This window comes from Cotesia typhae, unplaced genomic scaffold (assembly GCF_013202065.1).
Source record: "Cotesia typhae breed Kobodo isofemale line unplaced genomic scaffold, CoteBio_Ctyphae contig_22, whole genome shotgun sequence".
Lineage (NCBI taxonomy): Eukaryota > Metazoa > Arthropoda > Insecta > Hymenoptera > Braconidae > Cotesia > Cotesia typhae.
In genome coordinates, this window is record NW_027423728.1 from 6168591 (window position 1) to 6699291 (window position 530701).

The 530701-nt window shown below is 28.5% G+C and overlaps 47 protein-coding genes, 6 long non-coding RNA genes and 1 other non-coding gene across 112 annotated transcripts; 25 read left to right on the top strand and 29 right to left on the bottom strand.

The window, feature by feature from the left end:
- Positions 1-54588: 54588 nt before the first annotated feature.
- Positions 54589-88719, top strand: LOC141524097 (uncharacterized). The gene is made up of 19 exons (XM_074237748.1): positions 54589-54693; positions 55045-55339; positions 77384-77531; positions 77640-77701; positions 77770-78025; positions 78796-79096; positions 79241-79398; positions 79878-80097; positions 81944-82076; positions 82535-82766; positions 83179-83388; positions 83474-83787; positions 83880-84028; positions 85332-85775; positions 86485-87025; positions 87132-87318; positions 87831-88022; positions 88092-88312; positions 88435-88719. Exons 1-19 carry the CDS (start codon positions 54589-54591, stop codon positions 88611-88613), a joined length of 4347 nt encoding a protein of 1448 aa, XP_074093849.1. The 3' UTR covers positions 88614-88719.
- Positions 88720-89147: 428 nt separating this feature from the next.
- Positions 89148-94240, bottom strand: LOC141523968 (uncharacterized). 2 transcript variants are annotated; one of them, XM_074237582.1, is made up of 5 exons: positions 94137-94240; positions 93856-94026; positions 93471-93617; positions 92764-92938; positions 89148-92588 (listed from the first exon to the last, which is right to left on the bottom strand). In XM_074237582.1, exons 2-5 carry the CDS (start codon positions 94000-94002, stop codon positions 89389-89391), a joined length of 3669 nt encoding a protein of 1222 aa, XP_074093683.1. In that variant the 5' UTR covers positions 94003-94026; positions 94137-94240; the 3' UTR covers positions 89148-89388. The 2 variants fall into 2 exon arrangements, with proteins under 2 accessions (XP_074093683.1, XP_074093682.1); XM_074237581.1 differs by having other exon boundaries at positions 93856-94238.
- Positions 94241-95508: 1268 nt separating this feature from the next.
- Positions 95509-175285, bottom strand: LOC141538480 (ras-related protein Rab-37). Of its 12 annotated transcripts, XM_074259970.1 has the most exons (9): positions 175144-175285; positions 174918-175080; positions 156568-156704; positions 122665-122895; positions 117759-117866; positions 99020-99128; positions 98100-98210; positions 97709-97850; positions 95535-96730 (listed from the first exon to the last, which is right to left on the bottom strand). In XM_074259970.1, exons 4-9 carry the CDS (start codon positions 122890-122892, stop codon positions 96607-96609), a joined length of 822 nt encoding a protein of 273 aa, XP_074116071.1. In that variant the 5' UTR covers positions 122893-122895; positions 156568-156704; positions 174918-175080; positions 175144-175285; the 3' UTR covers positions 95535-96606. The 12 variants fall into 12 exon arrangements, with proteins under 12 accessions (XP_074116077.1, XP_074116075.1, XP_074116067.1 ...); XM_074259967.1 differs by lacking the exon at positions 156568-156704 and having other exon boundaries at positions 95537-96730; XM_074259969.1 differs by lacking the exon at positions 156568-156704 and having other exon boundaries at positions 95537-96730; positions 174918-175077; positions 175144-175264.
- Positions 109981-112036, top strand: LOC141538481 (uncharacterized). Its single transcript, XR_012481062.1, has 4 exons — positions 109981-110292; positions 110492-110588; positions 110924-111201; positions 111268-112036. It is a non-coding gene; the product is annotated as an uncharacterized LOC141538481 (long non-coding RNA).
- LOC141538479 (polycomb group protein Pc) lies at positions 173897-182613 on the top strand. 6 transcript variants are annotated; one of them, XM_074259964.1, is made up of 5 exons: positions 175691-175826; positions 176402-177376; positions 178229-178396; positions 178475-178942; positions 179360-182613. In XM_074259964.1, the coding sequence occupies exons 2-5, from the start codon at positions 177317-177319 to the stop codon at positions 180113-180115; spliced, it is 1452 nt and encodes a 483-aa protein (XP_074116065.1). In that variant the 5' UTR covers positions 175691-175826; positions 176402-177316; the 3' UTR covers positions 180116-182613. The 6 variants fall into 6 exon arrangements, with proteins under 6 accessions (XP_074116062.1, XP_074116063.1, XP_074116061.1 ...); XM_074259961.1 differs by lacking the exon at positions 175691-175826 and adding an exon at positions 173897-174723 and having other exon boundaries at positions 178229-178942; XM_074259962.1 differs by having other exon boundaries at positions 175576-175704; positions 178229-178942.
- Positions 182614-183777: 1164 nt separating this feature from the next.
- On the top strand, positions 183778-190796 carry Tbc1d8-9 (TBC1 domain family member 8/9). Of its 4 annotated transcripts, none has more exons than XM_074237557.1 (11): positions 183778-183999; positions 185002-185168; positions 185383-185556; positions 185639-186002; positions 186084-186140; positions 186211-186415; positions 186595-186803; positions 186886-187367; positions 187456-188838; positions 189177-189295; positions 189582-190796. In XM_074237557.1, the coding sequence occupies exons 1-11, from the start codon at positions 183956-183958 to the stop codon at positions 189798-189800; spliced, it is 3423 nt and encodes a 1140-aa protein (XP_074093658.1). In that variant the 5' UTR covers positions 183778-183955; the 3' UTR covers positions 189801-190796. The 4 variants fall into 4 exon arrangements, with proteins under 4 accessions (XP_074093658.1, XP_074093659.1, XP_074093660.1 ...); XM_074237558.1 differs by having other exon boundaries at positions 183779-183999; positions 186895-187367; XM_074237559.1 differs by having other exon boundaries at positions 183781-183999; positions 187456-188817.
- On the bottom strand, positions 190667-191588 carry Rps21 (ribosomal protein S21). Its single transcript, XM_074237561.1, has 4 exons — positions 191496-191588; positions 191342-191400; positions 190880-191015; positions 190667-190796 (listed from the first exon to the last, which is right to left on the bottom strand). Exons 2-4 carry the CDS (start codon positions 191389-191391, stop codon positions 190731-190733), a joined length of 252 nt encoding a protein of 83 aa, XP_074093662.1. The 5' UTR covers positions 191392-191400; positions 191496-191588; the 3' UTR covers positions 190667-190730.
- A 2303-nt stretch (positions 191589-193891) lies between these two features.
- Positions 193892-201817, top strand: LOC141538536 (uncharacterized). Of its 3 annotated transcripts, none has more exons than XM_074260073.1 (9): positions 193892-194063; positions 194137-194338; positions 195739-195849; positions 196538-196636; positions 200138-200236; positions 200336-200434; positions 200903-201100; positions 201197-201292; positions 201522-201817. In XM_074260073.1, exons 2-9 carry the CDS (start codon positions 194327-194329, stop codon positions 201717-201719), a joined length of 912 nt encoding a protein of 303 aa, XP_074116174.1. In that variant the 5' UTR covers positions 193892-194063; positions 194137-194326; the 3' UTR covers positions 201720-201817. The 3 variants fall into 3 exon arrangements, with proteins under 3 accessions (XP_074116174.1, XP_074116175.1, XP_074116176.1); XM_074260074.1 differs by having other exon boundaries at positions 194190-194338; XM_074260075.1 differs by lacking the exon at positions 195739-195849 and having other exon boundaries at positions 193903-194338.
- A 1167-nt stretch (positions 201818-202984) lies between these two features.
- LOC141524361 (syntaxin-1A) lies at positions 202985-210384 on the top strand. Its single transcript, XM_074238190.1, has 9 exons — positions 202985-203712; positions 203813-203896; positions 204387-204480; positions 204580-204654; positions 208928-209125; positions 209665-209741; positions 209839-209976; positions 210069-210179; positions 210246-210384. The coding sequence occupies exons 1-9, from the start codon at positions 203680-203682 to the stop codon at positions 210315-210317; spliced, it is 882 nt and encodes a 293-aa protein (XP_074094291.1). The 5' UTR covers positions 202985-203679; the 3' UTR covers positions 210318-210384.
- Positions 204699-209043, bottom strand: LOC141524358 (condensin-2 complex subunit D3-L). Its single transcript, XM_074238185.1, has 3 exons — positions 208926-209043; positions 205194-208798; positions 204699-205132 (listed from the first exon to the last, which is right to left on the bottom strand). Exons 2-3 carry the CDS (start codon positions 208739-208741, stop codon positions 204847-204849), a joined length of 3834 nt encoding a protein of 1277 aa, XP_074094286.1. The 5' UTR covers positions 208742-208798; positions 208926-209043; the 3' UTR covers positions 204699-204846.
- On the bottom strand, positions 209983-212512 carry LOC141524360 (lymphokine-activated killer T-cell-originated protein kinase). Its single transcript, XM_074238188.1, has 5 exons — positions 212273-212512; positions 211747-211983; positions 211382-211666; positions 210666-210890; positions 209983-210562 (listed from the first exon to the last, which is right to left on the bottom strand). Exons 1-5 carry the CDS (start codon positions 212388-212390, stop codon positions 210396-210398), a joined length of 1032 nt encoding a protein of 343 aa, XP_074094289.1. The 5' UTR covers positions 212391-212512; the 3' UTR covers positions 209983-210395.
- On the bottom strand, positions 211228-211309 carry Trnal-aag (transfer RNA leucine (anticodon AAG)). The gene has a single exon. It is a non-coding gene; the product is annotated as a tRNA-Leu (tRNA).
- A 162-nt stretch (positions 212513-212674) lies between the features above and the next one.
- Positions 212675-213604, top strand: Nd-b14 (NADH dehydrogenase (ubiquinone) B14 subunit). Its single transcript, XM_074238191.1, has 3 exons — positions 212675-212922; positions 213068-213183; positions 213372-213604. Exons 1-3 carry the CDS (start codon positions 212802-212804, stop codon positions 213498-213500), a joined length of 366 nt encoding a protein of 121 aa, XP_074094292.1. The 5' UTR covers positions 212675-212801; the 3' UTR covers positions 213501-213604.
- A 476-nt stretch (positions 213605-214080) lies between these two features.
- Positions 214081-255942, bottom strand: LOC141524356 (receptor-type guanylate cyclase Gyc76C). 3 transcript variants are annotated; one of them, XM_074238183.1, is made up of 20 exons: positions 254700-255942; positions 244584-244706; positions 240786-240851; positions 238109-238622; positions 234154-234351; positions 221235-221538; positions 220988-221134; positions 220046-220405; positions 219791-219969; positions 219332-219619; positions 218450-218710; positions 218283-218354; positions 217846-218014; positions 217553-217702; positions 217137-217476; positions 216923-217046; positions 216752-216850; positions 216526-216670; positions 216195-216451; positions 214081-215883 (listed from the first exon to the last, which is right to left on the bottom strand). In XM_074238183.1, the coding sequence occupies exons 4-20, from the start codon at positions 238580-238582 to the stop codon at positions 214975-214977; spliced, it is 4476 nt and encodes a 1491-aa protein (XP_074094284.1). In that variant the 5' UTR covers positions 238583-238622; positions 240786-240851; positions 244584-244706; positions 254700-255942; the 3' UTR covers positions 214081-214974. The 3 variants fall into 3 exon arrangements, with proteins under 3 accessions (XP_074094284.1, XP_074094283.1, XP_074094285.1); XM_074238182.1 differs by lacking the exon at positions 240786-240851 and having other exon boundaries at positions 254700-255941; XM_074238184.1 differs by lacking the exons at positions 240786-240851; positions 244584-244706; positions 254700-255942 and adding an exon at positions 240260-240694.
- A 1963-nt stretch (positions 255943-257905) lies between these two features.
- On the bottom strand, positions 257906-280275 carry LOC141524359 (guanylate cyclase 32E). Of its 2 annotated transcripts, none has more exons than XM_074238187.1 (17): positions 280086-280275; positions 276025-276205; positions 274327-274526; positions 273109-273306; positions 271844-271966; positions 271566-271764; positions 268201-268278; positions 266596-266840; positions 266343-266488; positions 265434-265572; positions 264985-265075; positions 264708-264904; positions 263599-263946; positions 262287-262452; positions 261511-262217; positions 260864-261107; positions 257906-260418 (listed from the first exon to the last, which is right to left on the bottom strand). In XM_074238187.1, exons 3-17 carry the CDS (start codon positions 274513-274515, stop codon positions 259700-259702), a joined length of 3789 nt encoding a protein of 1262 aa, XP_074094288.1. In that variant the 5' UTR covers positions 274516-274526; positions 276025-276205; positions 280086-280275; the 3' UTR covers positions 257906-259699. The 2 variants fall into 2 exon arrangements, with proteins under 2 accessions (XP_074094288.1, XP_074094287.1); XM_074238186.1 differs by having other exon boundaries at positions 276025-276208.
- Positions 280276-280947: 672 nt separating this feature from the next.
- Positions 280948-282865, bottom strand: LOC141524079 (uncharacterized). Its single transcript, XR_012478663.1, has 4 exons — positions 281773-282865; positions 281585-281679; positions 281205-281513; positions 280948-281117 (listed from the first exon to the last, which is right to left on the bottom strand). It is a non-coding gene; the product is annotated as an uncharacterized LOC141524079 (long non-coding RNA).
- A 394-nt stretch (positions 282866-283259) lies between these two features.
- Positions 283260-285054, top strand: LOC141524078 (uncharacterized). The gene is made up of 5 exons (XM_074237729.1): positions 283260-283414; positions 283482-283572; positions 284278-284357; positions 284429-284537; positions 284631-285054. The coding sequence occupies exons 1-5, from the start codon at positions 283367-283369 to the stop codon at positions 284771-284773; spliced, it is 471 nt and encodes a 156-aa protein (XP_074093830.1). The 5' UTR covers positions 283260-283366; the 3' UTR covers positions 284774-285054.
- A 136-nt stretch (positions 285055-285190) lies between these two features.
- On the top strand, positions 285191-287114 carry Dtwd2 (DTW domain containing 2). The gene is made up of 4 exons (XM_074237728.1): positions 285191-285814; positions 285890-286229; positions 286604-286806; positions 286874-287114. The coding sequence occupies exons 1-4, from the start codon at positions 285726-285728 to the stop codon at positions 287004-287006; spliced, it is 765 nt and encodes a 254-aa protein (XP_074093829.1). The 5' UTR covers positions 285191-285725; the 3' UTR covers positions 287007-287114.
- On the bottom strand, positions 287053-290275 carry Art7 (arginine methyltransferase 7). The gene is made up of 6 exons (XM_074237726.1): positions 290069-290275; positions 289815-289964; positions 289113-289334; positions 287790-288956; positions 287559-287719; positions 287053-287378 (listed from the first exon to the last, which is right to left on the bottom strand). The coding sequence occupies exons 1-6, from the start codon at positions 290246-290248 to the stop codon at positions 287126-287128; spliced, it is 2133 nt and encodes a 710-aa protein (XP_074093827.1). The 5' UTR covers positions 290249-290275; the 3' UTR covers positions 287053-287125.
- A 3347-nt stretch (positions 290276-293622) lies between these two features.
- LOC141538501 (sodium-dependent neutral amino acid transporter B(0)AT3) lies at positions 293623-299140 on the bottom strand. Of its 2 annotated transcripts, XM_074260012.1 has the most exons (10): positions 298991-299140; positions 297544-297830; positions 297103-297462; positions 296441-296548; positions 296295-296378; positions 296028-296189; positions 295562-295874; positions 295255-295457; positions 294756-294957; positions 293623-294664 (listed from the first exon to the last, which is right to left on the bottom strand). In XM_074260012.1, exons 2-10 carry the CDS (start codon positions 297724-297726, stop codon positions 294030-294032), a joined length of 2250 nt encoding a protein of 749 aa, XP_074116113.1. In that variant the 5' UTR covers positions 297727-297830; positions 298991-299140; the 3' UTR covers positions 293623-294029. The 2 variants fall into 2 exon arrangements, with proteins under 2 accessions (XP_074116113.1, XP_074116114.1); XM_074260013.1 differs by lacking the exon at positions 298991-299140 and having other exon boundaries at positions 297544-297833.
- A 106-nt stretch (positions 299141-299246) lies between these two features.
- Positions 299247-301047, bottom strand: LOC141538503 (uncharacterized). Its single transcript, XM_074260016.1, has 3 exons — positions 300507-301047; positions 300233-300368; positions 299247-299602 (listed from the first exon to the last, which is right to left on the bottom strand). The coding sequence occupies exons 1-3, from the start codon at positions 300659-300661 to the stop codon at positions 299294-299296; spliced, it is 600 nt and encodes a 199-aa protein (XP_074116117.1). The 5' UTR covers positions 300662-301047; the 3' UTR covers positions 299247-299293.
- Positions 301048-301443: 396 nt separating this feature from the next.
- Positions 301444-311159, top strand: Lpcat (lysophosphatidylcholine acyltransferase). 2 transcript variants are annotated; one of them, XM_074260014.1, is made up of 9 exons: positions 301444-301863; positions 301972-302358; positions 303857-304002; positions 304557-304774; positions 307565-307677; positions 307784-307938; positions 308291-308428; positions 309043-309563; positions 310327-311159. In XM_074260014.1, the coding sequence occupies exons 2-9, from the start codon at positions 302236-302238 to the stop codon at positions 310413-310415; spliced, it is 1503 nt and encodes a 500-aa protein (XP_074116115.1). In that variant the 5' UTR covers positions 301444-301863; positions 301972-302235; the 3' UTR covers positions 310416-311159. The 2 variants fall into 2 exon arrangements, with proteins under 2 accessions (XP_074116115.1, XP_074116116.1); XM_074260015.1 differs by lacking the exon at positions 304557-304774 and adding an exon at positions 307026-307240 and having other exon boundaries at positions 301463-301863.
- A 111-nt stretch (positions 311160-311270) lies between these two features.
- On the bottom strand, positions 311271-316007 carry LOC141538500 (RAB11-binding protein RELCH homolog). Its single transcript, XM_074260011.1, has 2 exons — positions 312662-316007; positions 311271-312407 (listed from the first exon to the last, which is right to left on the bottom strand). Exons 1-2 carry the CDS (start codon positions 315874-315876, stop codon positions 312260-312262), a joined length of 3363 nt encoding a protein of 1120 aa, XP_074116112.1. The 5' UTR covers positions 315877-316007; the 3' UTR covers positions 311271-312259.
- Positions 316008-316725: 718 nt separating this feature from the next.
- Eip63e (cyclin dependent kinase Eip63E) lies at positions 316726-322203 on the top strand. Of its 4 annotated transcripts, none has more exons than XM_074237760.1 (7): positions 316726-317546; positions 317750-317839; positions 318458-318586; positions 318927-319162; positions 319405-319784; positions 320265-320809; positions 321318-322203. In XM_074237760.1, the coding sequence occupies exons 1-7, from the start codon at positions 317498-317500 to the stop codon at positions 321407-321409; spliced, it is 1521 nt and encodes a 506-aa protein (XP_074093861.1). In that variant the 5' UTR covers positions 316726-317497; the 3' UTR covers positions 321410-322203. The 4 variants fall into 4 exon arrangements, with proteins under 4 accessions (XP_074093861.1, XP_074093863.1, XP_074093862.1 ...); XM_074237762.1 differs by having other exon boundaries at positions 318966-319162; XM_074237761.1 differs by having other exon boundaries at positions 318458-318553.
- Positions 322204-324378: 2175 nt separating this feature from the next.
- Positions 324379-329098, top strand: Psa (puromycin-sensitive aminopeptidase). 2 transcript variants are annotated; one of them, XM_074260179.1, is made up of 5 exons: positions 324379-324663; positions 324923-325167; positions 326095-326245; positions 326334-327216; positions 327561-329098. In XM_074260179.1, the coding sequence occupies exons 1-5, from the start codon at positions 324394-324396 to the stop codon at positions 328757-328759; spliced, it is 2748 nt and encodes a 915-aa protein (XP_074116280.1). In that variant the 5' UTR covers positions 324379-324393; the 3' UTR covers positions 328760-329098. The 2 variants fall into 2 exon arrangements, with proteins under 2 accessions (XP_074116280.1, XP_074116281.1); XM_074260180.1 differs by lacking the exons at positions 324379-324663; positions 324923-325167; positions 326095-326245 and adding an exon at positions 325900-326043.
- A 571-nt stretch (positions 329099-329669) lies between these two features.
- On the bottom strand, positions 329670-331386 carry Emc (Basic helix-loop-helix domain-containing extra-macrochaetae). Its single transcript, XM_074260181.1, has one exon. The coding sequence runs from the start codon at positions 330803-330805 to the stop codon at positions 330419-330421; it is 387 nt and encodes a 128-aa protein (XP_074116282.1). The 5' UTR covers positions 330806-331386; the 3' UTR covers positions 329670-330418.
- Positions 331387-338284: 6898 nt separating this feature from the next.
- On the bottom strand, positions 338285-339267 carry LOC141524592 (uncharacterized). 2 transcript variants are annotated; one of them, XR_012478726.1, is made up of 3 exons: positions 339176-339267; positions 338956-339073; positions 338285-338556 (listed from the first exon to the last, which is right to left on the bottom strand). It is a non-coding gene; the product is annotated as an uncharacterized LOC141524592 (long non-coding RNA). The 2 variants fall into 2 exon arrangements; XR_012478727.1 differs by having other exon boundaries at positions 339172-339204.
- Positions 339268-339407: 140 nt separating this feature from the next.
- Nahoda (DOMON-like domain-containing protein nahoda) lies at positions 339408-355911 on the top strand. 3 transcript variants are annotated; one of them, XM_074238607.1, is made up of 15 exons: positions 339408-339547; positions 340846-341461; positions 342512-342582; positions 346479-346576; positions 346673-346796; positions 347474-347705; positions 347825-348370; positions 348632-349216; positions 349494-349937; positions 350050-350198; positions 351488-352122; positions 352670-352854; positions 352951-353117; positions 354247-354487; positions 355321-355458. In XM_074238607.1, exons 2-14 carry the CDS (start codon positions 341281-341283, stop codon positions 354439-354441), a joined length of 3612 nt encoding a protein of 1203 aa, XP_074094708.1. In that variant the 5' UTR covers positions 339408-339547; positions 340846-341280; the 3' UTR covers positions 354442-354487; positions 355321-355458. The 3 variants fall into 3 exon arrangements, with proteins under 3 accessions (XP_074094708.1, XP_074094706.1, XP_074094707.1); XM_074238605.1 differs by lacking the exon at positions 354247-354487 and having other exon boundaries at positions 355321-355911; XM_074238606.1 differs by lacking the exon at positions 354247-354487 and having other exon boundaries at positions 355324-355911.
- A 1349-nt stretch (positions 355912-357260) lies between these two features.
- Positions 357261-362806, bottom strand: Bsg (immunoglobulin domain-containing protein Bsg). Of its 3 annotated transcripts, none has more exons than XM_074238609.1 (6): positions 362665-362806; positions 361872-361990; positions 360229-360486; positions 359860-360111; positions 358998-359439; positions 357261-357803 (listed from the first exon to the last, which is right to left on the bottom strand). In XM_074238609.1, exons 2-6 carry the CDS (start codon positions 361939-361941, stop codon positions 357758-357760), a joined length of 1068 nt encoding a protein of 355 aa, XP_074094710.1. In that variant the 5' UTR covers positions 361942-361990; positions 362665-362806; the 3' UTR covers positions 357261-357757. The 3 variants fall into 3 exon arrangements, with proteins under 3 accessions (XP_074094710.1, XP_074094709.1, XP_074094711.1); XM_074238608.1 differs by lacking the exon at positions 362665-362806 and adding an exon at positions 362329-362616; XM_074238610.1 differs by lacking the exons at positions 357261-357803; positions 362665-362806 and adding exons at positions 358283-358730; positions 362329-362618.
- Positions 361301-365660, top strand: LOC141524591 (uncharacterized). Of its 2 annotated transcripts, none has more exons than XR_012478724.1 (4): positions 361301-361515; positions 362702-363065; positions 364421-365087; positions 365162-365660. It is a non-coding gene; the product is annotated as an uncharacterized LOC141524591 (long non-coding RNA). The 2 variants fall into 2 exon arrangements; XR_012478725.1 differs by lacking the exon at positions 361301-361515 and having other exon boundaries at positions 362925-363065; positions 364421-364830; positions 364908-365087.
- An 18495-nt stretch (positions 365661-384155) lies between these two features.
- Positions 384156-419992, bottom strand: LOC141523974 (neurotrimin). 2 transcript variants are annotated; one of them, XM_074237588.1, is made up of 7 exons: positions 419732-419992; positions 407517-407830; positions 405065-405240; positions 397033-397243; positions 394458-394585; positions 392745-392913; positions 384156-386684 (listed from the first exon to the last, which is right to left on the bottom strand). In XM_074237588.1, exons 2-7 carry the CDS (start codon positions 407554-407556, stop codon positions 386578-386580), a joined length of 831 nt encoding a protein of 276 aa, XP_074093689.1. In that variant the 5' UTR covers positions 407557-407830; positions 419732-419992; the 3' UTR covers positions 384156-386577. The 2 variants fall into 2 exon arrangements, with proteins under 2 accessions (XP_074093689.1, XP_074093690.1); XM_074237589.1 differs by lacking the exon at positions 419732-419992 and adding an exon at positions 408886-409562 and having other exon boundaries at positions 407517-408376.
- Positions 419993-420131: 139 nt separating this feature from the next.
- Pngl (N-glycanase Pngl) lies at positions 420132-431855 on the top strand. The gene is made up of 4 exons (XM_074237587.1): positions 420132-420495; positions 427191-427777; positions 428742-429348; positions 430114-431855. Exons 1-4 carry the CDS (start codon positions 420274-420276, stop codon positions 430669-430671), a joined length of 1974 nt encoding a protein of 657 aa, XP_074093688.1. The 5' UTR covers positions 420132-420273; the 3' UTR covers positions 430672-431855.
- Positions 431856-438758: 6903 nt separating this feature from the next.
- Positions 438759-444767, bottom strand: Hop (tyrosine-protein kinase hopscotch). Its single transcript, XM_074260084.1, has 12 exons — positions 444542-444767; positions 443526-443824; positions 443058-443420; positions 442737-442940; positions 442387-442664; positions 441970-442309; positions 441727-441886; positions 441494-441615; positions 441232-441385; positions 440804-441125; positions 440156-440574; positions 438759-439629 (listed from the first exon to the last, which is right to left on the bottom strand). The coding sequence occupies exons 1-12, from the start codon at positions 444641-444643 to the stop codon at positions 438964-438966; spliced, it is 3429 nt and encodes a 1142-aa protein (XP_074116185.1). The 5' UTR covers positions 444644-444767; the 3' UTR covers positions 438759-438963.
- A 206-nt stretch (positions 444768-444973) lies between these two features.
- LOC141538550 (F-box only protein 33) lies at positions 444974-453607 on the top strand. The gene is made up of 5 exons (XM_074260097.1): positions 444974-445497; positions 445644-445738; positions 446176-446373; positions 446483-447314; positions 447508-453607. Exons 1-5 carry the CDS (start codon positions 445399-445401, stop codon positions 447637-447639), a joined length of 1356 nt encoding a protein of 451 aa, XP_074116198.1. The 5' UTR covers positions 444974-445398; the 3' UTR covers positions 447640-453607.
- Positions 453608-454096: 489 nt separating this feature from the next.
- Positions 454097-462758, top strand: Simj (transcriptional repressor p66-beta simjang). Of its 10 annotated transcripts, none has more exons than XM_074260095.1 (8): positions 454097-454499; positions 454673-454975; positions 457160-457228; positions 457439-457939; positions 458064-458343; positions 458702-459135; positions 459206-459507; positions 459586-462758. In XM_074260095.1, exons 3-8 carry the CDS (start codon positions 457179-457181, stop codon positions 459843-459845), a joined length of 1827 nt encoding a protein of 608 aa, XP_074116196.1. In that variant the 5' UTR covers positions 454097-454499; positions 454673-454975; positions 457160-457178; the 3' UTR covers positions 459846-462758. The 10 variants fall into 10 exon arrangements, with proteins under 10 accessions (XP_074116196.1, XP_074116197.1, XP_074116193.1 ...); XM_074260096.1 differs by having other exon boundaries at positions 457442-457939; XM_074260092.1 differs by having other exon boundaries at positions 454098-454499; positions 457442-457939; positions 459568-462758.
- A 1254-nt stretch (positions 462759-464012) lies between these two features.
- Positions 464013-465920, bottom strand: LOC141538553 (uncharacterized). Its single transcript, XM_074260104.1, has 2 exons — positions 465311-465920; positions 464013-464472 (listed from the first exon to the last, which is right to left on the bottom strand). The coding sequence occupies exons 1-2, from the start codon at positions 465573-465575 to the stop codon at positions 464255-464257; spliced, it is 483 nt and encodes a 160-aa protein (XP_074116205.1). The 5' UTR covers positions 465576-465920; the 3' UTR covers positions 464013-464254.
- On the top strand, positions 464449-465384 carry LOC141538555 (uncharacterized). The gene is made up of 3 exons (XR_012481069.1): positions 464449-464588; positions 464858-465180; positions 465255-465384. It is a non-coding gene; the product is annotated as an uncharacterized LOC141538555 (long non-coding RNA).
- LOC141538552 (putative serine hydrolase) lies at positions 465499-469078 on the top strand. 4 transcript variants are annotated; one of them, XM_074260100.1, is made up of 6 exons: positions 465499-465517; positions 466754-466819; positions 466892-466936; positions 467008-467243; positions 468195-468542; positions 468653-469072. In XM_074260100.1, exons 2-6 carry the CDS (start codon positions 466789-466791, stop codon positions 468911-468913), a joined length of 921 nt encoding a protein of 306 aa, XP_074116201.1. In that variant the 5' UTR covers positions 465499-465517; positions 466754-466788; the 3' UTR covers positions 468914-469072. The 4 variants fall into 4 exon arrangements, with proteins under 4 accessions (XP_074116201.1, XP_074116200.1, XP_074116203.1 ...); XM_074260099.1 differs by lacking the exon at positions 465499-465517 and adding an exon at positions 466584-466602; XM_074260102.1 differs by lacking the exons at positions 465499-465517; positions 467008-467243 and adding an exon at positions 467692-467927 and having other exon boundaries at positions 468653-469078.
- A 356-nt stretch (positions 469079-469434) lies between these two features.
- Positions 469435-472460, bottom strand: LOC141538554 (uncharacterized). Its single transcript, XM_074260105.1, has 5 exons — positions 472400-472460; positions 472141-472220; positions 472032-472069; positions 471699-471813; positions 469435-470922 (listed from the first exon to the last, which is right to left on the bottom strand). The coding sequence occupies exons 2-5, from the start codon at positions 472141-472143 to the stop codon at positions 470809-470811; spliced, it is 270 nt and encodes an 89-aa protein (XP_074116206.1). The 5' UTR covers positions 472144-472220; positions 472400-472460; the 3' UTR covers positions 469435-470808.
- Positions 472227-476135, bottom strand: Gry (trafficking protein particle complex subunit 11 gry). The gene is made up of 4 exons (XM_074260085.1): positions 476007-476135; positions 472744-475915; positions 472556-472635; positions 472227-472475 (listed from the first exon to the last, which is right to left on the bottom strand). Exons 2-4 carry the CDS (start codon positions 475904-475906, stop codon positions 472449-472451), a joined length of 3270 nt encoding a protein of 1089 aa, XP_074116186.1. The 5' UTR covers positions 475907-475915; positions 476007-476135; the 3' UTR covers positions 472227-472448.
- A 575-nt stretch (positions 476136-476710) lies between these two features.
- On the bottom strand, positions 476711-480536 carry Ip3k1 (inositol-trisphosphate 3-kinase-like protein). Its single transcript, XM_074260098.1, has 4 exons — positions 479848-480536; positions 478298-478567; positions 477342-478022; positions 476711-477212 (listed from the first exon to the last, which is right to left on the bottom strand). The coding sequence occupies exons 1-4, from the start codon at positions 479947-479949 to the stop codon at positions 477009-477011; spliced, it is 1257 nt and encodes a 418-aa protein (XP_074116199.1). The 5' UTR covers positions 479950-480536; the 3' UTR covers positions 476711-477008.
- Positions 480537-485356: 4820 nt separating this feature from the next.
- Ana3 (rotatin homolog anastral spindle 3) lies at positions 485357-493962 on the bottom strand. Its single transcript, XM_074260083.1, has 8 exons — positions 493784-493962; positions 493429-493613; positions 487830-493136; positions 486604-486808; positions 486304-486515; positions 486047-486187; positions 485822-485951; positions 485357-485694 (listed from the first exon to the last, which is right to left on the bottom strand). The coding sequence occupies exons 1-8, from the start codon at positions 493827-493829 to the stop codon at positions 485432-485434; spliced, it is 6489 nt and encodes a 2162-aa protein (XP_074116184.1). The 5' UTR covers positions 493830-493962; the 3' UTR covers positions 485357-485431.
- Positions 493963-494492: 530 nt separating this feature from the next.
- Rabex-5 (Rabaptin-5-associated exchange factor for Rab5) lies at positions 494493-497185 on the bottom strand. The gene is made up of 8 exons (XM_074237813.1): positions 496845-497185; positions 496658-496776; positions 496190-496577; positions 496019-496116; positions 495683-495939; positions 495472-495603; positions 495140-495385; positions 494493-495066 (listed from the first exon to the last, which is right to left on the bottom strand). Exons 1-8 carry the CDS (start codon positions 497021-497023, stop codon positions 494647-494649), a joined length of 1839 nt encoding a protein of 612 aa, XP_074093914.1. The 5' UTR covers positions 497024-497185; the 3' UTR covers positions 494493-494646.
- Positions 497186-497398: 213 nt separating this feature from the next.
- LOC141524144 (uncharacterized) lies at positions 497399-499632 on the top strand. Its single transcript, XM_074237814.1, has 7 exons — positions 497399-497569; positions 497866-498406; positions 498483-498543; positions 498608-498736; positions 498815-499141; positions 499208-499290; positions 499412-499632. Exons 1-7 carry the CDS (start codon positions 497533-497535, stop codon positions 499536-499538), a joined length of 1305 nt encoding a protein of 434 aa, XP_074093915.1. The 5' UTR covers positions 497399-497532; the 3' UTR covers positions 499539-499632.
- A 296-nt stretch (positions 499633-499928) lies between these two features.
- On the top strand, positions 499929-506878 carry LOC141524525 ((E3-independent) E2 ubiquitin-conjugating enzyme UBE2O). Of its 2 annotated transcripts, XM_074238477.1 has the most exons (6): positions 499929-500037; positions 500150-500426; positions 500499-500672; positions 501014-504074; positions 504366-504665; positions 506744-506878. In XM_074238477.1, the coding sequence occupies exons 2-5, from the start codon at positions 500202-500204 to the stop codon at positions 504656-504658; spliced, it is 3753 nt and encodes a 1250-aa protein (XP_074094578.1). In that variant the 5' UTR covers positions 499929-500037; positions 500150-500201; the 3' UTR covers positions 504659-504665; positions 506744-506878. The 2 variants fall into 2 exon arrangements, with proteins under 2 accessions (XP_074094578.1, XP_074094577.1); XM_074238476.1 differs by lacking the exon at positions 506744-506878 and having other exon boundaries at positions 504366-506165.
- Hoka (hoka) lies at positions 506765-507423 on the top strand. The gene is made up of 3 exons (XM_074238486.1): positions 506765-506924; positions 506994-507077; positions 507146-507423. The coding sequence occupies exons 1-3, from the start codon at positions 506882-506884 to the stop codon at positions 507304-507306; spliced, it is 288 nt and encodes a 95-aa protein (XP_074094587.1). The 5' UTR covers positions 506765-506881; the 3' UTR covers positions 507307-507423.
- U2af50 (U2 small nuclear riboprotein auxiliary factor 50) lies at positions 507400-511940 on the bottom strand. 4 transcript variants are annotated; one of them, XM_074238483.1, is made up of 8 exons: positions 511726-511940; positions 511227-511468; positions 510894-511154; positions 510515-510653; positions 510305-510360; positions 508272-508553; positions 507892-508056; positions 507400-507808 (listed from the first exon to the last, which is right to left on the bottom strand). In XM_074238483.1, exons 1-8 carry the CDS (start codon positions 511745-511747, stop codon positions 507677-507679), a joined length of 1299 nt encoding a protein of 432 aa, XP_074094584.1. In that variant the 5' UTR covers positions 511748-511940; the 3' UTR covers positions 507400-507676. The 4 variants fall into 4 exon arrangements, with proteins under 4 accessions (XP_074094584.1, XP_074094582.1, XP_074094583.1 ...); XM_074238481.1 differs by having other exon boundaries at positions 510305-510378; XM_074238482.1 differs by having other exon boundaries at positions 510503-510653.
- A 136-nt stretch (positions 511941-512076) lies between these two features.
- Lst8 (MTOR associated protein, LST8) lies at positions 512077-514035 on the top strand. Of its 2 annotated transcripts, none has more exons than XM_074238484.1 (2): positions 512077-512339; positions 512988-514035. In XM_074238484.1, exon 2 carries the CDS (start codon positions 513015-513017, stop codon positions 513957-513959), a length of 945 nt encoding a protein of 314 aa, XP_074094585.1. In that variant the 5' UTR covers positions 512077-512339; positions 512988-513014; the 3' UTR covers positions 513960-514035. The 2 variants fall into 2 exon arrangements, with proteins under 2 accessions (XP_074094585.1, XP_074094586.1); XM_074238485.1 differs by lacking the exon at positions 512077-512339 and adding an exon at positions 512726-512835.
- Positions 514036-514171: 136 nt separating this feature from the next.
- Positions 514172-516404, bottom strand: LOC141524526 (uncharacterized). The gene is made up of 3 exons (XM_074238478.1): positions 515440-516404; positions 514666-515231; positions 514172-514557 (listed from the first exon to the last, which is right to left on the bottom strand). Exons 1-3 carry the CDS (start codon positions 516225-516227, stop codon positions 514256-514258), a joined length of 1656 nt encoding a protein of 551 aa, XP_074094579.1. The 5' UTR covers positions 516228-516404; the 3' UTR covers positions 514172-514255.
- Positions 516405-516967: 563 nt separating this feature from the next.
- Sply (Sphingosine-1-phosphate lyase) lies at positions 516968-521179 on the top strand. Of its 2 annotated transcripts, none has more exons than XM_074259954.1 (8): positions 516968-517112; positions 517258-517601; positions 517753-517961; positions 518036-518272; positions 518337-518546; positions 518638-518876; positions 518940-519207; positions 519282-521179. In XM_074259954.1, exons 2-8 carry the CDS (start codon positions 517259-517261, stop codon positions 519390-519392), a joined length of 1617 nt encoding a protein of 538 aa, XP_074116055.1. In that variant the 5' UTR covers positions 516968-517112; position 517258; the 3' UTR covers positions 519393-521179. The 2 variants fall into 2 exon arrangements, with proteins under 2 accessions (XP_074116055.1, XP_074116054.1); XM_074259953.1 differs by having other exon boundaries at positions 517030-517187.
- Gcs1 (mannosyl-oligosaccharide glucosidase) lies at positions 519885-524814 on the bottom strand. Of its 2 annotated transcripts, XM_074259950.1 has the most exons (4): positions 524729-524814; positions 524330-524653; positions 523998-524264; positions 519885-523409 (listed from the first exon to the last, which is right to left on the bottom strand). In XM_074259950.1, exons 3-4 carry the CDS (start codon positions 524199-524201, stop codon positions 521160-521162), a joined length of 2454 nt encoding a protein of 817 aa, XP_074116051.1. In that variant the 5' UTR covers positions 524202-524264; positions 524330-524653; positions 524729-524814; the 3' UTR covers positions 519885-521159. The 2 variants fall into 2 exon arrangements, with proteins under 2 accessions (XP_074116051.1, XP_074116050.1); XM_074259949.1 differs by having other exon boundaries at positions 524330-524806.
- Positions 524815-525111: 297 nt separating this feature from the next.
- Positions 525112-527790, top strand: LOC141538471 (bifunctional purine biosynthesis protein ATIC). Its single transcript, XM_074259952.1, has 5 exons — positions 525112-525290; positions 525460-525663; positions 525776-526064; positions 526135-527281; positions 527569-527790. Exons 1-5 carry the CDS (start codon positions 525263-525265, stop codon positions 527686-527688), a joined length of 1788 nt encoding a protein of 595 aa, XP_074116053.1. The 5' UTR covers positions 525112-525262; the 3' UTR covers positions 527689-527790.
- Positions 525340-525842, bottom strand: LOC141538474 (uncharacterized). The gene is made up of 2 exons (XR_012481060.1): positions 525709-525842; positions 525340-525620 (listed from the first exon to the last, which is right to left on the bottom strand). It is a non-coding gene; the product is annotated as an uncharacterized LOC141538474 (long non-coding RNA).
- On the bottom strand, positions 527704-530484 carry LOC141538473 (methylthioribose-1-phosphate isomerase). 2 transcript variants are annotated; one of them, XM_074259955.1, is made up of 6 exons: positions 530326-530484; positions 529903-530186; positions 529167-529402; positions 528872-529080; positions 528244-528452; positions 527704-528165 (listed from the first exon to the last, which is right to left on the bottom strand). In XM_074259955.1, the coding sequence occupies exons 2-6, from the start codon at positions 530032-530034 to the stop codon at positions 527884-527886; spliced, it is 1068 nt and encodes a 355-aa protein (XP_074116056.1). In that variant the 5' UTR covers positions 530035-530186; positions 530326-530484; the 3' UTR covers positions 527704-527883. The 2 variants fall into 2 exon arrangements, with proteins under 2 accessions (XP_074116056.1, XP_074116057.1); XM_074259956.1 differs by lacking the exon at positions 529903-530186 and having other exon boundaries at positions 530326-530453.
- Between the last annotated feature and the right edge of the window lie 217 nt (positions 530485-530701).

The following is a 530701-nucleotide window of genomic DNA, read 5'->3' on the forward strand; positions in this document are numbered from 1 at the left end:
CCCGAGATAGTGGACCAGCGGAGGGGCAAAGGGTAGCCCGTTAAGGGCTGGGTGGGGGCTGGAACCCCGAGGAAGGGGCTACATAGATGAAGAATGAGGGATGAGGGTTGCTTAGGATCCAGTTGTACGGAGATCAAGAGAGGGGTCAATGCGTGAGGCCATCAGGGGCTCTGAGATATGACGTAACCTGTAGATAAAGGACCAAGGATATTCAAAGGGTTTCTGGGGAGGACATTGAGGGTCATTAGCGACACTAGGACACGGAAGTCAATCCCTGGGGTATTTTAACGTTACTTTTTTAACCGAGCTTGCACTGATTTTTTTTTAGAATTCACTTGCTGAGTCGGGTATTATTATTACGGATGTAATTCTACTCCACAGTTTTTAGTTTTTGTGGCGAATGTTTTATTATGTAGAAGGGCTTTTTATGAGAAACATTTTTTTGTGGGAAAATGTCTTTTTTTTTTTTTTTTTTTTTTTTTTTCTCAGAAAGTTGTGGATTGATTCAAAAAATTATTTTATCATAAAATTATATTATAGAATAGAAAAACATTTTTAATGTTCAATATATTTTAATGGCAATTAAGAGAATCAAAAAAAAAATTTGAAAATTTAAATATTTAGAGGAAATCGAGAATACCTTTGATAAATATATGCAATTATAAAATTTTTTAATTAAAATAATTCTTCTTATACTTGGTACATAGATTTCTATAGAAGGATATATTTACTGATATTTTCTATTTAAAACTCAAAATTGTACACTGATAAAAAATTTAACTTGACTCAAGAGCAAGAATCTTGAACCAAGAACACCATTTTGAAGAAAATGAATTTCTTGAAGCAAGAAGAGAAATTCTTAAGCCAAGAAAATTTTCTCGACTTAAGAATTTTTCCTCTTGACTCAAGAACTTATCATCTTGGCTCAAAAAATTCATGTTTTTTTTCTGGATAAATTTTGATATTGCTTTTAGATCAATGGGGTTGTTTCCTTCCAAACAATTTCTATTAGTAAAATAATTTCAAAACAACTCTTCAATTTCCAAAAATAATACTTATAAAATTTTTATCATTACATGGCAGAAAGTGCAGAACATTGATTGGAAAAATTCTAGATTCTATTTTTTTTTTTTTTTTAGCTTGTCAAACTCCGAAAGACATAATATAGAAATAAGAATGAAATTTTATTCAACACGGTGTAGATAAATTGGTTATTCATGAACCTAATGGCCTTTGATCTGGTGGCGAACGAGATCGCGAACATGCCAACCGGTTAGTCAGTTTGTTGTATCGACAAGAATTATATTACCGGGTCAAGGCACTATACTACTATAGCAATGACATGGATGACTTATTGGCTGGATAGTAACATAACATAAACTTCTATCTGTGTGATTCGTTATTCCGGCTGCGTGCGGTAATTGACGGAACGGTCCAAGGTTATTTTCCGCTGACATAATCTCACGCGCGATGCCTTTGGGCTTTCAGACTCCAGTCCAGCTCTACTCTGCTCTTAATAATTTATAATCGGACTAATTATTTCCAGTATTATCTAGAAGTTGTTTTTTTATTTATTTATATTGATAGTGGGATTAAATTGTTCCCGGTTACTGATTAGATCACTCCAATCTACGGCTATCTTCTCCGGCAATTATATTATTTAGGCTCGTTAATAATCAAACGTCCCAACAGAGGAAGTAAACAAATATTTATAATTATTATTTTATTTCCGTAACATTTTTCTTCTGTCGAAATTTTTTGATTCTTTTGCTCTATATAAAACTAATAATTTTTTAATTTCATCTTCTCAGTTATAATTTATTGATTCAGTTGAGTGAAGAAGCTCACATTCCCACGGTAATTTTTAATTAAAATTAATTCGAACTAAAAAATTAATTTATTTAAAAAATGTAAGTCTACTTGAATCTCTTTTCTCGTAATATATCAGAGAACATTAATCTACGGTAATCCATTTATGCAGTAATTTTAAAGAGGATTATCACTAATACATTACTCTATCCACATTCACTGCTTTTTTTTTTTTTTTTCTTATTTTACGTTCTTTTTACCAACATATTCTCATTTTTTTATCATTACGTTTATCTTATAAGTTAAGAATTAAACATATTATTGTTGTTATTGCTATTATTATCATCATTACATTTTTTTATATTTTTTAGTCAGCATGTTTCTACAGATTTATATAAATATAAAATACGCAAAGATAAATTTCCTAACAAACCTGGAGGTTCGTATTTTTAAAAGTATTATTAAGGTCCTTTTTTTTTTTTTTTATTTATTCGACCTTTTTTCTCCAGTTATTTATTTATAAATTTTTTTATGGTACTTTTGTCTGGTTTCTCCTGAAACAAGCGACAGACATCCCTTCTCTGGCTCGTTTATAACCATCCCTTTGAATGAAAATGACATTGCCGCGAGCCACAACACGACCAAGCGATAGAAATGGCGGCCCAGGAATTAGGTCACGCTGAGGATAAGGACGACAAGTTATGTATTAGAGCAAAAAATAAAAACATTTTTTTTTTTTTTTTAGAAGAATTATTAACGCTCGTGTATGAAAAATATATATGGCTCATTTAAATGCTAAAAACTTACCAGTGTAGTTGTAGTTGCAAAATGAAAGAAAACAAAAGTAGTGAATGTGGTACTTGTAGTTTTTGGATTACGTTGCACATACGGTGGATGTACATGTAATATTGTACATTATGCACTTTACACTGTACATCGAACATTACTTCTGTTAAATTCACCTCGTTTCGATCAGGATGGCAAAGTTGATTAAATAGTGTGAGAAATTGGCATCCCAACTGGGATATCACACCAATGGTAGATATTATCGGAAATCGATTTAGTCTTTTCTCCAGGGCGTCCGTGTGTCTTGTTATCTGAGAAATTGGATCTATCCGCATTTCTTGAGGTCGATACTTGACCTCCATGGCTATTTTATTTTATTATTATTATTACCATTAACATTAATATTGTAAATAATAAAGTATAAAAGCCATATGATAAAATCGGTTTTTTTTAGTAAAATTTAGTGTCATTGCAAAGGTCTTGATTTGAATTTGTCCCATTTAAAGGTTTCATATCATTCTCACCAATAGTCAATTTATTATGATAATTATTTAGGCAGCATTCAAAAATACTTTATCTTTAGATAGATAATTAAGAAATGACCTTGTATCTTGTAAATTGTTGACATTTTTAAAGATATAAGCTCACCCCGACATTAAATTCATCGAGACCTTTCATTTGAATACCCACATCAATTTTTCATATATTTATGTATATTATATATATGTATATATGAAAAATATATAAAAATCCATGTGGGTACTCAAATGAAAGCTTTTGATGAGTGTAACATCAGAATGAGCTTATATCGTTAAAAAAGTCAATCAGTGACTGCAAGGGTGCAAAATTTTCTCGTATTTTATTTGGTATAATTATCAAAATATTCATAAAGAATATTAAAATTTTTTTTAAACAAAATAATATTTTCTAATTATGAAAAAAAATATTAATCAAAATTGTTTAATACTTTTACAATCAAATGAATTTTTATGTTGTTACACTTCTTGCATATATATGCATGCATCAAAAAATGATTGATGGGAGAGATCTGAATTTTTTTTTAATTTAAATGGCTAGTAAAAAATTGAAGCATTTATTGCCACAATAAATTTAATAAAATATAAAGACTTGAAGAATGATGTACTCAGTGAAGTGTGAACCGGTTTTTTATTTGTTATTTCGATAAGAATATGTGTTAACCATTTTATTTGTCTTCGGTAAGACTTCAGGATTCAGGTGTCGAATAATTTTTATAATATATATGTAATAAGAATAAATATTTATAGATAAATTTTTGAGTGTTAGCAAACAATAAAATATTTAAAAACCCGTACAAATAAAACCTTTTCTTTTATCATTATCATGAGCGAGTAGAAAAAATGACGGTATAATTCCTTACAGTGTATAAAAACTCTTGGGATCCGAAAAACTGTTGAGCTGGAGCGGGAGTTGAATATCGACGGAAACTCCACCCCATTTTAACTTATAACTTGATAAGTTTTATAACTTTTTGTTGTTTCCCGACGGTTTGTTCAGTCTATGGAATAAAATATTAGCAAATAGAATTATAAAATGATGAAATTATAAATTTTTTTTGCTATTTTTATAATTTTATTTTTCCAGCTGACGGTAAAATAAATAAGGAAAATACTAATACGAGAAGAGTAAAAAAATTTAGTGAAAATTTTTCCGAGTGGAATAGAGAAATATAGATATAAATGAAATATAAATTTAGTCTGTAAACAGTAATCACGAGTAAAGCAGATTTTTCCTTTTGAATTTATCTCGTGTATGTTTAGATGAAAAAGCCGCTTTACTTTGAGAGAAGGTCGTTTATTTATTTTGTTTTTTTGTAATAAATATTCATAAAAGGTTATGCGATAAAAATATATGAAATTTATAAATAATGATAGAAAAGAAATGAGTGAAATATCATCCAAATTAGTCATTAATTAAGAAAGTACAGTGCAATTTAGCAGAAGACATTATTTAACAAGTTACAGCAGTCACATAGTGACTTCAAAGTCGCTAGTTGGTAATTAATCCTCTAAAGTCTATTTAATCTTATAATTTATGTCAAAAATTCTCAAATTACGTATATTGCGATAAAAAATGTTAAATAATCACTAAGCAAAAGTTTCGTAGTTCTTGGCAGTCACGTAATATAACTAAATACTAGAGAGAAAATTAAAATAAAAAGATGATATTTACTGGTGGGTGGAAAAGAGTTGCTGGTCTAGTCTGATAAGAAAGGTTTTATAGCGGTGAAAAATGTTTTGTCGTTTGGGACCGTGCTGATACATCGAGTGGAACAATAGTTGACTATTATCACGCTGCAAACCGATGAATAAAGTGCCGTTTTTAACATTAAATTCTTAATATTAAATATATAATCTCAATGATGGAGAAATATACGTATTTTTTTTTATTATGAAAAAAAATCAATAATTTTCTATTTTCTAAAAATTTTTTCAAAGCAAAAAATTCAAAATCATAAAATAATAATTGTATTTTTCTTAACAGCTCATACCATTAAATCCCTCGAGTACAATATAAAGATAAAAAAATGTAACTTCAATAAGCAACAGTTGTCATTTGCAGACGATGACTACGTACTTTAGCGAACACATGTGTTCTTTTTTGCATACTTTACTCGAGTATAAAACGCTGATATAACAACACATCAACAAATAATGTTTTTGTTTTACATATGCATGTGCCTCGTAAGTAATGTAATGTAATGTGACGTATATGACGTGCATGTTTGTATATCTTAAATGTTATATTTATCAGCTTTAATCTTCAATACATGAGATTGAAGATTGTCATCATATGCAATTTTAACTGCCACTAAATGGCTTTTATGTTTTCTTTTAATTTTTATTTTATTGATGTGTTGTTGCTAACATATATCATTGTTCAAGTGATGAAATTTATAATTCCTATCATTTATATTATTATTATTATTATTATTATTATTATTATTATTATTATTATTATTATTATTATTATTATTGTATTATTACAAACACCGTGTGAGGGCCGACAATTATGAATTATTAAGTGCATAGTTTGACTACATTTAAAGTAAACTTCAAAAATAATATTGCTATTACAAGATCAATTATTAATATTTTATTGAACGCACAATGTGATAAAAAAATACTTATAGAATCAACAAACTATTAAAAACTCCTTTAAAAAATTTGACAAAAAATTAATTAGTTCTGAAAAATACAAAAAAACGGAAAAAACAAATTTTAAAAATATGAAAATTTACTTTAAAAATGAAAAATACATTTTTTTTATCATCTTGAGTTGATTAGAGCAAAAAAAATTTTTTATACGATTTTTTGGAAACACGATTTGCTCATCGCGGAATTTTTTTCATTTTCTTAACTATCTATATTATTTATTATTATTAGCAGTGCAATAAATTTAATATGAGTAAATAATTAAAACTGATGATTATTATTATCATAAAACAATACTTTTAGTGATAATATCTCGTTGTAAGGATAAAGTAAATTTATTGCTGCCTCTTAATCGAATTTTTTCTTCTGTGTACATGCACTATTATTTTTTCAGTATCGGTAATTTATAGTTTCAGCGGTGGTATACGATCGCACATGTTACTGTTCATTAATCACGGTTATTATTTTTTAACAAGTAAAGATAAATTTAAACTATTAATTGCAACTTTGTTTTTATCAATAAAATTTAATTCAGCTTCAACAAAGAAATTTTCAATAATATTTAATCTAATATTTTGAATCGCAAAGTCGGAAGTTTCGGGTCTGGATAAAATAAACTTATAAAAATAAAATCTAAAATCTCTATGCCAGTTATTAGTTTACTTGTCACCGCAGACGGCGTGCAGGATGACCATCTGCAGATGCTTTGAACTTTTCCACGGTCTAGGACGTGTTCAAAGCTCTCCGACATTATTATTAGATTCTTGAGAAAAGGATTGAGAATGTCCGGTCTTGAATTTGAACGAAATATACAGAAAAAAAAATATCGATACATTCGAAAGAAAATAGTCAATATTATATCATCCAAGATATTAAATGTCACGCGTCATAGACGTATCCTATATTTTATTGACAACTCGACTTCAATTCCTTTAAATGACATTTTCATATTTTTTTCTCGGTGTAATAATTTTATTAACTATGTTTATAGTTTCAAATTCATCGAAAATTTTTTATAAAAATTACTTTCAAGGTCTCGAGATGTTGATTAATTTTATTTTTTGTAAGAAAGATTTTCTAGATTGTAGTATTTGATATGGGAGATAATTATACGGCGTTGTCCTTGACAATGTGATATTTTCCGCACATGAAATCAATAGTGTTATAAAACAGGATATTATTTTTTATCTCAAGTTTCCGACGAAACGATGACATTATAGTTTTTATAAAATTATTTATATAATTTTTATAAAAAAAAATTTTTTTTTAACTTCTCGCTAAGAAAATTGAAATTTTTTTTTCTAAATTAAATTCATTATGGTAATTTTGAAAAAAAAAAAAAAAAAAAAAATAAAAAAAAAAAATAAAAATGCTCCAACGTCAAAAAAAACTTAAGTCTCAAATTATTCACCCCTTTTTTGCTTAGAGTTTTTTGTCAACATTTTGGCGTTAGTAATTAATAAAATTTTTTTTCTACTATAATCTTGACTTGTTGAACAATTTTGAATTGAAAAATATATTTAAGAAAATAGTGTACAAATTAGAGAATCTTATCAGCTGTTTGTGATAAATCTTGCTCACCAACCCTTTTGAAGAGGAACATCCTTCAAAGCACCTTAATAAATGTACTAGGAGTATAACTTTGAAAATAATTTTCCAACACACATTTAATTTTTTGTTTATATATTTAAATTTTCAAAAATAAATATTGATTTTTTTTTTAAATATTAAGTGGGTCCAAGCCCTTAAAGAAAATAAAATTGAGCGATATTTTTTTAATCAATGTAATAATAATAATTGTAATAACGTTTTACCTCACGACTCTACGGAAAAAATAATAAAGGGTGGCAGTATAAATTAAACTAAAATCATTAATAAAAAGTGAAATGGAAAGAAAACATTGGTGTGGTTGCACGCAAGTGCATACGTAAGTTATGAGGAGTGAGGATAAACTTTTGTTGATACGAATCTGTTATTGAGGGTTTGGTGGATATTAGACACAGCCTGGTGCTATTGAGATTGAATTATGTTGAAAGGATGTTAAAGAGCCGACTATAAGGGAAGGGGATGTAGGGAATGGATGATGATAGAAACGTCGAGACGCCCGGCGTAACAGCTAAACTCACCTAATCGATATTGTAACCTATTAACCTAGTAGTTAACCGCGCGTGCGTCGACACGTGGGCGTCACGATGAAACCAGAAAAGCGAGTTCCTGTGACGTCACAGGCAACTCCGCGCAACATCGACTGGAAATCCCAGAAATGTCCCAGGACTCGGATAGAATCAACCCTCCCAGCCGCCTTCCATCATCCCTTCTATATTTATATTTATATATCTATATACATACACCCTACTTTTAAACCAGTCCGGGTAAAATGTCACGTACAAGTTATTTTTATCTTACGCTTTTATATTCTTAACTCATCGACTAGTTCGTTTAATTACTCTTCAAATAATGCAACCGAATTTTTTTTTTTTTTTTACATTTTTTTCATTGTTTATTTTTTGCCTTATTTTCATTTTTATTTCGGGTTTGTTTGAGGATTTTTTTTAATCAAAAAGCGAAAGTTAGATTCATAAATCTGTAGATTAAAAATAGATCTTATAATTTAATTATAAAAAACACAATTAATTAATTTAATTTATGAATGAGTATAATGTGAAATCATTGTTTTATTTAAATAGTTGAATATTGGCAGAATTTACATTTTTTTTTAGATATTTATTAATTAAAAAAATAATTCTGCTTTATTATCTTCGATATTTTTAAAAATAGTAACATAATGTCCGAAAATGAAACAATTTTTTGACTCAAAAGATTTTTAAAATAAAAAACTTGGAATTAATTTATAAACATGATTTAACTTGTCATTAAAAAAATTATGGTAAATAATTATGAGTTAGTAAAATTTTCCATGTTAGTTTTTTTTTTTTTTAAAACTAAATTTTTATAATAATAATAAAAAATTAAAAATAATATTTAACAAGTTGAGAACTTTCAAAATTATTTTGACCATCTGAAAATCTACATTTATACTTTGTGATTTAATTGGAAACTCAGTCCATTTTTCTATAAGTAAATCAACTAGTAGTTCTATACTGAAATCCATTACTTGGAACGTGACAGTCATGATAATCGGAAATTAGAAAAGCTTTTTACTCAGAGAAAATAAAGATCATCTGGGAGTTAATCTCCACATTTTCTCAAGATAATCTTGGTTTTTAATCAATAAAAAATGAAATTACATTTTGTCATTGTTATTATTGCCACACTACAAACAATGGATCGTAATACAAAACAATTTAGTTTACTTAAAAAAAAAAAGAACTGAGTTACTAATTGAATTAGACACAAAAAATAACAATGATAATGATAAACATATGAAAATTATTTATTCAGTAATTGATTGAAAATCTTTTTATTAAATAAATAACATTTGACTTTAAAAATCTAAAAATCAAATCTAATAAAAAGAAAACAATGAATCGTGATTCCCCGTTAAAAAATCACACTTTATAGTTAAAGCCAGTGCATATAGCAATGCCCCAATTTTCATCCCAGAAGCACTCTGACAGAAATCCGGATAAAATGTGTGGAAGTTTTTTACGAGAGAAAATGAAACCACAGCGCACGATCAGTCAGCTTTTTATTACTTTTGTTTTATTTAATCCTTTTCATTTTTTTTAAATTTTATTTTATCTACTACACTACACTAGACTATTTATACATATAATATATATACATATATACATATATACGGGCTGACGTGAATTCGTAATTGATCAACACTTATCAGACTTTATGGATGTATAAGAAGTCGTTTGGCAGGCTATAAACTCTGACCAGTGGCCTTGCACGCGCTACCACTGTCATGTAGTTATATAGTTTTATTCCTACCTCACAATCGGTGAAAAAATTTTTGTAAATAAATGCAACTCACTAACAATAATGCCAGTACGACACCTTCATGCAACTAGTATGATAATTTTTTTTCTATCGAACAAATTTTCCGACCAACGTAAATTAATAACATAATTAATTAATTAAAATAATAATAAAAATTATATATGATTTGAAGTGGATGATTTAACATTTTATTCTCCACGTAACCTAATTTCGGTGGATCGATTCACCTCGACCCATTTTCAGAAATAGGTCGAGGGGATCCGGGCTTTAGATACAGTTATACAAATCTCATCAGCCCCATTTATTGCTGTCATTTATTTACTATTTATTATCTACATTGTACACGGTTAAAAATTAACTGATTTTATTTGTATTATAAACGAAAAAAAAAAAATTTATTTCTTTATTTCTTTTTATTGGATATTAAAAAATTGTTATTCGTTCAAAAACTACACAGAAAAAAAATTAACTTGAATCAAGTAAATAATTTTGAAGGATTTTATCTTCTTGATTTGAATAGAAAAATTCTTAAACTAAAAAATTATTTTTGGTTTAGGTAAATTTTAATTAATTCAAGAATTTTTCATCTTGATTCAAGTTAATTTTTTTTTCTGTGTACAAATGGCATAAATGAAACAAATAAATTGCATTAAAATTTTTTTTAATTTGTTCAATTAACATTTTTCGATAAATTTTCGCTATGATAATTCATATGTTTAGGAATCTTGAAAGTTCCCATATAAAAGCTAATTTAAATATCATTAAAGTAATTAACTATTATTTAATTAAAAGAAGTGATGGTAACAAACTTCGAAAACTGCCAAAGTTTCAGCAGAAAAACGTGCGATCCGAGGAAATTCTATTTAAATTTCAATACCAGGTATCAAGTTTTGTATGAAAATTTGTTAAATACATCTAGAGGAATAATTTTAGATGTACGAGGCAGAAGTTCATCAGAAATTTCTACAAATTCAACATTTTTAACTCTCAAGAATCATAAAAATAATTTATAATTTTTTACTTGAGCCAAGAATTTTATCTTAGCTCAAAAATTTTTTCTTTTGACTCAAGAAATTTATTGTTTTCCTTTTAAAAAATTTTTTTCTCTTTAGTCAAGCTAATCTTTCCGTCTGTGTGTGATTTGTACACCATTTTTCAGTGTAATATTACAAACTTAGACTTGAGATACATTGTTAGAAGTATTTTTGAGTAATTTAGTCACAGAGTATTTTATTTCTTCGACCCCGAGCTCACTCCCGATTTTCTAATGTGCATTGTTAATCATTAATTATTAAATTTTTTAGTTCTTATTATATTATCAATATTCTTCCGCCTGGGAATTACGCAATCCAAGTAAAACAATACAAATTATATTATCATTGCTAAAATACTTCCTTCATCAATGATTTTTAATCATCTATTAATTCATTAATTTTTTTTTTATGGCTAACTAATTAAATTAAACTAAATTTATATTGTTAATAAAATGAATTTAAGATTTAATTTTTTTTAGTGACCGAAAATTTTATACTTGATAAAAAATTTTAACAAAATAAAAAAATTGTCCTAGATTTTTTCCACGTGTTTTTTTAATCGCGTCTGTCGTGAATAATCAAAGTCACGTTCTTGTTAGTGAGGCTTCTAGAAGCTACAAATAATCCATTTAAACAAGTTTGCATTAAAAATATGAAGACACACTTTTTTTTACATGTCTTCATTATTTTTATTTTATATTTCATCTATTCACCTGTGACATGTTATCTCAATATAATACTTTCAACACTTTAACACTTTTTTTTTATCATCTTCATTTGATCTTAATCAAGATAGTTAAGCATAACAAGTCTACCGTTAATCTTATCCTTAATTTTGTGTCATTGTGTCAAAAAAATTTTTTACACAAATTTTTTGTGTATAACACATTAAGTGTTTACCTTTGTACTAAACAAAAATATGAATTCGTTATGTATCATTACTTACCTTTAATAATTATTATTATAAATAATAAATTAAATGGAAAATTAAATGAAGAATATATTTTTCCATGAAAAAATTTTTGGTTGTGTATGAAAATAAAAAAAAAAAAACCATTCATTTTTCCAAAAATGTTTCCCTTAATTTGCATGTTTTATTATATAAAAATTGGTTTAGTAGTTGAATTAAGTAAAAATCAATGTCAAATTAATTTCTTAGGAGAGTTGAAAAAAGATGTTTTTTTTATAACTAAGTATCTCAGAGTTGACTCTCTTGTAGGGAGATTATTTAGAGACCGTGCGCCATCTATTGGATATTTTTGACAATACTTTTGCTCGAAAATCATTTATGGACATATTATATTTTCGGTTATGAAAAATTATTTTCTTATTTTAAAAATCAACGGTATTGCAATAATTAACAATTAAAAAAATTTGAACGAAACAACGGCTTTAAATAATTAAACAAATTAACTTTCGAGATGTTAATTGTTTCTACTTAGGTTTGAAATAATTGTAAAATGTAAATTTTTCGGTCTCATGTCGTGTTAGCTGTAGCATGTACATTGTACAAGATCCTTTCGGCAAAAACAAAAAGTGGCGGCAGTAATTTAGCAAATAAAAGCTGGAGGTAAATTTGTTATTCAGAGCAGAGTAGAGTAACGTTAGAGTAGATAGGTAACCTGAATTTTTATTATCAGTTGCCAGCGGTGGCCGGAGGCTGGGTTCCGTGCATCGCACATCGCACATCGCACATGACATGACTGTGCTGCAGAACGACGATATATCCATGAGTCCGTTTACGTTTGTGCAGTCGGCGTGTATGTGTCAAGGTGATTACGTCTAACAGTATGTAGTTGTCGTTTTGTTAATATCTGGGACAAAGAGTTTGTCAGCTCGTGTAAACTTTTAGATAATTGATAAAGACAAGTGTCTTTTAACTTTAGATATTTTTTTTTATTATTTTTATCTTTTATCTCAATACACTTTACACTTATTTTAATATTAAGCGCAATGCAATAATACTTAAAATTTTTTTATTGCAAACCATTAGAGGAGAACGATAATGAGTTTTTACTACGGTAATTGTCAGACCAGACTCTAAAGTCTGGTTTTCTTTGAAGCGCGTCGCTCGCTTGGAAAATTTAATTTAATTTAACGAATACTTTGGAATATTAATTCAGTTATGATGTAACTGAAAATTTATTGGAGAATTTGTTTATTATTGGAAAATTTTTTTTGTATTTTATTTGATGGTTTTTTTTTTATACACAAAATATTAAAATAAAATTGTTCATGAGATCGGAAAATTACATTAAATTTTCAAAGGAAAAAATTAAAAGAAATAAATTTATTTTTTTTACTGCATTGAAAATTTTTTAAGGTTTTAAATGATTATAATTTTCAAAATGACTACACTATTTTATTGAAAACTTGGTACGCGATTCCAGAATTTTTATCTTAAGTCAGAATTGAATACTTTCGACTTGAGTCGAAATATTGAATAAGAAATTTAGTAATAATAATTTCCCTAAAAATAAAAGAAAATCCGAAAATTTAGGATCTGTTAAACTTTAATCTTGAATAAGATTCAAAAAAGTAAGATAAGGTATAAATTTTCTAATTTAAAAAAATTTCTCCGGTTATTTTGATATCCTTACAAAAGTTTGAAATTATTTGAAAAAAGAAAAAGAAAAAAAAATTGTAGGTTTTTTTTATACACTCTAATAGGACATAACATGTTCTTAAAAAAATAGTGTCAGAAACATTCTATCGATTGGAGTTTTATTAATTCGACACGGATACAATTAATAACCGAGCCCTAAAAGCTCCGAGAATATTTATGGAGAGAATTATTTATTATTTACTGCGTTTTTTTTTTTTTTTTTTTTTTTCGGGTATTGGATGGGACGAACATACTTCGATCAATAAGTCCACTAAAAAATTACATCCTGTGAATTTTTTATAAATATTTCTGAGGCAACTTATAAATAAATACTATCGATTAATTAAATTTTATTCTGTCTTTGTTGGGGGAAATATTATTGAGTTATTTTATTGCATAATCGAATTAGCGATATTGAAAGAAAAGTTTTGATGATTTGAATTAGTGACAACGATTAAATTCCGGGGAAAATACTTTCCGGTATAATAGATACTTTAATGAAACAATAAGAGGGTTGATTAAAGGATTCGTAACAATATAGAGTTATTGAAATTGATGGTAACAATTGAATGAATTTAGATTAGCAACCTGCAGTGACTATGTGGTTGTCAATAATTACGAATTATCAATAAAAAAACTTTTTTTTATGACTTTTTGATATTTTTAATCATAATGTAGTTTGGGTACTTTTGAAATAAATTTTAAATTGAAATTAAAAGTCACAAATCAGAGAATATTCCAATATAAAAAATAATTATTAGATAACCTAAAAGTGGAAAATAATGCACAGTATATCATTTTAATTAAATGCAATTTTTAATAATTATAAGCAAAAATTTTCATAAGTAAAAAAATGTATTTAATTTTATAATCAGAAATTCTACTAAAAAATTGGCGCTTTTTGTTATTTAATCGTAGATCTTCCAAGAAAAAAAAATTTATAAATATTTAAGCTTATATGTTAATATTAAAGACATTTATATCTTGAAAAAGCATGATGTCCAGTTAAAGCCAGACATAAAACTGCTGACAGAATTCTCCTGTCATCCGTCGTATCATAAGGGTCAGAAAATAAATTCTTTATGAATTTCTCGGCACATGCTTTCCAACAAGACAACTTTATCATTCACTTTTCCCTCTAGGATCTCGGATCTTTGAATAAATCCAACAGAGCAGCTTGAGCCTAAGAATATTACTTTATATCCTCATATAATTTTTCATATCAAGTTGATGGGAATTATTTCATTTTATTTTCTCATTTCAACTTTTTTCAAACGTTAATTTCACATGAAATTTTCAAATAAAAAATTATTGTTTGATTTTTATATTTTTAAAGTCAATTTTTGTTTGTTTAATCAAAAGATTTTTATTTAATTGCTAGATAAATAATATAAGTACATTCATTTTTACATTTTTTTTATTATTATTATTAGAAAAATATAAATTATTAAATGAATGAATGTTTAGTGGTCTAATGATTGAAATATATCATACATTACAAGAGATTATTTGCATTTAGGTACCAACACACAACAATTAAGAAGCGAGTACAGACATTTCAATCTAAATAATTACAATACAATAGACTGGAATTATCAAATGGTATTTTCGGCAAATATTACTCAGCACTGCAGCGTCCGTTTAATGCAAGATGCATTTTGCATCATTTGTATCATATCTGTCGACTAAACTCTAAATGTATGTTGCTATATCGCGGAACGTAATTAGCGAAGGCCCATCGTTAATCATTGTTATATATTTCACGCTGACGTAAGCAGATGAGGGTTGTCGTCACGGTAATTTACGAGTGTATGCTTGCCGGGTAAATGTAAATATTATTTTAGCTAAATTTAATTTACATTGTTTTCGTTTTTTTTTTAATTACAGTATTTATTATTATTTTCAAGGTTGGTAAATTTTAAATATTAAATTTTGATTTTTTAATATTATAGACTTCACAATCTAATAATTAGACTTTACATTCATTGAAAATTTCAATGCCAACTTTTGAGCGGCAATTTTTTTTTTTTTTTTTTAATAATGTAATTTTTTTTTGTACTTGTCAGTGAATTTACATTTTAACTTTTATCGTTAATTTAAAAAAAATCTCAAATATAGCAAAAATTTCTGTCAAAATTATCCAATTGAAATTTTCAATAAAAATAACGTTAAATTAAAGAATTGAAAAGGATTTAATATTAAAAAAAAAATTAATATCTTGATTATAATAATAATCAATAATTAATTATTAAAAAGCTAAACGCTAACAATCTTTGAAATCTAATAACGTTTACTATATTTCCCGGACACGCGATTCAGCTTTGAAACTGAATAGCCGAAGAGTTTTTGCATTGTTTCCTGGTTTAAGGGGTTGGGATGAAGAGGGACAACATATACATATAGATACATGTTCCATCGATCCAAAATAATAATTCAATCGGCTATACGACGGATGCTCGTATTTACGCGTCACGGTTTCAGGTCACGCGATATGCGATCTCGATATCATACTGTCGGATGATTCGCGGCATTTCGATTCGATACGACAGTGGGCAACCACGGAAATTGAATTTAGTTTACGCTATATATTTTGTATAAAACCCCAATATAATCCGCTTATTTGTATTTATATTCATATTTATATTTTTATTTATTTATCATCATTATTTTGTTAAATGATTAAATAACGAGATTTTTATTCATCTATTTCGATAAATTGAAAGTCATTTTTTGATAAAAAAAAATGTGTACAAGAAGTTGAAGTCAAGAATATTTTTTTTACAAGTGTTAAAAAAAAAGTGGGATTTATTATCTTATAGGACAATTTCAGTCCAGTATATCCACAGATTGAAGTTATATTTATTTATGTTTCCTTGGAGATATATAATATCCAGATCGACAATTCAAGTTATCTATACCAATAATTTATTCCCGTTTCTCAAATAAACTTTTCACAAGATAGTTTCCGTTGCATTTTTCAAGATTTTGTAATCTCAGATTTCCCACTGACGCTTGTATGCTTTATTTTATATCTTTCTTAACTTTTATATAACTTTTTATCGCTAAAACTTTCGAGTACTTTATTTAAAAATTAAAAATTCATGTCGTACCTATTGATGCCTGTAATAACAAGATCCCTGTTATTATGTCTATTTTGTATTTCTTACTTAAATATTAATGACTCATAAAATTATATCACTGCGTACTAATGTTACAAAATATCTCCTGTCCGTTTATTAATATTAAACGACTTTATAAACTTAACGGGTTAATAAAACATGAATTATTACGCGTAAACTAACTACGTTAAGCTGTTAAATCAATAAATTATATTATCATTACAATTATACCTTTCTGATAATTATTTTTAATTTATATACTCTCAATTATTTTTAACAATCTGCCGTATAATTTAATTATTAATAAATTTCATCTCCATGCAATAATACCATTTCAATTTAATTTTCATCGTAATTATAACTGTGTATTAAAAATTTTAATTAGTAACTGATATTTCACTGTATGATTTTATCGTCGAATTATTAATTTAATTAATTAAAATTTTTTTTTTATCTGAACAAGAATTTAAATCCTTAATTTATAATGGTAAAAAGAATTTATTCGAATCAAGTAAATAATTTTGAAGAAATTTATCTTCTTGATTTGAGTAAAAAAATTCTTAAACTAAGAATTGTTACTTGTTTCAAGTAAATTTTTACTTAATTCAAGAATTTTTCGCCTTGATTCGAGACAATGAAACTCTTCAAAATTATTTTCTTGGTTCTAGAATTTTTCTCTTGAATCAAGTTAATTTTTTTTTTTTTTGCAGTTTATAACTTTTGAGCTGATAAACAATTAATTTTAATAAATTAAAAACCAATTGACTAAAAAAGAAAAATTTACAACGAAAAATATATATTTAAATAACCATCAAAGAATTATTAATTAATTAAATTAAAACATCACAATTAATTTACGACTGATAAATACACAAAACAGATTAAATTACAAACAAAATAGAGACAATATTCAGGTAAAACGATTAATTTATAAATTTATTGTAGTGAGCAAAAGTGAACACCTTTCACCTTCAGGTCAACTAGCTGCCGGCCATGGCATCGAATTACGCCATTCTATTTATTCACATCAAACCTCTAAGCATTAATATTTGCTTTCAAAGACATGAAAATTATTTTATTTTGTCAAAATTAATTTATTTACTGTAATTTTGTATCAATTACAAACTATCAGATAATTATCGAAAAAAATTAACAATTCATCTTCATCCAAAAAATGTTGCGAAAACACTTGTGACCTCGACTTAATGTATAAACGCTCTTATAAAGAAGAGTCGGGTGTTGTTATGTGTATTACATCAATATTAACTCAACAATATGTTGACGTTTTGTCGGACAAACAATGTAAAGAGTTTTGTTTTGTTAATTTTTTTTTTTTTTTTTTTTTTACTTTGCATGAATTCTTGTTCTTCTTTGAATCGTATTAACATTGCGTAATGTGGGTGCTTGCTGTATTTATATTGCTTTTTATAGCTTACAACAGTTTACCAGCAAAGAGACAGTTTTACCTTTCATGAAGGAAATTATGAGCAAGAAAGCTTTGAAAAAAAATTTTATCTCTGTTAGAATTAGAATTTACAGTTGCGTGTTGCATATTGTAATTTTTAAAAGACTTATGTTATAATTATTTAAACTAAAAAAAAATGAAAATTCGGAAAGTGGTGCCATTATTGAATTTCAGAATCATAGAAAATTTTAATATTCAGAATGAATAATAGCTTACAGAAAAAAAAATGATGAATGTCATTAGAGTAGAGTTTTATAAATATTTAACTGATTGCATAAAATTTTATTCGAATAATATTTGAATTAAACTCAGTTAGAATTATCTGTAAATAATTATCTTAGATTAATTTTTACCGAAGAGTCCAGTAAATTTTATTGTAATTTCATCAAAAAAATTCGATTAAAACAGTAAAAAATAATTATTAATCTGGGTAATTTCTTCACGTTTATTATTTTTTATCGGTACACTACAGTAAAAAAATGAATGGCACTTTAATTATTAAAAAAATTGTAATTAGATCAGGAGTTGCGAAACCTCCCACAATTACTGTAATTTGCTCAACAATTTTCAGAAAAAATTTCGTTCCGTGTACACACTCTTGTTACCGCTAGACTTTTCTTGAAGTGTAATAAAAACAGGATATTTATAAAAGTAAAAATTCCAAAAATATCTTTTTTCAAATTTTTTTTTTTTTTTTATTATCATCAAAAATAGAGTTGTAAATAATTACAACAATCTCCTTGAGTCATGAAAAACCTCAACTTTATATTTATATACAATCAAATATTTGCTTAAAAATAAATAGTTACAAGAATAAACTGCATATATTTATCTAAATCTTTAAATAAATTAATAATATTATAATTATAAAAATAAACTGTTTAGAGCTCTGAATGCAACGACATCAGACCCTGAACAAAGTGGTAATTACTCCAGAAATGGTCACCTGTTTATCAACGTAATAACGAAACTGGGGTATATATACGTAAGATATATATAAGCAAGCTCACTTTATAGAGCAACTCTTACACACAAATAATTAAATTGTGTTAGTGTTAGTCGTATATCACAGCGTATATTTAGATGATTAGATCTCAGTAATGTTGTACGATGTCTCGAGGTCACACTGTCGTGACTTTTTCAGACAAATGCTTTCAAATTGCCCGCTCCGTTAACATCGTTTTGATAATCGAATCCTCGCAAAGCGAGGTAGCCTCTAAATAAGTGTTTGTTTGCTACCTTTATATTTTTATTTAAATTCATGATAATGATGATAATAATAACCTGAACAAAAAAAAATGTTTAAGATGAATTTCAATATATCAATGCTAATTTAAATCGTTGGAACTGTTTATCATTTTTTGTCTATGGTTTTTTGATCCAATTTTCAGCAGAGGTATAATATAAAGACAAATTTGACGAGTTGATATTTATTTTATTTATTATATTCTGAAGCAAAAAAATCAAAACTTTGCGTGACATCCAGTTTAATTGGGTGCGCGAGATCACGCGGTAGGAGACATGCCAATAGCGGTATAAATAATATTTGTCAGTTTGAAATAGCTTCGTATTGTAAAAATCAAAAATAACAACAACAACAACAACAACAATAATAATAATTCATTTTATTTCTTTATTTGTCACATATGTCTGACAACTATCGAATCACGTGGATGAAACTTAAACGTGCATATGTTACACATGGAAACGTACTTGAGATATTTATTCGCGCTTTTAAAATATTCAAAGCCGTCGTGTGTGACAAATTGAATTCAAAGGAACAAATAGATACTGTCGTTGTCATTTTGTTCGCAATTTATGTAAATATTTATTTTTCTGAATTCCAGCCATTTTCAATTATTATTTAAGTGTATTATAAATAATAATAATTAAAAATTTTGCTAACAACGTTTTAACAGAAATTTTAGACATTTTTGTGATTTTTTTTTTAATTAACAATGAAAGTTATGATTTTAATTCTAATAAAATTTTTATGTTAAATATTTCATACTTTTTTGTGTTGATTTAACAGAATAAATGTTAAATTTACACATAAAAATTTTAAATATTTAACACAAAAATTTTTAACACTAATTTTTTTGATGCAATGACGCAAAATTTTTTTCTGTGTAATTTTTCTATTTTTAAATAAAAAAAAAAAAAAATTATAATTATACAAAATGGATAAAATTGTTGTTACAATTTTCTTATCAAATTTTTCAACAAATAAACGGATTGGAAAGGCATTTAATGTTAAGAAATGAGAGTAACAAATTTGAAAATAATAATAATAATAACACATATTTGGCTTATATTCGTTATTCCGTATTTCATGACGTTATTCTTAGGACGTCCCTTGGCACACTCTTATACTTCGATGAATCAACTGACTCAGACTTTGACAACAACGTTGGCGTTTTGAAGACGTCATAGTTTTGTAAACGACATCAAATATCATTGGTCTATTAATATAAGCTACTTATTATTATCATCATAATTATTAATTAAAAAATATTTTCTAAAATTACAATGAAACATACTAAAAAATATTTACTGAGAAAATAATTTATTTTATTCTGTAATTTGTAATTTCTATAAACTTGAATCGACTTACGTATAAATTATTAAAATTAAAAAAAGATTCAATGTAATTAAAATTAGTAAGAGTTATTTTTTAATACAGATGAGAAAATAAATATTTCTCATAAAATTCGTATTTAAAAAAAAATTATTCTAATTATAATGTACATTAATATATTAATACATCAAATAGTTTAAATTTACTTGAGCTTGTTGCCTAGTTTCTGCTAACTCACAAATCTATCAGCCTTACTTTGACAACGTAAACTTCATATCTATGTGTGTTGACAACAAGAGTCTATTATGTAAATTTACATGAGTAATATGTGATACCTTAATATAGATATATTTATATACAAAAATTGAAAATATCCATGAGAATATCAATTGATCCAAAAACAATCCATTAAAAAAATTATTTTTAAATTTTTCAGTTTGGTTTTCCATAAAAGCGTGTTTTTCGTTTTTTAAACTATTGTTATTAATTTTATTGTACGATTGTAATGCACAATAAAGATGACAAAAATATCTTATATGTATGTTTTTACGACAAGTAGAACGATATAGTTGCTTGAGTAACTTTGGTAATTATGCATACGAGTGAGTTTAAATATATAGGTCTTCAGTGTATTAAGCCGATGAAAAATTCTTCCATATGTTTGGATCTACGTCTACGTCTATGCTTACTTATACTTATATTTATACATTAATATCAATATTTATATACGTAGTAGGTGTACGAATGTGACTTTGCGTGACTGCCGTACGATCTTGATAAATGTAATTTTTTATTATCATCACTTAGGTTAAATATCTGTGACAGGTAAATTGGGGTTAAGTATATTACCATAGAAAGTTTAACAAATTTAGCTTAAAAAAATCCAAAAACAACTTTTCAATTTCAATTTTTGAAATTTAATTTAACTTTCATCGTAATCGGATATCGTTATCAATTCACAATGTACAATGGAAATATTATATTGATGAATATATTAAAGTTAGTTGGAAAATATAACTGTTTGATACCCGAAATTGAAAAATGAACATTGCTATGAATATTATTTGTGTATTTATGTATTCATGTATTAATTTATACGTACACGTAAAAGTTTAAATCAGACGCATGAGTTACTGGTCAAATAATTTCTCTTGTTTGTAAATACACATCGTAAGCGATAAATTCAATATAACGCAGCATTCGAAACAATTCCAAGAGGATTTAAATCCTATAGTCTGTTGTTGGTTATACTATAAATTGTCTCGTTTGAATTAATCGCCATGAACTTTTTAATAAAAATTTTTTTTTTATAACTGTACATGCATAGTCAGCGCACACTGCAAAAAAAACAACTAAAATTTTCATTGTTGATAAAAAATTGATTTATTCGTTTTTTAGTTTCACAGTTTAGAATTTTTAAACTCTCAATAATGATAATAATAATCTTTAAATTTATTTTTAGCAATCACATAATTTTTTTACAATTCATAAAAATTAAATGATTAAGAAAAAAAATTTTTTAGTATCAATTTAAAAAAAAAAAAAACAGGCTTTTATATTTTTCAATAGAAATTAATTCCATCAATTTTTAAACCATAACACTTTTACATTCTGAAAAAAATTACGTCCCTCTTAAGTTATTTATTTATTATTCATTATTCAAAATCTTTTCATAACCTTTTAAATCGAAAGATATAACCGGAAAACATAAGAAAAGCTCTGCAAATGCTTTTTAAATTTAAATAAAAACACAAATAATGCTTTCCGTAAAAGTACAACCGAAACAAAGCATAATATATACATATCTTATGCTTATGCTTATGTTTATAAGTACATATCATGCAAGTAAGTTGAATAAAGACATAAAAAACCGGAAGTAATTGGTCTAAGGTAACTCGGAATTATTATATCGGAAAATTACCATTAAGGCTCGTTGACCATTTGTTGCAGTGGTATAAGTATAAGTATCTGTATACATTTGTTACATGTGATATATACTTTACTTATATAGGAATAAAACATTTATAGGCTTATAAACTGGCCGTACAATAATCACTATTAATGCTACCGACTACGGCTTTTCACGTCAATTTCACGCTCATGCTCTCTATGCTCGTTACTTTTTATTGCAGATAACAATTCGAAAAAAGTTAACTTGTTCTTTGCTGCACCGATTTTTATTGCTATCGTATGCCAGTTTTGGCAAAAATGTCTAGTTCCGTTACTTTATGCAAAAGACGTCCATTTAAAAATTTTTGAAAAAAAAAATAAATAAATCGCGTTACAGATTTCATCAGAGCATATAATTATTGTATGCCTTAAAATTAAAATTTTTTTCATACCTAAAAATAAAAATTTTTTCTCCAATTTTTTGATTTTTTTTCGTTATTATATTTTTAGATCATAATTATGTTGATTAAAAAAAAAAAATTTTTTTTATAGCAACCGAAACGCAAAATGATTACAAAAACTTTTTAACAAATAAATAAATAAATAAATTGTATGCGCATACGCAGTAAACTAAGTTATAAATATTGTAGCTCGACAATATTTACGTGATAATTTTTCATTCAATTACGTCAATGTCATTAATCTAAATTGAATGGGCGACAAAATAAATTTTCATTGAATTAATTTTATTGTTTATTTACTTTCCTCAAGGTTTATACTTATCGATTCTGGTTACACATGTGCTCACATTCATTTTTTATTAAATATATATCTAAAGTACACAAATATTTACTCATTTCATTTCTCAATGACAATTACGATTAAATAATTGGTATTTAATTATTTACGGGAGCTTTATTTGACTTGATTTTATATAAATATACTTACTTAGTGATTTTAACAGTACTTGTAAATTTTTTAGCGATTCGTTTTGTGCTTTTTTTTTTTTTTTTTTTTTTTAATTTATTCGATCTAAATATTTAAAAAAAAAAAGAATGAAATTTTGGAAAAAATATTCTTCTTGAATCTAGAAGTAGATTTTTTTTTTCAGTGCATACAATATTGCGACTCTTACAAAAAAACTAATTTCTGAAGATTGAAACCCTGAACCCACAATAAATTTTATCAAAACCATAAATATCATGTTATATAAAATCTTATAAAAGTTAATAAGTAAAAGCCCGGAAGCAATGAAGCGACACCGTTAATAAGATTATCGGGTCTAGTCACGCGAAATGGATGTAAAAATAATAATAATAATAATAATAATAGTACTATAAACAAGCGTTATTTCGTTGAAATTATATATCTTGTGTCGGTGATTCCTGAGTTACAAACTACAGAGATTTAATGTCTTGGTCTTCGAGTTACCCAGCCTCTGGATCTGGAGAATAGGAGAAGAGCTGACTACAGAGTACGGAGAATGATAATACAAGTACACACACTTATACACTAATACATCGAGGATGCAGAGTAATAGTGATGGAGAGTGATAGCGATGCAGAGAGGAAAGACGAGGATCAAGGAAGAAACATCTGAGTCGGGATAGAATGGTATTCACGCAAAAGCAGCTAGCAATCATAACTTTCAATTATCCGCAAACCGTAGCTAGCCCGCAAGCGGCTCTTTCATCATCTCGATAACATCTCCGAGCTTCTGTAACGCCTTCCAATCTTCCTTTCAGACACCACACTCTGCTCAGACTCTACTTCGTTTTATATATCTAGAAACTTCAGGCAGGCAACCATCCAGCCTCCATCTTGTCTCTTTCCCTTTACATTACTTTATTTATTTATTTTTTATCTCTTTGTTATTCTCGATTCTTTGCGGTGACAACGCTTTCACCGGCTCGGTATTGTTTTCTTTTTTTTTTTTATTTTTTTTATTTTTCCTGTTTTTATTATTCTCTTTTTACGGAGACTTTATTTAACTCTCGAAGATAAAGTCTTTCGTTGGAATTGTATACGAGATTCGGGGAATTCGTCAGTTAATAACAGTAAATACATTCAATTTGAATCCACAAAAATCGAATTCCGATTGAGGTCATATAGTTGCGGAAATTTCGGTAAACATTGACCGCATTTTAAAATAATTCTCTCCGATGAAAATAATGTATCAGCAATTTGATTAAAGTGTAAGCACGTATTTAGGAGGTTCGTATTCCTGTCAAATTAAATTTTTTTGAGCTCTGTAATGACAAAAAAAATATTGTACGTCATTCGGCTGCTCAGTGGCAATTTCGATAATCGTGATTTTACGACATTCGCTTTAAAGTTTGTGACGTGAATTCACGAAATCGAGTGTAAATTCGTACCACAAACTTAGAGCTCATATCGCAACATCGACGTTGTCGGAAATCACCCCTTTACGAACTAATGACGTAAATAACTATTTTATTGCAAAAAAAGAACGTTGCAGTTGACAAACTTACATCAACCAGATCGATAGAGGGTGGGATTATAAACGGACGTAAATTATTGGATTCTGTGGGAGTGAATGTTCCTGTTTTTACTTCGACTTGTTTTTAAATTTTTCAGTAGATTTTACAGAAATATGCAACACTAGAAAGCATTTTAAGTACTTTACTTTAAAAGTTTTACAAATCTTGAGCAAACTGTAAAAATCCTTTATCGAGCTAATTTTTAAAGAGCTCCTAAAACATGATGCAACATATTTTCATAAAAGACTCGAAAGATTAAAATAATTGTTTTTTTTTTTGGAAACTTAACATATATGTCAATAATATCAATAAATATCTATTAATTTAACAGCAATATTTATAAATAATGATTGAAAAATAAAATTGATTAATTGATGAACTTCAAATTAATTATTTTATTTTTACTGAATTAAAAAATTAAATTGGAGAATATAAGAAAGGTCAATACTTTCATTTCGGCTACCGGATGCGCTTTTTAAAATTAAAAATAGATTTATAATGGCTACCTATGATTATTAATCCATTAGATAATATTCACTCATGTAAATAACAATTAACAAAGTAACAACAGTTTTAAAATTTTTAATTAATATACAATATGATATAACGTAAAAATAAAGGATAATAAAATGATTCGCGTGACTGTGTTTTAATATCAATGAGCATATTCATGCAATCGAGTAATTAAAATAATTAACTATACAACCATGAAAAACTAATAAATGATAACAGATAAGTAATAACTTATTTGCCGATAAAAATATAATAAAAAATAATATTATAAATCTAAAAACGTTCGATTGGAAATCCTCTCAGTTGAGTATTATTTGAATAAAACCGCTCGAAAAATTATAAATTTATATAGGCACGAAATCATTAAACTTGAATGGGAATAATGAATTTATTAGTCACACAAATTTAGTTGCCGATTATTTATTATTGGAAATCCCCAACTTCTCATCGCTTTCATTTAATTCCAATCAATTGTTAATTCTGTCTATTCAGAATAATTCAGTTACCACTACTATGCCAAACTGCCTCGACTCTGTGTAACCTAAAATACATCAGAGTATATTTTGTTGATAAATGAGTTGAGTATTCAACGCATAAGTAATTAATGAATTACTTTAATCAATTCGCATTATTATTATTATTTTTTTTTTTTAATTAAGGCTAACAATATTACGAAACATTAGAGAAAAAAAATTGTTGTATTAGACTGGATAGCTAATTAATAAAAAAAATCTAAAACGTATTATAAACCAGTCTTTAGGAGAACTAAATATTAAAGTATACAATCGGCTTTAAAAAAAAATGTATTATTATTATTGTTATGAAATTTTTATAATAAAAATGTATATGCATTGATGTATATGCATTTATGAACTAATGAAACATATCTTGTAAATATTTAAATTTCGATGACATTCTGCGACAAAATTGCTGCAATATATGCCTATATTAATATTGCAAAAAAAACTTTACTTGCGGTGATAGGCACACGAGTTAACGTACAATACAAGCATATACATATATGTATAGATAGTTACAACGTTCATGTATATCAATAAAATAAGTCATACGTATTTGCAAACAGGATGGAAGTGCATTAAGCAAGAAATGGTAAATAGTAAATATTAAATATCTAACGAAGCGCTTGTGTCATTTGATTTGACAACCACTTTACATGTTACGCATTTTTCTCTTCTTAGACATTTCTGCATATTTGTACACTTTGGATTTCAGTGCATAAAAAAAAAATGAGGATTTTTAGTAAATGTGAGGAAATCACCAGTCTATTTGACGATTTAATAGTCACCATCATTTTCAGTCAATAAAATTTTTTCTTTACCGGAAAATTTTTTTAGTAAAAATAATATTATACTTTAAATATTGATTCTTAAATTTAAATTATCAAAAGTTAACCATTGTTAAAGGAAAAAAAAACAAATATTGGACAATTCACACAATATAAATTTATTCCTGAGTATCTTTCCAGAGCATCAGTATAATGTTTGGTTATTTATCGGTAATTATCTCTCGAATGCAAACAAGTAGGACAATAAGTGTGAAAAAAGTACAAAAGCTTGCGGTCTATTTTCACACTGGCGAGCATCCAAATGCGCTTCGATTTTATTATTATTATATATTTTAAGCTTAATGTGTGTCGATATAACTCAGCTCTGAATAATAGTCGAGATAAAAAATTATAAGAATTTTTTTTAAATAAAATAAAGTTGAATTTCTTGTGAAAAATAACCAACCCCTATCAGATGTGAATGTGAATAATATTTATCTGAAATTTAGTAGAATATCTTACAAATTTGCACACAAACCCAAAAATAATTTCACTTAATTTTCTTTATGTTTTTTTCTTTGAGTATAATAGCCTAGTTATCACTTTTAATACTGTCATATAAAAACAGAGTTATAAAAAAAATGAAACCCTGAAAAAACTCTCGACTGCTGAGAATAAGTTTCATACAATATGTAAGTATATTCTTTTTAACGAGAGCATACAGCACATAAATTGAAAATTTTAGTTTTTATACGAAAGAGTTTTTAAAAGTTTTACTATAATTACACTCAGATTAATTATGTTATATTTAATAATCCAATTAAATTTATATAAAATCTAAATTATATTATGATAGTAACTATAATTACTATATTTAACTAACTTAACTTGACTTAACTATTTAGATTATAAATTTTAAATAAACAACAACACTTTTTTAGTAACTTTTAAAACTTAAATTCATTAGCTCGCGTATAATGCTAATAAAATTTTCTTGATTAGTCGGAGTATAATCTCGGGAATAACGATGATGTCCACTCACTGCATCAAGAATTTAATAAGTAATTTTATATAAATTTTTGATAATGTCAAAATAGGAATTTTTTCTACTCAAAAAAATTAAATAACGTTAAATCGTATATTAGATGTAATGAGAGCGTAAAATTGTTTTTTACTGTAAATTATTTTTCTCATAAAAAAAAAATTTTTCTGTGATGATGTCAGGATTATTTTATTTAATCAACAATTCTACAATTATAAAAAACGAGTTATTGTTTAATATTTTGAATATTTTATGATTAAATTATTAACGACAACCACTTTTAAGTTATTTAGTAAATAAAAATTTTCAATGACATACGGTCGTATAATAAATTTTCTACATCGAGTAATTATTAATTATAGTAGACTTTGTTATAATGAAAATTGTATGTATTTACGCATTGCAATAATAATTATACGCCAAGGCAGTCTTCTGATATAAAGAATGAAAACTTGCACCTAATCGAAAAAAAAAAACAAATGATAAATGTCATCAGTAGTACAGCTGTTGATTGCTGCGGCGCTAGCTGGTGTTAAAATTTTTATTTATGTTAAAAAAATATGTTGGTTTGAGAATTAGATTATGTTAAGTTCAAAACTTATAAACAAATTGCTTAATTATTTGTTATTTAATATTTTAAAAAAATATAAGAAAAAATTTTTCAACTACTATTTTGATGAAATTAAACCGCGAAATAATTTTAACATTAATTTAATAAAAATCTTTATAAAATCAAGTTTATATTTTCTATCAGTGTATGCATACTTAATTCAACAGCTATTGAATTTCAATACCATAAAGACAAAGTAGTTTAAAGTAAGAAGAATAGAAAATAATCGGACAATAAAGCTCAAGATCATTGAATTTGTCTGGCGGCGCTTGAATCCCTAAAAGACGTTTTGAAATAATTCAAGGAGTGGAATTCAAAGTGATATTTATACTTATTCACGGGACTTTTATGCATTGTTCCACTTGGTTTCTATCACACAAAAGAAGCCTTATTCCTTTATAAAATATAAATACAAATATAAACATAAACATAAAAGTCATTTCATCTTATATTTATGATTCATATAATATAACAACAACAACAGTCATTTTTTATACTCCTTAAAATAAAATGATTGCTTCTAACCGAGTCATTGCTATTGCCGTTGACTAAACAAGTAGATCTACACAAATATAAAACTGGCAGTGCGTTTACGGGCGTTTGTACACATATTTTGTTGAGGGGAATTTTCGTACCGCTATTTATAAATGGATGAGTCGGCTCCGAGAAAATGCGACACGCAATTATTCCTACGCAGTTTCATCGCGTGTTTTTCACTATGTCATAAACACATTCTTTGATATTATCATCACATTTTTCTCCACATCCACTCCATATTTATCAGGAAGTCGAGGGTGTATAAAACCTACTTAAAATATATTTTTCATAAAAAAAATATCAATAACTTTTGATGTTAGTCATTATTTAAGAACATTATAAAAGAAATTTTTTTTACAATTAAATATTTTAAGTACAGTAAGGTCACAAAGGTAGAATGGACTTAGCGTTCTTTGACTGACAAAAAATTAAGTAGATTTCCGAAAAAAAAAATCTGAAAATATTTAAAAAATTTTTTTTGACTTAATTTGAGAAATTTTTCTCTTCAAAAAAATTTTTTTTTGTTTTTTACTACAAAAACATACAAAATCCAAATGATTTTTTTTTTTTTTTTCATTTTAATTAATTCTATTTTACATCCAGATGAAGCGTGTATGTCATAAAATTAATTAACAAAAATTTTTGATGAGACAATTCAAAAGTGGATGATGAATAGTGGGATAAAAAAAAACTAAATTAGAGCTGAGAGCTGGATAAGTAAAGCGTCTTAAATGATGGTTGAATGGTCCCCGTTGAGGGAGAAAGAATAAAAAGTCGGCAGGAGGGTTAATAGTTCAGGTGACGAGAAGTTAAAAGAGCGCGAGATGTAGATTCAGATGGAGATGGAGTTAAAGAGAAAAAATAAAGTAAATACAAACGTGTAGGCAATGAGAGGTAGGCTCTGGAGGGTGGAAAGCGCAAAAAGGTGAAAAGGGAATAAAATGAAATGAATGGATTGACAGAGAGAATGGAGAACTGCATTGCAGTATTACCAAGTTGGTGACCCCCCCTCGCTTTTGAACGAGACATCGGGTCGATCGAGCGCGCGATTCTACGATCGTTTCACCCGGTAATTGGTCCACTTTGTGGCTGGAAAACGATCACCGGTACTACTTCGCTCTGTAATTTTCTTCCTTTCCTTTATATGTTTCTCTGTCGATTTTCCGAAGGGACTTCAGAGTTATATTAACTAGACTTAGACTTATACACTTTATAATTTGATACTTAATTAACTCATCAATTTATTTATTAATATTTGATGTTATTGGTGTTAAAGCGATCAACAACGTGTTTGAAAAATTGATAAAATGATAAATGGTATGATAATGTGTTAATGTAATTATAAAGTTTGTCGAAAGTTTATTGAAAAGCATTAGAATAATTAACTCGTTCACGTTCTCTTAATTAATTTATTGAATTTGATTAAGTAACGTCATTCAATTAACATCATATTAGTGGAGACAATTACTGAGCATTTAGCTGCGATTACATTCACAGAAGCTTAATTGACGTTGATATAGTTTTACTTAATTATCGTATTTGCCCGCACAGTGTAAATGTAAATATAGCGTAACTAAAATATTTTAATAAAAACATTTACGTGTGAATATATAGTTCAGTACTTATGATGTAGTTAGAAAAAAGTTTACGAAATCTTCAATATGAATTATGACTGAATTCTCAATGTTTTTTATAAAAGTCTTTCTTCTTGAGATTTAAATAAATAAAATAATGACTTTTGTTAAATTACACTGAACTTTTTTAACTATTGACATTTTTAAAGATATAAGCTCTTCTCGATGCTATACTCATTAAGAGCTTTCATTTGAGTACCCACATGCATTTTCATATATTTTTTTCATATATATATATATATATATATATATATATATATATATATATATATATTTATATATATATATATATATATATATATATATATATATATATATATATATATATATATATATATATATATATGAAAAATTGATGTGGGTACTCAAATGAAAGGTCTTGATAAGTGTAACATCGGGATGAGCTTATATCTTTATAAATGCCAATAGTTCACGAGATACAAACTTTGATTGGATATTGTTTCAAGCGCATCTAAGTCTCAATTTTAATCTCAAAATCTTTCATTTTTATCAATGACTCGAAAAGTACATAATTTTTTTCCTGTTGACTCAAATTTAATACACTCGAGAATATAATTAGTTATTGCGCAACATTTGCGTATTGCGTGGAAAGAACGCCAACTCATCCGTATTAACACTCATCTTGACGATTTATTTTTGGATCGTGTGTGTACATATTATAAATGAATATAGATATATTAGTCCATGCTAATTCGTTAACAACATTAAAAATAAATTAAACAATGTGACAGATGTTTGTCAGATAAATATTCATATTATATTGTTCATTTTTTCTTTTTACGTCTGTGAGTGGTTAAGCGGTGATTGTTATAGGTATTTTATATTTTATATTTTTAAACGTCACTTTTAGGCTCAATGTTTGCGTAATCTCATTATTTCACTTGATTTTTATTGTTAATAAATAATTTGTTTTATTGCTTCTGACAAATACTAAATGTTTAAATATTTTTATTTTAATTTATTGTTGGGAATTTATTATCATAAGTTATAAATCAAGCTTAGAACAGTACTCGGTTTATTTTAGCAAATGTTTGACTCAAAAAAAAAAAAAAAAACCAAATATGACATAAAAAATAAAAACATTGCAGTTTGTAAATAAAAACTGCTTTTTCATTTATTTAGCTGAATTTTTTTCATTAAAATATTATTATCAAATAACGTACGAATAATAATCAATAATTTACAATGTAAGTATAATGAATAATTGACGAGAGATTTTGGGTAATTGGTAAACACCAGATTTTAATAGCCTCCGAGCTTTAAGATTTGAATAAGAGGAAAATTAAGGAAGCTTGTTAAATATTGCTGAGCTCGTTGAGTGCAATTAAATCCCAAGGGCTAAACTCTTGATCACCTCTCGAGACTTTCATGTATGTGCTTTCATGTATATCCCCTTGACCTAAATTCTTCCGCACAAAATCCCCTGAGTATTTCAATAAATTTTCGATACTTGACTATAGACATATGGAGTGTATTTTGTATACAAGTTCAACTTATCTTCGGAAAACGTATTGGGAATTGAAGAAAAACAATTTCCCAAGTAGGATAAACTCAAATGCATTTTCATTTTTTATTCTATCCTTTTGTTTTTGATCGCCCAACAACTTAATATATATAAATACAATTTATAACTGATTATAGATGTTAATATTGACTTAGAAAATTTTTTCACGTGTTTATAATTTTTTCCTTTTTCTAATTCTCTGATAAAGTATTTAAAAAAGCCGGGGAATAAAACAATACAATGTTACAAACTTTCCAAATTATTTCGGACGTTTAAATTCCTGTGAGTTTCAAAACTATCAAGCGGAATGTATGTGGGCTGTTTACTAATTTAATTATTTTTATAGATATCCGATAGTTGGATTCTGAAGATATTGCATTCCAGAATAAAAGAACCTCCAATGCTATTCTAAAAAAAAAAAAAAAAATAATTTCCTGAAATATTAAAAACCCTCAAGGGTTTATTTATCCATCCGGAATGCTAATATGTATTATGGACTAAATATGTATGGCATTCATAACATATACATTTAGCGACAAAGGTATAGGGCGATGCACCAGTGGCTCACTATTCTGTCGTAGGTATATATCTGTTTAAGCGAATAGCATACTACACACGGTATCCTCATCTTCGGAATACAACTGCATAACACCGAGTAATTCACATATATACAGAGTATATATGTATGTAGGTCTATAGTAGCCAGCGGTTTATTTTTCCAGACAACTTATTGCACTCCAAGGTTTACCCTCGGGCAATATATCCTCGGGAAAATTACATGTGAGGTGGATTCCAAAATGAGGCCCACCGGATACAGGTCTAGTGTTTTCAGGTGGATATTATTGTAGAATATATATATTTGAGGCGAGAGCAAGGGCTGAAAAATGATGAGCTTTTGAAGATGAAGCTTTTGAGGGTTTAATTTAAAAAGTTGATACATGATATAGAAAAGAAAAAATAGAACTTAATTTAAATTGGACAATGAACAAGATTGAGCGAGAATTTTGTGAACATTAATCATCGACCTAGGGCAGATTAATGTCGCCTGGCTCAAGAGCTACCGATAGCACAGTATCTTCTGTAAGTCTATATATGTCAATTCGTCAATGACGGAAAGTTACTGGCACCAAAACTCCGGCCAACTTCTCAGCCAGCCAAGCTAAATTACTTTTAATCAACTTCCTTCCTTGCTTTCCTTGTAGGGTTAGAAGATCCTGTTCGTTGCTAGTTAAAAGCTTACAAAGTTGTTCCAAATAATATTTTCCTCGTGATATCTTTTTAAGTAGTATCGTCTGAGTTAAACTTGTTTGTTAAGATTTATATCAATTAGAAGAAGAACTTTTCTCAGAAGTTGGTCGAAAACTTCAAAGATTTTACACAAATTAGAGGATATCATTTTCAAGACTAATTTTTTGTCTGAAAAATTGGTTAAATTGCTTAAAATAATTTTTATTTGATTCAGATGAAGCTTTTCGTTTGTCAAAAAATTAAAATATGAAATTTTTAATTTTAATTAAGCTTGAGCTAAAAGGTCCATGTCTGGGCAAAGTTTTTTTTTCTCAGTGCATTATAATTTATTTTTTACAATTTTGGTTTAGAAAAACTTTTTTTAATTGTGATTATCGATTGCAATTTTTTATTTTTTTACTAAAAATTGAAAAAATAATTTCTTGATTTTTTTGGATAAATTATTAAAGTCATAATGCTTATATCATTTATTATAATTATATTACAGTGAGATCGATATTACTTTCGAATATTCAAGGGTTTAATATAACAGTAGCTTACGAATAAAATGACGGTCATCGGTGGTCACTAATTGGCCATTCGTCGTTTGACCCAAATGGGAGTCAACATTACGATCATTCCACATCCCTAATTGACGTCACGGTGGCCCATCAATTTTAAAATGCCAATAATGTTCTGTAATTTATTTTTCATTCTATCGAAAATTTCAATGCTAATTCTCATTATCATAAATTATCACTAAATTTCATGTATCTAGGATATTATAATTATAATTATAATTATGACATAGATTTGAAATTTTTGATAATTTTATTAACACTTATAATTAGAAACAATAATAAAAACCTATGACCTTTTAAATCCGAGCATACATTGTCTGATACGGCAATATACAGTCTGATTGAATCACAGCTGAATTCATCCTCATAAAGCTCCTTATAAGGGTAAAGGAATAAATTTTTTTTAACAATTTAATTGATAGTTTTAATTTTTCAAATTTTTCAAATTAATTAATCGGACAGTTTTTCTGTAATAATGATAAAATATTTTAAATATCGGATGACACCGAATGCTTAAAAATGATAACAATAGTGAAAACATTCAGCTGACCTGTCGGATGTTTTAAAATGTAGCAAAATGTAATTTAATAATGGTCTCTTTTTGCGAGATAACTAATGTAATTAAAATTAGTATGCATGGCAGAATAACGTTTGTCCATTGTGAAGATAAAATAAAGAGATGAAAAAATGTAAATATCACTTTGAAAGCAAAGCAAAGCAAAGCAGAGGGGTCCCTTAAGTTTTATTCCCCCTATGATAATCTAAATGAAATCTCTAGAAGTTTTATCGCTCGGGAATAACCAGGACAAAGTCAAGGAAATCAATGCACGCTGCGAAGAGAGCAAAACAAGTGCATACTTTGAGCATGCGTGAGTGTATCAATGAAACCGCCCCAATTTGTTTATAAACTACTTTACACCTGTCTGCAATAAATTTCTCGAATAATTGGACTTTTTTGACTCGTCGGTGAACAAAAAAGATTCAACTAAATTGCTTTGCCTCGCAATTTTCCTTTCTATCAAAAAAACAGCAACAAGTATCAATTTCAAATGCTATAGAGGTGACTTGCGAGTGTCAAAAGCTATTTCGAGGGCGCTCTATAAATGATTTAGTGACGCTGGGTTCAGTTGTGTAGAAATTTAGTTTCCATTCGGAAAAAAAATGCATTTAAAGTTTTTTTGGGGGTGAGTTATTGTGAAGATTTGAAATTATTGATCGACAAGGCTTAGATCGATGGCCAATAATAAATCACTTTTTAACTGGAACAATAAAATTAGGTGAAAAACTTTTTTGATCGAACGGTAAATGTAACAGTAGATGGTTATATTGTTAGAACAATTTCTGGAAATTATGCACCAATTAATGCTGCAATACTCCTCAGTAATTATTAATTTCCGTCGATAAATAGATCAATTATAACTGATCGATAGACGCTGAATGGTAATTAGCTTAAGTAATGACGTTGATAACCTACATTAGACTGCTGCTATATATTAAAAGCTTTAATTTTAAATATCTATTCATTTCGGTTCCAAATTATTCCGACGAAAAATTTTTTTCTTGTTATAAAATCACTTACAATCTAAGATAGCTATAAAATCACTTTTTGCTTTTTTTTAGCACAAAAAATCGATGAACTGATATTTTAATATTTTTTTTTCCAAATTATTCTATGTATTTCTTAATTAATTTTAAGGCTCTTATAATATGAAAAAATTCCAAATGAAAAGTTTTCAAGCTATTTTATCAACGTAAGGTAGATCTAAAAATTCTCCAATTTTTTTACGCCTGAATAGATATATCCTCAATTATACATCATAATGAATATAAAATGCCTGACTAAAATTATTTAAAATTGATAATTAAAAAATCGTGTTACATGACATAAATACATCTGAGAATTAATCCATTTTATTCAAGCTTCCTTCACTTTTTAATCCCACAGGATAAATTATTCCGAAGGTACTTGAATATTCATCCACTACGGGAAACAGTAGTAAACTATTCAGTTTGGAATAATTTAATATTTTTACACTTTTAAAAAAGCTCTTAGAATATCTTGAATTATTTATAACTTATAAATTATAAATAATTGTTTTTATTTTAATCTTTTTGACTAAGAGCCTTACAATTCTCGAATTAGCAATTTTTTCTCTGCATTGAGAGAGAATTCTAGTCGAGAAGCTCGATTTTAAGACGATTTTACAGATGCTATAAAAAAAGAAACCAATATTTTTACAATAAATTTTCTTGTTGACATTTTGAAAGTATAAAAATATATTTGACAAGAAAAAATAACAAAATTTAAATTGTTAAAGACTAGAGACTCAATAAACAGGTGATTTCACCCTCCTGGTGATCAGATTCATAAATTAATGGTGAATTCTTAAAAAAAAATCTACAATTGATTAAGCTTGGTCGATTTGAAAAAAAAAAAAAAAAAAAAAAAAAAATATTTTTACAAAATTTTATCTTCCTTTTCAATTTTTTCGAGTTTGAGAATTTTTAAAAACAATAAAAAACATTTTTTCCATAAACTCTTGCGTCAAAAAAATAAGTATAACTTTAAAAATCATTCAAATTTTTTAAAATTCGCTCAGAGGCTTATTTTTTAAATGTCTACATTTTGAAAATATGAAAAATAAAATCCTTTTTTTCAAATTTTGTATCTTCCTAAAACAGATCTACGAAATTGATAGCACTAATGCCGTAAAAATGTATTCCAGTTTTGAAAAAAAAAAACTTCTTGTGTAAATCTAAAAAGGGCAATTTATCACCCTGAAACACTTTATCCCTCGGCTTAGTGTCTCTCTTGAGTCTAGTCGAGTAGCGTCACGCCGGGACTCAAGAGCACCGAAACTCAAAGTAAAGGCTGAGGTAATGAAATCGAGCTTAAAGCTTATTCTCAGAGAAGGGTTTACTTTTAAACTTTGACATATTTGTTGACAAATACAAGAGCAAATATCGAAATAATCTTAAGGTAAATAATCGTAAGAGCGTTTTGTCTTCTGCTTGTCCAAATGTTTAAAAGATAACCTTGACCCAGATTCAAAATTGGTATATTTAGCATCCAAAGTTCTGATCACCACTTTAATAATTTTAATTAAATTTTCGGATCATATTTGATTGATCAAATTAATGTATATTTTGATTATGGTTCTTGTTAAATCCCAGGAAAGTTTATAAATAAATTACTGTTTTCATTATCCCAATATCGTAGACCTAATTTGAGATTATGGTGATGGTATCGTCCTTCTTAATCCTCGCTACTACTATTACCCAGATTAAGAGGAATAAAATCTAACTGAGAGGGTATAACTATGTAGGAAAAGAACATTTAATTGCGACAAATTCACTAATTATTTTTTTAGTGTTTGTTTGTATACACTGATAAAAAACCTATTTGGTTCAAGAAAAATATCCACTTAAAATCATTTAAAAAACGAATTAGGAAAATGAACAAATGTTGGATTTTTAAAATCAATTTTTTATTAAACTTATTAAATATTTTTTTCTGGGAGGTTACTTTTGGATCTCACCGAGAATAAATTTTCTTAGTTCCAAAGTGCGTCACATCCGTCTAATCTGTCATGTGGAAAACAAACCGATGTAATGAGCGTAGCAGTGAGTAAGATGAAAAAAAAATAATAATAATAAAGTAACGAGTGGAGCTTGAAGCGACGGGTAAAAATTAAAAGTTTAATTGAGAATAATTATCACGAAAGAATAAAAAGATAGTGTAAAAAAAAAAAAATTTAATAGAAAATGAGTACTCGCGGGCGTTTCTCTTAGTGAGCTGTGAGCTGGGAACTAAATTACTTCTCGAATACGCTCCGTGGCGTTCAATAGAAAACAAAGCTTGATAAATTAAAATAAAAAATAGTATGACCGGCTGAATACTAAAAAATAAAACTAAACAGAATAATATGAAACAAGTCCGCTGTTTTGTAGACTGTTTTATACGTACATGACAAAAAGGTAAAGCGTAAAAAACACGAGTGAATGGTGCATCTACCTATGAAGTTACTTGTAAACTCGTTTTACTTGTTTCGCTCTGGGCGAATTCGTTCTAAAAAAAGGTAAATATATTTATACTTTATAAAAAGTGAATAAATAAAATTATAAATTGTACACAAAATTGTGGACCTGGGAGTCAAGAGAAAAAAACCAGACAACCGGGACCACTAATGAAGCATCAGCTTTCCAGTCAGCCAAGACTTTTTTTTATGATGGAATGAAAAAATTAACTATCAGTCAGTACTTGAAAGCTCCGATAAATTATTTCATTTTTATTATTATTATTGTTATTATTTTTTTTTAAATGAGAGTGACGCTTTTGATAACTCGCTCTGTTATCTGTCCAAACTGTTGAGCAGTATTTAATTAAATAAATACAAATAATTGTATAACTGCTGATATAATTTGTAAATAATAAAATAATTTTAATTGACTTCAATTAAAAAAGAAATTATTAAAGAGATGATCGGCTTTGATCCTTAAGAGCTTATTTTAGTTTTAAGATTAGTACGGATAAGAAATTAAGCTCCAATATAATAATCGATTTTTTTGTATCCTCGTCTTAGGGCTGGATTGCTTTTTTTATAATTTTGTCTTTGCTATTCGTCCGAGATAATTATTGTATGGAAAAAGATTATGAAACGTGCACTTTTGAATTTTTCAAATTTTTTTAGAGGAAATTTTTGAAATTTGCACAGTTGAAGATCTAAACTTTTGGAATTCTCAATGTCTGAATTTAGGACGTTGAAAATTTAATTTCTTAAATTTTTTTATAATATTTTAAGACTTATTTATCTTACTAAAATTTTGAAAAAGTTTTAAAGGAGAAATTAAATTTTTTTTAAACTTTCTTTTGAAACATTGTTAAGAAAAAAAAATTAAAATGTAGAAAAGATGAAGGGGTGAAAAAAGTAACAAATAATTATTTACTTTTATTATTTTTCACTGGTACACTACAGTAAAAATAAATGGTACTTTTTTTTTGTTTTTTACTTTTATTTACACCGAACCGAGTTAAAAAATTTTTCACATTGCAGATTATTCACAACATTCTATGCTGTCAATTAAACATAGAACGAGATTATTAAAACTAATTTATCCCGGGAACTTGATAGGAGCTTCGCTCACAGCAATGTAACAATAACACAAAGACAATAAATAATGATTTTGAAATGAAGATTATTGCGCCAACGAATTCATTAGATTTCTTCACTTAGCTCTGTGAAGCTCATTACATTTGGCGCTCGGCATTAAACAATATTCTTCGTGGTTGCTTCTGGCAGTTTAAAACTCAGACTGGCAGTCAACCAACGAGTGAAAAGTAATAACAATAACAAACAAATCTGAAAGTATATACTTATATTTTTAATGAAGCTCATCCTCATCCTCATCATAGTTTTATCAATATACATAAAATAATAATAATAATAATAATAATAATAATAATAATAATAATAATAATAATAATAATAATAATAATAATAATAATAATAATAATAATAATAATAATAGATAGATAGATAGAGAGAAGACATTCTCTCTCCTTCGAGGCGAAGTTGAAGCTGCGCATCGCTCAACTTGGACACAAAATTGACATTTCTCGGAAACAAGTCTCCCGCATTCAGTGTGTGATAGAGTATGTTAGTACTCAAAGACCGTACACGCCAAAAGTTCGTCGCCTGGCGGCAGAACTTCGAAGGCGACATCACACACTGAACAAGAGTACTCTTCTTGTCATCAAAGAAGAGTCTCTTAACAGGTTGCGGGCTCTGGTGGCTTCCAAAAGTCACTAGAGAAAAGGCTGAAGCGGTTGATCGACAACTCTTTGTTTCGATCCAACCCTTCACGCTTTCTGTCACCTAAGACCGCTGTTCCCGAGAATTATCCATCATCTGAGCGAGTGGAAGCCTTTTGGAGTGAATTGTACGGAGATCAACCAAACGTCAACCCGGATACTCCAGCTCTGCACGACTTCGAGGCATTCTGTCGAGAACACCGACGGCAGGATATCGCCGAAGAGAGCCCTGCAGTCAGTGTGCAAGAGGTTCGTAAAGCCCTGAATGGCAGCAAGAACTGGGCTGCCCCGGGTCCAGATGGCATAAACATCTTCTGGTGGAAGAAATTTTCTTCTACACATGCTCATCTGGCCCGGATTTTTACATCATACATTCAGGGCGACGAACCAATTCCAGACTGGCTGGTAGAAGGGCGAACCGTACTCATCCCTAAAAAGGGTGACTTGTCCGACCCAAAGAACTACAGGCCTATCACTTGCTTGAATGCGGTTTACAAGATTTTTACAAAAATCTTAAATAACCGTATCTTGCAGGAGATAGAGCCTGTGTGGCAACAGATATACGAACAACGTGGCAGTAAACAGGGCGTGTCAGGTTGCAAGATCAACTTGTTGGTAGATAGATGCGTCATTCAAGACGCAATCTACTACCAACGCAACCTGTCTATGGCCTGGATTGACTACCGTAAGGCATTTGACTCAACTTCACATGAGTTGATTCTCTATCTGCTCAAATGCCTCGGAATCAATCGCCAAACAGTGGGATGCATACAACGTACGATGCAGCTCTGGCGAACGCGTTTTCACATAGGAAGTGGAAATGCATTGCACGTAACCGGAACTGTTCAGTACAAGAGAGGCGTCTTTCAGGGAGATTCTCTGAGCCCTCTGTTGTTTTGCATCTCACTGCTGCCAATATCTGTTGCCCTCCGACAAACTCGTGGGTACTCTGCGGGGCTACCAAGTGATCGAGTATACTCGATCACTCACCAACTGTTTATGGATGATCTAAAGATATACAGTGCCAACAAAGATCATCTACAAACGGCCATCAACATCGTAGCAGAGTACACACGAGATGTCGGAATGTCTTTTGGGTTGGACAAGTGTGCGGTCGTACACCTGGCGAAGGGTAAGTGCTCTGATACGGGTGGAGATGTCGAATTAGTGGATGGGAGCGTCTTAAGAGAATTAGACGCCGGAGAGTTGTACAGATATCTAGGGATTGAAGAGCGGCAAATGCATGCCGTCTCTGAAGTCCGAACAACTCTTCGCAGTGAGTATGTTAGGAGACTCCGGAAGATCTGGTCATCAGAACTTTCCGGCAAGAACAAAGTCTCAGCTACTAACATGCTCGCTGTCCCGGTCCTACTTTACTCTTTTGGGATCCTGAAATGGCCTCGAAATGAGTTGAAAGATCTCGACATCAAAACCCGTAAAGTCATCAATATGAATCAGAGCATGCACCCTAACTCATCAGTCGCCAGGATGTACCTCTCCCGGAACATCGGAGGGAGAGGATTGCAGAGCTTGGAGCGGCTTCACGATCGTTTGGATCTGAGTTTAACATACGAGGTTGCCAATTTCACAGCAGACGAGGACGACTTCCTGATGCAATTTGTTCATAGTCATGAAAATGCGCGGAAGGGGTCGTTCTTGTATAAGGCAGCAATCTACGCGGCAAATACCTTAGGTCTCGGAGAAATAAACGCTCTCATTGAACTCCCGAAAAAGGAGTTCAAGAGCGTCGTCAGGATAGCCGAGGAAAAAAAACTCCTCGGTGAACACATGGACAAGTCCATGCACAGCGTGTATTTCAAACACGTCCGTGACCATGGCTTGTCCACCCAGCTGACATTCTCCTTCTTGAAGTCAGCTGGCCTGATGTCCGAGACCGAAGGATTTATATTTGCCTGCCAAGATGGTGTTATCAACACTCTCGAATACCGTAGCAAGGTGCTCCAGGCGCAGCTTCCGGACACGTCCTGTCGGACGTGTAAACAACATCCGGAGACGCTGATGCACCTTTTGTCGGCATGTCCTGTGCTGGCAAGAGGTGCCTACATACAGCGTCACAATGCTGCCCTGCGAGTACTCTATTATCATCTCAGATATAGCTGCGGTATCGATGAGACACCAGTGCTGCCTTATCTGCCAGGAGATATTCCGCAGGTTGTTGAGAATGACAGTTCCAAAATTTATTGGAACATACCATTCGCAACAACCCGGCGGATTGACCACAACAAACCTGATATTGTGCTCTTTGACAAGGCTACTCGTGACATTTATGTCATTGAGTTTTCGGCCCCAGCCGAATACAATATCTCGGCCAAAGAAGAGCACAAACACCAGATATATCAGGATCTCCTGTTTGAAATTGGCAAACTGTACCCAGGTTACCGTGTCAAGCTCGTCGTTTTGGTTGTCGGCGTCCTTGGAGGGATGAAACAGTCTTTTGTGTCTTCACTTGCGAAGATACCGGCTTGCAGTTCAGCAGCCGTGTCTCTAGCAGTGCGGATGCAAAAGGCTGTCATTTTGGGATCCCTGCGTCTACTTAGGCAAATGAATTTGGCCTGCTGCACTCACTAACCGCCTTGTTGTGTGGAGTGGTGCAGCAGTAATGGATGGCGCTCAGGCTGGGCCCTCGGAGAGTCGGACTCCGGGGAAAACCCCCCTGAGCAATTAATAACAAATAATAATAATAATAATAATAATAATAATAATAATAATAATAATAATAATAATAATAATAATAATAATAATAACAACAATATTATTATTCAATTCAATTCGATTTATAATTCTGAAAAGTCACCCACCTACGTTACCTTTTATCATGAAAAATCTATTGAACGAACTTTCGTAATAAGAAAAGTTATGCATTGTTTGAATATTCAGGAAATTAAATAGACGATTGGAGGTTTAGTTCAGCCGTCACTAAAAATAGCAAAAAAGTAAAAAATCTTTTGTGAATATTTCTTATCTTCTTCTTTTATTTAATACTCGAGATTCGAGACTTGAGACTCGAGACTCTTTACTTTGGCAAAGCTAATTACTTAAAGTTGAATCATTTTGCTACCCTCCATTTGTTCCTCTTATACATTAGACATTCAACAGTCATCCAAATGCTACTAAGTACACGTAAATTTTATTTTTCCTTTTTCTTCTTCTTCTTCTTCTTCTTCTTCTTCTTCTTCTTCAATACTTATAAGTATTTTATTAATGTAATTCATTGTCGACATTCTACGTTGACATCTAACAGTAGGTCAATAAAATTAAGCGATTGCTTTTAGCGGATTTTTTATATTTTTTTTAAACCAGCGACGGAAATTATGATAAGATATAATCTAACTGGGCCATTAAAAATGGTAACAAAAACCCTAAAAAATTAAGCAAATACTTTTAATCGTTGTACTAATTGTCTCGCTGGCTCTTTATATTATTGCGAGTTACGATGTTAACAATATTAGTGTTTTGTTCTCGAGGAGAGAACAGTCGTAAAATGAATTTCAACATAATAACTCGAGTCGTTTATTTCCCGGTGACAGTAATAGGGATAAGGATAACGATAGTGATAGTCACTTTATTATCATTATCATCATTAGCCTTCGCTAAGGATATTATTAATAATACTAAAACCACTGACGAGAGTTTTGATCAACTGATGATAGAGTTGGTCAAGAAACATCTCAAACAAGTTGATGATTCGTCATCTGTTTATGTCGTTTTGGACGATGAGGTAAATATAATTTTAATTAAATTTCGGGTTTAATTATATTCGGAGGTTTATTTTTAACAATTGACGTTAATAAGGGTGAATTATATTTGTATGGAAAAACTGCTTATTATTTATAATTTTTTGAAACTTCTGTAAAAATATTGTACTATATAATGATTAAAGAGTCCTCTCCGAAGATTGGTTCGATAAAAAATTTTTTAATGGTCGCTCAAGACTTAAAAAATTTATTCAAATCTCTAAAAATTGAATTTTCAATATTTCATATATTTATAAAAATATTATACATAATTGCATAATAATTATCATGAAAAATTCTTAATTAAATAGCTTGCTTCTTTAAAATTAAACTTCCTAAAACAATATACAATTTTTAACAACCCAAATATTTCCACCCTTAAAAAAATTTATTACCTACATTTACAAGTTTCAGTAAATAACGTCAAAAAAATAGCCACTCTCCATTAATCTCAATAATTATTTTCCTTTTTATAGCCACTTTTATACCTCCTTTACTTTCAGATTAATCCGGCTGTCAGGAACACCCTGCTAATGAACTACGTCATAAAACGGGCGACTTTCTTACTGGCCAATAACGATTTGACCTCGATGTTTATTGAAAACACAAACATTAAAATCCGGTATGTTGTAGCAGTTTATAGCAGCATTAACAACGTTAAGCCCAGCGGGCTTAAAAATTTATTCAATCACTCCTGGAATTCACGTGCCAATTTCCTACTATGGATCCTTGAAAACTCCGTAGAAGACGAACAAGAACAAGAATTACCACCGAACCAAAAAGATAAAGAAATCGAAGGAATCATGACTGATTTTTGGGCCTTGGATTGCCTCAACGTAGTTATGATGATAAATCAGAATTCTTCATTCGCAGCATTCACTTATGATCCTTTCGCTATAAACAAAGGGAGCGTCGTTTCTATTGATCCAATGGTACCGTTCTTTGCCGATAAGATGAAGAATCTCCGGCAATATCCAATTGCTGTATCGATGTATCAGGCGAAGCCGAGCTCTGTGAATCTATCGAGTTTCACGTCATTGATCGGGGCTCGAGGAGTAGACGTCGAAGCCATGAGATACATCTCAACCTGGATCAATTTCTCGGTGGTTCTAAAAAGCGCATTCATCTCTTTGTCAGGTTACTCATACAACTTGCCGGATGGAACAGTGATTGGCCCAATCGGAGACATTGTCTCAAACCGCTCAGAAATTTTGGGAAATCCTCAAATAGTAAATGTAGTTCTGGACAGAGATGTAGAGTTCTTGAGACCGTTTGGTCGGTCTTTGATGATGATTGCCGTTCCTATATCCAGCTACATGCCGGGAATTTTTAGATTGTTCCGAACAGTTGACCATGATTTGACTATGTCTATGTTGGGAGCATACCTAGTTTTGATGCTGTGTTTGTTAATAATCAAAAAACGCGATCCGCTGCTTGAAACCGTAAGAATTTTAATCCATCAGCAGTGCCATGAAATAAGCAACAGAGTTTCGGAGCACATTTTTATGCTAAGCTGGATCATATGGGCCTTCATTTTGGCCTCTGCGGAGCAAGTTCACTTGATGAAGGCGCTAACTGATCCACCGTTTTTTCCGAATATCAACACTCTTAACGAGCTGGTAGAGAGTGATCTGACAGTTATTCTTGATCCTATTATCTACAAATCTTTGAACCACTCCAAACAATTATTGAACCGAAAATTAATAGAAAAGTCTGAACAGGGAACCAATTTTGACTCTTGCCTGTGCAGGCTTACTGTCCGTGAACGGGTCGCTTGCGTTACGGAAGAGTCGATCATCAGGTACCAGGTGTTTTCTTTGAATGAAAAAATCGAAAAGAAGAAGATCAGTGCCAAAAAAAGAGCACATATCGTCAAGAGTCCTGTGTCTACTTTTTGGAAGACTTTGGTCGTTAGGAAAGGATTCCCTTTTTTAGATAAATTTGACAAGGCTTATCAGAATATTGTTGAGTTTGGGTTGATTTATAAGTGGAACCATGATGTTGGAAAAGTTTTTAAACCTAATAAGAAATATTTTGGCCCGCTTAATTTGACACATTTTGAAGGGATTTTTATTGTTTTTGGAATCGGAATAGGCTTAGCAATTGGTACTTTCATTGGAGAAATTATTGTCAGTTATATTAAGTATAAAATGATCTAAAAATCTCTCAGTAATGAGATTCATCAGTGAAGTTGATTAATTAAGACAAATATTGTAACTTGAAAAAATGTATTTTAAAATGTCAATAAAGTATATCAAAAATTTTTTTCATCAGCAGAAATAATTTTTTTCCTCACGAAATTTCTCCCATGAATCCATTAACCTAAAATGATTTCAACAAATCCAAAATGTATTAAAACTAAAACTTGGGTGATTTATCTAAACAACAATAGATCACTCAGCAGATAGCCGACTATGAGCTTTGGTATGGCATTAATCGAGCAGTGATGGTCGAGCTCGCTCGATAACATCACCAAAGTGAAATGACAAATCACATTGTGCCATAAGTTAGCCGTAAATCACTCAAAGTTGGTGGTTATTGTATGCCGAATGAGGTCACATATTGGAGCGACAGCAGACAGTAGCTTAACTGAGCTTGGTGTCTTGACATAGAAAAATAATCTGAGCAGTTATGGCCATGATTGGTGTTGCATTTGTGACGCTTGGGTACTTCGCTAATGTGTTTATTGGCTGCGCAATTATCGATGACTTGAAGTACTCACAGGATGTTGATAAGTTTGTTGTAAAATACTTCAACAGCCTCAAATTCAAGAGACACATCGATATCATTTTGGACCAACAGGTAAAAACAATAATTTTATATTTTAATTCCTTCAACACTCTTCTGAAGTAATATTTCAGATTGAACCAGCAGACTCAGAAGTAATTCTAAAAGCATACAAAAGTTATCATCCAGTGATCATAACTTCATCAAGTCACCAACCCGAGTTACTAAATTTTCAATTAAACATCAAAAACTGCTATAAAATGCACAACATTATAGGAATTTTCCGGGAAACACGGAGCATCCAGCCGTCTCAATGGCGATCGTTTTATGGGAGTGACTGCTGGAATTCAGCAGCCCCAATGGCCATTTGGATAACCCACTTTGCTGATCTCAACGATCTTCAAAAACTGCTGGCTGAATTCTGGGATAACAACAGCATCAACGTCGTTCTGCTGGTCTTAGATAAGTTAAAAAACAAAACAATTGCCTACACTTATGATCCGTTTGCATTTAAAGTAAAGACTAAGCTTGGAAATCGAGAACGGGGCAAATTGTATGAAATAACTGGCAAAGAAGCGACATTGTTTCCGGATAAGTTAAAAAACCTGAATGGTTATTCAATTCCTATTTCGCTTTACCAACATCAACCGCATGCACGACTGAACAACGATTCAATAGAATTAGCAGATGGTAAAGACGTTAATTATTGCCGTTTTTTATCACAATGGATGAACTTCTCTATAGAATTAAAGACCGCAGAAGTACCGCTTATCAATTACATTGTAAATCTACCAAATAAAACCCGTGTTAATGTTATCGGTGACATAATAACAAACCGTTCCATTTTTATTGGCAATGCGGTTCATTGGGAAATAATAAATACCGCTGTCGTTGATATTGTTTATCCGCAATGGAGATCAAAAATAGTTGTCATCGTTCCAAGCAACGACGATCCTATTCCAGGAATTGTCACCATTTTGCACTCAAACTCGGGGCTGACTTTGGTTCTAATTCTTGTCGCGATTGTTGCGCTCACTCTGTTCTTGATGATCCGTAAAGAAAATGACATTATGATGAAAATTCTGAAGCTTTTGCTGTTTCAGAATGTGGATCAAATTGATGAAAAGAGCCCTGCTAGAATTTTTTGGATATCTTTGATCTATTGGGCGTTTCTGCTGGTCACTATTTTTCAGAGCCAATTGATCAATGATCTAAGCGCTCCGGAATTCTACGATGAAATTGACTCTTTGGATGAATTAGACAAAAGTAATCTTACACTGATGACCAAAGAGTGGGAATGGGAAACTTTGAACAGCTCGAAACTGGAGTCCAAAAGACGGTTGTTGGATCAAGCTGTAGTTGAAGTCGATTTCAGAAAATGCATGTCATTGATGAAGAAGTTTAGAAATGTTGCTTGCAGTATTGATGGCAGTTATGCCAAATTCATCAAAAGTCAAAATACCCTCCAAGCTTCTAATGAGAATTACAATGTTTCAAAAAAAGCGAATTTTCACTTTTTGGACGAGTCTCTGGTCAGTTTTTGGAAGACTTATGCTGTCAAAAAAGACTCTCCTTTCTTGGCCAAAATGAACGAAGCTGCAATAAGGCTTGTTGAAAAGGGTATCATGAAAAAGTGGTATAATGACGACGTGAAGAAGAATTTAAAAATACAGCCAAACAAACCGCTCAATAGTGATATTGGGATGGACCATTATCGCGGGGTTTTCTTGATTTATCTGTTTGGAAATTTGGTTGCTGGAGGCTGCTTTTTAGTCGAAGTCATTTATTATAGACTTAGAATGAAGAATCGGCTTAAATGCTCTTGTGTTTGATAAAATTAAAGTATAGGGAAAAAGAAGGGGAGTTACATTTTGTGGCCTAGATCGAAAAAAATAGACGGTGAAGTAGGGTCGAAAATTCAATTTACTGAGCGAGCATGACACAAAAATTTTTAAATATCATAATTTTATTTTACTGCCTCAAAAAATAGAATTAATAACAAAATTAATAAAGTTAATGCTCTGAACATAGTATTGAAAAATTTAAAATAGTAGCTAATAATTTAAGCTCCTGATGAATTATAATATTAAATTGCATTGCCAAAGCATATGTTGCGCTTATGAATTCAGTAAAAAATGTTAAAATAAAAAATTAAAGTAAAAAGATGTATTGTGAATAAGTAATTTCAATACATGATTGAATAGAATACTAATTTGCATCTTTACATACTATTTCCAATAACGAATAATTTCAGTTATATCAACGTATTATATGGATTATATGTTATGTATATTTATATAGATATAGATATAGATATGGATATATATCTAAGCATAACGAGAACACATTCATTGGTATTCCGGGATAGAGAACAACGAGTACGTGCCTGACGCGAGGGTGTCTAGCAAATGCAATTACTGGCATGGTCTCAATTACCGATCTGCGTCAGCAATTGTTGTTAAAGAGAAACTAGCTAACGCAGTAATGTCCAAAAAGGTAAAAACAACCACGACTGAAGAAACTATGGTTTTTTTTTTTTCATTATAAAATTTAACAACTAAAATAAAACGAGCTGGAGGGTAAAAATGAAAATTTTATTTAATTAAATTTACATTGCGCTGCTATCGAGTGTTTTCTTTAAAACGCCATGCAATTGGGTATTGCGAAAAATCAACAAAAAACGATGAGACGAATGGACATGCGTATGTTTTGTTTTGCCCTGACCTAGCGTTCGCTAGAATTTCCAACCAAGTTCACCACACCCCATAGCATAAATTCCGAACGCTGTTTCTCACTTTATTTACTGACAATGTAACGGGTACTTTTGGCTACTTTTACCACTGGCACGATTTAAAGCTCGCCAGAGTCCACGATTTTCACAAGGGTAAATTTAAATTAAGTCAATTTTAGATTATTAATAATGAAAACATAACTTCTCTATTCTAATAAACAAATCATAATTTTACACGTTTTACAAAACGGCAATTAACAAAACCCCAAGAGGAGAGTAAATAATTTTTCTTGTTGGAAATTTAGAAAAATAACTTTTTTAATTGGTGGAAATTATTTTTGCTGTATCAGAAATTTTTTCACCGGTTATAAATTACTGTAAAGGAAAACATGAAAAATGTAATTTGAAGGTCATATTATATTTTTTAATTAATTATCAAAAATATTTTTTTTTATCTTATAATCTTTTTTAAAAAAAAAAAAAAAAAAAAAAATTGTCTTTGAAAAAAAAATCTTCTATCTAAATTTTTTAATTTTTTATGGTAAAAAAGAGCAAAGTAGTAATTCTGAAGAGCCAACTAAGGAAAGTATTCATCGTTAAGCTATAATTTTATCCACATGAATAAAATGACTTTTTTAGTACCGTGAACTCAACTTATAATTTGTTTTATAAACTAATAATAACAACAGTAAGATTAAAAAGAAAAAGAATTATTTGAAACAAAACTTAAAATTTGAACTCTTTCTAACTTTACTTATGTAACATCTCTCCAAGTTTGATGTTTCACCTTTTTTTTTTTTTTTTATACACACATATACAATAATATAAATATATACCAAGTATATCTATATCAACCCGTCTATATACACACTAAATTCTTTTCCAGTGTGATCTTGTATAGCTTCCTTAAAGTAAAACATATCTTACATGCAAAATATCGTAGTCGCGTATACATATATCCATATCCGGTCTACTTTGTACGCGATCGAAACAAGTTGGTCTAACTATAAGCTACTATCTACTTTATACATATATACATATACATATATATCTTGCGTCCTATCCAGCTACCAACGAATATAACGACTGCAACTACTATACACGGCGACGACGACGGCGTCGTTTTGCATATGGAAATTGGGCACGACGCGGTGTATGAACGTGAATACAAGTCGATCCTTGTACCATGTTTCCGGTCTGTGAATAAAAAGTTAAATAATGATATTTATTTGAGCACGCTAAAATAATACATTTGTTTCCTTATTCAATATCTATCCAATTATCATCCTAATTTACGATTACGTTCATCTTTATATAAACGTCTATTGCTTTTTATTAAAATGCTTTTGCAGCGAATTAAAAGCGAATTTTTAAGTTGTTACAGTCTGTTTTCAAGTGGGTCAATTTTTGAATGGAAGAGAATAAAATATTCGGAATCTTGGATTTCAACATTTCAGTAAATTCACTGATAATATGATTAAGTTGATTCAAGAGAAAAAATCTACAAAAAAAAAAAAACATTCATTTGAAAAAAATTAGTTTTTTCGAGAATTAACCATAACAATTTTTTTTCCTTCTCAATTTTTTCAAATTAGAGATTGAAACGAACATATATCAAGTTTTAGATGCCATAAAGGCGTATAGCTTGAATCTACAAAAATTCTACAAAATTTATTGGACAAGTAAACTGAAAAATGTCTATGTTTATGGTTTTACATGTACTTTATTCTTTTTCTTTTATACCTTTACTATCTGGCTTTTACCTTGGCATTTAAATCTGAATAAATAAATAAAATGAATAAAAACATCTATCGTTTATAATTTAGTCATAAAATATTCAAGATATCAAACAATAAGTAGTTTCTTATAATTGAAAAAATGTTCATTAAATAAAATGATCCTGATATCATCACAGAAAAATTATTTTTATGTAAGAAATATAATCTACAGTGTATAATTGTAACAACATGCAATTTCTAAAATCAGTAAACAAAATTTTTATAAATAAAAAAATATATTTGATTTTATAATCAAGGTTTGATATGAGTATTGTAGAAATTCACTTGTTAGTTGAAAAATATACAGATATATTTTTGAATAAAATAAAATAATAACTTAAATGTAAAAATGTGGCATTCTTAAGAAAAGTCAGTATTATCTTGAATAAATTTTAACTCCCTCAAATCAAGAGAAAAAAACACTTAGGGTGAAAAAATATGTACTTTTTTTAGGAACAATAAAATACTCGAATGAAAATTTTTTCCATTCAAGAATAGAAATATTCTCTAAAAAAATAAGATGCAAACTTTGAAAACAAGACTGAAAGTTTAAAGAAAAATATTCACTTGAATCATGTCATTTTTTTCTGTGTATGTTCTTTACATCGGTTTGTTTATCCACATGACAGACTAGACGGGTGAATTTATAATAATAAATTGAGGATTGAAAGTATGGATCAAAAGATCCCAAAGGAACCTAAGTGTAAAATGTGAAATTTATAAATAAAAATATATCTCTATGCGGACCCGGATCGTATTAATTCTGAGTTCCGTCCCGAATAATATCACGGTTCAAGGCTCATGCTATTATGTATAACTATAACTATAACTATAACTATAACTATAATTATAATTATAACAGAGCTTTAATGCAATTTGCCAAGAGCTTTATTCTTTGGAGAGTTAACTTCATTTCAAGTGTAATACTTCCTGTGTAATGTGTAATATTTAATGCTCAATGTGAATGTGAAATCCATCGTTTTTCGTGCATATGCGTATTACACGCGATTCTAGTTCCCAAAAGACTCCACTTAACGTCCGTATGACTATACATTCATGCGGGGATGATTTATTTATTTGTTAATGTTGTTTAATACGGTAAAACGTTTTATTCATTTGTATATGCTTATTTTCATTTTAATTATTGTTATTAATTTCGTAATTGACAATTTTTCTGATTAAATCAGTTGTAAACACACTTGACAGTCAGACAATGTTGAATTTTATTTTATCTTATTTATTTATTAAGTTGAATACTATTTGAGAGGAATTCAAGCAAGTTTTTAACCCTTCGTTGTAGGGGACGCAAAAACAATTCAATTGATATATAACAATCATTAGAAGTAAATTTTTTTTATAGGGATAATTTCACCGGCACACAAAAAAAAAAAAGTTGTCTGTACTTGGGACGCGCCACATATATTCCCATGTAATTTGACCCGCTGAACCCGAATTTGAGGTCCGTTTGGCCCCTACACCCTAGGATTTTGAGAAAACTGTAAAAAACCGAAAAAAAACGGGAAAATTGGGGGTTTTGGTGATTGAAAAATTTTTTTAGATTCTAACTATGCATGATTTTCATGTATTTCGATCTGCTTTATACTTATCTGAAGTGTACTCAGACCAGCAGCCATTAAAAGTCTAAGTAAATCCCGAAAAACCCATGAAAATTGCGAAAAAAAACAAAAAATTCCCAATATTGTGATAAAAAAATGTATTGAGCTAAATATATGATGATTTTCATGTAGGTTTATCGACGACATATAAATCTCCAACTTTTATAACTCAGACGTCTCGAAAACATCAAACAAATGTGCAAAAACCCCGAAAATTGGAAAAAAATCAAATGTAATATAATAAAAATCGAGTTATTATTCAAAATAAATAAAAAAAATCATATCATTCGATCTGTGGTGCATAAAAAAAAAGTATTTCGTCCTAAGACTTAAAAAAAATTAATTTTTTCGGAAAATATCATCAAAACCCTTTGGATTTGAATTTTAATTCGTTCTCCGCTTATATCTCACCCTTTTATCTTCAAACGTCCTGCATAAAGGGTTTCTCTTTCGTTTCCTCTCTTCTTCGGGTAAATCTCTCTTCAGAGTCCAACAATGATCTGCCATCATATTTACATCCCACGTTCCTTGATATCGTTTTTCCATCACACTAATGTCTTGATGGAATCTCTCACCTTGCTCTTCACTAAAATCACCAAGATTTTCAGGAAAGTGTGAAAGATGAGAATGTAAATAGTGCAATTTTGTATTCATTAAGCAACCTAAAGTATTATAGTTGTATAACAACTCGTCAACTAAAGTTGCGTAGTTATCACTTTTCGTATTCCCTAAAAATTGCTGTGATACTTCCTTAAAACTTCCCCAAGCTGCTCTCTCAATCTCGTTCATCTCATATTCAAGATTAGCATCCTGGAATAGAGTCCGAATTTGGGGTCCATCAAAAATTCCTTCTTTTAATTTAGCGTCACTTATAGCTGGAAATTTTTCGCCCAAGTACTTAAAACAGTTTCCATCTTTATCCAGAGCTTTGACAAATTGCTTCATAAGGCCAAGCTTGATATGAAGTGGGGGCAGCAAGTACTTGGAAGGATCAATTAGAGATTGTCGCGTAACATTGTGAGAACCAGGATTCAAATTTGTTCTTGTTGGCCATTCTTTTTGAATGTAATGATTCTTTCGGTCTCGGCTATCCCACAAACATAAGAAGCAGGGGTACTTTGTGAACCCTGATTGTTGGCCTAGCAATATTGTTGCAATTTTCAGATCACCACAAACCTTCCATTGATGTTCTGAATAGTTTATTTTATCTAATACAACCTGTAAATTGTCATAAGTCTCCTTTAGTTTAGTCGAATGAGCTACTGGAATCGGTGCCAATAAGTTTCCATTATGAAGAAGCACAGCTTTAAGACTTCGCCTAGAGGAGTCAATAAAAAGCCTCCATTCTTCGTCTTTGTAAGTGTTTGGCTTCAACTCATCGATCAGTCCTTTTACATCTGAACAGTACACAAATGAATTTTCGCTGTCTTTTGTAAAATACTTCCGGAACTCTTTTTCCCTATCACGATAAAAATAAGCTGTTGTATTTTTAGCTAATAAATTTTTTTCCTTAAAGCTGAGGCTAAATGTTCAGCTTTTACCTTAGATAGTCCTAAGTCTCGTACAAGGTCATTCAATTCAAGTTGATCGAAGACTTCAGGGTCTTTACTTCTAGGAACACCACTCGGGATGTATTCTTCATCCTCAGAATGGATCTCTTCGGGTTCAGGATCGATTTCTTCAAAGTTATCTTCAACTTCCATCTCTTCATGTTCATTCACTGGTTCAGGAGCTGCAGGTTCTTCGACATTCAAAACTTTTTCTGCTGGCACAACTGATGTTACGTTGGCATATTGAATTTTATGTTTGGTTGTCGAAGAAAAACCTGAAACTTCCGTCGTGCAAAAATAGCAGTTTTTTTGACTCGTTGGTGCAGACCAAATCACAGGTTTTGAAAATTTCAAGCACTGTTTACTTTTCGTCTGCTCCCAACGAGTAAGCATCGTCGTGGACACCGATTGCAAAGTGAATGTGGTACCCAAGTTGCTTCCCAGTTCGTAATCTGGATACCGAAGCAGGTTTCGTAGACATTTTTCAATTTGTTTGAAAAAGATCTACGACTTTTCGTTACTTCAAATTCTCCACATATGTAACAGAAGCAATTGGAGTTTTTGTTACATATGTGAGAGACACTTCTTGTCATATTAAACCCTTCAGAAGCCAAGTCACCCACTAATGAAGAGCTGCAGTCACTTGATGACGACGCCTGCGAGCCTGCTTTCTCACTCTGACCAGACGCCGATACTGGGATTCCGGGTCCCTGCATCGTAAAACACTTATTACTTGTGCCTGCCATGACGGCATTCAAGCCGTTAACCCAGGGACTATGCCAGACGGTCCTGTTGCCCGCCGTCACCACGTGGAGGTGCCCTGGTTACAGGCACAAGCATTTAAGCAAGAAATCGATTCTGAGCCCAAAAAGTTCCTAGAAGTGAAAACCCTGAAACATCAGCTTAAAGAAAAAAAAATTTATTAACTAAAAATACAACAGCTTATTTTTATCGTGATAGGGAAAAAAAAATCTGATAACATTTTTAAAACGGCGAAAATTCATTAGTGGACTGTTCAGATGTAAGAAGTTTGATTGATGAGTTAAAGCCGAACACTTTCAGGACGAGGAGTGAAAGTTTTTCATTGCTTTGTCTAAGCGAAGTCTCAAAGCACCGACTCCAGTAGCTCATTTGACCAAAAATCATTGAAAAGTTTGTGGTGATCTGAAAATTGCTACACTAGTTAAGCCAACAATCTGGTTCACAATATATCCCTTCTTGTATGTTTGTAGAATAGTCACGATCGGAAAATTCCCTACAGTAGAAAAGAACGGCCAACAAGAAAGAATTTGAATCATGGTTCTCACAACGTTATGCGAGAATCTCTCATTAATCCTTACAAGTACTTGCTGCCACCACTTTATATCAACCTTGACCTTATGAAGCATTTTGTCAAAGCTCTCGATAAAAATGGCAACTGTGTTAAGTACTTGGACGAAAAATTTCCAGCTATAAGTGACAATAAATTGAAAGAAGGAATTTTTATGTACCCCAAATTCGGACTCAATTCCAGGATGCTAATCTTGAGTATGAGATGCACAAGATTGAGAGAGCAGCTTGGGGAAGTTTTAAGGAAGTATCTCGAAATTTTTAGGGAATGTGAATACAAAATTGCACTATTTACAATCTCATCTTTCACACTTTCCTGAAAATCTTGGTAATTTCAGTGAAGAAAGAGAAGAAACATTCCATCAAAACATGAGTGGATGTCAATATGATGGTAGATCATTGTTGGACTCTGAAGAGAGATTTACCCGAAGAAGAGAGGAAACGAAAGAGAAACCCTTTATGCAGGACGTTTGAAGATAAAAGGGTGAGATATAAGCGGAGAACGAATTAAAATTCAAATCCAAAGGGTTTTGATGATATTTTCCGAAAAAATTAATTTTTTTTAAGTCTTAGGACGAAATACTTTTTTTTTATGCACCACAGATCGAATGATATGATTTTTTTTATTTATTTTGAATAATAACTCGATTTTTATTATATTACATTTGATTTTTTTCCAATTTTCGGGGTTTTTGCACATTTGTTTGATGTTTTCGAGACGTCTGAGTTATAAAAGTTGGAGATTTATATGTCGTCGATAAACCTATATGAAAATCATCATATATTTAGCTCAATACATTTTTTTATCACAATATTGGGAATTTTTTTTTTTTTCGCAATTTTCATGGGTTTTTCGGGATTTACTTAGACTTTTAATGGCTGCTGGTCTGAGTACACTTCAGATAAGTATAAAGCAGATCGAAATACATGAAAATCATGCATAGTTAGAATCTAAAAAAATTTTTCAATCACCAAAACCCCCAATTTTCCCGTTTTTTTTCGGTTTTTTACAGTTTTCTCAAAATCCTAGGGTGTAGGGGCCAAACGGACCTCAAATTGGGGTTCAGCGGGTCAAATTACATGGGAATATATGTGGCGCGTCCCAAGTACAGACAACTTTTTTTTTTTTGTGTGCCGGTGTTTTTAATTCCATAAAATCAATTATTACTTTCCATTCCTAGCAACAAAATCTCCTCTTTCAATTAAAACAGGAAAAAATCCAAAACGAAAAATTATAACAATACAATAAAAACTGTTAAAACAGTTTATAAAAACAATAATTGGTTATTGAACGAAAAATGCAATCCAATATTATTTAACATAATTAAAAATAAAACTGGAAGCGGATATTAATTAATATAAATTTTTTGATATAGAAATGAATGACAGGGAGAGAGCACACTCGATATTTGATCCAATGAGAGCTTAAAAACCAAAAGTTAATAAAAACGGGAATATAGATAGGAAGCGAATGAGGGTGAATGCAAGGATAAGGGAGAGGGAGATATAGAGGGAGTAGGAAGTTGAAACGAGAACAAGATACAACAGTAGGGGTAGTTTAGCCGGGATGGCCCGGGCAGAACGCGTGCTCCTGCTTTTGCTTCTGCTTCTGCTGGTGCTTTTCTCCGCTGTCGTTCCGGGATTTGCAGCTACGTTGCTATGCAACCGCTTGTGTGACGTCAGATGTGACGTCACTGGGATGCAACCACTTCCCCAAGTGTATGACACGTGTCTGTCCTCAAAAATTTTTTCTTTCACAATTTTTTTAATTTAAATAATTATTTTAACTTTTGTACCAATTTTAATGACGATATTTAATTAGAAGTATAAGGTTTTAATTATTGACGGATTCAAAGTAACTTGTTGAATAATTAATTATTGGAGTGGCCACTCAATAAGCTGTTTTATTAAAAATTCAATACTTCTCATTAAATTATTACTTTAATTTAAAATAATGAACGCGAAATAAGGTCAGTCTTTTTTTAATTTTATTATTATTGACATTATTATTTTTGTGAAAAAAATTATAATCATTTCAAAGTTAATTATCAAGTATATTACTCTTAAAAGATCAAAGCCGACTTTTATCAATTAAGTTGCTCTCAATGCAAAAAAATTAGTTGAAACTTTCACGTCCCAGAAGATATTTTCATGAAAAACTCTATGAAATATTTTCGTAACAAAGTTATCGAGTGAAACAAGCAAGTTACAAGGCATATATCGAATAAAAGGGATGAAGGTATGCTCAACTGATTACGCTCGGTGAAACGTAAACCATCATTTTTTTTCAGTAGTAGGTATTTTGTGATCAAAGACACAAGGTCATGGAAATAGATATCCTATAACCCATCGTTAAATTTTTTGGAAAATAAACTGTTTATTTTTATTTGAAGATTTAAGTTTTTTTTTTTTTTCATAGAACTTATAATAAAAATTAGAGAAAGTTTAAGCTATGGATAATTTAAAAATATATAGACTTTTAAATCCTCCTTATTGGCTACAGTAACTACTACAAATAACTTTTTCGATATTGAGGTTTTTGTATTTACAATTTTTACAATTTCATAAACTTTTGATTTGAAAAAATATTTCGATTCGAAATTTTAAACCAATCTCAGTATTCTTTTTATGTTTCTCTTTGAAATGTAGAAACCAATATTTAAATATTTGTTAAATAACAGAAATAAATTTCGCTTTATGTATTCAACTCTGGGATGCGTGTACACAACTGGCTGATTAAATTTCCAATTGAACGATATTTTAGTTTCTCAAACTGCATGATTATTGTGTAACTTCCCATTATAAATTTAGCTAAACTAAACTTAAGTCCAAGACTAATGAGCAGCGCCTTTTCGGAAGCAAAAAATTTTTTTCAGTTCATTTTTGACAAAATATCAATTCAAATTCAGACTACAAAGTTTAAAAAAAATTTTTTTTCAATTCTGTTTGATATTTATTAATTAAAGTTTCCCAAACATATTCCCTACGTGAAGTAAATATCTTTAAAATAAATGCTGTCAAATAACATTTTAAACTTGGACACTGTAAATACGCCAATATTCGATTAAGTTTACAGAAGCAAGAAAAAAAAGTAAAGGTTGTATCAAACCTGAAAATGAAAGTTTGTAAAGAATTCCAATCAAATGGTTGGATATTGAGTTTTAAAATCGTTTTATGTATCAACAAATCATTTTAAATTGTGTATTTTCTCTAAATGTAATACAACGTTAAGGGAAGCTAAACAAGTCTACAAGTAGGTCACAAACACTACTACCGACTACCCAAGAATAATTCTATATATGTCAAGTAATTTAAGTTACAGTCAACATCATCGGACAGTTGCCAATTATCGGTCGTCATTTCAATACCGAGTTAGTGCTGTTTAAAACTAGTTTCACTGAAAAATAAAAATATCATCATGTGAATTAAAATGACTTTTACGAATTTTTTTATTACTCTGAATTAAAAAAAAAAATATTTTTTAAAATGAAAAAGATATTTTCTTAATTAAAGTTCTTTAATGTTTCTATGCAAATAAAATTTTTTTTAATTTTAAGAAAAAAAGCTTTTTTAGTCCAAGAATAAATTTTAGAAGACAAATGTTCTTGATTTAAATTTACTTTTTTTTTTCTTTGTATTAAAAAACCATTATCTATTAATTAAAATAAAAAAAAGAAAATTATCGATTTCATAAACTAAAACTTTCTTATTAATTTCCCTTTGATTTTTTTTATCACCCACGGGTAATTTTACCATGGTAATAACTCGAATATTCTATTCTATATTATACGAATAAGTTATATTGGGTGGTTAGACATTTAAACGAGTAAACTGGTATTATATGAGAAAGTTAGAACTTGATCAAACTTTATTGAGAATTTGTGGCGATGTGAACTGGAGTAGGAGTTCGAGTCGAAGGGAAGACAAACTCTGAAGGCTCTCTCTTCTTATTTGAATTATACCCGGACTTGTGTTAAATCGAGTTATTGGATCTATGGAATCTCCAGCTCTCGTCTATTATCCAAAAAAATTAAAAGCAAAAAGGTATTTAAATAATTTTTTTTCAGTTTATCCTGAAGAAATTAATTTAAAAAGCAACACTAAGAAATTAGTAGAAGTATTATAATTTATTAAAGTGTGCAGACGTTGAATAATTTATTTCCCAACATGCATTAAGTGATAATGTGCGACATTAAGGAGATGTGCGACCTTAAAAGGACAACTTTTCAAAAGGTTTATAAAGTTTATTATGTAGTTTAATTATAACAACTCTCAAAAGCTTTATATTAAACAACTTTGCATAATATCTTGCATACTAACCGTAGATTTATATCCTTGGCTCTCTACGAATCTGACTAACGTTCAAAGTACGTCATATACATTTTTAGCTTTATTTTTCGTTATCTTTTTACCCTCAACATTTCATGTGTAGAAGTTGTTATAAGTTATGAAGGAGCTTCTTTATCAGTACACTTAATCAAATAGTATTTATTTTTTCACTTTGACTTTAGAATTTTTTTAAACATATTTTATAGACACGATTATCTCACCTTATCTTTAGAATTATCGATCCTCATGAAAAAATTTTTACATATAATCATCCGTAGATAATTATCAGCTTTACGACCATGTCAAGCAATGAATTAGAATAGAAAAAATAATTTAGTATCATTTTTGAATTTTTTATTTTTATTTTGATTTTTTTTTGTTAGAACATAAATTAACATCTCTTATTAATTTAAATAAAAACCAATGTCAAGTACTGCCTTCAATGTCAGGCAAGCAATTGAAGGTTGCTAGTTATGGTAAATGTTTCATAGTTTTTATAAAAAATCAAGTTTAATTGAAATTAATATAAAATTTCGTTATTAACATAGAATTAGTGTTTATGACAACTTTAAATTATTGTTCCTTTTTTAAACGTACAAAAGTTTATGTTAATATTTGAATTTTTTCAGCATCTTTGAGCATTACAGGAAAGTTTGTTGCAAAACAATTGGGTGGTTTCACATTCACAAGGATGCAATGTGGATGCGAATGACAGTGCCGGGAACTAGTGGGAACGGAGTATACCCTCAGACTTTAATGTAGACCCTATATGTCGACAACATCTCCAATATCTCCTGCGTCTGACGGACAATTGAGTCTCGTTACTGTCAATTTCAGACTTTGTCATCCACCCTCCCGAATCATTTCCGTTGAGTTCTTATTTATTCTGCTATCTTTCGTCCTTCTAAAAAAAATTGTTTTCATAGTAATTATCACTTTTTTTTTTTATAAATTACAAGAAAATACTCTTGATAATATAGATTACCAAAATTATCTTTATACCAATTATTCTCGTTGTTCCGAGCGTAAAAAAATGAACATTAATAATTTTCTAGAAAAATTTTAATGAAAAAAAAGAAATGACTGACCTTTTCATAAAAAAAAATAATTACGGCATCCTTCTATTAAAATAGATCGTCGCAAAAAGGGATAATTGAAAAAAAAATTTCCATCGTTATAAAGTTCTCGTAGTATTAATGTCAAAGGCTGACTATTACTTACAATAATTGATAGCTGTAAATAAATTCCTCGCTCAAGGATAAAAAAAAATTTTTCAGTGATAATTAAATAGCTGGTCGAGAGCGGTAATCAACTTACATCGTACACCTTGTGCATCGATTCTCTTATTGAAGGCATTACTTTTTCCCTCACACACACACACACACACACACACACACACACACACACACACACACACACACACACACACACACACACACACACACACACACACACACACACACACACACACACACACACACACACACACACACACACACACACACACACACACACACACACACACACACACACACACACACACACACACACACACACACACACACACACACACACACACACACACACACACACACACACACACACACACACACACACACACACACACACACACACACACACACACACACACACACACACACACACACACACACACACACACACACACACACACACACACACACACACACACACACACACACACACACACACACACACACATTAACAAAAAATAAAGACAGAAAATGAAAATAAAGAAAGTGGCGGTTCGACGGTGATTTACGAGAAGCGTGGTTCACAGTAAATGCCACCTGCCACTCCATTAACGGTAACGACACGACGTGACACTACAACGCGACCCATTAAACCAAGAACAATGACACTTTAGTTGCCAGAAAAATGACCATGCAGTCCAGATATAGACACATGTTATGAATTGTCACATTCGTCCTCGTGATTTTGTTGATCAACTTCTAACGAAGTTAAAGGCTTGAAAATTTTTTAAAAGAGGAAATCAATAATCAATGCTCTTTCCTACATTTTCCAATACCTCATCTCAATGTCATCGAAAGCTCCCTGGAGACCATTTCTAATTTTTGAAGATTAAGAAAATTGCAAAGCTGCATAATAACTATAAAGATGCGCGCGCGGTATTAAAAAAAGCGGAATCGATATAGAACGGGGTTGGGAGTAAGTCCGGAGTCACTACCACCCTCAGGTCACCTCCCAAAACGCAAGATCTCGCTGGCAGTGGTTAAAGGTCAAGGTCGGGAACCGTTTCCTGCACTAGCGAACAGCGAATATGAACATCAACATAAGTACTAACTCTTTTGGTACCAACTCTAGTGTGTTGATCATATACTTGGCCAAAATAGGATACGTTTTAATATGAGCATTGCATATTCATGGATGCTGAAATTATTTTTAATAAAAGACCTAGAATTTTTATTTTTAGAATATGTTCTCTTGTGAAAAAGATCTTTTTTTTTACAGAATTTTTTTATCATGATTTTTTACAATCTCTGGTTAGATTGAAATTTTTTCAAGCATAAAAATATTTACTTAATTAAAGTATTATACGCAGAAAAAAATAAATTTAATTCAAGAAAAATATTCTTTAATTAAGAAAAGTCGTAGGAAAAAAAAAACGATTTTGTTGCTTGGAGAATTTTCTTTTCTAGATTCTAAATTCTTACTTTAAAATATTTTTATGCTTGCTTTATAAGTATACATGTTAACTCATTATATAATCTAGACTGTAAAAAATTTTGGGAATGAATGTAGAGTGGATGATTTTCAATTGATTTACTTACGAAGTAATTTTATTATTATTATCAGTATTTTTTTTTTCCAAAATAATCCGTGTTCTTTCCATTAGAAGCATGAGCGATTTCAATTATCACCTCAGAAATTAAATTATGACACCAGAGTAATTGTGTTAATTGAAACAAATATAATTACAATCTCACCCTTTCTATGTTAATTACACTCACGTAATATGATGATGACTTTACTACTTAAATTAATATTTTATAAAACAAAGTCATATCATACCTCTATTAATTTTATAGAATACTCGAGAACTGAGAATAAAGTTTATAACTTTTAGAGTATTAAATTAAAATGTATCAGTAGGCAACAGTTTTAATTCACGCGACATTTAATGTTGAAGATAAAATATAGGGCGGAACTATTGATTTATGAGACAGTGATACAAATTAATCAGTTTAAATTTAATACACTCCAATCAAAATAATGATTTAATTAATTCAATTAATATAGCATAAATTGCTAAGTGAAGTATTAAAACGCTTTCGCTTGATATAATCAGTAATTAAACATTTCTATTTCATTTCTATCTCCAAAAGACAACTCCCGTCACTTTGACGCCGTTAGTCTATTTTTCATCATCATAAATATATCTAAAAAAACGGATTTTACGGTAAAAAGTAAAAGACTTGTGCAGCAGAATGAATTTAAAGTAACAAGAGAAAAATGAGCGTTAATGCAAGAATGTTGTACTATTTCAAATAAAGCATGCTTGAAAGCGTTTTAAATTTTATTTCTTTATTTTTCATTATTTAAGTTAATGTAAAAACATTTTTTTCTTTATTAATAATAATTTTTTATAAATTAATTTTATAAAAAAAATTTCTTATAAATTAAAATAATTCCAAAATTTAAATTTTTTCAAGATATCGTTAAAAAATTCAAAAATTTTGATAATCTTATTATTTTGAAAGCTAAATTTAGCAGAAAGTTTTTGTTAAAAAATAAAGCAAAAAAAAATTTTTTTCAACCAAAAAAAGTAACAGAACAGAAATTAGCTTCCTAATTTTTGAAAAATTTTCAAACGCAAGAATTTAAATTTGACAAATATTAAAATGTCAATTATTTGACATTTGAGTATTTAATTTTCCAATTAGTCAAAAATTTTTAATGCGAGATGATAAATCCTAATTTTAAAATCTTCATTAAATTTTTTTTCGCTTTTGTAGAACAAATAAATTATCCTTCTTAAAACTTAAAAAGTTTCGAAAGAGTTAAACCAAAAAAATAAACTCCATCGTCTGAAAATAAAAAAATTAAAGCCATCAGCCGTCAGAAAATGTAAAACCTCCTGATACTGATTAATCAACTGTCAAAATGTTGAAATGATTAATTTAAAAAAATTTAGCAAAGTAACATAATAAGTAATAAGCTAAAATTATCATGAATTATTAATTTATTAAAACGTAGACGAAAAAAGTGGGTCGCATAAATTTAAAAAATGATTTAATGTATCTATGAAAATTCGATACACATTCACATGCGAGGAAATAGTTGTACAGAATTTATCTAAATGCATTATCTGAATCCCAGTTGGTACTGCCAGTGTTTCTCAACCATGTGTTTATTAAAATCTCTCACTGTATAAAATTTATATATATACAGATTTATATAAAATGAGAGGTAATCCCGTAAGTGTTTGAATGCCATAAATGCGATAGTAACGGCTGGTAGTTAAACTACACTTGTGTACTCTATAACTGCACACCATTATGTACACGTACATCGAGTATATAAATGAATATCTGTGACTATGCTTTAGTCTATATTTACAGAGAGAGAAATACAAGAGAAACATGAGAGACATCCGCGCAGTTACCAAATACAGGTCATAGCGCCTCGTCAATAACGGCGCACAACGTCGACGCGGTACAACTAAACCCTCTTTCTTTATTCTCAATTCAAGTTCCTCGGGAGCTTACTTTCTCTAACATCATCGTGAGCTTCGCCCCGTCGAGATCGACTTAACAATGGAACTACTGACATACTTTCTATCCAAAACAGAACCAAACCCTCAAGCCCTCAAACTCCTAATTCTTAAATAACACAATCAACTCTTCGTCTTCTTCTTCTTCTTCTTGCTCTTTTTTCTTCTTGTTCTTCATCATCAATAGCAAAGTTTCATTCTATTCTTCTTGTTTGTTTCCTCACCATTAATATCAAAGTCCTTTCTTTTTTGTCTTTCCTCCTTTCCTCGCTTTTTGCTAGTTTTCTCTCGCTTATTCTTCATTAATATTAGAAGTTTCTTCTTCCTTTCGTCGTCTTCATGAATATTGAAGTTTTCTTCTTTTCTTACTTCGTTATCATTAATATTCAATGTTCGTTCCTAGGACATCATCGTTAGCAAAGTCTTCTTTATTTATTTCTTCATGATCAATGCCAAGATTTTTTTCTTTCTTATTTTTAATACAAAATCCAAATTTTGTACTTCTTCTTTATCATAAAAATGACAGACTTATTTTTCATAAATCTTCTTTTTCAAAATTATCATAAAAATTTCCTTCTTTTAATTTTTATTCTTGATCAATGTCACACTTTTTTTTTTTCATTACGAACAAGATCAAAATGTTATCAAAATGACAGTTTTCTTTTTCTCATACTTTTTCGTCTACTTTCTCAATATCAAAAATTAAAATTTTCTTGCAACGCTTCTTTGATAAAAATATTTATTAAAATTTCCCTCTTCTTCATTAACAAGAAAATATTTTTTTACTTCTTTAAAATCATAACTAAAGATTTCATCCCTTTCAAAAATAAAAATTTATAATAGACTGCGCCAAAATAATCTACTAATTTTTTTTTATCATTACAATTTTTTGAAAGCTTGATTTTTTAACTTTAAAACTTTCTAACTACTAAACTACTAAATGATCAGAAATAATAAATACATACATGTATTATCTAAGGCAATTGAATTCTTAAAAAAAAATATCTCATAAAATTTTTCGATAAATTGCTTTCTTTAAAAGTTATTTCGAGTAAAAGCGATACATAATAATTTTCCATTTTCTCGCTTTTGATCCCCTTTTATCGCTTAATAAAACACTTTGACATTTTATATCGTAAATATTTATTTTTTATCGAAAAAATTATTGGAATTTATCAAAATTAATGATATTTTTCAATAAATACTTTTTATAAAAATTTTATGTATATCTATAAATTATTTATACGTTCTTATGATATTTTCAATTTTTTTTTTTTTTTCTAAAAAGTATTTCAAGCACTATTTTTTTCTAGAAATTTTGTTATAAAAATATCACATCGTCACCATAAAAATTAAAATAATAATCATCAATACCAAATCCTTTTTTTTTTAACTCCTTTAAAATCAATACCAGACCTCCATCAGCTTCAAAAAAATCTTACCCATCACTTCTTTCCATCAATAGCAAGCTCTGAATTTCTTCACCTCTTTTTACCTCCTGTATTTTTTCTTCCTCTCCTCTATTCAACATCTTCGATCATCACTCTAACTTAAATTTACCCTCAACGTCCTACTTTCAAATGTCTCGTGTAAGTTCCTCGTACAATTTTGTGCCTAATAATTTACCGACAAGTACTTTCGAATAAATGTAAACTCTGATGTCTACAGATAATTAATACCCGTGTAGACACTATTAATTTAACTAAAAATACAAAACTGAGCATACTTCTGGAGAACATAAAATTTACTTAGCAAATAACTCTATTAAAATATAATAACAAGCCTCTTATTTTTATTTTTTTCTCAAGTTTTAATCAGAACATATTTCAATTTAATAAAAATACTAAGGTACCGACTGCTAACGAATAGAGCGTTTTAATTAATTACACTGCGACATTTGAACTTTTGAGTTAACTTTCTCGGGTGGGAGTCAAGTGCTTTTTGGCAGACACAGCAGTCATTCGTTTTATTTGGTTTAGAAAGGTCAGAGAAACAGTAAACCTCTGAAGTTTACGAGGGTACGGCCACCTATGTTTACTAGTATAGCTGCAGGAAAAGAATCGAGGACTCCATCAGGAGGGTTTATATTGTATACACAAAATAGAAGAACCAGTGTGTCAGCTGTTTAAGATATTACTACTGATCATTACTTCATTTGTATTTTTTATTATTTCAAATAAAAGTACAATAAAAAAAAACTAGTTGAATGAAGAGATTTATTGTTGATACAAGAATAAAATTTCTTTTAAAAGAAAAATTCTTTTTTTAAGTTTTAATTCGTAAGACTGCCGCTAGATGGCCAGGTGGCGTAAGTGAGCTCGCTGTCAGAGTTGTAGAGCTTGAAAAAATTCGATATTTTGAATAAACTACTGTAAATATTTTTAGTATTATAATTTTATGAAAGAAATTTTATCAATTTTTTTTGATCTTCTATTGATGACATCATAAATTTTCAGAAAAAAAATTCAAAGTATCTAACTGAAGGATTTTACACTCTGAAAAAAATATTAAATTATAAATATTTAAATACACAAAAATTATTAACCGCTATTTTTTCTGAGCCGTTTTTAATTATTTAAGAGATAGTAGGATAAAATTAGTATGAGGACCAATGCAATAGATAAATTCCTACAAATTCTACTTAACAAGACGAACCCAACTGTTTGTTACATTAGATAATATAGACGGTGCATTAAAAACTTTTTATCACTATCAGATAAAAATACTTGATTTATTCAGATTTTTTCTAAACAACACTGAACATCGACTCGTTTATCATGTCAGACTATCGGAACTCCACTAGCCGTCGGATCCATCTGGATCATTTATCTTGTGTTATCAGGTCAAACTTGATGTCTTTCGATTAATCAATGCTGGAGAAATGATGAGCCGAACGTTCTACCCAGTATCGCATTATTTTTATATTTTATTGTTATTTTTTTATTATTACATTTTTTCATTTAACGATTTCCCAGGTGTACTTTGATGACGTCGATGTTAAGAGAATTGCAATTTCACGGCTCGTTAAAGCCTTTAAATTGTCATGTCCGTAGATGCAGCTTTTTTTTTCTCAATAAAAAGTTGCGCAGTTAAATGAAATTTATTGATTAGAGATTTTTTATAAGTAAAGTGGGTCTGAACTACAATAAGGTGATTGCTCGTGAGATTAAACTTGTATTATTTCCGCCGCTGAACTTCGGTTAAAGATTATATCAATGTGAGCTTAAAATAAGGATATAATATAATATATGTATGATGTAAGGATTTAAAAGTATCCGATGTACGGGTCTGGTGGGAAATTTCCCAGATTTAATTTATCCCGGATACAAAGCTTGAGCTTAATGAGTTGGAGATTATTTTATGGAGAATGATGCAAAAAAATATGCTTTTATAAATATTTCGCTAAAGTAATGAGGAAATGTGCTTTTTTTATCTACCAAGAGATATAATATAATGGGCTTTAGTGATTTTTTTTGTTTGCCTTATACTGAGTTTAAGTATCCGTATAATATTCTCTTGGGAAATTCTACGGATTTAAAATTAACATTTTAATAATAAATAAATTTGTGTAGCATACTGAAACTAAAAAAAAAGAAAAGGTTAAGCTTGGAGGTCACATCTTCCTTCTCTAATGGATTTATTGAAATTGACATTAAATTCAATTTTCTTTAATTTAATTTTATGCATTTGAACATATTTTGAATTTTTGAGAAAATTGGAATGTTAATTTTTTTTTTTTTTATTATGATTAAAAAAAATTTTTTTTCTCAATATATTGACTAACAATTTTCTGCTAAATTTGGTTTTATAAATATTAAAATTATTATCATTTCTTAATTCTTCATATGTATCATAAAAAAAAAAAATAAATAATTAGAATCAAATGAAACTTTTTAACCAAGAATGTAATTTTGAATCAAGCAGAAAAATTCTTGAATCAAATAAAATTTTTTTTGAACAAAAATTTTGTACTTCAAAAATTTCTCTGTTTAATTAGAAATTATTTGGTTCAAATTTTTTTTTTTTTTTTAAATCAAATTAATTTTTTTACTGGTCCAAATAATATTCAATTATATTATAGAGAGTTAAATTTTAGAACTTTTTAAAAGTTGATTAAATATGATTAACCTATAAAAGTTGAATTTATTGATTGCAAATTTTAAAATTAATCTCGAAAAACTTTTATAAAAAATTAATTGACTAATAAATGAAAGCATTGTTGTTAAGCAATAAATCAATACTTTCACCACGATAAAGCTTTGACATGAAAATGATCTTTAATAAAACAATATTTGAATAATATTCGGCATCGATTGAGCTCGGGTGCCCACAAAAGGTCATGTTAGATCCGTCTTCAGTAAGTAGCGCTGTAAAAATTGGCAAAGTGCAGGCAGCCAAGCTAAAAATTATCCAAGAAGAGGAAAATCGTGAGGATGAGCATATCTATCGTCAGTGTAAGAGGTCAACAGGAATTACAACAACCAAAGTAAAGCTTTCAACGCCCTACAGCATTACAGATTGACCTTTCAAAATCTAGCGGAACACACTCACCGAGATTACATGCCCACGCGATACACGAAGGTCAGAGTTCACCGGGTCAAATCAAACAAGAACTTTTTCTCAATACTTTCAATTCACGTGTACAACATACAGTCTTGATATTTATTGTAATATTATTATGATTATTATCAATATCTTACACGATAGAAAATTAACGAAGCTTGATAGCGAATTGCTGGTGTAATTAATAATTTAAAAGGCATGACGTTGATCACAGACTGACAACGGGTTGGCAAACAAGATCCATTGTTGCGCACAGTACGTTATATTGAAATTACAAAGGGTGTTGACGTTACGCAAAAGGGTACACGTAGGAGCGTAGTGGTGTGGCGTCGTCTGTGCAGACTGTACTGCACTCATACATTATATGTTGTATGTTGAGTAAGAGAAAGGGTAAGCATGTGGATGTGAGCCCCTAGCTCTAGTGAAGAGGAAGCTCCAGTAGAGTAGAGTTAAGTATAGAATCAACGCGACATGAATGATGACGACACTCTCCGTTCAGTTAGCAAAATGCTAATTAATTGCTTAATTAGTAGCCTAGGCGTCGTACATCGAATAACGACGTCGCGACGTTGTACACCTACATGTGTTACTCCTGTTATAATATTACACATATTTATGTATGTTATAAGTTAGAAAATTTTACTATAACCCTGATTTTATAGATTATTATTATTACTATCCTTATTAATTAATTTTAAAAAATTAATTAGTATGCAGGTAAATAATATTTAAATCAATCTAATTCACAGTTTTGCGTATTTTTCTTTTGATTAATTTTTTTAACAATAATACTAGAAAAAATTTTTGATTAACTAAAATTAAAAAAAAAATATATTTGTTCAAAAATCAAGAAAAAAATCATTGGTACAAAAAATTACATTAGTCGGTCTAAATATTTTAAATTTATACAATAATTAACTATTTAATTGTTTGAATATTATTATTATTATTATTATTATTATTATTATTATTGTTATTGTTATTGCTTATTTTTTTTTTATTAAATACGATATTGATGAAAAATATTTAATCAATGTGATATATAATTAAAGACTTAATATTTTAATTATTTATCAGTAAATAAATGAAAATGTTACGCATGCGATAACTTGATAGTATGCATAATTTATCAAGTAATTTCATAATTAAAATAATTCATGCATTTTTTAAAATTCAATACATAAATTTAACAACACTTTATAACTCTTGAATTTTTGTTTTAACATTTAAAATTTTTTGGTATGCAAAATTTAATTCGTATGTAAATATTATAGACAATTATACATCGCAGAAATTTTTATTTTATTTTATTATCAAAATTAATATTTATAAACTGAAAGGGATTTAATATGCACTACATCCCTAAGCTAATAATAAATTTGTATTTTATAAAAAATAAAAAAATATGTAAAATAAAACCAATATTCACAAACGTCAAAATACTCTGCATATTTAAATCAATTATCAAAGTTACAAGTAACTTGATTGAAAATCTTCATCAATAAAAAAAAAAGAAGGTAGAAATAAAAAAGTTATTGGCTCAGCAGAAATTGAATCATATGGGAGTGTGCAGACGCGTTTGTCAGTAATAAAACGAACATATTTGAATATTCAACGAGTAAATCAAACGATATTTATCTCAAAATTACATAACTTCAAGCGAGAGTTTAAACGATCGATGAATTAATGGCGTACTACTAGTAGGTATAGGGTTGAGACCGTATATTCAACCATATTTATGCTCCGAGTCACTCGAATATGTTACCTAACGATGCATTAGATTATTACAATCGCGTGCTACCAGAAATTTTAACTTTATAATAATATTCCAATACAAATAATATTATTTATTAGTTTCAACTTAAAAAATTACCGAATTTATGCGCAATAAATAATTATTTTTAAAGTTGATTTGTTACGAAAGACAAATTAAGCCTTTTTTATAAACAATTGTACCTTTAATCATTCTTACTAATGATTATTAATTTCAAAAATTGAAAAAATAATAATTGTGAGATATTTTAAGATAAAAAAAAATTATATTTTTGTTTTAGAATTATTTAATTTGTATATTCTAATAATTTCTTTCTTTTTCAAACTGATCCTTTGAAAAATAAGATTTAAAAGTCTAAGCAGGGAAAATATTTTACCTAAAAAAAAAAAATTTAATAAGTACAGACAAAGAGGATTTGTATTGTTATTTTACAACAGTAAAGCTCAGAGTATATATAAAATGTATAACAATTTTGTCTACTTTTTTTTTATTTTGGAGAAAAGTCAATAGTACCCTTAGAATAACTATAAAACATGACGAGGATAAATTCCTCAGATAATTTTGCTAGCGTATACAAGAAATGAGAATTTACTTTTTTTTAGTTAAGTAGGTTACGTATTGAGAACGTTACGAAGCTTTTTTTCTATGATATACAATATATTATTGATGAAATATCTAATCATTCGACTTCACTGTATATTGTATACCTTTATTACGGAACAAATTAAACCCCGCATTTTATATAATACAAATACATATCATTAATATACAAAAACTTCTTGTCGGGGAAAAATCGAAGGTGCAATTAAAGGCTAATTTGATTTTTATTACTTCGTAAATACGGCTAAATTTATTCACAATGTATGATGTATAATGTAATGTATAGTACATAATCTTATACCAATCAATCAAGGTATGTACTCTATTTTGTACACACGATCATAAATTTATGGCTGGAGCTTCCGCTGGATAAAAGGGAATGATGCATCGTTTTTATCTGTTGATGTATGTTTAAATTTTTTTAATATTTTTTATGATATTCCATTTGCATATTTGCAGAAAAGTCCTTTTCTTCACACAAGACTTCACAGTCAGATATTGATGCTTTCTATTCTTTTCAAGAATAACTCTCTGGATGAAATGTGTAGAGGATAAAATTTTCAATTAAAATTTAAACCAGAAATCGAACTGACTTTTGTAGAAAAATTTATGGATCAAATCTTTATTTGAGTCTTCTTTAAGTTCAACATGATTTAGATGTTTAGATGATTTAGATCAGAAATTTTATAGGAACAAAAAAAGTCTTGATTGAAGAATAATATTCTTGATCTAAGAAAATCATTGTAAAGAGTTTTATCTTTTTTAATCAAGTTAATTTTTTTAATAATGTAGACTAATTCGATATTTTTAATTCTGCAGATCTCCAATAGTAAACATTAGAAAAAAAAAATTACTTGATGTGACAAAACTATTTTTACTATAAAGACAAAATTATTAAAAAAAAATTAAAATAAAAACGGTTTGATAAAAAAATTTCTCGTCTCTAAACTTCTTTTCTTTTGTGAAGAGAAATCATATTTTTTTTTAATTTTTAGTTCGTGAGGTAACTACTAGATGGACACGTGGCGTAGTTGTGCTCGCTTTTAAAATGACAAAACTTGAAAAAATTATCTAAAATTAATAGCGACAGAAATGAACAATATTCCATTGAAATCTAAGAACAAAATTATTTTGAAGAGAATTTTATATAGGTAGTCACGAATTTCTCGTCTTGAAGTACGTTTTTCTCATAAAGAATATCTACGTACTTGATTTTAAAATTAAAAAAATCCTTCATTGAATTGGTAAAATTCTTGAACAGTAAACTTTTTCTCTTCATTCTCTTTTCTTACATCAGCTCATGAATTTCTCAACTTAATTCGCCGCGAATATCTCAAAACAAAACCAAAATTTCCGAGATAATATTTCTCTGTAAGCAAGTAATTTTTTCATCATACATCCTAAAAACAAAGTGAGAAAAGGTAAGCGAATAGAAGCAGGCAACTCCAGATTTATCTCGGAACTTGTAAGAAGGTTTAATAGCTGGACCAGAAGGGCGACAGAGAAGGAGCACCCTATCCTGCTCTGGTGCCAGAAACGAGAAAGACTAACACGAAGACCGGAGACACACGATGGGGTGTGTCAGTATTAAGCCCAGGACGCAGGAGTATTAAATTTAAAGAGTAGGGAGACCGGCTCGGCTCGAGAGGGGCTGGGAAACGGTCCAGAGGGGTGACTTGGGCAAACGGCGGTTAGTGGAATGCCCGCAGGGTGGTCACCGCGCGGGTGTAACCTTGGCAACTCGCGAGCACCCCCTCTTCGCTTTTCACCCCTCGTTTTGCTCTGCACTAGTCTAATCCATTTCTTCCTCTTTACCCGCTTCGTCACTACTACTACTACTACTCATACTACTACTACTACTACTACTATTACTATTACTACTCCTGCTACTACTACCCCTGAAACTCCATCACTCGATCCCGTATCTAGACTCGAACCGACGTTTGCAAATTCAACTCCTTCCTCTTTCTCTTTTCCATCTCTAGCAAATTTTTTCCACAGTTTCTTTCTTCCTAACTTTTACTTTTTTTCCTTTTTTCCTCCATACCGAACCCCTTCCTCTTTCCAATTTTTCCCCTCAGACTCGCACTCATTTCCCGACTCCTCCGCCCCTGACACAAATCGACCAAAAGTAGAACGCGTTCATTTAAAAGTGTACTTTTTCACTCTATCTCTACTTTGTTTTTTACTCTCAATTCCTCATCTCATCTCCTCTTTCTGTTTGTCATTATTTAACTCTTTTTGTTTGTTTGTTTGTTTGTTTGTTTGTTCCCTCTACAAGGCAAGTGTGGCGCTTGCCGGTTGGTTAAAATGAAATTCTCGGTAAAATATATTGCCGGGATGATCTATATATATATATATATATATACAAAAATATATGTGTATATGGAGTGGATAATACTGAAACTCGATAGACCTTTTTCTCTATCTTTTGGCCAGTACATGTGTAACACACGTCCTTTTTACCGAGTGATGTTGTCCGAAAAGTCATTTGCAATTCCGTGTACCCGCCAAAGTGCCGGACACGTTCATGGAAATTCATGAATAATTGCTGGTTACACTCATTCTCATTACAAATGTACCCTACACGGACTGTATAGAGATGGGTGGTACGTAAAAATGGGATACATATTTATGAAAGTAGAGAAAATTTATTTCATTAGTTAAATATTGTGCTTTGTTTAATAAAAATTTTAATGCAATAAAAAAAATTGCTTGATTCAAGTAAAATAATCTTGGAAAAATTCGAGAATTTGCAAAATTTTTCGTGGGATATCTTTGTCAGAAATTGGGATACATACGTATATAGATAGCTATTTTAAGCAAAAATAAGTTGTCATAAAACTGGTTCAGGATGGGTAAGATATATCCTACTCTTGGACTAGATTCTTAGTTCAAGATTTTTTCTTGATTCAATAATTTTTTTTCTTGATTCAAGACAATTACCCTCTTCAAAATTGTTTACTTAGTTCAAGAATTTTTTTCTCGAATCAAGTCAATTTTTTTTTTTTCTTTTCAGTGTAATAATGGTGCAATTTCTCTATTTTCTAAATCATCAAAAATAAGATTAAAATAAATTTTAAGATGTTGCGAATCAAGCTACCTTTTTGATTCCTTTCTATTATTCTTAGAAATACTACGCAATAACCCTTACAAAAAATACAACAATCGCACAGTCACAATTTCTATTTCAAGAATCCAACGAAAAGACTTCGATTAATCATTCTACCGATAAAAAAAACAAGTAATCTAAAAATAAACTACGCAGTAGACTGCCAAAGGAACAAGAAACAGATAATATATCTCTTTCCATCAAGATTATAATCACTTACTAAAATATCCATGAGGGGTGAACTTGAGTGTTGTTTTGACGGGGTTGCTGGCTGACCTCAATGGTGCCTAACCGGTGAGTTCCCTATTATATATATGTATATAGGTTAAAACAAACTAAAACAAAACTACGTAATATCTACTTCGTCTATAAAATCCACTATATAAAATATAATAACTATAAATAAATCGCTGATTACGTATACCCACAGTCATAGTCATAGATATAGTCTATAGACGTAGCAAAAAAAAATAAAAAAGGGGTTGAGGGTTGGAGTAAGGGTTGGGGATGTATAGAGTCAGATAGAGTACGAGAGTGGAAGAGGGTGGCATTAGGTCGAGGTCACCAGGACGCGGAGACGATCGATGTAGCCTACCAACGGCACAAAACCATTTAAGCCCCTTCATACATATACATATATAAATTGGTATTATGTTGTTGATTGTGAGACTAGACCTGAATGTCGGTATAGTAGTGTCTCCTCACTCGCTTCCACTCTTTAATCTAAACTCCCTCCAGCCTTATCTTCACATTGTATCCAATCCACAGAGAATGTTTGTCTCTGTGTATAGTAAGTGACGTCGGTAACGTCTCCCTTCACTTTATCATGCCGAGCGGGGTATCACCACCAGCACCCGCATGTATGCTACCTACGTAACAATGTAGAAGATGTGGGTGTATTTTGTTGATGTATGTGTAGAGTTAAACTACTATTGTATCTACAACTAACTACCACGGCCTTTGCAAATCCTATCGCGGACACAACAGCACCCAACCCGGAGTTCTGCTATGTAAATTACGGCGGTTTTACCTACACTCTACTTTTACATTCAATCCTCTTTTGCTGACTGACAAATGCCTTTTTTGTTTTAATTTAATCTCCATATTTTATCGTTTTGTTCTATCATTCATCAGGTGATTTAGGTGGCACTTTTAATTATTTTTTTTTGAAGAGTCTTTTTAATTGATTAATTTAATGTTTATTTTGAAGTTGTTTTTTTTTTTTTTGGCAAATAATTATGTTTCAAATAACATTTTTTAAAAAAGAAAATTTTAAGTATTGATTTTCACAGTTTTAAATGTAATTTTACAATTTTTAAATTTACTTTTTACCGAGTTTGTAAAAATTCAATTTTCAAACTGTAATTTTTTTTTTTTTTTTTTTTTTTTAGGTAACTAGTTTTTATAAATTGAGCTTTCAACTGTATTTTTTTTTTTCCGTGTAAAATTTTTCTGCTCCTTCTGATTTTGTCACTTAACCAGCCAACCATGAATCATATAAAAAATATTATCAAATCTCCACGTTTTGAAGTCCTAGAAAGCTCTTCTGACTGTTTTCCCAATTGCGTCTATAGGTGACCGTATGTATATCAAACTTGTAAAAATTAAAAATGGCTTAACCGATTTGCATTACAAAAATAAAATTGAAAAAATTGATTTTTAAAAAAATTCTAAATGAATAAAAGCCCTTAATTGTTTTATAAATTATTTTATTCATGTGTTCTGAAAGAGGAAAATAAATCTAGAAATTTTTTCAATCTAAAAAGGCAGAATGTAGTAAACAAAAAAATATATTAAGAGAAATTGAGGGTAGACAAATTAGAAAGACAATGTCTACTTAACTTAACCCAGAGGCACTTTACGAAAACAAGAAATTTAATGCTGACAAAGTTCGCCCCAGTAAATGTACTACTGAAACATAATTACCAATTCTAGTTTAATTATTGTTAGTTAATGCTTCTCTCGCTCTTTCTCTCGCGGGACTAAAACATTTAGCCAACTTCATTTGCCTCTAACTTCACTTTAATATCGCACGTCTTTTGATATTCAAGGCCTGTGTATATGTATATTCATTTATGCCTAATTATTTTTATAAATGTCCTGGTCATCTGTTTATCTGTTTTAACCAGCTATAAGATTGTGTGTTACTGTCGAGCTCGAATTTTAAATTAATCCTCATGGTAATTGTATCATGCAAAAAAGTCCACCTCGACATGACGTAATTTTATTCCATTATCTTACTTAATATTTTGTTCGAGCTTTACCTGACTGTTTGTTTATTTTTTTCAAACAAGTTTAAAAAGCTTGAATGATTTGTGCACTCACTTTGACGTTAATTCATTAAAGTATAAAATTTACAAACGAGCTCAGAAAAAAAATTCACATAAAAAATTGCAATCAAAATTACGTAAGTAAATATAAGTTTTTTCATTTTTTGAATTGATATTTTTAATTCAGAGGTTTATAATTAATAATTACAAACATTTTTTTGGTTATAAAAAAATTTTAAGCAGTTTTTTTAATGTCATGAAGTTATAAAAATTAATTTCTTCATAAGTTGAGTCGGAACTCTTAAAATTTATAATTATTTTATTAAGGCGACTCAAAAAAAGTTTTAAGTCGAAGTTTTAAGCCGGATAAATATTTTTTAATAAAAATACAGCAGTAATAATTATTTAGTCGACTTTTATTAATTTCAAAGTGATTTATTTATAATCTTAAGTTTCTCAATTTGATAAAAAAAAAATTTTAAACTCTCAACTAATTAATTATACTAAAGTCGGCCGAAATTATTAAAGTAAGTTTTAATTTTCAGGATTTTTAAAAATGTTTAATTTTATTTTTATTAATTATAAAATTAATTTTTAGATCTCATCTTTTTCCGAGTTTCGTGTAAAAAATTTAGAAAACAAAAGTTTCTAAATTCTATTTAAGATTAGCAAAATTTTTTTTCAAAAGCTCGCTACTTTTTAAACTAATTTTAATTCATTTTTCTTTTAGAAGTTTAAGAATTAAATCAAAGCGAAATAAAGAATTTCCTTGACAAGAATGAGGTTTGAAGTTGTATTTTAATATATCACTCGTAACTAGAACTGGCGTCGCTAATTTTTTCGAGTCAGGTAACTTTTCCAGCGAAAAAGTATCTCAGAGGAAGTAGAACTGGGAGTGGTGACGGTGATGGTCGTAGAGGCACCTACCAAAGTGGTAATATCATCAGAAGGTCCGAGTGGAAACTTGGGTAATTAAAAATAATCCGGGTTGGTTGCATTGGCTCGTCTATAGACAGGAATAAAAGTTTTTCTGATAAAAAGTATTTTTTTTTTTTTTTTAACTGGTTTAATGACAGAAAAGAAGAAAAAAACGGAACGCCCCGGATTCTGAGAGTGATAAGACGACACAGTTGTAAAGGTTGTAAGTTTATTTTTATGACCTAAAGACAATTATTTTTAACAGCGGTGAATTTTCTTTATTTCCAGGCGATTATAAAGATAAATTTAAAGATCGAGACAAATCTCCATCAGTGTGTCTGGAAGAAGATAAAAGCAAGAGCAGTGTCGTTCTGCTACATCACGATAAAGACCAACACCAGGAACAAGAACAAGAACAAGAACTCTCTCTCTTCAATTTATCTTGTAAGCCAGGGAAAAATTACGTCAGAGTTTCCAAATCAGAACAGACTACTGTTACGGAACCTTTGCCTCCTCATAGACTGACTACGCCTCGAATATTTACGTATGTTTCTATACTGAAAGAAAATTTAACTTGATTCAAGAAAAAAATTCTTGAACGAAGAAAATCATTTTGAAAAATATTTTACAAAGCCAAAAAAACGTAGAAACTGGTGGTGTTATATCTGGGTACTAGTAGCGTGAAATAATGCAGTCGTAACATCAGTAAATAATAATTACATCGCGTTACAGACACCATAAGCATGGATTTTGACAAAATATACCATTGAAAAGGCACAAGTCGGTCAAAAAATTTTTTTCGGGAATTGACATATTTTTATTCTAAAAATATAATTGTGATAAAATAGATTTTTTTTTTTTTAATTAAATTTTTTTATCCACCCTCATAGTACTCGAGGTGAAACCTTATAGAAAAAAATTTTTCTCTTGAAATCAACGCAATTATAATCTAAAAGTACAATAATAGCCAAAAAAAATTCAAATTTTGGAACAAAAATTTTTTTTTTTAAATAAAAAAAATTTTATTTTCAAAAATATTTTTATTATATAAGTAAAAAAAATTTTTCTTGTAGTATTTTATACTTTTAGCTCATGATTACGTCGATTTGGAAAAAAAAAAAAAAATAAAAAATAAAATAAAAAAAAAAACAATTATTCCAAATGATATTGTTGATTAAAAATTTTGACTCTTGAGTCAAGTCAATTTTTTTTATCAGTGTACTGTTTAATTTTGGATGATTTTGCGAACATAATGTCAAACTATAAAGTTTTGAATTTTCCAAAGTTTCTACTAATTTCCAAAATAACTTCCAGAAAAGAAAGTACAGACCCATCTCCAAGACAACGACTACCCCGCCGTCGGAAAACTCGTCGCCGGTCTAGAGTAAAATACGAACCACTGAACGTGAACATAATCCAGCAGACCCCGGAATGCCGGACATGTAAATCAAACCCAAATGACCCGGCGTCGAATCAAATGGCCCTGCATCATCAGCCAATCAACCAGAAGCCCAGTCACAAATTAGACGACACCAAGCGGGTGTTCCCATTCAGGCCAACCCCCAGCGGGAATCTCAAAGTCATTCCCAACCAAGTGGTGTTCGAAACTAACAGGGTGAGCGTGCTGGTCGCAGATCCAAAACACACTAAAGTAAACGTGAAGGCTGAGCTGACCAAATTTGACCCTTCCTTTCAACAAGATCTGCAATCCCAATCAATTAAGTACTCCCAAGAATTTGAAGCTAGAAATTTCTTGCAGCAGGCGAAATCATCTCAGGCCAGTTCTGAATACATTCCACGCACTCAGCCGTACAGAGGAAAGCATCGGTGTCCTGAAATGGAGCTTAACAATCAAAATGGAGCTCAGCATCAGTCGAGAATTAATCACGAAAATCTCAATCAAGTTCCTCTTGCTTCGTAAGAGTAGTTTTATTCTTTTGCTTAATTTTAGGTTTAAACGGCTTCAAATTATTTTTTATCAGTTTTTAAAAATTTTATTCCTTCCAAAAAAAAAAAGTTCGTTTAAAATAAATTTTTTAAATTTCTGAGCCAAATCAATCCATAACTTTTTGAGTTACAGAACGAGCAGTTTATTATTAAACTTTAGATATATTGAAAAAAAAAAAATTAACTTGATTCAAGAAAAAAATTTTTAAACCTAGAAAATCATTTAGAAGAACATTATTGTCTTAAATTAATACAAAAAAGTCTTAGATCTGGTAAAATAAACTAAAATCAATAAAAATTTCTCTGTTCAAAAATTTTTCTATTCAAATCAAGTCAATGAAAAATTTTTTAATTATTTTCTCGATTCAAGATTTTTTTTTTTAATCAAGTTAGTTTTATTTTAATATAAAATTGAAAATTAATTTTTAGCCCTATTTTAACTTCCATAGATTAGGCTTTACAGCAGATCAACCGATCGATTGGGATAATATAACCTTGCCGGAAAAAAGCGATCTGTATTACGAACTGTCCAATCGTATCACCAGCTACAAGAACGCAGATTGCGCAATCAAGATCGGGAATGACGAATTTCACTGCCACTTGCTGGTTCTGCAGAGCTACAGCAGATTTTTCGACGAGAAAAACTCCAAGAATATTGATCTTACTGAAGTAAGTACCATTTCTTTAAATGATCATCAGAAACTGGGCCCATAATCTGGTGAAGTAGAATGAAGAAAGCCATTTTATCCCTTGCAATATTTATCGTTTATGTCGGGGAAAAATCCATAAATTGACCCTTCGGGACAAGTGACGTAAGCCGGGTTTATGCGAGCGGCAGTTGGCTCCCACGATGAACGATTCAACGAGGATCCTGAATGTTATGCCGTTAATTTAGTGTGCGCGTGTGTGTGGAGGATCACGGAATGGCTATCGAAGACTAAAGTGAACTGACTGGATATTATCAGAGGTCACTTTACGCATGGAGCAGTCATAATCATGCCAGTCGTACGAATTAGCTTGGTACTCAAGAGCATTCCAGTCTGAATTCTGGATGCAGAAAACCCTTTAGCATTAAACGCCCTCAAGGGATGCAGTTGTATAACAAGATGATTATGGTTGACTAATTGGTATGCGTATATTGTCAATCATTGATTATTGCTCTGAGAGAAAGGAAAATTATTGGCAAGATATAAAAAAAATTTCAATCAAATAAAAATTATTTTGATCAATTTTTCTGGAGAAAAAAAATTTATTTTCGATAATTATCAAGACGATTTTTATTTTTTGAGTCTGTTATGAAGATAAACTTTTGATGTTTTAAGAGCCCTTTTTATAAATAAGGTTGATAAAAAATTTTTTAGGGGTCATGCAGAATTTTTTTTTAACTTTTCAAATTTTTTTCTCGTCATTATATTACTTTCCTGTTTCTTTAAAAAATTTTTGTTTCTTTAAAAATTAAAATTTCACTATAACTTAGCCTTCTAAAGAAAGAATTACCCTTATCAAATAATAATTCCATTACTTAAATTTTAAATTATTCAAATACGGGAATAAAATTCACGGTAAATTAAAACTGTTGAAAGGTGGGATTTTTTAATAAAAAAGATTGCTCCACAAAGACTAGGATGTGGTTTTCTTTGTCCTTGATAAGGTCTTTTGTTATTTTGTTCGAAACGGATAAAAAGGAGTGTAGTGATGCTGATGATAGACGAGAGATGAAATGTGATACACATTTCCGGACAAAGTCAATAGAAAAACTGTTGGGTTAAACGACGAAGCTTGGAGAACAATATCCATCTAGTCAGCATGGATATTTTTTGACCCTCCGCCACGTGAAGCTAATCGACCTTCGGGTAAACAGCTTGCTATGGACTACACTATACTCTTCTCTTCTTTTTATCTTTTTACCACTTGACCCTTATCTTCGTATAAGTGTTGATGGAAAATAGGCAGCATTGAAAGCCGCTGTCGTCACTCGATAAACTAACACATGTCTATTTTTTTTTTTTTTTTTTTTTTTTTTTATGACGGAGTAGAAATCGTGAATATTGATTCCATGGGCTCGATTGATAAATTAAGTAAAAACGTACCTTGATAAAGTGCGTGGTAAAAATAATTATGATGATGTCTTTTATTACTAATGATATGTATGATAAATATTTACAACAGAACGAGAATAATAATAATAATAATAATAATAATAATAATAATAATAATAATAATAATAATAATAATAATAATAATAATAATAATAATAATAATATTATTATTATTATTATTGTGTGTGTATTATGTGTGTGTGTGTGTGTGTATTATTATTATTATTATTATTATTATTATTATTATTATTATTATTATTATTATTATTATTATTATTATTATTATTATTATTATTATTATTATTATTATTATTATTATTATTATTATTATTATTATTATTATTATTATTATTATTATTATTATTATTATTATTATTATTATTATTATTATTATTATTATTATTATGTTTTTTTAGAGCAGTGTTACTTCAAAGGCATTTTCAATTATATATGACTGGATGATCAGTGAGAGTAATGAAAGTTGTCAACTGCTAAGGCGTGATAATATTTTAGAAATATTTATGGCTGCGCAGTTTCTCGGGATTAAAGGTTTGCTTATTGCATAATTTACTAATTCATTAGAAAATTATTCCCACTGATATTGATTTTTTTATCGAACAATTTTGTGTGAAATAAAAAGTTAATTTCATTACAACCTTGAAAATTTCTGACAGAAAAAAAAATTCATTTTTTACTGCCGTGTCATTCACTGGAGCTTTGTTTCAATCACCTTGGTTTAACGGGTTCGCGGACACAGAATTTGATATAAAAATGTCCTCTCGTCCGAGCATTAATCTCACGATAAAAATAATTCTATCTTTTTATAATTTACGCGTCATCTAAAATAGTATTATGCTTGAAAATTCAACAATAAATTTCATCGCTAACAACTAAAACGCTCGTCGTTAAATTTTTATTAACGGTTGTGGCATTAACGTTAATCATAATGTTTACAATGAGAACTAAAAAATAATGTGTAAATTCGTTTAAATTTATATTTTCTCTAGAATTAGAGGAGCAGTGTTGGGCGTTTATCGATAACAATGATTTATTTTCGGAAGATACTGCGTTTTTATTGTACGTAGAAGCTCGGAAGCTCGGAAATACACCAATAATGGAGTTGATGGTGCCGAGGATAATGAAGTTTTTTCTGTTGCTTGTAAGTACCAAGGACTTTCTCGAACTTCAAGTAGAAGAACTCTGTCTACTGCTTCGCTCGAACTACATTTGTGTCAACAGGTAATTATTTTAAACTATAATAATAATCCATTTAATTAAGAGAATAAGGAAAAAATTTATCTTCAGTATACATTTATGGTAAAATAAAGTGTTGTAATTAGATTTAGTGTAATTGATAAAGTCGTAACGTTTTCATAGTGAGAAATTAAAAATTTTGTGACGGACATAACTTTATTAAAAAATTAATCAATGTTTTTTTTAATTGTTTATTTTTCAATGTACTTTAAAAAAAAAATATATATATATATATCAAAAATATCAATAAAAGTTTAAAGAAAAAAATTTTCTTCCACTGATTTTTGTGTGGTTTGAACAATTTTGAGTTGAATGGCAAAAAAAATTTTTTCTTACGGAATAATAGTAACAATTTATACCAATTTAAACGCAATATTAATTAATATTGTTATTTAAGCGAAATGGAGGTTTTGATGTCGGCAGTCAGATGGTTAATGCACGACTGGGAAACCAGACGTCAGTACATGCTGAGTGTGCTAAAATGTGTGCGATTTGGTTTGATAACTCCTTGGCAATTAGTTGAGGTGAAACGCAACCCCGAGAACCCAGAATTCATGGAGCTGATGTCCAATCCTGAGGTCCAGAAGATGGTCGACGATGGATTAGCGTAAGAAACATCTTCAATTAAAGAACTCAACTGGCAAAAAAAAAAGCGATTGTAATTATTTATTTATTATCATCGTAATCATCAGATTCGTGATAATAAAACACTGGTATGGGAACCAGACGGAGGATTACTACCGGTGGATCGATCTTCTGGGCTTAACAGAACCAACAAGCCGTAACTGGGCCGGCGAGGACAAGAATTATGTTACTTACCAGGAATTTCTCCTCTACCTCGAAGATTATCAGAGAAGCATGATGCTGGAGTTAAAGTCGCGCAAGGGCAAGAATAATAGTAATAGTAATACTTCGACTAATACTAATCAGAAGAGCGAATGTTCCGAGGCTAAAACTTGGGTCAATTATTATCAGAACCAGAATCTCGGGGTAGAAACCACTAGCGGTAATTTATGTTAATTACTTATTCTTATTCTAATTCCTATTAGTTAGTTAGTTAGTAAGTTAGAGCCAAATCAAACTTGATTGTCGATGCAGGTCAAGTGGCTCCTGCGCCAAACAACGGGAACAGATCTTGGAAGTTTAAAAAGATGCCACCGCTACCAATTTCGGGACGTATTGGTTCGGAAGCTCCGGAATTTCTCAACAAGTACTTGAGCAAGTTTGATGGCAATCGTACTAAAGTGGTGAGTTTAAGCTTGACAATACGCTTGATTTAGCGATCTTATTTAAATTCTAATTCACATTTATGTTTATTGAGTGTTTATTTTTAAATTCGGTTTGTAGGAATATTAATTTCTATAATTAATATGAGGGGTGCAAAAAATTAAATCTCTTATAGAAATTTTTTAGCATATATATATATATATATATTTTTTTTTTAAACGGAAAATTTTGTTGAAAATGTCAAACAAAATGACCATTAAGACTAGTTGGACTTTAAATTTAACAAAACTGTTGAATTAATGAACTGACCACTTTATTCTAATTTAATGATGGCGCAGTAGATATAAAGTTGTGGTTGAGATTATTGTGGCAATTAGGATTTTAATGTCACACTGATGTAGATTTTCATTTTATTCACGCGATCGTTTTTAGCTTAACTTAGCTTTACACACGCAAATGTCACGCGAATTTGGTAATAGTTGCAGGGATAACTACATTAAAATTGTTATTTTAGCTTTCATTATTATTAGATTGTTATATTTCCCTGTTTTAAATTTTTATTTACAAGTTCGAAAATTTAATTAAATGCTTTAAATTTCAATACAAAAAATTTTTTTATTTAAAAAAATATATTTTTTAATTAATTTTATTTTTTTATAATTTTTTATGTATAAGTCAACATTTTAACACAAAAATTTTCAACACTAAATTTTTTGACGCAACGACGGAAAATTTTTTACTGTGTAGGTAATTAAAATAAATATTTATAATAAACAAAAAACAAGACAGCTGCCGATAAATATTGATTAAATATTTTAATGTTATAAATTTTCATTTCATACTTAAGGTAAACTTATTTTTATCGAACTATAAAGTTTTATTCTTGAAACTTTACAGCCCGTAAATTGAATTTCCTTAATGAAAAAGGAATTTTATTAAAAATTGCAAGGCAGCTGTTTTGTTTAAAAGTAATGAAAGCCTCGCGATTCGCGATCGATTGGAAAAACTCTGATTGCAAAAAAAGGAAAAAGCAAGGTTTGTTTTTTCCGTTTATTTCTTGAACAAATATTAACTCTGAATGTATGTACAAACTTATACTCATACTTATATTTTACTTGTACTACGGAGTTTTAAGAACTAGTAATAACACATAGATATAAAAACATATTACATATATAATATATAATATATAATATACCAATAAATCGAGAAACAACTGGGGGAAAAAGCACAAGCTTTTCGTTGGGTGAAATCCAATTTAGGTGAGTTTAAATGCAGTAGCGATCGATCTCGCTAAGTTTGCCAACTTCGATGTGCTTTCAGGATGCTCAGCCGATGGATAACGAACAAGAAAAAAAAATTCGTGAAATCGGCAATGCAGCAGTAAACTTGAACATTCGGCGCAATGATAAGCTCAAGATGTCTCAAGTGAATTACCAAAACCAGAAAATTCAGATTCAACAGTGTTTGACGAGCTTATGCGAGCCGAATAGTTTGCCGCCCAAAACACTGTCCTATCCGACCAACTACTGCTTGGCGTCTGGTGATAATCAAATTCGGGGGAAACCCGGCTCCATTGGTCAAAATGAACGCATTAAAGTAGCTCGACTTTTGTCTGTTGATCAAAAAAATACTTTTGGCCAGTCCTCTAATGAGTCTGACGATAAAAATGTCACTTGTGCAAACACATATAGGAAACTTAATCCGAAGATTGATTTACAAGGAAGCAAAAAAGTTACTCACCATGAAATTGATAATAAAAAGATGGTGAGTCCGGAGTTTGATAAAAAAAAAGTATAATCAATTTTATTTATCAATCTAATATTTATTTTTTATAATATTAAAAAAATTTTTGATTAACTAAGTTGGAAATTGAATTTTTCAATATAAATCTAAGCAATGATTCTAAAAAATTATTGAATTCTTCAAATAATTTTTACATGCAGAAATTTTTTGTGAAATTAATTTTATAAAAAAAAAAAATAATTATGCAAAAAAAAAATTAAATCTTTAAAATTATTTGAATTGACATTTAAAAAAAAATCTTCCTTGAATCCTAAAAAATTTTCAATTTAAAAATTTCTTAATACTTTTTAAACGTGTTATCACTCAATTATTATTTTTATTATAACAAATTTGTAACTATTAAAATGTTATTAAGTTAAATTAAATAATAACATATTTTTAAAAATTCAAAATTCTTAACCGATCATTTTATAAAGTTATCAATACTTAAAAATTCAAATACTGGGATTATAAATAGAAGAAGAAGTTCAATTAAAATTAAATTGTTGGGATCATAAATTAAAGAATTACTTTTTAATAAAAATTTTAAAGTTACAAGTTGAAAAATAAATTTTTGACTTTATTAAAAAAATGAAAGAAAAAAATTTTGAATTTTTTTTTAAAGTTTACATTAAAAATGATGATGACCATGAGCAGAGTGCGTATTATTTATAGCGGCGTTATATTTCAGTTGTATACGATGGAGACACTTCAATCTACGTCTGATGGAGAGAAAATAGCCAAGTCATACTGCGTGTCAATAGCAAACAATGCAATAAATCATATTGATGCATGTAAGCCAATCGAAATGATAAAACCGCCGAATTTTTTGTACAACTCTGATGATAAAACTGGCTCAATATCCGTGTCATACAGTTCAACGGACATCGATGATTCATATTCACCCAATAGTCATAAAAATTTAACTATTAACAACAAAAACAACAACAACAACAACAACAACAACAACAACAATATTACCAAAGAAACAAAAGTAACAATAAATAAAAAATTAATTTGTCCCAACGAATCATTGTTTCTAAACGAACAAGCAACTGTCATAGTTTTCGGTGGAATAGATCCACACCAGGAATACGGAGTAGCTGGAAATTCGGGTAAAAATATTTACCGATTAAAACCATTGGAAAATATTTGGGAGTTTGTTGGCGAGATGCCAGAACCACGGCATCATCATTCCGTTGTTTATTTCAAAGGACGTCTTTATGTTGCTGGTATGATAATAAAAATAATAATATATATATTTTCATCTTTTATTTTTTTTTTTTTTTATATATTTTACTATATGCTGGTCGCTAAATAATTAATTCTTTGTCGAAGGCGGTGCTGATCCACGTGAAAATTCACTTCAAAGGAAAAATTCAGTTGTCGGAACTGTTTGGAGTTATGATCCCGCCTCCAGGAAATGGTTCACTGAACCGGCAATGCTAACTCCGAGGAAAAATTTTGGGCTTGTTGTCTGCGACGGTAAAATTTTCGCTGTCGGCGGGGAAGATAATAATGGAGTGTAAGTATTTTTAATTGAGAAAACAAACGTTTTTACAAAAACAAAAAAAATTATTTTTTCTTAAGTGGCTTTTTAATTGATTAATACGAAAATTAATGTACTCAGTAGTGGCTATATTAAATTTTTTATGTATAATAGGATTGCGTAAAATAACTATGAAAATATGTTAGTTTATCATGTTTTAAAAACCTGTGCAAAAATCAGCTCGATGAAAAAAATTTTAGAAGTCGCTAAACTTTTGAATATTAATATCAATAAACTTAAAAGTTTTTTTCTATCAAGTTGACACACTTAAAAATATAAATAGACCACTTTGACGTTAATAAAAGTCAGACTTAGTAATTATTTCTGTAAATAAAATTTTTAATTTAAATTTTTAGTGTACATAATTTTTAACCGAAAAAAAGTATTGAAACCAAAAAAAAAAAAAAATTCAATATTTGATTTAAAAAATTTTTAAAAATCTTGAAATTGAAATTTGAAAATTTTAAGTCGATAAAAAATTTTTTCAGCACTTTAAAAAGTGTAGAGGCTTTTGATCCAGCAAAAAAAATTTGGAAAAAAATGCAACCAATGAACATCGCACGTGTTGGATTAGCTGCTACGACGTTCAAGAATTTAATTTGGGTCGCTGGAGGAATAAGTAATTCAATCACAGATCCTCTGTTGAAAGAAGTTGAGTGCTATGATCCCTGCAAAAAATCGTAAGCAAATAACTAAATTTATCACACTATAAAAACTGAATGGTTTAAAATTTTTTTTTTCTATTCCAGATGGACAAAAATAGAGAATCTACCATCAGCAAGATGTTACGCATGTCTGTGCGTAATATCTGACAATTTGTTTCTAGTCGGGGGAGCTGGAAAATCTTCAACTGATGACAACATGACGGAAAGTATCCAGACAGTTGACATATGGGTGCCTAGCTCCCGAAATTGGCGACAAATTAGCAAAATGTCCACCGCTAGGCACAACCACTCAATCAGTTCAATCAGTTAATACATAACATATTAATTAATTTTTTTTCGTCTTTTTAATTCTTGAGTCTGCTATTAGATAAAAGATAAAATTAATGTTTGTAGTCAGTTAACATATTTTTTTTAAATCAATACCTAGATAACCAGCTGCTTGTTATTGGTGGCGTTACCACAGTTCATATGAAAACATTGAAGTCCGTCGAGTGTTTTTGCTGCAGACGTAATAAGTGGATCAAAGATGTGGCTTCGTTACCTTATCCCATTTTGGGTCATTCTAGTGTTTCTTTGCCACCTTCGGATTATTTTTGTAACTCTTGAATCTTATAAAAAAAATAATCCGTAGATAATTTTTTATATAATTATATTTTAAAGTAATAAAAAAAAAAAAAAAAAAAAAAAAAAAAAAAAAATTGGAATCAAAAATTATTTATAAAAATTATTCAGTAATTTATTATTTATTTCAATTAAATTACACTAAATTTATTTTGTTTCTAGACTCAAAATTATATGACATCAAACCTGATTAATAATAATAATAATAATAATAATACATTAAATAAAATAATAATTTTATAAAAATTAATAATCACTAATTATTTTTATAACTAAAATAAAAAAAAAAAAATTACATCCATTATTGTCTCGTATATGGAGATTTACAATTGTCCTTATCAATACTTATCGTTAATAATTAATTATAACATAATAATGATATCAATATTAATTATATTAATTAAGAGAAGTAAAGTCACTCAATAAACCGGAAGATATCAAAGAAAATCATCACTCAACTGAACTACATTAAAAAAAATATATATACACACATATATCAATGTTATCTATATGTATGTATATATATATATATATATTTATAAATGTTTTTTTTTATAATTAGGAAGATATATCAATATATAATGAATGTCAGTATTTACACTTAATATATAATTAATAACAAATGTTTGAAAATAAAAAACTATCTGCATAATTTATACTTCAAAGACTTAAGAATAAAGTGACTAAAAATTTGGTCACTGTTTTTCATTAGTCCCATGAATAATTTACGGTGAAAATAAAAAATCATAAAATGAAACTTTTAACTATTTTCATGAATTTTAACGTAGTGAATCTTCATGGCTTTAATATTAGGATAAGTAACATTACAAACTGGACATACACGTCCTTCAGCTCCGTGAACTTGGTAATTGCTTAAGTCAGTTTTTTTGTAAAGGCTTTTTTCAACACTAGACGAGTATTGACCTTTATGCTCAGTAGCAAGGTGCTGAATCATCGCACTGCGTTGGAACATATGACGTGCACAGATAACGCACCTGTAGAGAACATTCATGTGGGCTTTTTCATGTAACTGTTTAGCCAAAGGAGAGTTGAAGTACTGATTGCACCCGTCAGCGCTGCAATGATACTTATTCCCATTACCGTGAACCTTGGTCAAATGTTGCTTCATGTTCGACAGGGTAGAAAATTCCTTGTCACACTCGGTGCAAGGAACCCGAGATTTTCCAGGATTTTCTTCCTCGTTCCTAGAACTCGACTCGTTCCCGTTGTTATCTTCATTGTTCTCCAACGATTTGTCAAAATTTTTATGAACATTTTGCCGGTGTTTGTACAGCGAGCTCATGCTTGGTAATAATTTTTTGCAAATTCCACAAGTAACCGGTTTCTTATTACTATTACTACTACTATTACTATTATTATTACTATTACTTCCTCCAGCGGCGTAACTACTCGGCTCGAGATTATAAGCCTTGCGAATAATATCAAAATCTAATTTAGGTCTCTTGGGTTTAACCTCGCCTTCATTAATCGACTTCCGCGCCACCTTTGTCGTAACAATAGGCGCAGCAATAGTCCGTCGCGCATAATGCGCAGCGGCTTTGTGTTTCTTCATAGAAGTTTCATTCCCAAATACTTTCCTGCAAACTGGACAGGGGAACTGAGAAAGCGCAGCTTTTTTAACCGAAGAAAACTTGATAGTAACTCCAGTTTTGCTGTGCAGCTTCTTGTGCTTCCACAGCGCTTTCATCGAGCTGTAAAACTTTCCACAAACATCGCAAGAAATATCTACAGCCCTCGGCAATCCATCTGACAAAATAGGATTGTCTTTGTGCCACTTCATGTGGTCCTCTAGGCTCTTTTCATCCGGCAAAACGTTGGTACAAAGTTCACACTGCAGTGAATTTTCTTCCATAAAAGATTTCTCAGATTTGTTCTTCGCGCAATGAACATCCCACAAATGCTTCCGCAAATCATGAACATCTGAGAATTTGTCATCGCAAACTTGACACTTTAATTCCGAAGCCTTCGGTGAAGATGACCTTCTGTGAGTAGATTTCTTCCGACCAGATCTAGGTGACACTATCTCCACTGATTCGTTAATCTCAACCTGAACCTGGTCCATGGGATGCGGCATGTTCCGAATACTGAGCCTTGAGTCGCGCCGGAAATGATGTCCTCGATGAATTTTCAACGAAGTTTCATTTCCAAATTGCTTGCCACAAATATCACAAGCTAAATTAATATCATTAACACCATGAGCGGTCTGCTGATGTGACTCTAGAGCACGATTATTGGAGAACTTTTTTTTGCAAAATTTGCAACGATGGGTAGCCTCAGTATGCGCGTTCTCATAGTGTTCAGCAAGTTCCGGTTCGCTGGTAAACGTCTTGGAACATTTGGAACAGTTGAATCTATCATCCCCAGCATGAACCGATCTGATGTGTCTCCGGAGATTTGGGTAATTCGCGAATACTTTTCCGCAAACAGTGCACTCAGTACTTCGAGTCCCTGGATCTGTGTTAACCGACCAGTTACTGGTGTTCGGAAGTTCATTACTCTGGTCCAGGAAGTCCAACGCCGAAATATTAGGGTCCAATTCCGGAGAATGATCCTCATTCATGTGTTCCTTAAGCGCCTGGGAATTTCCAAACATTCTTCGACAAATGCTACAGGAGAAGATCTTAACCTTCAAATGAGTCGTGCGATGATCGGCCAACTGAGCTTTAGTATCAAACTGCTCTGGACAAACAGCGCAGCCGTACTTCATGGTAACAGTTTTGTTCCAGTGGTTCATCGCGTGGGTCTCTGCGGTTTTGTTTATCATGCGATGCTTTTGATGGTGAATCAAGAACTCATTCGCGTATCGAAATTTGCTGTTACAAACGAAGCAAATCAGCTCTTTTTTGTTGTGTTCCGCAGCAATATGAGACTGGAACTTCTTGAAAACCAAGAAAGTCATACCGCAATGAACGCAGCGGTAGGAAGTTCGTTCCTCTGGAGGCAATCGCTTGCAAAGGTCCTGGTGCTTTATCATATTTGGCTTGTAGCGGTAAATCATCCCACAGAAATCGCAGGTGTGGTTGTGAGCTGGGTCCCCGTTACGGTAGGGTCCAATAGTGGTAGAAACAGCGCTAGAAGTAGACTTTGCTGGAAGTTGACCAGCAGAACTGGAGCTGACTGGCTTCAACCTGGGAGGTTTCTTACCTGGTGCGGTCAACTGCTCGTACTGACGATCCGAGTGCTTGGACAAGTGAGCAATCAGCTCCTTGCGGTTCGGCATGGGTCTCAAGCACATGTTGCAAGTGAAGTACTTCTCTGTTCCGTGCTTGGGAACCACCAGGGCGATCTTCATGGCACATTCGAAGGAAGCGCCGCAGTGGAGCTTGTAGATGGAACGATCGGGGAACTCGGTGAGACAGGCGATGCAAGTGTAGGGTCTTAGGTCGGGCATGTGCTGGCGGATGTGATTTAGAGTGCTGCGACGGTCGTTGAAGGACTGCTGACAGGCGTAGCAGGAAAAGGTCTTTAGCTGGCTGATAATAGATTCCTGGACCTGGGTCAGAGGAGCGTCTTTTTCAAGACTGACCAGTTCGTCTTCGACGTCCTCGATTTCTTCAGTTGCTGACTGCACGTCTTCGTTTGGGTAGGGGGCCCCATTGTGCTGGGAGTTCGGGATAGAATTAGAGAGCTCTACTGTCGGTCCATCGCGATGGTACCGGTTTATATGCCGGGCGTACGAGGATTTTGAGTGGAGAACGTGCTGGCAGTCAGGACAACGACGCTTGAAGGTTCTTTGACCGCGGAAGTGGGTGTGGGGACCACGCCGTACCTTTTTCCTGACTGCGCGGACGTTGAATTTCTGGGTAGAGTCCGGTTCTATGTTCTTGTTCGCGCCCAGGGCCATTGGGTTCAGTAACAGTTCACTCTCGGTCTCGTTCTCGTTTATTGATTCCACGTCAATGTTACAATCCAGGTCCTCCTCGTCGTCGGTTGGTTCTCCTGTTTTTAAAGATTTGTTATTAGAATTTTTTATAATTTTTTTCGAAGAGGCTTTTTAATTGATTAACACAAAAATTAATAAGGTAACTCTAATAAATTAATAAATGCTAGCAACCTTACAGTCACAAAAATTTTTTGGCCTGCGTAATTTTACATAATTATTTTCGTTTTATACCTGCGTTGTTGTGTAAACTAATGTCTATCCGGTGGCTCCCACGGGTGGCAATTTCCGATGGATTAATCTTATCATTTGGTAGTTCGTGGTTCAATTCATCTTCGGACATTTCAACGATCTCGATATTGTCTTCGTATATTTCTATGTCCAGGGGCTCGTTCTTTATTGCTGGCATCTATTTTCATAAATATCATATTATTATATTTATTCCATAAATATCAATTAATAAAAAAAATACCTTGAAACTTTCTTTAAACATTATTTGCAAAAGAAACCCTAAAAATTATTAAAGAAAATAGTGTGAGTCAAGGTTTTAATTAAATATTAAAATTCATTAAAAAAATTGATTGATATAAAAAATAATTGAAAAAAAAAAAAAAAAAAAAAAAAATTACACTTATTTTATTTTAAATAAAATTTCATTATTAAAACATAATTTTTTCAACTTTTGAGTAATAAATATTGAACTAATATTTTTAAAAAATTGAAATGAAATTTTTTTTTCAAATTAATTTTTATAAAATATTTTTAGAGTAAAAAATTATGAAAATTATAAAAAAACATTTTTTAAAATAATTATTTACTCATTTAAAAATTTTTAAGACCTGACATTGACATTAAAAAATTTTCTAAATAATTTAATGATCCAAAAAATCAAAGAAGTCAAACTTCTGCTACTTTATTATCATAAAAAAAAATAAACTTACAGCAACAGTAACTTCTGCTTGCTTGACAAGCCACCTTTGCAGCTTTTCCTGGGACTCGAGACATGATTCCTTGTAATTATGCCACTGATTAACGCTTTTGAGACATTTAAGGCAAATCAGCTTTGAGAATTTGTCAGTCAGTAAAATCTGTAAATTTAAAAATTAAACATTTGAAAACTCTAATAAATAATAATTTAAAAAAAAAAAAAAAAAAAAAAAAAAAAAAAAAAACCGATGGTCGGACTTCATTTTGTGATTGAAGGTGAGCCTATAGGTTACAGCACACTACTCGAGACTAGACTCAATACTCACAATCAGTACCGGATCAAAAAGTACTAAAGAAAATAATAATACTTATTACACTTTAATAAACTGTAAAAGTTACCTCGATTGATAGACATGCTTGAATTTTATCCGCCAGCGGGACCGACGACTCCTGGAGCCCGAATATCGGAGACTTGGGGTCGTCTGATGATAGACATAGTCTGCAGAGATTTTCAACGTTATTCAGCTCGACCACATCATCATCCATTGTGGATGATCAGACCACCACGAGCTACGGTTTTAATATTGTTTTATTAGTATTATCAGTTTACTTTACCAGGTACTGTTGTTACGTCAACTTAGTCAACTATTTTTTTAGTCTAGCTACTGTTAAATAATTACATATAGCAACAATAACAATCACAACAACTGCGAGCTTTAGCAACACTTGGAAGTAGATATTGGCGGCAGGTTAGGGACGCAACGTTTTGTTTGCAGGCCGACATTTGCCGAGCCGACAGCTTAAGCTACAATTTGTGTTTAAAAGCGACATAATGTCCCAACGGTTCTTTTTCACACTATTCCGGGTTTGGAGCTAATTTCAACGCCTCTATCCATGTTTGGAGGTAACAGGTTTAATTTTAAAAAAACGCGGGAAATTTTTAAATTTAAAAAAGAAGAAATATTTTATTTTTATTTATTATTTATTATTATGATTTTTATTAATAATTTTGAAGTTAGCCGTCAGCTGTCAATTTTAAAAATTTCATTTTAAAAGTCCATTTTTTTTATCACAATTTATTTATTAGAGAAAATTTAAAAAACTAATTTAATTCAAAAATTAAAAAATCTATTTAATGAAAATTAATTTAACAGATACTTGATAATTCTAAGAATTTTTTTAACAAATAAACAATAGCAAAAGAAAAATTGACATGTAAAAATTTAAAAAAATTAAAAATTCAATTTTTTAGAATAAATTTGTTAATTAAATAATTAAATAAAAGAAAAAAATTATCAAATGCCTGTTAACTTTGTGCTACGTCCTTATCGACAAGTGATAGTGTTTGTTTTTAATTTTTGCCGCTAGATGACGTAAGCTACTTGTCTTAGATTCAAAAAATATGTGAGAATTAATTCATGTAAGATTTAAAGAAGATGATATATTGAAAATACATAATTTCATAAAACTTTAAAAAACAATTTATTAATTAGAATATTGATGCATCATAATGATTAAACAATTAATTATACAAGGTATAACATAAAAAATTATAATTAAAAATATTTATTTTGAAAGACAATAAATTATACGAAAAAAATTAATTGAAACAAATTTTTTTATTGATATTTTTCAATATAAACATTTCGGTAAATTAAATTACAAAATTATTTGATTTGATAAAAAAAATTGAATTAAACAATAATCTTATTTATATTTTATTATACTTAAAGCTCATTTTTTATTTTTTAATATTTATATTGAGATAAAACTACAACATACATATATTCTTCTTTCTATAGTTATATAATTCTGTTTAAAACTTTTGTTGCTTTTATTAGTGGTAACAAGATAAAATTATTATAAGTTATAACTAATTAAAATTTGTGAAAAAATAAACAAAGTTACTTTATTATACTTAAATTTATAATTAGTAATTAAAAATTTTAATTTGAAAAATTAAGACAATTTATCACAAAATTTTAAATCACAAATTATTTAAGTAATAAAGTATATTTATTAATTATTAATTCCAGTGAAATTAATTCCAATTCTAGTACAGCAAATCATTAGAATTCCACACAGAAAAAAAAATTTCTTGAACCAAAAAAATTGTAAGGAAGACTGAAGTTATTTTAGAGCAAGAAAAAATTTTCTTGTCTTGAAAAAATTTAACTTCCTTAAGATTTTTTTGATTTAAGAAAATTTACGCTTTTTTTTTCTGTGTAGTTATAAATCAGTAATTTCATAAAATTTTAATAAAAATTACCTCTAAAATTTATAGAAATGTGTTTGATAAAATTCCTCGAATTCAACAAAATAGTTGAATAATAGAGTGATAAAATATAAATTTGTTAACATAATGAAACATCCATTTATTATGTCAAATATAACTATATATTATTAAATTCAATATATGTGCTTTGTTTGTCGTTTCTTTTGTACGCTATGTATTGTATTACTTTATCATCTATAATAATAATAATAATAATTTTTATTATCATCATTATATTTTTAACATATCTAATATCTCATGGCTGTGACAATTGTGATCATTTAAAACTATTATATATATTATAATATAAATTATAATGAGAACTTTGTACGCATCTCTTGTTCAAACAAAAAATGTGAAATGAAAATTAAAAAAGCACATGAGATATATATTTTCATAATTTTATATTAACTAAAACTAAAATTTACTTATTATGATATATATTTCTATTTTTATAGTTAATAATAATTATATTATTATTTTCAATTATTATGTATAGATAAATCCAAGAACCTGTCCCAGATTTTGCCTCCGTATAATTTGAATGATGTTGAGTATATAATATAATTTAATATATATTCATATAGGCATCCTGCACCTTGTAAATTTATGTGTATATACATATACGATTGAAGTCTTGGGCTATATATATTTATAACTAATAATTTTATTTTATTTTTTTTTTTTTTTCATATACTTATTTATTCAACAGTTTAAAGTTGGATGTCGGATATTGAAGCGCAGAATTGCAATGCTATTGTTCGCGCGGATGTAAGCACCATTCGTTATTACATATGTGTTCGTATATATATATATATATATATATATATATATATATATATATATATATATATTTATATAAAGAATGAAATAATTCAGGTCGTCTGGCAATTTGAACTGAAGCAGGTACTTCTTTTTTGTTGCGATTCCTGTCGTACATAGTCACGTACATTGAATTTAGTGTCGTCTGGATTACCGCTTTTGCGGGCTTTTAATTGCCTAGAACATTAGATAAATGTTTTGTTAAATATTTTTGCTTAGTTGCTTTTGAGTTGGTTTTGTTTTCAATAATAAAGAAATTTAATAAATTATCTTGCAGTTGATCGGTTGATATTAATCAATGTCACAAAATTTACAAAACATCTCATAAAGATAAGAAAGAAAATTTTTAAATTATTAACGGGGTCTTCTGGTTTGACGCCCTGATTTTTGAAAATTTCTATTTTTTTTTTTTTTTGTATCAAAAAGTTGAAATAAAAAAAAATGAAATTCGGACTTTTTTGTTCAAAAGTCTGTCAAAAATTCAATTTAAAAAAAATTTTTTCTGATCGTAGTCCATTCAGTGTATTTAAATATACAGATTAAAATCCCGCCGGGCTTTTTTTGTTTCAAATGAGCCAATCAGCTTATATCATAGAGGAAGTAAGCGTCAATTTTTTTCGAGGCGAGTGTCTTCAAAACACTATAACTTAAATTCTACCGAATGTTCTTAGCTAAAAATTTCACTGTATACTCTTGAAATATGTATAAATAAATGGTAGAAAGTTCAAAGTTCTATCTCTTCATTGGTATTTACAAAAAAATCCCAAAAAAATTGCTTAAAAATTAGGGCGTCAAACCAGAAGACCCCCTGAAATATTGATAAAAAATTTTTTTGAGGTCAAAAAAATTTTTTTTTGTTTATTTTAATTAAAAAACATTTAAGATACTTCTAAGTTTTTTTTTTGTAACAAAAAATTGATTTAAAATACTCATGACTTATTTTTTTGAATGAAGAAATTAAAAAAAATTTTTTTTTTTACAATAAAATTATTATTTTTAAAAAAATTTGTAAAGAGAAAAATGAACTAAAATGTGAATTGCATTTGTTTGAACATCAATCACACAAATAAAAAATTTTATTCTAAGCTTTATCTCCTTTTAGATTAATTAATAAATAAATAATTACAGTAATAATAATAGTAATCATGAAATTACTTAGCAATAGCAAGAAAAGCCAACTCGACATTGAGGCCAGTCTTGGCAGAAGTTTCCATGAACGGAACTTGATACTCGTCCGCCAGCCGCTTGCCATCCTCAATCTTTATTACACGTTCATTACCGCAATCTGACTTATTACCTAAATATTTTTAAAATAAATAACTTTCTCACAAAATTATTATTTTATACAAAGTTAAAGTAACATAACGGGAATCGCTATTTGACCATGCAATTGAATACTTAACTCTAGTTGTAATGAAATTTAAACTTTACCATGTGTAATTAAATTAAAGTTCTCTGCGATCAAATTACCAAGTACATAGACCGTACTTATGAACTTTATACTACTTAGTTATGATATTACTATAATTTAAGCCAACGCACTAACCGAGGAGCATTATGACAACGTCATTCTGAGCGTACTCCCGGATCTCGCCAAGCCAGGCTCTGATGTTATCGTAGCTGGTCTTGTTCGTCACGTCATAGAGCAAAAGTAATGCTGGAAAATCATCAATCATCAATAATTTATCGTCATCAATTTCAAAAGTAACTTTCGAGGAATTATCAAATTTTTATGAATTAATAAATCTTGGATCTAAAATTCAGAACAAATTAATTTTTTTTACACCCAAAAAATTCCTTGAAATTTCTAGAGAATTTATTTCATACATGTATAAAAAAAATTGATTCAAGTAAAAAATTCTTGAACTAAAAAAATCATTTCAAAGAATTCGATTTTGAATTAAAAAAAATGTATTCAAACGAAGAAATTTTTTTTTTCAAAAATTTTTCTGCTTGATTCTAAAAATGATCAAATACTTCAAAATTATTTTCTTGATTCAAAATTTTCGCTCTTAAAATAAGTCAATTTATGTCCTACTAAAAAAGTTCTTAAAGCTCCCTAAAATTTAATTAATTAATGCCTTTAAATATTTAAAAAAATATCCACTGCACTGAAAAAAATTAATGATTCAAGAAAAATAGTTCTTGTAATTTTTTCTCTTGAATAATTTATTTTCATCTATTCAATAATTTCTTAGAATTTATTAGGGTCTGAATCTCGAAAAATATATTGAAAATATTACATTTGAAATTCAAAACTATTTTGCTCGAATCTTAATATTTTATCTATGTGATTTCATTTTTTGCCCTTTTAAAATTCAAATCCTCATTTATTATAAATATTTATACTATAGTTCTAATTTTTAAATATAAGTTTAAAATTCAGTACAATATACACTGCATTATTTTCTATGATCCATGCAAATGTATATAAATAAACAAATAAATGATAAAAAAATATCTTACCATGGGCGTCTCGATAATACGCGTGGGTGACGCTTCGGAATCTTTCCTGGCCTGCAGTGTCCCATATCTGTAGTTTTATTCTCGTATCACCCACGTTAACCACTTTATTCTGTAATTATGTTTTCATAAGTCAATACATTGCGCACATTAATATTTATTCATTACAACTATAAATCATCATATTATGCGCTGTAATATTTTACAATTAATCAAAATTTAGTATGTCCACATAATTATTATATACCAGACATAAATTAGTGAGCAATGCATTTAAATTTCTTAAAATATAGATCTTACCCTGAAATCAATTCCAACGGTACTAATGTGATTTCCAGATAGAAAACGACCATCTCGAAATTGTGTAAGTAGGCATGTTTTACCGACTCCGCTATCGCCCAATAGCATTATCTATTGTAATTATAATTAAATTAATGTTTATAAGACCATTTTTTTTTTTTTTTCAATATTTTAATAACATATCTTCAAACGATTATTAACATCTAAATTAATAAATAATTTTATTTTCATCATAAATGTCTATTTAAAGTGAATATCTCGAAGCAAAAGTAAAATTTTCTTGAATCAACAATTTTTTTTTTTCAATATCAAATAAATTAATATAAAAACATAAATTAACGCAGAAATATAGATAAAAAAAATAATTCCTTGAGATATATAAATGAGTTAAAACTCCGACATAATATCACGATTGAGTTAAGAAAGATAGGCGATGCAAAAGACTTATAAATCTCGCGGTAACTTTTAAAGCCTTTTCTGAGAAAGGATCATCGTAGATCGGATAAGTTATTCTCACTTATAAATGTCTCCAATAAACTTTTACTAATCCATCCTTACTAAACGTAAAAAATAATCAAAAGGAAAAAAACATATCCTAACAGATCGATCACAATAAATCATAAATTCTTCTTAAAAGTATATTTAAAGTCTCAACATATATAGCTGACTTAAAGCCTTAATTCTTTAAAAAGTAACGATAAATAAAACGTCACACAAAATTAGAAAGGAGTATCAGGAGTGAAGTGAGACCTTGAAGTGAAGCTCATGCGTTGTCTCGGGTTGGGCCTGTGACGAATTGGGCCCATCGTCGACGGTAGATGCCTGTCTATGCACTGACCCGCGAGCCCCCACTCCCGGAGCGATAGCGATGGGGGTTCCTGGGCCCCGTGAGGCTGACTGGGTCTCTGTAGACGACCAATCACAAGAGCCACCTGTTAAGCCGCGGGACCGCGAGCCGCGACTCGAGTCCTCCATTCGACTCATGAGTCCCTGCTACCAGGAGCACCAATTTGCTCTTCTTCTTCTTGGCCACTCCTCGTCGCCGCCGTTGTCGTTGTGCTTCTTTACCGCTTTTGCTCGGGGTCAATCAACTCCAAGCTACTTACAGTTCAAACCATGTCAATCTTATTTTGTTTAAGCATAAAAAATTATTTTTTTTTTTTTTTTTAAACGGTCAGTTTTAATTCATAATTTTTGGGAGCATCAAAAAAATAAAGTCTACTTTCTGCAAATTAATTTGTGATTGTGCGAATGATGAGACAATTAATGGGGAAATGCTGCAAACATATTAATGATTCGAAAGTCGGGGAAATCAGCTAGACACTGGAGAATTAATTTATTAACGGAAGTAATTAGTAACTTGAATTTTTTTAAGACGTTCGTTTGGAAAACTGATGGAATGATATTTTTTTATGCAACTAATTAGTTCAATAAATCAATTTTTATTTAACTGACTAAAGAATGCAATAATTATAATTATCATTTTATGTCTGAAGTGAAAAGTTAAAGCAGAATAGTGCAAAAAAAAAATTATGATTCTTGTTATTTTAGTCTCCTATGAAAATTGCACATTTTATTCAATAAAAAATTTTAAGCCAAAAAAATCATCTTTTACTTTTTTAGAGTCAAATAAAATTTTTTTAAATCAAAACAAATATCAGAAAATATGAATATAAATGGTTTTGACATTCATTAAAGTCAGAGAAAACAATTATTACTACTATATTTAAATTAACAAATATTTATCCGGCATCTGAAGAAAGTTTTTAAAATCTCGAGCGACCGCTAAAAATTTTTTTATCGAGCTCATTTTTGTAGATAGCTCCTAAAGCATAATAATAAACGAAACAAAAATAAAATTAACGGTTCAGGAAAACATTTTACTAATCAAAAAAGTAATTTTAAATCAATTAATCATTTTTAATCAAGCACAAAAGCTCTTGAACTAATTAAGTGTGTCTTGGTGGAAAAAAAAATTTAGTATAAGAATTTTTAGCACAAAATTTTTTGACGCAGAGACGCAAAAATTTTTACTGTGGACTCTGTTTTGATAGGAATGCCAGAAAATAAAAATAATCTTTTTTTTTTTTGAGCTACCCTAGGATCAAATATTTCATTTTAAAATTTTTGGAAGAAAAATGACAAAAAAAGCGGAAGTGAGCGTGATAACAAGCAGGATAGGTTAATTTTAGGGATTCAAGGCGGGACTAACCCGGCGATTTTGGGTCCACCCACGTGACAAACTCACGGAGAAAGGCTGAAAGAGGTTGTTGGAAGATTCTTCAAAGATCAGTGTTCAGTGGATGCTACTGTAGCAAGTATTACGGTACTAGATTGTAGAGTGTAGACTGTAAAGAATATAAGATACCATAGTAGTGATACAATATAATGATACAACCATAAAAGAGAATTGACGAAGAAGCGACCCGACTAGTGGCGCCCTGACCCAACGTTTTCGTACAAGACTTTTTATGTCGAGGGCTTTGTACTCGGGCACTGACACCATCTTATCACGTGATTCATGCCTGTAAGAACGTGCTGTTACGTCACACGCTGAAAAATATACTGATCGGAGTATACCACTCTCACCTTTTTTTGTTCTCTTGTCTCTTGTTCATGCAAGGGGAATTCTTTGAAGTTTTTTTTTTTTTTCACTTTTTTATAAATTTTAGGATATTGATTTTTTGGACTTCTTTTCGGTAATTTTAGAAGATCGATGGGATGTTTATTTCTGTTAATTAAATAAAACAGTTTTCATCGATTGTTTCGAGATTTTGCCCTTGAATTTTTTTACCCTCATGGAAATATTCTCGTGAAATATTGACATTTTTAAAGATATAAGCTCATACCGATGTTACACTCGTCAAGACCTTTCATTTGAGTACCCACATCAATATTTTATATATTTATATATATTATATATATGTATATGTGAAAAATATATGAAAATGCATGTGGGTACTCAAATAAAAGCTCTTGATGAGTGTAACATCGGGATGAGCTTATATCTTTAAAAATGTCAACAGTTAAAAAAGTACAGTGCTCCAAAATAATTTTTATTTTCCTTAAAATTTTATTGGCACAAAAAATTTATTTTTTGTGTGTGACAATCACATATAGTGGCTGCAAGGTTGCTATTCTTTGTTAATCAAATTGTTTTGTCAATATTGTTAGTTTTATTCGATGTTAACTTTGTTACTATTATAGGTGGTATTTTAAATCCGTATAAAAATTTTAAATCAATTGTATGTAATTTTAAATCGAAAGTTTATTTTCAATTGCAATTGCGAAACAAAGATGAAGAAACTTTAATTGACTTTTAGTTGTATATTCTGTACAAAAGTCCTTTCGAGGATAAAGGAGTTACGACTTTCGAAGCCCGAGACCGAAATTAATCGGATAAGTAAATTAACCGCTAATTACAAACGTGTGTCCGCCATTATGAAAATTAATCACGCCCTTTCAGAGCCCGCTATTGGTTGTTATACACGCATCAAAGTTAGGTCATTAACAATACCAGGAATGGCAATGCTATATATATATATATATATATATACGTACAAGTATATATAACAAGCCTGGACGGGGACTCGTCTCTCGTCTCCATATGTGCTTATTCCGACGGACGATAGGATGCAACGACAATGAAAGGATACATGCATAGAACGGTGTGGAGTACACACACAGTTGCCGGAATATTGCCTTGAAATGTGTACAGAAGTGCGACGTATATGGACTAATATCGAGTCCGTCTGAAACAAGATTGTTTCGCCATCCGACACTCAACTTACTTGCATGTATTAAATTACATGTGTATTATTTATTATATTTTATAGGTGGATATTATAAGTATATGATAATTCAATGTAACATACAATAAATTTGAAGATAACTTTTAATGATATTTTTAATGAGTAATATTACATGTTGTATTATACATGATACTAAACAGATTTAAAAGTTTCAAAAGAAAATTGTTTTTTTTTTTTTTTTTTTTTTTTTTTTTTTTAAGGGAATAAAATTATTCAAATGTTACTTTAACATAGAACTTGATGTGTTACTTTTAATATAGAGCAGTGTAATTTATGCATTGTATTAAATTAATACTAAGTTTGTGGTTAAAAAGTCATCAAAATAAATTTTTGAGTACTGTTGTTCATATCTATACTTGATCAACGAGTAATAGTTCACAGTTTAATGACAATATTAATTTATCTAATATTTATTTCAATTATTTAGTAAAATTTTTAATGAATTATTAGAATCCAAACTTTTTTATTTTGACCCAATAATTGTCAACTGATACAAATCAATACCCCTTACTACTTTACATAAAATATAACACACATTTGTGAATAATACACTGTTATAAGTGTAATATCACATATTTTACACATGTAACGTTAAATATATGTAATGTGTGAGCGATGTTGTAATGAAATTCCCCATATATTATTATACAATAAATTTCACACATATAAAATATATGTGTGAAATTTACTGTATAATAATATATATACGTAGATCGTGACACATATATATGCTTGGATATTTACAAAATGCATCACAGTATGACAATTGCATGCAACACAGCAAGCTTGTATAGAGTTTGTAACAATATTAACATCATTGTACACAGTAGATTTCTCTTCAATATATATGAGTTGATAATCAACGTACTAATTAACGCGTGATTGTACCGCAAAGTCGTCACATTGTCTATACATATTAGTCTGGTTTGAATTGTGACAATCTATTTGTAGGGCATGCATATACCCTACAATATCTTGTGTCTTCTGCTTTGTAATCAATTCAATTCAATTCGATTTTACGTATAACAGCAATATTAAATTTAAATACTTCTGATCGACATAATCATGAAAAATAATTCCACACTCAGAGTAACTATGACAAAGCAGTCTCATAGATCAACTAGATTCAATCAGAACGATTGGAATCATTTGGTGTTAATCTCCGCGATGTTATTAAATCATCATCGTGTGAAAAAATAAATTACAACAAATAATAGCTTGCGGTGGGATTCGAACCCACGCTGGAGAGCAGTTTGGTTTTCAAATACCAACGCTCCGGTTGTTGCGCTAACCAACACTTAAAGGAAGGTGTATATATCTTAAATAACACACTCAAATATATAATAGAGTAAAATATCTCATTTTTTTAGAACAAATTTTGCATTTTATTTTGAAAAATTTTTTTTTTTTAATTCAGAAAAATTTTAAACAATTTATTGAATATTTTTAACACTCACTAATTGAAATTTTCAAGATAGACTTTCATATAACTCTTTCACCGTTAAAAAAAAAAAAGTAAAAAAGTTTATTAAATTTTGATTGTAAACAGCTTTATAATTTAATTAAACACTGAAAGTATACTAACGAACTTTGATGTATATTTTTCTAGAGACGTTTTAATAAATAATTTACTTAAAGTGTTCATTTTTTTTATTCGCTTCTATTCATTGTGAATATAGTTTTTTAATCAAAACGCCTTTAAATAAGTTAATTAAAAATTTTCCCAATTAATAATTTCTTCATTTAATATTTAATATTTCTATAAATAAATATATCTTAAAAATAATTCGCGTTTGTATTTAAAGTTAAAAAAGAAATAAGTATTTTATAATGAATGTATTATTGTTGATCTTTAGCTTGACAAGAGAATTTAATTAACGTAGAAAAATTTCTGAGTTAACTCTGACGGCTGATTGGGTGAAATTTAATTACAAAAAATCAATGTGATTTTTATTTTTTTATAACACTCGATCGAGTGTATTATTTAAATTAACTTCTTTCCAATTATTATTATTTTATCTTATTCTATTGACATCCTTAGAAGAATTATATACGGATGTAAAATTTTTTTTTTCAAGTCAATAAGTCAGTCCAGAGTAAATGTAAAAATTTAAATTAAAAATAAATACAAATAAAATATAAAGATACCTTAAAATGGAAATTTGATAAGTAAGATTTTTATTTATAAATATTTTACTAATATTTCAAAGAAGCATGATCAAAAAGGTTCTCATATTTACTTAAGTAAAATTTTTTATATTATATTGGATGGAAAAATTACATGTTCATTCGTTTCATAAATTTATAAATATAAACATTATAAAGACTTCAAAATAAGTTTTACTTTTCATGAATATTAATGGCATAATGCTTTATTAATTCTAAAAAATTGAGAATTAATTTGAAGAGAATTTTCACTCGAAATATTAATTATATTTTTCTTAAAATTTAAATTTTTCAAAAAATTGAATCAAATTTTCATAAAGATTCTTTTATTTTTAAGTCTTGTTGATAAATCCTACTGCAAAAAAGTGAAAAATTATCAGTTATCATTACTACGTTTAATTAAATAAACTGAATTACATTAATTAATTAATGGTACAGAAATGTAGGTACAGATTAACCTACATATGGTGAAGTTTATTATTTTTCAACAAATAAATTATTGTAGAGAAAATTTATCAAAAAATGTTACTTGTAGACATTAAAACAAAAAATATTTATTTTAATTTAAATATTAAAATTAATTTGTTAAAACAAATTGTATTAATTTTTTAATTTCTAAATATGCCTTTTGTAATTTTTAAACGTTTGAGTTAAAAAATTCTTAAACTAAAAAATTTCACTTGGTTTAAGTACATTTTATTTAATTAAATAAATTTTTGTCTTGATTCAAGTTAATTTTTTTTTTCCATTGTAGTTTTCTTTTCATAATAAAATAATAAAATAATTAATAACAGTAAAAACTAGCTTTGCATTTATAATATAATAATATATTTTATATGTCAATTTATTTCCGCACTGTTTGCCTATATTATGTATCATAAACACCCACTTTTTTGCAGTGTATAAAATATATAAAGTTATAATATTCACGATAGATTTTTTTAAACGTTCTTTTTTTCTTTAATCTCTTATGATGCGAGAAACGTTCCACCCTCTATAAATAAATGATGAAGGGCGATATTCACCCTTCGGGGATATTATATGTATATATGTATATATAGACAAGGGGAAGGGTTTATATTACAGAATACTGGTATTATCAAACGTACTTTAATATATAACAATTAAAAAAGTTAAAAAAAAGTTTGCTTCCGACAAAAATGTATTTGTTGTTATTATTATATTTCTCATCAGGAGAGATAAATGTAAATACTCATGTTTATTTATAAATATCCGTTCAAATAGGAAATATCAATGATGAACATAAATATTTACTCACTTTATTGTGCACGAGACGCGAGATTTTTTTTTATTTTACCTTCGGGTATTTGAAGCAATTAGTAAAAAATTTTTTTTTTCTATTAAAATTGTCAGTACATCTACATGATATATGATACTTAAACATCAATCTCTTACACGTCAAATAATAAAGAAAAAAAGTCAAAAATCGAGAAATAATAAAATTTTAATTATTTAACGAGTTAAAAATTTCTAATAGCCAATCAATTTTTATAAATAATTTTTTAAGAGTTAGTTATTAATGTTCAGAGTTCAACTAAATTGGTTTTCACATATATAAGCTTTCCCCTCACGCAAAGTGTAGCGAACCGTGGAAGTATATTGCGTGAAATACATGTCTATCACGAAAAGTTTGCACACCAACGGTTACCGCGGGACAACGATAGTTCATGTGTGGAAAAATAATGTTATTAACGTAAATTTATAATTGTAAGCTTTTTATAATATAAGATAAGCTTATTTTCTGTTCCTTAATTCCATTAAATTATATAAAATTTATTTTAAGTAACAACCTGCTGCAGTAACCATATAACTGCCGAGAATTATAAGTGATGAATAACAAATTTTTGCTCATCGATTTCTCGATATTTTAAATAACAGTATACATAATTTGGATACTTGGAAAATAAATTTTTAAAATAATATTGCTATAACTGATGCATTTAGCAATAAGTAAAAATATGACAGAATAAACTGATAAAACCACAAAGTTATCAAAAACTCCAAAAAATAAATAAATAAAATAATACTTTGAAAAATCACCAATTTCGGTCAACACCTTTCCAATGATGCTAAATTTAATTGAAAAAAAAAAAAAAAAAAAAAAAAAATTTACATAAATACGCCGGATACAAAATTTTAAGTATTCTCTTAATTTTACAGATTATTTTTTATTATTGTGATTAAACACTAATAACATGTGACAAAAAACGTCAAATTATAAAATTGAAAAATGTTAAAATAAAGTTTAAAAAGTTTTTCATAGAAGTGAGTTGATCTATAGTTTGGGTGTACGTGAAAAAAATTTTTAATATTGGTCGAACATTCCCATATGTCCAAATATAACTTTTATAATGTGTATAAAAGAATGTTTAATATGAAATCGGTGAAGATAATAGGAAATACGAGTATCGCTGGTTTCGTTCGAGTAAAGAAAAATGCAATTCCCAAAGGCGGTCACGTGGAAATTGTATTATATAAATGAAAGGTCACTTTTTGTGTCTAAAATTTATGAAATAAAAGGCTGAAGATGAGTGAAAAAAAAATTAATAATGTATGAATTATTTATCAATTTTTAATTGAAATTTTAGCAACTAAAATTAAAGCTTGAATTCAAAAATTAAATTTCACATAATTACGCACTTGAATTTTTCACTAAATTTTAATTCAGTAAACTAATGTTTTATATATTGTTAATTATAGATATATATGTTTTCAATTGTTAACAAATGAAATAATTCAACAATTTTTCGACTGTTGTCAAACATTCACTCGCGCTCGGGCTCGATAGTTATATCGTTTACATTAAACAAAATAAGGTTGTAAAGTTTACGAAGGAAGTAGCGATAACGATGAGCCGGAAGTTTGTATTCGTTGTGTGTGTATAGAAAAAATAAAATTAATTAGTTTTGAGCGGAGAAGAATAAACCTAAACTTTTAATGTAGTTAGTAAAGTATAAATTATTATCAATATTATATATTCAATATTAAAATAATAAAAACAACTGTCGCGTAAGTTTTTACAAGGAAAAAAATTTTCTGTTAAATTCAAGAGAAAAATTATCGGACTATATTATAATTGTAAGAGGGCACAAATGTGAATATTACAAAACTTAATGTAGAAAGTGTAAAAACCACCATTTTGTAATTTGAGATTGAAAATGTGATGAATAGCTGTCACATAGTAAATAACACCTTAAAAAATGACAGTTTCAAACAGTAAAAAATTTTGCGTCATTGCGTCAAATAATTTTTGAATAATTTTTATGAATATCTTGCGAATTCATATCAAACAACCGCTAGTCGCATCACTAGTCAATTGTCGTAAAAGCTCCATATCTACACAAATTACCTCCGGAAACAATAACCCTAGAAAGTGTCATAAATTAAAAATTATATGGGAATTCACCGAGTGTTTCTAAATGGTATATTCTCTGTATGTATAATAGCATAGGCTATAGTTATTCTAGTGAGAGAATTATCGAGTGTAACGAATTACACATTGTCATCCAACATCCAACGTACAACATTCAGTCCAAACCATATTATATTCAGAGCGAAGCTTGTATAACATAAGAATAAAAATTATAAAATAATAATTTATTATTTACAAAATTATTTATTCTGAAATGAAATTTTTGAACAAAAAAAAAAATTTATGACTTTGAAAATTTTCTGCAAAATAAATTTTAATTAAAATGAAAAAAAAAATTTTTTTTGCAACAACATTAATTTATTAGATTATTCAACGAGTTAAAAGACAATTTTTACTGAGTTATCATTTTTTATTTTACCAAAAAAAAATACGTGCTGCCAGAGGGAATTAGTGACATATGAAATTAAAGTTTTGCAGATGTTACATGCATGTTTATCCGAGCTTTGTAGAAAAATTATAAAAATTAGAAAAGTAGGTAATCTCTGGATAGCCACTACGTTTAACTATGTAATGACATGACTATTCCAACATTTACGTTTCTCAAGTGGTTGTAGAAAATAAGAGAAATAGTCTGTGTGCTTGAAATAGTTAGCATATGATCCTGTCTTCCTCTCAGGAAAATTCTAGAACTGGTCACGAGAAATTTACTCCTCTACGGAAAAAAAACCTTTTGATTAATGAGAAATGTTCTTGATTTTTCCTTGAAATAAGTCGGTAATATTATGAATCAATCTTTTGCCTATCTTAATTTATAAGAACGAAACTGTTTAGGAAAATTTAATATATTTTGTTTAAAAGTAGTAAATTGGTTGATTGAATTTCTAAAATTCTTGAATTAACAAGTTTTTCTCTTTATGTTTATGTTCTTTCGAAACTATATTTTCAGAAAAAAAAAAGATCGTAGAAAACATATGTTTCATAAGAAATGTATTTCATAAAATAATATAATTTTTAAATGATGTAGACCTTATACATATACAATAATTGAATTTTTTTAATTAATTGCAACTGAATAAAGTTAATTTCAACTTTTTAAAAAAGTTAACTTTTGAAGAGAATTTTTTTTTTACAATCAAGTAATATTTTTTAATTTTAGACTATTTCAAGTTAAAAAACACACTTTTTGTTTCAATTTAATGTAAATATTATCATCAATAATTAATTCCAAATATAAAAACTTCTATTATTAATTATTAAGAAATTTCCACTGATTTCGAAAAACACAATAAAATTGTAAGCTATTAAAAATATAATGATAAAATTATCTCTAATCAATCTGTCTTACTTTAGTGTCATTAAACTTATCAATAAACTATTTTACGATGTTCAAAATAAACTTCATTTGATCGATATTTATACGGCATCAAACCTATAGATAATTATTTATAAAATATACTTCGATTGAAAATTTTATACAAGATTGACATATTGTAGAAAATTTTACAAAAATTTCGGGTATAATAATATTATTATTCGTAATTTTTGGTTTAACTCACGATCATGTGGTTCATGATACTAACCGATGTATTCGTCATGGCAGTTTCGTGAGTATAATTTTTTTATGTTAAAAAATATTTTCCATCTTAGAAAATATGTATTTAAGAATGTAAGACCTAATGCATAAAAAAAAAAATTAATATTTTCCTCTTGTGTACAGTTTTTTTTTTTTTCCCCTCAAAAGTATTAAATAATAAATCATTTTTCTAATTATTTATAAATTTTTTAAAATTTATTTTCTTTCAGTGTGATGTTATGCTTGATAACCAATGTTGTAGTGGATACGAATGCAAATCAATTATCGATGTAACTAGATCTTCCAATGCAATATGTTCAAAAGAAGGTATTTTCTATTCTCATGAAAAAGTTAACTCGGAAAAAAAATCTTGAATGTAGAATATCATTGAAAAGAGATTCATTATTTCGAATTAAAATAAAAAGTCTTAAAATAATAAATTTTCTCGGTTCAAAAAATTTTTTTAATTAAGAAATATTTTTTTTTTTTTTTTTTAATTGTTTAAAGTCGCATAAACTACTAAGGTAATGAGCGACTACGGTAGGGGACAATGATGCATGGAGACAATTTCTAGCCGGGAATATGTTCTTGTGTCAAGAAAATTTTCTTAATAATATTTTTTTCCTCAATGTATTAAATGTATGAAATTTTTGTTTTCAAAGAATATTTGAATAAATCTTGTGAGCACGACAAAGATTGTGGGAATCCAATGCATATGAAATGTTCGAAAATAGACGGGAAGAGTGAAGAAAAGAGATGCGCCTGCAGAAGCAACACTGTTGTAACAAATAACTCAACGTGTCAGTTATTAACCAGTCATTATTGGGCTGGTTCTGCGAAGATGATAACCAGTGTGCAGTTAAAGATTCTGTTTGTGTGAATAATATTTGTCAATGTGGATATGATTATATACCTTTATCTAGCGACAGATGTGGACCTTGTAAGTACAATAAATTTTTAACCTACCCAATAAAATAGATAATTTTTAAAAACTTTATTATTTCAGATCCTCTTGGACAACCATGCCGTCTGACTGAAGATTGCGAAAATTTAGTGTTCCATTCGAGATGTTCTAAGGATTATTTTTGTACTCACGACTCGTATAAGGGAACGTATTAAATACCACCACTTACGGAAAAAATAATATTTTTATTTTAAACTTATGTTAAATTTTTTCAAAAATTTTATTGATGTAACGCGGTAAAAAATTTTGAAAATATTTGTCTAAAATAAAAAAAAGTACTTTAACAAAAAATTTGTATGGTAACTTATGCTTATATTTTTCAATGTAAGAATTGAGGAAAGGATGAAAAATGAAGGATAAAGTACATATTATATTAAGACACTGGTATGAAAAAAAAAGGAATGATTTGAGGGTGAGAGCATGCCACGAGGGTAGTTCGAGATAATACTTTAGGCCGTTTAAATTTCATAAAACAGATACTAAGTTCAGAGCTGTTTTAGAGAGTTATATATAACGATCAAAGGTCGTCGGTCTTATCTCTACTTACTCAAGTAATATAAAGCAAGGTCAAACTTTACGATGTGCCAAGAATGATACCCTAATTATCGAACGGGTGCACTAACATGCTTTACACTATGGATATTTGCAATTTTCATTGGAAATTATTTTGTGGAAAAATTTATCGAAATTTTTGCTAATTGTTATCATTATTATTATTGTTGTTATTGGAAATATGTACTTGTCAATTTTGTATTAACTTGGGAATTAATATCGTAACCTTTTAATTATTTTATTACCTTTCATCCATTGGCACGAATTAATTGATACGCAATTATAAATAATTGATTGCAATTAGAGGTGATGTATTTTACAGATCAACTAATTTTTTGTGTATTTATTATTATTATTTTTAAAAATAAATTAATGAATTGAAAAAAAAATTTTTTTCAACACTGAAATTTTTTGATAAAAAAAAATTTTTTTACAAAAATTTCACTTATGTAAAAAATTAATATCCACTTTGTACATCACGAAAAATTTCTATAAAAGAAAAAACTTTTTCATGCAGTGAAAGAAAAAAATGTACCGCGTTAAAGAGAAAGTAATATACTGAAAGACAAGATATTAATTCAAACACTGTGTGGTTAGTATGAAGCACGCGGTTCGGAGAAACGGTCGAGACTGCGTGACGAGAGCGATGAGGGTGTTTTCCAACCCCCGACTCACTGCTCTACCTGAAAGCAAAGCAGCAGCAGTAGCACCAGGGGATCTCTACTATTACTGTACTATATACTACCACTTAACAACCCTCCGCGTCTGCTATATATAAAATCGCATACTTCTGCCGGGTATTCCATCTCGCCTGCGTTCTCGAAGCGGCAATTAATGCCATGAAAATCCGCGCGTGCCAACTTACTCGCGCATGTCCATTATTTCGAATAATATCTGTCTTTTTTCGATAATTATTTCTGTCATCTTTGTGAGGTGAAAATATAATTGTTTAATAAATTATTTTTCTCTTGTTCAATATATGATCGATTACCAATACTGTTATTATATTTATATTGTTTTATAAAAACAAAAGACCACTCTTTCTCTGTCAGTAAAGTGAATACATCCTCTGGAGTATGGAAAAATTAAAAAGACTCGAGAAAAAGATTTATAGTGAGACACTGTGGAAAATCGCAAGGGAAGAAATTTTTCTAGACGGCTCAGAATTAGTATTTTTTATGATTCTTGTTATAGATGATAAAATTTCTCAAAATTAAACTGATCTTATGGAAATTGTTTCATTTAATATGATAGAAAAAAGTTTGATAAAAATAAGTTTTTTTTTAGCTTTCGAAATCCGACTAACCTGCTAAATTTCTCGACAAGTTTCTCTAAATATAGATCGATATTTGCAGCAAAAAAAAAAAAAAAAAAAAAAAAAAACGAGAAGGAAATTTTTTGCAAAACAAAATTAATAAAAGTTAAAAAATTTTTAAAATGCACCGTTCATATATTGAGAGAATTTATGAACCGTTAATCTGGGGTATATTGGTTCTCATGAAACATAAATTGAATTTTTTTCCAATCGAGCTAAAAAACTGGTTAATAAAAATAATATTGCATTGAAAAATTAAAAAATACAACTCTGTATTTTTTTATGCGTGCAAACAATTTAGCAACGCTTTTATTGCTAAAATATTATTTGTAAATGTTTTATCAAAGGGTACTTACCAGTACGGGAACATAAGTTTATAATGAGAAATAACAGTATGTGACACGTGTAACGTGTAGAGTAAATTAAGAGCTTTGAAGTTGTAGTTTAAACAAAGAACAAAACGGAATAACTGCGCGGCAATTATGAAGCAGCACAAAGAAACATACGATATACTTTTGGAAATTATGTTTGTTTCTATGTAAAAGTATGTACTAATTATAATTATTAATCGTAATCCTCAGATTGTTTGAAAGTGGTAAAGTCGTAAGTGACTATTTTAATTCATAAAAATTTGAATTTGAATTAAATATCTCGAAGCAAAAAATAAATTTTGAAAAAAATATTTTTCTTAATTCAAGCAATTTTTTATTCAGTATCAGATTTTGTATTCTAATGAATTATCAACTCAGAAATTCAAAGTCTATTTCTACTTTTAACAAAGATAGAGATGGAGAATTTGAAGAAGCACAAGAAAGGTACTTTACCTGACATATATTTAATTACATTCGCACAAGTTTCGCTTTGACAAACGACGAAATATATGTCAAAGATATTATATTTTCTATAACTTCACGAGAGTTAGTAATGTTGTAGTTCGGAAAATTACATTCTGTACAATGGTGTTCAAATGGCATTTAATTAATGACCTCGTACCAAAATTGGCTGTCGCCATCAAAGTTTCGATTTTTTGATGAAATTTCCACATAACTGTAATCATTTACTCATCATGAATGTTATTAACTACTCATCGATTTTTGTTGAATCGGATCTCTTTGACTTTGATTAATTTAACTCAACATATAAAATAAAAATTTTAAGTCTTATCAGTTATGACTTTTTCGCTTTAGCCTACACTCAGTACTTACTATTTTTTTCTGCAAAATGTAAGCACTTATGACATAAGTCATAATCATCAAAGTAATAACATATAATATAACGGCAGTATCGCGTGCGGATTGTTCACTACAATTATAATATATATTTTAGAACATACACACATTAAATATTAAACACGTTTCTTATTTCTAATTCTCTTTAAAACTCAAACTTCTTAGCGTATTTCTTATTCATACCAACTTTTATGCACCTAGCTCCATCCATCACATACTCACACACATATGCATGTATGTAAAATATAACATATCAGTCGATTATACTCAATGATAACTTTAAGCTAACTTCCAAAGTTGCTGCTACTTGTTACTTGAAGAACATAAATCGAACAATACAGCGCATATCTGTAGAAATGAGTGCAAAGTGTAATCCACATGAAAGACCTACAGTACATATGTAGTTCGATAATAAACGGATCCTGGAGCTCGGAGCTGAGTTTATTAGATGAAACCCTCTGCTCTATATATTGCATATTGCATTAGGAAAGTTATAGAGTCGGTGATTCATCCGAACGTCAAACAACCCTTTTACGCTCGAATTAATCCATTAACACCACATTGGCTCTCAAGTTGACAATAGAGATCCATCTATGCATTCAAGAATCATCTAGTTTATCTTTCGATTGTTTAAAATTGAATTTTTTCGCATGAAGTTATTCGGTGGGTTTCGATTAGATTACGTAATATTTAATCCTCAATACAACTAGATTCCGAACGGCGTGGTTGATGATTTGATTGACCAAAATTCAATTTTTTATCATATTTTGAAGTTTATTGTTTTTGCATTGATAAAAAAATTAAGTCGACTTAGGGAAAAAAATCTTTTTTAAGAAATTGATGATCTTCAGGGAAGTGGAAAAATTTTTGAGCCTAGTAAAATTTACTTTAAATTAATTAAGTGAAATTTCTTGACTCAAGAATTTTCTAGCTTTACTCAAATTAACTTTTTTATCAGTGTGAGAAACTAGATACTTCACTCAATCTCATTCGTTTGATAGAATTTACAAAAAAAATTTTCTTCTCAGAGATTTAGATCAAATTTGCAGAGAATTATGAAACGTGATAACTTTATGCGGGCTGATAACTGCTGAGTTATCGGATATTTTTACTTTGATTAAATATTGAAGCTTTGAATTTCATTTTTAATTAAAAACAAATGAAATTGAATTAAACTAAGTATTTATTTGATAAAAATTTCAAAATTTTTTTTTTATTCGGAGATTTGAAAGGATTTTGGCAACATGAGGATTTTTAACGACTTGGTTGCCCAAAATTTGGATTTTTATTCAATATTAAAGTTCTCCAAAATTCCACGTACAAAAAAAAAGTTTACCGGGAATATTTACGAATATATAAACGATAAAAATATTTAATAAAATTAAATGCGTCCTAATAAAATAAAAAAAATTTTGGAGAAGGGAGTTTGTTTGTAAATATAATTTATAATTCATAATTCTAGGATATGTACATGGGATTGAATAAGATAAAGCGGCTAAGGATTAGTGTATGGCGCCATACCAGAAGATAAGAGGAAAATGTTCAAAGCATGAATGCATAATAGTGAAAAGAGGTTTTAACTCAGAACATAAACTAAATACATATAAATAATAATGTACGTGCAAAGAGAAATCATAGAAATACGAATATTTCATTCCATATATATAATATATATAATGTATTATGCGATATATGCCTTGACTCTCTCGTCCTGTTCTACTAATTAACTAGAGAAATATCCAGAAAAATTTCATTCAAGTAGGCACTCGCGATGTATTTAATCAACGTCCGTTTAATTAAGTCGTACGCAGAGGCATTCCGATCGACTTAACCGGTATAATCTAGCAAATTAATTCACTTGATGGTTTAATATAAATGCATTCACTCATAAAGAATCTTTAAGAAATTAACTTGACCGAAAAAAAAATATTTTTAAGAATTTTATCATTTTGAATCGAGCAGAAAAATTTTTGAACTAACATTTCAAAATTCAAGAATTCAATTATTTAAAACAACAAGTTATTAATTTTGGTCCAATTTGGAGTTATTTTTATTTTTTACTTTAACAGTATTTTAATTGCATTTACAGTTTTATTTTATTTATATTTTGGAATATAGTGGGATCATTTTCGTTGAATAAAAAAAATATTTTTCATAGAATCATTTACATCGTCTTATTTTTCCTCATTTTTCTTCACTGAATCACACAAATTTTTCTGCCGTCGCTTTTATGATCAGCCTTAGACTTAAATTTAAAATTAGATTTTTTATTCTTCAAAGATTTTTCTTTAATTTCAACGTGTAAAAAAAATTTTTCCTTATTTTTTTAATTATATAATAGATTTTATAAAATAGTGAAGGATTGCCAAAGCAAACAATCTTAAGCAATTTCTACATTATAAGTAGTTTTTCGTGTAATTAGTAACTTTTCAAAAGAATTAACCGTTCTTAAAGATTTTCCTCTAAAAACAGAAATTTATTCATCAATCCTATGAAAAAATTGAATAAAAAATGTAGGTATTATTTTAATGGAAGATTTTCATTCGAAATAATGATGATTGAATCTCGGGTCTTATTATCTTGGAAGAAAGATATATAAGGAAAAAAATATTATAAAAAAGGTGAAAAGAAGCCTGCTAGCCACTAGTCCACTTGCTACTGTCAGACTCAACTTGATTTATTACCCATCGCGCCTTTTTTGCTTTTGGACCTCTATTTTTCTTTCGGAGATCTCAACATGTCTCTTTCTTCTCTATCCTCCACATGACCATACCTTATATTGTCAATCCTGAGGAAAGATGTATTAAAACCTGAAGAATCGATTTTCGTTTGATGCTCGATGCTCGATGTGGTATTGAAAAAATGTAATTAACGTTCAGATATCTTTTTTAGAGATTGCTCTTTTATTAATTTTTTTCCACTGATGGAAAAATTTAATTGATTTAAAAAAAAAAAATTTTAGCGCAAAGATACATAAAATTTATTTATAATATTACGAAATATTTTTTTTTATTAAATTGGTTGAAAATTTCATAAATGCATTGCTCACATTTTTGTATTATGACAAAAATGACCAAAAATTTCAATCTAAATAACGATTATTTGTTATACGAGGGTCGCGAAAAAAAAAATCCGACTATGTTTATTTTAAAATAATGCATTAATATTTATACTAATTATTAAATTAATTTATTTAATAAAAATAAATGCATTAACTCACCAAAAATTAGTACATTTGTACATTAAAATAAATTTCATGATGTAATTATAGTTTAATTAAATATTAACTTTAATTTGTTCGAGAATGATAATTTATTTTAATTAGAAATTAGAATCTTGTAATTTGTTGTTTTATTTTTCCATTAAAAATTTAATTACCTTGATCTAATATTGATAGAAAATATATAAAAGCAAATAAAATAATAAAATGTACTCACCGTGAATCCAATCCCAACTGTAGCAGCAAAATTCCCCGAGAAACTTCCAGTATCGAATTGAACTAGCAGCGATGTTTTTCCTACACCACTATCACCGAGAAGTATGGTCTGAAAATGAAGAATATTTTTTTATGAAGTCAAATTTGAATCTGATAAATTATCTGGGTAACTGAAAATATTCACATACGACCAAAGATAATAGACAGTAGATAGAATGGAACAAAGAAAAGCTCACACGGCAGGTGCGCTCTATTTGTAAAAACAACAAATATATACATAGTCAAAAACAAACATAAAATAGAACATAAGAGTTTTAGTGTTCAGTCGAAAGAAATAAAAACAAACAACAGAATGGGATCTCATTTTCTCGAGGTTTAAATTACCTAATCAGTCTTAAAGAATAAGTATTGTCGATCGTCGGCTGTCGATTGCCCCGATACAGATGAATTGACGGTATTCGTACCCGTGAAGGTTAGAGTAGATTAAAGCTCAATCTACTTTACCAGTTAATAGTACGGCTCACTGCTCACTAGAGAATCAACTCTAAGAGTAAACTAAAGTTTTTCTTCTATTTCTTGATTAAGAGTTTTGTTTGCGTTTCAAAATTAACTGTAAATCGATGGCTCTGTAATGACAGATGAAAGATAGATGAAAATTCAACGGGAAGTTTGTGGAATTCATCGTCTTTTAGGTCTCATTTCGACGGACGTGCGGGAGCAGCGAAAAGACCGTTCACTTCCGGTTTTATCGTCGTGCGACGCGTAATATATAATGCCAACGAGGTCACTAACCGCGTACCAGGAAGTCGCAAACTCTGCATTCTATGGAAATATGTGATATATGACATTTTTATCTTGTATATATCATTCAAAATCGTATTTTGTGGCGTTTTGGTCACGAGACGATCTTTTATCGGTAATTTTTTTTATTTTAATTAAAAAAAAGTAAAACAGTACAAAGTACCCATGGGTAATCAAGTTCTAGTGAAGAAATATTAGTAATAAAGAAAAAAAAATCGAAAAATTTATCAAGACTTACTAATAAAAATATTAAATCGATTTAAAAAAAATTCTAGAAGTTGTTCATAATTTAAAAATATTTAATCAAGAATTGTTCACTTAAATTTGATTAATTTTTTTAATAGTGTCTTTAGAATTATTTCATGATATTTTTTATTTTCTACTAAAAAAAATCGAACGCGCTTTACCCGCTTTTGTCAAAATTTTTGTTATTGACAATTCAATTAATCAATATTTTTACAAATTTCACTCATTAATATTTAACCGTTGTCACAGTAACCATTATTCTCATTAATTGTTGCTATGGTTATATTGTCTTATTGTCTTCCTGTCAATTAGTACAATTTAAAAGCTTAAGATAAGATTGTTTTATTATAAACAAATTTTGTTATTCCATTTCAGGTTACACTGCAAATAAAATACTTTTATTTATGTCTAGCTAATTAATTAATAAATAATATCTTATGTTTATTATAATGGTAAAAAACAAAAGATAAAAGAATAAACTATTGAGAAAACTAGATATGCAACAACATTACAAGACAAGAGACATCCTGTGTACTTTATACAAGGCCGTGATAATTTGTATGCAAATCGCAACTACCAAGTTTTGATCCACGCGCGTAAATGTCTGAAAAATAAAGCTTTTAAAATATTCATGCGGTAAATATACAATAATAATAATAATCATCAATGTTTTATTTTGTTTTACTTTTATTACTTACAAAACTTTATCAAAGACAAAAAAAAACATTAAGAATTTAATTGTGTAACTGATATGAGTAGAAAGATAAAATATAAAATATATACGGTTGTATTATCTATTAAATGAGTGTCTTCCTATCAGAGTATGGATATATACTCACAGTTTGTACGAAAGATTAAATAATAATAATAATAATAATAACTCTGTAATTTATGACAATATTATTGCGCAGAAATAATTTTTGAACTGAAAAAAATCTATTGGATTTAAAATCGAGTATGACACTATAAATATTTATATATTTTATTATTTTTATTTATTTTATGAGTGTATGAAGTTAAAAGAAAAGATTAATTTTAGAAAAGAAAGAAGAAGAGAAGGGGGAGGAGGAGGAGGAGGAGGAGGAGAAGGAAGCTACCAACAAATATAATAAATGATTAAAAGTATACATAGTAGAGTGATCTTTCCTTTGGACATTATGACGAGGACGCTAACTCAATTTGTATGCGGGTATGCAACTCTGCCAGATGCTTGCTTAAAACCAGACAGCCTTGCTCAAACCGATATACGATATATATACGAGTATACGAGTGTGTATATGTGTAAATACACGGTACACCTTTACAAAATGTTACTTGGTGTATAATGGATTATTCTATTATATCAATGCCTCGATAATGGATTTTGAAAATTTTAGTTAAATGATAATAAAATTAATACTCAAGATAATCAATACTTAGATGTAATTAATTATTTTTGTTATTTCAAGGAAACTTAAGTAAAATACAATGTTTTTTATAGATAAACTTGTGGAAGCTTAAAAAAAGTCAATAAACTAAAAGTAATGTGGAACTTAAATTTAATGATCCTTACAGAAGAAACAAGTAGCTTCATTAACTAAAATTGAATTACGTGTTATGAATATTAATTTAAAATGGAGATGAAGATAATATTTTGCTTTCAAATGTGTATTAATATTGATAATTAGCGCTCAAACCGTGGACTTATGATATGCAAATAGACTTATTGGAGGTTAACCGTCTGGAATATCGACAATACGGTAATAGGCTGACGTGAGGTTATACAGATTGGTCGGAGGTAGAGTACATACTATTATATTACAATTATATATAAGCTATCATCAAAGATATTTTGCCGTTAACAGAAACGTTTGATGACCATAATCATAATGGAGGTATCGGGCAGTATGGCCTCTGCTTAACACCCGTGTGTTTATCACCTCTTTATACCCAGCTTTTAATGAATAGTCGTCATTCTTTGAATCGAATTATAATTGAATTTCATTGAATTAGACCGTGATCTTCGAAAGGACTTAGTTTTGGACAATACTGAAGTAAATTAAAAAAAAAAATTAAAAATGAATAACACCAAATTATTTAAAAAATATTCCTCGTAATAAATAACAATAATGATCTACCAACGATTAATTATCACATATAAATCTGTCTCATTAATATATAAACGATCAAAACCTCAGATATATTAAGTCGAGCAGCCAAGTACGTAATTACTGCTTATAAAACATCGGTGTAATACCCAGTTTTCTGTATCTAGCCAATAAGGAATACAGGATTGGACGATTGGAATTATATGGGCAGTCAGCGAGCAAAAGAGCAAGTCTTGTTATAAGTAAAAAGTACTATATTCAATACTGGTAATCTGTTACAGGGAGAGAGTGAGTACTAAGGATCAAAGAAGAGCAAATGAAAGAAAGCTTAGTAAAAACCGGCTCGTGACGATAAGGGACCCCCTACCGGTTCTATGTGCCAGGTACCCACTTTGGATCGTTCCAAAGAAGTCAGGATTTAGCGGCTTACGCCTCTCGTCTCTCTTTTTATCTCCTTTATTTCTTGGTCCGTATTTGTTTGTTGTATTAGTTGAAAGTTGAGATCCTTTGCTCGCTCGCTCGTTCGCTGGTACAAACACACACTGGATAAAAAATGAACATGCGTGTGTTTTTAAAATATCGTAGTAAAGAGGAACCGACCGAGCGGCGCCCCTTGCCGAGGAAGGCCAAGGGAGCAGTACATAATCTCGATGAAATTATAAACGACAAGCCAAGAAAAAGGTATGTACGTATGTATATATGGTAAAGTAAGAAAATAAATGAAAAATAAGATAAAGAATGAAGAATGGAAGAAGGAGAAGAAGAAGAAGAAGAAGAAATCGTTTACCGTGGAAACGTGCTGCGTTGTCAGACAACAAGGCGAAAGGCGAGGCTAAGGACCGACAAGGACAGAGATCCTAAGTGTGGAGTAGGAATTATACATACACACATTTATACAAAAGTCCAAGTATATGTGAAGGGAATTCAAGAAAAAGAATGAGAAAGAAGCAACACAAGGGAGAAGAAACAACTTAGGGGCCGTACCGGACGATCATGCCAAGTATTCGCGATCATTATTCCACTTGTTTCGCTCTATAACACCAGAGGGAATAACCTTGAAAGCTCGGAGAACAACAAAAAACGATAAGCTGCAAGAATTTTCGTACATCAACTCTTTGTTTTGTTTTTATTTCATTCGCTTCAAGATCTTACGCGGAATATTCTTCCTTTCATATTAATTCCACATCGATGATAACATAATCTTGAATTCGATATTTCAAATTACGCGGCGAAAAAAGAATCGTTAAGTTAAAAATTAATTAGCTGGATATTTTCAACGTTTCCCTTGAAATTTCTGTCATTAAAATCCCAAAGTAGCAATTATCATTTTCGGTGAGAAGAATACTTATAACAATCCAACTTATCCCTATTCTACAAATAGCTTCATTCTTCATCTTCTACATAGGGGAGGGTGGGATGAAACAGGGTACTGAAAGAAGTACTAAGTTTTTGAAAACTTGGAAAAAGTTTTTAAGAAATGCGCTAAATCTTCTTCTTTTTTTTTTTTTTTTTTTTTTTTTTTTAATTATCTCCAGAGTAACTAATAAAAACTTTCAATTGCTCCAAAAAAATTTTTTTTATCTTTTGCAAACGAAATAAGATATTCCTTAAAAAAGTAAAACAACAAATTTACTTTCATGGGAGAATTTTTTTTCAGACATTGACACTTTATATCTCTTATCACAAGCAACATATCGTGATAAGTATGCAACATATTTTCGTTAAAAATTGAATGAGTGAAAGTAAAAAAATTTTGGATGATTCATTAAATACCTTGTGTGCAGTATCTTCAATATCTCTGCCAAATTCACGTCTAGGACTGATATTTTTCGTAAAACCAATGTTTCTCTGATAACCACCACTCAGAACTTCAGCAGGAGGCTTGTAATCTCTGTACCCTGTTGGAGAAGGCGTTGCTTCGGGGACCTGGTCTCTCGGAGTCAAAGAATGTGTGTTTGATTCATCCATTTTCAACACTTCGTCAGTGATATCCTGAGTCATGATCTATTTTTGTAAACAGAAAGAGAAAGATAAAAAATATCAGTTGATATTTGTCGTGATTTTCACGATGTTCAGAACAAGGGAAAGTTGGTCCTTGAAAAAACGATAAACATGGTATTTTCGTTATTTAAGCTTTGAAATAATGATGGATATATCCGTATATGTTTGTATGATCATATCGAGAAAAATGGAAACAATATAAGAAGCTTTGCATAGGATGTGAAGAGCCAGAATGTTGAATGCATAAACCGATAAACTTTTTTCCTCAGTACAGACTTAGATTGTTCTCGGGATTTTGCATTTTTCTTTTTCGACAGATTACACTGGATTTATTCAACGTCTCTTCAGAACCTATATAAATATATATAAGTATAACCGACAAAAAATATACGATCATAAAACATGTATTTGCGCGTCACCGTATAGTTTAATCATTGCATACCCAATTTTATTTCTATAATCTAAAAAAATAAAAAAATTTATTATACCGCGTAATTTTTTATACATTCTACTGTTTTGTTTAAAAAAGTAAATAAAGCTCGCTTTTAACCTATAGAACGCCATTTTCATACATATTTTTTTAGTATTTTCAATAAGGCAAAGATTTTATATAAAACTAGATGATTCTCGCGGACTTATTCACTGAATTTATTGTAAAATTGAATTTTAAAATGTAGACTTGAAATTCGATTGAAATGTTCCTTTTACTGAATAAAAATTTTTCAAATTTTTCCATCTGCAGATAAGAATATATTAAGGAAAATAACTATAAAGAACAAACTTCATTCATTTGTAAATAGAGGTATTAAAACAAAATTCTCAAAAGCTTCAAGTTAGAGATATGGAAATTATTTTTAAGAATTTATCAGCCGGCAAAAGGGATCCTTCAGTATAGACAAAAGCTCTGCTTAAAAGTGTGAAAAAAAGGAACGATGACTTATTTAGACTTTATACGAAATCTGAGATACAGCACGCCACCGCCCTCCATTTCATTTCGCCCTTCAGACCGCCCCATAAAACCCCGGGGAAAATACAGGGGTGGCCCCACCTCTCTAAAAATATAAGACCTCGAGTATACTATAGCCGCTCTCACATTTATTTCTCAATTGCACTCTCCTGGCCTAACAATAAAAGTCAATTAACGACGGAGGACAATCCTCCAACCTCCAATTAACTGATCAAAAAAATTTCTCTCACTTGTAATTATGTATTTTTTTTATTTTTTTCTTTTCAAACCACTGCATAGCTGGTTAGAGCTTCTGAACAATCGCAAGTGCACGGAGATTTTTTTTTTCGCGATAAATTATGCGGAAAATAGAACCTCAATACGAAGTACGTGATTGAAAAATCTAAATATCTCTCAATGGATGTATTTGCGACAATACTTTATTTGATGAATAAAATATAATATATGTAACATCAATTCATTTTATACACCCGTGAGGAATACAAAGATCGATGGATTGGGAATTTATTCACGAGAGATGAATGGAAAAAGACAAGCAAATATATATTATTTTTTAAACATATATGTTTATTTCATATTACGCTTTTGTCAATATTGTGACGTAGCACTGTAAGGTAAATTTTCCGCTTCGCTAAATGTTGTTTTATTATTATCATTAATATTAAATGATGCGATTCGAAATAAAATATTTTTTTTTGAATGTCGATTAATTTTATACGTCCATTAAACAAATATGTAAATTGTTCGAGGGTTTGCGTTACTTTTTTTTATGAATATGCATTTTTTTTCGAGATCGAGGTAAATTTAATTTGACAAAAAAATGAGATATCAATGAAAAAAAACTCAATTATGATGATTAAAATTTTATTGCAGACAGAATTTTTTATTTTTTTTTATTAAACAATTTTTTAAGCAAGTAGTAAAGAACTATGAATTACTACGGATTAATAAAAAATTAAAAAATATCTGTTGATGAAAATACTGACCCAGTGCAAGTAAAAATAAGTAAAGTGAATTTAATTAATCGATCATTTGATAACCGATATCGTAAACCGGGAGCCACAAAATAGATCAAGTAGTATCACGTTTATGAACATCGGAAACGTTTATCCAAAACCCGTCGATATTCTCTGGGGTCGGATATTCGGATATTCGGATATATCTCGGATCTTGGACGGAATCGACCGCCTGTTGGTATCCAGGATTATCGGCATTTCCGGGCTGCGTTCACTCTCCTCTGTACTAGCTCACTCGGCATGATGGGATAAATTCTAAAGGGACAAAGGCTACAGAGAAGATAAAAAGAAAAAAAAAAAACAAGTTAAAATACAACGTCCAAAAACGGACAACAGAGGACCCATGAAAAAAATTAAACAACCGGTGTAATTCCTTGTTCAATTAGTCTTTTTCAATTTCTTCGGCCTCCGGTCACCTTCGACCTAGTTCATTGTTTCCTCATAAAACAACCCTAGATCAAATTAAATTTTATTGCTGTTATTTGGAGGTAAGAAAAATCATAATATTTCGCAGTAATAAATTTTTGGTTAAATTTAACACCAAAAGTTTTGTTGGTGACTTTTTTTTATACAAACTTCATGTTAATTCAACACAATCCCAACAATGAAGTAACACAGCTCTATGTTAAAGTAATATTGAAAAAGTGATAACTTGGATGCTTTGGGGCCGGAATACATCTTACACAGTAAAAATTTTTATGACGCAATAACGTAAAATTTTTTATTGTGCAATGCATTACAATTATCAAGAAAATGATTTTTTTCAGCTTGTATAGTGTGCGTCGAGGATTGAAATTGGATAACCAAGACTAAGTTAGCTGCTGTTAGGTCTTATTTCACACGGAAAAAAGAAAACTCAAAAAATTACATTATAAATAGTAATAAGTGTCCCGTCGTATTTAAAACTAGAAAAATTATAGTTCGAAATAACATTTTTTTAAATTTAAACTTTGAATGTTAATTTTCAGAGCTTTCAATGTAAATATTACAATCTGAAACTGTAATTTTTCCAGTTTTCATCACGGAGCGCCACGTTACATTATATAATGTAATATTTCTATTTTTCTTTTTTCCGTGCAATTTCATCAAGATGCGACTGGGTAGTCAAATTGTCCTTCAACGTTACATCGTATAGTCCAAAATGGCATTGATATGTTTATAAGAAGAATTGAAGGTCACAGAAGGATAGAAATTTTTTATTAACGGTCATACTAACTACGTTTTTCATTTTTAAGGCTCTTAACGTTAAATTTAGGTCCAATATTTTGACTCGAGAAAACAAATAAAATTTAGTAATGTCGAAAATGTAAAAGAAAAATAAATTTTTGTACCAAGTGGAGGTCTACGTGTACCTATGACACGTATTGGAGACTTACACTGACACTTACATTAAACATGAGCCCAGTATGATGGGTGCATAGCATTGTATCGATGCATCGGTATATAAAATAGTGTTAGTGGTTGCCTGCTTGGTTGATGCTCGTGGGCGGGCGACTCGGCTAAATATAGAGAGCGCTTTGATGGCGAGCTCCATGCGCTTGCAAGAGACGAAAGCGGAAAGGAAGAGACTCTACGCTGTGTGCTATAATATAACGTCTGTGGCTATGCTGGTAGTTATATATGTGTATATACACTGGACTCAACTGAAGCTTTATGTTACCGCTTCATGTTGCAGTCATGCATTCGAAGCTCGTTAGCCTTTTTTGTCATTGATCTTTCAACATACATATACACATTCGTATGTCCACATATATACATACAGGTTACGTGTATGCTTGTAAAATGTATAAATTTATTTACAGCAATAATGTTGCACTGGAAAAAAAAGTACTTGATTCAAAAAAATATTTATCGATATTGACGTTATAATCCGATATTGAAAATCAGAGTGACTTTTTTATAACACATATTAGATAAAATAAACTAAATGTACAAATGTGTGCTTGAAGTATCATTGGCGTTGAATGATAGCTCTTTCGTTTTGATATTCGAAGTTAAAATATGCATGCAGCCTGTCAAAAAGCCAATCGTGAATACTTGAAGCCAATCGGTATAACTTTTCAACCCGCACATATAAACTCGGATTATGAGATTTCATTTTAGTTTTGTTGATGTATGTGTATATCCTATCATACATCACATGTGACATTTCGTTGATATAAGTTTCTGAACAAATAACGTGATATCATTTGCAGCCAATGAATATAAGTGACATATTGTTATTCGTTTTGTAAAATATAAAATCACTGAACTGATTTTATATCTATTAGAATTTTTTTTCGAAGACCTAAGCTGTTTTTGAGCTGGAAGAAATTTTATCAAGATAAGACAATTTTGATAGGTCGCGATAAAAATTTACTTCAGCCAAAAGAATTTATATTTTCTCTAGTAGAAATGAAATAGAGTTTTTAACAAGTAACTGGCCAGTGTAATATCAAGTTTCTGTCAAATAACTGGTCAGTTTTACTATAGATCTAACCGAATATTATAGCGGCTTTAGTTAAATTTTCAATTTCAAATTTTGAGATTATCAGGAGTTATTAAAATTGTCAAATAAAATTATTATATTAATAATTACAACTTTCATGTCGAACATTATGAAATTAATTTATCATAAACTACAAGCTATGTTATAATAAAATGATAATAATGAATAATTAACAAGACTGTTGAGTTTCAATTGATTATACATCCATTAGTCGGTGATTATGACCCTCTAATGAATATTACATATGTCAATTGTCATCAAAACATGAACATAATCCTTACTAATAAAAATTAAAATCTGTTTCATTTGCGCGACAATGTACGACCCAATTTGGCTTTCAATGTAAATCATATAGCCACTACTAATTAAAATTGAATCAATTATTCTATTTGAGCCAGTAATCTGGACCATGACGGTACTATACACCCAATTCATACAGGAATAATCCGTGCATATATTGGATTAATATTCTATGGCAAAGCTCAACAGATTCACATGATTCTATTTTATTCAATATTCTGATTTTGGATTACAAGATTATTCACGATTACCACGAGTATTTTGTGTGATGATGTTCACGGGCTATTATATACAATATTCAAATTATTTCAGGTAATTATTAATATCTAATAAATTCATTGATCATTTCTGTTTATAGATAGGAATTTTTTCTGATAGAAAATTTTAGTAAAATTCTAAGTGAAAAATTTTTGAACCAAGAAAATAATTGTGAAAATTTCAATTGTTTTGAATCAAGACAAAAAATTCTTGAATCAAGTAAAATTTACTTAAACCAAGAAAAATTTCTTAGTTTAAGAATTTTTCTACTCAAATGAAGAAGATGAAGTTCTTTAAAATTATTTACTTGATTCAAATAAATTTTTTTTGTGTAAGTATAGAATTAGCAAGAAGTTGCAAGGATGGCCTTTAGAGTTAACCGTTTTCCCAATTTTTTTTCCTTTATATAATTCTTCAAAATGATCTTTTTCTATCAAATTAATTTTTTAATCAGTCAAAAAGTCAGTTAAAACGATCATTAGCATGTATACAAAAAGCTAAACTGATAGGACATGAAATTATCCACCCTCAAACAGTATTTTCAACCGCAAACATGCGGTTTATTAGTCTACCACGTTGATCCAATAAAACTCGGTCGGCAAGCTCATCAGCACAAAATTGGATCGATGGAATTCCTTTTTTACTTTTTCCTTCCATATCCAGTGTACTAACGTATACAACACACCGCGCCTCTCTCAATGTCATTCGTATAATAAAATGTATACAATTCATACTAATGAATATAAACATTTAAAAAAATTTCACAAATTAAAAATTGAAAATTAACAACTAATTTGATTTTTTTTTTTTTTAATTATTTTGTAACAAATTTCTAATCTCTCTACTTAAAAAGTAGTAAATGATAATAATAATTGAAAAAACCACAAACCTACTTAACCGCAAAACTTGTAGGCAATTTTCATAATTTAGATGGATTTTAAATGGAATAAAAATATTTACCTAAATATACCGTATTATGGAATTTGGAGTACAGAAAATATAGGTCGAGGTTACCTTCCGTCTCTTTCTCCTATGTCGGTCACGTGACACCAAACCCACTCACAATATACGTACACTTGACTGCAATGTTACTTTAAATTAATAGAAGAATGTACTGCTAAACTAAATCTGAATAAATATCACAGCGAAGGAAGCGAACCCTTCAATAATAAGTAAGGAGCTTATCGAGTAACAATAGCTGAGAAGCATGTCTTTGTTTAATTCTTCAGATATTTAATATATTTATTTCTATAAAATAAGCTTTCGTGCTACTGAAGCTTGCGGCTTATTCTATCTCTATATTCACACAATACACGAAGGACGAATTGCGGGCATGCGCAGAATCCGCAAAACCTCAACCATCCAGTACAATTCGATAGTCCGGCTCCTGCGTCACTGTTTGTTGCGTCATCTATTCCGTCACCAATTGCGCACGTGTTCCGTGGGCGGGAAATTCACTTTCTTCGTTTGAATTTCAAGTATTTTTTACGATTAATTCTTACGAAGAAATTTTCTAGAGATTGTGAATTATTCGTTAAAATTGACCTCTAACAATTCAATAATTTTTATGAGAAACTTTTATAAAAATATGTTAATTCATAAATCAGATCGATAAAAATTCTTTAGAGGTGGCTAAAGATTTACAAAAATTTTTTTAATTGTCAGATATTGAGTTTTCTTTTGAATAAATATTATTTCTTGTCATGCTATTATTTTCTAGATTCAAAATTATGTAAATTTAAAGTAGAAATTTTTATTTATAGAAGTCGCTGAGGATTTTAATAACTTTCTTTAGATGCCGGATAAATATCTGATCATTTGACTTTTATTAATGTCAAAATAGTTTATTTAAATTCTTGATTGTGTTAACTCGATAGAAAAAATTTAAAATTCGTATACTAATATTCAAAAGTCGAATAAATTTTAAGTATTCTAAGTGAATCAAAATAGTGAATCTTCTGCCTATGCTACACCATGCTAAGACTACCTTAATAAAATCAAAAATGACTGCTACAACATTAATTTTGATTATCACAATCATTACTTGACGTCTATTGATGACCATTAACGATAAATGATGATTAGTACAGAGCAGTACAAAAAGTGATAACGATATCATTATCATTGACAGCAAAGCAGAGCGTTGGTAACCCTTCCGTGAAATATTGGCAACAGAGAACAGCCTGAAAGGGAAGGCATGCAGATAATAAAGCTTTGCAGCCGATAAAATCACACTCCGTGACGTTGAATTACCAACCTTCAGCGCTGAGCATCTGTAAGGGTGAGGGAAAACGCAAGTAGCGTGTGATAAGGATAGTTATAGTTTGCTGAAGTGAAACGGAAGCGTGTATGTGGGCGGTTTAATGATTTTGACCTGCGCGATTCCATCAGAAATCAGATCCAAGTTCGCAAGCTCGACGGAAGATGGCAACTGTGCTTGCGTCGCCTCGACTCTTTGTTCGATCATCGTGGCCCTTTTTTCTCCAATGTTTCATAAAACTGTTATCTATTTCCATTTTCCATTCGGCAAATTAAAACAATCAATCTTCATTACGCCTATCTGTTATCTTCTATCTCCCATCACTCATGAGACATTGTCCATTTCCATTGTTCAACAAAACTATCGCACACATTTAAATCTCATGAATCACTTAATTTGTTTATATACGACAAAATACACCTATGTCCCTTCAAAGTTCACCCCAGTACAGTCCCTAGCTCCTAACACGGTCTGGACTTGGAATTCCAGACATTAATGCAGGTTTAGAACGTTCGAGAAGCTCCGTCTACCTTCTCTTACAGCTCCTGATACCCGTAGAAATGGCGTTTCTGCTGTACGTAAGCTTGGAGACATTTCAAGCCTGATCATTTATCATCAAGTCCAATGATCTTTATCATTTCTGATGATCCGTCAATCTTGCCTAAGATTTCCTGATCATTTCCGTCCAAATTTTAGTAAACTTGATCACCAAATTTCTTCTGAAGGAGAGTTACAGGAATCATGACAATCTTACTGATAGACAAAGAGATGTGCTATAATTAAATACTCATAGCAACCAAAAAATAATAAATTTTGACGTAAAACCCGTCGATTATCAACGGAGGTATTTCTGAAGAGGTAAATTTGGGTCCCCGCCCTCGAATCTCCTGGTTCTTCTCCCCTCGGCAAAAGTTCCCCTATTCCATCCAATATCGTTCCAACAAAGAGGTATTCAGCTCCTGGTGCCGCTTAATAACTTTCGATTCGCTGGATATCCGACAAATTAAACCTTTGGCTGACTGAATTACAATTCTGAGACGCAAATCGGTTAATTGGAGCCCAATTAAGCCTAGAAAGCTCTGCCCGAATTGGCAGGAGCATCAAATCATTAGGATTTATGCATTGATTATTATCATCATTAATGATATTCAATGATTGCTTCACAAGGGACTGTTTTCCATCAAAATACAGTGTTTTTCAATGTCAGTCACTGTTCCTGATACTTCTAAGCGGCTTTTTAGCAGGAGGTCTCCAGTAGAGCGTAGATCATTGCAGAAAACATAGAACAGAATATTGGGCTCGAAACGGAATCCCCTGATACATTCTCCGGGGAAATCAAAGACAGAGCATAGAATGTATTTTACAGAATGGAATAAAAGCAAGAGTTGGGTGATACCTCCTATATTAGGAGGGATTAAAGCCGTGGGGCCTTGATACTTAAGCGGGGAACATACAAACAACAGACGGCGTCTGCGTTAGTCATTTGTTGTAAAACGACGCGCCATCTTGCACGTCTGCGTCTCGCCGCCCATGTAATCAGGACAACATGATGGTTCTGTGATGCGGCTCGAGGGTCGCAGGTGGCGGCAGTGTTTCAAACTATCTTCGTTGGATATTTTTGTACAGTTTCGTCTGTACGCTTATGTTACTTGAATTATACTATATATAACGCCACTTTTTTTAATCCACTGTACGGTTTATTTTGTTCTTTTCTGTCCTGGGGTTTCTTTTTTTTTTGTACTGGGAGCGACTCATATCCACTCCAACCATTCTTTAAGTATATATGTATGGATGTGTATATACTTTTTTTTTTTTTTTATTTTTTTGTACATGGAGAGACGGTGAATTCTCGTGAGAAGCGACAGTTGGGTGCAAAGGAGAGATCCGCAAGCCATTTATGGAAGAAACGAGGAGAAGGCTTCGTAAGTACTCGGGTATCATGACGATGAGAAAGTTGTCTTTTCAATTTAAACGAATTGATATAGCAATTTAATCTCATAGAACCCATGATTTTATTCAAGGACAATTTAGTTGATACAACTAACTATGATTACTGTTATTTATTGCTGAGTTTTTATTGTTTTTATTTTTTTGTAGCAAGAGAATATTGTATATTGGATCGGGTTTTTATTTTAATGATATTTAACGTTTTCTCTTAGATTGTGCTGCTAAAGATGAAAATGAGAACTCGAGTTAAGTCACGATTCATGAATACACTCTGAGAAACCACGTGCGGGTAGATAATCGTGAGTTCTCCGCGGTACGCCGCGGGATTCTCAGCGGATGTCAGTGAACTCTGGATAGCAGATATATAGGAGTTTGTAGAGGGAAACCAAGGCCCGGTCTGATGGAATATCGATTTGTCTATTTGAGAAAAAACGCTTGCTTCTCGTCCTCGGCAAGTGCAAGCTTGCATTCTGGAAATTATATTTAAGTAAATTTTATTACGGTAATTGATTTGCAATTCGTCAATTTGATGTTGTATTGTATGTGTAGAACAAAAGAATTCATTTTTATCGAAAAAATGTGGCTATATAAAAATCATGCACGGAGAAAACAGAAATATGACAAATAATAGTGGATTTATAGTAAATAGTAATAAATTTCGAGATACAAAGAGTTTAATTGCTCGAATTCCAACTCAGAAAAATATTTACTAAGTACATTTTTCGTCTCGAATCAAGTTAATTTTGTTTCAGTGTTTTATTGTAAACTAAACAGTATAATTACAAGGAATCTGTTATCTTTATTTAATTCAAGAAGCAATGAGCTCAAACAGCAAATAACATTCCTTCTAAATTCTTCGAATTCATAGGAGATACTGTACGGAGTACACTCTCATTATACACACACGGAAAAAAACTAAACTATGATAAATAATAATAGATGTAAGGAAAATAATGTTAATCATAATATATAGAAAAAACATCAAGAATATGGAAAAAAGAAAAATGGAAAAATTACATGATAGATTGTAAACGTGGCCCGTCTTAAAGAAAACTGGAAAAATTACAGTTTCAGATTTTAATTATTACATTAAAATGTAACTATTACATTCTACAATATAATTCTTATAAAATTTGTAATAATTACAATCTGAAACTGTAATTTTTCCGGTTTTCTTTACGACAGACCACGTTTAAATTATGTAATGTAATTTTTCCATTTTTATTTTTTCCGTGAAAAGTTACATAATTTATATCATCAGAATTTTAGATTTCAATGAAGTCAAGATTAACATTTAAAAGGTAAAATAATAATTTTCAAATTTATAATGATTCAAGATTTTTCTTGAGTCAAATTAATCCTTTTTATCAGTGTTCGTAAGTTAAAATTGTGATTAAAATCCTTTAACAATTTTATAATAAAAAGAGATTTGTTCTACAAGCCAAATTTATTTTATTAAAACGATATGATTGCTAGGGAAAGATAATACATAATCACAAATTCTACTATTTTTGGTAGTTAACTTCAAGAAATATACGACATGGTAATCGAACCGTATTTTGTGGGATACCATTTAAAATTGGATGTCGTCCAAAGTGAATCTTTCCAAGTGATTGCGTTCTGGAATATCGTTAAAATCCATAAGTCTGTCAATACTTAACCTTCATAGATGAAGATATCTTGCCGCAATTATTTGAATTTAGATGTTTTGATAGCTTTAAATTTTAAATTTAAAAGAAGACATGTTATAGAACAAAACTTTTTTACTTTTTTTTTATTGTTAATTTTCAACCATATTTGTGTGTATATACAAGTGAATCAGTAGCTTGAGATATCGATTCGCAGGTGGCTACTATAGCCCTTGAGAACTGCTTACAATACGATTTATTATGTGGAACCACCTGCTTGCTACTACTCTTTTCGAAATCTCAATCGACGCCGACATGGGACACAGCTAACCTCCATTTCATATATACCAACATTTGAAGATGAACTGGTATCTTTTACAATACACATATATTTCTTCTTTCCTTTAATGTTTGCATAGTTTTTTTTTTTTTTTTTTTCCCAATCTAAGGTAGTAATAATTAAACTCCAGTCTTGCGACGTGAAAATTTAGAATTAAAAATTTTTATGTTCAATATTCAACAATTTTTCGTTGAGTTAATACAATTATATCAAAATAACGCACGAATGTGTTAAATATTGAATACAAATTTTTTTTGATGCAATGACAGAAATCTTTTTATTATAAATCATTACATTAATATAAAAAAATAATAACAATAATATATTTACAATTGTGTAGTGATATAAAAACTCATGAATAAATTCATCGCCTACTAAGGGGATTCAACGGTTCATTATTCCTCAGTACTCATTTTCATTTTACCCTTCTCATCTTAGTATCTTGAGAGGTACATACAAATATATTGTATATAATAGTGATCTTTAAGCTTTAATAAACGCATCTTTTGAGTCACTTCCGGTAGGTTTATTCAAAGTATAAAACACTTTAACATCTTATTTTTTATATGTAACATATTTTGGGATTATCTATCAAGAATAATTTAAATAGGTTATCTTTATTTTTTTGAACTTACCGCTAAGAAAATCAATGATTTCATCAGCTTTGTGATTTAATCAGCTTTTTTACTCAAAAAATGACGTCGCTTTCCGTGAATCGCTTCAGAGTCGGTTGATTCGTGCGAGAGATATCGTTGTTGAAAGAAATCTCAAGCAAGTGATTTTTCAAAATAACTTGAAAAATTTACGTTCAATTTTTTCGTCACATTTTTTTATTGAGTTCAGAAAACTACGTAGATTGCCGCAAACTGCATCAGAATCGATTCATTTTTTCGAGAGATATTTAATTTTTTTAGAATTAACAAAACATGATTTTTCAATTATTTATCAGAATGTATTTTTTTCTAAGAATTTTAATAAAACTCTCTTAATCACGCTAAATGATCAGATCATTTGTCCGAAAGTTATTGTAGCTTAAATATTTTGAAAAAAAGTATTTTATTAAATACAAACTAAACGTTTGAGCTCTAAGAGCTCAAAAACATCGTAATAGGTTAAATTTGGAGCGTTTTACATTTGAAATTAGCAAGTTGCAGTGATGATCTGTAAGGTCAACCGTTTTACTAATTTTTTTTACATAATGTGCATAGTTGCGAAGAAATCGTGGCACTAAATAAATGATACATACAATGAATTTAAAATTTAGTAGGATGCAATATGGCACGTAAGATAATAGTAGTTGGCCGAGTAGGCAGTCACCAAAATAGCTTCGTGATTTATTTTATGCGAGAGCCGCGCGCGCGTTACTTGGTAGACCTTGGAGGCTTTTTCAAATGATTTACTAAAATAAACCATATATTAACGCTTTTATTCCTCGGGATATATGTTAAAATATTTATAATATTATTATCATATCTAAAGTGCAATATGGACAAAAACATAAACATTATGTACAGTATATTAATATAAATAAAGACCAAGCTTTAAAGCATATTTGAGAGTTAAAATATTTTAATGCCTAAGTAATTTTATTTGACTCGAAATTTTCTCTTTTTAATTCACAACAAAGTAATTCTTTAGAATGATTTTTTTAATTCAAGATTTTTCCTTTTTACTGAAGTTAATTTTCTTTTATTTTATCTTCTAGGACTTTTATAACTTAAAAAAAAAACTATGTGAAATCTTTCAATGTAACTTTAACTTAAACGAATAATTCGAGAAAATCGAAGAAGAATAGTCGATTTTCATTATCATTTAATACGATAATACGTAAGGGTGAACGTTGAAACAAGCGCCGGCGCCAATTGGAGTAAAGAGAGTATAGAAAGTATATAGATATATAAATTATATAGTTATATTATATATATATAGACAGTCGATAAACACTTGGAAGCCCCCTTTTACACAATCGACTGCAGTCGCCTAACTTACTCCCCTCGACTTGTTCGCTTATGAAATGAAAAAACTTGTCACCCCCGTGAAGCCTAATGACATCAAGCGCTGCGGGGGTGTGTGATGTATTCTGCCCGCAGCATTTTTTGATACATACACACATTTGCGCTGATAAAATGCTTAATAATACATTAATTTATTTATTTTTTTTAATTTGTAAAAAGGAATAAAATAAAATATAAAACAAGCAGTAAATCGATGTCATCAGAAATGTTAAATGCTGTATAGCTGAAAAAATACAGAGTCGACATTGTTGCGATTTGAGGGAGAGTACCAGGACTTTGAAGTACTTGGTAACATATCTGTTTCTCGGGAACTCGAGCGCCAGGATATACCAGGAAAGTATGTGCAGAAGGACATCCTTGAGTGAGAAGGATGTTCGAGCTTGATTTTCGAGTGGTATTTAATTCTACGGAGATAATGTTAAATATCAACAAGTGGGGAGAACACGTTTTCAGGACGACAAGGACTAGCGGTGGCGCCAACCGTAGCCTTTGAGGCGCGTAGGACAATGGAGTCCTCGAATAAGGAGCAGAGTAACAGAAAATCCGGGTAGTGTACGTGCGGAATCGCGTGCGCTACACTCTTTTTCTTTGCCCCCACGGTGATTTTATTGTGGGAGTTGAGGCGAGTAGAGAACATGAGTGTGGTACCCAAGACACGCGACCGAATCATTGCATGCAAACAGACAAATCAAAATATGTATGATATATGTTCTGGGTAAGTTTCAAATGTTAGACTTTTCATTTAAACTAGCTAGCAACCCTCAGTAATATGTAACGGCCGAGAATTACGAATTAAGAATAAAATAAAATTGTTTTGGAAAATGTTACAACAAATTATTTAAAAAAACGAAAATCTAGCACAAAAAATTGCACCAACAGAGAGTCCAGGGCCCATAACCTGTTGACTCATACCTTTTTTAAAATAAAATGTTTCTACTCTGTACATATCACAATCGCATACCAGAGATGAAATAATTGTTAAGCTTGACACTTGTCGGCTCCTGTCGAGAGATATAATCAAGGTGACACGACAGATATATCTCCATGTTTTTAGATCTGATGCGAGTAAAACCTTGGAGTATTGTTTGAGTCTGCTGATCCATGATGTGAAAAATAGAACGCTAATTATGTAAAATTTAATTATGGATATGTAATATTTTTAATGTCGAAGTGTTTCTAACGCAACTTCATACAAAAAAAAAAAATAGATCATTTGGTAACCAAAATGGAAGTAGATTTTTTGAAATTACACAGAAATTACAGAGTTATAAAAAAAAGGCAATGGTAAAATTTTATCAAGAAATATGAAATAAATAGGTAATTTAAATAGGTAACACCAATTGTTATTCATTTTATATTTTATTTTTTTTTTTTTTGTTATGCATTAATAGTTGAATACTAATTTTTCAGTTGAAATTTCGACCTTCAAATATCGACATACGTGATTGCGTTAAGAAACCCTCGTAATATGTTATCATTATTGATATCTCATTTTATTGGTCCCAATTTTTATAATAATAGTTTATTTGCTCTACATAGAATATTAAGATTACTCAGTATGTCACTATAGATAATAAGATTAAACACAATTATATATACATATTTACAAACGAGTAACTTGAAATCATACATGATCTATGTTTCGATTAAGGTAAATTGTTTTTTAGTGATAATATGCCTTTAAAAAGGCAAAATATTTTTATTGTTAGTAATTTTAAATCGATTGCAAATTATGATGGATGAAAAAACTGTAAAAAATTATTATAAATGTTCGGGTGTGACTAACGTCTGTCAAAAATATATCACCTTCCGAGGGGTACATTGTGACGGATATTTCTATATGTATACTCATGGTTCTATTTTATCCATATTGTGTACGTCTATTTCTACTTTTATAATATACGGATGCTTCGCACGGTTCAGAAAAAAATGGGGCTAGCTTTTAATGAGAAATTTTGAGACTCAAATAAAGTGGAAAAATTCCATAAATATTTTTGAAAGTTTTCTTAATCTATTCACAATATTTTATGAACAAATTTTAATCATCAAAAATAATTATTTTTTAACTCCAAATAATGAATCAATAATTTTTAAAAATAATTTTTTAAGTTTTTAATCCGATTAAAAAAAAAAAATTGTGAACATTTTAAATAAATTTTTCTATATTTAGCCTGTATGTATATTAAAGAATCCGCAAGTCACGCGAAAGTGTCCAGGCATTGTATATAGAACCCAGCGAAGAAACTTTCTCAACGCTTTCACGTGACTAAAAATGTCGATCTCTACACTAATGTATATAAGTTTTACTATGTTGCAGTAAAACTTTTTTTTCGCACCAAGTATTACTTACTCATAAAAACTCTTTAAAAATAAATGTTAACATCAAATACTTATAAAACAGTTGGGGTAAAAATAAACTTAAATATGCATAGTATAAAAAAATTTATCAATATATAGACTATTAATAGTGCAGCCTATAGCCTCGGGGGAGTGAAAACAATTAGTCGATCATAAGTAATTCATCGAACATTTCAATTCATGTGAATGTAAGTCATTGATTATCATCATCGTCATGTTTTAACGTATTGTGAATGTGAAATAGTCTTCTATAATAGTATTAGTGTTATGCCGTGGATTCCAATCGGCAAATTGTCAGTTTTATCTGATTGAACGTGTGATTATCACGAGACAACCTCAATATAGGTGTTGCGATGACGATAACCACGGAATCAAGATACATATGTGTACAAACACATTGTATATTATATGTTACATGTTATATATTAATTATTCATACCCGATTGTACGTACATTGATAGATTATATCGAGGATCATTCAAGTGACTGGCAATCTTTTGCATGGATAGTACGGGTATTTAACGATCAAGAGTAGAGGCTGCACTCGAGACTTGCATATAAATGAGGCGCCTATCGGGAAAAAGACGAAAGCTGGTTTTATGTTTTTAAATATAAAAAATTATTATTCATATGATTATCGACTATAATAACTTTTTCATTTGGGTTAATATTTTTATACAGAAAAAAAAATAACTTGAAGAAATTTATCGTCTTGATTTGAGTTTCAAAATTTTTAAATTAAGTAATTTTTATTGATTTAAGTAAATTTTACTTAATTCAAGAATTTTTCGTCTTAATTCAAGACAATAAAAATTTTCAAAATATTTTCTTGGTTCAAGAATTCATTTCTTGATTCAAATTAATTTTTTTTTTTTTTTTCAGTGAATAAATTACTACACTGAAAAAAAAAAAATTATACTTAATATACTTGATTCAAGAACATTTTTATTCTGTGTGTTTTGAGGTAGCCGAATTGTTTATAACATATTTTTCTATCCTCCCTATAGACGCGTTAAATTCTAAATCATTTCTTCCCTGGGAATCATTTCAGCAGAAATATATTATTAATTTTTATTAATATTATGTAAATAACTCCCATAATTATATCGGAAAGTTCCTGTATACAATATTACATTTCATCCTTTATATTCCCATATGGGAACAGAAACGTACATATAAGCTTCTGCAATTATCCTCTAGAATAATGACAGGTAACCCTCGACACCAGATCGTTACTATAAATTATTCAAAGTCGGTATATTTTAACTTACAACTACGAGAAACAATGTACTTAATAGGCACTACCTATTTCCCTATTCTTCACATGTGTATGCTGATTTTCATTGTATTTACTTCTTAACCCTTCAAGTGCTTTTAATCCCTGTATAAATGTGTTCAAATAGTTCGCTATAATTCACAGTGTACGGGAAATTTAAGTAATATGCCATTATAGTATCATTGCCATATGCAAATAAAGGGGTAATGATCGATGAAATGATTTCCATTTAATCTACTAATTTTTTTGGCTAAAGATGTCTCCTCTTGAATCAATTTCAATATTTATCAGTGCATTAACTTCGAAGAAGAATCTTTCTCTGTATTGAAAAGTCGGAAAAAATTTTTAATTTTAATTTTATACATTTAAAAAAAGTAATCAAATGAAAAATTGAACTTTCAATTAATTCCAGCTTAGTTATTAACACGAAATGCGAAAAAAAATGAATCATACTTTAAAGTTCAACGGATTATATAAAGCGTGCATCTCAAAAATAGACAATCAGTTCTCCGTGTGATGCTCACGTCATTCAAACTCGGTAAAAATTCTCCCCTCGTTTTTTTTTTTCATCCACGCCGCGCAATTACAAATTCCCACAGTGCCAAGGGGGATTTTTGGCTCCATACATATTCTTAGCACATATATATTTATATATATATATGTCTACACAGGCAGACCCTTTGCACACCCTTGGCCATGCATGAAACGGGCAATCCGTTGTCCCGGGACCTGCTGATGTATAATGCAACCTCTAAAACTCGTACTCTAACTCAATCTTTCATTTTTTCCTCCCTTATTTATGCTTGTCAAACGTTTTTAATATCGAGCACACAGCAAGCAGGTGTCAGGGTACAATTAAATAACAATTAATTTAAATTGTTTTCCTAGGTGATCTTCACACTCAAAAATTGACAAAAAAACTTAAGGTACTTTTATTTACTCAAAAAAAAAATAATTATGAATAATTACTCTGGAATTTTTTATCTCAATAAATTCGTATACAAAAATTTATACAAAAAGAATTAAATTTTCATCAAAATTTTTTCAGCTCAAATTAAATTGACTTTTTTTTCAATAAATCCAATAAAAGTCTTGTTTCTTCATGAAGAAGAGAGGGTGATGTGATATTTTTTAACAAGCTAATAATTAGAAACAAATATGAAAAAAACAGTGTTTTATGTACTCTCTCCGACTCCCTAGTTCTTATAAATTGATGGAGGGAAGGCGTAACCTAGATTACTGTTCACTGGACTATAATATCACGTGAATAGATCGTTTGGTTTGTGTAACGGGTGTCCGCAAAATAAAATAAGATTTAAAAATATGTACACAAAAAAGAGTGTAAGTACTTTTATTTAAAAATTCTTACATGGATGTATTTAAAAAAGAAATTAAAGATGTAAAATTTCTTCAACGAAGTTAAATTTTTTTTAAGCTAAGAAAATTTATTCTTGATCATTTCCCCTAAGAAAATTTATTCTAAGACCATTTTTCAAACGCAAGTTATTAAATTTTTACCCCTTTCATTTTTTGCAAATATTAAATTATTTAACAGTGGTCATATCGTTCAAAATTTATAAGAAAACCTTAATGATTATATTTAATATTTTTCAAATTGTTTTTTAATTGCAACGGGTTTGGTCTGTAATTCTACTTCGTAATGTTTCTCGAATTCTATAGTCTAGTATATATTTCACATATAACTAGACGTCAACTAATGCAGTAAGATTCTTTGCAAAGTAGATAGGATTTCAGGTAGAAGGTAACCGTGCGGGGTGAGAACCCTCGAAGGTCTCGATTCCCAACCTCGCATACTTTTTAAACTGTTGGGTCTTTAAAATTTTCAATATTTCAATGGCAAAAAATTTTTTTTATTCTTATAATATTATGTTTGTTATTATATGGATATGTATGAATGTATTTATATATCGTAAAGTGCACTGTGTGAACATTTGTGTGAAGCATTTATGAAACAGACTTGTAAAAAATTCTTGTTGTCGACGATGAGGGTCACGTTCTCGACCCAGATACTGTTCGAGTGGACATTCAGTATTCAGAAAAATATTTTATATTTTAAGTGATTAATTTTATGTTTAATGGTCCATATTATATTTAAATATTTTACTATAAAATAAAATACAAATTTCACTATTTCTTTACCGGTGAAAATTTTATGAAGCAATATTGAGGGTTCAAGACAAATTTAATAATTTTATAAATTTTCGTGGTTCCAAGCTACGATCATTTTTCTATTGCTTTGAAGAGGAACAAATTAGTTAATTTATTTTAAAGATTTTCTCATGCTTACATTACACAATTCTTAATGTTTCGTATTATGAATCGTGCAGAATATATTTTCCAAAAAAGCTACACTAAGATATGATATGTTATGATATTGTGATTCTTGTGATGTTGGTAAATCATATTAGAGTCAATCAAAGTCGACATACGATAACATTAGACATATATGAAGGGAGATGTGCTTCGAAATAAGAGAAGCTTACACGTACTCATTTCTCATTTCTCAGCATCAGGGATGAAATGGGGCGGGTTTCTATTTAAACAGATTTATCGTGCTCGCTCTCGTCTCTCCTCGTTTCCTCTGTCCTATTCGGCGCTCATTCTCCAACATGCTTTCGTCTTCCTCTTGGTTGTGTATATAGTGTAAGCCATTATGTATATAATACGAGTGGGCTCTGATGTACAGCTACAGCTGTAGGATAGTGGCACGCACCAGCGCTTTGCTAATTCCATTAGTCGGATATATATGTGACGATCTCCCCGCGCATCTAATGAAACCAAATAACCGTGCAATTATTGCTTTTTTAAATGTTTTATTAACTCTCTTCGCTCCTTTTTCTGTCTTCTCTTCGGTTTTTTATATAAACATGTTTGTTAACACTTTTTCAGATTTAATACATCCTCAATAGAAAAAAAAAATTCATTCGACAACACCCGCAATGGAAAGGTGCGTTTCTCAATTTTTTTAAATAGTTTTTTCTTAAAATTATGAATAGTAATAAGTTGTAAGCATTGAGTTAACTACATTAAATTTTTTATGATACTTTTAGAGCGTCTTAATTAATAGATATGAGAAAAATTACGATTTGAGGAAACTTACATATTAAATAGTAACATTTGCAACTTTTTTGATTAATTCTAGCACAGAACTAATTGAGAAATTGATAAATTGAGTCATTAAGCAAAAATTACTTTTTTAAGTCTCTTATTTGATATTTGTATTGAGTTTAATCAACTATTAGGCCAATTTTAATTTAATCCAACATGTAAATTGACATACAATCCTAAAAAGACGAAAAATTATCATAAACTATTATTTTTTTTTCTTACGTGTAGCCTGATATGGTCATATATGATCAGATCAGGCTACACATAGCCATATCAGAAAACTGTTTCACAGCTGAGATTTTTGCTTCTAGAATAAATAAGCATCATCAAGGTTCGTCGAGAATCGCGACTGTAATCTTGTGGACACAGCTGGTTATATCACACATAACTACATATAAACTTTCGAGCTGATGCTATTTATCGGCACAACTCGAGAAAATGGAAGTTGCAAAGTACATTTGCAACAGGCAGATTTATAAAAAAAAATCATCCCAAAATACAAGATTTAAAAAATTGAAGAAAAGTAAAAAAAATTGGTTGTAAGGATTTATAAAATAGAATATAGACTAGAATTAAACGGCGTCATAATACAAGAAAGTCTCGCACGGTTTAATTACGATTCAAGCCGGAGGGAGGATTAGCTCATGCAAGTATAATTCTCCACCCAGATACAGATATACAGCAGCGAGTAAAGTAGAGACTAGGCTGCATAATCATCATCCTTTGCCTGATATTACTTTACTCTCATATATATTCTTCTTCCTTCTCTTCTCTTCTCTTTAACTTTTGAATTCTTATACTTATTATGTATACTTCTTTCTCGGCCCCCATCTCTATCTTTGCGTCTATCTCACTTCATCTCATTTGCTGTGTTATACATCCGTCTCTGATGCTGTGTCGGTTTTTATTCCCAACATAAAAATCCGTCTTTCCGACTGCCTGACTGCCTGACTCCCAGACTCTTCTCCACCATTCAAATCATCTCAAGCTCCGGGTCCGCCCACGCGTCATTTCTCGTTTTTACACTCTCAACCTTTTGTTGATTACTATATACAATTATAGTCTCTTTGTTGGGTGATACACCGAAAACAATTCATTCGTTTCTTATTTATCACCTTGTCTTATTCGGAATAAAAACTCCCTTCGTCTTGTTAAACATGTTTATTTTAAATTAAGAGACTATAATCTTATGATTGTCTTCGATTCAATAATATTTTGGGTTTCTTTTTAAGCCTATCTTACTTTTATCTTTTTTTGTGAAAACTAATATTTGGAAAGTAAATAATACGTCTTCCATGTGTTTAAATACAATACCCAAGTCAAAATTTTGAAGATATTCTAATCTTACATTGAAAAAAAAACTAGATTAAGAGTTAAAGAAAATTTCGATCTTGCTTTGAGATATTTAGTTTGAATTAATTCAAAAAATTCACGAATGGAAGTGCGCAAAAATTATTTAAAAAATTTTGAAAGATTTTAGACGAATTTGGGCAGCTGTAAAAAATTACTAGAACACTATTGGAGATTTTTTATTGTAAAAAATTTATGGGCACTATTATAAATTTTTTGGGGCTAATGTAGGGATTCATAAAAATTATATATGTGTTAAAAATTGATCCTCAATCGCTTATGACTTCCAATCGCTTGTCGACAAAGATTCTAAATTTCTGAAAAAGTCCAAAGAGTTGTATTTACAAAAAAAAGAGATAACCAGGACATTTGAGTGTACTCTAGCCCTCCTGTTGCGGCGTTGGGTGCCGCGCGTGGGTTCAATGATGTGCGGAACGGGCCGACCAATGCGGAGGCACCAGACTGTGAAGACCTACACCGTTGTTGTACTTGTTGATTTATAGCCATCTACACCCGCGGAGTGCTTTGTGTACTTAAACATACCTTGGTCATTATGTTCAGAATTCTCCAATCTCAAAGAACAAAACAACGGGCTCCTATTTAATTTTCAAAATACCAGACAGACATCAGACATCAGACATCAGACGCTGGATTACTAATTCCGACATAAGAACAATCGGTATCAATAAATTACCGAGATAATTGTAAAAAATAGAATCTCGCCGGATTATTTAAATGACAAAATTAGTTTAAATAAGTTAAATAGATCGTTTAATTTTCTATTGACATATTACGCACCCGATGATTTGCTTGCAAGACAAAATGAAATGTAAAATTCCAAATTTTACAAATATATTATTAGCTGAAATAATAATTAGTGTAATGGTTTACATAATTTATTGTCCACTTCCCTGATATACTATTTATTATGTGTACAAATATTTTTCCTGTAACATTCAAATGGAAAAAGGTCAATTTTGATTTGCGATCTATACACAGAAAAAAAAATTTACTTGAATCAAGTAAATAATTTTGAAAAATTTTATGTTCTTGATTTGAGTAAAAAAATTCTTAAACTAAGAAATTTTTCTTGGTTTAAGTAAATTTTACTTAATTCAAGAATTTTTTGTCTTGATTCAAGTTAATTTTTTTTTTTTTCAGTGTAAATATCAATATTAAGAGTTCAAATTTTGCCAAGATCTGTATTAAGGAAAAAGAAATTTTTCGGCCTTTTTGTGGACCCTAATTAAAATTAATATTGATCACTTATGTATATCTTACTCCCGTGAAATTTGATAAAATGAAATGAATTAAGATTGATGTAAATAACAGCTTATACTAAATAATAAACCATTACATTACCAAATAAAAAGTGTGTACTAGAGCATTAAATAAAGTGTCTTCATCTCGATATAGTATCTCGTGATTCAAGTTCGTAGATATCAGGTATCCTGAGCCAGAATAAAAAGTAAAAAAGCAAAAAATAAAACGAGTTGGAATCGACACGACTCTGTCGTGTACCGAAACCGCATCGAGAGTTGGAGTTAGAAGACCAAGACCGTGCGGTTGGCGTACGTGCGAGTCTTAAGATGTTACGATCCGATAAGCGGGTCCCCTTCTCCTCCTCCCATTCCTTTCTCCTCTCTTCTCCTACTTCGAAGGAACGATCCTACTTGTTTGCCTGATGTTTGTCCGCCTTGCCGCTGGCGACGCTCAGCGTCCACTTTCTTCTCTTATTATTTCATTTTCTTTCTTCCTCTCACGCGTTATTTCTCAGCGTACATGCACTATAGAGTGTTTACTCGAAACCCACGGTTAGAAGTTGGAAGACAAGAGTCCAGTCTTGGTCTCGATGGTCCACTCTTGGCCCCTTTCTACCGCAGAACTCATTCACTCCTTCTCTGTCTTTGTCTTTATCTCTATCTCTGTCTCTGTCGCTCACTATCTATCCAACGACTACAAGCAGTAGTCACTTGAGAAGTAAGAAGAGGCTAAGACGAATGAAAAAGATTGAGAATAAGAAGAGATGCATGAATTCCCGTGAAGAACTAACCGGGCGGTTTTGTACAAAGGCATCGAGAAATCACGCGACTCTCTTTGCTGCTATTATCAACGTTCCTCCAACGCTTAATTGCATCAAATGAATGGAATGGAAGGAAAATAATGTTTGAGATTTTTAAGATACACGCTGTGTAGTTTGAAGTTTTTAAAGTTTTGACTATTATATTCAAAATACTATACTGTAAATAAATCAAGAAAAATATTCTTCATCCAAGAATTAAATTATTTTCAAGATAATTTTATATTTTACTTCAAGAATTTTTCACCTTGAATTTTTCAGTTCATTTTCTTAGCGGAAAAAGATTCTGTACCTAAAGATGAAGATCATGCCATCAAATTTGACATTGAACATACAATAGAATAAATTTTAGTTGATACAAGATAAAGCAATTCTTCAAAATTGTTCTTTTGGTTCAAAATTTTTTATCTTGAAACAGTATCAATTAACATCTATTGACAGACAAACGTAAGTTTAATTAACATAGAAAGTTGTGTACACTTGATCGATAAGATCAATACATTAGTTTTCTTGTGATACCCAAAAATTAGTCAAGTTTACGACAAATCAGAATTTGACACTAAATAACTTTGGAACGAGTAGACTTGTCAGAATATGACACCAAACTTTACTTCAAAAAGTCAAAAGTAGCAAAATAAATTTTGCCTGTCATTCTTATGGAAAATGAACAATAGAAAAATACGATGAGGGGTATTTTAGTGTTAAATTAAGAGCTCATACTTTCACAGAATTGTTTTGGGACCTAAATGAAACTTTCACAGTTGTATGCTAGAAAAAAATCATCTTAATACATATATTGAATTAGCGCTTTATTTATATCACTTGCCGATTTTCTAAAAATCAAATCTTCAAAAAAATATTCTTTACAAATCAAACAATTGTTTCCAATGTATTCACTAATGACCCAAATCTCTACTAGAACCTTAACAACAATCTAAATCGGCCGACATTAACCGTGAAATCTCATTGTCGATAATCAGCGGCAATAGTATATAGTGAGTCTTTTATGGAGTTACGACCGGAAAGAGGGCTACAAGCATAACTACTTACACTATTATCCAACGTTTTGAGTTTGGGTCGGGTTGGTTTGCGCCCTCAAAAGTTAAGGACAAAGAAGACACTACAGGAAGGTCGAGTACGAGGTGGTCCCAAAACTCTTACTCGAGACCGGACTGACGAGACTTCTGAACCCTGATTGAGAATGAGAATGAGAATGGGAATGAAAATGAGAATGAGAATGAGCAAACAAAGAAAGAGCGTTAAATAGAAAGAGACAGATAAGTACGAGACCAAAAGCACAAGGTCTATACTATATGTGCTAAGAACAGATGCAGTCATTCGATCCTAAGCTGTGTGACAGTTCTCTCATTTGCATAACTACTGCAGTCGAAATTCAACAAAACGCTTTCAATGTTACACTTCGTAGAATTTAACATTGTGTTTTTGGTTTTGGCAACAATTTTAAACATCCATCATCAATTGCTATCATTCAATCTGGTAAAAAAAAATTTTTTGATATGGACTGATAAGACCTATTTCTATGGTAAACCATTAGACATTTCTAATGTGTAAAATAATTATCATGTCGTATAAGATAACACTTAATTTGGTAATTAATTAAACCAAAATTCATCATTGTTTGATAAGCTCTTTAAAATAGTGGAAAAAAATTATTTTTTCTTTATAACTTAAATACGGAAAAAAATTTTAAAGCAAACTTAAGTATTAAAAAAAAAAATAATAAAATAAAAATCAGGCTATTAAGCCACAGATTTCCTGATTGGATCTAATATGACAAATTTTCATATTAGAACCCATCTGGACCTGTCAGGCTATACGAAGAAAATTTCTCCACAGAGTACTTGTGACTATCTCTATATTATCAGAACATTGCTCGCAAATGCCGTCACCTAAGTCTGATAGTCTATCAATAGTCAATAGTCAGTAGTCTAGTGACTCAATTGTTGATTTGACGTATTAATATAACTTTTACCCTCAGGTTAACACGGAGGTGGAGCTTACTAAAGACTTCCCCTGTTTCCCTTTTATTTATATACATGAAGCTCATATATATATTATATTCGGACCTCCTCTTTTATTGTTGAATCGATAGGGGAAACATTGGATGTTATCACCACCAGTACACATAATTAAATACTTTACATTATAATAAACATGACTCCTAGTAGCAAGGTTGACTTTTAATGCAGTGTCAAAACAGCGGATCGAAAGTTTCATGATTATGGATAATTTGTTCGTTGGCCAAAGATTTATGGTTTGTATTATGTTAATGGTATATAATACAAAGTTTACCACTTGTACTCATAGTTCTTTAGTTTCTTTCCGAGACCACGCAAAAACTCGTCGCGTGCTTAGCTAAACGTTTCTCGGCCTTGGAGTATAAGTTCTCGATTTATTTCTGTTTCTTCAGGCTAATTTCCGATTTAGATTATTGTAAATACTTTTTATTATAACGTAATTGTGTGTAGCAAATTTCAAACTTCAGGTCATATGAAAATTTTCAAATTTGTACTCTCTAGATTTCATACATGGTTATCTGGTTTTTGGTATTGAAATTTTATAAAATGAAACTTTCTGTTGGTGATTTTGGTCGAGAAGAATCGTGAATCTTTGGTGGGCTGATATAAAAATTCCCAGGCAATAAAAAGTCTAGAGGTCGTAATTTAAAATATAAGATCGTAAAATTCAAGCCAAAATGGCGGGCGACCAATTAGCAGGCGAATATAGCGATATAAAAAGTTGGACACTACCTTGATCGTTAAATTTTTTTCTGTTACCAGAAGCTTTTTATTATAGTTGATGTTCGATATATATTTTTGTGTTAGACTCCCCGTAAGCAATGTTTGAAAATGTTTATACACAACAAAGAAAAATAGGTTTTCATTCCTAGAAAAACGGTCTTTTGGAGCCGTCATTGTTTGTATTATAGTCATCCGAAATATAGAGTCTGGTAGACGTGATGAAGTAAACGATTTTCTGGCATTTTTAGTAAAGAATTTAATCAGTAAAGGATTTAAAAATGAGATAATCAATTTAGTCAATCTAATTATCAGATACGATAAAAAATAACTCAAAAATAAATAGTAATTTTTACACTTCCGGAATGTGTCATACTTATTAGTAAAAGTATGCAGTGGGATCAAAGGCATAACACAAAAGCTCTAGGGTTTCGCCCGGTGATCCCTTTATTTAGTCCCACGAGGGTAAGGGTGAGAACTCCACCCTCGATTGGCGTCCCCCGGTTAACATATCTGGCGAATGCGAGATGAGCTTTACCACAAATGTTTATCATCTTCATCAATGCATTTTTTTTTATCGTTGAAATCCTCCACTCTCGATATTTCATCTTTTCGTCTCCTCTTTAAAAAGAGATCCAAGCTTAACGAAGAGATATTTGAGTCAAATAAAAAACACAAAGAAGAAGACCCGCATCGATAATCATTCAGAGATCCTTCATCGTGATGAAGCATCTTTTCTACAAACTTAAATTTGTTTAATTTTTTATTCATGCTACTTAACACGACTATTCACTTATTCAACACGTGATTTGTGATTTCCTCTATCATACCGTCTAAATCAATCATCATTTTTATTATTTATATTAAACAAGAGGTTGTGATAATCTCTGTGATTAATGTCACATCTCCAATCATACAAAAACAAAATTACTTTTGTTGCGAATGCGAAAGATTAATCGCACAAATCAGAATCTGCTTTTTCGTAAATCATTCTGCTTCAAATTAATTACTATTGGTAATGTTTTAATGACAAAGTCGCTTGAAAAGGCGTATCAGTTTCAAATATCAAATTATCAAGGTATGCATTTTCTTGTTTTGTTATTAAATTATTATCGAAAAAGCTGTACTGATGCATTATGGAATTTTTATTATGAACAATATTTCTTTATATTTCACATATCCGACCGGTTTTATCGAAAGTTGTTAATAAATTTCAATATTTATTGTTCTGCATTGTTTTTCCTTGGTGTAAAATTTGCTATTTTTTTATTTTAAACTTCCCGCTAAGAAAATCGAAGATCGTTTTGCAAAAATCGAGTTTTTATCATATCTGGACGTTTTAAGGCCATAAAAAGCTTGAAGAGCTCAAAAATATCATTAGTGCAATTTTAAGCGCCTAGGTATGGAATTAGAGGGAAGTTGCAGGCCAAGACACACTTCAGAATAATCTTATTGGTCTTGGTTCAAATATTCTTTCTTTAATCAACTCCATTCATCTATCAGTGTACCTTGATGTTTTTGTTTTTGTTCAATTTAAAATTTGTTCAAAACCTAGACATGTTTTTGTTCAATTTAAAACTAACATTTAGCAAGTAAATAAAAAACGCATAAGCAGGAACCGAAGTATATCCAAACAAATGATAAATCGAAGTACTGTGTGTTAGCATCACATAAAGGAAGTTAATATTACGAATGTAGTATACCAAAATGTATATATATCTCTCTATAATTTGAGCATTTCTGTCCATTATATCCCTCCCCGGGGAACGTTTTCTCGTTTTATTCCCTTTCCTTTTTTTTTATATTCACGGCACAATAACTACGAACTTGCCAGCTGCCCCCCGTGACACGCGCCGTCGACGCTCACAGCTTGTCAAAATCGTTATGCAGGTATATGTATATATATATAATATATATAACATATAATATATATAAATTGAACATAACATATAACATATTTCCCTCTCTAATATTTTTATTCTCTTCTAGACACACACATACAGAATATATCTATATGCTTCCTATAAGTTATACATATAAGCCAGAATGAGCCGTTCGTCTTTCTATCGGGAACCGACGTCGCGTGCGCGCCATCACAGACAAAGGGATCCTAGATGTAGAGCAAAGACGCACCTTGAGTAATCAAATGCTCTATGCAGTATATACACATATAACGTATAAGGTATACTTTTGGGTCTACGTCGAAAAAAATACCCCACATAGGATGAAACCAAGTTCCTATAAGCTCTGAATACAGAGAAGGTTCTAAAAGCTTAAGGACTACCTTGAATCTAAGATTAATGTCAACGACTGTATATGTCCCATACATCGGTTGATTTTGTATGTATTATATATGAGCAAAATTGAAGGGAGACAGCAAAAAAAGACGAGCAAGTTAATCGGAAAGGAGTCAATGCAAAAAACTTACTCAACTGGTCTTCTTTAAACTTCAACGTTATTACCAGGAAAGACGATTTAGAATATTCGTAATAATTAAATAGGATGTAAAAGGCAAAATTAATTGTGTATTGTGTCGTTTACTTTTTATTCACTATTACAGCGTAGCATTTTTTTGGGAGTACCACGTATCTATGAAACAAAAAGGTTAAATCATAAGACAGATGAATCATAAGATCAAAAAAAGTGAGATAATAACTGATTTTCCAACATTGAGTATGAATCATCAATGAAAATTTTCAGGTGATATCTAAAATTTCAACAAGACAAAAATATTAGGGATGTTTTCTTACAAACTTTTGTTTCCAGGTACAATCTTAGTACCTTTAAAAACATTAGTGACACCCTGAATCATATTTCTGTGAAAATATTAGTTCGTAAGTATAATCTCTTTCAATTTGTAAAAGATTATAAGGTTGTAATTTAAAATAATATATAATAAAAATAATAAATAAATAAAGATACTAAATAAAAAAGAAGTTTATAACGATATTCATTTATATTCTGGAATTTTCTACGGCAGTTTTGGTGCCCTAATTTATTTTTAATTGAAACTTATCCTTAACTAAATTTATATTTTTAGTTCACCCGTGACTCATTGCTTTTCAAAAATAATCTTGGAGAACACTTATTATATACCAAATACCTGTACATGTGTAAGGATCAAATTTATTTATACCCGGTTTTATTCGGTCATATTCCAAGTATATGATCATTATCATCCAACAATAATGAAATTTCCATTATAATGGTCCTTAAATTCCCTTTCTTCTCGAGAACCCAAAATAAATGAAAAGTAATAATAACTACCGGATAATAAAGTATAAATAAAATACAATGACAAAGAAACATCTCACATGGTATCATTATCACTTATAAAATCATTATAATTTATTGACTTGACAAAAAAGTTTTCTAGATTTTTATTAGTATGCAATGATTTATATGATTATATACCGAAATTTTAATGACTTACTCAATTAGTAACGCACATGACTTTTTAACACATATTTATGTGTATGTATACATCACCGAAATTCAAAACTCTTTTTTAACATCTAATAGTTGATATGTATTTAGAGAGAAAAAAAACATAACACGTCGATGGCCATTTAAAATTCAATTTCCGTGGCATTTTATCTTCGGCGACCACTGAATCGATTCCGGACGATACACGTGACGCCCACGTGATCAGACCACAGAGGCACTTGTCCTCGGTAGCACACACACCGAACAACGAGTTAGAGCAGTATATAAAAAAAGCATTATTTAGAGTCCTACATTGTATTTGTACATGATAACACATTGTCATATTAACCAGTCGAACTCCTCGACCCAGGATTTTCGGATACAGAGGTTGAGGTTAGCGCGTAGACACGTGCCACTGTTTTTTTTTATGTCTTAATAACATATGTATTCATGTGTTATGTTACGTTTGTGGACATATGTGTGTGTATATGCGTGTAAAGTTGGATTTCTCATTCAAAAACATGCGAGTTATATTTTTCGTCCTTGTCACTATTCTTCTCGCTTCGCACATGCACCCCCACTTCCCTTTATTAATAACGTATATGCTACATACATATGTATACACATATAGTAGCGACATGAGTGTAATAGACTCGAGCAAGGCCGCACCAGGCTATATAGATACTGATCGACCGACTGAGACGTAATTTTCGTGGCAGGTACGTGCCACGAGGGAAAAGCCCATTGGCTAATTGTGAAAACATGTAAACACTGATCAAAACATGTTGTTGTTCATTTTTTTGCTACAAAATTTGTAATTTTGAAATTAAAAAAACCGTAAAAACATTTCTGTATCAATCAAAAAGATTCTTGTTATTTTTGCGTGTCGTAATTCTTGGGAGAATATTTTGAACTTTAAAGTGAAATGATTGAAAAATATGGTTGACCAAATTTTGAAGCTCAATTCGAGGTCAAATATTGAAGATTAAAAATTATTTTTGAGAGCTTCATCGTTTTGATTTAAGTAGAAAAATTCGTAAACGAATCAATTTTCTTCGGTTTGAATAGATCTTACTTGATTCAGAAATTTCTCGCCTTGATTTAAGAAAAAATGACCTTTTAAAATAATTTTCTAGGTTCAAAAATTTTTTTCTTGAATCAAGTTAATTTTTTTTTTCAATTTATAATCGGCAAAACTTTAAAACACAATTCTAGATTGAATATCATAGATGTGGAAAAATCGATAAGAATCATATTCCTCTTCGTAGAACATAAGATTTTCTATGAAAAAAGTTTCTAACAATTTCTTCGTATCTCACTAAAATTTATAATTAAAATTACGCGAAAACTCAACGGTGAAAATTTTTTTTTTGTTTAGACATTTGGTAACTTTAAAAGCACAATATGCATTGGAGAAACAAAGGAATAATAGAATAGAAGTAAAACTTTTTACGAAGTGAATTTGACACCACCTGTTGCGACTGAAAGAGAATTACGGCGCAAAAGAAACGTAGATTATTGTGGATAGTGGTTACCACTTACTTCGAGCTGTTCCAAGAATAACTTTTATAAAATAATATTTATTTTTTATAAGAAAATAAGACAATATGTTGTTTTACATGAAATATTGTTAAGCTGTTTTTAAGTATAAAAATCAACTCTATACTTCGGTATTACTCTCATATACGTTAGATACATACATTTGTCACATATATGTACATAAAACTACACTACAATATGATAAGCTGAGTTGTAAAGATATTCATAATGATAAATTTATGACGAAAAAAAAATATTCTTTGTACTGCGGATATATATATATCACTATGCTGCACTAGCAGTAGAAATATGAGGCCTTGATTTGATGATAAGCTGTGCATATATTGAAGTCTATATGCGTATGCAATATAAACATTAGTACATTTATGAACATATTGCAACATATTTATGAATTCAGTGTGAAGTAAAATAAAATGAATATGCAGTACATAAGGAATAACATTCAATTAAAGAATCTTATCTAAACTGAAGCGTGCAATGATAAGAGCGTTGCTCAATAAGCTGCACAAAATGGTCGTCTAAGTTAGTTTCAAGTGTCATACATTTACATGATAGAAATGTATGAATAATTGCTAGCTTGTATTTTTTCCAAACATTTTGGAGAGGCTGAAATTGAAAGAACTTATCTTTAACAATTTTAATGCATCTTAACGTTCAATACGCTTTTAACGTTAGATACGTCCAATTTACATTCAAAACGTTAAATACGCTCAATTTACGTTTAAAACGGTGAAAACTACTAAAACCTACACTATAAACTACAACCGTTCAGTAAGTTTTTTTCTTCCATGAAACCTCGTAATTTAATAAAAAGTTTAATCCGTTAAGTTAAAAATTATAAATGTCAAAAAGTGTTCAATAAGAAGTTTGGAAATGTCTGAAAAAAAAAAAGCATACCAAAGAAGTTCAGAAAGAAACAGGTATGATGTTGGGTATGTATATTCATTGTGGGCAATATGATCGTAAAGAAAAGAAGCGGTACGGTTGCCAGGTCCAGCTACTCGGGTTTCTCCGGTCGTCGTGTTTTTAATCCCTGTCGTTGATGCCATTCCTTGAGGGCCTAAAAGGCGTTGCGGGTCTACCATACACATATATACTATATATATTGTTGGATGATCGCACCAGCAGCTGCTTGCACGTTTGAGGATGAGAGACCAGATGGTTACGGCTCATTCCTTATAGACTTTTGCCCAAAGTAAAAGAAACCACCAACCAATGTTGCCAACGTAGTTAGATACGAATTGCTTTGGGACTCGGTTTTTTAGCCCTGGAAGATTGGGCCTCTTGGTATAGTCAAAACCGAAGAACATACTATAAAGAATATACTATATAGACACTATATTATACGATCAAGAAATAAGAGTGTAGTTGTGTTTATATTGTAGAATAAAGGAGATTAAAAGGAATAAAAGTTGAAGCTCAAGTCCCAAGTGGGCTGTTCTCCAAATAGCTCCACCTGCGCCTTCTTATTCTCATTTTTGTATTCTTCTACCACTTCTGACTTTTCGACACTCACTCCAAGCCCATTATGTATTTTCTTTACAATATTTATTGCGCTTAAATTCGCTTACTTATTTGGACGATATGTTTTGTCTTTTTAAAAATAATAAATTCAGATATGTTAACATTAGGTCGAAATCGCAATGTTTAGGGCGGTGGTTGATTACTGACTGATTGACGGTTTTATTATGATAAATTGGTGATTAATAAGCAGTACTTATATGCAAGATACAGTTTGACGTTTATTACATTAGACTAGTGGTGTAGAAAAAAAATTCAAGTCATAACTGCATGTCACAAGAAAGTAACAACCGTCAAATTGAAAACGACACAATTTTGATGAATGGTCGCAAGAAAAGTGACATGTGGACAGCACGTGCTGTGTGGTTTATATAGTTTAACCTTAACCTGAGGAAAAAACCTTTTTTCTGTAGTCGGTTCTTCATAAATATTTAATGGAAGTATATTAAAATATCTTTGGCATAAAATAAAAAATTTAATTTAAGCAAAGTCACTTTTTTTAAAACAGAAGTTGCACGAATATAGAAAAAAAATTTTTAAAAAACACGAAAATTTTCTAAGGAAATTAACAAAATCAACAATTAGAAAAAATAAATCACAAAGGAGAAAAATTTTAATGAATAAATATAACCAAATGATCACTTGACAGAAACTCCTGAAATTTTTCTTTTAATAGGTTCGGTCTTGCAGAATTAACGAATCCAACGTGGAGAAGTTTTCAATAAAAATGAAATTTTCCGTTCCTAATTTGTTGACTTCGTGGATTTTGAATGGAGAAACGTCAATGACAGAAGGGTGATATGTCATGTCACCCTTGAGAATTTTATGTAGTTAGGGGGTGTCATTGAGAGTGATCTCAAAGCGTTACGAATTAAAGGGGTACGGAGGGGAACGCAAAGCCACGCCCTCCCTTCTCTTAAGTTAAACACTCTCAAGCTCATATCAAGAGTTATACATAATGTATATATATATATATATATATTAAATAAAACTTAACTCGACTGCATTCACATTCATCGATAGCTAGCAGAGGGCACAGATCTCTCAGCACGGAAAGTTAATTAGTTCACAATCGTGACTGGTGAATGAGTCAAAGGCTCTTAAAGATTATCGTAGAATCCCGTAGCTTTCACGCTGTAACAAAAATATATGCACTCGGTTCAGTTTAGTTTTGCTTATATGCTATATACATGTATAATACTACACTTATTTTGTATATCGCCCAATCTTGAACTCTCACTCTTTCGCAGGAGAAAGAACCTCACCACAATTCTATATCTCAATGTTTATTCTTATGTTTTTGCTTTCAGAACAAAACAACTCCTGTTATTAATTGGTCACGGCATTTTCATTCTTGTCCATTTTAAGTTCTCAATTCCCAGCTCTCAAGCCTCACTATAATGGCCCACGGATAACGCGACGAGTTATGTTAATAAGCCTCTTTACTTTAAAACTCTCTCGACACATGCGTTTCAAACTATGAATATTCAAATTCTCTCATCTGATTACGTCAAGCTTGTAGTGTCATTGACATATCGCGGCCTTTCCAGGCTACAGACACTTTGATGAGACTAAATTAGAAACTTTGAACTTCAGTTCAGCTGCATCATTTTAAAACAAAATAGTGTTTGAAAAACAGTGTTTCAATAAAATTCAGTATAAACTTGACTAGACACAGAAAAGTATAAAATATTTCAATGATATGTCGTTTAAAAATAGTAAACCTACCATTTGTCACGATTCAGTGTAACATGCATTTGTATAAAACATTCACGCTGCATACAAAGTATAATATTTTATATTACTATACTGTATTATGGTATTTGTTCGCTTTTTCGAATTAAAATTACTTCCGAATCTTCATCATTCCATCACAATTACAAATTCAATAGTGGTTTTGATCAATTAATAAAAAGATATGTCCCGCGTGTTATTAATGATATTAAATTTGGCTAATCATGAATTTGATTCTGTCAATAAGTCAATTTTTTTGTGATCAAAATTTTCATATGAAACGTGGTAGTTAATAATTGTCACTGACGTGCTGATAAGTACACACCACAAAGTATGTCCAATATCACAACTTAGTGGAGAGTAGTGACAAAATACAAGTCTCATTGGTAATTCAGTATCCATGTAATAGTGGATATGATGGTATAGGGACCACCGGAAGCAACCCATCACTGCCCCACGCTCACGACTTCCGTTCCGGTGACTGACTTCTGGTCACGATCATACACTACAGTAGTAACTTCTTCAGAACTGGTTTCTGCTCTTAAAACTTTTAAATAATCTAAGTAAATGGTGTCTGTAAGTTATAACTTTTAAGTTATTCATAAGCATAAGTTTAACAACTCCAAACTCCAATCATCGCTGAATCTACCTTATCCCTATCAGTCTTCAAAAGTGTAACTAAAACTTATTCACTTGTAGTATATACTTTAGTAGAACACTCACACTTTGAACTTGGAACGTCTCCAGGTGATTCCATTCGTTTTCCGGGAAGTTTCAGACTAAAAAAGATTTACTCTAATTTTGAACGCGAAGAATATTTCGCTGCAACAAATAACTATCAAAACACCAGGAAATCTAATTATTTCTTGCAACGTTTCGTGCACTATATTTGCACTTTATCAGGCAATCTAAGATACAGAACTTTGTTTTTCTTGATCAAAGCAAACTCTTTAAAAAAATACTAATGGATCAAGATTGTTTTTCTTAAATCAAGTTTATTTTTCAATCAATGTATAACTTTCTACCCGATTATGCAAGGTCTATGTTATTTACAAGAACCATATTTCAAATTCATCAAAAATGGCTGATTGTACTGTTGAATTAAACTTTGTTGAGTAAGCGTTTCCTGTTTCTATATAATGCACAACTATGAAATATTAAACTTCACGCTGCAAGAGTGTAGAATATGCTACTATTAAATGAAAAATTTAAGGCAAGTTTTCGCCAAGACATCACGAAGAAATGCAACAAACTTGATAAATTATTCTTCTCTTCAATCTGCGTAAACAATAAACTTTTATTATTGTGAATAAGTTTAATCTTTGTAACTTTATTACTAATAGAAGAGAAGTTTGTTAATTTAAAACTTTTTGTTAAAGTTAGCAATAGATGTTTGAATATGTAAATGCACATTTAAATCAAAAGAGTTAATCTACATTTTCGAAACCAATTCGCTGACCCGAATACTTCTTCTTAACCATCTAAAGTCTATATTGAGATTCAATCATAAATAAATATTTACTTCGGTCATGCATAATGATTTCTGAAGTTCGAAAATGTATCTTCGAAAGTGATAACATATATTGAGTTCCGAAATTTTTGGTCCTCCTGCTCAAGAGACCGATACTTTGCTCTGTCATTATAATATCACAGCTTCTAAATAGTTTCTTCAGAAGTTTACTAATGATATTTACATCAAAGACTTGTCAGGCTTTCTTCTTGCTCTAGATCTTTAAATGGGAGAAAAGATAACATTTTGGTAAGATCTATGCATACAGTATATAACTTTTAAGTCAAGTCTACAACTTATAACTCTGGTGAACAAAATTAGTGGTAGCATCTTCAAATTTTGTGAAATACTTCGAACGTTCTCGCAGAAAACACACATATATATATATGTTTAACATATAAATGAAGGCATCAAAAATGTACATCCATTTTTTTATGCTTGTCTATATGTTAAACACATATTTTTCCGTGAGGGCGAAAAGTTTGAAATTGATTTTAAGTATTTTCCACACAAATATTGAAAATGTAATTACAAATACTAATGCTTTTACTAACATATATAATATTATATTTATTTAATATTAAACTTAAGTTATTCTGTAAGTTCATAATCTTGCGGTAGAGTAATTGCAATTACCACCGCGGTTCTAAGCATAAAAGTATAATTTATATATGATCTCGAATAAAAACCACAGGCATAAATCATTTCGTAGCATTAAAACTAATGAATACATATATATTATTCCTTAAACATTTATCGACATTTTTTATAGCGTTTAATTTTAGAAACTATATTATGTCTACTAAAAAATAAAAAAAAAAAAAACAATTATAAATTACAGTCTGTGGATAAACTTTTTTTAGCTTATCGGAGCAAACTATTGGGAAACTAGCACGTCGGGTCGAAGAAACTATTGAATACTTCAATAGTTATCTGCTTATAAACCATGTGTATACAAGACCCGCAATTACAGAGTTCAATTATCCTAAATACAGACTGAAAGTGGTGTGTAGATAAGTAATATCTGTTCACAAACAAAACGGGATTGTTGCGTTGTGTTAAAACAACAAAATGGAAAATAAAGCTCTAAATCTTGAAATTCGACATTCAATATCTTTCCTATAATTTTCATGCCAGTTTTGTTAAAAATATAAGATGTATAATACTTATAACACTTAAAGTCTAAAATAAAAGTGATTTCTCACCTTTATGCGCTGATTTTGATACCGTTATGCTCCCTGCAACCTACAACTGTATCATAAACGATATCATACATGTATAAACCTATCTCGATACTGGACTAAGCTACCCACAAGTATATATTAATATATACATATTGTGTGCTATACATATATACTAAACCTAATACTACAAGTGGAAAATGGAATACTCGCACTTCAGTGCATTCTACACTCGCAGCTGGTTCGCGTTTATTACCAATTATTTATCCGCGAGCTGAATGCATACAGGCATCAGTTCATTACCTTCACAAAACGATGCTCTCTTCTGTTCGTTATATTCGTTCTTATGACCTCTTATGAAGGAATATATTCATTTTAAATTTACTTTCAACTCTTTTTATTCATGTTTCTTTGTTATACATGAAGTATTATAAATTATTTAGTATACCTTTAAACACGTCTTCCTAAGAATCGCTATCCCGGAAAATTTCCTTTCGATCCATTAGCCAATGGCATAGAGTAGTAATTTTCGTAAAATGGTGTATGAAATATCTTCAATTGAGACCAAACTCTCGAGGGTCGAAATTCTATGATCTGATGTCAAGGATAAAGTTCAAAATTTTAAATTGTATATTGGTTGTAGGATATGATTATCATCCGACGTTTAAGCGAACATAATAATGTGAACGTTTCAAATAGTCGTAGTTCATTTTGAAAGTTAGAGTTAAACACTAAACTTTCCAACACTCTATATATTGGTCTTACTTACATGTTCTATATATCTTTGTCATATTTAACCAAAAATGTTATTTTCCAACAAATTTTACATAAAGTTTTGAGTTTCATTCAATTTCTAAGCATTCGAAAAAATTCTATTACATTTCTATATATTTTTATGAAATTTTGTATGTTTAATTTCTGCGATTAAACCCAAAAAGCTCTAAAATTGTGGGAAAATATTTTTACAATAAAACTTGTCTTTCATAACAGCAGACTCTTGAATTTCTTTTCTCATAGCGAATTTATTTTTCTACATAACTGCGAGTTAAGTCTTCACTTACATAACGTATCACGTAACCACTGATTGACACGCTCTGCCTAATTCAGCGATATGCATCACCCGAGGGACTACTACCAAATTATCACCCACAATTATTACCCATCACAATAAAATAGAAGACAACGACGAGATTTAATCGAGCAATCAGTACACCCTCAAAGTTCCGAACTAACATTTTTCTTATGTCTCATACGTACGCTCATTTTAAAATATATAAATAATTATCATCAACAATGACAACTGTAAAAATCCTTAATTAGTTGTATTATGGTGATATTGATTTTCATACAAAGCAAAAAGAGCTTTATACACATACAGTTGGCAGGAAAATCGCCGCGGGAAGCCGTCCGGGAGTCTGGTAGCACTCGCGGGTGCTCATCGTGCGGTGAAAGCGATAGAGGAAGAGCCTGAGTAAGAGCAAGGGGATAAATGAGAAAGAAAGAAGGAGAGAGAGAGAGAGAGAGAGAGAGAAAGAGAAAGAGCGACATAGAAAGAGAAGTAATACTCAAAAGAGAACGATAGGACGTGACGCGCCGCTAGAGACCCGAAGGCCTTTACTTCTCTTTCCATTCTCCATTCTTCCATCCACTACCACTAATATAAATCTTACTAATACCAATGCAACGTCAGACTTTAACTCTACATTTACACGACTTACACAAGCATCGCTACATTCCTCTATACTACATTTTCTCGTCGAGTCGCCACTATATACTTCCATATGGATGGTACTAACACCAGCCAACCTCAAAGCCTTTATTTGTTGCACGATTCTAAGTAAAGGCTCTTACTCTTGTATTATATCTGTGTTGTATAGTAAAAACGCTCAAAGAACTGCAAGTACCGCGCAGACTATACGACCAAATATATATGCATGTGTTTTAACGCCTCGTGCGTATTTGTACCCTCTTCTTACGATAATCTTCATAAAACTCTTTTTAACGTCTATGTTTTTAAAGCCATTGTTTTTTCAAAATTTGCATCATTTACATATATGTGTCCGACGAATGACAAACCCACAAGATTTATGTCTGCATGCGGGTCAATTTTTACTTAATGTCGACCGCAGACTAAACATTAAGTTTGGCATACGATCGAAAACTGCCAGAGTTTGTCGAAAAAAAAACTTCCTATTCTTTTTTTTGAAAGAAATCAGTTCTTTGTGGAGAATAAAATTTTTTTAAACAAAAAAAAAGTTTCAAGAAAAATTTTACTCAAGCCAAAACTATTTTGATCTTTCTCGTTGATTTTCTTGGTTCTGGGCAGTAATGTAAGAATTTACACGAGGATGGAGGATATGCAGGGATAGGGAATAAAGCGAACGGAAGGATAAAAAAGGAGTGTGAAAAAGAAAAAGGAAGAGGAAAGAAGAGTAAGGTAAAACGGGAGGTAAACGAGATCCTGTTGTCAGTAGCGCTCGGTAGGTATTCTACATCGTCGTCGTCATCATCGTCGGCGGCGTCGTCGTCGTCTTTTGGATCGATACCATCCACGGTTGGACTTGGGGTGGACGTAGCGCGGGGGTGGCACAACCAAGGGGCGCCTCAGGGTGTTACCATGACAACCGAATTACCCGCGAGGGGTTACGGGGGTTTTGTCTTCATATTTTTCCTTACCCACTCATATTTATATATTACGTGTTGCATATGAAAAACTAATGTATTCGTACATTTATATATGTATATATAAGGTGTATGTTTATTTGTATGTGTTGAGATTCTCTTGCTCTCTCTTGGCACATTGAACATGCCGGCTGAATTTTGTATAACTCTGAACTCTGTTTGCTCTCTCAGGTGCACTGATATGAGCAGAGCCTTTCCCTTTGCTTCGAGGCTTTACTTAAGAACGAACTGACTCGATCGACCGGTGGAGAACACCAACAGCCTCCAGAGACACTCCTGGTAGGCTTTACTTCTATATGAGGACATCATATCGTTCATTTCATGTATACGTTTGGGACTTGACTTTGGCTCTAAGTTGATTTTATGATCTACTATATATCTATAACCATATATACATATATATGCGTAAGGAATTTTTTGTTTTATATATCTGGTACACTATATTACAAGATTTCACTGGCTGCAAGTGCTTTGTTTTCAACAGAGTGAGAATATTGTATTAGGCAGCCAGAAAGGTTAAGCAGACTCTGGTAAAGTTCCCAGGATTTCGTCCGAAAGATTTTGCTTGTACCATTTGTTATGTAAGAAATATTTCAAGAAATTTTTTCTTACAAAAGTTAGATTATACCTCTAGTTTTCGATTCGAAAAAGATAAATTAACTATAGATAAACATTTGCTTTAAAATGTTATTACTAGCAAATTTTTTAAGTGAAATATTTATACAATTGATAAACTGACTAATAAAAAAAAAAGCTTTCAAGATTTAAAATTGGGCCAGAAATATTGTAGCGTCAGAATTGATAAATTTTTGAGAAAGTTTTAAATCGATAATTCCGATAATTACGTTCAGCAATACCAAGATGTGAAAAAATGAGAAGTCATCAGTTTTCCATCGAGCTAACACAAGAATTTATCAAGGTAACCAATGAAAAATCCAAGTTTTAACTCGTTGTAATATTGATTCGAATGCTACGAAAGTAATATATTGGCTCAGGCTTCAAGAACGGAAAGTTCCACTGGCGTGAGAGGCGGCCAAGCTGCGCACCAGCTACACCGAAACGCGTCTGGTACCGCGCAAGAAAATATCACTATTTTATAACTCATCTCCTAATTGACGGATTTCAAAAATTGTTTTTTTATAGTAATCTGCACCATTTCGCAGTCCTACATTAATTTTTTCAAGAAAAAACACCGATAACTTTGCAAGTTATCGTCGATTGTTAGTTGGCAAAGTTTGACTGAGGTTCAACTGAAAAAACTTGTTTATTTAATAAACTATTTGAGATTTTAAAAAGCTGTTTTGAGTTTTGGATATAACAGTTAAGGAGGTTTTCGAAACTGATAAAAGATTTTCCGTGGAATTTCGTTAACACTGAATAACAACATATTCGTTTTTGCAAGCCACGCCCTACTTTTTGGGGTGATACAATTTCAAAAATTTGAACGATCACACTTTTTTAAAATATTCCTGAAGATAATTTGGAAACTATACAGGGAAATTTACAAGTATTTCTTCCTTTTTATGATGATTCAAGGTAGCGCGTCGCTACTTTATTTTTCGAGATATTTGCCGCTTTCAACTTAAAAATTCATTAATTTCGATAGTTTTAGTGGTATTATAAATCTAATAAGTGAAGAATCATTCACAAGTATTGAAGTAATGAAAAAATGATCAACTTTGCCTAAAAGAGTTATCACAAATGCGATAATATTGCTGTAAGAGAACGGTAGATTTGAAAATACTTCGAGCGTATATACAGGGAAAAGATAAAAATAATATTTATCAGCAGACATCGAAACCAGCCTATTTTTCTCAACGTAAAATGGTAATAATTACTATCTTAGCATAGCCGGAGTCACTAATAAGAATTAGAAAAGTAACTCTGCCAAGTAACTCATCGCTAAAAAATTCTTGTTACCATCGAACATAGTAATGATTACTATTCTATATTGATAATACAACTATTTTCTTCTCTCTGTTCTCGTACCCAGTCGAGAAACTGTTTTAAGGCAATCAGACATCACGAAACTTTCCGAAAATTGTTCTGGTCCACTCTAGATGTTTTCAACAAAATGGCGGTTTTTGAAGAGAAAAATTCGGTAAATAAATACTTCGAAAGGACAATAAGTGGTGCCTGAGGGTTATTGATACAAAATGCGTGAATGACCAGACTTTTAGTTGCGGCATACAAAATGGAAGGACCCAACAAGCCAGGTCTGTCAAAGATCTCAAGACCCAACTCAATAAATTAGTAACAGCCCGAGTATACTATAGTAAAGTCATAAAGCAACTCACAATTCACAGTCAGCTTAACCTTTCGAATCTGAGTACTTCTGGAACAATAGAGTTACTTTTTCCGAGAATTATTTAGGTACTTGTTGAAACACGCTCTGTAGGCGTTAATGAAACTATTTTAGTTGAGAATTCTTGCATTGCATTGTAGTTTATGTTCAACTGCTGGAAGTAAATAAGTAGATGTAATTGTGGGTATATTAATGTAGGCTTTCTAGCTCAGAGTTTGTTAGCTCGTGTTATTATGCTACTAATAACACGGAGTAAAGGACATATACTAGGCTATATATGCCACAATAATTCGAGTTTAACGATAGTGCAAACAGCGTGCGATAACTATAATATACGGACCAAGTATTGTACGCAGTAAATATTTTGAAACGTGTGCATACAACCGTTTTCTTTGCTTTGTTTTTATTTTTATTGGATATATAAAAATCCTTAAAATTTATCCTTCGGAATACGGTCCTTTAATTTCCGTGAAAAATGCATGAGACAGTGTCAGTTATTCTTTTAGATCTCGTTCAAAGTATTTGCCCAAAGAAGAAATGTGCCGAGTTTCATCAAGAAACATTACTTACAGAAACTCTGATTTTTCAATGGTTCTTTTTGTCACGTCATGATTAATCCAAACCGAACATTGTTTGCAGTAAATATTCGAGTACAAAAGCCGTAACTATTAATGCAAAGGCTAAAGATTAAAGACTAAATACATTTACCTCCAACTTTACAGAAAAAACGAAAGTATCTTTAGTAAGATTATATTCACAACAGACGCGAGCGTGCAGTATCTTGCAGAGACGTTACCCGAAGATACACACGATGCACCGATCGCATAAATACATTGGCTGCATGTTAATACTCACACTCGGGGTCGTGCCTCGAGATCCACAGGATAGCGAAATATCTACTCTTATTATGTATTATGGATGTGTATACGAATAAGTATATCAACCTGCAAACTAAAACCTATATACTTATACTTTACGAGCTACTTTTATGTGATCAATGAGGATAATCACACCGAATTTCAAGGTTTCTTCTTCGAAAAAAAGGTTTCATCGGTAAAAATAACAAAAAAAAATGAATAAACAAAAATAAAAATGAAATAATAGCATTATTACTGTATATTGAATGTATTCTCAGAATTACGTCAATAGATCGATAAGTCAATGATTACGCCGGCGGAACTGAGATATACAAGCTTCATTGACGGAGCGAGAGAGACAGAATGTAGACAGCCGCCAGAGTGGCGCGCGCTTAGCTCGGATATTTCGTCGTTTATTTCTCGCGCCTAGTTGCTCCCTCTTTATCAGCGTATGCGTGTATATGTTTAGAGTCGTGTTCACGCGACGATATACATGCATGTGTACGTACAATGCTGGCAAGGTACAGTCCCCACAAACAACCCATCCGTTCTTGTTATCGTTCCACTCCACTCTCCAACTCTTCGTTTATCAATAGTCCTGCTATATGCTACAAACAACTGTTAATATAACATATAACGCTAAAAGCGCTTACTTTTTTTTTTTTTACTTGTTCTATTTCTTTTGTTTTATGGAATCTAAATTTAAGATAATTGTTTGATTTTACAGTTCGCAAAACTTAAAAATGATAGGTAGAATTTTTTTTCAATTTATTTTTATAAATTTTTCATTTTTGTACGCTTAAGCGGAAAATGTAGACGAATTTCATTGACGATTCTTTGGTAGTTATTTTAAAAATTTTTGCTAACACTAAAATCGTGAAATAGAATAATTAGAAAAAAAAATAAAAGGTTTCAAATAGTTGATTTTGCGATTGTGCAAAAAAAATAAATGATCATGATTATTAAACAATTACCAAATTTTAATAAAATCGACGATTCTAGAAAAATAAACGTAAATATGTACATATTCAGACTAATTTCCAGATATCTAGATTTAAAATTTTTGATATAAAGATTAAATAGATAGCATATATAAAATAAGAACGTCTTATATGATTATTATCAGCAATAATTTGTGATAACGTTCTATAACTAAAATCTAATTTCCGGATGTATAAGGACGGTAATTCCAAGTTTTTTATCGAATCTAAACGTTGATAATTGATGGTCTATGTTCGTTTTAAAATTAAAAAATTTATTACCGAATTATTTTAAAAGCCGTTACACGAAATCGGAGAGTCGTAAAAACATTCGATAATTGTTTAAAGCTAGATATAACTATGACGTTAATGCAGTAGGAGAATAGTCATGTGTAATAGTGTAAAATAATGAAATATAAACATACATGCCTGACTCCATAGAATCATATATTTACTATATAATTAAATTGAATACCAATTTGATCATATTAAATAATAATCTTCCGTAAATAGATAATGTATATTTTTTTCTAGGTAAATAAAAATTACGCATCCATTTTTAAGAAACAATATTGCATCACTGTTGTTGATACCGTATCATAGAGTCGTTTATTACATTATTATAGTATACGGAGTTGTGAGCATAGTATGTCTGGGTCTAAACGAAATTTTCTTATGATGACGATATCGTTTGAATAAATTGAATTAATCTGTACCAAAATCAAGTAGCTTATAGACTAAGTAAAAGAAAAAATATATAAAGATTAAATTCAGAATTTACAGCAAAAAAATCAAGTCAATTTTTATATTAGCGTTTTACCGTACATAGTAATTATCATCGAATATCTCCTGAAAGTCTGAGTATTTTTAAGTATACTCACGTTACAAATATTTGATTTTATTTGAAAAAAGAAAAAGGATGATGAAGTACCTACAACAAAGTTAGATAAAACGGTAATAGATAAAAGTGTATCAACATATAAAAACATAAAGAAAATCGTATATTAGTAGCTTAAAATCTAATCAGTATTGAGTTGATCAACATTTACTTAATAATATTGATATCGTTATGAATTTAATCCCACATATTGTGAATCCCGTATTACAATTACTAAGGGACTTCCTAAAAAATTACAACGCGTTATTGTTAAATTGGGTCGATTTTAACGATTTCACAAAACATTAATTTAAGATTGTAAAACATATAAATGTCATAAAAGCTGTTAAACATACAATTAAAACAAAGATATTAATGTGAATAACAGTATATAAATGGTATGAATTAACTACTATACATTTAGCAGGTGTTTAATGTCACCTTCAAACAGACAACAAAGAAATCAGACAATTTTTGGCAAACACAAGTCTGCCAGAAATTAGATATTCGAATAGATAATAATCTAAAACAGTTATTTACGGTGTGTATAAAAAAAAAAAATATTTCGAAAATCGGCGATTTTAATTCCATTCACATTGAAAAAAAAAAAAAAATTAACTCGAAGAAAATTTCGTTAAAGAATTTTTCTATTGATTCAAGACGATAAATCTCGTTAAAACAATTTTTTTGATACAAGAATTTTTTTTCGGAGTTAAGTTAATTTGTACTTCTATCCATTTTCACTTCTTCTATATTTTTCAACTTGATTGATTCGTTTTAGTCACTAAGTTGCGTTAACGAATCGGTAAGAGGTTGTCGAAACCAAATGACCTGAAATTTAACAGTGAAAAATTCTTACAGCACCCACTGAGGTTCGAACTTACGAGTTTGCGCCTGACCAGCGATCGAGTTCGAGAGATAAAATTTTATACTCTAAAATCTTTTTGGCTATAATCGCCCGTTTGTTAAATACTACCACAAACAAAAAAAAAACAAGAATTTTAATTCTCTTTTTTCTCAAGTTCAGCGTATTACAAAAAGTAAATAATACATCTCAACGTTTTAATATTTATATTATCCGATTTTATGTTTCTGAGTCTCTACATCTCAAATTTTATTGTTGTTATGCTTATAGTTTTCAACCAAATAAAATGAACTTTTAAACATGGTCATTTTTTATACAATAAAACTTTCTACTCGATGATGTTCTTTGTCCATTTTCCGGGTTGGATGATTCAAAAAATTTTAACTAAATGATTTACTCAAGAATTTTATAACGCAAGGAAATTTCCGAGTCTCAAAAATGAAAATCTTTTGTCCCCTTGCAAGGACAGCAATTATACAAAAATCTATTCAGACAGAAAGATCGTCGGTCCGACACAAAATACACGTGTAAAATCCATCCATTCTGGTTACAGCAAACGGTGGGGGTTCATTAAACAAAGAAAGCTGTCGTCGATGTTATTTACTTAGGATGATTTCCGACATTGCTGAAAAGTTTTGTTTATTATTTATCTTCACCAACATCTTAGAAAATATTTACTTATAATTTTTAAGTGTGGTATTTGTGTAAAACATTGTAATCATCAAACCTATAATGTTACTCGACGATTTGCTCAACCGACTCGTGTTTTAAACAAAAACTTTAAAACTTTATTCGTAAAATACCAGCTGTTTAAAATTATGGGCTTAAACTCTGACGCTAAAAGTGAGATTGCCAATTTTAATTTTACGATTGCCCATCAAGCATTCGGGTGTGGTTTTTTGTGTTCAATAATACTAATACCTTTCTAGCATGTGACTCTCGTATACTTAAATCATTTTTTATCAAAAAAAAATTCTAATTCTATACTACACTGGTAGCATTTTTATCTTTTACAAAACAAAAACTTAAACGTTTCAAACTAATAAAATGTAATGCATAAAAATTATCTTGTAGTATTTTTTTTTTTTTTTTTTTTTTCAATTTTATCATAAGTATCCATTACTTCCACCCAAGAGTTTCTACAATTATTTTTTAAATTAACACTTTAAAAGAACGAAACTCCTAATGATTCTTTTTTGACAAAATCCCTTCTAGTAGAAATTATTTTTTGCTTTGTATTGTGATATTTTGTCCGAAAGTCTTATACCATAAAATGTCATTTAAAAGTAAGAATTCTTGGCTTATTTTCATTTGATATTATCGCACTGGTAACCATGACCATTAGATTTGCCGAAAAATCTTTTAAGGTAATCTGGGTATAATGTACAATGGTTATCGTAGGCTAAACGGACCTTAATCAGGGTCAAGCTTATTGTATTAATTTGTACGCCACCGTAATTTTTATACTACACTAAGAATACGTGTCATAAATCATTAGGATTTACTATTGTAAAAATAGTATATTACACACCGAGGGAAGTAAAGTAAGAAATGTCTCAGATCACATGTAATTGTTGGCCGAGGCGAAGCCGAGGTCAACAAACATGTGATCTGAGGCTTTCTTATTTACTTCCCGAGGAGTGTATACTATTTTTTTCCCTGACGAAGGTGTAAAGCGGAAACTTTGTTTAGCGCAGCGGGGCTAAAGTTGACGCTTTACACCCGGAGGGGAAAAAAAGAATTACATATTTTAATTTTTTGACGTTGTTATACATTAGGTGATGTAAATAACATATTTTCACAGGACACTCAAAAAATAACAATAAATTTTAGCGCTACCCTATTGTATACTAATTGAAACAAATTAAAATTTCAACAATGACCAATAAGGAAAAAAAAAATACAAAAATATAAATAATTTCGCCCTGCAGATGTGATTAAAAAATAGATAAAGAATTAACATGACCTTTCAGAAAAATTGATATTGACATGAATCAATAATGTATAAATAAAAGTAGACTGGGGTCGGATTAAAGTTTATACTCGGTTAAACTCAATAATTTTTTAATATCATAAAAAATGAATGTAAATCGAATATAAAATGAATCTCTCACTAAATAAATTTCTTAACGCCCATTAAATTATTCACAAACCTATCAATTAACCAAAAAAAAAAAAAAAAAAAAAACAATATAAAAATAATTTCTACAAGCAGTGTATTACTAAATTATCAATTGCAGCCATTACATTTCATAGCTGTCGAGATAATCGAAAAATTCCGTCTCGAAGCGTCGAAACTATCTCGGAAAAGAGCGAAAAACTACTAACTTAAAATTTTAATTATCTCGAAAACTACTGAAGATAAAAATCTGAAATTTTAAAGTTAAGCATGACAAATGGTTTACAACAATTTACAAAAAAAATTATATCGATATCTCAAGTAGTTTCTGAGTTATAAAAAGCCCGTTTTTGCCAAGAAAGTATCATTATGTTCAAATACTGGCGCGGTATAAACTGCGCGCGCACCCGTCCCTTTTTCATCATTCTGTTCACTTTCATACCACGCATACATAAAAATAATACACTTGTAAAATACATGTTAGCTTATAATGTAATATACTGTACTTATGATCATCATACTGTATTCTTCTCTCGGTATTTATCAAGCGAGATGATTTCGAACCGACAATCGCGTTATTTTTTCAGGATGAAAGTTACGACTTATGACGAATCGGTCAAACGAGAACAAGGAAAACAACTGATTGTATATTACGATTAATATTACGACTTACAGCTTTTAAATCTAATCTATTATTAAAATCAAGTGTGTAATAAGTATTAGCAACAAAGATTGTATGCATATAAGCGTGCAAAAAGAGCCACGCCCTGTAAATCTTACGATGGACGCTACGCATCGATATAAATCGCGACTGAGATATTAATCCATCGACCCTCGAACTCAATTGACCTTTCATCAACGTTATCTCATCTGCTAGAACTTTTCGGAAAATTTCGAAGCTATTTCAAGACTACGTTGATGTTCCTAAATTAAAACTAGTCCATGATGATCATCGATCTATACATTACGATAAATTATCATCTTCACCGCGGATAAAATTCTCTGCAGACAACTCACTACTGTACAGACAACTCAGTAAGTATAAAGGTCTTGTAAATATAAAGCGTTTATTGTTGCGTGACGATTCGGATGTTCGGCAATTTGCAGAGCTATTTTAAGAACGTCATCGACACTATTCACTCGAGCATTCGAATGTACAGACGTCAATTTTTTATTACTGGTAGTATTTAATTTGTCTAGATAATTATGGATTGTTATTTATGATGTTTTGCACGTACTTATTCTTTCACAGCTATGCAAACATATGTATATTATCAATACCAAGATGGTTAACCATTGTGGAAATGCATATATTGTAATTATTGTAAACGAAAAAGGCATTGGAATTCAAGATAATATAAATAAAAAAAAAAACACGATAATGCTCATCAGTATTTTTATAAAACAAATAAAAGGAATTCTCATTGTTTTACGCTGACATCAAGCATCGAAAAACGAAGAGTTTACTGATAAAAAAATGCACTTGGTGATTAAAGAAAAGAATTCTTGAACTGAAAGAATCATTATAAAGAGTTTGATTACCTTAAAAACAATTTTCTTGATCCAAATTTTATCATCTCTAATCTCCGAGTTAATTTTTTTTATCAGTATAGTTTTGGTTCAAAGAAAATACTTTAAGAAACAGCAAAAACGTGCAGACAATATACATGGATCCGAAGGCCGATTATTGACTCGTGATTATTTCACGGTACGTGATTCGTGATGTGGTCCTTGAGGTCAAGCAATCGTTTTTTTTTTTTTTTAACAACTGACTTAAAGAATAAGAGACATACTCTGAAAAATTTACATCATCAAACCAAAGTTGCTTACAAATATCATTCTAATGTATAGATTTATCAAATAATAATCAAAACGTGGGATATTTTTCAATTAAAAAATGGCCAAAGCTCAAAAATCTAAGCACAAACGCCATAAATCTAAACAAGCAAGAGGACTTTGGGTTTAATTTTGAGAAGATACGATTGATTGTCCATCGAGAAGGCAAAGAAGAATACTTCAGCGACAATTTGCCGAAAGGTATCGAAGAAAAGAGTAGGAGGTACAAGAGATCAGAAGAAAAACAGGCGGGATGAGATACTAGAAGGAAGAGTAGAGGGGCTGCACACCCAGAATCCGAAGGACTCAAACAAATATCCTCATGTTTCACATTTACACATACATATCTGTGTCTATATACCTTTATACGTAGAGTATATACAGTACTTATATAGCAGTAGGTAGAAGCCTTTCATGGAGAGTAGAGAAGAGACGCAAACCCCAACACTCTTGGGAGAGGTGAAGAAATAAAAAGAACGAGAAAAATACGACGAGAGAGTAGACCTGATATGAGAGCCGTAGTCGTATCGTTCTCGGGGTATTGGGGGAAAGCAAGCGCAACGGAGACGAAATGAACTGCGTAGTGTTCAGTTGTAAAGAAGCGGCATCGTCGCACGAAGCTCCGGGGCCAGGATATTTCAATACCGACAGTCGGAAGAGGGGAAAGGCTCCCTTCTCTCATTCTCTCGATCGTGTCCTTCTCTTTTACTCTTATTAACTCAACTATCTTTGTATATATATATATATATATATATATATATATATATATATATATATATATATATATATATATTTTATATACATAGATATATATATGTTATACAAGTTCCCCTCCCGCAGAGAGCGCCCGAGGCCGACAGAACCCTCGAGCCGCTACGACATACGTTAAAACGTTGCGCCAGAACACGAGACCAGACCTGTAGCACACAATTCCGTTGTTATTCGGGTTCGTGCTCGTTATGTACTCACATATATTTGCAAGGTGTGTGAGCAGTATGTACTACACACTACTTCACTGTATATAATGTGCTGCACATCGAGCCAAATATACCTATACTGGCACAAATATATAAGTGAAGTGAAGTGGAGTGAAGAGAGAAGAGAGCGGGAATGAATTCTAAGGGTTTATGTCGAGGACGTCGAGGTCGTTGAAGGGAGAATGGGGAAGAAAACTTAGAGTAGCACACGTGAACGCCTACTCTCAGCCGTCGACGTGGGTTGTCGCTCTTCTGTCATTGGCCGGTTCCCTTGAAGAAGGGGTAAATTGGCGGGACGCGGCGCCCCGACAGCCAATAAAATCGCTTCTAGCCGGTTTTTACAAAAGTAGATTTATGACGAAGAGCGGGACGTTGCTCGAAACTGAGGACACTCTCGTTTCGGGTCCCGTCGAGGTTACACGTACTTGTGCTGTTCGCTTCGTATTTTAGCAAGTTGTACGCAAAGTGCTAAGGGATTTATCGTTACAGTCGCGCGCGCAGTTATCCGCTCGCGCAGACTCTTGGGATTTGCTCTTGCTCAGTGAGTACATACACAAGTATATATTTAGCGAGTGAGTGAGAGTGAGAGAAACTGAGGAGTTGATGTGATATGCGTACAAGTGTCATGTCACATACGACCTGATTGAGCGGTCTACCTTAACGCGGTACCGTCTCACCTCACTGTTACTATTACTATTATAGTTATAGTTATAATTATAATCAGAATCAGTAAAGTTTTTACTGTTACACGAAAGTAACCGTGTGGTGTATTACGGCCTCGTCGCAGTGCAGTGTAGTGTTTATCGTGGAGGTTACCACAGTTTCTCTGTATCTGTACAGTATATCTACATCTACATCTACATCTGTGTATATCTATATATTATATCTGTACGTGAGCAGTGTACTCAATAGAGTTCTTCTGTGCCTGTGCTTGGTTACACACTAATGTTGGATTTTAAAGAGTGTGAGTATCTCTGAAAGTGTGAGTGAGTGTGACAGAAGACTGCAGACTCACGGTTGAGGATACACAGCGTTGCCAGCTTAAGCGATTCTACCCGTAATACAGCGTTGGATTCGTATGTGTATGCGTGCGTACACGCGCATCACATAATATTCCGTGCGTGTTACACACATGGATGTTGACGATCGATCGATCCGTTGTTGGGAAACTAAAACTATACACAAGTATCAGGATACCTTGTGATCACGGATTTCATTCCGGACTAAAACGTGAGCATACCACTCCAAAATTTCATTATTTAAATTAGAAAAAATGTAAATAAAAAAAAATAAATAAATTACCATACATACGTGTGTATTCAAAGTTAACCGTGTGTCAACCAACGTATGTGTGTGCTATATTATATGTATATTACAATAGATTATAGATGGATAATATGAATATGAATATCGCAGCGACTTACGAGTAGACTGGTGACATTTGGTGGGACTATTGACTGGAACTTGGCAACCTCGCAACATCAGCTTGCTCTCACACACAAGGGGACTTGGCCAGCCGGTAGACCCGACTTTTGTCTCGCTTTAACACACGCCAGCTATATCGGGTGTCATCTTCCTTCACCACTACTACAAATACTATACATATAATATATATTATACACTGTACTGTACTATACTGTACACCATTACCATTGCCATTACTGACATCCTCGTCCCTCGTTTCACCTCGCTTCGCACGGCTTTGTAACGCGACTTGCCCCTCTCTGGAGCTCAGCGTCGGTCTTTGTCTAGCCCCCCAAGCGTATCCCAGTCCCTTGAACATAATATCCCCACGCAACCGGGTCGGGCGAGTCTACGACGAGTTTCCGAGGGGAGTTTGGTAGAATTCGAGACCAGTCCGCCGTGAACCGGAGTATTAACTAGACGTAAAAGTATTATCGCTCGGTGGTTACTTATTGAGAGACATTCTGATGATTTAACGTTGGTTGTAGAGCCTCCGAACGATAACCTAAAAGTGTTGTTGATTATTCCGTTGTTTTTAGTTAATTTTTTATTAATTTAACTCTTTTGAGGTACTTACCAGTGTATTTATCCGCGGCCATGTTTGGTGTTTACGAGACAAGGAGAAGCTGTTACTCTGACGTCACTATACTAGACTGATTTCCCGGCAGAGGGCGACACTTTAACGGCTAAAAACATACACATCAATACTATTTACCATCGGGTGTTACTTGTTCGGCACTTTATACTGTACATACTATACCAAATATTTATATTATAGTAATAATAATTTAAATTATTTTTTATTGATACTGAAAACAGCAAAGAGGATTTAAGTGGGTTTATTTTTATGTTGTGTTAATTATATTTAGGTACAATTTATCATTTTTTTGACAAATACATTTTTGATAAAAAAAATTCATGAAAATGAAGTTAGCCGACATTTTAAAATTTTTTATTGAATTAATTTCTATTAAACAATTTAAAAAAAAAAAAATGTCACATTTAAAAAACTTGAAAAACTACAAGTGCAATTTTTTAGAAATATTTTTTTAGTTTTAATTTAATTAATAAAAAAAAAATCAAAAATTTTTAGACGTCTGCTAACTTCAGTGTCATAAAAATTCTACTTGTATAAATTGTAAAAAAACTATGCATATTTTTTTTTTTTTAAATAATTTATTTGTTGAATTAAATTCAAGAATCGTCAAGTGTCTGTTGAGTTCGATGTCATTTTATGTTTATAAAAAATTCTCACCTGAAATTTTTTTTAACAAATAAATTATTAAAAAAAAAAAATTTTTTTTGAATTTTAAGAGTGAGTTTTTGATAAAAAAAATTTTTTAATAAAATAAAGAGTACTTTCAGTATTATAAACATTAATAATAGTATTATTAATATTAATAATAATAATAATAGACATATTAATAACAGTAAAATTTTTCAGGTACAAAGATCCATGTGAAAGTTCAAAAAGCTGGAGAACAACACTAGACTTGCACTACTTACCAGTTTTAAATTAAAGTGTAGTGCTAAAACTAAAGCGTGAGACACGCGGATTGGATATTGGATAACGCGCGGCATTGCTGCGTTAAATAAACGTCCCGATGGGACGTGCGTGTACGGTTCTGGTTGTACTTGCCGGTTTCACTGGCCGTATTGTTATTGCAATTGAAAATACTACTACTACTATTGGAAGAAATACTATTTCTGGTACTGCAACAACTACAACAATTACAGACCGTCCTGAAAACATAAACCGTTACGACGACGACGACGCAGTCGTCGCGCTGGTGAAATAGCCGCTCTCTCTAATCATTGGCCCCGGTGGTGCGGCACGACCTGAGGCCAGTGCAAAAAACATTCAAATAATGTTTTAATACTATCGCAAGACAAGAGCCGCACGTGTTAAAATTTTATTTAATTCAATTAATTTATCATCATAATTATTGCTGTTAATAATTCTAAAAAGTTACTATTTTAGAGGGTGAAATTTTAAATTACAAGTCTATTAATAACACCACTGTTTACTGTGTTTGTTTTTACGTTGACAATCAGTGAAACGTACACTTACTTGGATTACGCGTGTGTATGTGTATCTTCAGTTGTGTGTCTACATAAGCATATGGTGTTTCACTAGCCAGTGGTTAAATACATCAATGTGTGGATTCAATAATTGGATATGCAGTGCTACATCAATGTGACGTTTGTGAGTTAAATTAATTTTTTGGCAGTAAAATTTTCATAAAAACAATCCAGTTGACTTGGTACTAATAACAGTTCTAAATTATATTATATATAATATATATTATATATTGTTTAATTATATTTAATTAATATAATTAAACAAGAAGTCATAAAAATGGATTTAGGAGATAGAGTTTACGCTGCTGAACGGATCACTAAGAAGAGAGAAAAGCGGGTGAGAATAATTATTACTGTTAACATTAGATGGCAGTAGCGGACAGAATGTGTGTTGCTTGTATGTGTTTTTTATCTGTAGGTTTATCATTTTATAACTCCCACCAGCGAGTTATCAGGAGGAGCTACGAGAATACCTCCTCGAGTACGAGTATATTCCCCTCTTTTTCGGATATTGCTCTCGAGAATTTACTACTTGACTCGTTAAATGCTAACGGGGACGCTCGTTTTTTTTATCTTTTTATTATCTTTTATATTTTATTTAGCTTCGTTCCATAACTTGATACACGAATGGCAGAAAAAATGTCTGGGCCAGTTACATCACACGATTTATTGCGTGACGCGATGTTGTTTCTTCTCATTTTTTTTTTTTTTTTTTTTTTTTTTTTTAAATCACTTGATTGTTATAAATGTATGGATGTATGGACTCAGAAAGAAAAAATTATCTTGGTTAAAATATAATTTTCTTGAGCTAAAAAAAAATCTTTTACTTTGAGAGAATTTTATGAGAAAAATTCGTTTGAAGCAAGAGAAAAAATCTTTAATGAAGATTATTTTTAAGAGTTTGATTATAAAATTATAAAATTTATTTGAACCAAAAAGAAACTACACAGAAAAAAAAAATTAACTTGAAGCAAGAGAAAAAAAATCTTGAATCAACTAAAATTTACTTAAACTAAAAACAACTTTTTTTACTTGATTTAAGATGATAAAAATAATATTCTTGGTTCACGTTTTCTTCTCTTGAATAAAGTTAATTTTTTTATCAATGCATGGATGAATGTATAAAAATAAATGAGAACAATAAATAATTAGATACTATTTAGTGAAAAATGAATTGTTATGATTGCAGGGGAAAATCGAGTACTTTGTTAAATGGAAGGGTTGGAGCAAGAAATACAATACATGGGAGCCAGAAGAGAATATATTGGATGTAAGGCTGATAGAGCTTTATGAAGAGAGTCAACGAGGCGGCGACGTTGTTACAAGAAGACCCAGACGGCGTGACACAAGATACAACGTAAGATACTGCTCTTTGTTGGATGATGAGATAGATGAAAAAGAAACAAGTACCAACGTGACTACTTTACATCAACAGGAGCAGGTTTTGGCTAGTTTGGTGGTCGAAGAGGAGCCTGGTGGTGACGAAAGAGCCGGCGAGGATAGTCAAGATGAAACTGGTAGTACTTCGGCAGTATCAGCGGCACCAAGTCGTTTAAATTCAGTAACAACCGCTGCTGCTGCTGCTACTGCTGATGATGACACATTACCTAGTTCACTTGATGGTCATGAGTCTCCATCACCACCAAAGTTGCTGCCAGCAGCCGGAGCAGCTACTTCCTTTGGCGTCGACTCTGACAGCTCTAACAGCAGCGTTGACATTCCATTGTTGCCCAGAAGAGAGCCCGCTGGTACCAAGAGGAAAGCCGAGGTATTGAGTAAGGAATCAGGTAAAATCGGCGTCACCATCACCACCAGTCCAAGCAGCGGAGGCGGCAGTCCACCACCACCGGCTAATAAAATACCAAGGCTACTTCCTATCAAATCTAATTCAGCACCTTATCACGTGAGCTTTTTTATTTTTTGCTAGTTTTCTAGGGGACCTTTATTGAAATGGTTTTGGAATGTTATTTTTTATTTTTATAGTTAAAGTCTTTTAAATTGTGATTTCGGTTCAAAATTTCTTCTCACGAATCAAGTTAATTTGTAGTATGCTGATTATCTTGAACTTTATCTATCTATTTATCTATTTGTGTAACAGAATCTTTTATCGTCATTATGAATCTTATGAATCTTATTAATAGAATCTTATGTAAATAATTTAATACTTGTAAGTTGAAACCTTCAGCTGTTAAAACGGCAAAACTATAATTTATTTATCAGTCCAGCAAAAATTTCCAAAATCATCTTTCTAAAGAATCACCCATGATTGATGTAAAAAATGTAGCTCATACAATCTAACAATAATTAATGAATTTTATAGAATCACAAATTAAATGGTAGAAGACCCTCGTCTTCGAGTGTAAAGTCGACACCAGAAGAACCTCTACCGGCAGTACCAACGACTCCAGCACCAGCAGTGCAGGACAAAAAGCGACCAGAGGCTGATGTACCTCATGGTCCACCTCCGTCACTACCTCGGGCACAACCTGCCCCGCTATCACCAAGAATAGACACTCCTCTGGAGCAAGTTGAACACAAACCCAAGAAAAGGCCTCTGGAGAAAACAGATAAGTCTAATAGTGCGGTCACCAACGGTGCCAATGGACACAAATCGCCCAGTCCCATAGATGCGTATACTAATAACAACAGGTTAACGTCTGTCGTAAACGGTCATCATGGTCATATTAATAATAATAACAATAACAGTAATCATAATAATAATCATAGTAACAATAACAACAATATCAATACTAGTAATAATAACATTAATAACAACAACAACAACAACAACAACAACAACAACAACAACAACAACAACAACAATAATATAAGTAATATAAATAATAATAATAATAACAACAATATTATGAGTATGAAACAACCGGACATAATAAAATCAGATTTGTATATTCCATTGAGTAGTCCGGGTACTGATTACTGGCACGCGAGAAACCCCGTTGCTGATCAGGTATTTATTACTGACGTTACGGTTAATTTAAAAACCGTGACTATCAGGGAATGCAAGACTGAAAAAGGATTTTTTCGTGAACGAGATCCTAAAAGCGATATTTATTAACTGAGAAAAAAAAAATAAATAATTAATAAATATAATTAAAGATACAGTCTTATTGTAAATATAAATTATTTTCACACAGATATACTTGATCATTGAACAAAGTGACGGCTATGATAAAATAATAATATTACTATTTATTTTGTCAATTGATTAAAGTATTGTAACAAATATGTGGCCAGATATTAATGAAATCGATTGGAGAGCTGGTTTAATCAGAACTGTAAATATATGTAAGCTTGTTAGTCTCTAGAGGCGGGTGATTTGGTAAATATAGATTGTAATTTATAAAATTATCAATTGTATTTACTATTAATATTAATGTTACTATTATTGTATAAATATTTTTAAGTTTTATTTTAACAGTTGATACAATTTTCTTTAAACGGGTAAATTATTAATGTAATTTTTTAATTATTATTTGGGCTGTTAAGAAGGATAACTATTCAATTGGTTTTAATTAAATAACCAGCTAATAGATTTATTCGTAAATTAGGAGTCGGATTCGTTGATTTTATTCGAATTCACCAATAGAGCCTTTTTTTTTTTTTTTTTTGTTAAAATTTAAACGGTATCCGTCTAAATAATATGTTAAATGAAAAATAGTTATCGTTTGTATATTTTTTAAAAATAATTCAACTTATTTTCTTCACTTATTAAAGTTTGTTAGTGTTTTTTTGAATTAGAAGAATTTGAGATAAAGGAGCGATAATTAAAGTAATAAAAACGTATTAATTGTTCCTTTTTTTATTTTTAAACAATTTTTATATTGTACAATTCAGTTTTGTTTTGTTCAGTAGTTAAAGTGACAAACGGCGTAGGAGCTTAAAAAAAATAAAACTAATAATTATTGTAATAAAAATAATTATTTATTTCTTTATATTGTTATTAATTTAACTGATTTATTGATCGTTGTGATCAGAGTATAAGTCTTTATAAAATTTTTACTATTAAGCGAATCTTAAACAAAGTTTTAATTTAAACAATAACCAAATTGTTATCAAGTATATATTCAAATTATTATTATTATTTTTATTATTATTATTATTATTATTATTATTATTATTATTACTATGATTATGTTTATAATTATTGCTATTTTATTTATAAAAAGTTTAATAAACACATGCAGAACCAGTGAATCCGTGATATAGATGATTATAGATAAATATTTTACATGCTAACAAAACAAAAAGCAACTATGCATACTGCTTATTTATTATTGCAAAGTTTTAGATTTATCAATATATATTGTAATTTAATTATTAACCTCTAATACCAGAAGTTGATGATTTTTACACTTTTTTCATCATAATTTACTAATGCATTTATTTTTTAAATACTTTTTTCTAAAGCTTAGATTTTTTTTTTTTTTATTATCAGACTATGGAAAGTCGATGAAAGTATCAATGGAAAAATATTTTGTAAAATTGTGTAAAAAGTCCGACATTAATGAAAAAGAAGTTTTATTTTATAAAAATATTTCACTGTTAACAATTTTACTAAAAATGATTTGTATTGATGAAATTTGTAAATTGTTAGACAAGTTTTAAAATTATCAACTTCGAAAATTAATATCAATCTACGTCATCTAACACGAGAAAAATTTATTTAATTACAAACTTATTTTTACAATTTATAATTTTAAAACTATTGAATTTTCTAAGATTCGTAGTAGAATTTATTGAATCGAAGATTTATCATTTATTTTATTTAATTATTTTTTTTTTTCTTTTTGTAAAACTTCTTTCCTCGTGTTATGATTAAGTAACGACAATTATTTACATGTAAAAAGTAATAAATAAAAAGTTAATTAATATATATTATACATAAAGATATACATAAGAATCTAATGTAAATAATTGTCATCTATTGTCAAGTAAATAATTATAAAACAGTGGATTGTACAGAGATAATTAACGATTAAAGAAAATCAAGCAACTGTTTTAATGTATAATTTATAATATTGTACATTTAAAAAAATGATAGATTTTGTATATAAAGTGTAAATAAGTTATGAATGAAATTCTCATATTCCTTATTGTAATTATAAGTGAGGGTAGATAAAATCGAGAGTAGTTGCAAAAAAGATAATTAATTTTTTTTTTTATTATAAACTTTGTACATAAAAAATAAAATGAAAAAAAAAAAAAAGATAAGTAGTTAAACGAAACTATCACATTATGTTGTATAATTCTGAAAAAAAAATTTTTTTTTAGATTTAGATTTTGAAATAGACTGTGCGCGTACCTTGGATATTTTTTTCTGTACTTATTGAAGATACAAAACAGTTAATGAAAAATAATTTCATTATTATTACATATATATGATAAAAAGTTGAAAACAGAAGCGAAAAATATCGCAAGTGACTACGCGAGGTATATATATATATACATTATATGTGATATATATGAACCCCAGTAGTACCAAATCCATCAGTAATTTTAGTTCTGTCTGGTACAGATTCCTTATATTTCAATAAAAATCATTACTTGAATTAATTATGTATTTATTCATTTACCTTTTCGATTTTCAACGATTGATTTGCAAATTTTCTATGTAAGTAATTAAAAAATTATTTTCAGCCTTGTAAAAGCCAAGCCGGTATAGTATACAAGTAAAAAGTAAAAAGTATAAATGAAATAAAATAAAAAATACCTATTATTTGTAATAACTATCGTCGAAAAATTAGTGAAATATTTGTTACTGCAAAAAACTTTATTGTACTCACTCAGCTTCATAAAAACGGGTTTTCATTTCTTCATAGCCGGTTCTTGTTATAATCCATTGGAGGTTTTTGATTTATCCAACTTAAAAAGAAAGTTGCGATATCAAGCATGTTCATCATTCACTTAAACGCGACATAATCGAAAGTTTTTATAAAATATCAAATATCTAAAACACAATAAAAAAAATAAAACTAATTATATCAATAAATTAAACGGAATGTCGACCGTTGTAACTATTCCCGGCTTTTTATGCGGTGTAAATGGAAAATGGCGTCACTAAAGTTAGCTGTCACTTGACAATTTTTTAATTTTTGTTAACAAATAAATTTGTTCCAATAAATGATTTTAAAAAAATTGCATTTGTAGTTTTTTAAAGTTTCTAAATGTCAATTTTTTTTTGCCACAATTTATTTGTTACAAAAATTCTTAAAATTATCAACTATCTGTTAAGTTAATTTTCATTCATGATAAATATTAAAAAAAAATTTGTTTGATGAATTTTTTCACAATAAATTAAAAAAACTAACATTAAACTTTTCTTTACGTCACAATAATTGCTTTAACAAGATTTTTTTACTCATTTGCTCTTTGATTTAAAATTCTTAGAATTTAAGCACCTTCAATACCACACACTGGTAAATAAAACTTACATCACACTTACTCAATTAAATCGCTAGGTGGCAGCATGTACTGGATTGTCGTGTTCTTTAATTCCTAAACCCTCCATTTTTGTCATTTTATCTTTAAATTTATTGTTATCATTATATACATTCTGGCTTCAGCGTTTGGTTATTATTATTATTATTATTATTATTATTATTATTATTATTATTATTAATATTGTTATTATTAGTATTATTGTACAGATATTAAAAAAAAAATATCACTAAGTTGGCAGCACTGTCAAGATAAATCCTGAGTTAAACTTGTTGTACAGTTCACGCTGGCTTACTGTACACATTCGTGAAGTATTATAAATAAATATTGTGTTTTTTTTTTCACCAAATAGAATAGTTCTTACGAGCAGTTGATTTTATTAAAAAGTATACAACAAAATAAATAAACTGGCAAGGAATGTGTTAGTGACATATGTGCTGTACTAATCCCCGACAATATGTGGATAAAACCACAAGAAGTATTACTTGCAAATGCATTTTGGTAAGAAATAATATTAAATAAAATAATTCAATTGTGTATACTTATAAGTAACATAATATACATTTCATTATTATTTATCATAACATATCATTAGCATAAATTTCAAACTGTTTACATTGCCATCTCTCATCAGCTGTCAAATACAGCTGACCACAATTTTTCACTAATATTTTTTTTTCTTTCCAGATTTATTTTCATTTTTTTTTTTTTTTCGCCAATCTACATTTCTTCACTCGACTGTGTTATAAAATCACTTGTTAATATTTTTTTACTGTTTTATTGCTGATAAGCATTGTTGGGTGTTACGAAATAAATTATTATACATTACTTATAATTATTATTACATACTTTTAAACTCTAAATCACGGAAGAACTCTCGGTCATTTTATCAACAATTTTTTTTTTATTATTTTATTTATAACTATTAAATTAATAAAAATTAACTTATCAGATAGTTGATAATTTTAAAAATTTTTGTAACAAATAAATTATGGCAAAAAAAAAATTGACATTTAGAAATTAAAAAAAAATACAAATGCAATTTTTTTAAAATAATTTTTTGGAGCAAATTTATTTGTTAAAAAAAATTAATAAATTGTCAAGTGACAGTTAACTTTAATGTCATATTAGATTAACAATTCCAATTTAATATTGTTTTATGAATCAATTATTATTTATTTTTTATACCAGCCTATTATTGGAGTTCAAGGACTTTATTTTTTCATATCCACTGCATTAATGATGTCTAATAGTAATTAATAATTAATTGTTAATTCTTATCTTCAGGGCAATTAAAAATTTTAAAAGTATATTTTCATTCAATTTATTTTTAACATACAACTAATTTTTTTTTTTATTCATAATAAATTTTTTAATTTATTTTTATATAATTTTATTTGGTACAAAGCACAAAATAATAAAATAGAGAGTTTGAGAAAAAATTTAATTTTACTGCTAAGAATTAATAATTGATAAAATAAAATAAAATTTTATTATTTTCAGGGTCACAGAGCAAGCAACAGTTTATTTTGTATTACAACGGCGTAAAGGACATGGAAAAAGTAAAGGACTGTCGTCAATATTGGTGGGAACGATTGACAGTGTTTTCGACACAAAACCACCGCCTTTTAGAATACTCCACCAAACACCGTCTTCAGAAGTCTATTGGGGTATTTAAATTAATATTTAAAATTTATTGATGTTAATCGTTTATATTTAACGGTAATAAAAGTCATTAACAATCCACTGCTTTTTTATCATTTGATAACGAATAGATAGTCTATCAATAATATTTTTATACCACAGCTGCTCTGGTAAAAATGAAAATAAATTTAATCTCGACCGTGTCTGGAGGATAAAAAAATAAATAAATATTTATTTCAGCTGTCGCGTGTTCCTTGACACATGAAGAAATATTGCAGAATTGGGATTGGTTACATTCGAATCTTATGGACACCTTAAGGAGTTTTGATAGCGAGGAAGAAATAACTGAGTTTGTTTGTTGTAAAATCCAGTCTATTATTGCTAATAATGTGCCAGATTGTCAGTTTGCAGAAGGTAACCAAATTTTACTGAGAAATAATTTTATAATTATCGCTTTTTTTGTAGATGTAAATTTTTTTTTTTTAATTAATTGTAGAAGAAGACCCACAGTCATTTAAAACAGCGTCATATAAATTTCACCAACTATTTAATTTACCGATTGAAGACAAGCTTGTTAATTACTACTCATGTAGTTACTGGAAAGCTAAATTGCCTCGACAAGGGTGGCTGTATTTATCAGTTAATCAATTATGTTTTTACGCATATATACTTGCTAAGGAAACAAAATTAATCATAAGATGGGCTGATATTATTGCTTTGGACAAAACTAATTCTTTAGTATTTCCTGACAGTATTCGTGTCGTAACGCGAGACAATAAAGAGCATTATTTTTCAATGTTTTTGCATAAATCTGAGACCTACTCGTTAATGGAGCAGCTTACGAATATTGCAATGAAACGGTATGAATAAATGCTTAATCTTTAATTATTTTTTTATTTTTTTTTCTATTATTAATCCGTAAATATTTTTAATTTTTTTAGTCTGATTGATGAAAAGAGTGGTTTCAATGAAGACAGAGAATTGTTAAATAAATTAAGGTATTCTTATCAGCCTAAAAATTTTATATTCAATAAAATATTTATGTTTTATTTATTTATTTTAAAACAGTAAAAATGTACCGAAGAAGCCTTCATTTTTAAAACGTGATCTTGATGCAAGAGCACACTCAGAGTCATACAGATTACAGTTTAGATTACCCGGAAACGAAAAATTAGATGGTAGTATTGACGCAACTTTGTGGACACCGTATAATAAACGTCATGTCTGGGGGAAAATTTTTTTATCACAAAATTATCTTTGTTTTGAAAGTCGTGTAAGTATTATTTATTATTTAATTTAATATTATTATATAATGGTATTATGAAGGTGTGTCAGAATTTATTTTTAATTAAAATTATCAAAATTATTAGTCAAAAAAATACTTATTAATTAAACAAAATTAAAAAATATATATACATTTTTTTTTATTCTCTTAATTATATTTATAATTAGGTAAGACAATTAGTAAGCCTAGTAATTCCATTACGTGAAGTAAGACTAGTCGAACCAGCGGATCAATCACCAAACTCATCAACATCAACGGACAAATCAATTCTAGTGACGACACCTCGTTCATCATTTTTATTTGCTCAAATTCACGATCGGGATTTTGTCGTCCAAAAAATATCGGAACTCTTGGCGAAAACTAAATCAGTTCAATTGTAAGTGACACAAATTTATAAGATAAAACAAAAATTAAAAAAAAAAAATCATTTAACAATTAAATTAGAAAATAAGAAATAGTTTTTATAGGAGTTCGAATCATGTGTCGAGTTATCAATCAAAGGAGGAAAACGATAAAAAAAATAGTTGGTCACCGCAGCCACCACTGATGACGCTGTTCAAAGCGCCGTTGAGTATAGAAGCTGCTGTGAAGCAAGAGTCTAAAGAAAAACAATGGGAATTGCATTTCGCTGAGTACGGCCGTGGGATAACTATTTATCGCACTGTAGAAACCGCGAAACTGGTGATTCAAGGTATACCACAAACTCTTCGCGGTGAAGTTTGGTTAACATTTTCCGGCGCTATTAACGAGATGGCGATGAATCTTGGCTTGTATCAATCGTTAGTGAATCAGTCGCTTGGGAAATCGTGTCAAGCTAACGAAGAAATAGAACGTGATTTACATCGATCGTTACCAGAGCATCCAGCTTTTCAATCTGATACGGGAATAAGCGCTTTGAGACGAGTATTGTCTGCTTACGCCTGTAGGAATCCTCAAATAGGTAAAAAAAAATTTTTTTTGTTAATTCCAAGTGCGTATAATTTTTTAATAAATCAATGAATAATTTAATATTTTAAATAATCCAACAGGATACTGTCAAGCGATGAACATCGTAGCGTCAGTTCTACTGATCTATTGTTCAGAAGAATCAGCTTTCTGGCAACTATGTAACGTCTGTGAATCTTTACTTCCCGACTACTACGACAGGCGAGTAGTAGGTGCTTTAGTAGACCAAGGGCTTTTGGAAGAATTAGCCGCCGAGCAGTTACCAACTCTTCACGCGAAGCTCCAAGAACTTGGCTTAATACGAGTGATATCGCTGTCATGGTTTTTGACAATATTTTTAAGTGTGATGCCAACAAGCAGCGCAGTAAATATAATGGACTGTTTTTTCTACGACGGTGCTAAAGTAATATTCCAGATAGCGCTGATGGTGCTGGAGTGGAATCAAGATAAATTGCTAGAATGTCGGGATGACGGAGAAGCCATGCAATTGCTGACTGACTACCTCGGTGGAGTTTACAATGACGAGGGGCCTGTTTTGCCACGACCAATTGACAGCGCTGTTCCCCCAAGAAGTATATCAGTCCAGACTTTGATATTCGAATCGTATTCACGGTACGGGACATTGTCAATCGGCAGGATAGAGCGACTGAGATTGAAGCACAGATTGCGGGTCGTTCAGCATTTAGAGGAAGGTATAGAGAAAAATGTGATAAGAAGCGTCGTTGTAGATAAATTTATGACGAGCGAGGAGCTACAAGAGCTGCTTAGTTTAGTCCGGGAAGAGTTGATGAGTCAACGTAAATCCGAGCCTGAGAGATACGATCCGACTCAGCCGCCTTACGAGGCATACAAAGTTGACTTTGAGCTATTTCGAATCCTTTTTGGCGGCTTATCGCCCTGGGGAAAGTGTACGCAGGCTGAATCGCTCGCTGCGAGATTGTTCCGTCTGATGGATCGCAATCATGATGGGTATCTAAATTTCCGTGAAACTGTACAGGCTATTGGTATCACCGCGACTGCTGATGCTGCTCAACGATTAAAATTACTTTACACACTCCATTTACCGCCTCTGTTGACGCCGGTTGACATTGATTCGCCTACACACTCTGATGGCGCTGAAATAGCTGCTGAGGCTACGGATTTTTTTGATACCATGGAACAGAGTGTTGCGTCGTTAGATTTGTCTGTTAGTCTGGCAGAGGAGCCGTCTCCTAGTGGATTGTCACGCTCGATTAGTCTCAATAGTCAACAAGGCGATCAGTCTTGGGAAAGTCAGAGTATGGGAAGCTTGAGGTCGATGCTAGATTCTAAAGAAAGTCCTTTGGAGTTGAGAAATGTTCCTAAAATGTCCCAGAGGCACTTCATTGCGCTTTGGAAAACTCTTTATGACATGTTTCCTACGCAACCGGAAGACCAAGATATTTATCATTCAATTGCATCAATTGGTAATTTTATGATATCAGATAGTAAATATCCACCAATTTTTTAGTTCCTTGATTTTTATATTTAATTGGTAATTGGGTATTTATATAGAAATTAAATTTCATCGTTTTGGCTATGAAACATCAAAAAATTGAGTTATTGATGAATGTTTTTTTACGAATCATTCATTATAAGCTTACAAAATTCTATTTTTTTTTTTTTTTTTTTTTTAAACATTAAAAAATGAAAAACTTGGGGAAAAAAATTATAATTTCATGATTTAAACAATTTTTTATGAATTTTTGAAAACATTTGTTCATTTTTACATTCGATCAACTATTTATAACATTCAATTTAATTAATGAAAAATTCATTTGATTAGGTACGTTATTACTGCAGCTAGGAGATGTTGGTAAAAAATTTTACATTGATCGTGAAGAATCTGAGGATAGTTTATTACTAGCTGCTGATAGTCAAACAAAAACAACTCGAATTGAAAGAGTAAGTTTTTTCTATAAGGTAAAAGAACCAGTTATTGACACTTGCAATTTTATTTTAATTAATTAAAACAAATTGACTCTAATAAATTAATAAATACAATTTTTTAACTATAAATTTTAAGATAATTGGTTTTTTGAGAACATTTTATTTTTTTTTTTTATTGGATTAAAATTGCAAGTGTTAACTAGGCCAGTGTCAATAACTGGGTCTTTTACCTTAACTTTATTTTGGCTGATAAAATTTTCATACTCTATTGCATAATTTAAATAATTGATTTTTTTATCAGTCTCCAGACCGTAATGGAAACCCCTCGACGAGTATTTCATCAGCAGATCCAGACTGGTCAATAACTGTCGAGCAATTTCTCGCTTCGGCATTAAATGGTGCACCAATAACTGAATTTTTTAGCAAACGTGCTAACTTAAGTGAAGCTATTGCGACACTTCGTAATAGAAGATTTAACCGAGTACATTCATTGTCAGATACGCCTGTACTACATGTATAGTATGACGAATTAATAATTTTAAAGAAACGAAAAAATTATTGAGAGATTTTTTGATAAACTTTGTATAAGATTATATTGATCGTAATGCATGCAATGAATTAGCCCTATTACAATCAAAAATAGAAATATTATCTAGTTAATAATTAAATTATTTAGCATTTTTTATATTTTAATATCAAGTATTATAAATTGTCAATGTAATGGGGCAGTATAGTCATAAAAATTACATTTTTTCAAAATTTTTATTTGCGAGAATACTCAGGGTAACATGATCATTGATGAAACAGTAATTAGTTGATTTTATTTGAGAAACTAAAAGATTTAAAAATATTTTTTTCAAGTATCGTGTGCTATTATTTGAATTCTTTGATTTTCTTTATCAATTTTTAAGTATAAATATATAATAATAACTGCAATGATAAGATAAAAATCTAAACTAGTTTTCCATGAGCCTCAGATTTTGAATAAATTTATAAAAAAAATTTTTTTTCAATACTTTTTAAGTAATTAAATTATAGAATGTAGTTCAATTTATTTTCACAAATATTGTATTTTTTCTAGACGAGTTTTATTTTTATATCGACGGTCTTGAGGAATTGTAGATTATCACTATTTTTAACTCAATGCATAATTTTTTGTTATATATGTTTATTATTGATGATGTATATATTTATGAAATATTAAATTCATTTCATTTACATTGCGTTTTATCTATTAAATGTACAATGTAATTTTTTAATTATAAATTTTAATGTTGTTAAAGTTAGCAGACACTTTAAAGTTTAAATCTAATTACTATATGGTTTGTATTTAAAAATTTTTTCGTTGAATGGGGATTTGCTAAAATGAAAGTAAAACAGAGATAATTAATTTTTTGTTGGTCAATCTTTATTTTTTCATTTAGAACAATTATCAAACAGATGAGATAAATTAATAATTTTTAGCAATAATTCCATCTTTTTTGGCCAATCGAACGATGCAATCATCAGATTCACCCTGTAAGCAGATTTAATTATAAAAATTATAAATTTTATGTTTAATGATTAAAAGAAAAAAATATATTCATTAAAAATAATTACCATACGACGAATAGATCCACAAATTGCGTACATCTTGTGTGTATCAGTCATACGTCCAGTTGTGGGGTCAACATCAGCCAAAGTGAGTTGGATAGATGCGTGATCTTTAGCATGGATGATTCTGTTGCTCGAGGAGCTGTCAAAAAAATAATCAATGACTATATGAACAGTTAATGTCAGTTAAAATAACTAATTAACTGTAAACTTATCCAAAGCTCCTGAAATCTAATAAATATGGAGAAAAAAATTATTGTATTCTGAACCGCAAAAAATTAATGTATTCTAACCTCAAATTCTTTTAAAATAAATATCCAGAAATATTTCACTCATGAAAAAATAATAACTTAGTTGTTAAATCAGAGTAAACTAAATAAAAACAAGTAAAATTGATAAATACTATAAATTGTTGATAAATATTATTATTTAAAACATATTTATTGACAGAAAACACGTGTTACTAACCATTTCCTCGGCCAGTAAAGATCAACGAATTCTTTTTGGTCGTTTTCCATGTTATTTACCTAAAAAATAAAAACAACGGATTTAATATCAATAATTTAATTATTTACTGTGATTAATATAGTTATTTAGATCATTTTTAATAAAATTTACTCACAATGGACACTCTATATAGTCGAGTCTTAAAAGAAAAGAATTCGGGGTTCAACGTCGAGGAAACGCGTCGATTTTTCTTAGCAGCGCCAAAGTGATTTTTTATCAACTCTACAGATGGCAGTATAAGTTACTGGAAAAATTTAAATTATGGTTAGATGATATGTTTTAGCAAAAAACTTTAACACTATTTAATTGGGTTGTTTACAATTGCTATTAATCATTTATTATTTTTAAATTAATTATTTATGTAGAACAGTGATAGATAATTAAAATTATCAGTCGTGGATCAAATTTTGTAGATGTGACTAATTATATATGTTTTAATTTTGTGACAACACAATTTTTCGAAAAAGCGGACCAATGTGATTCTTATTATCAATTTAGTTACAATATATATATATGTATTATCATGTTTTGATTTTAAGTATTACATACGCCTACATGCGTTAATATTTCCGAACAAGATACCCCCCGATTTAATGGCGGGTTATCATCATCATCGTCATCGTATGATTCATCCCTATTTACAGGAAAATACATTAATAATCCCACCCCCAATGTGAATAATTATCAAACTTTTTAAAATTTCTACATGTGAAATTTTTTTGCGAAACTTTGTTTAGTATAATTTTATTGTTATATCTGTTAAATTCAGTATCATATATTTCTTACTATAAAATTGTTCAATAGCTTATTATCAAAAGAAATTTTTTATTCGAATTAAAAATTATTTATTGAGTTAAAAATAATAACTATTTATTAAAGGAATTACTTATTAGTCAAAAAATAATATTAAACTATTGAAAAATTTTTTTCCCGTGATATTAACTCAAGTCATTATTTTATCAGTTGTTCACATAATAAATATATCCATAATTTTCTAACGATAACAACATTACCACGATTTTTTTTTGTCATACAAGTTATGATTCATCATAGTAATGTAAAATGAATTTGTATAAGTTACCTACAACTATCTTGCATGATAAAAATCAAATAAATGAACATCAGTTGAAACAATAATAGCCTCAAATAAAATGATAACACGATTGTGACGTTATATCTGATGTTATATCTTCCTTTATAAGCCCACTTTTAAAGTGTTCATATCATTACAAAGTGTTATTCTTCACAAGTATAACTTAATTCGAGCCCGGAAAGAAGAAATAACCATGAAGATTGTTTATTTCATTACTTTCTTCGTTCTGGTGATGCTGAGTATATCATCAGGTAAATTATAGTAGTCCTATTTCAAAACACAGTAACTGTTAAATTTTAAGTCCAAATTTTTTTTTATTAAATTAATATTTATACTAATTGAATTTTTGTTTAAAAATTGCAAATAAACCGATTCATTAATTACTGATTTACTTTTTTAGGTTTTTATTTATCCGATGAGACTCAGTTATTAAATGGAAATGATATGACTAAAGGTAGGACAAAAATATTATTAAAAATAATCAAGTAATATAATAATAAAAGTAATTAAAAATTAAAAAATTTATTTAGGTAACTCACCATCGGCTGGATTAAGTCTCAGAAGATCAAAAAGAAGTAATCGCTGGCTTCATCTGCATTCGATCTGGGGTAAATGATTTTATGAAATTAATATAATTGCTAATCATTTATAAATGATTAGCAATTAGCAATTATATGTTACAATCTTCAGTTTCAAAATAAAAGTTGAAATTTTAAAAGATTTCGTAAAATGTTCAAAAATTTTAACTCAATCAATTTATTTTTCAAAAGTCGAATTTTCGAGCAAAATATGTCAAGTGATTTTAATAAATTAATAATTTAATTTGAAAAAAAATTTATAACTTATTTATTTACAATATTTATTAAATTAAACAATGGTGTAAAAAAAATCATAATTTTAATTTATTATGACAATAACAACATTTGTATTTTAAAATGTATCATATAAATTATTAATTAAATATTTATAATCGTTAAAATTGGTGTTATCTGCATTGCTTTAAATCTAAATTTAAATTTAAATCCAAACTTAAGACTGACATTGAACATTCAAAATAAAAATTCTTGTTTACTTTTACTCACCTCACTTTTATTCCTTTTATTGATTGTAATCAGTTGATTACATTATTGAAACATTTAATTATTTTTATTGTTTAGTTAAGTCAATAAAAAAAATTCTAAAAATTTTTAAATATCGGCTAACTTAATTTTTAATAACATTCAATTTAGCTGTCACTTTACAAATATTTTAATTTTTTTTAACAAATAAATTATAGCAAAAAAAATTATTAAAAAAATGGACTTTTAGACTTTTAAATTTTCGCGGTTTTTAGCAAAGAAAAAAGCGCCAGAAGATAAAGCAGAATATTCATAAGACGGTGGTGCTAGCTTTAGGAAAGCAAACAAAGCTAATCAATGAGATGTTAACGTGTGTGATCACGTAAATGTAAAAAAAAAAAATAAAGTAAAAAATTCTCTCGACTCATGAGCATCAGAACGTATTGAGCATAATTCAGTGACACAAAGTCATCCGACGGCTGAGTTTCTGTGTTTCTTATGTCACTGGAGAAGTTAAATCTTCGAGAAACGAGTATGTTCTGAGTGACTAAAAATGAATCTCGTCAATAAAGACAAATTTATTGTTAATCACTTTTATTTTTTAGATCAAAATTTGATAATATCCACAGAAAATAATTATTAAACAACAATGTTACAGAATTTTTATAGTACAAACATTTTGCACAGGATCAAGCGTGTCAGTGCATAACAATGTGTCGTTAAAAAATAAAGTTTTTATTAACAAAAAATTATTGCTTGTTAAATAATCTGTTGGATCAAAAATTCACTGTCAAAATGTCTATGAAGGTAAATTTTTTTATTGTTATAAAAAATTAATGTAAATTTTTATTTTATGTGTTTAATGTCATTAATTTTCATGAAGTGACGTCTAACACATAAAAGTTAGCTGTCACTTGACAATTTTTTAATTTTCTTTAACAAAAAAATTTGTTCTGAAAAATTATTTAAAAAAAATTGCATTTTTAATTTATTAAAATTTCTACAAGTCCATTTTAAAGAAAATTAAAACAATTGTGAAGTGACAGCTAAATTTAATGTCATTAAAAATTAAGTTAGCCGACATTTAAAAATAAAAAAAATTTTTTTATTGAAAAAATGACTAGAAAAAAAAAAATTGTCATTTGTTAAAAGCTTAAAAAACTGTGAGTACAATCTTTAAAAAATTTTTTTTTGTTCTAATTTAATTGTTAAAAAAAAAATTAAAAAATTAAAAACGTCGGCTAACTTTAGTATCATCGTCACTTCCATTTAGCAATAATTTTATTTGTATACAAAAAATATCGAGGTCATGTCATTGACAACTCGTAAATAATACTTCAAAACACATGTTATCATGTCAAAAGTATTTAACAATACAAGCTTTATATTTTAGATTTTTTTTTTTTAATTATTACGCATACAAATTTACATAAGTAATCATACGAATTGCTTTTTTATTAACAATGATATTTTTTTTTCTTTTTCAATTGACATAAATCTATAAATAATGATACTGAAGTTGACAGACATTTTTTTAACACATATTATAAAAATAAACTTTGAAACTTGTAATTTTTTTATTTTAAGCTTAGAGATTTTACTTTTTTTTTTTAATAATTTATAAATTATAATTGATACGGTATATATTATAATGAAAACTATTTATAAAAGGAAATTGATAATCTTATCAATAAGTTGATTGTTTTTTTAATAACATTTAACTGTGTAATTATAAAAATTAGATTAATAATTTTATTATAAATAGATGAAACAAATTCAGTATTATCAAAAACAGATGTTAATATAATTTGAATTTATTGAAATTAATAATCTTTATAATTAAGAGCATAAAAACAGAATTTCGATGAGCGTATCTTTATTATTAAATAGACTTCTATAGGTAAATTTGGTATCAACAGAAAGGTCTTGACCTGAATTCGAGCCTTTTCATTGTTTGTATATTTTTCGATGACAGTCAATTTTTTATGTTAATTTTTAGAGAGAGTTTTGAATAATTTGTTAATTTTTAAATTCAATAACTAAGTTCGAGATCGAAATAAAAATTCAATCTATTGAATTTAATTAATTTAAATTTATCAAGATGATTAACTTTGAAATTTACATACTATCAAATATAGTTTAGCGGCTATTGTACTGAAGTAAAATGTAAAATAAAAAACAAAATGAACTTTTGGATCTTTTTTTAGAAAGAATCGCCGTGGGATGTAGAATTGCATCTTTCAGCGGCTCGCGGTGATGCAAAACGACTTCAAGTTCTTTTAGACTCGGGACGCGTTCATGTCGATTGTAAAGACAAGGTTAGTATTTAACTTGGTGCCGGACTTTTAGCGCTAAAATAAAAACTAAACGTATGCATGCATAAAAGTTCATAAATTGCATAATAAATCATTCTGCATTGTGTATAACTTATCTAATACGTAAGTTATATACATAATAGATGTAGCATGTAACCACCAGTAACTAACAACAGTGCAGAAGCAATAATACAATATGTATGACGTCATAACAAGCTCAGCAATTCAATTTAACATTGTAATTAAAACTTGAGGAAATTTATTTAACTCTAATTTTAATCTATCGTAAACCTCTAGTTTATGACTCTAGTTGAAGTTAATGATAATCAATCTTCTGTAATTTTATGTTGATTGAATGGTAGTTTATCATTTATTTTATTAGATTAGATTTGCAAATATTTTACACGTTTTTAATACACCCAAAAAATAAATTTCTTGCGCCAAAAAAATTAAAAAAAAATCAAAAGTTATTTTGGAGCAAGAAGAAATTTTCTTGGCTCAAGAAACTTCGACTTCATTCAAAAAATTTTCAACCTTCCTTAATATTTTCTTTGTTAGTGATTTTTATAATTCGTATTATGGTAAACATTGTAATTGTATCAAGTGTTGTGTTATTTTGTTGGTTATTATACAAATAATTATTTTGCACGTTTTTTTATTATTAAATATTAAAGGAATATGTTTGTTTTAGGACGGGACGACCCCACTCATATTAGCGGCTGCTGGGGGCCATATTGAAGCTGTTACCGAGCTATTACAACAAGGGGCGGACCCGAATGCCAAAAGGCTGGTAAGTTTTGACCCAGGGCTACTTGGTGTGGGTTTAGGGTTCTTGATGAATGGACGGTCAATGAATGAAAACGCTACGCTGTACTATGTGTATACACGTGTGTGCGATGTATACTGGCTTTGGTAGGTGTGTGTGTGCGCTTTTTGTCACGAGAACAGAGCGCCAGTACTTTTTATCTTTTGTACCTAGTTTTTTTCATTGGTTGAAAGATTTTCTTTTGTTACCTTGTGGGTGGATTGCATAATGGAAAGCTTTAGTGTAAAAATACCGGAGATAAATAGAACATGCACTTGTAAAATAATTGTTTTGAGCATTAAAAATTTTATGAAAGTTTTAAATAAAAGCAGTACAATTTTTTAATTAAATTTTTATTATTGTGTTATTAGAAATATTTTATTCTAAAAAAATTTATTTTTTAAAAAATATCCATTAACATAAAAATATATATATTAATTTATATTTATTAATATATAATTAGTAATATCTTATCTATCATAACTATCAATATCATGTAATAACTAGTTCACTTATAATTACAATTAAAAAAAAAAAGTTATCTATGTAAATGTACTTATCATGAATTGTAAGGTGTATATTATATTCTTACATATTCAAAATTTCAATTCATTCGATGACAAAAACTCCAGACGTTCAATTAAAATTAATATATTCATTCAAATTTAATAAATCAAAAAGCGCTTTAAAAAAAATTTATTAAACCCAAATTAAAAGAGGTATAATTTAAGACATTTATATTGAATTAAAAAGTCGTATGATACTTGAAGACACCGCACTTGACGTGAAACATTCTCACATGTATACAAATACATGTGTACCGTAGTTGTTTCATTTCTCCAGATTAAATCTCTCATGCTAATGTCATTGACCTCAGTGAGCGGGAATTACGTAAAATTTACTTGATCGTGCAGCGTTAAATTCATTATTTAATCACTTAAAAATAACTATCGTATTTTTGATAATCCATCAAGTAGAAATCATTACTCAAAAATTGTAACTAAATTTTTTTTTAACTGTAAAATATATACTGTGCACTTGAAAGTAAATCTTCAATTTTAATACCAAAAAAATTAAATTATAAAATTACAAAATTTTTAAAAAAATTGTTAAAAAAATTTTTATTTATTCAAAAGTAAAGTTTAATACAATGAATGAATAAATGATTTATTATTTAGCATCAACTATTTACAGCAATTTCACAAATATACAATGTAATACTTTGAGGAAAAATTATACACAGAAAAAAAAAAATTAATTTGAATCAAGAGAAAAATTCTTAAACCAAAAAAATAATTTTAAAGAGTTTTATTGTCTTGAATCAAGACGAAAAATTATTAAATCTTAGACCCTGAATAATTTTTTAGTATAAGAATTTTTTTACTCAAATCAAGAAGATGAAATTCTTCAAAATTATTTACTTGATTTAAATAAATTTTTTTTTCTGTGTAATTTTATAAATAAGACTTTTAATATAATTACTTAGAGTAAATCGAAGTCTACATAAAAGATTAACTTTACTTGCTATAAAAGTGATTTATATCCATGCGGTGCATGTCGTACATATTTATAAATGTTTGTAAAATATAAAGTTGAATAAAAAAGTAAACTTTAGTAGAATAAAATATCAACTCTAACTGTTATAAATTTGAATGTATATGTTATATTATAAATACAAATTACTCGGTGCATATAGAGTATAGACACGTTAAAAATAAACGTGACAATTATTTGCATGATCTTGAGTATCTATGCGGTATATGATGCATAAAAAGCATGTACTAGTGGAGTACTTATTCTATATGCTATGTAAATGTGAAATCGATTTGCACTGGTTTGTTTGTCATCGCTAGAAATAAATTTATAAATTTACAATTTTATTTGTTATTTACTTATTGTTAAATAAAATTGTAGCTGATAATTTATCTTTTCATAATGTATAATGTAATGTAACTAATCGGTGTAAGAACTTGCGTGAGAACAAATTGAACTGTACACGCAGAGGTGTTAATGTAATTTTTAAAAATAATTAACGGGTAGATTTTCTTGAGTTGGTGATTATGGTATTCTTGCTTGGAATCACCCGCTTAATTGATTAGTTATGAACATGAACTTGTTTCTTTTTTGAAATAAAAATTATCTCAGGTATATAATATAATTAGTATGTAGTTTTTTGTATGGATAGTTTTATGTATTTGTTTGTATTAATTATTATTGTTCTTATTATTTTTATTGTTATTATTCAAGTTTTAGTGGTAATAATGTAAATAAGTAAGAACACAGAAAAAAAAATTTACTTGTATCAAGTAAATAATTTTTAAGAATTTCATCTTCTTGATTTGAATGGAAAAATTCTTAAGAAATTTCTTCTTTGTGTGTTTCACAATAATTGTCCCCCTTTAAGTAAATTTTACTCAATTCAAGAATTTTTTATTTTGATTCAAGACAATAAAAATCTTCAAAATTTTTTTCTTGGTTAAAGTTTATTATTTTTTCAATGTAGAATAAAATTGCGTGATCTAGAATTTCAGTGGTTTGAAATACGAGAAGAATATATATCTTATATATAAGTAAAATAAATTTCTATTGCAAACACTGACAAGGTGTAAAAACTGCAATCATGTAAATATTTTTTTTTTTTTCTGTAAAACTAGTAATTAAAATACTTTTGTTTTCTTCTTCAATAATTTATAATTTATAATTTATAATTACGACTAGATAGTTTCTCAACGAGTTCTCTGAAAATAAGCCGCCTATAAATATACTTGGAGACCTGAAGGTTGAGTCAAAAAAACACATTTTTCATATAATTCACCGCAAACCATTACTCTCAATTCTTTAGTCTTAGCTTTAGCTGTACAAATATTACTTCTCGTAAAATATATTACTGGAAGATAAATTAAGTACTTTATTATTGACAGTTGAAATATGTATGACAGAGTATAACAGATGTACAAAAAATACCTTGATCTCAATAGAATAAAATTAAAGTTAAAAATAATAATAGAAATTTTTTTAATTAAAATTAAAATTAAAATTAAACAGCTAATTTATAAAATAAATAATTAACTTTAATTATCTAGCAAATATCTAAACTTTCATTTTAAATTACAGTTAAATCTTAATTAAATTTTTTACATATTACTGACTATATATTAGTAATTATGATTAAATGTTGTATGGCAGCCCACAGGAATAATTCTAGAAGAAAACTAAAATTAAAAAAAGTACAACTCTGCTCGTTATATATAATAGCGCTTGTATTATATGTTCTCTTCTCTATCAATACGATGTAATAAAAGTATTAACGCCTCAATTTAACACTTCAGCACTCGACTAAAATAAAATAAAAATAACCGAAACAGATAGAGACGCCAGAACTCGATTATCCGAGTACATACATATTATACATGTATATAAATATAATAGTTATTACTTACATACTTAACTGCTTCGTATAAGTAATTAATCATTGTTATTTTACAGACTGGAACGACTTCTTTATTTTTTGCTGCTCAAGGCGGTTTCGTGGACATTGTTACACTTCTCATTGAGCATGGTGCCATCATAGACTCTTGCAGCATTGTATGATTTATTTACTATCTTTTTTTTTAGTTTTAATCAAATAATAATTATGTTTTTATCTGAAATTACTAAAAAAAAAATTTTTTTTTTTTTTTTTAGGATGGTGGAACGCCTCTATTTGTCGCCTGTCAATGCGGTCATTTGGAAGTTGTATTGGAATTAATTGAAAAAGGTGCAAATGTAAACGCTCATATGAAGGTAATTTTTTTAAATTAAATTATTGTTGAGAACTTCGAAAAAAATTTGAAAATCCAAAAATTCATGATTTAAAATTTTTATTTAATTTTTAATACACAAAATATATAATATTTTTAATTAATAAAATAAAATAAAATAGAAAAGAAGAAATTTATTATTGTAAATTTTTATTTAAAGAATTTCGCGGTATTTTTTTTTTACGGAAATTTTGATTAAAGTTAGCAGTCACTTGATCATTTTTTAATTTTATTTAATAAAAAAATTTTTTCTGAAAAATTATTTTTAAAAAATTGGATTTTTAATTTTTTTAAATTTCTAAATGTCATTTTTTTTTCCGAATTTTTTTTGCCATAATTTATTTGCTAAAAAAAATTCTAAAAATTATTAAATATCTGGTAAATTTATTTTCATGAATTAATTTTCATCCAGATTATTATTATTGATATTAATTTATTATTTAAACTATAGGACGGCGCGACAGCACTATTCATAGCAGCTCAAAATGGTCACATACGAATATTAGACATATTACTATCTCAGGGAGCGAAAACTGATGCAGCAAGAACCGATGGAGCGACTCCACTCTGGATAGCCGCTCAAATGGGGCACGATCATGTCGTAAGAAGACTCCTGAAGGCCGGAGCCAAGGTCGATGCTACCAGACACGTAAGCCAGTACACTTTGTTATTATTATCATCATCATTTTTTACTTGCAATTCATCAAGTCAATGACACGCTGTTTTTACTTTTGTATTTACTTAGGACGGCGCCACTCCGCTCTTCAAAGCCGCTCATAAAGGTCATACTGCGGTCATCGGGGAGTTGTTAAAGTACCGGCCATCTCTTGGTATTCTTCCAGTAAGTTTTTATGAAGCTCCCCTATCATCGATTAATTTTACTATAAAAAGCGACCAGCATTTTTTTTTATTTATTTTTTTTTTTTTTTTAAGAAATACCTTTTACCTATTTTTATATTTAAAGTAAAAGTTTAAAATAAAAAAAAAGTCGATTGAAGTTTGAAAGTTAGTAGACCGGAAGAGAATCTACTGGCGCATTATAATTAATAATTGTTTGTATGTGGTTGTAGAACGGTGAAAGTCCATTGCACGCAGCAGCCTTGACTGGACATATGACGGTCGCGAGGCAATTAGTTGGAGCTGGTGCTGATCCTCTGCTTGTTAATCAGGAGGGTGTTACACCACTTCAGGTTGCTATCAGGCATTCGCAAACTCAAGTTGCTAATTATCTAAAGGATAAAATTACCACTCGTACTGCATCTCATTAATTGTTACTTAATACTTAACATAGTTTATCAAGAAAAAAAAAAAAAAACAGTTTAAAAATTAGTTTTATAATAAAATTGTACAAAATGTAATTTTTCAACTGATTTTTTTTTTTTTTTTTTTTTTTTTAATTTTAAGCGTTTATTTTAAAACATATTTGTTTTTTTTTTGTGGATAAAATTAACGAAACAATCCAGTATTTTAAACTATTTTTATTCTAGCTAATAATAAGTACTATATTTATAAAAATATTTTTACACAAATAATTACCTTGAACTAATAGGTAAATGGCCGGGTGTTGCATTATTAATATATAAAAATTAACATATTTAATTACTAGTTATTTAAATAATTAAATATTTATAAATGAAAATTATTTTTAATAATTCGGCAGCAATCCAAATAATTAAATAATTATAGTTACTTAATTAAATTTATTTAGTTTCTATTATTGTTATTATTATTATTTAGTACCGTCCAGGTTTTTTAATATTTATCACGGACAAAAGAAAACTCGAAAAGTTATATTATTAATAGTAATAACGTGACCCAAATGCCAAAAGAGCGTATATAAAATTTTTTTTCACAAAACTAGAAATTTATATAAATCTGTAATAATTACAATCTGAAACTGTAATTTTTCCAGTTTTCATCACGAAGCGCTACGTTACATAATATAATTTAATTTTTCTATTTTTCTTCTTTCCGTATAGTCAGTCTTGATTAACGATAATATAAATAAAAAAGACTGACTAATTTGCCTTGATATGCATTTAAAATCAACAATACAATCGAAAATTTTAGGTAATTTTTTATTTATAATTAATAATTAAAAAAAAAAAAAAAGAGATAGTGTGATCTTAATAATTTTATTTATGACTAATAATTAATTAATTAACGTAGTGTAATTATAATATATTGAAGAATATGTTGTAATCGTTTCCTGTATATTACTTATAAAAACAACTATTTTCTTAGTCTACCTACATTGTTAATGTGTTGATTAATAAATTAATAAATAATTGTTATTGTTAAGATTTACAGAATTTTAATAAATAACTTAAAAGCTTTAATTGTTAATTTGTTTATTAACTGTGTCTAAAATCTGATACAAATAATTGAAATTAATTACAATAATAATTGTTTCTGATAAAAAATTTTTTACAATTTTTAATTTGATAATTTTATCACAGATTTTTAAAAATATATATATATATATATATATATATATATATATATATATATATATATATTATAAAAGGTAACATTTGTATATATTAAATCTTGTAATATAATAATCCGGTTTTAATATAATTAATTCATAAGATTTATCATTTATTTGCTAAAATTAAAAATTCATTTTCAATTATTTTTTGTTTGTTATAAAAAAATAATTCTAAATGCTCTCTTGGGCTCAAAGGTTCTTATGTATGTAATAGTTATCATAAGTAATAACTAACAACAATCTAAAGTACAAAGTGACAATGAGTGGTATAAAAAAATAGTAATAGTTAATAAATAATAAGAAAAAACAAAAAAAAAAAGCTGATGCATGAATTTTAAATGGCGAAAAATTAAATTCGGCCTTGCAGAAACCAACTGACAAGTACTTATTTCCTTTTGTATTATGTATGCAAAGTGTTCTCGTTTCTTAAAGCGAAGTAGTTGACATTAAAAAGTTGATGGAACTTAAAGTAATAAGAAGTATCTTTACAAGACGTTTTAGTAACATATACATCAACTGTACATATCATATGTATATATTCTACATGTTATAAAGATCGCTCGTTGAAAAATGTGATAGTAAGATAATGTTTGCTTCGTTTTAACAGTGTATTATCATTATCATTGATAACCAGGCGTGTCTTGATAAGAAAGTGACTTATAATAATATTGAGAAAAAGTATAAATACCAATATTTTATTTTTTAAGTCAGTTTTAAGTTTTTTGACACTGTCTACCATGGTTCGAGATCGTTTAGCTGAATTGTGTGCAGTTAGTGCAAGTTATTTATTTATTTATTTATTTGTTGCTATTTTATGTTAATTCAAGTTATATACAATTAATCTATTTTACTTTAATTGTTATTTTTTAGAACAAACGGAATGATTGTAAGAGTTTTTTACCAGAAATAAGCCAGAAGCTTTCTAACAAAAAAGTTAAAGATGTGTTATATGAAGTAAGTTATGAATTATATAGCAAATGACAAGCTGCAATTCCAACAGATGGCAGTTTTAATAATTGAAAATAAAATTTTTAATAAAAAATATTTTTATTTTTTTTTTAATTCAGTATTTTATGTTTAAATTCGTGAATTCAGAGTCATAGAAAAAAAATAAACAAACTGTTAGTATTGCAGCTCATTATTTGTAATTTATAAATTTTTTGAAAATAATCGTAGTGATGAAAAAAATTTTTAACCAAGAAGACAATTTTTAAGAATTTTTTTGTCTTGAATCAAGCAGAAATTTTTTTTTGGTTTAAATAAATTTTATTTGGTTTGAAATATTTTTTTACTTAATTTCATACAAATAAATTCTCTAAAATAATCTTCTTGATTCAAGAATTTTTCTTTTAGATCAAATTAATTTTTCCACCATTGGCGAGATGTTTTGTAAAATTGACATTTTTTTTTTTTAAAAAGAAAATATAGCATTTAAAATTTTCAGGCGGAAAAAATACGTGATATGGTAAGCATATTGCAAGATAATATTAATATTGTTAAAGATTTACACAACAATGTTTTGTCCCACACAGATTTAGGTAAATATACTTTTTTTTTTTTTTTTTTTTTTTTTTAATGAAAATTAGTAATGTTAATTATTTAAAAAATTATTTATTTTACTAAAATAATTATTTTAGAAATTCAAAATGAATTGGAAAGTAGAACTTTTGTAATATCACAAACAGCATTTAGAATCCGTACTAGTTTAAAAGGTAAGTTAATTATCTGTAAAAATAAATATTCTCCAACATTAAAAATTTATAACAATAACACGGTAACACAGTAATAATTATTTGGTTGTTAGTATTTTTAAAACCCAACAAAAAAATTTTTCATTGCCAAAAAAATCTTGAAATTTACTGACAAAATCTCAAAATCTTGGCGACCCACCAGAAGCTTTCGTATCAAATCCGTCGATACTTATTGTCCCGTTTCTTCGGACTACTCACTTTACTCCTGTCCTCCAAATTAGTAATAGCCACGACAGTTGTATTTTTATTCTTCGTTGCCTCAACCGCTTCATCACCAATCAAATTCTCGGTCTCTTCATCATTGCAACTGAGACTCGTCAACTTCTCAATGACAATCCTCGGAATTCTATTATTATCCAACAGCGGATGAACAGCCTCTCCAGTTTGAGAAGTGAATTCCTGGTCAGATGATTCATCACCTCCTTTCTTACCGTACCTCCTGAAATTCAACCAACAGTTTTAACCAGTTTTCACAAATATTATTTTGTCAGATAATTTACCGTATGTCAAATTCGATTTCTTTTTCAATTTCCGGCCATTCATTATACAGACTGGACAACTGTTCTTTATTAAACTCAGTACCAATCCTAGCAATAGACTTGGATATGTTTTCCACCAGTTTAGATTTACCGTTTATCTTCTTCAGCTTAATCTTCAGCTTCATCATCGTGGGTAGCAAATGATTCAAGCCATGTTTCTTAATTCCATCCGCAATAACATTACCAGGATGACTGGCCCCGGTATTGCTGGAACTAGTCACTGTAGTATCATCAGCATCATCATCATTGTGCTTACTGGTACACGATGAAGGCTGCAAATGGTCGCTGGCAATAATATAAAACGTGTCTTGCAAAACACATCGACCTTTTTCATCATTGACATTTATTTTGTCGCTCAACGCGCGATGAAGCACTTGAGTAGTCAACCTGACCAACAACTTGAGTTTCCCTGGTGGGTCGAGATGCTCCAGCATAAAATCATAAATAATTCTCCGCTTGCTGGAATTGCTATTGCAATTGCCGGCTAAGGTCAGCGCTTTCCTCTCAGCAGAACCCATTTTTCTCTCCAGGTATTTTTCATCAAGCTCGTAGTCGTTGTAGTGGAAGATCCCCTCTAAAAACTGCTGCGATATCAGAGTCTTATTTTTAACTAGCAATCTTTCTTTTATAAGGAACACCGTCATCTCACGTATCGTGTCATCGGGATCGGACAGCATGGTGAGAATGTGAAAGAAAAATGAACCTTTTACCTTGATATAATCCTCGACGAGTAATTGGATAAAAATAACTACAATAGCTTCTCTTACTGTCTTATTATCGCCTTTCATACTGACACACATGTCAGGCAAGTACGGCTCCACCAGAGCCGTAAACCTAGTACAAACATCAGCAAGCGCCTTGGCAGCATTCACTCGAACTGCAGCGTCTGCATCAGCATCACGCTGGTTGATATGAGCATCAAAATTCACACCAGCGCTGAGCAGTTGACCAAATATCGGCATCATTTCATGGGCTATTTTTTCTTCTCTCATTGCCTGCTGTCCTAGGGCTACTATCGCTGTCGCTTGAAGTTCTCGGGCGTTTCTTAGAGATAAAGGCATTCTTTCCCACTCAATAAGCATACCCTGCAGAGTTCTAAGCGATGACAACCCGATTGTGTTGGTACTAAACAGCGACGCATGTCCTAGAGTACAGATGGCTTTTGTGTAGTTATTAATGTCAACCGGAGTATGCTTGACATCTTGGTTCATTATCAGCTCGATTATCTTCTCTGAGGACTGCATCAGATCAATCATTCTAGACTCTATTTGAGTGTCAGCTGAATTTAAATGCTTGAGAACACCGTATAGTATGTCCATTGAAATGCTTATCAACACCGGATTAATCGTCGCTTTTTTTAGGGACTGATAGATGTCTTCGGACAATTTTTTGAGAAAATTACTATCAAAAGTCGGCCAGCAACAGCGCAATACCTCCATTGCTAAAAACTCAAAGAAACCTTGACCTTTTAAAATTTCTTGATAGTTTTCAAAATACTCACGCATTCCTGGAATCGTTTGGTTCTCGACAATTGCGGATAAAAATGTCCAGGCAGCTATGTTGTGCTCAGTGTTGATGTAAGATTGAATTTTTCTTATCGTTGAATTAGTAATAATTTCACTGTGCAGCCAAGCATCACAAGCGCGAGTCAAATGCTTTCGCATTTTCATGACCGTTAATTCATCAATAATTTTCCAAGGCAAATTGTCATTTTTCTTTAACTTGTCAATGCGCTCGATTATCAACGCCTCCATAGTCTCGAGTACCTTTTCCTGGACCTTGACTTCAATATCAAAAACCTGAGGCACCACAGCCTTCACCCAGACTTTGTAAAGAGTCTCGTGATTAGGATACGACTCCAACAAAGTCGTGAGCACCTGGATAGCGAACTTCCTTACAATCATCGCTGGATCGCGACAGTGCTCGCTGACAACCGGTACAACAGTGTCCAGTAGATCTGGAGCATTCAGCACTGCGTTCTGAAATATCTGCATCGAGCTGCGACGCACTAAAGCGCGTTCATCTTCCGCGCGAATCTTCAGCATTGAAATAAAATTGTTGACATCTGGAAGCAGGCTGTCAACTGTATCAGAATCGAATGCTTCTAGCAGAGTTTCCAATGTCGGTAACTGGCGTTCTGATTCTGAAAAACTGAACAGATTAATAACAAACGGGTTGTTGCTGGTGTCTGTGTACTCCACCAGTGTGGCCATCGCTCTTCCACGAACCATGCTTGACACATCCGTACAGCGGCTTAGAACAGTGCCGAATAAAATACACTTATACTTGTTAGTCGCAGCAGCTCGTTCAGAATTCTGTTCATCTTTCATCGGGTCTAACAAAAACTTCCCGATGATCTCTTGGGCAAATATCCTGCAAGGAATTTTATTATTATGCGCAAACAGAACAAGGTCTTTAATTATCTTAGCATAGAGGGTGTTACAGCAGATATTTATCAGCTTGACAATGACACTCGCTTGCTTCTGCCTCGTCTCCAATCTCTCTGGACAGGTTACCATCAGATGCTGGATCAATATCATCACCCCAGTCTCGGCATTCTTCTGGTGCTTCAAGAGAAGAGTTTTGAGAAAGTATATCGTTGTGTCACGTACGACAGTCAGCGACCTCAGTGGTATGCTCGTGTAATTGTAGAGCATGTGAGGCAGGATGTTCTTGGCGATCAGTTTTATTGTCACTTCAACATGTCCGTGACGAGGATCACACAGCTGTCCAAGTGCTGCGTAAGCGTTGTGAACTAGCGAGACTACGGAGCCTTCGGATACCTTTTTAGGTGACTTAAAATCACTTACCTCGGTTCCAAGTTTAGTTACCTCGATCAAGGAGTCAACTGTCTGCTCCAGGGAGCGAACGTAGTCGCGCATATGCCAGGAGTTAAGCATCAGAATCATGTTGTACATTATGACGTTGAGGCTCTTGGTGAGGGTTATCTTCTCTGTTTGGAGCAAGCTGGACGGTTCCTCATCTTGGATGTAGAGACTCTCGAGGTCCAGGTTCTTCACGGATTTTTTTACTGCTGGCATCAGGTGCTGGGACAACTCCAGAGATTTTACCACGCTGTAGTACAGGTTCTCGTGGAAGATCTGGTACGCGCTGCTGCCTGGAATCGCTAGAAGGGTCAAGTAGAGACTGGTAGCATGGAGACATGCTTGCCGGGAGTCCTCGTCGGCCTTCATACCCTGTCCGGTTTTTATTAAGTAACCCAACAGAGCTAAAAGCGCTTTCGGGTCGACATTCAGAGCACACAGCGTTTGCCAGGATACCTCTGACAGGTCGCTGGGGGAGTTGGAGTTTTTATTACAGTCAATCCAGGTTTTTAAAACTATACTCGTGTCTTTTAGCAGGATCTCCATGTCTTCGCTCTCGGCGAATAATGCATAGTCACCTGGTATTTTGTCAATTATGATAAATTGGTTGTTCCAGACTGATTCCGTCCAAAATTTGTCCAAAATATCCAACTTGAACTTTTCAAATATTCTCAGTGGCTCCATTGTTGTTGTTTAGGTTTTGTTGATGTAAACATAACCTCTCTTGCCGTTGAAATTTAACTTTATGAAAAAAAAATTTATTTTATTTAAATTAGATTTTTAAAAATTTTTTTAATAATTTAATTTAAGTTAAAGAAATTATTTTTAATTTTCACGTGGTTTTATTTATTTATTTATTATTACTTACAGAGTTGGGAAAAGATGTATCGAGTGTTGATGAACTGACGTTGGAGAGCGCGAGAGATGGTCCCGTTTATATGCGAATTAAATTTTTGCAGTACGCAACTATACTGAGGATGTTTTCAGATATTATGCATGCTTATAATGAATCATTATTGAGATATCGTGATAAGTGCTCGTCGTTGTTACACCAGCAAAGGATATTACGTATGTTTTTGTTAAGTAAACAAATGGGTTTTTGTTTTGGTAAGCGCGTTAAAGATGGCGGCAAAGCGCGAAAAATTTAAACTTGCTTTTGCTCAGTTGCTTTGGGTTATCTAAGGATGATACTGAAATTAGCAGACGTTTTTAACAATTCTTCTAATTTTTAAAACAAATCAATTATTATGAAAAAAAAATATTTTCAAATATTCGCACTTTTTTAAATAATTTTTCTTTAATTCTTACAGGTGGAATTTTTTATGAAAATTAACTTAACAGATAGTTGATAATTTTAAGAATTTTTGTAACAAATAAATTATAGCAAAAAAAATTTATAAAAAAAATTGACATTTAGAAATTTTAAAAAACTAAAAATGCAATTTTAAAAAAAAAATTTATTTGTTAAAAAAAATTAAAAAATCCTTTCTAATCAAAGTTTGAAGTAATATCATTAAATATTGAATTTTTTTAATTCGAAAAATTGTTAAATCAAGTCTAACTAATTAACTGCAAGTCAAAATAATATTTAATAAATTTATTTTTAGTTAGAAAAAAAACAGCAAGTCAAATATTCGATCAATCCGATAATGATGAAGAAAAAACAAATCTTTTTGTGGATAACGTCAGTATTTATTATTAATTATTTTTATTATAATAAATATATACATTACACATGTAAGCATTTATTTAGAAAATAATTATTTTTATTTAATAACTAGATACTAGAAGAAAGTAGATTAGCTAAATTACAACTTACAGAAATACAATTTAGACATAATGAAATAATAAAATTAGAAAAATCAATAAAGGAAATAAGAGATATATTTTTAGAAATAGCCTTTTCTGTTGAAAAACAGGTAAAATATGTTATAAATTCATTAATATATTTTAATATTTAATACTTAATATTTTACTTATTATATTATAATTATAATACATCATATTTTAGGGCGAGCAACTAAATTGTGTTGAATATTTTGCTGGTAAAGCAACGGACGACGTAGAAGGCGGCCGTTGTGATCTTACAAAAGCCGAAAAAAGACGTCGTAGAAATCGAAAAGTAACATAAATTATTAGTTAAATAATTGACAAAACTAATTACTAATTACTCATTTTTTTTTTTCAGAGAAAAACAAAATTACTTATCGTACTCGGCATTATAATTATTATTCTACTACTAATTGCTATTTTCTTATAAAAATTGTCATGCAAGGCTACTGATGAATTCTTCAAAAAATACCTTAAGATAGTCATAAAAAATAAACGTGTTCAAAACTTATTTGCTGCCATCGGAAGACTTGAAAATCGAATTCTGAAAATACATGACAACACCTCTGGCACTCGGACGAGTTTTGTAGTCTTGGTCAGTGCATAAAGTAAATATTTCAAGGATGTGATCGTACTCTGGTCCAATGGAAATCGCTGGCAATGCTGGCCGTGTTCCTAAATAATTGTAAAAAGTCAATATAATATTAATAACAATACCTTTCAATAAAATTGTATTAAAAATAATGTCTTTTTAATGATTATGATTGGTAATACTTGCCTAAATTTTCATTGACTTTTATATCTGGAAACAAACTGCTGTCAAGCAACTCGCTGTTATTGGGATTTGTGTTCTCGTCACCAATTACAGAATCCATTGTATTGTTCAATATGGATTCATTCAAATCGTCTCCAGTGTCAACGTGTGGAGGCGATAAGGCAATCATTTCCCAGAGTATTAGTCCGTATGCCCACATGTCTGTTTTATTTGTGATTGGAACTTCTTCTGAAATAATCAATTTAGCCGTTACTATTTAGTAAAATAATTTTTTTTAACCGAATAGAAAATTTTTTTGCTCCAAAATTTTTATCACAAAAAAATTGTTAAAAAAATAAATGAAATAATTTTTTAAAAAAAACTTAATATACACCAATGAAAACTGCACAAATATTAACATATTTTTGGAGTAATTAAAAAAAAAAAAAAAAAAAAAAAAAAAAAAAAAAAAAGTTTTTAGTGAGTAAAAATTTTGGAGTAAATTATCATCATACTCCATTTTAACACCGCAAAATTTAATATAAAAATTTTTCTTTGCAAATTCTATGAAAATGGCAAAAAAATTTGGCAGCGGTGGGATTCGAACCCACGCCTCCGAAGAGACTGGTGCCTTAAACCAGCGCCTTAGACCGCTCGGCCACGCTACCGCCGACAGGCGGATTTTAGAAAACACAATTCAGCTACACAGATTTTAACACAATTTAAGCACAGATAATTACCACTAATTACTTCCGGAGCATTCCAACACTCGGTTCCAGTGTAAACAAACCCATCGTTCATCACCATATTCTTATCAATTGGCACTGATACTCCAAAATCACAAATTTTGATTGTCTTCATATTGTTGCTGACCAAAACATTGTAGCTCTTGAGGTCACCGTGCAAAATATTGACAGTATGATGCAAATAATCCAAGCCTTTGGCTATTTCGTAACCAACAAACTCAATATCTGTGGCTTTGAACGGATCGTCTTCAGTATCAACTCTTTCTTCAATCAAATCTCCTACAAAAAATAAATATTAATGTCTATTTATATCATATGAATCATAACAATAATAATAATAAATAAATTAATTAATTTACCTAAAGATTGATCTAATTTTTCCATAGCAAGACATGGAATTCCCGTTGCCGACAAAGTTAAAGCACGAAAACCAACAATATTTGGATGATTCAAATTCTTGAGAATATCAGCTTCAAATTTTATTCTTAAATCATATTTAATATCTTTCGATAAATTTGCGTTTCTTTTTTTTATTGCCCACGGTGATCGCGCGAATCCGACCTTGGGTGATCTCTCAAGTGTAAATACATTGACACCTAAAAAAAATATAATTAATTAAACATAAAAAGTCAGCTGTCACTTGGCAATTTTTTAATTTTCTTTAACGAAAAAAATTTGTTCTAAAAAATTATTTTTAAAATATTGCACTTGCAATTTTCGAAGTTTTTTACACGTACAATTTTTTTTTTTAATATTTTTGTAACAATTTCTTCAATAAAAAAAAATTCTAAAAGTTTTTAGATGTCGCTTAACTTTATTTTCATAAAAATAATTTTCATAAAAATAACTATTGAAATTCGAACAGTAAAAAAAATAATTATTTACCACATCCATAACCTATTTGTTTCAAAAAAGGCGTCGCAGGTATTTTTAATGGACTTAAATTGTCTACATCAAACCGACTGCGAAATCTCTTGCTCGTTGGTGTTTTAAATTCTTCCATTTTGTTAATAATTTTATTAAATTTCACTTTTTTTTTATAACATAAAAACTTAAATTTGTTTTGTGAGATCAACGGACGCCAAACACCTGTAAACTTGTTTGAGCCTGTTGATTCGGCCGTTAACTGTTAAGTTTTCAAAATAAATAACAAGAGCTAAGACGCCATCTGTCATGGTCTTAAAGTCACTAGAAAATTACTAAATTTTAAATTCACTGTGCCAAAATTTTTTGTTGGGACTGTCATGGAGATATTACCTTAACTTAACTTCAGTGTCATTAATTTTTATTTTTACTCAATGAAGATCGTCCGTAGATAATCAAAAAATTTTTATTACCGATAATAAAGTAGGAATTGATTGTTACCAAGTATTTATATATTTTTTTTTCATTTACAACATTTATAAAAATAAAAATGTCGACACCCGTACGGACTGTTCGTCAAGTAAAGCCAGTTTTATCATTAACTAAAGCTGAAGCTCATAGAAGAGTCTTAAATTTATACAGATCATGGTACCGACAAATACCTTATATTCGTAAGTAGTCATAAAAAATTTTTTACATTCCTTATTGATTATTTATACTCTCCAAAAAATTTATAACCTATTACCTAGTCACTGATTTTTGTTTTCTTGATTATGTAAACATGTCATTTGATAATTATTTTAATTTTTTTTCCAGTGTTGGATTATCATATTCCCAAAACTGAGAGTGAATTGAAAGCCAAAATTCGAGAAAAGTTCTACGAAAACAAAAATGTCACCGATATTCGTGTAATTGATCTTCTTGTCGTTAAGGTACTCAATGAGATACTGGTAAAGTCTTAGGACCAGTTTTTTAATCAGGAATAAAATTTTACCCAAGATAAAATTATTATTGTCAGTATATTTATATACATGTTATCTTGGATTTAACAACTGGCCCTTAATAAGTTTGCTGCTATTTTGATAATCTGTGATTAATTTAAGCATAATTGGTGTTGTAGGGTCAAATGGAGCTGAAAGAAACATCAGAGAAGTGGAAAAACAAAGGAACTTTAATGAATTACTTCCCTGATACTGTCGAAAAGAAGCCTACTGGTTTTATGGCAAAGTTTTTGAATGGTCAAGATTAATTTTGAACTGTCATAAGTAGTTTAAAATTTATTAAAAAATTTTATTAACTAAGTTCTTCTCTGGTAATTTAAGATGAACATAATAAACTGTATATAAGAGATTAGATCACATGTTTTTTTTTTTTTTTTTTTTTTAATTTTACTGTAAATTGAACATGATTAGTCAGTAAATTTCTTAGCATTCTTAATCATGGAAAATTAATTATTGATCTAAATAATGATTTATCATTTGTCATTAAGATATTTATTTTTTACACTAACACAATAATTCTCGTCACAAAGTAATCTAAATCATTTGAATGATGAAATAAATAATATAATTGCGATATTTTATAAATAGATTGAATGATTAAAATCAAAATTGTTATTCATAGAACTTCAATGAATTTTAATAATCTGTTATTAAAATTGCAACTTAACAAAAGTGATAATTTTTTTTTTTTTTTTAATTCAGTAACAAAGACAACAATTAAATCTTGGAGTAAACTGGTTTTTATTACAAGAAGAATATATATCAATAGATCGTTGTGTACATTTATAATATTAATTAGACATTTATTAATTATATATAGCTTTAATGTCTGTATATTTTATTTTCTTGTTTATTTATTTTTAATTTATACATTTGTTTTTACATATATTATCAGTTATTTCAGTATAACTATTAATAATATTATTTATTATCATTATATTTATTTATTTATATCATCATATCATAATTATTCAGTTATATACATTTGACATAATTGATATTATAATTTCTTACGCTAGCACCTTAGGTACAATCCAGTTCACTTTTCACAGCCATACAGATAATTTGCTTTCCTTCAGTGAACAAAAAAATTAATACATATTAATTAATTAATATACATTATATACTCATACAATTACATAATAATGTAAATAATAGATTACATAACAATTAATCATTAATAATCCATCTGTCAAAGTATTAACACAAAAAAATATTTTTTATTTGTTTTATTTGTCAATTGTTAAACTTTGGTTGCGACGAAGCGCCTTCGTTAAAAAATATAAAGTTTATCGCACTCTCTAGGCCGCGAAAATAAATTTTATTAATATAATAATAGTCATAATTATAATTATCATCAATTAATAAATTGATGTATTAAATTAAATTAATTATTCAAAAGTCTAAATATAAACATATTCATAAACATTTTAACGGTACAAATTATAAAATCTAAAAAATATACACTTGTCGGTAACTTTCATATACATAAATTGCACATACTTAAAATCTATACTATACTTTAATTAATAATTATAATCAATAAATTTAATAATAGATAATTGAATAAAAATAAACATAATTATAAATGGCAACAATTAGACAAGCGTTTGATCCGCTTGGAAAGTTTACAGAAAAAAAAAAATTAATTATTAATTAATATATTATTCAATAATATAAAATAAAAAAAAATAAAAAAAAAAAAAAAAGAAAAAAACAAATTTACACGATACTCTCACGTTCAGATTGTATGTCATAACCAGCGATAACTCCGCGTCTTAATGAAACTTCACTATTTCTAAGTCCATTACCATTGAATAAATTAACAAGCCAACTCCTTATTGAATTTCTAGTGGATGTTTTTTTATCTGTGACATTGTCGTTGGTTGACGCTTGAGTAACTTGATCAAGAGATCTCCAGGGTTTGTTAGCAATGGCTATTTCCCCGGTGCAAATAGTGTCATCGCCGAGTAATGGAGAATCTACTTCTTCATTTGACGAGTGATGATGATGATGATGATGATCGTTACGTGTCACCGTTAACAAATCGCCATTAGGATAGTTATTATTAATAACCTTATCAATGATGCTATCTCGCATACCACCACCACCACCACACCTATCACAACTTTCGAAAGACTTGTATATGTGCCTTAGATCCTTGCTACTGAGACGAAACGATTCGCTCCCAGTTAACACTACTGGAAACAGGTCTAGCGATCGCGTTTCACGAAGCAGCTGAGTCGGATAATCGCTGGTTGTCGAGGAAGAAGCTATCGTAGACAGTACTCGTGGAGTTTTTTCCTTAGGATCTGAAAAGAAGTTTGCGATAGCTTCTTTTACGTTTTTCTTACGGTCTGATTCTTCTTTTACGGTCGTATTTACTAAAGTGCTTCTGGAAATGTTATCCTGGAAAACTGAGCGGTCTAAGTTTCCCAGGCGAAGAGCACGTGGAACTGGACTCGAGTTTCCACATTGTGACACTGAGTCTTCAGTGGGTCGCGGAACGCTGGATTGTCTTCTGCTACCAGCACCCAGTCCTGCGAGTAGTGAAGGCTGTCGTGAATCCGAGTTTAATTTTGGGCTGCGTCGTGGACGACAAAACAGCGGTGGTAAATCATTTATGTCAACCTGAAAAAAAATAGTGTGAGAAATAAAATCTGTTTTTTAAAATTTTCTATATTATTGTATCTTGTGAACTATTGACATTTTCAAAGATACAAGCTCATCCCGATGTTATACTCATCAAGACCTTTCATTTAAGTACCCACATCAATTTTTCATATATTTATATATATTATATATATGTATATATGAAAAATATATGAAAAATGCATGTGGGTACTCAAATGAAAGCTCTTGATCAGTGTAACATCGGGACGAACTTATATCTTTTGAAACGTCAATAGCTAAAAAATTTTAGGAAGAAAATTTAATTTTACCTCGCGTTTTTGCACAGCTTTTTCAGTAGCTCCGACTAACCAGTAAGTTTTCGCGTCACCTTTTCCTTTCATATGCACAAATCCGCGTTCTTCGATAATATATCCTCCAATTTTGTCTAGAACGTCTTTGCATTGGGCACTTATGTGGATTTTTAGAGGTTCACCAGTTGACTCCAAACGTGAGGCCGTGTTTACTGTGTCTCCAAAAAGACAATAACGTGGCATTGTCAATCCTACAACTCCTGCTACTACTGGACCTACAAATTTAATTTTTCATTAGATAAATTGCTTTAAAAATACAGTCATAAAAAAATAAATAAATTTTTCGTACCCGTATGAATTCCTATTCGTAATTTTAAGGTATCATTCGGCCGATGAACAATCGAGTGCTGTTTAACTTCGTTAAGAAGCTCTAATGACATGGAAGCTATTTCTCCTGCATGCCAATTAGAATTTTTTATCGGTAACCCCGACACCTAATAAAATCAATAATAGTTACTAAATTAATTAAATATAAATAAATACATATATTTTTTTTTTTGTTATAAATTACATACCACCATGTACGCATCACCGATAGTTTCGACTTTATAAACATCGTAGCCTTTAATTATACGATCAAATAAAGTATAAAGATCATTAAGAAAATTGACAACCTGGAACAATTGATCAATAAATTCAGTTATTAAATATTTAGGAATTTTTAGTAAATAAAAAAAAATATTTACCTGGAAAGGAGTACTCTCAGCAGACATAGAAGTAAATCCAACGATATCACTGAAATAGATCGTTACTGAATCAAAAGCTTCTGGTTCAACACCGATGCCATTAGTCAAACAATTCGCAACAGGTCTGTAATTATTAAAAAAAAAAAAAAAAATGTAAATAATTTTGAAAAGATTTTTATAAAATTTACTAAAAATATATTGATTAAAAACTAACTTAGGTAACATCCTGTGAAGTAAATCCTCAGTTTTTTGTTTCTCCTCGAAGAGAAGGCGCGTACGCTCACTGACTAGATCCTCGAGGTTGTTGGCATACGTCTCCATCATATCCATCATCTGGTCCATAATATTACGATGTCTACCGGCTTTCATTTTCTTTAAGCGCGTTCTAATTGTCTTGAAATCCGGTCTTAATTCAGGACACTCGGCCCAGCAATCTGTTATCGTATTCACGATGTAGTCAGGACAATCCGCGTCAGACTCGGAAAGAATTTCAATGTTGGGTCTGAATGGATGCTCATCATCTTCTGAATATTTTTTTACTCTGTCTATTATTTCTGTGAATTGTTAAAATTAATTAACTAATTGTAATTTATTTTTTCAGTTTACAGTATCGGGTTTTAATATAAATACCTTTGGGTTCCAAACTAACTCCACCGAATGGTCCTTTTCTACCGACTATCTCAAAAAGTATTATGGCAAAAGAATAAATATCACCTTCTTGAGTTCCTCTAATAGGTGCATTGGGGTCTCTTAATAATTCTGGTGCTTTCCAAAATAAATCTGTAATAAATAAAAAAATTAAATTATCATTATTTTATTTTATTTTCCTTATATCGACACTGCCATTTTTTTATTTTTATTTTTATTTTATCAGCAATAATTAGATATTTTTTAATGTCAGTATTAAATTAAAATAATCTTACTTCGATTGTACTGATGTTCTCCAATACTTTCAGATTCAGCACAATGTCGCATATCATGAAGACCAAAATCAGAAACTTGAAGTACCCATCGAGAAGTTACAACACAATTTGAAGACTTTAAATTACCATGACAGACTAGCACGGACGATTCGTGAATATACAACATACCCTACAATCATAAATCACATCGTACATATAAAATTAAAATTTTTTTAAAAAATAAAAATCTAAAAATTGACTTGGTTTAAAGAATTTTTCTTCTTGATTAAAAATGATCAATCTTTTCAAAATAATTTTTTTAATTCAAGATTTTTCTTTAATTGAATTGTAATTAATTTTTTTAAATTAATGTTATTTAATTTTAAATAATTTCTATTGATGTATATTGCCGATAGACGTATGTTAATAAATAAATAAATAAATGAAAATATATTTACCTTAATGAGATCATGAACTAGTGATGCAATAAACATATCATCTAACTTAATATCTTCATTCTCAATTATATCCTGCAAAAGAAATAGCACTTAGTATAGTAATTTAATTAAGTGATTGTTTAAATGAATATAAAGAAAGTAAATAAAAATGATAATGATTTACGTACGTAAAGACTTCCTTTGGCACAATAATCGGTAATTAATAATATTCTTGTCGGATCAACACAAGCACCGATAAATGAATTAAGATTACCGTGTCTTATTTCACGCAAAACACGCATTTCTTTCATCACGTCACGTGATATATCTTTTTTCTTGGTAAATTTAAGTTCTTTTATTCGCACAATAACTCCATGATAATGCCCTGTTTGTGCAAATACTTGACCACCACATTTTGATTCATAAGACATCACGCTAACTAAACTTAACTGAAAAAATAAAATTTAATTATTAGCAACAGTTAATAATAATATTAATGTAAAAAAAAAAAAAAAAAAAAAAAAAGCTATATGAAACTTGTTCTATAAAAAAATTTTTTAATAAACTATTGATGGAATATTGAAGAACAAAAAGACTAAGATACATGTGTAATAAAATACCGGTATTAAGTCCCCCTTGACTTACTAATGAAATAATAATTTAATTGATTGGAAATAACTGGTTTAGAAATGCAGGGAAGCTTAATATACGTAGGGGACTGGCTCGGGTACTTAACCCGTGATTTTAATTTCTACGCTAAGAAAATTATTTATATTTTAATCTATATTATTAAGAAAATAAAAAAAATTTTGTGTCCAGGATGGTCATGTGATAAAATCGATTTTTTTTTTTAGTAAAATTTAGTGTCATTGCAAAGGTCTTGCACCGATAGTCAATTAATTATGATAAGTATTTAGGCTACATTCGAAAATTCTCTATCTCTAGATACATAATTAAAAAATGACCCTGTATCTTGAGAATTATTGAAATTTTTTGATTGACAAAATTAAATTAAATTAAATTAAAAGTAATAAAAAAATTAATAATATATAAGACGAATAAATATTTACCTTACTAGGTGAAGACATAAGATTATCATGGTGGGGATAACCATGTATATCACTAGGATCTATTTTCCATAAAAGACCCTCTATTTCCTGTTCTATTTTCCATCTTCTGTAGATACTCATTGTTATAACAGCAACGCAGAACAAAATAATAGCAAGTATTGCTGCTGCGATAATACTGTAACCATGAGTATCATCTTTAGGACAGTGTTCATTGAGAAAACCACAACCGGGTTCAGCTTCTGGTTTATTTTTTCCAGGCCATTCCATCGATTCTGACGGTCTGTACACCTGAGTGATAATTAGCAAGTGTGATTAACATTTAATAAATTTTTTTAGCATTACAGATTACTGGCTTATTAAATTATTAAATTAATTACTAATTACACAAACTACGAGGTAATAAAATAAAATAAGTAATAAATGCACACGCGCACCATAATATTTAGACAACTCACTCACTAGAGCTTCACCCTGCTGAAATAGTCCCACTGGTTTCATTTGATAGTCACACGTAAAATTTACAGGTAACGAATTCAAAGCATCTATGAAATGAAAGTGTTCTTTTTTTAGTGCAAGAACTGAAAAGTTTCCTTCTGAATCACCTTGATAGTCGAGTTTTATTGTCTGTCCACTGACACCTTAAATAGCAAATATTTACATCAATTTTTAAAATTAATTTATTATGATAATAGTAAATAATAATTAATGACTTACTTTGATACGTGTGCCGTCGAATTATTGTTTGAATAATTAGCGTACCATTACTAACTATTTCGTCGATCTCACGCTCTGGTTGTTCCCGTAATAATTGGTCAAGTGCTGTTGCGTATAGTTTTACAGAATCATACAAATACGCCGCATAAATAGATATATATTTTTCAAAATTTGAATAGTTAAATAATTCGGGTACCGTAAATTTGAACGGCTCTTTTCTTGTATACTCTTGAACTTTTTCTGTAAAATTTTCATAACTTTGAAGTGGTGGCGTTAATGCTACCACCAGTAAAGAACGGGCTCGTTTCAAAAAATGATTTATATCCAGACAATTCTTTAGCGTATTTAATTCACTCGGTCCTAAAAAATTATTATCCTATTAAAAAATTATTAATATTGATATTGAGAATTAAATAATAAAACTTTTTGATAATTTAATAAGAAACTCATTCATTTATTACAATTAATATTTATTCACTTAACATTTTTATTTTAAAAATAAAGAATTAAAAAAAAATTTTTTTTTTTAATTATTCACAAGTGGGGTCTACCATTTTAACTTTGATTTTTTTGAACGAAATTTTTTTTGAGAATTTTTTTTTTTTTGAAAAATATAAAAAAAAATTTTTATAAATTTTACGATTTTTCAAAAAAATTCATAAATTTTTTAGAAAATTGTGATATTCAATTTTTGTTTTTAATTGTTCGTTTTTTTAATGTACTTTTCAAAAAACATACATCAAAATTATGAAAATTAATTTATCAGATATTTGATAATTTTTTTAGAACAAAAAAATGATTTTAAAAAAATAGACATGTAGAAATTTTATGAAAATAAAAATGCAATTTTTTAAAAATAATTTTTTGGAACAAATTTGTTTGTTAAATAAAATTAATTATTTTTTATAGTAGATATTATATAGAACAAAGTGTAATACTAACTCCATAAGTACTTGCTAGCTTCTTTCTGCGAATACGTCATCATGTCAATATAGATCACCATATACTCGCCATTGTCCAACAATCTTTGATTCTGCATCGCGTACATTAATTCTATGAGTGAAGGCGACGGGCCCATAAAAACATAAACTGAAACAAATAATTACAATAAACTTATTTAATAAAACGTTTGATAGAAATATTATGTACAATTGAATATAAATAAATGTAAAAATAAAAGAATACAAACTTCTCGTCATATTTTTAGTTTCTTGAATCAATTGAAACCAGACATTTTGACAGCAAACAAGTTTATCCTCGCAACATTTGTGTCGGTCCTCAACAATTTTGAAGTGATTTATTGTTAAATTATTATTAACAGCCTGGGTCACCAATTGGTCAGCAACAAGCGACCAGTCCTTTTCGGTGATAATTGAAAATTTAGTCCACCCGTAGTGCAGGAGAAGTGCTATTACTGATTTAGACGCCTGTCTGTCTGGTGGCTCTGTTCTTGCAAAAGTTGGTATTTTTGAAGCTCTGTAATCGGAACATTTCTGAAACAGTAAACATAAACAATATATTATTTCGATTGAAAGATTAATTTATTTTATTTTTTGCTATGATAATCGTTTTAAAAGAAACAATTGATTTTTTTAAAGAAATTTAATGATATTAAATAAAATTTGAATTGATGATTTTAAAACTTTATTTTATATCAGACTAAAACTAAGTGAAAAATTAATACCATAATTATGCAGTTTTTCAGTTAATGTTTCAAGTTGATAATATTTTGTTGCGATTTTTTTAGTTGAAAATTTAATAAGTTTTCATTATAAATTGCTTCTTTTTTAATTTTAATTGAGTAAATAAAATCTAATGATTTTATCGTTGATTGACTAATTTCATATTTTTCAAGTTCAGTAGAATTTTAATTACGATTATAAAGATGTCAATATATAAAACTAAAAATAATTTTTATTTTTAAAAATCAACTTTTAAAGCATTGAGATCCTATTGTTGCTATTTACTATTGCAAATAAAAAATTATAAACGTTTACAAAATTTCTTAAAAATATAATGGCGGATAAATAATGATACTGAAATCGAGAGGCTTCTGAATATTTCTGAGATCTTTATAACAATTCAATTTATTATAAAAAAAAATATTTTTAAAACTTTGCACTTGTAATTATTCCAAATTTTCACACGTGAAATTTTTTACACAATATTTTTTCATTATAATTCAATTTTTATAAAAATAAAAAAAATATCACCTAATTATTTATTATATTTTGGTAGTATTGACAGTTTTTTTTATAACTTACTATTTCAACACGAAGTACATTGCTGTTAAAACAAAAAAATCTTCAACGTTAACATTTTCCGTCTAAAATAAAAAAATCCGGGAGATTTATCTATTAAAATCCTTATCTAAAATTTTTCTTACCCTAGAGTCATCAATAATAAACGATATTTTAATAAGAACAATTTTTTTTTTTGAAATAAGCGATTTCTTCTCGAATAATTATTCCAGATAATCGACAACAACAATTGATCAAAATAAAATCTCAATATTGTACCGAGGACATTAAAGGACTACCAGCAGTGCCTGTAAAATGCCACACGTGGCTTATTAACATACAAATTAAAAGAGCAATCACCAGAGAGGAATTTATTCTTCTTTGAGTGCGGAGCAACATACAGCTCAAGAGATTGAAACTGAATTGAATTGAATTGAATATAAAATAATAGAATAGAGTTTTAACATTGTGATAATATCTATCTGTCGAGACTTTGATTACAATTTAACAAACAACTTAAACGCATTGTATATAAAATATCTTATATTGTTATTTTATGCATGTAGAGTTGAGTCTGGAGTGTAGAATGTATGCAACAGACAATATATGCACAAATTTATTTATCATGGATCATGACAGCATCAGAAGAGTACAACGAAGAACAGAGCAACTTTAAATAAAACAAAGTATAAATAATCACATAACCCTGATAATGACAAATTTCTCAGATAAGTGGAGCAGAAACAAGTTGACCATGAAGTTTTAATAATTATTAATAAATAAAGTTTATTTGAAATTAAAAATAAGGATCTACACTCTAGACTCTCCAACTTGAATCCACTACACGGTAATAATTTACAAAAGTAATTAAATATATAGTTATCCTAAAAATAACGTTTGAGATATTGTAAAAATTGACTGTAAAAGAGATTTAAGATTAAGATGATGATGATGATGAAGAAGAAGAAGAAGAAGAAGAATAAGAAGATGAAGAAGAACAAGGCGTGGTGTGCAAGATGCTTTGGTCATTGCCGGCTAGCTGGTTGGTGTTATTCCTGGCGGCGGTCGGCTATATTTAGACGAGACCACCTTGAGAGAGTCCGAGAAAGAGTTGGTTGTGCAACGAGAACGAGAACGACAACGACTACGACAACCAAGACAACTACCAGCGGGTATATGACTACCAAGTGCTTAAAACTCACGATACGATAATTAAGTAAAAAGAGAAGGTAACTTAACTATAACTATATATTTATATTAATGTATAATAGTCTTGGTTTATTGCAGCTCAGTTTATTGCTAACAAATGACAAAATACTTTAATGTTACAGACGTTAAGACTTTATTACACTCCTATCATCGCGATTCTCATCTTGATCATCGCGTTCTCAAGATCAGTTATGTGACATGACACAATGGCAAATTAAGTACTTAACAATGACTTTGTCGGTCACAACTTGTAAGTTACATAAAAGAGTTACGAGTTTTATTAAATTAATTTTATAGTATAACGTCAACTTTTATGGAGGTTATTACAACTGGTGCATGGTATAATTGTCATGGAATTTTATTTAATCGCGGTATAGGTTATAGATGTGGGTATTATGAGATTAAGATAATACGGATAAGTATATGCTGATAATAGAGACGTGAATCAACTATTATATGGGTGTATTTGTTGGTTATTGCACTGTTTTGATGTTTTTATTTCCTCAGGAATTATGTTAAGTACTGAAAATTTATTATTATCACTTTTATACAATAAAATAATATGTTTACTATTTATTTGTTATGTTTTTAGAATAAAAATAGAAATAAAAACAAAAATAACGGAAGATATAACCTGTAGTTAAGTTGAACAACGACTGCGCATGCGCGAAGATTGTTCCAAATGTTCCATAGTCCCAAATTTACATAAAAATCAATTATTAAATAAATACACATGATTACTTATGTTTTGGGGAGACAAAAAAATAAAAATGACGTAGAATATAACATATAGTTAAGCTGAAAAACTATTGCGCATGCGCAAAAACTGTTCCAAGTGTTCCAGAGTCCCAAATCCGTAAAAAAAATCATTTTTCAGGTAAATTTTACAAATTTCTCAACAAATATATCAAATTTGGTGTTAATGGTTCGGTTAATCCTGAGTTTTCAACTCTAATTGTATCTGTAAGTTGTTTTTTGTTCCATATCATCAATTTTGTTAAAATAAAGACTATAAATTGTTATTAATTGTCTGTTTAAGGTTTACTAGCATCGAGCAGACTGGTTGTTGGTTGTAGCTGGTGAAGGAGCTAAAATCTAAAGTAAATGCAAAGCGTTGGAGTGGTATAGCGCGCGTGGACAACTCTCAGGGGACTTACGCCAACATACTTAACGATATCCTGGACACACGCGCGTATCTCGCAAAGTGAGATAGCACTTGTGACCGGCTAGTTAACTATTGAATACCCGGCCGATACAAGTGTGGAAAAAGAGCAAGAGAGAGAGAGAGAGAGAGAGAGAGAGAGAGAGGACAGAGATGGCCAAGTAATATAAATAAAGTGAATAAGCTAATGTAATGTAACCACGCATACTCACAACGGCTTTCATTTATTCGTAAATCAACAGCGAGATGCTATTTATAGACAGCGGACAAATAGCGATAGTAGTCGACGTGCTACTCTCTGTTATACATTATGTTCTGTCTCTCTACGTCCATGCGTATATTACATATTATGTTATATATTCTATATTATACATAGATATATTTATATCCTTGAATGGCAAAATAAGAAACGCCCAAATAGAATAATGCCCGTGTGCATTAAAACCGGATGAAAAATTTATTACTGTTTTCATTTAAATTAATTGTTTATTTATATTTATTTGCTTAGATCTGTATGTATACATACGGCGAGTAATTGTTGTAATTAATGATTACTGAATAATTAATGCACGGATATTTTCCGCAATCGTTAAATGATAATTAATGTTTAATGGCATTTTTATGACCATAGCATTTAAATTATTATTTGTATATTTATAATTATCATCAATCAGTTTAACTTATGTATTACAATTTTCTACAGACGTTTATTGTACTAATAAATGAGATAATTATTTAAATAATTGTAAAATTAGAATTAATAATACTTATCGTTTATTATTGATGACACTAGGGTAAAAAAAATTTTAGATAAGGATTTTAATAGATAAAACTCCCGGATTTTTTTATTTTAGACGGAATATGTTAACGTTGAGGATTTTTTTGTTTTAACAGCAATGTACTTCGTGTTGAAATAGTAAGTTATAAAAAAAACTGTCAATACTACCAAAATATAATAAATAATTAGGTGATATTTTTTTTATTTTTATAAAAATTGAATTATAATGAAAAAATATTGTGTAAAAAATTTCACGTGTGAAAATTTGGAATAATTACAAGTGCAAATTTTTAAAAATATTTTTTTTTATAATAAATTGAATTGTTATAAAGATCTCAGAAATATTCAGAAGCCTCTCGATTTCAGTATCATTATTTATCCGCCATTATATTTTTAAGAAATTTTGTAAACGTTTATAATTTTTTATTTGCAATAATAAATAGCAACAATAGGATCTCAATGCTTTAAAAGTTGATTTTTAAAAATAAAAATTATTTTTAGTTTTATATATTGACATCTTTATAATCGTAATTAAAATTCTACTGAACTTGAAAAATATGAAATTAGTCAATCAACGATAAAATCATTAGATTTTATTTACTCAATTAAAATTAAAAAAGAAGCAATTTATAATGAAAACTTATTAAATTTTCAACTAAAAAAATCGCAACAAAATATTATCAACTTGAAACATTAACTGAAAAACTGCATAATTATGGTATTAATTTTTCACTTAGTTTTAGTCTGATATAAAATAAAGTTTTAAAATTATCAATTCAAATTTTTAATATCATTAAATTTCTTTAAAAAAAAATTAATTGTTTCTTTTAAAACAGATAATTTTTGCAACGAATTTTTTTCATTAAGAAACCACTGAGTTTGCAGTGATTTCTGAAGAATAATTGAGTTTTATTAAAAATGATATTCTAAAATAGCGCTAGTAAAATAATTTCAGCATATATATTCATATTAAATAACCGATAGAATGATCAGCGTATGTATAAAATGTATAAATTAGTAAAAAAACAGCGAGTTTAATAATAATTCAGTTCCCACAACGTTGGAACCACGTCATTTTCACGGCAACTCCCACGGTCTAACGTCACGCCATATCCTGAGATCATTATCTTGGAGAATCTCCTGGTTTAGGACCACCCTCCGCGAATCTTATGATCGAAAACTCTTCCTTGTTTTTATTATCTTTTTATACAATATTATCCATTCAAAAGCTCGTTTAGAATACGCATCTGTAAATACCTAACCCACCCCACGTTAATTAATTAATTAATTATATTACAGTTAATTTAGTCGATTATACTTGTCAATATTTTGTATTTGGTATTTATAAATACATTTACATTAATATGTATATTTAACGTATCAAGGATACTGTATAATGTTAAGGATAAATTAATTATGTTATAGAACACTTAACTCGGTAAATATGAGGATATCAGTCTTTTATAACTGGCAAAACACAACGCCTTTTGACCACCTGGCATCTGTCCCACCTACGTGAAAGTTTGCATCGGCATGTCGCCACCGAGCTCTCTCTCTCTTTCTCTCTCTTTCGATATTTGCTTTTAAATTTTTATGTTGCATTAATGTTTTTTTATAAATATCTCTGGTTTACTTATTTAAAAAAAATTTTTTTCCCCAAAATTGTTTATGTGAAGAAAAAGTAATGCTAACTGATCTTTGTATTATTTAAAAATAAATTGCCCTAACTAGGACTCGAATCCAGATCTTTACTATTGCCCATAAAGTTCATCCGTGAGAAATTTCTTGAAAGAAGAAATATTATTTATTTTCTTTATTCATTTATTTTGATCAAATTTTCCATAATCTTTATTTTAAATTATAAAATCCCTCCTTATTATATAAATTTGTTGCATTACCATTAGAGAAGTACAATTTTCCATTTTCCATATAATGAAGCTTATGAATAAATATATAAAACTTCTTACATTTTTTCATTGAAGTATAGATAATGATTAAACTTGAACTTTTTAAAATTTCTAAAGAAGTTTAGTTTAAAGAAGAAAAATATTTAATTTTAGAACATTAATAATTTTTATAAATTTCTCTATTATTGATGAATTCATTAAAAATAGAATTTTTGTAAATCAATTGAAAATTCGAATCAATTTGATGAAATACTTTTAACTTCTCAACTTTTGAATAAATCATAATTCGTCTGTTTGTTCATTCAGAGTTAAAATTTTTGTAATTATTTTAGTTTAATTATTAAAACAATGAGTTTAGAAAACTTTTACAACAATAAACTTTTTTATTTAATAACTTTTATTTTTACTACTTAAAAATTCGTAAAAATCAAAATAAAAACTTTCTCATATTTTTCAGTTCGGAATACTGTTAAATAAAATCTGACTAATTGACTGCAACCCGATGATAACTGTTGCTATCTAACCTAATTAACGCATAACCACAGACAATTATTCCCTCTACGACTAATTAGTATACTTCTCAATAACTAGGCTCGTTAAATAAATCCCCAATGAGGATTATTAAATATGTAGTTATAAAACGGAAAAATACATAAAAGTAGGGCTGGTTTGGTTGAGATAGGGGAGTCAGGGAGTGTGTACCATAGTGAATATCCGAAGTTGATCCTTAAGTCTGGAAACTTGACAAAGACAGTCGATAGGAAGTGTCCAAAGAAAAGAGAAAGGATTAAGCAGAGAAAAAGATAAAGAGGGGCAAGCATGGTGGTAGCCCCCATGGTGGACCGTACCGGACACCGTGGGATCTCTTGAGATCGTTCTCGACCGGTCGTCGCTGGGAGCGATCGGTTGGGCTAAATATATCCGAGATAAAGACCGCCAGTTAGCGAGCCAGTTCGACGCCGTTATGCTACTCTATACTATATATATATATATATATATATATATATATATATATATATATATATATATATATACTATACTACAATCACCGGCATTGGCATTACACACTAGCGCTCTTCTCTTTATTCCGATTATCCGCGGGACGCGACTACTACTAATACCAAGCACCAGAGAGGGGGTCAAAGGTATAGTGTAGGCATAGCTTCTTTCTAAGCTATATTATATGCAACAAAAAGGGAGAGAATTTACGGTAGTACAGTGAAGTATATATAGTTTATTATATTATGTTGTTGTTGTTGTTGTTGTTGTTGTTGTTTTTATTGTTTGTCGGTGGTGTAGTATAGTACTACGAGTAGCGTAGTAGTAAAGAGAGTTAAAATGAAAAATAAAGAAGAAGATGATGGTGAAAAGAGAGAGTAAGCCAGGGTGGTCGAAGGCATATCTTCACGGGCACCGTGGGATTTCTTCATGGATTCGCCATTCAATTTTTTTATTTCTTTAAATATCTATATATATATATATATATATATATATATATATATATATATATATATATATATATATATATATATATATATATATATATATATTTATTTATTTATATATATTTACATCTTTCTCTTTTTAGCGACCACCAGGTTGATTCGGCCATCGGCAATGGGGGAAAATAAATGAAAAAACAAGTCAAGTGAGTGAACCAGTGAGTGAGTGAGTGAGATAGAAAGCGATTAATAACGAGTGGCCAATCTTCCATGGTGGTCGGGGATAAACCAGGCGGCATCGACGACGCAGATTAATTCCGTGGCCGAACCCCCATGGTGGTCGGGAGGACCCTCAAGTAGAAGCCAAACAGATTTACCGAATGACTTTGTCTCTTTTATTATTATTGTGGTATATGTGTGTTACCTTCTTATTCTTATTCTTATATAGTTATATTTATATTTATAGTTATATGTTTATTTTGTATTGGTATTGGTATGTGAGGATGGATCCGCGAAACACAAATTATAAATATATTTATTATATCGTGGGTACTTGGTTTCTCAATCACGTCTTCGATAAGTCTTATTGATATTTCAAGCTCATTTCAAGGGTTGAGTTATTATTATTCTTTTTTTATTACTGAGTTTTTTTAATTTATTTGTTGTTATGAGGTTTATTTATAGATTTTAAATTGGTGTTATTGATTAAGAAATTTTTGTTTCCGTGTTGGAAGAAGTTAATTATTGGAAATTTAATTTTTATCGTAGTATGAGCTTGTCGTTTTTTTAGATAGAAATTTATTGTTCAAGGAAGCGTAATTTTTTAAGTGGACATAAACAAAATATTAATTTTTGTATGTTGAAAGTTGATTTTTGAATTTACCGCTTTTTTACCTTATAAACGTCATTTTTTTTATATATTAGTTTTTGAGAGTAACGACATCAAGCGTAAGTAATTTCAAGTTATTTAATACTCTAGTAGTGTTAGTTTTTATATTTTCTGTTCATTTCATGAAAAAAAAAAATTAATTTGGTGAAATACATTGAAACTGAATAAAATTATATAATTAAAATTTATTGACCAGGGTCGCAAACAATGAATTTTTTTGATGATTTATTTTATATTTAAATTATTAATGTTTAATTAAAAATTATTTGAACGCAAAATTCAAGGTACTTTGACAGAAATTTTTGGTTAAAATATTTAGCTAAAAAATTTTGTACAAAATTAAAAATTAAAATACATAAAAAAAAAAAAAATAATTAATAATAGCAATCGTATTATTTGAGGGTAATAAACACTTGTTCTTTAAATAGCTCAGAATGAGTAGTTACCAGAAACCGTCTACATGTATCCATGTAGGAATTAAATAATATAATATGTTTAAATACTTTTGATCACAATTCAGATATCTTAATATTAGTATTATAGAGCTAAGCGACTGATGAATATTTGTATAACACGAAAATGAAATTAATGTATAGTATGTAGCATATATATTTAATATAAGTAGAGTGAAAAAAATAAAAAGATAATGAAAAAATATAAAATGTATGATATAAGTATGAGTGTTTGATCACTATGCGAATGCGTGTTGCTTTAACGAACCTTGGCTCCAAAGCTAATCGCCTTAATTTGTCGTCGCTACCATAGACTAGTGTGGTGTTAAACTTAATGTCATGTTCTAAATATAGTTCTCTTACTGTTTTCATTAAAAATACTTAATAATTCCACTCCGTTTAATTTCACTTCTTGTTTTCCTTTGTTTGCAAGACTTTACTTATCTTTACTTTATTTTGATTAAGCGGAAAATACAAATATAATTATAAACACAAGTATGTATACCTATTTTTATGTCATTACTGTATTCAGTTAAAGAAATAATTATAAAAATAAGTTTCATTGCAAAGTTTAAGATCATTGCCCGCGATGTTGTATATTAAGTGGTTCTCTTTTGCAAGAAATTAATGAAGATCAAATTAAACGTAGGCTGGGTATCAAACTAAATTAAAATAAGATATTTTTCTCAAGAAAATAAGATATTGTTGTCTTAAATATTAGCGAGGAGATTCTTTCCTTATCTCTCGCTTTCTTATTAGTGGGAATGAATGCGCGTTACTTTGCGAGTTAGCCAGCCAACAGTTGCTCCAATTGAGGGTTAATTGAACGTATTTTAGCTGAAACTTACTGCACACGCGAGACACTTTACTTGTACATATATGCTTCTTATATTTCTTCTTTCATTTTAAAGATATTTGTGAGAGTGTGTTAGATGAGTGATTATTTCTTCAAGTTTAAAATCATGTAATACATTTTTTTAAAATCATTATTATTGTGATTTATAAATTTTCTGTAATTCAAACGTTTTTGGGCAATTTTCGTTATTATTTGAGCATAATTTGATTTTTATTGTAATAAATAGAAATTGATTGTAGAAATTATATAATTTACTTTCGTAATCATGCTGGTGTGGTAAAATTTTTATGATTACTACTTTGTTTGATAAAATTTTAGTATATTATAAGAAAAAGTTTTCAAAGAATTTAAGAATAGATAAATTTCATTAATTTTATTTTTTTTAACACGCTCATATTAAAATGATCAGTATACTTCTATAGAATAAACTTTAAATAAAATTAGTGATGAACGAAAAAAAATTGTTTTTCTGTAAAAAAAATGGTGGAGTGTCTTTTAAGATAATTTTGTAATGATTTGACTTTTAAAAATGTCTACCAGTAAAATAATCACAACAATTTTCAAAAATTAAAAATCTTGTATGTTTAGCATTTAAAATAACTATTTTGTATTTTTTTTTTTTTAAGTATAAAGAATATGGACCATTATTCAAAAAGTTATAAGTGGAAAAAGTTATGAATCAAAAACAAGGAGGGTTTATTGATGAGTACTATAAAATTAAAAAAAATTGAGAGAATCAAAAATAAAAAACTTTAAAGCCGTAAGATTTGGTGTAACTACTATCGTTGCGCTGGGGGTCGATTCTCCGTGTAGTAAAGTTGGATTTTCTCCCTTGGCGTAGAATCCACTATTCCAGATTAGATGCAAAGTATTGAAAGTTAAAACAACGAGCGTTCTATGTTCTATATATCTATTATATACTAGCGAGCCAATAAAAGAACTCGTTAACTAGTTACTGGTTACTAGTTAAGATAAAAAAATAATTAGCTAACGAATTTTTTCAGCAGCAGCAGCCGATACTTAAAGAGCTAACACGATACAAGATATTATTCTATCGACAAGGCATTTGCATGAAAACTGCTGATTCCTCTGACCTTCGCGATCTATTTATAGTTTGCTGTGGCTGTCGATGCCCCACGCGGTCTGTTGGAAGTGTTCATAGCCTCTTAACCATTACATCCACACTTACACTACTATACAGTCCCTTACTTATACACCTGAATATCAACAACAATCCAGCATCCGTGGGCGAAGTGCTGATAGAGTTTGTTTTTGTGTTTTCCCAAAAAAATTAAGATATAATTTAAAAAAACTACTAATTAATAGATCAATTGTTTATAAAATACAATTTAATCGGTAAACTTAAAATTTCGTTTGATCTAATTTAAAAATTGACGAAATAAAATTAATATATAAATATAAATATTCATCCGGAGTGGTATTAATGTATGACGAGTTTGCGCGGTTAAAATGTACGCTCTATATAGTTGACAACGAAATAAATGCCTTAGGTCCGATTACTGGTCGTTTACGATCATTACAATTATTTAAGTGTGACTGTTACTGGGTATAGTGTCCCTGGGACGTTGGTATCGTTTCCTCTGTTAAGTAACAAAGATAAAAGTATATATTTTTAATACATAAAACTAATGTGTTCGAAGTCCAACTTACATTTTTGCAACGCTTAACTCGAGCAAAAACAATTTATTAACTTGCCTTTTTTTTTAAAGTAATAAATTAATTGTTGTTGTTGAAAAAATTTGTTGTGAAAAAATTTGAATAATCATTTAATGACCGGTTGAGAAAAACTATGTGCCAATTGTATTATATTGAATTGATTGAAGAAGTGGGTGTTTGTTTTTTAATATTTTCATTTGCTGAAAAATATTATTTATGATTTTTTTTTATAGAAAAAATAGTTTTATTCAAAAGGAAAAATTTTTAAGAAATGAAATTATTTTAAAAATTTAATAAATTGAAAAATTGAAAATTGACCAATTTTTCAAAATTTTTTTTTGGTTGAACGATTTTTTTTTTTTTAATGTAATTAATTTTTTTTATCAATTTTCAAAACACAAAATGAATAATAAATAATTAGAATTTTTATTAATTTATTAAAAAATATTCCAAAAAGATATTTATTATTTATTTTAAGTGAATCAATAATTTTTATAATTCCAGCAACCATGTGGAATTTTTGTTAAATCTAAATATCTGAATTAAATTTCGCGACAATCATAACGATAAATGATATAAATTAAATCATCATGATTTCCTCGGAGAGAATGTAATTGAGAAACTGGAAACTGAGTGAAAGTATTACTGGCGTCGCAGGTGTAGGTAATCCAAAAAAATAAAAATAATGTTATAAGATTATTTATCATGGGACAAATTTAAGTCCTTCTTTTATCATGTTAAACTTGAAATAACTCTCCTTCCGCCTTTAGCCGGTACAAACCTTTTTTAACTCCCTTTAAACATCATACAATCTTTAATCTTTTTTTATTTTCTTTTCATCGGGTTGCCGATTAATGGCGTTACATCGGTCGAGCCATTAATTCTGGCCGCTTTATACAAACTTGAGGGAAACTGGTTTGCACCCAACCGAACCATTTCATTGGATCCACAAGGGCGATATCATATTTATATATTTATATATATTCGTATCACGGGGCCGTGGGAGGTTTATTTTAACTCCTTAATTCTTATTCTTATAATTTTCGATATTTCATACCATAACTCAATCAGTAACGACTTCTGGATTTGGTAAATGATTATTTACCATTTATTGCTTGCCCTACTTACGGACGAGTCTGATTATTAATTAATTAATTAATTAATAACTAGCAACCTATGTGTACTTTTTGAACTATTGACATTTTTAAAGATACAAGCTCATCTCGATATTATACTCATCAAGAGCTTTCATTTGAGTACCCACATGCATTTTCATATATTTTTCATATATATATATATATATATATATATATATATATATATATATATATATATATATATATATATATAAAATATATGAAAAATTGATGTGGGTACTCAAATGAAAGGTCTCGATGAGTGTAACATCGAGATGAGCTTGTATCTTTAAAAATGTCAATATTTCACGAGATAATAATAATAATAATAATAAATGAATGTAATTGATAATAACTTACATAACTAATCATAGGAATGTTCCTAGACTGAGCAGCTATTGCTTCAACGAAGCAATTTCCTTCGGGTCCAAAAAAAGCCGCAACTCCCTCGCAAATCATGTCGATCATCGCCTTTGTTGCCTCAACGGTTTCTCCCTTTGTGTCGTTCCATCGCATCACCAATTTGATATTTGGTAAGAGGTTTGGATCATTGTTAATCTGAAAAAAAAAAAAAAAAAAATAAATAAACTCATTAGTTAACTGATTGATAATATATGATTAATTTTATAATTTATTAAAGTTTGGTCTTGTGAGATGGAAGCCGAAAGCCGAAAAAAATAAAAACAGCATTCTATTTTAAAATATTCGCGGCCGTCCCCTGTCTAACATTATGCGACACGCACTGCCTTCACTCAGACTCGCGTATTATGTAATTTAATGGGAATAAAATGTGTTAAACCTGAGCATACGCAAGGGGCATGCAAATGGTCCGCGTGCCATACGTGCCCCACGCTATATACTTAGACGTCTTTCTACATTATTAAATATATACTACAAAAATGTATAATAAATATAAGTGTAAGAGTTAATAAAAGGGTGAATTGTAATATGGACTATTTTTATCTGACATAAAAATAGATAATAATAAATTTTATTGAAATTAATTGGATGGAAAAATTAACTTGATTTAAGAGAAGAAATCTTTAATTGAGATCATTTTTAAGAATTTTATTAATTTAAAAAATTAATTTAAAACGAACAAAATTTTCTTAAGATTTAAAAGAAATATCTTCATTAAATAATTTTTCTGCTCCATTAAAAATAAAAAAATTTTCTTATTTTGAACCAAGTAAATCTTCTGTATGTTTTTTAAAAATAATCATTCAAACATTTGTGCACAAAAAAAATTTCTAAACCTCAAAGTTCTTGAAAAATCAAATTGAAAAGTTTGAATTCCTGAAAGCAATAAGTTTTAACAGAACTATCGGTACTATTAAATACATAACACGGATAGAGTTTAAAATGATGTCGACACAAATGCCGAGTGTACTTTCCCTTGGGCTCACCCGTTACGTCCGGCTCGTGCATAGATATCACTACCGGTCGATTATTATGCAAATCCGAATTCCAACAAATAATATTTTTTTATTTCTTTCTTTCTCTGTGTTACTCATATTCTTTGGCGGTAAGCCCTTTTCTGCCCTCTCTCCCGCTAAATTTTATCATTTTCCCCCTCGTCCCCTGCTGCTCGATCCTCCATCCTCCTCCCTCTTTCCACCCTCTCTCTTTTATCTCTGGGCTTTGGCGGTATACACAAGACTCGCTTGTTACGTTCTCACACGACCGATGCAATTTACATTTCGCGGCTTTCTGATTCTGTACTCTCGTGCCTTACCTCCAACAGGAAATTACTTGAGAAGATAAAGCTAAATAAGAATGAAAACCCGGATTTTTAAATGTTGCTTCAAAAAAAAAAAAAAATTACAATAAATTCCATTTTTATTAAACTTTTAGATTTAAGCCATTTATTTAATAATTATGTAAGATAAAGACGCGTAAAATAAAGTACGGAGATGGATATTTAAATTTAAAACTTCGGAATATTAAAAAAATAAGATGCACGGAATGTTGATGACACTTTGCCACAAGAGGAATGTCATCGATTGCAATGACAATCCTTAACAACAGATGTTGTATTAAAGTCAATGTGGTGATTATTATCCACTAAGATTACATGTGGTACTAAGTTATTTATTTTTTTTACCTCAACTATCCTTTTGTTCTTTGTTTTGTTTTATTTATGATTATGATTAATGTTAATTTTTTAGAGCATTAATTAAATTTTTTTCAAGTTAATCATAAATTCATATGAACTGAGAAATTCTTCAATCTAGGTTTTTTTGTTTAGAGTTTTTTCTTTTGTAAATAAATAAAAAAAATCGTTTTTATTAATAATCGGGCCCTTGAATTTTTTTGAATTTATATAAATGCGCAATATATATAGCCCCTCAAGATGTTAACCTGATCTTCACACTAACGCACTGAATAAAAAAAATTTATTAACTGGTAATAAATTTATTATTTATTTGGAAACAACTTTTAGAAAAATTTTTTAGCGTTTTTCTATAAAAAAAGTGCTAATCTACCTGATCTAATGAAATTCTACCATCTATTGAAATTATGAAGTGATAAAAAATCAAAGTAGAATTTTTATACTCACATTTTACTCAAGGATCAAAACAAATATTCATTGACTGTTAATAAATTTAATGTAATAAATGATTCATAAACTGTTAATAAATATTTATTAAATCATTCAATGGTGAAGAAATAATTTATTAACAGTTAATGAAGCTTATTAAATTATAAAAATCCCTATGTTATTACGCGATAAATATGGAGTTTAGTAAAACGCTGACATTTTTTTTATCAACCTAAGAAAATATACAGCTTATAGCAAGATAATGAGCTGATTTTTACCCCAACGTAGAAAAATATGTAGCTCAGTAAAGCGCAAAAAAATATGCAGTTTTGCAAAACACTCAAATGATTTTTTTATACAAGTAATAACATATAGCAAAATGCTGAGCTGATTTTCTACAACATAATATTCTAAAGCAAATAAAGATCGAAAGTTATTAAAACTAAAGTATCATAGCAGTGACTTGTGAAGTTAAATATAGAAAAATATTGTTTATTTTTTTTGAGACAAACGAGTCGATTGTATAATGAGGTATATAAATAAAAGTTGATCGTCACGAGTGTTGTCTGTCAGTGCCAAGGTTGAATTGCGACTAATATAGTCAAGACAGCTGGTTAGACAAATACCAATAGCAATACCAGAGGCAAGCCAAGGTTCAATGATTTTCCTCAATATTTAACAACATTTTTATTTGTTTATTTGCTTAAATATTTACGAGCCAGCGATAAAGTTTATTGGCAAAATGTGGAGTGGAGAACATCGGATAGGTGAAGATTGATCAAAAGAATGAGAATGAGAATGAGAATGAAAATAAGAAGAAGAAAAAGAAGAAGCTGAGTTAAGTGTATCAATTCTATTTATAGAGTTGGGGGATATTATGAGTTTATTATTATATTTTTTGGAGGGTAGACCACGCATTAATATAAACGAAAATGAATAAGATAAAGAACGTGTCAGTGAAGAGTGGGAACGAGCCAGGGGGCATGCGTGCAGCTTGGCGAATCATCAACTGAGTAAAAGGTATTCAGTATTCAGTATGTATATATGATAGAAGTATGGGTTGGTAGTTGGTAGGGTTCCTGATCTCGGTCTCAGTCTCAGGACCGATTTCTTCTCACGGTCTTGGGGTTTCGGGCGTGGGCGGACCAGCACGAGAATAAAAACAAGACCGAGAAAAATAAGTAAGTTAAAGAGGAGAGGAAAGAGGATAAAAAGAAGTTAAATCACGTAAGGAAGAGCTGCAGAAGCTCGGAATTAAAATAAAAGGAAGCCCAAGTAAAGGTCTCTTTGGTTTTTGCCGCTTCCCGAACACCGATCCCACCGATACCACTCACTACAAGGTTCTCTGTTTCTCAAGCTGTTGGCTACTTAAATTATATTGATTAAAAATCTTTTTACTTTAACTTTTATGTTTAAATCAACACTGCCCTCTCCCGCTGAGTACGGTGCCAATTTTTTTTTCTCACGGAAGTACCGAGCCCGAAGAAAGAGAACTTTAAGTATTTTTCAGGTTACTTCTCATATTTTCTGTCATTTTTATTGACATTTTTCAATTAGAAGATGACTGGGCTCATAACCTGTTGGAATTCGTCTTAAATTAAAGTTTTCTAGATTGAATAAATTTCTAGGCCTAATATACGGGCAACATTTTGTTTTTCTCAATATCATTTTCAGAAGGATATACCCAAAGTTTTAAAAATTTCGTATAAATAAATTTCTCGTTTGGTGTGAACAAAATTAATAGCAAAAAACAAAAGAAAATTAGAACGATACCTCATCAATAGCCATAGACATAGCTCCAGATATTGCCAGCCCCTGTCTGTCTTTGAGACCACCCTTGATGGCAGTAAGATACCCGACGGTAAGATTCTGCGGCTTTCGACTGGCGAGTCTTCTGCTGGTAACTGGAGCATCGGACTGCAGAGACAGGCCAGAAGAACTCGAGCTGGTGGACACAGATAGGGGCGCCAGGGTATTGTTCTGGAAGAGCGCCTTGTCCCCCACGACATCCGTCTCCACTTGGGCGACGCAAGAATCGAAGACCAGCAGCAGCAGCAGAAGCAAGATCGCTCTTGCACTTTGGCGAGCACCTGATATTTGAAGGCGGTGCTGATGATGCTGATAGTAGTGGTGATGACGATTGTGATGACGGTGATGATGATGATGATGGGTCCTTGAGTAGTCAGGCAAATGCTTCTGGCGACGGGGAGGCCTGCGGCGGCTCGGTGATGGCGGGCCGGGGCGCATGGCCGCCGCCGCCACCGGTCAGCGCCTCCCTTCTGCTCACCTGAAACATTTAAGATTATTATTGCAACGATTATTGGGTGGAAACTTCATATCTTTATCTAAAAACAATTCTAAAGAATTAAAAATATTTTCGCTATCTTAAAGAACTCGATATTTTTTTTTTTAAGTAGCAATTTATTTGTTAAAAACCTCATCACCTTATAAGCTAAAAAATCCTACTAACTAAACTAAAATTTGTGTTCTGTCAGAATAATATAATTATTGTTATTATCGACATTGAACTGTGGATTACTTAACTGATTTGTCCTTTATATTTAGTTAATAATGATTACTGTTTTGCCTTTATATATTATAAACATAAATTATATTCATAGTTTTTTTTTTTTTTGTTACTCTCTAGTGTTCGTTTATTCGCTTAACTTGAAGCCTATATACTTATTAAGAAAATCATAAATCATTTCTTACGTGAACTTGAGTAATTATATTGTATTCTCTTAGGAATTTTGTATTTCCTAGTTGTTAGTTTTTACCTAGACCAATTATAGTTATCTGTTATGTTATCAAAAACTCGATTACCAAATTAACTACATCGTCAACCAATGATATCGGCTTTTGAAATGTTCCGATGTTCTAAATTTAGGCTTTCATATAGGTACTAATTCAATTTAAAGCTATAAATAACTATCACAATTTCTATAATTTAGATGAACTATGATTCGTTTATTGTATCAAATTCCAAGTATTAGTTTAACATTCATCAGAATAGTCAAATATGAATCACCAACAATTACCCATTACTCTCGATAGAATTATATTAAATTTTTTGTTGGAAAATCACTTGAAAAAAAATCAAATATTATTAATAATGAGCTAAAATTAATATCGTTGTCTGTAATTCTGTACGAACATTTGTAAAGACTTTTATTATTGATATAATGACATATGTTTAGCAATTTTTTTTGGCGTGCTGCCATTAAAAGCCTACAAAAAATCAACTGTTTATTTTATCACACAGTCGTACTACACACACACACACACACACACACACACACATACACACACAATTATACACTAAGTATATACATATGTGTATCTACAGATACTTCAAGATATAAATAGCAATAAGTAATAAGTAATCAGTAATAATAAATCCCAAGTCACGCACTAGTTCAATACACCAAACACCAACTGATCCAAGTGTGAAATGAAATTAAAAGTGATATGATTGATGATCGTTGCTATATTTATAAAATATACAGTACATTCAATGGTTAAACATTTTTGCACGGTTATCTTATAAATTTTTAAAACTCGCTTGATTATCATTTTTTTTTTTTTTTTTTTTTTTTTTTTTTTTTTTTAAATGGAACATTACATTTTTGAGAACCCGAGAGGGAGGTGTTACAATTTTATCAAAAGATTTATTTCTATCATTTTATTGTGAGTTTAGATTTTTTAAATAAATTTATATAGTTATTAAGCTAAACTATTAAAAAATTACATATTAAAACACAACTTTATCTTAACAGAGATTAAATATGGCGAAAGCGCCTATTAATTATATATGAATTCTTATATCATACAAAAACAAACTTTTATAAGAAATAATATGAAATTTACTACAAAAAATATCAATTAGAATTGCCATAAAATAAAAAAATTTTAAATTACACTTACAAATATACGATATTAACCTCACACATTGATAAAATTTTTATAAGTTGATAATATTCATTCAGCGACTGAAATAACTTCACTTTCTTTGTTGAAACAGTATAAATTAGTAATATTTTTCGAAGGAAGGCTGGTTGAATGAATAGTAATTACATCTAATCGGTAAATAGAGCACCCGAATGTTTATTTAAGGACTGACTACATGGTATTAGCGTGCGTAAAATGGATGTGAGTTATATGTATGAATATGTAAGTTGTTAACTTAAGATAAACAGTTAACCTTGAACCAGCCCCTTTTGTCTAAGTTATATATACTTACACCCAGCAGACCCTATACTAACATCTAACATTATATATTAAGTATTATTAATAGATCCCAGTAAATACAAGTGTTACATTACGTAATTACTCGTTTTAATTTACGTACCGCAGGTGACAAGTTAATGACCACCTCTATAATTGTTATTGTTATTGCTATAACTTTTGCACTAAAAAATATTTACTAATTTTCCACTTCTGCAGTACTTACGATTACTCTATTTAATCTCCAAACATATTTAGCTCTGTTGACAAAAATTTATCTCCGCAAAAATAACTGAAAATATTTTGTAAAATATTATAGACACTGGCAATGTAATTTAATACAATATAATATAACAATAAAAAAAAATATAATTTTAATTAAAATTACAATTAAGTAAGCAAACATGTGACGATTTAACGGTGATAAGGTTTGAGAGTCAAGTGTACATAGTACAAGTTTTAAAAAACAAGTAGGATGTACGAATGTTTGTAGATGTAATGATGTAAGTACACATGTGCTCATATGTGAGTATCAAGCGTGTGATTGTGTGTTAAAGTTTGACTTTATACGTTAGATATAGAGTTATATTAGGAAAGACGTTTGAACACACACACACACACACACACGCACATGGCGATCATTTTTGTTGCAATTAGATCGGTAATTAAGATGACGGGCGTGTAAGCAGGCATCGTGGTCACGCCCTTATTTGCCAAACGACTATATGCTAAGGCGATCCTATTCCTCGGTTCTCGGTTCCCAGATCGGACGACTAAAACGTGCCGTGACCAATTTGCGACCTCGAGCACCTAACTGGGAATCTCTTTTTATTCCTCTCTCGTTCTGTTTCTTCCTTTTCGATTTATTTCCTTCTCGCTCTTTTTCTTTATCTTTTTTAGTTGTTAACTATATATAATACGTCTTATCTCAGACACGTGGCTAATGTGTAGGTGGATACATTCTGACAAATCTATTCCGTCCAATTTATTTTTTGACATATTTTTTCACTCGTATTATGTACATCTGTTGGCGTTTTTTTTTTTTATTCTTATTCTTTTTTATTTTATTTTTTTTTTATAGACTAGTAGTCTATTAGTTAATGAGATTGAAGGTTGTTGAGCTTAAAATTTCAAACAGATATTTTTTCAAATCATTTGTCTTCCGTCTGTTTCTTTAAATCATAGAGATTTATTAACAATCAAAATAAAAAATATATGTTAATAATAAACTTCAGACCGAACTAATAAATTCTGCTCTGAGTAATTATTAAGAAGTATCTAATTCTCAATACGTTTTTTTAGAAGGAAAAAAAAAAAAAAAAAAAAAAAAAAACTATTTTTGATTTTGCAAACTGAGATTTTTTTCATGATATTTTTTTTTTTTTCCCGTTAAAGAAACTTTTGGATGATTAGAGGAGTAAAGGAAAAAGTCAAAAGAAAAATTTGTTGGTATTGATATTTTGTGGAAGCTTACGAAAATTGTTCATGTAATTTGATCATGTTTGGTTACTTATAATACGGTACATCGTTATATACAATGTCTGATTATGTATGATTATGTTTGATAGCGTATGTAATGACTACATGTATTTATAATATATTAAGCAAATAATTGTTTTGAATATCAATAACATGATTATCAATCTAAAAATAGCGTTGATTGTTATCAACAGCTATATTTCAATGTTGATAAAATTAAAAAATATTTTTCTGTAGGACAATCGAATTATTTATAGCAGAATATAATTAAAAATAAATTAAAGTATTTATCCTAAGACGTATATAATAATATTCAATAGCATTTATCCTTCGTTTTAATTTCGATAATTTAGTATATAAATAACACGTTGATATAAAAGAGTTTGACGTGGAAACATGCCATACGTCAGAACGTTAAACATTTGCATAAGAATTTTCCGTGACTTGTATATATGTATGTATATGTTGTTGTCTTTTTAACTTAAGTCACACATTATTTTAATATATGTAGTTCATTACCAACTTTTAAATCATTGATCATTACCATGTATTTATTCATATAATTTTTTCATTAAAAAATAAAGACACTACTAATTATCCACGAGTATTCCAAATCAAGTAAACTTGACAAAGATAGTGTGGGTATATACAATGATAGTACAGCGGATTGTTTATGTTTGGTAAACTGCCAAGAATGTACGTAAAGAAAACTCAATACAAGCATTCTCCTCTTTTTCCATCTTCCATCTCTTTAACAGAAACTTTTTGTTTGTCAGTGTACTCTTTACTTCTTCAGTGTTTGAAAAACAAATCAAAGCATTTTATAATGTGCAGAGAAGCGACTAGCGATTAATTTTGGTATAATGCCAAGCGTTTTCGCGGAAATTCACACAAACATTCGGGTCGCAGTCTTCGACGTTAGTTTATCCCTGTCTCTTTGGATTACTCGTGGATTTCACGTGTTAGGTTTCTGAACTATTTTCTGCACAAGACTGATAAGCTTAAACTAAACAAACAAACGTTTTCGAATAAAAGCTTTCAATTTTATGAGCTAAATTAAATTTATCGTACTTTTAATAATTTTTTTTTGAATAATGCGATTCATTGAACTCTATAGTACTAACAACAGTTTATTACGTATTGTTGTGAATTCTTAATAATTATTTTCTTTATAAAAAAATTATTTTGATTTGAAATTTTGAATTTTCCCACCTTTTTAGAAATTAGCCGTCACGCCACCTGTCGTCGATTCGCAGTGATAATAATCTTGGCGGAAAAAATTGTTTTTTCTGTTTGTGCAAACTTTAACAGTGAATATTTTAAAATTTAGTACATCAACACCTATTAAAAAAAATTCCTTCCTATAAAAAATAAAAACAAGTATGTGTATTCAAAATTTTAGAAAGATAGATTAAGAAAACTGATTTTCTTGTGAACGTCCTTAACGAAATATACAAAGAAAAGGAAAGAAATAAAATAAAATCTTTGCAAATATATACTGAACCTTAACTTTTAATTGTGGTTTCACACCTGCGATCGTCATTAAACCGCGTTATCCGTTAAGGTCACAATCGAGTGATCGGCGGAAAAACTAAGCGCGAAATTCAATACAATATCAGACCAGAGAAGTTAAAATTCTAGACAAGGAATTTTCAAACCGGTTATCTTAAAAATAATTTTTTTTTTTTGCTTGATCAAATAAATTTTAGTTATTGCATTAATGTAATAGAGACAATGTTATTTGTTGATTTTTTATTTAACAACTCATTTCATTATATCAGAAATTAAAAAACGAGGATCGTTATTATTTGCTTAGTTAATTTAAATTGCAAAGAAATCATTAGTTTTTTTTTTTTTGTATCTCTATAAAAATAGTACTTTACTGATTTCATATTTACTTATTGCTTAGCTAAGGATAAAGATATTAAGTGGTTGGCATCACGTGTCAAGAGAAAAGAAAATAAAATACCGTAGAAGAGTAAGAAAAAATAATAATAAAAAAATGAGGCCGATGCAACAGGTGGCTTGTTATGAAACTCCAGACTTTAGTGACTCACTTTTAGTATACGTCTATATATATTTAATTATATTTCCAGTAGTTTGTTTTTTCGATATAATTAAACACTTTGGTGTTAGTTTTTAAATATTATCGTTTGTTTTGTAAATAATAATACTTTGTAAATAAATATTTTTATTATTTTTTGTTAATTACCAAAATTTATAGGTACTATACATAAATTTTTTAATGTATTTCAACGGAATATGTTATGTTAAATAAATTGTTTAATAAAGTTAGTGTACGTAAATCATGCAGTTTCTCTTATTAATGTTTAGCGGTTCCGTGCGATGGACATTTAATGAGATAACGTCGTTAAAATAGTATGTCGCGATAAGAATGTATTTATAAGTCTCTTATTGCTTATAATTTCATTTAATAACAAGTTAGTTATTTATTATTTATTACCATTACACTTACGAATAATTTTTTAAATTATAAAAGGATGGATATTTTTTTTTTTTAATAAATATATTGAATATTAATTACCTGAACAACATGACAGGTTGACTTCTACAAGAAGATGATGGGATTCTTTTGGCTATTTCAAGCACATATCGCGGCCAATTGTTTTCTGGCTTTGGAATAGACTTAACGTCTAACTGCAGCCACCTTGAACATAAATTTTTTTTTGATTAGTCATTAATAAAATAATTTATACTGCAATAAAAAATTTTTTGGAATTTTAACTTTCATCGATTTGATACAAAAAATTATTTTTCCACCCTAATAAAAAAATTAACTTGACTCGAGAGCTAAAATCTTGAACTAAGACTACCATTTTGAAGAAAATTTAAATTATTTAAATTAATTTAAATAAAAAATTTTAATTATTTTCTATCGAATTGACGTACTCAAAAATATATATAAAACACTTTAACACTCATAAAAGTCAAACAAAACAATTATTACTACTATATTTTAATTAAATAATATTCATACGGCATCTGAAAAATTTTTACCCATAAAAATTGCAAATATTCATAAATTATATAGTTTTTCCAAGTTTTCACATACTTTCAAAAATGATTTAAAAAAAAAACTGAAAAAATAAATATCTTCCAAAAATATGAAAATTTTTTAGTAGTTTCGTCAAGAAAAAATATAAAATAGCTAGATTCATATAAAATCTATTAATCGACTTTTAGACGTTCGTAATTCCCAAATAAACAATTCACACGTTAGTTATGATTGTTTTGTTTACTCATATACTCAATGATAATACTGTCACATGTCGTACATTGATCCACCGGTTATTGTTTGTTATTGATTTTTAATCGGATAAAAGTAGTGAATCACGCACCATGACAGTAGGTAAACATTTTTTTATCATTTCTCATATACATATTTGTATTAAATTTTTTTTTTCGGGAAACATCAAGATTAAGATATAATACCATATAAATTTATCATTTCATCATTCTTTATTCTTTAAACGGCTGTTTTTATTGAAATTTAATGTGATTAGATGATGAAGATCGCTGGGGATTTTTGTGGTTGAATATATTATTTCAGGATGTTTATGTCTTGTGGATATTTTGGTTACTTCCTGCTATTTATAGAAATAATTTTCGAGTCATAAAATAAATTTAAAGCCAATAAAAAAATTTTCCAAGAAGTATATTATTGTAAAAATTAAATTGATCAATAATTAAATTATAAAAAAAAATGGAATTGATCAATTTAAAAAAATCAAAACTCAATCAGATTTAAATGAAATGTCAGTTTAAATGATTGATATAAAATAAAACTGACACTAACTAAATAGAGAAGTGCCTTTTGATTAGAACTAATAAATCAACCGCCGATCTTTGACTTGGAGCGTTAACAATAACTCAATCAGTGACTCGTAAATTGATTTCAATGAACTTTAGAAAACTTAATTCTGTTTGCATGTCGTTAAATGAAATTCAATTGATATATTTGTGTATTGTGTATGATATAATAATATATAATCGTAATAAATCTGATCTGATCTACTCTAAATAAAAAAAAAAAAAAAATTATACAATTAAATTGCTCGTAAAAAAGGTTAAAAGACTAATGGTTTAAAAATTGAATTCGTCACGTTTACATCATACACGATGATTTAATAATTTGAGCTTATGAAAAGGAAGAAAACAAAATATAAGGATTGGCAAGCAAAAAAATGAAAGAAGGAAGTAAAGTAAAGGAAGAAACAGTATTTCGCGTGTTAAATTTACGCGTCAATGATCTAAAAGGATAACTCTACTCGGAAGGGTCGTATACATATTCTCATCTCAGTTACTAAACGGATAGGAAGAAAAAAGAGAGAATCAGAGCCGTCAATGGGCATCTCTTTTATTTCTTATTGCCGTTTATTCTTTCTTTAGTCTTGTCTGAACCGAAACGAGCAGGAAAAAGGAGTTGAGTCGTTCTATATACTGTATACTATAGATATACACTAATGTAAGCTCAAGAAGAAGAATACCGGGGATAAGAAAAAGGATCGGAGGTGGAAGCAAACGATCAAGAATAAAAAGATAGTAAATAAATAAATAAACAAAAATAAAAAGGAGATTAAAGGCTATTCCGGGAGCATGAGAACATCGGCAGGAAAAAGACGATGAGGATTAAAGAAGAGTGGAAGAAAGGAAGAAGCTATGGATCCATGTAGGACTAACCGGCTCTCTTCCATTCCATTCTTTTATGTTTTCACATATAAAAGATATACATATATATATATATATATATATATATATATATATATATATATATATATATATATATATATATATTGGACCGAACCATTCTCAATATATATACAAGTAAAACAAGACGAATATCTTTCTCGTGCTTATTTTCAGGTACATTTGTGTTCTTTTAGTTTGTTTATTTATTTTTTTATTTCTTTTCATTGCTTACTCTCACTCGCTCTTTCTTTCTTTCTTCAATTGCACACGAGGTTTGAGTGTTACATTCATTTTCGCGCGGCCACCGGAGCGTGCGAACGCGCGATCCCGTCGGCTCTCGCCGCTTCTCTTCCGTCCTCGATCGATGATCCATACCGGTTTCGATCGAGTCCTCTTTTTCTCTTAATCTTAATATAATACTTATTTTTTAAAGTTATTCCTGCTTTTTCACCCAATTTAGGATAATAGAGCTAAAAATTCGGTACCAAACCCATTAGTTCTTGGCTTTGCCACTAGATGGCGAGTTTTAGCTGTTTCTCGCATGTAGAAGTTCAATTTATTGAAATTACAAGTGTTTTTAGAACTGATGCAGTGGCGAGAGGTCACAAGACACTTAGGATTGTAAAAACTTAATAGCTTGAGTTCTCGGAAGCGTCAAATTTAAATAGACTAGAATTTTTGTTAAATATTTATGTAATTGTTGAGTCAGGCTTAAAAAAATTCTTAGGAGAAAAAATTAACAACAAGTTAATAAAATTGCGTTAATAGTTGAGAGATAGAATTTCTATTGTTGAAACGTGACTATAAATACAGAATATCGTTGAATAACATTAGAATGGCAATAAAAATTGGTTTGAAATTATAATTAAAGCAATAAAAAAATAAGATTTAACGAAAAAAAAAAAAAATCTAAAATCCAGTATCTGCAATCAAAAAGTTTAAAACTAAAATCCCATGATTCAGTGTGTCCTGTTGAAGCGGAGTATTTTATCATCGAATCGAATCAGTTTGTGAGATCGTAGACCTCAGCGTTACGCGTTGAATTATTAATAAGAATCTGGAGTTCCCTCGGGTTCTGCATGATCGAGAAAGCCGATTCAAAAGGTAAATGTCTATACTCTTATATATATTATATCTATAAGACTACTGTGTGCATATAGCAACTAGTAATGGCTTATGATATAATAAAAGTAATAACAATACAAAAAAAATGGATCTTACAGAGAAAAAAAAAAAAAAGAGAGAAAAAGCGACTGAAGCAAAAGGGGCAGTTCAATATAATAAGATGCAAAACGAGCAATATAAATTTAATACCGGGCCTAACAAAGTTTCTCTTGGGAAGAAAATCAAAGAGAACGATTAGCTTAGATTGAAAAATAAAAATATAAATAAATAGTGGGCGTGTTGAAGTATTTTGGACAGCCTGGTATTATAATAAATTATATTAGGGTGTATCATCGTTATAATCGGTAGACAAAAGCATCATTTATATAATATGAGTGAGTAGAGAGAGCTTTACTCTTGTTTTAGTTTAAAAATAAAATTAAACTCTTTTATTTTTATTTAAGATTTTATTTATCCTGGGCCAAAGCTGGTATCATCTTTATTCTGGTTTCTGGTGCCGGAATACCGGCCCCAAAGGGCACAACCAACCCTTTCATCCACTTTTTATCTTGGATCTTATTTTACACTCAAAGTCCTTTATTTTTTTATTTTTTTACGGGATTTTGTTTACTGACAGGTTCGTTAACGCCGAACAATTTATTGTTTAATAATTTTGTTGCTTTAATAATTGAATATATTTTTGTTTGATTTAATGTAATCGTGAGATATACATGTGTATGTATGTATGTATGTATATTTTTACTTTAAATGATAATTAAGTCAGCAGAAGAATTTTTTATCTACACATCAGTGTTTAGATATCGATCGCTGTGTCAAGAGTTGTCGATTTACAACTAAAGATAAGTTAAAAAGACTTTAAGACTTATCTCTAGTGTTTAATTCTTACTTAATTCACTTTAAAGAATCTAAATTTAACTCTCTTATCACTCATTTTTACCACTAAATGTTTCCATACGGTTTTTTTTAAACATTCTTCCCAGTCTACGTTCTTCGTATTATGAGCACGATTTTATAATGGATTTTTAGATTTTTAATTGTTAATGACTGATTTTGAGTAATTAAATTCCTACATTAGGTCTTTCGCATGATTTTATTCAAAAATTTTTTAGTTTGTTTTAAACAAATAAATTATTGGTGAGGAAATATTTTTTAATATTTTCTTTTGTAGTTTTCTTAAATTTCTATGTGGAGATATAAAAAAGTTTTTAGTAATTTATCTTTAAAGAGAATAAAAAATTAATGGTCAGTATTTTTAGTACTTATTAGAGAAAAATGTTGAAAAAAAAATTTATTGTATGATCTACAAATTTTTACGATCAACATTAATCCCTAAAATGATGAAAAAAAATTAACTTGACTCAAAAAAATTATTTTAAAAATGTAAATATCATGAATGAAGTGAAAAATTTCTTGTTCTAAGAATTTTTTTTTTTTAATATTAAATAAATTTTTCTTAAAATTTTTTTTAAATTAAAAAAATAATTTTACAACTAATTGTTAGTGATAAAAAATTAATCTGACTTGATTGAAAATAATCAAACTCTTAAAAAAAATATTTTCAGCTTGAAAATTAATCTCTTCAATCAAGTTCATTTTCCCATCAGAGTGTACTTGATAAAAATTTAGACAACCAAATTAAAAAAAAAAATCTACTTTACAAAATATACAAAAATAATCTAAAACAGCGGCATGCTTATTGCTGTTACCCGTTTACTGTTCTCACTGTTAGTCTTAGGAAAGTGCCGTAATATTCAGTAGCTATTTTCGTCCGAGAAAAATAAATAAAGAGTAAAATGTAAGTATAGTAGAGAAGAACAAGAAGATATATAATAGTGAAGAGAGTGTACTTATACTGCATAAAGAAGGTGCGGGTACTGTTCTGTTCTTCTTATCTAGTATCCAGCAAATAAAAGTAACCTCTGGAAGTGGTATCGGATCTCGAGCATGGATATGGAATTATAAATATGGAATAGTAAAGTAAATCCAAACCCGGCTGTTTTATTTCTTATGACCGTTCCTCACTAAGATTCTTTGTTGTAGATTTAAATTTTTAAACTTATTTCTTTCACCCGCTTACTGTCTATGAACCGATCTTTTGTGCTCAGGGCCCTAAGCATTGTTCCGATCGGAGCCCTTTACTGTTTACATTGCACTCGGTTGCTCCCAGTGCACTGAAACAGCTGCAAGAAGTTCTTTTTTAACCTTGTGATTGCTTCTTTTTAAGTATTTCCTTCAGCGCATTTATTTTCACTTTAAATTCACTTGGACTGAGATTTTTTTCTTCTGTCCAATAGAATTTATTTTATTTAAAAAAAATATTTATAACAAGAAAATCTAAAAATTTAATTTACATTCACTTGTAATTTGTTTAGAGTTTACCTCGAAAAAATTTATCGACACATTGATCCTTAGTCAAGGACCAAGTTCTCCTTGGAGCGGTGATAGTATTTTTTTATCAGTTAATAATTGTAATTGTAACTTTAATATAAGTTTGAGAAGTTTATTTTGCTGGATAAAAAATAATTATGTGCATTTTTCTAGGTTTTTAGGTCGAATATTGGTATACAATAAATTGCGTTACCGATAGATAATATTGGCATTTAATCTTCGTACGTATTTAGTTGAAATAAATTGTAAAAGTATTTTAAAAGTGAGCTTTTCGTTTAAACATTTGATATTTTTTCAAGCAAAAAATATTGGTAAAATTTTCAATCTTTAGTGGAAAAATTTATTTGTCTTAAATCAAGTTTTTAAATGACGAAAATTTTACTTGAATAAAAATTTTTTTACTTGATTAAAAATAAAATTCTCCAAAATTATTTTCTTGATTCAAGATTTTTTCTTTCTAATTAAATTACTTAATTAATATTTTATAAATAAGAACTACTAATTGTAGAAAGTAAAAAAAGCAGTTAAATTATAAAAATATACAATAAAATTACAAGTACCATAAATAAAATCATTTGTTATTTTTATAACTTCTTCGCACTTTTTTATTGATAAACTTTCTACGCTGCCATCAAAAATAGACCAAAAATAATCTACAAATAAACTAAAAAATTAAATTACCGATAATAATTTACGTTTATATCTTAAAAAAACACTAAAATTACAGTTATAAAAAATGATATAAATTTTTAACAATCAAATATAATAGAAAAGATTTTTTTATCGGCATCAAATGTTCTGTATTAATAGCACAAAAGTACTTTAAATTACGATAAACAATGACATTGCTTAAAAAAATGATAAAAATTTTCGATCGTTAATAACAGCTTACGTAATTTTTAAATAAAAATGATTTCTTTATAAATATATTTGAAAATAGATATTTTAGACTTTACAATGTTATTTGTGGAAATTTTATCTCTGATTTACTTGGGCTTCTCTTCGTCTAGTGTAGTCAAGACTGGGTTGGGTGAATTTGAGACAGTAACTCGATCAAATGCACTTTGTTGACTCAAGTTACTTTTATTGTTGTAGACGGTAAATAGTAAATTATTTTCATTCACGTGCTTTAATTTTGGAGTTTTGGTGTAAGTCATTAAAATTGAAAATTTAACTCTCGTACAAATAAAATTTAAGGATCACTATGATTATGATGATGACGATGATGATGATAATGACGAAAATGATGATGATTATCGTCACATGATATCTAGTCTTTTAAAGTGCAATCTTGTGCTTATTGAGTCGAGAGAAATCATTAGTGGCACGAAGCTGTAGTAACGGTGGTTGAGTAATAAGTAACAAGCGGTACACTTTCCTAAGTACGCAGTAAATAGCTGTGGGTGCTACTGTTGATCACGCCCAAACTCAAGTTACCCGTATTATCAAATTGAGAACGAGAGACGGATAAAAATAATTTATTTATCTTGTGTATTTGCTAGTTTTTAATGGAATACTATTTGCACGCTTTTAAACGGCGAAACAGAGTAGAGTAAACCAAAAAACTTGCATCAAGAAAGTTTTAAGGAAGACAAAATTTATTTTGGAGCAAGGAAAAATTTTTTTTGACTTAATTCAATAAATTTGCAATCTTCCTTAATATTTTCTTGAGCCAAAAAAATTTACCCTGCAGTCAAGAACTTTTTTTGATAATTATTTACACGTGGGCTATTTTTTTTTTTATGTTATTTAATTAAATTATTTTTAACTGAAAAATTTTTTGGCTAAAGTTTTACAACATTCAAAATTTGCTCTGCTTGATTTGGAATGAAGAAAATTTTCAAAATCTTAATTTCAGTTTTTTTGAATATATAATTATAAAAAATTGTTTCGTTAGTTTATTGGTAAATTATTTGTCGGCCTATTTTTGATGAACGTTTAACAAATTTATCAATAAAAAAAAGTGCGCAGTAATTCTAAAAATAATAACTTAATTTATTTATGTTACTTGTAATTTCATCATATATTTTTAAAGTTTTATCATTAAATTACTTTTTTCTTTTAATTGGACAATTACATACTGTTAAAAAATTAACTTGATTCAAGATGAAAATCAACGAGACATTTTTGAACGAAGAAAATTTTTTGGATTCAAGAACTTCTTATCTTGAATTAAAACAATTAAAAAATTGCTTAACAATGTATCTTTCAGCTTGAAAAATTTATTAAAAATCATCAGTAAGTATATTTAGTTTGACTCTGAAGCTGAAATAAATTTTCACACATTGTGTTAAATATTTAAAAAAATAAACTGACCCTAAAACATAAATTATATAATTTGCACGAATTAAAAAAAAAAAAACGAAAAAATTTGGGACGGATTAGTGAAAAAATATGAAATGTATAATGTGTAGATAATAAATCCTGATGTATTTTATATAAATACGTTAGTATGTTGTTTTTTTACCGTAAATCCGTGTCACGTGTTTCTGACCGCAACTCATTCGTTTAATGAACATGCAAATAGCCCTTTGCTCAGTTTCATCCTCTCTCTTTTACACTCTCTTCTTTTATTCTTATTCTTATTTCTTCAAATATTACTTCTTGCTCTTTCTCCATCTCACTCGATGACCACGTGCAGCCTCTTTATAAAAGATTGCAACAGAAAATGTGTACACATCTTTCTCGCTTTTGCCCCCGATAAATAAATTCAGCTGCGCATAGATTAATTTATCAAAGATATACTTTAACTACATTAGTATAAAATAAAATAACATACCTTATACATACATATTAAATCAACACATATTCTGCATACGTATGACGTGTAAGTATACACGTACATAAATAAACAATACATATTATGAGCATACTTATTTTGTTGTAAAAATTATCAAGTCATACTTAATAATATTCAACTGCGCGTGAGTCATTTAAATATTTGACTGATGTAGACTACACAATTAATAACATTTTTTCATTTACTTCTATCAACTATTACTCCTTTTTTTTTATTATTATTATTATTATTATATTTTTTTTTTTTTTTTTTTTTTTAAGTAGATTTTCTTCCTTAAAGAACTAATTGTCAAATTTTTTGTTTATTCAATATTATATATATAATAATAATAAATATCTGACAACTGTTATGTTTTTATGACTCTTGTTAAATTTTTTTTAATTTTTCATTTAATGTATTAATTATAAATTTACAACTGTAGAATTTCTTATAAATAATGAAGATTGCAAGCAATGTCAGAAATCTTTAAGGTTGGATGTTTTATAGAAGAAATATTGTAGAAAAAAAAATTTCAACAATTAACTTATTCTATTTCCTATAAGCTGCCATTTCTTTCAATAAACACTGTACTGAAGTTGACAAGAATCTCACAGTATTCTTTGATTATGATTATATTTTTAATATGCACATTGTAAAATTATTACACAATTTTAAATTTCGCATTCAGTCGAAAATTAAATATTTGTTGATTATAAAAATAAATTTGGAGTAAAAAAAATTCTTTTGGAAATTTTTACTCACAGTATAAAATTATTTTACATGATATTAAAGTCAGCTGAGATTTGACACTTTTTGGGACTTTTATAATAAATCAATTTATTATAAATAAAAATCGCAGTTATAATTTTTTATATCTATACATTACAATTACAATAAAAAAAATGCTTCTAAAAATTTTTATTAATTTTCCCATGTGAAACTTTTTAATAATTTAATTGCTATAAAATTCCAAAAACATTTTTAATATCTGCCGACTTCAATGAATATTAATGTAGCACATATTTAATAATTTTAAAAATTTTATAAAAAATAAATTATGGCAAAAAAAAAAATAAGGAAAAAAAATTGACATTTAGAAATTTTAAAAAATTAAAAATACAATTTTTTTTAAATAATTTTTTGGGAGCAAATTTATTTGTTAAAAAAAAATAAAAAATTGTCAAGTGACAGCTAACTTTAATGACATTCAACTTCAGTGTTATAAAAATGTTCAAACATCAGCTGACTTCAAAATCAAAACTAAAACTCAAAATACTGTTAGTTAAAAATTAGGCTGAGGCTATTCGGACACTGTAGCGTGAATTTTAGCATGGCAAATAATTTGTAATATTCACGCTAGCCTCACGCGGAACTCACAGTGTCCGAATAGACAGTCCGTAAAAATTAATGAAAATTAACTTAGCAGATAGTTGATAATTTTAAGAATTTTTGTAACGAATAAATTATGGCAAAAAAAAAATTTATAAAAAAAATTGACATTTAGAAATTAAAAAAAACTACAGATGCAATTTTTTAAAAATAATTTTTTGGAAGAAATTTATTTGTTAAAAAAAGTGAAAAAATTGTCAAGTTACAGCTAACTTTAATGTCATTTAAAAATGACCAAATTACCGGTAGTCAAAAAAAAGTAAAGCTTACCTGTGACATGTGGCCGCGTCCAGCATGGTAATCCAATCCACAATTAGAATGATGTTCAGCGCATCATTATTATACAAACATAAATACAGATATAAATATGCATATATATTTATACAGATTTTAAAAACTTGCACTGTTGTTCCTTTAACCTCTACTCGACACTAAAAAACTGTCAGTTGTCAATACATATAATAGAATCTTATCGATTCCGCATAACTATTCCTTTTTTATATTTTTTTTTTTACTATTATTATTATTTTACTCAACTCATGCACAAAACTTATTTGGAATAAAACTTTTCGTCACTAGTACTGATAAATTCGTCAATTATAATGACCATTATACACCGATGTACGCAAAAGTAAAAAACAAAACATACTTATCCAGATAATGATATATAATATAGCGCAGATATAAGTGAAACGGTTGAAATCGCGCGATCGACGACGCACTTTACTCCTTATTTGTTTTTTTATTATTATTATCCTATATATATATTATGAATATATTTATATTTATTTTATTTTAATCTCCCTCTTTTTTTGTTGCCTTTCCCCAGCACTCGTACCCACTTCCGCGCCAATTCGTCAAAACAACTTCCCTTTCTCAACAATTATTGTTTCTTCTTTTCTTCTTTCATGTGTTGTTAATTATTTAATTATCAAATGTTAAATATTTCTTCTTCACTTGTTTAATTTTTTTTTTTTTTAATTTTAAATTATCTAGACTCACAAATTGTCACAAAAAAGCAAACTCACTTGCCCGATAAATATCTTATATTATATAATAATAACAATCGATGACAAAAATGATAAATATTTATTTAAGGTAATGATGTTTAAATCTAAGTGGACGTATTTATATTTTTTCCACGGCAGAGTATATCCGGATTGCACGAAAACGCGACAAAAATATATATCCTCAATTTATTGACTGTGCGATTGCGGGGATCGCGACGATACTGAGCCAGCACATGATTTTTAGGATCTTTAGTACAACAGATCGTCGCTCAGGGCGCACCACTACGGCGACGACACTGATACAAAGCTCGGTTTACCTCGTCTGAGTTCGGTGATCTTCGCTCGGATCTATTCGGGGATACTCGGCCGCGAGTTCGGTGATCGATTCAAATCCACGCAGTAGATCCCAATTATTCGTGCGCTATTCTTCTTATTTTATAAATTTATCAGATTTTTTAAGATATTTCGATTGTTTTCTTCGGAAGAAAATAAATTTTGCGCAGCATTTAATTATTAATAATAAATTCGAGTTTCTAACCTCAAATAAATATTAAAAATCATAATACTGAAGTTAGCGGTCAGCTGTTAATTTAAAAATTTTTTTTAACAAATTAATTACAATAAAAAAATGCTTACAAAAATTTTCACTTGTTATTTTTATTAATTTTCACATGTAAAACTTTTTAATTAATTTTTTTTTTAATTATTTAATTGCTACAAAATTCTAAAAAAATTTTTAACGTCTGTCAACTTCAGTGTTATTAAAAATCTTTTATTTCTTCTTTTAGCTACTAGAGGCGCTGAAACTCGAGTTAATATTAATTTAGAGTTGTAGGTTTATAATTAATTAATTAATTTGTATATTTATTTTTTAATGACATTAAAGTTAGCAGTCACTAGAGAATTTTTAAATTATATTTGACAAAAAAATTAGTTCCAAAAGATGATTTTTAAAAAATTGGATTTTTAATTTTTAAATGTTCTTAAATTTGACTGAAGAAATAATGAAAACATTTTTATACAAAAATATAAAATATTTATCGGAATTATTAATTATTAAATTAATTACTGAAGAAATTAGTTGAGAAAATTTAGTGAAGGTTAAACTTTGTAAAGAGATTTAAAAAAACAAATACCTTGAAAATTTCCATTACTCGTGTCTAAAAATTGTAGACACTTTTTAGTTAATTTACCGAATAGGATTAATTGTTACTGAAGAAATACTTTCACTGATTACAAAGTTAGATTATAAATAATCTTTGTCAAAGAAGATTAAAACAAAAATTGAGTAAAAAAACTAGAAAGTCAATTGTATGAATTAAATATAAAAAATGTAAATAGTTGACGTTAAACATAAGGCTTTAGTTTTTATCTTATCTATTCGGGCAGTGTAAATACACGACGTCTTGTCATATGCAATAGAGATAGATAGAAAATATCAAAATAAGGTATTTTATCTAAGACAAAGCGCGCAAAACACTTTATAAAATATTTAATTGATTTATTTAAATTATTTCTTCTTCTGTGTGTCTTTTTTAATTTTTTTTTTTTAATGAAAATTAATTAAAGCGAATATTACTGTTTGAAATAGTATTTTCTTCCATTTAAAGAATAAATTGTAACATTTAAATGATAAATATTACATAGTGATTATTAAAATCACGATTTTACTTTTTTCCGTATACCTTAAAAAAAAATTAATAAAAAACATCTTTTTACACGTATTTCCCTCAATTTTTTGATAGATTTTATTCTTGAAGTTAATCTTTGAAGAAAATAATAATAATAAAGATGAAAAACTTGAGTATGTGTGTATTTTGAACATCCGGTCTCGGCGCCGCTATCCATGCAAATTAAATACAAATAAAGTAAGTGTAGATGCATACTTATTCGTCATATACGCTCTCAACACTTTTGAAGACGGCCATATATCTTTATATAAATATAAATGTGTATTTATGGATCTATACACACATAAATGAAGACTATGTGTCTAATTCATGTGTATGTATTAAATGTAATAAATGTAAGTAAAGTATATAGTTGTCTTAGGGCATCCGACAAAGAAAGTGAAGCTAAACCGAGAGCAGAGCCAGAGACCGGCGTTTATCCACACTGTAATGGTTTATACGATAATCGCTCCTGACGTCAAATATCAAATGATTTCGCAGCGTGAATCGGGCTGCCCCGTGAATTATCCCCGAGCTAGATTGAATGATGGCAGTGAAGCTAAGTTGGCCGACAACCACTTCAACATAAATAAGACGGCACTCACTACTTTACTACTGTATGTTGTATGCTGTATGCTCGTGAGCGGTGCTTTTCTCTCGTTGTGAGACACATGTTGTAATATAACACATCACCCTGTGTTGTATACACCACATACCATACTCTAAATCACCAGCAACATATCATAAACCACAGTCGCATCACATTCGATATGAAGAGAACTCACAGACATTGCTATCATCATTTATTTCACCGTCTATGCTACATCATCATTATCATTAAGTAAAAACCAAGGGAAGAGTACATTTGTACATGCAACAATGTAAAAAGTATTCCCAATTGTTAATTTTATCTTTTACATCATTAAATTTCAAGCTTTCAATTTTAGAGATTATTTTATGATCACATTTTATCAAGTTATATTTTTATCAAATTACAGTTAATAAATAAAATACAGTGATATTATTTAATTACATTTAATTTTTAATGATATTTCATTAATATAATAATAATAATAATAATAATAAATTATAAATTAATTTTTCTTAGGAATGTTAATGGTAACTTAATTTAAAATCACTATTACATTGTTCTAAAAGAAAATCTTCATTTACATGAAGAAAAATAATATTTGTCATTCTATACGGTAACTAGCTTCATTTTTAATAAAATTCTAAATGATACTATGTATAATAGAATTCATTCATATTTTTATGGTAATTAATTATACTGTTATACTGTAACTAAATAAACAGTAAATCGCACTATTATATCATTTCTAGGAATTGAAGCTATGTAGAATGCTACTCAGTCCTATGTTACATAGATCTCATTAATTTAAATAAATGAGCTATAATATAACTAAAAAATATTGATAATAACGAAATATTGGTATTAATCATGACACTAGCACAAAAATCAACAATAATATTTAAGTAAATATTTTAATTAGATATTAAGTAGCTATCGAGTTCTTATTGCGATAATTTACAGTAAATTTTTCATTTTCTTCAATTTTCTTTCATTTAATAATAACCTTGATTACTTTTCAATTTTTTTAAACTGAAATTGCTTTTATCAAAATTTAAAATTTGCCTTTTTATAAAAGTAAAAAAAATTATTTATTACATTTTGATTTAATGAGTTTAAGATTGTTTTTAGTTTTTTTTTTTTTTTTTAATTTATTCACTTATTGATTGAATTTTAATATATATCCAATCCATAATAAATTTATTTATTTATTAATGCATAATCTTACTGATTAAATTATGAATATATAGGAGATAATTAATGAAACTATGTAGAACAGGGATGAGTTGAATTGTTATAATATTCTTCTCAATGTAGAATGATAATAATTACTATGTTAACATAGCCAAAGTCACTATCAGAATTGAGAAAATTAATCTGTCAAGGAATTTTCGCGGCTAAAAAATCCTCGTTACCATCTTACATAGTAATAGTTACCATTTTACATTGAAAATATAACTATTATTTCTTCTTTTCGTATTAAGTAATGGAAAAGAATTTAATTTCGATTTTAATTGCGCTAAAAAATTAAAATTAAAAACCATTTTCAATTCACAGTCGCAGAAACTAAAAAAAAATAATACAAAGGTTTGAGACTACTGTAATAGTAAGTACTTTTTTTTTTCTATCTATAACATGATAATTGCATACGTATATATATTAAGTAGTTATTAATTAAATATTAAACATTAATGGACTTGCTTACAGTAATATTATTTAACTTAAGTGTTTATTGACTAGACACTTGATTAAATGTTTTATTTACTCGTCTCAAAACAGTATTTGAAAAAGATACCAGTAGAAATAAAAAGCACGAGCCTTCTTGATTGTCTAAGCTAACTGGCGTTTTTCGCCTCTTAATACTTTTAAGCGGCTCCGAAAATCTTGGCAGTGATTTCATTAATTCCAAAAAGAGACAAAATTCGTTTGTTGTCTTCTTTAAAATTATACAAAAAATTCCGGTGATTTTTTTCGAAAGTTCAAACAAACAACAAACGAATGTCATTCAACGCAAGTTGCCGATCTAATCAATGGTGTAGCGTCGTATCCATCGACTTCTTCACTGGATTGCGCGATTCTTTTTTGAGAACTCAAAATCATAGAACCATGTCTAGGGCTGCTGGGAGCCGAGCGACAATTACCGTCTAACAAGATTTTATTATTACCGAAGTACAATGCCCTTCTAAAATACTGTTCATCATTACAAATGCTGTTAATCATGTTATTTTTATGATTGTCGTCCGACTCGCCCAATTGTTCAACGCAAGGACAAGAATTGCTGGAGGATCGCGAGCTTTCCATGCAATTGGAACGGATGGAACAGAGTCCTTTACCCTTGCAAGGGCTGCTGTCGACAATACACTCCAGTTCATTGCTGATAACGGGACACTTTTTGTTTAACTGATCAGAACTGGAGAATCTGAGCCGCTTGGGCGACTCGCTGGAGCATCTTAAGAAAGTGGTCCGCGTTAATGATTTGTTTTTCAAAGAACTCTTTGGAACTAATAGATCTTGGACTGCTTTCTTCCCTCCGACGCCATTTCTACGCTCCAATCGATCGTTGGTGCGTTCTGCCCTCTGGATTGGATCTTCGCCTATCAACCAGTAAGTCAAACGCTCTCCTTTTCCTTTCATTGAAACTATTCCTCGTTCTACTAACTTGAATCCGCCCAATTTATCCAAGAGTTTTTTTGTTTCTTGGCTACAGTGGATTTTCAAGGCTGTTGAAATAAAGTTTTATCAGAATTAGCCCCGCATGAAAAAATCTATTCACATATATTTTTTTTGCGCTAAATATATGCAAAAAAATTTTTAAACTAAGAAATGTTTTTTTTTTTTTCAGTGTACACGGAAAGAACAAGATGACACTGGATATCATCCCAGATTATACTGAGTGAAAAAAATTTTCAGATAGTAGCTAGTACAATCCAGATTATAATGAGTATAATCTAGATATCACTCAGTATAATCTGGATTATACTAGTTACTATCTTTTTTTTTTTTTTTTCGCCACAGATATCACTGAGTATAATCTGGAATGATATTCAGTGTCATCTTGTTCTTTCTATGTATGCTTGCATGACTCTTTTGAAAAAATAGTAATTTTTTTGAATAATTACTAATAAATTACAAATTTATCAACATAGTTGATTAATATTGACTCACCAGTTCCTGTAGATTCCATTCGACTGGCAGTGTTAACAGTGTCACCAAAAAGGCAATACCTTGGCATTTTCAAGCCAACAACACCGGCACAAACTGGTCCAGAGTGAAGACCTATTCTCAGTTGAAGTTTTTCTAATGGCCGGTGACGAATAGTGAATTGCTTTATTGCGTCTAAAAGACATAATGACATACTGGCTATTTCTCCAGCGTGCTGGATACCATTTCTGATAGGTAGTCCACTGACCTAAAAAAAAAAAAATATGTATGTATATAAATATGTGTTTTATTATTTACTTACTGAATTATCAGTGGTAGTTTGTTATCTCTCACGTTTCATTATGTTATTTTTATAGGGAAGACAGCCAAGACAAACCACTTAAGGATTTTTATTAGCTTATAAATAAACCAACAGAGTATTTTTATCACATTTTATCTAAAAATACATTTCCTGTCATATATTTGATAGATTTAATGAATAATAACATTACCGTGGAGCAAACAAAAATTACTTTTTAATTTATAGAGTTTGAATTTTATTGTGATAAATTCATTTCACGGTCATCTTTTTTTTGGTTTTTTTGTATTTATTTTGACAAGAATTTTTTTTTTTTTTTTTTTTTTTTTCCAGTAAAGAAATAAATACGTACCACCATATAAGCATCACCAATAGTTTCAACCTTGTAAACATCATAATTTTCAATGGTAGAATCAAAACAAGTGTAAAGATCATTAAGAAAATCGACAACTTGTAGCGGCGTGCTTTCAGCAGACATCGACGTAAATCCAACAATATCACTAAAATAAATGGTGACACAATCAAATCCTTCAGCTTCGACTTTGTGACCTCGTTTCAATTGCTCAGCAACATAACGGGGTAACATTTCATACAAAAGCGCATCGGTTTTCTTCTTTTCTTCTGTCAACTGATCTGTACGTTCATCTACAAGAGCCTCTAAATTATTGGCGTACTTCTCCATCATCGCCATCATATTATCGAAAATATTAGGCTTCATTCCTTTTCTCAGGGGCCGTAATTTATTCCGTATAATTTTAAAATCTGGACGGCTTTCAGGATCCTCTGCCCAGCATTCGATCAAACAGTCGCGTACAAAGTCGAAGCAATTCTCCAGCTGATCGACTGACGGTCGGAAAGGTGGTACTCCAACATCCCGAACAATAATCCGCTTCAAAATTTCTGGAGCTGTTAATTCTGTTATACCAAAGGGTCCATGCCGACCGTGAAGTTCATACAGCACGATTGCGAATGAATACACATCTCCTTTTTGATAATCGCGCACTGTTGGTTCTTCTATTGCTGTTGATCTCAATAATTCTGGCGCTTTGTAAAGCAATCCTGGGGATTAATTTTTTTAATGATTAATTTATAATTCTGCAATTTAATATTAGTGTATTGAAACTTTACCTTGATATTTCTTCATGACATTTTCTGGGTCACACTCTGCATCTTTTTTGAATTCCCGGAGGCCAAAATCAGCTAGCTTCACCACCCAACGTGAATCGACGAGACAATTTGAGGTACTCAGGTTACCGTGATATTTGAGAACTGATTCATGAAGATACACCATGCCCTGCAATGTAAAGAAGAAATCAGAATTAGGCAATTAATTTTTTTTATAAGTAAAAATCTGACTTAAGAAGTTAGGCGCAGTCAGAGGCATAAAAAATCAGCAGTTTAATGGTTTACTTGTAAATTTTGTTAAAAAAAAAAAAATTAACCTGAATGTTTTAAACGGGCGCATAATAAAAATTCTATTTTTTTTTTCAAGTCCAAAAAAAATTTGTAGTTTAGAAAAAAAATTTTTTTTTGCATTCAAAAAAGTGTAAAAACCAAAAATCAATTTTTTTTTTAATCTGATTACACCTAATCCTTCAAAGACGGAAATTTATCACAGATTTGCTCAAAGAGAAAATTCTATTTATCCCAAAAAAAAAGACTAAATTTATTCCCAAGTTTTCTAAATTTATTTTCTACCGTAATAATTCTTTCTGTTAAGTAACAAGTTCATTAAGTCAACATCTTAAGCTTGAAATAATCTTTTTTTCGAATTTTACGATTGGAGCATTTGCGTGATAATAGTTACGTCGAGGTAGAAATCAAATCAAGGATCTCTCGATACGTACATATAAGTTCCCAAAAAAAGGACAAGATTAAATTAATTAAAAATAAAAAAATCTTAGTTCTGAAAGAATGTAAGATAATAGTTAATTGGAAGAATTTAAATCTTATCACCGGCTTTTAAATTAGATAAAAATGTTTAATACAGTGAGGGATGAAAGATTTTAATCAACGTAACAGCTTTTAGAAAGTAGGGGAGTGCCGAGTATAATAGGACCGTTGAGAAAATATTGAAGGTAGATAAATATGAATTTTATTATTATTAAGAGCTAAAAAAATTGTAAAAAAATATTATTGTTATTTTTCTCGAAGGCGCAATCAGAACTAATATTTATTACATTTAAAAGCAATATCTTTATCATTTGAATAATGGATTTTTGTAAAATTTTATTTAGTGTATTCAGATAAATAAATTTTTTGCTTCCCTGGAAACTATTGAATTGTGAAATTGAAGAATATAAACCTATTTGTATTCATATTCACAAAGCAATACTCATCTCATGAGATGTAAATTTATTTTCTTGAACCCTCGTTACTTTCAAACTAAAAATATATATTATATTTTTATACATTAATAATAAATAATGAAAAAACTCACTTGAATGATGTCCGCGACTAGAGAAGCCATGAACATATTATCTAGTTTCATATCTTCATTTTCCAAAATATCTTTCAAGCTACCTCTGGGACAATATTCCACAACAATACAAATGTTAGGCGGATCGGTGCAAGCCCCAATAAAAGCGTTCAAATTATCATGCCTGAGATCGCGCATTATCTTCAATTCTTTCTTCATTTCCCTCGTAATCTCAATAGATTTTTTACGGACTTTCTTAACCGCAAACATCCTACCCTTGTAAAATCCAATCTGGGTGTAAATCATCGAGTAACGGAAATCCGCGTCGGGGTTTGAGCTCAGTGATACTTGGCTCGTCCTTACAACAGGCTGAAAATCACCAATCAATCCTCATTATAATCTATATTATTAAGAGAATAAGAAAAGTTTTTTTTAGTTAAATTTAGGGTCATTGCAAAGGTCATGACTTAAATTTGTGCCTCTTCAAGGTTTCATATCATTTGCACCGATAGTCAATTTATTATGATAAGAGATATGAGCTCATTCCGATGTTACACTCATCAAGACCTTTCATTTGAGTACCCACATTAATTTTTCATATATTTTATATATTTATATATATTATATATATGTATATATGAAAAATATATAAAAAATGCATGTGGGTACTCAAATGAAAGCTCTTAATGAGTGTAACATCTGGATGTGCATATATCTTTAAAAAGGTCAATAGTTCTCAAGATATACCTTCATTTCTTGATAATTGATATTTTTAAAGATGTAAGCTCATTCTGATGTTACACTCATCAAGAGCTTTCATTTGAGTACCCACATGCATTTTTATATATATTATATATATACATATATATAATATATATAAATATATAAAATATATGAAAAAATTGATGTGGGTACTCATATGAAAGGTCTCGATGAATGTGATGTCAGGGTGAGCTTATATCTTTAAAAATGTCAATAGTTCACAAGATAAAAAAAAAAATAATTAAATCAAAGTTTTCTTATTATCATAATCCGAAAATTTTGGCAGTCGCATAGAGAGACTGAAAGTTGCTAGCTATCATTAATTAATATAATAGATCCAAAAAATTAATTAGTAAAGAAGAAATCACCTTAGAATGTGTCTTTGCTTCACAATTAACATTATCATCTTTATTTTCCCGTATTTGAATGTCCTTATAATTTACTTTCCATAAAAGTGAATCCAATTCTTGCTCATATTTCCAGTTGCGATAAAGAATCAACGAAATTGATAAAAAAATAATGAGTAATCCTCCAGCGATTCCACCGACTATTTCTCCAGTGTGAGCTAAAAATTATCACCTCGTTAAAAGTCGGTAAATTTAAGAGAATTGCAATATATTAAAATAATAATAATAAATATATTACCATTACACTTTTCATCGTGATATCCGCAGAGTGGTTCAGCAAGAGGCGGACCATTACCCAGCCACATAATTTCTCTTGTCAGTCTTAATTTCTGAAAGGAAAAAATTTTACTAATAAATTGAAGCAAGTTGAAACAATTTATCAATAATATTTTGGCATTGAAGCAAAAAATCCGAGTAGCAGTTGGCTCCAAGCTAACATCTTAAACTCTCCACTCTACTCGAGAAGTTGAAATAGCCATCAAAGAAAATTGAGGGGTGAGGAGAGCTATTACCCCCCACTCGTCTATCAATTCGCGAAATATTACACCGACTACTCTCTAGATTATTCAATAACTTATTGTATCACTAGCACTATCTCTGGTTATCACAAAAGTAATATTTGAATAATAAATAGAATCAATACTTCATTGGTATTCAAGCTTCGTGTTAGTAAAAAAAGAGACTTACAGGCAGGCTTGTTACTTCTTCTTTTCCAATAAAGTAACCGATGGGATACAGCCCGTGTCCGGTGTCCGAACGATTGTCCAGAGAAATCAGCGTGTAATTTCCTTCAGCGTCACCATTTTTATCCATGTAGACCATGTATCTGTGGAAATTATTTATTGATTACTTCAATTATAAAATTTACGTTCATTTTATTGATAACAACAATTTTAAAAAGTTTGAAAAATTTTAAAATGCACGATTCATAATAATTATTGAATTTTTTAAAAAAAATATTCTTTATTGGAAATTGATCAAGTGAAGGGGAAAAAAATAAAATTTAATTTCAATTTAAAGAAGAAATAGAAAGACATTAAAATTTTTTTTTATTTTTGTAACAATTAAATTATGATGAAAAAAAATTCCAAATGGAAAAAATTAAAAATTCTAAGTCCGAATAAATTATTTCAAAAAAAATTTTTTTTAAATTTTTACATGTAGAAAATTTGTAAAACTTTAAGTGCAATTTTTTCAAAATAATTTTTTTAGTTCCTATTTAATTAATTAAAAAAAATCAAAAATTAATAAATAAAATAAATCAATTAATTAAAAAAAAAAAAAAAAAAAAAAAAAAAAGGATTTTTTATCAACTTATTGTGTTTCCAAGCTCCGGAGATTTTTCTACTGCAAAAATAGGAACAAATTTTTTAATTTATTTTAATAATATTTTTTTCTTTTTAACACTGAATAAATTTTCAAAATTTGTAAAATTAATTTTTATTAAATTATCTTTTTGATAATTCACAAATTATTTTGGATCTGTAAGCTAACAAGAGAATAACAATAAAAATAATTGCAGAAAGGAAGCGAAAAAATTTTTTCTCTAGTGCTTCTTATTATGACTCGTACAAAAGTGAAAAAATAAATACACACCCCATAGCGCTGTAATAATGAACCCCGTGAAGTGCTTCAACCATCTTCCGACCGTCTCTAGGATCACGACCCTCATTTAAGGCAGCTAGAAGAGATCTTTCATAGAGATGAACAGCGTCGTAGAGATAAGCCGTCTCTGGTACTATCTACTTTGAAGGAAAAATAAAAAATATAAAAGTGGGTATAGTAGCAGTTGACTACATAACCGCCAATAAAATTTTTATGATAATTGTAGTATGGTGTCTCAAGTCACCTGAACTATTCCGCCAACGTTTGCCAGTGGATTACTGAAGTTGAAGGGTGGCTTCTGTCTGTACTCGTGAATTAATCTGGTAAAGTTGTCAAAGTTTACTGGAGCTGAAGCCACGATACTAAAGTAACTTCTGTAAGCACGAAGAACTGAAAGATCCGTCTGCTTTTGCCACAGACCACGAAGATACTTCTCGGGTTGTTGTTCATCATACTGTTCCGGGTCCACTCCAACCACCCAGTAGTCTCCTAAGGTCAATAATTAAATATTAAATCATATCGTACATTTACGTAATATTTACAACTTCTTTTTTTAATTTTTTTTTCTCTAGTTTATTTGTAAGCTCAATTTTTTGACCCATTGGAAATGTCAATAATTATATTTATAAGGGTAGACGAATTGATTCACTTTATTAACTTAACAGTTATCCGGTGAAACAGACATATATGATGTAATAATAATTTAAATTATATTATGATAAGTATTTATTTAAAAAGTAGTTAAAAAAGTGAAAAATGGTAAATTAAACAAATTGGTAAGTAATTAAAGCTCTCTCGGGAGAATCAAGCGTTTTAACAAGCAAAACAACAAAATTTATGAATATCCAATAAATTGGAAATAGCAGATGGTTGTAACAGTTTGCAATTTCTGCGCTTGTAGTTTCTTATCCACAGTTTCGATGCATTTTAAATACTTGCAAATAATCATAAATATTTTAATTTTTACGGATTTTAATTTAATGATTGTTATACTGGAAAACTTTTGAAAGTTATTTGAATGAATAAACTTGAACGATAATAGTGTAGTGACATAAATATACGAATAAAATATTAGCCACGTCTCATTAATCATAACTTCATACACTTAAAACATTAAAAGTACAATTTTTTAATATTTTATTTTAAATACTTGTGTTTCTACTTCACTAAAATATTATTATCTATATTATACTCTAAATTCACGGTATTTATTGACGATACTCAATGTAATATCTAAATAATTAAGAGAATAAGGAAAATTTTGAATCAGGGAGAGTTTTTATTTTAAAAAAAATTTTACAGTAAATTTGATATGATCAGAAAGACAGCTTTTTTTTTTTTTTTTTTTTAATTTTTGGATGAGTTTTTAATATTTTGTTTATTCTTGATCATATCAATATTATTTTAAAAATTTATTTAAAAAATATCCAAACTACTTACCTTGAGATTAAATTATTTATTAATCAATACTTTTAAAAATTCAAGTGATAAAATTTAACAAAAGATTTTAGTTTTAAAATTTACAGTTATTACACAAACCCTGATTATACCAATAAGTTATTTCGTTCCAGATATTCTGTCTGCGGGTCATATGTTACAGAACTAGAATACAGAAAACTGTGGAATAGAAGAAACCGGGTTGATACATAATTAAGTTCTTGGCTTAAAGTTAAATTATGTAGTTTGATTAAATAGTTTCAATTAAAATATCTTCTTGCAAAATAGTTTTCAAAATAAATTAAAGCTTAATTGAAAATTAATTTACTGTGTTTAATTCTGGTCTAATGAATAAAAATATAATAAAATAATAATAACAGGAATAAAAACAATAAAATGAAGTAATAGATACCATTTTCAAGTAATTTCTTGTCATTTAATGCCATCAAGAGACCCATGTGCTCATAATAGTTGCCAAGTATAACATATACTAAAACAAATAAAAAAAAATATATATGTATATTTAAAATATATAAGAGTCAATATATTTGTAGAACGAATGAGCTCGAAAAAAGGAAATAGTAAATTGTAGCTCGTTAGTTACGGCATCCGTTTCTTGGACAATATCCAAATGCTTCAGCCACTTCTATCTTTTAAAAGTTTGAATATTCAATGGCTAGTGTATAGTTTATAGTATGAAGTATATAGATGGAGATGGAAAATGTTTAACCATTTATTTTCCGAGTTTAGTTTACCAGAAAAATGAAAATGGACCGTGAAAATCGTTCCTAGCTGTACGAAAGAGTTGATAAAAATATTCCCGAATATTTTTATGGAGTTTTCAACACGCATTTATTACTATCACTGGAAAACATTGTAAGAAAAATAATAATTTGTGAAAAGAGTGCCACGTAAATATTCTAGCAAAATTTTTAGCGAGTCGTAAAGAAAAAAATAGAAAGATTCATAAAGACTTTTTCAAACCCTCGATCAGGTCGACGGTACTGAGAGACCAATGATCTAATAAAACCGCGTCGCGACGCTTGTAGAAGCTAGAGAAAATATTATGCAAACAGCGAAAAGAAGAATTGGTTTTTTTTTTTTTTTTTTTTTAGTCTTTTAGTTTTTGTAAATGATTTATTGATTTAAAAATTGAGCTTTTTAATTTTAATTTTTTAGCGCAATTAAAATCGAAATTAAATTCGTTTCCATTACTTAATACGAAAAGAAGAAATAATAGTTATATTTTCAATGTAAAATGGTAACTATTACTATGTAAGATGGTAACGAGGATTTTTTAGCCGCGAAAATTCCTTGACAGATTAATTTTCTCAATTCTGATAGTGACTTTGGCTATGTTAACATAGTAATTATTATCATTCTACATTGAGAAGAATATTATAACAATTCAACTCATCCCTGTTCTACATAGTTTCATTAATTATCTCCTATATATTCATAATTTAATCAGTAAGATTATGCATTAATAAATAAATAAATTTATTATGGATTGGATATATATTAAAATTCAATCAATAAGTGAATAAATTAAAAAAAAAAAAAAACTAAAAACAATCTTAAACTCATTAAATCAAAATGTAATAAATAATTTTTTTACTTTTATAAAAAGGCAAATTTTAAATTTTGATAAAAGCAATTTCAGTTTAAAAAAATTGAAAAGTAATCAAGGTTATTATTAAATGAAAGAAAATTGAAGAAAATGAAAAATTTACTGTAAATTATCGCAATAAGAACTCGATAGCTACTTAATATCTAATTAAAATATTTACTTAAATATTATTGTTGATTTTTGTGCTAGTGTCATGATTAATACCAATATTTCGTTATTATCAATATTTTTTAGTTATATTATAGCTCATTTATTTAAATTAATGAGATCTATGTAACATAGGACTGAGTAGCATTCTACATAGCTTCAATTCCTAGAAATGATATAATAGTGCGATTTACTGTTTATTTAGTTACACTATAACAGTATAATTAATTACCATAAAATATAGATTGTATAATTTACAATTTTATTAGAAATGAGGCTAGTTACTATATTCCTATTTTCTTATCTCTGGGAATCATGCACGTCATTATTTTTTTTTTCTTACTTCTAAGATTTAAGCAATGTAATCCATATTGAAAGTGTAACATTCTAATTCTAAAAATATCATCATAGCGTAATTAAATAATACGTGGAAAAAAAGTGTACGCGTTGAATATTTATGTAACAGTTTATTTTTATACGACAAAGAGTAAAGAGTAATGAAAAAGGAAAAAGAGTATAAAAAAAACGTCGGCATCGTTAGTATAGTCCCTCTTTGGGATAACGAGGCTTCAAATAAAATAACTAAACGCACGTGCGTTTTGATAACCTGCCGGGTATATAATGTACATTAAACACAGTACATTACAGTTTAGATGTGAAGGGAGTATCAAGCGAATAAAGAGCACGTGGTTACCACATTAGTCGGCATGTAGTCGACTTATTCGCGAATAAATCCGACGTATTCCAAGCACGGTACTACTATACATGCATGACTATCATGCGGGTTTAGCCACTACAATACAAGTGAGAGTCTCCGAGTCTAATAAATATGTCAAGTCCGACAATTTTACATTCTTGTGAATTGTGTGTCATATATATATACATAAATCGTTAAGCGCATCTTTTTTAACTTTTAATAATTACCATTTTATGTAACCTTTAAAAATATCAAATGTTTTCCTTATCTTCAACGAAATTAATTATGGTAATAAATCTCTGCAAGATGTCTCAATTGAAAAATATGTTGTCTTCAATTTTTTTTTTTTTTTTTTTTTTTTTTTTTTTAAGCTGATATTTAAAAAACATACTCTAAATTTAATGACAAGCTTTTTTTTTATGCAATATTAATTATATAAATATACTTTATTTTTTTTTTTTTATAACATTTTCAAATGTTGGTTTCAAAAAATTCTTGCTTCTAACTTAGAGAACGCCATTTTCAAGTATAGTTCTTGTAGTGATTTACTACTGCAGCCATCTCTTGGAATTTTCTGTATACACAAATGATAACTAAAAATTATGACGTAAAATTTGCTATATAATTTAAAAAAAAACCATTCGGCAGCCGAAATAAAAGTAGATTTCTTAAATAAAAAAAATATTAATTTCTTATAAAATAACATTACAGCCAATAATTGTAAAATGAGTAAAATTGAGGTTATTACTACACGGGAAGAAAATTAAGGGAATTTTTACTATTTTACTATCGTAATTTTTATTTCATAAAATAATAACGGTGGGCTATACTTTTAATTTAGTCATTTTTATAGTTTGTCAAGCTGAGTCAGAAAATGGCTAAATTTTTTAAAAGTTGTGCCATAAGGACGGCTGTAGTTAGTTTTTTATGAAATCTGCTAGAAAGAACAAAAATTTTATGTAATTTACATTCGTTTATTAAAAAAAAAGGTATTTTACTAATTTGATGAAGAAATTATATTGAATTTAGCTCACAGTCTGTTAGAATTTCAAGTTTGAGCGTATAGAAAATTGCAATAAGCACTGATCGTAATCAATCTCAAGTTAAAAACGATCAATTGAGGCTGAAAAAAAAAATTAAATTTTTTTTTTAACTTACAAACATTATCAACTGTGTAATCTATCAAATTGACTTAACAATTACTTATTTCTATGGTATAATAAATAAATAAACAAATAAAAACAGAGTAGAATCAAGTACATAAATAGTAAAATAAAAAATGTGTTTTCGTGGCCTTACGTACTTCGCGTTTCACGATAAGTAGTCGCAACGAGCTCATGGAACGGATTGTTCATGTGAGTGACGTGGTACGGCTCCTTCCAGCAACGGAGATAATTTACAGAGATTCCAGACGACTCAAATGAATCGAGAATCGTCATCGCTACGCTTGACATTTTGTTATTGAACTCAAATAAACTTGAGTTCATGTACATAAATGTGACCTGGTGATAAAAATTTATTACTACCATTAGAAAAGATACTTTTAAAAGTAAATCATTAAACTTTTATGAATGAACTTACTTTTGTCCAGTTAAATGCTAGTAACACTGAAACGACAGATTTTGATATTTGGGTGTCTGGCGGGCGAGTTCTAGCGAATGTTGGAAATTCAATTTTGTTTGATGTTTCCTGATGTGTGCAGAACTGAAAAAAATTTATCATATTGTTAGGATTTCAATATCAAACTTTTATATTTAAGCTTGATATATTGTAAATTTAAGAAGGTTCAACTCATCTCGTCTTCTATTCTTATTCTATTACATAAGCCAGGCAATTTATCACCCGGGATTCGAGGCCTTATTTTTCACTTTACTTTCCATTACATTTAGTCTATTGATGAGCTGATTTTAATATTTACTTTCAATTAATTAAGTTAAAGCAATCATTCAACTATGATGTAAAATTTTATTTTTAAAAATTATTATTGATTAATTTTACCGCCAAAAATATTTCAATCCATAAAAATAATTTTTATAATTTTTTTTTAAGCAATCACATTTTTTTTTTCATACTTTATTAAGAGTAGAATAATTAAGAAAAAAAAAAAAAGGGCCATTTGGGAGTCGAAGGGGAAGTAGATTTGATACTACAATAAAAATGATATGTTTAAAGGCGTTTAGTCAATTAAAAATTTTGAGTTTCAGTAATTTCAATAAAAAATTGACATTTTAGAAATTTTTTGTTAATTAAATAAAAATCTTTAAAACTGATTTGAAAAAAAAAAAAATTAAATGTTTTGATATTTAATTTGAAACAACAATAGTGTAATCCTTATCGTCTTCCTTCCTTTTGACAAAATTAACTAATAACTTAGAGCTTATCGCAACTATGTAATTAATGCAACTTACTGCGCGTTGTTTCAGAACGGAAAAGAATTAATAAAAATAAAAATAAAAATAAAATATTCGCCACTGGTCTCACTTATAAATAATAGCCCAATCTGTAAACATTTTCACTGGATCCCAAACAGTTTTATGTCCGACGTCCTTTTTTTTACGATCAATAAGATTCAATCAAACGTACATTTTTATTCAATTTATATACAAAAGTTTATATATTTTAGCCGAGTAACTTTTCGATTTTCACATGAATTGTTTTAGTGCATTTGTCGTATTGAAAACGAGAAATATAGCTTCATTGGTAAATTAAATAAAAATATAATTTAATAAAAGTCCAATTCATATAAAATGTCTGGAAGTTTTCTAAATCTGATTTACCATGCAATAATTCTTGAAAAAAATATATAAAAAAAAGTAATAACAAGAATAGTAAGTAGATAAACTTACATATGAGATCATTGGAAGGTTGAAAGCAGCCGCCATTCTTCCTTCATGAATACAAGTCTCCTGAGGACCAATATAAGCGCTAATATTTTTAGTCCAAAGTTCAGCGGTCATGAAAATACTCGTTTCTTCTTCTCCATAAGTTTCAGCGACCAGGAACTCCAATTTATGTCCGCGTTTGCCTAGTTCACCAGCGTTTACCTTAAAAAATTACAAGGATACCATTTTGAAATTTAGTAAGAAGAAAAGTATTTTTTATTATTATAAATTGTCCAATAGTTTTATTTAAATTAGAATTTTTTATATTGTAAAACGTAATGGAAAATAAAAAGAACATTTTTTATTTAACTGTCATGGTAATATAAATTGATCTTATTTTTCAGGATCTAAGCGGAAAATTTTAGTTACAATTTAGTTACAATATATAGGTTCAAAATATTTGAAAAAAAATTTTTTTTTGATCTTAAAAAAAAAATAACTCAAATTTTGATATTAATAAAATTTCTTCTTTAAATTCCATCTAAATAATTTGAACTATCTAAATCATACATTACACTAATTAATTAGTTTATTTGAGCAATGCTGAATTATATTTCTAACTTTTAATGTCAGTAAAAATTATTTTTTGAATAAAATTTCATTTAATTAAAATTTTATCAAATTTTTAAAAAGTTTAAATTACTTATAAAAAATATACAAAAAGATTTTATTTGAAAAAATTTTTACAAGTTCAACATTAACCGAATTTTTTCTTAAACATTTTTTTATCAACTCATCCACTGATCCTTAACTAATTATAAGAAACAAAGTGACTATTAATTGACTGAAACAAGTCTATTTTTTACAGCTGAAGACACGATAAAATACTCCTAAAGAAGAAACATAAAAGAAGAAAGAATTACGGGGATAAAAAAAAGTTGTTGAAAACATAAAAGACTTAACGATCGAGCCAAGATTTTTTTCTTCCAATACCAAGAGCAAGATCAGGCGGTGAAAGCTATGGGAAATAATTCCGGCTGCAGTAAAATGCACGTCAAAAAATTAAAATCGTTGTTCATGCGTCATTAACACCACTCACTATTGCTTTATTTGATATAAAATAAAAAATTAATTTTCAAGTCCTTGAATTATCTCCGAAATTAACGATCAATCATTTATCGGAAATTATTAATTATTATTGATAATAATAATAATAATAATAATAATAATAATAAACGATACCTCTTGAACAGCGAGAGTGATAGCTCCAGAGATACGAGTACCAGGTCTCTGGTACTCGAAATCGTCAGGCCGTCTCTTGGAACCAGTGATGTAGCCTAGGGTGAAGGTCTTCGCGTCGACAATCTCGTTGACCAAAACGTGAATCGTTGTCAGCAAGAGACACGCCCGTTCCACGTTTACTAATCGCATGCCACTCTGATCTGCAAGCATAATTTACTTTGTTTTAAATTTAAATTTAAATAAAAAAAAAGAAATAAAATAAAAAACAGGGATTGCGACATCATATCGGCTCGGAGATTACTATCGATATACATGACAAATTATCGAATTGAATTGACAATGAATGATCGAGATTTAAATCGATGTAATAGTACCGTACATTGAAGTAGTACAACCAAACTTTGGTCTACACTGATAAAAGGATTTATTAACAATTTAATTTATTTCAAGACAATTATTTAATTTATTAAATTTTAATAAATATTTTTTTTACATTCAATAAATAATTATTTGGGAAGAAAGGACATTTATTAATAGTTAATAAGTATTTATTAACAGTTAATAAATATTTTATTGAGTTAATTTGTTTTGCTGGCAAAATCATTTTTATAAATCATTTGAATTAATTATATTACATTACAATAACGTTTATTGGAAAATACCAAATTTTATCACAGTTCATAATTATCTTTTATATTTTTAAATATTAAAAAGGTTAATTTATTTAATTAATTTAATTATCATCATGTATTATTCCAGCTGTAGGGTCATAAAAAGTGTCAAAAGGAAATTGCTATTTTTGCTTTTTATTTTTATTAAATATTTATTGACAGTTAATAAATATTTATTAAATCCTATGATGTTAAAAAATTATTTATTAATAATTAATAAAGCTTATTAAATATAAACAAATCCTTCTATCAGTCTAGCACGCAGAGAGAATAGAAGAGACTCTGGAGATCTTAACAAAATATCTAATGTGTAATATTGTATTAATAATGACAAACCGATCGTCTACGGCATAAAATGAATTAGTCATGTTAGTGAATAGATGCGGAAGTTCTATGACTAACTAATTCGTAGTTTCTATGTATATGCATAATTTTTTTTTTTTTTTTTTTTTTTTTTTTTTTCGTAATCGTAAACATATTTTTAATCCTGTTGTTCTAGATGCGGCGGTGATCTAATCATTTATTCTGTGTATAAACCGAACTATAGTCTTTAGTATTTTGAATCATGTTTATTCGATTAATCGTTTCACTGTTCTCTGTTGTCATAATTGAGTAATATTGTTTTTATAATTAATCTCTTGTATTAATGAAGTATTCATTTAAAATTATGATTTGTTTATTTTTTTTTAATGTTAATTTATTGGGGACTGAAGAAGAAAATTTTGTTGATTATTTGTACAGATTTAAAAATTTTATTTGCTTTTTTAAAATACTGAAATTATAAAAATATTTTTTTTTATGTAATAAATAATTTATTTTAAAAATTAAAAAAAAATATGAGTGTAAAATTTTATAAGTATTTTTTGAATTTATTTGTTTGAATAAAAATCTCAAAAATGAATACCTTTTTTTTTTTTTAAGAAATTGGAGAATTGTGTTTGTATAATAGTGAATGGGTAGTAATATAAAGAAGGGGAAGAAGTAGAGAAGTAAGGAAGTAAATAATATAATATGATTTTAGACTTACGGAATTACTAATGTATTATCGAGTTGTGTTGAAGTTGTCACATTAGGAGGTCTCGTTGTGATAATGGACGAAACTGCTGCCAAGAAAAATCATTGAGGTTTCTTGATACTGAGATGTTCATTGGTATCCCGTCGATTTTTGATAAAATCATTTCCGCATCTTTAAAAGTAACGCTGGTTTTCTTCTGGTGAATAAAAAAATTCTTTTTTTATTATTATTATGTTATTCTGTTTATTTTATAGTATAGAATTTTTAATCGTAGAAAAATAAAGTTAAAATAGTTTTCAAATGACTAGAAAAATGATATTATTAAAAATACTTGATTTTGTTCATATAGCCCATGGCTATTCTTGTGTCACAATAGTTTTAATATAATTACAGTTTAATAGCATAAATGTTAATTTTCCAACGAAATACTATAAATTTAATATTCAATAAAATAGGAAAAAACTTTTTTAGTACTTATACAATCATTCCACACAGAAAAAACAAACTTTATGCATCAAGAAAATTAAAAGGAAGACAAAAGTAATAATGGAGCAAGAAGAAATTTTCTTGGCTCAAGAAACTTTGATTTCATTCAAGAAATTTTCAATCTTCCTTAGTTTTTTCTTGAGCCAAGAAAATTTACACTCCAGTCAAGAATTTTTTTTTTTCAGTGTATGATTGCACTGAATTAACTTGACTCCAAAGAAAAATTCTCCACGGAAAAAAGTAAACTGTAACAAATAATAGTCAATTTATAATAAGTAATGATCAACTGCTAAAAATTACCATTTTAAACAGTAAAATCGTGATTTTAATAATCACTATGAAATATTTATCATTTAAATGCTGCAATTTATTCTTTAAATGGAAGAAAATACTATTTCAAACAGTAATATTCGCTATGTGAGTGTCGAAAATGTTAAAGTTTAATAATTAAGAATTTTGACTTTGATATTTATCATTTCATCTTGATTTTTTTTTTTCAGTGTATAAAACTTTGTATATAGCACCAATATTTATTTTAATCAATACACTTTATAAAACATTAAATTAACATTCTAATAAAATTATTTTTTCTTGTATTTTACTACTGTTTTTTTTATTAATTTTTTGTTGGTATTTTTATCATTCTAAAAAATGATAAAATATGAATAAAATAATGATAACAAAATTTTACGTAACAATTGAATTTAAAACGAAAGAGTGTGAACAAGTCACGACACTTACTCGTGTCGAGCAAAAAAAGGGAGATTAAATACATGTATGTAATGCGGGAGAGCCTGAGGCAAATCGTATGAAGATCGTGAGTGATTTACGTACTCGTTTACTATGGTGTCTTTCTAGCTCATGCCGATTGCGAAATAACGAATAACAAGAACAGACGTCGTAAATGCCTTTGAACTATAGACAAATGTGATTTATAACTATATATTAATAATATTATTTATAAATATATACATATATACATATTTCACATTTTATATTTTCTAAGCAATACTCGTTCTAATTATAAATTATTTTTCAAGATCCACAACACGTTTTTTGTCTACTTTATTTTAGTTTTACCGTCGAACATTTTTTTTTTGTTACCTCAAAAACTCAACATTTAAAAAAACGAAAGTTTATCGCTTTATTATAATAATTACATTGCCGTAAAAAATTTATCAACACGCGAAATATTAAATTGCATAATAATCAATATTAATTTATGCTTGATCGTAAATAAATAATATAAAATTTTTATATTTTTCTGCATTATACCAATAGTTAAATTTTAATTATCTTTTATACCTGTTTAATGCTAATTTATATTGCGTGCGATTGTGTAATCAGTCGACGAACTTTTCTGGGAAAAATGAGTGGATTTTATTTATTTTTTCATAGATATTATTATAATTTAATTTACATAATAATATTTGTAATTTTTAACAAAATATCCGTGCATTGTTGGTAAATAAATAAAGAATTTATAATTTATAATTTAAAATATTGACAAGGTTGTAAATGATCCTACTTATCCACTTGTTAAATTACATTAAATCCACGCCTGTGAGTCTGATTCGCTGTAGCAAAAAATATGAAATTTATTCGCGAGAAATGAACACGGTAATTCGCTTGTCAAAAGTCAAGAAAACGACATGTGCTCTTTTCAAGTATAAATATTTTTAATAAAAATTTATCATTTGAATTAATTTCAAAAATAATAATTTTTTTTTTTTATTAAAATTATCATTATTTTTTTTTACATACAAGATTATAATTTATGTAACATTTAATTATGTCATGACAGTTTAAGTTCATCGAAATCAGATCAGCAATTGTCTTGAGATTTATACCTAACAAGTTTGAAAAAAAAAAAAAAATCAAATTATCATTATTATATATATCACGCAACTATTCGCGCGATAAAAAAACCCGTGTATTTATACACTTCTTTTATGTCCCGGTAAAAATATGCCGTCGACAGTTTTCACGCACAGATATTATATATTATACATTATTATTGCTGTTTTTTTTTTTTTTTTTTTTTTTTTTTCGACTTTTTTGGCGAGTCAATTGAAAAGTACAAAAAGTGTTGAAAAGAGCTTGTAAATATAGTGTAAATAAATAAAGTCACGAATTGGTGGATGTCAGATGCACGAGAACGATAAAGAGTCAGTACCCAATCTTGGGAGTTATCTTACAACTGTCACGATCATAAAGTACACCGGCAATCGACCTAACTATTTCAATTGCTCTGTGTCGAATGTTTTATATCCTAAATAAATTAATCAACTTTTTTCCTTTCACTCTTTAACAATTTTTTTATTTATTTTATTGCAATTTTTAAAATTATAATTATTAATATTTGATTTCTTTATTTAAAAAATATTAAATTTAATTAATATTGATTCATAATTTGATTTTAATGTTTTTATTTATTTTATTGCAATTTTTAAAAATATAATTATTAACATTTGATTTTTTTATTTAAAAAATATAAAATTATATTAAATTTAATTAATATTGATTCATAATTTGATTTTAATGTTTTTTTTTTATTTTGTTGCAATTTTTAAAATTATAATTATTAATATTTGATTTCTTTATTTAAAAAATATAAAATTATATTAAATTTAATTAATATTGATTCAAAATTTTATTTTTATTTATTTTGATGAAATTTTTAAACTCTACTTTACAAAATATTATTTTTTAGTGAAAAGTCGGTGCAATAAAAAAATAGAAATAATTAAAAAAAATCTAAAACAAAATAAATAGAAATAGTGAAAGCAATAAGAACGAATTGGATCCTAAAAAAAAATTAGAAATTACTTTCACTGTATTCTATATCTAAAGGTATTGAAGATTAACAATTTGTTAAATTAACTTGCTGTTGAATGAAATGTGTGCCACATAATATGAAGGAGACGTTAAGTAAAAAGAGAATGAGAAACAATTTAGTTATACTTTTATTACAATCACGTTTTCACTAGCCCGTATAGTGTTTTAAAGTTTATCGAATCAATTTCTACTAACATATCACTCGCGTTGTAACTTTTAACTCAACAGTTTTTAGATATAACGAAATTAATTTTTTATTATTATGTTCGATCTAAATTTTGCCGCTTAAATTCAAAGCTTTTATTATAATTATCTTTAATTTAAATTATCTTATTAATAATAATTTTTCTTAATTTAAATTAATGTAAAAATTTATTTATGATCAATCGTTTAATATAAATGTTTAAAAATTTTTTTTTTACAAAAAAATTGTATAAGAAGAAATCATTTGAATTTATTGAAAAAAAAAAAAAAAAAAAAATTATTCATATTGAAAAATGAAGAAACTTTTTGAAAGATTTTGTATCAATTACTTATTAAAGTTTTCTAAAAGAAAAATTCATTTAAATATTGAAATAAAAAAAGTTTTTAATATTGAAAGTTGAAGAAACTTTTTATGAAAGAATTTTATTAATAATTTATGAATGAAAAGTGAAAAAAATTTATGTAATATTGAAAATAAAAGAATTTTTTGATAAAAGTTTTATGAAAAATAAGAAGAAATAAGTATAATTAAAATATTAACCTACCTGAAAAAAAACCCACTATAAATTGATCACAAAATAAAAGTTAGAAAGTAATAATAATTCTTTTTAAGTTTAATAAAAAAAAATTAAGAAAAATAGAAACAAGAATAATTGAAAGTTGTTAAGTATGTGAAAAATTGTATGAAAAGTGAGGGAGGACGGTGACAGTAGTCGAAGACGCGCGCGGCCAGACTGGTCGTTCATTCACCAAGAGCCAGAATATACTCAACTAAAAACAGTGTAGAATAAAGCTGGTATGGAGCGTAGAGCTGCAATCGTATCCTCAGGGGGGTAATCGCACTACATTTGTGGCGCATGACCACCCACAGGATCACTTCCCTTGAGAACATGATCAGACGATGCTTTCTTCCTATACACCTTTATCCACCCACCTCTGGATTTTCCTTTTTAAAGGAAAGAAAAATATAAAGAAGAAAATCGCAACAATAAAACTTTAAGTACCCATGACCAACATCTTTGTGGTTTTATCACTCACTTGGAAAATTTATTAAGGAAACTTAACTTTTCAACTCAACATTAACTTATTTTTATTTTTTCATTTAAGTTATTGTTATATGTTGTAGTATTTTTTGACAAAGGCAAAAAATAAATTTCATGAATTAAATTTAATTTAAATTAAATTTAAAAAATTTTTTAGTTACCCTGAATAAAAAAAAAAAATATTGAGACAAAGAAAAAAATATTAAAAATTATTGGATTGAGTAGAAAAAAGTCTTAATTGTTACGGCTGTTTTTAAATATTTAGTTTAATTTTTTTTTACGATAAAAATTTTCATTCTTTTTATATTTTAAACGTAATTTATTTGATAATGAATTGACATGAAAATTTATTTATTAAATTTGATATTTTTAATTTCATCACAAACATTTCTTAGATATTTTACTAAAATTATAAAATTTTATAATTTTACAGTTTTATTGAAAAAAAAAAAAATTAATCCATAACCATATAATTTTATTTTTAACAATTAAATAAGTAAATAAATAATTTAATTTACCTTTTTTAAGATGACACTGAAATTTAACAGACATTAGAAATTTTTTAATGATTTTATATCAATTAAATTTATCATGAAAAAAAATAAATAAATAACATTTTACTTTTATCATTATTTTGAATCTCAATTTCACTGAAATTAGTTGATACCATGTACGTTTATAATACCCTTGCATCTTGCTTTAAGCTTCGCCAGATGTTAATTAAATTGTTTCCAACCAGGACAAACTTTTTGCTCGACGTACTTGGGTTCGATTAATGAATTTATTCATTATTGCAATTACAGTTTGGCCTGTGTAATAATATAATATGTAGTATCAAACAAAACAATACAATACACCGAGAAAATACATGATAGAAGGACGGTGAGTGTCAAAATTTCTCACTAACATTGTAATCTTCGTAAATCTCATCTGAAATTTAAAGAAGATAAATTATTTAGATTAATGCAGATTATTAAACTTTTATTGTCTTCTGTGCTTACCGATTTCTTCTTTGAAACAAGTCACGTGCTCATATATGATACACCAACGTTCTTAATCACAATAAATATACATTCTTACGTAATGCGTCTGTAACCTGCAAGTAAAAAAAATTAAATAAAGAAAGCCAGATTATTTTAAAGCAGGATAAATGTATCCCACAAACTGTAATTTAATTCCCGTTTTTTACCCTTTAGCGATCGTTGTCGGAAAGTTTTCCGCCAAAGTAAAGCCTTGTGCTCCGACACCGACATCTCATCAGGTATGGACTCTATCATGCTTGCACGAGTTTTCTTTACAGTAAAACTTGAAACGAAATAACTCACTGGCATACTTTCGCGACGATAAATCGTTCCCAATGGATTTGTGTCCATGTACGTATCTATATACAATATACTTGTACATAATTGCGTGTATATATTACGTCCATACATCTGTATTAGTCTTCTCCTAGCGTAAGTTAACGTATACACGCATGCACTTAGAGACGGAAGCGGAAGCAATGTTTCTCCGGATATTTGACCACGCTCGGAGGAAAAATTTAATAAACTTTTTAATTTTATTTATTTCTTATTTAATTTCATTATTTTTAACTGGGGTAAGTTATAATTTATTATCTATCTACGCTGAAAAAAAAAATTCTTGGCTCAAAAAAATATTAAGGAAGATGATACTGAAATCAGCAAATATTTTAAAATTATTTAATTTTCATAAATTAAATTAGAATTAAAAAAAAAAAATACTTTTTCAAAAATGGCGCTTATAACTTTTCAAATCTCCTACATGTGAAATTTTTCTTTTTATTTTTTAATAAATGTTTCATTTTTATCATTAATCATTATTTTTAATTAATCACTGTCATTTATTCTATGACTTAATTACCTCTAATAATCGGTGTTGTATTTCCTACCGTCAAAGTTTAAATCTACGTCTACACTAATAAAATAGTGTTGTCAAACTCGAGTATGAGAGTATATTCAAATTACGTCAGTCTACAAAATAATCACTCAACATATTTTAAAAATGTCATTTACTTGTTCCATCGTTTATAAATAACTCTTTAAATTTAAAAATAATTTTTTTTTTGAGTATAAAAAAATTTTCTTTTGGAAACCGACGTATTTTTTCATGAAATGTGCAGAAATGCAAAAAAAATTTTTTTTTCAAACTAAAAATTTTTTTGGACTTGGAGAAAAAAAAATTGAATTTTTATTATACGCCCTTATGGCTTTCGAGGTGGGTCCCGGGAGCCATAACGGCGTATAAAATTTTTTTTAGCATTTCTAAATTTATAAATAAAAATGTACAGATTATTTGTGTACGGCGATACTTATATTAAAAAGTTATAAATAAGTTAATTGCAAAGAAGATTAAAATTTTTTTTCATTTGACACATGCACTGGAGTGCGGAAGATATGGAGTTAATCTTCTTGCAATTAAACCAATTTCATCGTTTCGATACTTGAACGTATCATGCATAGTGTAATTATAAATAAATAACTGTTTTACACAAAGAAGATCACAATTGATGATTTAAATTGCTAAATAACAATAATTAGAGTTATGTAATAATGGCGTGTAATTAAAAAACAGATAAAATAGAGTAATGTAACTATGCAATATTTATGTGTTGTTTTTCCTAGAAAAAGGAAAAAATTGGCATCTCCCACTCGTTCGTTTGTGTATAAATATCCGATTTTTGTTCATACTTATTTAGTAGAATAAAAAGCGCAAACTTTGTTGGGTTGTTTGATTATAGAACCGGTGAAAGAAAAATTATTAAAATGAAAAACTTCATTTTTTCCATCGGTTTACTGAGTATATACTTTGCTGTAAGTCAATTTGATAGTAACTCTTTTCAAGTTTGAGTAAATAATTTATTGAAATTTAATTTTGTAGACAACAGTGAATTCACTGCTTATAGAAACAAATCCTTTGGAAAGAGCTCATTCAGAAGATAGAGAACGGTGTTTACATCTTCTAAGTAATCGTAAGCGATAAAAATTTTTAAGTATATACTGAAAATTTCTCAATTGAAGAAATTAATATTTTTCTCACCATAGCTTTCAAAAAAAAAATTTTTAATTCATTTAATTAAGAAATTAAATTTTTGAAAATTTCAGCATACAATTTTTTGTCATAGCAATGCTCATTTTTTTTCTAAATAAATTTTTCTCTCAGCGTAATGATTGAAATATTTTCTTACACTGATAAAAAAAAAAAATTTGTTTAAAATGAAAAATTCTTGATCTAAGGACATAATTTTTAAGAATTTTAATATTTTTAATCCAAAGGAAAAAATTCTGGATCCAAGAAATGATTCTTCATTCAAGTAAATTTTACTCTGTTTAAAAATTTTTTCTATAAATATAATTAATTTTGGTAAGCATTTAGAAGTGAGGTCAACGATTTCAATTTTCATTTTTTTGAACGAAATTTCTATTTGATTTTATTGATATATTTTTTTTTTTTGAAAAATACATAAAAAAATGAACAATTTAAAAAAAAGTTGATTGTCACAATTTAACAAATTTAAAAAAAAATTGTGATATTCAATTTAAAAAAAAAAAAAAATACTTCAAAACCAGTTTTTTGTCTGGATTAATCAAAAATGAAAAGATACACTTTTGAAACTTAACTCCTGAATTTTTTTCATTAATTATAAATTATAAAAAATTTTGTTTTGATTATGTAGAAACGGATGGAGTGAACATAACTGAAAAAAGCCAAAATTATCGGTGCTACCGAACATGTATAATGAAACGTAGCGGTTACGTAAGTTAAAGAGATTTATTATCAATAAAAAGACCTGTCAGCTAATTGGACATTTACAAAATATGTTTTAGTTGCCAGATGGAAAAATTTCACTTGATAAGTATGAAAAAATGATAGACTCTAGGAATAAAAGATACAAAGAACTAGTCATGAATGCTGCTAAAGCTTGCATTGAAGAAGGTAAAAATATAATCTTTGTTATTTAATCATCAAAAAGCTTCGATAATAATAATTAATTAATTTATTTGTTTATTTTTTTCTGTGCTTATGAAGCTGAGCAAGGTGAGACTGAATGCGATGTAGGAGTTCTTTTTTTAGCATGCCACCGCAAGCACATGATGAAGCATTATCGTCGTAATTATGCGCGTAGCTTTGATGAAAATCATCATCAACACCTGACATTATCAACAGTTTAATATTTATAACGATTAAAGTATCAGGTCCAATAGTAATGAGTTGCCTTTAATATTGTCTTTTGTAAAATTTCTAACATCTGCGTCTTTTTATTTTTTAAATTGTACTTTTGTTTTTGTTTCAATATTTAATTATTTGTTTCAAGGTTTTTTTCAATAATTAGTTTTTTTAAATATTACCTTGAAATTTATTATTTTTTACTGGTAGTGGAATGTCACTGATTGTGTGACAATATGGAATTTTCCAGGACTATAAATAAATAAATATAAATAAAATAATTCAATGATTTCTTCTCAATATATCTGGAAAAAAATGACATTAAAGTTAGCAGTCATTTAACAATTTTTTAATTTCTTTTAATTAACAAATTTCTTCTAAAAAAAATTGGATTTTTAATTCATTTTTATTACCTTAATTTATTTGTTAAAAAGAAATGATTAAAATTTAATTAATTTTTATAACATTAAAATTAGCTGTCACTTGTCAATTTTTAATTTTTTGTAGCAAATAAATTTCTTCCAAAAAAATATCCTTACAATAAATAAATACATGAGAGTGTGAAGTTAGTCAATAGTTGAAACTTGCAAAAAATGGGACCTGATTCCTTATTGATCGAAATTAAGGCGCGCGCGTGGCGCGCTATTTAAATTTCTAGTTTTTAAAAAATTGCATTTGTAGTTTTTTTAAATTTCTAAATGTCAATTTTTTTTATAATTTTTTTTCGCCATAATTTATTTGTTAAAAAAATTCTTAAAATTATCAATTATCTGCTAAATTAATTTTGAAACCATCATTGTGGCAAAAACAATTTGAGAACCCCTGTTGTTTAAATTCAGTGAACACGTGTGACGTAGCTGAGTATCAACTCCAAACAGTTAAACTTGTCAACACAACACTTTTATTTACTGACCATTTATCCAGCTTATAACCAAATATAAATATTTATAACAAAAAATGACTGAAGAAAATGATGAGGCATGGAAAGAATTATCAGAAATATCAGCCGACCCACCTGAAATGAGAGATCAATGTTCACAGTGCAGGTAAATAACTTTTATTTATAATTCTTTACAATCAAAATATAATACTAATTTTTAAAACTAAATATTTCTTCACAGAAGGCCAATTACTGTGTGTTGGTGTCCAGGATTGCCAAAAACTCCTCTGTGTCCCCAATCACGGATAATAATCCTCCAACATCCCGCAGAGGTTAAACGTTGTCTCCGAACAGCTCCAATGCTCTCTCTATCTCTTGAACAGAACAAGTGTTTATTGTTCCGAGGCAAGAAGTTTCCCTCAAAACACGAAGGGCTGATGGAAATTTTAAAAGAAGAAAACACTATTCTTCTGTATCCTTCAGCTGAAGCGGTGGATATAAACGAACTTCCTAAAGTTGGAGTTAATGGCCAGAGACCTTACAACCTTGTGCTGTTGGACGGCACTTGGCCTCAAGCAAAAGTATGATTTTAATATAAAATTATTTTAAAAAATTTTGCTTTATTAAACAGTGACTTTTGTTAAATTGCACTGTAATTTTTTAACTATTGACGTTTTTAAAGATATAAGCTTATCCCGATGTTATACTCATCAAGACCTTTCATTTGAGTACCCACATGCATTTTTATATATTTTTCATATTTACATATATATATAATATATATAAATATATGAAAAATTGATGTGGGTATTCAAATGAAAGGTCTTGATGAGTGTAACATCGGAATGAGCTTATATTTTTAAAAATGTCAATTGTTCACAAGATACAAGGTCATTTCTTAATTATGTATTTTGCTTATTCTCTTAATAATACAGATTTAATTTTTATTTTTTAGTCCATGTATCATTCCAGTCCTTGCTTATCGAGTTTGAAAGCTTGTAAGTTAGTGCAAAATACTGCAAGTAGTTATGTGATAAGGACTCAACCTGCTGAAGGGTGTCTATCCACTCTAGAAAGTGGTGCATTCTCTCTCTCTATTTTAGAAAACCAGTCTTGGTACAAAGACGCGATGCTTGGACCTCTTCACTATCTTTGCAAGTATGTTAAATTCCAAATATTCAATAGAAGATATTAAATTTATTAATTTTGAAACTTTCTTTTAAAGATTTCAACTGGAGAACGGAGCGGTAACGCATCAGAGCAAAGAATTTTTAATAAAACAGAAAACTTATTCAAAATTGGTGGGTAAACGACTAGCTAGACAATTGAAGATATCTTCAAATGTAATTCATAATTAAATAAATATTTTAATATAACTTATGATAGAAAATTATAAATGTATAATAAATTTTTATACAATTTTATTATCGTTATTTTAAATAAAAGTTTTATTTTATTTATTGTAAGCGAATCCTTGTCAAATTAATTTTATGGAAGACTTGAAGTCAAAATATTGGTAGCCTTCGTTATGGTATTTAAAGAACCATGAAAGAGAGTTTTGTTTGTTGACGTTTTGGATTTTTCGCAAGAGATGGACTCCTTGGCGGTTGTTTATATCCCAGGATAGTCTCTGACCGGCGACTACGGGCTTTGAAGGTCCTGTTGAGACTACTATTTCAGAATCTAGGGACCAGTCTATCCATAAAGCTACTCCATTGCATGATCCTTCTCTAAAGAAGCAAAAAAAAATATTTACTTACATGTTACATATTTTTATAATTTTAATTTTAATATTATTGGAAAAATTTAATTTTTCACCTAGATATAGCCAAAAATAGGAATAACCTCACTTGTAAATAATTACCAAAAAATTTTAAGCTCAATTCCTTCAAATTAAACATTATACTCACTCAAGAATCGGCACTTGACCAGAAAATTCCTTCTTGCTCTCACTGTTAAAGTCATCTTCAAACCTAAAAGTCGCGACATCAAAGTCCGCTGACAGTGCTCGCCCCGTGTACTCCCAAAGTGGATGTACCTCGACTGGATGATCACTAATTTCACTGGAAGACTGAAACATAAAAATAAAAAAAAAAATATTACCTCATTTAGATCGATAGATAGACAGATAAAAAACATACCATAATTAATTCATCAAAAATTGTCAAATCAAATCCTTCGCAAACTCTAAGCGGTGCGCGGATATGATGAAGATCTTTAAACTCCACGACGACTCCTCGAATAGTTGCCGCCACTGGAATCGCAGTAATTCCTTTGATATAAGCCGACGTTAAATACCAAAATCTTAAATTATCCCACGGGAAAATTGAATTGGCGTAACAGGGCTCTCCAATAATTAAACAGTTGGATTTATCATTATCTTTGCAAGTAAACTGTTCAATAGATTCAATAATTTCTACCTTGTCTTTCAGGTGATTAGCCTCAATGAAATATTCAATAGATCTTCGAGACAAATAATTAGGCTCAAACAAAACGACCTTTTTGGCTCCCAGATTAGCAGCTGCGACTCCAATCAAAAAGCCGTCTGATAAGCAAAGGCAGGTAGTGTCCGATGTGATATGTTTCTTCAACACACTTATATACTTATCATTTCTCTGGCAGTCGTTCAACTGGCCCAGTCTCGTCCTTGAGTAAGCAATGTGCAGCGAGCAATCACAGACAGGAGGACTCTTGGTAAATTTAAGCTTCGACTCATTGGAAACCGGCAAGTTGAACCAAAATGAGTAGCTGTCGTGATAACCGACCAGAGTTACTTGTTCGTTCATTTTTATGGGTATTTCTTTTGGAAGATAGTAGATCGCCTGCATCCAGTGATCACGCCAAGGGAGCTTGTCAGTCATTTCAGACATAGAAAGTCCTTTGTTTTCCTCCAGCTTTGTGTCCGGGTGTTCCCAAACTGGCGCGCAGCTCAGCAAAATTTCCTTGTCCTCGTCCATGTTCAGGTCCCACCACATAAATACTGCATGGGCTGTACCAGACGCAATGGCATTGCATTGCAGAGTATTTATTTCGTTAAACACCAGAGGAACTTTTCCTGACCAGTCGAATCTAAAAATCGGCTGGGGCGCCAGTAAAGCCATGAAAGACTCTCTGGGAAGTTGGCTCAGTTGGATGTCGTGGACAGCCGAAGAACCAGCGCATTTATTTACTGAGCTAGGTGGCTTTATCAATTCCTTTCCGGTCTTTGGATCTTTTATCTCGTTAATACGGTTCCATTTACGGACGGTTAAGCTGTCGATCACTTGGACCCATACTGTTCCGCTGTCAGGAACTACGATGCAGTCTTTCTGAAATAATAAATTTATTTATATTATTAAGAGAATAAGCGAAATTTTTTGGCCAGTGCCTGCTAATTTAAGTGTCATATATTAATAAATAATTCTATATTGTTCAGAATTACGGCTTTATATATTTTTTAGTATAGTACGTAGAAATTTATTTACCTCTAATAGATGCTCATAAGCGTGTTTAAATGTCGGCAAAGCACCTTCGCCAATCAATTCGGTGTCAAATACTTCAGTGACGAGAATATTTGCTCGACGTTCCATGTCACCATTTTCACCGACGATTATCTCAGTTGACTTTTTCTTAATTAACTTAATCTGGGACTCGAATCCATTGTTTTTTATTATTTTTTCTGCGCACTCGGCCATGGGTCTAAAAGCCTTCAAATTAAAAAAAAATAAAGAATTTATAAATAGTAATTAAATATTTTTATACTCTTAATGTAACATGATGTGTGAGTGTAATAAAAAAAATAATTGTCAACAATTTTACAGCTTATTTAATTTTCTTTTAATTATTAAATTAGAACTAAAAAATATTTTTTTAAAACTTTACGCATTGTTTTTCAAGTTTTTTACAATTGAAAATTTTTTTTTTATTTTTTTGTTATAATTTTTTCAGAAAAAAAAATTTTTTTAATTTTTAGGTGAAAATTCAATTTTCATGAAATTTTTGAATTTTTTTTTTTTAAATAAAATTCTTAATTCTAGAAAATTATTTGTAAAAATTGCATTTTTGGTTTTTTAGAGCTTCTAAAGATGGAATTTTTTAAATGAGTTTTTCTTGAGAAAATTTGTTTGTTAAAAAATTTTTTGAATTATCAGATGTCTCTCAATTTCAGTGTCATAAAAATTAATTACCTCACATGCGACAATTGTATCAGCACCACATTTAGCTGCCATCATTGATAACAAACCTGTACCGGTACCAATATCTAATACATTCGCCTTTAATCCTTGTTTATGTTTCTTGTTGATAGCTTTTTGAAGAGCCAAGTAATATTTTTCGTTCTAAATTAAAAAAAAAAATTATGAAAAATTTTATTCAGTAATTTGTATTTTTTTTTTTTTTTTTTTTTTTTTTATGTATATATATATTTTTAAAATAAACTTACTCGTTCATGATCGTGGAGCATGTCAGCAAATGCTGAACGTGCAACTTCCTGGTGATAGTCATAATTAGGGTTTTTTTCTTCCCAAACAGAACAGCCAGTGATGGGATCAAATGTCTGCGTAAATATACTCATCTTTGTGAATTTAAATTTTGGTTTACTCTGTATTAACCTGGATAACATGCAAGTCAATGAGGTTAAGTTATCACAATGTTTAATTATCAATAACACAACATGTGGGTTTATATGAGCGCCAAACAGTTTCGGATTTGACTGTCGGTCAAATTCGGTTAAGTCCGGAGTGTGGAAAAAAACCGCGAAAAAATTTGAAATTTAAAAAACAATTCAAACAATTAAGAGACATCTGATAATTTTTAGAAATTTTTTACAAATAAATTTTTACAAAAGAAATTAATTAAAAAAAAAAAAATTCTATTTTTTTTAAGCACTAAAAAATTATGAATGCAATTATTTAAAAATAATTTTTTATAACTAGTTAATTTTTAAAGAAAAATAAAAATATTGCCAAGTGTCATAAATTATAAATAATAAAAAAACCAATTGAAATAATTTTTTGTCGTTTATTTAACATCAACTGACAACAATGTATATACAATTTTGAAGTATATATTGTGTATGTATACATGTATATTTAATATATAATTAATTTATAATATATTTATCAGAGCATTACTCACTTCACATACTCAATATCGTATAGTTAAATCACAAATAATCGGTAAACAATTACTATAACAATAGTATATCATCTTCATAATAATATTTATAATAATAATAGTTCCTATAACTTAAAACAATAACTAAAAAAACATAATACTGAATAGAGGAAAGATGTGTAATCAAACACATTGTCCTTAACAACAATAGAATAAATAAATAAAATACATATGTATATTTAACAATATTAAACATTGTAAAGCACATTTTATTGTCAAATTAGTCTAACAATTAATAATAAATGTTTCACTAAAAATACCACATTGTTTATTGTCAAGTGATCAAATGATCTTATTGTCAATAGGTATATTTATTTATAGTTCATTACGCTAAAAAGCTTTGTTAATTTTAATAGTCTACTAATATTTTATTCTGTTACTCTTTCATATTAAATTTAAAATTTAAATCCATTAATCATTTTTTTTTCTGTGCGCATGAATTTATCACTATGTACAATTTTATATTCGTTATGTCTTCTAATAAACTTACCATAATTTACTAAATTAAATATAATAACTAGCAATCAATATAATATAATATAATATAATAATAATTTTTAATTTATATTTCTTCTTTAATTATATATTTTTTAGCCGCTCATATTTTAATATATTTTTTTTCCAGTATTGTCTCGGTGATAATCAGTCAACTTTTTAAGCATAAACATTTGAACAAAAATTTACACATTTCTTCATTATTTTATCTCTATTATTATTATTAATTATTATAATTATTATCGCCATCATCATCATTATTATTAATATTATTATTATTACTATTATTATCAATATTAATATTATTAATAGTATTATTGTATCTCGATTATTAATTTATATCTCTTCATTCAACATTTCACCCAGTCTCTTCATAATTGTATGTATATATGGCATTACACAGTTCTACACAATTCTAAATTTTTAATCAATGATATAGGTGATACTTAACAATTAGGATATGTATATAGAACAATTTAATAGAATATACAGTAAAGTAGAAGGCATGAGGTCGCGAAACAAAATTACCTACGGTGTAGAAGACTACCGATATGTTTTAATAAATCCAATCAATATAATACACTGAGAAAAAAAAATATTTTTATTAAAAAAATTTTCTTGATACAAGTATTTATAATAAGGGCGTATAATAAAAATTTTATTTTTTTTTCTAAGTTCAAAAAAAATTTTTAGTTTGGAGAAAATTTTTTTTTTGCATTTCTTTACGTTTCATACAAAAATACATTGATTCCCGAAAAAAATTTTTTTTTTTGGAAACCGACGTATTTTTGTATGAAACGTGAAGAAATGCAAAAAAAAATTTTTCTCCAAATTGAAAATTTTTTTGGACTTGGAAAAAAAAAATAGAATTTTTATTATATTTTTACTTAATTTAAATAAAGCTATTCTCTTGTTTATCTGTTATCCAAAGATAAATATTGATATTCTTCTCTTCAGAAATTAATAATTAATAATAATAGAATATTTGATCGTCATCGAGTTTCTTGAACCAAGAAATAGTTAATTGAGTAAAAGTATCTTTTTTTCTCAGTGTATTATAGGACGACAAAAAAATATAAAACGTGCGTTAATATAATCTATTTAATAAATAAATTATCAGGTTAAATCGTTATCACTTTTAGATGTTTTTAAAACGTGCTTTAATTATTAGCTTCTTTTTAAGTTTTTATCATAACTATAGGGGTGATGTAACATGTATTGCCAGTTAGATTATTGTCAATAATGTAAATGTCCATTTTTCCATTATGGTAAGGTAAATATGGACGTTTTATTGTCGTTTATCATTTCTATAATAACAGCTTGTTGAAAAGTTATTATCCTTTTAAACCATAAACTTTTATCTCAAACGTAAACGTTTAAATAAATTGATACTATTTATCATGCCCAATGGACGGTTCCTATACTAATTTCAGTACAGTTACTTTTTTTTTATTTTTATGATATTTTTTTTCCATTAGGTACTTTTGTTATATCGAATAGCTTGCGCTCATGAAAGAAAATTTTTTTATCAATTTATTCATTAAAAAATCATGTTTAGATTTAAGAATCTATAATTTTTTGACTCCCAGTTTAAAAATATTGATTGAAAAAAAATTCACTATCATGAGATTTGAATTTTTTTCAATAATTTAAATTAATTTTAATTTCTCAGTACATATCTATAGATATACAATTTGCTTAGAGCGAATTTTTTTTAATTTTTTACAATGAAAATTTTTAAACAGGATTTAATTTTTTAAAATGAAAAATTTAGATATTGACAATTTTTTAAAAATTATTCCAAGTTGATAAAAAATAAAAAATCAAACTTAAAAATTAAAAAATGTTTAAAGCATGATATGTAATTTTTTAATTTCTTGATTTTATTATGTTTTCATACTCTTTAATAAAAAAAATAGTGTGGTACTAGATAAATTGATATGTGAAAAATATCATTGGAATTATTCGCAAATCTAATTAAGAAGAATAAAAAAAAAAAAAAAAATTGAATACTTAAAAAAAAAATAAATAAACAATTTTGCTAAATTTTACTAAATAAAATAAAATTAATAATAATTGTACGCTGTAAAATAAAAAATAACTATTCATTTAAATTCTTCAATTAAATTCTAATAAATTTCTTTAATTAATGTTATTTAATTTTAAATAATTAAATGTTGAATAATATATAAATAAATAAAAAAAAAAAAAAATAATAATTAATTTTCATTGAATAATCTTAATAAAAAAAATAATAAAATTTTTTTCCATGAGAAACTTTAATATATAATAAATATATATACGCGAGAGCTTCGATATGCAAATTTTCCATTTGATATATTATTTGATATCTGCATCAATATAATAATTACTTTTAATAATAGCTATTAGCATTAAATATTATAAACTTAACTAATTAAAATCCGATCTAACAAGAGAATATGCAACTGTACTATTTTTAAATTTATTAATATCTATTGATATAATAGCGTAATTGACACGGTTAACTTTACAATTGTTTATAAATCGAAAAACAATTAATAAGATTAATAAAATGTATATTAATAATAAAATATAAACATGAGATATAGATGAAATGCTTTACATACGAATAACGATGGTATCAAGTACTTTAATTGTTATCTTCGTTTAAAAGTATGGATATTGTAATTAAATGCGATGTTGATGTCACTGTTGATGATCCTTAGAGATTGTTAAATAAAATTATTGTTCTAAGTCAAGTTGCCGTTGTCTATATCATCGTCGTCATCGTTGAGGCCACCTGTAGGGCAGCAGAGCCCTTCTGAGCCGTCAGGTCTGATGCAGAACAACAGTGTCTCGGCAGCAGTCACCTCATGGGGAACAATCCCATGGAATTCTTTAAGATCTTCTGCAGGGAACCAGGCTTTTTCATTATCGTCAATTATCAGGATTCCGAGTGCTCGGAAAATAGCCACCATCGGTATCCAGAGGACCGACGCCAATATAAGAATAAATATTAAAACTAGGGCCCAAGTCGGCCACTCTTGTCTCTCGGTAGTCCCTTTATTAGGCACCCAGGTCTGGTATCCGCTTCCTTCGCATATTATTTCGACAAACGAGGCCACCAAAATCGTTAGCATCGCCAACGGGCTCAAGTACTTCCAGCAAATTAACCAATAAAGTCCTGGTCTATTTCCAGTCATCAATTCAATGTCGTCAGCAAATCGTCTCAATCCGTAAACGTAAGAGACTCCGATGCACTCGAAAAAGGCAATTATTAGCAATGGAAAATTACCACTGAAGTTGTCGAATAATACAAACACGTAGCTTCCGGCACCGTGAGCAAATGCCATAGATATTATACAGCATACTAAACATATTGCACCTTTTTTGGTAAAAAAAAATTAAAAGAAGAAATAAATTTTATTAGGAGTAGAGTAAAATATTTTTTGCTATTTAATTTTTAATTAACTTACCAGTAAGAATTTCTTTTCTAAGATTAGGAAAAAGTTTCATGTCGACGATGCTCGTTACGACGCCCTCCAATGTACCAAATTGCGAATCAATACCGAGTGTAAAAAGCATGAGGAAAAATAAAACTGACCAGAATTGGGCTCCTGGGAATTGATTTATTGCTTCGGTGAAAATAATAAACGCCAAACCTGTTCCTGATGCTGACTGTGTTGATAAAACAATTAAAAATTATTATTATTTTTAATTTTACTTTTATTATATGTAATAATGAACTTTTCATTAATTTGTCGTCAAATTACATGGAAATTCATTTAAATCAAGAATTAATGAATATGTAATTTTATTTTATTCAACAGCAAGCTTTTAAATATTTAGTTGAGAGGAAAATCCCTTTAGAATTTATCAAGAGAATTTTTTTTTTTTTTTTTTAATTAAAAATTTATCACATGGACAGTATATTTGCAAGAAGAAAAATAAAATAATAATTTATATAAATCTTACATTATCCAATTCTTTTTGTAGATCACATTCCGGAATTTCAGGCATTATTATATTGTCAACGCTATTATTTCCATTTGTGAAATTCAATAATGTACCGGCCGGCGGAATTTCATCTGGGAATCTCTCAGGATGTCCAAATATACCGATCAAAGTTGAATTTCTATCCGCCAAGCATTTTTCATAAACCATCGTCGCTTTAAAACCTAAAGGATAAAAAATAAATTTATTTAATAAGTCGTAATTTGAGACGAAGAAATAATTACAATTAACTTTAATAATTTACATTAATTTTAATGAATATCATTACCGATAACTGAAAATACCACAATTCCAGCGAACATCGATGTGAAACAATTCGTCAAGCTGACCATAATTGCGTCGCGGTAGCAGTTATTATTGACTGGATTGTAAGAGGAGAATGCGATTAAACCGCCGAAAGCTAGACCGAGGGAGAAAAATATTTGCGTTCCTGCTTCGAGCCAGACAACAGGATCCGTCAGCGTGTACCACTTTGGGGTGAACAGGTGACGTAGGCCGTCGGACATTCCTGGTAAGGTCACACCGCGGAAGAAGAAAATTATCAAAACGAGGTACGGAAATGTCGCTGTCACGTAAACGACCTGCAATTTTTTTTTTTTAAATTAACAATTAGTCATCTTTATAAGTTATTATTGATTATTAATTAATAATTGATATAATAATAATAATAATAATAATAATAATAATAATAATAATAATAATAATAATAATAATAATAATAATAATGATTATACTTTTCCAGATGAAGCTATTCCTTTGATCATACACATGTAAACTAAAATCCAAGCGATAACAAGTGCCAAAGCTATCTTCCAATTGAACACTTCTGGAGTATTTATGTCTTTTGATATCATTAGTGTTGTACGATACCAAAAATATTGTGTTGGGCTGCTTTCCTGAATAGGCAATTTAATTTTAATAATTATTTATTTAAAATAGATTTGATTTATAAATGAAAAATTTTTAGAAGAAATGATTTTAAAAATAAAAATATCGATTACTTGACATTCAGGTTCTGGAGCGTATGATCCATTTTGAAAATATTTATTCGGACATTCTGACCATGGTAATTCAGATTGAAAACTCTGTAACAATTTTACGTTAAAGTATGCTGAGAAAAATTATATTTTTAATAAAATATATTTACTTGAACGAAATAGAAAAGGCACCAGGCAATTATTGTGTTGTAATAAAGCGCGACATTGAAAGAAACAACTGCGCTGCTAATTCCTATTCCTCCAAGATATGGTGAAACCTAAAAAAATATATGTACATGTATTTTTATAAGTAATATCTTTAAAATTAATCTTCAATTATACAGCTGATGTAAAAAATATAATTTTAACTATTGGTGATTTGTCATATTAATTATTTCAATTTTAAGACAACAGAAAACTTAAAAGTGAGACAATAAAAGAAGAAATAATTAAATATTTATAATTGTACTTATTTATCTTTTTAAGTTTTATAAAAAAGAAAAAAAAATTAATACGATATTAGTAATAAGATGAAGAAACACAGAAAAACAAGTATATAAAATTAAAAGTTGTAATTGTAATCTTTGTGAATAAGTTTTTAATTACTTTTCCTTTAATAGAAATATATGAACTTGAGAAATTGAAACGCAAATTAAAAAAAAAAGAAAAAATTAAATAATTAATTTAACAGATATTTAATAATTTTTAGAATTTTTTATTAACAAATAAATTATGGCAAAAATATTGACATGGAGAAATTTCAAAAAATTATAAATGCAATTTTTTAAAAATAATTTTTTGGAACAAATTGGTTTATTAAATAAAATTAAACCTGATTCCAGACTCCAATGGCTCCTTTTCTCAATCTCTGTCCGATAGCCAGCTCCAAGTAGAAAATGGGAATCCCTTCAATGGCCAGCATAACAAAATAAGGTATCAAAAACGCTCCACCCCCATTTTTTTGGGCAAGATATGGAAATCTCCAAACATTTCCCAATCCGACGGCATAGCCAACAGTAGCTAGCAGGAATGTTAATTTGCTATCCCAATTTTCTCGCTCATCTTCACCCGCCTCAGGACGAAATATCCCTTTGCCCTCTGTACTGCCGGTTGGCATTTTTGGCGCAGTACTTTCAACAATGCTACTGCTTACATTTAAGCTAACGTGAGCGGCCGCATTTGGTTTCTTGGCCTAAAATTAAAATTATTCATCATCAATCATGTCATAAAAATTAATCTATGCATAAAATCAAGAGGTCAATTATCATACAACCTTGGTGCTGGGGCTCGAGTCATCGAAGCCCGGATTAGTAGTTCCATAATTAGTGGTCGGATTTTTCCGACTGTCGACCACCAATCTACCTCGCATTTCTTTCATCTCAAGCCGATCCACACTTTTTTGGGGCTTTAAGTCCCGGGAACTTTGTCTGCGTACCAAGTGAGCCGTGTTTGCCATTTTTTTTTTTAATTTAGGATTTTATTATCTTGAATTATTATTTACTTTTAAAGTACCAAGCATATCGTTGTTGACAATCACGGTATTAATAAATAATATTCATTCTAAAAAAAAAAAAAAAAAAAAATTAATTTTATTATTTCCTTTTTTTTTATATTCTTCTTTAAGTTTTATATTTCTTCTTTTGATTCAAGAAATTTACAGTTTTAATTATCAAATTAATTTTTTTTTATTATTTCCATTTTTTTATATTCTTCTTTAAGTTTTATATTTCTTCTTTTGATTTAAGAAGTTTACACTTTTAATTATCAAATTAATTTTTTTTTATTGATCGCCTAATTCCAATACTACTTGACATTTGTAAATATAAGACAACTTTCAATATATAATATATACATACAGAATATACCGACAGATCTATACATAAATGATCGTTACGTAATTTTTATATTTATATATTCAGAAATATTTTCGATAGTTATATAAAAAAATTATTTATTAAACGGAAATTGCTATTGTTTTTCGATAGTTTTAATTAAAAAAGGAGTACAAGAACTGGTAATGGATTGTTTACACAAATATTAATTTCCGAAGCAGAATTTTTATCGTAGAAAAAGGGTGAAGAAAATATATACATATATTTATTACTATATATATTTATGTGGATTCGGAATCTTAATTAATATTTGTAAAAGTATTTACGAAGCGCGAAATGAAAATACCAAGTCTATACACTACTCCACTGACGTCATCACATTGAGCGACTCTTACAAATATAAGGACTAATTATTTACTTATATATATGTATAACTATTCATGTAAATGTATGTATATAAAGATATTTCAATAATTTATAAATATATAGATATATATTTGACATTTGATGTATGTATTTATGTTTTTTTTTTTTTTTGGGTATTGTGTAAAAACTAGGTCCACTGGTGATAAAAGAAAGGAACGATTAGCAGTTGATCTGGTATTGGATATAGGACAATCGAAACTGTTATGATCATGTAATATTTTGTGAAATTAAAAAGTTCGATTGGATAACTTGTATGTAAATTAATAAATCTGTAAAAAAAAAATTGATGATTAATAAGGGTAAATAATTTGCAAAAAAATAAAAAGTAAAATTATTAATTGTGAGTAAAAAGTATGAGTGTGATTTTTTTGGTAAACACTTGATTGAAGAATTAAGAGTAAGATTAGATTTATTTTAATGTATGTACTGAGATTAAATCGTAAATTTAATATAATAACTGACCTGATAATATTAGGGGAAGAAGAGATGAGCGAGTGACTCCTTTTGGGATGTTTTGGGGCACTCGGGGGTAAGAGTCGAAAACTTGTTCGTTAGTGTCGCGCCCTTCAGGAAAATTATAATAACTTTAACGTGGGGAATCCTTGATTTTGTGTATGGTGACGGCGAATCAATAGTAGGCGCCGGCGCGCCTTCATTTTATTTAGATTTGTTGATAAGAAAAGGTCCATTAAAGTGATTAAAGATTTCAACCAGATAATGTCGGTTAATAAAAATATTTTTTATTCAAAAATACATCTGTACACGCTAGCGAAGTTTGTTGTTTAAGTACTGTGTGAATGCAAGGATTGTTTTTATTCTTTTACTGCTCCTGGAATTAAAAGAGTCTATTAATCTGTCAACGCTGGCTTCGTCTTTTATGTTTAATGCCTTAAAATTAGCTGTTATGTCACTGTAATAATTTTTATAGAACTCCAAACTTTCCATAGACCACTCCAGCAATGAATTCAGCCGAGGTCGTTCACTTGTTCCATTCACAAAATTAATTATTGTCGGGTCGTCGAAATTTATTCCGCTGCGAAGTTGTTCTAGCCGGTGATATTTATCCTTTAGCTCCTACGGAAAAATATGTGTAATAATATGACTGATATAAAAATTTTTTATCACATTAAAGTTAGCTGCCACTTGATTATTTTTTAATTTTCTTTAACAAAAAAATAATTTTTAAAAATTGCATTTTTTATTTATTAAAATTTTTACAAGTCCATTTTTTTAATATTTTTTTTTTTGCTATAATTTATTTGTTAAAAAAAATTAAAACAATTGTGAAGTTACAGGTAAATTTAATGTCATAAATTTTTTTAGAAATTTATAGCAATTAAATTATTATAAGAAAAATTAAATTAAAAAGTTTCATATGTAAAAATTAATTAAAATTACAAGTGAAAATTTTTAAAAGCATTTTTTTGTTGTAATTGATTTATTAAAAAAATTTTTTAAATTAACAGCTGACTGCTAACTTCAGTATTATGTAATAATAAATCATGAGAATCAATTTAGCAGACAGTAATTAATTTAAAAAATTTTTTTAACATAAATTATGGCAAAAAAAAAAATAAAATCAAAAAATTGACATTTAAAAAATTAAAAAATGCATTTAAAAAAATTATAACAGTGACAGCTAACTTTAATGTCATTAATAAATAATGAATACCGCTTAAGTAAGCAATAAAAGAAGATATTTACCTGAGTGTAATTATTTAGAGTACTTATAGCTTCAACAATAAGTTTCAATTCGTCTTCGATTCCCAAGTTTATTTTAAAAATAAGTTTTTCCCGCGCGCCTTTGATCAAGCAAATTTCTGCAGTATCTACCGCAGGGCTGTAAAACACAGATGGCGTTAGTGTCATCTACGATAAGTTCGATAATAAATTACAAAAAATTATAAATAAAATTATTATTATTTGTGTAAATTAATTAATTGCTAAATAAAATTTTTAGAGAAGAAAAGATGCTCACCTGGTTACATGACGCAGTTGTTCCATCTGATTTTTGAGTGACGTTAATGGTCCGGTTGTAACCTTGTTAATCTCATTGTTGCAGTAACAATAAATTTTTTCGAGTGTTAAATAATAATTAACAATTGCTTTTTGAAAGCAATTGTCTTTGTCCATTATTATTGTGTATAATTTAACGCGATGATGTCATAAATTAAATATACCACGTGAAGCTTATAATAACTACTTTTCAGATTATAATTTGACGTTAAATCTAGTGGTAAAAAAAATGAACCAACAGCACGTGGCTGCTAAGATAAAACAGATATGAATATATAAATATTACTATACATACTTATAAATATATCTAATCAAAATAGAGTATAAATAATCAAAGGGGTTAATGACAAAAATCAAAACAATTAAAATCATGACAAAAAAAATAATAAATGTATATTATTATAAAGCATGAAGGGAAAAATTTTATTTTTATTTATGTATAAATAAATTTAAAAATAAAATATAAAAATAATTGTTGCCAAAAAAATAAAAACAAAGCACTGGACTTAAAGAAGAAATAAAATAAATGTCAAAAACAAATACCCGGTAAGTATTTTTAATTATAATAATAAAATTAGCCGAAATATTAGTTAGCCGACGTTTTTAATTTTTTGATTTTTGTTTAATAATTCAATTAAAACAAAAAAATATTTTTCAATAATTGCAAGTATAGTTTTTTAAATTTTCTACATGTGAAATTTTTTCTTTTGATTTTTTTAAGTAATTTTTCAATATAAAAAATTCTAAAAATTTTTAAATGTTGGCTAACTTTATTGTAATTTTTAATTTATCAAAAAATTGAATTGACAATAAAATATTATGTCAATAATTATCTGTTTTAGATTTGAATAAAAAATATGACGTAGTTGTAAATAATAAACATCACGGAAGTATACTACGGAAGATTGATTTCAGTGTAAATATGAGAAGAGGTGGAAATAAAAATTCTTAAGTAAAGTTAAAGAAGTTAGTGGCGCGTCGACTGAACAACGGGAATGATTAATATAATATAAATGAAAGGTAACAACCGCTGGCTGCTGGTTTTAGTTTATATCAGTCTGTTCTGTTTCCTTTTATTCAGTTTTACGTCTGAGTATACACGTTGCAGTCGATAATACATGTCTTGTACAGTAGACTCTACTGCTGGTGCAATTCAAGTACTCAGTGCTATGTGCTAGCTATTTCAGACTGTTTTGCGCGGAGTTGCGCGACGGATCTTGCTGTGTTTACTTATAATTTATACTAATTGATATTTTATTTCAAAACATAGAACGACAAACAAGAAAATTTTCAATCATTTGTTACTTCAATTATCAGATGTGAGTTTTTAAACAAATTTCTTCTTGACTTTTTCAGTGTAAAATATTATATTATAAAGTGAGTTTAAATTTGCTCTTTTTTTTTTAAACATTTATGATTGTTTTTAGAATAATATCGGATCGGTGGTGTTCACCCTCGTGATGCGCCGCCGCTAAACACTCACCCCGTCCTCGGATTTTCCACGGATTTTCCCGAGGCCAAGTGACGTCAGCACCAGTTAACGCTTGACTATTGATTTTGATAAGTTTTAGTGAATAAAAACGACATTTCATTTTTATTGAATCAGTGCCGCTTTTCTTTATAAGTATTTGGTTTACTTAAAAAGCCATCCATATTTTTTTGAGATATCGATTATTATTTATTAAGCACACATGGAAAAAATAGACAGCGATATGAGAGATACCAGTGAGTTAAAGCCACCTTCGATTGATACTGATATCCTCAACCCTTTTGTTCATCGGCTAGAACTCGATACAACTTACGAAAAACTCAAGGTCAGTCCACTAACAATTTAAATAAATATTTTATAATTAATAATATAATTTATATAAGCTAATTAACAGGATTAAATAAAACAAACTTGATATTACGCAATATCAGATGCAGAGTCAATGACACGCGGATATTTACAGCCCATAAATGTTTGCTGAATGTTTAAAAAATAATTTATTGTTTTATTTTTTAAAAGAGTTTCAGTAATAACAGAAAAAGAAAGTGGATACCTGGTTTAATTTGATACATTTTTTATTAAAGACATTGGCCTGTTAAATTCTCACGGACGGACGTACCCGATAATCGGATAACGGGTTTTAAAACTCCGAGTCATACCGAGTCAACCCGAGAAATGCCGGGTTACTTTTTAGCCTGACACAACTAAAGAATTTCTATTACTATTATTTATCAAGAATTTTTTTTAAAATTAATCAACAACAAGCAATAGATAATTAGCTAATTTTAAGTACGAGTTTGAAAATTCAAGCTTTGGATTTTGCATATTAAAGAGCTCTATTAATGTGGGACAAAAATGTAGGCTACGAGGAGAAACGATAGTTTTTACGTGTATTAGTTTTGTACTCAAATTTGTTACGAGTTATTTTAAATATTTTAATATTTTTTGCAAGCCTCTCGAGCGTTAACGAGCTCCAAAATTACAGCCTTGATTTTTTATTGCTGAAACGGTAAACGCTTTTTTAGTGTTATAAAAAATTTTAACTTTAATTGACGATAACAATAAAAATAATTTATATTATTGTTAAAAATATTACCTGTTTATTTTTTTTTTTTAATTAAAATAACATTCCATTGAAGCGTTAAATTTATTCTTATGAGTCAATCTATTATTGAAAAAGTTATGCAATAAAGAAGAAATTAGTAATTAAAAGTGCAAATATTGTAAACAATGTAATAGTTGTGAATAATTTATTTAAAAAAAGACTGTATGTTAAGCCGGTGATCGTGGTGAGATGAAAGTAGCGGTCGTGCTCACCTGAAAAAGATATAGGTCAACATTCGAATAGAATGTATTCGATAACTCAAGAGTGAAACGTCGTAACTACGATAAATTTTTAACAGTATTATTTACAAGTTAAAAAAAAAATTGCTGTATAAAAATTGAGGTAGTACATTATGGAGCTTCGCAAAAAATGACACCGTTTATTTTATTACCATTTTTATTATTATTAAACTTATAATTTTTATTAAAATTATTATAAAAAAAAAAGAAAGTCAGAAGGATTAAATGATAGACCACGTGTTATATTGACGTGTCGGGCACGTGAAGAATGCTATTAATTCTGGGACGTGCTTGTGCGTATTACTAAATCGATGTTACTGGTAACAATAAATTTATTGTTTAAAATTTTTTTTCAAATTTTAATTAATTTTCTTCTTGATTTTTAATCACTATTTGTACACCTGAAATGTTATTTTAAAATCACCCTTTTTGCTTTACTTTATATTTTTATATTTATAAAAATTTCTTTATATTTTCAGACAGCTTTCCTAACGGTGGCTTTGCTGCCTTTACGACTGGCAGCGATCACAGCATTAGTGATTATCGGATGGCTATTAGCTTGTTTAGGACTTCATGGATTGTCTGAAGATGATTTACGGCGAGCACCTCTTACTGGTTGGAGACGGTAAGCTTTAACTATTAATATTCTCTATTAATTTTTAGCTTATAGTATTTGTGTTACTATTAATTTTATGATTTTTAAAATAGTTTATTTATGTTAAGTTGTAAAATTGTAACTAATGCGCATTGAATTTTATTTTCCATCGCCAATATTTTAAAAACAAGCCTTAAAATTTTAAATTGTCATCATATGCACTTATAATTTTAACTACGCAGTATTTAGTAGTACCTGTCATATTTTTATCTGTATATTTAAATTTGTGTTGCTTATTTTATAGTACACGTTGTATATAGATAACAATTGTTACTAAGCGTAATTAATTTTAAGACCTTCACCACCACTTTAGTAAATATTTCTAATTATTTGTGTTTTAATGTTATTTTTTTTTTTTTATTAGTTATTGGCTGGGTTTTTTTTTTTTTTTTTTTTTGTTCCTAATTGATAATTATTTTCGTAGATAATCGTATTATAGCATTAGAAATAACAAAATATAATATAAAATAATATTAAAGTGATACTAGAGAATAATAAAAGCGTTACGTAAAATGATGAAATAGCGACATGAGGGTGTTGGTGTGCTGGGTAATGAGAGCGATGTTCGTCTGTGGGGGATTCCATCATTTGAAGGTGAAGGGTCAGCAAGCAACAACTAAAGATGCACCGGTGCTAGCACTGGCCCCGCATTCGAGTTTCTTTGATGCATTGCCGGTAGTTTACCTCGGCGGACCAAGCATCGTCGCTAAAGCTGAAACTGGAAGAATACCTTTTTTCGGAAGTAGGTCTTCTTTCTTATTCCTACTTACGTAGATGATTTTTTTTTTGTATTTTCATGTCATCAGCATCAACCAGCATTATTTATACTGTATTTTTTAATTCTCTTGAAAGTTAATATTAATTTATTATTAATCTAAATTGTATGAATGTCATTGGTGCATAATTAATGGTTCATTTTAATAATGCAGTTTTCTAGTTCATATTGACTGTTCTAAACCTGACTATAGAGATTTCTTAATGTCAAGGTCCGAATTTTACAAAGAATCTCAATTCAGGAAATTATTTGCATAATTTTTTATAAATGTTACCGATAATTATTCTAACTAAAAGATGTGAATCAAAGAAATATATATTAGGGTGGGTAAAAAAATCAATTATTTTTTTTTTTTTTTTTTTTACAAGCGACACTGATCGCAGTTTTTTTTTTTTCTTAGTCCAAAAAATAATTCATTCCTGAAAAGAATTTTTTTAAGGTGTCTAGCAACTCATTTTTCCGTGTCACTTGTAAAAAAAAAAAAAATAATTGATTTTTCTTACTCATCTTAATATATATTAATTTACTGTTAATGGAAAAAAAAAATTATGGTTGTAACTTGTGAAGAAAAGGAATTAAACTTTTAATTTCTTGACGCTTTCTAAGACACTTAGCTAATTTATCTAGTAGTAAAATTGTTTTACTTTGTGATGTACATACATTTCTTCAACGCTGACAAATTAGCGTTAGTAACATTCTAGGTCTGTAATTTAACTATAATTAATCACAATATACAAATAATTACTACTTATAACACTCGTTAATTACACAGTTATAAGTGATATAAAATTTTTATAATGAAGGAAACTTAGCCTATTTTAGAATGTAAAAACTGTTTACAGATTTATTGATGTTTGTTAATTATTTTTACTGTACGGTATTACTTTTTATTGTCTTCGGAGAGTCAAAGGATTGATAAAAAAAAATATTACTAGAAATTTTTAAAGGAAGAAAGAAAAAAAAATGTGAAACCAAGTTCTTGTAATTTTAAGAAACTTTTAAAAGTTTTTTTCACTTAAATATTTTTATTACTAATATAATTTTTTTTAAATACAGTTACAGTATTAAAAATTAATTGCATTACACTCTACTTCGATTCTGGAGATAGAAATCTAAAAGGATTAAATTTATTACGGTTCTTCTTACAGTTCCTTAATGCAACATCAATCTTTCTTTTTTTATCAATCATTGCCACTCATTATTTCGAGTGACGGTTCAATTTTTTAGCAACACAACAGCTCTATTTAAATATAATAATATATCACCTCGTTAATGTGGTAATGAAAACCTAGAAAAATTATTTACTTCGAAGTAACAGAAACTACAAATAGTAACGTTTATAAATGCATAGTTAGTTGTTTAGCTTTCTACTTTTTTTGTTTGATAAATATCAAAATTATATTTTAGATAAATTTTGTAATTTCTTTATTTTCTAACTTTCTTACGTCAATAAGTATCCGTTATTCGCAGAAGATAAAATTTTGCTATAAATATTTATTTTTAACATGAAAGTACTATATAATTATTATATAAGTATGCACACAGAAAATAAATATTTTATGCATTTACTTATACATTATTTATTGTAAACATTATCTTCACTAGCGTGTCATGATTTCTTCACTATAATTTTTATAATTTTTACTTATAGTTGATTTATAAATTATAATTATTAAAAAAAATTTTTGAATATTCCAGTTGAATTTTGAGTTTAAAAAATTTTACTAGTTTCATCTTTCTTTATTTTAATTTATGATCTTCCAGAATATTCTAAGACTTTCGTGAAAGTTATAATATACTTTCAAGAATCATTAGAACTCCTTTGAATTATTTTTGGAAGTCATAAAACTCAACAATTTTATAGCATCGTAATAATTATTTTAATGTCTGTCCATTTACTTGGAGTATTCATTGGATTAATAGGAAGAATATAAAAATTTTAACTTTTTATATTCTTCCTTTAAAAACACAAGCTAAGTTATATATTTTAAGCATGTAAATATATGGTGGATGGTACGGTACAATAATGTAATGTCTTCATAAATTCTTTGTACAATGAGCGATGGAAAATTAAAATTGATAAAAAATAATCAGTAGTCTGAAAAAAAAAAAAAAAAAAAAAAAAAAAAAAAAAAAAGAATTTATAATATAATATCAAAATATTTATTAAATGTACGTTTTAAAATATAAAAGTAAATGTGTAATACTGCTACCACAGAAAAATAGTGCCATGGCTATGTTTTCTTGGCCGTTTAACATATACAGCAGCAGGAATGAAAATAGTGGTCCGGGGAAGACAAGCCTCAAGATCAGAAGCTCCAATATTAGTGGTGGCTCCACACTCAACTTTCATTGACGGAGGTATTGTTTACATTCTGGGATTCCCGTCAACAATCGTCAGAAGAGAGTCTGGTCTTAATCCATTTACCGGAAGTATGTTTTCTTACTCGATTATCCTTTACTGAAGCTACATAAATAATAACAATAATAATGAAAAAAATATAAACAAAAATAATAATAATGATAAAATTATCTTCTTGCCAATTCCATCCACCGTATATAACTTAACAATTTCACTTCCATTACTGTAATGATTGTAATCTTTTATTTCTTCTTCCTACTAATATCTAATGCTGCTCATCTGAAATGTTAAATATTATTTTCAGTTCATTTTATTCTATATTATTTTACCAATTTTGTTTATGTTTGAGTTTTTTTGTTTTGTTTGTAATTTTTTTCTTCTAAATTAATTTATAGAATTGATAAACTATACGCAGCCAGTCTATGTGTGGAGAGATGACCCCAACTCCAGACAGAACACGATTAAGGAAATAATTGAGCGTGCCACTTCAAAAGAAGACTGGCCTCAGGTAACAGGAAGCTTTTTTTAATTTTTTTTTTAATTCTTAATATGTATTTTTAATAATTGTTTTTTTTTTTTTCTTAATTATAATGCACGAATTTATTTTATTTTAGATAATGATTTTTCCGGAAGGTACTTGCACTAATCGATCCTGTTTAATAACTTTTAAATGTGGAGCATTTTACCCCGGTGTCCCAGTCCAGCCTGTGTGTATTCGTTATCCCAATAAATTAGATACCGTTACTTGGACTTGGGAAGGTCCCGGAGCGTAAGTTAAATTTCATGTTAATATTTTTTCTTTAAACTTAAGTATTTTATTCATCAGTGTGTTTTCGCTAATGCTTAAACTTTCTAAAACAAAGTTACTGTGAATCGATAGTTTCAAAGTTACCATCCTTTTCTTTTGATTTTATTATTAACTTTTTATATCAAGGCTTTTTTACTTCTTTTAATTGCTTAAAAAATAAGTTATCGAAAAAACATTCTATTTTTATAGAACATTTCGATAAGTCTATATGGTTCGTTGATAAATAACTTATCGAAAGAACAGAGATTGTCGCTATCGACCGCTTATTGTTAATTAATAAAACTAATAGGTGTTTTTTTTAATTTTTTTTTAGGCTTAAATTGTTGTGGCTTACATTGACCCAATTGAACAGCAGTTGTGAAATCGAATTTTTACCGGTCTACAGGCCGAGTGAAGCTGAAAAGACAGACCCTAAATTATATGCTAATAATGTCCGTCGATTAATGGCAGAGTGAGTTTGTAATTTTATTTTATTTTTTAGTACTAAATATGAAGACGAAAAATTCTTGAATTTAGTAAAATTTACTTAAGCCAAAAAAAATTTCTCTATTCAAAATTTTTCTATTAAAATCAAGAAGATAAAAAGTTCTTCAAAATTATTTACTTGATTCAAACAAATTTTTTTTTCTGTCTAGTTACTTAAATATAAATAAATTTCAAAATAGATTTTTATAAAATTCTAAATGCATATAATTCCTTAATTTAAAAAATATGTAAAGTGAATGACTCCTTATTGATAATCCATTACAAAATTGTTTTAAATTTGTTTCCTAAATCACAGAAAATCATTTTAGCGTTCATAATTAATTAAATCATCATGAATTAAATTAAAAAATGATTTTTGTCAATATCATAAAAAGTAAATATCTCATATTTACATTTTTAATTATCACTTATAACATATGATAAGTCTTCTTCTGAATATTAATTAATGAGAAAGTTTTAGTAAACAATAACTGACATTTTAATTAATTAAAAAAAAGTCACCGATACTATAATTAAATCGATTGGCCAACAGAAGAGTTATGAATGACAAATTGATAAAAATTTTATTAAATGTTACAGAGCTCTCGAAATTCCTGTCTCGGATTACACGTACGATGATTGTCGCATAATTAACAAAGCACACATGTTACACTTACCCCACGCAGCGGGAATTGTGGAAGCCCACAAGCTGCGCTGCAAACTCGGTCTACAAAAAGTTAAAATAGAAGAAGAATTAGTACAAAAAAGACTGGTAAATATTGAAGAAACAGTTAACTTTAATGAATTCGCCAGGATACTTAGATTAGATGCAAAAGATCCTTCAGTCCAGCAGCTGTTCAGGATCCACGATCGTGCTAATAAAGGAACAATAGATATTGAAGAGTACATGTTTACAGTTCTCGCAATAGCTAACGCAAATTCCGTCCTAGATCTCGTTAATATTGCATTTGATGTCTGCGACGCCAATGGTACTAAATGCCTCGACACTAAAAAATTACGAAAGGCCTTGAAACTTTCTCTTCAGCTGGAACCAGAAGAAAGTGATAGAATTTTTTCACAAGCCTGCCACGATGTCAGCGGAGGTGAAGCTGTATCTTTCGGTAAATTATCTTTTATTATAGTATTGCTTTGCATAACTATAAGTACACCGCAAAAAATTAGATTTTTTTATCTTTACAAGATGTTATTTTACCGGTTAGGTACATGCATTCTAATATTATTGTTTTCACCTGTTTCCTTAGAAGAAGTCTAATGAACGGGTTCATTACGATTTGAAAAAAAAAAAAAAACTTAACTTTCATATTTCTGATAAAAAAAGTTTGTTATTTTCCATATAAGAGATATCTTCCGAAAGACGTAATAAGTACATAACAAAATACAAGTTTCTATCGTAGATCATAATGATAGTTCTATTAATTTATTTACATTTTATTTTTGTGATACTAAAAGCTTTTACTTTTTTGGCATGAAAATTTAACAATTGTTTGACATTTTTTTTTATTCAATTTTTTTTATTTACAATAATTAATTATATTATTTACAGAAATTAATTAGAATGAATTTCGTTTAAAATTTTGATAAAAAAAAAAATTTATCATTTTTCCAAAAAAAAAATTTTTTTTATTGAAAAATTCATATTTTTGCTTATTATTATTCTTTACTTAATGAGCCTTGAGAACAACAATATATAATTATTTGATTAAAAAATAATGAATTAAATTATTGTGGACCGTGAAGCTAAACAATTGTTTTTTTTTTTTTTTTTTTTTTTTTATTATTATTATTATTATTATTTCTTCTTATTTCTTTGCATCATTAATTTTAACACACTCAAGTACAACAATTATCCCATTATTTTTTCAGAGGATGTTATAACAGTATTGGGAACAAGGACAGAATTCAGTCATATCTTCGCGGATGATAATGAAGGCCGTCGGAAGAAAACCATTTGAGAATGTCTCTTCGGCTCGTCGCCTAGTCCTCAAATTAGGAAAAGTCGGGACTCAGACAAGCCGCTTCTGATGGGTGTATGCTCGAATTCCGTATAAATAATAAAATAATAAAATAGAAAAAAAAAAACTAATAAGAACAACCAATTTAAATAAAAGTAACTTACTCTAAAGATTCTGAATAATTAAGCTCTTCCTAATAAATAAATAATTAATTAAATAATAAATTTTTTTTTGCTCGTTATTATCAAGTCATGTAAATAGGAGATAATAAGAGTATTGGTAGGACGGAGAGCAATTTTCAGCATTATTAACTTATTAAATAGTAGACTAGGATACTCGATCATGCAAATATTAGATTTATTTAAGTAGATTACTCAGGGTTAGTGATCACATTCTAAACGCTTGATGACATCGACAGATTAAATAGCAATATAATTCAATATTATAAATCTTTTTTTAGTTCAGATTTTAGCATTATAGAGAGATATATATTTAATGTTATTTAAAGTTCATATATTGCTCAATAATTCATTTAATATTGTTATTTATTTATTATCATTAAACCTTTATTTAGAGATCGTTAAGCAAATTAATTTGATATGTTAATAGAAAATTTAGTACATCGCGAGCCGTCGTATCATCTAACGTTCTCTAAGCGTAACTTAAATTTATTTGTATACTTGAATCCACATAGTTATGTAAATGTATATATAGAAATTAAATAAATATATTATTCTTACATTTTTTAAGGTTTTTTTTATTTATCTGTTATTTTATAAATTATTTTAACAATAAATATTTCTCATTTATTCTTTAAGATCAAGATTAAGATATTTTTCACAACCTTTAATGATAATTATTTAATTAATCGCCTTAGTAGCATTTAATAAAATTTCAAAAATCTTGGAATAAAATTTGGATTTAAAGAATTTAATTCTCTATATGTTTCATTTATTGTGTAAAAAAAATAATTAGCAAATTTAAATAAAGATTTCAAAAATTTTTTGGTACTAATAAAATTAATTGTTTTTTATTTAGTTTCAGCCAAAATAAAATTCCCATTTTGATTATCAATTGTACGCAAAATATTTGTAGAAATAAAAAAAAAAAAAAATACGTATAAAAAAAATTAAAGTAAAATTAAAGTTATGAGATTCCAGTAATGGTAACATTGATCATTTATAATAAAATTTAATTTAATAAATCTCAAATAAAATGAATGCAGAATTAAATCTACTTTTAGAGAGATCGTTAAAAATTTATAATAACCGTTTTTTAATATTGTAATAAGTATAAAAATTTATATATACATAAATAAATATTCTGATATATACATATATTTATGAAACCGTATATATAGAAATAAAATAATTTTGTTCACGAGCCGAATTATTAAACAGTCCAAAAATAATTGTGCGATTCAAAAAATTTTGAGCAGAGTAAGTATGTTTAGTACCTGCACTTAAATATTTATTAAAAATATTAAATATCACTCTTTTAGTGATTAAATTATTATATTAAAATTTAAATCAAGAATTTTTTCATTTTACAGCGTTTTTTTTAGAGCAATAAATTAATAATTTTATTTTTAATTAATACTAAACACATTAATTACTAAAAAAAACAATTTAACTGTTTTCAATTAATTTTTTTCTTTTTATTAAATTCAAAATTTTTATTAATTTTTTTAATTAATAATAAAATATTTAAAAAATAAGAAAACAGTTATCAAACATCCTACTCTCCTCAAAACTCAATCACGATTACTAAAAATTTAAATTTCTTGCTCTTTTTGTATAACATTTAAAAAAGGCACCTCATATAATTTATGTACACGATTATCTTCATTTCTTACGGAATATATTAGTAATACCCGGGGACGTCGGCTTTGGACTAAACATTTTCGACATCCTCTGTCTCATATCTTCGACACCTTGACCCACATTGGTGGTAGTGAGCGGTAATGATAGTGGTGAGCTGGGAAATGTCATCCTGAAAGCATAAATAAATATTAATTAAAAAAAAAAAACTACTTTAAGGGGGTATTCTTGTCTAGAAGCACTATTTAAGCGCTGTTAAAAAAAAAGGCAATCAATATTTTTAGTATCCATACTTATAAAAAAAAAAAAAAAAAAAAAAAAAAAAAAAAAAAAATTTTGACTTTTTTAAAAATAGTAAAAATTGAAGTTTCACCAGAATAACCCCTTAATAATCTACAATTAAGATAATATAAAAAGTAAACATACTTTTCATTATTTTTCGCTGTATTATGTCGTGACTCAGCTTCTCTGATTAAAGACTTAACGCTATCTCTCTGATGTGGTAACAATTGATTAGTTAAAGTTTCTAAGTACTTTAAGCCCGGCAATAAAACACTCATGGTACACCGATCGCTGAGAGAACTGTACACTAGAGCCGAGTATGCATCAAGTAACGCAGTAGTTAACTCGACCTTATGCGGTTGTTGAGATGCAGATGCCGTTATTCCAGCCAAATGTGGGGCAATAACATCCTCAATGTAATGTTGAGAACAATTAGGAGCAATACAAGTGAGTGTCGTTATCAAAGGTATCGTTAAAGTTTGGGAAACTCCTTGAGGATCTTTAACAATCGACTCCAAAGTCAACCGGCCTTTGTCTCTCACTTGATTTGCCGCGCTATCAGTAATAAGTTTCCCCAGAGCTGAAACAGTTGCTGCTTTAACAGTTATGTCGCCGTCACTCGCCAGAGTCACTATCGCTGGAGCGACCCGGGATATAACGAGCTTCTCATCGACATTTGCGATAATATTTCCAAACAATTTAGACGTTGCACATCTTACAACATTCCTCTGGTGAACAACTCCGTCCCAAAGAGCGCTGACAACTTCCTCAACGACATCCGGCTGCTTGCACAGTAATTTAACAGCTATTGCCAGACTATCAACTTCAAATTCGTTTATTGAAAAATTAACGATGAAATCTTTAAGTATTTTAGTTACTTCTTGCAAATCTAAAATCGACAAAATTATTAAATAAGCCGGAATAAATGCCATACTTATCGGTGAGTGATCAGAAGACATTAATTTCTGTTCGCAGGCCATCACTTCGTCTTCAAAAAATTTTTTTATTCTCAACTCGACGATTTGCCGTCCTAAACCATTGCACAGAGAATGTATGTACATCAATAAATTATTCAGGACATTTTCTTGCGTGACATCTATCAACCTCAGCATCTCCAAGATATCGGGAATCAATTTTATCGTCAGCCACTCGAATTCCGGCCACATTTCTTCCCAATTATTTGTCAAAAATACATTCAATATTTTTCCAATATCCAAACTTTCAGCAAAAGCCAATGGTTCCATAATTGCTGAAGGACACAGCCTCAGAATTTTATCCGGGACTTCAGATGGTGTTTCTTCATTGACTAAAGTCCTGACTATATCCGTGTCCGCCATAAAAACAATCATATGTGGTAGCAATATTTTAAGAGTATCAATTAACCGTATAATTTTATCATCGTTTCTACCATCCCTACTTTGAGAGTATTTAATGTTAGATTTGTCAGCTTTGATGAAATTATTCTTCAACCTTGAAAGTATTCTGGAAATAAGATGCGACAGTATTCTTTTCAGAGACAACGCCCACTGGGCTAAGGTGGGTAGCAGCAGAGAAGAAGCTGCCTGGAATACTTGGGTAGATTCATCACCCAGTGCAGTGAGCGTCAATTCCTCAAATTGGAAATACTTATCAGGATCATCAGTGAGAGCAACCAGTAAAGCCAGGCTGCGAATGACCGCTGCGCGAACAACGGGTTCTTTATCATCCAGCAGCATCTGTTGAAGCATTGATATTATCAACGAATTACGTACCGCGTTAGAAGTGTAAGGAGCCAATGCTGAGCAGCACTCGACCGCCAGTAAACGTCTCTCCGGATACTTGTGTTGACTCTGCTCCCAACAGAGAGTTATCAGCTCCTCTGGCTCTGGTGGAACCCCGTCGATTTTAATTGCCGCGATCATTGCCTTCAGCAATACTCTTCTTTCTTCCTGCTGAGGTTTCTTCTTCAAGTTAAACAGCAACTGCAGCAGCTTGTCCCGATCGTTATTCTTCGGCAACACCCGAATAGTCTTCAGAAGCAGCGGAATAACTTCTTCACGTTTCGCAGATATAACATTCGGGCTAACTACCAGCAAGCTTTTCGCCAGTAGATTTATCAGCGACTCCGAGGAGTTGCTATTTATCAGCTCGTCGACCATTTGAACTCCCGTAGACGTTGTGTTTATCGAGTACGTCAAAATGTATTCCTTAAAACGCTCTGGAATGAACCTATTGGGAAGATTTATAAATACCGAAGAAGACTCTGGGATATCCAGTCTTGACAGCTGAACTTTCGTCCAGTCTTTATCTCTTGGGTCTGTGTCCTCCAGACTCATCACCGCTGATATGCTAATGCTGTCATCGTCCACCTGGCTACCACTCAGCGTTTCCTGGTGAACTGATCTGGAGTCCAGCGCGTCTAATTTCTCGGGTGTCGTCGAGGTTGAAGCAACACTAGAAATTTTATTATCATTATTATCATTACAATTATTTTCATTACCTTGATTGCTGTTATTTTTTTCAGTAATTTCTTCGCAATCTTTTTTGTCTTCCTGATCTTTAACAAACTCAAATTCTTCGGACACGTTTAAGTCTTTCGGTTCATTTTCATTTATTTCTTCGCTATTAATTACTTCTTCTTCTTCTTCTTCTTCGTCTTCTTCTTCTATGAAATCAGTTTGCGTGGAAATGTCAGCAAAAGACTTATCCAAACCAGTTTTGCTCAAAAATTCCCTGTAAATTACCAACAAATTTGGAGGCTTGGGTATATTAAGGCCAACGTCGTCCCAATCTTCAAAATCCTGGTTCTCATTTTCGTCGCTAAACGTTATAGAGGTCAACTTATAAGACTGCGTTAACAAATATTCATAAACGAGATAATTAAGGGCACGCTGCTCGTGAGGCTTTATTGAATAATTCTTATCGCTCAAGTCCTTACTGGTTTTTTTGTCTGGAGAGGTGCTGGCTGATTCAGTAACTACCGTGAGATTTGCCCGAAGCGCTGATATATTTTCTCTGGCCTTTCGGAGCTCGAACTCCAGAACGGCGACTCGCTCGTCAATTCCGCCGTCGTCTTCTGAGTACCTTGTCATGTCCAGAGAGTCCAAGGTCGCCTGGCTGGAGGATCTTGCTATAGATACAAAAGATTCATTTTTATTGGAGCAGTCAAAGTTACTGGGGTTGGAAAAATAGTCACGGAGAAGCGGTAATTCTTTTCCAGACTCAGATAATTCTGCGTGAAGCTCTAGGGCGGTTAGTAACAATTTTTCACTTAATAATTTACTGGCAATGTCATTGTATGACACTGATGACGTATCACTATGTTGTTTTACGCTATTAGATGCTGGGTTGGACGGTAAATTCGTAACAGGAGTATCCATTATTGCAATGGCTTTTTTTGACTATTTATTCGGAGGAAATTTGATGTTAAATAATAAAATTATTATTTTATTATTTATATTTGCCATTGAATTTTATTTACCACTTACTGTACATACACTATACACTGGGATGAGCCATTTTGGGCATACAGTTTTTGTATAATACTGAAGTTAGCAGTCAGCTATTAATTTTAAAAATTTTTTCAATAAAAAAATACTTCTAAAAATTTTCACTTGTAATTTTTATTAATTTTTACATGTGCAATTTTTTAATTAAATTTTTTATTTAATAATTCAACTGCTATAAAATTCTAAAAAAATTTTTAATATCTGTCAACTTCAGTGTTATGAAAATTTTAATAATACTGAAGTTAGCCGTCAGCTGTCATTTTTAAAAATTTTAATAACAAATAAATTACAATTAAAAATTTTCTAATAAATAAATTACTGTATTAAAAAAAATTAAAAAAAAAAAAATGAACATTTAGAAATTTTAATAAATTAAAAATGCAAAATTAGTTCCAAAAAGTTATTTTTAAAAAACTGCATTTTTAATTTTTTAAAATTTCTAAAAGTCAATTTTTTTTTCCATAATTTATTCGTTAAAAAATTCTAAAAATGATTAAATACCTGCTAAATTTATTTTCAGTGTCATAGTTTTTGTTTTTATTTTTTTTAACAGTGGAAATTTAATTACCGTCAGTAGTAAACGTTGAAATGTTGAAATAAAACAATAAACACAAACCACTAGATGGCAGTGCAAGAAAATTACTAGAACTTATTCATGGATCATTCAGTCGTCTCTCTAACGTCATTTATCCAATCATAATTGATCGTACATAGCTCATACCTAGCGTAGTGCATACACACCAGTGATTACATCTGTATTCAGTATAATAATTTAACTTTTCTTTCTCTCTTACCTACGGCTACCGTGGATATGTTACAACTAAAACAAACAACTCTAAACAATAATCCTGTTCTATTAGTTGCTAACAAATAATGTGAAACTCCAGTGCTCAGTACAATCCTAGATCATAAGAGATTAAATTCACAGTCCGGTAAACTGTGAAAAGACTGAGACAGTCAAAAATCCAGTTGTATTTGATGCTTTACTTTAAGCGAACAAGTTGACGATAAACTGTTTTTTTTTTTTTATTCATACTTACTTAATTTTTTTTTTTTATTTTTGCCTCAACATATTCTTAAGGACATCCGGTATCTCAATAATTGCTTTGTTTCTTCTTGACTATTTATTTTTTTTTTTTTTCCATTTTTTTTATAGAAAATTCTTGACATTTTTTATTAGTAATTATTATTGCCGCAATAATTAATTAGATTTATTGATAAATATTTAAAAAATCGCGTGGGCTGTGGTAAATTAATATAATATAAATAAAATAAAATTGTGATAACAATTTTAGTCTATAAATATAATCTAATGGGTGCAATTGTTGTTTAGAGTTTAGAGTAATTGTAGTTTTTAATAAAATAAACAACAACAACAATAACAATAGAAGTAGTATAATCCTGCGTTTAAACGTAACACAAGGATCACACACGGACTGGCTTGTACTAATGTCACCGCCCATATGTCATGTGTCCTAGTGAATGAATAATCATGTACTGTCAAGACAAGGGATCAGCAACATCTAAGGGTAAAGAGGGTGGTGAGTACAATTTTAATTTTTAAATCAATAATTATTTTATTTATAAATACATTTAACTTATCAGTTACTTAATGGTACTTAAATATAAATAGAAGTTCATGTTAAAGACAATAACAACTGACTATTAAGTATTGTTAGCTTAACTGGTACATGTGGCGAATAATTGATGTGTGATAATTTATTTTTTATTGTATTTATTGCAGGTACCGTGACAATGAGAGACAAAAAAAATGGTGCACTTAGCAGAGTACAGAAGTTAAAAAAACGGCTGAGCCACAGTTTTGGTCGATTGTGTATGTATTTATTATTATTATTTTTTTTTTTTATTTATTATTGAATTTAAATTGATAAATTTTTATGGTTATTTTTATTTGGTTTATTTGGTTATTTTTAATTTATTAAATTAGAACTAAAAAATATTTTTAAAAATTGCACTTATAGTTTTTCATGTTTTTTACAAATGAAAATTTTTTTTTATTTTTCTGTTATTATTTTTTCAGTAAAAAAAATTCTAAAAATTTTTAGATGTCGGCTAACTTAATTTACATCAGATATTTGATAATTTAAAAAATTTTTTTGATAAAAAAATTAGAAAAAAAAATTGAGATGTGGAAATTTAAAAAAATTAAAAATGCAATTTTTTAAAAATCATTTTTCGGAAAAAATTTATTTGTTAAAAAATAATCAAGTGACTGCTAGTTTTAATGTCATTAAATTTATTATTTATGATTAAATTTTCATTTTAATTAGTTGACATCCGAGTTTTTTTTTTTTAATTAATTATAAAAATATTGATTTTTTTTTTAAATTATAATTTTAATAAATTGATATTAAATATAAATAATAAAAAAAAATAGATTTTTTATCAAAGTATTTGATTTTGATTGTAAGTAATAAAAAATATTTTTCAGCAATATCAAAAGAAGAGGCAGAAGACGTAGCCAATAGAGGGCCACTTCCGTACAATGGATTCTCGGAAGAATTTTTGGATCGTTTAGAGCGAAATGGTAATGTTTCTGGCGACAAAGATCGCCGTTACGGTAAGTAGTTTAATAGTAACTATTGAGCTACGTCATCGGTGATTAATGTCATTTTTTTAGTGTTGTCAGAAGCTTTATATCATTCATAGAAAGTTGAATCATTTTATTGAATGTGATTAACCCGTATGAGAAAAAATTGTTCCTAAAGCCTGTATAGAGACTTAATTTTTTTTGTTAAATTATATTTATTGTACTCTATAATTTTTTATGATACTTTGATAATAAAAATAATCATTGAGTAATCGATAAAAAAATTTTTAGTTAAAAAAAATGTACAGGAATAATTTTTTCGTGTAAAAGTCAAAAGTTATTATTCTACTAAACTTTGCAATTTGTTTAGCAAAATCAATTACTTCAACATCTATATCACATGTCTCAGAATGGTCAGGCGTTGGCGATCATGAGAGAGTTCATCGGCAGCTATCAGTATCCAGTGATTCAAAACTACTTGATGAGGATATACGAGAAGAAGCAAGAGTTATTCTGAGACCACGTCGACCACCTCGACCTAAGTCTGAAGTATTTTTGGGACCCGATCCTGGGCCAAGACGAACTAAGAGATTTTCTGCATTTGGAGTACGTAATTATTAACACTTCCGTTGGATAATTCAATAGTTTTTAAAAATTTTTTTTTATTGTTTAATTATAAAAAAATGCCACAAAGTCAAATTTCGTAAAATTTAAAACAGTAACTGCAAAATTTTTAATTTCAAGTATTTTTTCTTAAAAATATTTATATTTATTATTTAATAATCAATATAAAAAAGCTTGATTAATTTTTTTTAACAATAATTACAAATGAAAAAATTATATTTTAGGGAGACTCGCCTTTTGGTAAATCCGAAGGGTACATAAAGTTGGAACAGTTGGGTGAGGGTTCCTACGCGACGGTATTCAAAGGATACAGTCATCTCGCAGAGCAAGTAGTCGCGTTGAAGGAGATTCGACTCCAAGAGGAGGAAGGTGCACCGTTTACTGCCATCCGTGAAGCAAGCTTACTAAAAGAGCTTAAACACAGCAATATAGTTACGTTACACGACATTATTCATACTCGAGAAACACTTACTTTTGTGTTTGAGTACGTTCACACTGATCTCTCTCAGTATATGGCCAAGTACGGCAGCGGTGGCTTAGATCCACGAAATGTCAGGCTCTTTCTTTTCCAGCTTTTACGCGGATTGGCTTATTGTCATCGCAGGTGAATATTTACATTTTTTTTTTGTTTTTATTACAAGAATCACGAGTTTAATATTGAATGATAAATTATTAAAGATAAAAAATGTTGTCTTCAACTATCTTAACTTGAATTTATGAGAATATTATATATTTCACTTAATACTTATTCGCTTTTTTTTATTCTATCACGAATTTAATCTCGAAAAATTCTTATTAAAAATTTATCGCCATGTATTCGTGACATGGTTAATAAATTTTTAATTTATTATTTTTTTATTTGTAATTTACAATTTAAAAAAGATTTTTTTTTTTTTTTTTTTTTTTATTATAATATTTTTAGTAAGACAATTATTTTAATTATTTATAGTACACAGAAACATGAATAAAAATAAAAATAAAAATAAGAATAAGAATAAGAATAAGAACAGTACTTGAAAGTATAATCGACCTAATTACAGTACAATGTCAGTATTATACTGAAATGTTTGTATTTTAATTTCAGAAAAGTGTTACATCGTGACGTGAAGCCTCAAAATCTTTTAATTAGCGAATTAGGAGAATTAAAGCTCGCTGATTTTGGATTAGCACGAGCTAAGTCTGTTCCATCACATACATATTCACACGAAGTAGTGACACTGTGGTACAGGCCACCAGACGTACTTCTCGGGTCAACAGAATATTCAACTTCACTAGATATGTGGGGCGTGGGATGTATATTTGTTGAGATGCTCACAGGTGTACCGACATTTCCGGGTGTGCGATGTACCTATGATCAGCTCGATAAAATATTCAAAATATTGGGAACGCCGACAGAAGAGACATGGCCTGGAGTAACGCGGCTCCCTGGCTATAAACCTCACCGACTGGCATTTTATCCAATTCGTAAACTTGGGCTCTCTTTCCCGAAACTTTACGATGTCGCTCAGGGAGATATTATGGCGTCTTCACTATTACAACTCAATCCAGACGAGCGAATAGACGCTGAAGAAGCACTCAGACATCCGTATTTTACGTCTTTACCTAGAAAATTGTACGAGTTGCCGGATGGTAAGTAGATTACTTATTAACTCAATGGTTTTATTAACAGCATACAAGTAGATTATATTCGAATGACTTCTCATATCACGTTTAACTGTTTACTATTGACTCACGTTACGTCATTTATATTCTTTTGTTGTAGGATATTTTATTGGTGTACTGAATTATTCATCTGAAAATTTTTTATAATATCACTTTAATTTTTAATCTAAATGATATAATTATTTTTATTAAGGAGCACAGTCAGAGTGAGAGCCTGAAAAAAAGGGGATTTAAAAAAATCAATTTTTTTTAAGGTTTTATTAAATTCTACGTCATCTTTAGAATAATAGTTTCAGAGATGTGCTCCTTAAAAATTACAAGACCATTAATTAAAGTAATTAAATTTTTAATCAGATAGATGCCCAACATTGATAATTTTTTTCTATTTACCAGTCAACGCTGTTATTTTGATAAACTAAAAATTATATAAGCTTTTACTTTATTAAATTTATTAATTAAATTAAAATATTTACAGAGGTCTCGATATTCTCAGTAGAAGGTATTTATCTTCACACTGAAACCGGAGATACGTACATGGACTCACGTCATACGGCACTCAAAACTTGAGGACGAGGATAGATTGTTCAAATAATAATTAAAATTTTATTAACTGTAAGAAGATAAAAAAGTGCTAAAAAATCACCCAACCGAATTGAAATTATACTTAATTTTATTTTATTGATTATTAACTATTTTACTTTCAATTATAAATGAGTTAATTAGAGTCGAAATATTTAATTATGTAATTGATTCTTCATATAATTCTCGATACATCATCAGTAAATTATTGATTAATTATCAAAAAAATAGTTGTATTTACTATTTAAAAAAAAATAAGCGGAGACGAAATAAATATTTCGTTATATTTAAAATGTTTGCATTTGAAAGTTATATACACGTTGTAGAAAGCAAGAGCACGCACAACCCATCCTCGCACTTCGTCCAACTACTAGTTATTAGACTGAATCAATCAAAAAGTTTTGAAAAAACGTAAAAATATCCATTTAATATTATGCCACCGTTAGGGTTCTTACCAAGTTATTTCAATAACGATGGTTTGATATGTAATAGCAATTATTAATTAAATAGATTAATACTACTATTAAAATTTTTAATAACAACAACAATAAAAAATTAATGGAAGATTTGTAGCGCTCGAAGCACGTTTTAATAATTATTGTGTTCACTCACACATCTGTTTATTTGTATCATTTAAAACATTAAAGTACGTAAATTACAATCAAATGGTACATAAAGACCATAATGTAATAAATAGAATTAATTAGAAGATGTATTCAAATAAATAATTAAGAGAAGATAAGTGTACCAACGGTTTAATAAATTAATCGTTGAGGTATAAATGTATAAAATAATAATAATAATAACAGTAATAATATTAATAACAATAATCAGTGAGTGTTATTTAAATTAATAATTTTATAAATTAATAGTAGTTTAATTTTTATAAAATTAATTACATAGGCCAATGGTGCTCGAATATATTATTATATAATTAAATAATTAATAAATAAATGGATTTAAAGACAGATTTAAATATCATATTGATGAATAATATCGGTTAACTAGTAATAGTTACCTAGGTGATATTATAAATAAATAAATAAATAAAAAGAAGTAATAAATAATAATTATTAGTTATAATTATAAACATTTAGATAAATTTGTCAATCAACTAGCGTTACAAGTCTTCCAGTAAACTCGAGCTAGACGTAGTCTAATATTAATTATTATTATTACTATTATTATTATTTTATTCATCATTAGTAACATTACTTATATCACCATGTATTAGTACATTTATATATAAATTTTTTCTCTATTTTCTGCGCTATTTAATATCGCAAAAGTTTTATTTGCTCATGTATACTATGCAATTATATTATATAAAATGGTTTTTGATTTTTTTATTCTTTATAAACGAAAAGAGTATATAATACAGTATACTAGTATGTAAATAGAACACCATTTATTATTTTTATTTTTATTATTACTATTACTATTATCATGTTTGTTTTTATTAGTAATATCAGCAAAAATAGTTAAGCAATGACTAATCAATATGCATTTTTATTAATAAGGAGAACAAGTTCGTTACACATGATCTCTCCAATCTTTTTATTTACATTTAGATGTAATTACATTTTTAATGAAGAAAAAAAAAAGGAAAAAATAAACAGTGACTTTCATTTTCCCTTTTTTTATAATGTAAATTATAAATTATATTGGTTATTAATTATTAACATAAATATATATATATATATATATATATATATATATATATATATATATATATATATATATATATATATATATATATATATATATATATATATATATATATATATATATATTATTGTCAAATAGACTGTATCTGCTAATACAATGAATTTATTTCTTGCTTGAGTGTTTTTATTTTTTTAATTTGTTTTCTCAATTGTAGTTTATTTCTTCCCCGATTAAACGAAAGGATTAAAAATATTAAAAAAGTATTTTAAAGCATTGAATCTTTGAAGTTTCAAATTCTTTTACAAAAAAAAATATTTTTTAAAAATTTACATTTGTAAAATTTTATTAATTTTTAGATGTCGGCTAACTTTGTCATTAATTTCAATATTATTTGAATCCTTTTGTTTTATTCCAGGGTTAGTTAATGTTTTATGATAATTGCATTGGGCTTTTATAAGTTATTGCTTTAATTAGTTTTTAACTTGTAACAAAATTGTGATACTAGAGTCAGCAGACATTTGACAATTTTATTTTTATAACAAATAAATTAAAAAAAATTTGCATTCGTAATTTTTAAAAAATTTTTAGACTTTTTTTTATGACATTGAAATTAGCTGTCACTCGACAATTTTTTAATTTTTTTTTAACAAATAAATTTGCTCCAAAAAAATTATTTTTAAAAAATTGCATTTGTAGTTTTTTTAAATTTCTAAATGTCAATTTTTTTAATAAATTTTTTTTGCCATAATTTATTTGTTAAAAAATTTCTAAAAATTGTTAAATATCTGCTAAATAAATTTTCTTACCTTTTAATTAAAATGTTTTTACAATAATTTAATTATAAAAATTCAAAAAATTGACCGATGTCTGTTAATTTCAGCATAATAATAAAATTCACTTTTCTAAAACTAAATCATAAAATTTTCAACAAAATGGACGGCAGTTTTCTTGATTGGTTCTTTTTAATTATCACAATAAACTATTTCTCCCAAAAATAATTAATTTTTTTAGTAAAAAATAAGTGTAGAAATAATTTAAAAACGTCAAATATTTTCAGAATGATATAATTTAAATAATTTGTAACAGCACGAAAATTATCATCAGTAGATAAAAGTGTTATAAATAAAACCACAAAAGAGGTCTCTAGTTTTCATATCTCATATTTTTAAGATTGTGGAAATAGAGGCTGAGTTGGCATAAATAGAAAAGCTATATGTGTATATTTATTAATCTATATAGACATACACATAACAGGCCAACACCACCAACACTATTGTCATTACTGTATAGGTAGCCGAGCCTAAATGATATATAGATCTATTTGTTGTACATTAAAATTAAACATCAGTTATAATCGTATTCTATCAAATAATATAGTATTTATTAATAATATTAACGAAAAAAACTACTTAATTAAACAGACATCAGAGTTATTAAAAAGAACGATGTCTACCGCCGAAAAGAAACCGTTTTATCGTTTACCTGCTAATATTCGTCCTCGTCATTACGAGATAACCCTAGTTCCAGATATTGATAAGTTTACTTTCAAAGGAAACCAAACGGTTAACATTGAAGTAAGATTTTTATTTTTTATTTTACTGCCAGTGATCTATTATTTATTCATTGATGTGTTTTTTAATTATTAAGATAATAAAAACACCGGAAATACGACAGTTTTTATATTTAAAAAATTCAAACAAAGATTTTGTGATAATATTTTAGAATTTTTATTTTTAAAATTAGCTGTCGTATTTCTTCTATTTTTATCATCATATTTATTAATAAATTATTGAGGTTGTAATTCATAACTTTGTATGTAAAAAAAAATTACAGGTAAAGGAACCAACTGATAAAATTGTCTTAAATTCGTTGGACATTGATATCAACAGCGTAACGTTCAAAAATGACAAAGGAACGAGTATTAATGCTGAAAAAATTGATCTACTGTCAGCGGATGAAACTGCTGTTCTTACTTTTCCCGAAAAACTTCCAGTAGGAAAGGATGGTAGTCTTAACTTTGATTTTGTTGGGCAAATTAACGACAAAATGAAAGGATTGTACCGCAGTAAATACCACGGGTAAGACATTTTTCATTTTGTCTTTTTTTTTTAATTTAAAAAAATTTTTTTTTTTTTTTTTTTTTTTTTTTTAATTTTTAAAGATTAAAACTAAAAAACTGTAAAAAAAAATAAAAATGAAGTTAGCCGACATTTAAAAATTTGTAGAAATTTTTTTTTTTTTTAATTTTACTTAAACAATTGAAAAAAAATTGTTACATGTAAAAAACTTGAAAAAATATAAGTGCAATTTTTTATAAATATCTTTTTAGTTGTAATTTAATTAATAAAAAAAAAAAAAATTTTTTTTAGACTTCTGCTAACATCAGTTTCATTAAAAGAAACTTTAGGTAAACTTTGGAAGGAAAATACTTGATTTATTTATTTAAAGTCAATTACAAGGTTTTCATAAGTAAGGTAAACTTTGAAACAAAAAATAATTTAGATAGTAGGTCATCAAATCATTATTTATTTTGTATACAGTGGTTTGAAGGGAATTCCTACTAGAGCTAAAAATTATTTTCATATTTAATCCATTTCACCAAGGATTAAAGTCTTGAAAATTAAATTTTTGATTTATAAATTTTTATCTTGAATTAACTAAGTAATTTTTTCATCAATACTTAAAGAATGTTTTCAGCGTCTATTAATTTTTTAATGATAAATCTCAAGAAGCTTTACCAAAAAAAATAACAAACTTAAATTATCTGCAATTATCACGTTATTGAAGGTCTTACTTTTAGTGAAAAAAATAATGGATCAGCAGCGGTGACTTATCTTTGCCCGACATCAGCTCGCAGAGTGTTTCCTTGTTGGGACGAGCCAAAGATAAAAGCGAGCTTTGGCTTGACCCTAATCCTGCCAGTGTCTAAGTCACTGGTGGCATTAAACAACATGGTAAGCAATAAACTATAAGCGAAATTAACAAAAACCAATTGTGCATTACAGAGTTGACGGTAGTGTTAAATATGCAGCGGTGACGCAATTCGAAGCGACAGATGCGCGACGTTGCTTTCCCTGCTGGGACGAGCCGTCAGTAAAAGCCACGTTCGGTATTACTCTGCAAATACCAGCTGGTTACACGGCCCTTTCAAACATGGTAAACAACGTTCCGTAATCTGTATTTAAATGACCTATTTATTAATTAACAATAAATCATTTAATTTTATTTATCATTTTACTTACAGCCGGTGGAAAAAGTTGAGAAAAAAGGAGACCTGGAGGTAATGAAATTCAAAAAAACTCCGGTGATGTCGACGTACCTGGTAGCTGTAGTTATCGGAGAATTTGATTACCTGGAAGATAAAACCGTGGATGGAACGGTCGTGAGAGTTTACACGCCAAAATCAAAGCAAGAACAAGGTCGATTTGCCCTAGAAGTTGCGACAAAGGTGCTGCCGTACTACAATAAATACTTTGGAATATCTTATCCGTTGCCAAAGATGGATTTAATTGCTATTGCCGACTTCTCAGCCGGAGCTATGGAGAATTGGGGCTTGGTGACTTATCGAGAGACTTGTCTGCTAGTCGACCCACAAAACACCTCAGCCGCTTCAAAGCAGTGGATTGCTCTGGTGGTAGGCCATGAATTAGCGCACCAGTGGTTTGGAAATCTTGTCACCATGGAGTGGTGGACTCACTTGTGGCTCAATGAAGGCTATGCGTCTTTCGTTGAGTTCCTTTGCGTCGCCCATTTGTTCCCTGAGTACGACATCTGGACCCAGTTTGTTACAGACACTCACATCAGAGCTCTGGAGTTGGACGGGCTCAAAAACAGCCATCCTATTGAGGTTCCAGTAGGTCATCCCACTGAAATAGATGAGATCTTTGATGACATTTCTTACAATAAAGGCGCTAGCGTTATTCGCATGTTACACTCGTACATTGGCGACGAGGACTTCCGCAAAGGCATGAATCTTTATCTCAAGCGTCACAGTTACGCGAATGCGGAAACGGAAGATCTATGGGCTGCGCTACAAGAGATGAGCAACAAGCCTGTAGGCGAAGTTATGTCAACATGGACTAAACAGCAAGGATTTCCTGTTATTAAAGTTGAACAACGTCAACAAGGTAATTACTAAGAATACCGTTTTATTATTAAGAAAAAAAAAACGTTTATTATTATTATTCATAATATATATATTAAAAACCGAATTATTAATAGATGATATTGTGAATTAGTCAAAACAATCAATAACATTTAAAATTATTTATATATTAAAAAAAAAAAAAAAAAAAAAAAACTCGAGTAACTGAAAATAACACATGTAATAAGTTGTTAGCCTTCACTTAACTCACAAGTACTATACAAACGTCCTTTTAAATAACTTGCAAACTTAAATCAATCTATTCTATACTAAAATAAATAATATTATCAATAGTTAAAAATATAACTACAAAATGCAAATTTTCAGGTAACGACCGAGTATTGATGCTGACGCAAGAAAAGTTTCTCGCTGATGGATCCGTTGATGAGAGTAAAAACCTGTGGATGATACCGTTGAATGTCAGTACTTCAAAATCTCCAAACAAAGTGGCGCTCAGTACAGTTATGAGCGAAAAAGAGAAGCAAGTTGTTATCAAAGATGTGCCAGAAGGGGCTTGGATTAAGATTAATCCAGGTACGATCGGTTTTTATCGTACACGTTATGACTCACAAGCGCTGTCTTTGCTGATGCCGGCGATTAAAGATCGCACTTTGCCGCCGTTGGACCGACTGGGGCTATTCGATGACCTGTTCGCGATGGTCCAAGCTGGACACACTTCAACAGTCGATGTACTTAAATGCATGCAGGCCTTCCAGTACGAGGACAACTACACCGTCTGGTCCAGTATCATCAGTAGTTTAGGAAAAATAGGAATCCTGCTTGGTCACCTGGACATCTACGACAACTTCAAAGCTTTCGGCCGCGCGATGCTCAAAGACATCACCAAGAAACTGGGCTGGGAGCCCAAGAGTAACGAAAGCCACTTGGACAATCTCCTGAGGTCGCTTATTTTAGGCCGGATGGCTCTGCTGAAGGACACAGACACCATCAAGGAGGCCAAGAGACGATTTGAGCTCCACATCTCCAAGAAGTCGATCTTGGCTGCTGATCTGAGAACGCCAGTCTACCGCGCGGTCCTTTCTGTCGGTGACGAGAAGACCTACGAGACCATGCTCAAGCTCTACAACGAAGCTGACCTCCACGAGGAAAAGGACAGAATCCTTCGGGCTCTTGGAACTATCCAAGATGAAACTCTGCTTAACAAAGTCCTGGACTTTGCAATGAGCGACAAAGTTCGCGCGCAAGACACCGTTTTCGCTATAATGTCTGTGGCTTTGAACTCAAAAGGTCGCGACCTGGCCTGGAGATTCTTCCAGAACAACTGGCAGATATTGATGAACCGGTACGACGGTGGATTCTTACTCTCAAGACTCGTTAAACACACCACTGAGAATTTCGTGACCGAAGAGCGTGCCATTGAAATCGAGGAATTCTTTAAGAAAAACCCGACACCTGGAGCTGAAAGAACTGTCCAACAAAGCGTCGAAAGTATTAGACTTAATGCAGCCTGGCTTACTCGAGATCAAGTTTCTATTGAATCGTATTTCAAAGAAAGTACATATTAAAATTTATTATTATAAATTATTGATTGAGCTCAAAGGTTGTTGTTTTTTATTTTTATTAATATCTTCTGTAATAATATTAATAAATTTATTATCATAAGTATCTAATATTTATAATTTTTTATTTATCTAGAAAATTAAATAGCAAAGATATTAATGTTTTAAAATAATAAAAAAACACAACGCTTGGACTTGAGATTAATAAAATAAAAAAAAAAATTTCTTCTTTTCTGTTGATGAATATAATTCGTAAATTAAAATAAAAATGCATTTATCTGGAATATGTTTTTAAATTTTTACAGTAAATTTTTTACATTGAAGCAATTAAAGTAATTAAAAATATGTGTGTTGTTACTTAATTATCCAAAACTGTTAATATTTAATTTACAATTTGTAATACGGCTGCCAAATTTTAAAACCCAGTAACTAACAATTTTAAGATTAAAAAAAAAGTTCGCGCGCAAAATTGATAAAAAATTTAATTTATGAATAGAAAATTCTTGAATATAAATATTTTTAAGAAAAAATACTTGAAATTACATTTTTTAATAAAAATTTTTTACCTTAGAAAATAAAACAATATTTGATACAATTATGCAATTGCAAGAACTGATGTACAAATTTAAATATCTTTAATATTAATAGAAATGCAGCAATATTTTAAAATTGGGCAGCCGAATACTTGAAAGTTAGGATTAGGATATTTTTTTAAGTACAGGAGACTCTTACGCTAAGTACATACAGATATTGATTGATATCCGAATGAATGTTTTTGCGCAAGCTCAGTAACCCCCCATATACATGAAATTTTAATTAAAAAGAAGGAATAGGTACGTTATCAAGAAATAAAAAACTTATATATATATATATATATATATATATATATATATATATATATATATATATATATATATATATTTATTTGAATATTTATTTATCGATTTATTATTTTTATAATAAGCTTTCCTACTCGCTCGTCGCTGTATTTACAGCAATTGTCAGTCTTTTTACATAAAATATCTACGGCTATCAAATAATATTGCGAAAACAATAACAATAATTAATTAATAATAATAATAAGTATATTATGAAACTAATAGACATCAATAACGTGAATAATAATTATTTAATTAAAAATAATATCTACAGAAAATATAAAATCTCAACCAAGCCAATAGAAAAACAATCTTAAAATAATAATTCGCATTTAAACTGAAAGTATCAATTGTTTGTACACTAAAAAACAATTGATGCGCCTGAAAAATACAATTATTAATATACTGGAATACTTTAATTGCGACGAGGTCGTATGAGGAATGCAATAAAATTTATATACATTATTTACATTGTTTTTGTCCTGATTAAATTGGCTGTGGCTCGATACATGGTTTTTTAAATTATAAATTATATTTTATATAATGTAATTTTATATAATGTTGTATATTATAATATTAACTAATAATTATACTAATAATAATAATAATTATTATTATTATAATAATTTTAACATAGGAAGACATCAACCAAACGCCATAAAAAATAATGAATAATAAAATTTATGTATTAAAGTAACATAAAATGATACTCGACTGATTTTTACAATAATGATCTTATAAATAATAAATATGAAGATAATATTTATTGGTAATGGTAATTAATTGGTCACCGTTCGATGGCTATTGCCGAAACAGTTGTGGCGGCGTTCAGCAAAGGCTGCAGAGGTTGTCTGCTTGCGGATTTACTGATAACACTGCTATTATTAATAGTTGGTGGGGTATTTGTAACAGAACTTTCAGAATTATTAATATTTGTCTCTTCTAATGTCGTTTGTAGATCACAGATGTACTCGATGACCCTCTGGATTACTTCAAGTTTCGAAAGTTTTCTCTTGCGTGGCATGTCGGGCACCAAAGACCTCAATTTGGTGAGATATGCTGCTACTTCTTCGGCTTCTAAGTCCCGACGAGTTCCATTTATGCCCAAATTGCTGTGAATTCCACGTGTTGGGGGTACGCGTCCACCAACTGGGCTGACAACCATCGCCTTCATTTTTTATTTATTCAATTATTTACACAACAATTGAAAAAATTAAATAAATTGCTAAGTAATATTATTAATAATTAATAATTAATAAATTAATAAATTAAATTAACTTTAAAACTTTTTATTAATGTTTCTTCACTAGTTTTATGCTTCTTCCTTGCGATAGTAGAGTGCGTACTGACAAATGCGCGCACTACAGTAAATGACGTTAGTATGGCGCACGTACGTACACTCTGCCGGTTTATATTGATCTTATATTTTATATTCAAAAACGTTAATATCCAGTTGTCGTTGTTTATTACTTTTGACAGCTGATAGCAAACCAATTAACACAATCCACTTATAGATTTAATCACTGTTAATCCTCGAGCTTCAACTTTGGATATTTATTATTATCAATATGTAAATTATAAGTACAAGTACTGTAATTATTTTTTTTTTTTACGAACGTTTGTTTATAAATGTAACTATAAATATTAATATCAATATTAATTTGTATATTTCTTCAGGTATGTATATATAAACAAAATGATAAAATATCAAGACTTAACTTGAACGAACAATCGACACATTGGTTTCAAGTTAACTGGCCTCTGCCCCTCACCTGTGGCCTTTTATATGGAGTCTCCCTCTTCAGTCACCGGGAAGCGATTTATTCCCCTTCTTCGCGGGTTGCATTAGTAGTACCAGGCGCAATCGCACACTAAACAAAAGCCAACGATGCCGATGAGTATAAGCTACGTAAAATAGATTTATTTATTGCTTATAAATATACTTACTTGCTAAATAAATAATAGTTTTTTTTTTATTTATTCTTTACTATAGATTAATTTATCCCTGATAAGATATCTCTGCCTGGGTAAATTTATTCAGTAACTCATATCAATGGACAAAATGTTAACCTTTCTGGGAATTGAGATACCTAAGTTCGGAGATAACTTAAGTTCTCATACTAAATTTTTAAATAATCATTTACAGCTCAAGACACGAGTGAAGATAAGTTCTTCTGGTCTACGGATAACAAGGTTAAAATAATTTTATTTTTTATATTTAATTTAGATGTCATTTTTTGAAATGTTCTTTCCATGTTGACCTAAAAAAAAAAAAAAAAAAAAAAAAAAAAAAAAAAAACTACTTTTTAACGCAAAAAAATGTCAATCACTTTCCAATTTTAAAAATAGTCATGAGGTTGTTTTGTAATAAAAAATTTTAATTTTTAAATGTCAATTTTTTTTTGCCATAATTTATTTGTTAAAAAAAAATTCTAAAAATTATTAAATATCTTTTTTAATAATTTTCTTACAGTCAAGAATTAAAAATTGCAAGTTTTACAAGTATATTTTTTTTTATAATTAATTTTTAATAAAATTATCAATATCAATTTTTTTTCGATTTTCTTATAATCATTTTTTTAAAAGAAAATCCAAGTTTGTTTTGTCTGTTAATATTTTGGATTTTAAAAGTTTAAAATTTTTTAAATATCGCAAAAGATATTTATATTATAGAATTTTGAAACCTGAAAATAACTTAACGTACTTTTTAGTGATCTGCTTTCAATAGTTTACCTTAACAAACGTGACTTTTTAAAGCATTGTAACAAAAAACTGGTGAAACACTTTTGAATTGTCAAAACTAGTAAAATTAAATTCTTTTGTGAGGTTTTAGATATAGTCTAAAAGTCGGGAAAACTTATTTCATAATAAACATAGCATAAGGTTTCCTCGAAAGTCCTTAAAAGTAGGAGTATTGTGAAAAAAACGGTAAAAATTTTCTCATGGAAAAAAATTAATGAAAGAAGAAATAAAAGCATTGTAAAAAAAATACTCTACCATTCTGAAGAACGGAGTTGGTTTAAATTAAATAATGAGTATTATTATAAGTGGATCGCAACAATGATGTTATGGAAGAAACATTGAGTGGGATTGTCATAAGACACGATTAATCAATGGTAAGTCTCATGTTATTTCCGTTAATCTACATAATATATATTGAGTCTGTATGCTCACATGTTAATTTTTTAGAAGCATAATAAGAAACAAGAGCTACGCTTTCTAGAGCTACGCACAGCTGGCTTACACGCACTTGCGCTCGCAATAACACAACGACCGTCACCAACTACTATAATTGTGCGCTTCCCCTGGTGCATTCCAATCCTCGACAAATCTGTACTCTGATGTCGCAACATAACAGACTAGTTATTTTTTAGTGAGTACTTTTATGTATCATCAGATTTTTTTTATTTTTAAATTAATTATTCGAACATTTTATCAACGTTTAATTACATATGCTGGAAATATATATTATAAATATTATTTTGTTTAATATATTTAGTCGCATCATACGATCGTACACACCAAATGCTAGATTAGGAGGAAGGAAGAGAGTGCACGTGCGGCTTGCACGTGTGAGCCGTCCCTCCCGATTGTGATTTTGCTCAGTGTGGCGCACACACTTGAACATCATGTTACCATTTATCACTGGTATATATCTATATACAATATATATACATCATTTTGATATTTATTAACAATAACAATTGTTACAAAAATTTTCCTTTTTTTATTCATATTCTTCTTTTATAACAAAACTTATTTTGTTTTCATGAATGAATCTATGGAAAAATTATTATAGAAGAAGATATAGTCTAAAATTTTATCACAATTAGTTAGAGTAAAAATATATTATTATTAAATAGAGAAGAAAACAATAATTGGAAATAAATAAAAGAAGAAATATAATTTTTTAAGTCGGAAATAAATTGTCTGGTAATTTATTCAAACATATTCTTCTTTTGTAGTAAAAACAATTTTTTATGAATGAATTATTAAAAAACTATTAAGGAAGACGATATATTTTAGTTTATAGTGTATAAATAAACATCAAAAGCTGAATAATTAGAGTTAAATTAAAGAAGAAATATATTTTATTTAATTTTGCAAAAGAATGAAAATTTTAATATCATAATTATTGGAAAATAGGACACAGTAGTTTCTAATCATTTTCGCTAAATCTTCTTTAATAATACCAATAATTATGAAGAATAACAATAATAATATTGTAATGTAATTAATAAAAATAAAAATGGTCAGAAAATAATTCAAGTAATGATTTTTTTTTTTTTTTTCTTTTTTTTCAGTGAAATTATATCGTCAGTACTGGGTTCGCTCAAACGTGTTAGCAAGGACCCCTCTACTTGTTCCAGCCCCGTGGGAACGCGTTGGTGGCCAGCTGCACTGATTGCCGCGAGGACGTGACGTAGTGCCGGGATACTAAAGGAAAGTGTCTTTGTATGTGTAGTATAGTAAGTCTACATTGAAAAATACTGAGTGAAGAAGTAAACTGGTACTAGTATGGTATGGTATAGGTATATAGTATAGCATGGGATTGGGCGATGGTGATCATCCACAATCTCCAAGTAGTATAAAGTAATATAGGTATACATATTTATATTACAGATGGTGGGAATGTATTTGTGTGAAGTATATATACTATAAAGAATACGGTTAGGTATGTATAGAAGTAAAGAAGACTTGCTAAAGGGAGAAAGATGGTCAAAGAAGTTTAAGAGCAAAACGAAGCCGACGAGGCCAAGATCCGTACGAGAAGAAAAGAGGGACGCATTCCAATGAGGCGCCGGCCAGTCTGTGGCACACCTGCGCGTTAAGCTGAATCACGGCGCCTCCGCCACAACTGAACTGGCCCTCCCACCCGTTTCTCTTTCTCTCTTGTCCTCCCGATCCTTTTTCTCCCACAACATATAGCTTCCCAGCCGGAGCCAGACAAGCCAGATAAAGATAAAGTGAGCAAGAGCCAACACATCTCTTACTCTCTTTTTTCCGCTTCTTTTGCAAATAAAAACACTTGGGCTCGTCTTTCATTTTATTTTATTATTATTATCATCAGTTTCTTTTTTTTAATTTTTAACATTATTTTTACTTTTTTATTTTGTTCCAGAGTCCAGAGTTATTTGCGTTTTCTCTTTACTTCACATTCAGCTTCTATAGGTACTATTCAGGCTCTTTTGCTCGACACGATTCACAGCACAGCCACATCGAAACATAACAGCAAGAGACGCAGTGTCGAATAACTGGGAAAGCTCACGGTCTTGCGTATACAATTCGATGGAGGCGTGCAGGTGTCCAATGAAGCCTATCCGTCCGGACTTAATGTCTGTCTATAGTTATATTTCTTTAAATTATGCCTTAAATCTCATGCTCACGCTGTTTTTTCTTTTACTCGCTTGCATTGACCTAAAATTACCATTTTTTATTTTTATTTACAGGTATGCACCTTTTTTTTTGTTATTATTTTTGACACTACATACACATAAAAATGAAAATTTTATGGTTTTATTTCTCAAGATTTATATCGGACCCTGTTACACGGTAATTAGCTGACTCAGAAAAATACCTCTACCGTTTAAAAAAAATTCTTTCAAATTCATAATACAGAAGATTATAATCAATACGAAACAAGTTATTTAGAAGTATACAATACCAGGATTATATCCTTCAGGAAAAACAAAGGATCATAACATAACAAAAACTAATGGATAATCATTTTTTTGGCAGAATTGTTCTTCACTAAAATTATTAATTATTTCATAGTCTCAATAAGTAGATTATTAATTAGTAATTTATCTATTAATTACTACAATTTATCTAAAATTACTATTTTTTTTAATTTTCTGATAGTCAAAGGGAAGAAATCTCTTTAGACGGCTAAAATGAGTAATTTTTTATGTGTTTCTCTAAATTATAAAATAATCATATCATTTTTATTTAAGATCATTAAAGATCATTGTATTTAAATTTTGAAGAGTAGGAAAAAAATTTTTTTTATTTTATAAAATGGCGGCTCAGTAAAATTTTTTATCAGACTACTCTGGCGCAAGGTCCAAAAGTGCTGCATTGTCATTCTTTTTCTATTGATGTGAAACAAAAAAAAATAGCTTTCTATTTTTGACATATGCACGAAGAGAATAAACTTTTAAAATGATAAAAAACAGTATAAAATTAAAAACAAAGTAAGCTCATTAAAAGAAAGTTCAAATTTTGTTGAATGTTTACAGAATGAGAAATTCTCAAAATATCAAAAAAAATTAAATTTTTTTAAATCTCTGATGAAATTTTCCTTCTTAATTAAACGCAAAAATTTAGTACCGAAATGAAAATTTATACAGTGTTAAATAAATTAATTGCATGAAAGAAGGAATACTGTTAATACATACAATTAAATTTACACAGGCAATAAGAATGATTAGACACTGAATAAGGCAATATTAATTAAACAAAAGTCGTGATATATATTCTTTTCTTTAATTATAAATCACGACAAGTGTTTAAATTCATTGAATTGTATTCCGTTAGCTAGAATAATTAATTAAAGACTGTGGTGATAACACCTGTGTAAGCCGATGAAGATGGTTATGCAGGTGGTAGTCTAGAGTCTAGCGGGTCAATCAAGACTAGCAAACAGGTGTCCGTTTTCTCAAGTATAAGTGTACATTTTCGTGATTAAATATTAATACAATGACCTTGCGTTTAAATCTACGCATTAAATACTATAAAATTAAAATATATTTATATATATCTAGGTCCTACATTGACATTTAATTACTTGAGTATACTTGATTACAGGATAAAAAATGGAGAAGTATAGAAGAGAAGATAGGAGCTGAGTTGGAAGTTGGATAAAAAACTTCAATTGTATAAAGTCACGGTGAAGAGAGACCGAGTTATGTATTAAATGTAAACGAGGCGTGGCATAAAAGAGAAGAAGTAACAACTACAGCCACTTACACTCTACGCCAGAAGACAAGTTGTATGTAAGAGAAGATTACAATACCTAAGTGGTAAAGAATGAAGGAGTAAACAACAAAATTTATCATAAGTTGGAAAAAGAAGACGATAGAGACTAAAAAGCAACGGTTCGATTGCTTCGCTCACAATCAGTTGTTGATGGTATTTGTCTGTATGTGTGTGAGACTTGTTTGTGTGTTGGTTCAGTTGGCTGTAACTGACTTGGGTTTGTAGTTTGAATTTAGTTTGAGCATGAGAGCCAAAGCCTCTGTGAATAAGCCAGCACAGGACAGCACATCTAGAAATTGAGTCCGAACTCGACTCGCTGTTATGTATGGTAGTTTACTCATGGACATGGGTACGATGATGGTGCTGAGGGAGCGGGGGGAAACGAGTCTGGCGACAGACTGGCGGGCGCGCACCTGCACTAACTCAACCCATACCAGCGGCCATGTGAATAGAGAGGAGAGTCAGGGGCGCACCTAGTGTATTAACAACTCTCACATCTCATACAATATTGCCACCTTGATTTTTCGTTATATTACTTATTCCATTATTTTTTTACTTATTTGCGTTACCTTGTACTTTTGTTTACTTCTTAAGCCTTTTACTTAATTATAACTTATATTTCTTCTTGATTTTTATTTTTCATAGAATTTGATAGCTTCAAAAGAAATAATAAAATTATATCTTATCAGAGGAAACTGTGAGTATAATAAAATTAATTGATGTTATTAAAAAAGATATCAAGTACTCGTACACCTGAGAGCGTGCACAGTAATTATAAATAAAGAAGAAATAAAAAAAAATAAGACAGCTTGATATTTGTTTTTAAATTACGTAATGTTTGCAGTGCAGGAATTGTCAAGTTATTTTGTTTGGCGGTGGTTAACAGTGAAACAAATTTTCCCGCCAATTGGTAAGCTACTGTCAGTCGGTAAAATAGACGTGAAGAAATGAGTGGCGCTCTAATCGTGGGATTCCCACGATTCTCTAACTTGACAGCCTTCGTTGTATTAAATCTTGACTTACTATTTTTCGTCTCACTAAAATATAAAATAACGAAGAATTAACAATAATCAAAAATGGTTAATTTATATTTATGAAAATTTAATAATTTACTTTCTCAAATAAAAATATGGGTATAATTACTAAACAATTTTATACTTTCGACGACGTTTTTCTCCATAAGCAAATTTATAGAAATTACACGTTTAATGACAGAAACAGCGAAAGCAATCCCTATTAGGGACAATGCCACTGATTATCATCACATTCATGACAAATTTAACTTTCTCTAGAAAAGTTATTTATTTTATATTTCAATACTTACTTTTTTTAAATAAAATTTCAATGTACAATTGTCCAATTGTGCAGTCAAGGATTTATGATAATCACCAGATATTACCAATTCTAATTTTTAAATTGGGGGCTTGAATTATTGATTTAATAATTTTTAATTTAATTATAGCTAGTATTATGAAATCGATTCTGATTGTCAAATAGTTGGGTTAACCTCATTTGAAAGTTGCCGAAAATCAATTGGATAATTTAATTATTAATTGAACTTTCCATAAATTATAATTGAAAATTTTTATAATACTAAAGTTAGCCGTCAGCTGTAAATTAAAAAAATTTTAATAAAAAATCAATTATAATAAAAAAAATGCTAAAAATTTTCACTTGAAATTTTTATTAATTTTCACATGTGGAATTTTTCAATTAAATTTTTTTTATAATAATTTAGTTGTAATAGAATTCTAAAAATTTTTTAACGTCTTTATAATGTCAAATTCAGTGTCATAAATTTTTTCCAACCGGAACCAAACTTTTCTTGCATTAAATCGCTGTTTTTAATCAAGTTTTTTTTCCAGAGTCTTGATATATGTCTCAGTCTAATGTGTATTTTTTTTTTTTTTTTTAAATACAGATCACACATAATTATCAAAAGATAACCTGGAAAAAAAAAATTTTAATGAAGATACGTAATAATATTGTTACAATTTCACTGGAGAATTTCATCACCATCAGCATCAACGTGATACACATTGTAATTTTCGAGTAAATATTTACAATACAAAACAATGCAACGTATGAACATAAAACATACAACACGTATGTTTATCTTCACTGGAGGTATAATGCAAAAAGTGAAATAATAGCGTAAAATAAACGTGAATCTGTTTGAATCACACGGTATGAAATGTAAGTAAAGAGTGTACCGCAGAAAGGGAATAAAAATAATACGTACAAGAAATGAGGAGTAGAGCAGAGGTAAGAAACAACACAGGTAAAAAGTTGAGAAGTAATGGTGAAGAAAGGCCGGTAAGATACAATAAGTGGGGGCTTACTTACTGATCACTTGGTTATTTCTCTCAACTTCTTGTACTTATACTACTGTATACTGTTTTAGTCTTGTGGGTCTTGTGAGAAGTTGAGCTGCTATGCGAGGAGCTGATTCTTATTCTTGCCTCTAAGGTATTATATATATATATATATATATATATATATATATATATATATATATATATATATATATATATATATATATATATATATATATATATATACCTACAACGTTCAACGATCACCAGCGAGCCAAACAGAGTATAGGTGTCTTGTGTCTTAGCGTGCTGGGCCCAGTCCGGGACTTGGCCTCGTCACATTTGCGTCTGCAGAAAGTGCGCGTGAGTTGAATATTAAAAAAAAAAAAAAAATAAATAAAATAATAATAATATCAATATCAAGGAAAAAAAGTTTTTTAAATTAGTCATTAAAAATTACCAAGTGCGCAGTTGGTGTTATTACCAATGCATCGCTCACTTTTATTTAAAAACCAACAACTTTTTTTATGCATAAATATGGTGTAGTGTTGTTTTAATCATAAACATGACTCACGGCAATCATCTATTGTTTTTAAATGATAAATTATTTATTTATTTATAAGGTAAATTGTTATGTAATTATTAAATGTTTGTTTTTATTTTATTAATATTAATTTTTAAGTATTTATTTTATTTTTAACAATGTTATCTTAATTATTAAGCGGTTTAATTTTATAAAATGCTAAAAAATGTGTGAATGTAAGCATGGATACTTATATGAGATTATTCATTGATTAGATATATAATAATATTGCGTGGATTTGAAAGTAAAACTTGTACAGTTATCTAATTGTTTTCTATTACTTTCGGTGGTAATTAGCTTTAATTTAAAGATTTTAAATTAGTGACATTTTTTTATTGTAATTTTATTAATTTATTTATTTATTTGCATATGTGATGTCACTTAAATGTTAAGTAATTATTACCGGATTTTATTTACCGATTCTTAAAATAAGATATTTACATTTTTAAGCTTATAAAATTTTTAAAATTGGGATTTTTTGTGTTTTTATTGAGAAAATACGTGAAGTTGATTTAATTTTTTAAATTAGAGAAAAAACATTATATAAAATTTATCTTATTAAATTTTTACCTTCACCAGGTTTATAAAAAGTTGCAAAAACAAATTACTTTAAAGGAAATTACAATCTGTTGATAAATTAATAAAAAGTAAACATATTTCTTCACGTTTTATAAAATTAAGTTTTTGATAATTTATCATTCGTTTTTTTTTTTTTTATAGAGTACAAAGTTTTAAGCGAAGAAGAAATCATTTAGTCTTTTCATTGATCTTGAATAATTTTTTTGGTTTAATTGCACAACAGAAGATTCGACACAAAAAAAATATGCTGACGTTTTAATGAATAATTAAACGTTGCATTAAATTAACCAAAAACGTAAACAATTTTGATTTATTTTAATAAAATTGAAGGAATAATTTTTATAAAATTAAATTAGAATGTTTAAATTTTAAAATATATGTCAGTGTCTTTATTAAGTGTGAAGAAATGTATTTACTTTTAATAATTAAATAATTGTATTCTTCATTTATTCCCGTAATCTTTAAAGATAAATTTCACATTAAAGAAGTAATTGAACAATAAGCAAAATTATGGAATAATTTTATAAGATAGTCTTATAAAATAATTCTGAATAAAAAATTCATTATTGACAAAAAAAAAACATGTTAGTATTTATATTCACTTGATATTATATAATTAAATGATATAAAATTACAGTCTCAATTATTTGGGAATTTAGTTTGAAGGTATCGCGATAATTATAAATAATTAAATTTAAGAATCAGTGTAGAGAAATAATAAAAAATAATAATAGTAACTCATAACTTTTTTTATTTCAGAAAACCATCACGGACATCGTAACTTCCGGTGGTAATTCGTACATCGAGTGGATGTATAAAATAATAAAATAAAATAAAATCCAACAGCAAGTGATTAAAATTTTTTAAACGTTTAGTTGGCTATTTAAGGATACAATTTGGTATTGCTGATGAAGATATAGTATTTCAATGAGTAACTTTCATTCATTGAATATTAAATAAATCTATTTAGTATTCATCATCTATTACATTATATAGTGTACATCATCTACACCCATATATATTTATATATATAAATAAAAATATATATATTTATACAAGACAGTACACAACAGATATATATCAAAGAAAACAATAATAAAAGTCAACAAAGGTGGATGCGTTCCTGTGGGTTGGCATTTAACGGCTGGCCGTTCGATTATATATTTCATAAGTACAACCAAGTATTATCCTGAAATGTTTCGAAGGCCGATAACTGAACGTTCGCTGCTACCTCGGAAGATTCTGCTCGTGTTTATTACACTATTCGTTAGTGACGCCTATGGCCACGTTGCTCTTACCTTCCCACGAGCACGGAAGTACGACCTCGACTTCCTCGACAGCGCAAGAACTCCTGGACCCTGTGGAATGCCAAGAGGTACGGATAATCTCTAATATACTAATGTACTTACATGCTTTTATATAATACCTAATGCCTCAATAACATTTTATTCGTCGGCAAGTTCTTCATCATGATAGTCCAATAAAAAGAAAACCGGTTTACTTTAATATTTCTTCATTAATAATATCAATTATTAATTATTTGTTATTCTTCCTTCTACAATGAAGAAATAATATTATTATAAATTATAAATTATAATAATATATTTATTTAAATTATTTTAAGTAAAAAAGAGAATGGGTGGAGGAATTTAGGCTCACGTCCAATCGAGAGAGTCGACTTTCACCCGTTCGGGCAATCTTGCTGCTGAGAGTATAGCATTCCACGGATTATCCCTAGTTCCTTTTATTTTGCTTTGTAAATATGCATTCTTTGCTATTTCAAATCAACAAACTATTTTTTAAACTTTTCATATTTTTTTTTTTTTTTTATTTTAATAATTTATTTGTAGCAGAGAAGAAATGAAAAAAATTTTTATTTGCGACTGAATTTAACAGTCCAAAAATTTTTTTAGCAATTAAATTATAATAAAAAAAATTTAATTAAAAAATTCTATATGTAAAAATTTTAAAAACATTTTTTTAAGATAAATAATTTGTAATAAAAATTAAAAAAATTTTTAGATGTTTGATAATTTCAGTATCATGATTTTAAAAGAAGAAATAGTCAGATGTCTATCAATTTATTTAAATATTTAAAAACTCGAAAGTTACCAATTGAAATTGAAAATAATAAATGAAAATTTATTTAAAAAAAAATTGCTAAAGAATATGATTAACTAAATGTACGGTAGCCAGAAAGTGTAAAGAATCGCCGAACGGAACGATCGTCCGATTGCGTTCTTGGCTTCCGGATTTTACATTTTATTTATTCACCGTGATGCTGCCTTTCCACGATAAATCAATTTCCTAATGTAATGTTTTTAATTTTATAATTTAACAGTTAAAAATATAGTATAATAAATCTAAATTTATTGTTATAAAATTAAAAAAATTTATAACTAAATTTAACGATTTTAATTTTCAGGAGACATAAAAACGAGTTTATTGTCCGGCAGTCAATTCAATGTAACCTGGCATCTGGCTTATCCTCACCGAGTAAGTAAACTTTATTCCATTTAAATAAATTTATAATTCTGAGAAACATCTATAAGAAAATACGGCAAGCTATAAAAGATAGGGAAAGGGGATAGGATAGAGTAGGATATATTATTCAGTATTATACCTAAGACATCAACGTACGTTCGTAAATGTACGTATATATAGGAGATTCCTTGACGGTTTGTTACGACACAACACACTGAGTACATACTGTAAAAAAAGATGAGAAGAGATGAGCTAAGCGCAAAATGAAGACAGTGAATAGCGAACAAGTATTAAGTTTTTTATTTAAAAATATATATGTTCATATGTTTATGTATTTTAGCAAGTATGTGTGAGTGTGTGTAATTTTATAGTCACTATTAAAGTGGATGGCCTACACGCATTTTCTTCCAAGGCGATATTTTGAATTATTCACGAAAGACGGTGAGGTATTTAGCGAACGTGCTGTTGAGTAGGCACCGATTATCACTGTATGCTGTCCTGGTATCTTCTCTATACTTCTCTATACTAGTTAAATCGCAGTCATAGTCACAATCACAGACTGATATAAAGAATTAATCTTATTACTTATTATGTATGTATGAATATTATATTATATTATTATAGAATTGTGATTATGATTGGCTGATAGGCTTGTATGTGTATAATAATGGATAAATATGAGTACGAGTGGATGTATGACGGTTGCGAAATTAACCAAGGTAATAGACATTCAGGTTGACGCTTTGGATACAGAATGCGTAGCCAGGTATTGATGTGTTGCATCACTTTTGTATACGTAGGCTAAAGATGATTGTATATTGTACGCTGTTTATATTGTTTCGGTTTATAGTTATAGGCGTTTTTTATTGTATATTCGAGGGATTTTATTCAATTATTCAATATGTTGTTCAGTTTTGTTAATTGTTATTTTTATTGATGGAATTATTCAGGTCAAGTCATTTTTTGGAGTTACTTTTTATTGTTGTGAAAGTATTATTAATGAATTTTACACAGTAAAAAATTTTAGAGTGTTCTCATGTTTTGATTTAATAATTTAACACACTAGAATGTTAAATTCTACACACAAATAGGGAAGAAATAAGAAGTTTAATCATTTTTACTTATTAATTTACAAGCTCCATAATAAATTTGTATTTATTCAAGTAATCTTAAATTCACAACAGAAATAATTAAATTTAGATATTAATTTCTGATATTTATCATTTGAATGTTATAATACAAAAATTATATATATAGCAAAAAACTAATTCTTAAATAGTAATAATATTTAATATATTAAAAATTAACAAGTATCTGAGCATATTAAATAATTTATTTTTTTCTGTACATATTAATATATGCTTGAGTAAAAAATCAATAATATAAGAACAAGTTTAACAATTAATATTATAAATTTGTTATTACTTTTTAAGCTTTATTAATATATAATTTTTAATTGAAATAATGTAAAATTCAAAACTAAAAAATTAAATTTTTTATATAAATCTGTTGAAGTAAAAAATTTATAAGAAAAAAAATTGATATTATTTTAGAAAATTAAAATATTTAATTTAATTTAATAGTTTTCAATTTCATGCTGTGTAATTTGTTAATTCAATGTATGTGGTTAATCATGACCTCAATAGTTGGACATCCCATTGAATAATTGAATTTAAAACAAAAAAAAAAAAAAAAAAAAAAAAAAAAACTAGACAAATAATTACAGTAAAAAAAAAGTGTTGTTATAAAATCTGTCAAATTGTCAAAATGAAGCTCATACATAATTTTTAAATTAACCACCCAACTGATGTGGAAAGAAGCTGTTGTTTATCTCTACATTCTTCAAAGATAAATTAGTCGAAAAAAAAGTAGTAGACTTTTGATCTCGGCAAGTGAAAAAATCTTTTATATTGAATATAAAACCTCTATAATACAAGAAGAAATGACATTGATATTCAGATATTCAGACAACACGTGGATAGCTATCGTGTGAGACATACCCGATACTCAATTGTGAGAGCCGTTATGACCTCAAATTAGTGTGACGTAGCACGAATCGAGCCTTTATATATGTATTTATATGTATATATGTATATTTAATACTGTTCCTGGTTGGCTTACAGTAACCACCCATTGAATTGTTGAAAAATCAATTAATTTACCCCGACGGAATTCCTCCCGAAAAAAACTGGGAAGCAGAAACATGAAGATGCAAAAATAGCGATTTATAATGCAAATACTATTGAGTTGATTGCTCGTGAATGCGGAAACGTTGCATTAACGCTGACCTTCATTCCACATTCCATTGGTGTCTGCAGTCGGTGCTTCTCTTTACCTGTCCGTTACGAAAATTATGCGTTTTAATAGTCTAACTAACCAGGAGGCAAGAGGTACCGAGTGAATAGTACTATAGAGTGCAATGTTCGCTTCATGTCCGTTATATCTTTGACATTAAATCGTTACCGCCTACGAGGAGTTAATGTAATATAATATTAGTTTGTAACTCTGTAACAAGGCAAGGAGCATAGTCACCATTCAATTATATCATCTTCACTATTGGGTTTCACTCTACACTTATCAAATATCAATTATATATTATTTACTATTCATTAATGATGATTCTATTTAAGGTTCATTTTGGAAAAATTTTTTTACAGTTCATTAAATTTAACTGATATTAAAATTATATGAAGAAATAAATAATTGGAAATTTTTTATTTTAAAAAAGATAATTATAAGTTTTTTTTTTTTTTTATTATTAATTTAAGACAGCTTAAGAAGAATATATTTTAATATAACAAATATATTCTTCTTTGCTTACAAATTATATATTAGAAATAAACGCAAGGTATATTTATAAACTATGTGAAGAAACAAACGGTTGTAGATTTCTGATATGTAACAAAAAAAAATTGTAATTTTTTTTTATTAATTTAAGATAACAGGAGAAGAATATATTTTAATTAATTTAAATATATTCCTCTTTGCCTATAAACTATTTATATAAAGATCAATGCGAAGTACATTAATGAAGCGAACAGCGACTGGTGTGGAATTCCGACTATGTACTTGAATAATTCGGTTGATTAGATTCAGAGAAAAGTGGAACATAATGAAAAACTTTTTGGTGTCCAGTCAAATGAATATATTCTTCTGTTTTACTGCGTCCAGTCAGGGATGAAATTCGTGTCGTAAAAAAAAAAAAAAAAAAACCAATTCAAAACAAATATTGTTTGGAAGCAGATAAAAATCAATAGCTATTGTTTATTATTAGTTTTGTAATTATTATAATTTTTCATAATTAATAATTATTAAACCATGGAATTGTTTCTGGAGTTTCTAAATCAGAATCTAAATAAAGTAAATTTTTTACTTGTTCAAATGATATCCGATGGGAGAGAAATTGTAAACTACTTTCTCCGTATTATTTTTTGTCGAGATGTCTCCTGTATTGTCATCATGATAATTGACATTTTTTATCTTGTTCATGACCGTGTGTTATTTTTTTTTCAATCAACCGCTTAATGATAGCTGTTAATAACCAGATTGTGGATTGTAGATTTTAGATTGTCATAGTTCATAGTAATTGTACATTGTATATTCTACATTATAAATTTTATATTGTAAAATTATAATTGTGATGGTGATTGTAATTGTAATTGTAGTAATTACTTATTTACCGATGTTAATACAAACAAGTTACGCCGGAGACTTTAATGCTGGGTTGTAAAATACCTGTCGTGGTAAAAGTATTGGGCATGTCAAGCTTCAGACTATATCACCGCGAAGGAATTCAGGTGAAAGCCGCCATGAAAACTCATGTGATACATTATAATTATAAATCAAATATCAACGCTTATTTTATTTTCATTCATTAATTATTTTATTATTTATTACTTGTGTTTCAGGGAGGATTCAGGCTACAGATTTTGGACGCGTTGGACCGTCCTCTTGTGGATCTTACGCCTGTGACTAAGCAAAGCGAATTTGTCGAGGAGGACGCTACGTAAGATTTTGAAATCATTGCTGTTATTATTATTATTATTATTATTATTTATCATTTATAAATTATTGTTAATGGATAATATTTAAATTACCTTAGGGCACAGCATTACCCAGTTGAGTTGCCTCAGAATTTCACCTGCACCGATTGCACAATCCGGCTACTTCGGGAGGCTGAAGAGTGGGGAACCAGTTACAGGTTTTGGTCTTGTGCTGACATTGATGTAAGTACCGTACACTGAATCTTAAATTATTATTATTGTTATTGATATTGGAATTTTTGGGAATTTAGGCCCTTTCAGACCGGTATTAACGTGACACTTTGTAGTTTTTAAAACCGGATATTTTTAATATTAAAGTTAGCCGATATCTAATTTAATATTATTATTATTCATTTTTTTTTGCAATATTTAAATTCAATTTTTTAATTAATTTATTTACATATATAACGACTAGAAAAATAAAAATTGTCAACTCATTGAAAATTAAATTTTGATTACCCAGCAGAAATTTTATAAAAAAAAAAAAAAAATACTTATTTATGACATTAAAATTAGCAGTCACTTCACAATTTTTTTATTTTATTTAACAAAAAAATTATTTTTAAAAAATTGCATTTTTAATTTTTTAAAATTTCTACATATCAATTTTTTTTTTGCCATAATTTATTTCTAATAAAATTATTAAATATACGCAAAATTAATTTTAATAACTTATTTTATTTTTACTACAAATAAAATTTTATGACCGCTGGAAAAGTTTAATTTTTAATGATTACCCTGACGTACATATTTTTATAAATAAATATGAAACAAAATATAGCATATTTGAAAGGGAATTAAATTCTATAAGCATATAAAATAAATAATAAATAAATTTCACAATTAATAAAATTTTACAGATTCTAGATAGAAAAACGTATCGCGAAGACTGTAGTGGGCATGGAAGATCACTGGTTGGTAGATGCAGGTGCGACAGATTTTACCACGGTCCGAGGTGTGAATTTCGGGAAGATTGTCTTGATGATTCGGACTGCGGAAATCAGGGCATTTGCGTCGACAATGGCGGTACAACGTTTCCCACGAAACATTGTTATTGCAACGTTGGATGGTTTGGGCCAGGTTGCGCCAAGAGTAAGTTTCTATTTCTCATAATTCTATGCTCTTACAAAATTGTTTTGTACCACCACTATTTAATTTGCCTTTTCTTAGATTTAAATGAATATATTAAATATTATAAATATACTTTGCAGGATCCTCAATTAAGTCTACTGAAATTGACCTGCAGGGACACACGATGATACGTTTCTCCGATGACTTTGTGTTTTATTGGCGAATACTCAAGGACTCTAAGGAATTAGAAGGCGTAATGGTAGTTAATGGGACTTCGTGGGTGGGAGTAGGTTGGCGACCAAGCAGCTTAACGCCGTCATGTCGTGCGTTCCCTGAAATACACGGCAAGAATCATGTGACGCCTGAAACGTTGCCTCAGCCAGAACCGAAGTCACAAACCCAGGCCAAGAATAATAATAATAATAATAATAATAATAATAATTTGCGAGGCCTTAATAGTTCTCCGGCAGAGCCGAAACCTGAACCGACTCACGGAGCATTGACAGGCGAGCCAACAGCAGAGCCATCTTCGAGGTCAGCTAAAAGAAGGTCTCCGAAATCTCCGCGGTCTGAATTAGGCGTCACTGCGACGAGTATTGACAATGACGTAACTGTTCAAACAAGCGTAACTTATCAAGTTAGCACCAAGCAAGGCCGTAAGAAACGGTCACCTGAATCTACTACTGGTATGTTTTAATATTTTTATTTGTTTATCTTAGAGTTGAGTTATGTTAATTAATCTAATGGAGTATTTCACATAAAATTTTATTTTGTTGTAACTTTTTAACTTTAAAACTGTAACATTTTTATAGATTTTTAGAAGTATTTATTCACTTAATTTAGTTTTTATTTATTCAAGTAATTTGTTGTTTGAAAAGTTGATCTTATTATTAATAGAAAAGCACGGTGTTGGTAAAATAGTTGCATGTTATTGCTTTGTTGCACAGGAACTACTACCAGAGAACCAGAACCAACTTCTCAGCCTGAACCGAAATTAAAACCTAAAATTTCTGAACCACAACCTGAACCTGAACCCGAATCTGAACCTAAACCTGAGCCCGAACCCGAACCTAGAGCTGAATCTGAACCTGAACCTAAACCAGAGCCTGAACCAGAACCCGAACCTAAAGCCGAACCTGAACCTGAACCTAAACCAGAACCTAAATCTATTTCTAAAATTGAAAATGTTCCACAACCTAAAGCTGAACCTGAACCTCGGCTTAAATCAATCTCTAAATTTGAATCTGTTCCACAACCAAAACCAGAGCCTGAACCTAAAGCTGAACCTGAACCTGAACCACGTCCCGAACCTGAACCAGAACCGGAACCTAAAGCTGAACCTGAACCTGAACCTAAACCTAAATCAAATATTAAACACTCATCGGAACCACATCCAGAACCTGAACCTGAACCACATCCAGAACCTGAACCTGAACCACATCCAGAACCTGAACCTGAACCTAATTCAAAATCAAGTTTCGAGTCAGAAAATGAAGATTCTGAAGTAAGCACCAAATCAGGCGCAACAAAAGGTAATATTTTAGTAAAAAAAAAAAGTAAATAGTTATAAATATATAAAATATTTATTAGATAGTTGTAAAAGTAGTGATTTAACATAATTATAGTAATTATAAATAGATAAAATAAAATAAAGTAAAATGTAAATGCAGTACTCATACAATAAAGTAGCTGTATAGTAGCGCTTTAAAATTAATACAAAAAAGATATAGTATTATGGCATGTATCATAACAATAAACCAGTTATTTTGTTTAACTTGTACTAATATTTGTTTTCTTTTAATGGAACAGCACCGGTGAGACCAGAAGTCCATGAGTACACACCGAAACACGATTTCAATCCAATGGACTGCACGGATATGATAATCGGTATGGCCAGAGAGAATACCCACAGGATCGGTGATTATTACACCCGCGACCGTTCCACTCCGCGTAACGATGCGTTTTGGGGAGGAAAAGAGAGCTTAACGGCCGCTATGGGCTTCGAGAAAAACGGCGTCACCACTATAATGTTCAGAAGGAAGTTGGTAACTAACGAGCTCACTGATCATGAAATTGTTGATGGTGATATGCAGGTAATTTGGGCAAGAGGACAGCAGCCCGGCAATTACATCCACCAGCCTCCTAGTGGTGTCGAAAAAAGCAAGGTCAGTGTCAAGGACTTCTATAAGACTGATGAACTCAAGTATCACGGCCACAAAAGTCAACGAGGCGTGACCACCTTCAACTTTTTCGGTATTTATTCTTCTTTTTTATTATATAAGATCTTTTTAAAGGGGATATCTTATTTAAGAAGACTAATTTCGTAATTTTATTAATAATTTTTTTTTTTTATTACTATTTTTAGATGAGAAAACTAGGAGCAAAGATGAACTTGGTGGACCTACTCCACTTGAAAGTGGAAATTGTGGTGGTGAATGGAAATACCCCAGAAGTTGTACTGTGAAAAATTTCACCTGCGAGTATTACATTCGGTGGAGTTATAAGACAAGGAAGGTGAGTATCTAGATACTTAAATGTATAAGCTACTTATATGTATACATATTTTTGCTTTCTCTTTTTGCCATTACCATTACCACCATTAAAACACAACTCCGTTGAGGAAAACAACTTTCATTATTCGGGTTTTGCGGAATTATCTTTTTTCACGCAAAATTTTATCCATAAATTATATATTTGGTAATTATTTACAAGTGGGGTCTACCATTTTAATTTTCATTTTTTTTAATGAAATTTTTGTTTGAAAATTTTGATATTTTTTTTTTTAATGCATAAAAAATAAACAATTAAAAAAAAAAATTGAATATCACAATTTTTTTTTAAATTTATAAATTATTTAGAAAATTGTGATATTCAATTTTTTTTTATTGTTTTTTTTTATGTACTTAAAAAAAAAAAAAAAAAAGATAAATTAGAAATTTTATCCAAAAACATGAGCCAAAATTTTTTCCAACTTTTAAAGGCAAGAAATTACAAATTTTTTGAGAAATACTATTGAGTAAATCTTGTGATTGAAAATCCACATTGAACAACGATATCGTGAAAGCTTTTCAAGCAAAATGAATAAGATTGAATCGCAATGTTAGATCCTATTATTTCTGATATATTTAATTAAGGATTTTCCGACTTATTATTCAGAGCTTTTTTAAAATAAAATTAAATTTATTCTCAGATTTAAAAACTGTAAGATAACTTTATAAAGTTTTTTATATTTTTTTGATAATTTAAAAATAAAGCTAAGAAAATTATTTAGAAATTTAAAAGTAAAAAATATGACATTTACTTTTTCATACCATATAAGAAAATAAAAATAAAATAAAAGGTGAGAGCTGATGCTCGTAGTTTACCGAGGCACAGTAGGTTGTATAATGGTATAGTATACTAAATGTCATATAAAATACTTGATATATACAATTTTCACCAATAATAGTTATGCTAATTTGGTAATTGTTTGGAACTGCTGTTTTGAGATTGATCATAAAAACAATAATTCAATGCTTTGTTGAATATTGATTGCCCTGAATCCAATAAGAAGACAATAATATTTCTTGTGTATTGAACTATCATTTTTTATTTATTTAAAACTTGTAAAATATTATATTTTATCACTGAAACACTGAAAGTCGAAAGACTTTCTTCGGAAAATTAAACGAAGAATATAAAATTTCTCCACATTAACATAAAAAATCTGGATTTCCATTGAGGGTGATCCCGGATGACACTTATCTATTTATTTGTTTATATATTTGGTAATGCATATAAAGAGCACTTTGTTTCTGTTTTAGGATCACATTACGTTTACGATTAAAACAAAAAATACGGATACTTGGACGGGAATTGGATTTTCCGAGGACGATAAAATGACACAAACAGACGCTATATTAGGATGGGTAGATAAGACTAATGGAAGACCGTTTGTTATGGACACTTGGATCAGTGGTTACAGTCTACCACTCCTAGATCCTTCTCAAGATATTTACAACATAAGTGGTAAAATTGAAAATGGCGTAACTACGTTAATGTTCTCCCGGAAACGAGCAACTAAAGACACTAAAGATTTCTCATTCACGGATGACCATTGTCTCTATATGATGTTCCCCGTTAAAGGAGGAATATTTAATTCGGTGAATAAAAAAATACGGAAACATACCCGGGTGCCGTTTGTTTCGTCAGATCGAATTTGCATTAAATCCTGCGGAATTGACGAACCAGACGATTATGATATGATGACCGCTGCGCCTTCTGGAATCGACTACGAGGTTGAAGTTAAATTGGTCAATGTTGGTGATGGATTCAAAGCTTCCCAATTTGGGACTCAGGAATTTGAAATTACATCAAATAGAATTTCAGATGATTTTGAGCCGACTTTTAAAGATAAAATTCCTGGTTTTTATCGGACACAACTCACTGAACTCAAAAAGTGAGTATTCTTTTTTAATCTAAGGTAAAAGACCTAGTTATTGACACTTGCAATTTAATTTTAATTTTAAAAAAATCAACTCTAATAAATTAATAAAATTTTGCTTTATTAAATTATTACTTTTGTTAAATTGCACTGTACTTTTTTAACTATTGACGTTTTTAAAGATATAAGCTCATTCCGATGTTACACTCATCAAGAGCTTTCATTTGAGTACCCACATGCATTTTCATATATTTTTCATTTATACATATATATAATATATATAAATATATAAAAAATCGATGTGGGTACTTAAATGAAAGGTCTTGATGAGTGTAGCATCGAGATGAGCTTATATCTTCAAAAATGTCAATAGTTCACAAGATACAAAATCATTTCTTAATTATTAATATTTTTAAATTTTTAAAAATTTTAATTTTAATTTAAAATAATTTCTTCAGAAATTATTAATTGAGTAAAAGTATTTTTTTTTCTCAGTGTACAGTGCAGGTTGTTACTTTTCAATTAAGAGAAAAAAAAATTTAATTAATTAATTAATTTTTAGGAATGACGATAATGGAATAATTGCAAAAATAAATGTAATTGTGGAGAAAAATGAAAAAGGACAAGCGGTAAATCCGGAAGATACTCTTATGATGATTGAGGGAGTCCTCAAAGAAGCATTATTAACAGGAAGAATAGGATCTCTTCGTGTAGATCCAAATTATCTGGTAGTTAAGCCCCCGATAGGTGAGTAAATAAATTTTCAGTAACCAAAAAAACTAAAAATCATCTTGTTAATAACGTTTTTTTTTTATTTTTTTTTTTATTTTTTTATTGAAATAGGATATGAATTGAGTGAAGATAAAGAGAGGACCATTGGTTCGAATGATTTGCTACTTGGGACAACAAAACTTTACGTCGTCATTGGGTGTATAGCTGCTATGGTAGCATTAGCATTGTTACAGGCTAGCTGTACGCTCTACAAAGCCACTCGGAAGAGAATGACTAAGGTAAACAGTTGTATTGAATTTTTTGTTTAGTCAGGGTGAATAACTAATATTTGAACTGTAGAAAGTAATCAATAACTTTAATGGCTAATATTTATATAAAGAATTTAAAAGCACCTCGAATAGTAAAAAGTTGGCTACGAATGAAACGTTACTTTAGAGATTGAAACAAATGGATTAAGTATTTTTAATATATTATATAAATATTTTATTTAAGATAATAACTTGACTTGAAGAATTTATTTTTTACTATTCGAGGATTTTTAAAGTAATTGTTCGAACAATAAATTTCTTCAAGATTTTCTTCAATTACTATTAATTTAATTAATAATTATTTATTATTTTTAATTATTTAAATTAGTCTGTAGATGATATTTCGTTGGTATATTCACTCTAATTAAGTATTCTGTAACTAATTAAATACCGTTATTATTGTTACAAACGAATAACAATTAGTAACTTGGGAACTTGCTGTTTTTTCCACACCTTTAATAATTTAATACTCGCAGCTTTATAATTAATTAATAAATTAATTTAAACTCTGCGGGTTTTTTTAAATTAATAAAATAATTAAAATTCTTTAAACCGTTATGTGGTTCAATAAAAAAATAAAAATTAATAATAATAATAAATAACAAAATTCATACCCTGCAGAGAATCTCGGTATTAAAAGCATAAAGTAATATAAAAAAATTTACATTTAAAAATTGATCAAGTTTCCTGACTATAAAATGAAATTCACGGCTTAAAAGCTTCCGATGCTCAAATGCCTTTCAGAATATTTCCATCAAAGGGTTTATAAATAAATAAAAATATTTTTTCATATCACGTCTCGAGGTCGCCGTCTGATGCTCGCAAATTCGCAATTATTTTAATGTAAATGTAAACACCACTCGATGTTTTTTTAATTAAAGATAGAAAAAAAATTTACGGTGCATAAACTTGTGAATTTAAAATATTTCAACTGTTTTTTTTTTTTTTTGTCTACTAAATAATTACTTTGGAGTACCCTTGACTGAGGTTTACATAATTTGAAACGGTATTATTAATAAACTTGAAATCGATTGTATTGCTTTGCTTGTTGTTGTTGCATGACCCGCGCTCTTCCTGACTACCGCTGGTATTGTATTAGAGGGTGTACTCACTGCCTTTGGTCTCTTCTTCTACCCTGGCTGATCCAATTAATGGTACATCCGTGATGATGCGATCACATCACTACAATGATCATCATAACCATCATTATCACCATCATCATCGTCATCGACAACAGCCTCGACCTAATCATCAATATACATCATCAAATATGCATCGAACTGTCCCGTATTAAATTTATAGGCCACAATCTAATGAGTTATTGCTTTCATTTCCTTCAGGTACTCGCTATGAGCTTTTAACTCTTTTCTTCCCCTTTTTATTTTTCTCGGTTCTCTTTTCATGTCTTTTTACTAATTATTGTTAGATTTTTATGTTATTTATTAATTTAATATTCATTTTTTTTAAGGTACAATAACTGTCTGCTTGATAAAATCATTTTTTATATCAAAAACATCGTAAAAACAAGTTTCAAGTTTATAGTTGACAAGATGGCGGCTACAGTTGTTTGAAATGGCGGATGCGCGCGCATATTAATAATATTATGATCTAAATAAATACTAGAAATTTTAAAATCTTTAACGATATAATTTTTATGAATTTTAAAGTACTGAAAAAAAAAAAAAAAAAAAAAAAACTTTTTAAATAGAAAAATTTTAAGATTACTTTAGTAAAAATTTTAAAAAAAGAAACAAGTAATAAATTGATTAGAATTTAGAATTTTTATTAATTTATAAAAATAATATTTTTAATTAATTTATAAAAATAGAATTTTTTTTTTAAAATTAATTTAATTATAAAATTAGAAGTTTTTAGAAATTATTTTATAAAATTTAATATTATAAAAATTTTATTGGCCTGATAAGTCAACCGCAACTCGATAACTTTCTAAATGATCAATTGTTAGAAGCTATTTTTAATAGAAAAATTTTCAATTAAAAAAAAATATTGAATAAAAAATGAAAATATCTCTTAAATTAAATTAAAAAAAAAAAAAATGTTGATGACATTTTATAAATTATTGAAAAAGAAGGTAAAAGACAGCTATCGGACTTTTTTCAATAATTACTTATAGTAAAATAAAAAAAAATATATTTTATGTTTATTGTTGCAGCAGGAGCGTTTGATCACGAATAATATGTGGAAAGATTATTCAACTGGTGCCAAAACAAATTTCGGTTTTGAAGCCTTTGAGACTGAAGAAAAAGTACCACCGCCTCCGGTATCAAATCCTCCGAGAACGCGAGACGTAACAGACGGCGCAATAACGATGCCTGGAAAAAATATGATGGAAAAACATCGATTGAGCAGCTCCAACGGGCACAATAATAACAACCATAATCATAAGTACACCAATAATCACCATCACAGCCATCAGATGTCATCTACACCACGAGCGACTTATAGTTTGCCTCGAGCCCCTGGAACTAGACAGCCGTCGCCTCCACCGCAGCTGAGTTACTACACTCAAGATCGCAGAAATAATCGTTCCAAGAGTCATGGTAATGGGAACTCACAATCCTCGGGCCAACAGCCCGACTTTTATTTCATGCCCAGTCAACGTAAATACAGCGGGGAAGTTGTTCGCGTTTACGTTGATTATGGAAATCAAAAACCTAAATAAGTTATCCCAGTATTTCGACTTATTATTTTTATTTATTTTTTACTTATCATTTTTTAATTGACTTTTATATTGAGAAATAATTCGGCTTTTGTACATAATTTTTATTTAATGATTTTCTTATTTTGTGGATAAAAAAAAAAAAAAAAAAATAAGAAGATTGAGATAATAATTAAAAATTGACTAGTGTAATTTTTAAATTGTTCTTTTTTTAAATTTTATTTGTATAGATATGGTGCTAATTTTTTTGTTAATTGTGTAAATGAGAAACTTTTTATGTTAATTTTTTTAGTGTATCGATATTTCTATTTTAAGTATTTTAATTTACTTAAATGTTTATATTTTACTGACACAAATTCAATTTGTAATAATATTTTACATATTTTGTATTTTTTGAATTTTAAATTTTACAAATTGCACTCATACATTAAGATAAAATTTAACATGTATTTAAATTAGAGATATCGATATTAAATATATACGATAATGTGTAAATATTTATCACGCATTTATATATAAATATAAGTATTATCCATTGGAAAAAAAAAAATTTGTTCTCAATTGAAATTATTCCGAAAAAAATTAAACCAAAACGAACACTCTCCGCCAAAGAGACTAGTTAAAGAATCAATAGTAATACTGACACTAAATAAAAAAAAAAAAAAATTTTTAAAAAAAGCAATAAAATATTTCGTTTAATAACGTTCGGTCTTAAGAATCCTTTATTTAAAAGTTGCTTGAATTAACGCAATAATTTTCTTAAGTAGATTATATTGTTTATTATTATTATTAATATTAATAATGTTTATGTTCATATTCAAAAAAATAAAATAAGACATTTGTAAATGCACCAATTTATCTATGGCATTTATCAACGTGCAATAAAATACTTGTAATTATTCATTAGCTCAACAATTATTTTCTTCTTTACATGTAGGAAGACAAAACTAAAATATTAATAAGCATCTTAATTTAATAAGTATCGAGTAACTTTTTTAGACATTCTATTATTATTAACAAATTAATATTATTAATTATTAATTATTATTATTAAAATATTTCATCATACGTATTATATGTTATTTCTTCATAACTACTATTTAAACATAATGAGTAAATTTATAATTAATGGTTCATAATGTTCAAGATTTATTTCTTCTATAATTAGTTTATTCTTTTCATCTTTAACAACTAAAATAAACTAAATTAATAATTAATTATAATTGACAATGATTGAATAATATTATTGTCTACGACAATAAAGAAATACATGAATATGGCTAATTTTTTAATAATTCTAAAAAAAGTTGAAACTTATTTTAGAAAATAGCTTTCTGAGTCTTGGATTGATAAACTTGCAAATACACATAACAATGATAGTATTAATAATAATAATAATAATTATCGTGCACAGAGTGAATATTTTTGATGTATTTTAAATAAAATTAATAGTGCACTTAATTTTATTTTCTCCACTGCAATTGTATTAAAAATGCATGAATCATATGAAATACTTTTTTTTTTTTTTTTTTTAAATATTTTCTTTTCTTCTTTTTATTTAATTAAATTATTATTCTTCACAATGGAAGAAAATTACTGCGCGGAGGAGAAATGGATCCTCGAGCAAGGCACACTCGTGTGCAATTAATTAACTAACATTATCGTAATTGTTGACTCGAAAATTTCATTTTTTGAAATTAATTATAATGTAACAGCAGCAAGAAGTTACGGCGATTTCCTGCCTTTTTTTTCTTTCCATCATCCTAAATTATTTTTATTTTATTTTATTTTATTGAATAATCGATTGTTATTTAAGAGTGAATTAGCACTATGCAACATCCTCACACTGATTTTCGTCTTTAATATTATATGGAGCCTTAACACACTGCTTTCTAATAATTTTGTTAACATTACTTTAGATTTCCGCTGCTTACTTTCTCTGTCTCACATCAGAGTCCTTGTTTGGTGTTGGCTTGCTGTTTGATTAATTAAAAAAAAAATAAAAAAAAAAAAAAAATAAATAAAAATAAATTATGATTATATTTTTCGGTAAATATGTTAGTTATCAATAAGGTAAGTGACCTTTATCGGCAGAAATTTTTTAAAAATAAAATATAATTTAAGAAGAAATAAAAATTTATTTCTTCATAAAATTTAAACTAAATTAAAATATTAATTCAAAGACTAAACTAGTAGTTATCCTTATAAATTAGCATTTAAATTAAATTCCGAAAGTTCGCCATTTTGAATCATCATTCTCATCTCGAAATTTATTTATTTATTTTCTTTGACTTGCTAATTGATAAATACTGTCAGTAATATTTTTATAACTCTAAAAAATAGTACAATTTTAATTTTGTTAATTTTTCATCTATTAACTATCAACTTTTTTTAATTTTTTAATTAATTAGAATTTAATAAAAATTCAGATGATAGTTATTCTTATTACAGATAATTAAAATTAATTTAAGGTGTCAATATTTAGACCCCTGTCAATAATTCAGGCTTTGACCTTATAAGAATTTATTTGTTCATAGTAGCACAAAGAAAAAAAAATTTTTATAATAAAACTTTTAAAGATTTTTTACTGTTGATATTTCTGGTGAAATTTATACTTCGTTTTGCAATATTTCAAGTATTATTTGTCACAGCAAAGCCGATTTAACACAATGGTACCTAAATTGGCCGATAAAGGAGCCGATGGGTCATTTACCTTAAAGTTTATTTGAAATTACTTTATCGAGAAGAAAAAATAGTAGGTGTTAGTGTTGAAAGTAATAAATCAATACCTGAATAGTACTCTAAGTTAATTACAATAAAATATATGAGAATTGATTTAGTTGCGCCAATAAATCTCTTGCCAGGAGAAAAAATAAAGGACGAGGTCTCAGGTGCTTAAGGACCTAAACGTGCAAGTAAGCTTTTTAAATAATATGTATAGCGGTAATCATAATTACTTATTAAAATGCAATTATATAAGCATTAGGATACTTTAAATAATATAATTAAACCAGCTATTGTATATTAAGTTAATAAAATAATTTTGTATGTATTAAAATAAATCTCTTTAATAATTAACGAGTTATTTGGTGCAGGATAATACAGAGTAAGAGTAAGAGTAGTTAATAAAATTGTGAATTGTAAGGAAGAAAAAAAAAAAAAAAACTTACGTATCAGGACTTTGGTCAGTATCAGACTCTTCGAGTTCTGATTTATTACGTTTTTTTTCGTAAATGAGAATAATGGCACAGAGGACGACGACTTCAGCACAGATTCCGAGGAATGGCCATAGAGCTGCTAATTTATCTTTCACTCGGAGTAATGCTACCGTGCTGTTCATGTGGTTAGTAGTGTCGTTCCAGTCATAAGCGACTGTACAAGTGACGTTCCCGCGATCGTCCATTTCGATGTTCTCAACGTTAAGTACTGCACGATTAATTCCTCGCTCTTCGTCAGTCAACAATTTAACACGGCCCTCGCTGTTGTTGTAAGTTTTACCAGCAAACTCCCACATTATTTTTATTCCGGGATGATGATTCCCCTTGCAAATTATAGTCAGCTTTTCACCCTCCACTACGCTCACTGATTTTTGTAAAATTGCTGTTGGTTTAGCTGGAAAATCAATAAATATATACTTTAGCTTTATTAAATTATTTATTTGATATTTTAGATTTTTTTTTTTTTTTCAATCATTAATTTACTGAATATTTTTATTTTTTAAATATTATTATTTTCAAATTTTACTAATGTATAATTTAATAATTTTTTCAAGTGAAATTTCTTATAATAATAATAATAATAATAATAATAATCGATCGCTTCAAAGTACATTAGTTGATGAGTTTAAAAGCAACTGCATCAAAGCAATTACTACTCATAATTTTTTTTTTATGTAATCGATCAATTCCAAGAAATTAAAAGATTTCAGAGTTTTAATTCAATAAAAAAAAATCAATGTAAAAAGACACATTACTTTAAACTCAAAAATTAATCTTTCCTTAAAATAATAAAAATAAATAAATAATAACTTACGAACTACTCTAAAGAATGATGTAGAACTAGCATTGGCAGTAGTATTACAACTGTAATTTCCGTGAAGTTCTTTATCACTTTTAAAGAAAGTAAGCACTCCATCGGTCACCTTAACCCAGTCTTCTTTTTCAGCGAATTTCTCGCTAACTGGAACCCCTTCTTTCAGCCAGTCGACTTTTTCACCAGCTGTATGATTCTCGCACTCGAGCTTCATCGGTACGTCATCCTTCGTCAAGACTTTGATTTTTGTAACTTAAAATGGAAATAAAATAAAATAAAAAATAAAAAAACAACCAAAACGCAGAAGTACTGTTAAGCACAATATAATACAATACAATAAATCTAGCGATAAGTACAATATATTTTTACCAGTTTTAACTGTAAGATGGAAGGATTCATTGCTATTCGGGGTACATTTGTAGCTTCCCTCGTGCAATTCAGTAGCATGGTCAGACTTTAATTCACTGACTCCTTTTTCCGGTTTAAATACTCGAATATCTCCGGTTGATAATTCTTCAAATTGTTGCCCGTTTCTTGTCCATATTATTTTCTCGCCAGTCTTTAGCCCCGTGCATACTATACTCCACGGCTGGTTTTCAAGTACTTCTCTCGGTCCGCTGTAATTAACTGAAAAAAAAAAAAAAAAAAAAATAAATAAATTTATTACAGATCAATCAAATTTTATCAAAATAATAATATCAATTGTTCTTATCACTGTACCATATAAAAATAATCTGTGTTTGCAGTTTGATAACTTTTGAGTACACAAATAGTAACTCAATTTTTGAATTCAAGGATTTTATTAATATTAATTAATTATAAATATTTTAGTTGCTATAAAATTTTTCCTCAAAATTTATCGATAACAATGTTTACAAACACTAAAACTCATTTCCTTGACAAAGGTAATATATAATTGAAAATAATGTAGAGCATTTTTAATTCCATTAAGACAATAAATTTTAATTAAACTATAGCTTGTTACGGGTAAACATGATGCCATTTAATGAGCCAAGTACGAGTGATGACGATACATCTCTTTAACTATGACTCATTCATGAGCTTTGTACTGCTATTTATACATAATTATATTAAAATAAATTGGCTATTAAATTATTACACTACGAATAGTTCATAGTAATACAGTGTTTACAATTTAAATTTATAAATATGAATTAAAGTGAACAAGTACTTGAATTAAGACGTGTTTTTTTTTTTTAAATATAAATGATGGTTAATTATTTTGAGATTTATTTTATGAAAACGAGGACCGTTTGTGATAAGATAAAAAACATTCCAGTGTTTAATTTTCTAGATTATTTAGATAATACCTCGTTATTTCGAAATCATTTTCTATAATTGTTTATTTTATTTATAATATCTTGTAAAATTATTAATTTTTTAAATTATTTATGTAAATTTATAATTACAACTGAATTGTTTTAAAATTAAATAAAAAGGCTTATTTTTTAATGTAAATTAAGTTAGGCGACGTTTAAAAATTTTTAGAATTTTTTTTTACTGAAAAAATAATGACAAAAAAAATTCAATTGTAAAAAACTTGAAAAATAATGCGTGAAATTTTTTAAAAATATTTTTTAGTTCTAATTTAATAATTAAAATCGTCGGCTAATTTTAATATTATTATTTTTTACGGTAATATATAAATTAAATTTTACAAAATAAAAATATACTTAAGACTACAATTAAAATTACATTAATTATTAAAATATATTTCTAAATATCAAAAGTAAATATTCAATTGATTTTATTTCCATAAATAATTTACAGCCTTGAAATTTTAATCTCAATAAAAAATAATTATAAATTTACACTAGATTTATTTATTATTATTATTATTATTATTTTTTTTTTTAAATTACACCTTCAAAGTTGTAAGAGCAATTTACTGATAAAATCAGTATAAATTACTTGCAATTTAAGAAAACGTTAAGATAATATAATAATATAACAAGAATATGTTATATATTAAATTAAATATATAAACTCACCAGCCTGGACCGTGTAGATGCTCGCTAAATATAGAGTACCAAGCAAGACATGAGCAACTTGCTTCTTCATTTTTGTAACTTGTTTCAACTTTTTATTGTTTATTCCCCTTTATTGTGCTCTGAAAAAAAAAAAAAAAAAAAAAAAAAAAAAAAAAAAAATTCATCTCATTTATTTTTTTTCATAAAATTCTATTGTTCAATTATATTTTTAACAAAAAAATAAAAATTTCCAAAAATAAAAAATTTTTTAGATAATAATTTTAGAATGATTATTAATTATTAATAAAAAATTACACTGATAAATAATTGTTTAAAAATAAATAATGAATTAAAATGTCAAAGTCGTAATATATAAATTTATAACTGAAGTTGACACAAAAAAAATAATTGAAATAATTAAATGAATATTTTTTGAAATCCTTGAATTTAAATACTGTTCTAAAAATATTATTCTTACTTAGTGGTAACTTCACGGCCACTGTCTTCGACTTGTTCGATAAAATTTACACTATATTTATTACAACAAATAATATCTAACAAAATAGTTTATTAAAAAACGTCATATGGTTTAAAGTATATGTATAGCAAGTATCACCCGCGACAAATTGCTAACTAATAAATAAGTTAAGTAATGAGTCTTGGTGTGTAAAATGGAAAAAATAATATATAAAATTGATAATTTTATTGGAGTAGGGAAATACACACTCGTGACGACTCTTTATTTCACTACTGTATCAAACTATACATTTTAACAAAATGGCTTCCTTGCCCCGATTTTTCGCCCAGTATATACCTATATTCTGTTATCGACTATTTTCTCTGTCTTGCAGGCTGAGCGGCCGAGGGGCCACCACACAACACAGATGATATGCTGCCGTCACTGACACCACCGAGCATGTGTAAGCGCTAAATTGGTAGCGCAGGCGCCATCAAAACCATGAGCCAGCTGATGTCAATCTAATCTCAAATTAAACAATCCGTCATCTATTTGTTTAGATTATTTTGGATAGATATTGATGAGATTGGACTTATACTTTTACCTACTTACCGATTGATTTTTTTACAAGCGACTCCTCGGCTACTGGATCTCAGCGGAGCTGTCTATCATGTATAATGTATGCTACTTTTTTTTTTCTAAATTGTTGATACTGGAGAATGATTTTACGAGACAAAAAGATGGAGATCCGATACCCGGTAAGTGCTGCCACCTGGCTCTTAGGGTTTTTGAACTTTTTATTCTCTAACGACTTATCGACGAGGTTAAGAATTTGTTGTAATTAACTGACTCAGTAGAAACTAAATTGCTTCATTACTTTGCTAATTTTTTTTTTAATTATTCATTTTTTGTTTCAGATTTTTCATGTTTTTATTTTTAAATTGAAATTTATTAATTAATATTCAGGATTTTAAGGAAGTATAAAATACTGTTTCTAAAATTATTAGAAAAATAATTTATTGTTCTCTGGTGATTTCTTCTTTTGCGATTAATACTTTATTTACAATATCTGCTGTTAAAAGTATGATTTTTTTATGATATTTAAATCAGCTGACATCTGACAATTCTTTTTATTTTTATTACAAATCAATTATAAGAAACTAAATATTTTTAACAAAATCTCACGTGCAATTTTTTTTATTTTTATGACATTAAAGTTAGCTGTCACTTGACAATTTTTAAAATTTTTTTAACAAATAAATTTGCTTAAAAAAATTGCATTTGAAGTTTTTAAAAATTTTATTTTTCTTAAATAATAGTCAATATTTTAATAGAAAAATTATTCTCGTTTATTTCTTCTTTTGTATTTAATTTTTCATTGAAAATATTTACTATTAAAAATAGGCATAGGACTTTTTTTTTAATTACAAAAAAAAAAATTTATTAAATTATTATTATTAAATTTCAAATTTTAAATTGTATTTGAGAACATGTAAAAAAATCTGGAAAACGTTGACCCTGCAGACTGTCCCTGGAACTTCTCGCTATGTACGAGACTTTTTGTTCGAGATAATATTCTTGAATAAAAATACACTAGTATTTTTTTGAACCATTATTCATAACTTTAAATTAAAAAATTGAAAGTTATTTGTACTAAAATGTTTTCTAAAAAAATACTAAAATTTGGCATTTATTTAAGAAAACAAAAATAAAATCATGGGGCTAAAATGTTATCATAAGTTTTCAAATTGTATACATTCAAAATGTTTGGATTTTAGTATTGATTAGAAGAGTAGAGAGATACGCTGTGGCCACAAAAGATGTTGGTTTATTTGTCTGCGTAATGTAAGCTGATAAAAATATTTGAAATTTCATTGCGACGATAAGATTTTATATGGAATGTAATGCTAAAAGTTTTTATACTTTATATGTTTTATTCTTTTGTTCTGGCAATGAAGCTTGGATGTAAAAAAATATTACAATAATTCGAATACGGTTTTAAATGCATGTATGTTTTATATTACTGAGTCTTCTAAATGCCACTTTTTATAAGAGTTTAACATAAATCCTTTAAAGTCCTTTTTTTTAACCAGAGTAATTTTTTATTTTTCAGAGAGAGCCCTTAATGGATCATTTATGTAATTGGAAAATATCCGGTCCTTATCCTCGTACTTATACTGAGTGAATATTTAACATATCCAAATCGGTTGACGTTGCGAGCTTAAAATAGTAATTTTTACTTTGGTCGTTGAAAATATCATTCGTAATTAGTTATTTTTATGTAAAAAAAAAAAATTTCAATTATATTAATGCAATTTTTATTAAGATAAAATGTAAGAACTATTTGTTTCTTTTCACAGCATTTATGCTAGTATATCTAGCTTTATTTACTCTGTCAGTTACGGGAGAAAAGTGGTACAAATTTCCTTGCAGTACACAGTAAGTGTAACTCTATTGTACATGGGAAGTGCATAGAAAATATTGTATTGGATACAAAGTTTGCATCACTTTTCTTCGTGAACAGTAATTTGTTTGATAAAAAAGAAGTATAAAGTTTAAAATTGTTCTTTGGAATAAAATTAATTAAATTTTCTTTTCAGTCTGTCGATCTTTTATTCATAAAAATATTGTTATTAAATTAGTAAAAGTAACGTTTGCTAGAAGACTTCAAGCCATCTGCGTATAATATAAAATTACAAACAATTCATTGTTTCATTTTTTACTGAAACTCAATAGTAATCATCGTCGAAAGAGCTTATTTATAAACGACTTCTACAGAGGTGAGAAATTGCAACAATAATAATTGTAAAATGTCATGTTTTTTTAAGTGATGAATATAATTTATGATTTTCAGAAGTGAAGGATCAATTAAAGCTGATTATTACAGAAATTTCTGTTGAATTTAATTCCTCGTATAAGCTTTGCCAGGTTTTATAAAAGCTTGGGAATTTATTTTTAAAAATATATATTTCGATTTATACCGTAAGTTTGAAGGGAAAAATTCTTTGAAGATACATATGTAAAGCATTGAATCAAAGCTTTTCATTTACGGAATATTATCGAACGATTTTTATGATTTAATGAACTAAAAATGATCAAAAGCGGATAAAAATGGATTCGAAGAGACGTAAAAGTCCATTATTATTGAATTTTAGTAAAAAAAAAAAAATAATAAGCTTCTTCACTATTATTAACTTACAAAAGAATAAATTTACTTATCAAACTTTATTCAAAAATGGATTAACAAACTAACTGCAGTAAAAATTAAAGAGAAATATTTTTTTTTACTGTGTTTTAATTACACCGTATTTGAGTTTCAAATAGTTTGTTAAATACCCATATGTTGTACAAAATTTACATAGTTTTTTTTTTTTTTTAAAAAAAAAAAAAAAAAAAAAAAAAAAAGGTTTGATTGTTCATAATACATTGAATTTTTTTCAATAGCTTAAAAGTAGGTATTGAGTTTTTTTAACTGTTGTTTTAGTACATAATAAAATTTGATTTGAATCGACATAAATGCATTTTAAATTAGGATAAAACGTGTGTATGTTTTTACTCTATAAAGTATTTATGAGGAATAAAAATTTAATATCAAAGAATTTTTTACTGTTCGAGTATAAACTGGAATGTTTTTTTTTTTTTTATATTTGAAATATTTTTTCGCAATAAATAGCAATAAAATATTCTCCATTAATTTTAAATATCTTTCCTTATAAATTTCAGCTCGAGTAATTTCAAAAATGTGTTAAATTAAGAATTTTATAGTTTTACATAATAAAATCTTCAGTTGATACCGCAAAATTTAATTTAAAATTCTCGGGAAAAATTTAACTTTCAAAGTGTTAAGTTTTAATGAATTAAATTATAAATTGAAAATATTTTGTAACTTTTCTGTGCTTTTCATAGTTAATTTTATTAATAAATTATCGCCTCATTTATTAATATCATTATTATTATTATTATTATCGTGCTTTTTACCGATACTTATTATTCCGGTGTTTTTCATTCATTCAGCATGTTTCGCACTTTTATTTTTTTTTTTTTTTTTTTTCATAATTAACAATCTTTTTCATTTTTCACAGCGATGTTTCGTCCAGCATTGATTAACGTTACTGACGGGTTTATCAGATTGTAGTATTTGAATTATTTTAAAAATATTTTTGATACACACGATAATGTCATTAAACGCTGTCCAACTGTTTTAAATGTAATTTTTATTTTAGTTTTATTTCAGGAAGATTATTCTATAATTATCCAACACATTTATTATTATTTTAATTATTATTAGTTTAATAGATATTGACGTTTTTAAAGATATAAGCGCATTTCGATATTATGCTCACTTAGAGCTTTCATTTGAGTACCCACATGCATATTTGATATATTTTTCATATATACATATATATGATATATATAAATATATAAAATATATGAAAAATTGATGTGGGTACTCAAATGAAAGGTCTTGATGAGTGTAACATCGGGATGAGCTTATATTTTTAAAAATGTCAATAGTTCACAAGATACAAAGTCATTTTTTAATTATGTATCTAGAGATAAAGCCAAATTTAATCATAAAAACTTATTTTATAATATAAATACAGTAGCCAAAAATGTTGCTTATTCTCTTAATAATATAGATGATATGATAATGAAAAAAATTCCACATGTAGAAATAAAAAATTAAAAAAAATAGAATATTTAAAAATATATTTAATGAGCAGTTGAAAAATGAGCTGAGAAATGAGAAGCGGTACTTGGCTCACGAGTATCCAATTGACAAGTGCCGTCTTTCGGATCTAAGCAAACTAAAAAGAGGAATTTATCAATACCCGAACTTTGTTTGGTAATAAAACTAGCTCAAAGAAGAAAACATAAATAAACAAATAAAAAGAAGGGAATTCTGGAGAACAAGCTGCATAGAACTGGATTGTTTCGAATAAATATAAATTTATATGATAGTTTTTCCTTTCCTAGAATATAAGACGAACTGAACCGAGGATTGGTTATATTTTGGAGCAAGTATATCTGTACATACTCTCTCGGAATCCGAGATCTGGATATCTGGAGGGAAAAAAAAAAAAAAAAAAAAAAAAAAACTGGTACATTGTATTTCCAAGTGACTGTTTTTGTATAATTTCGCAAGATAATAACGTGCCATTTAATTGTTGGCTGTATATGTATACAAAAGTTTGTTTTGGGTGGATTTTTTCTTCTCCGGGCAGTCTCTTCTCCGCGGAAGTAATTCTTTCAGTTAATAGAAAGAACCAGATATAAGTTAAGTATAAGTATAAGTATAAGCTTTTCAACAAACAAGATAGTGTGTAGTGACTATAAATGTGTAGGCACAGGATATGAGACATCGTGACGCCAGGAGTCGTGGCGCCGGTACGGCTTTCGGCATTCAAGTATCTCTTTTTTTTTCCTTCATCCCCTATACATATACACATATATATCTTCACTGCTATACCCTTCATCTGTATAACTATCTATCTATTCTCCATCTTCCTTCATCCTGGTTCGCTCCTCAATATATCGATTGGCCAAATTTCTCATCTAATCTCGAAATAAGGGTTTTCGCTCTCTTCTCTCCCTTCCGCTTTCGCTCTGTTTCCTTTTTCTATTTCATCCTTGCTTCATCCTTCTCCTGACAATTCTACGTCCACTGGCAATACATACCTACATAATAATAATAATAATAATAATAATAATAATAATAATAATAATAATAATAATAATAATAATAATAATAATAATAATAATAATAATAATAATAATAATAATAATAATAATAATAATAATAATAATAATAAATATATGAATAATACATACACATATTCACATTCCTATGGATATTAAACCTCTATATACATGTTACTGATGAACCGGTTATACGATTATATCATATTGTACAATTGTTTGAGTTTCTTCCCTCATGAGACCAACTATTATTCCATTATTTTGATAGACGATCAATTTCGTTACATATCCCGTCTGCTATTTTCCTATTCAATTAATGCTGAGCCATTTATATTTTGATATTAACTATACATGCATGGTTACATTAATTGGTTGTATGGTTGTATTAATTAATTTTATTTATTTACTTACTTATTCAATTATATTTATTTTTATTTTTTTACGCTATTATCAGTATTAATCTGTAATAAATAATAGCCGATATATATTATAAGTAATGACCAACTGCTAAAAATTACCATTTCAAACAGTAAAATCGTGATTTTAATTTATCATTTAAATACTACAATTTATTCTTTACGTTAAAGTATAATAATTAAGAATTTTGAATTTGATATTTATCATTTGGTACCTAAAAATTGATCGCATGATTTTTAAAAAGTGTAAAATACAGTTACTAAATTTTTAATACAAACTTTGCAGTAAATATCTTTTTACTTGTAATTAAATTGTTGAAAAAAATCCAAAAGAAATCAGCAGACACTTGACAAATTTTTGCTTTTTTTTTGAAAAATTAACTAGTTCTAAAAAATTTTAAATGTTAAAGATGGTATTTTTAATAAACTGATAATTTAAAAAAATTTTTAAGTAATAAATTATAGTAAGAAAAATTTATTCAAAAAATTTGATCTTTAGAAGCTCTAAAAAATTATAAGTACAGTTTTAGATAAATAATTTTATAAACCTGGTTTATTATTTAAGAAAAATTAAAAAATTGTCAAGTGTCTGGCAATTTCAATGTCATATATATTTTTATTCTGAGAATATATATCTGTTAAAAAAAAAATTGTAAAGTCTCTCTTCAGTTAGATGAATGAAAAGATAAATCCGTAAAAATTTAGTACAGCTTTTATTACAACTTCAAACATCGTAATGTCAATTGTATTTATATATATCGATGCGGTAAGACTTGGTTTAAATGTTAAGTATGTGAGAATTATTAAAAAGAAAAAGGATAATCCTTATCTTTATTACTTTGAGATTAACCGACTTTGAAACTTGGAAGTCTTCTCTGGTTAGGACAAGCGTGATAAGTAATTCTTCGATTAACTCGCCCACTGACGTTTTTTGTGAGAACAAACAACTTAAAAAATGTTGTTTATCAGGAATATAGTCACGTTCCAGAGTTTTTAAGATTCTTGAGCCTCGTCTTTCGATCGGATATTCTTGAGATGGGGTTTTTAACCGCAACTAAATCAATAAACTCGAAAATGATAAAAATATTAAATGAAGATGATAAAGCTGATGCAATTTTATTTTGTCAGGATGATAAAAAAATTTTTTATTTTATCAGCAAATCTTACGAAAGTGGTAATGAATATGATAAAAAAATTTTTTTTTGTTTTTTTTTCTAATTGAGATTCTTTGATAGCGGTATGAAATAAGTTATTACACCAAGTTTGATAATTGGTTAAGTATTTTAAGGAGAAAAACTTTTGCTGAAATTACTTTATGGGTGGTAAACTAGAAACTTCAATAATCTAGTAATTTTCTCTTTGCCTCTTCTCGGGTAAAAAATTAATCAGTCAGTGAAAATTACTGTCATAACTAATGGCTTACCGCTGCAATTCATACTACTATCTTCAGAAGGATCAACTATTTTTAGAGCCAATCTTACTTTATGGTAATAAGAGATTTTATTGAACTGTGATTGCGGGAATTAATACGAAAAAAAATAGTTGTTAGAAACTTTTTAGAAATTAAATTTTAATTGACAAAATAACTTTTTACTAAGTAGATTTTTTTTCTCGAATAAAAGATACGATTAAATTGCAAAGGAACTTTTTTATAGAGAAATAAATTTCTAAAACAAAAAATAGTTCTTAGACTTTTGCCTTATCTTCAATATTTTACTTAAAATTTTATTTTTAAACAAGAGAACGCTATTTTTCGGGTAACAAGTTGATTAATTTTCAGAACTTTTATTATTAACAAAAAAGAATATTTGGTTTGCCTCCATATTAATTTTTCTTCTCTAAATCCACTGAATTTTTAATTATTCAAGCGTTTTGTTACTAATATTACAATAAATAAATTTATTTTGAACAATCTTTCAATTCTATTAAAGGAATTCAATCCAATAAAGAAAATTGCATCTCTGTAAATGGTTATTTTTTTATCAAATAGAAATTATCAGCTGTAAAGTCTCATTTTCCAACAAATTCGACTTTTATTGATAACGAAAGGCTTTTCCGGTGGAATTCACTCGAGAAAAAGAAGAAGAAGAATCTCATAAATGAAATAATAAATTACATAAACAATAAAAGGAAGAATAAAAGAGGAGAATAACGGCTTAAAAAGGCGAATGAATTAAATAGAATAATTGTTTGGAGATTGAGGAAAACCGAAGCATGGAAAAAAGGCTGAGATGAAAGGGAAGCAAATTCAATTAAAAACGTACGGCATAAGATGAAAACGGGTCAACCCACAAGTTTTTCTCTCACTGTACCAGTACACTAGTACCGTCTTTTCCGTTTCTCCATCCTATCCACACCTCGTGCCGTCGCTTCTGCTTTTCAACCTACAACTCTTATACTTATTCTTATTCTTCTTCTTTATCCCGTCATCGTTTCTTCTATTCATAATTTTCATCTACCCAACATCTGTGAAACTTTTATATTTTTATCTTCTTACAACCAAAGAGGCTATTCATTTCATTATTTTATTTCTTCTCATACTCTTATTAATTTTAATCTTCGTTTTGTCTTTGTCTACATCTATTTTAGTTTTTCGTATCTTACCCGTATTATTATAACTCATATTTACTCTACTTTATCAATGTTATTCAAATATTAATTCTCTGAAATATGTAACAAGGTGTACTTTATAAATACTAATTCCAATGGTTATTATTTATTCAGAATGTTAGCGATGCACCACCAGAAAAGTATCATATTAATTTTTTTAATTATTTCAGCATATGTTATTAGATACAAACGTAAGTTAAATTTACTTGAAAACTTTCATTTTTAGTTAAAAAATTTTTAATTATATCATACAATACATTAATACGAATAAATGAGGCTTTTACCACCTGAATTAGATGTTTTAAATATAAATATATCAATTTTAATCTTTATCGATAAGATGCCATATATTTTACAACATCCGGTGGTTAAATGTACGAGTTTATAATGTTTATAATGTTAAAGGTATTATTGGTTATTCTATTTTTTACAAATATAAAAATCGATATTTTATATTAACTTTACTGTTAAATTGTCAGGATAACTCTTATATTTCAACCAATAACGTAAATTTAAAATTAAAACCAAATAACCTGTCCCAAAATATCCTTAAACAAATTTGATAAATATTATTGATTAAATGGCTTAAATTGCCATAATTTTTTCAAAAATTGATTTATCGGGATATTTTTTTTTTCAAAATTTTTTTTATTAAATCTTCTTTTTGGAAAAAAATAGAAAAAAATTATTCGAACCTATCTTCATCGCTATTTTTTAGATTTTCTGAAAAAACTCCGAAACAAATTCGATCTTTAAACAATTTTAATAAATTTTTCTTAAAATCAAAATTTTAACTATTAAAAATCAAATTTTTTTTTTTTTAATGAGGGGGGAAATGCAGGGTAACAATATTAAGTAAAAATTGATGTATTAGACTAGATCAATTAGCCAATTAATTGAAAAAATCTAAAAAGTATTAAAAAAAGCAGTCTTTAGGATAAAATTATTATTATTATAATTATTTGCATGAAAGCCTTAAAATATTAAATTAATGTATAATTAGAATTAATGATATATCCGAGATTACCTAGTAATTAAAATGAACCAACAATAAAATCAAAATAAAAAAAAAAAAGGGTCAATTTAGGTTGGCTTATTGACCAGCCAGTGTAACTGTATCATCATCCGTCAGAGAACAGTATACCGTACACAGCTGAAGTATATGTAGTATATAGTTTTGTATAATCTGGGTTGTAGCATGACCTAGGGTAATCCGGGTTGTAGCGGTGATGCTAAAGGGAAGGTAACACGCTCCAAGATATATTCTGTTTGTTAATTTAGCCTTATGTCGCACTGTTTCGTGATTGCTTATATGTTACTACGTCTACAAATGAATTAGTTATTACCTTTTGGCATGCATGCAAATGCCACTTATTTATTTAAAGATATATATTTTAAAGTTTCTTCGCTGTATTTATAATTTCTTTTTACTTACTTTCATACTTTTTTATTCTTCTTCTTTCATTTGTTATTATTACTTTTTATTTTTCTACTTACACTTACTCTTATATACTTCTTATTCTTTCTTGTTTTTTAAGTTAAAAAACTATCAGAAGGAAGAAAATATAGTTTTACTTTAAAACCGCATAAATGTATACAGATATTCCGGATATTCAGTGAGAGAGAAACCGGACACTTTGCATCCTCGGGAAATGTAAAACACTTGGGTCTCTTATATCTATATATACACGGCAAACTCATCTCATATCTTATTTTTGTCAAGTACTGAATTTATGAAACCGGTCCAAATAATATGGTGTTACACTAAAAAATATAACAAAACTTTTTAGATAATATAAAAGTACGCGAACAATGTCGCTGAGAGTTATTGAAATTATGTCGGAGTTATAGATGTCATGTCCAGAAATTTACCTCATTACTCATTCATTACAATATTTATTTTTAGTTTCAAAAATAATATTATACTTTTATTAATTCTAAAATTTAAGTTAAGATTAAATTATAGAATTCTTATTAGACAATTTTCTTTCGAAAATTTATGAAAAATTTTTCAAATCAACAGATTAATATTTTTTTTTAATTTTTAAACTGCAATTGAAAAATTTTTTTATTTTTTTTAACAAATAAATTTGCTCCGAAAAATTATTTTTAAAAAATTCCAATTGTAGTTTTTTAGAATTTCTAAATGTCAATTTTTTTTATAAATTTTTTTTTTGCCATAATTTATTTGTTACAAAAATTCTTAAAAATATCAACTGTCTGCTAAGTTAATTTTCGTTGAAAAATGTCGAAAAAAAAAAAAAAAAAAAAAAATTCGATCGCTTTTTTGCCTTCAAAAGTTGGAAAAAAATTTTGGCTCTTATGTTTTTGATAAAATTTATATTCTGTCTTTTTTTATGTTTTTTTAAAAGAACATATTTTTATTTTTGTATATCTTTCAAACGACTCTGCCAATTCGCTTCAAAATTTAATCAGATCTCAGTCTCAATTAACCTTTTCAAACGCCACTCGTCACTCGCCTTAATCGGTTGATTCATTCTAAAGATATCATTTTATTTACACTCGGCCACTCGCACAAACTGTATAAAATTTTTTCAGAATAAATTTTTATCAATTGATTTTTCGCATAAGATTTAAATTTATAAAATATAAAATAATGATAATAATAATAATTATCATTCATGGGCGATTTTGTAACAAGTCAAAGTTAGGTTTAGATATTTGAAAAATGAGTTTTAAAATTTTATGTAGGATTTGCATGATATAACAATTTAAAAATTTTTTAAATATAAAACTGGCTGTAAAAGTTTTGAAAATATTGCTAAAAGTTTTAAACTTTCCTGGCAGTTTATTTATTTATTCATTTATGATTAGGGCCAACAGCCAAATGTATGTATTTTGTATATTGTATCGCAGTGATACGTCACGTTGATTCATGTTCATTAATTATTGAAGGTATTTAAACATTGATAAATTTCAGTTTTAGTACACGAAATTTTCATGAGCTTTTAGTAGATTTCATAGAAATCTAACTATTGCATTTGTCCTTCTTCAACAGTTTTTTTAATAGAAAAAATAAAATAATTCATTCAAACTTATTACTATTTTGAAGATACATGTTTAATAAGGGATTAATGAAATTTTAAAACAAAAAAATTAAAAATTCTGCTTATTTGAAGTGAAAAAAAAAAATATATGAATTTCTGTAAATTTCCGTCTGAAAGCTTATCAAATAAGCTTTATTTTACATATTTACATATTTTTAAATTAAATAATAATTAAAAATTAAATTTAAATTCTTAAAAATCCTTAAAAATTGGCACTTTTACTATTTTTTTGCGAAATAATTAATGAATGCGATAACTTATAAAATTTTTGTAAGCTGCATCTGAAAGCTTATTAAATAAACTTCAATTTGCATACCCCACCATCAGGCCAAAAATTACTTACTCTCTTTGTCTATTTAATGGAAATTTACTCTTGCAGTTGTTTTGGAAATTATTATTTTAGTAGTTATTGAAATCTATTTGATGAAATTTATTTCCATTTCGGCTGTCGAATGGCCTTTCTTTAAATTTATACTTAGAATTAATCCATTATTGTATAATTTATAAAAATAAAAATTTTCCAGTTTTATTTTTAAATATTAAAGGTATACTTACTATTATACTCAGAAGAAGATGAAGAATATTAGTAAAACAAAAAAAAAAAAAATATTGTGAATGTACGTAGCTAAAAAAAAATCTTTCACCCCAGGCTATACGAATTGTAGCTTGCTAAAAAAAGGAATTTTTTTTTCTATGAAAAAAAATTTTTGTAATATCCTGAGGTGCCAGATCTTATATTGCGATTTAGAGAAAATTTTTCTGTAATATGGTTTATTTCTTCGAGTTATATTGGAAAATAGGATCGCTTAAAAGTTTTTACATGTATACATTGATGCAGGTCGGGAATTTTATAATCTTTTTAATTTTATTTATATAAATATAAATTTAAACAATGAACCGATAAAATTTCAATTAATTTTTTAATCAACGCCGGCAAGTAATTGCATATTTTATGATTATTTTATTGATTATAGTTTTTTAATGACAGCTTTGAAAAGTATTTATTTCTTAGCTGTAAATAACACGAAAGCTTAATCCATAAATAAATCATTGAAAAAAAAGATAGATTGTGAAAGATTAATAAGCTGTAAGCTGTATAAATAGTGTAAGTAGATATTTGCTCGTAAAGCAAGTAAAAAATCTTTCTGATCTCAGTAATGAATTCATTTAATGTAAACAGAATTATACTGAGTACACAACAAAAAGCATTCCCATCATGATCAAAGCTGCTTATAATTAGCTGGAATAATGTTAATAATTACTTCTCTTAAGTTAATTTAACTATCGGTTTATTGATGAATTCTCTGGGCAAATGCTAAATTAGTGTAATGCCAAAATATCAAGTAGGAAGTATATTACTTTTTCATTATAAATCATTTAATATCAATTTAAATCATTGGAAATATTAATAGATTAAGAATTTTTTTAATTTTAATAAAAAATTTGGCCAAGATAATTCATTAATCGGAGAAAGAAAAATTAATATCCCTGATTAAAAAATCGAATTTAATTTTATTAGAAACTATTTCAATTGAATACTATATAGATATACATTTTTCGTAGAATGAATCGTTTTAAATGATATTATGCAGAATGGAATTAACAGCTTTTTTTCTGGTTACGATTACTATATTACAGTGTACATACCGAACTAAAGATTAAATATCACTAAATAAATAGAAATTTATACTACGTAAAATGACACTCAGTCCCATGTTAAATGAATTTCATTACTATTTATAAATGACCTACGACAAACCATTAAATATTGGTTATTCAAAGTGACACCAGCATCAAAGTCAACAAATAGATTTAAATAAATATTTGAATTACATACGTTGAAAATTGAAATAAAATAATTATTTTATGTGTTTTTAAAGAAGAATAATTTTAATTTAAAATAAAAATTTATCAAAATTTATAAAAGTAAAAATAAGTTTTCATCTTAAATAGTAATTATTTTTTTAATTATTTTTTTCTCTCCGCGAAGAAATATGAAGAATCCTCTTCTAAAAAGTTGATGGCCGGATGTTGTATCGTTTTACGTCACTTCTGTGACTATTTTATTCGGTTGTTGATTTGTCGACTGAGATAGTGGCGGGATTTTTAAAATAATGAAGGCGAGCGAAGCGAGCGTGTTAAGTCTAGTCCTTATATAAAATCCTTATATAAAATTGAGATGAAATGTATGTGGCATCAAACTATTCGTAACGTGATTGGTCGAATATATCATAAAGATGAAAATATATGTAATTCTATATTGAAGCTCTGTCGGGTGTGTGGTTGATCCCACGGGCTCTACTCAGCAAAAAAAAATTATGAGAAATCGAAATGTCTGTTTTTTTAATTTTTTAATAATATATTTTTAGGTAGATTTCATAAAATGTATCTATTGCATTGGCCCTTGCATTTAATCTTTTTCCATTCCCTACAAGGTTATTAGGCCAAATAGTTGATTAGTTTATTATTTTTTTTGGAATTTAAAAATTTCTTATTTTACATATTTTAGGCTTTAAATTAAGTGTAGATAAATTTATTGTTAATGATTGGTATAGAAAAAAATTTTTTATAGTTTTTTTTTTGTAACAATTTTTTCAATAAAAAAAATTCTAAAAATTTTCAGATGCCGGTTAACTTAATTTTTGTGCTCGATTTTGGAATTTTTTGATTTGGAAAAAAAAAAAAAATAAAAATAAAAAAAAAATTTTTTTTTTAAATAAAAAAAAAACATATTCTTCTTTTTGACTGCTTACTCCAAATATAATCTCAAGTTTATAAAATACACTATAATGAAATCACTAATTGCAATTGCAAGTATTAATTAAAAGGAGTAAGAACTAAGTTAGTAAAAGTCTTGAGATAAAAGATAACGGGAAATTACACGCAAAAAAATTTGTTTCAAATGAATGGACCTATTCTATCTAATCTACTAATAATGCTTGAACCGGATAATTTCAGCCCAAGTCAAATATAATGATCATTACTCGAAGAAAATAATAGCCCATTGTAAAAAAAAAAAATAAATTAAGCTGCATCTTTACGATAATTAAGACAATATTTACTCGAAACTGTTTAAGCAAAAAGTTACTTTAAAGTGGTTGTTTTTCTCTTGAGCAACTTAAGAGATTTTACTTATTCACCGTTTCGTCCATTATTTGACTTTTTGTTTTCAAGGTTCTTCCGAACCTTAACCTTTCGAGTTATTAAGCAAGTACCTGTTATAAATCGGTTTACAGAGTTTATAATATGAAAGCAATAAAATAAAAAAAAATTATTAATGTTGATAGCAATGTTATTAATAGTGGTAGTAAAAAAATAACAGAGATTATTCATTAATAATATTTATCTTTATTTTATCACACATACATCTTTTTATTAAATCTCTCTCTCATAAATTTTATATTTATATATATATATATATATATATATATATATATATATATATATATATATATATATATATATATATATATATCACTACATATATTAAAAATGTTTTTTGTAAGACTGGTTTTAACAATAAAAAATACGAGGTGACCAATTCATTGTTCCCAACGAAATCGACACAATCTTAGCGTTGGTGTGTCAAATCTTGGATCTGTTCCAGCATTAAACGTTATCCATGATCCATGATGAAAAAGACCTCTCACTTGTATATATATATAACATATAATATGTATACATATCTTCCCTCTATATAAATTTATTATATATATAAAAGGAAAATATATATATATATATATATATATATATATATATATATATATATATATATATAAAAGTTAATTAGTTTCTCGTTACGTAAATTTCGTTCACTGTAAAACTTTAAATTACTGAGCCACATCTTTACACTTCAGAAGTGCATTTCATTATTAATTAATTAAGTTAAATCTTTAATAATTGCTGGTATAATTAAATTCATTTAATACAAAATAATATTATTACTTTTAGGCCCTTTTGTATATTTATTTTTTCATTTTTATTTTAACTAAAACAAATTTTTCTATTATTAATATTATTATTTTTAGTAAATATTCACATACTAGTTCGGTTTAAATAGTAAACTTACACTGCATATTGAAGAAAACAAATTAATATAAAATTCCTGCACTGATGGAAGGATTTGTTTGTATGTAATAAACTTTATTAATTTTGCTTAATAAAATAACGACTTTTGTTAAATTGCATTGTACTTTTTTAACTACTGACTTTTTTTTAAATATAAGCTCATCCTGATGTTACATTCATCAAAACCTTTCATTTGAGTACCCACATGCATTTTTTTTATATATTTTTTATATATACATATATATATAATATATATATATATATATATAATATATGAAAAATTAATGTGGGTACTCAAATGAAAGGTTTTGATGAGTGTAACATCAGGATGAGCTTATATTTTTAAAAATGTCAATAGTTCACGAGATATTTGTTGAAATTCCCTGTACTTTCTTAACTATTGACGTTTTTAAAGATATAAGCTCATTCCGATGTTGCACTCATCAAGAGCTTTCATTTGAGTACTCACATCCATTTTGATATATTTTTTCATATATATAATATATATATAAATATATAAAATATATGAAAAATTATTGTGGATACTCAAATGAAAGGTTTTGATGAATGTAACATCGAGATGAGCTTATATCTTTAAAAATGTCAATATGTATTTATTGAACGTTAAAAAACATTTATTGAAATATAATGACTTAAATAATTAGCTTCAAATCAATTAAATTACTATTAGTTAATTAATCCTTCTATCAGTGTGGGCAAAACTAGATCCATAGATGTTAATTACATGAAAATCAGCAATAATCCATTAATCACGATGACTGTGAATGTCAACAGATGGAATTATTTTCTAATTTATTTAATTTATATTTGAAATGGCTTAAAAAATTCTTTATTACTTAAATTGTTTCCAAGTTAATTATGTTTACTAACCAAGCACGAAATATACTTCACCGCTATATGCATGTGAGTAATTACACTTGGCAAAGTGTATCTGTCATCGTACGAGGTAAGTGAAATAAGTTTATACGTTATAAATTACTTGTAAGAAATTATAAATAATTAAATAAACAATTTCTATTTTAATTAAGTATCGGATTAAAAGAATTTTTGTTTTAAAAAAAAATTTCTGAAAATTTATTTACACCGATAAATTTCCTCCAATTAATCACAGTTTTTGTGTAAAAAAAAAAAAAAAAAAAAAAAAAAATTCAATGTAAGTTTACTATAAAAACTCGGAACATCACATTCATGTTCTTTTATTAATATTAATATTAATAAATTTAATCATTCAATATATCAATTGTTTAATAATAATATTTTACATTACAGATAAAATTTGTCCTATCGTTCTAAAGTTGTATACATAGTATGAAGGTTATTATTATTAAGATTACACTGATAGTATTTACAAATAGATTATGAGTCACTTAAAAAGTTCCGCATCGATTAATTGATTAATAAATCAAGACTTCTCGGGTTAGCAGTGGACAAAAGTGAATGGATGGATGGATGGATGGATGGATGGATGGATGGATGGATGGATGGATGGATGGGCGAAACAAATTAAATTTACCGGTTTACATGCCCTGATAAATCTCATATCATGAGGAGCGTCAGCCAATCGGTAATTACATATACACTGCGATAAAGTTATGGAAACAGAATTGTTACATTTATGGCATGACCTATAGGTATACACAGCTTAAACTTGGATTACAGTTTATACTCTCACTCGGTTTTCATTCAATTTAATTCAATATTTATTAACAATTTGTAATTGCGTTTGAAACACTTGAAGCAATTTAATATTATAAAATCAATTTATAATTATTATTAATAATAATATTTAAATCAAACTTATAATTTATTAAAAGTGAATTGAGTTAATGTACTTAATAATTTGTAATATTCGTTGATTTTCAGTGATAATTAAATTTAGTAATGAGCTAAAATTTTCCATTATAAAATAGTAATTAATAAACACTAGGACTTTTACTTTGTGCAAGTAAGTTAGTTTTTTTTTTCTTCTTTTTTATTATTTTTTTTTTTCTTACTTTTGTTCCATTAAATTAACTTTGTTACTTTGCTATACAGAGTGATTAATAAGTGTTCGTTTTTCTCGAAAAGTAAAAGAATAAGAAATTAAAAAAAAATTATAATAAAGCGTTTAAAAGAGAAAAAATGAAGTGACAGCGTATAGAGTTACGCTAAAAGAGCTACTTCATTCTAGGGAATTCATCACGGAGGGTGAGAACCAGGTGAAACTGATTGTAAGCGAAAGGCGAGCAAGCTAGTAAAGATACAACAAGGTAAAAAGGCACGCGGCAAGTCTCTTCTGTTTTACTTTACTTATTTTTTTTTTTTTTTAAACTTATTTATTCTTTTTAGCTCTTATTTCTTCGTACAGTAAGTCACTGAAATACCATTTTAAAGTTTATACACTACACCGCCTGACGATAAAATGATAAAAACTTTTGTGAGATAAATTTTCTTTGATTGTTAAAGGTCTCGAGAATTACATTTATTTCCCATTCGACGTATTTGCGTACACGGAAAAAAAAAAAAACCACTCAACTAATATTATTATATTTGTAATACTGTAATACAAATACAAAGCTGGCTACTTTTTTCATAGCCCAGGTAAGTGGATTTTTTTTTTTATTTGTTTCATCGCCAGCGTACCGATTTTTAAAAGTTTTTTAATGAAAAACTTAGTTATTCAATAACTACTCAAGTTTCCATAAATTATTTGTTTTATATTCAATTGCAATACTTGTACTGATATTGTTTTGTTTGTTTTTTAGAATCTAACAAATGAGAGGTTGCAACAGGAATGTTTTCTGCAAATTTTTGTTAATATAAAACTTTTAATGAGAAACTAAATGATATTTAATTATCGTAATTGTAATTTTATTTTGTAATATTTTATTATAATCAAGAGTAATCAATTTTAACATTCAACATATGATTAATTATGATAATAAAAATCTCACAATTTTTTTATATTTTTATCACTAATCAATTAGGGGTCATTTATTAATTACGTAAGGACAATTAGGAAAGGAAAAGATCAGTTTCATTAAAACAGTTCGGCTGCCTAATTTCAAAACACAGTAGCTGACAATTTTGAGATTTTTAAAAATTTTTCTGATTAAAAAAAAGTTTGCGCGCCAAATTGATAAAAAATTTAATTTATTAGTAAAAAATACTTCAATATAAATATTAGAATGTTTTATAATGTAACATCCATGATGGACCTCTTAAAATTGGAATTTTGAATTTCGCTTTTGACAGAAGTTCGGTTGGTCATTTTCTGACATATTTTGAGCGTAAAAGGATTTATTTGATTGAAAATTTGACCGGAAGTATCCAAACAAACTCTTACGTAATTAATTAATTGCCCCTTATAAAACAAATATTTTTAAAAAATTTGCACTTGCATTTATTTTAAATTTCTAGATGTAGAATTTTTTAATTAAAATTTTTTCATAATTAATTTGATAGTTATAAAAATCAAAAAAATTGCCAAATATATTTTAGTTCAACTTAAACTCCAAAAACTAGTCATAGAAGTTATTTAAAATTCATTATTTGCTACAGTTACTTTTTTTTTTTTTAATGAATATTTTAATAAAGTTGTTATTAGTTTTTTTTTTTATAAATTATGAAAAATAAATAAAAATTGTTCCTCTTTATGTCTCAACGATTTTTTTAGTGAAAAAATTAATATTGTAATTATTTTTAAAATTATTGGTTTTAGAAACTTTGTTAACTTTGAGACATGTTACCTTGTGTGCTTCATATTTTCTAATTAATTATTTCATTTAATAACTTATAATTTTTTAATGGTTTGAAAAGTAACTCCGTGAACTAATTATTTTGCAGCATTAGTTCTTCAAAGAGAAAAAAAAATCAGAAGAGAATAAACATCTCAATTAATAACAAAAGAGATAAACTTCAGTACATAAAATTCTAGTTACATTCAATATTTAATTTTTAATAACTTGGCGGAAATTAGTGGTTTGACCGAGTTTATTGATTACCCAAGGAAAAATTAAAGTTCAAGCTTATAATGAAAATTTTTTTCTAAACAAGCCGATAAAATTTTTCAAGTGACAAAATAAATTACTAATTTTTTTTATTGAAAATAAGATCAATGAAAACTGCTTCACGAAGAACAAAGAGCACTTTAAAAATTTATGACACACCCATAATTATGCAACTGCACGCTTCGGATCGAAAAAAAGTAAGAATTTAAATTGTTCAAACTTTTATACAATTTTAAATTCGAAAGTACTTTTTAGTTCCAGATTCGGAGTTTCTGCATCGTGCTTCTTGAAAATTAATAATTTCGAAGTGTTCTTTCTTTTGTGAAGACCTCTTCAAGTAACGTAACTGTTTTTGAAGCACAAAATCTACAATTTATATCATTTCCGAGGTATGAATTAAAAAAATCTTTGGTAATTATTTACAAGTGGGGTTCCACCATTTTAATTTTCATTTTTTTGAACGAAATTTTTTTTTAATTTTGAAAAATACATAAAAATATTAAAAAAAAAAAAAAAAAAAGTTGATTACCAAAATTTCAACAAATTTTCAGAAAAATTTATAAATTTTTTAAATAAAAAAACAATAATACTCTTCAAAATTATTTTCTTGGTTTAAGAAATTTTCTCTTGATTTAAATATATTTTTTTTCTGTGTAAATAATTACCAAATCTTTTCTCTCAGCTTATAAATAGTTAATTAAAAACTAAAGTTTACTTTCGAATAAAAATAAAAATTTAAAAACATTATTTGTGATTCAAATCCATAAAGAATTAAAAAAAAAACGGGATATTTATAAAATACACAAAGATTTCTGGCATGAAAACGATTCCTTTGGGTTATACACGGTCAGCTTGAGGTGAATTCACGATAAATAATATTTCGGTGTAGATACAGTATAAAATATCGAGCCATTACACGCTTAAAAGCCCTGTAAGAATGTTCTGTTTGCGCACCATTTTGTAGCCTTTGAACTCAAATAATAATTCAACACACTTGTGTGCATTTTTTTACAACCTCAACAAAAAAAAGAAATTAACCGCTTCTAGCGTTACTTAGCATTATTGCTTCTAAAATTTTTTCTCGAAACTGCTCGTAAATATTTAATCCAACAGTAAACTATAACTGAAATTTACAATCCCACATTTTACAGCATAAAAAGCCGTAACTCAATAAATAGATGCAAATAAGATGAAGCTTAAAGATTCAAGAGCTTTGCGGTCAGAGAACTAACCAAGAAACTCCGAGGACTTGTGTTCGCGCCCAGCACTCTACTCTGCAAAAAGGACTTAACTCTGGTCTCTGGTAAAGATAAATCTTCATTTAAATATTATTTGAAACTGTGAAATTCTACCTGCAGTTATATTTTATCATTAGCTTCTGAAAAATAATCAGCTGTTACAAAATAACTTAAATTTATATATTACGGTAATAAAAAAAAAATAATTATTTTTATTTTCTAGGTTCATCGCATAATTGAATTAAATTACTTTTTCCAGCGTATTTTTTTCCGTGTACCGTATTTTTCTTTGGCAATTTAGTTTCCTTGTGACTGAAAAAATATCTATTAGGGTTGTTTGTGTTTAAGATACATGTTCGTTGTATCAAAATGTTTTGCCGAAAGTAATGAATCAAATAATGGGGATGAAAAACGGCTAAAGACGCACACAGTTTCACGATATATATCTATATATATTTACGGTATGATGTTTTCTTGTTGGTTTACTTTAATTTCCCAGTTACCAGTACAGTGTAAACGGGAGATCTGAGACGGAAAAGAAATGCTAAAGAAAACGACGAAATAAAAATATACACGATCGAAAGATGTAGTGGAGCAAACGAGGTAAAATAAAAGCAAAAAGAAAAAAAAAAAAATATATATATATATATATATATATATATATATATATATATATATATATATAAAAAGCGAAACTGGGGATAAAATGAGAGTATGCTGCATTTTATCCTCCGCTGTTTGTATATATTCTTTAAAAAACTAAAAAAAGTAAAACGAGAAAAATATATAATAAAAAACGAAATTGTTCGAGTTACCGAGTATTCCACTGCATTCTACATTTAAATCTAAATTTAAGTCTTGAAGTCCATTAGCTATGTATACATATTACATAGATCCTCGACCGTATACAATCAACTGTAAATACACACGGTTTTAGTTTGTTTGTGTCTGCCGTCAATTTTAAGTGACAATTTATTCCTTTTGTTGCCACACTATCCTTCAGATGCCCACTTGTTTCAATCACATGCTAATTACTCTTTTGTCAATGAGGTAAGTGACCCGGAAATATCGATAGAACAACAAAAAAATTACAAGAATTTGTAATTACATCCCCGGAAAATTAATACATCAACTACATTTATCCGTAAGCGATGTTTGCGTGGATAAAAAACTTTTGAAAGGTTAATCTAAGTTTTAAATAAATTATACTTTTTTTTTTTTTTTTTTTTTTTTTTTTTTTCAGGATGACCGTTCTCAAGTCACCACGGAAATTTCATACAACGGTGAAGATATAAGTGAGATATTAGAGCTACCGAACCAGTGGCCGGTATATCGTTTAGGCGTTGCTGGGTAGATTGTAAATTGTAGATAGGTCGAGTTTTGCTTCCCTGGCTTTGCATTATTGCTTGTAAGAATAAACTAGTTTGCCAAATAGATCTGACAATAAATGCTGAATAGATGGAGAAAAATCAATTTTAAATCATGTGGTGCATGAAAAATGAATTACAACTTGGCATACAAACAAAAATAAAAAGTAGTTTGTATCTACAAAACTAAAAATAAGTTAATTACGAAACTTTGGAGTTTTCCGTCCGGGGATCATAACTTGCAAGTTTTAATTATTGGTTTGTATAATAAAATTATTTTGCTCTATACATTTGTACACATTAAAAAATTAACTTGATCCAAGGAAAGAAACTTTGAACTAAAAACATTTTAATTTTATTCAAAATTTTTTTTCTTGATTTAAGACAGTTCAATTTTTTTTTAATTTTAAGTCGACGGTTTAATTAACAATTGCTCTAACTCTGAATTTTTTAGAGGGTAATTTTTTAAGATTTTGATGTAGCAATAGTCCAATTGTAAATTATTATATATCAAATGGTTTTTTAAAGTGATAATAAGTTTTAAACTAATTTCTTGGTTTAATATTTTTTTCTTGAATCGAGTTAAATTTTTTTTTATCAGTGTAAAATCAATATTGCTCCACAGAGAAAAAAAAATTTACTAGAATCAAGTAAAAATTTTTAAAGAACTTCATTTTCTTTGTTTGAGAAAAAAAATTTTCAAACTAAGAAATTTTTATTGGTTTAAGTAAATTTAACTTGATTCAAGACAATGAAACTGTTAAAAATTATTTTCTTGGTTCGCGAATTTTTCTCTTGATGTAAGTTAATTTTTTTTTTTTTTTTCAGTGTAATTAACGATTTTTTAAAAATGAATAAAAAATTTTTAAATTTACATTTTAAAATTTTTTCCCGCTATTTCCGAAAGCCAAGTGACTATTGAACTTTTTCCAGAGCGATTTACCTCATTGCAAACATTTGGTACCCAACAGAATATTAAAATTCGCAGAAAAAAGTAAGAAAACTCATGAACTATTAAGTCTAGAATAAATTCACAGGATCGAAATGACACGAAGTAATTTCTTGTGAATAAATTACATTATATTATTATTCTTATCATTTTACTCTTTATACTATATATATATATATTTTTATCTTCTTATATTAATATAACTTTACTTAAACTCGATAAACTATCCACCTCAGTAATATCGAAAAGTATACAATAAAAGCTAGTCGCTTTATTTTAATAAATTGGACGTATATATGGTACATAGATGTACGTATACTCCTTTTGTACAACGAATAACACAATGAATATAAAGTAAAGCGAGGAAAAAAATGAAGTGAATTGAATTAGATGCACATCGGCCGATTGTGTATAAGCTGATAAACACATCATACCTTTTAAAATAAAAGTATAAAATAAAGGGTAGCTCTAGCTCCCATTTTATAACCCCTTTTATTTTTCTGCCTTCGGTAAAGTCTTTAAATTACTTCCGTTACTTGGAGGGTAAGTGAAGTAGAGCATAGACAGGAAAATCCGAAGAATGGCCGAGGAAAAGTTAATTGAATGGAGTAAGGGGGAAAGTGTTCTTTCAAACGCTTTGGATTTGACTCTGATAAATTTAACATTATTGCGACTTTTTAATTCATTGATGACACGCTCCTGCTATTTTTTTTTTTCTTATTTGTTTACATAAATTGTCTATTCCTTAATTAAAACTTTTTATTATTATTATTTTAGGTTTATATACAATCACCCATCAACAACTAATTATTGCGAGAATTACCAAGGTGACTCTTCCACAAGCTCAGTGTCGGTAATTGAAAAAGGTCAAAAAACTTGACAGCAGAATGACAAATGGTGGGTTGCCCAGTCTTAGTTGTCCGCCGTGTTGCATTGCGGCTGGATGCTCGCCTTAATTGAGTTAAAAATTAGCAAAAACAGGTGATAAACTTTATTAAAATGTTGATAATTGGGGGAAAAAAAAAATAATAATATAGTTCAGTCTCTCGTAAATGAAAAAAAATGAAATAACTTAAGAAAGGGGGGGTTTTTTTTTTTCCTATTTTATTTTCTCTTTTGTAAATTGCTATACAATTTTGCGACAAATTCATTTTGTAGAAATAAGAGATACTAGTTGGCAGAAATGTTATGAATTTTTTTTCACCAGAATTGAATTTAAGAGAAATAAATGGATAGAGGTTTTGCTGATCAATTTCTAAAGGTCACGGAGAATTGCGAATACAATAGTTCTTATATTGAATACTAGAGACCAAAATATCTGTCTTGAATTAACTTATTCTTATAAGTAAGTTTAGAATAGTCATTTCATCAATTTTTAACTTTATTTTGTTCCGGATTGATGTTTTAAATTTTATATTAAAAAAAAAAAAGGCTTACCGATTCCGAATTTTTAATTTTAATATGTATTTTTCGGATTATAATTTTTTTCGATTAACAAATAGTAATTATTTGTAAAGTTAAATTCCGGTTAATTTTTATAGTTTAAAAATTTATTGTATGTGAATCATATTAAAGTATTAACATTTTAAATTCTATATAAATTTATGACTTCATTATTAGTCGAAAAATAAAACTCGGTATTTATCCATAAATAATCTGGCAATTTATTTCGAAATGAACAATCAGCGTATAAATCGAAATAAATTTTATTTGAAACCAAGCAATTAACGAAATTAAAAATAATAATAGCTAATGAATAAAATACCAACAAATATAATTTGTTAAAAAATTGATTATAATAAACTTAATATCTCCAGTGGTTGGAAAATTTTAATTGAATAAAGTATGTTTAACAAATATAAATTATTTTCAACATATTAAACAGGATATTTATAAAAGTTGGCAGTTTTATGAAATAATTAATTAAACTTATACACTGAAAATAATTAAAAATGAACTAGCTCTGAAATATGTGATAATTTAATAAATTACTCCGATGAAAAGTTTTGTTTGTAATAAACTTTTATTTTTTGTTTATTATTAATAACTAATAGCTAATTAATAATAAACTTCAAAAAGTAGATATCAAAGAGAAATGAGATTGTATTTATCGTGAAAGTAATTATTTATGTTTTTGTCACTTGAGTTAATCTTAAGGTAACTTTAAACTGTTAATAGACGGGTAATTAACTCAGCGTACGCTTTACAAACTCGCGATCAACACACTTTTTAATCTTTAAGTAATCTCATTCACTGCAGGACGTGTAAGTAGTTGCGTGAGTTTAAACCTCATATTTATTTCACAATAATTACGCTTATAAAATTTTAATTTCTAGTTTTAAAATAGCGTCTACCGAGCCGACAAGATTGCTTCATAATTTATATATTATATTCACAACATACGTTTTTTTTGTTTTTATAATACAATTCGTTGTTCTTTAAACCCATTTTTTATGCTACAGAATTTAAATTTAAATATTTTGTATGCATACAAAAGTTACATGGAAAAAAGTAATGCTCTGCTGAGTTAAGCTTAAAAAGTAAATATGCTTGGAAATTTATTTACTATAAAATTTTATTCTGTTTAATCCGATTCGGAAGTTTCCCGCCCGTATAGACCGATAAAATTTATTGCGTAATTTGATATTGACTTTTTTTACGTCGATAAATAACGATTAATATATTTATATATTAGGGTGGGTCAAAAAAATCGAATAATTTATTTTTGATTTTATACTCTGAAAAATAGGTTCGTAGACACCTAAAAAGAATTCTCTCCAAGTATAAGCTCTTAATTATAACGGGAAGGTCCTCCGCTTTGCGGGTTTCTATTTTTTTCGAATAATCAGATAAAAAAATTTATATCTCGCTTCCAACTGCTTGGAAAAATATTCCGTGGCATAGATTTTGTGAGAAATTGAATGCTTTACAAAAAGGTCTCTTATGACTTTTTCAAAACTCAACCGATTAAAAGATATTCATAGTTGAAGTTTGGCTATTTTAAGGAAAATATTCGTTTTTATTATGAATTTTATAAGTCGATGAAAAAAATTATTTCGGATTGCGGAACTCATGATTTTGTAGGAAATTTACTGCTCTACAAAAATGGTCTCTTATGATTTTTTGATTAAGTGAAGCCGTTACGAGATATTCATCGTCAAACATTAACGAATATCAATATTTCCAGTTTTTGATCAATAATTCGATAAATTTTAATTTAAACTATGAGTTTCAGGAAAATTTACATAAATTTGAGTTTCGATCGATAAAGAAATGTTATAAACAATTTTTTAATATTGTTTTCAGTCTTGAGCTTGTTTGATTGCATTAAAACAAGAAATTAGAGCATTTTTTTCGACATATAGCCAATGATTAGTTTAATTTGAAGTGAATGACATATTTCTTTGTCAAATTTAATATGAAAAGTATTGAATCAAGTGAGAAACAACCAGTATTTAACTTTTTTATAGATAAATTTTTATTGAATTATCAATTGCAATATAATTGTCTATATTTTTAACATAACAGTACGCTATTACTATAAATAATTTCTTTTATTACAATTTGGGAATGTTTTTTGATGTTCTTTGACAACTTGCAATAAGTACTGGAATTGTTCTTCATTTTTGTCAAGCATTGATTATATTCACTAACTAATGCAACAGCTCGCTCTGCTGAATCATTGACAACTTTTAGTTGTTGAAAGTATTCTTTATTTTCGAGATAACTCTCATTAGTAGGCCATAATTCAACATCGACATCAAGAAAGTCATACGGTAGATCGAAGATTTTGAAAAGATTTAATGACTTTTTAGACACAAAGTCACTCAGAGTTCTCTGCGCCAATGAATTCAAATCTTTTTAGCAATTACAAATCTTTTAGCTTTAGAATCTGTACCTTCACGAGTATTAACAGCTTCAACAATACTTTTTTACTTCTAATGGAACGCCATCGTCAAACAGTGATAAAATGGCAAGTTCATCGCTCAAATACCATAAGTGCGAAATCATTTTTTCACACGTAGCTGAAGAAATCAAAGGATTGATATGTTTGTACTCCAATAAATTTTTCATAAACTGCAAGTCATGATAAGCAGCAGTTGTTGCAGAAGTTGATGAAAACCAAGCTTTTAAATACAATGTGACTATAAAAATACAGAAATGACGAAGACCATGCAATTCTTTCTGAGAGAGTTTGAATTCATCTCTGAATAGATACATTTTCAAACTATAAATGGCCTTAGCCATCCATCTAGCATGATGAACAGCACCAGGACGTTTGAAAGAAATCTTTTCTTGAGGCATTTCTCCAAGGAAAATCAATGATAATTCCAATAATTCTTTATCTAACTTATTATAACATTTCTTTATCGATCGAAACTCAAATTTATGTAAATTTTCCTGAAACTCATAGTTTAAATTAAAATTTATCGAATTATTGATCAAAAACTGGAAATATTGATATTCGTTAATGTTTGACGATGAATATCTCGTAACGGCTTCACTTAATCAAAAATCATAAGAGACCATTTTTGTAGAGCAGTAAATTTCCTACAAAATCATGAGTTCCGCAATCCGAAATAATTTTTTTCATCGACTTATAAAATTCATAATAAAAACGAATATTTTCCTTAAAATAGCCAAACTTCAACTATGAATATCTTTTAATCGGTTGAGTTTTTGAAAAAGTCATAAGAGACCTTTTTTGTAAAGCATTCAATTTCTCACAAAATCTATGCCACGGAATATTTTTCCAAGCAGTTGGAAGCGAGATATAAATTTTTTTATCTGATTATTCGAAAAAAATAGAAACCCGCAAAGCGGAGGACCTTCCCGTTATAATTAAGAGCTTATACTTGGAGAGAATTCTTTTTAGGTGTCTACGAACCTATTTTTCAGAGTATAAAATCAAAAATAAATTATTCGATTTTTTTGACCCACCCTATTATATATATATAAATATATAAATATATTGTTTTATTTTTTTCAGATAAAATCTGACAATTTAACGAATAAATTTATCCAATTGTTGATAAAACTTGTTTGCATTATGTCAATTTAAATTAAATGTAAATTTGGAACACCGAAGAGATAAAAAGTTAAATGTGAACGAATAACTTTTTTTTTTTTTTTTTTTTTTTTTTTTTTTTGAGCGAGAATAATTATTTGAATAAAGCGCATGTCTATAGAATACGAATTATTAATATTAATACCATTAAATCACTGACATATATTAGCGATAAATCATTTAAATTCTCTATTTTTCTTTCCTTTTTTTTTTTTTTTTTTTTTTTTTTTAATAAACCGGAGATGTTAATTGAGGTCACGTATGACAAAATGGACGGAAATGTTAATCCTAGAACTATATTATTTCGATGATTTGTCGAGTATTTATTCCCGAAAAAAATATCCTGCAAAAATACACTTTAGAATTGGTTAATTTGTGAATATTGCTAATATTATATTTATTGTTTAATTATTTAAAAAATTAATTAAGATTCATGGTTTTACAATCAATAAAACATTGAAATCTAAAATTAGTAAGATGCAAAACAAACTTTGAAAATTTAAAACTTCTTATGTAAAAAATTACGATTTGATATGAAAATAACTGTCACGACTAACGTCGAACATCTGTACTAAATCCGGAAGAAAGAAAAATTTTTATTGTCGATTTTATTTTATTATTTTTCAATATTATAGTCGCGTATTTTCTTTAAATGTTATTTTAATGCGGTAAAGAAAATTTTTAATAATTTTTTATGATAATTCATTGATCGAAAACTATGTTATAAAAAATCAAAAAGAAGCAACAAAAATAACTTTTTGTTTAAAATGTACCTTGTTATTGTCTAGAAGAATTATTAGCTTCTTAGTATTATTTTTTCCAAGCATCTGACTTTTATTATAAATGACTGGTAATCTCTGGTGGTACACTACACATTGTAGCTATTTATTTTTTAACCTTGCTTTCTTGGTTACTTCCATATTTTTCAATTAAAATATTTGAATTATAAAACTTAATACACCCAGAAGAAATATGGAAACAAGACCGAGTAATAAAAATTTAGCAAAGCTCACAGCAAATAATTAATTTTAAATTATGTCATTAATAAATTCTGTATTTTACGACGTTTTGAAAAAAATCACCTGAAAGTCTTGTATACTAATTTTATTATGACATACACGGAAAGAACAAAATTACACTGGATATAATCCGAAAAAATATCCCGTATAATTTAAATTATACTCAGCAGAATCTTGGCTTTAATAATTTTTTCAAAAATTGTGATATTGAACTTATTTCTTTTTTAATTTATAAATTTTTTTGAAAATTTGTAAAATTTGTGATAATTAATTTTTTTTTAAATTGTTTATTTTTTTATGTATTTTTCAAAAATGCAATGCAATGCATGGATAGAAAATATTTAAAGATCATTTAAGCACAATTTTTCCGATAATTTGGGGTTAAAAAATTTTTGGTAAATAATTTAAAAAAAAAAAAATTATAAATTAAAAAATAAAAATGTTTTTTCCGCGTAGAAAAAAAGTTTGTCATTATTAATTAAGTAAATTAATTAAGCAAAAGTAATCATTATTAATTAAGAAGAATGTAATGATTAATAGTTTACTAATTTTTTGATATTTTAGATGAATATGACTTGTTTTTTGTGTTGATAATAATTAATATTGAAAAAAAAAAAAATCAAAGAAGAAATACAAAAAATTCTTTTGTAAGATCAATTGTTGAAGTTAAAATCTAAGTTACGACATAAGTTGTAAAATAAATGTTATTTTCTTATTGGTAAAAAATAATAGAGTATTATATTTGTTTTATTAATAGAACGATAAAATTCTCAAAGTAAATACAAATATATGATTTTGTATTTTATTTCTATCTAAACGTGTTTGGCAACGTAAATCTATTTACTCAACACCCTTTTTTCCAACCACTTTAGATGTATAAATAAAATAATAATAATAATAATAATAATAATAATAAATATTTACCATTGAGAATATGAACAGTAACAGTTTTATCGTTGGCATTACTAGGATGACAAGTGTAACTTCCACTGTCTGCCGGTTGTGCGCGCTGAACCAAAAGATAAGAAGTAGTAATCTCACCCTTTTCCGTGATTACAGAAACTCCACCTCGCGGACTGTCGTAATTAATCTCCTGTTGGTTGATACAAACACAAAGAAAATGAACCACTGTTAGTTTGTTCTTTTTTTTCCTTTTTTATATTTTTTTTTTTTCATTTTTTCGTTGAAATTAAATAATTAAAAAGCATCACGCTCATGCTAGGCATGAATAACAATTTTAATGATATGACGTTCAAACTTTTTTTATTAGACATCAGCAATTAATAAGTTACTTGTAATAACTTGATGAACTCTTACTTAGTTGCGTGTTGATAGTTCTAATTATTATAATAATAATTATAAGATTTTCTCGTAGATATATGAAATATTTAATTACTTTTAAAATAAGTATCAAAAAGCTATTTTCGTTTTAAATTTGAATTAGTATAAATTAATGATATAAATTTCAATACTTTGAAATTAGTCTTCAGAAGAAAAATTACTTTTAAAGTAATCAGTTCACAAAGACTTGAATTTTAATTATGATTATTTCATTTACGATCATTAATTTAATCTTTATGATTATTTACTTTGCAATCTATTTTTATCAATTGTTCTAGTGTCAATTAATGTTACTGTAATCTGGAGTTAGTTGTGACATATCGAGTGTACTTTGACGTAACCAAGTATCTTGATTTTCGAGTATATCATATTTTTGCTAAAAAAAATAATAAATCAATAATTGGAGAAAATAAAATTGATACTAAAAAATATAAAAAATTCATTTTTATAATTAAATGTAGTATACTTTATTTTTATCGGTAATTTTGCGTCCGTTAAAATGTACTATAAGTACGACACATACATAAAATACGATATTTATCAACTTTAAAAATAGTAGTACTCTACTTGTTTATTTACTCTGAATAAAATATTGTCAGATGTCTATTACTTTCTGTACCATTAAATTTATATTAAAACTTCTACTGTCTTTCTTGAAAAGTTGTGATTTTTAAGATACGTAGCTGCGTCTGAGTACTCTTGACATTTATTGTCTGGTAGATGCTCGAGGAAGTTGAAATTAAACGAAACGACACAAAATAATGCTCAAGATTAAAATGATGGTTTTAAAACCCAGATTACTTGCAACAAGACCACAACAACATGGACCTGAATCAAGACGAAAAATAAAAATTGAAAATAATAATAATAATAATAAATTTAGCTTTTAATAAATTTATTGACAATAATAATAATATAATAGCCCTTAGGGAATTTTGATTTCTCTGCTGAGCATTATTATTATTATTATTATCATTATTATTATTATTATTACTAGCAACCTGGCAGTCACTATGTGACTGCCGTGACTTGTGAAATATAAATAAATAAAATTTTGCTTTGTTAAATAATGACTTTTGTTAAATTGCACTGAACTTTCTTAACTATTGACATTTTTAAAGATAGAATCTCATCTCGAAGTTACACTCATCAAGAGCTTTCATTTTCAGAAAAAAAAGCTCTCAAGAAAGAAATGATTTAAGAATTTTTAATAATAATAATGATAATTATAATTGTAATATTAAATTACTAAGCAATATAATGAGCAATAATTATATTTAGTAATACGTAACTCACCTTCTCATTGTGAGTCCAAAATATCGCCGGAGGTGGTTCTGGACTAAACTCAACTACGCAGGTTAAGTTCATAGTGCTGCCTCGGTTTATGTACATTTCCGGTTCGCCAATTACTGTCGTCACAGGTTCTGCAGAATTCATTAAAACATGCGCGACATAGTAGTTACTATCGGCAAACTCAACAAATATATTTTCTATCCTATATTTATTTTAACCGCGTTAATTATTAATTCCAATTGGTTAATAAATTGAGTTACGTATGTATGAATACAGTTATTTACATTGTAAAATATGAAAAATTTATATCCTCGTTTTTTGAACAAAACTTGGTATCGATAAAAAAAATGCATTGTAATAAGTTGCCAGCCGGAAATTGTTTAACGAATTATTCGTCGCATGGCAGAATACTTTTTAAATATTTCCCAATGTGAATAACATCGTTTTTTAACTATCGTGTCAGGTGCAGTTTCCTGTAAATACGCGGTTCCAAGCAATGTTGAATGCCATCGTCATACGCGACAGTTAAATACACGAGTTGATGTGTAAATTTTCCACAGACGAAATTTGTTATATTCATAAAATAATAATTACTTATATTCTTCAGTTATGTGTAAATAAATAACGCGCAGACTGCTGGAAGCATTGTTCGTTTTGATTGCGATTATTGTTGTTTTGTAGTCCTAAATTATTATAAATTATTTGGTAACAACTGGAGAAATTTTTGGTTTTTATTTTTATCAACCGTTTTATTTCATATATTTAATTTCAATTATCTGCATTTAACTTGCCGTGTTTATTTGACAAATTTTTATTTTTACTTAATAAAAAAAGCTAATGGATTAAAAAGTAAAACAATGTTTGACATTTATTGCCCATTTGTCATTTGAAGTTTATACTAAAATTTTTTATTTACTTTGGTTAAATTCAAGCTCAGCCTTTGCTTTGATTTTAATAAAAATTTTTTTTAATATTCACAAATATTCATATATCCTCCTCTACTCAATAACAAAAATAACTCTTGAAAATTCGAGGTAGTAAGGTTTTTTAATGGTAAAGAATCAAGCTAACCTACTTTTAATTAAAAATAATTCAGGATTTTTATAGTAAAACTTTTGATTTATAATTAATTCAACATATATTCTAAATTTTTTATTTTTCCCGACATACTCTGTTTAATTCCTATCAAAAAAAAAAAAAAAAATTTTTTTTCCCTTAGTTTCTTTTATTTTATATTTTTTAACAGATATATATATATATATATATATATATATATATATATATATATATATATATATATATATATATATATATATATATATATATATATATATATATTTAACTATCATTCATTGAAATTTTTCCCACAATAATTCTATTTTTATTTTTTTCATCGCAGTTTTAATTTATTTTCTTAAAACCGCAAGCTGCATTTGGAAAAACTCTGGCCAGAATTAATTTCGTTTTAATTTATTTACTCTCTAGAAGGGCAAATTTATTAATTTAAAAGATTATGAATTTTTTAACTTACTTAACCTCATTATAAAATACAATATGAAGTGACAATATTTATTTTAATTTTTAATACACTCAAAAGCGTTGTCCTATTTAATTAAAAGTTAAAAGCTCTCTGAATTTATTAATATATTTAATTTAACGTTGCTGATATACATACGTTTGGATTCCTTTTATTCAACGCTCCAATTCGTATTATTATTTTAATTGCAAAAAAAAAATCTCCTTAATTATCGACTTCACTCCACCCGATTCTTGTTAAACAATATGCGCAATTATTTATAAATGAATATTAATCGGGCGTCTAATTTATTTGGCTGATTAGTGTAATGAACTAAAATAAATATATCGATCTTCCTATGTACTACACAAGAGTCTATAAAAATAAACACCAATTATCACAACCCAATGCGTAAAAATAAGCAGTGCAATTTTTTATGATTTCAGGATAATTTATTAATTTTGTGTTATAAAGATAATTAATTATGATGATTGAAAATTATTAGATAATAAAAATTTATGCTTGTTTAATATAATAATTTATGAATTTTTAACTTGTTAAAAAATTACAATTTATAATTCTTTGATAAATTGTAATAATTATAAAATTTTTTTGGATTTCTTAAAATTAACTATTTCATCACTTTTTAACATTTTTGAACTATTAATAAATGTTTTACCAGAAAAAGAAGAAAATAATTTTTAAAATAAATAAATTTAAAAATTTTTGAATAATTCAAAAAAAATAATACTAATAATATTTTAATATCTAACAGTTAAAAAATTATTTATGATTATTAACCAATGTAATGATAATTATTTGAAGCTATAATAAATCAGAAGAATTATCAAAAGTATGATTAAATTTTTTTTTGCAATTAATTGTTCAAAAATATTAACAATTGTTTTCTATTTCTTCAAAATCGACTCAACATAATTTTGGAATAATTAACAAATTTAAATTTAAGAAAATTCCTTCACTCAAAACTTTAACAAACGTGATGGTAACTACTGATAACTACTTGAGAATAATAATAAGGTAAATCAAAATAATGATACAAACCGACAACAGACAAATGCATAGAGTGTCCAATGGGCGGAGTTGTCGATACTTGGCACTCATACGTTCCGGAATCACGAAGTTGCGGATATTTGACCTCAAGTGTCCAGTCTTCTGTGCGAGGAAAATGGGATGCTACGAATCTTTGATCGGACGTGTAGGTGTCCGTTCCGACGGTCAGAAGGTGGATATCTCTGTGCCGAACCCAGGATACCTGAAATAGTGAAATAGTAAAGTGAAAAGAGGAGTAATCGAACGTACAACCATTTAACCTTTTTTCCCCCATTACGCTTACTTTTTTTCTCTGCTAAAACCCTTTTTACTTTTTTATTCTAGTTACATCAGTTAGTTAACTCTTTTCAAAGCCACGAAACGTAAACTTTTCTTTAGTCATTTAAAACTCGCTTATTCTTTTTCTTTTTCTTTTTCTTCATTTTTAAGGTGCTTTTCTCTTTTTGTCTCTCTTTGTTTTTGTTATTTTAATGACGTAAAAAAATAATAACACCAACAACAATAATAATCATTTTAAAAAAATCAAAATAACAATTATTATTGTTATGGAAAAAAAATAACAGAAGGATTTGTTGGTGAAATTTATAACATGTGCTTTGTAAAATAATCCCGAAATGTAACGAGTGTCGTAATTTAAATGAAATTGGATAAAGACAAACCATTAGTCACGTTCTGCCAACACGTGAAGCAAAACAGTGCAATCCAATTATTTTGTCTATACATTTTACGTAACGTTAAAAAATTATTACTATCGGGTTTTTCGTGATATGAAATTTTAAATTTTTATTGTTAAAGTCATATGTCATACGAACAAATATATATATATATATATATATGTAATAAACATACACATGTGGAAAAATCACAAAGAATACAGAATATATAATAATGCATTCAATGCTTGAAAATGAATGAATTTCATCATAAAGTTTCTTGGTACGCTATAGCTCAGAGATACTTTTTTTTATTTATATATTAAACCGCGACTAAATTACAAGTAGCGTATCCATGAATTTTTATTACGCTTCTAAAGTATGAATTGATTATAAAGTTACTTTTTCGTTAAATAAGAACTGGATACTTTACGTAAATTTTTTTATTTTTGAATAAATTTAAGTGTCTATAGAAATAAGATCATTGGCTTACTTCTCTAATTATTACTATTATTATTATAACTCATAATATTTTTAAGACAGTTTATTATACACTTTTATTTTATAATTTTACATTTTAAAGTTTACGATGTAACATCGTAAGTTTTTTAATGTAAAATTAAGAAAGTGAAAATTTGAAGCCTAGTCCTGGATTACGATTTGACAATTATAATTTTTCCTACAGTTTTTTTTTTCATGTGAGTTAATATTTGATACATCTACGAAACAAAATAAATAAATAAACAATATTTGTCGAAACTGAAAAGAAAATAAAAATTATGTCTAGACAAAAATTTCTTGACTCAAAAATTTTTTTAGTCGAACAATTTGAAGTCTTAATTTTTTAACAATCTAAAATCGTTAGAATTTTTCAAGAGTATTAATTATTGTGGCAAAAACATAAATTTTTAATAGAAGTTTTTTTTTTTTTTTTTTTTTTTTTTAATGTAGAGTGAAATTCTGATTTATTTAAAACTACTCCGAAAACTTACAATAAGTTAACTATTGCTGAAAGCTATACAAAAAAACCTTGAATCGGAAAAAATTCAGGTCAAGACCTTTTCAATGATTCTAAATTTGACTAAAAAAAGCTCTTTCTTTATTATATAAATAAATGTTTCTCATTTTTTCAGTTATATAAAAATAACAATTCAATACAGAGTAATTTTCCAACTAAAAATGATAAAGTTTAAAAAATAAACGATACAATTCAGTAACACGAACTTGAAATTAGTTGAAGAAGAAAAACATAAGATTTTCCGTTTTATTTTCGATAAAAGCCAAGTGCAAGTAGTAATTAAATTAATTTTCTCAGTCCTGGAACACAATTATGACAACAAATTTCAACCTTTTGCAGCTAAATTTACTTGAAGTTAAATCATTTTATTTCTTCATCAATATTGAGTTTAAATAGACGAGAATCTGGATAATTATAATATTTTCCGCGGATGTGTATCGATTTCTTGTTATAAAACCTGACACCGATTAAAAGTACATCCGGTCTTTGAAAACGGCTCAATGAATCTTAACAAACTCATCAATGGGATTATTAAAAAGTGAAAAAGATATATTTACCACAGCTTAATTTTTTTTAAAGCAGATGATTAACGCGTCAGTTAATTATAAAATAAACTTACTGAAATAAATAAAATAAAAATATAAATTATAAGAATTTAAACCGTTCGTCGATTTACTCGACTGATTTTTACAGCTCAATAATAATCGTTCCGGATTAAATAAAGTACACTAATAAGCAGTTTAAAAAAATAATGTAAAAAAGTAAAAGCGGCACTTGGCTCGGGAGTATCCAATTGACAAGCGCCGTCTTTGGGATTTAAACAAACTAAAAAAACTAATTTATCGACGCCGAACTTTGTTTGGTAATAAAACTAGCTCAAAGAAGAAAACATAAATAAAGAAATAAAAAAGAAAAAATTCTCGAGCACTAGCTGTGTTCTTTTATATAAATATAAATCAATCGTTTTTCTTCAGACTGAAACGGACTGTTTCCTCTGCTCACAATACGCTGAAAAAAATTAACTAGAATTATTTTATTTTTATGTTTAAAAATTTAATTGTTCAGTATGTAATTTTATTAAAACCGAGCCTTCATTTTAAATTTCAACGTTTTTTATCCCCGTTGTTTACTTTTAATCCTTAATTCGTGGTGCGCGTCGGAAAAATACGATAACGCGCGATACATATTATTTTTAAAAATTACAATGTCTGAAATATTTATTTATAGTCTGATAAAAAACACAGATGACCGAGTTTTGGCACAAGCGACGTTAGAACCGTCTATCCTACTTGTTTATGGATAACCTAAATACCAGAACATAATATAACTACCAAAAATTAAATCAAATATTTATATATTTATGTCCCATTGCGAGATGAGTTATTCGACGAATATTCATATTATTATAAGTAATTAATATTGTTTCAATCCGTTCAGTAAACTGACATCTCGTATAACTTTAATGCATATGTTTATTATCATTTCATAATAAGCAATTATTTTATAAGCTACTGTATTGTTTACGGTCAAGTAATTTTATGTATCCATTATATCAGTTATGTAATTAAGTAAAAAAAAAAAAAAATCAATAATGAAACGTTAAATCCTACAAATTATCAATTAAATTGATATTTTTGATTATTTAAATTGCGCTCACATTACTTAATTAGAAAAGAAAGAAATTTTATTTTGAATAAAATATTAAAATATTTTTTTTTTTTTTCAAATATTTATTTGTACCCAGAAATAAAATTAACTTCTTTCTAGGTCGTACACTGAAAAAAAAAATTCTTGACTGGAGGATCAATTTTCTTGGCTCAAGAAAATATCTTCTTGCTCCAAAATAATTTTTGTCTTCCTTAAAATTTTCTTGGCGCAAGAAATTTTTTTTTTCTGTGTATGAAAGTAATTTAGCTTAATAATAATCATCAATTTTAACGGCCTAATATTTTTTGTTAAATCTGCTAGGTGAATAAACAGTTAGGAAACTGTCAAGAAGCTCATTTAAATTTAAAAACTCGGATTTGTACGAATATTTCGCTGAACTTCGTGACGAATGATCATATAATGTAAAAAAAAAAAAATTTAATATTCATAAGTACTTTTAAAATAAAATCTCTCATTAATAAATATTTGCATTTACTCATTTCTAAATTATAACATGACTATTCATTTTCTGATCAGAATATTGTGCATAATATTATGCTAATTACGTCAGTTGATTGTATCTATTTATGTATGAGCTGGGCATAAAAATGTATTTTATCATATAAATACACTGGCCAAAAAATATTGCTTATTCTCTTAATAATATAAACGATGAGAATAGTAATTTTCGTATGAAAGTAAAATAAATCTTTAGAGTTTTAAGATGAGGGTATGTGCTAACGAGTTAACCTATTTGTTTGATATAGACGCGAAACATGTGAATATTAACCACCTGCTTAATATTAGACTTGATACTAAGATAGATCACAGTAACTCCATTAAATATCGAGCGAGAAGCAAGTTCTTGTACCCATACGATTCATAAAGAATGCAATGCAAATCGAACATAAATAATATCTGTGGTTTGATCTATTTGGATACTTATTTTTCAATTTACAGGTCAGACGATGTTTATATTTCAATCAGAGATACAATAACTTCTGTACATAGCAATGAATAAAAAAAAAAAAAAAAAAAAAAAAAAAAAAAAAAAAAAAAGCAGCTGAAGGTTAATTTTAAAAATGCAAAACAGTTTATTTGGTTATATATTCTTTAAATTAAGCTTCCGGTAGGTACATTAAGGTTCAACGTCACGATTTTTAATTAAGTTTAATGATGATAAGACTTGAGCCGCTTAATAGAGTCTTTAGTAAGTTTCAAATGGATGATTCAAATCTAAGTAATTTTTTTAAATGTAAACTCACTTGAAAATTTTCTAAGGCTTAAAATATTTTTTACAATTAGTCATTTTTGGAAAATTGGAAATTTGAGAAATTGTTTTGAGGTTTTTATTCTTCGCACGAACGTGACAAATATTTCTCCATTCTTCTATTTGAGAGTGACAGAGTGAGCTGTGTTATTTGCTTTGGCAAATTTACAACCTTTCTTATATTTTTATGACAGCACCTGGGCTCGAAATAATAAACTTCTGTGTACTTTAAGTTCAAGAACTTGAACTGTATAAAGTATGAAATTAGTGGGCGTGTGTTGACATTGGAAGGAAAAAAATTTTTTAAAAAATTAAAATTTTTAAACAAAACGCAAAATTTTAGTTTAAAACATCCAATTTTTTCATTTAGATATTTTAAAGTTACACAGAAAGAAAGAAAGTCTTGAGTCAAGCGTAAATTTTCTTAAATCAAGAAAATCTTAAAAATGTTTCATATTTTTACAAAAAATTTAAAGCTTAAATTTTCATTAAAAATCAATAATTTTTTTTTGACAGAAACAAGAAAAATAATTATTTAAAAAAAAAAATAAACTGATTAAAAAATTTCAAAGTCACTACTACAAGTACATTAATTTTTATATTTATTAATTAATTTATTAAAAAGCCTCTTGAAAAAATCATTGAAAAATTCTTTTTTTGGCCTCTTACAAGCGTATAAATCCTTAACAGTTCTAAAAAAAACCTTTTTTCTATAAAAATTTGAAATCAAAATTATGAGTTAGCTATTGAAGGTGCGAAAAAATCATAAGATACTTTTTGCCGAGAATTTTACTCTCTGTAAAAAGTTCTTTATAAATTTTATAGACTTGGTTCTCAGCGGAATTTCTATTTGAAGTAAAAGTTTTACGCTTATAATATTGAGCAAAATACAAGCTTATAAAAATATAAAATTTAAAATTTAACTCCAAGATAAAACAAGAATTGATAATATGTAAAATTTTTTCATAAAAAAATGATTTTACATGAATAATAAGTGATATTTTAATTGGTAGAAAAAAAAAATAGCTTCAATTTGACTAATCAATTCTCATTTGTTCATTTATTCACCAGAAGATGACGGCCCGTAATTTTATTTTTAATGCTAATTTCCGAGCCGTTAAAATTTGAATTTACATTTAATTTTCTAATACTCTTGACTCAGTGACGAGTTTATGTGTGGGGTGTATAATAATAGCCGGCGATATTGTATAGAATATATTAAAATATTTAATTGCAAATTTATTTAAAAAATTTTCCCTCTGAATTATTGAAACAAAGTTTGTTAAATAGGTGTTTAATATACGATAATATTTCTCAAGTTGTTCAAGAACAAAGATATAAGCACTGCTGTTTTAATTCGACTGGTTTATATATTTTGTTTAGAATTTTATAGGATTTTCCGAGTAAGTAAGTTACGTATGCAAGTTCTTACATCAATATTTAACGTAAAAACTCAACTTTGCCGTTCACATTTTACTAAACAGAGAAGAAAAAAGAGTAGGGGATAAATCGAATGAAAAAGTAAGAACTTAACTCGGAACGGAATGGGTTAAAAATTCATCGATATATATATATATATATATATATATATATATATATATATATATATATATATATATATATATATATATATATATATATATATATATATATATCGATATATACCGTGAAAAATAGAGAGAGAACGAGAGATCAATACAGTAAACTATCGGTAGTAACTTTGTCGTCGGTCTCAATCTAAATTTCGGGAAGATTTGAATCGATCGTTTTTGTTAACCTGAGTCTTACTTTACTTGACCTTATAAAGGGTATATAGGTACACAGTTAAAGTTATAACTTTTGATTTAATCGTCAAAACTTTTTACAATTACATTATAAATAAAAAAATAATTCCCCGAAATCCAGGGGAAGAAATTCAACAAGAATTTACGATCCCCACAAATTTAACACACTTCTTTTTTATTGCGTCAAATAAAAGAAAATAATAGATGGTAATTAAAAAAAAATATTAAAATTTCAATTTTAATTTAAAATCTTGACTTTATCGTCCGACTATTAAAATTAAATGTGACATAAATAAAATTTTATTTGCTTTATTAAATAATTTAAGTTCTCGAGTGAGATTTACACTTTTATATTATGACTTAAACTATTGTTATTTTTTTTATGAAAAAAATTATTTAATTTTTTTTATTAGAATGGATTAAAATTGGGACAAATATTTGACGGTGGAAAAGTTTTTTAATTGATTTTCTAACTCTGATTAATAAAAATCAGTTCATTTATTGGATTTAAAATAATAATAATAACAATAAATGGTTTAATCGCATCGGAAATGAATTGAACTAAAAAATGAGACTCACATGAAAAACTTTTAATCAAACTGAAACAATGTATTAAAAATAATAAATCATTCAACAAAAATACGATATTGTAAAATGTGATTATTTATGTATAAATAATATCTGTTTTTAATCCATCTAATAGAATAACACATATAATATTTCTTCATCAATATTTATTGAAATACACCGTGAAACAATACTTTATCAGAAGAAATAGAAAAATAGTTTTTTATAGTGAATTAAAGAAATTTGGATTTTTCGATGTTTTTGATTATAATATATATATATATATATATAGTTTGGGTACTTTTTAAATAAGTTACAAAAAAAATATTGACATAACAGAATACCCGCAAACAAAATATTAAAAAAAATCAAAAGTTCAGCAACTAATTATAGAAAGTTGAAGGGTGGTTTTGAAAACCAAAAAAAAAGTTATTTAAATACCAATATGACAGAATCAATTACCAGTAAATTAATAAAAAATATAACGGAAAAACTTTATAAAACTAACACACTGTTAAAAATTTATTTAAAAAACTAAACATAATAAATCGATTATCATAAAAAAATTAACTAGAATCAAGAGAAAAATTCTCAAACTAATAAATAATTATGAAAAGTTACTTTGTCTTAAATCAAGGCAAAAAATGATTGATTCAAGTAAATTTTTTTTCTGTGGATAAATTAAAAATATTAATATTTAAATTAAATTAATTGGACAATTGTTACAATAATTAAAAATTAAAAAACTATCATTATACTTCAATCTTCTCGAGTGTAAATTTATTCAATAATGACAATGATAATACCTGTTATAAATAAGTTTCATATTACCTTACCCAGCAATATTAAACTTTGATATTTTAAGTAAACCATCATTATCCAGTTCATTATGAGCATGAACTCAGCTTAATTATACATTACAATAAATTACTCCCAGATAATTAATTCTAAATTATTTAATCGACTTATAAAGTTAGATATAACAGACATTTTAAGCAAAAGCTGAGTAGTCGATTGTCGGTAGTAAAAAAACTATTAAAAACTAAAGAGGAAGAAGAAATAAAAAGAAATTTAATAAACTCACCGTACGATCTCCTAAGTTTCTCACACGACACCTGAGTAGTGCAGACTTGCCGACAAGTGCAGTGACATTATGAGATGCTGCCACATCAAAGTATGGTCCACGATCAAGAGGATCAAAATCGAACTCAATATCTTTACTGTTGTCACCATGATTATTATCGATGCACCCTCCGGGACCTTCGGATAGAAATATACATTTTTTTAGTTTTAGTTTTACTTTATACTCTATTTCTTTTTATAGTAAAACCGTCAGCTATACTATTCTTTGATGAGATTTATAACGTTAATTCCCTTTTTATTGTCTTTTGTCACGTACTAAATTCATAGCTCTGTGAAATTTAGAGATACAATTCATTTTTTTTACTTTTAATAATAGACTTTGTTGTATATTTTTTTTTTGTTTGGTATTTAAATTTTTATTTGATAGTTTTATTGTTATTTAAAATTTTCTCATCCATGAAATTTCAAATAAAAAAAACCAATATTGTATTAATATGGAGTGTAATATTACTGAAAAGATCTTTTATTCCAATAGATATTTTTTTTGTCGAAAATTAAATTTACAAATCCATAAAATTCTAAAATATAAAAATTGCTTCAATTTTTATATAATCAAATTATTTGGGAATAATTTTTTTTTTCAACGTAAAATTAACTTTTTTATTCGTAAAATTTGAGTTCGATGCATAGGAAAAAAAGTGATGTTTAAATCATTCCCAGTGATATAAAAACTGTATCAGCTCCGGTGTCAACTGAGTACATTTTAAATTTATATGATTCGGCGATACGAAATCGGAATGTAATGTATTTCAAAAAGATTGATTTAACATCTTCTATATACTACCTCGATAATGTAAGCACTAAATATACAATGTGTCATATTTTATGTCTTCCTTATAAACATTTTTCAAATTTCGCGGGAAATTTTCGGTCATACATTTTATTCATTTTTGATGTGCTTTTATTACTTTGACTTGTATATACCTCAAAATTTTTACAGTCTTGAAAGAAGAAAATTATTTTAAAGAGAACCAGTTGTCTTGATTCAAAAATTTTTTGTCTCGTCTTGAGAATTCAAAATTTTTGATCAAGAGTATATTATCATATGATTGATAAATTAATTTGTTCTTAAAAAAAAAAACCCCAATTTTTCATTATTGAGAATAATTTCATTCTCTTTTAAGAATTTTATATTTTTAGTTTAAGAAAGATTTTCTTCATTCAAAATACAAAATAAAAATTGTATTATTTAAATTTGCTTTGAAGACTTATTTTTAAAATTAAGAAAATAACAAAATTCCGAGGATTCTTTAATTTCTTGAAACAAGTCGATAATGTCTCAAATCAACGTTGCCGCGTATCTTAATTCAAGGAAGAGAAATTCTTGAGTGAAATAGATTATATTGTGTGAAAATAGTAAAGTGCTTTGTTTGAAACTAAAATTCTTCAATGAAGTATTTCTTCTCTTCATCAAAGAGTTCTATATTCTTGATCCGATTCATGAATTTCTTAAATGAAGAGAACTTAATGTCTTAAAAGAAGAATGAACTTTTGAAGAGAATGTCTTATTTCAATCAAGAAATTTTTTTCCCGTGTTGTTCTTAATTATTCTAAAAAGTTTTTAAATAAATTACCGATTAAATAAATAAGACGGTTTAATAACAAACTTAACTAAAAAGTAGATAATAATTTAAATAAGAATCGAGTTTCTCTGTTTTTTATCTAAATATTATTTCATAAAAATGTTTAAAACAATCAAATCATTCCATTCCAAATAAATTCATATCTTTAAAATTATTTATTGTGATATATCACGATAAAAATCAGTCAAACTCTCAAATTAATAATACAAAAGTCTATATATCCCCGACATCCATAAGCCGTACATCCGTCCCGATGTTAAAACACGAGATATCTCTGGAAAGACACAATTAATTCTTTCAATTCTTTTTACGATCGATTTCTATCGGCGAACCACAGGTTGCTATCGTAAATCACTGTCTTAGCTTTTCTAGTTTACTCACAATAAAATAAATAAGTCTAAATACGGGCCAAATAGCGACGGCCATATTGGACATTTCTGAACTCAGTTGGCGCTCTCTAACAGCAGCAATGACTGACACCGACTGTTTTTAAATAAAACTCAACTATCATTAATTTTAACGTTCTGTTTTATTGAATTTCAATTCAAATTTTTTTGCAGACTAAATTATTGCTTAAAAAATTAAGATCGTTTTTTTTTAATTTAAAATCAGATAAATAAAATTAAATAAATAAAAAAAGTTTAAGTTTTAACAAAAAGCAACACCGGACAAATTTTTTATTTTTAATTAAGCCCAAAAGTTTTTCGCGTAATTTTTACATACTCAGATAAAATCTCTAGAGAGCAGACACGAAACAAAAAGGCTTGAAAATAAAATTGGATAAACAAAACAAAAAACAATGTAACTTACTGACGAAGAGTAGACCAAGAGTAAAAAGCACACTTTTCATTTTTTTCTCGCTGGCATTCCTCTTGACTATGTGTTCTTTTTCCCCCACTTTTCTTCCCTTTTCAATGCTATTCTTCTTTCCTCTATCAGAAGTGTTTTTTATATTTCCTCTAAATTCCAGGGACGTTTTGTGGCCTCAAATCGACGTACCCTCGAGACGGTTTAGTACCACCCTTAACCTCGTCTTCATTTCTCGAATAAACTTCATTTCTAACGAAATGAATTGAAATACAGAATCTAAATCTGAATCTGAATCTCGGAAACCTTGAACAAACCTATCAAACTCGGGCGACAGTTTATAATTATAATTACCCTTCACTCAAACTCCTTTACACCCTTATTTTAAATTCCGAAGTTAAAACTCATTTACTCGAATAAACATTCAACATATATATCTTTTTAACAGTTAATTGTTATCATTAAGCATTGCGTTATTTACGGCCCTAATTATCATTCACCATCAAAACCATCAAGCCTTATAACTCGCATGGTTATCAGTAGCTCTGATTAAACTTAAATGACCCGTCAGTTAGTGACATTTTTTATTGCACCACGCATTTTAATAATCTACTGTACTTGTACACTTACACATTCCTCCGGTTACTGTACGTATGTATTTGTAATTGCGAGCTATTTCTGGCAAACACGGACTTGTCTGACCATACTAGTTTTTTACTACTTTTAAAGTTTAGATAATGGCTACTTTATCATAAACTCTTTTTTTATTTATTTTGTTTTTATTATTTCCGCAATATAAAAAAAAAATTTGTTTTTTAATTTATCAGTTTTTAGGAAAGTTTTTTTTTTTAATCACAAGTTTCCTGTAATTTATCAGAATTTTCATTTTAATTTCAATTTTTTTGAAAATTTTATATTATTATTTCTTTCAGTTTGAAATCCAAATTTTACTTTAATTATCATTAAATTTTCAATCAAAAAATTATTTTCAAAATTTTATCTCTATAAATTTTTTAAATAATCGTATTTCCATACTTTAATGTCAAAATTTTGAAATCGCTATAAAGATTTTATTCTTAAGAAATTTTTAAAATTTCGTTACTCTAAATAATAACTTTTTGTCAGTAAAAATTTTATTAAAATAAAAAAAAATATATATCGATCAAAAATCTTATTTTATAAATTTTTTAATAAATAACTTTATCCTAAAAATTTAGTTTTCAAACATTCAATAAAAATTTTCAACAATTATTTTATTTAATTATGCTTCAAAGAATTAAAATTTTCAATTACACAATAAAGCATGAATAAATAAAATGATATAAAAATAAAAATAAAAGTTTAATAAAATTAAAATAATAAATAAATTTACATAATTAGCGACTTATTCAATGATAACAACATTAAGTTAATGAATCCATATGTTAAATTCCACATTCATAAGCTCACTGGTAAATTAATCACTTTATACCGGATACACTGTGTCCAATATAACGAAAATTTATCAGTGGATTTGTAGGTAACTCAATCATAAACAACAACTGTCCAATCACATATGTCGTTGAAACTTATTTCCATAAATCCCAGCAGTCAAAACTCTAGAAGAGTTAAATTTTAAAAAAGTTCTAGAACTGAAAAAGTCACTCAGTAAAATAAAAAATAAAATAATAAATAGTTTGATTAGTTTAGCGCGTTGATGCAAAAGAATCTTTGGGTGAGTGAATTATTGAGTCTTAAACACTGTTATTATTGAGAGAGATGAAGATAAAGAGGCTGGGATAATTGCCAATGTTAATTGCAAGTTCGAGCGCTCGGGCGAGACTGGAGCACAAGTTGCGATGAGCCGATTCTACCCCTCCTTTGTGAAGGCTCACCCAAAGAAGTGGGGGATTTATCAAACGAATATAGGGTAGAGCTAGGGTTGATAAGGGTGAGGAGGACGAGGGATGATAAAAGAGAGAAAGGATCAAATGCGCATGCTCTCGAAATTTAACACGCAGGCAAACGTCTATTTCATGATATCTATCAGCTTTCTGCTTTCTGCTTTTATGTCTGGAATTTAACGACAAGACAACGGATTTTTATGTCCTGAATTTCATCTTTTGTAAATCTAAGAAATTTATTGCAATTGCAAACTAAATAATTCTCGGTCATATGTTCTGTATTTTTTTTTTAATTATTATCTTTATTTTCTTCTTTACTTTAAAACTTTAGCACCGATCTAATAAATTACACCGAGAAAATATTCCGGAATGATAAATTTTTTAGCATGAATTGTCAAGACAATAACATTCCGTGGTAATGAAACGAAGCAATAATAAAAATTATTATGATGACGATAATTATGATGGAGAATAAAAGTAAAGGAGCGAGACCGAGCTAGCAAAAAAATAATGTATTTACGAGGGTAGTATCGGGCGGTTCGTGTTTTGTGTTTTTTATTACTTAACATGTTTTATGCTCAGGAATTGCATGTTGAGTGAAAATAATTTTTACCGATATATATATGCGTTATTGTCTTCGGGAAATATTAAATAACTTTGAGATTTATTGTCCCATTAAAATAAGTGATAACTTTATTTTTTGTTTTTTTTTTTTTCTTCAAGAGAATTGAGAAATCTCTCAACGTTCAAGACAATTGATATAAAAGCTGACATATAATAAATAAATTGTGTTGTGTGCTACGGATTTTGCTGGAAAAAAACTCGTCAATATGAGTTCTTCTACCGTGGAATACAATACAAGACATTACAATAGAATATGAGCTCAAATTGATGATATGGCGCTTCTAATACTATACTAGGGTATAAATATTATATATGACTTCGCGGGTCTCGGAGCGACGGAATTTTTACAGAGTTTGCTGACAAATATCGAATTAAAGTGGAATTTAAAGTTTAAGATATCAAACTGTTTAAAGGTTTTTTTCCTTTTTTTTTTTTAAATATTAGAATTAAAAGGACCAGAAAAAATTTAGAGTCAAGAAAATTAATTTGAAGAAGCAGAAAAATTCTTGAATCAAATAAAATTTATTTAAACCTAGAAAAATTTCTTAGTTCAAGCTCTTTAAAATAATATTCTTGATTTTTAATTTTATACTTTGAATCAAGTTAATTTTTTTTTAGAGTGTACGGTACTCACAAGTAATAAGATCTATACGGAAAAAAATTTTATAAAAAATTAGAATTGTCACATCGTAATCCCGGACCAGACTTCATTATTTTCACTCTCATAATTTACATTTTGAAATTTACGATGTCACATCGTAAAAATGCGTATAAAAAGAGTCAATGTACGAATTTTTATGATTTAACATCGTAAATTTTTAATAATAAAATTGTGAAAGTGAAGACATTGAAATTCTGGTCATAGATTATGACGTGACAACTGGAATTTTCTCTACAATTTTTTTTTCCGTCTATTTAATTAAGATATATTTTCGCTAATTATGATAGATAATAATAATAATTTTTTCAGGATATTTTCATAAGATATTAACCTGAAAATGTTCATTTCTACTTTAAACATTAAAATAGAACATTAAAATAATAAGAGATAAAAAATGTATTAAATTTTTGTGTTTGAGATGAATAACTAATCATTATTCTAAAGAAAATGTGCTTGAATAATTTTTAAAATAAAAACTCAATGAAATAATTATTTTTGTCAGTAACAATAAAAATCTTGAAAACGGCTGAACCTAGAACTTTCTGCTGTGTACGATTTCAAAACGCTCGGTAAATTGTTTACTCCAAAATTTTGAACTCTAGTTTAAAAAATGATTATTTTTACTATAAATGAGAATAAAATTAGAAATAGTAGGTGTTGTAGGATAATATGGGTGAATTAAATTATACTTAATATATATTTTGTATCTGAGATCAATAATTATGTTAATTCGAAATAATTGACCCTAAATACTAAAGATGTTTAATACTAACTATTTAATTCGATTAAATGAGGTCAAATTATCGAATTAGAGTGAAATAAGTTCTAATTGTGAATTAGCTTTGTAAAATGTTTGATTTATTTTTGTTTGTGATAAAAATTACCATGTTCTGTAAATATTGAAAAAAAAAAAAAAAAATGAATTTGAAAAAAAAAGTTGTTGATCAAATAGGATATTTTTCATATTTTATCAGAAATATTTATTATATAAGCTAGATCTTATTACCCGGCAGTATCGTATTAAAAAAAAAAGTTATGCGAAGATGTGTTGAATAAAATATTTAATAAATATTTTCTAAAGTTATCATATACATGATATATTTCTATACCTTAATATATAAAGTACCATCTACAGAGTACTTGAAGAATAAATTTATGCATGTTATTCTTGTTAAGATATGGATTTTTCTTTATGACTGATTATTATTCAAAGTCTGAGTTTGCGGAGGTGCATAACATAGAGTAACTTAAAATGTAAATTTCACCTGATTGATTCATTAGTCACCATCCTAAATTTATTTTACGCGTACAAGTGCCACAAATGCTTATCGCTGGCAGTTCCGCCTGCTCTTAAGTACGCCACACTAGTGGACTACGCAGTAAGGCTTATATTAAGCTGACGGTTGTTGCCTGGAACTAACTTACCTAATACTAACAGCCAAGCTGAAACGATGTATCGAGCTACGGCGCGCTAGCCCGGCTATAGCTGCCGGCAGATAGTTTGGAATTTCTAGCATCTCGTCAAGTACCAAATGCACTGAAAATGCTAATTTTTATCTTTCAAATTTACTATTTTTATTTGGATTTTTTTTTTCGCTTGATTACAAATGATTTTTTCTTTGAAAATTATCATTTGATGTCTCTTTGATTTTTTACTTTTTAAATTAGTCTTTACGTTAATATTTTTATCTTTTGAGCAGCTATTTTCTATTTCTCATTTCAAATATACAATCTTTTGTTTGAACATATTGATCGTGTTTCCAAGAGTCCCGAGAGATGGCGTTGTTGTGCTGATTAAAAAAACTATACATGAAAATGACATTTCTTGAGTTAAAAGCGCGCAGTTCATTGAATTTATCCATTTTTTTGAGATTGTATCATTTGTTCACTTAAATATAGCAAAATTTTTTCAAAAGTTCCGTCATGAGGACTAATAGTTAGATTTCTATGAAATTTATACTAAAAAAGTAAGTTTAAGAACATTTTTTTTAATTTTTTTTTCTTAAAAAATTACACTAAATTTCATAATTAATTATTTTCTTACTGCAATTATTATTATTATTAACTGTTCAACTTAAGTCTAAGTTTTCACATACTCGAAAAAGTTGAAATATCTTAAAATATTTAAAAATTTTTTAACATCAATCAAAAGTATTGAGTAAAAAAAATAAATAACAGAAGTTCTAATAAATTACACGCAAATTTTTTCAAAGCAATTAAAACTTTATTTTAATGGTAAAAAAATGAACAGCGAATTTTTTTTATTTAAACTTTTTAAAAGTGAATTATTCGCGGATTGGAGTTTCATCGGATTTTAGTCGTAGCGTTTTATTAATTGCTGTTGGGGGTCATTTTAAAACACGAAATACAAATGTTAAAAATAAAATGTAAATGGAAGTGACAGGTTACAAATAGAAATGGCTGTTGAGTAAGGAATATCATTAGATTTAATGGTGGAAGTATTGTATGATATTATATGGGAATATAGTATGTATGTGTGTTGAATTAGCCTCCTTGAAACGGCACTCTCATTAAACCGGCTATACAGTATAATAAATCGTACGTATTGTGTCAATATGTCAACGCTGACAGATATAGATATGTCAATTATTTGTCACCTTCATGTTAAACAGGAGTCAATTTTGTTTATTTATTTTAAACATTACTTTCAATGAGATTTGTTAATCAATCGTTTCATTTTATTTTAATTTCATTATTAATGATTAATTTCATTATTTTTAATTTCATTATTTAACAATTTATCAATCAGAGCAACATTGCTAATAATATCCACGGGATTTATTCATCTTATATTAATATTATAAATTTCATGATAAATTATAAATTTAATTATGACCATGTTCATGATAAATAATTCATTATTTTTCGGAATCACTGACACTTTAGAGGACATTTGATAATTAATAATTAATGACAGCAATTCATTGTGTCTAGTAGTTTTGATTAAATTCTTTTGTTTGAGATTTTTTCAGCATTTTAAAGCACGCTGGGAAATTAAGATTCTACATAGACGTTATTGAAGTCAAAGGAATTTATTTAAAAGGTTGTAAAATACTATTCAACAGTGTAACTCGAGTCTACTATTCATTAAGAACTTTACTATAAAGACAGCTTCAATAATGAGAATTGAGACGCTAAATGTAATCTTGCTTCAAAATATATTTATGTCAATAAAAGAAAAATTAATTAAACTGATTGAAATTTTTTTTGGCTGTTGTAAAAACATCGTTCTTTTTATTACTTTATCTAGTTTTTTTTTTTCTGATAAAATTAATTCAAGTTTTTTATAAAAAAAAAAAAAAACAAGTATTGTTTTAATCAATTTTTTTTTGTTGAAGTGAATAAAATTCTGACAGATACTCAATTAAAAGCAACAAACTAATTTTACTTGATTTATTTTAACTTGATTCAATAAAAATTACTCTTTTTAATTATTGTAAAATAATAATAATAAAGTAAATTGCGATTAGGCTTATCAAATAAATTATTGTAGAGAAAGGGTTGAAACCAGACTATAATTTATATTCTCACCGAAACCTACTTTCAACTCCATAGTGTCGAAAATGGAAATTTGTATCGTTTATGGGTTCAGGTTGTAATTTAACGCAGATAATTTCTAAGCCCTCTAATTACACATAAATATTTTATTTTGGCTTTTACACTGTTTAAATAGTATATTTACCAAATCTCGAAAGCCCTTATTATTTTAATTTCCCTCAAAATTATAAATTATAACGTAATTCTTCAAAATTAAAATCATTTAAATTTTTTAAAAAGCCTTTATAAAATTTATTCGACATTTCCAATTATAATTATTTCTGTGACAATGAATTTTTTTAATTTATGGCTGATATTATTTAATTATTTTGTATATGAATTTTGTAATTATTTTTCATGAACAAAGTGCAAAAATTTTAATTACAATTTTGATTAAAAAATTAGTAATATGTTAATATTAATGTAGATTAAATTATAAAATTTTTAATTATAACTATATCGTTGTGAACAATGTTACAATTGAAGTAATATCAAAATTGATTTGTTCCAAAAGCTTTTGACGACTGACGACAAAAAGATATTCATATGGTTGACAATAAATTATCTTAAATATTGATATCAATTGGATGAAATGAAATGGCCAATTGAAAATAAAACGATATTGATAACTATAAAAAATTACCTCTTTAAAAATTATAAATGAATGTTGTTATTAAATGGTATCAGTTATTGATTAGAGGAAAAATAAAATGTTTGTCGAGTAGTAGCTAAAAAAGGTGGACAAAAACGGCGTTGAGTGAAATTGATTTAATTGTTCGTCCCTGATGTAATCGTTTTATAAAGGATAAATGAATTTTTGAGAGTACCGCATAGCAGTGTAGGTTGATAGTGAAGCCGAAGCCATCAATTATAACATCCAAATTGAGGAAAGTTTATTACTATTGGAAAACGGATAATTGGGATACCGCCGGCATTGAAAACTTAAAATATATCGCTTCAAAGTTAACTTTATCTACACTTGATGATCATTGTACACCAAAGTACTCAAATAACTCTCTCGGATTATGTATTTAAACTTTTTAATTTTGTATATGACAAATTCGCAAACAGTTGATCATTAAAAATTTTATTTGATGAGTTTATTGGATAAATAAATAAATATAATAAATATATATACCCGGAATAAGTGGAAAAGTTTTACTTCAGCAGAAGGATCAAAGATTCCGGTAGCAATAAAAGTCCTACAAACATAACTACCCTTAATTTACGAGGTTTCATTTATTTTATTGAGGCTTTATCAAGTTCTTACCGGATAATGAATTCCGGTCAATTTTTAACGATAAATATACCTTGCGGATAAATTACTGCGCAAGTGCTATTCGTGTATGGCTGGAATTTTAACCACCGGTGTAATTTATATACACCACGTATATTTATCATCTCAAATTGACAAATCATTTATTATTATTCTCTTGAGAGCGTGATAAAGTCACGATAGAAAAGATCAACCGGTAAATCATCAATTGTATTTTCTTTCTTTTTATTTTATTTCATTGTTGGTAAATATTATTAATCCTCGAGTTTTTCTCTGGGAGTGGAAAATCCGATACCTTACTATTTTATTAGATCATTAAATTTTATTAGGTTTATCTGAAAATTACTTATATTTTTTTTTTTTTTTTAAAGAGTCAGTACTTAGAAGACCGGATGAAAGCGATTTTTAATGATTTTTTCTGAAGAGCCTTTTTAATTTTAATTGGTTGATATGAAAATACACCAATAAAAAATTTTATTGAGTTTTCTATAAATTTTATCTCGTCTATTATAAAATAAATAAATTTTTTTGTAAGTTTTATTTAAAAATGTCCCTCAATTACAGTTAATTTAACGATAATTAAAAAAAAAATTCCTTTCCGTGTTTACTAGTGAGTTAGAAATTTGTAAGTTGTTGTTTTTTTTTTTTTTTTTTTTTTTTTTTTTTTAAGAATAATACCGAAATTATTGTCTAACAAAATAAATTTTTGATGAAAAGTTTAGCCTTAAATTATTTATAAAAATATGAAATATTCACCAGAATTATAAATCCTTCGATCAATTATTAAAAATTATAGTTAAAAACATTGTTTATAAGTTTGAGACCGACCTCATCAGCCGTTGTTCGATAAATCTTGCTCACCGACTTTAAAAAGACAGTTTTGAGAAAAAAGCGTTTAAAGTTCTTCGGCCCATCCCCGTTTACGTGCTCACACTTCAAAGCGGCTTTACAAACATATTACAAGTATAACTTTGAAAATACTTGTCCGATTGACATTAAATTTTCTGTGAATATACTGAAATATGTGTACATTACAAAAAAAAAAATAATGTATGACTAAAAAATTAAAAATTATGTACCCGTGACTTATAAGATAACCGACCTTGGATAATCCAAGAAAAATAACCTGCTATTATTTTTCCTAGTAGATTAATAAATTCTTGCTCTTTCATTTTTCACTCAATTAATAATTTACAATGTATGTATAAGGGTGATTCTACCGTAAGTGGTTCGTAATGACCCGAGAATTTCAAGTGTTGAGAAACTATATTAATTATTATTATTATTTCTGATTATTTCATTTTATTTTAATTAAGTTTAACAAAGCAATTTATTTTAATGAAGAAATTTTCAGACTAACAGATTTGATGTGACCACATATCAATTTCCATTCTACGATTTTTAGTAATAAGCTATTCATTGGAGATTAAGATTATCATTAAAACTAATATCGGCTCAATAAACCGGCACAATTAACGCAATATAATTTTACGCTATTATTGCCGTATTTCATCAATACTATATTGACTTCATTTTCACGATACGAGTAAGCCCTGTAAACGAATTATACAGATTATAAAATTCTAAAGGCTTGTAGATACAACCATTAATATTAATAAATAGATCACCTCCCATAAACAACATTTCATGCGGTGAGCTATGTATTGTTACACGATAATAAACATTTAAATCGAAACATATTTTCATGCATCTGAATATTCATTCCATTGTTATCTATCAACATAAACATATTCGCTTTATTCGTCAGAAATAACAAACATTTCGATATGTATGACAACGACAAATATCGAAAATATTTTCAATTTTACAATTAATAATCAACTTTTAATTGCATACACTGAGAGAAAAATTTTATTTTGGAAAAAATGAGCACTGTTGTAATGAGAAATTATTTATTTATTTATTTTTTAGCTTCAAATGCCAAAGCGCGAAGCCGAATTGCAAAAATGATACATATGAAGTTATACTTTACATAAGTACGACCAATACATACATATTAAAATATAAAATTTACATAATACTCAAATGGATATAATTTTTTTAAATGCTATAAAATAATCGTTTCATTGAATTAATTTATTAACTCAATAAAAATTCAATTAATTTATTTAAAATTTTATTTCTCAATTGAAGAAATTACAATTTTTCTTACAGTAACTTTTTTATTGAGAAAAAATTTTTTAGACTGAGTTTTTTGTGTTAAAAAATATTATGTTAAATATTTAACACTATTTTATGTTGATTTAACAGAATAAATGTTAAATTTACACATAAAAGTGTTAAATATTCAATATAAAACTTTTTAAAACAAAATTTTTTACTGTCTATTTAAAATTATTTTTTCCAAATCAAAAAAATTTTTTTTCAATAGGAAATAAAATTGTTTAAAATTTTGAACAAATTTTGTTGTCACAAAAATGCCCATTTTTTTTTTCTCTCAGTGTATATGAGCAAAAATTTTTTTGAAATCCGAATTTAAATTGAAAACCAAAACCTAAATTACAAAATTGTTGAATTTCGATACTGATATTTCAGAGGGATAAAATAGTTTACAGAAACCCGCTTGGAACGATCGGATTATAGACACAATATCTTTCAATATTGTTATTATTATCATTATTAGAACTATTATTATTATTATTATTATTTACAAAACCATTATCGTTTATTTGGTTGAAAATGAGAACTGTTCTCGAAATTTCAAATTACTGGCGCCAGGTGACTGAAAACATTTCGCTGCTGAGCAGTAATAATGCAATGAATATAAGCCAATTATTTCAATCATTATTATTATTATTATTATTATTATTATCGAAATGATTCAAATGAATAGATAAATGCTTAATAATTTTGATAGTTAATAAAGTAATTGAACTAATTTAATAAAGATAAATGGAATTTAAAAAATATATTGTGACGGTGTTTAAGTAAATTACGGATGCAGTATTATATGTAATTCAATTTTGATGAGTACTTTGATCTTCTACTTCAATTGACGATAAAACATTGCATTGATACTTTGACATCCAACCACTCGAGAGATATTGTAATACTATCTACATTGTTATTTTATTCATTGACTTATTGAACGAGTATGCAATAAATTTCATCATGTTGAGATTATTTTGATTGATATGAGAAATGGACATTTGAAAAAAAAAAAAAAATAATAATAATAATAGTCACTGAGAAATTAAAAAAATTGAGATTTGTTTTAAAAAGTTTCAGCTTTTTACAAATTTCCAATTTAATTTGAATATATGCTTGACAAGACTTTAAAAATGATTTATTTACAAACCTTCGCACAAAGAAGGGCTGTTTCAAACAGAAAGTGTATGACAAGTGAAAGAAAATGAAAAAAAGTTCTAAGCTGCTGAATGATTGAATTAAAAAAAAAATAATAATGTAAAAATCATTTATCCATAAATTCAGTGGACTTGATACGTATCGACTTTACGTCTCGCAGCAACTCAATAATTTGACAACTGAAACGTTTTCAAACACTGGGAATTGATAAAACACATGTCCGTTACATTGATACTAGCTCTAAGGCATCGTGCGTTTGAAACAATATTGTTTCATGAATTTTTGCTATGGAAAATAACGTTGAAATTTAAGACACTGAAGTTGTTGACAGACATTAGAAATCTTTTTATACTTTTATACCAATGAAATTATTATAAAAAAAATTTAATGGAAAAATTTCTCACGTGAATGTTAAAAAAATTAATAATAGAAATTTTCTGAAACATTTTTTTTATTGTAATTGATTTGTTATTGAAATTACAAAAATTCACATCTGTCAGCCTACTTCAGCATCATTAAAATTTATTTTACTAGAATCAACAGACATCTGACCATTCTTAGATTTTTTTAAACAAATAACTTACTGGTGAGAAATTGCAATGACAATTTTTGTGATAAATTATAGGAAGAAAATTTTAATTAAAAATTATGATACTGAAGTTAGCTGTCAACTGTCAATTTTCATAATTTCTTTAACAAATTCATTACAATAAAAAAATGCTTCTAGAAATTTTAACTTGTCATTTTTATTAATTTGCACATGTGGAATTTTTTTTATAATATTTTAATTATTATAAAATTTTAAAATAATTTTTAATGTCTGCCGACTTCAGTTTCATAAAATTAATTAGTATTTTAATAAAAATAAAAATTTTATTTTTTCACTTACCAAATCATTAGCTTCCAAAATTTTCTCCATCAATCCCCATCACTATGCCATTAAAGTTAGCTGTCACTTGACAATTTTTTTATTTTCTTTAACAAAAAAATTTGTTGTAAAAAATTATTTTTAAAAAAGTCAAATTTTTTAATAATTTTTTTTTTTGCTGTAATTTATTTGCTAAAGAAAATTAAAAAAATTGTGAAATGACAACTAAATTTAATATCATCCCATCACTATTATTATTATTGTCATTATCAGTTCTCTTTTTTCACAATGTAACACCATTGTCTTTAAAAAATAAAAGAAAGTACAGCTGGCGCCACCACTCGCCACATCATATTGACACCAGCAGGTTTACTCATTAGTTCATTTGTGGTTATATTATTATTTCACATCACAACACACCTGAAAAATAAAATAAATTGATCAATAAAAAGTAATAATAAATTTTCCCAATAATCAAGTGCTATTATATTTATTATTATTGTCATTGTCATTTTTATTGCTCTCATAGATATTATTCTTTCCATAAATAATTATTTATTACCATGAGCAATAACTTGGATTACTGCTTAAGCATGTTAGAAGAAAATGACATTAAAATTCAACAAAGTGCGTTAAAAATTTTATGTGAACTCTGTGATAATATTATAAAATATCCCGAAGAAGATAAATACCGAAGAATACGAATAGGTAATCCCTCAATAACTGATAAACTGCTACCAGCATCCGGAGCTATTGAATGTTTATTCGAGCTCGGTTTTATTGAGGTAATTTATTTATTTACTACGCACTTTTTTATCTTTATTTTATCATTCATTCTTATCTTCATTTTCTTACAGACATTCACGTTTTTTTTTTTTTTTTTTTTTTTTTTTTTTTTTATATATATATATATTAATGTATCATTTTTTCATCGCAGAATCGGTTTGAAATCATCTGTCGCATTCGATGAAATAACTTAGAGTAACCTGTCAACAGATTAAAGTTTTATCTGTTTTTTTTTTTTTTTTTAAATGTCACAGCAGAGTCTCTAGATACCGAGGACGTTAAATTTTAAAATTGACCCAGATACTTTTTGGAATTAATAAGTTTATACGCTGCAAGTTATTTTTTTAATCTGCCAGTTACTTTTGATGTAAAAGCAGAGAGAGTATTTTAAATAATTTCATTATCCAATTATCGAAAAAAATGTTTTTTCAAATAAAATTGCTATTCGACCAATTTATATACATTTTTTTAAATATCTAAAATGCTTGAAATTTTTCATATAAATTTAATTTAAAAAATTCGACTGTAAATTTGGAGTATTTTTTCATTTATTTATTTCTAAAATTTCTTTTATATTTAGTTATGATTATTTAGTATGAGGAAAAATCAATATAATATAATCAACATCTAGCATCCAATTAATGCCTATTTAATGACTACTATGCTACTATTACATGTATTAGGGAAATTTATTGAAGGCATTTTTTAATTTACGAATTTAATTTTATTCCTCCTTGAGAATCTAATAAAATATTTTCCCAATGACAAAGAATATTTAATTATTTATAAAAATATTCATAAAGGTAAAATACTTTTAATAATTCACTAATTATTAAAAAATAATTGTAATATTTAATTTTAAAATTCTTATTTAAAAGTAAACTTTTAATAATTTAGTTTTTTTATCGATAAATAAAAAAACAAAAAAGTTTTCTTACATAGACGATAAAGGAATAACATTTTCTCACTCCCAAAATTTTGTAGATGTCAGAAAAGCATGTCATCGTATTTTTCTCTCCGGCCAACCGTAATCGAAAAAGTTAAAGTAAACTTTTATAGAAATACTTTTGAAACGGCATTTGAAAACAATTAATTTTATTGATTATTATTATTATTATTTTTTTTTATTATTAATATTATTATTATTATAAAAATTAATGGAAATAGGTAACTATTGTTTTTTTTTTTACCGTGTAAATCTTAATACGATTTCTTCTTACGCTGAACTATATACATTAAAATGCAGAATAAGCTAAAAGTCATCAAGCTTGTTAATGGATGCGAATGCCAACCTTCTAAATATTAATAATGTAGATCTTTTTTGTTATTTATTATTCCTTTCAAATTTCACATGTCTATATTTTGTATTTCGTTTGAATGGCTTTTATATTTTTTAGAAGCATATGATAAACGAAAAACAGAATTAATTATTTTCTGCTTACTCAAGATCATAAATTAGGTTAAAAAAAATTTTTTTTTTTTTTAAGTATTATTAAAGTAAAATTAATATCAATAATTTTTTTTTGATCATTGTAAAAATTTATTTTTTGAAATTTTAAAAAAAAAAAAAAAAAAAAATAATAATAATAATAATAATAATAATAATAATTATGACAATAATTAAAGATTAAAAATATGTTAAAAGTGAAAAAGGCAACAGTAATTTCTATAATAATGAGACTATTAAATAAAATATTAAAATATGAAGAGGCTTAAAGAAATATTTAATTGATTAAAGTATCTCCAAGGTACTTATAACATCAAAGAATTTTTACTCAACGATTTTACCAGCCAACTTATACATTAGCCGCTTTTCGCGAATTTAAACACAAGATCATGAAAAAATATTATTTCTTATTTAAAATTACAATCTTTTGAAAAAAAAAAAAAAAACCAACTTTGAACTTGTAATATCGGGTCAACAGAAAAGATACTAATGCATGAGATTAATAAAAAATATAAATTAATCAGATTCGAATATCAACAGTTTAAGTACATCGATTAATATACACAGTAGATAAACAACCACAATTTACCGGCAAAGAAAGAAAACAAACAAACAAAATAAATATTTGTCGGCTAAACAAAGAGATGAATCTCCGTTATTTAAGCTTCAATTATAAATTATATTCAGCTGATAGTTCGCGGCAAACAAAATTATTTATATTCTCTTGTTATAAAGTTAAAAGCCAATTTTTCTAGTATTTATTTTCGTCATAATACTTTGTATCTTTTCCGAAACAATCAACATCTCTATTATACTCAAATGCATAGTGATCTATAGAAAGCTCTGTTCCACTGGCTAACCAATAAAAAAGTGTTCTAATTTAAAAATGAACTTATAGAAAATTATTCTGTTTGTTAAACTTTTGACAAACTTCAACTTTATGTGATTTTTACTTTAAAAATCTTCATCTTTAGGAATAATAAATGATGTGCTTGAGAATTTTATTAAAAAATTAAAATTATTTAATAAAACATGAATAGCGTTAACTGAAAATTCCTTATTATAATCAATATCGAGATAGTATTTCCAATATTTATAGTTAATTCGCCGAACACCAGCACATTACGATAAAAATAACTTTATCGAAGTATTTAATTACGAATACCAGGGATAATTAATCTATAAGTTATCTGATGAAAGAGAGTTTTCATCTGGAAACAAAGAAAATCAACAACAATAACCATTGAAGCAGTGAATAGAGCGTTCAAGCAGAGTTCGGGAATTCACATTCGAACTTTGTTTTAATTCCTTTCTATATGAAATATCGTTGAAACCGAGAGAAGCAGCAGCAGCAGCAATAGCATTGGTATTTAAAAAGTATTCACTTTAAAATACAAATACCCTAAAAAAAAAAAAGGTATTCAAATGCGTGCTAAATGCGCGCTGGCACAAATATTCAAAATAGTAGGTTAAACCCCGGGAGCATTTTGCAAATACTTTTTACAAGACTGTTAATAGGTTTTTTGCTATCACTTTGAAGCTTTTAGCCCCCGTGCCTGTTTAGCCAATTCCAGACCAACATCAACCAGGAAGAAACTTATCAATTAGTGTAATCCGAGCGAAACATGATCACTGTGCAGATTTCATGTGATGCCAAGCTTCCTGTCAAAATTGCTCGTGTTTGTAGAACTCAAAGTGCACTGGTGTCCGTTTCTAATCATTTTAAAACGATGTTTTTGTTGTCTAATATATTAATACGATAAGCTTGGGATGTTTGCATCGCTTTTTAGGAGAAATCACGAACTTAATATTAATTTAGCTGATTAACTTAATTTATTATTACTTTTTGATTTTTAAAGCAAAAAAAAAACTATTTGAAAAAAACTCTTTTTTTTTTTAATTTAAAACTTTTTTTACGTTGAGTAAAAAACTTTTTAACCAAATTGAAAGTATTTGGGGTCAAAAGTGGTCGATTTGGCGTGGAATACTTTATATACATCGTTCGTAGTATTTTTGCTAGTTTATTTTTATTTCATCAATAAATTTTAATAAACAAAAAATTCCAAAGTAATGACTCTTGAAGTATTAATTTACTGATTGGATTCATGGTCTTTTGTCGAATTTTGAGCGCACGTTTTAACGAGGCCATCAATGTGCTTGTTTTAATTGGCCGAGTACTTTTTCATGGGATTATGATAGAGTCAAATAATCAAAGAAAGCTCGTTGAAGTTTATAAAATAAAATAAAATGAAGATATTATATCTCTCTGGGTAAATGAAAATTCCATAGATTTACTGCTGAGTCTAGAATATCTTCATTTAGGAAGTAATGTAGAGTCTATTTCCATTTCAGCTGTCGAGCGACCCTTAGTAATTAATAAACCATTGTATGCATTAATGCTATTTCCTACTTGTGTCTCTTATATTAAAGATTCAGTCGGAATAATGAGCCTTTAGAATTTTATAAAAAATACATGAAATTATATATATTTTTCTCTAGAAAAAATTCGAATTTTTAGTTGATTGTAAAAATAAAATGGCAGTTGTCTTCGTGAGCTTTTGAAAAATTTTACTAATTTTCTGCGCAGATGGAAAATAGATTATTAAATAATCTATCGCGTTTTTTTTTAAACTTTTCTTTCCTGAGGAAAAATTCATGAAGCTGTAATAGCTTGGAACGCCTGTTAATATAGCTCAACATACTTACTCATTTGGAAATTCTCGAGGTCAAGTTCGAAGATAAGCTAGATCGGTCTAATAGTTCAAGTATGACAAGAACTCAAAATTAAAAAAAAATATACTGACCCATTTTCGCTAATTCTTCTTGAAATAACTTTTAAACGCGGCATAAGTTAATAAATTTCAATAATTTTAAAAATATCAATAATTAAGAAATGACCTTGTATCTTGTCAACTACTGACATTTTTAAAGATATAAGCTCATCCCGATGTTACACTCAACGAGGCCTTTCATTTAAGTACCCACATCAATTTTTCATATATTTATAAATATTATATATATATATATATATATGTATATATGAAAAATATATGAAAATGCATGTGGGTACTCAAATGAAAGCTCTTGATGAGTGTAACATCAGGATGAGCTTATATCTTTAAAAACGTCAATATTTAAGAAAGTACATTACAAAAGTACTTTTATCGTCAAAAAGACTCTTACTTCTTTATACATTTGACATTTTACTATTGTATTCCTTTTAACGTTTCTAAAAATTTTTGGTAGCACTGATAGATTTACATCCATTTCGGATGCTGAATGCCTTTTTATTAATATTGAATTCAACTTCACTCGCACTCTATCCGTCATTTTGGCTCATTCGAAGTTATTTACTAGAAATCAACTTGGAAATTTTTTGAATAAGGATGTTATACTGGCGTCCCTTTTCAAACCCTCCGTCAAATCAATAGAGACAAAAAAAAATAATAAAATTTTTTATAAACCGATCTTATATTCACATCCCACGGAATTATTTATAAATAAATTTAATCCCACGAATATATTATCTATTATTTTTGAAAATATATCACTCCTATCATTTTTCTCTTCCTGTCAACAAAATATTTAAAGTGGCCCCAGATGCTTCCACCCTATCTGAATTTATAAATTTACTTCATTACACAATATTGCGATGATGAATTTTCCAATAATACCGTCATAAATTATTGATAAATTTATTTTAAAAATTTATAAAAAAATTAATTTATATTTGATTTTTAACATCGGTTTTAATTTTTAAGTGAGAGTAAATCATATCCGTCCTCAAGGCATACAATTTCATAAATTATGTGGTTATATTTAACTGAGCGGTATGGCATATTCGTAATTATTATTATTATTGTTATAATTGTTATGTGAGGTTTTAAATAAAATATCTTAATTATTACCAACATTATGCACGTGAAATTTCAGTATGTGTTTACACATTTAGTTTAATGAAACATTGTTAAAATTTATGTAAAAAGTTGTGAATTATTGTTATTACATTATTAAGAGGTCAAAAATATTTGCATGCATGAAAATTTCGCCAATCTACATTAAATAAAATTGTAGAAAAACAATTTCTGGTGTATTTTGATAGCAATTTTTTATTTTAAAACAAAAGGTCATTTTCCATTGGTATTTAATTATTAAAAATATTTTTACATGTAACCTGCTCAAAGCGAAATAATAAATATTGAATATGAAATAGAAAATCCATACAAAATATAAAATTTAACAAAAATAATAATAACTTCAAAAATGTACGATATTTATTTAAAAAATTTTAATTGATCATAAATTCGTTGTCATTTCTTAATTATTGATATTTTTAAAGATATAAGCTCATCCCGATGTTACACTCATCGAGACCTATCATTTGAGTACCCACATCATTTTTTTCATATATTTATATATATATTATATATATTTATATATGAAAAATATGTCAAAAATGCATGTGGGTACTCAAATGAAAGCTCTTGGTGAGTGTAACATCAGGATGAGCTTATAACTTTAAAAACGTCAATAGTTAAAAAAGTACAGTGCAATTTAACAAAAGTCATTATTTAGTAAAGCAAAATTTTATTTATTTATAGTTCAAAAGTCACAAAGTGACTGCAAGGTTGCTAGTAAATTTAATAAATGAACAAATATTTACAATTTACTCGATTTGAATATCAAAAAAATCAATATGTTTAATAATAGTCAGTAAAAAATTTTCATGAATAAAATTTGGTGAAATAAGGTTACAATATGTCACAAGTACTTGTCATGTATTTTTTTTTATTTATTTATTTTGCTTTCTATACGCTGAAAAAAAAGTATAAGTGCGAACGGAAATATGAATGAAACAAATAAAAGCACCGGAGATGAGTGTAGTATTGTACTTTTTTGTTTCTTTTATTACTAAGTTTATAAGAGGGCTAATGTTATTTCTCGAGCGTTAAGGAAAATTAAATTTTTGTTTGTTCTATCTCTACTCATAAATTAATTGTTATAGTCGCTATGAATGATCATTATTATGACACACTACAATGGTTTATTGTTATTGTGATACTTGTAAAAATTTTTTATGCTTCCGAAGGCATATTTTTAAAATGGTCTCAAATATAAATACAGAGAAAATTTTATAAAAACTTTTTACTATCAATGATAAAATAAATTCATTAAAAATAATAAGTTTGATTTATTATTAAATAAAAACTAGTTAACAATAATAAAAAAAGAATTCATTATTTTTAGGATGGAGAATTTTTTTCTCTTCCCAAAAATTCCTCATTATCTCAACTGCAAAGAGGCCAAAAGTTACTCTGGGAATTACGTAATAAAGTGATGTCTAGTACAAAAGACTCAACTAGCCCTAGCGTCAGTTCTCCAGCATCAAAATCAACTGGTGCTAAGCCAAAGGATTTAAAGCAATCAAACAATTTTCTGCAAACAATTACTAGCACTTTTCAGGAAGTGCTGCGATATGAAAACAAAGAACTTCAAGAGTACACAAAGCATTTTGTTCCCATCGATCGATTACAACTTGAAGCTATCAAGAAAATGAGAGCTTTCCAGCAGCAGCAGCAGCAGCAGCAGCAGCAGAAGAGAAAAAAAAATTCCCTTGGTAACTCAAAGTCCAAGGATCAAATAAATAAAAATAATTCTATTGAGTGTGAACCAACGATTGAAGACTTGCTGCTGAGTGAGTTGGTGCATTGGTTCAAAAACGAGTTTTTCTCTTGGATGAATAGCCCAACCTGTAGATTTTGCTCAGACGCTTGCACCTTCAACAGAAATGAATTCAGAAACGATCCTCGAGTCTCGAGAGTTGAAATACACAAGTATGTTTTCATTTTTGAATAATAAACTTACAAATGTTGTGACCGGTTGAGGTGTAATGTCTTTGTCGCGTTTTTCTTTCAAATTTTTTTTTTTTTTATTTTATTTTTTTGTAATAAGAATAAATTACAAGCGCAGTGAAGAAATTTGTTTTATATTTTAATAAAAGAACGAATTTATAATTTTATTATGTGCGAAGAAAATATGCACCAGTATAACTCTTCTATCCTTGAAGAAAAACACTGGTTTATTCGATGATTCGCGTGAAATTGAAGGTGTTATATAGCGTACATAATTCTTTTATCTCCACACATAAAAGGATCTTACTGGTTTGTTCTAGGCTATATACTATATTGGTAAAATAAAAGAAGATCATTTATATATATTGAATGGTATTAAGAAAAAATTGAGAGCGTTTACAGTACATTGAATAAATAAGTACTTGGTTGAAAATAAATATTGTTAATCGTAGAAGAAAATTATTTTAAAGAAAACTGGGTGTTTTTATTCAAAAATTTTTCATTTTCTTGGCTTGAGGATTCTATTTTAGGTTTTAGTTTGTTAGTAGTTTTAGTTTAGTAGGATGCCACTAGATGGCCGGGTGACGTTAGTGCGCTCGCTTTTGGAGTTGGACTTATAAAGAATTTTTAGAGATAATCTTTAAAAAAATTCAAATAAAGTTTTATATACTGAAAAAAACTAGTTGATTTTTATATTTTTGGTTCAACAAGTTTTTTTATTTAAAATATAAAAAAAAAAAGAAAGGAAATTCATTCTAAAAAGTATTTGAGATTTATTTTTAAGAACCTTAAAATGAATCAATTTTTTATTTCTTCTTTTTAATTTTTTTTTTCACATCATTTATTATCAAATTTAAATTTTCTCCCAGTGGACTTGACTCAAAATAATTTTTTTAGTAAAAAAATTGTTAAAAAAAATGTAATCTCCTTTTTTCTAAATTTTCAGATGTAAATCCTGCGAAGCAGAGGAAGAGTTTCCACGATACACAGACCCGAAAATTCTGCTGACAACTCGAAAAGGCCGGTGTGGAGAGTGGGCGAATGCCTTCACATTAATTTGCCGATCCTTGGGTTATGACACACGGATAGTTTACGACAAGACGGATCACGTATGGTCGGAGGTTTGGTCGATGTCCGAAAATCGCTGGATTCACGTAGATCCTTGCGAGGATGTTCTAGACAAACCTCTGCTTTATGAGCGAGGCTGGAAGAAGAAACTGTCCTACATTATTGCGTACTCCAGGGATGAGGTGCAGGATGTAACCTGGCGGTACACGAGGGACCCGGACGTGATGAAGCGAAGGATTCTTACAAGTGAGAACAGTCTTTTATCTTTGATTTTAAGGCTGAACGAGGAGAGGTTCCGATCCTCGGGCCCGGGGTACAGTGAAGCGAGGAAGAACTTTGTTGTTAGGAGACGATTAATGGAACTCGCTGAGTTATTGCCCGCTCCATCGGGCGCCGTTAAACTGGGGGATGGCAATAATGATAATGAATATGGGGGAAGAGTTTCCGGTGATGTGGCTTGGCGATTAGCACGCGGTGAATTATCGGTAATTATGTTGTGATGTTTATTATTATTTTTATTGTTATTATTACTTCATATGTAATTATTTAATATTTAAAATCCAAATTATTTATTGAAAAGACATAAATAATTTACGTCAAGACTTTTTTGATAATACTAAATTTAATTATTAAAATTCCTTTCAAAATAAAAAAAAAATTCTCGTCACAAAATTTAACCGACAAACAAAAAATAAAAAAAGTTATTCGGCAGCCGAAATGGAAGTAGATTTCTCAAATAGAAAAATTATTTTTTATAAATATATTATTTAATTCATTCATTAGAAAAAAAAATCAATAATTAATTTAAAATTATTTAGAACTAATTTTGTTCAAAATAAATATTTGCTGGTTTTGTTACAATAGTATGAATTCTATAAGTAGAATTTTAAGATCAACTTATTGAAGATGTTTCTATTTAATATTAAATTACAACCATCAAGCCAAACCAAACGACTGAAAAATTTCATTGAAATGGACCCAGAATAGATATTTTTGGTCTAAAAAAAAACTATAAAATCTTTTAGAAATAAAACCTACTCCAAAAACTCATCATAATAAATTAAATATCACGGAAAAGTATTTGAAACCTTGAAAAGGCGCAAATGCTAGTCAATAAATTTTTAATGATACAAAATTTGACTGAAGAAACAACCCATTTTATTACATAAAATTAAAAATGTGGGAGAAAAAATTTTTTCTAATTCTCTGAATTAGATTAATTAATAAAAATAATTAATTATTTTTTTTAGGAAACACATGAACCGTACGTATGGAAAATTTCATCATCAAAATCAAAAAAATTCATACTAAAGTACGTAATAACAAAAGATATTTATCAGATTTACGACGAAACTGACAAAATAATAAACACAAAAGAAGGCTGGAGCAGCGGTGTAAATAAATATGAAGGCGGTATATTCCGTAACACTGAGCGCGATTGGAAAATGGTGTATTTAGCGCGATCGTCCGGCAATGAAATTGGAAAAGTTACATGGAGCATTGAGCTGCCGAACGAAGTTGACATAGAACTGTTTGAGTTACGTGCTACTGTCGCTACCTTTAACAATGCCAATATACAGTGGACTATTGAGGGTATAAATAATGATAATGTTATCGTGTTACCCGTCGATGACTGTAAATATTATAAAACAAATCAACTTCAAACACGTAAAATAAACGTGACTGTGAAATTATTAGGAGGTACAGGTGACGTTTCATGGCAGCATGCTCAACTTTTCCGGCAAAGCATCGATGCCGTTGAAGATTATTCTCTGCAAATATGTATAACATTAAAACATACCACGTGAAACTAAGTTCGCAATTATTGATTGATTCAAATTTTATAGGAATAATGTTTATTGTTAAATTTACAATCTACTTTTTAAGAATTTTTAATGCATTTGTCTTTTTACTTGTGATAAAAAATGTTTAAAAATTTTATTTTTTATTTGTAAAAAATTTAAAACAAATTTCTTATTTTTTTAAAAACATATTTTGTAATAAAATAACAAATATGTTAATAAAGAAATTTTATTTTATTATTTAACTATTACTCACACTTGTGTAATGACTGTTAATTACTGCTTCAACAAGTGATTAATTAAGCGATCGAAAATGGGTATAATTACGATGATATAGTATTATTAATTATAACGGATCAATATTGATAATAACCTTCTTATTTAAAAAGCACAGTTCATAAATCGCATTAACAGTTTCAAAATTTAAAGAGTTAACTGTTTTATTATAAAAAAAAAAAATAATTAAATTTTTGCTTTCAGTAATTTAATTGTCTTTAATTAAATTATGATAAATGCCTTTTTAATAATTTAATATTTTATTATGTAAATAATAAATATCACGATTTTACTGCTTGAAATGGTAATTTTTAGCAGTTGATAATTACTTATTGTAAATCGACTACTCTTAATGATAGTGTAGAGATAAAATAAGATTTATTAAAATTTACTCTATCTTTTAGTACATCGGTATGTTCAAGGCGATGAAATAAAAAGTACACACGTGAATTCGCTTCATCTAATCCAAATGGCTTTAGTTTTAATTTGTAAATTTACTTTAGACTAAATACCGATGTAATTTGAGTCTGTAAAAAAATCCGACGAGAAAATTTAGTGTTAATTAAAAAGATTTAAAATGTAAAAAATTACAGTGATTAATTAACATTTCATGTAGTTGTAAATGCCAGGAACGTCAGGTAGGTAGTTGGCGTGAAGCTTGAATAACACGATCAAAAAAAAAAAAAAAAAAAAAAAAAAAAAAAAATGTAGGTCAAATCGAGAAAAGTTTTGGGTAGTCGGAAATCACTCCTTTAAAATTATATCGTACAATTTTTCCTTTTTATTCCATCGAGAAATAACTGATAGGTTTCATTAATACTGCATTTAATAACCGAACATATAACTTTTATAAATTATACCCTGTAAAGAACTTTGATCAATTAAAATACTTGAAAACTGATTTTTTTTTTTTTATTGCAGAAATATTTACCCGCGCTTCTATTTTTTAACTTTTTCACGGATAATTTTAATTCAAGTGTACAGCTGAATACATCAGATTATTTTTTATGTTCCCGAGGTGAATTTTCTTATGTGAAACTCCAGGAAAAGCGCTCAAGTAGATGAGAAACATATATTTATATATTGCGAGAGTGCAAAAATAATATAATGTCTTTTATATCGATACTGTGAAAATAATAATAAATTCTGCATTTTGCAGCACCTTTCGATGACCCAGCGCAAACATTATATTTATTCGGATGTCTACTTTCTTCACAAAAAGGTAAATATTATTTTAAATAATATTGCGTGCTTTTAAATTAATATACAGATCCGATTTCTTCAGCAAAAACTCATTTAACTTAGATTATAAGTATTTGCAAGAAAAGTTTCTTCCAATGAAAATTAACTATTTAATAAAATGTTTTCATTTTAAAAATGCAGAGTCGATAGTTTTAAATTACTGTTTTATGTGAGATTCCGCGTACCCACGTTCGCTTCGCTCGGCGTAGATTTCATATATTTTTAACCTTTTTTTTATTGGAAGCTTTCAAATTTACATTGGTCGAGTTATTGAAAAAAATGTAAATATAAGTTGAAGTAATATAAATACGACAGCAATCGATATTAAAATTTGAGTGGTTTAATTGCATCCCGGAAAGCTTTCACAGCTATTCGGCTGTCATATTAAAAAAACGTTTCCGTTTCCGTTTCCGTTTTTTTTTTTTTTTTTTTTTTTTTATTTCTTTATTTAGCAATATTTGATGGTAAATATTATTTTAATGACAACGATTTCTTTATTCTTGACGATAAAAGCTTTTTTATTAATAATTTCAATGTGGAAGACATGATTTGTCTACTAAACCACTGCTACTGCTTTTTTATATTTTATACTGAAAAAATAAAATTACTTGATCCAAAAAAATAATTATTTTAAAAAAAATTGGATATTCTGTTACAAAAAATTCGACATCGAAAAAAATCACTTTTTAAAACTGACAATAATTTGCTTTTTCTTTAGCGATTTTATATTCTTGATTAAAAAAAAAAGTTTCTTCATTTCAAATACTAAAAAAAATTTAAAAAAAAAAAAACAAATAAATTTTCTCAAAACTGAAATTGATTTTTTTTATACTTATTTAAATAACAATTATTTTTTTTAACAAAGTAAATAATAACATTAAAAATAATCTTTCCCTAATTTAAAATAATAGACCAGAAAAATACATTTTTAAATGAAAAACATTATATTTTGCTTGAGAAAAGTAAAAAAGATTGAATTGGTAAAATTCTTTGATGGGAAATTTTTCTCTTCTCAAGTTGTCTTTTCTTTATTCGAATCGTCAACTTTTTGAATTAATTAAAATTAAATAATCAAAGCAAGATAATACTACTCTTGAATCAAATAGTAATTTTTCAGCTTAAGAATTAATTTAATTAAAAAAGTTATTTGTTGTTTCAATCAACTTTCCAATCAATTAATATCATACTGATACAAAACTAATTTCTTTTGTATTTTCGCGTTGCGCCATTTTGTCGGTAAGAAATTTTTCTTCGTCATCTTAACTTTCGACCTTAAAAAGACAACTTATCATTTAATATTGCTGTTACACAAAATTGACTTAACTTAGAAAATTAAATTACATCTTTTCTCAAAAAATCCCTTCAAAATTTGATTTTTTTTACAACAGTTTATAGAATAAAACTTTTCTTTTATAAACTTTTAAGTTTTCTTTATAATAAAAAAATATTAACAAACTTTTTTAAAAAAATGCTTTGTAATTTCACGCTTTAGTTTTATTGGCGTAAACAATACTTTGAAAGCTCCTAGTTTCTGAGAAGAAATACTTGACTGTAAAATTTTCAATGCACCGATAGCTCAATTAGTTTATTTTTTATCAGACAGTTCATTTAACATTATAAATAAATATTATAATGCAAAAAAAATTGAAAATTAAATTTATTGCATTGAGGAATAATTAAAAATAGCTCATCAACCATTTACCGTGATATAAAATCTCATTGTGTACCTAAAAGCTCTAAAAAGTTTTAATTACAGACGGACCGCCGTGCAATTAGCAATTTAATCTTCAATTAATGCCCCGTTCTACGTGATCAAATATTTGACAAGTGCTGGCAAGTATACACTTTTAGTTATTTAAGTAAACGTGAATAAATCAAACAAAAGTTATTAAATTTTTAATGCCGCTTTAACTATCATATCATATGTGATAAAACACCAGATTTTTCAACCTCGGTAATGTTAATGACATTAATCTATTGTAACTTTTGGCAAACTATTGATTTACTAATCCATTAAGCTTTGAAATAAATGAATTATAATTAAAATTAAATTAATTCCAGCCGTATATCAGTTTTTGTTAAATGTAAAATTAACTATATTTGCTAAATATCTCGTGACTGCTTTTCCTTTGGTGAGAGCCAACCGCTGTCTGTCTCTACTCTGGTGGATCGTTCATTCTCTATCAACAACTCTGAAAAAAAAAAAAAAAACTCTTTTTTTATTGTTCCATCGACAAAGCATTTTTCATAAAAAAAAACTTCGTTCAAAAACTTGTTATAGATTTAGAGTTATCGAGAAATAAAGTTTCATGCAAAAAAAATTTTTCATTCACGGAAAAAAGTAAACTGTAATAAATAACAGTCGATTTATGATCATACAATTTATTTATGATAATAAGTAATGATTAACTGCTAAAAATTATCTTTTCAAACCGTAAAATCGTTTTTTTTAACCATTATTTTATGATATTTATTATTTAAATGCTACAATTTATTATTTACATGGAAGAAAATATTACTTAAAACAGTAAAATTCGCTATTTAAATGTCGAAAACTTTAAAGTATAACAATTAAGAATTTTCACTTTGATATTTACCATTTCGTACTTAAAAAATGATCACATGATATTTAAAAAATATAAAATACAGTTACTAAATTTTTTTATACAAGCAACGTCAATATTTACAAAGTAAAATGATAAATTTTAAACGCAACGCTAAAAATCAAATCAATATTAACTTATAAATTGCTTTTATAATTTACACTTTTTACATTGAGTTCTGTAATATTTGTTTTTACCACTCCGTTACCCGCTTTACTGTTTGAAACTATAAAAATTTTACAGTTTACTTTTTTCACTTGATAAGATTAAGATTTAATTATTTACCTTTAATCTTTATAACTTATAATTGACGATTGATTCGGCGGAAAATCACTAAATTTCTATCTAAACTATCATTGAGAATATTTTATTTCTGTATTACAGCATTACAAACTTTACCGAATTTAAATAAAGTACATATTAATAAAACACCCGCTTAATGGAAATCAGATTATACAGAACAATCTTTCAAAGGCATATGAATAAACAATTCTACTTATCTACAGATATTAAAAAAATAATTTTAAGCTTATTAATTTTCATGAATTTGAAGTTTGCGTCGGCTTAAATTTCCGACTCAAGTTATATTTAAATATTTTATATTTAACGTAAAATCTCTTACGTTAAATTGAAAATAACTAGATATATAAATCTATACTTCAAACAGCAGTTACTTGATGTATTTACAGTGAGTAAATAATTGAATCGCTAGTAAACATTTCCCGCAGAATTAATTATTTACTCCTCTTATTTGATATCGCAGAACTTTATATCCTTTTTCGCGGTTTACTTTATAAATAATGAAAAAAAAAAAAACCCCCGCAATAAAAATCTTACATACTTTAATCGTCGTTATATCTTTTACTTTACAAGTTAAGTTTCAAATAAATTTGATCTGTTTTTTTTTTTTTTTTATGTTATAAATTTAGAGATCCTTGAAATTTTAAATAAACAGTTGTGAACATAATGATTGTCTCGCATTTATATCTTCACGGGCTAATCTGTTGGTTTCCTTTTTGTACTTAATCATCTAAATTAAAACAAATCAAAACTTACAACTAACTTGCGTTAATTCAATTAACCGGCATTTTGTCGAATGCTTGTTTCTAACAAACAAGTTTACGTTATGTATTTACTTTAAATTTAATCCGAATTCGAACACGTTTGTAAAAATATTTACTGAATGTAAATTAACGCCATATTAGTAAACAGTAATATGAGAACCGCAACACAAACTTTTACAAACTACTAAATCAAATTTTCTTTACTATAAACTTGTAAAATTCCTTTTCTTTCTTTGATCGATAAATATGATCTTAAGGGGCACACCTAGTGTAACGGCCTAAAAAAAACGTGATTTTTGGGAATTTTTATTAAAAAAAATACTTTATCAATTATTTTAAAATTTTAAGAATATATTTATACATGTTTTAAGAATACATAATGAAATTTTTGTAGAAAAAAATTAAATATTTTTTAAGTTATCGTCGATCTCTAACGGCGCGAAAAAAAAAAGGTCCTTCACTGCTGCAGTGATTCCGGCCTTCTCCGTGGATGAAATCTAAAAAAAAAATATCTCGTTAAACTAGATAATATTGTCTGTACAATGACCTACGATAAAAAAAAAAATCAAAAATTGACAATATGGCGGCGTTTTAAAAAAATAGTCGAATTTTACCTAAAATTTTGGTCGTTTGTGGCCTGCGAAAATTCGATTTTTGATCAGATCAAAAAATCGATAGGTCATTGTACGGAGAACTATATATAGAACATGTAAAAAAAATTCGATAGTGATCGGATCATTTGTTTTTGAGTAATCACTGCAGCAAATTCGGAAAATGCTGTTTCGAGAAAAACGCGTTTAAAGATAAAATGATCGTTTCCACTGTTATAAGTGGTTTAAAATCATATTTACAGCTAATCTGCTATTCCAGGGCCATAAAATACACCTTCCTCTTCTTCGAAAAGGGCTTGTTCAGCTGAAGAAGCTTTTCTTCGAGATGATCGACCTTCTTTTGAAGAAGCCCTTTGGCGATAATCAGCGATTCGTATTCTCGTGTCGTCCTTAAGAGCCGCAAAATCTCTTGCTGCAGGTCCAACTATCACTCCCATTACATTGAATATCTTCAAAATTGACGAATAACCGTCATTAAATATTGCAGTTGCAAAATTATTTGACAATTCAATAGTTTTGAAGCCATTATGAAGATGCGTGGGTGAAAAGTGCCAAAGTAAACCGTTGTAGCTTTCATTGTTGTTTTGAGTATTGTTAATTTCTTAATAATGTTCTTTACACTTCGGCAACGTGTTCCCATTATTTTTTCACATGTAGATAGCATTCCAATTTAGCAACAGGAATATCATAAGGATTCAAATCTATAAGTCCTTTGTGGGTAGCGCTATCACCATCACCAATATAGCGGGTATATTTTACACCATATTTACTAATGGAACGACCAAACATGTCTTTTACACTATCCACTTCCATTTTTGAGGCAGATCCTTTATGATTGGCATCACATTCTTCATCGTGTAATGATAGCCATTCCTCATAATCTTCAGGTTCGCTATCTTTTTTTTTCTTCCAAAAACACAACTCTGACAATATGTAGATTTTACGCATGAATCAAGAATTTTCTTGCTGTATTTTCCTGCCAGCGTAACTACTCCAAAACGGGAAGTATGGCCACGTTTTTCCAGGTACCATCGCCGCTAACAGTCAAATTTGTCTCCGAATTTTCTTTCTTTAATGTAAGCTCTTTTTCTTCATTTATAGCTTGCTGCATACTGAGCTTACAAACAGTTTCGGCTGCAATCTGTAAATTCGTAAAACATCCCGCAAAAGTTTGGTCGTAAAATTTGCATGCTAAATCCATTAATCCACAGAAAAGATTTATCCCATTTATTCCGATGCCCAATAGACGCATCACAGCAACAATACGTTTATTTATTTCAAATGCGTTATTAATCATTGGTCCAGAATTAATATACGAATTGCCACATTCACAAATAATAGCAATTTTGAACCCTAGGCCTCTTGAACTTGCTTGATTGAAAGTAACTTTTTTTTGACAGGTTTTACACACCACTAAATTACTAATTGCACTAAAAACTGATAAAAATTGCAAAATACAATATCCATGAGATGGGTCAATCACAACATTATTGTCATTATTTTGTAATAGCTTTTCTGCGGACGTTCTGGTATTCGCAGTAGATTGCTCAAATGTAAATCTATTTCCGGTAAACTTGCGTTTTTTCGCAATTGATCGATGCTTAGGAACATTGTGAGTTTCTTTTTTATTTGAATATGAAGATTGATCACTCATTTTCAAGAAAATAGCACGTGTAAAATTATGATGCGCTCGATACAACGATCACAATGAGACTAAATGTGTCTGGCTCCGAAAATAATTTACGTGGCAGTAAACGAAAAATTTCTAGAAATTTGTAGAAATTATTATAATGATATATTTTTGTATACCTGAGAGCCAACAATAGAAACTGGAATCGTGTTATAGGGGCTGGAAGAGACAGTAGACTCTGAACAATACTTCAGGTACGTCTCGCAGCTAATGACACTCTAGCTGCCGAGCGGCTGCTCTTTAAAATGTTATAACTCAAAAACTATTTGATATATCGATTTGAAATTTTAATATGTTATTTTTAAAGGTGTAATCTACCGAAATATGAAAAAAAAAAAAAATCGACTTTTTCGAAATTTCACACTAGGTGTGCCCCTTAAATTCGTCATTGTAGAAAATTACAAATTTTCGGAAATATTTTTATCATAATTAATTTGTTAAAAAAATTTTTAAATCTGTAAGATGTCTGTTGATTTCAGTATCGTAAATCTAATTAAAATTAAAAAATTAACATTTTCTATAAATATTTACAAACATTTAAGGTTCGTTAAAAAAAAAAAAATTTATCCCCAAAATTGTTAATTAAAAAAAAAAAAAAAACTTCTTTTAATTGTATATAATTATAAATAGCTTTATCATTTTTTAAATCTTATAATACATGATTTGTAATTAATAACTAATAGCACAACAAATATCTTAAAAACAAGGATACAATTGATGAATTATTCACAGTTTTTATGATCACTAAAAGTAATTAAAAATAACTTAAACAGAGTGGTAAACAGAATATTTAAAAATGTCCTGTACTAGTATCAATACTGAGTAATTAAATCACGAATTTCATTACAAAGCATGGCAAAATCTGGTCTTAGGTGACTTTGCAGGTGCCAGCAAGGATACATAAGTTTTACGTAGACGATTTGTGGACAATTCTGAGGACACGGTAACCGTGTACCACGTTCCAACGCTGCTAACAATGCAGCACCACCTTCTTCTGCGCTATCTCCACCTTGTTGACCACCGACACCAGGAAGCATGGGGTCTTCTCCTAGCCCGAAAGTCTCGTACATCGTGACTCCAAAGGACCAAACATCAGATCTTGGAGAAAATTTGCCGTCTCGCAAGCTTTCGGGAGCGTACCATTTGATCGGGAGATCTCGATTAGTTTGTAGAATATAGTAATCATTGCTTCCTGTCACCTGAGCGAGACCAAAGTCGCTTATTTTTACAGTCGAGTCGTCAGATACCAGAATATTCCTAGCCGCTAAATCTCGGTGGACTATACTTTGGCGTCCGAGGTAATCCATTCCAGTAGAAATATTGAGTGCGATTTCAAGAAGTCGTTTGTGTGTCAGGTTTTCTCTATGAATTGCCAAGTAGCTCTGGAGAGATCCGTGCTTTACAAATTCCATAACGAGACAGACTTCTGGTTCTGATATTACACCGAGAATTTTAACGACATTCGGATGGTTCAGAGTCTGAAATTTATTTTTAAAAATATTAAACTATCGTTAAAATTATTAAACTTATATTTTCTATTCATATTTCTGATTGACGATTCGAAAAAGTCAGGTTTTTTTTTCAAATATCATCGGCATAACTCCGTAGTATTTTAAGTATTCTCTATAAGCTATGAAAAATTAAATTTAAATTGGAAGCGTAATTAATTAGTTATAACGTAAAAAAGATTAAAAACTCTACGGATTTATATATTATTCAAGAAGTCATAAAAATTTTTTATTACTAACTAAAAGCTTTGAAAGTAATATTTACGTCATTAAACTGGAGTATCAAATTACAAATGATTATCTCTTAAAAAAAAAGTTTCTCAATATTTTTTTATTACACCAAAAACTTGAACCTTTATAAAAAAAGATTAACTCAACGACGACGAGACAAAAAGATTAATTCTAAAGCCTATTATATACCAGTCAGATTTTTTAATGGATAAAAAAAGTAATTTAATTCTACTGATAATAAAAATAAATAATTGAATAACTTCACCTTCATAATAGAAATTTCCCTCTCAAAATCTCGTAAATCAGCCTCAACAGCTCGAGTTTTCAATTTCTTAACAGCCACTAGCTGAGGCTCAATGTCCTTGGCGTTGTCTCGCTCAAGAATACCTCGAAAAACTTCACCGTAAAATCCTTGCCCGATTTTACCTTGTAGAATAACATTGCAGTCAGCATCCAGCTCGAAAATTCCTTGCATTTGTCCAAGAGGACCACCATTGTGACCACTACTTTCATTTAAACTGTTAACTAAGTCAACAGTAGCATCACGTAGACAACTGAATCCCAGATTATCGCCAGCCCCTCCGTCTCCAATACCTTCAACGCCTGCGAGTCGTCCTAAGTATAGCGACAATTCTTCTTCAGCATCGTTGTCAGTGTCGTTGAATTGAATCAATTTCGCTGCGCCTTTGAAATTTACACAATTTTTTATTATTACATGGAAAAAATTTTTTTTAATTTCTAAATGTCAATTTTTTTTTCTTATTTTTTTTTTTTTTTGCCATAATTTATTTTTTTAAAAATTTCTAAAAATTATTAAATATCTACTAAGTTAATTTTCACATGATCATTTGTGGCACTTTTTTCCGTGTAAAAAATTCCCTGAAAATATTTAGAAAAACAAGAAGATACTCACTGTCATCAGGATCATCCCAAGGAAGACTAGTGCGATCGGTAAAGATACTACTTGCTCGTGACTCACAGTCAGATAATGAATTGTCAATTATTTCACTCTCGTCAGTAAGCTCACGATCGCTAAATGACTTAGGGAAAACAGTAGCATAGGCATGGTTCCGTCGTGAGTGATAAATTTGATACAATATCTGATGTATATCTCGCATAATAGCTTGCGGCTGCTTTCTTGGTCGGCTTAGATCACCCCAACACTCGGTCATCAACTTATAAACCTCCGCTGGACAGCCTGCGGGTATCGGTAGTCGCTTTCCACTCAAATAAAACTTTAAAATAAAATATTTCAATTACAATCAATATTGAAATAAATAAAATAAAAATTATAGTATTAATATATTGACTACTAGATTGTCTATAGTGTTTATTAAATACCCTTTTAATGGAATCGATGTCACGGTTGACGGGAAGTACTGCGCCGCGGGAAAAAATTTGCCATAAAGTTGTTCCTAATGCCCAGACGTCGGCTCGAGTGCTTCGACGGGATTCTTCAGGATTATCATAAATTTCTGGAGGCAACCAGTGAATGCTATAAAAAATTCAATTAAAAAATAAAATGTGATGGATTTTTTGTAATTTCCAATTCTTAATTCTAAATTCTAAATTACGCTTGTGAGTTATTTCTTCATTTACTTACTCGGATTGTGTATAAAAGAATAAACCTGGGTTTGCTAGTTTAATAATAAAACTAGTGTCACTATGAACGTGAACTAATAATTTTCGACATCGAATGTTTCCATGAACGAATCCATTTTCTTCCTGTAAAATAATAAATTTAAACTTTGAGCATGTTTCAAATAAAAATATCTAATATTTGTTTTAAATATAGATTCAATCTTTTAAAATAATATTTTAGAGAAAATCAATTACCAAGTGCCACAAAGCATTGGCTAAACATGCTGAGGCTTCAACCATATCAACCGTTTTTATACTTTGGGCTGATTTACTCTGAAGATAGACATCAAGAGGGCCCAATTTTATCAATTCCATCAACATTCCCACCGTCGGTGAAACTGTTAAGCCATATAATCTAATAAAAAATTAATATATGTTATTAATTATTATTATTATCATACTTTCAGTCTAAAATAAATGAAAAAAATAAAAATTTACCTAACAAGTGCGCTGGATCGTAGTTGGCCCCATTTACCAGCTAGCTCGAAGAATTCTCTAGCGTACCTTGACTTTTCATCTCTCAATACTTTTATAGCAGCTTCTAACTTCTTTCCTTTGGTTACTCTCCACATGGCACGATAAACACTCGTAAATGATCCTTGCCCGATAGTAACTTTCTTAGAATTTTTCTCGGGAAAAGGATTTGCTTTGTATATTTGCAATTGATGAGATGGAATGACACGGGGTTCACCCTCTAATAACGCTGTAATTATTTCTTCATCTGCAGCAACGTCATGGCACACCTCTGTCATTGCGCAGATCAACAACGGAGACTTATCTGTTAAATTTATTTTTTTTTTTAAGTCATAAAAATGTTTATAGAAAAAATAAAATAAAATATAAAAAAATATTTACCATATTCTGATGGAGGTAAACATTCCGATAAATACAAAGTTTGCTCAGAATCATTAAACGAAGATACTATATGTGTAATAGATTTATATGTCTGTACAGATTCTGAAATAATGAACGATTCTGGGCTTAATTGCTCGATTTTATAAGTACGAGGTTTATGGTCTTTCCCACAAGAGTCGAGCCAGAAGACATTGTACTTTTTTTCACATTCACGCAGTATATATGTTCCTGATTTATTTGAGCGTTTTTCTTTGAGTTTTGCATAAGAAAATTCACCTCTGGATTATAAAAATTCCATTTAATAAAATATTAAACACTAGAAGCGCCGAATAAAAAAAAATTGTACAAACCCAACGGGACCGTGACACTTCATCTTATGTAATTTTTCTAAACTAGGAGTGATAATATCTCTACATAAATTAAATGTCCATTTTACAGCCAACCTATAATACCCGTCTAACGCCGATACAAACGACATCAACAAAGCATTAGTTGAAAATTTCAGGTACGATGGAATTCCACTTTTCCTCGATACTTCGACAGTATTGTCTTGCCTGAAATAACAATATAAATTTATTATAATAATTAGCAGCATTGCAGTGACTTGTGAACTATAAAAAAATAAAATTTTGCTTTATTAAAAAAAATAATTAAAATGTGACAAGAAATACCCAATAGAAATTGAGCAGAGATCTTCAATAGCGCAGAGGGTAGCCCACTGGTTATGGGCATCCAGCTCATAATACATAACTTCGGATGGATTCACCCTGAGTAGGATCCGTGATGCCGGATCCGGTAAATTTTTATCCATCAAAGCTTTGTACTCCTCATAAGGATAATTAGGCGCCATTACCTCAAATTGATTTAAATACTGCTCTTTAACATAGGCTGCGTCGTGCCCTGATATCCTTGCCAGCGCATTGTGAATCGGTTTTTTTATAAAAAAAGAGTGTCTCTTTATGCACTCCTTCGGGATATATTTTTTGTAGTCTGCTTCTACCACTTCACGAGGTATTTGTTTTTCTACTATAACTCTGGAATTATAAATATATTTTTATTATTATTTGGATAACTCAATTTTTTGGTTTTTTATTACTATTTTAATTAATGTAAAATCATAGATAATAAAATATAATTACCTATACATATCACTAACACCCAAACCAATCAACTCACGTTTGTGTTTCTCATAGACAATATCTGCTACCTTATTTTCTAACACATCGCATCTCACTTGATGAAAATAATAATTGTAAGCATTTGAGTCTATTAATTTCAGTCTTTTGAGAGATGAAGGCTTGAAGCGTAATCTAAACTCAAACTTATTTTTTTCATGAATTTCTAATTTGTGTCCCGCAGGAATCCACAACTTGTTTGATTTGCCTCTCAAGGCAAATAAGTGTCTCGCTAGGGGTCCAATCTCTAATTGCTTGCAAATCTGGAGAAAAAATTAAATAATTAAATCTTTATACTATTTAAATCAATAAAACTCAAGTAATTATTGAAAACAATGAGGACTGTTGATAAAAATCATCAAATTATTTTTATCAAGATCCATTTTTCTGACGAGTTTGACAGTTCTATTTAACTTTTGTAATTATATTTATCAGCTGTCATCTCGGGTTTCATATCGGATCTTGACGGCAGTCGTTAAATAAAAAAAAAAAAAATAAAATAAAATAAAATAAAAAAATAATTATTTTCTTAAAGTAAACAATCGGTTTGGTTTTTTCAAGCTTAAAGATTAAAAAGAATGATTGAAAATACTTGGAAAAAATTTTAAACACTGTCTTAATTATAATGATACTGAAGTTAGCGGTCAGCTGTCAATTTAAAAAATTTTTTTAACAAATTAATTATGGCAAAAAAAAATTTATAAAAAAGTTGACATTTAGAAATTTTAAAAAACTACAAATGCAATTTTTTAAAAATAATTTTTTGGAAGAAATTTATTGGTTAAAAAATTTTTTAAAAATGATCAAATATCTGTTAAATTAATTTTGATTAATTTTCCCATGTGAAACTTTTTAATAATTAAATTGCTATAATAATTCTAAAAAAAATTTTTTTAATCCGTCAACTTCAGTGTTATTAATTATAAATGAATTAATATTAGTAAGTGAATATTTATTTAATTATTTAATATATTTATTACCGCAATACAAATATCTTCGAAAGTCCATTCAGCAAGATACGGAACATTAATAAATTTAATTTCTGTCGCCAAATAAATAGTTACTGATCTCTCTTCTTCCATTTCAAATTCAGAATGCTTATAATTTAAATAACCAAATTAATCTCAATAATTTACTCTGATCAGCTGAATTAATCAACAATTTATTGTCACATTGTCAGAGAATTTAACTAAACATGCAATAAAATAATACAAGGTTATGTCCTTACTGTTATTGTAAATTACAAGTCCAAACAAACATATTAAAAAATGCCAGCTGTACTGACACCCAGTAAAACAAATAAAACCTAACCTGCAATACCAACCTAAAAATTTCTGCCTTACCAACTTAAATTTACATGTTGTGTGTCCTTTTGACATTTCACGATTTCACGGCACTGTTGTCGGTTGTCAGCCAGTGGCCAGTGGTCGTTTTGTCATTGTGTGTTCTGTGTTGTCCCCGGAGGCTCGTGTGTCTCTCGTACTTGTAGGATGATCATATATTTATCTGGTATCTAGTGTCAAATCTGGCTGTAAAAAATATAATAAATTAAGACATCGTATCGGGACACTGACTAGTAGAGTAGAAAAATATATAAAGAGAACAAATCAATTATATTGTTTATATTTATTTAAATATTGACGTAATAATAAAAGCATAAACTGACAGCAGACAGAGTAAGAGAGCAATATAAAGCAACACGAATGAGTGAGCTCGAAGAAAGTATCGTTTGAAGAAATTTGCATTAACCATTGGACTTGACCTCGGTACAGCCATTTATTCAGCTCTCTAAATATCAATAGACGTGTAAATAAACATAAATAAATAGCTATTAACAATGGATCAGCAGGACGGGTACTGGGGAACGCTGCCCAGTGTAATTATGCTGGAAATATTTTCGTACCTTGAGCATAAAGATCGAATAAATGCCTCCATGGTAAGTGTCAAGATACCAGCTGCTTGTTATTTTATTACGTTTCGTCATACACTTTCTCTATATCAAAACAAACATATAGCTTATCATTTACGTAGTTATTTGCATACATTCATTTTTTTTTTTTTTTTTTTTTTTTTTACATTCAGGTTTGTAAGAATTGGAGACAAGCGCTTTTCCATCCTGCTTTCTGGAAAGACATTACCTTCGTTTTAGATGATACCAAAAATTCATTGTGGTCAAGGTAAATTTTATTTTATTTATTTTTATAATATAAACACTTTTTTTTGCAATTGTTTATTTTTTTTTTCATCACCATTGTTTTATGATGTAATATCTTGAAATTAAAATTAACCAACGTTCAACAATTTTTGATTTTTTTTTTTTTTTATTAATTTTTTTTTAATAATTTTTTCAATAAAAATTGATTAAAATTTAATTATAATACTGGTATTAATTCAAATTTGTCTAAATAACATTTTTATTAATTTTGTACAAAATCTTAAAATTATCAGCTGTCACTTAAAAAAAAGTTTTTTTTTTTCTTTTATTTGTATATAATTTAAAATTTTACATTATGTTTTTATTTTAAAACTTATGTCTTAAAAATTTTTTCACATGATTTCCTTTTTAATTAGCAAACTATTATATTTTATTTAAAAGATAAATTACAAATTCCAGTCATCTAGCAGATTGTTTTGGTTTGAGTGTACAAAATGCGACAGTAAGATGTCAAATTCCTCACTGCAGTTTTGAGCTGGAAAAATTACTTAGAAATTTATGCGAAAATAGAAATTTAAGACGGCTTATCGTTGAACCATCAACCTCAACATTCGAATGGTCATTTACAAGTTATGATGATATGGAAGCATTAGAGACGTAAGATAATTTATTTATCTACTTTTATTAAGGGGTTGCATTCAATAATCATTTATCTTGTTAACTGTAATGTTATTAATTGTAATTTTTATTTTTTTTTTATCAATAGGTGGACAGAATCACTATACCTATCAATATTAAAAATAATAGAAACGTCAAAACGTCTGGAAGCTTTGACACTAGGTTGCGTTGAAGAATTAGTACTAAATGCTGGAGAAATCTTGGAGGTCCTAGGTTATTATCACGGAAAACATTTAACTCATCTAGGATTGGCCTCAGTGAAAGAAGATCCAGAGAACTACCAGTTTGTGGGATTAAACAGTATTACCTTCCAGCAATTTATAACCCTCACTATCCTAACACTAGACTACGACTGTCTAAATGACACAATGTTAGAATCGTTGACCAGCGGAACGCTAGAACGGCTGGTTGTCCACGTACACGATTGGAAAGAAAACTACCACGGTACATCAGATCATGCTTGGGAATTGTTTACTCAAAAAAATCCTCGCTGCGAGTTGAGATTGAATTTACTGCACGCCTACACAGGCGTAACCGTTCTAGATCGCGAAATACTCAAACCTAAAATGCCGCTCACTCACTTCAAGGCTCTGTTCTGTGAATACGTTAATCTAGGAGCTCTTTACCGAATGGCTTCATACTATAGTGCAACTCTCAAGTCTCTCATGTGGATTGATTCTGCAGATAATAATGAATCGATACCGCCAACTGATGGAAATCCTGATCCTGATGGCTTAGTTATGTTAGCATGGCGTTGTATTAATCTCAAAGAGCTAGTTTTCATCGGGCACAAATATTACCATACTAATCTGCTCGCTATTGCTCGATTAAGAGGACATAATTTGCAAAGATTTGAATTTGCTGAACATGACATTCAAGAAGACTATATGTCTAATTATAAATACAAAGAAGTTCAATCCGTAAGTATTATACTTTTATTTTTATAAAATTACAATAGACTAAAGACTTTAATTATTAAATTTGCTCTAACTTAAGTATCGGTAGTTAATATAATTGATTTATTTAAAAAACTTTAAAAAAAGGTAGTCGTAAATGGCATCTAAATTTATTCCATCATCTTATTATTTTTTATTTTGTTTATAAATAAAACAGGAAATCAATAGTATACTTGGTGATAATTGGAAAACATTCTCAGCCTCAGAATTGATGCCAGTACTGATAGACGCAATCGCAGGTGACAGCAGGGATGTAATAATGCCGTTGGTACTCAACGATGCAAAGTAATTTATCTGAAAAAAATCACAATCATAACCATAACTATTACTATAACTATAACTATTACCATTACCATTATCATTATCATTACCATAACCATAAAGAAAAAAAGAAAGACCATAACCAGTAAAACCATCATACCATCCACGACAACAAAACAACTATTCGTACTATCATTTAGAGAACGTTGAAGAATGCCTGATAAAAATAATAAAAAATACGTTCCTTTATTATTTATACTATATGCATTTAAGAACGATTGCCAATTGAAACGACAGCCAGTTATTAACAAACAAGAGATCTATAAATTAAAGTAACTTGAAACGTTTTTTGTTTTTAAAAGTTGAGAAATATTGTGATCAGGGCTTGAATTCCATTTAACTCAACTATTAAAAGATAAAAAAAAAGACGTGACACTATGAACTCTGATAGTCCTAGTAATATGACTCTGACTAATAAATGGTCATCAAAAATTACTCACGCAAATAAAAAAGATACATTGTTATATTATATACATTAGATGAAAAATATAAGAATGAGAGAGTTAACAAAAGAAACATAATTCCGGGGATCTTCCAATGGAAAAAATTAAAAAAAAAAATTACATAAGAAAGATGAAAATACAAAGCGATTCCAGAAAATAACTAGCGATATTACGTATTATTGTTTTTCAACTACGCTGGAAATTAGATTAGTAACAGAGGATTAAGTAACTGCTCCGTAGAATATGTCTAATTAATAACGAAGCCTAAATAAATTCAGGCAAGTACTAGATCTATATAATAACATGATAAGTCGTTTAGTACGCGATAAAAATACAGCGAACCGAGGTTATTTTTAATACGACAACCAATCGGGCGCATATCTTTTTAAAAAAATATAAACAAACGCCTCTTTATCAAGAGGTGTTAATACTCTCTTTGTGTTAAATCTTGAGAGTTAAGTGTAACTATTACTACTCTTTATCGCGACGCGGTTACGGTAAATATTGTGCCGTCAATGCCATTGCGAACATCTATTTTTCAACTAGGCGGATTAGTTTGTTAGTCGTAAGAGGATATATTTCAGCGCACATGCATACATATGTTACATCAATATATTAAGAACTTTAATTATTTAAATTTTTTTTTTAAAGATTAATATTTTAAATTTAAGTAATATTTTTTTATAAAATTTTATTTTTTGCTATTGATTATCGAGCTTCGTAATTACAATTCAATATCTTTAAAATAATTGTGAATAATATTATAGAAGAAAAAAAAAAAATATTTTTTAGGCAATTATCTAAAACTGTTGTGAAAAAATGAGTAATTTTTTAAAAGATATTGAATTGAAATTTAAAATAAATAATAGCACTCAAAATTATTTTATTAAACACGGGTTGACTGATGCTCTAATCCCAGCAATTTTTAAATTTATTTATATTGAATTGTTGTTATTTACGTTAGTTTGTTTTTAAAAAGTGTATTGTTAAAGATGCGTAGCATTATTATTAAAAAAAAAAAAAAAAAATGTAACATGTATGCTTGTCGTCAATAATGCCAAAAAATATTTAAAATCGTGTGAATATTGCGTGGAAAGTATAAACAAATAACTAAAAATAAAACTAATCAAGAAAATAACTGTTAAGTGAAACAAAAACAAAACAGGACGGGCCTTAATATGTACCTGAGTCGTTTGATTTTAATAACAAACGATTAATATTCGTGAGAATGTTGAAAAAAAAAAAAAAAATAAATAAATAAATAAAAAATAAAAACAAATAAATAAACAAAAATATCCATGCCCGCGGCCCCGAGCAATTAAAAATATAATTGGTTTATTAGATAGAAATGAAAAAATAAAAATGATTAATTGAGCGATAAGATGAATTAACAACTATTGCAAACACAATTGATTAATTAACTATTGTAATATCTTTGTTTGTTTTATTTTGTTTATTATTTTCTTTTATATCACTTTACGCCTGAATTTGTTTTTCTAAACAGTCTATTAATCCTGTACTGCAATGTGAAGAATAAAGTGAAATTGCGAGAGCGAGAGAGAATGAACGAGCGAGAGAAAGTAAGAACATACACAACAACTAAAAGTTGAAATAAATCTAATAATAATATTGATATTGCTAATGATATGATGAATAATTATCAGTGCGTATAGTGAAAATAAATTAAAAAAAGTAAAACAAATAAACAAGTACCGCGTGATCGTCTTCTTGAGGCAAGGGACCTCTTTGTACAAAGCTAAGTAGAGAAAAGAACACGTAGCTATTCAGTGTGGGCACAATGCAAGATTAGATGAAAAATCAATTATACAAACTAGTGAAGATAAATATTAAAATGCGATTTAATAACAAACGATTTATAAGACTGAGCTTGCCAAAAGCGTTTACGCAATTATAGAGCTGAATAGGCCACGTGTAAAAGACTCACATTTATAACTTATTGTTTTATATATATTTATATATATATTTTTTTTTATTTCGATTGTTAAAGCTCCCAATCGGTTTGAGGATTATAACAACTTTTATGTATACGGATTGACAATAAGAATCTTAAATGAGAGTCCAGTTATATTTGAAGACGACACGTATGAAATAGTTTAGATCTGAAGAAGCCCTGAGCTCACTCGAAGTCATTTTAAAATATCCCCAGAATAATTCTAAACGATATAACTTGGCATTTTTTAAACTTTTCACTTTAAAAAATTGAAAATTTTCAACAAAAATATTTTATTATTTCTTCATTTTAATATTTTTCATGTTTGTTGTTCTTGTACAATATTTTTTTAGGTTGGTAGTTTCAAAATTCCCGGGGAATCCCCGAATTTAAATTTGTAAGATCTAACCTATTTTTAATTGATCATAAGATTGAAAATTTTCAAAAAAAGAGAAAAGTAATTATTTTAAAAAATAAATACTAATCAAAAAAAAATATATTTTACAATAATAAAATTAAAAAATGCCAATATGCTATTGATAGAATGAATAAGTGATAAAAAAAAAAAAAAAAACAAATCTATGTTAACTGTTAAGAGCCACCTGCCAGGAATCAAAATAACTGTAAAATATCAAACGAAAGAATAGCAAAATAAATACTAATTAAAGAAAAAAAAAATAACACAAATAAATTGTTAAGATCTATTTTTTAAAAAGCGATCGTATATGTATATTTTTTACTAAGGCAGGCCTTAGTAATGATTGTGGTTCCATGTTTATAAAAGGATGAATATTATCAATTATCATTAAAAATAAATGTAAACTGTAAGGAGCCAGGATAGTAATATCTGTGATTAACAACTATTTGTCGGCATAGAGAGACTAAAAATTTGGGGACTTGTTTGTTGGTGTATATTAAACGACTAATGATGTAGTAAAACAATTATTATTAAATAATAAATAATGTAATATGCGTATATATTGTTATACGTTATATTATTATTAATATAACGAGTGAGCTGTAGCTGTCATACGGTATAGGGCGAGTAAATGAAACATCTGTGATAAAAAATATTAAGCAAAATAATAACAATTCTTAGAAAGATGTACGAAAGAAGTGTACGAGAGAGTAAGAAGAAGGCTGTTTTTATCTGTGCATTAAGCCAGTTAAATTGACAAGTGTGAGATCGCTAGAAATTATTATTTAAAAAATACTAAATCCAATTATCACTTGTAATAATAGCCAAGTTATTTATTTTATAATAAATTTAGCGATCGTCTCGCTCATGTATAAATAAGTAATTACCTGTAACATTTTATTCACAATCTATGCGTACGTATTAGAGAAAAAATATTTAAAACATATTATATATATTATATAAATTAATAATTAAAAGGAACTTCGACAAAAGTCAAGCTATAAAAGCGATCAATTTTTGTTATTATCAAAGGCTGTCATTCCAGTGTACTCATTTTTTTATCAACTTCATATAATTTTTTTTTTTTTTTTTAAATAATATATATTCATTTATATATTATTTATCAATTATATGAGCTTCATTCCATAATGAGTTTAACATTCTGGTAGACTTCGCTTATTTTTGTGGAACATCTGTAAAGAGTACTACAACAACAGTATTAAAAGTTCCTTGTAATTATTGTTAATGGATAAAAAAAAAAAAAAATTATTTGAATATATTGAGGCCAGATAATGTTTCATCAAATTTATATTTTAGAAGGTTCTTTTGCTGTCTATTTTTAAAAAATTACTTTTGATCGGATAAAGTATGTGGTTAACAAAATAAAAACACTTTTTAAAATTTAAGTTAATTTTTTTTTACTGATACAAATATTCAAGTTATTAAAAATTTGATGATAAAAATTATTAGAAAAATATTTATAATTAAAAAAAAAATCTTTAATTTTGAATTTTAATTAAATTTTCCGCAGCAATGGGACCTTCATAATAAAAGCTTTAAATATGTTAAAAAAAATAAATTTTTTTGAGCTTAAAAAAAATTTTATTTGAGACTTATTTCTATGAGAAAATGAATAAAATTGATAAAATCTAATAATATAAAAAAAAATATATATATATATATTGTAAAGATATAAAAAATATCAATGAAACATTTAACGTCGTGACTCGATAATAAAGTGTAATAATATTAAGAGCGCTATTGAGTGAGATAAGAATGCATACACGATAATTAATTATGCTCTAGTGGGTTTTATTTGCCTTTTTAAAAGGAATTATTTTAAATTAAAAAAAAAAAAAAAAAACTCATGATTAACAATTTTTATAACCACAATATTTAGATCATTCCATAAAACTGGAGGATCTATTGTGAGTTAAATATTTTCAAAAAAAAAAAAAGTTTTAAAAATACATCTATAATTTTAGAGCGGAAAACGACGTCGTTTTATTTAAAACAACGCACACTATTAGTTTGAATCAATAAATATATAAAAATAAATAATTTATAAATATACCCGTCGTTTTCTCGCTCTAATATTTACACTAGAATTATGAAAGTAGAAAAATGATTATAGGTCGCTAATTATTATGAGGATTTAAATACACGCACAATAATTACGTGCTGATTGATAAAATGTCTGACATAAAAAAACTTTGTTTTTATTTTATTAATTGTTATTGTAAAATATTATAAACTTTATATTGTTTTATTTTTATCTATTATAGTTTTAATTAAAAATTTTTGTCAGATAAAAAAATATTTATAACTTCTTTTCCTTCTTCTTTATTACTTTTTTTTTTTTTTGTATTCTCATAAATTGTGCGACGGTTAGTTAATTAGGTATGAAAAAATAATAATTAAAAGAAAATAAAGACCACGATCTGCAGGCGGACCGCGGTGTTAAGCACCTGCACAATCGCAACAATTAAAAATGTATCGACCATCCGAGATGAAACGAAAACTCGGACAAAAGTATTATATTAACTAATCTACAATCAGTTGAATGTTTAATGCGAGTTTGAAATTAAAAAAAATTTTATTAATTAAAATCATTAATAATAATAACAACAAAAATAAATCATAATAATTAAATGATTGTTCTCCGCGCTGCTGTATTTAAATATCACTATTGTAATTAATAATAGGTATATATTATTATATAAATTTCTTACATTGTTTTGTCAATTGTTTACAAGTATAAATTAAACTGTGCGATACTATGTTAAAACTATGTTCTTCTTTTAAAATAAGTGATTGAAAATATTCAAATTCAATTCAAAATACAATCAATATTGTCGCTGTTTGTTAAATTGTTCGTGTCTTGATATCTGTACCGAGATTGGGAATAATTATTATGTAAAATTAATAAATTCGGCTTATCAATTATTAACAGAATTTATGAAGATTATTAAAAATTTATGTTCAATGAATAAAATTAATTATTGGAAGCATACAGTCGCCGAGTATTGATTTTACATAATTTTTATATTACTACTCGATCAATACACCATGTATTTAATCATTTAAAACAAATTCAAATAAAGGAATTATTTGTGTGCGGTAATTTATTTTATTTCAATTAGAACTCTCATTAATTTTTAATTTAATTTATGATGCTTGTTTAGTTTTACGACTTACTGAATATTTTAACCAATAAGAATCAATACCTGCAATTTTTTTTTAAATCACATTTTTTGTGACAAGTCTATTTTTTTAATAATTTTTTTTTTTTGCTATAATTTATTTGTTAAAAAAAAATTAAAACAATTATGAAGTGACAGCTAATTTTAATGAAAATTAATTTAGCAGATATTTAATAATTTTAAGAATTTTTTTAACAAATAAAATATGGCAAAAAAAAATTTTTAAAAATAAAAAATGCAATTTTTTTAAAATAATTTTTTGGATTAAATTTTTTTCGTTGAGTAAAATTAAAAAAATTTGAAATTTAGCGGTAAAATGAAACACAAGTAGCGCCAATATTCGAATGATCACCGGGAGCTTCCGTTTAACTTCCGTTGGTCAGCAGGTCAACCACGGGGGTCGTTGCAGACGAAAAGTGCACGCGCGTGTATCACCCGAAAGGGTGATGAATGCGTGCTTACTACCGGTCTCTCTTACGTATAGTACTCCTCAGACACACGTTGTTTGACAACGATCTGACGGAGACGGCCCATCGGGCTCCAGTAGTCGAAAGAAGGACCGAGCAATTAGGCGGTCGCAGAGACACTCTCACATCCATGTTATATTCTATCAGTTTCTCCGTAAGTGTTGCCGCACACCGCCATATTGAATTACTCGATACTCGAGGCTCAAGTTGTTTCTAGTGCCAATGGAATACAAGGTGGCGTGTGTTTTTTTTCTCAACAGTTTTATTAAACTAACACAATAAAATAAAAATAATAATCCCACATACTCAATTAATTATTACTTCGGTTACACTTATCATTTTTTTGGTAAATATCCATATCTATGATAATCATTAAATTAAAATAATAAAAATAAATATATTATCACTTATTTATACCAACTAATTAATGACAACGTTTAGATAACTTGTCCGTCATTATTATTATTTTAAAAATAAATAAATAATTAGGTATGTGTAATTAATTAAATAAATTTTCAGAAAAAAAATGAGGTGAATTAAAACTACTGTGAAAACGTGGATTAATTTTGTGTGCAGTGAGTGATATTATTGCCGTTGGTCATCGTCCTCTGAATATTCAATTGACTTAATACAAGAAAAAAGAAAACAAAAAATTAGTAATTATTCATCGATGAAAAAATAACCATATGTATAAACAGTGAATAATGATTTCACATACTGATTACGATTATTTAATAACTTTAATCGGTAAATGATACCCGGTTTCGTGACAAGATTCTTCAATCGATTTGTTTTAATAATACTGACTAATTAAAACACCAGGTACGAAGTTTATTTATATTATACTAAAAAATTTAATACAAAAAAAATTTATTTAATTCATAGTTTTCCTTAAACATAAACAATAAATATATTTAAACGTCCTTGGCATTCTTCCTAATTTACGTTACATTTTTTTTTTTTTTTTTTTTTCCAAATCTAAATAAACAAATATAAATACAACAATAATAATCGTGAAAATAGATTGATTGTTATTTAAACAACTTATATGTTTAATAGAGGAACAATTGTTGTATCAGGTGCGTAATACTCAGTACAATTTTAATATTAATGATCGTGAGATAAAGAAAAGCCACGTATTACTTTAAGGAGAGGGAGATATATGGATGAAAAAAGACGGTGATAGTTTAAGAGACTGAAAAAGGAGGGAAAGAGCGAGGTCGCACACAGTTGTCGGCCCGAAATGACAGTAATTACATGAAATTTACTCGCATACTACAAATATGCAATGGTTTTCTTGTTAATTTTTTTTTGGAGCTTGAAATGTAACGGAGTCAGTATTTATTTTCTTCTATTATCATAATATAATAATAATGATGATGATGATAATGACGGTGATCGTGATTTATCAAAGATGATATTAATGTAATAAATTTCTGGGATTGTTATTAATATGATGTATTTTTTGTAGAGCTGATGTCCGGGGTTGAGGTTGGTGAGGTCGCCGTGAAAAATCGATTTCCCGATGTACACACTACACGTATGCCTCTGCTAGGCACGGGTTTACGTGTGGAGATGGAGATGGATGATATAAAAAATAAAAGTAGATATCTAGATCGGGAAAGGGAAAAATTGGGAAAGGAAAAAAGAGGTGAGGTGAGCAGCAAGGCTGAGGCTGAAGCTGAGTAGGAGTATGAGTATGGAGTATGGAGTACCAAATACCGAGTATTGGTGGATATGTTATTGGAGTTTCGGTGAAATGAGAAGAGAATATCGGGGAGAATAACTTTGGGTCGCGCCCCCGGCGTTATATTACGGGTTTCGACAATCTAAAGTAAATGAAAGCGGCAGACAGAGGAGACAGAGGAGAACCGAGAGTAGAGACCTAACCGAGGACGGAGGATAGAGGAGCAGTAGAGCCAGTGCTCCTATCCTCTATACTATATACTATATACATAACAGCAATCGTGGATCGTGGATACGAGGTACGAGGACAAGAAGGGTCCAAGGGGAGAAGTAATTAATGTGCGACAGTGTCCCCTCTCCTACACACCAATGGAATGAACGAACGAAAACGAACATACAGCATATAATACAGCACGAACAAAATAAAACGTCCACTCGTACTCGGTTTACTCTGTCTACTACTGTACTCCACATCACATTTACATTTACATCTACATCTATATCTATATCTATATCTATATAAACACACACACACACACACACCATACTACTCAAATACAACTATATACTTAGCTCTGTCTCACTTGCTCTTTTTTTATTTCTCGTGGTTTAGTTTGTTGCTTTGGAAGTCCCTCTTCTCCCCGCTCACGGCTCCTCTATCACCCCCTGCCCCGAGCCGCCCGTCCACTGAGCCTCGTCCTCTTCCCCCCCAACATTACTTTTCAGTCCTGCTCTCTACGCTTAGCTGCCATTGTGCGGAGACGCCACTTCCGAAGCATCAAATTTAATTCCTCGATACATACCGTTTTCGAGTAATGTTAAGTGACTTACATTTGGATTTCGCTGAGGTATGTCATCATCACTCTCTGACAGTAGACAAGATGCGAGATATCACCTTTTTTTATTTTTTATTTTTATTTTAATCCATCCATCCACGTATTATTATTTATTTACTTAGTTTAGTAGTTATTACTTTACCGAGTATCCGAGTGATGTAATTTTTGTTTGTTACATTACTATTTTTTCATTTGCCTAAGATAGATACTCGAAGGGAAGATCGCTATTTACTCAGAGGTTAGAACGTTATCCCGTAATTGACCTGCAGGCACTCGTAGACGTGAACATTTCGGTCTAGTTTACATTCTTTTCATTAATTTCGTGTTTTTTTTTTTTTTTTTTTAATAATATTTCTATTATTACAACTAAATAATTAATTAATTAACTAATGTCTTTATTTTTTATCATATTGGTATTTCCGTAAACATCTTTATAAATAAGTACGTATATACATGTATAATTTAATTTATTATTTTATTATAGGGCAGTGACATCTAGAGAAATGGAAGCAATGGATTTAGATGGAGATTCTGTTGTTGACTTGAGTGTCAGGTGAGTAGTTGTGTTTAAACATTTGTTTAAATAATTACAGCTTTATCAATAATTACATGTTATTGATAAGCGTTTAAAAAGACAGGTTTTATTTTTCTTATCGTATTTAAAGTTAAACTAAACTTTTTGTTTCATTATTTAAATTAGTAAATTTTTTTAATTTTATTTTTATTTATATTTATGTTTTTATTTATAAATTATTTATTGCAGTAGCGTGAGACGGGAGTCCTCAGCATCGAGCAACCTGAGCACTGAGCCAGTACCGCTTAATTTAGGAATAAATTTCTCGGGTAACAATGCAGAAATTTTGGAGCCAAGGAATATCCAAAACTCCTCCCGGGGAATTCTAGCCCCTAAAACAGGAGAGGACAGGAGGCCAAGAAGAATCCTGAGACCCAGGACGGAGAAAAGTTACGCTGAAAGCCCGGATGAGCCCCGAATTAATGGTTACGTTAATGGTAATAATTCGGACAGTGAAGAAGGTGAAATGCCGCCACTTTTGCCAATAAAAGAGTTGTCGTCAGGCGAGCTGGCTGAAAGGGAGAAAAACTTGAGGAAACTCAAGGAAGACTTGAGGTCTGAGGAAATGAAGCTTGTTTTGTTGAAGAAAATTAAACAGTCGCAACAGCTCAAAGAAAATATTGCGGCTATACCGCCTAAAGTTGTTAATAAAGTACCTCCAACTGTAACAGTTCAGCCAGTAGCACACAGGTATTTTATTTTTTATTTATTATCTATATTATTACGAGAATGAGCAAAAATTTTTAGCCGGTGTATTTATATGAAAAAATGGGATTTTTTTAAGTAAATTTGATAAAAAAATTTTTTATTTCAGTCACAGAGTAACAAAAGCACCACCACCTTTATTGAGAGGTCAGCCTGCGCCGAGTCGCAGCAGCAGTTTACATGCTCCACCTCCGGGGATGCTTTTACCGCCGAACGCAGGAAGAAATCCAACATCAAGTACGGGAATGCCACCAAATATGGTTATACCACAACCACCTCATCCGCGAACTCGACCTCCTAGTGTCACTGGAAACGTTTCTTCTTACCACGCTCCACCTGACAGGACTGAGCGATCTACCAAGGATCCTACGCCCGTTCCCGCGCATCAAGTAAGCTTAAAAAATAATCATTAGCTAATAATTAACTACTAACTTAGTTAATTAAAAATATATACTAACTTTTTTGTAAAAATATCGATCTTAACTGCTACTGAGATACCAATAATTTGTTGTGTAATTGCAAAGCAGCTTGTTGGATCTCAAGAAAGCAAAACTACGGCTGCTATTAACACTCCTGTAATTCCTGAACAGGTATTTAACGTTTATAAATTAACGTATGAAGCAAGCTCTTTTTAAATACCTTTTATATAAAGTATCGTAGTTCATTTGTTTACCATAAAAGTTTACGATATTATAAGTACACGATTAATATTATTAATTTCTACTAATAATATTTTTAAAAATTTAGGAACGACCGAGGGAGGATAGTCAGAGGCCAGCTCAAAGGCAAGCAGCAGCCAAACTCGCTTTGAGAAATCAGCTGGAGAAAACACTCCTCCAAATACCACCACCAAAGCCTCCACCTCCAGAGATGCACTTCGTACCCAATCCGTCAAACACCGAATTTATTTATCTCGTCGGGTTGGAACACGTCGTCGATTTTATTACGAAAGAACCAGCCATACCGCCACCTCCAGAACCCTTTGAATGCACCCAGTGTAAGACTGATTTTACGCCTGTGTGGAAATGGGAAAAACCCGCGACGAATGGCAAGAAAGAAGGACCACGTGGACAACATGCGACATTCCTGCGGCCTCCCGCTGGACGTGATCCTCGAGTCATTTGCGAGCATTGTGTGACAACTAATGTTAAGAAAGCACTTAAAGCTGAACATACTAATCGGTAAATATTATCTATTATTATTAAAATAATTTTAAAGCAAAAAATTAATAAAAAAAATTAAAAATTCCAGATTAAAAACAGCATTCGTAAAAGCTTTGCAACAAGAACACGAAATGGAGCAAAAATTAGCACAAGCAGCAAGTCCAAGTCCGGATCCTCCAGCACCAAAACCAGTTCCAAAGGCCGTAACACCTACCAGAAGAGTAGCAACACCTCCAGCACCTCAGCCCTCAGTCCAAGTTCCTCCACCCGCTCCTACTCCACCTACACCAAAACTCCAAGACCATCCTCTGGTAAAGCTCGCCGAGAGTGGTAAATTTTCTCCACATCACGCGGCAGCGGCCGCAGCCCTCCAGCAGCAGTTGATAAGAGGTAAAGATTTTTTATTTCATAGCTCAAAAGTGAATTGTGTATCTAACCTCCCTTTTAAAGTTTTGAACTATTCTGCAGAGCTGACAAAATCTCAAGTACCCGGGCTGCCGCCTCACCAGCCGTTACCAGCTCACATGATGCCGCAATTCAATCCTCTTCTGTACCCGTATCAGCTCGCGATGGCTCAAGCTGCCGGAAGCAAGGGGATGGTCGAGCTCCAGAGACAGGCTGCCGACCTCCAGCGCCAATATCTGCTCGACATGATACCTTCTCAAGCCACCCAAGGCCAAGGTAACCAAGCACCCTCACGAGCACACCCTCATAATTGGAAAACGTAACCGAGTGCATAGCTAGAAGCTCGAGACACAAGGGCCCGGAGACACAAGTGAAAAAATTATAATTAATTTATCAATTGATTGATTAACGTCGCCTTGAAGCAGCTTCGATTGATATATAAATATATATATAAATAAAATTAAAAGTATAAATAATGATAATAATAATAATAATAATTAATAATAATATTTAAAAATTTGTGGGAGAAACTGCTCAAGATAATCCATACACCAAAGGACACGCAGTATCTTATTATTTGTGTGCTTGTGGCGATCGCTAACAAAAATGGCCAGTGAGTGTTTATTTTGTCACGGTAATAATAACTAATGTAAAACGTTTTATTTAACAAACGTTTTATTCAACACTCGTTTAACTTAATGTAATGTTTAATAAAATTGATCGAGCCCTTGACGAGCTTCTGAAAGCGATACTTTGTTATACATATTAATCCGGATTCTCCACTTGTTGTTATGTAAAGGTCTCAGCGAACGGAAAAAAAAAAAAAAAAAAAAAAAAAAAAAAAAAAAAAACCATTTATTTTAAAATAAAAAACATCAATTAATATTTTAACTTCAACATGATCTTTAGTCATCGGTACCATTGTCTTTTCCGATGGCAGTACCTGTATTCTGTGTATATCCTTTAATATTAATTATTAATTATTATTATTAATTTTTTGTTTGATGTGAGTTGAGAATCACAAGTCCTTTCGTCCGAATCAGTGAAACTTTCCTGAAAATAGTTGTGTATGAATGGATTTAGTGTAGCGAGTGGACTGATATTAAAAATATATACTAAAGGTATAGAAAAAAAATAATAATGGTTAGTTTTTTTTTTTTTAATTTTTGAGTTTTTGAGTTTTTTTTTCTGTTAGTGTGCGACCAAGCGTACGGAAATACGCATTGTCACAGTCAAAGACTTAAACTCGCGCACAAATGGAGTCAATATGTGTGGCTAGGTAAATATAAGAGAAGACCGAGATTGATATTAATGAGTGAGAATTTTCGGTGGGTGGTGAGGTGACGTGCGTTTCCCAGGCAAAATAATTTTTAGGAATATTTATTAATTAATATTTTAGTTGATAATTTATCTGATAACTCGTCGAAATTAAATTCTTTTTCAAGTATAATAATTGTTTCCAAAAAAATTTTTCATATTAGATAAAATATTTTTTTAATCTGATAGCTTTTTATAAATTATGTTGTATAGTTAATTTTATTGAAGAGTAATTATAAAATTATTGACTCTGTTTATTAATAATAGACTTTAACAATAAGAAATTTAACTCTGTTTAATGAAATTAATTATTCAAAAGTTAATTTGTAAATAATAATAATTTTGTCTTAGGATAACGCAAGTAACCAAAAGATACTTGACATGTTTTTTGATTCGATAAGTGTGTACTGAATTAATAACAATGATAATACGTTGACGTATATGAATATATTTTTTTTTTTTGTTTCTTTTTAATATTAAAAAAAAAAAAATTGTGGGGAGGTAATAATAAATAAAAGTCAGTGAATAAACTATGGATATTAAAATTACCAAAATAAAAATGGTTTTTAAGGGTGTGGTGCATGCCTGCACAAAATTTGTCTTCATTTTGAAAATTTACAAAATTTATCTCTATACGAATCAAGCTACTATGTTTCTTTTCACATAGAAAAATCTCTATACAAGATTAATTCTACAAAATTAAACAAAGAATAAATAGACTATTATTTAAAGTAATTAATTTTAAAATTAGTGACTTTAATAATGAATAAATTATTATAAAAAGCATTTATCAAAAAATGTTACTTGTAAAAATTAAAAAAAAATATTGATGCAATTTTTCTTAAATATTAAAATTTATTTGTTACATTAAACTAAGGAAAAAAATTATATTAATTTAAAAAATCTCTAAAAAACGTAATAAAAAAATTTTTGAATCGTATAGAGATAATAAATTTTGTGAGTTTTAAAAATTGAGAAAAATTTTTTGTAAGCATGCACCACACCCGTTTTTAAATATTGGAGATTAATCACAAAATCGTCCTATTTCATAAATTAAATGTCTACGAATAAATAAATAAATAAATGAATGAATAAAATAGTATGATATTGGTATCTCATATAGAATAACAGTTACATTACATTACAATTACAATTACAATTAAAAAAATCAAGTAAACCGTAGTCATAACGATTCTTCTATTCTCTCTTTCTCTTTGTACGTCACAATAGTTTATTGCTCGATGAATTTTTGTGTAAAAGTGATACACAAATAAACAATCGTATAATTATAAAATAATAATAATTATAATTATAATAATGAACATCATAATAATAAATATTATAATAATAATAATTGTAATAATAATAAAAAAAGTCTCAATCATTTAGATAATATGCATTACAGATACAAATATTCCATTGTCACGATTATAGTTATCGTAAATTTTATTTGAGTTTAAAAAAAAAAATTAATTAATTTCCAAGATTTTGCATTGATTTTTTTTTTTTTAATTTTTTGTATGGTGCTAAACCTAGACTTTGTTTAGATTTTAAACTCAAACTTTTAGGAAACTGGATAATTTTTGATTAAGAAAATTAAACAATAAAAAAATTGTTATAAAATTAACCGCGCTGTAAAACAAGGACAAGAAAATAATTGATGAGTATAATTATAATGTGAAACCAAATAATATAAATTTATTATTTAAAAAAAGAAACGTTTTTTAAAATGTCAGCGATTATAAAACGTATTAATTTTTTTGCCTCCCCGCCTAGGATTAGCAGGCGATTAATTAAATGTTATTAAATAAAATAAAAAAAAAAGAAAAAAAAAAAACAGACAAAACATTTAAAATAAAGCTTGTCAATAATTGTAATAATTAAATCTCTTTTTATTAATATAAGACTTTTTTTTATTCTATTGACTAATAAATACATTTTTTAAGGTACCACTGTGCAATTAAAGTAAATTTAATAGCTATATACTTATATACTAATATTTATTCCATAGCAATTAAATTAATAATGAAAAACTAAAGATTTTTATTTTACATTTTTTAAGCTCCGGTCAGCGATTTATAATTTATTTTAATTTATCACAAAAATCAATCTGAAATACAAAAGCGACTTAATAAATTATAATTATATATATTCCAGCTCGAGTTGATGTTATTATCTGTATAATAAGAATTATCGAGATAATTTTTAAGGAGAACGAAGCATTATGACAAGACACAAATATTCAAGATTAAATTTGTAATGGCTTGCGGATAAATATGTATGAATTTAAATCTATTTATCATTTACTCAATATCGGAAAATTGTGAAAGTAAATTATTTTTTTTTTTTGTTGGAAAAAAATTACAATTTTCAATTTTTAACCGAAAAATGTGTACGGAATTTAAATAGTTAGTAATTGAGTTATTTATTTTTTTAAGGATTCCGGTTTGTTTATTTATATTTATATAAAGCCTGAGGCGAGAGAATGTGAAAAGTTATTTAAAATGTTATTGAATAAGATACGTAAACGCTGGTCATCGTGATTTAATTGTGTCAACTCTTTTCCTTGTCGATTTCTACACTTAATATTTTTTGTATGTTTGCAAAAACAATTTTAAATTTTTTAACACTTCATTTTTTTTCTGAAAAAAAAAAATATACATTTTTTAATTCAATAAATTCATTAACATTTTTGGTAATTATTTACAAGTGGGGTCAACCCATGCTAACCCATGTTGATTTTTTTTTTCTTCGTTAAATTGATTTTTTTTTTTTTTTTTTTTTTAAAAAAAATTTGAAAAGTAGACCCCACTTGTAACCAATTACTACATTTTTATATTAGAAAAAAGTTAGCGGATCACTTATCTTCTAGATATATAATAAGCAAAAAACGTATAATAAAAAACTTATAAATATTTTTTTTGAAAATGAGCAAGTTTATTAATATGTAAATCTTAAATAACTTTTAAATTTGTTATATAACAAAATAACTATTTATAAATTTATAAATACTTTAATTATTATTTATAAAAAATTTATAACAGTAAATTTATAACTAATTACCATAACTTAAGTAAGAAAATTAATTCTAAGTTTAATTATAATATAAATAGCGCCTTAGTTTAAAATTATAATTAAAATAGTAAAAAGAATTTAAATTAATTAGTTGGTACCTGAATATTAAGATTAAAAAAGTAATTAATGCAATATCTCGGCAACCAAGTGAGTGAAATTTCCAGGTAACACCAGTCAAGCAAGATGGTGCAAACATATATGGAAATTCAGACTAACGTCGTTATGCAACTGCATTTAATCGAGGTGCTTTCGACATGTGATTACCAGCGGGGAATTAATAATTTTCACTGTGTGTACCGTCTACAGTCTACAGATTACACATAACATTAATACATCCAGTTTACATAGTCGGGATACCGCTGGTGGTCGTCGCCATGTCACTCTCTCTCAATTCATTTAAGCATTTTTTGAAATGCTTTGAGCAAAAAGAAAACAGCGAAGGCTGGTCGCAGTTGCGACAAGCTGCCGCCAAATAAGAGCAACATTTTAAGCTTTCACGGCAGCAGGATGCCCATAGTTCTGGACCCGCTAATGAACAATTGTAGCAGTAGCAGTCACCTGAAAAATAATTTAAATTATTTATTTATTTATTTAGTAAATTTACGCCAATCAGCTATATACAGTGATTAAAGTGAAAATGCATACGAGAGAGAAGTCGTAAATTAATAAAGATGGTAATAATAATAAAAATTTAATGACATTAAAGTTAGCAGTCACTAAAGAATTTTTAAATTGTATTTAACAAAAAAATTGGATTTTTAATTTTTGAAAATTTCTAAATGTCAATTTTTTTTTCCTAATTTTTTTTTGCCATAATTTATTTGTTAAAAAAAATTAAAAAATTGTCAAGTGACAGCTAACTGTAATGTCATTGTTAAATTATAAAAATATAAAGTGAGTAATTTTTTTTTTAAGTTTTAATTTAAAAATTTTATTTTTTTAGAAGATTATCAGTATTTATTATTGTAGATGGAAGATCCTGGAATTTAAAAATTTTTACACCCAAAAAGGTGCAACCATACTCATGAATGATTATCAAAACACAAACTAGGCGTAAAGGAATGTGACATTAACACCTTCGTAATTACATAAATAGTTTTAATGTAAATAAAATCTATAAGTATGCATTTATTTAATGAGAGCTGAATTTATCCGACAAAAGTTATTGTAGGAGTGGCTACTGTCAAGGACGGAAAACATTGTGACGCAGAAAGTCACGATTCTCATAATTGCAGGATGTTATATTTTTTGTTCCAATAAATGCCGGTCTATAGAATTTAACTCTATTGTTAAATGAATATAAATATAAATATAAATAAATGAATAATTTATTTTTGCAGGTATGTAATTTTTTGAAACAAAGGTTGAAAGGTTGAAGGAAGAATATTTAAATTACCGTCAGGACAGTCGACAGATCTTCTTGCTTCGGCTCTTCTACAATCAATACCCTCGTCACCTTTGGCACATGTCACTGATTCAATAGAATTTTCTCCGAGGATTTCACCGACACGTTTAAATGCTCCGGGCTCTGTAAAAAGTTTTACCAGTTTTTCAAGCGTACTCTCTGTTTCTTTTTTAATAACATTGTCACAAATACAATAGAGTAAGTTTATCCAAAGAATTAGCAAGGAAATTAGGTATGATTTTTTGTATAAAATCATTTTTAAAATTCGCTATTCTTTTAAAGTGCTCGCACTACTGTCAATTCTGATACAAACTCGTATCCGATCAACTCCGCGGTTCTGATTCGACAAACTGGTGGGGGATTACTACCATCAAAACACGCAATCATTTTAACGGGCACATTTGTACGAATATTTAAACAAAATCACTTATTTGCCGCGTAATAAATGCTGCCAACATTAATTACTGTTTTATAGTGTGTCCGTAATTTTTTTAATCCAAAAAATTATTTTTAAAAAATTGCATTAGTTTATTTTTAAAAATTTTTTTTTCATAATTTTTGTTGCCATATTTTATTTGTTAAAAAAATTCTTAAAATTATTAAATATCTGCTAAATTAATTTTCATTAAAATTAGCTGTCACTTGATCATTTTTAAATTTTATTTAAAAAATAAATCTTTTCTGAAAAATTATTTTTAAAAAATTGCATTTATAATTTTAAAAAATTTCTAGATATAAATTTTTTTGTCATAATTTATTTGTTAAAAAATTATTAAATACCTGCTAAATTAATTCTCATTAAGAATAAATATTATACACTAAAATTGTGATAAATTAGACCATTTTTAATGGCATTAAAATTAGCTGTCACTTTACAATTGTTTTAATTTTTTTTTAACAAATAAATTATAGTAAAAAAATAATTATTAAAAAAATGGACTTGTAGGAATTTTAATAAATTAAAAATGCAATTTTTTAAAAATAATTTTTTGGAACAAATTTTTTTATTGAAGAAAATTTAAAAATTGTCAAGTGAATCAACAGAATCTTTCTTACCGATTATCTAATTGAATCTCTTCCATACCGGTGCCTTGTTAATACTGTACAATGTAGTAAACACTATACACAAGCGGGAAAAAAAAAAAGAAAATTATCATTAATGATAATTATTTAATGGTTATGTTCACTACTCCATTATTAATTCTGTCATCAACAAAAAATTAATATCCAAATTTACTGAAACTATAAAAAATTATTGAAATAAAAAAAAAAAAAAAAAAACAGTAAGTTGAAAATTTTTAAATGTACTTTATCAATTTATAACTTGAAATTTAATGTAAAAATTAATAAACAATTTTGGAATTTCCATTAATTATGTTTATCCATATAATGAGTCAGCAATAAAAGTTATAAAAATTAAATTTTTATTTCTAGATTCTAGTAATTACGTTCACGCTTTAAAACTAACCATGGATTCATCGAATAACACAGGAACATTTGGTAAATAAAATTTAATGATACTATCCCCTCGATGGTAAATAATTTTGATTTTTTTTTTTTTAATTTAACTAGAAACTGAAGAAATAAAAATCCCAGTACCATGGGGTCATATCAGTGGTAAGTGTCAAGAATGAATAATAATTAAAATCAATACCAGTTACTCAGGTTAGTCTTACTGGCACATTTAGGAAAATTATGGGGTCCAAAAAACGTACAACCTATCGTGGCTTTGCACGGTTGGCAAGATAATGCAGGCACTTTTGATAAACTAGCACCAATACTTGCACAGCAATATACAATTCTAAGTATTGATCTTCCTGGCCATGGTTTTTCATCTCACCTCAATAAAGGATCTTTTTATTATGTATTTTGGGATGGAGTTGTACTTGTTCGTAGAATCGTTAAACATTTCAATTGGAGCAAGGTCAGCAGAAGCAGTAAATGATTTAAATTACTAGATATTAGCAAGCTAACTAAAGTTATTGTAAATTAGATGATTAGTGGTAACGCTTCTGCACTAGAGGGGATAAAATTTAGATTTATCTATTTTTATGCCAAGGCAAATTGCCGAATGGCAAAATTAGATTACAAATTAAAGGATACAGGGATTTTATTAATCTAACTTATGCTAGGTGTTTGGTATAAGATTTTGAGTTCACTGAACGTACATAAATTAATTAAATAAGCATGACATTAGTATAATACATATAAATAATTTTTTGGTATCGGTCAATAATGAGTAATTAATAATTTACAAATTAATAATTAATAAACAATAATGAGTAGTTAAAATTTAAAGATTTATAACAATTTGTAATTGCACAAATTAATAAAAATAATAAATATTATTAAAAAAAAAAAAAAATTTATAGGAAAATGGTGGGGCCCAAAAAACATCCAACCGATTGTAACATTACATGGACGTCAGGATAATGCAGGAAGTTTTGATCGGTTAATACCGATGATTAGCAATGAAATATCATTTCTCTGTCTGGATTTGCCCGGTCACGGTTTTTCCTCGCATCTTCACAAAGGACAATATTACTTTGTTTACTGGGATGGACTTATGCTATTACGCAGAGTCGCCAGGCATTTCCAGTGGAGTAAGGTTAATTATTTTGATTTAATAAATATTAAATCTTCTGCTTTAACAGCCGAACAAATAAGAATTTAGAAAAAAAAGCGCAATCGTAGGGACCAGCTGTTAAAAACATTGCTATACATTTTACAAGACAAAAAAAAAACGAATGCATTATATCTGCACGTCCTTTTACTCTATTTTTATTAATACGTAAACACTTTAACAAATTAATACTATAAATAATTCAATTTATACTTGAGAATTTTTTTGAAATGATAAAATTTTTTTTAACAGATAAAATTACTTGGGCATTCTCTGGGTGGTGCTATTGGATTTCTTTATGCAGCATCTTATCCAGATGAAGTTGATCTTCTGATAAGTCTTGACATTGCCAGTCCAACTGTAAAAACTATTGATAAAGTTGTCGCTTTAACAAAAGATAATGTTGATAAATTTCTCAAGTATGAACAACTCACGAAAGAGTCGACACCAACTTACAATTATGATGAAATGCTCGATATTGTCATGGATGCTTATGGTGGTTCTATCACTCGAGAGAGTGCAGAAATTTTAATGCGACGTGGTACAGAGCCGTCCTCGACTCCTGGCAAGCATTTATTTACTCGTGATCCACGATTAAAGGTAATTTTTTCACTTTTTTCACTTTTTTTTTTTCTACACATTATTATTAATTATTTTTTTTATAAATTATCTTTTAATTAATTAATTTTGTTATTAATTATTTTATTTAGGTATCACTTCTTGGTATGCTTTCAATTGACCTTACCTCCGCATACGCACAACAAATAAAATGTGCATATTTGAATATCCGCGCTGTACCAGGCCTTAAGTTTGATTATCCTGAACATTATCAAGAAATTATGGATATTATTAAGAACAAAGCGAAAACATTTGAGTATCATGAAATTCAGGGAAGTCACCATGTTCATCTCAACGAACCTGAAAAAGTTGCACCAATTATTAATAACTTTTTAAAAACTATAAATCAATGAATTTAGCCATCATAAAATTTTATTTTAATATTGAATCAAAATTAGTTAAAAATTTTTAATTAATTATTCCACTGTAGTAGTAAAAATTTTCAGTATTTACTGGTTGAAAAGTTTTAATTAAATAGTAAATATTTCTACAAATAACAGCCATTAAATTAAAACCTTACATAGTACAATTTATAGCTAATTAAGTAAAAAAAAAAAAAAAAAAAAAAGTTGATAATTAATTGTTAAAACTTATTTAATTGTTAGTAGTAGATCAAAGTAAAATTGAATTAAAAATAAATAATGAAAGTATATAATTTTGTAACACATTAATAATATTTCTAAAAAGTTTAATCATACTGAACTTGAATACTTTGAAAATTATATTTAATTATAAAATTTAAACTCAGGAATAAATCAGTATGTAATAAGAACGATAAAGTTTACTTTATAATTATAATAATTTATTAATCAAAGAAAAGTAAACAATTTGATGTAATATCTTATTTCAATAATGTATAAAAATAAAATTTTGTTTTTTCAATAATAAAATCTAGATATTTATTTTTCAGTAGATTAATTAATCACTATTAATGTTACTTAAAATTAGATATAATAGTATTCACTTGATGACTGATTGAGACTAAAGATAAATTTAGCGTCAAAATATTTAAAAATGTTAGTAGTAATTCTTAAAAGAATGTTATAAACATATGAGTTATCGAGTATTATGCAATGATATGAAAGAATGGCCTAGAAAAAAATATCGATATTCCTATCATTTACATTTAAGTGTTTTTCCTATAAACATTTTTCAACAGCAGCTACCTACCGTTAATTCACGTTGTACTTTACTATTAAAACAGTTGAGAAAGAAAACGACAATGTTGAATAAAGCAATGAAGAATCTGGTGACTATTTGAACAGATGATTTAATAAAAAAAAAAATTTTTTTTTAAAAAGTAAGAAATACTAAAAATAAAAAAAAATTCAATTTTTGTATTTAGTATTTGATCAGCTGTATAGTAATTTATGTACAAAATATTTAAATTACTTCTTATCCAGTTAGATTTTTTTTTTTGTTCAATTTCTGTCTAAGAGTTGTTAAATTCAGTTATCATTTAGTCTTCATCCAAGGTATGTTAGATAAATAAAGTCTTTTGAAATTAAAACGTCGCGAATTTAGTATCTAGTAGTAAAAATGACAAAGTTAATATTTCTAAATGATATAAGTTTCGCTTTCGACTTATCAGAATAGGCTTTAAAACGTGACGCCGGTATCGTGAAGACACGTAGTTGGAAAAAAATAGAGAGTCATGCGTAATTGCCACTGGTGATAGAGATATTGGAAGGTATATCCGTTGGGACATTAATGTGAGCGTGTCACTTTGGTCTTGCACCTACAATTGATCAGTGTCTATCGAATTTGTCCACTTAGTTCTTTCTTGGATCTCTCAGAGTAAGTTTAATAAGATCTATTTTTACTTCCTTAAATCTTCATTTAAAAAATCATTAATTAATTTTTATAATTTTATTTTAAATATATTTCTTCTTTCTTTGTAAATAATAATTCACTTCATGCAAAAGTTCTTTATAAGAAGCTTTTCTATGCACTCAGTTTTTTGTATTTTTTATTTTACTAATTTGTGTTTTTTTTTTCTTCTTTTTAAATTTACAATTTTAGGTCCGTACATATGAATTTAAGTGGAATCAATTAGAATATTTCTTCCTCAATTGTGTTCATCAGGAAATCTAGATCACGGATTTTATTTTAAATATTGCCAGAAAAATGTTATTTTTTTTGTTAATCTGATGCATCGATCCGGACGATCAACAAACTTTTTATTAATCTAGTTTGTTCGTTCGGCTCGAGTTATTGGATTTACTAATCATCTATTTCTTCGATCAGTTCAACAATTACTCTCTAAAAATTTACGATACAATGCTGCACGTTCACGGAATTCTTGATCAGTTGGAGTAAATGATGTGAGTGTTCGCAAACGTGCTCTCGACATTTCCAATTTCTAGAAAATAAAAATTTTTTATCATTTAATTTATAACGAAGAATTATGTAATTTTTTATTGTAAAAAACAAAAAATCTAATTCAAATAATTAGAAAATTTTGACTAGATAAAATAAAAACACTAATTTTTTAAAATAGAAAAAAAAAAAATCATGACAATAGAATATTTTACATCAAAATTAAGCGCTAAATTTTTAAAAATTTTGAAAACTATAAAACTGGCGCCTTTTTACTTTATTTAAATAATTTAATAAGCCAAAAAAATTAATATTTAGTAAAAAGTACAATAGCGTTGCATTTTTTTTTCTTTTTAATTATTTGAATTATAATTTTTGAATCTCTGGCAATTAAAAAAATTTTTTTATTAGAAATCTTGAATTTTTTTTAAGTAAAATATTTATTTAAATATATTTTATAAAATGCAAAAATTAATTTATAGTCAGAAAAATTAAAAAAAAAATTTTTTAATCTTCTTTCGTAATTTGGTATTTATCTTTGATATTTTTTAGGTCATCCTTCATAGATATGTATTAGTAATTAATAAAATTAAAGAAAACTGTGATTATTAATTATTATTCATTTACAAAAAACTTAAAAATATTTTTTATCATTTAGAGTACATGTATATTATACTAAATCAAATTCAGAGACTTTGTAAAAAGCAAAAAATAATAAAATGAAATAAAAAAAAAAAAAAAAAATTAACGAGTAGCGAGAATCGATAAAAATAATTTAATGTAGTGTATTAGATTCTTAATATAATTCTAATTGCTTACTTTTAATAGCTGTTGATTACGATTCCATGCTTCTTCATTATTTATATAAAGTAATCGTTTAGGAGTTTGAATTATTTGTAAATTTAGATGATTATTTTTTTTACTTTCAATTTTACTGTAATAAAAATTATAAATATAATCAATTAATAAGTAAAATAAATAAAATTTTTACAACAAATAAATAGTACTAATAATGAAATAATTATTTTTAAATAGTCATTAGTGATAAAAGCTAATTTATAACATGGTTTCCAAATATTTTATCACTTACTTACTTAGAATTATTATAAAAATAAGTTATTTAAAGACTAAAAATTCTATTTAATAAATTACCATTTTTTCAATTGCTCTTCTAAATTTTTTTCTTCACTCTGAAATTTATTAATAATTGCGTTAATCTCACAATTTATCGACTGCATTTTTAAGATTATTAAAAAAATACCATTTATATAGCTGCAGGGCAAAGTGTTGAATTTCGTAACTATAGTAACGTTATTGATTTTTTTTTTCTTATCATTCAGGCTAAGTAAAAACAAAAGAATTATAAAGAATTTTGTAATAATTTTTACTTATTTTTTGTTAGTTAATTACGTATTAAACAAATACGTGGAAATTATATAAATATATTTATACATTGTATATATTACTATATTATATTTTGAATTTATTGAGCCTATTTTAACAAAATAAATAGAGCATACCCTTTGCACAATCGCGCTAAAAACATACAATAAAACAGAATTCATATTTTTACGTTTCCGGAGTCGGTGATTTTGGCTGTAAAAAAAAAAAAAAAAAAAAAATAATTTATTAAATAAAACAATTTTTAAATAAAATTCAATAATTAAATTTGTTACCATAATATAAATATGAGTAGGTAAAGAACGTCCTAGAAGTTCCAATAACCTGTTTTTATTCAATAATTTATGTTCATCATCTAAAAAAAAAAAAGAAGATAATTCTATTAAAAAACAATTAGTGTTTCAACAGAACAAATAAATTTTTTATAGATAATATCTCCATTATAAAATAAAAAAATAATTACCCATCGGCGCTGATAGTGATAAAGTTGGTAAAGCGACGAATCCAGCGACTAATGGCCTTAAAATCCATTCGATTTTTTTTTTATTTTTCGGCCTGACACAAATATCAATTTGTTTTTGACCAGCAAACATAAATGCATCACTAGACTCCATAGTTAATCGTAGTGTAAAAAGGTAATCAGAATGATTTTTAATAAAATAAGAAACACAAAGAGGAGTCTGAACCCAACCCTGGGCAGGTAATTTAGCTTCAAGTCCAACAACAGCATCTTCGACCCAGACTGGTGACAATGTTACACTGATACTTGTTTCAATAGCAATATCTTGATTATCACGTTGCCATTTAATTGTATAAACTCCAGTAGATGTTGGTTGTTCGCTTCCAGCTTTAGGTATTAAGCAATAAATATCAGTAGTAGTTTCTCCATCATTTAAAGTCATATCCTTAAGAATACTATCTTTCTCATCATCTTTTCTTGCTACTGAATTACCAAGTTCTACAGAAGTATCCAAAATACGTATTGGCCAAGGCGATGTGCAGATAATGTGCGGCATAACAATAAATGGTTCATTCACAAAAGCTTTCGTCAGGGGTTCAAATAATTGAGTATAGAATTGCGTTGTCACGTCAAATGGTTTAACAATTGACAAAGAATATGTAATCTCTTTACTACGTTCAATTTGATCGCCAGTAACATAATCAATTTTAATAATAAAATTTCGTGTGGTCACTTGATGAGATCTTACATAAATTATTTGTTCGATTGGATTTTCATTATTCAGTAGTTCAAATTTAAGCGCTATTGAATTTTGTTTATCAGACATATCAAGTGATAGCTCAGTCGTTCGATCACTTGAATTATCAACAATTACTTGTTTCATATTAATTTGAATATTGGTAACATCTTGGTGACATGATAGAAATAATTTAACAGGCAGCCATTCATTTAACAGTGCTGGTACCGACGAATCAACTGAAATATTTAAGCTAGATTCTTCTAATTTTATTTCAGCAGTTGTAATAGGTCGCATTGTTTCAAAAGTTCGACTGCGAAGCTGTTTAATTTCCGGATGAAATCTATCTTGTACAGCAGTATCAGTTCCAGTAGACGGGAATTTCATAACAATACTAAAATTATTTTCATTTCCTAAATAAAGTGATACAGCACTTATTCGAATTTCACTGTCGTCTGAATTTTGTCTTGCCGGAATTTCACAAATGTATTTTTTAGTTTCTTTGGCATCGAAACATAGACTAGAATCAGCAGTAACTTTAACAGCAAACTCTGAGTTAAAACTTTCAACAGTAATAAGAATTTTAGAAAATTCTATTTTACCTTCATACAAATTTCGTACAAATACATTAACAATAATAGGATTACCAACTACGTAACTTGACGCTGAAAATGATGCTTTAACATTTACAAATGAGGATAAATTATTGTCATCAATAGTAAATAGATAATTGTCTAAGCGATTTAATTCCAAATTCCATTTATCAATAGCTAATTTTTTAACATCTTTAGGAATATCATACTCACATTCAGGCGGGCTTCTAGAAATAATTTTAATGATATTATTATAGATAACAGCTCTATTTTCTTCAGTAAATGTTGTAGAAGGTCCTAAAGCTTCAACTGCCAATGTAATATAATCTTGAATACTCGTTGACAAATAAGCAGCTCGTAAGGCATTTTTTAACAAATCAGTAAGTAGAACAGGCCAACGTTCAGTGCGATATTCCCAAAGCATATGCATAAGTAATGTTAAAACTTTACCATAATCCCGTGAATTATAATATTCGGCGGCCATCTGGACTACAAGTAGCCGACGCATTCGAGGACATCGATATATTTTAAATTGCGATATCGCATTCCCTAATAAACCAATAATTACCAATGAATGATTAAAATTTTTCTCTCGGTACTTGAGAGCTACAATTGCAGCAGCTTCGCGTTCTGCGTCTGTAGTCTCAGCACCATGTTTACCAGGCCTCCAAGGTCTCTGGCCATAAAATTCAAGCTTTGCTTCATTAACAAGTGGATCTGGTGTCGGCTGCTCTTGTATGCTGCTGCATAATTCCTTGCAGGCTGATTGACGTAAACTTGCATGCTGAGCTGCAAGTTGGAAATAATAACCGGGATGTTGTGTTTGTACTGGAGGAAGTCCTTGTCTAATAGCTTCATCAAATAACTCAGCAAATGTTGAATATTGATTGGCCATCCATGCATGATGCTCGAAGATTATGTCTTTAGGACCTGTACGAGATCTAAATCTATCAATGTGAGCTCTAAATTGAGAAATAGCATCACGTGGTTGATTTAATGAAAACATAAGTCTGCATAATTTATAATTAATAAAACTTGCCACTGTTTTTATCTCAAAAGTATTTGCATCAACCATACGGATTTCTAATAAATTATTATAAGCATGTTGATAATGTTTCAATGCTACATGCTTTTCTTGTTTCATTTCATTTAAAAATCCCATTTTATATTGATGACGTACAAATAAGTATTGATGAGATGTTTTATTTAATTGTTCACGGTGTCCTTTTACGACACGATAATGGTGATGATAAAAAGTTAATGACGATTCGTAAAATGCATTTTCTAATCTTGATGTATAACCAAATAGGTGATCTCCGTGAGGTAAAATATACAAAGATTTTCCTGCAACCTCACAAGCTGAACAGAGCGCTGTTGCACGCTCACTAGCTGTCATGTCTTCAGTACCTGAAGGAGGTGAAGGTGTAATTTGAATTAAAACTACAGCTATTTTTGTTGAACGACCCTCCAAAGAACTACGTAATGATTGAACTCGAGATGCACACTCCATTTTTTTCTCATTCCACATAGGATCGTTCCAATCTAATTCGTAAAAAAAAACAACAACTGACGGTACCTCGTTCAGATATTTATTCATCCAATTTCGTTTTAATATTCCCTTTGGGAAATACCATTCATAAGAATTCCTTTTAGGTTTTGCTGTGGGAAATTCATGCTGCGGTGACAGTAATTTAAATTGTATTGCTAATCCATCGGGACGACGATTGTTATTGAATGAATCCCATATTGACCGGTGCATCGAATTTGTTAGGTCTAAACCACTTAGGCCTATTAATGCTTGTGGTTTTGCCACTAGCTCACTTGGTACATCTGACATTGTTATAACCTAAAATATAAATAGATTTAGATTTTTTTTTTTTTCATTTTTAAAACATAACTTTCATTGTTAATTATTATTATTATTATATTTAACAAACCTTATATATTGAATTATTGTTGTTAAAAAATTAACCACAGGTCTAGAATATTTTATTGTGTAAAGTTTATTTTATTGCACATCTTAATCTTAAAAACTTAAAAAACTTGTTTGACAGTTTAGGCTGGAGATTACAAATATTATTAAATATGTTTCGATACTCGATATTAAATTTATCGAACAGAGCAACAATCAACAATCGACTTTCAAATATTCGATAGATTACATTTTTATTTTTAAATTTGCCGCCAGAGGCCGCCTCTGATACCCGCCAAGAAATAAAAATTGATTTGTTAAAAAAATTAGAACTAAAAAATATTTTTAAAAAAATTTCACTTATAGTTTTTCAAGTTTTTTACGAATGAAAATTTTTTTTTTATTTTTTTGTAATAATTTTTCCAATAAAAAAAAAATTCTTAAAATTTTTAGATAGCGGCTAACTTAATTTTCATCAGTTGTTTGCTTTCTTTTTTTATTTCGGATCAAAAAGTCAAACATTATGCCGGAAAAATTTTAATATATTGAGTAAACAATAATATTTACCAGATTTAACATGACTTTCCTTAAAAAAATTATCAACGGCCACTTAAAAAAAAAAAAAAAAAAATTATTTAAAAAAAAAATTAATACATTTTTTTTTTATGGAATGGTAAAATAGTAAAAACAAAGTCTAGAGTTAATTTGGTTTGAAATATTCTTTTTTTATATTTTTAGCATTGAACACATTTGTACATTATCAAATCTTAAATAATTTTGTAATCAATGCATGATAAAAAAAAAAAAAAAAAAAACAAATAGCCTATTAATAAATATAGATGCATGTATTTTGAAAATCACATTCTAATTTTCAAAGACACAACTGATAAATTTAGCTAATAAATATTTACGTATTAAAATACAAAAGACAATAAATAAAATATTTAAAATTACATTGTTTAAAAATTATTCATAAAGTCTTCATATTAATATTGAGAAATATTTTATATCAATATTATTTCAAGTCTCATAAAGTTATTTTAATTTCTTCAATTGTAGATATAAGATTATCAATTCCCAGAAGAAAACCTTCTTCATGATTTCCTTCCTTCCAGGGTTTTCGATGAGATAGCTCCTTTCCATTAGGCACTTTGTATGTTTTGGCAAAATCAATTAACCATACTCCTATTTTTTTTTCATCATAAATAATAAAAATACTGCTTCCAATAACCTGTAAGTATTGTTCTAAAATTAATTAATAATTCATTAAAAATTAACAAATTGTAAAATTTATTCATTCGAAACGATATTTTTAAATTTATAATTAAATATTATAAATCAATAAAATAAATAAAATTACCTCATGTGTTTTAAAGTAAGAAGAAGCTTCGATTCGTGACCTCATATCTTTTAGCTGTTCCAGTAACTTTTCATAAGTGATACTATATCTTCCCAAAAAGAGCTTCAATGTTTCTACAACAGCTACATGTTCTTTTATTTTCTTAAGATCTGTAATAGGCGGAGCTCCAGGTAATTTCATAGCTTCAATTCTAAATCCATGACTACAAGTAGAACTCTGTTGCTCTCTAAACTGCATGTATCTGAGTTTAGTTACTGCTTGGTTTTCATGTTCAAAATTAGTTGGCGCATTTGGATCAACGCTTATCATTTTTTTATACAAATCAGTTCTTGCAACATTATTTGATACTTCTGATTCTAGAAAAGTCCGAGTACCAAGTTTAATGTCAATTACAGAAGGATCAGTAAAACCAAAAAGCAAATCTTGAAGTTCAATAAATGTGTCGCCTTTATATTCTACTTCTCTGTAGTACTTTGGTATAAAATCTCGTATTAGAGCATCTTTAGATAATTCTTCATAAACTGCACGTTCTGTATTTTCAGTTCCACCGGTTCGACGTTTCCATACAGTTCCAGGACCCGCTGGTGCCAGTCCATCAGGATGACCCGACAGTTGAAACCATGATTTTAGCCGGTTTTTTAATAAAATATCGCTTGCTGGTGCGATTAAATCTAGAGCATTCTAAAATAAAAATATAAAAATTAAGGTAATACAATTATTAATTTAAATATAAACTACACAGAGTTTTGTATGATAATAAAATTAGCCGATATGAAGTAATTTTTATTTTTTTTTTTCCGACAATTAAATTACAAGTCAAAAAATACTTAAAAAAAAATTGCAATTCAATTTTTTTATAATAATTTTTTCAATAAAAAAAAAATTATAAAAATATTGGCTAACTTTATTTTCATGAGTTTTTTTAATTAATTTTTTTACCACAAAAATGTTCTTACTAAAGCTAAAAATTTAAGCGAATGATCTTCTTCGGGCATAGTAGCATCTGACATAACAAGTGGAAAGTGTTCCATTTGTGAGTAATTAACATTAGGCAACGAAGAAGACAATGAATTTGTTTTATTATCATCAACATAGCTCACGTCCATTTTGCATTTACTATCACGGTCATTTTTTTTCCATTGCCGAAACACAGAATAGCTCCTGCCTATTGAAGTATTTGAAGACTCATTCTTTACTCTTTGCTGATTCCGTGGGCTTTTTGTCGACTATAACAAAAAAAAATAATCATAATAAATTTATTTAATCAATTAATAACAATTTTTCATTCATCTTTTTAGAAGTATTTTTTTATCGTTATTTAATGGTGGACGTCACTCATTTCATTTATTATGCGAAATCTTAACCTCCGTTTTTAAAATAATAAGCAACAAATGAATTATTAATTTATTGTTTTTTGGTTTATTTATTCTTACCGAAAATTTAAAAACTTATTAATTTTATTGTAACAAAAGATAAATTTTTAAGGTCAAAATGGTTCATGATATATACAATTATAATAAACAGATAAAAAATAGAGAAAAAAAAAAAGGTTTGTTGAATAGATCTTTAAACTTTAAACTATAAAAGTATCATAGCTGTAAAATTTTTATAATAAATTTTAATAAATTCTCTTTATTATATATTTAAATAAATGACATTGAAATTAAAAGATATAAAAATTTTTTAATAATAAAAATTATTATAAAAAAAAATTAAATTAAAAAGTTTCACATGTAAAAAAAAATTAATAATAAAAATTACAAGTGAACATTTTTAGAAGGATTTTTTTATTGTAATTAATTTATTTAAAAAAAAATTTTAATTGACAGCTGACCGCTAAAACTTCAGTATTATTTTTTTACTGTAATTAATTAACTAAAAAAATTTTTAAAATTAACAGCTGACTGCTAACTTCAGTATTATTTAAATAACTTTAAATTGAAAAAATGAATTATCGGGAAATCTGAATGTTAATACATATAAATAAAGAATAAAATTAACATACATTTTTATAAATGAATTAAACAAATATCATAAATATAAATTAAAATTAATAAAATTATATATATATATGTTGATAATTTAAAATTATTCGACACGCATCCTCATGAATTTGCGTCAAGACCTATATACATATAAAAGGTTAACGCTGAGTTTCCTATAACGGTTGTTATATACTCATAGGTTTTAAAAAATTTTAATTATTATTACAAATTACAATTATAATTAAATTTGTTACAATAAAATCAATAAAATTATCCGAGTAATAATTTTTTAAAGCAATAATAAAATTTAAACCGTAATAGAAACGACTTTTGTAAACAATTTAATTAATAAATGATAAGAATACAATAAATTAAACAATAATAAGTTCTTGACGTTTTAAAAAATTTTAAAAGATAACTAATTTAATTTTAATGAAGATAAAATTTCACAGCATTTGTTTGAGACATGTGAAAAGTCCGTGTCTTTTCGAAACACATTTAGTTGATTAATAATTTAATACCTTAGATAATCGGCTCTGTAATATCGTTTCATACTGATCCACTGCCTTTAAACACAGTCTTGGAGTAAAAGTTTCCATTCTAGACATTACACCACTGGACATTATTGATGGCTCCTTTATTTATTTTTCAACAATAACTATTATTCTCACGTATAAAAAAAAAAACACTTCACTTATTGACTGTAAGTAAGATTAATAATTATTGATATATTTTATTGTTAAATTTTAATTTATTCATGTGGTTATTAAAATTATAAATATTTTAAAATATTTAAATATTAACCACGCTTACAGGCTTTTGCTTCAATATTCTACTCAACTGAATGGAGTAGAGAAAAGGAACGTCATTATATTGGCTCTGAACGTACCCACTCCTCCATGCATTTCTTTCCCCACTAGGTAGATATATACATGCGTACTTACTTTTTAAGGATTAACACTTCAATATATTATAAGTAATTGGTAATTTTAAATTTTTTACAACTTAAAACTATGTTTGTATAGCTATGAACATGGAACTATGTCCGTACCTTCATTTTAAACTTTAACTTTTTCTTTTACTAAAAATTTTATTTACATCACACTGACAAAAAATATAATATTAATTAGTTAAATTTTTATTTTTAATCTTAATTAGTTTTATTGGTGTTAAAAATCATTGTATTGTACTTTATATCAGTCAATTTATTATTTTATCGAAGTTGTTGATAGTTTCTCATTTGAGAGCAAGTGAACTTAATATTTATGTACTTAATAATCTAAAATAATACCTAGATTTAAATTGGAACATGAGCGATAATGTGATAATCAAAATATTTACGACAGTAATATTCAAAGAAAAAAATTGTTAGTTTCATTAAAATAAAATTTTTAGCAAATTTATTTTATAATATTTTAATAATCTATTTTATGACACTGAAGTTAAGAGACATCTGATAATTTTTAGAAATTTTTTAACAAACAAATTATAGCAAGAAAATTTTATTTAAAAACTTCATCTTTAGAAGCTCTGAAAAATTATAAATGATATTTTTGTAAATAATTTTCTATGCTTAAATTCATTTTTCAAGAAAAATCAAAAAATTGACAAGTCTCTGCTAACTTCAGCCTCATTCTACTTTTTAAGAAATTATTTATTATTATAAAAAATATTTTTGTAAAAATTATTTTTAAATTCTTTTAAAAATTTTTAAAAATATTGATTAGTTAAATTGTCTATAATAAATATTTTAAAAGAAGCGCGCAAAGCACGTTTGATTTTCTAGTATTATTAAAAAAGTAATTAGCTATGTAGAATTTTATTTAAAAAAAGTTTTTATGTCCATTAGTTAATTTTTTAATAAAAAAAAAATATATATTAATTCATATTTATCTAAAAAAAACTCACAAACATATTTATATAAAATTTTTTATTATGTTTTCATAATGTCCCTTCTTTTTATCTAAATGTTGAGAATGACAAGTAAAAATATTAATTTCATTCAAAAATATTTTTCAAAACTTGAATTATAAAACTAAAAAAAAAATAACTTAATAACTTTATGTCGATATCAGTAAATTGAATGAAATGAAAAATAATTCAATTTTTTTTTAATTACAAAGAAACATATCTATTTGTTAAAATCTATTTCTGTTATATTAAAATTATCATTATTTCCAAATGCTATCACATTGACGTACTTGTGATTCATACAATATCACTTTTATATTTATTATCGTTCTAAATTTAATTTCATTTATATACCCATAGTTTATAAAAGTACAACTGATTAAATTTATGATTTTTTACCAAAAATTCCGTTGCAGAAAATAAATTTTTTGTAATCAGAATTAAATTTCTTTTTTTTACATCATGAGTAACAATAATTATTTGTGCATAGCAGATTTATTAATTGATAATTTAATTGAACTAATACTTTAGTTTCATGTAAGCGTAAATCTAAAATCTTTAAGTTGTATTTATTGGACACTATAAATGTTATCAACCAACTTACGTCAAACAAACGTTGTAATAATGGAGAATATAATAAATAATTGTTATATTGATAAAAGCAATATAAATATATTTGATAGTGTTTTTTCTAGAGTTTAATAGCTCTAATTACTTCATTGTTAGAACTCCGGCAAAATTTAAAGGTATTAAAAAAAAAAAAAAAAGTACACACAGAAAATAATACGTCACAAAATAAATTTAACAGATGTTGAATAATTTTTAGAATTTTTTTTAACAAATAAATTATGGCAAAAAAAATTGACATAGAAATTTTAAAAAATTAAAATCCAATTTTTTAAAAATCATTTTTTTGTTAAATAAAATTTTAAAATTCTCTAATGACTGCTAACTTTAATATCATGAATTTTTTAATTTATTAATGAAAAAAAATTTAATTTTTTAATAAAAAAAAAAAATTTGAAAATTGTCGAAAAAAAGAAGACTAAAATGTAAAAATGTAATTATAAAAATTAATTTAGAATATATTTGATAATTTTATAACAAAAAAAAAATTATAAAAAAAAAATTGACATGTAAAAATTTTAAAAAGTAAAAAATGCAATTTTTAAAAACAATTTTTTTTTGTTAAAAAAAATAACAACTAATTTTAATGTAATTTTTTATTTTATTATTCGTATGTTCGAATTATATTTTTGTTAAAACTGGATATGATCAAGTGTCACTGATTTATAAAGATATTCAATTTTTACATAATGCGAAAACTTGTCCCGCGAGAAATAAAAAATGAAAGAATTTAATTTAAAAGAGAGTGGGACAATTTACGTCACGGATCGAGTATTTGATTTGTCTGTCTTTCATTTTATTTCATTTTTTTTGATGTATCGTTTCGAATATAATTTAATTTGAAATCAAAAGCCTCAGACAAATTAATAATACATTAAATCCACTCTCTTGTGTGTATTATGTTGTAGCAAATGACGACGATTCGTAAGTAAACAGTATTATAATTTTTTTTTCTTTTTTTTTTTTTTTGTTAATTTAAAACACTCGTTCAAGTTTTTATTTAACATCGATTGATAATAAAATGGTAAATAGGAACGATTTTTATGATATTTCTGGAAATTTTGTTAGTACAATTGTACTTAAGATATTAATTTTTAAATTATCTAATAGATAAAAATTTATTGACGTAAATTGTTAATAAGTAGTGCAAACTATGTATTCATGTATACGTACGAGCATCTGTATTTGTAAATCTTTTTTTAATCGTTAAATTAATTAAAAAAATTAATTTTTTTATATATTTACCGTTCAAACCATTAGATTTATAAAACTATTACTAAATTTTTTCATTTCAAATTTCAAGTCTAAATATTTTTTTAATTTTCTCCAAAAAATTATTTTTATAAAATTGGATTTTTAATTTTTTAAAATTTCTAAATGTCAATTTTTTTTCCTAATTATTTTTACCATAATTTATTTGTTAAAAAAAAATTCTAAAGATCATTAAATATCTGCTAAATTTATTTTCATGAATTTTATAGCAGTTAAATTATTATTAAAAAAATTAATTAAAAAGTTCCACATGTGAAAATTAATAAAAATTTTTAGAAGCTTCTTTTTTATTGTAATTGAATAATTAAAAAAATTTTTTTAATTGACAGCTGACGGCTAACTTCAATGATATTAAAGTTAGCTGTCACTTGACAATTTTAAAATTTTTTTTAACAAATAAATTTGCTAAAAAAAAATTATTTTTAAAAAATTGCATTTGTAATTTTAAAAAATTTCTAAATGTAAATTTTTTTTATAAATTTTTTTTTTGCCATAATTTATTTTTTTAAAAATTTCTAAAAATGATTAAATATTTGGTAAGTTAATTTAAATAAAAAAAAAAAGCTAATTGTTTAGATTTTCCAGATTGGTCATGAAATAAATACGCTCATAGTTAACGATGAGTAACGAGAACTAACAATGGTACTTTCCTCAGGATTTTCCTCAGTGGTTTTTTGTATTAAAAATATTCTAGAAAGAAATACAATTTTTTTTTTCTAAAATTATAGATAATTTTTAGTAATAATTTAAATTGCAAATAATAATCTAATAATAAAAAAAAATTGTCATTTTAATACAATACAACTTCTGTTCAATAATTCAAATGTATGTAAAAAATCTATAGAAAAACTAAAAGTTAATTGCATACATTGGATGGCTATCTCTGGAGATGAAAAAAATGATGACAAGTTTGATATTTCCTGCAGGCTTTATAAGAGATTTCTCGTGTCCCCGAGATTGGTGACAGAATACGTGGCGGTTAGTTGCCACTCGTTCTCCCAGGCTCAACTCAACGCTTAAAGTTAACATTACACGGGCCCCTCGATTCTCGCCCGGTGGTATGGTATGCGCGGATACCAACTCGGAGGTCAGCATTGACGTAAATGCATTCGTCACGTGATCTCGACCAAGCACTAACACAATATTCTCCTCCAATACTTACCGCCACTTTTTTCTTTTTTTTTTCTCTTTTTAAATATATAGATATATACATATAAAAAGTCTGAACTCACAAGTATTAACAAACTACCTTGTATAGCAAGAAGAGGGATCAGAAATAACAATATTGAGGTAAAAATCTGAGTATGAATAATATAAAAGACATCGGTATGGTATCAGAGAAAGGAGATCACCCACACACTCATTGATGAGTACTCCATGTCCTCAATAAAAATTTTCTAGGCCTTCCGGGTACGCTAATCCTCACGTTTTAACTGAATCCTTGTTATCATGATAAGTATGAAAAGTAACATTTGCTATTTTATTGTTCAGTACATATTTTTTTTTCCTCTATAATTTTTATTTTATTTCCCACATCAAAGTTTCAGAACACGAAAAAACAGCTAGACACACTTCTTCAAGCACGTGCTCAAGTTTATGATGAAGCACGCGGTGACAACTGATTAACTGAATTATCTGAATTTATAAAGCCACGATTGTTCAATTAAACGCAACTCTTCTTCGACTTTGTTGACTTTTATGTATAAAAAGTCGTTTGAGTAAATTTGTAATGAATAATCGTTTGATAACAACACATTTTATTTGCTTTTTGTCGACTATTTTGCTGATAACGTTTTAAATATTACTTTTATCGGAAAAGCTTATAATAACTTGTGAAGGTATTGTAAAAATATTATTGAAAGTTTAAATTTGAAAATTTTTAACTCACCATTTTAAGATGTTTTATTAGCGTTGTGTTTTTGCTTAAACATGTCCTAGGATATATATTTTTAGATCTTATATCACCCGAAAAAATACCTCAAAAATTTCTTCTTGCTCCAAAATAATTTTTGTTTTCCTTAAAATTTGCTTAAAAATTTCAATATTAGCGATTCTAAATATTAGCGATTCTGAATTGTATTTTATGTCATTGGAAACATCCTGGTTAGATATTATTATCAAGATTATTTTATCAGAATTAAAATAGTAAATTTTTTAAGCAATTATCAGCGACTTTGACTATTGATTAAATTTAAAAATTAATTTTTATAATATTTAAAATAAATTGATAATTAAAATTTATTATTATTATCGATAATCATAAGTTACTTTGTTAATAAAATAAATATTAATTAATCAGTTATTAGCACCGCTCCAGGCGCTTAGGACTCTTATTATATATTGTAACATTCTTACTAAATCTTGGTCATTTTTTTCTTCTGGTTTAAGAGTTAATCGACCCAACACTTTTTGAATACTATTAGGTAGACCAGTACTTCTTGCAATTAATTTTCCTTTTTGACTATTCGCAATCAAAGACCACAACATCGAGCCTGCTATTCCGATTTCACATAAGCTCCCTGATTTAAATACTGTATGAAGAAGGTTCATGAAGTCCACTGAAATAATATTGAATAATAATATAATTTATTGTTAAAAGATAAATTATTCTTGATAAAAATTTTATTAATAATATTATTATATTTTTTTGAGATAATGAAAGATTTAAATCAAAAGAAAAATTACCTGAACAAAGAATACGTGGTCTGTTTGAGAAATTGAATAACAAGTTACGTAATGTTGATAGAGCTAAAATACGCGTTGCAGGTGTGTTGCATCTCGATAACTGAATTAAAACTTCCAGACCATCTATTGCCTGAAAAAAAAATTTTATTTTAAATAAATAAACTCAAATGTAATTTAAAAAATTTTTTTATATATATTTTTTTTAATTTTCATGTGTTTACTCACTTTTGATACGGAAATTTGACCTTCTTCGAAAAATGTAAAATCTACGAGAAATTCTAAACAGTAAATTTCAATTAAAGGCCAAGGCTTAGCTCGTTTCGTACTTGATGGATGAATTTTAGTTAAAAATTGAAGAAGATTACTCTGAAAAAAAAAAAATTTTATTTTTTTTTTTTTTTTATTTTCAGTAAAAATATTTAATAAATAATAAATGATTTACTTATAAAAAAAAAATAAATTGAATATATTTAATAAATTACTTTGATAATGGAAACACGACAATCGTGAGCATGAGCAGCATTTTTGAGTACGTGAAATGAAAATCGTAATCGTTGATTATTATAAGATTGTCCAGCTTTATCAATTTCTTTAGACACTAAGTGAACAATAATATGGATTAATGACACTGTATTTGGAGTTTTTCTAGGTCCTGTACCAGGTAAAGTAGTTGTAAGTGTCAAGGATTGTGCAGCTGAAAGTGAGTGATAAAAAAAAAAATAACTGTTAATGACATGGATGTATCATAATAAAATAGCGTACTACTTTGATAAAATAACTACCTTCCGGACAATTTGTCGTGTATGTAGCTAATAATTTTAACGACGACACAAGCGTTGAATCGTTGAGTGAAATCCACGCCCACAATTTGTGTAATATATCGGCAAGGCCTAATTTACTCAATGTGCATTTAACAGTTCCATTATTGTGTGCAAAATTCATTAGCAGTGTCACTACTCGATTTACGTCATTTAATAGTGGTTGAAGCTAAAAATATAAAAAATAAATTATTATTCATTTGTTAATTTAAAATTTAAAACCGTAGACAGTAACGCGTGATTTTATATTTTTCATACAACTAGTTTAATACATAAATATTTACTTTTTTTTTTTTTTTTTTTACCCATTAAATCATTATATCTCATTCAAACTTATTTTTATTTTAAATTAATTTGTAAATAAAACATTTAATTGTTGATTTTTTTTTAATTTTAAAATTAATTAAAATATTTATGACCTTCGTGTATCATTCAATAAGTTGTAGAAATATATTTTTATTTAAAGTTTCATGTTTTGTACGTGAGGATACGCTCAAGTATACAAAAATTTATTACAATATATTTAAAACAACTTTTCAATTTCCTTCTAAGAATATTAAATATTTTTATATTTAATTTATAAAATGACACCAAGGCAAAAAAGTGTTTGATCTGTATGAACGAAATATTTAGCAAACATTTGTTTAATGGTTAAATAGATTAAACATTCTGCACAGTGAAAAAATTTGCATCGCTATTTACACAAATTATGTTATTTGACATAGTACTGTATGTCATAATTATAATTATTACTATTAGATTTTATTTTATTTGATTGAAAATATTAACGTGTTAATTTTTTAGAGAAAATTCTCTCCCCAAAGTTAGTTAGTCTGGCAAATACTCATTCGGAATGAATGAATCACTTTAAATCATACGCTGAAAAAAAAAATTCTTGACTGGAGGGTAAATTTTCATAAAAAGAAATAATAACATAAATAAGAAATGATCTTGTATCTTGTGAACTATTGACATTTTTTAAGATACAAGCTCATCCCGACATTACACTCATCGAGACCTTTCATTTGAGTACCCACATCAATTTTTCATATATTTATATATATTATATATATGTATATATGAAAAATATATGAAAATGCATGTGGGTATTCAAATGAAAGCTGTACACTTTAATGGAAAATTAATTATTATATTACATTAACTAACATATAATTAATTTTTTGACTTACTCGTTTATTGCGTTCCAGCTGAGTTCGATGAACATGATGAGGATGAAGATTAAGCTCATAATAAAGTTCTTTAAGAATTAATATGCAAGTTCCAGTTAAATTATCCTCCAAAGCAGTACTTTTAGCTTTATCAGAAACACATAGAAGATTTGATAATGCAGCAATAATTAAATCCTTGTCTCTAGCCCTTTTGGTGTTTGTATTAGACTTGGCATAATTATGGGCAATCAGAAGATGTATGAGACTTTTACAAAGCTCTGATCCAATCGGGATACATTTTTGGGATTGATTTGAGTCAATACATCCAACGTCATCACTATTATAATATGTTTTAGAATTCTTGCTCGAGGTCTTTAACGCGAGTTTGTTAACATCCGATAAAACCTCACGTAAATTATTACTATCTGTTTGATGATTAATAGTATGTGTAAAGGTAGAATCCAATATTGCTCCTAATGACGGAATACCACATTTTATTTGATCCTCTCTTGCTATTTCTTGTGAAAGTAAGAAAGCAAGACAAGCGACTCCGCTCATACGTAATTCAATGTCCGAATGATTTATTGCGTTACATATTGATTTAATAATAATTTCTGGAGCTGCAATTTCAATAGCAGTTCGTAACGATTCTACATGTTGATTTTCTGTAAGCGAGAGTATACTTAAAAAATTAAAAACTTGTGTTGATAATTTATTATGTAAGTCAACAAGCTTTGAATTATCTTGATTTAAATTATTTTTATCTAAATAATTAAATAGTAAATACAAAAAATCTGGTGAAAAATTAACAACTGTTGCAAAATTATTACAACTTTTAACACAATTTGTTAATAAAATACAAATATTTATATACATTTCGATAATATCATAACATTGACGAATGCTTTTGTATTTTATTTTATTTATCTTTGGAATAGATCCAAAACACCCAAGTAAATATTTATCCAACGAGTGTTCATATATTTTATTAATAACATCACGTTCACCCACGTTTATTAAATTATTCAGGAATGTACAAACGGATGTTATGAGTGAAGGTGTAGATAAAAATTGCGGAAAATTATCACCGATTGAGTCTTTAACAGATAACATCAACAATTCATCGTGACAATTGTAAAATTGAAGGACACTCCTTGGGAATAATGATATTTTTGTTGATCCTTCACTATCATTATCATGTTTATTATTATTTTCATTATCATAATCATCATCAGCGTCGTCTATTAATTCAGAATCAAGTGTCATTGGTAAATAAATATTACTACAAAGTAAACTAATCTCATAATAAACATTCATTTGTTCAATGTAAATGAGAATAACATTAGATCGTAGAGAATCTATGTACTTAAATGATGAATTTGCACTATTTTTAATTAAATTGCTCATTATAATGCACGCATATTCTCTCACAATACTGGATTCTTCATGATTTATTATGAATTTTAATAGTGTTTGGCACAACTCACTCGGTGGCATTGAAAGCCCATTAACAAGCTGCTGAGCAATATGCGGTGCTTTAACCAATCCTGCAAGAAGTTGTAATGCCGATGCGCGAACCAAAGGATCACGATTTTTCCAAAGAGTTGGAAGCCAACTCAAAGTTTTGCCCTCTCCAAACCAATAATTTGTCCAATTTATTTTAGATAAACTTATTTGTATATGATGAAGTAAATGATTCAAACAAATAATTGAATTTCTTGTTATTGATAGTCCCATAAAGCTGACGGCTCCATTACCGTGAAAAGAAATTATTAATTCAATTAACGCATCACCTGAAGACAATAATAAATCTGTGCTGCAATTAAAATGAGATTTACTTGTTAAATACGTTAAACACGTTAACAGCCAATCTAAATAAACGAGATTGTAAAAATGTTGCTGGTCACTTGAACACAAATTAGTAATAACAAGTTCAATATAATCATTCCACATGTCTGAGGACGAGTCTTGTGGCTGTTGAAATTTTTCTAGGCTTGAGCAGGATCGCACAAGCTTCAATACTGATTGATGAACGTCTTGATTATGTGTATCAAGACTTTGTAGAAGATCTGCTAATGATTTTGTTATATTTTTTAATGTTTTAGACAGCCATCCGATCACCTCTGGGTCATGAGTAACATTGATATGAATGTAAAGAAAGTTTAATACGTCAACAAATAAATTACAGTCTTCTTTACTCATTGGATGTGATAAAAGAAAGCGCTCGAAAGTTGATTCCCAAGGCAATGACGTTAATTCTCTTATATGCATAAATTCAAGGCATGAACATAGTCTAATATACATCCAAAGATAATCAATAGCATACATTACTTCTTCGTGTGCTGAAGAATTTTTAATATTTATTAATTGTTGTGAACAATAATAACGTATTGATGAATATTTTAATAAAGCTAATTCCGGTTCTTTTATCATCAAGTTACTCAGTATTCCTGAATCATTAAGATTTGACCATGGTATCCATAGCATTTCTGTTCCATTATTCCATTCCCATGCCCAATATTGTCTAATAAATGTCAATGCTAGTGAATTACTTGAATAAAGAATGGATGTGTCTGATTTTCTGTGAATACTTGATTTCCAGTGGGTTTTACTTATAATTGGAGAATGCATTTTTGATATTATCATATACGGCAATGAATAATTTAAATTAGATCCATCGTTATTATTTAATCGCATCATAAATTCACTGTATAAAAGTATGAATAGTAAATAAGATACGTCTAGTTTTACGCATTCATGATTTGGAAATAAAAATAAACTTCGCATGACATTTATAAAGACGTCAGTATTAATTGAAAGTTCATGACGTATTGTACATTGAGTTGATGAAATTAATTTTAATATTGTCAAAATAGGAATTACTGAATCCGGATAATTATCATAGTCTTTTTCAATCAATGATTTATCAAAAATATCTAAAATAATTTTTAATCCATTTTCTTTTAAAAATAATTTATGAAGTGATGAGTCAGTAAGCATAACGCTTATTTGTACAAGTGCTGATTTACGAACTTTAGGTTCAACATTTGGAGTTTTTAACATTTCTATAACAGACAAAAGGCTACTTCGTTGATAATTTCCTTCAGTTTTTTTTAAACTTCCTTGTCGATCAACAATCAATAAAGAGCCTAGGGGCAGTCCGTGCAGTGAAGCTAATTGAGGAAATTTATTTGATGAATTTTTTTCTGTACCCAGCAAATAAATTAATCGACAAGCTGCTTCTTCTCTGATTGCACCATCACGTGAAAACAGATACCTTGCATTACCTTTTAATACTTCTAAGAAAGGTAATTGAATGCTGGTAGCAATGTCTGGGTCTAACATTTTTGATAAACACTGACCTAATGAAGATTTCATTTCTGCAAGACATTGCAGTAATGGAAGTACTTGCATTAAAGCTTCTAAAAATATCAACCAGCCATCGTCCATTTGTAATTTTCCTTTTAGAATGTACAATAAAATATCTTCAGCTAAAGATTTTGTTTTTTCGTCAGCAACTCCATGACAAATTATTTCTGTAAGTAAACTAGGTTCAAATAAAAAAGCTACGGAAGTCCAATTATATCTTACTCGTGGTGATTCAATTCCCAAAGTTGACGATACAAGCCAGTAACACTCTTTATAAGTATTCACCCGTATTTCTTCATCTTCATTAGCTAGTAAATATAACATAAGTTTAACTGCAATCGCTTTGTTTTCTTTATCAAGTTTCATATGATATGCGTTTTGCATTAAAAAAATATATTTTTTTATAATTGAAAAATTTTTGTGATAAATTAAACATGACTTTGATGAATACATCATCCTTAAAATGTCGATAGTTAAATGATCATGACTAAAATTTAATTTCAATATTGAAATAGCAGCTTTCATTGATTTTGTAATTAATCTCGTTTCGTCAAAGAGTTTTATGTATTGGATTTCAACCGTACCTTGAAATCGCCGTGTATACTCTTGTAAAATAATATTTAAATCAGGATACATGAGATAGATTGGTGCATCCATTACTCCGACACACAAAGCAGTTTTTAAGGCACTTGGTATAATATACTCAGCAAGTTCTAGTGGTACCAATGAACTTAAAAATTTTGTTACAATACACAATAATCTAAGATATGTTATTCTCCAATTATCAGCGGCGCAATAACTTCTGCAGTATTCTAATACATCACCTAAAAGTTTCAGAATAAATTTAAGATTCTCGTGAATTTTTAAAGACAATTGATCAGTAGAAAACCAGATATTAGGCATTACACTTAATATTAATAATTGTACGAGTTCCCAGGTTAGATCTAGGATATTTTTTATGTCTTTGAGCGGTCTTAGTGAGTCATCATAAATAGTTAAAAGTTTTAAAGTAGAAGTAAATACTTCAATACAGAAATTAGGAATCAACATCTGTTGTAATTGAAGAACTGACTCATTAACATTATCAGCTACACTCTGACTCCGATCACTCATTGCAGCTGATTGATAAGCTTGGTAATTAGCTTCTGGTAAACCACTTTCTGAGCTCTCTCTATCCTCCAGTGAATGACACGAAGAATCAAGTTGTCCACTGAGATTTTTCTGTCTGCGATTAGCAATACCAGGATCACAGTAGTAATAAATTCTGAATCTCAACGAACGAGTGAGTTTATTAAATGTACGAAGAATCACTGGTATTAGATGGCAAACATCTACTTTCGGGTCTTGAATACATGTCTCAAGAAGATTTTGAAGAATCGTTACTATGGATGGTCGTTGAAGGAATACTTCTGCTGGAAAATCTTGAAGCATTACATTGGTAACAAATTCACAAGTGCGAACTATAAGATCGATGTCTGCACTGTTATTTAATGCTTCTTCGATTGCTGATAATACTCCTCGATCTGAAAATACCAAAGGTTGCCAGGGCATAACCAACCATCGAATTGCTCGTTCAGTTTTTTTTGATAATGGGGTACCAGTATCCGATGGTATTGTTAAATCAAGCTGAATTGTGTCATTAAGAGATTCTTTTGAATGATTAATAAAATTATCTTGAATTTTATCATATTCATGATTCACAAACTCATTATTCTTTATGTTGCAATTTGTTTTTTGTATATTATTCTCCGTAACATTCTTCCTGTTTGTGATATCGCCGGCTGATGATCGTAAATCATTGTTGCCCATTGTTTCCAATGCAGGTGACGCATGTTGAAGAACGGCTTCTTCGATTTCATACAGTTTATCATGCCATGCTGAGTCAAGTCGTTTACGTAATTGTCCAAGTTCATTTTGAAAACGTAGCTTGCCAAATATGCTCGGATTAACAACATTGGTCTAATAAAAAAATACACATGAATTTAATTTAAATAAATATAGAAAAAAACATTAAAATTAAGCTAGCTGACATTTCAAAATTTTTAGAAATTTATTATACAAGAAATTTTAATTAAACAATTAAAAAAAAAAAAAAAAAAAATTCATAGATGAAAAATTTTAAAAACTACAAGCGCAATTTTTTAGAAATATTTTTTTTGGTTGTAATTTAATAAATAAATAAAAAATCAAAAATTTTTAAACGTCTGCTAACTTCAGTGTCATAAAAAAATTAATTAAAATAAAATCTTACGGTAATTAGTTGATGAATTAAATTTAAAACTTTATCTGGATGAGGTATGGCATCAAATGTAAACCAATTGAAAAGCTTTGACACCAACTCTCTCTTTACACTGTCGCAATCACATCCAAAACCATGATTAAGCTTTGCAATTATGTTATCTAAAGCTCTTAATCGAATTTCTTCTAAGTTGTGATCTAAAATTTTATAAACGTATTAGTAAATATATTTTTTTTAAATATTTGAGATTAAAATAAATTAATTTTTTCAACATGCTCAAGCACAACCCGGTAAATAAAATTTAAATACATAAAAAATAATTTATAAAATAAAAAAAATTATTTCATTATTAAATTAAGAATATTACTTAGTTTTTCTACATGAACAGAGGTGATTGAATTGGTAATTGACATATTTATAAATAAAATTAAACATTACAACGGCACTCAAGAGGTTATAAACACAAAGGCAAATAATTACGTATGACAGACTAAAATTGAAGCACAAATTTGAAATAACCCAATCGAATTACATGACTATGTGGCGGCAAAATTTTAAAATTAAACTCATAATAAGATTTTTATTGTATATTTTTTAATTTCATTCAATTTAAGAATAAAAATAGTTTTAAAATGTGCCAAACGATTTTTTATAATAATTTATAGTACTAAACTTAACCTATGTTTGCAATTTTTTATTTTATTTATTAAATTAAAACTAAAAAACATTTTTCAAAAATTGAACTGATAGTTTTTCAAGTTTTTTACAAGTGAAATTTTGTTTTTATTTTTTTGTGATAATTTTTTCAATAAAAAAAAATTCTGAAAATTTTTAGTAGCTAATTTAATTTTCATTAATAATTTTTCTACATATTATAAATTTATTTTTACATAATTAATTGCACACTAAACAATTGTGGTATTTATAGAAGTAGAAACTATTTTAAATGGGTATTTTTTTAAATTTTTGACAGAAAAATATCTATTAACTATTTATAAAGTTTATTAAAATTTGTATGTAATGTATTAAGAACTAATAATTAAATATTATTTAAATTTTACGATTATGAAAACAAATTTCAGATTCTAATAAATAATTATTTATTCTAAATTATATCCTGAAATAATACATAAAATAATTCATTATAAATATAATTTATTTAAAAAACAAAAAATTTAACGAATGCTAAAAACTTTTTGGCTTCTTTGATCGCACTTAAAACTAGAATAATTAAATATTTTGGAAATAGTTTGAATAATTGTCAGTGTCGTGATCGTTTGCATTATGAGCTAAATCACCAGTATTACATGGAATTGTTGGAATAGTTGAACCTTGAAGAGTAAACCCGTGATAATCTTCACCAATAAGACTGACCGGTGTTAATGGTGATGGTAAGTTTGATGCGAACCCATGTGAGTTATCAATAAATTTATCTGAAGTTTTGTCCATTTGATCATTATCGTTGCTTGAAAAATCACATTGGACATCTAGACTGATAAGACTTGTATCATCATCAGGCTTTGTTGTATCCAGACAACAATCTACAAATGGTGGAAAATCAAATGTCGGTGATGGTGTTATACAGTCGTTCATTGAATTTTTTAAATCATTTGAATGTCTTAGACTGTCCGTCTCATCATTGGTCATGCACTGCAAATAAATTTTAGCAATTATTAATTGAGAAAAAAAAAAAAATTATTTATTGGTTGAATTAAATTTATACCTGAGGAATTATTGGTGGTGGTAATTTATAACACTCCATATCATCACAATCGATATTTGTTGGTACTCGTTGACTTTTTGAAATAATTAGAGGTGAATTAGCTATTGCATCGCTTACTTCTTTTTTAATTCTCGTATGAAATTCAATTATTTCATTTTTTAATTCTAAAGCTTCGCGCACTATTTCATTATTTTTGGCTTTTAACTCATCTAGTAGAGTGATATCTTCACACATCATGTGTAAGCTCTGCAATAAATATTTTATTTATTTAATTTAAATGCCAAGGCAGCAAGCCGAATGGCAAAGTTACAATTATAAATATTTATACATACCTCGCAAATAGTTAAAGCTGAATCCCAAGTATTCGCAGGTACTCGTTCACCAGACATATGAGCATTAAAATCTTTTTGTGTCATATTCAATGATTCAGCGGTTAAATTTTCAATAAATGAAACAGCACAACACTGTAAATAAAATTATGATTAACTTAAAAATAATTATAATTTTTTTTTTTTTTTTTTTTGATGATTTAAAACAAATTACCAAATTTGTAAAGTAATAACCTCCTTCTCCAGTCATCAGTCGGCTCGCATTACAAAATCTAGTTATAAAATTAATATTACTTTTCAATCTAGCAGGATTAGCTTTTAATACAATAAAAATAAGGGCCGGAAGGAATTCATCTGCTGATGCTGGGCCACCGACAGACTGTTGAAGCAATTGAAAAATGTTACTACAGCAATTAACAACGCAAGCAAGTTTTTCCTGAGGTGCTTTTACTGAATCCATATTTAAGAGATCTAAAAATAAACAATGTGAAAATTTAAAATTTAAGTAATAAAGTATAAATATTATAATTAATTGAAAAAGTTCATTTACCAGTGATTGACGTATAAACTAGCTCTCTAACTTCTGGACTTGTCTCATGTATCCTGCACTCCAAATTTTTTCCACTCACCCAATTTAATTGTCTTATCCTTTAATAAAAAATTTTATAAAATCAGAAATATTAATTAAAATAATTTTAAATCCACAAAAATATAAGCAAACCTATTTTGAATAGCTAAATCCTTTTCCTCGTCAGTTGTAAACGGAGGACAGAATAAAACTCGGTACAGTAATGTCATTGAGTGTCTCTCAACATAATCTAAAAGCCTTTCTTTAACTTCTGGAGCAACGTTTGCATAATTAGGACTATTTTCCATGCGTTTAGCAAATACTTGATAAAAATTTTGAGTTATTTCAGATAGTTCTTCAATTTTTTTAGCATTTCTATTTTGCAAAATATTACTGACTAAAGAATGAATACATTTCTTAATATCTTTCTCAGCAGGCGTTTTAGCAATCAGCATAATTAAATCCCGATTTTCAGCTTTGACTTTATCCAAGTCTTCATTATGATGGATAAGTTCTCTTAATAATTCTTCGTGACCCTGAGCTATAACCAGATGAATCATATATAGATAATTTTAAATTCCTAGAATTATACACAATAGAAAAAATAAATAATTAACGTACATTTTGTTGGTGGCTTCCAAAACGCAGAAATATTGAGCAATTTATTTTTTTTTTCTTGTTGCCTTTTTCTATCTTCTACTTTGTTGACACTGTGTATTCCTGACTTAGACGTAGTCTCTCTAAAAATTAATTAAAGATTATATTGCAATAATAATAATAAATAAATAATATGACACTAAATACATACGTTTCATGATGTTGAGCTTGTGTTTGACGTTCTCTTAATGCTCGTTTCTTTTGAAGATGTTCACGATGACACTTACTGCAGTATCCTTCCCATTCATCATTACCAAAATATCCACAACCATTTTTACATTTGAGATCAGCAACGTCAATTCTTAAAGATGGTGTTTTGATTGTCCACATTTTGTTTTATTATTTTGATAACTAATTAATACTTAATAATTTATTTAAATAATTTTGCGATAGATGTATAACATTTTTTAAATTTAATTATAATTACAAATTGTTAAATATATATACTTCTATGCGAACCCTGCTTGATTGACTTTATTTTTTTAAGGTTCAGGCATACGTAACCTATATTTTGTAAATCTGACGTTTATTCCACCGCAATACAATTATAATCGTTTTGTCAAGAGAATTAACTTCGGAATTCAAGTTCCGAGTTGCCAATTGTTGACGCATGTGCAGTAATTAAATAAATAATATAGGGTAAATATCCCGAACAAACCCGAAGTTCTCACTCCTGCAAAAACAACAGTAGCTGTCAATATTTTCTTTTAAAAACATTTATCATATTATTTGCTAATTTAATTATGTTAGTGCTTTGTAATTTATTGTATACAATAAATTATAAATTACTTTTAGCTATTTAAAGTATTTTATTAAGTGTACACTAAATAAACAATTAAATGACGGTCTCGGATCCACTGATTAAAGACTTGAAAGGTAAATTTTAATTTTTAAGGTTAAGATTATTTTTATAAAATAAAATCTATTTTTTTTTTTTTTTCAAGAAAAATTAATTTTAATCATTAAAATATACTAAAGTTGACAATAAAAATTTTTATAATTTTTTATTGAAAAAATTCATTTAAAAATATTTTTTACTGATAATTTTTATTGATTTAAAAAATAAAGCGAAAAATTTTTTTATTGTAATTGATTTTTTACAAAAATTAAAGAAATTAACAGTTGTCAGCTAACTTAAGTATCATTAATAATTTAATGTTATTATTTTTAAGGATGGACGAGAAAATTGACAGAATTAAATGCTGATATAACTGACAGGAGTCCGGATTTATTATTATTCTGCGAATGTTTAGAAAAATGTTTGCAACAGGGTGTTATTCATCATCTAAACTCTTTTGGTCTGTCAAAATCATCAGAAGTGTGGGACTGGATCGAAGAATTGATAGAAAGACATCTGGGTGATCTGCCAACATTGTCACTGGCTTTTGAAGCAGTTTCACAAAATGAAAAAATCCAAACACCTGTTGGAAAATTGCGGCTATTTATTAGGATATGCTTGATGAAAAAATGCTTTCACTTGCCTGTGCAGATGCTAGTCAGAAAACCTGGAGTGTCCAGAAATTATTACGAACCGACGAGTATTCTTGGTGATGAAATTCTTGGAGAAATTTTTCTTTCAGTTCTATTACAAATCAGCAGATTACAGTTTTGTCTGAATATTCGGAATGCCAGATTTCTTGATGACACCTGGCAGCTACCTGAGCTGCTTATTTTTGAATTAGTGCCTTGTAAGACTCTTGGAGTTTCTGTTTGGTAAAATACTGTTTTTAATTTAATTAAATGTCAAAAATAATTTATAAAAAAAGAAAATTAATATTTTTATTTATAGTTTTACTAAAGGAAAAGCATTGGTTGTTAATGTCCAAGAAAATTCAGTAGCTGCAGAAGACGTAAGCACGATTGAAATAAAATTATTTGTTAAATTAATTTATTGATAATAAATATTTGTTTTAGGGTAAAGTTGAAGTCGGTGATGTTTTAGATGAAATAAAAAGCCAAGTACTGACAACGAATACTCGAGGGAAATTAGGAAAGTTATTAAAAAAGTCATTTGGTCAACCTATAACTTTGCATATTATCAAAGTAATTTATCGTATATATTTAGTATCTTATAATTTATTAATAAAAAAAAAAAAGTTTATTTTATTTCATAATTTTTAGAAACGTTACAAGTCAAACGAATTGTATGGGCCGATTGCGACCTTGATAAAAAATTGTGGAATCGATCGTTTAAAAGTCATTTTGAAGCCACAAAAACCAGTTGAGTGTCTGGAACAAAAAGCTGTAGTGGAAGTAAAAAAAAATCCTGATAATCCGGGGTACCGGGTTGCGTACTGTGGGAATATTTCAACAGGCACTGCTGGAGATGTAAAGCAAATAGAGCAGGCTATTAGCAAACTTATAAAGCGCGGTGATATTAAATTTATTGATGTTAAGTTTGAGTGCCTAGAAATAGGTATCAAAGTAACACAAGAGTCAGATGATTCTGTAAGTTAATTACTTGCTACTTCATCAAATTTAAATTTTTTTGATAATTATTATTAATTTTATTAGGTAATTTTAAATCAATGTTATATGGAAATTTCATCTTGTGGACGTACTGCCAATATTCCAGACTATTTTGCATTTATTGCAGGGTAATTTAATTTATTCATTGACAAATAATATTTTTTTTACGCCGTCACACGCCATGTCTCTTAAAATAAATGATTTATTTTAACAAATTGGTTCAATAATTTTTTTTTTTAATTTTTTCAGGGATAAAAACTGCAATTTATCAAAAAAATTTACAGCTTACATTTTTCATCATCGTAATTCTAATGAAGTTCAAACTATTCTTCAAAGTTTAGCTCAAGGTTTTCATCGTACACATTACGCAGTTTAAAGAAATTTTAATTATAAATAATACAAATGATTTTATTTCTTAAATTTTACTAATTAATTAAATCTAACACCATATCAATATAAATCGATTGTCAATACCAAAGAACAACACCAAAGAATTGTTATTAATTTATTTCTTCATAAATAAAAATGAACATAAATTATTGTTATTATTATTATTATATTTTAACCTATTTATTTATATAAAATAAAATATTTAAACAATTGACATTCTGATTAAGTTATAAAATTATCAAGTTTTTATTCTCAAAAATGTTTAATTAAAAATAAATTAATATTTTTTGATCATTAAATTTACTTTTAATATTTCAAAATTTCCCGGGTATTTCGTAATTTGACATTTGCGCAGAAATTCAACACTAACCTCTCGTTTTATTTCATCCATCGACGTCGTCGTCGTCGGCAGATGAAAAAAAAAATTATTCCAGTGTAGTGTAAAGTCTTGTCAATCCTAAATAATTAAATAATAATATACTCAGGTATTTAAAAACAATTATTAAACACCATTAAAATAAAACTATAAATACAAAAATAAAATAAAAATTATCAAGTACTAAATTAAATTTTTTTTTTTTTTTTAATTAATTTAAGTCGTAAAGTGTAATCCGCACAAGCTGTTTTTTGAAATAAATATAACAAAAAAATGGCAACAAATAATGGCATCACTGAGTCGCAATATTTTCATGAGGACATAGTGTACAGAGTTGACAAAAAAGGCAATGTTGAATTCGGTATTGTCATGGAGAATGACGACCAAGATATGTCTGACGAGAGTGAGGACAGTGAAGGTGGTCCTAAACGTAAGAAAGGTGAAATACGTGTTGTCTGGCATCCTTCTGGAGTTAAAGAGCTCATTAATTCAAAAAAGGTCAGCTGTTAAATCTTAATAAATAATTTATCATTTTTATTTTATGTCGCTAATTATCTATTGATGGTTTAGGTTCATCTAGCAGACAGGTCATTGATGCCTGGAGACGTAGTGCGACGTATGATCAAAGGTAAAGATACACAGAGAGGTTATTGCCGTGACATTGAGCTCACAGCTTGTGTTCAGGTAATTGGGACCAAGCAAGTATTGACCAACATCAAAAGCGAGAATTTAACGCCACTTGAAGTAAGTATTTTAGTGTAAAATTAATTTACCAGATATTTGATAATTTTAAGAATTTTTTTAACAAATAAATTATGGCAAAAAAAAAAAAATAGAAAAAAAAATTAACATGTAGAAATTCTAAAAAATAAAGAATGCAATTTTTGAGATTACACTGAGTATAATACAAAAATAATTTAGTATGATCTGGATTATATTTTATATTATGTGAAATTTTTTTAATCACTTTTTTTTAAATTTTTTTAAAAAAACAATTTTTTTTTTTAAATAAAAAAATTCTAAAGTGTCAGCTGATTTTAGTGTCATAATTTTAATAATAATAATTTTAATGAACTTAATTCTAGGAATTCGGTACGGATATTGCAGTCTGTATGGATTCCTGGGTCGGTGGAATCAGAATGGTCCACTTCAAGCTCTGGTTAGCGACTCCAGATGGTTCTCAATGTGTAATAAATGAAATGGATGCTCAAGGATTGGCTCACTTTGAAGAAAAGCGCGACCACGACAACGATTTTCCTCATTCGTCAGAGTTTTATCCGGGACAATGCCTTTGGGGACCGATCCAGTGTTTAGAGGATGCCGAGTGGATCCAGTGTTCCAAGGAGATGCTGTCAAAGCGTAAATTTAAACCTCAAAAGAAAACTAAGATAATAGTGCAAGAAGTGAAGGCTGACTGGGTCGGCGTACACTGGCAGTGTCGCGCGTACTCCAAAGACGGCGCGTGGTCGGATCAGGCCCAGCCGAAATTTTTAGTCGAGGGGGCGGATTTAAAAAAGCTCAAGTTGCTCAATGTCTTTGAGCCTTCAACCCTTCAGGTGGGGGATCGAGATTTCTATGTCTACAAAGGGACTGAGAATGTGATAACTCGCGAGCAGTGGCGCAAGCATCAGCGCGAAGTCTTTCAAGTTCCAAAACCTAGTCCGAGAAAGTCAAGAGCCAAAGTTGAGGATAAGCTAAAGAAAGATTTAGATAATAAAAATTCACGAGACTCGAGTGTACAAAATGGGAATAATTTGATGCCTCCTAATCAGAATCAAGGGGACAATACTGAGAGTTCTGATGACTGGGACACTGAAGACACAGGAAGCCAGAGTGATACTGCGTCGATGTCCAGCGGAGCTTCTAGTCTTTCTTCAATGGGTAAAAAAAAGAAAGGCCCGGCGCTGATGACCAAAGTACTGAAGAAAAAAAAGCTAGTTAAGGCCAAAAAGAGAATACCTCCGGCGCCTTTGGTTCCTGGATCAACTATTGTTGTAGAGACACTGTCGACTAATACCAAAGCCAACGTTGTCTGGCAGGACGGCTCCGTCGAATTGGGGATCCCTTCTACTCAACTTTATCCGATCCATCACCTTGATGACAAGGAATTTTTTCCAGGGGACTTTGTCGTCGATCAGAAAGAAGAGTCTCGCATGTACGGAGTGGTCCAGAGTGTCGACCATCAAGGGCGGACAGCCAAGATAAAGTGGTTCCGTACCTACACGTCTAGTCAATCGCCTCAGCCGATTCTCCTAGAGGAGCGAGAAGTTTCGGTTTATGATCTGAAAGACCATCCAGATTTTCAGTACCGTCCGGGAACTTTGGTAATTCGAATTGCTAATTTTGAAGGCGAGGACGCTGGTTGTACTGCTGGACAGGTGTTAGATAACTATCCTGAGGGGTCTGTTAAAGTTTGGTGGGTCGATGGGCACGTGAGTATGTGCTGGCCGCAGGACTTGTATAAAGTAGGAGAGTACGACAGCGATGAGCGCGAGCTTTGGGATGAAGTTTCTTCAGACGCTTCTTGGGAGACGGAGCTTGAAGATTGTTTCATTGCAGACAATGACGGGACTGAGCAAACAGAAAATATAAAACCTAAGCTAGCTGCTCATATTGAAAAAGCTAGGATTGCAATGTCAAGATTAGAAGAAATTTTCACCCAGAATCCAGCTCTGCAGACTACTGAAGTCATGCGAAAATTGTTGGAGGTTTATAAAGACTGTCGGTACATGGATAAATTAATGGGAACTTCTTTTTTCCATGAGAGTAATTTTCAGGGGCTGCTGGAGCGCGTGAGAGAACGCGGTCGTGCCAATGTCGCCCAGAGAATGGCTGATCAGGTCACTAGACTATTTACTCATCAGTCAGGTGGCTCGGAGTCCGAGGACGGGGATAATATTGAAAATACTGCGGGCGCATTGGAGAAAATCGCGACGATTATAAGCGACACTGTTGAAGCCTGCGCTGGAAATTCTACTGACAATCCTCACCCGACTGAAGACTCCGGACTTTTTTCAGCAGAACATTCTAAAAAAGAGTCCGGCTCCAGTGAATCTAGCGGTGAATTTCCTCTCGATGATCGCTCACCAGCTCCAGGAGATTTAAGTATCGATGAGAACGGACAAAAACTTCGCGAGACATTTTCAAATAGTCATATTGCCAATTCTCATGTCTGCGTTAAATTATGTACATTGATAAAAGCTCAATTGTTGTTAGCACACGCCGAAGTCTCCAAGAGATTCGGTCTAGCTCGCATGTCACTGTCCGACGCGGCTAAAAATGGCTCACCGCTGAAACAAGATAAAGCTAAAGAAGAAACTAAAGACAAAGAAAAAAAAGTTGAAGCAATTGTTCTGGATTGTTCATCATCGGATGTTGAAATACCACCCCCGGTTTATTCTGATGGCGAGGGATTCACGATAGAAGAAAACGCTCCAGACAGCCACAAGTTTAAGCTGACAATGTTCCAGCCAACAGATCCAGCTAATTTTTTCCGTACTGTTTCTAAAGAATTGAAGCTGTTGCGCAGCTCTTTGCCACCCGGCATCTGGGTCAAAGGTTTTGAGGACCGAATAGATTTATACAGTGTCATGTTTCGAGGTCCGGAAAAAACTCCCTACGAGGACGGTTTGTTTTTATTTGACTTTCAATTATCTGCAGATTATCCAACAGCACCGCCGCTCTGTCACTACATCTCTTACTGCAGCGATCGGCTGAATCCGAATCTCTATGAAGACGGCAAAGTCTGCGTTAGCCTACTGGGCACTTGGGCTGGTCGTGGAACTGAAGTCTGGACCAGCTCTTCGACACTTCTTCAAGTAATTGTATCTATTCAGGGATTGATACTTGTCTCCGAGCCGTACTTCAATGAAGCTGGCTTTGAAAAGCAGAAGGGCTCACAGCAAGGTCGCGAGAACTCACGTATGTACAATGAAATGGTGGTACTCAAACTTGTTCAATCGCAAACAAAATTACTTCAACACCCACCGTCGGTTTTTAAAGATGCGATTATTGAACATTTTAAAAAGAATGCTGAGAAATTGCTTGAACGACTTGATACTTGGATGGAAATTTCTGAACAACATAATAATCAACATCCTTTGTCTCCACTTACTCCTACTACTTTTAAAGACTTTGCACAAATAGGTAAATTTTATTTTTTAAATAATTAAACATTTTTTTTATTATCTTCTTTATTTATTTTTTTAATTATTTAATGATTTAAATTTAATAATTTAAAAAAAAAAATTTCAATCAAGTTTAAAAATTTTTTTTGTTGTTTATAAACAAAAAAAAAATATTTTTAAATTAAATTTACTGGAGCAAATCTCCAAAATAATTTTGTAAACATGAAAAAAAAAAAATCTTACAAGTAATATTACTCGAGGAGAGCTTTATTGTTTTACTAATTAATCTAATTAATTTTTTTTTTTATAGATAATAAAATTCTACCAGAATTTCCATTAGTACCAGCGTCAAAAGGATTTTGTATAACATTAAGAAAAACTCTAGCAACATTTAAACAAGCTTTAATTAAGGAAGGAATACTCAGTAGTATTAAATTAGTAACAACCGGAAATATTCAAGAGAATAATATCAAATCGGGTGGAAATTCGTCAAAATGCGCCAGCGAGACCAAAGATACAATAAATAATATAATAACCACAAATACTGAGTACGTTAGTATAAGTGAAACGAAAAAAGATATTACGGATAAAAATTCCAGCTAGCCACAAGGTAATTTCAATTATTTAGAATACAAAAATTGCGCGGCTATTCGGTAATAATTAACCAAAATAACAATAAAAAATAATAAATAAGCAAATAATGATTTAATAAAATATTAAACGAGAGAGCTAAAGTATTAAATATTTTTAATGTTCACAATTGGGTGAATTTAAATAAATATTACAATTAGTTAACTCTCTCTCTCTCTTTTTTTTTTTTTTTTTTTTTTTTTTTCTTAAAATCTCAATAGCTGAGCCGTTGACTTTAATTGTAATAAGAGAGACTAATTGCACACTTGAGTAGAAAAGTTTGCGCATAAAATTAAATTTGGTAGCCTTAAAGTTTTTAGAGTGATAATAAAATAAAAATTCTCAAAGCTTTTTAGTGATAATTAGTTATCAAATTGAGGAATATAAATCTATACGAAGAGGTAATTATTATAGAAACATAAAACAAGTAAATAATAACTTTTAGCAATACGTTTGATGCCTGGGGGCGCAAATCTTGGTGATAACATTTTAAATAATTTAAAAATAATAAATAAAATGTTAATAACTCTAAAGAGGAAACGAAAGATGCAATAATTCACGTCTTTATAGGAATATTTACGATTTTATTATTATTTATTTATTTATTTATATTATTTTTTTTTTATTATATAATTTATTTATTTACTGAAATAATTGCAACACCGTCAATACACCGAAGTCATTAAATTACATGCCATCCAATTGATAAAACGAAGGGATATTAAGAATTTTAAATAATACTTTATTTAAAATTAAATTATACTGTGGAGTTTATAGAGTGCTTAGTGCATAGCTTTAGACTGTAATTATTAAAGTATTGAATTATATTTATTAATTACACGTGTATACGTTAAAATATTTGTAAAGTGTTTTAAGATAACAAATGGATAAGTAATTAAAAAAAAAAAAAAACAATTAAATAATAGCTATTAATATTTAAAAAATGAAGGATTTGCAAAAATTTTGCGTCTAAAGTCAACGGGTGGTGTAATATTTTTTTTTTATTAATATTCAAGATTTTTTTTTTATTAATTTAAAAATTCTATAAAATAATTTCACAAATTATGATAAAAAAAATTTAACTGCTTGCATTTTTTCTTAATTTAAAAAATAAAATCAATTAAACGCTAAAATAAATAATTTTAATATAAAAATATTCAGTATTATTTCTTCATTAAAAAAAAGTATTTTTTTTTTTTTTTTTAATTAATTTATGTGCACAATTAATATATAGGGTTTGATGTTCTTTAAAAAATAAGCGAATGAGGTGCTGAGTAGATAGAAAAATGTCACGAAAGAATCATACTGCTTATTGAATGATAAATTTAATTAGGAATTATCACTTATGTCTTTGTTAAAATTTTTTCTGTTGAGGACTGATGGAATGTGATTTTTGGGATGCCTTTAAACACTCTGTGCCAGCTATTTATACTTATATTATATTTAAAAGTGTTAAATTTATTAAACCTATGCTATATTTTGTCGCTGTAATTTTATTTTGCCAATTCTATTGATATCTAATAATAATTATTGGTAAATAATTAAATGTGCAATTGAAAACTAAGAAAGTTAATAATAAAGATCAACGCCCATTAAAGCTTTATGTAAGAAAGATATATATATATATATATATATATATATATATATATATATATATATATATATATATATATATATATATATATATAATTTAATAGGGATTGATTCATTTCAATAGACTGTAATCCCGTTTCCTCAGTTAAATAAAAAATTTGTCGATTAAAAAAAAAAAAAAATTATTTAATTTATTTTTTGGGTTGCGGTCAACCAGTCAGATCGATAACATTTCGAATTATCAAAACTCTAGAAAAATTTTTTTAATTTTATTATTTTGTAAATTATAAATTTTTTTTCTCTATTCAACATTATATTTTTCGGAATTTAAAAATTTGTAAAATTAATTATTTTATATTAACTTTCCAAGTTCTAACAATTTATTAATTCTGAATGTTGTCAGTCTGGCTAGTTGACTGCAATTCTATTTTTTCACCCATTTAGAGTATTCGGTTTCATTTCTAGCATCCATAAGAGTGAGAGTTGTTATCTCTATGTGTCATCAAGATAACGTGGTTCACCTGTTATCAAACCTTATCTTCCTGAATAATTCTCTAACCAGTATCCTCTCAGCTCACTTAAAACTAATTTTACACAATAAAAATGTTTAAAAAAAATTTATTAGTCTACCTAGTCATCGGATTCTGTAAGTAAATTATTATTAATATTTAAACTCAATTAATTTTCGTTAAATAAATTAAAAAAAATTTTTTAGTGATACTAGGCTGTTTTATAAACCAAGTCGAGGCTCGTCGTAAAATTTTACGTGGAAGAAAAACTATTACGCGTCAATATTACCGTAAGAACTCTAAATAATTTATTTAAAAGTGTTAAATATTTAATTTATAAGTAATTAAAATTTTAAAGGTGGACTTGCTATACCAGCGTGGTCAATTGTCATCTTAAGTGGCTTAGCGATGTTAGCCGCAGGCGGTGGACTCTATGTGACGCTTAAAAAAATAGTTGTCGACAGTTCTGACGATGGAACAACAAATTCTTACCATCCCGCTATTCAAGATGATGTATAATTAATAATTAAATTAATATCGCATGACCGACAAAGTAAATCTTGAAAAAGGTCTGATGATATTTTAGACAATCACTGTAACGAAATAAATCACTTATACTTTACAATTACATCTAAATATTTTAGATTATTTATTTATTTATTTATTATTATTATTATTATTATTATTATTATTATTATTATTATTATTATTATTGTATCAATATACTGTATATACTGTATATAGTATATATATATATATATATATATATATATATATATATATATATATATATATATATATATATATATATATATATATATTGTATATATAAATATAAATATATTGTATCAATATACAATATACTGTTGTCATTTATATCTTGATAAGTTTAAAATTCACGTCGATGATACTTATCGGGATCAAAGTAGGACGTTACAACAACGCGATTGTTAAATTTACGTCCGGTCAATGTTTGTTGAGCTTTTTGGCAATCAATAACACTGTTGAATTCCACGAATACCTGTCATGATAAAATTACATTGATTTAATATTCAATTCAGTATTGATTATCAATATAAATAAAATTATAAATAATAAATTTACCTTTCCACATCCAGGAACATCAACACCTTCAATAGGTCTTGGTATTTCGACTGATCTTACAACACCATATTTAGTACACTCTTCTTTAATATCTTCAAGGATATCTTCATATTCTTCTTCCTCCATTAATTCTTCTGGTGTTACCATATTCAGTAGACATAATACCTTTTAAAAAAAAAAAAAAAAAAAAAAAAAAAAAAAAATTATAATTTCTTATTTATAATAATTATTATTACGAAATCTAACAAAATTCTTTAATATATTTATTTTTTTTTGGTAATTTTAATGAATAAAATCAATGAATTTTTAAAGATTAAATTAAAAATAAAAAAATTCAATGATTATTTAAAAAAAAAAATTAAATAATAAATAAAACTTACTTCCGTAGGAGGTCCACTAGTTCCCACCATGGATAAACCAGGTACTTGAATCTGAACAGGTGCCTGAGTTCCAATCATCGGGTTCTTAGCGCCGACACTAGCCCGTTGGACGATCAATTTTTTGTCTCCCAACTGCATTCCATTAAGTCCAGCAATAGCCTGGTCCGTCATAGACACATCAACGTACTCGCAGAACGCGTAGCCTTTGGACAATCCCGTCGCCGAATCTTTCACCAGGTTGAATGCCCTCAGTTGACCAAAACTCATCAGCAGTTCCTTCACCTGTATATAAAAATCCCATTAATAATTCTATCGGGTTTCCACCTAACGATTGACTAATTGGAAATTATAATTATTCATTATTTAAAACAATCCCTTCACAATCATCCGTTCTTGATTACAAGTCTCATCTTTTAATTTCTTCTTTATTTACCAAATACTTACCGACACTGTAATCACCGTATCTTTACTTCTCTCTCAAGGTATTTAATTTTTACAATCATTTTCTATAAGCGATTTCTAACAAGAATAACAGCACGTTGCCTACAACGTGTCAATTTAAAATAATTTAATATCCGGTAAATTAGTTTAATAAATTATTTAACAATTACCATCAGGACACTAATGGATTTTTTAATATAATTAATATGTAATCGATTAAATGAAATTGCAATCACGGTATAAGCAACGGACTTTTATCCTTCTCTCTTTTTGTATTAAACGATTCATTCTATTTTGTTGTAGCTATCAGGATTTTTGAATTTTTTTTTTTTTTTCGCTTACAATAAAAATACTAGAATGATATTAAAAGCTTGATAATTATTTAATTGATGTGATCGAGAGAGAGAGAGAGAGAGAGAGAGAGAGAAAAAGAAAAGAGAGATTAGAGATTGTGGACAGGTACTTGCCTCGAAAAGCCGGGCTTAGCCATTCTCTCCGAGCAGTAGTGTGGTAATTTGTCATGTTCGGTAGTAGTGGTAGTAGTAGTAGTAGTGGTAGAAGTAAGCGAATGCTTTTGATCGGCGCGACCCTAAGCTAAGAAAAATAAGGGAGAAAGGGCACTGATATCAGTCCACATCTTTTTTTTTTTTTCACTTTTATTTTTATTTTTATTTTCTTTCTTTTTTTTTTTTAGACACTTTAAACAAAATTCATTTAGATAAAATTTACTTTTCCTCGGACTTGGATTGTCTGAAAATCTGAAAAAACGCGGTATTTCCTGAAAATTTTTTTTTTTAATAGAAATTTTAAACTTTTTTTTTTTTTTTTTTTTTTTTTTTTTTTTCTGTAGTCAAGCCTGAAAATAAATAGCTGCAAGGAAAAAAATTTAACGTATTTTCATCGTAGTAATTTATTTGAGTGAATTTAATTATTTTCTGACCTAAAAAAAAAGTACAAGTTGCTGTAACCCTGAAATTAAATAAATAAAAAAAAAAAAAAAAAAAAAAAAAAAACTCGTGTCTTTCTCCCGTAAAACCTAAACTTGAATTTTTTTTTTTTTAATTGAACTGTGTTTTAGATAAAAAAATATCCGGGTGTCGGGGATGTCGGGATGAAAGGACTGCTTACTCCAATCTGCGCCTAAAAAGGCTGCAAAAGAAAATAAGAGAGAAAGAAAAAAGACCACGATACTGCTCTCTGCCACCTAAAAGCCTGTAACGTCTCTAACGATCGTCAATTTTATAAATATATTCTAATAACTTGTAACCTGAGCTAACGATCCGATAAACGCTCGAGCATGCGAAAAAACTCTGTTTGAATCCTAATCTTTGAAACACCGCATGCCCTATTCAATGCGGAAGGAGACTGTGACCATACATACCTTTTGACGTTTACTATTTTAATTAAAAAAAAAAATAAAATAAAATAAAATAAAAAAAATTTATCAGACTTCCTGGATTGTAATTTTGAGTGTCCTGATATAATTAGGCGGATTGAATTATAATCCGCGTAAATAAATAAAAACGGACAGTGAGTCTGAATAATTGGATGGGATTAAATGGGAGTGATAAAAAATATATTGCCTTGCATACCTGCTCCTCGTTCAAGTAGTTGGGTAAGCCACCGATGAATATCTTGTGCGGGGAATCTGAAAACATTAACAACTCTAATGAAAAATTATTAATAAACAACCCTCATACAAATCTGTTAGTATTTATATTATAATTATTTCTATCGAATAATTATAATATTAAGAATAATAATAAAACAAACGTATGTGTAACACATACCCGGAACCGTACCTGGTACGTTCATGCTAGGATTATCAGTCATTCCTGGCATTGGTTGGTAATCATGTGGTCGCCTTATTTTTAAACTCTGTCCTTTGAAATTAATCCCGTCAAAAGCCATTGCTTGAGTGGTTTCATCGATTGAGCGGAACTAAAATTTTAAATTAAACAATTATTATGATAAATTGTGATGATAAATTAAGGGATACAACCAGTGTGAAATTTTTAAAAATTCGATTTTTTTTTTTATATTTCGACAGGTTATACCTTCAAAAATAATATATTAAAATTTTTTTTACGAATTTTATTTTACGTTTTATCCACGGAAAATTTTTTAGGCTGTCACACTGGTTGTGCCCCTAAAAGTAAACAAATTAAAAAGGGATTTTACCTCAAGGAAAGCAAAATTCTTATCTAAATTAATTTGACAAGCTAATACTGGATTACCAGCAGCTTGGGCCAAACCAGAGAGGTGCATTTGTTGGTTGAAAAACTCCATCATTTCTTCTTCAGTAACACCGAAAGGAATGTTACCAACGTAGAGACGTCTTGCTTGTCGGGTTATTGTGCTTCCAACAACGGGTACAGCTGCTTGTGGTGTGTCTGCTACGAGATTAGCAGGTATCTGTCCAGCTGCCTGCATCGCCTTGTACTAATTTAAATAATTAAATTTTTAGCTATGGAATTATAAATTTTTAAATATTTAAAAATAAATTTAATGTACCTGAAGAGGTGTGATGTGTTCAAAACCAGGTGATGGTACATCCCAGTAAAGCGAAGGTTTTCTTCTGCGAGAATTGCGATTTTTTTTCGGCGAATTGCTACGCTTTCTGTCTCTGCGGTCCTTGGAACGTGACCTGGACCGCTTTCTGCGATCACGGCTCCTTGATTTGTGCCTCCTCTCGCGATCACGATCGCGTTCTCGTTCACGTGATCTGTCTTTATCGCGATCCTGACGATCTCTGTCTGTAAACGAATTTTAATTAACTAATTACAATTATGAACATCATTAAACTAAATCAATTAGTGTGAACGTTGAAAATTACAAAAATGCTAAAGTATAATTATATATTTAGAGAAAAAATTTAATCAACGCGAAAATAATTGACAATTTCCTCAATAAATTTATAAATTATATTAAATTAAATTATAGACTCCATTGCAGTGAATGGCCGAATATGCGGCGTCGCAACGCCAATTTTATATTGTTTTTATCAACTTACCACCATTAAAATCTTCACCCATCTTTCTATCTTCTTAGTTCAGTCTTTTAACTTTTACTATTTTTACTTCAACAAGTATTGTTTATTTTTTTGTAATTTATTTTTAAATAAAAAATATATTAAACGATCGTTACACGTCCACTGTTAAGGATAAAACCAGGTAAAACGTTACTAAATATTTCACTCTAACACACGAGGCTGCCAACGAGCCAAACTTTCCACCAGAGTATATATAAATGCATCTTATAATACTTTTTGGCTTCCACAAAATGGCTATTGAGTCGCTAGTTTCATTTTTTCCATCACCAGGAGGCGCTCGTTATTTGTGATTTATTTAATATTAAATTATTAATAATTTGTTTTTATTTATTATACTGGTTAACATTTTATAATAAAAACAATTCCATACTAATTGATTTGTTAAAGAAATTTTTTAATTTGACAGCTGACGGCTAACTTCAGTATGATAATTTTCACAATTTAATTAATTTACTTTATATAAAAAAAAAACTTTTAAGTGCTATGACGTTTCAAAATTACAAAATTATCATAAATTAATTACATTTCCATCATTATTATTTCTGTGATTATTTATCAATTAATATTAAACACTGGTAAGTTAATTACAACAAAAAAGTGTTTTAAAAAATTTTCACTACCAACTTTTTTAAATTTTCGCATGTGGAATTTTTTTATTAAATTTTTTTTTTATAATGATTTAATTGTTATAAAATTATAAAACAATTCATAATACTAGAGTTAGCCGACGTTTTTAATTTTTTTGTTAATAATTAAATTAGAACAAAAAAATTACACTTACAGTTTTTTTTATAAGTGAAAAATTTTTTTTTATTTTTTTGTAATCTTTCTTTTTTTTTTTTTTTTTTAAATAAAAAAAGAATCTAAAAATTTTTTATTGTCGGCTAACTTAATTTACAGTGTCATCTTTAATTGTTGATGTCATTTTAAAATTTGACAGTTGTCATAAACAGTACATAACCTCTTATATAGTTCAAGTACGCATTATCAGTATGAAAATTAAGTTAACCGACATCTAAATTTTTTTTATGGAAAAAATTACTACAAAAAAATTTTATTTGTAAAAAAACTGTAAGTGGAATTTTTAAAAATTATTTTTTAGTTCTAATTTAATAAATGAAAAAAAAAAAAAAAAAAAAAAAAATTATAAAATTAAAAACATCGGCTAACTTTAATATTATATCATCAGCTGTGTTTGTTTATTTATGTATACTTTGTTACAGGCTAGAAAAAAATATAAATAAATAAAAATGACAGTAGAAGAAAGTGATCAGGTGATTTTTGTAACCGGTGGATATGATCACACAATAAAAGTCTGGCAAGCACACACTGGAGTATGTCAACGCACCCTGCAGCACACAGTATCACAAGTAAATGCCTTAGAAATATCCCCCAACAAGCATACAGTTGCAGCGGCCGGTTACCAGAATATATTCATGCAAGACCTGGCAGCCAGCAACAACAGCATCGCACTGAACTATGAGGGAGCTTCTAAAAATATAACAAGTCTAGGATTCCAGGAAGACGGCAAGTGGATGTTCACCGGGAGCGAAGACTGCTCGGCGCGCATATGGGACATAAGATCAGGAACTTTCCAGTGCCAGCGCATATTCCAAGCGTCTTCACCGGTGAACTGTGTTTGTCTGCACCCGAATCAGTCTCAGCTGATCGTCGGCGACCAGAGTGGAATAATTCACCTCTGGGATTTGCGGTCAGACCGCAACGAGCAGCTGATCCCGGAGGCTGAGGCTTCTATCCAGGATGTCTGCATCAATACTGAAGGTACGTACATGGCTGCTGTCAACAACAAAGGCAGTTGCTATGTCTGGACATTAACCGGAGGGATAGATGAAGAGATAACTAAGCTTCATCCTCATCAGAAACTTGCTGCTCATGAGCGCTACGCGCTTAAGTGTAAATTCAGTCCAGACTCAACCCTTCTAGTGACTACTTCTGCGGACCAGACTGCCAGGCTTTGGAAGACTTCCGATTTCTCACCGTCAATCGTTTTGCAACATGAATCTAAACGCTGGGTTTGGGATGCTGCATTCAGTGCTGATTCTCAGTATATTTTCACTGCTTCTTCTGATGGGATTGCTCGCCTTTGGAATGTTAATACTGGTACTATTGAACGTGAATATCAAGGTCATCAAAAAGCATTGACTGCTTTAGCTTTTCAGGATCAAGTTATTTAATAAGTTTATGATTAATTATTATTGTACAAAATAATTGAATAAGCAACCTAAAGTAATAAAATATTTACATAATTTATATGGAATTTTAATTTTTTATTAAAATAAAATTATTTATTTATTTATAGAGTTCAATGCCGCTTGGCGTTAAATGAATAAAATAGACTAGGCTAGGTAAATTTGTAAGACGTTCATTGTTAAAAAATTAGACGAAATTTTTTAATAATCTTATTAGATAATTTTTAATTAAGACACATATTATAATACAAAAATATATACAACTTATAAGTAAGTACTACTCAAGTCGATTTTACTTTCTTCGTAGTTTTTTTTTCTAAAACTTTTTTTTGAACAGTTTTAGTTTTTGCTTTGAAAGTAGTTTTATTTTTTAATTTCTTCAAATTTTTTACTGGATAATTTTCTTCATAGAATTTCTTAGCAGATTTTGGATCAAGAATTTTAACATCACCACGAGGAGTCAGTGAAATTTGAACATCTTCTTCTGCGTCTGAGTCGAGAGTTGAAAGCCCTCCAACTACATCCTTGTAGGCTTTAGGTCGTTTTGGTTTAACTACTGGCACTGCGACGTCGTCTTTGTTTTCTGTAAATAATTAAAATAAATATTAAAATAATATTCTTGAAAAAAATTAAATCAATTATTATAAAACATTTGACGTCTTAATAAAAAATAAAATTACAAAATACTTACTCATTGAATAATAAACAGGAATAGCCAAGCTTCTCCTAGTTTTAATGGTCATAGATCGTATATTATCAAATCCACCTGGATAATCTTTCTCTAAAGCTTTACAAGCTGCCAAAATATTCTCAGCAATTTTTTTCTTGGGCATAGCAATTGTTCCAATTCTAACACAGTGCGTACCACCGTGCCCGTGAATTTCCATACAAGTTTTCTTGAGCGCATAATCGAACTCTTTCTTCAGGTTATCTCGCCATAACTTTACCGGAGTGGGTGGATTAGCACCACGAGTAAAAGTTGATCCAAGGAGATGAGTCAAGTGTCCTGCGATTTTTCCATCAACCAGATAGAAATCAAACAGCTTCGAGAGCTTCCTCTTCATCTCGAATTGGCGGTACTCGGCCTTGACTTTGGCCATTGGGATTATTTCTCTGATCCGGTTTACTCCTTTCTCCTGCAGAACATTTTGCCAATGTTCGATAGTTTTTTCGTAGTCCTTGCGACGTCCTTTCTCCAAGTCACTAACAAACAGCGCGACGTCATCTGTCGGGCCCACCATATCATGCGGCAAGAATCTGCAAATTAGAAAAAAAATTTTAATCGATTAATTGTTGGACTTTAAAGGCTTAAAATATTAAATTGTTTATTGCAATAATACTTCATACAAGTTTGATAATCATGGCACACTCATAAGGATCCATTGGTAATTAAAATTTTATAATCATGTGTATTATATACTCAAGAAAAATTAAAAAAAAAAAAAATTTTTTTTTTTGTACTTACATTCTCAAACGGTGGTAAGGTACTCTGGGAATCTTAATACAGTTGACTTGTAAAAAGATAGGAGTATCGTCCGATGAAAATAATTTTTTATCGCTTTTTTCTTGCTCAGCAAGTTGTAATATACCATCAACGGCTTGCAAAACGTGGTCTTCATCAATCTCCAGGTCGTTGACTACTTTTTCTTCACCGTCGACTTCAATTTTAATTCCGTTTGTTACTTTCTTAGATTTTTTATCTTGCTTACTTTTTTTTCTAATTTTTTTTCCTTCTTCCGCATGCTTCTTCACTTTATCAACAATTACCTTTGATTTTTTATCAGTCTGAGTAATTTGTTCAGCATTTGATTTTAATTTTTTTTCATTAGTCGGCTTTTTCACCTTTTTTTTCATTAAAGTTGCTTTTTCTTCAGTATTTTTTAACTTTTTAATCATTTCAGGTTCTACTTCATTTTTCCTCTTTAATTGTTGAATTTTAGATTTTTTTTCTAAAATTTTGGATTTTTCCGTTGGTTCTTTTTTAGCTTTAATATTTTCTTTCACTGGCTTCGTATTTGTTAATTCTGTTGGACCAACGTTTTTATTTTGTTTTTTATTTGATTTAATAACTTTTTCAACAGGTTTTTCAACTTGAGCAACAAGTTTTTTTTTTTTAACAGGCTTAATTGGTTTTTCAACTTTACTTACAGGTTTTTCCTTTTTGATAGCTTTATTAATTTTAGCACCAGCAACCACACCGGCTTTCTTTGGGTCATTTTGTTTTTTTTTATTTTCAACGTTTTGTTTCTTCATTTTAAAAAGTTAAATGAATAATACGAATCTAATAAATTATTTTAACAATTTAAATCACTTTTTAGTGATTAATTATTTAATTAAATAAAAATTAATAAATCCCGAACTCATGCAACGTGACTATTACTTTGAAGGTTACGTTGAAAAGATTTAGAAAACGTGGTATTGCTCACAGGAAGTACAACGTGAAATTACTGTCTACCAGGAAAGAGTCCCGCGTCATTTTAATTTTGTTTATTTTTTCTACCACCGCTAGAGCGCGCGCTAGAAGTTTATTTACTTGGCGCTAATTTTTAAATGCAAATTTAGAATCTTTAAAAATTAACAGCTATTTTTTTTTAATAATTTTTAAAATTACAATTGTAGTTTTTCAAGTTTTTACAAGTAAAATTTTTTTATAATCATTTTTCAAAAAAAAAAAAAAAAAAAAAAATTCTAAAAATTCTAAAAATTTTTAAATGTCAACTAATTTAATCATTATTCTGAAAAATTATTATTTAACAAATTGGATTTTTAATTTTTTAAAATATTTGTTAGTCAATTTTTTTCTTATTTTTTTTTTTGTCAAAATGTATTTGTAAAAAAAAATTATTAAATTAATTTTGATAATAATTATAAATAATCATCAGAAATATTTAATTAAAGCATCTGAATTTAGAAAAAAAGATCTCAACTAGCAGCTGTTGCGCCTGTCGTCAAAACTTAGAATTATTTTTATTTGTGCGTTGTACAAAATATTTACACCCATTTATTTATCTTTACATATATTTATAGACGTATTTTTATGTACATGCATAAGTACTTATCTCTTAACGAGCTAATTTTTATTTGTTTTTAATCAGCGTTTTTATTTGAACAATTCAAAAAGGCAAAAAAAATTTAAAGGTGAGTAAACCAACAAATTAGTCAGCATTACAAGTCAATTTTAACAGTTACTTGTGCTTATTATAAATTTAGAAGGTATTTATTTTTTTTTTTAATTTGTATTTTAATTATTTATTATTGATAAATTATTTTGTATGTTTTTTAGAATGAATACCGTGAAAGAGCTAATAAACGATAGCTTTAAGGAAAAAGAACCTTGGCAAATAGTAACAATAACAACTGGCTCAGTTCTCGGTGCTATTTGGGTATGGAATTTTTGTAACCATGATGAGAGTATTGTCGTACGTAGCAAGAAACAATTGTTCAAACTAGCCCGTTACATTCCTTCGGTTCGCGAACATATAGAACGCGAGCTCAATAATCTAAACGATACTTTTGAAAACGAGAGCAAAAATCGGCTCCAAGGTATTCAGTGTGTCACAAATTTACCTAAGAAAGGTTTAAATCATGAACAAGTTATTGAAGCTATCAAGCAGAGTGTACAAATAGGTAATTTTAATTTTTGAATTAAAAATAAGTTTATTATTTAAATAAAAATTTTTCTATTACTTATATAAATAAATAATAAAAGTTATTGGCCAGTAGGCTGTTGGGACTTAAATAAATAAATAAATAAATAAATAAATAAAATTTTTTTCAGGTGACTACGATTGGAAAAATGGCAAAGTTTCAGGAACTGTGTACAGAAATGATGAAAAGCTGATAAACTTGATGGCCGAAGTTTATGGGATCGCTTCGTATACAAATCCTCTGCATCCTGATGTATTTCCTGGGGTTTGTAAAATGGAGGCTGAAGTTGTAAGAATTTCCTGTCGTTTATTTCACGGCAATAATAAATCCTGCGGGACTGTAAGTTTTATTTTTTTTTATTTATACTTAAAATAAATTAAAAAAAAATATCTTTTTTTAATTTATAATTTCAGATGACATCTGGAGGTACTGAATCAATTATTTTAGCATGCAAAGCATATCGCGATTACGCACGCGAAGTTAAAGGAATCAAGCACCCTGAAATGGTGGTACCGGTAACGGCCCACTCGGCTTTTGACAAAGCTGCTCAGTACTTAAATATCAAAGTACGAGCTGTGCCGCTCAACCCAAAAAGCTTCACAGTCAGCATTAATGCCATGAAAAAAGCTATTTCTCGCAACACAATAATGGTACTAAGTATTATTATTATTAATGATCACCTAATTAATAATTTAAATATTTTAAAAATAATAGCTCGTTGGATCAACACCGAATTTCCCATACGGTACAATGGATAATATTGAAGAAATTTCTAAGCTTGGTCTTAAATATAACATTCCAGTTCATGTTGATGCTTGTCTGGGTGGATTTTTATTATGTTTTATGCCAGCTGCTGGTTTTGATGTTCCACCATTTGATTTTATTCTACCTGGTGTTACTTCTATTTCTGCTGATACTCACAAAGTATGCATCTAAATATTTCTTCTTAAAAAAAAATATAAATTATTTTTTCATGATATTAAATTACAATTTATAATTAATAATAAATTTTTAGTATGGATACGCACCGAAAGGATCATCAGTTATTCTTTACAGCGATAAAAAGTATCGTCATCATCAATTCACAATAACAACAGATTGGCCTGGCGGTATTTACGGTTCTCCAACAATAAATGGCTCACGTGCTGGAGGAATAATAGCCGCTTGTTGGGCATCAATGATGCATTTTGGTTACGATGGTTATTTGGAATCAACTAGAAAAATAATCCAAACAACAAAATACCTCGAATCAAAGTAATTTTTAATTAAATAATTAATTATTATTAATATTGATTAATTAAATTAATTTACTTACAGATTAAGAGAATTAGATAGTATTTATATCATCGGCACTCCTGGTACTTCAGTCATCGCTTTGGGCTCCAATAAATTCCACATTTATCGTCTTTCTGAAGGTCTTGGAGCCAGAGGATGGAATTTAAATACTTTGCAATTTCCGAGTGCTATTCACTTGTGCGTTACTTATGTTCACACACAGCCGGGTGTTGCTGATACCTTTTTGGACGATGTCAGAAATGTTCTTATAGAAATTAATAAGACACCTGATGTTCCTATAGAAGGACGGGTAATTAATTAATCATTTTATTGATTAATTCATAGATTTCATTAAATATAATCATAATAATTTTTTATTCACAGCTCGCTATGTATGGAATGAGCCAAAGTCTTCCAGATCGTTCAGTAGTCGGAGACTTGACTAGACTTTTTATTGACTCAATGTACTTTATTCCAGAAGAGGAGAGGAATTGATATTTTTGCTCAATTTTTATTCCACTTAATTTTTTAAATCAAAGAGATTTTTATATATATATATATATATATATATTTTTTTTTTCTAGCGTTTTTCACACAAGATAATTATACTTACTATCCATTATAAAGAAATATTTTCCATACATATTTAGATACGGATTGTTTTTTATAAATAAATATATATTTTATGTGGAAAATTTTATTTTATTTGACAATAATTTTTTTTTTTTAGACAAGTAAAATTAAATCCAAATTTTTATAAGATGATATATTTTTATTTCTAATTACGTTTTAAATTACATTAAGTAATTTACTTATTATCGAGTACACAAGATCACAATTTTGTATACAAAAAAAACTTTACAGTTTAATTAACAAAAGACTTAGAATCAAATGTTGATTATTTTTCAGTTTAAATCTTACAGTTTTTTTTTTTTTTTTTTCATTTAATGATACTATAAATATTGATACTATTTCTATCCTTATCAATTTTATTATTTTTTTTTTTTTTTTTTTTTTTTTTTTTTTTTTTTTTAATGAACTATGATTAGTCCTAAGACCGGAAAAATGATGTTTGTGTTAATGTTTATGTTTCGTTTTTCACAGCCAGTTATCGATAATTTCTTATTGAAAAAATCGACGTCTGTATTAAAATCTGTTTTTAGTTGTTATTTTACATCCTTACAATAAGAAAAAAAAAATATGCTTATTATCAATAATATTAGATACATGTATATCTATATTTATATATAAATATATACAGAAGTATCAATTACGCAGAAGCTGTTAAAAATTTAGGAGATAAAATCCTTAATAATAATCGATATAATTATTATCATTATTAATTAATATTAATTTTATTTATTAATTAGCTGCAATTTTTGGTGTGCAGTCTTATTATAAAAATGTTTTTTTTTTTTTTTTTTTTTCAGTTATCAAATCCTGAGTCTTCACTTTTGAATTTTTAAAAAATTATAATTACATATTGCCTTGATTTATTTGACTAAAAAATTTATTAAATAATAATTAATAATTAAACGCAAGCTGAAATTGATTTTTTAGTGAGTACCAGCTCACGAATTAAATGAAAAATAATTTTTAATTAATTGTGAGTGAGGTTTACAATCCTCAACTTTAACTTGTGCTTTTTTTAAAATTAATTCACTAAAATTAACAATTTTTTATATGAACACATTTTACTAAAATTAATTGATTAATATCTAATTTTAAATAATAAAAATAATAATAATAATACATTTTCAGTTAATCTCAAAATTTAGTTTTTAAAAATTGGTACATGTGTTTATTACAATTTTTTTTGTTGTATAAAAATTTATCCTTTTTATTTTTAAATAAATTATAAAAATTTTGAAATTCTGTTCTTAGGTCTCGAAAATTTTAGTATAAATATTTAAATAAAAAATTAATAATAAATGTAAAGTAATTTTCTAAATTTTTATAAAATCCACTGTGAAAACAACGAAAAAAATTTTTCCGTCATTCAAACAGTAGTGTTCAATTTTTTAAATTATGTCTTTATGCAAAAAAACTTTTTTTATCTAATCAACAAATTTCAATCAATTAAAATCTAAACTACTTATAACAAAAACTTAAAAATTTTCTCCAAAACAATTCTTATTTATAAAACATTAAAAAATTACAAAATACGAGCAAGTAGAATAAAAAAAATGACTGATTGTCTTAGACAAAAAAAAAAAAAAAAAAGAAAAAAAAAAACAAATTAGTTAACTGAACCCAAAAAACCTAATAAATTTCCGCCATGATCATAACAATCAGCGAAGACCATCCATTAAACGGATGACTGCCTTTTCCTTCTCCATAAACATCTCCATAATTTTCCCAAATGAACCCGGTTTTTTTGTACTGCACCAGCATATTTTTGATTAAGTTCTCTCTCAAGTCCTTGTAAATTTTCTTGGCTTTCCCGGCATATGGTCCGGGAGTCTCAGCATACCAATTGAGCGCTCTCAAGGTCAAATAATTCAAATTAATCCAAATAGGTCCTCTCCAATAGGGCGCATCATGCTCAGTATTGTACTTGGCATAGAGCGGAGAATTTTTTGCGAGGGACCTGAGCCCGAACTTGGTCCAGAGCAGCTCGGGCTTGGTCAAGTCCATCAGAATTTTCTCCAGATGCGGAGAGTCCGATTCAACGACCTGCAAAATGAATGGAAACAGCGACAAGTATCCAAAACTCGAATCAACAAACTTAAGACTCGGGTCCTCTAGGACGACTCTGATGAGCTCCGGCGAAGCTGGAGACCTGGGAGGCGCACTAGGTTTCCTCAGCTCTACCTTGTCCGTATGGAGGCCATAGTCCGCGTAGGACTGGCTGGAAGGCGACCAGTGCAGCCCGTTGAGCACCTGGTTGTCCGTCAAGAACTTGTGAGTGTCCCGGTACTTGTCCGCCGGGTGGTGTAGCAGCTCCGAGAGCCTCGCCATTACTCCCGCAGCGAAAGCGATCCAGCACCTCAAATCGACATGTCTCTCATCGACATTCGGGTGCGAAGCTCGTGGGTAATCATCAAGCCCAGAAGTCAGCGTTTTTGGATTGAGTTCTCGGTTGGTCAAGCTGTCTCGTCCGCGCCACCTGTAAGTACCCGGCATGTCTCCAACTTGCGTGGTGTTGAACCACTCGAACCAGGCGTGCAATCTCGGATACAATTTATCCAGTAATTTGTAGTGCCTGTCCAGGAGCTCCGATTCCCTGGAGTTCAAAATATACTGCAGGGTCAAGAAGAAAGTCGGAGGGTTCGCATTGGTGCTGATCTGGGTGACAAACTCCTCAGGAACCTTCGCCAGAGCCTCCGACCCCAGGATCATTTCTCTGGGGATCCAGCCTTCGGAGTTCATCAAGTCGAACCAGTGACTCATTATGTCCATCTCGATGTCCAAGTCCCAGGTCGCGACCAAAAGTCCGTGAAAGCCTTCGTCCCAGAGAAATCCGCGGGGAAAGAAACTTCTGCTAGGCACTCCGGTGTACAAGGGAGCCTTCCAGTATGGAACTGGACTCTTGGTGTGGACACTCTGGACCTGGGAGCTTCCGTAGAAGTACCCGATGCTTCCGATCAAGTTTGAGAACCCGTACTTGGCGAACTCTATCACGTCTTCCTTGAAGCCTTTCTCTGTTAGTTTGAAGATCTTCTCAAACTTGTCGTTGAACCGTTTTCGCTGCTCCAAAAGCGCCAGGTCGAAGTTTTTCCCGGTGAGCTTCTCTTTGCGCAGAGGAACACTGCCAGATTCGAAAAGAACTTCGAACTCGAAAGGAACTCGAGCGGTGACCTGGGTCGCACAGAAATTAGGGTCGGTTTTCTTCCCTTCGTTGTCAAGAGGAAGTTGGTCGCCTCCTAGGACAATTCGCTTGAGCTTGACGTTCGAGACTTTTTGGGAGGCGAGTCGTAAATTCTGGAGGATTGTTTCTTTGACGAGGTTCAGACCCGGCAACACGGCTATTAGGAAGGAGTGCTCTTCCACAGTGCCCTTAGTGGGGTTCATACTGAACCTGTAGGCACCTAGACCGTCGGTGTAGCCTTCCATGCCTGACAGACGGTTGTCTGCGCCCAGAGAAGCTTTTATGTTCCCGGTGGACTTGTCTTCTAGGGCGGAGTAGAAGATGAAAGATATTTCTTGGGATTTTTGGGAATCTTTGGGCTCTACTTTGGATGTCACCCCGATTCTGGCTGTCCAGTCACCACCGTGACGGCCACCTGGCTTCTTTACGTACGAGATTTTTATTATCAGGTCCCCGTCGTGGATTTCTTGGACTCCGAAAGTCTTGCCGTCGTGTTCGAGCCAGCCGTACTTGTCGAGTTTGTCGCCTTGCTCGCACCAGTGACGGAAACTCTCACCGCCTTGTCGCAGGTTTTGCGGTCGGTACCACATCAAACCGCTGACCAGCGATTGAGGGTCTCGGGTTTTCATTCCGAAGTACAGGCCGGGTCGGTATGAACCCCAGTATCGATCTGCTGTGTCCAGGCCATTAATCGCCACTAGCTAAAGTGTAAATTTATTTTTTATTTATTTATTAACCAGAAAATACACAGGACTTTTTTTAATAAACAATAAAATTAATAAATTTTCTTTTTTTTTAAATTGATAAATTATTTAAAAAAATTTGATGTTAAAAATACAACACATTAAAATTTTTTTTTGAAATTATGCAATGTGTTTTTAAATTGAAAATGTAATTTTTTTTAAGTTGATAATTTATTTGATTAAATAATTAAAAATAAAAAATATTTAATATGTTTTTGTTATAAATTAGAATTATAATAGATTTTAATTTTTTTTTATTTAAATATTGTGTCAGATAAGACATTTTAATATTTATCAACATCAGCATTTTTTATCAAAAAACTTTGATGGAAAATTATTGATACGAACGATTTGTAATATCTAATGAAATTTAAAAAGATAACAAGTGACTTTCTCTTGCTATATAAACCGAGAGTAAACTATAATTATTTCAGTTTGAATCTAAAATTAAAAGTGTTCTGTCATTTCGAATCAAAGAAAGTAATCAACTTATTACTAAAAAAAAATTAAAAAACTTTCGGTGTTTTACTGTCATGAATTATTTACCTTTTCTGAATCAAACGGAGTATTGACGCGCGTTTCCAGATACCCTTTGTAACCAAACCAAGCAGCAACCGCCATACAGGTTACCGTCAGCACCGAGTTCATCAGATTCATCCTCGATGACTCGGTTTCTTTTTTATGATGAGCATGATTCAAATGTTTGTTTTTAGCTTTCGGTGTTCGTTCGTGAGACTTTGACTTCACCATTTTACTCCAATTTTATGTAATTTTCTAAATTCAACGTTGTTTTTTTTTTTTTTTTTTTTAAATCTGGAAAATCATAAGATAGGTTAGAAAATATATTTTCATAAATAAATATAATCTAATCTACTTACAGATTGAAAATACATTAGTGTTATTGCCAGCCAACTCGACAAGTTGTGTTTGCTGATAGCTGACAGAATTGATTACAGAGCCGTTATTGAAACTCGGTAACTGTCTTTCTTGTTTTCTTGACAGAGGTGGAAATTTTTATGTTTGCCTATTCTACACTACTATGTTTTACGTTAATAAAATGCTTTATTTATAATATTCTCCGTGGCAGACTTTTTTGATAAGTTATTTTATTAAATTGGACTTAAAAACTTGACACTGATACTGGGAATTTAGAGGTTTTAGAGTTCAATCAGAGCCGGTAAAATAGATAATCACTTTTTGCGCTACAGATTAATCATCTTTTATATTTTTTATACTTTTTTAAATAATTATTTAAAATTTCAAAAATTTATAATTACCTTTTTTTAATAATACTGAAGTTATCAGTCAGCTGTCAATTTTAAAAATTTTTTTAACAAATTAATTACAGTAAAAAAATGCTTCTAAAAATTTTCACTTGTAACAATATTTTTTTTCACAAATAATTTATTGAAGCAGATAATAAATAAAAATATAAATGACGTTAGTAAAAAATTTCAATTTATTATTTATTTCGTAATTTATTTATATCTTTACCCCACGGATTTGTTGAATTAACGATAACAATTATAAATAGAGATTAAATTTATTATTATTATTATTATTATTATTATTATTATTATTAATATTATTATTAATTCATTAATGATGTTATTGTTCCACCATTAATGATCCACCACTATCTATAAATATATTTATAATACATTTTTGTTGTAGATAAGCCTAGAGCCTCGAGAAGAGGTTAATTAACGCCACTTGTTAAAAGCCGCATCCGGCGCACACATCTCTCTTCAGTTCAATTGAAATTCAAAGTAAAATTTCAATTACCCAAATTATATTAATAATTTTTTTGAATGTCGTCGAAGATGTCTGGCAAGCTAGGTAAATAAAAAAAATAAATAAATTATAAATAAGTAAAAAATATAAACAATTATTTTATCGACCACGTGCTCTGATTATTTATTTTTTTACATTTTTTGGTTAATTTATATTTAAATAACTGCGCAATTATTTTCATACACAATTACATTGATAATTTTTTGAATTTCAGCATTATTGAGTGTGTCTGACAAGACAAATTTATTGTCTCTGTCAAAAAAATTACACGAACTAGGAATGACCTTGGTAGCATCCGGAGGAACTGCTAAATCGCTAAGAGATGCTGGATTACCGGTGAAAGATGTTGCTGACATTACAGGCGCATCTGAAATGCTTGGTGGTCGAGTAAAAACATTACATCCAGCTGTTCATGCCGGTAATTAATAATTCTTAAAAAAAAAATATTTATTAAAATTCGTACTTATAAAATTTATAACTCAACTCCTCAAATTTTATTTGTTAAAACTAAAAAAATAAATATATTCCAGGAATCTTAGCGCGTTTGACTGAGTCAGATCAATCAGATATGAAGAAGCAAAATTATTCAAACATAAGCTTGGTGGTCTGTAATTTGTACCCTTTTAAAAATACCATCAGCAAGAGTGATGTAACCCTGGCAGACGCTGTTGAAAATATCGATATCGGTGGAGTTACTCTTTTGCGCGCGGCTGCTAAAAATCACGCCCGGGTCACTGTAATCTGCGACCCCAATGATTACGAAAAGGTCATCACTGAAATGCAGACTGACGTCAACAAAGATACTACATTAAATACAAGGTACATTAAATAAATAAATAAATTTAAAAATAAAAAAAAAAATTAATTTATATAATTTAAAATTTTTCAGGCAAATGTTGGCTTTAAAAGCGTTCACCCACACCTCAGAATACGACGACGCAATATCTGATTACTTCCGTAAGCAGTACAGCAACGGGAAATCCCAGCTGACTCTGCGGTATGGAATGAACCCGCACCAGAAGCCAGCTCAAGTGTTCACCACTCTGGAGAAGCTGCCTCTTACGGTAGTAAACGGCTCTCCGGGATTCATCAACCTCTGTGACGCGTTGAACGCCTACCAACTAGTAAAGGAACTCAAGGAAGCCCTTGGCCTACCCGCAGCAACTTCTTTCAAGCACGTCAGCCCAGCAGGAGCTGCTGTGGGAGTTCCTCTCGACGCGGTCCAGGCAAAATTGTGCCAGGTTGACGATTTAGTTGACCAACTGACCCCCCTAGCCGTCGCTTACGCCAGAGCACGTGGTGCTGACCGCATGTCCAGCTTCGGAGACTTCGTGGGTCTTTCAGATCCCTGCGACGCCGCTACTGCGAGAATAATCTCTCGGGAAGTTTCAGATGGCATCATTGCACCTGGCTACAGCCCCGAGGCCCTGGAGATCCTTAAAAAGAAGAAAAACGGAGCCTACTGCGTCCTGGAAATTGATCCCGAGTACGTTCCTAATGACATTGAGCGGAAGATGATCTTCGGGCTGACTCTGGAGCAGTGCAGAAACAACGCGGTTATTGATAAGAATCTTTTTGCTAATGTTGTGACTGATAACAAGCTGTTGCTGGATTCTGCGCTTAGGGACCTGATTGTCGCGACTATCGCGGTTAAGTACACTCAGAGTAACTCTGTTTGCTATGTCAAAGACGGCCAGGTGATCGGTATTGGGGCTGGTCAGCAGTCCAGGATTCACTGCACGAGATTGGCTGGTGACAAGGCTGATAACTGGTGGCTGAGACAGCATCCCAAGGTCATGGGCATGAAGTTCAAGAAAGGAGTCAAGCGCGCTGAAATTTCTAATGCTATTGACAATTATGTTAATGGGTCAGTGGAAAAGGACATGGACGAGGCTACCTGGGCTGCTATGTTCGAGGTTGTGCCTGAGAAACTTACGGAGGAAGACAAGAAACAGTGGATCTGTAAAATGGAAAATGTTGCTATCAGTAGTGACGCTTTCTTCCCATTTAGGGATAATGTTGATCGGGCCAGACTTGTAAGTATTTATTTATTTTTTTATTTAAAAAAAAAAAAAAAATAATAATAATAATAATAATAATAATGTGTTTTAATTTGAGTTATTATTATTATAATTATTAATTTTAATTTATAAAAAAAAGAATTAAACATTAAAAGTTCATAGAAATTGCGTTAAGAAGCAAATTGAGTCATTAGATCAACTTATTTAAATAAAATTTTTTTTTCTTTAATTATATATTGACTCAGAATATTGAATCATTCCAATACTTAATAAATATTAATTACATATATATATTTTTTCAGAGCGGAGTTAAATACATTGCCAGCCCAGCTGGATCAACAAACGACCAAGTGGTTATAGATGCTTGCAATGAGCATAAAATAGTGTTATCACACACCAATGTCCGATTATTCCACCATTGAAATAAAATAATTAAATCTTAATAATTATTTTTTTATTATCAATAATTGTAACCAATATCAACGTTAATACTTTTTATATCAGAATAAAAAAATATGAGCTTACGATTATTTTATTTTAATATTTTTCCTAACTTAATATTTTATTTATTTTAATGTAATTGACTTTTTATTGAGGGTTGGAATGCAATAACTTTATTATTGTCGGTCAATTGAAACAAGCTGCTTCAAGTCCTTTGGGTTGATAACACCAACCTCGGTGATGATTCCAGTGATCAGGTGAGCAGGGGTCACGTCAAATGCGGGGTTCCAGCACTGGATTCCCTTGGCAGCGATTCTCTGGTCGTTCAGGTGCGTCATTTCACGCTCAGGTCGCTCTTCAATAGGTATCTTGTCTCCCGCTATTATGTCGAAGTCTATAGACGTTCTTGGAGCCGCTACGTAGAATGGAACTTCGTGATATTTTGCTAGGATTGCAATCTGTTGGATTTATTTAATAATTAATTTTTTTTTTTTTTGCAGTAATGATAAGAATAAAAGTAGTTAAATAAAATTAACCTGATAAGTTCCTATTTTGTTAGCAGTATCTCCATTAGCAGCAACTCTGTCAGCGCCAACTACTACAGCATTTATTTTTCTAGACTTCATCAACGCAGCTACCATGTCATCGCATATCAAAGTACCTGGTATATTTTCATGGACTAATTCGTAAGCTGTTAAACGGGCTCCTTGATTGTACGGACGTGTTTCAGTACAATATACTTGCTCTAAAAAAATTATTGAATATTAAACATTTTTTTTTACTAAATAAAATTCAAATAAATAAAAACGATGAATTTATCAGAAAGTTATTTGAAAAAATTAAAACGTATTTTTATATATCCTGGCTTAATTTAATTTATTCAACCAATGATTCGATTTTCGGATGAATAATGATTATCCCTTCGGAGTAAAAATTTTTGTGGTTGAATTTTATTTATATACCTTATAAAAAATTCAAGATCAGTTTTTCGATCTGGAATTTTCTTCTATCCGGGATAGAAATTAATATTATCATTATATCCACTTACATAAAAAACATTTATCATATTTAAATACCTGATAAAATTATATCTGGGATTAAAAACTGGCTTTCAGAGAATTAATGTTGGTGGAAAAATAAACTATTATTGCGACGTTATCTTACCAAGTTTTCTTCTGCTGTGAAGCGATCGCACAACACCTAGAGCGGTACCATATCCTGTGGTAGCCAGTGACCCAGTGTTACAATGAGTTAATACTCGTACTAAATTATTATCTATAATATTTTTAAGAATTTCATCAGCACCAAAGTCACCAATAGCCCGATTGTCGTCAATATCCTTTTTGAACATATTATCTATTGATCTCAGTATTCTAAGGAACAAAAAATTATTTATTTTAATTTGTAATCTTAATCTTAATTCTTTGAATTAAATATTAGTTTTTAAATTTATACTTACTCAGAAACCATATTTTCTACATTAATACTGTCATCTCTGTACAGTTTATTAGCCAGCTTGATGAGTTGTTCAGCAGCAATTTTAATATTAACAGCTGTAGGGCGTGCCGATATCAAATAGTTCATTTTTCCTTCTACTTCACGTCTCACTGAGCTTTTTTCACTGTAATTATCATTTTTTAATTCGACTGCAAGACTTAAGCAGCCTACCATCGCAATTGCTGGAGCTCCACGGACCTAATTGTCAACAATTACATATAAATTATGCAGTAAAGTTTCCTTTATCTGTTATTAATTTTTATAATACAATAGTAATCATTTTTTTTTATAAATTAATTGCATAAATGTTAACTTTTTAATTCTTTTTTTAAAAATTTTTTTTATTTGAAATCTGGAAGCTGGTTTTTACCATAATAAAAAAAATGACATTAAAATTAGCAGTCATTTGGCCATTTTTTAATTTTTTTTAAACAAAAAAATTAATTAAAAAGAAAATATTTAAAAAAATTGCTTTTTTTAATTTTTTTAATTTCTACCATTTTTTTTGCCATAAATTATTTGTTAAAAAAATTCTTAAATTATAAAATATCTTAAAAATTGAATTTTTTAATTTTTTTAATTTCCACTAATTTTTTTTCTCATTTTTTTTGCCATAAATTATTTGTTAAAAAAATTCTTACATTATCAAATATCTGCTAAATAGATTTTCATTAAAAAAAAAATAATAATAATAATACCTGCATCTTATTGATAACTTTCCAACCATCTTCAACACCCTGAACATTTATATACCGAGTAATTACAGGCAGAAGCGTTTGATCCAAGACTTCCAGCTTTTCATTATTATATTTAATAGCTTCCAAAGCCATTTTGTTAGTAATATAAAATACTAATATAAATATTTAAAAAACAATGAGTATTAGCAATTTAATGGAGGTTATTTATTATTTAAATAATAATAACACTATCAAAGGATAAAAAGCATCACTGATAGCTGATAGCGAGTTTATAGTTCACGTGCCTAGATAACAACAGAAGAGAAAAAATTGTTTTCGTTAGTTATTATTCACGTGATAGATTTCTATATGTGGCTGTTATTTTAATATGTAAGTACATAATGTACATTTACATAAAAATAATCAACACTAAACTCAACTTACCACTGAGGAGTCACCAGTTGCAAGTATACAAGTAATATGCTGTGGAATGTATCCAAAGGCAATTTAAAGATTCGGCTTGCAGTTCACCGCTTAGTTGGATCTACTTGTTTAATGTGTACTAATACTTGCTCTGCATGAATGAGACTGCAATTACACAACTTGTATCTCTGTTAGTTGCTGTTTATATACATATTATATATTATATATATTATATTTGCTGTTGTGATGAAATAATGCCGGCATTGTCACGTGATTAATGATAATGTTGTTGATATTAATGATGTTGATGAGGATGATGTTGATGATGTTGCTGGAGGTGGGAATGGAAATAATTTAATTATGTTCCGCATCTGTTATGATTATGATTAGCCGATTT

Coding starts and splice junctions, on each gene's coding strand:
- LOC141524097 (XM_074237748.1), top strand. CDS start 54,589: ATGCCAGACGGTCCTGTTGCCCGCCGTCACCACGTGGAGGTGCCCTGG. Junction 79,399..79,877: donor AATCAAGTTCCTCTTGCTTC/GTAAGAGTAGTT, acceptor TAACTTCCATAG/ATTAGGCTTTACAGCAGATC. Junction 87,026..87,131: donor AGGACGTCTTTATGTTGCTG/GTATGATAATAA, acceptor TCTTTGTCGAAG/GCGGTGCTGATCCACGTGAA.
- LOC141523968 (XM_074237582.1), bottom strand. CDS start 94,002: ATGGATGATGATGTGGTCGAGCTGAATAACGTTGAAAATCTCTGCAGA. Junction 93,618..93,855: donor AAGCATGTCTATCAATCGAG/GTAACTTTTACA, acceptor TTAAATTTACAG/ATTTTACTGACTGACAAATT. Junction 92,589..92,763: donor TAGTTTACACAACAACGCAG/GTATAAAACGAA, acceptor CTTTAAAAACAG/GAGAACCAACCGACGACGAG.
- LOC141538480 (XM_074259965.1), bottom strand. CDS start 134,755: ATGAAATCATTGATTTTCTTAGCG. Junction 117,867..122,664: donor TTGAAGATACTGCACACAAG/GTATTTAATGAA, acceptor CTTCATTTTCAG/ACCATACTTCTCGGTGATAG. Junction 96,731..97,708: donor GCTTTTCTTGCTATTGCTAA/GTAATTTCATGA, acceptor CTAATGTTCTAG/GCAATTAAAAGCCCGCAAAA.
- LOC141538479 (XM_074259961.1), top strand. CDS start 177,317: ATGGATTTAGGAGATAGAGTTTACGCTGCTGAACGGATCACTAAGAAG. Junction 177,377..178,228: donor CTAAGAAGAGAGAAAAGCGG/GTGAGAATAATT, acceptor TTATGATTGCAG/GGGAAAATCGAGTACTTTGT. Junction 178,943..179,359: donor CTAATTCAGCACCTTATCAC/GTGAGCTTTTTT, acceptor TGAATTTTATAG/AATCACAAATTAAATGGTAG.
- Tbc1d8-9 (XM_074237557.1), top strand. CDS start 183,956: ATGTGGATAAAACCACAAGAAGTATTACTTGCAAATGCATTTTG. Junction 185,557..185,638: donor AGATTGTCAGTTTGCAGAAG/GTAACCAAATTT, acceptor AATTAATTGTAG/AAGAAGACCCACAGTCATTT. Junction 186,003..186,083: donor ACGAATATTGCAATGAAACG/GTATGAATAAAT, acceptor TAATTTTTTTAG/TCTGATTGATGAAAAGAGTG.
- Rps21 (XM_074237561.1), bottom strand. CDS start 191,391: ATGGAAAACGACCAAAAAGAATTCGTTGATCTTTACTGGCCGAGGAAA. Junction 191,016..191,341: donor CTTTACTGGCCGAGGAAATG/GTTAGTAACACG, acceptor TTTTTTTGACAG/CTCCTCGAGCAACAGAATCA. Junction 190,797..190,879: donor GTGGATCTATTCGTCGTATG/GTAATTATTTTT, acceptor ATCTGCTTACAG/GGTGAATCTGATGATTGCAT.
- LOC141538536 (XM_074260073.1), top strand. Junction 196,637..200,137: donor ACCCGAATGCCAAAAGGCTG/GTAAGTTTTGAC, acceptor GTTATTTTACAG/ACTGGAACGACTTCTTTATT. Junction 200,435..200,902: donor ATGTAAACGCTCATATGAAG/GTAATTTTTTTA, acceptor TTTAAACTATAG/GACGGCGCGACAGCACTATT.
- LOC141524361 (XM_074238190.1), top strand. CDS start 203,680: ATGGTTCGAGATCGTTTAGCTGAATTGTGTGCA. Junction 209,126..209,664: donor ACACCAGCAAAGGATATTAC/GTATGTTTTTGT, acceptor ATTTATTTTTAG/TTAGAAAAAAAACAGCAAGT. Junction 209,742..209,838: donor CAAATCTTTTTGTGGATAAC/GTCAGTATTTAT, acceptor TTTAATAACTAG/ATACTAGAAGAAAGTAGATT.
- LOC141524358 (XM_074238185.1), bottom strand. CDS start 208,741: ATGGAGCCACTGAGAATATTTGAAAAGTTCAAGTTGGATATTTTGGAC. Junction 205,133..205,193: donor GAAATCGAATTTGACATACG/GTAAATTATCTG, acceptor GTTGAATTTCAG/GAGGTACGGTAAGAAAGGAG.
- LOC141524360 (XM_074238188.1), bottom strand. CDS start 212,390: ATGGAAGAATTTAAAACACCAACGAGCAAGAGATTTCGCAGTCGGTTT. Junction 210,891..211,381: donor TGCTCCGGAAGTAATTAGTG/GTAATTATCTGT, acceptor TGATTATTTCAG/AAGAAGTTCCAATCACAAAT. Junction 210,563..210,665: donor AAAAGTCAATGAAAATTTAG/GCAAGTATTACC, acceptor ACAATTATTTAG/GAACACGGCCAGCATTGCCA.
- Nd-b14 (XM_074238191.1), top strand. CDS start 212,802: ATGTCGACACCCGTACGGACTGTTCGTCAAGTAAAGCCAGTTTTATCA. Junction 212,923..213,067: donor CCGACAAATACCTTATATTC/GTAAGTAGTCAT, acceptor TTTTTTTTCCAG/TGTTGGATTATCATATTCCC. Junction 213,184..213,371: donor TTGATCTTCTTGTCGTTAAG/GTACTCAATGAG, acceptor TTGGTGTTGTAG/GGTCAAATGGAGCTGAAAGA.
- LOC141524356 (XM_074238183.1), bottom strand. CDS start 238,582: ATGCGCCCCGGCCCGCCATCACCGAGCCGCCGCAGGCCTCCCCGTCGC. Junction 220,406..220,987: donor AGCTAGCAAGTACTTATGGA/GTTAGTATTACA, acceptor ATAATTTTTTAG/GACCGAGTGAATTAAATACG. Junction 216,452..216,525: donor ACGAATAGGAATTCATACGG/GTACGAAAAATT, acceptor TTAAATTTGTAG/GTCCAGTAGTAGCAGGAGTT.
- LOC141524359 (XM_074238187.1), bottom strand. CDS start 274,515: ATGCGATTAGTAAACGTGGAACGGGCGTGTCTCTTGCTGACAACGATT. Junction 265,076..265,433: donor AAGAAGTAACAAGCCTGCCT/GTAAGTCTCTTT, acceptor TTTTCCTTTCAG/AAATTAAGACTGACAAGAGA. Junction 263,947..264,707: donor AAGCAAAGACACATTCTAAG/GTGATTTCTTCT, acceptor GGTGATTTTCAG/CCTGTTGTAAGGACGAGCCA.
- LOC141524078 (XM_074237729.1), top strand. CDS start 283,367: ATGAAAAACTTCATTTTTTCCATCGGTTTACTGAGTATATACTTTGCT. Junction 283,573..284,277: donor TTTACATCTTCTAAGTAATC/GTAAGCGATAAA, acceptor TTGATTATGTAG/AAACGGATGGAGTGAACATA. Junction 284,358..284,428: donor TAATGAAACGTAGCGGTTAC/GTAAGTTAAAGA, acceptor AATATGTTTTAG/TTGCCAGATGGAAAAATTTC.
- Dtwd2 (XM_074237728.1), top strand. CDS start 285,726: ATGACTGAAGAAAATGATGAGGCATGGAAAGAATTATCAGAAATATCA. Junction 285,815..285,889: donor GATCAATGTTCACAGTGCAG/GTAAATAACTTT, acceptor ATTTCTTCACAG/AAGGCCAATTACTGTGTGTT. Junction 286,230..286,603: donor GCACTTGGCCTCAAGCAAAA/GTATGATTTTAA, acceptor TTTATTTTTTAG/TCCATGTATCATTCCAGTCC.
- Art7 (XM_074237726.1), bottom strand. CDS start 290,248: ATGTTATCCAGGTTAATACAGAGTAAACCAAAATTTAAATTCACAAAG. Junction 289,965..290,068: donor TGCTCCACGATCATGAACGA/GTAAGTTTATTT, acceptor TTTTTAATTTAG/AACGAAAAATATTACTTGGC. Junction 287,379..287,558: donor GGTCAAGTGCCGATTCTTGA/GTGAGTATAATG, acceptor TTGCTTCTTTAG/AGAAGGATCATGCAATGGAG.
- LOC141538501 (XM_074260012.1), bottom strand. CDS start 297,726: ATGGCAAACACGGCTCACTTGGTACGCAGACAAAGTTCCCGGGACTTA. Junction 294,958..295,254: donor TACAAAAAGAATTGGATAAT/GTAAGATTTATA, acceptor TTATCAACACAG/TCAGCATCAGGAACAGGTTT. Junction 294,665..294,755: donor TAGAAAAGAAATTCTTACTG/GTAAGTTAATTA, acceptor TTACCAAAAAAG/GTGCAATATGTTTAGTATGC.
- LOC141538503 (XM_074260016.1), bottom strand. CDS start 300,661: ATGGACAAAGACAATTGCTTTCAAAAAGCAATTGTTAATTATTATTTA. Junction 300,369..300,506: donor CAACTGCGTCATGTAACCAG/GTGAGCATCTTT, acceptor TGTGTTTTACAG/CCCTGCGGTAGATACTGCAG. Junction 299,603..300,232: donor CTCTAAATAATTACACTCAG/GTAAATATCTTC, acceptor ATTTTTCCGTAG/GAGCTAAAGGATAAATATCA.
- Lpcat (XM_074260014.1), top strand. CDS start 302,236: ATGGAAAAAATAGACAGCGATATGAGAGATACCAGTGAGTTAAAGCCA. Junction 304,003..304,556: donor CCTCTTACTGGTTGGAGACG/GTAAGCTTTAAC, acceptor ATGATGAAATAG/CGACATGAGGGTGTTGGTGT. Junction 309,564..310,326: donor AGGTGAAGCTGTATCTTTCG/GTAAATTATCTT, acceptor TTATTTTTTCAG/AGGATGTTATAACAGTATTG.
- LOC141538500 (XM_074260011.1), bottom strand. CDS start 315,876: ATGGATACTCCTGTTACGAATTTACCGTCCAACCCAGCATCTAATAGC. Junction 312,408..312,661: donor ACAGCGAAAAATAATGAAAA/GTATGTTTACTT, acceptor TTATGCTTTCAG/GATGACATTTCCCAGCTCAC.
- Eip63e (XM_074237760.1), top strand. CDS start 317,498: ATGTACTGTCAAGACAAGGGATCAGCAACATCTAAGGGTAAAGAGGGT. Junction 317,547..317,749: donor ATCTAAGGGTAAAGAGGGTG/GTGAGTACAATT, acceptor TATTTATTGCAG/GTACCGTGACAATGAGAGAC. Junction 320,810..321,317: donor ATTGTACGAGTTGCCGGATG/GTAAGTAGATTA, acceptor AAATATTTACAG/AGGTCTCGATATTCTCAGTA.
- Psa (XM_074260179.1), top strand. CDS start 324,394: ATGATATATAGATCTATTTGTTGTACATTAAAATTAAACATCAGTTAT. Junction 324,664..324,922: donor ACCAAACGGTTAACATTGAA/GTAAGATTTTTA, acceptor AAAAAATTACAG/GTAAAGGAACCAACTGATAA. Junction 326,246..326,333: donor ACACGGCCCTTTCAAACATG/GTAAACAACGTT, acceptor TTTTACTTACAG/CCGGTGGAAAAAGTTGAGAA.
- Emc (XM_074260181.1), bottom strand. CDS start 330,805: ATGAAGGCGATGGTTGTCAGCCCAGTTGGTGGACGCGTACCCCCAACA.
- Nahoda (XM_074238605.1), top strand. CDS start 341,281: ATGTTTCGAAGGCCGATAACTGAACGTTCGCTGCTACCTCGGAAGATT. Junction 347,706..347,824: donor TGGGCCAGGTTGCGCCAAGA/GTAAGTTTCTAT, acceptor TATACTTTGCAG/GATCCTCAATTAAGTCTACT. Junction 353,118..355,320: donor CTCGGAAGAGAATGACTAAG/GTAAACAGTTGT, acceptor TTATTGTTGCAG/CAGGAGCGTTTGATCACGAA.
- Bsg (XM_074238609.1), bottom strand. CDS start 361,941: ATGAAGAAGCAAGTTGCTCATGTCTTGCTTGGTACTCTATATTTAGCG. Junction 360,112..360,228: donor CCATCTTACAGTTAAAACTG/GTAAAAATATAT, acceptor TTCCATTTTAAG/TTACAAAAATCAAAGTCTTG. Junction 357,804..358,997: donor ACTGACCAAAGTCCTGATAC/GTAAGTTTTTTT, acceptor TTAATCAAACAG/CAAGCCAACACCAAACAAGG.
- LOC141523974 (XM_074237588.1), bottom strand. CDS start 407,556: ATGAAAAGTGTGCTTTTTACTCTTGGTCTACTCTTCGTCA. Junction 405,241..407,516: donor TCTTGGTCTACTCTTCGTCA/GTAAGTTACATT, acceptor TTCTATCCGAAG/GTCCCGGAGGGTGCATCGAT. Junction 397,244..405,064: donor GAAACTTAGGAGATCGTACG/GTGAGTTTATTA, acceptor TCACTATTTCAG/GTATCCTGGGTTCGGCACAG.
- Pngl (XM_074237587.1), top strand. CDS start 420,274: ATGAGCAATAACTTGGATTACTGCTTAAGCATGTTAGAAGAAAATGAC. Junction 420,496..427,190: donor TCGAGCTCGGTTTTATTGAG/GTAATTTATTTA, acceptor CATTATTTTTAG/GATGGAGAATTTTTTTCTCT. Junction 427,778..428,741: donor TCGAGAGTTGAAATACACAA/GTATGTTTTCAT, acceptor CTAAATTTTCAG/ATGTAAATCCTGCGAAGCAG.
- Hop (XM_074260084.1), bottom strand. CDS start 444,643: ATGGAAGAAGAGAGATCAGTAACTATTTATTTGGCGACAGAAATTAAA. Junction 443,825..444,541: donor TCGAAGATATTTGTATTGCG/GTAATAAATATA, acceptor TTTTTTCTCCAG/ATTTGCAAGCAATTAGAGAT. Junction 442,665..442,736: donor AAGTGTCACGGTCCCGTTGG/GTTTGTACAATT, acceptor TTTATAATCCAG/AGGTGAATTTTCTTATGCAA.
- LOC141538550 (XM_074260097.1), top strand. CDS start 445,399: ATGGATCAGCAGGACGGGTACTGGGGAACGCTGCCCAGTGTAATTATG. Junction 445,498..445,643: donor ATCGAATAAATGCCTCCATG/GTAAGTGTCAAG, acceptor TTTTACATTCAG/GTTTGTAAGAATTGGAGACA. Junction 446,374..446,482: donor GATATGGAAGCATTAGAGAC/GTAAGATAATTT, acceptor TTTTATCAATAG/GTGGACAGAATCACTATACC.
- Simj (XM_074260087.1), top strand. CDS start 457,179: ATGGAAGCAATGGATTTAGATGGAGATTCTGTTGTTGACTTGAGTGTC. Junction 458,344..458,701: donor CGCCCGTTCCCGCGCATCAA/GTAAGCTTAAAA, acceptor TTAAAAATTTAG/GAACGACCGAGGGAGGATAG. Junction 459,136..459,205: donor AAAGCTGAACATACTAATCG/GTAAATATTATC, acceptor TAAAAATTCCAG/ATTAAAAACAGCATTCGTAA.
- LOC141538553 (XM_074260104.1), bottom strand. CDS start 465,575: ATGATTTTATACAAAAAATCATACCTAATTTCCTTGCTAATTCTTTGG. Junction 464,473..465,310: donor ATCTGTCGACTGTCCTGACG/GTAATTTAAATA, acceptor ATTATTTTTCAG/GTGACTGCTACTGCTACAAT.
- LOC141538552 (XM_074260100.1), top strand. CDS start 466,789: ATGGATTCATCGAATAACACAGGAACATTTG. Junction 466,937..467,007: donor ACCATGGGGTCATATCAGTG/GTAAGTGTCAAG, acceptor TGGCACATTTAG/GAAAATTATGGGGTCCAAAA. Junction 468,543..468,652: donor CTCGTGATCCACGATTAAAG/GTAATTTTTTCA, acceptor TATTTTATTTAG/GTATCACTTCTTGGTATGCT.
- LOC141538554 (XM_074260105.1), bottom strand. Junction 471,814..472,031: donor GAAGAGCAATTGAAAAAATG/GTAATTTATTAA, acceptor TTTTTATTACAG/TAAAATTGAAAGTAAAAAAA. Junction 470,923..471,698: donor GTAATCAACAGCTATTAAAA/GTAAGCAATTAG, acceptor TTTATTTTCTAG/AAATTGGAAATGTCGAGAGC.
- Gry (XM_074260085.1), bottom strand. CDS start 475,906: ATGTCAGATGTACCAAGTGAGCTAGTGGCAAAACCACAAGCATTAATA. Junction 472,636..472,743: donor ATCACTATCAGCGCCGATGG/GTAATTATTTTT, acceptor TTTTTTTTTTAG/ATGATGAACATAAATTATTG. Junction 472,476..472,555: donor CTACTCATATTTATATTATG/GTAACAAATTTA, acceptor TTTTTTTTACAG/CCAAAATCACCGACTCCGGA.
- Ip3k1 (XM_074260098.1), bottom strand. CDS start 479,949: ATGTCCAGTGGTGTAATGTCTAGAATGGAAACTTTTACTCCAAGACTG. Junction 478,023..478,297: donor CGCTTAAATTTTTAGCTTTA/GTAAGAACATTT, acceptor TTTTTATTTTAG/AATGCTCTAGATTTAATCGC. Junction 477,213..477,341: donor CTTACTTTAAAACACATGAG/GTAATTTTATTT, acceptor CAATACTTACAG/GTTATTGGAAGCAGTATTTT.
- Ana3 (XM_074260083.1), bottom strand. CDS start 493,829: ATGTCAATTACCAATTCAATCACCTCTGTTCATGTAGAAAAACTAA. Junction 493,614..493,783: donor TGTTCATGTAGAAAAACTAA/GTAATATTCTTA, acceptor ATAAAATTTTAG/ATCACAACTTAGAAGAAATT. Junction 485,695..485,821: donor ACCACGTATTCTTTGTTCAG/GTAATTTTTCTT, acceptor ATATTATTTCAG/TGGACTTCATGAACCTTCTT.
- Rabex-5 (XM_074237813.1), bottom strand. CDS start 497,023: ATGTGGACAATCAAAACACCATCTTTAAGAATTGACGTTGCTGATCTC. Junction 496,578..496,657: donor TTGGAAGCCACCAACAAAAT/GTACGTTAATTA, acceptor ATCTGGTTATAG/CTCAGGGTCACGAAGAATTA. Junction 495,067..495,139: donor CACCACCAATAATTCCTCAG/GTATAAATTTAA, acceptor ATTTATTTGCAG/TGCATGACCAATGATGAGAC.
- LOC141524144 (XM_074237814.1), top strand. CDS start 497,533: ATGACGGTCTCGGATCCACTGATTAAAGACTTGAAAG. Junction 498,407..498,482: donor ACTCTTGGAGTTTCTGTTTG/GTAAAATACTGT, acceptor TTTTATTTATAG/TTTTACTAAAGGAAAAGCAT. Junction 499,291..499,411: donor TATTTTGCATTTATTGCAGG/GTAATTTAATTT, acceptor TAATTTTTTCAG/GGATAAAAACTGCAATTTAT.
- LOC141524525 (XM_074238477.1), top strand. CDS start 500,202: ATGGCAACAAATAATGGCATCACTGAGTCGCAATATTTTCATGAGGAC. Junction 500,427..500,498: donor AGCTCATTAATTCAAAAAAG/GTCAGCTGTTAA, acceptor TTGATGGTTTAG/GTTCATCTAGCAGACAGGTC. Junction 500,673..501,013: donor AGAATTTAACGCCACTTGAA/GTAAGTATTTTA, acceptor ACTTAATTCTAG/GAATTCGGTACGGATATTGC.
- Hoka (XM_074238486.1), top strand. CDS start 506,882: ATGTTTAAAAAAAATTTATTAGTCTACCTAGTCATCGGATTCT. Junction 506,925..506,993: donor CTACCTAGTCATCGGATTCT/GTAAGTAAATTA, acceptor AAAATTTTTTAG/TGATACTAGGCTGTTTTATA. Junction 507,078..507,145: donor TATTACGCGTCAATATTACC/GTAAGAACTCTA, acceptor AAAATTTTAAAG/GTGGACTTGCTATACCAGCG.
- U2af50 (XM_074238479.1), bottom strand. CDS start 511,747: ATGGGTGAAGATTTTAATGGTG. Junction 510,654..510,893: donor AGAATTTTGCTTTCCTTGAG/GTAAAATCCCTT, acceptor TTAAAATTTTAG/TTCCGCTCAATCGATGAAAC. Junction 508,554..510,304: donor ACTACTTGAACGAGGAGCAG/GTATGCAAGGCA, acceptor TTTTATATACAG/GTGAAGGAACTGCTGATGAG.
- Lst8 (XM_074238484.1), top strand. CDS start 513,015: ATGACAGTAGAAGAAAGTGATCAGGTGATTTTTGTAACCGGTGGATAT.
- LOC141524526 (XM_074238478.1), bottom strand. CDS start 516,227: ATGAAGAAACAAAACGTTGAAAATAAAAAAAAACAAAATGACCCAAAG. Junction 515,232..515,439: donor CCTTACCACCGTTTGAGAAT/GTAAGTACAAAA, acceptor TCTAATTTGCAG/ATTCTTGCCGCATGATATGG. Junction 514,558..514,665: donor TCCTGTTTATTATTCAATGA/GTAAGTATTTTG, acceptor AATTATTTACAG/AAAACAAAGACGACGTCGCA.
- Sply (XM_074259954.1), top strand. CDS start 517,259: ATGAATACCGTGAAAGAGCTAATAAACGATAGCTTTAAGGAAAAAGAA. Junction 517,602..517,752: donor CAAGCAGAGTGTACAAATAG/GTAATTTTAATT, acceptor AATTTTTTTCAG/GTGACTACGATTGGAAAAAT. Junction 518,877..518,939: donor ACAAAATACCTCGAATCAAA/GTAATTTTTAAT, acceptor ATTTACTTACAG/ATTAAGAGAATTAGATAGTA.
- Gcs1 (XM_074259950.1), bottom strand. CDS start 524,201: ATGGTGAAGTCAAAGTCTCACGAACGAACACCGAAAGCTAAAAACAAA. Junction 523,410..523,997: donor CTCCGTTTGATTCAGAAAAG/GTAAATAATTCA, acceptor TTTACACTTTAG/CTAGTGGCGATTAATGGCCT.
- LOC141538471 (XM_074259952.1), top strand. CDS start 525,263: ATGTCGTCGAAGATGTCTGGCAAGCTAG. Junction 525,664..525,775: donor ACATCCAGCTGTTCATGCCG/GTAATTAATAAT, acceptor AATATATTCCAG/GAATCTTAGCGCGTTTGACT. Junction 526,065..526,134: donor GATACTACATTAAATACAAG/GTACATTAAATA, acceptor AAAATTTTTCAG/GCAAATGTTGGCTTTAAAAG.
- LOC141538473 (XM_074259955.1), bottom strand. CDS start 530,034: ATGGCTTTGGAAGCTATTAAATATAATAATGAAAAGCTGGAAGTCTTG. Junction 528,453..528,871: donor TCACAGCAGAAGAAAACTTG/GTAAGATAACGT, acceptor TAATTTTTTTAG/AGCAAGTATATTGTACTGAA. Junction 528,166..528,243: donor ACAAAATAGGAACTTATCAG/GTTAATTTTATT, acceptor TAAATCCAACAG/ATTGCAATCCTAGCAAAATA.